This window comes from Martes martes (genome assembly GCF_963455335.1).
Source record: "Martes martes genome assembly, chromosome: Y".
In the NCBI taxonomy this organism is placed as follows: Eukaryota; Metazoa; Chordata; class Mammalia; order Carnivora; family Mustelidae; genus Martes; species Martes martes.
Genome location: NC_137907.1, coordinates 15,931,632 through 16,502,265, shown reverse-complemented (window position 1 = coordinate 16,502,265; position 570,634 = coordinate 15,931,632). Strand labels below are relative to the sequence as shown.

Sequence of the window (570,634 nt, the reverse complement as noted above, 5' to 3'; positions counted from 1 at the left end):
TTCTGCTCCATTTTGCTGTGAACTTAAAGCTGTTTTAAAAAATAAAGTCTAGGGGCACCTGGGTGGCTCAGTTGGTTGAGCGACTGCCTTCAGCTCAGGCCATGATCCTGGAGTCCCAGGATTGAGCTCTCCACCCCACCCCACCCCACCGCACCCCACCCACCCTGCATCCGGCTCCCAGCTCAGCAGGGGATCTGCTTCTCCCTCTGCCCTTCTCCCTCTCTCATGCTCTCTCTCAAATAAACAAATGAAATCTTTTTAAAAAAATAAAGTCTGGGGGGGAGACAAGATGGCGGGGAAGTAGGAGGAGGCGCCTTTTCAACCTGCACCCTAAAGTGAGCTGATTACCTACCAAAGAACTCCGATCACCCATGAAATCAGCCTGAGATCAGAATTATACACGTCTGGATCTCTATGGGGGCCAGAAGACGCCAGTGGGCAGGTAAAGTGGAGTGGGAACATCGGACTGATATCGGAAGATAAACAAAAGGGGGAGGGAGCCACCAGAGGCGACCGACTGGAAAATAATACCCCAATACGAGAGTGCCCGGCATCTGGGGACCAGCATTAACTTGGAGTCTTGTTGAAAGCACTCAAAAGAGCAAAGACTCGGGCGGGGAAATTGTGGGAATCGGGGCGGATAGGGATAGGGGCTTAAGTCCCCAGACCCAGGGCAGCATCCCCTGGCGCTGAGCCGGAGAGTGCAGCGGAGAAACCTGGTCTTTGTCCCAGAGCCGCCAGTGCGCCCGAGAATGGGTGGAGTCCGGCTCCCGTGAGGGGCTGGGAGCCACACCAGACGGCAGAACTCGCACCTTCCTGGAGATGCGCGCGTGCCTCAACCTCCCCTGAGAGAGGTGCACGCCCAGCCTGGTGTTCTGGGACCCACGCGGCGATAGACCCACGCGGCGATAGAGCCGATAGAGCTGGAGGCGCCGCACCCCAAACCATCCCCTGGGAGAGGTGCGCGCAAGACCTGAGCTCTTAGCCCCAGCCAGTGGGAAAATCTCAGTGTGCAATTGCTGCTTGGAACCTCTCTGGCGGTCTGGAGCTGCCCAGACAGCCACAGCTGCCTTGGTTTTGCGTACAAGCAGGAGATCCTGCGTCCCCAGGGACCGCGACTCAGAACCTGCTCTGCCAGCGGCCCAGCGGCTGCAGCACCTGCAGGGGAGCAGACTGAGGCTTCTCTCTGAGAGGGAGGTTGGGGTGCAGTTTTCTTTCCTCTAAACCTCCAAAAACCATCAAAAGCTGTCAAGGCGAGAGAAAAGAAGTGAACAAACATAAAAACCTCCAGAGAACAAAAACCTGAAAAAAAACGTTTTTCTCAGAGCCCACCCCCTTGAGGGGGTCGGGAGGACTTAACTCAGGGAACATCATTGACTGAAAACCCACGTGGCAGCCCCCTCCCCCAGAAAACAAATCAGGAAAAAAAAAAAAGACTACAAGAGAACAACCACCACTACTTCATAGATACAACTTTTATTTTTAATTCTTTCCCACTATTCTGGTTCATTTTTTTTCTTTTTTTATATAGATAATTTTAACCTATTTACCATCACAGTGAGATGTCCAGTACATCAAATTCCATGATAAACTACTAACCTGAATTTTTTGATACATACACATGTGTTTTTCTTTTGCTTTTCTATTTTCTTAATTTTTAAAAAAATTTTTAATTTAGTTTAGTCCAGTTTATTCCTTTTTTATTTTTATTTTCTAATATTCATATAGAGTTAAACTTCAAGGTAATCCCCTTTCTCCAAGCAATGCTACCCCTATAAGTGAACCAATTTTTAATCCCCCTTTTTCTTAGGAAAGTTGAGTCCTTTAACAAAGATATCAAGATACATCCAGGAAGAATCAAAATAACCTTCCTCGCCCACACCGAGAATCTATAACCATGCTCCCATCTTTTTCTTCTGCCAGTGTCTCTGTGTATTTATGTTTGTCCGGATAGTATATAAATCTTATACTTGGGGTTCTTCTTGACAAGGCTCCTCCTTTTTTTTGCTTATATATATATATATTTTCTCTCGTCATATACTTTTATCAGTCTTTTTGTTTGTCTGTTTTTGTTTGTATACGTCATAAACCTTACCCTGGGGCCCATTTGGGCTGAACCTTCATTTTATCTTCCCTTTTTTTCCTGTCTCTCTCTCTCCCTCTTTTTTCTTTCTCTTTTCTTTTTTCTCTCATTTGGGTGGGGAATCCTGAGTGCTCAGAAGCGTTCCAGGGTGCACCTTGACAGCACCACGGTCAATACATCCAGCTACATCTGTCCAGTCATCTCTCACCAAAATGACTAGGAGGAGGAATCCCCAACAGAAGAAAAATACAGAGGATGGGCCTTCTGCAACAGAGCTAACGGCTATCAACATAGACAATATGTCAGAAAGAGAATTCAGGCTAACAATTATCCAGGCAATAGCTAGGTTGGAGAAAGCCATGGATGACCAAACGGAATTGATTAGGGCAGAATTGAAAGCGACCAGAGAGGAGGTTCATAATGTTAGGGCAGAGCTGAAGGCCACCAGGGATGAGGTTCACAACGCTCTCAATGAGTTCCAATCTAATCTAAATTCTCTAAAAGCTAGGGTAACTGAGACAGGAGATAGAATTAGTGATCTGGAGGACAAACAAATAGAGAGAAAGGATCAGGAGGAAGCCTGGAACAAACAGCTTAGAAGCCACGAAAACAGAATCAGGGAAATAAATGATGCCATGAAACGTTCCAACTCAGAATTATTGGAATCCCTGAAGGGGAGGAGAAAGAAAGAAGTCTAGAAGATATAGTGGAACAAGTTTTTCATGAACATTTTCCCAATCTTGCGAATGGAACAAGTGTTCATGTACTAGAAGTAGAAAGGTCCCCCCCCAAGATTATAAATTCAAAAAAAACATCCAGGCACCTCATAGTAAAATTGAGGAATCATCATTGTAGATACAATCTCTTGAAAGCCGCTAGGACAAAGAAGCTCCTTACATACAGAGGAAAGCCCATCAGAATAACGTCAGACCTGTCCACAGAGACCTGGCAAGCCAGAAAGGGCTGGCAAGATATATTCAGGGCACTAAATGAGAAGAACATGCAGCCAAGAATACTTTATCCAGCAAGACTGACATTCAAAATGGATGGAGAGATAAAGAGTTTCCAAGACCGGCAAGGCTTGAAAGACTATGCAACCACCAAGCCGACACTGCAGGAAATATTAAGGGGGGTTCTATAAAAGAGGAAAAATCCTAAGAATAGCATTGAACAGAAATATAGAGACAATCGACAGAAAGAAAGACTTCAAAGATAACACAATGTCAATAAAAACGTATCTCTCAATAATCACTCTCAATGTGAATGGCCTAAATGCACCCATAAAAGGACACAGGGTTGCAGATTGGATAAAACGACAGGACCCATCCATATGTTGTCTACAAGAGACCCATTTTGAACCTAAAGATACACCCAGACTGAAAGTGAAGGGATGGAGAAGCATCTTTCACGCCAATGGGCCTCAAAAGAAGGCCGGGGTAGCGATTCTCATATCAGATAAATTAGATTTTAAACTAAAGACGGTAGTCAGGGATACAGAAGGACACTACATCATTCTTAAAGGGACTATCCACCAAGATGATCTAACAATTGTAAATATCTATGCCCCCAATATGGGAGCAGCCAATTACATAAGAAAACTATTAATCAAGATAAAGAGTCATATTGATATGAATACATTAATAGTAGGAGATCTTAACACGCCTCTCTCAGAAACAGACAGATCATCGAAGCAGAAAATCAATAAAGAAATAAGAGCATTGAATGACACATTGGACCAGATGGACCTCATAGATATATACAGAACATTCCACCCTAAAACAACAGAATACTCATTCTTCTCAAGTGCACATGGAACCTTCTCCAGAATAGACCACATACTGGGTCACAAATCAGGGCTCAACCGATACCAAAAGACTGAGATGATTCCCTGCATATTCTCAGATCACAATGCTTTGAAACTGGAGCTCAATCACAAGGAAAAGTTCAGAAGGAACTCAAATACCTGGAAGCTAAAGACCACCTTGCTTAAGAATGCTTGGATCAACCAGGAGATCAAAGAAGAACTTAAACAATTTATGGAAACCAATGAGAACGAAGACACTTCACTCCAAAACCTATGGGATACAGCAAAGGCGGTCCTAAGGGGGAAATTCATAGCCATCCAAGCCTCCCTCAAAAAAATTGAAAAATCCAGAATACACCAGCTGTCTCTACACCTTAAAGAACTGGAGAATCAACAACAAATCAAACCAACTCCACACGTAAGAAGGGAAATAATCAAGATTAGAGCAGAGATCAACGAGGTAGAAACCAGAGATACAGTAGAACGTATCAACGAAACTAGAAGCTGGTTTTTTGAAAGAATCAATAAGATCGATAAACCATTGGCCACACTAATCCAAAAGAAAAGAGAGAAAGCCCAAATAAATAAAATTAAGAATGAAAAGGGAGAGATCACAACTAACACCAAGGAAGTAGAAACAATCATCAGAAGCTATTATCAACAGTTATATGCCAATAAGCTAAGCAACCTAGATGAAATGGATGCATTCCTGGAAAACTATAAACTCCCAAAATTGAACCAGGAAGAAATTGACAACCTGAACAGACCGATATCTAGTAATGAGATTGAAGCAGTGATCAAAAACCTCCCAAAAAACAAGAGCCCAGGACCTGACGGATTCCCTGGGGAATTCTATCAAACTTTCAAAGAAGAAATAATACCTATTCTCCTGAAGCTGTTTCAAAAAATTGAAGCAGAAGGAAAACTTCCAGACTCTTTTTATGAAGCCAGCATCACCCTGATCCCCAAACCAGGCAAAGACCCTACCAAAAAGGAGAATTTCAGACCGATATCACTGATGAATATGGATGCTAAGATTCTCAACAAGATCCTAGCAAACAGGATCCAACAGCACATTAAAAAGATTATCCACCATGACCAGGTAGGATTCATCCCTGGGTTACAAGGATGGTTCAACATTCGCAAATCAATCAATGTGATAGAACAAATCAATAAGAGAAGAGAGAAGAACCACATGATCCTCTCCATTGATGCAGAAAAAGCTTTTGACAAAATCCAGCATCCGTTCCTGATTAAAACGCTTCAAAGTATAGGGATAGAGGGAACATTCCTGAACTTCATCAAATCTATCTATGAAAAACCCACAGCAAATATCATCCTCAATGGGAAAAAGCTTGCAGCCTTCCCATTGAGATCAGGAACACGACAAGGATGCCCACTCTCACCACTCTTGTTCAACATAGTATTAGAAGTCCTAGCAACAGCAATCAGACAACAAAGAGAAATAAAAGGTATCCAGATTGGCAAGGAAGAAGTCAAACTCTCTCTCTTCGCAGATGACATGATTCTCTATTTGGAAAACCCGAAAGACTCCACCTCCAAACTACTAGAACTCATACAGCAATTCAGTAATGTAGCAGGATACAAAGTCAATGTCCAGAAATCAGTGGCTTTCTTATACACTAACAATGAAAATACAGAAAGGCAAATTAGAGAATCGATTCCATTTACTATAGCACCAAAAACCATAAGATACCTCGGAATAAACCTAACCAAAGAGGTTAAAGATCTGTACTCGAGGAACTACAGAACACTCCTAAAAGAAATTGAAGAAGACACAAAAAGATGGAAGACCATTCCATGCTCTTGGATGGGAAGAATAAACATCGTTAAAATGTCTATACTGGCCAGAGCAATCTATACTTTTAATGCCATTCCAATCAAAATTCCACCAGTATTTTTCAAAGAGCTGGAGCAAATAATCCTAAAATTTGTATGGAATCAGAAGAGACCCCGAATTGCTAAGGAAATGTTGAAAAACAAAAATAAAACTGGTGGCATCACGTTACCTGATTTCAAGCTTTACTACAAAGCTGTGATCACCAAGACAGCATGGTACTGGCATAAAAACAGACACATGGACCAGTGGAACAGAGTAGAGAGCCCAGATATGGACCCTCAACTCTATGATCAAATAATCTTTGACAAAACAGGAAAAAATATCCAGTGGAAAAAAGACAGTCTCTTCAATAAATGGTGCTGGGAAAACTGGACAGCTATATGTAGAAGAATGAAACTTGACCATTCTCTTACACCGTACACAAAGATAAACTCGAAATGGATAAAAGACCTCAACGTGAGACAGGAATCCATCAGAATCCTCGAGGAGAACATAGGGAGTAACCTCTTTGATATCAGCCATAGCAACTTCTTTCAAGATATGTCTCCAAAGGCGAAGGAAATAAAGGCAAAGATGAACTTCTGGGACTTCATCAAGATAAAAAGCCTCTGCACAGCAAAAGAAACAGTCATCAAAACAAAGAGGCAACCCACGGAATGGGAGAAGATATTTGCAAATGACAGTACAGATAAAAGGTTGATATCCAGGATCTATAAAGAACTCCTCAAACTCAACACACACAAAACAGATAATCATATCAAAAAATGGGCAGAAGATATGAACAGACACTTCTCCAATGAAGACATACAAATGGCTACCAGACACATGAAAAAATGTTCATCATCACTAGCCATCAGGGAGATTCAAATCAAAACCACATTGAGATACCACCTTACACCAGTTAGAATGGCCAAAATTAGCAAGACAGGAAACAACGTGTGTTGGAGAGGATGTGGAGAAAGGGGAACCCTCTTACACTGTTGGTGGGAATGCAAACTGGTGCAGCCACTTTGGAGAACAGTGTGGAGATTCCTCAGGAAATTAAAAATAGATCTTCCCTATGACCCTGCAATTGCACTGCTGGGTATTTACCCCCAAGATACAGATGTAGTGAAAAGAAGGGCCATCTGTACCCCAATGTTTATAGCAGCAATAGCCACGGTCGCCAAACTGTGGAAAGAACCAAGATGCCCTTCAACGGATGAATGGATAAGGAAGATGTGGTCCATATACACTATGGAGTATTATGCCTCCATCAGAAAGGACGAATACCCAACTTTTGTAGCAACATGGACAGGACTGGAAGAGATTATGTTGAGTGAAATAAGTCAAGCAGAGAAAGTCAAGTATCATATGGTTTCACTTATTGGTGGAGCATGACAAATAATATAGAGGACAAGGGTAGATGGAGAGGAGAAGGGAGTTGAGGGAAATTGGAAGGGGAGGTGAACCATGAGAGACTATGGACTCTGAAAAACAACCTGAGGGTTTTGAAGGGGCGGGGTGGGAGGGTGGGGGAACCAGGTGGTGGGTATTAGGGAGGGCACAGATTGCATGGAGCACTGGGTGTGGTGAAAAAACAATGAATACTGTTACGCTGAAAATAAATAAAAAAATTAATAAAATAAAAAGAAAATGAGATCTTATATGGGCTTATTTTAAAAACTTGGAAAAACCTCAAAAAAAAAAAAAAAACAGAAGTGTGGTGTTATATGGTGGTCAGAACTAATGTAAAATAAAACACCATGCAGAAAAAACAGGAGCAATCATTCCTCTCCTCCAAATGGTATTGTTTTGTTTTGAATGATACATGAATTCAATTTTAGTAATTCACAAAAAATACATTTAACTGACTTATCCCAAATATATTCTGAAACAATGTCATGTTTATTAAATGACATGCCCAAGTGAAGATGGTGTTATGTTATTAAATGTAAAAAAATGCCCATTATGGAAGCAAATGTATAAGAATTAATTATTCAAGTTTTTAGTTTTCAAATATAAAATCAACTTTCCGCATACTCAATGAATATTAAACTTGAAAACAAAACCAAAGAACTGTAGGTGATTTATCTTTAAAGACAGATGTGAAATACTCAAACCATAAGCAATTAAGTGTATGTGCATATTAATGAAATTCTTTCAATCAATCTTAAAGGCAGGTGTCATTTAATAGTGAAGCAATACCAAGTAAATGACATTTTGACATCTTTGTGGAAATGACATATCTACAAACCCATGTCTCAGCACTGGTCTTTATATATGTAGTTCTGTTCTCCCAGTGATTTTAGGCAGTTCACTTTATTCAAAAACACAATCTCATGTTTACTTTCAATAATTTTTATAAGGCAGTAGAGTACATTTTCTTCTGAAATTGTATTTTTATTGGCATTGTCTCTGTAAACTAATGAGTAAATACAAGTGGGTACACAGATAAGATAGATTTTATATTCTTTATTTTTTTTTTTTCCTTTTGAAAAGCAATGTAGCCTTCTTTCTGTACTAGTGCATTGAAACTTTTGGGACTGACACAGATCCACTGGGGCCAAGCCTAAAATTAAATCATCCTTATTGTTAAAAGTTAATTGACAGTGTTAAGTACAAAAAGTCACCATTACTAACGAAGGACTGAAAGCTCAATGCATGTAATTGTGGAATTGCTGCTACCCACATAACTGTTCAGGGTTTGGGGTTTTAACTGGAAAAGATTCTTGCACTTAACAAGAAAGCTATGATAAACAAGATATACTGATTTCAATCTAATTTTTAAACTACTACAATGTGGTTTGGCGTAGCTAATGTTACACTTGTATTGTAAAACTTAGGTTCCTGTTCTTTCTTCAAAGTCATCAGAACAACAAGGAATGAAGAGACTTTTGAACAAATGCCAGCTCTTACCGTTGCTGTTTCAAGGAAGGAAATATTAAACATTTGCATGTTATTTAGGTAATTGTTATATACGTTTTGGCAAACAAAATACCCCAATGCTCACATCCCTCATTAACACTTAAAATAAGTGTTCTTAATATTAAATATACACTACTTACAGCTTCCATAATTTCGTTTTGCAACTTGGTTATTTCTTCCCTAACTTCACTTTGTTCGTCAGAAAGAAGATGTTCATGCTCCTTCTCTAAGTCCTGCATACTCTAAAACAAAAAGCCTTGTTCAGTTATAAATCACCACTTTTCATCTCATGCTCCAAACATGTAGAATTAAAAATTTCAAGGGGCGCCTGGGGGCTCAGTCAGGTAAGCACCTGCCTCTGGCTCACATCATGATCTCAGGGTCCTGGGATTGAATCCCACATCTGGCTCCTTGCTCAGTGGGGAGCCTGCTTCTCCCTCTACCTCTGCCCTTTCCCCTGCTCATTCACTTGCTCTAGCTCTCTCTCTCTCTCTCCCCTCCCACCCCCGCAAAAATAAATAAATAAAATCTTTAAAAATTTAAACTTCAAAAGTAACAATTCTTAATATTCAAAGGATGCTCATTATTTATTCCAAATAAAATACTACACCTAATACATGGAGATCAAAATACCCACTTAAGAAATTTTTTAGATGTTGTGCTTGAGTCAAATATAATTATTATAGAGACACGGCGATAGTACTCTTTGCTCGAAACAATGGGTTATAAACAGTTAAGGTCAAGGTGGAGGAAAAAAAAGAAGAGGACTGACAGTCTCATAGAATGAAATACCATAATTTCAAAACTCTTAAATAAGCTTTCTAAACACCATGTAACAGTGCACTTACAACTACTAAAAATCACTGTAACATGATCCCATTGGCGGGAATAAAATGACCTGTAACAAGACCGCTTTAGGTCATGAAAAAACAAACATGTTCGGAATCTTTACTCTTCATTTAGCAAATAGTGATCTAGTGCATACTACGTAAAAAGTACTGTTAAGGGCTGTGGAGGAATTTGAAAATGAATGCACGATCTCTCCCTTCCCTATTCCAGTGAGAATAAAAAGACATGCAAATGAAAACAACACGATTAAGGAAACACAACTTGCCATGACTGTGTACTGGAAAATAAAATCAATTCTGATTTAGTTGGCAAAAGGGTAAGATTTCAGTAGGTAAAGGGAAGAGGGAATTGAAAGTACTCTAGAAACAAGGAAGTAAGTTTAGCGAGTGGGTTAGTTGGTGAGTTAGTGTACTGGAGGGGTGGGAGGAAAAGGAGGGATATAAGTATAAAACAACAAAGGGAGTCTTGTTACAGGGCAGACGTTGAATTCCTGAGTGTTTAAAATGGGAAGCTATCGACAGGTTTTCAGGAGGGAAGGTATACGTTTTGGAACATCATATTGCAGAGCTGTGAAGGATGGGCTGGAGAAGAGAGAACTCAGATCAGAGTTTAAAAGTACAAGCAAGAAAGGATGAGATCCTGAACTATGGCAGCGGCAGCAGGAATTCAAAGAAAGATATTAAAGTACAGTTACAGAGGTAAAGAAACACCTCCCACACCCCTCCTCCCCCACCCCCACCCACACACATACCAAGGGAAAAAAAAAAAAAGGGAATGTGCAGGATCCCATCGCCTCCTAAATAAGTATATATCTGCATGAAGAAGAGGTCTGTGTCACTGAGAACAATTTGCTAATGTGCAAGTATCAAAGCAGATCATTCTCAATTTACAAACATTTAGTCCTCTTCTCCCTTTTTCATTCTGTTATACATTTAGACATTTCCTTATGATTTTAAGTATGCACATAACGTCATTATTAGTCAATATTCCAAAGGCAAATATGCCATGAAACACTCATGTAACACATTTGAATATAAGAGTGTTACTCATCAATTACAATTGCCTACTCATATTTAACAGAAACCGTGAATACAAGTCTAAGACACGTAGAAGTGATTTATAAACTTCCTGAGTTTCCACCGTATATTTACTGCTGATCTCCTCCAAACTGATTGTTGAGCAAAAAATTATGATTGAAGTGTTAATAAAGTACCAGTTTTCTTCAAAGTACCTATATTTCTAGGTAAGATACCCATTTTATAGTTCCCTGTTTTAAATGATTCCCACAAAACTATTAATTAATCCTAAAAATAAAAATGCATTTGCCAGTTATGTTAAATTCAAAACAATGAATTTCAAATGGAAAATGTTTAACAATATAGACGTATAACCTAAATGTTTTCTCCCATAGATTTGGAAAGAAACAAAATATCTTCCACTTCTATGTACATATTAAATATTTTTAAAAAATATTTACTTACTTATTTGAGAGAGAGAGAGAGAGCGAGCATGTGCACATGCAAGTGGGAGGAGGGGAAGAGGGAGAGAATCCTCAAGCGGAGTTCCCACTAAGCAGGGAGCATGAGGCGGGTCTCAGTCCCACAATCCATGAAATCAGAACCCACGACCTCAGCGAAAACCAGGAGTCGGTTGCTCAACCGACTGAGGCACCCAGGTGCCCCTCCACATGATGTTTCATAAGAATATATTGTGTTGCCAAATATAACAGACCTTTAAGAATTGCTCAGATAAATTTTTAAATTTTTGCAGTCTCTGGTTCTGAACAACTCTAGCTTGTTGAAGAATCTTTTGTTGCTCTTGGAACATACTCTAAAATAGAAAAGGGTGATAAAATGTGAGTAACATTTAATACGTATAAAACATAACTACACATCAAGTTTGTAAGGAATATTCTTTAAATCAACACTTGTTAATATTTCCTGTTTTAACAATTTTTTATGACCAAGTTTGGGTAATTGTGTTCACCACTAATATACAAAAACAATACAATGATCCTACCTAGTAGCCATTAAGTAGGAGATTGTCTTTCTCACCCATATTGAAAACACGTTTTAATTTTTTACTTCAAAATCCACAAATAACCTTTCCAACAATGTGTTTACCACAGGCAGGCAAAAATCTATACAATAATCCTTCCTAACAGTAGTTATGGAAGAAATATTCTTTCTTTCTTTAAGATTTTATTTATTATCAGAGAGAGGAGAGAGAGAGCGCGAGCAAGCACACACAAGCAGGGACAGTGGCAGGCAGAGGGTGAAGCAGGCTTCTTGCTGAGCAAGGAGCCTGATGTGGGACTCGATCCCAGGACTCTGGGATCATGACCTGAGCTAAAGGCAGACGCTTAACCGACTGAGTCACCCAGACGTCCCAGAGATATTCTTTCTTAACAACATTCAAAACATGTATTAATTCTTGGTCATTTCAGTATGCATACAGATGATCCTAGCCTCTCTGCTCCTTCACCTAATTTCCAGCAATAATTTTGTCCTCTTCTCTACTTTAGTCACTCACTTACATAGTCATACCCTGGATTCTGTCATTCCCAATAACTGCAACATCTACATAATATTAATTAAAGCAGAAACTTATATAGGAACTGTGTGTCATGTACTGTTCTGGACCATTTTATTTATTTATTTTTAAGATTTTATTTATTTATTTGACAGGCAGAGATCACAAGTAGGCAGAGAAGCAGGCAGAGAGAGAGGAAAGGAAGCAGGCTCCCTGCTGAGCAGAGAGTCCAATGCGGGGCTCGATCCCAGGACCCTGGGATCATGACCTGAGCCGAAGGCAGAGGCTTTAACCCACTGAGCCACCCAGGTGCCCCTGTTCTGGACCATTTTAAATAAAATTATATATGATCTCATTTAATCCTCAAAACAATTCTACAAGGCAAGTACTCTCTTTTTTTTTTTTTAATTTTTATTGCGGTATGTTAGTCACCATACACTACGTCATTAGTTTTTGATGTAGTGTTCCAAGATTCATTGTAGTACTCTTATTATGTCTCGTCTCCTTTCATAGGTGAGGAAACTGAGTGAGGTACAGAGATAAACAATTTGTCCCTGATTTCACAGCTAGTATGGGTTAACCAGGATTGGTTGCCCCCCAATGTTTCCAGAGTCCAGGCTCTTGGCCACTGTACTATACTGTTTCTCCACTTTCCCCTCAACATCCAACCTCTACCTCCCTGTTTGTAGTTCTCTCCCTTTTTTACTATAGTATATATATAGACAATATTATATATATATAGACTATATATATAGTCTATATATACTGTATATATAGACTATATATACTGTATATAGTATATACTATATACATATATACATACATATATACATATACATATACACATATATAGTATATACTATATATAGTCTATATAGTATATATACAGTATATATAGTATATACTATATATACATATATATACACATACATATATACATACATATATACATACATATATACATACATATATACATACATATATACATACATATATACATATACATATACACATATATAGTATATACTATATAGTCTATATACAGTATATATACAGTATATATCGTATATACTATATATACATATATACATACATATATGCATACATATATACATACATATATGCATACATATATACATACATATATACATACATATATACATATATACATATACATATATACATACATATATACATATATAGTATATATATACATATACTATATATACTATATAGTCTATATATACTATATATACTATATATAGACCACATATATAGTATATACTATATATAGTCTATATATACATATATAGTATATATATTTACACTATATATATACACACTATACAATATATACATATATATGTATATATATACAATATATACTATATATAATATATACTATATATACACACACATACACACACATATATATATACTATATATATATACACACACACACACACACACACACTATACAATACTCTTTCAGGATTAACATCCCATTGATCCTACGACTTTTCATTGTCCCCAGTCCCCACTCTCATATTCTCCCTTTTCCTTCTTCTCGGCTTAAAGTCCATGGCCAATCATTATACCTGTGCACTTGCACACGTACCTTGCCTCCCTTTCACTCTGTCAGTCTGCATGGCAAAATCGCAACCCTGGAAAATCCAACTCTCCAGCTGCCCTGCCACAACCATGCAGAGTGGTCTCACTTTAAATTCATGATCACTATGACACTAACCTAAATTAAACCCATAAAGCTTCTTGGCAGTGATATTTCCCTAGTCCATTTGCTGGCCTGCTCTCAGGAAACAATTCCAGGACTTCTTCTCTGCCCCCTAAAGGCAACACCTCCTCCACCACTCTAACTCTTAATGGGTGACCTTCCTATATCACTAAGTAGACAGAAGCAATCCAAATAGAACATTCAGTCTCCCACCGCCACACCTTCTACCCACATTTACCCATCTGGGCTCATGGACTCTACATTCTCTCCTGTGTTTTTGCATGACCTATTGCTACTTGAGACTTTGATACAATAAATAAATCAATTTTAAAGCCAAGGCTAATACCAACAGCTAGTTTTTCTTCTTGTTCCTGGGCTTTCCGCATGTCTGTATCCCACTCCCAAAACAAAGTCAGAAACTGCTCAGAATACTTGAGATGAAGATTCTGCCTGTAAACCATAACAAGCACTGTCATACTTCAAGAAGATATGAAAATCTAACCATATTCAAAACAAAATTGATTTGACACAATTTACACTATAAAAGGAGAAGGCAGCAATAGCATAATGGTGGCTGAAATAGTCTCATGGGAAATGGAAAGTGTACATGAACAATTTACTCTTATTCCAAAAGTATTGTTCCTAACTGGCCAACATATAAGCTCTCTCATATGCCTTACCCTCTTAAAAACTAGTGAGGATTTACTGTGCTGTCAATTTTCCAGAAGAATTCATTTTATCTAAAAGCAGTTTACTTTTCATTTCTTCTTACTGAAGAACATGTATGTTCTGATACGATAAGTAGATTCAATAAGGATATCATATGCATTTGTCATAGATTTCCAAACAGGAATACTTCACTTAAATATTTCCCCTCTTTGGCACAACAATGATTTTTAAGAAAGAACAGTGAACACAATTTAGCTAAAATATGCAAATTATTTACAATATAAGATTAACCTTTTCTACATAACTGAATACAGTTAACTATCACAGGAATAATGGTTTAAGACATTTACCTGAAGTTCAGGTAGTGTAGGTCTAGAATAAATATGAATTAATGTTATAGGAAGAAAACTCAATTGTTATTTGAAAGGGAAAAAAGGTCATCTTTATGGGCTTCTAGGAGATACATCTCAATTCTGTTAAGGAGTGAGGTTAACAGAATTAATCCGCTTAGAAAAAGATCAAGCAAAATCTATCTTTTACTGGAAAATTCAATATAATAGAATTTGTCTTAGGTTATTTGCACCAATGAATACTAAGAAATGATACAAATGTCATCGTGACTTGAAAAAGCAACAACAACAGCAACAACGTCACCTTTCTTCTTGCTGTATCTTCCAAACATGCTCAATTTTTTCATTAGTGGTTTTGACAGAAGCTTTTGCATTCATTTCAGACATTTTTCTCTTTGCAAGAAGAGCCTGTTTAATGTTAACTGTATAGAGAATATTCATTGACATTGAACGTTGAAAATTATTTTGTTTTCATATATACAAATCAATATGGGTAAATGTTGCCTCGGCAATATGCAAAGGCATTTAAAATTCACAATACAGATATCATAAATGTCCAATCACTGTGTTGTATACCTGGAACTAATATAATATTGTATGTCAGTTACACTTCAAAAAATAAAGTAAGTAAAATAACAGTTATAACGCAGGCATCATTTCAAAAAGCAAGATTTGCTCACAATTTTCTGTAAAATCTTCTCTAGTACTAGTATCCCAATTCTAACTTTTCTAAATGCAGGGCACCTTTTAGTTTAGAGATAGTGAAAAGGGGATAATAATAAAAATATTTTCCATTATCAAAATGTGTATTGAGAATCCCAAAGACAGACTTTAATTTCCTTGTGAGAAAACAGCTAAAAGGTAAATTTTTCTAAATTTATAAAATACCGGCCAATTCAAGGGACATGTCTAGATGGATTGCCATTAGAATGCATTATATAAAATGTGCAATTTTCTTAAAGATGATCGTCAAAAGGATGAAAATAATTATATCGCACATTTAAAAAAATTATTTTTCAAGCAGTCTAGTGAGTGATGCTTTTAACCGTATTCTACTAAAAGAGACAAGGGCTGTAGGTGTAAAAATTCTAATTTAAATAAATGAATCCAAAAACATTTTTAAAATATTTTCATGGAGCTTTTAACATAACACTTTTATGTATAAGTGCTGCATTTCACAGAATCTTAACACTTCAACTAAAGCTTTGCGAATCCTATGATTTGACTACAATCAGTAGTTATTTTTCAGTAGTCATGAAGGATCTGCTCTATAATAAAATATTTTATACACCCAAAATCCATCTGTAGTAAGAAGTGTATTTGACAGCTCACAAAGCCAGCTCTTTGTGACCACCAAACAGAGCAAAGCTTTCAAACCATACTTGCTTATAAGGTTGATCTCTATCGAAGAGCCGCAAATTGACTCAGACTCTGCTAAGTGTACTGTCCTGTAGTGCAGATGGTGTAACTGACATCTGACAGAACAACAGAAAACTTGGGAGTTTGGGTGTGATTATATATTTCTCACTAACTGGGAGAGTTCTTTAGTTTGCAGCTACACGGTTTGCTAATGAAAAATAACAATAAAGAATTTTTTGTTTGTTTTTTAGAGGGTTCAATTTGTGCTGCTACTCCAAAGACTAGGACACCGGAAAGTCATGAAAAGTAATTAAATTAAGAAAATTTAAAATTGACATGAAAAATTGATATATCACCTAATCTCTGTACACAAAAGGAGGTATACACTTTTCTTCATTTAATTTATATTAACTTACATGAAATGTAAACGTGTTTAAAATAATAGCATCATTCTTACCTCATCAATGTTAGTACCATTTTTACTTTTCCACATGAAGAATGGAAAAGGTCAGTAAAGAAACTTGCAAAGTTGAATCACACTAAATACTTGTATAATATCCTACATACGAGAACAGCATTGCAGATCCCTCATTAACATTTTCAATTATAAAAGCCGTATGGTTTAAAAATTTTTTTTCACTGCAAATACCATTTAAGCATACTTCCTAGTCCTTGCAGCATCTTCTGTACTTCATTCCTGTGAAGAATTTACATCAAACATTACTAAGGATAAACAGAGATCATATTTGTTTCAGAGGAAACGTCTCATTCTGGGATTTTACAGAGAATAATTGTTATGTAAGCCACGTTGACTTGATCTGGCAAGTGAAAATACTATGAGCACATTACCCGACATCTTCCTCAAGTGTTTCTGCAGAAGGCCTTTTTTGCCCATGTTCATGGGTTGCTGGATTGTTTCCTGCGTTGAAATAAAAGTGGAAAACATTTTAAAATGAAGTATGGTGGTGAGCATTAAGGAGGGCGCACGATGCGATGAGCGCCGGGTGTTCTAGGCAACAGATGAATCGCTGATGAACGTTTTATCACAAACCAACGGTGTACTACAGGTTGGCTAATTGAATTTAAATTTAAAAGAACAAAACAGAACAAAAAACAATGAAGTGTGGCATTTGGGGGTCAGTTTTCAGGGAGCAATATCCTCAACTGTGGAGTTCTTCAGGCCTCCCTCCTGCATAGGAAAGGAAGCGTGTCCGTGCAAGGTCCGATAAAACTAGATCAGGGACCCGGACCACGCGACGGAGACAGCGTTGCAAGTCTTTCAAGGTTAATGCCAGAGTACATCACCCATCAGGTGTGAGATATTTTGGAAAGGACTGTGGGGGGGGGGGCAGGGGCGAGGGGAAGCAGAAGAGCTGTTGGGGCGCCTGGGTGGCTCAGTGGGTTGGGCCTCTGCCTTCAGCTCAGGTCCTGATCTCAGGGTCCTGGGATCAAGCCTCAGGTCGGGCTTTCTGCTGAGCAGAGAACCTGCTTCCCTTCCTCTCTCTCTGCCTGCCTCTCGGCCTACTTGTGATCTCCGTCTGTCAAATAAATAAATAAAATATTTTTTAAAAAAAAGAAGAAGAAGAAGAGCTGCTATCTAAGCCTCTGTAATCCTGGTCTGGGACAGGAGGATCAAGGGGGCAGCCGCTGATACCTGCAACTGCTTTTTACATGCGTGTGCGCGCGCGCACGCACACACACACCCCGCACACGCGCACGCACACACACCCCGCCCCCCGCGCGCGCCCACACACACTACACACACGCGCGAGGAATTTACTGTTTGCAACGCTGAGGACTCCGAAGCAGTGACCTACCCCGTGTGCGCTATCTACACACGCTATCTCTGCAAAGGTGTCAGACAGACCGTACCTTCAACCTCTGGCCCGCTCAGCTGTCTTCTCTCTTGTCTCTCCAAGTCATAGGCCGCCATACCCTGAGCCTCCACGCAGGCCTTCGCAGCTCTCCCCAGGTGCTTCCTCCCAGCCGGCGGCATCCCGAGGTGTCTCCCGAGCTCTCCTGCACCTTGTGAGTGCAAACACGTGTTAAAGAAATGGGAGCACGGTCAGGGAGCGGTGCCAGGCAAGGGTTCCCTGCGCAGATCAGAGTGTGTGTGTCCTCATGTCTCTTGTTGGACCAGGAGGGGACAAAGACGATGCAGCTGGCGGACCCCTCTCCCCCGCCTCCCCTCCCCCACTCCCACCCCGTACCCTCCCCCACCCCCCACCCCCCCGACCCTCTGCGCTCCTGGCTCCCTGCTCCGCCCCGACCCAGGGCATGCGACCCGACCCAGGACATCTATCTAAGTGTCAGGACCTTCCGCCACATTCTCGCTCCTGCGTTGGGACAGAAGCCATCCCCACCCCCTTCGGGGCCCGCGGGACCATGTGCTGGTCTGGAGGCCCAACCCTGGCCGGGACACAAACAAGGGTCCCCTTGGGATGGTTGGGGAATAAACCGTTCTGCCCCTGTCCGGGGACGGTCAGGTCTAGCGGTGGTGGTGGTGGGGGGGGGGGCTGTGGGGGGGGCGGTCCTCGACGCTCCATCTGGGCCCCAGGACGACCTCAGGGGATCAAACTGTCCTGCCGGGTCGGCCCGGCAGGAGGGACAGAGGCAGACGGCCCCTCCTCACCAGCTGTGACCCTCCCAGGACGTGGGGACCCTCGGACCCGCTCCCCGCCCGGCCGGCCCTGCCCGCCGTGCCCTCAGGGGCCTCGTCGTGTCCTGTCGGAGTCCCAGAGGACCCCGTGGGGACATCACGTCAGAGGTGAGCCCGGCCGCCGCTGCCCCACACCCTGGTCCCCTCACGTCTGAGGAGACCCCCCACGGCCACACAGCGCCCCCGGGTCCGCCTCCCTACCCGCCGGGGCCTCCCCGAGGGTCCCTATGCCCCACCCCCGTCCTCTGTCTGTCTCCGTCCCTCCCTCCATCCCTCCAGCCGCACAGCGACCTCCACAGCACGTCCTCCGCGAAGCTCCTCCGAGGGCGTCTCCACAGAGAGGAGGCAGCCAGCCACGCCTAGGCGGGAGCGTCGCTGATTGGCTGGCACAGCGCGCGTGCGGGAGGCGGGGCCTCGGCCGAGACACGCCCCCTGGGCCAACCGCCGTCCAGGCACTCACTGGTGCTGAGCATCGAGGGTCGAGGGTCGAGGGTCGAGGTCCGAGGCCCCGGCTGCGGTTCAAGGACGTTACACGGGTCATCTTCCGCGGAAATCACAAAAGGATACGGGAGTGTGGAACAGGTCGGTGCTCAAGCCTCCACCTTCCTGACCTGGGACACTTGGACCATGCCCACTCCGTCTCCTCCCGGGGCCCTTCCCACCCACTGCTGCCACTCGCGGAGGAATAGCCATCCTCCTGCTTGCCCTGTGTAAACACCCCCGCCCCGCTTTCTAGGGTGTTTTTGTTCGTGGTGTTTGTTTGGATTGTGTTGTCATTGTCGTCGTCGTGGTCATTGTCGTCGTCGTCATCGTTGTTCGGGTTGGTTGGTTGTGTGTGTGTGTGTGTGTGTGTTGCTATAAAAGAAGTTTATTTTCTTTTATTATTATAGAAGTAATTTCTATTCATTATATAAGCATTAGAAAATTATACACATATAAAATTATATATAATTATTTATATATAAAATTAACTATATAAAACAATCATTTAAAAATTCTCTATTATTTTTGACAGAATAGTAGTGATAATAGCAAACATTATGTTCTACTTCAATAGCTGAGGTATAAGATAAGATAAGATCACATTTTAAGGTAACTTTTTATTGACATATTACATTCATCCAAAAAAGCACATAACTTATAAAAATCTAAGTCAATTAATTTTCACAAAGTGAACACACCTGCATGACTACCATCCTGATCAAGAAGTAGAATATCACCAGTGCTCCAAAAGCCCCTTCATGCCCCACCCCTTGAATTACACCCCCTTTGCAAAGATAGCTACTCTACTGAGGCCTATGGTCATTGATTTTGCTTGCCCTTTTTTTTTTTTTTTTTTGCTTTTTTTAAAAAAAATTTTTATTTATTTTCAGCGTAACAGTACTCATTGTTTTTTCACCACACCCAGTGCTCCATGCAATCTGTGCCCTCTCTAATACCCACCACCTGGTTCCCACAACCTCCCACCCCCCTCCCCTTCAAAACCCTCAGATTGTTTTTCAGAGTCCATAGTCTCTCATGGTTCACCTCCCCTTCCAATTTCCCTCAACTCCCTTCTCCTCTCCATCTACCCTTGTCCTCTATATTATTTGTTATGCTCCACAAATAAGTGAAACCATATGATACTTGACTCTCTCTGCTTGACTTATTTCACTCAGCATAATCTCTTCTAGTCCTGTCCATGTTGTTACAAAAGTTGGGTATTCATCCTTTCTGATGGAGGCATAATACTCCATAGTGTATATGGACCACATCTTCCTTATCCATTCATCCGTGGAAGGGCATCTTGGTTCTTTCCACAGTTTGGCGACCGTGGCCATGGATGCTATAAACATTGGGGTACAGATGGCCCTTCTTTTCACTACATCTGTATCTTTGGGGTAAATACCCAGCAGTGCAATTGCAGGGTCATAGGGAAGATCTATTTTTAATTTCCTGAGGAATCTCCACACTGTTCTCCAAAGTGGCTGCACCAGTTTGCATTCCCACCAACAGTGGAAGAGGGTTCCCCTTTCTCCACATCCTCTCCAACACACGTTGTTTCCTGTCTTGCTAATTTTGGCCATTCTAACTGGTGTAAGGTGGTATCTCAATGTGGTTTTGATTTGGTTGGTTGGTTGATTTTTGTTTTAGAGACCCGTGTAGGTATCCTTGACGGTCCTGGCCTCCTGCTGTGCTGCCTGGGTGATACAATAAACTGTATCACGTTGTGCCTTGTGTGTCCCGCCGCTTCCTTCTTCACCCGACATTGTGTCCTGACAGTACCTATACTATCCCGAGGAGCCCTACTGCTTTCATCTTCCCTGCTGTAGCGCAGGCGATTGTGGGACCGCTCCCCAGTCCGTTCATCCGTTCCCTTGTCCATGGACATGTGGATACTTTCCACTTTAGAGCCCCGAAAAGCAGGGGTGCTGGGAACACTCCGATGTCTGGCCTACGTGCAATGGTGCTTCGCGGTGTTTCCAGGACTCCACGAGTTTAGAGCCGGTGATGACCTGTTTACAATCCCACCAGCAGAGCACAGCAGTTCCTGTTTCTCTATTTCTACGTCAACACTTGTTATTCTGTTGGGTTGGGGGGGGGGCGCAAGAGGATTGTTTTGTTTTTTGCATTTTGCTGGTTTGATAACAGGCATCCCAATGAGTGTGAAGTGCCATCTCCTCATGTTTTTGATCTGCATCTCGCTGCTGATTCGTGTTCAGCACCCTTTCATGTGCTTATTGGCCATTTGTATACCTTCTTTGCAGAAATGTCCAGTCAAGTCCTTTGCCAACTTTTTAATGTGTCTTTTTTTCTTTTTTCCATTGTGGCTGAGTCATAGGACCTCTCTATGTGTTCAGGATTTTAACCTCTTATCAGATAGACTATTTGGAATAATTTTTATCCATTCCATGGGTTGCCTGGGTGCTGTGTTGATAATATCCTTTGAGGCACACATGTTTTAAATGCTGTTGTCCAATTTATCCATTTCTTCCCCTTGCCTCCTGGGCCTTTTAGAATGAAATTGTCTGAACCTTAAGGTCATAAAAGTTTTCTCCTATATTTTCTTGAAATTGTTTTAAGGTGTTACTTTGCATTTTTTAGTCTTTGGTCATGCTAAGTTGATTTTTGTGTTCCCTGTCAGATAGTGATCTAATTGCTTTTTTCCTCCCATGAATAAATAATTGTGTCATCTTCATTTATTGAATGGTGCCTGCTTTCCCCGCTGTCAGCTGTGCCATGTCTGTCATATGTCAACTTTCTCTATGTCCCTGATTCTGCTTCTCTATCCTGTTCCACCAGTCATTTCATTTAATCCTGTGCCAAAACCACAGCTTCCGGTAGAATGAAGATTCTAAGCCAGATCCGTCTAACTCCGAATCCTTGGATATTAGCTTACACTGTGACGCCTACGTTCCTTCGACCATTCCTCAGAGCCTCCACAACAGGGTCTACTCCACATGTGAGGACACTTAGCGTCTTGCCTCCTTTGACTCCCTTTTATCCTCTCCATCCTGAGCTTCTTACACTTTCCTCAAGCACACCATTGCTGTTTCCTGCCACTGGGCCTTTGGACAAGCTCCACCAGCTTCTCTGTCGGGTCTTGCTTGACACTCCTTCCTTTGCCTGCCGCTGTGACTTGTGCTGCCTCTATCCTCTCACTGCACTGTCATCCAATCATCTGTGTGCTAATGAGACTGTACTATTTTGTCTCACTTTGACCATGCAGAAAACCTGCACAACTCTACCAACCAGATTTGGAACTTACAATTAATATTGGTCACTATCTGCCCATAAAAAAAAAAAAAACAAACAAAACAAACAAACAAACAAAAAACTTCTGTGGGTTTTACTGCCCTTTGAAAGTATACATACCCATGACTCATTTAATTACCTCAATAACCCTCTGGAGGATGAATTAGTGTAAGGCCAGATTATAATTTAAGAGGATGAGGATCAAAGAGTACAAGTGTTTACCCAAGTTTGCAGAGCTGCGCAGTAGAGCTAGGGCCAGACCTCTGGTATTTTGACCCACTGCTCTCCCCTGGCCCTCGCCCATCACTGTTTTGTATCACTTTGCCTCTCTGGGAATAAACCACATCTTCAGCTGTAAATCATGATATCTAGCAGTTTTGTCTCTAGGGGCTATCCTCGGCAGGGCAAAGATCGGTAGTTCAACAACTATTTTCCGGTTCCAAATTTTCAGGGACGTTCTGATTCTTTATGGCTGCCACGAGGAGGGGAATCTGAATTTGTAGGAAGCGGCCACAAGGGGTTTGGGTAATTAATAAAGATAAGGTAAGGTAAGTGCTGTGGAGGGTCCTGTGCCTACCTAAGCATTCCATCCTTCACCCTTTCATCCTTGCTAACAGAACCTTGACCCCATCGCATAGAGAGGTGAGCACACGGCCCAGTCCAGCTCTTGGGCTGGCCATGATACTTGTCCCAGATGACACTGGTGGCATTCCCAGGAAAGCTGCTTGAACTGGAAAGAGATGCAGCTGGTTCCCCGATTTGATCTTTCCCCTTTCTCTTACCAGCAGTACGGATACAACGTCCATGTCCTTGGAGACAAAAGCCACAGCTAAGCATAGAGGGACAAGAAGAAAAAAAAGATCCTGGCACCTTGAGCTGTGTTACCAGCCCTGAATGATGTATTCCTACTGTGTGTCACCAGGAGTAAAGGTATTTGTCTGAGCCACTATTCAAAATGCAGTAAAATGCAATTCATAATGATAGAGCAGTGCATAACCAGAATTTATTTTTACCCAACTCGTACCAGGTGTGGTAGACTGTTACTGTAACAGTTAAGCCCAAACACGTTTAATAACTCAAAACTACTTCATTTATTTCTCCTGTAACATTTCCGGGAAAGTGAGTATGTCCTCCTGGTGGGCATTATCCATGCATGTCTACAGGGACCCAGGCTGTCAGAAAGTCTGCCATGTCCAACATGTGGCTTCCACGTTTGCCCTGGAGGTGGCCCACTTTGCAGTTTGCTCAAAGGGGAAAAGAGCAGAGAGATGCACCAGGTACAAGGTTTCTACGAGTTAGGTCTGGCAGTGGCACACATCATTTCCACTGACATCCCGTTGCCTGGCTCTCAGTCATACAGTCACATCTAACAGCAAGGAAAGCTGGGAAATGATGCCTAGTTGGGGGCCCAGGACAGTGAGATTTTACAGGAGTGCAAGGATTTTAGGTGGAGAGGAGTGCAAGGATTTAGGTGGTGAGCTGGAAGACCCTGCAACCTGTGCCTTTCTAAAATTAATGTAAAACTTGACTACACTGGGTTTTCTTAAAGGAAAACTCACAAAAATGCTCAAAGCCTGAACTGAAAGTCCAACATGAAATTAAACAAGGCCATCCCACTTTATGGACTGTGAGGCAGTGAGCTAATCTCTTGATTAAGAGATTAATTAATTAATTAATTAATTAAGCCTCGCTGACTTTCTCACTATCTTAAAGGCACAGCAATAGTATTTGTCTCATAATATTTTGGGTGAAATTAAGGGAAGTAATGCATAAAAACACTCATGGGCGCTCAATAATATAAGGCAAGCACTCCAATATTAGTAACAGTATAATGACATTAATGTTCATAATTAATTCTATTTAATTGCAAGTATGTTATAATAATTATTATGTGGCCATGATTATGGCCACTTCTTTTAGCCACTGGTACACAGTTTCCTGAATATCAAACACTGAATGCAAACTAGAGCCTGCCATATATTTGAAAGCATAAAAAACAAATATTTTCATCATCAGGATTACATATAACATTTCAATAACAAACGTGGATTCGGGATGGGAAACATATCGTTCAAGTATACGAATTATTTAGGGAATGTCAAATGTCTCAAGGGCATTCTTATCCTTTAAGGCAGTGTTTCTCCCACAGAAGTCAGAGAGGACAACAGATATTTGAATAAAAGCAAAAAAAACTGCGTACAGTTCTGATTGACCCCTCGCTTCTTTTTTTCCTTCCACTCTCCCTGTTCTCCTTTGGCCTCCATGACTGCATACTCTCCTGCTATCCCCTTTCATTCTGGCAACTTCCTATTACCATTGCTAGGTCCTTCTTTTCTTTTCTTTGTTTTGAAGATTGCATTTGTTTGTTTATTTTATTTTTATGTATTTTATTTAATTGATTAATTGATTGATGGATGGATTTATTTATTTATTTATTTGTCAGGGCGGGGGGGTGGTCACAAGCAGGCAGAGAGGCAGGCAGAGGGAGAGGGAGAAGCAGGCTCCCCGCTGAGCAAGGAGCCTGACAGGGGACTCCATCCCAGGACCGCAAGATCATGACCTGAGCCGAGTGAAGGCAGACGCTTCACCGACTGAGCCACACGGGCATCCCGCCAGCTCCTTCTTTTCAAATGAGCCCTCACGTGATGGCGTTCCTCAGGACTTGGTTTTACGTGGTTCTTTTCTCAATTTATACCCTTTCCCTAAATGCTTCCGTGTATGCCCATGGTTTCAATGGCCATTTACATCAGAGTTTCTCAAAGTGTGGTGCATGGGATCGCCTGTATCAGAATCACGGAAAAGAGAGGGTTAAAGTCCAGATTCCTTGGATCTGTCCAAGGCCTGCCCAATCAACTATGTGGGCGGGCACTGGGAATCTGCATTTTAAATAAATTCTCCACGTTGCTCTCATCCCCGCTAAAGTTGGAACCACTGTATTTGTCAGGGAGGACCTGACTGTCATTAACAACGGCAGCTCAACATCTCCATCTGGTGGCTTCCTCACACCACTGTCTTTGTTTTGCAAATGTAGTCCATGGATGTTAGAAAACTATTAAAAACCTGAAAAACCCATACATACATATAATAAAAATAGTATATCAAACTTAAAAACCTGAAAACAGGAAAGAACTAGGAACAGAGGACATTAATGGAGTATCTGCTCCATGAATAACCAAGATTGAGTTGTAACATCTTTTGACTTTTTCCAACACCAAACGAACTTGTCCGTAGTAAACTTTTTTTTTTTTTAAGATTTCGTTTATTTATTTGACAGACAGAGATCACAAGTAGGCAGAGAGGCAGGGAGGAAGCAGGCTTCCTGCCGAGCAGAGAGCCCGATGCGGGGCTCGATCCCAGGACCCTAAGATCATGACCTGAGCTGAAGGCAGAGGCTTAACCCACTGAGCCCCCCAGGTGCCCCTGTACTAAACTTTTAAGGGGAATGCAAACGGATGCATCTCAGTTGTCATCCGGCCACACAAAAACACAGGTATTGGATGACACCTATCTGTAGACCATTGCACCATGCATGTTTTGATTTCTTACAGGAGGATTTCATGAATTTTCAAGGTGTCTCTCCAGAAGTTAGCTAATAAAAAAACATTCCACTTTCCAAAAACAATTTAATACAATTCTACCGTTACGTCTTTCTTCTAACTAATAAAGGAATAAATACTCATGGTAGAAAAACTTGCACAAAATATAAAACTTACGGAGGAAGTGGAATTCATACTTCATTCTGCTACTGAGACATACTATACAGTTTGAAATTGGGGGACACCCTGTGCTTCCTTCCTTCTCCCTTTCTTTCTCTCCCACTCTTCCCCCTATATTATTTTCCTTTAACACTTCACTTTTTTGTACCTGCCTTAATTTGCTACTAGCCCTGGGTAATTGGTTTGGTTTTGTTTTTTTCCTTCCTTCCGGGTTTTAGTCACTTGTTTTACTTCTTTCATCTAAGATTTAGAAGCAAAGCTTCAATATTTTATCCCATCCAATCCCACTTTCATACTGACTACTTCAAGTTAGTGGGCTAATGCTTAGCCAGTGAAATGTTTTGTTTCTAATTCCCTTCCTTATACTTCAACATTTCACTGGCTCTTGTAAGCTCACCAGTGTGTTGGGACAATGGTATATCCACACACAAATGAATGAAGTTGGACACTATCGTCACACCATACACAGAACGCCTAAATATAAGAGCTAAAATTATAAAACTCTCAGAATAAAACGCCATAGTAAACCTTCATGACCTTGGATCTCTTAAATATTAGACCAAATGCAACAAAAGAAAAAAATAGGTAAGTTGGCCTTCATCAAAATGAAAATATTTTTGCATTAAAAGACACTATTGAGGGGCACCTGGGTGTCTCAGTCAGTTAGGCGTCTGCCTTCGGCTCAGGTCTTGATCCTGGGGTCCTGGGATGGAGCCCCACATCAGGCTCCCTGCTCAGCAGGGAGCCTGCATCTCCCTCTCCCACTCCCCCTGCTTCTGTTCCCTCTCTCACTGTCTTTCTCTCTGTCAAATAAATAATAAAACAGAGTTTTGTTTTTTTTTTTTAAAGACAATGTTGAGAGAGAGAGAGAGAGAGAAGGTATCCTACAAGATGGGAGAAAACACTGGCAAATCATATGTCTAGGGAGAGTCTAGTAACCAGGTTATATAAAGAACCCTTACAACTCCAACCAAATGACAAAGCAAATGATAAAAATGGGAAAGGGATCTGAAAACATATTTCTCCAAGAAAGGTATACAAATGGCTATCATGATAGTATGCTCAATATGATTAGTCATTAGGAATTGCAAATCAAAACCTAACAATAGGTATTAACACCCATTAGGATGTCTATCATTAGGGGGGAAATAACAAACTGCTCTTGAGAATGTGGGGAAGTTGGAAGACTTATACACTGCTGGTGGGAATTTAAAATGGTACAGCCACCGTTAAAAACAGTTTGGGGAGGAGCCCCTGGGTGGCTCAGATGGTTAAGCATCTGCCTTCGGCTCAGGTCTTGATCTTGGGGTCCTGGGATCGAGCCCCGTGGTGGGCTCCCTGCTCAGCGGGGAGACTGCTTCTCCCTCTCTCACTCTCTCATTCGCTCTCTCTCTCTCTCTCTCTCTGCATCTCCCCCTGCTTGTGCTTGTGCTCTCTCTCTTTCTGTCAGATAAACAAAAACTTTTTAAAAAATTATGTTAATCACCCTGCAGTACATCATTGGTTTACAATGTAGTGTTCCATGATTCACTGTTTGCATAAAACACCCCATGCTCCATGCAATCCGTGCCCACCTTAACACTCATCGCCAGGCTCACCCATCCCCCAAACCCCCTGCCCTCTAAAACCCTCAGTTTCCCAGAGTCCTCAGTCTCTCATGCTTCGTCCCCCACTCCGATTTCTTCCCCTACGTTTCCCCTTTCCTTCTCCTAATGTCCTCCATGCTATTCCTCATGCTCCACAAGTAAGTGAAACCATGTGATAATTGACTTTCCCTGCTTGACTTAGTTCACTCAGCATAATCTCCTCCAGTCCCACCCATGCTGATGCAAAAGTTGGGTAGTCATCCTTTCTGACGGCTGCGTAATATTCCATTGTGTATATGGACCCCATCTTCTTTATCCATTCGTCTGTTGAAGGGCAAATTGGCTCCTTCCACAGTCTGGTTATTGTGGACATTGCTGCTATGAACAAAATCTTTATTTTATTTTTATTTTTATTTTTTGTTGTAGTTTTTATTTATTTACTTTTTATTATGTTATGTTAGTCATCATACAGTACACCATTAGTTTTTGATGTAGTGTTCCAAGATTCAAAATCTTCAAAAGAAAATAAAAAGACATAAAAACAGTTTGGTGGTTCCCCAAAAGCTTAAACATACAATTAGCATATGGTACACCAGAGATATCCCCACCACACCCCCCAGTTTAAAACAGGCATTCAGAAAACACATGAACACGTATGTTCATAGTAGCACTATTCAAAACAGCCCAAAGTAGAAGCAACTCAATTTTCTATCCACAGGTGACTGGATAAACACAAGGTGGACTAGCCATACAACAGAGTATTATGCAGACACAAAAGGGAATGTTGCAATATAGATGAACTTTAAAGTGATTATTCTGTGTATAATAAGCTACACACAAAAGGTTACATATTGTGTGATTCCATTCATATGAAATATTCAGAATAAGCCAGCCCGTAAAGACAGAATGTAGATTTGTGGTTGCCAGGGGTTGGGGGCCGATGGGAGTGAGGAGTGACTGGGTATAAGATGGGTATAAGATTTCCTTTAGAACTTATGAAAATGTTTTGTTAAGAAGAAAGAGGTGACGGTTTCACAACACTGCAAATTTACTTCATGCCACTGAATGGTATGCTTTAAAATGTTATGTGAATCTCAATGCAGTAAAGAAATATCTTAATTAAACATAGTGTTTCTTTTCTTTTCTTTTCTTTTCTTTTCTTTTCTTTTCTTTTCTTTTCTTTTCTTTTCTTTTATATTATTTATTTTCAGTGTAACAGTATTCATTGTTTTTGCACCACATCCAGTGCTCCATGCAATCCGTGCCTTCCCTAATACCCACCACGTGGTTCCCCCCAACCTCCCACCCCCTGCCCCTTCAAAACCCTCAGGTGGTTTTTCAGAGTTCATAGTCTCTCATGGTTCACCTCCCCTTCCAATTTCCCTCAACTCCCTTCTCCTCTCCATCTCCCCTTGTCCTCTATATTATTTGTTATGCTCCACAAATAAGTGAAACCATATGATACTTGACTCTCTCTGCTTGACTTATTTCACTCAGCATAATCTCTTCCAGTCCCGTCCATGTTGCTACAAAAGTTGGGTATTCATCCTTCATAGTGTTTCTTTGACCACTGTAATACAATGTTGAAGTGTTTTGGAAAAAAACAAGACAAAACAAAATCTAAGCAGTCCCATTTTAACGTATTCATTTAAAAATAATACTAAGCCCATTATTACTTACACGTAAATACTCTTCAGGAAAGAAAATCACATTTTTGAAAGCAAACAGAAGTATTAAAAGTATGGCATTGTTTTACCTCTTTGCAAATCTATTTAATACCTCCCTGAATAGGAAGGACCTGGATTTACTTACCTGCCTCTTCACTTCACCTCTTGCAATCTGCTGTTTCAATGGAAAGGCAACCAAGCCGTCCAGAGTCACTGATACTGCGTAGGGAGAAGGAGGCCTCCCTGGTCCTCCAGAGGGTTCCCAGAGACCACCCCCAAGGCCTCCCAGAATGACCACTGGGCACTGCCGAAGTCTGCTGTTCCCTCATGAAGTTTAATAAGCCCTTTGAGAGCAGAGACACTATTAGCTGATTTGAGAAAAATGGAGCCTAGGGAACAGGGACGTTAGGGCGCAATGTGAAAGTCACACAGGCGAGGAGACACAGACCTGAGACTCAAACCTGCATCGGTCTTTCAGAAAGCATGTCTGATCTGAAAAGATCGACCATGGATGCACCCAACTCTGTTCCCTCCCCAAAACCTGCACAGGCTACACGGGGGATGGGGGGAGGGGGTCTCAGTATCTCTCTCCCTCTCCTCTACGCTAAGAACCTGGTGAAAGCCTTCATTCAGTTGGCACACAGTTATGTGAAAGTCCAGCTTGCACGTCTCTCTTGGATCGCATGTAGAATGGGAGGGCTTTGTCTATCCCCAGAATCTGAGGTCTAGGGCTGTACTGGGTCTGTCTGGAAACATCATCTCATGAGGGGCTGATTTGGGGCATCAGTTGCCAAATCAGCATTCAGTGACCTCATGTCAGCGGCTTGAAGTTGGCCATAATGGGAGTATTTACATCACGGAAATGGGAAAACCCTGGAAATTGGAATTGCACTCTCCCCTCCCAAGGGCCCGTCTCCAGCACATCACTGCCCAGGACTGGCCACAGAAGAACTGCCTGGAGCTCTGGAGCTCATTACCAGGAGGAAGAGCTGCATCACAGGGCAGCTCTGTCCCCTAACGTAAATGACTATGGGAGAGGAGGTGGGTGCTGTGCGCCCTGAGGATAGGAGCCCCGTCTCTGTGCATAGTACTCATTGTCAGTGTGGTTGCAGCAGTCCATGCTGAGCACAGATCCCAAATGTGAGAGGTTCATCTCCCTATTGTCTTATCGTCTCCCTATCGTCCTAGATCAAGGACATTTGGGGGAGCTGTCTCTCTTCTCAGGAATCACTGGTGTCCTGAAAACCCTGTCAATACATACTTGTCCAACTGTAGACTCGGGGTCATTTGGTCCTGAGTTTCTAGTTTGCCTTCCACTGACAGACATCCAGCCCCTTCATCCTCACATGATTCCTCCTCTTGGGTCATTTTAAATCAACTGAGAGTCCTTGGATCACACCTACACCAACACACCTGGCCTCATGTGTCCTGGCAGGTTGAAAGGAGGCCCTTAACAGGACCTGGATCCCAAGTGGGGTGTATATGTGTGTGTGTGTGTGTGTGTGTGTGTGTGTGTGTGTGTGTGTGAAGGGAAAACAGAAGCTGTTATCTTTCTACTTTATTTCCTCCATAATTCACTTTCTAAGAACTCCCCTGCCCTCAATACCTTTTCTGAGAACATAGGGTATTGTCTCTAATATTTCATTCATTCATTCACTCACTCACTCATTCATTCATTCATTGGGTTGGTCAGGGTGTAACTGACTGAGAGTGAGATCAGTGCTCTGCATCTGAGGATGTATTAGTACTTCCTCGTTTCCATAGAAAGCTAACATCAGGGAGAACGTTTTGATGACATTCTGGTTTCCATGACAACTGGGGTAGGCCATTCTTTCCTGGAGACAGAAACATTTAACAAGGACATTTACAGACTGGAGAGATGGAGTAACTGTAGAAACATCGAGACTAGTGGGTGTCTGCTATCAATGTGAGTCGTGTGTGTGTGTGTGTGTGCGTGCGTGTGTGTGTGTTGCCAACGTGTGGTCTTTAGTCGGACATTAAGAGCTCTAATCCCTCCCGTTTTAGAAGGGAGGATGTCAGCTCCTCTTGTGGGGGGGGGGGCGCTAAGGTGATTGAATAACCTGTCACATCCCAGTCCCATTTCGCTATCCTGAGGTGACACCATTGCACGAGGGCATTGTTACCTGAGTTCTGGAAAACACAGATCCCCAAATATTTCTCATTGTGTACCTCTGCTTAACAATTGTCCCATGAACCTTTAAGGACGTAAGTTTACTCATTTACACTTACTTACAGTAAAGTTACTATGTGTACGATATGAGAGAGAACATTAGGAGTCAGCAAACGAGGGAGATGGGTAGGATTGGAAAAATCTAATGTTACTTTGCGTAACCTCGGGGATAATACTGTGCTCACCCTGAGTAGCTGACACACACACACACACAAACTGAGAAACATCCCTAAAAGACAAAGTCTGAGCCCAAGCTCTGAGGTCTCCTCCTCAGAGGTCATGGCTTCTCAGAACCACCATACCGTCCCTTGGTTTCTCCAGAACTACAAGAGCCTACACTTCCTATCATGACGCTCTTGTCTCACTGTTCCTTTTTGTCTTTTTTTTTTTCTTTTTTGGTCTCCAAATAATTCTGTCAAGCTCTCTCTAATTAAAATAATAAGATAATATCGCCTATTAGTCATGTTTGTTTTTCCCTCTTTGCTCTTAGGGCCGTCCTTTTCCCTTTGGTTTCTAGAAGTTTTACTATGATGAGCCTAGACCTGTTTGTGTGTGTTTTCTCGTGTGTGTGTGTGTGTGTGTGTGTGTGTGCACATGCACACGTGACGGGGGGAGTGGGAAGGGAGAAAATGTGTTATGTTCGCAGGTTGGCACATCAGTATACCACCTGATAGTTTTTCTTTGTTTTGGAACACTGTTGGCTATTGTTCCTTCACACATTCAGCAACACTTCTCTTCTTGGACTGCAATACAATATCTCTTATATGGTTAAATATATACATTTTAATAATGAACATTTCCTTTGATCAATATAAAATATACCTCAAAGGCATTTCAAGTCTATTCTCATTGCTTTCTCTGCAGTGGTATGGTACCGTTTTTCTTGCCTTCTTTTTTGTTCACTTACATCCAGTATTTCATTTTGTATCTCCTTAGAATCTTTGTAAAGTAAGGTTTTGGTGCCTATGTATACATGAATTTGTCCTCCCTGTAACATCTTAAAACATTTGAAAAATGATGATGTATACCCTCACTCACCACACACTCCCATCCTTTTTCTTCTTCTCTTTTCGGTGAAACAATGCCATGACATTTCTGTTTACCATTCTAGACTTTTCTCTTGCATTTACATGTCTTTTGTACCCTAAGGTGAAGTATATATTGTTGCTCTCCATGTGAATGTGTGCTTTACATTAAGGGTATTATTGGTACTTAATTGGCCTCTAGTTAGATGTTTGTTTGTTTTTGGTTTGTGGTTTGTGGTTTGTGTTTTTTTTGGTTTTTTGTGTTTTTTTTGGTTTTTTGGTTTTTTTTTTTTTTTTGGTCTTTTTTTTCCTGAGTCAGTATGTGAAGGTCTGCATCAGTCTTTGTGTGGGAGACATAACACACCATTGTTTGCTTAGATTATAGGTTTGTTAGTCTTTCCCCATGGGTAGCAAGCACTTGACACACATCCAATGTTGTCATGACAAGCTACAGTGCAATGACTTCTCTTGTGAATGAGGGCAACTTTTTCTTCTTGCGCACGACACAGGGAAATCAGTACGTTCTGAAATACGCACCTTGTCCACTCACCTGGATATTAGTAGCTATGGAGGTCTCACCTGCAGGAAAGAGGAGGCTGTCCTTGATTTTTTTCAACCCTAATGTTGCGCGTGATTTCATTAGTGTTACAGATGGTGGTGGAGGTCTCCCTTGTGGCCGGTAATAGGGTCTGGAGGGGTAACAGAGCATCTTTGGAAGAAAGTTCGTCAACTTGGTGGGAGAAACCACCTGAGTTTGTGAAAGGCATGGGAGGGAAGTCACTCTAGTCTTAAAACAAGGCCCTGGGGGAAACCTTGACTTTTTGTATAGTTCTTCACTCAAGCACTCCTGCTTCTCCTTCTCTGAGTAGATGGCTCTTGGTGGTGTGTGCCTGCAGGCATAGCCGCTGGGGTTGCTTCTTCCTCAAGGAAAAATTGGGAGGCCGAGCTTGGCAATTTGAAGGTGTATGTGTATTTAGTGTTGTAGCTGATCATTTGTAGGTAAGAAGCAAGCCTAACTGTTTCACTTCTTTGAGAAAACTGAGGCCAGATCATGATTTTCCAGCCTGTAATATTTGCCATTTAAGTATTTGTACAAAAATAGCCCAGATTTCCAAGTAGGCATGACACTCTATGAATTTATGAAACTAGTGAACAACATAAGGGAAAGGTTTGAAGGTATCAAATCCCATTCCGTTATTCTACAAATGGAACTCAAACCTGATGAATGCTTAAAAACTTTCACATGTGGGGTGCCTGGGTGGCACAGTGGGTTAAGGCCTCTGTCTTCGGCCCAGGTCATGATCTCAGGGTCCTGGGATCGAGCCCCGCATTGGGCTCTCTGCTCGGCAGGGAGCCTGCTTCCCCCCGACTCTGTCTGCCTCTCTGCCTACCTGTGATCTCTCTCTCTGTCAAATAAGTAAATAAAAATCTTTCAAATGACATATCCAATAAAGGGTTAATATCCAAAATATACAAAGAACTCTTACAACTCAACGCCAAAAACACAACTACTCCAATTAAAAAAAGAGAGAGGGAGAGAAGAGCTGAATAGATATTTTTCCAAAGAAGACATGCATATAGCCAACAAACACAGGAAAAGATATTCCACATCACTCATCATCACAGAAATGCAAATCAAAACCACAACGAGATACCGCCTCACACTTTTCAGAATGGCTAAAACCAACAACACAGGAGACAACAAATTTTGGCAGAGATGTGGAGAAAAAGGATATCTTACGTACTGTTGGTGGAAATGAAAACTAGTGCAGCCACTATGGAAAATGGAATTGATGCGGAAGGCATTATGTTAAAGGGAATGAATCAGAAAGAGAAAGACAAATGTCATATGATTTCCCTTACATGTGAAATCTAAAAAGAGCTAACTAACAAAAACCAGAATAGAGTTGTTAGTACAGAGAACACACTAAGGGAGGGGATTTGGGCAGATTGGTAAAGCAGGTGAAGGGGATTAAGAGGTAGAAAAGTCCAATCGTAAAATAAATAAGCCACAGCAATGAAAATTATAGCATAGGGAATGTAATCAATATTATAATAATTTTGTATGATGATAGGGGGTAACTATGCTTGTCTGAGTGAGTACTGTGTAAGGTATAGAATTGCCAAATCACTATACCACACACCTGAAACTAATATATTGTATGTCAATAAAAATTCAATAAAACGAAGAAGTGTGTATCTGTTTAAGAGAGAAAAAAACAAGATAAATGAAAGACTAAGATTGGCAGAATGGGTGTTCCAACTACATGCTGTCTACAACAAATGGCAGAGTCAGACTAACAGGTTAAGCTAAAAAGATGTTATGAAAAGTTCCATGCAAGTAGTAACCAAAGGAATGTGGTGGTGGGTATATTGTTAGCAGACGAAACAGACTTTACGTAAAATATTTTACTACGCAGAAGGACATTGTATATTGGTAAGAAGGTCTGTCTGTCAAAATATACAAGAATTATAGACATGCCGATCTAACGACAGAGTTCCAAATATCTGAGTCAAAAACAGACAAAATTTGAGAGGGAAATGGTTAACTATATCCAATGAAGGATACAAGAATAAAAGATCACTGAGGAATTAGAAGACATAAACAATACTATAACCCATTGGACCTCACGGGTACATACAGAACCTACCACCAACAATAGAATACACATTCTTCTCAAATGTACATTCAGTATTTTCCCAGATGGACCATATGTTAGGTCATACACAACTTTCAATAATTTAAATGGATTGAAATCATAGCAAGTATGTTCTCTGACCACAATGGAATGAATCTAGAATTCAATAATGGAAGGAATTCTGGAAAGTTAAAATATGTGGAAATTAAACAACCCATCCTTAAATATTCAGTGGGTCAAAAAAGAATTCACGAGAGAAATTAGAAAATACCTTGAAAAAAATGAAATTTAAAACACAATATGAAAAACAGCATGGGGTGCAACAAAAGCGGTATTCAGGGATCTGAATTCAAGGGTATCCTGGGATCGGGTGGAAAGTGGTGGCTGGGAAGAAGGCCTGAGGTTCCAGGGTGAGGACTGATCTGCTCACTAGTCCATATCTTGCCTTCCAGCCCCTGCATCTGGATTATGTGATGGCTGCTGCCAATCTCTTTGCCCGGACCTATGGGCTGGTGGGGTCTCAGGACCGAGCTGCTCTGGCCACACTTCTACAGTCTGTGGAGATCCCTGAATTCACCCCCAAGTCTGGTGTCAAGATCCACGTCTCTGACAGGGAGCTTCAGAATGCCAGTGCCTCTGTTGGTGAGGGTGCTTAATCCAAATGGCTCAGAGCACCATTCCATTGATCTTACGTCCAGGTTTCTACACTAGTTGTCCTGGTTTCTCTGCTCTGAGTTCCCAAGCCTGAGTTTTACCCATGCTGTCCTGTAGTTTTTGTTTCCTCCAGCGTTAAGATGGGTGGTTGAGGTAAATTCTTTCATGTATTCCTCCTTTCTCTTCCCATTTTTCTTTTTCCCATTTTGGCTCTCAGGAGGGTTAACTGTACAACTTATTTCTGTGTGTGTGTTTGCCTTTTTTGTTCTCCTTTCCTCTGTTTTCTTCTTCCTCTGTTGTTCAGACTACTGGCAAATAGTTTGCTTTGATGTCTTCCCTGGGTCAACTCCTTCCTGATATCCATCCATATCCCCAGGTTCCATCTGTATGTATTTTCAGTGTATGTTTTGACCTCCACGTCTGTCTTCATTTCCTCTCAAGGTCTTCCTCCTCATCTAACCATTTATAAGCACCCTCCAACTTCCAGCTTCAATCTCCCGCTCTCTGTCCCCTATCTGTCTGATGCTCTCTAAGTCCCTCTCTATTTTGTATATTTTCTGTATATATCTTTCCATTTTTTCCTCTGTATATCTGTCCCCATCCTGCTCTTTTCCAAATAACTCGTCTCTCTTGTTCCTCTCTGTATATTTCTTGGTGTGTATCTCTAGAGTTGTCAACACTGCGTGTATTTCCTTCTAGCTCACCCTCCATACGTAATTTATATCTCTACCATTCCTCTTCTTCATCTTCACATTTTGATTTTATCCTGTTCACATTTCTCTTCTCTTCCCATTTGTTCCCTACTGCTGCTTCTCATATTTCCTTCCCCTCTATTTCTGTCGTGTTACCCTCTCTGTCTCCTCCACTCTTTAAAATCGCCCCTGTGGCACTCTTCAAAATCTCCTATCTCTGTATCGTAACCTACATTTTAAAAAAGTTACAGTAGAAACACCTAAGATTTACAGTGTTAAGCACTTTTTAAAAAAAAAGATTTAAATTTATTTATTCAACAGAGCGAGAGCATGCACAGGCACAAGCAGGGGGAGGAGCAGGCAAGGGGGAGGGAGAAGGAGGCTCCCTGTGGGGCTTAATCCCAGGACCCTGATCCAAAAGTGGACACTTCACCAGCGGAGCGTTAACCAGGCGTTAACCATTTTTAAGTGTTCTGTTTAGCAGCATTAAATAAATCAGTGCTGTTGTGAAACATCTCCAGGACTTTCTCACCTTTCAAATGTGAAATTCTGTCCACACTAAAGTAACTCCCCAGTCTCCTGCCCAAGCCCTGGCAACCACTGTTCAGTCTTCTGTGTCTGTGAAGTTGGATTCTTAGAGATAAATATCTCACGTAAGTGGCATCTCAAAATAGTCGTCTTTCTGTCTCTACCCGGCATACACTCTGGCTTTTTGATAGCTGAGTAATATCCCATTGTGCGGCCATGGGACTTCTTTAGCCATTCATTCACGAGTGGACGCTTGGACGGCTTCCACCCCTTACCTGTTCTGAATAGTGTTACTGTCTACATCCATTCTAATTGCTATTACCTTTGTTCAGCACCTCCATTTATAGCGCCTTTTTATGGCCCTACTCCTGTCTACATCTTTCTGTCTTGTGTGGGTGTTTTCTGCTCTACGTTTCCCTGTTCCCTCAGCTCGTTCCCACAGTGTGTCTCCTATTCAGATCCTTGATCTGTCTGAAATCTCTGCCCTATTCTAGTCTCCTTCCTCCTCATACCCTGGCCTGGGATTTCTCTTCCTACAGATGATCGCCGCCTACAGGAGCTAAAAGCCATGCTTCCCAGCCCAGAGAAACTCCCTGGGTTCAAGATGTACCCTATCATCTTTGAAAAGGTGCTAGGGAGGGTTGGGACCCTCAACAGGGTAGGAGCATGGGCTGAGGCATCATAGGCTTCTGTGGGATTAGGCCTGCCACATTCTTTGGCTGGTCTGCAAAGTACTGAGGTGCAAATATAGTTGAATCCTTAGTAGCCAAGAAACCTTGTTTTCCTCTAACTCCCTCTTCCATACCGGTCCTCTCTTTGCAACCACAACAGGATGATAATAGCAACTTTCATATGGATTTCATTGTGGCTGCATCCAACCTCCGAGCAGAAAACTACAATATTCCCCCTGCAGATCGGCATAAGGTAATGATAGCATAGAGCTTAAGCTTTCACCCTTTCCCAAGGGTGAGTCTCCCACGTTTGTCCTCCTCTGTAGACCCTGAACCTCTCTAATGATGGCCTCTGCTGGTCGTCATCTCTCTGGCAGAGCAAGGTGATTGCAGGGAAAATCATACCTGCAATTGCCACAACCACAGCAGCTATAGTTGGCCTCGTGTGTCTGGAGCTATATAAAGTGGTGCAGGGACACCGGCAGCTTGAATCTTATAAGAACAGCTTTATGAACTTGGCCCTGCCCTTCTTCAGCTTCTCTGAACCCCTTGCCCCACCCTGGCACCAGGTAGGGGCCTGCTTATATGAAAACCTTTGGTTTTGCCCATTAGTGGGTGAGGCTGTGTGTGGTGGGTACGTGTTAGTGTGTCTGTATCTCTGGACAACTGACCCATAGCAGGCGATGCTCTTTGTATGTTTGGGTACCATACTCTTTGTATACCATTTGTCCATTCATTATACAGTTTTTTGCATTGTGCCAAGTACAAATGTGACTGGCATCTTTGAGAAGTAATGAGAAGGTCAGGATAGTTAGACGATATTAAATGGGAAGGTAAAGGAAGTAGAAGATTAGTGAAGAAGATAACAGGATCGCCTTGTTGTGTAGACACATTGGTCAGTATAAGACTGTCCCTTGGTTGCACACAATGATATGGGGCCCCAGGAGGGTTAGGACAAAAGAAGGTTGTGATTGATCTATCTTAAAAAGTCAAGCGGAGTGGTTACGCTAGGACCATCTGGGTTAGCCCATGTTCCACTCCCCTGTGTTTTGTCCTACAGTACTATAACCAAGAGTGGACATTGTGGGATCGCTTTGAGGTGCAGGGGCTGCAGCCTAATGGTGAAGAGATGACTCTCAAACAGTTCCTTGACTACTTTAAGGTGAGGTTTTCTACACGCACTGCACCTAGGGGTGGGGTGATTGTGCAGGTGATTCATATTCTCCTTTCCTATGACACTGTTGTCTGGCCTCCTGTCCACCCTCTCCAGACAGAGCACAAATTGGAGATTACCATGCTGTCCCAAGGTGTATCCATGCTGTACTCCTTTTTCATGCCAGCTACCAAACTCAAGGAACGGTTGGATCAGCCGTGAGTTGGCCACTGGGCAGGATAAGGAAGGCCCTGTGTGAGGTGGAAAGCCTTACTGCTTGTGTTCATGGATTTCCCTACCTTCTTCACCCCGGTATGTCTCTCCTCTCTTGCTGCGTCCCTGACCCTCTCCTCTCTCTTCCCAGGATGACAGAAATTGTGAGCCATGTGTCGAAGCGAAAGCTGGGCCACCATGTGCGGGCACTGGTGCTTGAGCTGTGCTGCAACGATGATACTGGAGAGGATGTTGAGGTTCCCTATGTACGCTACACCATCCGCTGACTCCCCAGATCCTGAACAGTTTACTTTCAGATGCCTTCTAGTTGTGCCAAAACATGTGCCTGGCCAGGCGCATAAACTTTACATCCTTTTGAGAACTTTTTTTGTGCTTGCTTTCTACTCTTTAGAATGGGAATTGTTAATAAAGACTTACTAACGCAGATGTGGCATGTCCTGGTTTTGGCAATGGCCCATGGCCTGTTTCGTCTGGGAAATGATGGGCTACCTATACCTTTGTTCAGGTCGTAATTCAGAGAATTCAGCCCCATCCCAGAAACATGGAATGGGTCCCAAATCCAAGGTTATGAGACAGAGAAGATTAAATGCAGCTCATCTAATAAATATGAGGTTGGGTTCCTTTTCCTCCTGTCCTCCCTCCTCAAAAAAGAGAGAGGCAGTTTTAGGCTACAGAGCAGGTCTGCCTTTGCCCTGTGTTAAATTTCACTCACTTTCTAATCCCATCTTTGCTACCTCCGACCTGTCATGCTATTTTGAGATATAGTAGACATCCTGGACGCAGCCTGTGGGTCTGAATACTCAGCCTTGCCAATGTGTGTTGTGTTCTCACATTCCTTCATTGTTGTGTGTCTCAGTTCCACGTGTGAAAAAAAATAAAGGAATAAAGGGTTGTTATGAGGGATAACGGCATTTAATGTCTATAAGGTAGCGTGTGGTACGTGTTGTACCTGTATATACTGTTATCATTTGAGAATGTACTTTAGCTACTCTAAACTTCTTTTTTCCTGTAAGAACATGGTCCCATCCCACCTCACTTGACGCATGGAGACCGTCCACAAAATGGTTCCCGGACTGTGATGCCAGTGCCTTAAGATATATTGTACACTTACTAATGAAATTATTTTGCAGAGCACATCAACAGAACAAAGGCTTTTCTTGCTCCACCCCACCCCCTTTATCCTAGGACTCCTTGTTCTTTTCCTCGAAAGCCTTCAGGCCTCCTACCATTGAGGAGAGAGCTTACTTCTGAGACTGAGGGGGTTTCATTTGTTAAGTCTGACAGCAGGAGTCTTCCAGCCGTCCCTACAAGTAATGCAAGGCACACACTTTCTCCACATAGCAGAAGGTACAGTCTTCTTGTGGCACGTTCCACATCTGTGTCTTCTCCATTGGTACCACTTGGGCGGTGAAGGATACCACCCAAACCTCGCCCAGGACTGTTCAACATTCTGCCCTCTGCAGGATTTTCTTTCACCCCCTGCCCAGGGATGTGCCAGAGAGGGGCTGTGCTGTGCAGCTGTCTACTTTTAGGTGATGTCTACGTATACCGTAGAACTATCTGAAACCAGGCCTGAGTCTTTCTCAGTCAACTGATCATAGGAACCCCCTGAAGCGAACAGTTCAGGCTGACAGATAGAAGGCAGTGTAGCAGGAGTGGGGATCACAGGCATTTGGGCCACGAGGTCATCTAATTTCCTTGTGCTTTTACAGCTTCCTTGGGCCTGATCTCAGGTATACCACTTCCATTTGATGAGGCGATGTTGCTGTGCATGCCCAACTTTATGGCCTAATGGGTCAGATAACTCCCAGTTCATAATGGGCATGTGAGGTTGCATTGTTACTCCACAGTCCAGTCCCTATACGGCAGTCTCTGCTAATGCCCAGTAACAGACCAAAGGCTGGTTCTCAAAGGCGGAGTAAGGATGGCAGGGGTTTGCTAAAATAGTCTAAGGGACTGTGCTACAGGTCACGTGTACAACGCTATCAAAGGCTCCAAAGAGTATGCCTAGCTGCCACTGACCTAGCAGCATTGAATCTGCTAGACTGTATGTCTCACATACACAGAGCACTTTGCAGGGGTGTCTGGAACTGTTGCAGAATTTTCTGCTGCTCTGGGCTCCTAAAACCAGCAACTTCTTGGGCCACCCAACAAGTAGATCAGAGTAACACACCCAAAAGAGTAATTGGCCTTTCAAATGCAGACTCAATAAACATTATGTATCCTTTTTTTAGTTAAAAGAAGGACCACGTGCAACTATTTATTACTCATCTTGGGAGAGATTATCGACGTGCTTCACATAAGCTTGTGAAGGCTGAGAAATCCAAGCTCTGTAGTCCAGATCTGCAAAGTAAAGACTCGAGATGGCCAACAGTTTAGTGTAAGTCCAAAGGCTTGAGAAGCAAGAACGCTGTTCCAGTTGGAGTCTGAGTCCAAAGCAGGGCAAGACTCATGTCCCAGCTTGAACATAGGCTGAGGGAGTTCTTTCAGCCCAGCGCTTTTGTTCAATTCAGGTCATCGACAAGTTGGCTGAGGCCTACCCATGTTTAAAAAAAAAAAAAAAAAGGACAATCTGCCTCTTTAGTCTACAAATTCAAATGGTAAGCTCATCCAGAAACATCTTCTCCAACACCTCTGAAAATCATGTTTAATGAAATCTCTAGGCATCCTGTGGCCCACTTACGTTGACACATAAAATCCAACATCTTGGTAACTGCTCAGGGTTGCAGGAGAGGCTTGATCAGGTTGAGATTTAAAAGGTTGGGTGAGCCTGGTGGTGGGTGTTACGGAGGGCACATATTGCATGGAGCACTGTGTGTGTTGCATAAACGATGAATTCTAGGACACTGCACAGAAATTTTAAAAATGAATACAAATTAAAAAAAAAAAGAGAGAGAGCGAGAGAAGGAGATTGTGCTCTTGGATTTTGACACCTGAGTCAAGGTGAGTCCTTTGCTCAAAATTTTGGCATGGTCTCCCTTCTTAATGATGTAATTACCGGAATCCTTGCTGAAATCCCCCAAACCTCATAATCATATTCCACTTATCCTTCTGACCTAAATTCTGCTACCTCCTCCTCTACTCATTCTTTTTAACTTTTTACACATTCCTTGAAAGCTGAAAAAGCTGTACACGAACAGGCATTAGGAGATGCGGTGCCCGAAACTTGGTTTGAAAGTAGGTCCTCTTGTTCCTAACATAGACTTGACAGTAATGAGGTCATTCTCACTAATTTGCTTCCCAGGGCAATTAGGCTTCTATGGGCAAATAAACCCAAGTTGGGTCTGGGGTGGGGATAAAAGAGTATGATGGGGTAAGTTGAGCAATGACTTCCGTACTACACTCATTTCAGGTTGCAATTATATCTCTGTAGATTCCATGAAACATGTGTCCTCAGTTTAAAGGAATAAATTCACAACCTTCTTGACAATGACTGAAACTAGGGAATTAGAAGGCCAGTGGGAAACTGGGAGGATGTGTCTGTTGCAGACAATTTGTAGATGGTATCAGGCTCAGGATAAGCAGGTGCTTCTGGTTTCATATATTGATGTTGAGGTTGTAGGAAATTATGTTTAATATGCGGGGTTCTTTATTTGGATTTTTAACTATAAAATTCTATTATGAACGTTTTCATGCACTCCAAACAACCCATTATACATATTTTTTTCCTTTTTAATAAAATTGTGATAAAATATATGTAACCTAAATTTACCATCTTAACTATGTTTAAGTGTGTGGCTCAGTGGCATTAAGTATATTCACATTTGTGGCAAACATCACCACCATCCATATCTGGAGCTTTATTATCTCTTCAAATTGCCCTTGCTCCAGTCCCTGGCAACCACTATTCTAGTCTCTATGAATCTGACTACTTCAAACTCATATAAGTGGAATTGTACAATTGCATTTGTTAGAACTTCCTTTCCTTTTAAGGCTGGACAGTAGTCCTTTGTATACCAATTTTGTTTGTCCATTTATCTATTGGTGGACACTTATTCGTTACTTTTTAAGTAAACGTGAACCATGTTAAATTCCTCAAAACACAAAAATGCAAACAAACATAAAAGTACAGCTTGAAGAATTCTTATAAAGGTAACACACTCATGCATCAGGATTGGAATACACCATAGCTATCTTTGCAGAAGATCTTTTGATGCTCCTTTCTAGATACTAAATCCTTAGAGGTTACTCGATGTCAAGTTTTGCCTGTTTCTGACCATTACGTAAATTGCGACACAACATAATTTTTTAAGTTTATTTTTTTAAACCTTATTTAAATTCTAGTTAACACATCTGGTAATACTGGTTTCAGGTGTAGAATTTAGTGATTCACCATTTACATATAACTTCCAGTGCTCATCATAACAAGTGTCTTCCTTAATATTTATCACAAACTTCCCCCATCCCTGCCTACCTCCCATAGAAATTTTTACTCAACTTATTTAAAAAAAAATAATCGGGCACCAGGGTGTCTCAGTCATTAAGCATCTGCCTTCGGCTCAGGTCATGATCCCTGGGGCCTGGTATTGTGCCCCGTATTGGGCTCCCTGCTAGACAGGAAGGCTGCTTCTCCCTCTCCCACTTCCCTTGCTTGTGTTCCCTCTCTCACTGTGTATCTCTCTGTTAATAAATCTTTAAAAACAATGTGGGAGACATGGCTGACTCAGTTGATAGAACATGCGACTCTTGATCTGGGGGCTGTGAGTTTGAATCCCATGTTATGAATACAAATGACTTAAAATACTTTTTAAAAATTTAAACAATAAAAAATTATGGGCATTTATAAGAATTATTATAACAACCATAGTACAGTGAGCTCCATATATCCATCAGGGAGGTTCAATAATCTTAAAGTCATGGCCAGTTTATTTAATAGCACTGTATTACATTGAAATCAAGTTGGAACACCAGATTGTATTTTTAAGTTCTTCAATATGTTTCTCTAAAACAAAGGACTGTCCATCCACAGAACAATACCATCACTATCACAACTATTTTTAAAAAGTTTAAAGACCCTTCTTTCATTCATTTAGGCGCATTTAAATCACTAGACTTATGTTAATATTTTGTCATATTTGTCATATTTGTAATTTTTTTCTTTCCCTCTGGAATAGCTTTAAACTATGTGACATGTAACACAATGCTTATACTGCTTTAATTTGAATCTGTAAAAAATAACCCTGTTACAGAGCTGCAATTATATCATTACACTTAAATTTAATGTCTGGGTTTCATCAGGTAGACCATATTTTATTTTCCTAAATTGCAGCCGCCCTCTCTTTGAAATTGGTTTGCAGGTGAAATTCACGTCTCTCAAAGAAAGGATAAATTTTCTTCCCCAAAAGGGCTACATAGGAGGTAACACTGGATAGTCCCGTTGGTTCTTTCTCACTTCTCCAATATCCATAGACACTTTTGAATTTGTGCTAAACAAAATTTGGCTATGAAAGGGATTCATCGATGGTCTCCATTAATAGGTCACTCAGCTGTGTTTCCTCACCCGCATCACTGCCCTTTCTACCAAACTTCTTGCCTACCCAAAAACCACTTCCATGTTTGCTGGAAGTTAGGCTGGCTGTTTACATGAAAAAGAAACTGGTTATAGTCCTAGAATCAGCAGAAGATGCCATAGTCCTTGCAATGCAGCTGTAACTTTATTTCAGTAGAGACAGTAATTGTACGCTGAGTATGACAACTCAACTGCCCTTTAAGCATGATATAGTGTCCTTCTGTATTTCTAACCACAGCCTTTAGCTTAAAATCTAATTTGCCTGATATGAAAATTGCTACCCCAGCTTTCTTTTGAGGTCTGTTGGCATGAACAATTGTTCTCCCATTCCTTCACTTTCAGGATCTTTAAGTTCAAAATGAGTCTCTTGTAGACAGCATATGGATAGGTCCTTTCTTCCATCCAATCTGCAACCCTGTTCCACTTCATGGGAGCATTTGGGCCATTCATATTGCGAGTGATTACTGAAAAATATGATTTTTTTTTTTTTGGTCATCATGTTGCCTGTGAAGCCCTTGTTTCTACAGACTGTAATTTTCTGTTTTATATCTTGCTCCATTTTAGAGTCCTGCCCCTTAATATTCCTTGCAGGATGACTTGATGGTCACATATTCTTTCAGCTTCTGCCCGTCGTGGAAGCTCTGTCCATCTATTCTGAATAACAGCCTTGCTGGATAAAGTATTCTTGGCCACATGTTCTTCTCATTTAGTACCCTGAATATGTCTTGCCAGCCCTTTCTGGTTTGCCAGGTTTCTGTGGACAGGTCTGACTTATTCTGATGGTCCTCCCTCTGTATGTAAGAAATATTTTCCCTCTCACTGCTTTCAAGATTGTTTTCTTGGATCTAAGATTTGAGAATTGCACTATTATATGTCATGGTGTCGGTGCATGCTCATTGATCTTGGGAGGGGTCCTCTCTGTCTCGTGGCACAAGTGCTTATTTCCTTCCCAGATTAGGGAAGTTCTTAGCTAAGATTTGCTGAAATATGTACTTGAGATCTCTCTCTCTCCACCCCTTCACGGATCCCAATAATTCTGATATTGGAACGTTTCATTCTGTCACTAAACTCTCTGTTTGATTCCTTGGGTTTTAATTTGTTTTTCCCATGCTGACTCAATTTCCATCACTTCTGTCACCTTATCCTCTAGCTCTCTAATTCATTCTTCTGCCTACTTTATCCTGGCAGTCAGCATATCCAGCTGAGGCGGAGTTTCATTCATTGGATTTTACGTTTGGGCTGATTAGATCCCATTTCTGCTCTTAGAGATTCTATATTGTCAGTATTTTTCTCAAGCCTAGATATTGCCTTGATAATTGTTACTCTGAAATCAGTTTCTGACATCTTGGCTATATCCATATCCAGTAATTTTGTGGCAAAGGTCACATTGTCTGGTTCTTTCCTCCGTTGGGGGTTCCTCCTCTAAGTCATTTGTTGGGGGGTGATTGAGGGAATGCAGAGTCCAAAGTACTGACCACAACCCAAGCAAGATGCACTTGTTTTGATGAGACCTTAGGGTTGTCAGCCTCTGTTCATCCAGCCTGTCTCCTGGGAGAGGGGCCTACCATGCCATTACTCCCTCAACCCTGTTTGGGTAGATTTGCCCTGCCCCCTGTGGGGAGGAGGGATGGGCTGAGTGAAAACCGGTTTTAGGGGGCTTTTGTTCTCTGGGGGCTTTCCTTAGTTACTTTCTGCTTCTCTTCTGAGAATCAGAGCAAAAGTGATTGCTCAGACCTCTGCTCAGAACAGAGAGATAGCGTCCTGGGTTGTGCACCCCCACAGCAGCACTCTCACCTCTTGCTTCCAGGGGTGAGACACACCTCTGCCCTTTGTGCTTCTAAAACTGTAAGCCACTCCCCGTTCACACGTGTGCCCCCCCAAACTCCAGGTTTCAGTCTGGGGGTTGCACTAACATCCTTTCCCCACCACTACCAGACTGCAAGTCTGTGGCCCAGTCCCCAGCGCAGATGTTTTTATGATCCTGTGTTATTTCACCTTCCCGGCTGATGGCAGTTCCCTCCCCCTTCCATTCACCTTCCAAAACCTGCCTGATGAATCATAGCTCCTTGCTTCGTATCGTAAGACCAACCGCCAGAGAGATCCTGTTAGTAGAGATTCAGATATATCTTCTTACATTGCAGGCTGATTTTGTTGGTGGTCAGAATGATCTGAGAGATATCCACCTCAATTCAGGGGACCAGTTGAAATAGGGACCCCTACTCCTCTGCCATATCATCAGCATTCCTGCATTATATCATGAAGACTTCTCAACGTTTCATTTATTAGTACTATGCTTATAAATTATTACTTTTAGTGAGTATGGTATTTTTAATACTACATCACTGTATAAAGACTGGGAGGACCTAACTTTCTCTATGAATCTCCCTCAAAGTTTTACATACAGTGAGGTACCACTCCAGCTGCAAATACCTGTATAAATCCGGGACTATCCTCAGACTTAGTGAGTCAGGAGAAAGAAAGAGAAACTTGACTACCCATTTTTCACCCTTGACAACTGCCCCCAGCAGTCTCAATACGTTTAGTAGGAAACCTCAGCATCACTGTGGTTTCTCCCTAAGAACTGGGTAGAACAAGTGAACGTGTGCACTAGGTGTGCTAATGTCCACCCACCTATGGCAATCCTCCTTCGTAGGCCAATCTCAACCCGGCCCTCTTTTCCACTAAAAACCCAGCCATCTTTCCAGCAAAGGAGCTGGGGACAGACTGGATTCAGGAGCCAATGTACATGCATCTGTGAGCAGGAACGGACTACTCAACCATACGTTACACTGGGAATACTTTTAAGGCAGGGCTGTGGAGGTCACCATACAGCATACAGCTGGAACAGTTTTAAAGGTACTATAATCATAATGAAAAAAAAAGTCTTAAGTGAATAACTTCTTTCCCATATATTGAACCATCCTTGCATCCCTGCAACAAACCCCACGTGATTATAGTGAATGTAACTTTTAATGCATTGTTGAATTTGGTTAGCTACTATCATCCTGAGGATTTTTGCTTCTATATTCATCAGCAATATTGGTCTATGAATCCTTTCCTTCCTTTTTTCCTTCTCCCTTCCCTTCCCTTCCCTTCCCTTCCCTTCCCTTCCCTTCCCTTCCCTTCCTATTCTCTCCTTTCTCTCCATAATGTCTCTGTCTGGTTTGGGAATCAGTGTAATGCCGGCCTCATAGGATAAACCTGTTTGCATTTCTTCCACTTTAATTTTTTGGAATATTTTTAGAAGTATAAGTATGAGCTGATTCCTAAATATTTGGTGGAGTTCACATGTAAAGCCCTCTAGTCCTGGACTTTCTTTGTTGGAAGATTTTTTATTCCAAATTTAATTTTGCTTTGGTCTGTTCAGATTTTATATTTCTCCTGGATTCAGCTTTGGAAGGTTCTATGTTTCTAGGATATATCCAATTTGTTGTCCAATTTCCTGACACAAAGTGTTTGATGATATTCTCTCTGTTTCTTTCTTTCTTTTTTTCACACGTTTAACTACACGCCAAGGAGTAAGCTCTTAATTTAAAATCGATTTAGTTAACATATATTTTATTATTTGTTTCCGGGGTGGAATGTAGTGATTTATCGGCTGTATATAATACCCAGTGTTCATTACATCATGTGCCCTCCGTAGTGCCCATCAACCAGTTACCCCAGCACCCCACCTACCTCCCCTCCAGCAACCTGGGGTTTATTCTCTATAGTTAAGAGTCTCTTACAGTTTATCTCATCCTCTAACTTCATCTTATTTTATTTTTCCTTCACTTCCCCTATGCTCATCTGTTTTGCTTCTTAAATTCCACATATGAGTGAAACCATATAATTTTTGTCTTTCTCTGACTCACATTGCTTAGCGTAATACCCTCTAGTCCCATCCACATTGTTGCAAACAGCAAAATCTCATGATCTTGATGGCTGAATGATACTCCATTGTACATATACCCCACATGCTCCTTACCCATTCATCTTTTCATGGATATCTGGACTCTTTCCATAGTTTGGCTATTGTGGACATCGCTGCTATAAACGTTGGGGTGCTTGTGCCCCTTCAAATCGTTATGTTTGTATCCTTTGTTTAAATACCTAGCAGTGCAATTGAGGAACCTCCGTACTGTTTTTGAGAGTGACCGCACCAGCATGCATTCCCACCCACAGTATGAGGGGTCCCCTTTCTCCAAATCCTCACTAATAACTGTTTTTTTTTTTCCTGAGTTGTTCATTTGAGACATTCCAGCTGGTGTGAGGTGATATCTCATGGTGGTATTGATTTACATTTCCCTAATGGCAACTGATGTTGAGACTTTTGTCTTGTGTGTATTGGCTATCTGTGTGTCTTCTATGGAGAAATGTCTGTTCCTGTTTTTTATTACTTGCCTGGATTATTTGGTTTGGAGTGTTAAATTTGATAAATTCTGTATAGAATTTGGATACTGGCTCTTTATCTGATGCAACATTTGCAAATATCTTCTCCCATTGGGTAGGTTGTATTTTAGTTTTCTCAACTCTTTCGTTTTCTGGGCAAAAGATTTTGATCCTGGGGAAGTCCCAATAGTTCGTTTTTGCTTTTGTTACTCTTGCCCTTTGATACATACCTATCAAGAAGATGCTGTGGCTGAAGTCAAAGAGGGTGCTGCCTGTATTCTCCTCTCGGATGTTGATTGGTTCCTCTCTCACATTTAGGTCTTTGAGTTTATCTTTTATATGGTGTAAGAAAATGATCCATTTACATTCTTGTGCCTATGGCTGTCCAGTTTTCCCAACACCATTTGTTGACGAGATGGTCTCTTTTCGATTGGGCACTCTTTCCTGCTTTGTCAAAGATCAAGCGGACCATAGCTCTGTGTATACATTTCTGAGTTCTCTATTCCATCCCATTGATCTACGGTGTCTGTTTTTGTGCCAGTGGTGTACAGTCCTGACGATTACCGCTTTTGGTAATACACCTCAAAGTCCAGAATTTGAAGCCTCCAGGATTCGTTTTCTTTTTCAACGTTCTGTCGGCTATTCGGGGTCTTTTCTGGGTTCCGTACCAATTTTAGGATTATTTGTTCCAGCTCTTTGAAAAATGCTGGTGTTGTTTTGATAGCATTTGCACTGAATGTGTAGATTACTCTGGATGTCACAGAAGTCTTAACAATATTTGTTCTTCCAGTCCATTAGCAGGGAATATTTTTCCACATCTTTGTGTCTTCCTCAGCCTCTTACATAAGTGTCCCATAGTTTTCAAAATACAGATTCTTTTACCTCTCTGGTTAGGTGTCTTCCTAGGTATTTTATGGTTTTATGTGCAATTGTAAATGGGATCAATTCCTTAATTTCCCTTTCTTCTGCCTCATTACTTGTGTATAGAAATGCAACTGACTTCTATGCATTGATGTTATATCCTGGAATTTTACTGAATTCCTCTGTGATTCTAGAAATTGCCAGGTGGAGTCTCAGGTGTCCAACAGAGAATCATGTCATCAGCAAAGAGTCAAAGTTTTACTTCTTTGACAAATTGGATGCCTTTTATTTTTATTTTTTAATTTCATTTTCGTTTTTTCTTCTGATTGCTGAGGCTTGGGCTTTGTCCTGTGAACTATCCAGCACTTTGTTGAACAACAGGGTGAGAGTTGATATCACTGCCATGTTCCTGACCTTAGGGGAAACACTCTCAGCCTTTTCCCCTTAAGAAAGATATTTATTGTGGGCTTTTCATAGATGGCTTTTATGATATTGAAGTATGTTCTCTCCATATAACTCTCTACACTGCTGAGAGTTATAATCAGGAAGGATGTTGTATTTTGTCAAATGCTTTTTCTGCATCTATTGAGAGGACCATATGGTACTTGTACTTCCTTTTATTAATGTATTGTATCACACTGATTGATATGCAGATGTTGAATCACCCTTGCAGCCCAGGAATAAATCCCACCTGGTCGTGGTGAGTAATCCATTAAATGGACCATTGGATCCTATGACCTAGTACCTTGCTGAGAATATTTGCATTCATGTTAATCAGGGATATTGGTCTGTTATTTTCCTTTTTGGTGGTATCTTTGTCTGGTTTGGGGATCAAGGTAATGTTGGCTTCGTACACAGAGCTTGGAAGTTTTCTTTCCATTTTTTTTTTAATTTTTTTTTTCCAGCATAACGGTACTCATTGTTTTTTCGCCACACCCAATTTTTGGAAACACTTTCGGAAGAATAAGTATTAAATTCTTCTTAAATCTTTGGTAGAATTCTTCTGGGAAACCATCCAGGTCTGGACTCTTGAGAGTTTTGATTACTGATTCAACTTCTTTGTTAGGGTCTGCTCAGGCTTTCTATTTCTTCCTGTTTCAGTTTTGGTACTTTATATGTTTCTAGGAATGGATCCATTTCCTTGTTGGAATAGTATTGCTCCTAATACTCTCATAATTGTTTGTATTTCCGTCATATTGGTTGTGATCTCTTTGCTTTCATTCTTAGATATTTTATTTATTTATTTTCCAGAGATTTTATTTATTTATTTGCCAGACAGAGAGAGAGAGAGAGAGAGAGAGAGCACAGGCAGACAGAGTGGCAGAGGGAGAAGCAAGCTCCCTGTGAAGCAAGGTGCCTGATGTGGGACTCAATCCCAGGATGCTGGGATCATGACCTGAGCCGAAGGCAGCCACTTAACCAACTGAGCCACCCGGGCGTCCCTCTTTGCTTTCATTCTTGATTATATTTACTTGAGTCATTTTTCTTTTCTGCTTGAAAAGTCTAGCTAGGACTTTACTGACTTTATTAATCCTGTCAAAGAACCAGCTCCTAGTTTGGTTGAGCTGTTCTACTGTTCTTTGGATTTTTATTTCGTTGATTTTGCTCTAATCTTTGTTATGTCTCTTCTCCTTCTGCATTTAGGCTTCATTTGCTGTTCTTTTTCCAGATCCTTTACTTGTAAGGTTAGATGTATACTTGAGACTTTTCTTGTTTGTTGGGAAAGACCTATATTGTCATATACCTTCCCTTAGGACTGCTCTTGCTGAATCCCCCAAATCCTGAGCTGTCGTGTTTCCGTTTGCATACATTTCCATGGCTTTTTAAAAATTCTTCTTTAATTTACCGATTAACCCATTATTTCTTTAGTGCGATATTCTTTAACTTCCATATATTTGTGTTCCTTCCAAAATTTCTCTTATGATTGAGCTCAATTTTTAAAACATTGTAGTCTGAAAATACCCACGAAATGATTTCAGTCTTATGGTACTGGTGAGACCTGACTTGTGACCCTGTATGCTACCTATTCTGAAGAATGTTCCATGTGCACTCAAGAAGAGTGTCTATTCTTTTGCTTTTGGATGGAATGCTCTGAATATATGTGTTATATATAATGACATATTGTAATATCTATGAATATACGCCAGTCCATCTGGTCCAGTGTGTCATTCAAAGCTCTTGTTTCCTTGTCGATCTTCTGTGCTTTGCTTTGCATGGGGTGTTAAATTCTCCTACTATTATTATATTATCATCAATGAGCTACTTTAAATTTGTTATTAATTGGTTTATATAATTAGCGGGTCTCAAGTGGAGGCATAAACATTTACAATTGTTAATCTTGTTGGACAGACCCTTTTATGATGATATAATGTTCTTGTTCATCTCTTATTACAGTCTTCCTTTAAAATCTAGTTAGTTTGGTATAAGGATGGTTATTCCAGCCTTTGATGTCCACTAGCATGATAAATGGTTTTCCATCCCCTCACTTCCAATCTAGATGTGTCTTTTGGTCTCTTAGAGACAGCATATCAATCAGTCCTACTTTTTTTTTTTAATCCAACCTGATACCCTGTGTCTTTCGATTGAAGTAATAAGCTCACTTACATTCGGCATAATTATTAAAAGATAAGAACTTATATGATCAAATATAACTAGCCATTATAAACAAGGAAAGGGAGTATATACACTATCAGCTCAATTACAAAAGAAGTACACAGATAAAAAACTGGAAGGATAAACAAAACAATTTCAGAAGTCTTTAACTTAGAGTTAGATTGTAAATATATTTTAATACAGTTATTCTTTTTAAAAGGATTTTATTTACCTATTTGAAAGAGAGAGTAAGACAGCAGAGTGGGGGAGTTGCAGGGGGAGTTTGAGAAGCAGACTCTCTACTGAGCAGACTGGTAGTTATTAAGCTGAGCAATTATTACATGGGTGTTCATTGTATTATTTTGTTTACTTTTATGTATGTGTCATATATTTCATAATAAAAAGTTGCAAGGAAAAAAAGAAGAAGAAACTAGGAACTCAATGTCATTGTATTGTGAAACTCGCTGCTCCTCTAGATTTTTCTTTGCTCCTTTCTCATCTTTGTTGCTTTTTGGCTCTGTCTTTGCTCAAAGGATCCCATTTCTTGCAGAGATGGTTTAGTGTTCACAAATTCCGTTAGTTTCTGTTTGTCCTGGAGACTCTTTGGTTTCTATTCTTAATGACGGCTTTGCCGGATCAAGGATTCTTGGCCACATATGTTTCCCATTTATCAGTTGAGTTTCTAATGCCAGTTCTTTCTGGTCTTTCAGATCTCTGTGAACAGGTATGCTTTCAGCCTTATGAGTCTACCCTTATTGGTTATAGACCTTTTGCCCCAAGCTAATTTTCAGGATTTTCAATCTCTGAAATTTGCAAGCTTCACTATTGTATGTTGAGGTGTAGACCTATTTTTACTGATTTTGAGCGCACTTCTCTCTGCCACCTGGACTTCAACTCCTTTTTCCTTCCCCACATTAGGAAAGTTCTCAGTTCTAATTTCAAATAAGCCTTCTGCCCCTCTCCCCTCTCCTCCTGTACTGGGACCCCTATTATTCAAATATTATTTTACTTTTTGGTACCATTGATCTCTTGAATTCTCTCATGATGACCCAGGAGTTGTTTTTCCTCTCTTTTTCTCAGCTTCTTTTTCTCCATCATTTTCTCTTCTAAATCACTGACTCTTTAGCCTCATTTATCTGAGCAATTAGAGCTTCCATCTTTTTTTCTTTTTTAATAATAAATTATTATGGGTCACCTTGGTGGCTCACGGTTTTAAGCCTCTCTGCCTTTGGTTTAGGTCATGATCTCAGGGTCCTGGCATCAAACCCCACATAGGGCTCTCTGTTCAGGGAAAGCCACCTCACCCCCACCCCCGCCCCGCCGACTTGTGATCTCTGTCAAGTAAATATATAAAATCCTTAAAGAATCATAAATGATTATATTGGTAGTGGCCTTATTTCTGGATGACTCCACAACTCTCTCTCTCTCTCTATATATATATATATATATTTTTTTTTCAGCATAACAGTATTCATTGCTTTTTCACCACACCCAACGCTCCATGCAATCTGTGCCCTCCCTAATACCCACCACCTGGTACCCACAACCTCCCACCCTCCCACCAATTCAAAACCCTCAGGTTGTTTTTCAGAGTCTGTAGTCTCTCATGGTTCACCTCCCCTTCCAATTTCCCTCAACTCCCTTCTCCTCTCGTTCTCCCCTTGTACTCTATATTATTTCTTATGCTCCACAAATAAGTGAAACCATATGATACTTGACTCTCTCTGTTTGACTTATTTCACACAGCATAATCTCTTCCAGTCCCGTCCATGTTGCTACAAAAGTTGGGTATTCGTCCTTTCTGATGGAGGCATAATACTCCATAGTGTATGTGGACCACATCTTCCTTATCCATTCATCCGTTGAAGGGCATCTTTTTCTTTTTTAATTAAATGTTTTATTTATTTTCAGCGTAACAGTATTCATTGTTTTTTCACCACACCCAGTGCTGCATGCAATCAGTGCCCTCCCCAATACCCAAAACCTGGTTCCCCCACCCGCCCACCCCCCGCCCCTTCAAAGCCCTCAGGTTGTTTTTCAGAGTCTGTAGTCTCTCATGGTTCACCTCCCCTTCCAATTTCCCTCAACTCCCTTCTCCTCTCCATCTCCCCTTGTCCTCCGTATTGTTTGTTATGCTCCACAAATAAGTGAAACCATATGATACTTGACTCTCTCTGCTTGACTTATTTCACTCAGCATAATCTCTTCCAGTCCTGTCCATGTTGCTACAAAAGTTGGGTATTCGTCCTTTCTGATGGAGGCATAATACTCCATAGTGTACATGGGCCACATCTTCCTTATCCATTCATCCGTTGAAGGGCATCTTGGTTCTTTCCACAGTTTGGCGACCGTGGCCATGGATGCTATAAACATTGGGGTACAGATGGCCCTTCTTTTCACTACATCTGTATCTTTGGGGTAAATACCCAGCAGTGCAATTGCAGGGTCATAGGGAAGCTCTATGTTTAATTTCCTGAGGAATCTCCACACTGTTCTCCAAAGTGGCTGCACCAGTTTGCATTCCCACCAACAGTGGAAGAGGGTTCCCCTTTCTCCACATCCTCTCCAACACACATTGTTTCCTGTCTTGCTAATTTTGGCCATTCTAACTGGTGTAAGGTGGTATCTCAATGTGGTTTTGACTTGAAACTCCCTGATGGCTACTGATGATGAACATCTTTTCATGTGTCTGATAGCCATTTGTACGTCTTCATTGGAGAAGTGTCTGTTCATATCTTCTGCCCATTTTTAAAATATGATTGTCTGTTTTGTGTGTGTTGAGTTTGAGGAGTTCTTTATAGATCCTGGATATCAACCTTTTGTCTGTACTGTCATTTGCAAATGTCTTCTCCCATTCCGTGGGTTGCCTCTTTGTTTTGTTGACTGTTTCTTTTGCTGTGCAGAAGCTTTGGATCTTGATGAAGTCCCAAAAGTTCATTTTTGCTTTTGTTTCCTTGGACTTTGGAGACATATCTTGAAAGAAGTTGCTGTGGCTGTTATCAAAGAGGTTACTGCCTATGTTCTCCTCGAGGATTCTGATGGATTCCTGTCTCACGTTGAGGTCTTTTATCCATTTCGAGTTTATCTTTGTGTACGGTGTAAGAGAATGGTTGAGTTTCATTCTTCTACATGCAGCTGTCCAGTTTTCCCAGCACCATTTATTGAAGAGACTGTCTTTTTTCCACTGGATATTTTTTCCTGTTTTGTCAAAGATTATTTGACCATAGAGTTGAGGGTCCAGATATGGGCTCTCTACTCTGTTCCACTGGTCCATGTATCTGTTTTTATGCCAGTACCATGCTGTCTTGGTGATCACAGGTTTGTAGGAAAGCTTGAAATCAGGTAACGGGATGCCGCCAGTTTTATTTTTCTTTTTCAAAATTTCCTTAGCAATTCGGGGTCTCTTCTGATTCCATACAAATTTTAGTATTATTTGCTCCAGCTCTTTGAAAAATACTGGTGGAATTTTGATTGGAATGGCATTAAAAGTATAGATTGCTCTGAGCAGTATAGACATTTTAACGATGTTTATTCTTCCGATCCAAGAGCATTCAATGGTCTTCCATCTTTTTGTGTCTTCTTCAATTTCTTTTAGGAGTGTTCTGTAGTTCCTCGAGTACAGATCTTTAACCTCTTTGGTTAGGTTTATTCTGAGGTATCTTATGGTTCTTGGTGCTATACTTAATGGAATCAATTCTCTAATTTGCCTTTCTGTATTTTCATTATTAGTGTATAAGAAAGCCACTGATTTCTGGACATTGACTTTATATCCTGCCACATTACTGAATTGCTGTATGAGTTCTAGTAGTTTGGGGGTGGAGTCTTTCGGGTTTTCCATATAAAGCATCATGTCATCTGCGAAGAGAGAGAGTTTGACTTCTTCCTTGCCGATTTGGATACCTTTTATTTCTCTTTGTTGTCTGATTGCTGTTGATAGGACTTCTAATACTATGCTGAACAAGAGTGGTGAGAGTGGGCATCCTTGTCGTGTTCCTGATCTCAACAGGAAGGCTGCAAGCTTTTTCCCATTGAGGATGATATTTGCTGTGGGTCTTTCATAGATAGATTTGATGAAGTTCAGGAATGTTCCCTCTATCCCTATACTTTGAAGCATTTTAATCAGGAACGGATGCTGGATTTTGTCAGAAGCTTTTTCTGCATCAATTGAGAGGACCATGTGGTTCTTCTCTCTTCTCTTATTGATTTGTTCCATCATATTGATTGATTTGCAAAAGCTGAACCATCCTTGTAACCCAGGGAGGAATCCCACCTGGTCATGGTGGATAATCTTTTTAATGTGCTGTTGGATCCTGTTTGCTAGGATCTTGTTGAGAATCTTAGCATTCATATTCATCAGGGATATTGGTCTGAAATTCTCCTTTTTTGTAGAGTCTTTGCCTGGTTTGGGGATCAGGGTAATGCTGGCTTCATAAAAAGAGTCTGGAAGTTTTACTTCTGCTTCAATTTTTTGAAACAGCTTCAGGAGAATAGGTGTTATTTCTCCTTTGAACGTTTGATAGAATTCCCCAGGGAATCCGTCAGATCCTGGGCTCTTGTTTTTTGGGAGGTTTTTGATCACTGCTTCAATCTCGTTACTAGATATCGGTCTATTCAGGTTGTCAATTTCTTCCTGGTTCAATTTTGGGAGTTTATAGTTTTCCAGGAATGCATCCATTTCATCTAGGTTGCTTAGCTTATTGGCATATAACTGTTGATAATAGCTTCTGATGATTGTGTCTACTTCCTTGGTGTTAGTTGTGATCTCTCCCTTTTCATTCATAATTTTATTAATTTGGGCTTTCTCTCTTTTCTTTTGGATTAGTGTGGCCAACGGTGTATCGATCTTATTGATTCTTTCAAAAAACCAGCTTCTAGTTTCATTGATACGTTCTACTGTACCTCTGGTTTCTACCTCATGGAAAACCCAAAAGACTCCACCCCCAAACTACTAGAACTCATACAGCAATTCAGTAATATGGCAGGATACAAAGCCAATGTCCAGAAATCACTGGATTTCTTATACACTAACAATGAAAATACAGAAAGGCAAATTAGTGAATCGATTCCATTTACTATAGCATCAAGAACCATATGATACCTGGGAATAAACCTAACCAGAGAGGTTAAAGAACTGTACTCAAGGAACTACAGAATTCTCATAAAAGAAATTGAAGAAGACACAAAAAGATGGAAGACCATTCCATCCTCTTGGATTGGAAGAATAAACATTGTGAAAATGTCTATACTGCCTAGACCAATCTATACTTTTAATGCCATTCCGATCAAAATTCCACCAGTATTTTTCAAAGAGCAGGAAACAACACCTGACTTCTTTACCACACTCTCTTTGGCACAGCATCAGCGGTGGCTGTCCTGGGTCCTTGGGCATAAGCTGGTGTCCCTAACTACCTGATTCCACCAATTTCCCATTAAGATTGTTTGCTCTTTTTGAGTGCTTTCAATGAGACTCCAAGTTAATGCTGGTCCCCAGTCACAGGGCACTCTCGTATGGGGGTATTACTTTCCAATGGGTCACTTCTGGTGGCTCCCTCACCTTTTATCTTCCAATATTGGGCTGATGTTCCCACTCCACTTTGCCTGTCCACTGGTGTCTTCTGCCCCCAGTATAATTCCTATTTCAGGTTGATTTCATGGGTATTCAGAATGCTCCGGTAGATAATCAGCTCAGGGTAGGAGACCAGTTGAACAGCGCCTCTTATTTCTCTGCCATCTTGCCTCCCATCCCTTCAAATCTCCCCTTATATCTCAAAGGGGTTATTTATATTTTCTGCCTCCATCCCTGTGTACATTGCTGGGCTATCAGAAGTTGTCATATCCCTAATGTTCTTTTTACCAATAGGCATGGTTCATTCTCATCATTATACATCTTGCTATTAATGTTGATGTTCCTATTAATATTAAAAACTAAGGGCCACTTGATATTTCTAGAAATGCAGTCTTCACACCGAAGAATCCTCTCTTAAACCCTGATTCTCCCTTGACCACTTAGTAGTCTCTGTGGCTTTTCCTCAGCCTCTGGGAAAAAACTGCTGGATTCCATGATGCTTGGCTCTAAATCCACTTCCCAGAGATGATATAGAGGAATACATAGGGAATAGTCTCCCTTATCCCTCCATCTCATGTCCAGAAAAGCACATTCCCTCTCTAAGTTGGGAAATCATGTGGTTCCCACCAAAGACATAGGCCTTTTCATAAGTTATCTTCCTCACCTTCTTAAACTATGGGCTAGTCCTTGACCTCAAGAGACTTCTTTCTACATGGAAGGATAGTGCTTCCCTCTCTCTATTCAACCATTTTATTTAAGCTATGAGAATGCAAGATTTTTTAAGTAAAATTATACAAGTAGAAGTCTTTGTCAGACTATGTAAATAACATATTTTTTTTTTTTGCAAGACATCCATGATCCAGAACATTTCCAGTGCTCTAAAGAGAACATCGTCAGCTCCTCTTTTGAAGCATTGTTCTTTCACCTAACTGTAGTAATTCATGGGCATTTTAACCTCCTGCTCATGAACCTAGGTCTTGTTTTAGTTTCCTGGAGATGTCATGGCTATATTTCAATGGAGATTATTCTCCACAATAATTAAACACATAAACCGCAAAAGGACCTTTCATAATTGCCAAAGATTGGCTTTGATTTATGTTAAATGGAGGATATTGAGGAAAATGGTTTTGGAAAGAGAGCTTCATATTTTGGAAATTCTTATTCTCTTAAGAGTTGTGTTGTACAAATGGAGAGCTTTAACCATCACTCATAAGAGAAGAATCACGAATTTAACCTTGCAACAAAGGAAAAAGAGAACTTTCCTGAGATTAGGCTGTTAGTAAGAAATGCCAGTTGGATTCAAAATATATCTGCATCCTGCACTCTGTTACCTTTCCTGTTGTAATCTCAGTGGTTTACCAATTTTCTCTTGGAACAAATTTGAAAAATCAGAGATTTCTGTAGGAGAACCAAAATACATCCACGGCACAGAGAGTTTGATGGGATTCGATATTGGCCTTAGAGTTCCCCTAGGCTGAATTAATGAACCTGAGTAGAACAAAGATGAATAGAAATACCTAATCATCACACCTGTGCTCTGAGTACTTGGCCACCCCAAAACTATTTTGCGTTTACTAGCATTTAAACTAAGACAGCCAAGAAATTATGTTTACATCAATGTACATCAGTTATTGATAGGTGTCTTCTTCTTTGTAATTATTTTTCTTAATATTGAAGCATGATTAACATAACAAGGTTATATTGGTTCAGATGTATAATATAGTAATTTGTAAATTCTTTACTGTACTTAGTGCTAACCCTATGAAGTGTACTAACCATGTGTTACCATACAAGGCTATTACAGTATTATTGACTATATTCCCCAGGCCATACTTTTTATCCATGTGATGTATGTATCTTATAACTGGAAGTTTATAACTCTTAATCCCCTGTATCTATTTTGCCCATCCCCCAATTTTCCTCCCCTTCTCAACTTGGATGGATCCGAGGAGTTTTATGCTAAGTGAAATAGGCCAGAGAAAGATAGACACCCTATGATTTCACTTATGTGTGGAGTATAGAAAACAAAACCAAACCAGACTCTTCTCAACTGAGCCAATTCACCTTTGGGGCAACACCTTCATTGTTCACTCTAAAGAGCTCTCTGTCTGCCTTTGGGGACTCTGTGATGTTGTAACTTTCTTTTCTCTCTCTCTTCAGAGATAATACAACTTGTCCCTTGCCTAGAGCAGTGAGTGAAATGGCAGCCTTTGGAGCAAAAGGGAAAGGAAATCTTAAGGCCCAAATGTATCTCTTCCTACTCCAGGAATAGGCTACAGAATTGCTTGGACAGATTTGTCCTTGAACTAAAGAGCCAAGGGATTTCATGTTGAGTGTACCTTGTTCTGGTTCTTGTCTTTATATGCTACCAAAACTATATCATGTCCATAAGTGAAAGACTTTAGATTCTATTACAGTAAGCTCTTCCTTCTCTACTTGCAAGCATGTAAAGATTCCTACATCCCCTTACCACCAGGATGTTGGAGTTTGGCCAAACTGTTATCCAGAGGCTTACAATCGCTTTTTAAGGATTTCTTGGGGGTGCTAGTGAAGTTTCTGCATGTCTATTCAATGCTTTAGTGTGATTGAGAACAGGTCAAAGGATGATCATGAGAGTCTTTCTGAGACAATTATACTAAAAACATATAAAATGCACTCATGGGATATCACTGAGTGCTTAGGGGAAAATGGATATGACTCCAGGAGGGTCAGAGAATGGCTCCCTCATCAGAGGTGTTAAAAGACAATAGGTTAGGGGATAGGTTTCTCTGATTTAAAGGCTTAGTGACTGGTAGCCAATAGGTGGAAAACAATCTCATGATGACTCTGTGGAATAAGGTGGGAATAAGATCTGGTTTCAGATCTTGTTGCTCATCATGTCTAGGCCTTCCCCAATATGTGTAGGCGACAAGAGAAGAGGCTCAATGAGAACTATCTAGATGAAGTAGGGTCGCTATGACCCTTGCTGTTCTCTGTAACAAACAGAAATACCATAATAATTGCTTATTATCAGAGCTCCCCAACCCTATTCGGTCATTTGGCCGGTTCCTATCCCTACTTTCCCACATCCTTCCTTTATCCCCAGCCCTATCAGAATCTTATCTTCTCTAAAGCTATGCATTGTATCTGACTATAGATTTACTCCACTGCCTCTGGGTAAGGAAGGGAGGGTAACTGTAGACTAGGAAGGAAGTTAAATGTCAGGAAAGACATTAGCTCACTTAGTATAGATTAAAGGGCTCAGGGAGAGGATTTTAATAATTCAAAATAAGACTCCCGAGTTGATACTTTCTTCCTTTTATACAAATAGAGAGGTAACTATAAAGGAATGGAAAAAAAACCACCCTTTGGATATTATGTGGCTATATGATTTCATCACCACAATATGCTTGAGAGAATAGTCTGTATATAGCCAAGTCCATGTCTCCAAGACTACAAGCTATGCTAAGTATGAAATCAGGTCTGATAGAGCAAGTTACCTCCCAAACCAAAATCAGTATCATCTGAAATTCTGAGCAGTGATGTAGCAGTTGTTCTGTTATAGAACAATGAGGCATTAAGACTACAAGACGGGGCACCTGGCTGGCTCCTTCAGTTAAGTGGCTCCCTTCAACTTGGGTCATGATCCCAAGGTCATGGTATCGAGTCCCACATGTGGGTCCTTGCTGAGTGGAAGTCAGCTTCTCCCTCTCCAGCTACCCCTCTGATTGTGCTCTCTCTGTCACTTTCTGTCAGATACATGCATACACAACTTTTTTTTTTTAAAGATAACAAGGACCAACTTGGGCCAGAGAATGTTTATTTAATTTTGACATATGTCTTGCATCTTTTTGTGTCTTCTTCAATTTCTTTTAGGAGTGTTCTGTAGTTCCTCAAGTACAGATCCTTAACCTCTTTGGTTAGGTTTATTCCGAGGTATCTTATGGTTTTTGGTGCTATAGTAAATGGAATCGATTCTCTAATTTGCCTTTCTGTATTTTCATTGTTAGTGTATAAGAAAGCCACTGATTTCTGGACATTGACTTTGTATCCTGCTACATTACTGAATTGCTGTATGAGTTCTAGTAGTTTGGGGGTGGAGTCGTTCGGGTTTTCCATATAAAGAATCATGTCATCTGCGAAGAGAGAGAGTTTGACTTCTTCCTTGCCGATTTGGATACCTTTTATTTCTCTTTGTTGTCTGATTGCTGTTGCTAGGACTTCTAATACTATGTTGAACAAGAGTGGTGAGAGTGGGCATCCTTGTCGTGTTCCTGATCTCAACAGGAAGGCTGCAAGCTTTTTCCCATTGAGGATGATATTTGCTGTGGGTTTTTCATAGATAGATTTGATGAAGTTCAGGAATGTTGCCTCTATCCCTATACTTTGAAGCGTTTTAATCAGGAACGGATGCTGGATTTTGTCAAAAGCTTTTTCTGCATCAATGGAGAGGATCATGTGGTTCTTCTCTCTTCTCTTATTGATTTGTTCTATCACATTGATTGATTTGCGAATGTTGAACCATCCTTGTAACCCAGGGAGGAATCCCACCTGGTCATGGTGGATAATCTTTTTAATGTGCTGTTGGATCCTGTTTGCTAGGATCTTGTTGAGAATCTTAGCATCCATATTCATCAGTGATATTGGTCTGAAATTCTCCTTTTTGGTAGGGTCTTTGCCTGGTTTGGGGATCAGGGTGATGCTGGCTTCATAAAAAGAGTCTGGAAGTTTTCCTTCTGCTTCAATTTTTTGAAACAGCTTCAGGAGAATAGGTATTATTTCTTCTTTGAAAGTTTGATAGAATTCCGCAGGGAATCCGTCAGGTCCTGGGCTCTTGGATCGGAAGAATAAACATCGTTAAAATGTCTATACTGCCCAGAGCAATCTATACTTTCATGCCATTCCGATCAAAATTCCACCAGTATTTTTCAAAGAGCTGGAGCAAATAATACTAAAATTTGTATGGAATCAGAAGAGACCCTGAATTGCTAAGGAAATGTTGAAAAACAAAAATAAAACTGGTGGCATCACGTTACATGATTTCAAGCTTTACTACAAAGCTGTAATCACCAAGCATGGTACTGGCATAAAAACAGATACATGGACCAGTGGAACAGAGTAGAGAGCCCAGATATGGACCCTCAACTCTATGGTCAAATAATCTGACAAAACAGGAAATAATATCCAGTGGAAAAAAGACAGTCTCTTCAATAAAGGGTGCTGGGAAAACTGGACAGCTATATGTAGAAGAATGAAACTTGACCATTCTCTTACACCGTACACAAAGATAAACTCGAAATGGATAAAAGACCTCAACGTGAGACAGGAATCCATCAGAATCCTCGAGGAGAACATAGGCAGTAACCTCTTTGATATCAGCCATAGCAACTTCTTTCAAGATATGTCTCCAAAGGCAAAGGAAACAAAGGCAAAGATGAACTTTTGGGACTTCATCAAGATCCAAAGCTTCTGCACAGCAAAAGAAACAGTCATCAAAACAAAGAGGCAACCCACGGAATGGGAGAAGATATTTGCAAATGACAGTACAGATAAAAGGTTGATATCCAGAATCTATAAAGAACTCCTCAAACTCAACACACACAAAACAGATAATCATATTAAAAAATGGGCAGAAGATATGAACAGACACTTCTCCAATGAAGACATACAAATGGCTATCAGACACATGAAAAAATGTTCATCATCACTAGCCATCAGGGAGATTCAAATCAAAACCACATTGAGATACCACCTTATACCAGTTAGAATGGCCAAAATTAGCAAGACAGGAAACAACGTGTGTTGGAGAGGATGTGGAGAAAGGGGAACCCTCTTACACTGTTGGTGGGAATGCAAACTGGTGCAGCTGCTTTGGAGAACAGTGTGGAGATTCCTCAGGAAATTAAAAATAGATCTTCCCTATGACCCTGCAATTGCACTGCTGGGTATTTACCCCCAAGATACAGATGTAGTGAAAAGAAGGGCCATCTGTACCCCAATGTTTATAGCAGCAATGGCCACGATCCCCAAACTGTGGAAAGAACCAAGATGCCCTTCAACGGATGAATGGATAAGGAAGATGTGGTCCATATACACTATGGAGTATTATGCCTCCAACAGAAAGGACGAATACCCAACTTTTGTAGCAACATGGACTGGACTGGAAGAGATTATGCTGAGTGAAATAAGTCAAACAGAGAAAGTCAAGTATCATATGGTTTCACTTATTGGTGGAGCATAACATATAATATAGAGGACAAGGGTAGATGGAGAGGAGAAGGGAGTTGAGGGAAATTGGAAGGGGAGGTGAACCATGAGAGACTATGAACTCTGAAAAACAACCTGAGGGTTTTCAAGGGGCGGGGGTGGGAGGGTGGGGGAACCAGGTGGTGGGTATTAGGGAGGGCACAGATTGCGTGGAGCACTGGGTGTGTTGAAAAAACAATGGATACTGTTACGCTGAAAATAAATAAAAAATTTAATTAAAAAATAAAAAAACAAACAAAAAATTTTTTGACATATGTCCCCATGGAATGCAATCAGGTATAGAGATCCTCCCACCATCCTAAAATGCCAGATCTTGGCTCTGATATCTCCTGTTCTTTCACCTCTTCTTCCTCTTCCTGTATCTCATCACCAACTTGTAGCATCCTCTGTCCCTCTCACTGCAATGGCCCTTTGTTCTCACAGTTTTCATCCTCTTCTGGCTCCATTAGAAATTCCCTTAATCCATACCTTGCACTGCCAGGTTTTTTTTATGAAAATATTTCACAGATGGAAATTAGAGGGTTATGACAGGCTTGTGGTGCAACTTCTTGATTCAGTTCCACAGAGGAACCTGCCTTGTGGGAATGCTCAGTGTTCTTACAGATTTGAAACATCTTCAATGGGCCCTTCAGAGATACATGTTGTCTTCTTGAAACTGGCACAAAAGCCTTTCATATAGCTGCATTTTGGGTGTGGGTTGTGCTTTTGTGTTTATGCAAAGAGAAAAAAAAACACGAGGGTCAGTATACCATAATTTACATCAACTTTTCTCCTGAGGGGGAGGAGTTGAGATGGGGGAGAAGTAACAGGCTGAGACGACATTGGGTAGCAGAAGATCAGCTAGATAGCTTATCTAACCATTGTGAACACCTACAAATCCAACAGGAAATTGAAGAGAAGAAGAGCAACAATTCTAGAAACAGAAAATCGATCACTTTCTGAAAGGTAGGACCTGCGGAGAAGTGAATGCCGGCTCCCGGCAAGTGGTGGAGCAACTGAGCACAAAATTGGGACTTTTAAAATTCCGCTCCACTGGGAGACATCACTCCAGAGGCTAAACCAGGGGGAAACCCAGGCGGGGTCAGCATAACCCCGGGTCCCACGAGATCACAGAAAGTCCGGGGGTGTCTGAGTGCCACAGAGCTCACAGGTATTAGAGCAGGGAAGCCGGCTACAGCGACAAAGCCGAGGAGTGAGCTCTCAGACCAGGGTTATCTTGTGCCGGTCACAGGCTGGGTGGGCTCAGAGCGTGGCCAGAGGCCACGGAGACAGAAGCGACCAGGAGCTTTTCTCCAGGTTCCAGCAATTGACTGCTTTCCTCAAGGTGCGACCACAGGCCAGGGAGGCAGGGCAGTTGGGCACTTTTCTCTGAGGGCGCACTGAGGAGCGGAATCCCAAGCTCTTGTCTCCTCCGGGCCAAGAGATTGGGAGCCCGCCATCTTCATTCCTGTCCTCCGGAACTCTACGGGAAGTGCTCAGGGAACAAAAGCTCCCGAAAGCAAACCCAAGTGGATTACTTAGCCCAGCCCCTGGCAAGGGCAGTGCAATTCCGCCTGCGGCAAAGACACTTGAGAATTACGACAACAGGCCCTTCCCCCAGAAGATCAACAAGAAACCCATCCAAAACCAACTTCAGTCACCAAGAACAGCGGAATTCCACAGCAGGAGAAAGCAAATCTTATCTGGACAAAATGACAAGGTGAAAAACTCACCTCAAAAAAAGAACAAGAGGCTGTACCAGAGGCTGGAGACCTAATCAATATGGGCATAGGTAACATGACAGATCTAGAGTTCAGAATGACAATTCTCAAGGTTCTAGCCAGGCTCGAAAAAGACATAGAAGATATTAGAGAAACCCTCTCCAGAGAGATAAAAACCCTTTCTGGAGAAATAAAAGAATGAAAATCTAACCAAGTTGAAATAAAAAAAAGCTATTCATGAGGTGCAATCAAAAATGGAAGCTCTCACTGCTAGGATAAATGAGGCAGAAGAAAGAATTAGTGACATAGAAGACCAAATGACAGAGAATAAAGAAGCTGCGCAAAAGAGAGACAAACAAATACTGGACCACAAGGAGAGAATTCGAGAGATAAGCGACACCATAAGATGACACAACATTAGAATAATTGGGATTCCAGAAGAAGAAGAAAGAGAGAGGGGAGCAGAAGGTATATTGGAGACAATTATTGGAGAGAACTTCCCTAATATGGTAAAGGGAACAAACTTTTCTCCTGAAATAGGCAGGTGTTCCTATTTCAACTGCAACTTCTAAAGATCTAAATAAACAGTGAGCACTCTTGGGCATCCTTGGCCATCTGTGAGGATTATTATCTTGTATATGAAATCGTCCTTTATTAACTCTTTTCCCCTGTGATCTGTATAAGAAAAAGGGAAGGAAAGTCACTTTTAATTGGAAAGATGCTAGTGCATGGATGCATTGTGTTGTCTTTGTTCCAATTTCTTAGTCTTCTACAACACCAGTCATAATGGAATAGGGCTCAGTCTACCTTATTTTAACTTGAACACGTTTGTAAAGGCCAGGTTTCAAAGACAGTGATATTCTGCATTATAGCTTACTCTTAAGGAAGAGCACTGGATAGTGTTATTTGCCCCATTTAGTTTATTCTACATGCCCCTTGTAATTGGTATAGCCATGTTTACCAATTGGCTTTATTCAGAGGGAAAAAAAACTGTGGTTTATACTGTTCAATAAACTGCATATATTGAAGGGATTGCAATGTCCGCAATGGCCAAACTGTGGATGGAGCTGAGATGCCCTTCCAAAGACTAATGGATAAAGAAGTTGTGGTCCATATATGCAATGGAATATTCCACAGCCATCAAGAAGGGTGAATACCCCCCATTTGCATTAACATGGATGGAACTGCTGGGGATTATGCTAAATGAAATAAGTCAAGCTGAGAAAGACAGATATCATATGGGTTCACACATATGTGGGACATGAGGAATAGCATCAACATTACCAGAAGAAAGTGAAAACTGAACGGGAAGAAGTCAGAAAAGGAGACAAACCATGAGAGATTCAGGACTCTGGGAACCAAGCTGATGGTTACAGAAGGGAGAGGCATGGGGGGAATCAGGTAACTGGGTAATGGGTATTGAGGCGGTGCATCACATGTTATGATGAGCACTGGATATTACATGCAACTAGTGAATCATTGAACGCTATAGGAAAAACATGTAACTATGATACGTTGGCTAACTGAACATAATAAAATAAATTTAAATAGCGGTCCTTTAAGAATTAGAGAATTAAAGATAGAAACAAATTTAGATAGAATTATATGGTTTCTTTTAATCTTTATTTTATTAAAGTGGTATATAATTTGTTTCTTATCTGTATATAATCTGTTCTTATCTGAATTTTGTTTTAGGAAATTGTAAATTCATTAGAGTGTTCCCTCCTCCTGAATTTCTGGAATAGAGGGGAAGAACGAACATTGCCTTCATTAAATGTCTAGAAGAATTTGCCAGGGAAATCATTTGGTCCTGGCTTTTTGTGTGTTGGTAGGTGTTTGATTAGTGCTACAAACTTTTTTTTCATTACCAGATTGCTCAGATTTTGTACTTTTCATGACCTAGTCTTGATAGGCGGTATGTTTCCAGGAATTTTTCCTTTTCTCTCATTTATTGGCTCTGCTGTTGTAATCGTTTATAGGGGTATTTTAGGTTTCTTTTTTTCCCTTCTATCAGTTGAGATGTCTCCTCTCTCATAATTATAGCTGTATGCTTCTTGATTTATCCAGATCCAGGCTCCTCACGTTTGTTTATGTTTTCAAAACTTAAGTGTGAGGTATAGACAAGATGGAGGAGAAGTAGGAAAACCTAAAGTTAGCTGATTATCAACAAATTCCCCAAAGCTAGCTGTTTATCTACCAAAACACTCTGAACACCCATGAAATCAGCTTGAAATGTAGGTTTATACACTTCCAAATCTCTATGGGACAGAACACATCAGTGCGCTAGAGGTGAGTTAAAGCAGCAGAGTTTGAATGATCAGACTTATATCCGAGGATAAAACGAAGGGGGAGGGAGCCACAGAAGTGACCCATCAAAAAGTATTACCTAACGTGAGACTGTCCTGTGATTGGAGACAAACATTAACTCGGAGTCTGGTTAGAAGCACTCAAAAGGAGCAAATGAACTTAAGGGGCAACTGGTGGATTCAAGTGCTCACAGGCACAGGCTTAAGCCCAGGGACCCAGGGCAGCCACTCTCAACGACCACCCGTGCCAGAGAGTGCAGCAAATTCTCTGGGCCATGGTTCCTAAGCTGCTGGTGCACATGAGAGAGTCTGAGTGGATGCCAGCTGGTGCTCTCTAGAACCACAGCCTTTTGCACTCTGTATGCATGCTGGGTGATGGAGCCTGAGCCAAAAGCCACACAGTCTCCTGAGAGAGGCCTGTGCAGGCCAAGAGTTTGAACATTCCCAGCACATGTGGGTGTGACAATCTCAGTGCACTATATCTGGATGGGATCTCTCTGGCAGTCTGGACCTGCCCAGATAGCAGTCCGCAAAGACAGCCACTGGAAGTGGGCTCCCTGGACCATTATGGCTTGTGGTTTTAGTATCACTGGGCTACAGAGATAAGCAGGAGCTCCTGTGATCCCTGAGACTGTGGCTGGGGATGTGTTCTAAGTGGGAGATGGCAGAGGGGGAGTCTGTGTGCTCTGAACCACCCAGAGGGTAAAAGATTAAGGCTTCTCTCAGAGACAGAGGTCTGGGGGCAGTTTGCTTTCCTCTAAGCCTCCAAAGAACTACCAAAAGCCTCCAAGGGAAAACAAAACAAAACAAAACAAAACCTCTTCAGAGGAAAAAAAAAATCCTGAAAAAAACAGTTTTCTTAGAGCCCAGCCCCTTGATAGGTGGCAGGAGGACTGAACTCAAGCAAGACAGCCTGAAATATAACACAGAAGGCCCCTCTCCCAGAAAGCCAGCCAAAAAAATGAGAGGACAGCCACCAGAGTGTCCCCATAAAACTGTAAAACCACAATATCAGGGGAAAAGAAGATATTAAGCTTCTGGTATTGCCCCCAAACCTGCATTTTCCATAGATACAAGTTTTATTTTTAACTTGTTTCCACTTTTTTCATTCTTCCTAACTTTTTTTTAAATTAAATTTTTTATTTATTTTCAGCGTAACAGTATTCATTGTTTTTTCACCACACCCAGGGCTCCATGCAATCTGTGCACTCCCCAATACCCAAAACCTGGTTCCCCCACCCTCCCACCACCCGCCCCTTCAAAACCCTCAGGTTGTTTTTCAGAGTCCATAGTCTCTCATGGTTCACCTCCCCTTGCAATTTCCCTCAACTCCCTTCTCCTCTCCATCTACCCTTGTCCTCTATATTATTTGTTATGCTCCACAAATAAGTGAAACCATATGATACTTGACTCTCTCTGCTTGACTTATTTCACTCAGTATAATCTCTTCCAGTCCTGTCCATGTTGCTACAAAAGTTGGGTATTCGTCCTTTCTGATGGAGGCATAATACTCCATAGTGTACATGGACCACATCTTCCTTATCCATTCATCCGTTGAAGGGCATCTTGGTTCTTTCCACAGTTTGGGGATCGTGGCCATTGCTGCTATAAACATGGGGGTACAGATGGCCCTTCTTTTCACTACATCTGTATCTTTGGGGTAAATACCCAGCAGTGCAATTGCAGGGTCATAGGGAAGCTCTATGTTTAATTTCCTGAGGAATCTCCACACTGTTCCCCAAAGTGGCTGCACCAATTTGCATTCCCACCAACAGTGTAAGAGGGTTCCCCTTTCTCCACATCCTCTCCAACACACGTTGTTTCCTGTCTTGCTAATTTTGGCCATTCTAACCGGTGTAAGGTGGTATCTCAATGTGGTTTTGATTTGAATCTCCCTGATGGCTAGTGATGATGAACATTTTTTCATGTGTCTGGTAGCCATTTGTATGTCTTCCTTGGAGAAGTGTCTGTTCATATCTTCTGCCCATTTTTTAATATGATTATCTGTTTTGTGTGTGTTGAGTTTGAGGAGTTCTTTATAGATCCTGGATATCAACCTTTTGTCTGTATTGTTATTTGCAAATATCTTCTCCCATTCCGTGGGTTGCCTCTTTGTTTTGTTGACTGTTTCTTTTGCTGTGCAGAAGCTTTGGATCTTGATGAAGTCCCAAAAGTTCATCTTTGCCTTTGTTTCCTTTGCCTTTGGAGACATAACTTGAAAGAAGTTGCTGTGGCTGATATCAAAGAAGTTACTGCCTATGTTCTCCTCAAGGATTCTGATGGATTCCTGTCTCACGTTGAGGTCTTTTATCCATTTCGAGTTTATCGTTGTGTACGGTGTAAGAGAATGGTCAAGTTTCATTCTTCTACATATAGCTGTCCAGTTTTCCCAGCACCATTTATTGAAGAGACTGAAAGCCATGGATGACCAAACGGAATTGATTAGGGCAGAATTGAAAGCGACCAGAGAGGAGGTTCATAATGTTAGGGCAGAGCTGAAGGCCACCAGGGATGAGGTTCACAATGCTCTCAATGAGTTCCAATCTAATCTAAATCCTCTAAAAGCTAGGGTAACTGAGACAGAAGATAGAATTAGTGATCTGGAGGACAAACAAATAGAGAGAAAGGATCAAGAGGAAGCCTGGAACAAACAGCTTAGAAGCCACGAAAACAGAATCAGGGAAATAAATGATGCCATGAAACATTCCAACGTCAGAATTATTGGAATCCCTGAAGGGGAGGAGAAAGAAAGAAGTCTAGAAGATATAGTGGAACAAGTTCTTCATGAACATTTTCCCAATCTTGCGAATGGAACAAGTGTTCATGTACTAGAGGCAGAACGGTCTCCCCCCAAGATTATAAATTCTAAAAAAACATCCAGGCACCTCATAGTAAAATTGAGGAATCATCATTGTAGATACAATCTCTTGAAAGCCGCTAGGACAAAGAAGTTCCTTACGTACAGAGGAAAGCCAATCAGAATAACATCAGACCTGTCCACAGAGACCTGGCAAGCCAGAAAGGGCTGGCAAGATATATTCAGGGCACTACATGAGAAGAACATGCAGCCAAGAATACTTTATCCAGCAAGACTGACATTCAAAATGGATGGAGAGATAAAGAGTTTCCAAGACCGGCAAGGCTTAAAAGACTATGCAACCACCAAGCCAACACTGCAGGAAATATTAAGGGGGGTTCTATAAAAGAGGAAAAATCCTAAGAATAACATTGAACAGAAATATAGAGACAATCGACAGAAAGAAAGACGTCAAAGATAACACAATGTCAATAAAAACGTATCTCTCAATAATCACTCTCAATGTGAATGGCCTAAATGCGCCCATAAAAGGACACAGGGTTGCAGATTGGATAAAACGACAGGACCCATCCATATGTTGTCTACAAGAGACCCATTTTGAACCTAAAGATACACCCAGACTGAAAGTGAAGGGATGGAGAAGCATCTTTCATGCCAATGGGCCTCAAAAGAAGGCCGGTATGATATGAGCGATTCTCATATCAGATAAATTAGATTTTAAACTAAAGACAGTAGTCAGAGATACAGAAGGACACTACATCATTCTTAAAGGGGCTATCCACCAAGATGATCTAACAATTGTAAATATCTATGCCCCCAATATGGGAGCAGCCAATTACATAAGAAAACTATTAATCAAGATAAAGAGTCATATTGATATGAATACATTAATAGTAGGAGATCTTCCTAACTTTTTAAAATATTTTTTACATATCTACCATCACAAGAGGTTCAATACAACAAATTCCATAGTAACATTTTAACTTGACCTTTTTGAATACATATTCAAATACATATACGTGTTATTTTCTATTGCTTCTCTCTTTTTTAATATTCATATAAAGTTAAGCTTCAAGATAATCCTCTTTCCACAATCAGTGCTACCCCTATATATAAGCCAGTTTCAATCCCACTTTATCTCTGGAAAGTTGAGTCCTGTAACAAAGATATAAAGATACACCCAGGAAGAATCAAAATAACCTTCCTCCCCCACACTGAGAATTTATAACCACGCTCCATTCTTTTTCTTCTGTCAGTGTTTCTGTCTATTTGTTTTCATTCTGGTATTACATAAATCTAATACTCGGGGCTCATTTTCACTGGGTTCTTCTTTTTTTTTTTCTTGTCATTTAATTCTGTCAGTCTTTTTGTCTGTTTTTGTTCATATAACTTATAAATCTTAATGTTCGGGCTCATTATGTCTGGGTATTCACTTTTTTTTTCTGTCTCTCTCTTTCTCTCTCTCTTTTTCTTTTTTCTTTCGTTCTGGTGGGGACTCACAATTCCTCAGAAGCATTCCAGGGTGTACCCAGATCACAGTTCATACATTCAGCTATACATCACCTCAGTCATCTCCAACCAAAATGGGTAGGAGGAGAAATGCCCAATAGAGCAAACATTCAGAGACTCCACCTTCTCCATCAGACTATTGGATATGGACATAAACAGTATGTGAAAAAAGGAATTCAGGATAACAATTATCCAGGCAATGGCTGGGTTGGAGAAAACCATGAATGACAAGATGGAATTGATTAGGGCAGAAGTGAAAGGCACCACAGAAGAAGTGAAGAATGCTACAAATAGGTCACAATCTAATCTAAATTCTCTAACACCTGGGGGAATTAAGTGACATAGAGGACAAACTGATAGAGCAAAAGTATCAGGAGGAGGCCTGCAAAAAACAGCTTAGAAACCATGAAAATAGAATTAGGGAAATAAATGATGCCATGAAATTTTCCAACATCAGAATTATTGGAATCCCTGTGGGAGAGGAGAAAGAACACTAGAAGATACAGTTGAACAAATTCTCCATGTAAATTTTCCCAATCTGGGTAATGGAACCAGCGTACATGTCCTAAAGGCAGAAATGTCACCCCCCAAGATCATAGCATCTAGAACGACCTCTAGACTGTAAAACTGATGAATCATAATTTTAGACAGAAGCTCTAGAGAACAGCTAAGGGAAAGAGATTCCTTACACAATAAAGAACTGATGAATCAACACAAATTAAGCCAATCCCACACTCAACAAGGGAAATAATCAAGATTAGAGCAGAGATTAATGAGATAGAAACTAAAGATACAATAGAATGCATGAACAAAACGAAAGCTGGTTTATTGAAAGAAGCAATAAGATTAAAAAACCATTGGCCAAAGAGAAAGGACCCAAATTAATAAATTATGAATGAAAAGGGAGAGATCACAACTAACGCCAAATAAACAGAAAGTCATCAGAAATATGTCAATAAGTTAAGCAACCTAAATGAAATGGATGCATTACTGGAAAACTATAAACTTCCATAACTGAATCAGGAAGGAATAGACAACCTGATTAGACCAAAATCTAATAAGGAGATTGAAGCAGTGATTAAAAAAAAAAAATCCCCAAAAAAAACAAGAGCCCAGGAACTGACGGATTCCCTGGGGAATTCTTCCAAACTATCAAAGAAGAAATAATACCTATCCTCCTGACGCTGTTTCAAAAAATTGAAGCAGAAGGAAAACTTCCAGACTATTTTATGAAGCCAGCATTACCCTAATCCCCAAACCCAGAAAAGACCCCACCAAAAAGGAGAATTTCAGGACAATATCTCTGATTAATATGGATGCTAAGATTCTCAACAGGATCCTAGCTAATCGGATCCACAGTACATTACAAGGATTATCCCCCAGGTGGGTTTTATCCCTGGGTTGCAAGGATGGTTCAACATGCCCAAATCAATCAATGTGATAGAACAAATCAATAAGAGAAAAGAGAAGACCCACATGGTCCTCTCAATTGATGCAGAAAAAGCATTTTAAAAAATACAGCATCGGTTCCTGGTTAAAGTGCTTCAAAGTATAGGGATAGAGGGAATAATCCTCAACTTCATAAAAGCTATCTATGAAAACCCCACAGTGAATGTCACCCACAATGCGAAAAAGCTGACAGCCTTCCCTTTGAGTTCAGTAACACGACAAGGATGCCACTCTCTCCACACTGTTCAACATAGAACTAGAAGTCCTAGCAACAACAATTAGACAAAAAAGAAAAAAGAAAGAAAGAAAAGTTATTCAAATTGGCAATGAAGAGGTCAAACTCTCTCTTCACAGATGGTATGATACTCTATATGAAGAACCCAAAAAACTCCACCCCAAACTATTAGAACATGTACAGCAATTCTGAATGTGGCAGGATACAAAATCGATGTACAGATATCAGTTGCTTTCTTACTAACAATGAAAATACAGAAAGGGAAATTAGAGAACTGATTCCATTTACTGTAGCATCAAGAACCATAAGATACCTGGGAATAAACCTAACCAAAGAGGTAAATGATCTGTACTCCAGGAAATACAGAACAATCATGAAAGAAATCTAAGAAGACACAAAAAGATGGAAGATCACTCTATTCTCATGGATTGGAATAAAAATCATTGTTAAAATGTTTATACTGCCTAGAGCAATCTATACATTCAATGTCATCCCGATCAAAATTCCACTGGCATTTTTCAAAGAGCTGGAGCAAACAATCCTAAAATTTGTATGAAATCAGAAGAGACCCCAAATTGCTAAGGAAATGTTGAAAAAGAAAAACAAAACTGGGGGTATCATGTTGCCTGACTTCAAGCTTTACTACAAAGCTATGATGACCAGGATATCATGGTACTGGCATACAGATAGACACATACACTAGTGGAACAGAGTAGAGAGTCTAGATATGGACCCTGAACCTTATGGTCAGCCAATCTTCGACAAAGCAGGGAAAAATATACAGTTCAAAAAAGCGTCTTCAATAAATGTTGCTGGGAAAATTGGACAGCTGTGACTAGAAGAGTGAAATATGACCATTCTCTTACATCATATGCAAAAGATAAACTCAAAATGGTTAAAAGACCTCAATGTGAGGCAGGAACCAATCAGAATCCTAGAGGAGAACATAGGCAGAAACCTCTTCGACATCAGCCATGGCATCTTCTTTCAAGACACACCTCCAAAGGCAAGGGAAACAAAATAGGAAAGGAACCTTTGGAACTTCATCAAGATCAAAAGCTTCTGCACATCAAAGGAAATAGTCAACAATACAAAGAGGCAACCCGCAGAATGCAAGAAGATATTAACAATTAACAAATGATAGTACAGACAAAGGCTGATATCCAAGATCTATAAAGAACTCCTCAAACGCAACACACATTAAACAGATAATCACATCAAAAAATGGGCAGAAGACTCCAACCAAAACTTCTCCAGTGAAAACAAATAAATGGCTAACAGACATATGAAAAAAATTTCATCATCACTAGCCACCAAGGAGATTCAAATCAAACCCACATTGAGATACCACCTTACACCAGTTAAAATGCCCAAAATGAACAAGACACTAAACAACGTGTGTTGGAGTGGATGTGAAGAAAAGGGAACCCTCTTACACTGTTGGTGGGTATGAAAGTTGGTTCAGCCACTTTTGAAAGTAGTGTGGAAATTCATTAAGAAATTAAAAAAAAGAGCTTCCCTATGACCCTGCAATTGCACTACTGTGTATTTACCTCAAAAATACAGATGTAGTTAAAAGACGGGCCATCTGTACTCCAATGTACATAGAAGCAATGGCCACAGTTACCAAACTGTGGAAAGAATCAAGATGCCCTTCAATGGACATATGGATAGAGATATGGTCCATATATACTATGGACTCTTATGCCTCCATCAGAAAGGATGAACACCCAACATTTGTTTCAACATGGACAGGACTGGAAGAGATTTCACTGCAAAGTGAAATAAGTAAAATGGAGAGACTCAATTACCATATGCTATAGCTTACTTGTGGACCATAAAGGATAACGTGGAGGACATGGGGAGATGGAGAGGAGACGGGATTTGGGGGAAATTGAAGGGGGAGACAAACCATAAGAGACTGTGCACTCTGAGAAACTAACTGAGAGTTTGAAGAGGAGGTGGGTGAGGGGTTATGTGCCTGGTGGTGGGTATTATGGAGGGCACGTACTCATGTAGTATTGGATGTGGTCCATAAACAATAAATTCTGGAACACTAAAAAGGAATTAAAAATAAAATTAAATTTAAAAATATAAATGGTGGTTTTATGGGGTTTTTTTCTATTTTTTTGTTTGTATTTCGTTTAATTATGCAATAATGTTTAATATTTCATTTTATCTCCTAAGTTTGGATTTAGTTTGTTCTTTTTCTGGTTCCTTATTACATCAATTTAGGTTACTTGGGTCTTTTAATTTTTATTAATATACACATTTACTCCTATATTCTTCCCTCATAGAAATGGTTTTGTATCATCCCATAAGTTCCTTTATTTTCATTTGTTTGAGATACTTTCTGATTTTCCTTTTGATTTCTTCTTTGATCCATTGATTGTTCAGGATTAGATTTCCAACTATTAAGATATTGCTTAGTTTTCCTTTTCTATGTGATTTCTTTTTTCATATCACTGTGGTGATAAATATAGAAAATAGGATTTGAATCTTTTTAAATTAGGTAAGGTTGGATTTGTGGTCCAGCACAAGATCTATGATAGAGAATGTTAGGTCTGCACTTGAGAAGAACTTCTATTATGGTGCTGATAGATGCAGTCTTATGTATGTGTCTTCTAAGCCCATACTGCCCTTGAAGTCTGCTATTCCTTACCACATTTCCATCTGGATGATCTACCCTGTGCTGAAGGTGAGATGTCATAGTCTTACCATTATTTTATTGTGGTTTATATCTCCCTTCAATTCTGGTAGCATGCTTCAAGTATTTAGAATCTCCAATGTTGGTGACACATATGTTTGCAATTTTTGTATCTTCTTGATGAATTGATACTCTATTAAGACTAAGGACCTTCTTTGTGTCTTGTAACTACTTTAGACTTAGAATCTATCTATCTGGTAGCCATTTGTATGTCTTCATTGGAGAAGTGTCTGTTCATATCTTCTGCCCATTTTTTAATATGATTGTCTGTTTTGTGTGTGTTGAGTTTGAGGAGTTCTTTATAGATCCTGGATATCAACCTTTTGTCTGTACTGTCATTTGCAAATATCTTCTCCCATTCCATGGGTTGCCTCCAGACACATGAAAAAATGTTCATCATCACTAGCCATCAGGGAGATTCAAATCAAAACCACATTGAGATACCACCTTACACCGGTTAGAATGGCCAAAATTAGCAAGACAGGAAACAACGTGTGTTGGAGAGGATGTGGAGAAAGGGGAACCCTCTTACACTGTTGGTGGGAATGCAAACTGGTGCAGCCGCTTTGGAGAACAGTGTGGAGATTCCTCAGGAAATTAAAAATAGAGCTTCCCTATGACCCTGCAATTGCACTGCTGGGTATTTACCCCAAAGATACAGATGTAGTGAAAAGAAGGGCCATCTGTACCCCAATGTTTATAGCAGCAATGGCCACGGTCGCCAAACTGTGGAAAGAACCAAGATGCCCTTCAACGGATGAATGGATAAGGAAGATGTGGTCCATATACACTATGGAGTATTATGCCTCCATCAGAAATTACGAATACCCAACTTTTGTAGCAACATGGACGGGACTAGAAGAGATTATGCTGAGTGAAATAAGTCAAGCAGAGAGAGTCAAGTATCATATGGTTTCACTTATTTGTGGAGCATAACAAATAATATAGAGGACAAGGGGAGATGGAGAGGAGAAGGGAGTTGAGGGAAATTGGAGGGGGAGGTGAACCATGAGAGACTACAGGCTCTGAAAAACAACCTGGGGGTTTTGAAGGGGCGGGGGGTGGGAGGTTGGGGGAACCAGGTGGTGGGTATTAGGGAGGGCACAGATTGCATGGAGCACTGGGTGTTGTGAAAAAACAATGAATACTGTCATGCTGAAAATTAAAAAAATTAAAAAAATTTTAAAAAAAAGAATCTATCTATCTGACCTGTGCACAACCGCTTCTGCTCTCCTTTGCTTGCCCTTTGCATGAACTATCTTTTTCCCATTCCTTCACTTTCAAACTATGCGTTTCTTTAAAGTTGAATTGAATCTCTTATGGGCAACATATTGTTGGATCTTGTTTAGTTGTTGTTTTGTTTTTTGTCTGTTTTTATCTTTTCTTTTTAATCCATTCAGTCCCTCTGTTTTTTATTGATATGAGAATTTAGTGCTGAGTGCTTTAATTAATTATTGATATGTAAGGAATAATCTGCTTCATTTTGTTGGTTTCTGACTTTGATTCTTTTCTACTTTTTCCTTATTTGGTGTTTTCTTTTGGGGTTTACATCCTTTAGTCTATTCCTCACTTCCTTCCTATCTGTTATGTATCTACTATAAGTTTATCATTTGTGGTTAATATAAGGCTTATAATGACATTTCTAGAGATAAAAAGTCTTTTTTATAACAATGTAACATCAATGGCATAGGAAACTCATTTTAATTTACCTTCAGTCACATTTCCTGCAACTAAAGTCACATTTAATCCCCTTTATTCACAGCTATACTCACTAACCATCCTTCTAACAAGAAATGGCCAAAAAGAATGACATATGAGAGAGGAGCACAGTGGGAACCGACAAGGAGAATGTTTCCCCAAGCTGTTGATTGTGAAAATGAGAGGGACTGAATGACATGAGACCTTGCAACCAGAGGGACTTAAAGCCTGGAGTATTAAGGTCAGAAGGCTTTGCTGACATGAGTCCAGAGAATGCTGTGTTGCTCTTGGAGAGAACACAGGCAAACAACCAGGTGGAGACAGCCTGGAAAACATGATCAGAGACAATATCTGGAGACAATGTGGGGAGATTATTTGTTTTTGGAGCCTATCCCTGATAGACACTGTTCATGTAGATGCCTTTTATGGGAGCAAAGAAAACATTGGGCTCTACTACCTCCAGCACAAATACCAAGCAACCTGCCAAAAGCAAGGCAGTGAGAACATTGGCTGCCTAACTTGCAAACACGTAGTCCCAACCCCTGCACTTTGGTGGAACTGACTCTCAGTCAAACTGGCTAAGTCCCAGTAGAACAGGCCATCCAGTAGGGGACTAGAATAAATCCCTGCCCACATCCTGCCTCCTGACTTTAGCATTCTGAAGACCTTAGCTCTGTTGAGTTGGTCTCAAGCCTCATTTCACAGGCAGACCAGAGCCCATCAAGCTAAACCTCACCATATTCAGGCCAGACACCAAACACGCCCCACTGCAGGCAAGGAGAGCCTCCACAGATGACTGCCCTGAACGACAGAGGACAGCAACAACACAGCAGCAGAGTACATGTGACACCCACCTGAGAGTCCCTGAAGCGCCAGACCTTGGGCATTACGTGATCTTCTCTACCTAAAGCCATTACCCTCAGGAGCAGAAAACACAATGGGCTTTTCCCATACGGAGAAGAAGACAGAGACTTAGACCAAATGAAAGACAGAAGAATCAATTTATCCCAAGTGAAAGAACAAGAAAAGATCATGGATAGGCAATCTAAGTGAAACAGATACATGTAAAATGCATGATGGAGGATTTAAAGCAGCAGCCAGGATACTCACTGGGCTTGAGCAAAGAAGGGAAGACATCAGGGTGACCCTTACTACAGATATAAAAGAGTTAAAAGAAATAAAAAGATGAAAAGCAGATTGGATGTCATGAACAGTAGGCTAGAAGAACCAGAGGATCAAATTAGTGACCTGGAAGACAAAATAATGGAAAATAATGAAGCTGAACAAAAGATTTGGAGGAATTATGGAACATGAGATTGGACTTAGGGAAATAATTAACTCCATCAAATGTAGTTATATGCATATTATAGGAGTTCTAGAAGAGAGAGAGAAAAGAAGGCTGAAAGTTTCTTTGAGGAAATCATAGATGAACACTTCTCTAAATTGGGGTAGAAACAGAGATCCAGAGTCAGAAGCACAGAGGACTCTATCACATCAACAGAAGCAGGCCAACACAAGACAGAGAGTCATTAAATTTCCAAAATCAAGCCATAGAGGAATTACCTTTAAAGCGGCAAGTTGAAAGAATCCTTAGGTTGCAAAGGAAGACCCATATGCTAATTGCACGTCTCTCCACAGAAATTTGGCAAGCTAGAATACAATGACATGATATATTCAAAGTGCCGAATGGGGAAAGTCTAAAGCATGAATATGCTATATAACAAACCTGTCACTCAGAATAGAAAGAAAGGGGGCACCTGGGTGGCTCAGTGGGTTGAAGCCTCTGCCTTCAGCTCAGGTCATGGTCTCAGGGTCCTGGGATCGAGCCCCACATCGGGCTCTCTGCTCAGCAGGGAGCCTGCTTCCTCCTGTCTCTCTGCCTGCCTCTCTGCCTACTTGTGATCTCTGTCTATCAAATAAATAAATAAATAAATCTTTAAAAAAAAAGAATAGAAAGAAAGATGAAGAGTTTTCCAGATTTACAAGCCCTAGAGAAATTAATGGTTAGTATTTCAGGCCTAAATGAAATATCAAAGGACACTTTTTGTCTGAAAAGGTGGAACCAAAAATGACTAGGACAAGAAAGGAACAGAGAAAATGTACAGAAGTAATGGCAAGATAATGAATAAAATGATACTAAATACAGATCTATTAATAATTTCTCTGAATAAAAATAAGAGACTCATTTTAAACCTAAGGACACTTGAGGATTAGAATATTGGTGACAGAGAACAATTTATCGTGCAAATGAACATCAGAAGAAAGCCGGAGTAGAGTGCTTTTAACAAACAAACTAGAGTTTAAACCAGAGAGTTTAACGTGAGATAAAGAAGGGAATTATGTCATCAGTAAGGGGTCTCTCCATCAAGGAGACTGAAAACTTGTTCATGCTCCTATATGGAAGCAACTAAATATATAAACATTTAATAGTAACATAGTAAACATAAAGAAACATAAAGTAAATATTAGGGGACTTTAACACCCCACACAAAGCAATGGACAGATCCTCTAAGCAGAAATCAGTAATGAATCGAGGGCTTTGAATGACACACTGGACTTAACAAACTTAAGAAGGACTTAACAAACTTAAGAAGGACTTAACAAACATATTCAGAGCTGTTCACCCTACAGCAGCAGAACCCAAATTCTCCACAAGTGCACATGGAACATTTTCCCTAAGAAAACATATATTGGAGAAAAATCAGGTTTTGGCAAGTAAAAAAATTTGAGAACAAAATATGCATGTTTTTAGAACACATTGCTATAAAACATAAAGTCAACAGCAAGAAAAAAAAGTGGGGAGATCACACGTGGTACTTAAAGAATATCCTGTTAAAGAATGGTCAAATGGGCAAGGGTAACAGAGGAGGGGGGACCCTATTTCAACCAGTCCCCGGAATTGGGCTGGATAGCTACCTGTCCATTCAGAACCTACAAAATCAGTCTGGGGTAAGAAGATAGATTGGATCTCTAAAAACAGAATATCACTGTTGGATGTTCTTTAAGTTGATGTTTGGGGGTGGGAAGAGCCATGCTATTGTGGGTGAATATTGAAGATAAATGTTAGGCTGAGGGAACCATTGGACCTCAAATGCCTCCACCGCTGGGAACCTGGCACAGACTTGCAGACCAGTATAGCAGCGAAAGTACTTGGGGGAGCTACCCCACACTGAAACCTGCAGCTGTGGGGGCACAAACGCAAAATGAGGATGACATGCAGTTCTAGAAGCACAAAGGGCAGAGACGTCCTCAACCTGGAAGTGAGGGCTAGGTATGCTGCGGTGTGGCACACAACACAGGGAGCTGTAGTTTTTGGCATCACAGATGGAAAGAAGGACACTGTGGCAGGCAGAACTCACTGACTTGGCAGCATGTGATCTCTCTGTTCTGAGACAGAGGTATGGAGAAGGTCACTTCTGTTTTTACCCATGGCGGGGGGGGGGGGGGTTGTGGAAATGCACCAGAGAAAGCCGCCAGAGAACAAAATCCTCCAAAACCAGTTTTCCTTGGCCCCAAACCCCCCCTCCACAGGAAACAGGGCATCTCTACCCAAATGGGATTGCCTGAGCAACACCATGGCAGAGGACAGGCTGGAAGAACAAGAGGTCAACAAACCAAAGGTCCCTATAAAACAGGTGCATTTTGATTGGGCTGTGGTCAACAATCTGTACTCTGCACACTCCCTCAACCCCCCTAAATAGAATGACTCATAGAAGTAATCCTCAACATAGGAAAAACTCAGAAACTGTGACATTTACCACCGAACAAATACATATGAATATAAGCAAGATGTCAGAAATAGACTACAGAATAACAGTGATTCATAAAATAACTAGGATGCATAAAACCTTTAATGGCAACATAGATTCTCTAAGGGCAGAAATGAGAGTTGAACTGGCAGAACTTAAAAATGCTCTCAATGAGATCCAATCTGATATCCCAACAGCTAGGGTAAATTAGGCAGAAGAATAAATTAGTGGTCTATAAGTGGTCTATAAGAAAATCTAGGAGACAAGCTGATAGTAAAAAAGAAAAGGAGCAGGTTTGGAACAAACAGCTCAAAACCCATAAAAACAGATTTAGAGAAATAAATGATGCCATGAACATTCCAATATCAGAATTATTGATATCCCTGAAGAGGTTGGGAGAGAGAGGACTAGAAGATATAGCAGAGTAAACCACCATTGAGAACTTCCCTAACTCAGGGAATGAAACAAGAGTTCCTGTCCTAGAGGCAGAGGACCCATCCCAAATGAAGAGGAACAGAAAAACTCCCTGGCATCCCATAGTAAAACCCCCAGATCTTAGAACCAAGAAACCATCATAAGGGCAGCTAGAAGGAAGAAAATTCCTTAGGTACAAAGGGAGCAACATCAGAATAACATCGGGCCTGTCCATGGAGACCCAGCAAGTGAGAAAGGGCTAGTAAGACCTATGCAGCGTACTAAATGAGAGGAATATGCACCCACGTTTTCTTTATCTGATAAGGCTGCCTTCAGAACAGATAGAGAGATAAGGAGCTTACAGGACCAGCAGGAACTAAAAGAATATCTGACCACCAAGCACGAACTGCAAGAAATATTAAGGGGGGGTGGGAGTCATATTAAAGAGAAGGACCCCAAGAGTGATACAGAAAAGAAATATACAGAGACAAGCTATAGAAACTGGACTTCACAGGCAACATGGTGACAATGAAATCATATCTTTCAATAATCACTCTAAACGTGAATGGCCTAAATGCTCCCATAAAAATGGCATGGTTTTTCAGTTTGGATAAAAAGACAGGACCCTTCACATGCTGTGTATAAGAGACTCATTTTGCAGTCAAAAACTCTACCACTGAACTATACCACCAAGAGACTAATTTTGAATTGAACGATACATGCAGAGTAAAAGTGAAGGGATGGAGTAACAACTTTCATGTCAACAGACCTCCAAAAAAATGCTAGGGTAGAAACTCTCATATCAGACAAATTAGATTTTTAAGCTAAAATCTGTAGTTAGCTATTCAGAAGGGCACCATATCATCCTGAAAGGGTGTATCCATCAAGAAGATCTAACAATTGTAAATATCTATGCCTACAATATTGGAGCAGCCCACTGCAGAATCCAGCTGTTAACCAAATTAAAGAGAAATATAGATAATAACACAGTAATAGTGAGAGACCTCAACACTCCATTCTCAGCAATGGACAGATCATCTGAGCAGAAATTCAGCAAAGAAACAAGAGCTTTGAATGACACATTGGACCAGAAGGACCAGATGGACCTCATAGATATACAGAACATTCACCCTAAAGACAACAGGATACACATTCTTCTAGAGTGCACATGGAACTTTCTCCAGAATAGACCACCTATTAGGTCACAAATCAGGTCTCCACTGATACCAAAAGACTGAGATTATTGCCTGCATATTCTCCGACCACAGTGCTTTGAAAATGGAGCTCACAACAAGAAAAATTTTGGAAGAAATTCAAACACTTGGAAGCTAAAGACCATCCTGCTAAAGAATGATGGGTCAGCTGAGTTTTCAGAGACAAGATGGCGGGGAAGTAGGAGGAGGTGCCTTTTCAACCTGTACCCTAAAGTGAGCTGATTACCTACCAAAGAACTCCGATCACCCATGAAATCAGCCTGAGATCAGAATTATACATGTCTGGATCTCTATGGGGGGCAGAAGATGGCAGTGGGCAGGTAAAGTGGAGTGGGAACGTCGGACTGATATCGGAAGATAAACAAAAGGGAAAGGGAGCCACCAGAGGCGACCTATAGGAAAATAATACCCCAATACGAGAGTGTCCTGCATCTGGGGACCAGCATTAACTTGGAGTCTGGTTGAAAGCATTCAAAAGAGCAAAGGATCGCGGGGGGAAATTGTGGGAATCAGGGTGGCTAGGGACAGGGGCTTAAGTCCACAGACCCAGGATAGCCTCCCATGGCACTGAGCCAGAGAGAGTGTGGCGGAGAAACCAGGTCTTGGTCCCTGAGCCGCCAGCACGCCCAAGAAGGAGTGGAGTCCGGCTCCTGTGAGGGGCTGGGAGCCACACCAGACGGCAGAACCCACACCTTGCCTGAGATGCTTGCACGCATCACCCTCCCCTGAGAGAGCTGCACGAACACCCAGCCTGGTGTTCTGGGACCCACGCCGTGCTAGAGCCAGAGATGCCCGCACTCCACACCATCCCCTGGGAGAGGTGCACACAAGCCTGGCACTCTTAGACCTGGAAAGACCAGGCACTCCCAGCCCCAGCCAGAGGGAAAATCTCTGTGCGATCGCTGCTTGGAACCTCTCTGGCAGTCTGGAGCTGCCCAGACGGCCGCAGCTGCCGTGGTTTTGCATACGAGAAGGAGATCCTGCATCCCAAGGGACCGCGACTCAGAACCTGCTCTGCCAGCGGCCCAGTGGCTGCAGCACCTGCAGGGGAGCAGACTGAGGCTTCTCTCTGAGAGGGAGGTCAGGGTGCAGTTTGCTTTCCTCTAAAACTCCAAAAACAATCAAAAGCTGTCAAGGCAAGAGAAAAGAAGTGAACAAACATAAAAACCTCCAGAGAACAAAAGCCTGAAAAAACTGTTTTCCTCAGAGTCCACCCACTTGAGGGGGGCTGGAGGACTTAACTCAGGGAACATCATTGACTGAAAACCCACGTGGCAGCCCCCTCCCCCAGAAAACAAATCAGGAAAGAAAATAAAAGGACTACAAGAGAACAAACACCACTACTTCATAGATACAACTTCTATTTTTAACTCATTCCCACTGTTATGGTTCATTTTTTTTCTTTTTTTTATATAGATAATTTTAAACCTATTTACCATCACAGTGAGATGTCCAGTACATCGAATTCCATAATAAACTTCTAACCTGAATTTTTATGATACATACACATGTGTTTTTCTTATGCTTTTCTATTTTTTTAATTTTTTAAAAAAATTTTTAGTTTAGTTTAGTCCAGTTTATTCCTTTTTATTTTTATTTTCTAATATTCATATAGAGTTAAACGTCAAAGTAACCCCCTTTCTCCAATCAATGCTACCGCTATAGGTAAACCAATTTTTAATCCCCCTTAATCTTAGGAAAGTTGAGTCCTTAAACAAAGATATCAAGATACATCCAGGAAGAATCAAAATAACCTTCCTCGCCCACACTGAGAATCTATAACCACGCTCTCATCTTTTTCTTCTGCCAGTGTCTCTGTGTATTTATGTTTCTCCTGATAGTATATAAATCTTATACCTGGGGTTCTTTTTGACGAGGTTCTTACTTTTTTTTTAGTATAAATATATTTTTTTTTCTCTCGTCATATACTTTTATCAGTCTTTTTGTTTGTCTGTTTTTGTTTGTACACGTCATAAATCTTACCCTGGGGCCCATTTGGGCTGAACCTTTTCTTTTATTTTCCCTTTTTTTCCTGTCTGTCTCTCTCTCTCTCTTTTTTCTTTTTCTTTTCTTTTTTCTCTCGTTTGGGTGGGGAATCCTGAGTGCTCAGAAGCGTTCCAGGGTGCACCTTGACTGCACCATGGTCGATACATCCAGCTACATCTGTCCAGTCATCTCTCACCAAAATGACTAGGAGGAGGAATCCCCAACAGAAGAAAAATACAGAGGATGGAACTTCTGCAACAGAGCTAATGGCTATTAACATAGACAATATGTCAGAAAGAGAATTCAGGCTAACAATTATCCAGTCAATAGCTATGTTGGAGAAAGCCATGGATGACCAAACGGAATTGATTAAGGCAGAATTGAAAGCGACCAGGGATGATGCTCACAATGTTAGGGCAGAGCTGAAGGCCACCAGGGATGAGGTTCACAATGATCTCAATGAGTTCCAATCTAATCTAAATTCTCTAAAAGCTAGGGTAACTGAGACAGAAGATAGAATTAGTGATCTGGAGGACAAACAGATAGAGAGAAAGGATCAGGAGGAAGCCTGGAACAAACAGCTTAGAAGCCACAAAAACAGAATCAGGGAAATAAATGATGCCATGAAATGTTCCAACGTCAGAATTATTGGAATCCCTGAAGGGGAAGAGAAAGAAAGAAGTCTAGATGATATAGTGGAAAAAGTTCTTCATGAAAATTTTCCCAATCTCCTGAATGGAACAAGTGTTCATGTACTAGAGGCAGAACGGTCTCCCCCCAAGACTATAAATTCCAAAAAAACATCCAGGCACCTGATAGTAAAATTGAGAAATCATCATTGTAGATACAATCTCTTGAAAGCCACTAGGACAATGAAGCTCCTTATGTACAGAGGAAAGCCCATCAGAATAACGTCAGACCTGTCCACAATCTCTTGAAAGCTGCTAGGACAACGAAGCTTTTATGTACAGAGGAAAGCCCATCAGAATAATGTCAGACTCTGTCCACAGAGACCTGGCAAGCCAGAAAGGGCTGGCAAGATATATTCAGGGCACTACATGAGAAGAACATGCAGCCAAGAATACTTTATCCAGCAAGACTGACATTCAAAATGGATGGAGAAATAAAGAGTTTCCAAGACCGGCAAGGCTTAAAAGACTATGCAACCACCAAGCCGACACTGCAGGAAATATTAAGGGGGGTTCTATAAAAGAGGAAAAATCCTAAGAATAACATTGAACAGAAATATAGAGACAATCGACAGAAAGAAAGACGTCAAAGATATCACAATGTCAATAAAAATGTATCTCTCAATAATCACTCTCAATGTGAATGGCCTAAGTGCACCCATAAAATGACACAGGGTTGCAGATTGGATAAAACGACAGGACCCATCCATATGTTGTCTACAAGAGACCCATTTTGAACCTAAAGATACACCCAGACTGAAAGTGAAGGGATGGAGAAGCATCTTTCATGCCAATGGGCCTCAAAAGAAGGCCGGGGTAGCGATTCTCATATCAGATAAATTAGATTTTAAACTAAAGATGGTAGTCAGAGATACAGAAGGACACTACATGATTCTTAAAGGGACTATCCACCAAGATGATCTAACAATTGTAAATATCTACGCCCCCAATATGGGAGCAGCCAACTACATAAGAAAACTATTAATCAAGATAAAGAGTCATATTGATATGAATAAATTAATAGTAGGAGATCTTAACACGCCTCTCTCAGAAATAGATCATCGAAGCAGAAAATCCATAAAGAAACAAGAGCATTGAATGACACATTGGACCAGATGGACCTCATAGATATATACAGAACATTCCACCCTAAAACAACAGAATACTCATTCTTCTCAAGTGCACATGGAACCTTCTCCAGAATAGAAAACATACTGGGTCACAAATCAGGGCTCACCCAGTACCAAAAGACTGAGATGATTCCCTGCATATTCTCAGATCACAATGCTTTGAAACTGGAGCTCAATCACAAGGAAAAGTTCAGAAGGAACTCAAATACCTGGAAGCTAAAGACCACCTTGCTTAAGAATGCTTGGATCAACCAGGAGATCAAAGAAGAACTTAAACAATTTATGGAAACCAATGAGAATGAAGACACTTCACTCCAAAACCTATGGGATACAGCAAAGGCGGTCCTAAGGGGGAAATACATAGCCATCCAAGCCTCCCTCAAAAAAATTGAAAAATCCAGAATACACCAGCTGTCTCTACACCTTAAAGAACTGGAGAATCAACAACAAATCAAACCAACTCCACACGTAAGAAGGGAAATAATCAAGATTAGAGCAGAGATCAACGAGGTAGAAACCAGAGATACAGTAGAACGTATCAACGAAACTAGAAGCTGGTTTTTTGAAAGAATCAATAAGATCGATACACCGTTGGCCACACTAATCCAAAAGAAAAGAGAGAAAGCCCAAATTAATAAAATTATGAATGAAAAGGGAGAGATCACAACTAACACCAAGGAAGTAGACACAATCATCAGAAGCTATTATCAACAGTTATATGCCAATAAGCTAAGCAACCTAGATGAAATGGATGCATTCCTGGAAAACTATAAACTCCCAAAATTGAACCAGGAAGAAATTGACAACCTGAATAGACCGATATCTAGTAACGAGATTGAAGCAGTGATCAAAAACCTCCCAAAAAACAAGAGCCCAGGATCTGACGGATTCCCTGGGGAATTCTATCAAACGTTCAAAGGAGAAATAACACCTATTCTCCTGAAGCTGTTTCAAAAAATTGAAGCAGAAGTAAAACTTCCAGACTCTTTTTATGAAGCCAGCATTCCTCTGATCCCCAAACCAGGCAAAGACTCTACCAAAAAGGAGAATTTCAGACCAATATCCCTGATGAATATGAATGCTAAGATTCTCAACAAGACCCTAGCAAACAGGATCCAACAGCACATTAAAAAGATTATCCACCATGACCAGGTGGGATTCATCCCTGGGTTACAAGGATGGTTCAACATTCGCAAATCAATCAATGTGATAGAACAAATCAATAAGAGAAGAGAGAAGAACCACATGATCCTCTCCATTGATGCAGAAAAAGCTTTTGACAAAATCCAGCATCCGTTCCTGATTAAAACACTTCAAAGTATAGGGATAGAGGCAACATTCCTGAACTTCATCAAATCTATCTATGAAAGACCCACAGCAAATATCATTCTCAATGGTAAAAAGCTTGCAGCCTTCCCATTGAGATCAGGAACACGACAAGGATGCCCACTCTCACCACTCTTGTTCAACATAGTATTAGAAGTCCTAGCAACAGCAATCAGACAACAAAGAGAAATAAAAGGTATCCAAATTGGCAAGAAAGAATCAAACTCTCTCTCTTTGCAGATGACATGATTTTTTATATGGAAAACCCAAAAGACTCCACTCCCAAACTACTAGAACTCATACAGCAATTCAGTAACATGGCAGGAAACAGAGTCAATGTCCAGAAATCAGTGGCTTTCTTATACACTAACAATGAAAATAAGTAAGGCAAATTAGAGAATTGATTCCATTTACTATGGCACCAAGAACCATAAGATACCTCGGAATAAACCTAACCAAAGAGGTTAAAGATCTGTACTCGAGGAACTACAGAACACTCCTAAAAGAAATTGAAGAAGACACAAAAAGATGGAAGACCATTCCATGCTCTTGGATGGGAAGAATAAAAATCGTTAAAATGTCTATACTGCCTAGAGCAATCTATAGTTTTAATGCCATTCCGATCAAAATTCCACCAGTATTTTTCAAAGAGCTGGAGCAAATAATCCTAAAATTTGTATGGAATCAGAAGAGACCCCGAGTTGCTAAGGAAATGTTGAAAAACAAAAATAAAACTGGTGGCATCACATTACCTGATTTCAAGCTTTACTACAAAGCTGTTATCACCAAGACAGCATGGTACTGGCATAAAAACAGACACATGGACTAGTGGAACAGAGTAGAGAGCCCAGATCTGGACCCTCAACTCTATGGTCAAATAATCTTCGACAAAGCAAGAAAAAATATCCAGTGGAAAAAAGACAGTCTCTTCAATAAATGGTGCTCGGAAAACTGGACAGCTGCATGTAGAAGAATGAAACTCGACCATTCCCTTACACGATACACAACGATAAACTTGAAATGGATAAAAGACCTCAACGTGAGATAGGAATCTATCAGAATCCTCGAGGAAAACATAGGCAGTAACCTCTATGATAACAGCCACAGCAACTTCTTTCAAGATATGTCTCCAAAGGCGAAGGAAACAAAAGCGAAAATGAACTTTTGGGACTTCATCAAGATCCAAAGCTTCTGCACAGCAAAAGAAACAGTCATCAAAACAAAGAGGCAACCCACGGAATGGGAGAAGATATTTGCAAATGACAGTACAGGCAAAAGGTTGATATCCAGGATCTATAAAGAACTCCTCAAACTCAACACACACAAAACAATCATATTAAAAAATGGGCAAAAGATATGAACAGACACTTCTCCAATGAAGACATACAAATGGCTACCAGACACATGAAAAAATGTTCATCATCACTAGCCATCAGGGAGATTCAAATCAAAACCACATTGAGATACCACCTTACACCAGTTAGAATGGCCAAAATTAGCAAGACAGGAAACAACGTGTGTTGGAGAGGATGTGGAGAAAGGGGAACCCTCTTCCACTGTTGGTGGGAATGCAAACTGGTGCAGCCACTTTGGAGAACAGTGTGGAGATTCCTCAGGAAATTAAAAATAGTTCTTCCCTATGACCCTGCAATTGCACTGCTGGGTATTTACCCCAAAGATACAGATGTAGTGAAAAGAAGGGCCATCTGTACCCCCATGTTTATAACAGCAATGGCCACGGTCGCCAAACTGTGGAAAGAACCAAGATGCCCTTCAACAGATGAATGGATAAGGAAGATGTGGCCCATGTACACTATGGAGTATTATGACTCCATCAGAAAGGACGAATAACTAACTTTTGTAGCAAGATGGACAGGACTGAAGAGATTATGCTGAGTGAAATAAGTCAATCAGAGAGAGTCAAGTATCATATGGTTTCACTTATTTGTAGAATATAACAAATAATATAGAGGACAAGGGTAGATGGAGAGGAGAAGGGAGTTGAGGGAAATTGGAAGGGGAGGTGAACCATGAGAGACTATGGACTCTGAAAATCAACCTGAGGGTTTTGAAGGGGCGGGGGGTGGGAAGTTCGGGGAACCAGGTGATGGGTGTTAGGGAGGACACAGATTGCATGGACCACTGGGTGTGGTCAGAAAACTATGAATACTGTTATGCTGAAAATAAATTTAAAAATTAATAAAAAAAATAAATAAAATTTTTTTAAAAAAGAATGTTGGGTCAGGGATGCCTGGGTGGCTCAGTTGGTTAGGCAGCTGCCTTCGCCTCAGGTCATGATCCCAGCATCCTGGAATCGAGTCCTGCATGGGCTCCTTGCTCAGCGGGGAGCCTGCCTCTCCCTCTGCCTCTGCCTGCCACTCTGTCTGCCTGTGCTCACTCTCTCTGTCAAATAAATAAATTAAAAAAAAAAAGAATGTTGGGTCAACCAGGAAACCAAAACGAATTTATATAATTCATGGAAACCAATGAAAATGAAAACACATCAGTTCAAAACCTATGGGATATAACAACGTGGATCCTCAGGGGGAAAATATAGCCATCTAAGGCTCACTCAAAAAAAAAAAAAATCCTGAATTCACAAGCTATCTCTATGCCTTAAAGAACTGGAGAATTAACAAAAAAATGAGCCTACGCCATGGACAAGAAGAGTTTAATGAATTAGAAACCAGGAATAGAGTAGTACATATCAACAAAACTAGAAGAGGGTTCTCTGAAAGAATTAATGATATCGATAAACCACTGGCCAGACTTATCCAAAAGTAAAGAGAAAGGACCGATTATATCTGGGTAGGATGGGGAAGATCATGGAGAAGTAGTAGCCGCTGTTTCAACCGGTCCCCTATTGTGAGCTAAATATCTACCAGAACACTCTGAAACCCCAGGAAATTAGCCTGAGATGTATGATGATAGACTTCTGGATCTCTATGGTGCAGAAGATATCAGTGGAGAGGTAGAGCAGAGTGGGAGTGCTCACACTGATATTGGAGGATGAACTGAAGGCAGAGGGAGCCACCAGAACCAACCCTTTGGACAGTAATACCTCAATACAAAAGTGCTCTGTGATTCGGGACCAGCATTAACTTAGAGTCCGTTAAAAGTACCCACGGAATGGGAGAAGATAATTGCAAATGACAGTATGGACAAAGGTTGATATCCAGGATCTATAAAGAACTTCTCAAACTCAACACACACAAACCAGATAATCATATTTTAAAAAACGGGCAGAAAATATGAACAGACACTTCTCCAATGAAGACATACAAATGGCTATCAGACACATGAGAAATGTTCATCATCACTAGCCATCAGGGAGATTCAAGTCAAAACCACATTGAGATACCACCTTAACACCAGTTAGAATGGCCAAAATTAGCAAGACAGGAAACAATGTGTGTTGGAGAGGATGTGGAGAAAGAGCCTTCTTACACTGTTGGTGGGAATGCAAGTTGGTGCAGCCATCTTGGAGAAGAGTGTGGAGATTCCTCAGGAAATTAAACATAGAGCTTCCCTATGACCCTGCAATTGCACTACTGGGTATTTACCCCAAAGATACAGATGTAGAGAAAAGAAGGACCATCTGTACCCCCATGTTCATAGCAGCAATGGCCACGGTCGCCAAACTGTGGAAAGAACCAAGATGCCCTCCAACGGATGAATGGATAAGGAAGATGTGGTCCATATACACGATGGAGTATTAGGCCTCCATCAGAAAGGATGAATACCCAACTTTTGTAGCAACCTGGACTGGACTGGAAGAGATTATGCTGAGTGAAGTAAGTCAAGCAGAGAGAGTCAATTATCATATGGTTTCACTTATTTGTGGAGCCTAACAAATATCATGGAGGACATGGGGAGATGGAGAGAAGGGAGTTGGGGGAAACTGGAAAGGGAGGTGAACCATGAGAGACTATGGAGTCTGAAAAAAAAAAAAAAACCTGAGGGTTTTAAAGGGGCGGGGGATGGGAAGTTGGGGTAGCCAGGTGGTGGACATTAAGGAGGGCACATATTGCATGGAGCACTGGGTATGGCGCAAAAACAATGAATATTGTTACACTGAAAAGAAATTTTAAAAAATAAATAAATAAAATAAAAGTACTCAAAAGAGCAAAAGATCTTAAGAGGCAACTGGTGAAATTGGCCACACAATGCCAGACTCTTTCTGACAGAGGTGGACACCAGGGGTGTCTGACGGGTATGGCCATCCTGGGAATGTAGGCAGGGCCTCAGTCTGTGGTCCCTTTGCCCACGGTTTACTGCCTCTTGCACTACCGCTTGGCTGGGCGCTCTATTACCCCTACTTGAGAACCTGTTATGGGCGCCAAGGCGATCTCTAGGACCTCAGCATTTCATGACCAGCCACATTCTGGGAATGCTCCCAGCCTGTGCCTGAGAGAACATGGCATGATCTCTGGTCAGGATTCCCTGGAGGTAGCCTTCCACGAAGTATGCCACCACTGGGCCTGAGTGTACCTGGTCATCCTGGACTCCAGACAGCAGTCCTGCAAAGACAGTCACTGGAAGTGGGCTCCCTGGACCAATATCGCTCACAGTTTAGTGACATGGAAGTGCAGTCAAGCGGGGGCCTCATGTGAACGCCGGGACTGTGGCTGGGGTGGTGCACACCACCTGGGGTAGGTTGCGCTGTTCAAGGGAGTTTTCACAGGGGAGTCTGTGTGTTGTGAACCACCCAGGGGGAACAGTCTCTGTGTTCTCTCTGAAGCAGAGGTCTGGGTGCAGACAGATTCTTTCTTTGCTCTGACCTTCTGAAATGCAGCAAAACACTGCCAAAGAACAAAACCTCCAGAGAATAAAAGCCTGGAAAACTGGTTTCCACAGAGCCCAGCCCCTTAAGAACCTGCAGGCCCTTGCCCCAGAAGAAAAACTAAAAGGAGGAGAGGACCATCATGGGTCCCATGAAATTGTAAAACCCCAACATCAGGGGAAAACAATATATTAAGCTCTGGATATTGCCCTAAAACCTGTATATTTCATAGATACAATTTTTTAATTCATTCTCACGATTCTTGTTCTTTTATTTTTTTTAACGTACTTACCATTACAATTAGAGGTTTAATACAACATATTCCATAATAATTTTTAATTTGAATTTTTTATACATATACCTGTGTTTCTGTTTCTTTTCTTTTTCTTTTACATCTCTGTTCTTCTTTTTAATCTATATATATTTATATATGTACATATATGTACATATAGAGAGATGTATATGGTATAGATATAGATGACATAGATATAGCTATAACTATAGATAGATATAGATATAAGCTTCAAGCTAATCCTTTTTCCCTATTCAATACTACCCCCTATATATAAACCAGTTTTAATTTCCCATTATCTCTGGAAAGTTGAGTCCTTTAACAAAGATATCAACATACACCCAGAAAGAACCAAAATAACCTTCCTTGCACACATCGAGGATAAATAACCACCCTCTCATCTTATTCTTCTGCCAGTGTTTCTGTGTATTTGTTTTTGTTGTGGTATTATATATCTTAATCTTGGGGTTCATTTAGGCTGGGCTCTCCATCTTTTTATCATCATTTACTTTTGTTGGTCTTTATCTTGTTCATTTTTATGTACCTCATAAATCTACTTTTGGAGCTCATTTTAGCTGGATTTTCGCTTTCTTATTTTTCTCTTTCTCTCTTCTTTCTTCTTTTTTTCTTCCTTTTTGGTGGTGACTTCTGATTACTCTGAAATTTTCCAGAGTGCAACCTGCCGGGATCATAGTTGATACATCCCCTCAAACACCTCTCACCAAAATGACTAGGAGGAGGAACACCCAACAGAGGAAAAATTCAGAGACTGTGCCCTCTCCCAAAGAACTCTTAGATATGGATATAAACAGTATGCTAGAAAGGGAATTCAATGTAACAATTATCCAGGCAATGGCTAGGTTGGAGAAAACCATGACTGACAACATAGAATCTCTAAGGGTGGAAGTGAGAGCCTATCTGGCAGAAGTTAAAAAGGCTATCAATGAGATCCAATCTAATCTAAATACTCTTAACAGCTAGGGTGCCAAGGCAGAAGGTAGAATTAGTGATCTAGAAGACAAACTGATAGTGAAGACGTATCAGGAGAAGGCCTGGCACAAACAGCTTAGAAGCCACAAAAACAGAATTAGGGATATAAGTGATGCCATGAAACATTCTAATGTCAGAATTATTGGGAACCCTGAAGGGGTGAAGAAAGAGAGAAAACTAAAAGACATAGCTGAAAATTTCTGGATGAAAATTTCCCCAGTCTGGGGAATGGAACAAGGGTTTATGTCCTACAGGCAGAGAGGATATCCACCAAGATCAATGAATCTAGAAAGACCTCCAGACACTGTAATTGTAAAGACACTTAATTGTGAATCATAATTTTAGACAAGAGGTCCTGAGGGCAGCCAGTGGGAAGAGATTCTTAATGTACAGAGGATGGTCCATTGGAATAACGTCAGAATTGTCCACAGAAACCTGGAAAGACAAAAAGGGCTGCAAGACATATCACAGCACCAAATGAAAAGAGCATGCAGCCAAGAATATTTTATCTAGCAAAGTAGACATTCAAAATGAATGGAGAGATAAAGAGCTTCCAAGACTGGAAATATTTAAAAGACTATGTGATCACCACACCAGCACTAAAAGAAATATTAAGGGGGTGGTGGTCTATAACATAAGTAGAGCCCAAGAATGACATAGAACAGAAATTTATAGAAACAATTTATAGAAACAAAGACTTACAAGGCAACATGTTGTCAATAAAAATGAATCTTTTAATAATCACTCTCAATGTGAATAATATAAATGCTCCCGTGAAATGGCAATGGGTTGCAGATAGGATTAAATGACAGGATCCGTCCACATGCTGTCTAAATGAGACACATTTGAAACCTAAAGATACATCCAGACTGAAAGTTAAGGGATGGAGAAGCATCTTTAATACCAACGGGACTCAAAAGAAGCTGGGGTAGAGATTCTCACATCTGATAAATTAGATTGTAAGCTAAGGGCTAAAGTCAGAAATAAAGGACATTACATAATTCTGAAAGGGTCTACCCACCAAGAAGATCTAACAATTGTAAATATCTATGCCTCTAATATAGGAGCACTCATCTACAAAAGCCAGCTGTTAAACAAGATAAAAAGTCATATGGATACAAAAACGTCAATAAAAGGGGATCTTAACATGCCATTCTCAGCAATAGACAGATCACTCATGCAGAAAAGCAATAATGAAACAAGAAGTTTGAGTGACACATTGGACCAGATGACCTCATAGATATATACAGAACATTCCACCCTAAAAAAACCAGAATACCCATTCTTCTTGAGCACACATGGAACTCTCCAGAATAGACCACATACTGAGACACAAATCAGGTCTCACCTGGTACCAAAAGATTGAGATTATTCCCTGAATATTCTCAGATCACAATGCTTTGAAACTGGAGCTCAACCACAAGGCAAACTTTGGAAGGAATTCATACACCTGGAAGCTAACGATAATGCTGCTCAAGAATGTTTGGGCCAATCAAGAAATCAATGAATTACTTTAAAAAAATCATGGAAACCAATGAGAATGAAGACACTTCAGTCCAAAACCTAGGGGATGTGGCAAAGGCGGTGCTAAGGGTGAAACACATAGCCATCCAAGCCTTCCTCAAAAACATTGAAAAATCCAGAATACACCATCTCTCTTTACACCTTAAAGAACTGGAAAATCAACAGCAAATTAAGCCAACCACATGCCCAAGAAGGGAAATAATCAATATTAGAACAGAGATCAATGATTTAGAAACTAGAGATTCAGTAGAACACATCAACAAAACTAGATGTTGTTTCTTCAAAAGAATCAAGATATAAAACCACTGGGCAGGCTCATCCAAAAGAAAAGAGAGAGGACCGTAATTCATAAAATTATGCATGGGAGGCAATTATCATGACTAACACCAAGGAAGTAGAAATTATCATCAGAAATTGTTATCAACAGTTATATGCCAATAAGTTAAACAACCTAAAAGAAATGGATGCATTCCTGGAAATCTATAAACTTCCAAGATTGACACAGGAAGAAACAGACAACCCTGAATAGACCAAAACCTAGTAAAGAGATTGAAGCAGTGATCAAACCCTCCCCCCCAAAAAAAAAACCAAGAGCCTAGCTCCTGACGGATTCCCTGGGGAACTCTACCAAGCATTCAAAGAAGAAAAAATACTACTAAAGGTGTTTCCAATAATAGAAAGAGAAGGAAATGCTCAGACTCTTTCTATGGAGCCAGCATTATCCCGATCCCTAAACCAGGCAAAGACCCTAAAAAAGGAGAAGTTCAGACCAATAACCAAGATGGAAAAGAGACCAGGATTCTCAACAAGATCCTGGCTAACAGTACATTAAAAGAGATTATCCACTAGGACCAGTTGGGATTTATCCCTGGGATGCAAAGGATGTTCAACATTCACAAATCAATCAATGTGATAGGACAAATCAATACGAGGAGAAAGATGATATACGTGGTCCTCTAAATAGATACAGAAAAAGCATTTGACAAAATATAGCATCTGTTCCTAACTAAAACTCCTCAAAGCATAGGGAATGAGGGAACATTCCACAGCTTCATAAAATCTGACTATGAAAACCCCACAGTGAGTATCATTCTCAATGGGGAGAAGCTGACAACCTTCCCTTTGAGATCAGGAACACGACAAAGATGCACACTCAAACCACTATTATTCAGCATAGTATTGGAAGTACTAGCAATAACAAATCAGACAACAAAAAGAAATAAAATGTATGCGAATTGGCAAAGGAGAAGTCAAACTCTCTCTCTCCTCACAACGACATTATATTTTATACAGAAAACCCAAAACGCTCCAATCCCAAACTAATAGACCTCACATAGTATTTCAGTAATGTGTCAGGACACAAAATCAATGCACAGAAATCAGTTCCTTCCTTATACACTAACAATGAAGGCTTAGAAAGGGAAATTAGAATATCAATTCCATTTACTATAGCAGCAAGAACCATAGCATACTGGGAACAAACCTAACCAGAGATAAAGGATTATACTTGAGGAATTACAGAACACTCAAGAAAGAAATTGAAGAAGACACAAGAAGAGGGAAAACATTCCATGCTCATGGGTGGGAAGAATAAACATTCTTAAAATATGTATATTGCCTTGAGCAAACTATACTTTCAATGCCACTGCAACCAGAATTCCACCGGCAATTTTCAAACAGCTGAAACAAACAATTCTAAAATGTGTATGGAATCAGAAGAGAACCTGGATTGCTAAGGAAATGTTGAAAAAGAAAAACGAAACTGGGGCATCACGTTGTCTGATTTCAAGCTTTACTACAAAGCTGTGATCACCAAGACAACATGGTACTAGCATAAAAACAGACACATAGAACAGTGGAATAGAGTACAGAGTCCAGATGTGGACCCGCATTCTATGGTCAAATAATCCTCAACACAGCAGGAAAAAATATACAGTGGAAAAAGACAGTCTCTTCAATAAATGGTGCTGGAAAGTTGGACAGCTGTGTATAGAAGAATGAAACTCGACCATTCTCTTACACTATAGACAAAGATAAACTCATAATGGATAAAAGACCTCAACGTGATGCAGGAATCCATCAGAATCCTAGAGGAGAACATAGGCAGTAACCTCTTTGATGTTGGCCACAACAACTTCTTTCAAGGCATGTCTTCAAAGGCAAAGGAAACAAAAGCAAAAATGAGCTTTTGGGACATCAAGATCCAAAGCTTCTGCACACCAAAGGAAATAGTAAACAAAACAAAGAGGCAACCCACGGAATGGGAAAAGATATTCACAAATGATAGTACAGACGAAAGGCTGATGTCCAATATCTATAAATAATACCTCAAACTTGACACTCATAAAACAGATAATCACGTCAAAAAATGGGCAGAAATGAGCAAAAAATGAGCATACACTTCTCCAAAGAAGACATACTAAGGCTAACAGACACATGAAAAGATATTCATCATCGTTAGCCATCGGGGAAATTCAAATCAAAACCACATTGAGATACTACCTTAAAATGGCCAAAATTGACAAGATAGTAAACAAGTGTTGGAGAGGATGTGGAGAGAGGGCTACCCTCTTACACTGTTGGTGGGATGCATGTTGGTGCAGCCACTTTGGAAACAGTGTGGAGATTCCTCAAAAAAATTAAAAATAGAACTACCTTGTGACCCTGCAATTGTCTACTGGGTAGTTACCCCAATGATATTGATGCAGTGAAAAGAAGGGCCATCTGTAGCCCAACATTCATAGCAGCAATGGCCACAATCGCCAAACTGGAAACAGGCAAGATGTCCTTCAACAGATGAATGGATATGGAAGATATGGTCCATATATACAATGGAGTATTATGCCTCCATCAGAAAGAATGAATACCCAACTTTTGTATCCAAGTGGAAAGGATTGGAGGAGATTATGCTGAGTGAAGTAAGTCAAGCACAGAGAGTCAATTATCATATGGTTTCACTTATTTGTGGTGCATAAGAAATAACACGGAGGACACGGGGAGATGGAGAGGAGAAGAGAGTTGAAGGAAATCAGAGAGGGAGAGGAAGCATGAGAGACTGTGGACTCTGAGAAACAAGCTGAGGGTTTTGGAGGGGAGGGGAGTGGGTGTTAGGTGAGCCTGGTGGTGGGTATTGTGGAGGGCACGTATTGCATGGAGCACTGGATGTGTTGCATAAATAATGAATCTGGGGACACTGAAAAAGTAAAATAAAATTAAATTAATTACATTAAAATTACATTAAAGAATAAGAAGAATTAATACGTATTCTTCTAAAACTCTTCAAAAAAAAATAGAAATGGAAGTAAAACTTCCATACTCATTCTATGAGGCCGGCATCCCTGATCCCAAGTCCAGATCAAGCCAATATGGACTCAGAAACTCTCAACACGATACTAGCCCATATGATCCAAAAGTCCATTAAAAGGATTACTCCCCAGGACCAAGTGGGTTTATTCTTTGGCTGAACTATGGTTCAACATCTGCAAGTCAATCAGTGTGATACACCACATTAATAAAAAGAAAGGACAAGAACCATGGGATACTCTCAATAGACACAGAAATAACATTTGACAAACTGTAGCACCCTTTCTTAATAAAAATTCTCTTCCAGGGAAGGTAAAGAGAGCAGACCTCAGTATCATGAAACCCATACACAAAAACTGCACAGTGAGTATCATCCTCAACAGCGAAAACCTGAAAGCTTTTCAACTAAGGTCAGAAACATGATAAGGATGTCCACTATCACCACTGTTGTTCAGTTCAGGAGTGGAAGGCCTAGTCTCAGAAATAAGACAACAAAAAGAAGTAAAAGTCATCAAAATTGGAAGGGACGAAATGAAACTCTCACTCTTTGCCAATGACATGAAAGCCTATGTAGAAAACCGAAAAGACTACAACAAAAAAAATGACATAGGAAACAGGACACAGCATAACAGGAAACAGGAAACAGCAATGTCACAAGATACAAAATCAATGTGCAAAAGTCAGTTACATTTCTACACAATAAAAATTGGGCAGAGGAAAGAGAAATCAAATAATTCCTTTGCGATGGCACCAAAAATAATAATATACCAAGGAATAAATGCAACCAAAGAGGCAAAGAATCTTTACTCTGAAAACTATAGAACACTTATGAAAGAAACTGAAGAAGATACAAAGAAATGGAAAAACATTCCAAAGAAATGCAAAAACATTCCAAGAACAAATATTGTTATAAAATCTACACTACCCAAACCAATCTCACAGTCAATGCAATCCCTATCTAAATAAGATCAACATTTTTTTTTAACAGAGCTGGAACAAACAACCTTAAAATTTGTATTGGACCAGAAAAGTTTCTGAATCATCCAAGTGATGTTGAAAAGGAAACAAAACCTTGAGACATCATAATCCCAAACCTCGAGCTATATCCCAAAGCTGTCATCAGCATGACTGTATGGTACTGCCATAAACGGGCACATTGATCAATGGAACAGAATTGAGAGCCCCAAAATGGACCTTCAACTCTATGGTCAACCCGCCTTTGGCAAAGCAGGAAAGACAATCAGACAGAAAAAAAAAAGACAATCCCTTCAAGAAATGCTGATAGGAAAACTGGACAACAACATGAAGGATGACACTGGACCACTTTCCTACACCATACACAAAAATTAACCCCAAATTGGTGAGAGAACCTAAATGTCAATATGGAATCCATGAAAATCCTAGGGAATAATATAGGCAGCAACCCTTTGACCTAGACCATAACAAATTCTTGCTAACACATCTCCAGAAACAAGTGAAACAAAAGCAAAAATTAAGTATTGGAACAAAGGAAGCAGTCAACAAAACTAAAAGACTACCTACGGAATGGGAAAAGATAGTTGCAAATGTTCTACAGATAAAGGGGTAGCATCCAAAATCTATAAAGAACTTGTGAAACTCAACACCTAAGAAACCAAAAAATCCAGTCAAGAAACGGTCAGAAGACATGAACAAATATTTCTCAGAGAGGACATAGAAATGGCTAACAGATACATGAAAGAAATGCTCAATGTCACTGAGCATCAGGGGAATACAAATCAAAACCACAATGAGATTCCATCCTACAGGTGGAATGGCTAAAATTAGCAAGTAAGGAAACAATACATGTTGGCCAGGATGCAGAGAGAGGGGAGCCATCTTACACTGCTGGTGGGAATGCAAACTGTGCAGCCACTCTGGAAAACAGTATGGAGGTTCCTGAAAAAATGAAAAATACAGCTACCATATGACCCATCAGTTTCAATTCTGTATTTACCCAAGAGGTACAAACATAGTGATTTGAATGGGCATATGCACGCCAGTGTTCATAGCAGTAACGTCCCCAATAATAGCCAAGCTATAGGCAGAACCTCGATATCCTTTGAAAAAAGAATGGGTAAAGAGAATTTGAGGTATATGTATGTATTTATGTGTGTATATATATATACACACACAGAGAGAGAGAGAGAATTTGATATATATATATATAATTATATGTATTGAGAATTTGAGATAGATATATATGTGTGTGTATACAAATATGCATACATATACATACATAAGCATACATACATATACATACACACACATATATATATAATTTACATATATTTCGTTTAAGAAACAAAACAGATGAACATAGGGAAGGGAAGGAAAACTAAAAATAAGATGAAAACAGAGAGGGAGATGAATGATAAGAGAGTCAAGTATAAGAAAAAATGGAGGGTTGCTGGAAAGGTGGTGGGTAGGGGGATAAGTAGCTGATGGGCATTAAGGAGAACATTTGATGTAATGAGCCCTGGGTGTTATATGCAACTGATGAATCACTAAATACTCTGAAACTAATAATTTTGTTCGTAAAGTTGTGGTTTAGATAAGTAGTAAGTTAGTAGTAAGTATTTAAGTTAGTAAGTATGTAGTTAAGTAGTAAAGTTAGTAAAATTTAGTCAGTAAATTAGTAAAAAGAAGTGAAATTGAAAATAATAATAATCTGAAACTAATAATCGAGTAAAAATACTCTGAAACTATAAAACCTCTGAAACTAATAATACACTATAAATTAAACTGAATTTAAATTAAAAATAAGTAAGATAATACAATAAGACAAATAAAATAAAAATAGATTGAAACATTTTTATAGATGTGTCTCCTGAGGCAAGGGAAAGAAAAGAAGAAATGAACAATTGGGATGTCATCAAGGTAAAGATTTTCTACACAACAAAGGAAACAAGCAACAAAACTAATGGCCAACCTACAGAATGGGCGAAGGTATTTGCAAATGTCTTAACAGATTAAAGGTTAGTGTCCAAAACCTATGCATGCAGAAGTTATCAAACTCACACACACACACACACACACACACACACACACACACACATCCAGTTAAGAATGGGCAGAAGACCTGAGCAGTCATTTTCCCAAAGAGGACACCCAGATGGCTAAGAGACACATGAAGAGATGCTCAACAACACTCATCATCAAGGAAATACAAGTCAAAGCTACAATGAGATTCCACCTCACACCTGTCAGGATGACTAAAATTAACAGCACAGGAAACAACTGGGGTTAATGAGGATGAAGAGGAAAGGAACACTCTTACCCTGGAGCAGCCCATATAGAAAACAGTATGGAGATCCCTTACAAAGTTCAAAATAGAACTATTCTATAATCCAGCAATTGTACTTTGTATTCATCCAAAGAATACAAAAATACTTATTCAAAAAGATAAATACACCCCAATATTCATTGCAAATTCATGACACACACATATATATATATATGTGTGTGTGTGTGTATATATATACACATATATATAGTTCCATTATGTATATATATGTATACATACACACAAACATATATATGTATATACATACATACAGTTCCATTATATATCAGTTCCATATATAATGGAACTTAGCCATTAAAAATTAAAAAATTAAAAAATGAAGTCTTGATATTTGCAATGACATGGATGGAGCTAGAATATTATGCTAGGGAAAATAAGTCAGTCAGAGAAAGACAATTCTAAGATTTCACTCAAATGTGTAATTCAAGAAACAAAACAAATGAGCAATAGGGGGGGGAAGAGAGAAGGAGAGGCAGACCAAGAGACAAAACCTTAACTCCTGAGAAAACACCAAGGGTTACCAGAGAGGAGGTCGTGGAGGACTGGGTGAGATAGGTGATAGGGATTAAGGAGTGCACTTGTGATGATGAACACCAGATGAGGTATGGAAGTGGTGAATCACTATATTGTACACCCAAAATATTATTACACTGTATGTTAACTAACTGGGGTTTAAGTAAAAGCTTAAAAATATAAAGTTGTTAAAAATCCTAATGCATATAATTTTTAATGACAACAAAATCTGTAAACTTTTTAATGAAACTAGTTTTATTTTCTCTATTTCTGAGGAATTATCTTGGTCTCTATTTTGATCTGTAACTGGGATAAGCAGAAAACCTAAAACATAGTGTTGTCATGATGAATAACATATTATCCATGCAGAACACTTAAGATAGTACCTGGAATATTGACACCTTCCCAATATAGCTTATTTCTGGCATACTTTGGTCTACAACATTTAAATGGATGTTAAAAGAAAAACAAATGCATTCCTATGTTTACTACAGCATTATTTATAATAGTCAAGATGCAGAAGGAACCCAAGTGTCCATTGATTGGTGAATGGATAGGGAAGATGCAGTATATCCTCACACATATATAATATATTATGCCTATGTATAAATATTGAATATATGTAATTTAAAAATATATATATATATATGCAATAGAATGTTACTCAGCCACAAAGAAGAATGAATCTTGACATTTTTCAAAGCGTGGATTTACGTAAAGTGAAAGAAAGACAAACAGCATAAAATCTCACAGATATGAGGAATTTAAGAAATAAACAAAACGGGGGAGACAAGATGGCGGGGAAGTAGGAGGAGGCGCCTTTTCAACCTGTACCCTAAAGTGACCTGATTACCTACCAAAGAACTCCGATCACCCATGAAATCAGCCTGAGATCAGAATTATACACGTCTGGATCTCTACGGGGACGAGAAGAGGCCAGTGGGCAGGTAAAGTGGAGTGGGAACGTCGGACTGATATCGGAAGATAAACAAAAGGGGGAGGGAGCCACCAGAGGCGACCGATTGGAGAATAATACCCCAATACGAGAGTGCCCTGCATCTGGGGACCAGCATTAACTTGGAGTCTTGTTGAAAGCACTCAAAAGAGCAAAGGATCGTGAGGGGAAATTGTGGGAATCGGGGCGGCTAGGGACAGGGGCATAAGTCCCCAGACCCAGGGCAGCCTCCCCTGGTGCTGAGCCAGAGAGAGTGCGGCGGAGAAACCTGGGCTTTGTCCCTGAGCTGCCAGTGCGCCCAGGAACAGGTGGAGTCCGGCTCCCGTGAGGGGCTGGGAGCCACACCAGACGGCAGAACGCGCATCTTACTGGAGATCCGCACGTGCCTCAACCTCCCCTGAGAGAGGTGCACGAATGCCCAGCCTGGTGTTCTCGGACCCACGCGGCAATAGAGCCGACAGAGCTGGAGGCGCCGCGCCCCAAACCCTCCCCTGGGAGAGGTGCGCTCAAGCCCGGCGCTCTTAGCCCCAGCCAGCAGGAAAATCTCAGTCTGCGATCGCTGCTTGGAACCTCTCTGGCGGTCTGGAGCTGCCCAGACAGCCACAGCTGCCTTAGTTTTGCGTACAAGCAGGAGATCCTGCGTCCCCAGGGATCGCGACTCAGAACCTGCTCTGCCAGCGGCCCAGCAGCTGCAGCACCTGCAGGGGAGCCAACTGAGTCTTCTCTCTGAGAGGGAGGTTGGGGTGCAGTTTTCTTTCCTCTAAACCTCCAAAAACCATCAAAAGCTGTCAAGGCGAGAGAAAAGAAGTGAACAAACATAAAAACCTCCAGAGAACAAAAACCTGAAAAAACTGTTTTTCTCAGAGCCCACCCCCTTGAGGGGGTCGGGAGGACTTAACTCAGGGAACTTCATTGACTGAAAACCCACGTGGCAGCCCCCTCCCCCAGAAAACAAATCAGGAAAGAAAAAAAAAAAGACTACAAGAGAACAACCACCACTACTTCATAGATACAACTTTTATTTTTAATTCTTTCCCACTATTCTGGTTCATTTTTTTCTTTTTTTATATAGATAATTTTTTAACCTATTTACCATCACAGTGAGATGTCCAGTACATCAAATTCCATGATAAACTTCTAACCTGAATTTTTTGATGCATACACGTGTGTTTTTCTTTGCTTTTCTATTTTCTTAATTTTTTAAAAAAATTTTAATTTAGTTTAGTCCAGTTTATTCCTTTTTTATTTTTATTTTCTAATATTCATATAGAGTTAAATTTCAAGGTAACCCCCTTTCTCCAAGCAAAGCTACCCCTATAGGTGAACCAATTTTTAATCCCCCTTTTTCTTAGGAAAGTTGAGTCCTTTAACAAAGATATCAAGATACATCCAGGAAGAATCAAAATAACCTTCCTCGCCCACACCGAGAATCTATAACCATGCTCCCATCTTTTTCTTCTGCCAGTGTCTCTGTGTATTTATGTTTGTTCTGATAGTATATAAATCTTATACTTGGGGTTCTTCTTGACAAGGCTCCTCCTTTTTTTTGCATATATATATATATATATATATATATATATATATTTTCTCTCATCATATACTTTTATCAGTCTATTTGTTTGTCTGTTTTTGTTTGTATAAATCTTACAAATCTTTTGTTTGTATAAATCTTTGTTTGTTTGTCATAAATCTTACCCTGGGGCCCACTTGGACTGAACCTTCTCTTTTATCTTCCCTTTTTTTCCTGTCTCTCTCTCTCCCTCTTTTTCTTTTTCTTTTCTTTTTTCTCTCGTTTGGGTGGGGAATCCTGAGTGCTCAGAAGCATTCCAGGGTGCACCTTGACTGCACCACGGTCAATACATCCAGCTACATCTGTCCAGTCATCTCTCACCAAAATGACTAGGAGGAGGAATCCCCAACAGAAGAAAAATACAGAGGATGGGCCTTCTGCAACAGAACTAACGGCTATCAACATAGACAATATGTCAGAAAGAGAATTCAGGCTAACAATTATCCAGGCAATAGCTAGGTTGGAGAAAGCCATGGATGACCAAACGGAATTGATTAGGGCAGAATTGAAAGCGACCAGAGAGGAGGTTCATAATGTTAGGGCAGAGCTGTAGCCCACCAGGGATGAGGTTCACAATGCTCTCAATGAGTTCCAATCTAATCTAAATTCTCTAAAAGCTAGGGTAACTGAGACAGAAGATAGAATTAGTGATCTGGAGGACAAACAGATAGAAAGGATCAGGAGGAAGCCTGGAACAAACAGTTTAGAAGCCACAAAAACAGAATCAGGGAAATAAATGATGCTATGAAACGTTCCAATGTCAGAATTATTGGAATCCCTGAAGGGGAGGAGAAAGAAAGAAGTCTAGAAGATATAGTGGAACAAGTTCTTCATGAAAATTTTCCCAATCTTGCGAATGGAACAAGTGTTCATGTACTAGAAGTAGAAAGGTCCCCCCCCCACCAAGATTATAAATTCCAAAAAAACATCCAGGCACCTCATAGTAAAATTGAGGAATCATAATTGTAGATACAATCTCTTGAAAGCCGCTAGGAAAAAGAAGCTCCTTACATACAGAGGAAAGCCCATCAGAATAACGTCAGACCTGTCCACAGAGACCTGGCAAGCCAGAAACGGCTGGCAAGATATATTCAGGGCACTACATGAGAAGAACATGCAGCCAAGAATACTTTATCCAGCAAGACTGACATTCAAAATGGATGGAGAGATAAAGAGTTTCCAAGACCGGCAAGGCTTAAAAGACTATGCAACCACCAAGCTGACACTGCAGGAAATATTAAGGGGGGTTCTATAAAAGAGGAAAAATCCTAAGAATAGCATTGACAGAAAGAAAGACGTCAAAGATAACACAATGTCAATAAAAACGTATCTCTCAATAATCACTCTCAATGTGAATGGCCTAAATGCGCCCATAAAACGACACAGGGTTGCAGATTGGACAAAACGACAGGACCCATCCATATGTTGTCTACAAGAGACCCATTTTGAACCTAAAGATACACCCAGACTGAAAGTGAAGGGATGGAGAAGCATCTTTCACGCCAATAGGCCTCAGAAGAAGGCCGGGGTAGCGATTCTCATATCAGATAAATTAGATTTTAAACTAAAGATGGTAGTCAAAGATACAGAAGGACACTACATACTTCTTAAAGGGACTATCCACCAAGATGATCTAACAATTGTAAATATCTATGCCCCCAATATGGGAGCAGAAAACTATTAATCAAGATAAAGAGTCATATTGATATGACTCTTTATCTTGCCCCCAATATGGGAGCAGAAAACTATTAATCAAGATAAAGAGTCATATTGATATGAATACATTAATAGTAGGAGATCTTAACACACCTCTCTCAGAAATAGACAGATCATCGAAGCAGAAAATCAATAAAGAAATAAGAGCATTGAATGACACATTGGACCAGATGGACCTCATAGATATATACAGAACATTCCACCCTAAAACAACAGAATACTCATTCTTCTCAAGTGCACATGGAACCTTCTCCAGAATAGACCACATACTGGGTCACAAATCAGGGCTCACCCAGTACCAAAAGACTGAGATTATTCCCTGCATATTCTCAGATCACAATGCTTTGAAACTGGAGCTCAATCACAAGGAAAAGTTCAGAAGGAACTCAAATACCTGGAAGCTAAAGACCACCTTGCTTAAGAATGCTTGGATCAACCAGGAGATCAAAGAAGAACTTAAACAATTTATGGAAACCAATGAGAACGAAGACACTTCACTCCAAAACCTATGGGATACAGCAAAGGCGGTATTAAGGGGGAAATTCATAGCCATCCAAGCCTCCCTCAAAAAAATTGAAAAATCCAGAATACACCAGCTGTCTCTACACCTTAAAGAACTGGAGAATCAACAACAAATCAAACCAACTCCACACGTAAGAAGGAAAATAATCAAGATTAGAGCAGAGATCAACGAGGTAGAAACCAGAGATACAGTAGAACGTATCAACGAAACTAGAAGCTGGTTTTTTGAAAGAATCAATAAGATCGATACACCGTTGGCCACACTAATCCAAAAGAAAAGAGAGAAAGCCCAAATTAATAAAATTATGAATGAAAAGGGAGAGATCACAACTAACACCAAGGAAGTAGACACAATCATCAGAAGCTATTATCAACAGTTATATGCCAATAAGCTAAGCAACCTAGATGAAATGGATGCATTCCTGGAAAACTATAAACTCCCAAAATTGAACCAGGAAGAAATTGACAACCTGAATAGACCGATATCTAGTAACGAGATTGAAGCAGTGATCAAAAACCTCCCAAAAACAAGAGCCCAGGACCTGACGGATTCCCTGGGGAATTCTACCAAACTTTCAAAGAAGAAATACCTATTCTCCTGAAGCTGTTTCAAAAAATTGAAGCAGAAGGAAAACTTCCAGACTCTTTTTATGAAGCCAGCATTACCCTGATCCCCAAACCAGGCAAAGACCCTACCAAAAAGGAGAATTTCAGACCGATATCACTGATGAATATGGATGCTAAGATTCTCAACAAGATCCTAGCAAACAGGATCCAACAGCACATTAAAAAGATTATCCACCATGACCAGGTGGGATTCATCCCTGGGTTACAAGGATGGTTCAACATTCGCAAATCAATCAATGTGATAGAACAAATCAATAAGAGAAGAGAGAAGAACCACATGATCCTCTCCATTGATGCAGAAAAAGCTTTTGACAAAATCCAGCATCCGCTCCTGATTAAAACGCTTCAAAGTATAGGGATAGAGGGAACATTCCTGAACTTCATCAAATCTATCTATGAAAGACCCACAGCAAATATCATCCTCAATGGGAAAAAGCTTGCAGCCTTCCCATTGAGATCAGGAACACGACAAGGATGCCCACTCTCACCACTCTTGTTCAACATAGTATTAGAAGTCCTAGCAACAGCAATCAGACAACAAAGAGAAATAAAAGGTATCCAAATCGGCAAGGAAGAAGTCAAACTCTCTCTCTTCGCAGATGACATGATTTTTTATATGGAAAACCCGAAAGACTCCACCCCCGAACTACTAGAACTCATACAGCAATTCAGTAATGTAGCAGGATACAAAGTCAATGTCCAGAAATCAGTGGCTTTCTTATAGACTAACAATGAAAATACAGAAAGGCAAATTAGAGAATCGATTCCATTTACTATAGCACCAAAAACCATAAGATACCTCGGAATAAACCTAACCAAAGAGGTTAAAGGTCTGTACTCGAGGAACTACAGAACACTCCTAAAAGAAATTGAAGAAGACTCAAAAAGATGGAAGACCATTCCATGCTCTTGGATGGGAAGAATAAACATCGTTAAAATGTCTATACTGCCTAGAGCAATCTATAGTTTTAATGCCATTTCGATCAAAATTCCACCAGTATTTTTCAAAGAGCTGGAGCAAATAATCCTAAAATTTGTATGGAATCAGAAGAGACCCCGAATTGCTAAGGAAATGTTGAAAAACAAAAATAAAACTGGTGGCATCACATTACCTGATTTCAAGCTTTACTACAAAGCTGTGATCACCAAGACAGCATGGTACTGGCATAAAAACAGACACATAGACTAGTGGAACAGAGTAGAGAGCCCAGATCTGGACCCTCAACTCTATGGTCAAATAATCTTCGACAAAACAGGAAAAAATATCCAGTGGAAAAAAGACAGTCTCTTCAATAAATGGTGCTGGGAAAACTGGACAGCTATATGTAGAAGAATGAAACTTGACCATTCTCTTACACCATACACAAAGATAAACTCGAAATGGATAAAAGACCTCAACGTGAGACAGGAATCCATCAGAATCCTCGAGGAGAACATAGGCAGTAACCTCTTTGATATCAGCCACAGCAACTTCTTTCAAGATATGTCTCCAAAGGCAAAGGAAACAAAGGCAAAGATGAACTTTTGGGACTTCATCAAGATCAAAAGCTTCTGCATAGCAAAAGAAAGAGTCATCAAAACAAAGAGGCAACCCATGGAATGGGAGAAGATATTTGCAAATGACAGTACAGATAAAAGGTTGATATCCAGGATCTCTAAAGAACTCCTCAAACTCAACACACACAAAACAGATAATCATATTAAAAAAATGGGCAGAAGATATGAACAGACACTTCTCCAATGAAGACATACAAATGGCTATCAGACACATGAAAAAATGTTCATCATCACTAGCCATCAGGGAGATTCAAATCAAAACCACATTGAGATACCACCTTACACCAGTTAGAATGGCCAAAATTAGCAAGACAGGAAACAACGTGTGTTGGAGAGGATGTGGAGAAAGGGGAATCCTCTTCCACTGTCGGTGGGAATGCAAACTGGTGCAGCCACCTTGGAGAACAGTGTGGAGATTCCTCAGGAAATTAAAAATAGATCTTCCCTATGACCCTGCAATTGCACTGCTGGGTATTTACTCCAAAGATACAGATGTAGTGAAAAGAAGGGCCATCTGTACCTCAATGTTTATAGCAGCCACGGCTACGGTCGCCAAACTGTGGAAAGAACCAAGATGCCCTTCAACGGATGAATGGATATGGAAGATGTGGTCCATGTACACTATGGAGTATTATGCCTCCATCAGAAAGGACGAATACCCAACTTTTGTATCAACATGGACAGGACTGGAAGAGATTATGCTGAGTGAAATAAGTCAAGCAGAGAGAGTCAATTATCATATGGTTTCACTTATTTCTGGAGCCTAACAGATAACATGGAGGACGTGGGGAGGTGGAGAGGAGATGGAGTTGAGGGAAATTGGAAGGGGAGGTGAACCATGAGAGACTATGGACTCTGACAAACGACCTGAGGGTTTTGAAGGGGCGGGGTGGGAGGGTGGGGGAACCCGGTGGTGGGTATTAGGGAGGGCACAGATTGCATGGAGCACTGGGTGTGGTGAAAAAACAATGAATACTGTTACGCTGAAAATAAATAAAAAATTTAATTAAAAAAAAAGAAATAAACAAAACAACAGAGAAAATAATGGGACGAAAACAGCTCCCCTCCCCCCAAAAACAACAACTGAAAACCCAACCTTTAACTACACTACAGAGAACACACTGATGGTTACCGGACAAGAGGTGGGTGAGGGATGCGTGAAACAGGTGTTGGGGATGAAGAGTGCACTTATCATGATGAGCACTTAGTTATGTACAGAATTCTTGAATCACTACGTAGTATACCTGAAACTAATATAACGCCCTATATCAGCTACACTGGAATGTAATAAATAAATAAACCAATAATGTTTAAAAAAGAAAAACTGAAACACATTAAGATTTTCCATATTTCATGGGAGTAAAAGTGATTCATATCAGACAGTACTAAACAAATATCATTTGTAGTGCTCTCTGGATAGGATCATGGTAAATGTTTTTCTAAAGAAGACACAGAGCAAAGCAAAGATGCTATTTGATAGGCAATAACTTAAATGGTTAGTAAAGCCTAGTTAAGTGTTTGTGATTGGTCATTTTTAAGTTGCAATTTCTTGATTTTGAGGTCAGTGCAGAAATTGACTTTGGCTTAGGTTTGTTTCCTACTGTTGGCTGCCAAGGCATTAGAACCACTTAAACCCAGTTCTCTTTCTGTTTTAATACTTTAACAGGAAAAACCACATAACATGTTTATTATGATCCTTTTTTGGGTTACAATATCTGCTAGTTAATGTTTGCTTGGATATATGAAATTACATCAAGAAGGGAATATCACCAAAATACCAAAATTTATAGTGTTTTATGCTTAATTTCTTTTCAGTGTAACAGTATTAAATGTTTTTGCACCACACCCAGTGCTCCATGCACTACATGCCCTCCATAATACCCACCACCTGGCTCCCCCAACCTCCCACCCCCTGAGCCTGCAAAACCCTCAGGTCGTTTGTCAGAGTCCATAGTCTCTCATGGTTCACCTCTCCTTCCAATTTCCCTCAACTCCCTTCTCCTCTCCACCTCCCCACGTCCTCCATGTTATCTGTTAGGCTCCAGAAATAAGTGAAACCATATGATAATTGACTCTCTCTGCTTGACTTATTTCACTCAGCATAATCTCTTCCAGTCCTGTCCATGTTGATACAAAAGTTGGGTATTCGTCCTTTCTGATGGAGGCATAATACTCCATAATGTACATGGGCCACATCTTCCTTATCCATTCATCTGTTGAAGGGCATCTTGGTTCTTTCCACAGTTTGGCGACCGTGGCCATTGCTGCTATAAACATTGGGGTACAGATGGCCCTTCTTTTCACTGCATCTGTATCTTTGGGGTAAATACCCAGTAGTGCAATTGCAGGGTCATAGGGAAGCTCTATTTCCTGAGGAATCTCCACACTGTTCTCCAAGGTGGCTGCACCAGATTGCATTCCCACCAACAGTGGAAGAGGGTTCCCTTTTCTCCACATCCTCTCCAACACACGTTGTTTCCTGTCTTGCTAATTTTGGCCGTTCTAACTGGTGTAAGGTGGTATCTCAATGTGGTTTTGATTTGAATCTTCCTGATGGCTAGTGATGATGAACATTTTTTCATGTGTCTGATAGTCATTTGTATGTCTTCATTGGAGAAGTGTCTGTTCATGTCTTCTGCCCATTTTTGACATGAATATCTGTTTGTGTATGTTGAGTTTGAGAAGTACTTTATAGATCCTGTGTATCAACCCTTTGCCTGTACTGTCATTTGCAAATATCTTCTCCCATTCCGTGGGTTGCCTCTTTGTTTTGTTGACTGTTTCTTTTGCTGTGCAGAAGCTTTGGATCTTGATGACGTCCCAAAAGTTCATTTTTGCTTTTGTTTCCTTCGCCTTTGGAGACATTTCTTGAAAGAAGTTGCTGTGGCTGATATCAAAGAGGTTACTGCCTATGATCTCCTTGAGGATTCTGATGGATTCCTGTCTCACATTGAGTTCTTTTATACATTTTGAGTTTATCATTGTGTACGGTGTAAGGGAATGGTCGACTTTCATTCTTCTACATATAGCTGTCCAATTTTCCCAGCACCATTTATTGAAGAGACTGTCTTTTTTCCACTGGATATTTTTTCCTGCTTTGTCAAAGATTATTTGACCAAAGAGATAAATGTCCATATCTGGGCTCTCTACTCTGTCTACTGGTCTATGTATCTGTTTTTATGTCAGTACCATGCTGTCTTGGTGATCACAGCTTTGTAGTAAAGCTTGAAATCAGGTAACGGGATGTCCCCAGTTTTGTTTTTCTTTTTCAAAATTTCCTTAGCAATTCGGGGTCTCTTCTGATTCCATACAAATTTTAGGATTAATTGTTCAAGCTCTTTGAAAAATACCGGTGGAATTTTGATCAGAATGGCATTAAAGGTATAGATTGCTCTAGGCAGTATAGATATTTTAACAATATTTATTGTTCCAATCCAAGAGCATGGAATTGTCTTCCATCTTTATGTGTCTTCTTCAATTTCTTTCATGAGTGTTCTGTAGTTCCTCGAGTACAGATACTTTACCTCTTTGGTTAGGTATATTACCAGGTATCTTATGGTTTTTGGTGGTATAGTAATGGAATTGATTCTCTAATTTGTCTTTCTGTATTTTCATTGTTAGTGTATAAGAAAGCCACTGATTTCTGGACATTGACTTTGTCTCCTGCCACGTTACTGAATTGCTGTATGAGTTCTAGAATTTTGGTGGTGGAGTCTTTAGGTTTTCCATATAAAGAATCACGTCATATGCGAAAAGAGAGAGTTTGACTTCTTCCTTGCCAATTTGGATAACTTTTATTTCTCTTTGTTGTCTGATTGCTGTTGCTAGGACTTCTAATACTATGTTGAACAAGAGTGGCGACAGTGGGCATCCTTGTCGTGTTCCTGATCTCAATGGGAAGGCTGCAAGCTTTTTCCCATTGAGGATGATATTTGCTGTGGGTCTTTCATAGATAGATTTGATGAAGTTCAGGAATGTTGCCTCTATCCCTATACTTTGAAGCCTTTTAATCAGGAATGGAGGCTGGATTTTGTCAAAAGCTTTTTCTGCATCAATTGAGAGGATCATGTGATTCTTCTCTCTTCTCTTATTGATTTGTTCTATCACATTGATTGATTTGCGAATGTTGAACCATCCTTGTAACCCAGGGATGAATCCCACCTGGTCATGGTGGATAATCTTTTTAATGTGCTGTTGGATCCTGTTTGCTAGGATCTTGTTGAGAATCTTAGCATCCATATTCATCAGTGATATCGGTCTGAAATTCTCCTTTTTGGTAGGGTCTTTGCCTGGTTTGGGGATCAGGGTAATGCTGGCTTCATAAAAAGAGTCTGGAAGTTTTCCTTCTGCTTCAATTTTTTGAAACAGCTTCAGGAGAATAGGTGTTATTTCTTCTTTGAAAGGTTGGTGGAATTCCCCAGGGAATCCATCAGATCCTGGGCTCTTGTTTTTTGGGAGGTTTTTGATCACTGCTTCATCTCGTTACTACTTAACAGTCTATTCAGGTTGTCAATTTCTTCCTGGTTCAATTTTGGGAGTTTATAGTTTTCCAGGAATGCATCCATTTCATCTTGGTTGCTTAGCTTATTGGCATATAACTGTTGATAATAGCTTCTGATGATTGTGTCTACTTCCTTGGTGTTAGTTGTGATATCTCCCTTTTCATTCATAATTTTATTAATTTGGGCTTTCTCTCTTTTCTTTTGGATTAGTGTGGCCAACGGTGTATCGATCTTATTGATTCTTTCAAAAAACCAGCTTCTAGTTTCGTTGATACATTTTACTGTATCTCTGGTTTCTACCTCATTGATCTCTGCTCTAATCTTGATTATTTCCCTTCTTACGTGTGGAGTTGGTTTGATTTGTTGTTGATTCTCCAGTTCCTTAAGGTGTAGAGATAGCTGGTGTATTCTGGATTTTTCTATTTTTTTGAGGGAGGCTTGGATGGCTATGTATTTCCCCCTTAGGACCGCCTTTGCTGTATCCCATAGGTGTTGGAGTGAAGTGTCTTCGTTCTCATTGGTTTCCATAAATTGTTTAAGTTCTTCTTCGATCTCCTGGTTGATCCAAGCATTCTTAAGCAAGGTGGTCTTTAGCTTTCAGGTATTTGAGTTCCTTCTGAACTTTTCCTTGTGATTGAGCTCCAGTTTCAAAGCATTGTGATCTGAGAATATGCAGGGAATAATCTCAGTCTTTTGGTACCGGGTGAGCCCTGATTTGTGACCCAGTATGTGGTCTATTCTGGAGAAGGTTCCATGTGCACTTGAGAAGAATGAGTATTCTGTTGTTTTAGGGTGGAATGTTCTGTATATATCTATGAGGTCCATCTGGTCCAATGTGTCATTCAATGCTCTTGTTTCTTTATGGATTTTCTGCTTCGATGATCTGTCTATTTCTGAGAGAGACATGTTAAGATCTCCTACTATTAATGTATTCATGTCAATATGACTCTTTATTTTGATTAATAGTTTTCTTATATAGTTGGCTGCTCCCATATTGGGGGTGTAGATATTTACAATTGTTAGATCATCTTGGTGGATAGTCCCTTTAAGAATCATGTAGTGTCCTTCTGTATCTCTCACTGCAGTCTTTACTTTAAAATCTAATTTACCTGATATGAGAATTGCTACCCCGGCCATCTTTTGAGGCCCATTGGCATGAAAGATGCTTCTCTATCCCTTCACTTTCAGTCTGGGTGTATCTATAGGTTTGAAATGGGTCTTTTGTGGACACCATATGGATGGGTCCTGTCGTTTTATCCAATCTGCAACCCTGTGTCATTTTATGAGTGCATCTAGGCCATTCACATTGAGAGTGATTATTGAGAGATACGTTTTTATTGACATTGTGTTATCTTTGAAGTTGTTCTTTCTGTCAATTGTCTCTATATTTCTGTTCAATGTTATTCTTAGGATTTTTCCTCTTTTATAGAACCCCCCTTAATATTTCCTGCAGTGTCGGCTTGGTGGTTGTATACTCTTTTAAGCCTTGCTGGTCTTGTAAACTCTTTATTTCTCCATCCATTTTGAATGTCAGTCTTGCTAGATAAAGTATTCTTGGCTGCATGTTCTTCTCATTTAGTGCCCTGAATATATCTTGCCAGCCCTTTCTGGCTTGCCAGGTCTCTGTGGACAGGTCTGACGTTATTCTGATGGGCTTTCCTCTGTACATAAGGAGCTTTTTTTCCTAGTGGCTTTCAAGAGATTGTATCTACAATGATGATTTCTCAATTTTACTATCAGGTGCCTGGATGTTTTTTGGAATCTATAATCTTGGGAGGAGACCATTCTACTTCTAGTACATGAACGCTGGTTCCATTCGCGAGATTGGGAAAATTTTCATGAAGAACTTGTTCCACTATATCTTCTAGACTTCTTTCTTTCTCCTCCCTTTCAGGGGTTCCAATAATTCTGATGGTGGAACATTTCATGGCATCATTTATTTCCCTGATTCTGTTTTCGTGGCTTCTAAGCTGTTTGTTCCAGGCTTCCTCCTGGTCCTTTCTCTCTATCTGTTTGTCCTCCTGATCACTAATTCTATCTTCTGTCTAATTTACCCTACTTTTAGAGAATTTAGATTAGATTGGAACTCATTGAGATCATTGTGAACCTCATCCCTAACATTGTGAACATCATCCCTGGTCGCTTTCAATTCTGCCCTAATCAATTCTGTTTGGTCATCCATGGCTTTCTCCAACCTAGCTATTGCCTGGATAATTGTTAACCTGAATTCTCTTTCTGACATATTGTCTATGTTGATAGCCGTTAGCTCTGTTGCAGAAGGCCCATCCTCTGTACTTTTCTTCTGTTGGGGATTCCTCCTCCTAATCAATTTGGTGAGAGATGACTGAACAGATGTAGCTGGATGTATCGACCGTGGTGCAGTCAAGGTGCACCCTGGAATGCTTCTGAGCACTCAGGTTTCCGCACCCAAATGAGAGAAAAAAGAAAAGGAAAAGAAAAGAGAGAGAGAGAGAGACAGGGAAAAAAGGGAAGATAAAAGAGAAGGTTCAGCCCCAATGGGCGCCAAGGTAAGATTCATGACGTATACAAACAAAAACAGACAAACAAAAAGAGTGATAAAAGTATATGACAAGAAAAAATATATATATATAAGCAAAAATAGTAAGAACCTCGTCAAAAAGAACCCCAAGTAAGATTTATATACTATCAGGACAAACACAAATACACAGAAACACTGGTGGAAGAAAAAGATGGGAGCGTGGTTATAGATTCTCAGTGTGGGCGAGGAAGGTTGTTTTGATTCTTCTTGGATGTACCTTGATATCTTTGTTAAAGGACTCAACTTTCCTAAGATAAAGGGGGATTAAAAATTAGTTTACCTATAGCGGTAGCATTGATTGGAGAAATGAGGGTACCTCGAAGTTTAACTCTATATGAATATTAGAAAATAAAAATAAAAAAGGAATAAACTGCACTATACTAAACTAAAATTTAAAAAAATAAAAAAATAGAAAAACAAAAGAAAAACTCAAGTGTATGTATCAAAAAGTTCAGGTTAGAAGTTTATTATGGAATGTAATGTACTGGACATCTCACTGTGACGGTAAATAGGTTAAAAATTATCTATATAAAAAAAGAGAAAAAATGAACCATAACAGTGGGAATTAGTTAAAAACAAAAGTTGTATCTATGGGGGGAGGATTCAAGTTGGCGGAGAAGTAGCAGGCTGAGATGACATCGGGTAGCAGGAGATCAGCTAGACAGCTTATCTAACCATTCTGACACCTACAAATTCAACAGGAAATCAAAGAGAAGAAGAGCAACAATTCTAGAAACAGAAAATCGATCACTTTCTGAAAGGTAGGACCTGTGGAGAAGTGAATCCAAAGCAATGGAAAGACAGACCGCGGGGGGAGGGGCAAGCTCCTGGCAAGCGGCAGAGCAACGGAGCACAAAATTGGGACTTTTAAAAGTTTGCTCCATGGAGGGACATCGCTTCAGAGGCTAAACCGGGGGGAAGCCCATCCGGGGTCAGCATAACCCCAGGTCCCGTGGGATCACAGAAGGACTGGGGGTGTCTGAGTGCCACAGAGCTCACAGGTATTAGAGCAGGGAAGCCAGCTACAGAGACAAAGCTGAGGAGTGAGCTCTCAGCCCGGGGTTACCTTGTGTCAGTTGCAGGCTGGGTGGGCTCAGAGCGCAGCTGGAGACCACGGAGATGGAAGCGACCAGGCACTTTTCTCCAAGTCCCAGCAATTGACTGCTTTCCTCAAGGTGCAACCACAGGCCAGGGAGGCAGGGTGGTTGGGTGCTTTTCTCTGAGGGGCGCACTGAGGAGCAGGACCCCAAGCTCTCGGCTCCTCTGGGCCAGAGATTGGGAGGCCGCCATCTTCATTCCCATCCTCCAGAACTCTATGGAAACGCTCAAGGAACAAAAGCTCCTGAAAGCAAACCCGAGCGGATTACTTAGCCCAGCCCTTGGCAAGGGTGGTACAATTCCATCTGTGGCAAAGACACTTGAGAATCACCACAAGAGGCCCCTCCCCCAGAAGATCAACAAGAAACGCAGCCAAAAACAACTTCACTCACGAAGAACTGCAGAATTCTAGAGGAGGAGAAAGCAAATCTTATCTGGACAAAATGACAAGGTTTAAAAACTCACCACAAAAAAAAGAACAAGAGGCTGTACCAAAGGCTGGGGACCTAATCAATACGGACATTGGTAATATGACAGATCTAGAGTTCAGAATGACGATTCTCAAGGTTCTAGCTGGGCTCGAAAAAGGCATAGAAGATATTAGAGAAACCTTTTCCGGAGAGATAAAAGCCCTTTCTGGAGAAATAAAAGAACTAAAATCGAACCAAGTTGAAATCAAAAAAAGCTATTAATGAGGTGCAATAAAAAATGAAAACTCTCACTGCTAGGATAAATGAGGCAGAAGAAAGAATTAGTGACATAGAAGACCAAATGACAGAGAATAAAGAAGCTGAGCAAAAGAGAGACAAACAAATACTGGACCACGAGGAGAGAACTCGAGAGATAAGCGACACCATAAGACGACACAACATTAGAATAATTGGGATTCCAGAAGAAGAAGAAAGAGAGAGGGGAACAGACGGTATATTAGAGACAATTATTGGAGAGAATTTCCCTAATATGGCAAAGGGAACAAACATCAAAATCCAGGAGATGCTAAGAATGCCCCTCAAAATCAATAAAAATAGGTCCACACCTCGTCACCTGATAGTAAAATTTACAAGTCTTAGCGACAAGGAGAAAATCCTGAAAGCAGCCCGGGAAAAGAAGTCTGTAACATACAAGGGTAAAAACATTAGATTGGCAGCGGACCTATCCACAGAGACCTGGCAGGCCAGAAATAACTGGCATGATATATTCAGAGCACTAAACAAGAAAAACGTGCAGCCAAGAATACTATATCTGTATAAGCTGTCATTGAAAATAGGAGAGATAAAGAGCTTCCAGGACAAACAAAAGCTGAAAGAATTTGCAAACACCAAACCAGCTCTACAGGAAATATTGAAAGGGTGTCCTCTAAGCAAAGAGAGACCCTAAAAGTAGTAGATCAGAAAGAAACAGAGACAATATACAGTAACAGTCACCTTACAGGCAATACAATGGCAATAAATTCATATCTCTCAATAGTTACCCTGAATGTTAATGGGCTAAATGCCCCAATCAAAAGACACAGGGTATCAGAATGGATAAAAAAACAAAACCCATCCATATGCTTCCTAGAAGAAACTCATTTTAGACCCGAAGACACCTCCATATTTAAAGTGAGGGGGTGGAAAACAATGTACCATGCTAATGGACAGCAGAAGAAAGCTGGGGTGGTAATCCTTATATCAGATCAATTAGATTTTAAGCCAAAGACTATAATAAGAGGTGAGGAAGGACACTATATCATACTCAAAGGGTCTGTCCAACAAGAAGACCTAACAATCTTAAATATCTATGCCCCTAACATGGGAGCAGCCAACTATATAAACCAATTAATAACAAAATCAAAGAAATACATCGACAGTAATATAATAATAGCAGGGAACTTTAACACTCCCCTCACTGAAATGGACAGATCATCTAAGAAAACAATCAACAAGGAAATAAAGGCCTTAAAGGACACACTGGACCAGATGGACATCACAGATATATTCAGAACATTCCATCCCAAAGCAACAGAATATTCATTCTTCTCCAGTGCACATGGAACATTCTCCAGAATAGACCACATCCTGGGTCATAAATCAGGTCTCAGTTGGTACCAAAAGATCGAGATCATTCCCTGCATATTTACAGACCACAATGCTCTGAAGCTAGAACTCAATCACAAGAGGAAATTTGGAAAGAATGCAAATACATGGACACTAAACAGCATCCCTCTAAACAATGAATGGGTCAACCAGGAAATTAAAGAAGAATTGAAAAAAATCATGGAAACAAATGATAATGAAAACACAACGGTTCAAAATCTGTGGGACACAACAAAGGCAGTCCTGAGAGGAAAATATATAGCGGTACAAGCCTTTCTCAAGAAACAAGAAAGGTCTCAAATACACAACCTAACCCTACACCTAAAGGAGGAGAAAGAACAACAAAGAAAGCCTAAAACAAGCAGGAGAAGAGAAATCATAAAGATCAGAGCAGAAATCAATGAAAGAGAAACTAAAAAAACAATAGAACAAATCAACGAAACTAGGAGCTGGTTCATTGAAAGAATTAATAAGATTGACAAACCCCTGGCCAGACTTATCAAAAAGAAGAGAAAGGACGCAAATAAATAAAATCATGAATGAAAGAGGAGAGATCACAACCAACACCAAAGAAATACAAACAATTATAAGAACTTACTACGAGCAACTCTATGCCAACAAATTTGACAATCTGGAAGAAATGGATACATTTCTAGAGATGTATAAACTACCACAACTGAACCAGGAAGAAATAGAAAACCTGAACAGAGTTATAACCAGTAAGGAGATTGAAACAGTCATCAAAAATCTCCAAACAAACAAAAGTCCAGGACCAGATGGCTTCCCAGGGGAATTCTACCAAGCATTTAAAGAAGAATTAATTCCTTTTCTCCTGAAACTGTTCCAAAAAACAGAAATGGAAGGAAAACTTCCAAACTCATTCTATGAGGCCAGCATCACCTTGATCCCAAAACCAGACAAGGATCCCACCAAAAAAGAGAATTACAGACCAATATCCTTGATGAACACAGATGCGAAAATTCTCACCAAAATACTGGACAATAGAATCCCACAGTACATTAAAAGGATTATTCACCACGACCAAGTGGGATTTATTCCAGGGCTGCAAGGTTGGTTCAACATCCGCAAATCCATCAATGTGATACAATACATTAATAAAAGGAAGAATAAGAACCATATGTTACTCTCAATAGATGCTGAAAAAGCATTTGACAAAGTGCAGCATCCCTTCCTGAATAACTCTTCAAAGTGTAGGGATAAAAGGCACATACCTCAATATTATCAAAGCCATCTATGAAAACCCCACTGCAAATATCATTCTCAATGGAGAAAAACTGAAAACTTTCCCGCTAAGGTCAGGAACATGGCAAGGATGTCCGTTATAGACACTGCTGTTCAACATAGTACTAGAAGTCCTAGCCTCAGCAATCAGACAACAAAAAGAAATTAAAGGCATCCAAATTGGCAAAAAAGAAGTCAAACTATCACTCTTTGCAGATGATATGATACTATATGTCGAAAAGCCAAAATGCTCCACTCCAAAACTACTAGAACTTGTACAGGAATTCAGTAAAGTGTCAGGATATAAAGTCAATGCACAGAAACCAGTAGCATTTCTTTACACTAACAACAAGACAGAAGAAAGAGAAATTGAGGAGTCAGTCCCATTTACAATTGCACCCCAAACCATAAGATACATAGGAATAAATCTAACCAAAGAGGCAAAGAATCTATACTCAGAAAACTATAAAGTACTCATGAAAGAAATTGAGGAAGACACAAAGAAACGGAAAAATATTCCATGCTTATGGATTGGAAGAACAAATATTGTGAAAATGTCTATTCTACGTAAAGCAACCTGCACATTTAATGCAATCCCTATCAGAATCCCATCCACTTTTTTTAAAGAAATAGAACAAATAATCCTAAAATTTATATGGAACCAGAAAAGACCTTGAATAGCCAAAGGAATACTGAAAAAGAAAGTCAAAGTCGGTGGCATCACAATTCCAGACTTCAAGCTCTATTACAAAGCTGTCATCATCAAGACAGTATGGTACTGGCACAAAAACGGACATCTAGATCAATGGAACAGAATAGAGAGCCCAGAAATAGACCCTCAACTCTATGGTCAACTAATCTTTGACAAAGCAGGAAAGACTGTCCAATGGAAAAAAGACAGCTTCTTCAACAAATGGTGCTGGGAAAATTGGACAGCCACATGCAGAAAAATGAAATTGGTCTATTTCCTTACACCACACATGAAAATAGACTCAAAATGGATGAAGGACCTCAATGTGAGAAAGGAATCCATCAAAATCCTTGAGGAGAACGCAGGCAGCAACCTCTTTGACCTCAACTGCAGCAACTTCTTCCTAGGAACATCGCCAAAGGCAAGAGAAGCAAGGGCAAAAATGAACCATTGGGATTTCATCAAGATCAAAAGCTTTTGCATAGCAAAGGAAACAGTTAACGAAACCAAAAGACAACTGACAGAATGGGAGAAGATATTTGCAAACGACATATTAGATAAAGGCCAGTACCCAAAATCTATAAAGAGCTTATCAAGCTCAACACCCAAAGAACAAATAATCCAGTCAAGAAATGGGCAGAGGACATGAACAGACATTTCTGCAAAGAAGACATCTAGATGGCCAACAGACACATGAAAAAATGCTCCACATCACTCGGCATCAGGGAAATACAAATCAAAACCACAATGAGATCCCACCTCACACCCGTCAGAATGGCTAAAATTAACAAGTCAAGAAATGACAGATGCTGGCGAGGATGCGGAGAGAGGGGAACCCTCCTACACCGCTGGTGGGAATGCAAGCTGGTGCAACCACTCTGGAAAACAGTGTGGAGGTTCCTCAAAAAACTGAAAATAGAGCTACCCTATGACCCAGCAATTGCACTACTGGGTATATATCCTAAAGATAAAAATGTGGTGCTCCGAAGGGGCACGTGCACCCGATGTTTATAGAAAGAACCTAGATGTCCATCAACAGATGAATGGATAAAGACGAGGTGGTATATATACACAATGGAATACTATGCAGCCATCAAAAGAAATTAAATCTTGCCATTTGCGATGACATGGATGGAACTAGAGGGTATTATGCTTAGCGAAATAAGTCAATTGGAGAAAGACAACTATAATATGATCTCTTTGATATGAGGAAGTGGAGATGCAATGTGGGGGGCTTAGGGGGAGGTAGGAAAAGAAAAAATGAAAAGATGGGATTGGGAGGGAGACAAACCATAAAAGACTCAATCTCAAAAAACAGACTGAGGGTTGCTGGGGGGAAGGGGATGGGAGAGGGTGGTGGGGATATGGACATTGGGGAGGGTATGCGCTATGATGAGTGTTGTGAAATGTGTAAACCTGGCGATTCACAGACCTGTACCCTTGGGGATAAAAATACATTATATATTTATTAAATAAATTAAAAAATAAAGTTGTATCTATGAAGTAGTGGTGGTTGTTCTCTTGTAATCTCTTTTTTTTTTCTTTCCTGGTTTGTTTTCTGGAGGAGGGACCTGCCACGTGGGTTGTCAATCAGTGATGTTCCCTGAGTTAAGTCCTCCCGCCCCCCTCAAGGGTTGGGCTCTGAGGAAACTCTTTTTTCCAGGCTTTTGTTCTCTGGAGGTTTTTATGTTTGTTCACTTCTTTTCTCTCACCTTGACAGTTTTTGATGGCTTTTGGTGGTTTAGAGGAAAGCAAACTGCACCCCAATCTCCCTCTCAGAGAGAAGCCTCAGTCTGCTCCCCTGTGGGTGCTGCAGAGACCATATAAATTCCCCCTTGGCCGCCTGCAGAGCAGGTTCCTAGTTGTGGTCCCTGGGGATGCAGGATCTCCTGCTTGTATGCAAAACCATGGCAGCGTTGGCTGTCTGGGCAGCTTCAGACCGCCAGAGAGATTCCAAGCAGCGATCGCATACTGAGATTTTCCCGCTGGCCAGGGCTGGGAGTGCCTGGTCTTTCCAGATCTAAGACCACCAGGCTTGGGCGCACCTCTCCCAGGGGAGGGTGAGGGGCACGGGCGTCTCCGACTCTAGCACTGCGAGGGTCCCAGAACACCAGGCTGGGCGTTCGCGCACCTCTCTCAGGGGAGGGTGAGGTGCACGCGAATCTCAGGCTGATAGCAAGGTGCACATTCTGCCATCTGGCATGGCTCCCAGCCCCTCACGGGAGCTGGACTCCATGCTTTCTCGGACGCACGCTTTTCTGGTGGCTCAGGGACCAAGACCTGGTTTCTCCGCTGCACTTTCTCTGGTTCAGTGCCAGGAGAAGCTGTCCTGGGTCTGGGCACTTAAGCTCCTGTCCCTAGCTTGCCTGATTCCCACAATTTCCCCCCACAATCCTTTGCTCTTTTTGAGTGCGTTCAACCAGACTCCAAGTTAATGCTGGTCCCCAGATGCAGGGCACTCTCCTATTGGGGTATTCCTTTCCAATCAGTCACCTCTGATGGCTCCCTCCCCCTTTTGTTTATCTTCCAATATCAGTCCAATATTCCCACTCCACTTTACCTGCCCACTGGTGTCTTCTGACCCTCTAGAGATCCAGACGTGTATAAATCTGATCTCATGCTGATTTCATGGGTGATAGGAGTTCTTTAGTAGGTAATCAGCTCACTTTAAGGTACAGGTTGAAAAGGCGCTTCCTCTTACTTCCCCGCCATCTTGTCTCTCTGAGACTCTTTTTTCCACTGTATATTTTTTCCTGTTTTGTCGAAGATTATTTGACCATAGAGTTGAGGGTCCATATCTGTACTCTCTACTCTGTTCCACTGGTCTATGTGTCTGTTTTTATGCCAATACCATGCTATCTTGGTAATCACAGCATTGTAGTAAAGCTAGAAATCAGGCAACGTGATGCCCCCAGTTTTGTTTTTCTTTTTCAACATTTCCTTAGTGATTCGGGGTCTCTTCTGATTCCATACAAATTTTAGGATTGTTTGTTGCAGCTCTTTGAAAAATACTCATGGAATTTTTATCAGAATGACATTGAAAAATAAAGATTGCTCTAGGCAGTATAGAAATTTTAACAATGTTTATTCTTCCAGTCCATGAGCATGGAATGATCTTCCATCTTCTTGTGTCTTCTTCAATTTCTTTCATGAGTGTTCTGTAGTTCCTCGAGTACAGATCCTTTACGTCCTTGGTTAGGTTTATTCCCAGGTATCTTATGGTTCCTGGTACTAGAGTAAATGAAATCGATTCTCTAATTTCCCTTTCTCTATTTTCCTTGTTAGTGTATAAGAAAGCCACTGATTTCTGTACATTGATTTTATATCCTGCTACATTAATGAATTGTTGTAGACGTTCTAGTAGTTTGGGGTGGAATCTTTTGGGTTTTCCATATAAAGTACTATGTCATCTCTGAAGAGAGAGAGTTTGATTTATTCATTGCCAATTTGAATACATTTTATTTCTCTTTGTTGTCTGATTGCAGTTGCTAGGACTTCTAATACTATGGTGAACAAGAATGGTGAGCGTGGGCATCCTTGTCATATTCCTGATCTCAAAGGGAAAACTTTCAGCTTTTTCCCACTGAGAATGGTATTTGCTGTGCGTTTTTCATAGATAGATTTTATGAAGTTGAGGAATGTTCCCTCTATCCCTATATTTTGAAACAGTTTAATCAGAAGAAGATGCTATATATTCTCAAATGCTTTTTCTGCATCAATTGAGAGGACCATGTTGTTCTTCTCTCTTCCCTTATTGATTTCATCTATCACCTTGATCAATTTGCGGATCTTGAACCACTCTTGCAACCCAGGGATGAATCCCACTTGGTCATGGTGGATAATCATTTTAATGTACTCTTGGATCCTATTAGCTAGGATCTTGTTGAGAATCTTACCATCCATATTCCTCAGGGATATTGGTGTGAAATTCTCCTTTTTGGCGGGGTCTTTTCTGGTTTTGGGGATCAGGGTAATGCTGGCTTCATAAAAAGTGTCTGGATGTTTTCCTTCTGCTTCAATTTTCTGAAACAGCTTCAGGAGAATAAGTATTATTTCTTCTTTGAAAGTTTGGTAGAATTCCCCCAGAGAAGCTGTCAGGTCTTGGGCTCTTGTTTTTGTTTAGTTTAGTTTAGTTTAGTTTAGTTTAGTTTAGTTGTTTTTTGTTGTTGTTGTTGTTGTTGTTGTTGATGTTGTTTTGTTTTTTTTGGCGGGGAGGGAGGTTTTTGATCACTGCTTCAATCTTGTTACTAGATATTGATCTATTCAGGGAATGAAAATTGGGGCAGCCACTTTGGAAAAAAGTGTAGAGATTCCTGAAGAAATTAAAAATAGAGCTTCCCTATGACCCTGCAATTGCACTGTTGGGTATTTACCCCAAAGATACAGATGTAGTAAAAAAGAAAGGCATTTGTACCCCAATGTTCATAGCAGTAATGGCCACAGTCTGTGGCCACAGTTTTTCCAAACTGTGGAAAGAACCAAGATGCTATTCAAGAGATGGATGGATAAGAAATATGTGGTCCATATATACTATGGAGTATTATGCCTCCGGCAGAAAGGATGAATACCCAACTTTTGTATAAACATGGTTAGGACTGGAAGAGATTATGCTGCATGAAATAAGTCAAGCAGATAGAGTCAATTATCATATGGTTTTGCTTATTTGTGGAGCATAAGAAATAACACAGAGGACATGGGGAAATGGAGAGGAGAAGGGAGTTGAGGGAAATTGGAGGGGGAGATGAATCATGAGAGACTGTGGACTCTGAAAACCAATCTGAGGGTTTTGGAGGGACGGGGGGTGGTAGTTTGTGTGAGCCTAGTGGTGGGTATGATGGAGGACACGTATTGCATGGAACACTTTGTGTAGTGCAAAACAATTAATTCTGGAACACTTAAAAGAAATGTAAAAAAAAAAATTAAAAATTCATTGAAACAAATGAAAGTGACAACACAACTGTTCAAAATCATTGGGATGCCCCAAAGGCAGTCCTGGGAGGAAAGTACAGAGCAATACAAGCCTTTCTCAAGAAATTAGAACAGTCTTAAGCACACAACTTAATTGTACACCTATAAAGAGCTGGAGAAAGAACAGCAAGGAAAGCCTAAACCCATCAGGAGAAGAGAAATAATAAAGATCAGAGCAGAAATCTGTGAAATAGAAAGCAAAAGAACAGTGGAGCAGATTGATAAGATTAGGAGCTAGTTCTTTGAAAGAATTAATAAGATTAATAGATAATTAATAAAATAAGAGCCCAGGACCAGAGAGCTTCCCAGTTGAATTCTACCCCACATTTAAAGAAAAACTAATACTTATTCTCCTGACATCATTCCAAACAATAGAAATGGAAGAAAAACTTCCAAACCCATATTACGAGGCCAGCATTGCCTTGATCCCAAACCAATCAAAGACCCCATCAAAAAGGAGAATTATAGACCAAAATCCCTGATGAACATGGCTGCAAAAATTCTCACCAAAATAAAAGCCAATTGTATTCAACAATACATAAAAAGGATAATTCAGTATGACCAAGTGAGATTTATTCCTGGGCTGCAAGGATGGTTCAACATCTGCAAATCAATCAGTGTCATACAATACATTAACAAAAGAAAGAACAAGATCCATATGATACTCTCAATAGTGGTTTGAAAAGCATTTGACAGAGTACAGCATCCTTTCTTGATCAAAACTCTTCACAGTATAGGGATAGAGGGTACGTACCTCAGTATTATCAAAGCCATGTATGAAAAACACACAGCAAATATCATTCTCAATGGGGAAAAACTGAGAGCTTTCCCCCTATGTTCAGGAACAATTCCTTCTGAAAATTATCACTACTGCTATTCAAAATAGTACTAGAAGTCCTAGCCTCAGCAATTAGACAACAAAAAGAAATAAAAGGCATCTGGATTAGCAAAGAAGACGTCAAACTCTCATTCTTTGCAGATGATATTATACTTTCTGTGGAAAACCCAAAAGACTACACTCCAAAGCTGCTAGAACTCATGCAGGAATTCAGTAGTGTGTCAGCATACAAAATCAATGCACAGAAATCAATTGCATTTCTGTACACCAACAAGACAGATGAAGAAGAAATTAAAGAGTTGATTCCATTTACAACTGTACCCAAAGCCGTTAGATACCAAGGAATAAGTCTAATGAAAGAGGCAAAGAATCTGTATTCAGGAAACTATAAAGCACTCATAAAAGAAATTGAGGAAGACACAATGAAATGGAAAAATATCTCATTCTTATGGATTGGAAGAACAAATAATGTCTATGATACTTAAGGCAATCTACACATTGAATGCAACCCATATCAAAATACCATCAACTTTTTTCAAAGAAATGGAACAAACAATCCTAAAATTTATATGTTACCAGAAAAGACCCCAAATAGCCATATGAATGTTGAAAACATTCCAAACCTGGCAGCACCACAATTCCAGACTTCAAACTCTATTACAAAGCTGTAATTATCAAGACAGTATGGTATACTGACACAAAAACAGACACATAGATCAACGGAACAGAGTAGAGAGCCCAGAAACCGACCCTCAACTCTATGGCCAACTATTCTTTGACAAAGCAGGAATAAATGGCCAATGGAAAAAGACAGTCTCTTCAACAAGTGCTGTTGGGAAAATTGGACAGCCACATGCAGAAAAATTAAACTTGACCATTTCTTTACACCACACACAAAAATAGACTCAAAGGAATGAAAGACACCAATGTGAGACAGGAATTCATCAAAACAGCTGAGGAGAACACAGGCAGCAACCTCTTCGACCCCAGCCACAGCAACTTCTTCCTAGAAACATCACCAAAGGCAAGGGAAGCAAGGGCAAAAATGAAGTATTGATCTTCATCAAGATCAAAAGCTTTTGCCCAGCAAAGGAAACAGTCCACAAAACCAAAGGGCAACTGACAGAAAGGAAGAAAATATTTGCAATTGGCATATCAGACAATGGGCTTTTATCCAAAATCTATAAAGAACTTATCAAACTCAATACCCAAAGAACAAAGAATCCAATCAAGAAATGGGCAGAAAACATGAACAGAAATTTATGCAAAGAAGACACTCTGATGGCCAACAGACACATGAAAAAGTGGTCCACATCATTCGGCATTGTGAAAATACAAATCAAAACTATAATGTGATACCACCTCACACCAGTTGGAATGGCTAAAATTAACAAGTCAGGAAATGGCAGACATTGGTGAGGATGCAGAAGAAGGGGAAGCCTCCTACACTGTTGGTGAGAATGCAAGCTAGTGCAGCCGCTCTGGAAACGGTGTGGAGGTTCCTCAAAAAGTTGAAAATGGATCTACCATATGACCCAGGTAACTGGGTGTTTATCCTAAAGATACAAATGTAGTGATATGAAGGGGCACATTCACCCAAATGTTTATAGCAGCAATGTCCACAATAACCAAACTATGGAAAGAGCCTAGATGTCCAAGGACAGAGGAATGGATAAGGAAGATGTGATATATATATATATATATATATATATATATATATATATATATATATATATATAATGAAATATTACACACCCATCAAAAAATGAAATCTTGCCATTTGAAATGATTTGGCTGGAACTAAAGGGTATTATCCTAAGCAAAATCAGTCAATCAGAGAAACACAATTATCTTATGATCTCACCGATATGAAGAATTTGAGAAACAAGACAGAGGATTGTAGGGGAAGGGAAGGAAAAATGAAACAAGATGGGACCAGAGAGGGAGACAAACCATAAGAGATTCTTAATCTCAGGAAACAAACTGAGGATTGCTGGAAGAGAGAAGGATGGGAGGCATGGGGTGATGGACATTGGGGAGGTTATGTGCTATTGTGAGTGCTGTGAATTGTGTAAGACTGATGAATCACAGAACTGTACCCCCAAAACTTTGTTAATATAATATATTATTATTATTATATATATTATATGTTAATTTTTAAAAAGCAATACATCTATTTCAGTGCTCACAATTACTCCATAGTTAAGATAATCATGAAGTCAAATGTGAACTTGTTAGAAAACATTTTTCCCATTTTTGATTCACAAGTACATTTGGTCAAAGAACTGAATTTTGCAACAACATATGCATCCTGATGTTTGATACAAAATTGAAAGAAAAATTATTTAAATGTTTATATTATCTGTCACCTGGTATTGAGGTTCCTAACTCTGCAGTATTTTGATCAGAGAAAAGAAGTGGGATAACACATTGATCTCTTGGAAATGTGCTTAATTCTCAGTCTATTTAATCTGTGTATTGACCGTTAAGCACATGGTACAGTGTATCTAGATGGTGGGAATAGGAGAGAGTAGAAAGAAAGTTCTAGAGTAGTACTTCAAAAACATGATAGGTAAATGCTTTCTTTGAAGAATACTCAAACCAACTTACAAAAGGCATTTTTTAGGCATGAATAAAAGCAAACATGACACCTTTTTCATAAGTAGGACAATTACAAAACTGTAGTGAGAAGACACCAATATCATATGAAAAAATTTGTTTCATTGAATTGCCACACATTTCCCTTTACACATTACTTGAAATAAAATCAAATGCTGCTTTTAGAATAAATAAAGCAGATGCAAATAATATCTTACTGTAACTAAATGGAGAAAAATTCAACAGAGTACAAAATTTTGAAAGTGTGGGTAGCAAACTGAGGGTTTGGGAAGGGAGGATGTGGGGGGTTGGGTGAGCATGGTGGTGGGTCTTAAGGAGGGCATGTATTGCATGGAGCACTAGGTGTGGTGCATACCCAACAATTCTTGGAACACTGAAAAAATATATTTAAGATGTTGATTTTTTTAAAAGTGTAGGTAATGAATCAATATGGCAGAGAGGAAGAAACTGGTTATCTCTTTCCAGATACACCAAGGGTGAAACTGCATTTAGGGCAATTCCCTCTGAAAATGACTAGAAGACTAGCACATAAGCTCTCCCATAGATATGGCTATGAAGAAAATGTCACATCAAATGGATCCGAGGGGCAGAGATGTCATCTGGAAGAGATCTACAAGCAAGAGTGATATCACACACACCAAGGCACTTCTTGAATATTGAGGGATCCAAGCCCCACATCAGGCACACTTTTCCCTGGGGACGTGAAAAAGTAAGAAAGACTCCACTCTGTCTGGATTTGGAAATCAACAATACTCTGGGGGGGTTACAAACTCAGTGCTGCTTAAGTCCAGGACAGACGGAGGGTTGTAGGAAATGAAGACTCCAGTCTTAAAGAGTCAGAGCACTGTATCACTCAACATGAAACACAGCATGGAGGAAGCATTTTGAAAATCACTTGAATAGGTGTGCTGGAGATCACTGAGAGTGATCCCAAAAAGCCAGGCAAAATGAGGAAGTGGATCAGTATGTTCCAAATAAACAAGCAAAAAACAAAACTAAATGTCAGAAAAAGAACTACACAGGACAGAGATCAGCAATATGTCTGAGAAAGAATTCAAAGTAATGTGATCATAAGGATGCTCACAGACCTCAACACAAAGGAAGTCAAAGAACATAAAGAGATATAAAATATAAAGAACCAATCAAGGAAGAGTGCAGGGGTTGTAGTAGCCTGGTCTGGCAGCCTGGGTGGCCAGCAGGCAGCACGGTTTTGTCCTATGTGACTGGGTGATACCATTCAGCCTCTATCTGGAGATGATTCAAGATGACCAATGAAGAACAGCTTCCCAAATAGGTAAGTAAAACGGACTTAAAATTATGGCACCAGATGAGTTAATTCTAAGATGGAAACAACATGAATCATATGTCCAAGCTTCAGAGGGCAAGGACGCAGATATGAATTCTTATGATATAACAAGGTTAAGGGAGTCTGAAGAAAAACTAAAGCATCAACAATACTAGTCAGCAACTAATGAGCAAGAGATACAAGTGTGTACTACTCAAATCTAGTACCTCAGGCGAGTCCAATAGCCCAGCATTGCCCAAATGAGATTAACAATGGTAGGCCCAGCAATCAACTTACTTTTCCTAAAAATGAAAGGTGAACTGAAACAGGCTAAAGACAAACAGGAACAAGCCCAAAATGAACTGAGTGCCTGGGAGTTTACACCTGATAGAGGCTTGATTGTGTGGGACTATTCCAAAGTGGCCACCTCTGAAAAATTCCCCTTCTAGAACAAGTAGACACTTAAGAAATGTTTCTGTTTTAAGAAAATAGATAGAGAAAACAGAGGTCTTAAGTCTGAGGCACACTGTTTTTTGGAGGAACGAAAACCTAGAGATTTGAACTCCTGAACTGAATATGTAAAATTCCATTAAAATGGAAACTTGGAATATGCATCACTCCTAACCTTGCCCATAGTGACTTAAGGACATTGTATATCCATTTCACTATCAAGACTATGGACTTCATGATTCTTGTTGAACTTCTGGGTCAAAGCTCAAATGACATAAATTTTGTCATTAAAGAGTTTATTTGCTGAGAACAATTTAATAGTCATGAAAAAATCAAATGATAGATGTCAGCACAAATAGTTCATATATTTAACCAATTAGTTTGGGGCTCTGTATTACTAGATTGGGCCTTAAATCAATATAATTTCAATCAATGGTTTGATCTTTGAATGATTGCTAATGCTATGGGTAATCTTACAGAGGACTGTACAAACATAAAGGTGTGGTATCAAACCTCAGGTTGAAAATTTTGGAAGCACTATAAATATTCATGTCATTATAGATTGTGTAAGGATATTGGCTGTGATGAGACTCACTGTTATTTTTTTCCAGTAGTGAAATTAAACCCACATTTTGTTACAGGTATATGCTGAAAGAGCCTTGTCATTGGTGTTGATGTGTTTCCTTCATTGTATTTGGGCCTTTTTTCCCATTGCATTCTTGATATTAAATTAAATGTGCCTAGAAAAAAATAAATTAATTAAATGTGCCTAGAAATAAAAATTACTAGGGCACCTGGGTTGCTCAGTCAGTTAATCATCTGCCTTTGGCTCGGGTCATGATCCCAGGGCCCTGGGATTGAGAACTGCATTGGGCTCCCTGATCAGTGGGGAGTCTGCTTTATCTCTACTTCTGTCTCTTTCTCAACTTCTGTTCTCTCTTGCTTGTTCACTCTATGTCTCAAATAAATAAAATCTCTTTTAAAAAAAAAGAAAGAAAAATACCAATCAAAATTGAAGAATACAATAATTGAAATAAGCAATATGCTAGAAGGAATAAATTAACAGTACATTAGAAGACAGGGAAGAATGGATTAGTGATCTGGGAGACAGGGAATGGAGTGGGGAAACATTCCAGTTGAGGAGCAGGAAGGAAAAAGAATTTTAGAATGAGGACATTTGGGACAGCATCAAGCATAATAACATTCACGTTACAAGGAACCCAGAAGGAGAAGAGGAAGAAAGGACCAGAAAGCTTACTCGAAGAAATGAGTGCTGAAAATTTCCACAATGTGGGGAATGAAACAGAAAACGAGGTTTAGGAAACACAGAGAACCTTCAACAAGATGATCTGAAAGAGTCCACATGAGGACACATAATAATTAAGAAGGTAAAGATTAAATGTAAGTTAAAAAATCAAAAGGAAAAATGACTAATTATATACAAGGGAAATTGCTTAAGGCTATTGGCTGATTTTTCCGCACAGGAAAGGGCATCATGATATATTCAAAGTGCTAACACATAAAGCCTACAACCACTCTACCCACAAGGGTGATCAGAATTGACAAAGAAAGAGATGTTTGTCAGATGAATAAAAATTAAGGATTCATCATCAATATGCTGGTATTACAAGAAAAGTTAAAAGGACTTCTTTAAGTGGAAAAAGAAGATCACAACTATAAATAAGAAAATATTGAAAGAAAAAAATCTCACACTAAAAACAAATACATAGTAAAGGTAACGTATCAGCTACTTAGAACTGTGGTATAAAGGTTAAAACATTGATATAGTAAATACAGTCTACAAATATTAATTAATTGTTACACAAAGTAGAGACACCTGGGTGGTCCAGTAGTTAAGTGCTGCCATTGGCTCAAGCCATGATCCCAGGGTTCTGGGATCAAGTCCTGCATCAAGATCCTTGCTCAGCAGAGAGCCTGCTTCTCCCTCTGCCTGCTATTCCCTTGCTTATGTTCTCTCTCTCTCTCACACACACACACACACACACACACACACACATACACACACACACAAATAAAAAAAATAAAATCTTTTTTTAAAGGGGAAGTTAAACAAAATAAAAGACACAAAATATGACATTGAATATATAATATGTGGAAGAGGAAGTAAGAATATAATGCTTTTAAAATGTGTTTTAACTTAGGTGACCATCAACCTCAAGCAGATTTCTATATATGCAGATATACTACATGTTCCTCTTGCTAATCACACAAAAAAAAATTAAAGGAAAAATAACTCCAAACATAATTTTTAAAAGTCATCAAATCCTGATGGAAGAGAGCAAGAAAAAGAAAAGATTCAGCAGAAATTTAGAAAAAGGAAGAATACAATGAACAAAGTGGCAATAAAAATATATAATAAAATTATTTTAAATGTGAATTTATTAGGAAAAAGATATAGGGTGACTGAATGGATTAAAAGAAAATAAGGCCATCTATATGCTGTCTACAACAGACTGACTTCAGACCAAAGACACATATAGTCTGAAAATAAAAGGATGAAAAAAGCATTTCATGCAAATAGAGACAAAAAGGAAATTGGGGTAGCAATGTCTGATATGAGACAAAATAGACTCTTTATTCATTTATTTATTTATTTAAAATTAGGCTCCATGAGGGGTCCAAAGCAGGGCTTGAATTCATGACCCCGAGATCAAGTTTTAAGCTGAGATCAAGAGCCTTATGCTTAACCCACTGAGCCACCCAGGCACCGTCAGACAAAATAGCCTTAAAAGTCAGAAGCAAGTTAGTGATATTTTTGAAATAGCATTTTGAAATTATGTTTCTTATACAAAAGTTAACTTTAGTAGGAGACAAGGTGTGGTCTAATAATATCTGTTGGATAAAGCTTTATTGAAATCCAAGGATGATTATTCTATAAATGACTGTACAGATGAAGTCAACCATGTTATGTTTAAAAATGGAAAGGCATGGGGTGCCTGGGTGGCTCAGTCAGGTAGGTGGCCAACTCTTGATTTCAGCTCAGGTCAGGATCTCAGGGTTGCACCATGTCAGGATCCAGGCTCATCGGGGAGTCTGCTTGAGATTCTCTCTCTCTCTCAAATAAACAAACAAGCAAACAAATAAATCTTTAGAAAAGAGAACACTTATTATGATGACCCTTGTCTAATGTATAGAAGTGTTGAATAATTTTATTGTACACCTAAAACTAGCATAACACTGAATCTAAGTTACACTTGGGTAAACAACAGAAAAATAAAATAAAATATCACTTTATATCAGTCAGAATAGCTAGTATTAAAAAAATCAAAGCACAATGATGTTCTGGATGCTGTCAAAGATGTGAGGAAAGTGCGATTTTTGTGCATTGTTTTTGAGAACAAAAATTCATGCATCCACTGTGGAAAACACTGTGGAGTGTCCTTGGAAAATTGAAAATAGAAATAGAACTACAATATAACCTAATATTCCACTTTTGGTTATATATATATTTTTTTGGGGGGGTATATATATATATATATATTCCACTTTTGGGTACATACTTGTACATATATATATATACTCCATTAATATGTACATATACATGTACATATACATATATATGAAATAATACTCAATTAAATAATATTAAGCAATAAAAAAACTACATCTTATCATTTGTGACAGAGACAGACCAAGAGGATATTATGCTAAGTGAAATAAGTGAGAGATAGACAAATACCATGGATTTCACTTACATGTGGAACCTAAAAAACAAAGAAATAATCAAAACAAAACAGACTCAGAAACAGAGAATAACTTGTTTCCAAGAAGGGAGGCAGGTGAATGAATGGGTAACATAGGTGAAAGAGACTACAAGTTACAAACTTCTGGTTATAAAATAAATCACAAGAGTGTTAAGCATAACACAGGAAATATGGTCAATGATATTGCAATAACTATTATTATATGGTGATTGATAGTAACTATTCCAATGGTGATTGTTTTGTAATGTATGGAAATGTTGTACACCCAAAACTAAGATAACATGCCATGTACTTCAATACAAAAAGTAAATAAAAAGCAGAGAAAGACATAGAAAATGGTAAAGCCTAAGACGCTGGAACACATGTATTCCCTTATTGGTCAGCATGAAGCATCTCTAAGATACCTTCAAGTTAAAGCTTAAGTGAAATAATTGAAAAAAAAAATACTCGTGTACCATCAGTATGTGTGTATGCAAATAAATACCTTGGGATGAAATGATGACTAAACACCACATACTCACCAAGCACACATTTACAATTTATTATTAGAACAGTGTACTATAAGAACAATTATCAAGGGTCAAGTTTAATTGCATGGCTTTTCAAACTGAAATGCTGAAAATAATGTATATATTTTTTGGTAGATTGTGGGTGAAATGTAAAAATTGCCGAGTAGAAACATTGAAAATAAATCTTAACTGTCAGTAATACTTTTTTTAAAATATGCAAAATAATTTCATTTTTTGAATTAATCTACAGAAACCAAAATGGGTCATTTTCATAAAGAAAATTAAATGTCAGGAATACAAAGGCCTTTCAGGAATTTTTTTAAAGATTTTATTTATTTGACAGAGATCACAAGCAGGCAGAGAGGCAGGCAGAGAGATTGCTAGGGAAGCAGGCTCCCCGCTGAGCAGAAAGCCCTATGAGGGCCTTGATCCCAGGATTCTGAGATCATGACCTGAGCCTAAGGCAGAGACTTCAACCCACTGAGGCACCCAGACGCCCCATTTCAAGTTTTTTTAATGTAAGAATTATATTGACATTATATGTATTTTGATATAATTATAATGACAATAATTTTGTAGTTTACTTAAATAGAAATTCTTTTGGATTCAATAAACAACTCTGATCTTTATTGTGTAAACCACGTTTATTAAGCATTTATAAGTCATGAACTACAGCAGATATGCAAAGATGGTTCTTCACATACATTCCAGCTAGAGATAAGCACATATTTCCTTTCTGATGTTATGTGGCCTATCTAATATAATATGATCATACAATGAATCTTGATAATTACTGTGATAGTAATATGTGATCTGAAAATCAGTGAAAAATAACTATTTAAGAATACAATATGTTTTCCTGGGACAAATTAATGATTTTTCTGGTTTCAGGGCTAGTATTAACTGCTTTACTAAAATGTTAAATTATAATATATATTATATATGTAATATAATATATATAATTGACCCTTGAAAATGTGATGGTTAAGGAGGCTGACTGCCTCACATTTCAAATTCCACATATAACTTTTGACTTCCCCAAAATGTAACTGCCAATAACCTGCTGATGATCAAAAGACTTCCTAAGAACATGGCCAATTAACACATATTTAGTATATATGTGCCAGATACAAATTTGTTAATAGAATAGGCTGGAGGGAAGTGTTATTAAGAAAATCAAAAGGAAGAGAAAATACAGTTTACAGTACTGGATTGTGGAAAAATCTGCATATAACTGAACCTGTGCAATTCAAATCCATGTTGTGCAGGGGTCAATTGTAATTTGCTTAGGACAAAAGTCTGGAGTAAACTCTAAAAGGATTATCTAAAAGACGTTCCCTTAGTGTGAAAAAGCAACTGAGAGATCTAAAAAAGGATACCTCAATTAGAGAAGTTACTGCTTTGCATATATGAAAGAACTATGTATTTTTTATAAAAAAATAAAAAACCATCATGCTCATACACTTCTAGAAGTAATCTTCACACAGGCCTGTTGACTTCCTAAATTTCAAATGGTTGCATGTCATATCTATTTATTTGTTTGTTTTGGTTTTGGACAGAGAAAGAGAGAGGCAGGGGTGGGGGGAGGGACAGAGGAACAGGGAGAGAGAGGGAGAGAGAATCTTTTTTTTTTCTTTTTTTTTAGGTAGAGAGAATCTTAAGCAGACTGCATGCTCAAGGCAGGGCCTGATGCAGCACTCAATCTCAGGACCCTGAGATCATGACCTGAGCTGAAATCAGCAGCTGGAACCTTAACTGACTATGCCACCCTGGAACCCTTGCATGTCAGATCTAAAAGATCTTGAACACAGCAGGGTTTTTTGAAGGGGGGTGGAGGTTCTGTAGGATTTTCTGGCAAATACACATGTGCACCTACGTGTAACCATTCTTATTGTACTACTAAGTCTCGCATCACCTCACTGGAAATAGTTTAGGGAAAGATGGAGGGTGAGAACTCAGCATTTAATCAACTAGTACAGCAAAACGTGGGAGCAGGGAATGAGAACAGAGCACAGTTCTGGACTTTCTTGAATCTGGAACCTGGCAGTTAGGCCTCATGGGGCCCTAATACCACAACATAAAATGCCCAAGCCAAAGGGGTTCCAGGCTCTATAGAGAATGGTTACAAGGATTGCTGAAGAGTTGCTTCTGTGCTTTCGAGAAGACCTGGTTTACTTCTGAATGTTCAATTCTTAAGTCCTTTGTTTCACATGCTGCAGATATGAGACACTGAAAATTATCCTGAATGTCAAAACTAATTCTGCTTTGTGAGGGAATAAAGGCACATTATCAAAATGCAACTCTTTGGGGCAAAGCATGTCTCTCATTAAACCATAGGTATTATTTCCAAGATTTCCCCTTTCATGTCAGCACATTGTTTTATTTAATTTTTAATTTAATTGTAAGCAGGCTTAAGTTTTCAGGGTAGAAAACAATACACCAGTAACTTTTAAAATACTTTGCAAAAAAGTGAAAAGACAAAAAACATTAGCCAAGAAAATCCTCACTCTCCCAGGTGGCCTGAATCTCAGAGTTATAAGATGTTATAAGATGTCATTTTAAGGAGATGCATTACATTTAATACTAGTAAGGCATTGATGGCTATAAATATTGCAACATAGCAAAAATTGTGATTCAGAAATCCTTCCAGATGAGTGCAAACATTACTCTACTGTAACCAACCAGAGTCCCAGGGTCATGTTGGCAGCCAAAAGCACACTACAAACAAGTAAGATGAAAAATCCTATCAGACCTTTCATTATCTCCAATCACTGAGGAATGTGTTGTAGCATCTAGGAAAGAGTTTAAAATCCACTGACCATCCAAAGCAAATTAGGGCACTGCACTGACAATAGCCAGAGCTCCTGAAAGAGAAATCAGGTACCTGGTTAAAATAAATTAAGGAGAATATGTAAATTGAGTGGAAACCATAATTCAGTGAGTCAAGTAAGATATTTTAGGGTTACAGTTAATTTATTTTTTAAAAATCTCTGTGAAGCCACAGGTCATTTCTTCATATTTTTGAGATTAATAGATTTTGGGGCATCTGGGTCGCTCAGTAGGTTGAGCCTCTGCCTTCAGCTCGGGTCGTGACCTCAGGGTCCTGTGATTGAGCCCCACATCGGGCTCTCTGCTCAGCAGGGAGCACGCTTCCCCACCCCTGCCTGCCTCTCTGCCTGCTTGTGATCTCTGTCTGTTGAATACTTAAATTAAATTAAATTAATTTAATTTAATTACATTAATAGATTTTATCTATAGAGCAGTTTTAGGTTCATGGCCAAATAGAGTACAAGGAACAGAATTCCCACACACTGCCTATTGACACACACATATAACCTCCCCACTGTTTTCATCCTGTACCACTGTAGTACATTTGTTACAACAGAGGTATATACACTGACACATCATTATCATTCCAAGGCCATAATTTTAATTACGGTTCATTTTTTGGTGCTATGTATTCTGTAAGTCTTGACAAATGTACAACATGCGCCCACCATTTTAGTATCATACAGAATAGTTTCACTGTATCCTAAATCCTCTGGGCTCTTTCCATTCTTCCCTTCTTTGTCTTACACACTTACTCTCTGGCGATGACTCCTCTTTTTGGTCCATAGTTTTGCTTTTTCTAGAACTTTTCAGAACGGCTTTTTCCATTTGATAGCATACATTTTAAGTTCTTTCATGTCTTTTCATGTCTTCACAGATTATTTCTTCTTAACACTGAATTCTATTCCATTGTCCAAATGTACCCAAGTTTATGTATTTATTCAATTGCTAAAGGATACCTTAGTTGAATCCAAGTTTTGGCAATTATGAGTAAAACTATTTACACATAAATTTTCAACTTATTTGCATATAAACAAAGGAGCACTATTGCCAGATCATATTATAAGTGTATGTTTAGTTTAAAAATACAAGAAACTCCTAAACTATCTTGCAAAGTGTCTGGACCATTTTATGTTTCACATGCAATGAGTGAGAATTAGTATTCCACATCTTTGTGGGCTTTTGGTGTTGTCAGTGTTGTGCTTTTAAGCCATTCTAATAAGAGTGTAGTACTAGTACTTTGTTGTTTTAATATGCATGTTTCTGATGACCTATAATCTGAGCATCTTTTCATACAAAAATTTACCATCTTTGTGTCTTTTTAGGGTAGGTTTCTCTATAGATCTTTTGATCTATTTTTAAATTGGGTTGTTCATTTTTTATAGTTTCTTTGAATATTGGGTACTACTCCTTTCTCAAATATATCTTTTACAATTTTTTTCCAACCTGTAGCTTCTCATTTTTATATATTGTCTCTCAAATAGTGGAAGTTTTACTATAATGAAGTTTAGCTTATTAATTACTTCTTTTGTGGATTATGTTTTTGTTGGTGTTTCTAATCTATCCCTCCACCTAAGATTATTAATATTTTTCCATATGTTGTTTTATATGGATTTCATAGCTTCATATTTTATATCTACCTATAATACATTCTGAGTTAACTTTTGTGTTGACCTCTCTTTCCTTCCACCCTTTTTCCTCCCTTCATTCTTTCCCTTCCTCCTCCTTTTCTTCCTTCCTTCCTTCCTTTTCTCCATCTTTCCTTCCATTCCTCCCCTTCCCTTCCCTTTCCTTTTCAAATGTGGATGTCCTGTGGCTCCTACAACATTTGTTGAAAAGACTATTTTGGTCTCTTGTATTGCCTTTGCTCGTCTATCAAAGACAAGTTGGATATATTTAGATGGGTATATTTTAGACTTTCATGGGGTGCCTGGGTGTCTCAGTAGGTTAAAGGCTTTGCCTTCAGCTCAGGTCATGATCTCAGGGTCCTGGGATTGAGCTCCACATCAGGCTCTCTGCTCAGCGGGGAGCCTGCTTCTTTCTTTCTCTCCCTGCCTACCTCTCAGCCTACTTGTGATCTCTGTCTATGAGATAAATAAATAAAAATCTTTAAAAAAATAAATATTTTCAACCTTCTATTCTGTTCCATTAACCTGTCTATTCTTTCATCAATATCAAGTAATCTAAATTACTGAAATTTTATAATCTGTCTTAAACTTGAGTAATGTCAGCTCTCCAACTTTGCTCTTCTTCAATATTGGTTTTAGCTATTTGGTGTCATCTCCTTTTCCATGTTAAGTTTGGAATGAATTTTTTAGGATCCGCACAATAACTTGGTGGGGCTTTGATTTGGATTACGTTGAATCTATATACCCATTTGCAAACAACTGACGTTTTGACAATATTAACTCTCCCTATTCATGAACGTGGAATATTTATTTATTCCTCCTTTGATTTTGGTTATCAGAATTTTTTTAGTTTTGCTCCCAGACCTTGCACATATCTTATTAGATTCATTTTCTTTTTTTTATAATGATATTTATTTATTTATTTATTTATTAGGCAGAGAGAGATCACAAGTAGGCAGAGTCGCAGACACAAAGAGAGGAGGAAGCAGGCTCCCCACCAAGCAGAGAGCCAGATGCCAGGCTTGATCCTAGGACCCTGGTATCATGACCTGAGCTGAAGGCAGAGGCTTCAACACACTGAGCCACCCAGGTGCCCCTAGATTCATTTTCTAAGTGCTTTTTTTTTTTACTTTGATTGAAGTATAATGTAATATAAATGATATTTTATTTTTAACTCCAAATTCCACATGTTTGCTTCTTATAAACAAGACAGTGATTTTACTTTTTTAAAACACTAACCTTGTATCCTGCAACTCTGTTATAAATGTGTTATAAATAACTGTGTTATAAATTTTTTTACTAATTCTTTCATATCTCCTACATAGATGCCCATATCAGGTATGAACGAAGATAGTTGTTCTTCCTTATATGTATATGTATTATTACCTTTTCTTTTTTGCATTAGTCAGGATTTTCAATATATTGAGAACCAAGGGTGGGACATTAATGTGTCATTGTTCATTATTGTACTGGAAGGATTCAAGTTTTTCACCCTTAAGCATGAATTTACCAGTATGTTTTTTGGTAATATTTCTTATAAAATATAAGAAGTTACTTTCTATTCTTAGTTTACAGAGGGCTTTCATCATGAACAGGTATTGTATTCTGTCAAAAGCTTCTTAAAAATTTTTTATTATGATCATGTATTTTTTTTCTATTTCAGCTAGTTGATTTGATGGATTATACTAATTGACTTTTTAATCTTGAACAAGCCTGACATACCTGCTGTATATCTGACTTAGTTGTGGTGTATAATTCTTTGTATATATCATTACCAAAATTTTCTTGAAGATATTGCACTAACATTTATGTGATACTTTGGTCAATAATTTTCTTATAAGTACTTGGCTATAGTATTAATGTAGTGCTGTCCACACAGCATGAGTTGGAAAGTATATCCCCAGCTTCCATATTGTAAATAAGATTGTAGATAATTTGTATAATTTCTTCCTTTAATGCTTGGGAGAATTCATTGATGAGCTCATATAAGCTTGGTGTTATCTGTTTTAGAAAGTCATTAATTATTGATTCAATTACTTTAATAAATTCAAAATATCTATTTCTTCTTATGCGTTTTAGACAGGTAGTGACTTTCAGGGAATCAGTCCATTTCATCTACTTTATCAATTGTGGGTATAGGTTTGTTTATTATCATTTACTTTCCCATGGGATTTTTAATTCAAAACCTCTCCTTCATTTCTGATTTTAGTAATTTATGTCTTTTTTTTCTTAATAAGTCCAGGCTTATAAACTTGCGTTGATTTTTTGAGAGAATCAGCTTTTAGTCTTGTTGATACTCTCTGCTCATTCTTTACTCTAATTTTACCATTATTATTTTATTATTATTTTAATATTTTGAGATTGATTTAATGATTTTAATGTTAATGAATACAGGAAGCTGTTGTTGAGCAAAAACACATTTTTGTGATATTAAGCCATACAATCATAAATAAATACAACACACATAATTTTATATACATGCAGAAGTGCCCCAAATTTGAAAAGTCAAGAATTCTCTGAAATCTAGATTCAGTGATAGCATTTTTTCAAATTGTTTAATCATAATTTTTCAATTTCAACATCACTATATAAAATATAATTACAATATAAATGAAGCATTTTAATTCCTAGTGTTGAAGGTTTTGATGAGTCCAAGTACTTAGCATTCATGGAAGGGGTTGGAAGTTAGACAGTCAGTATACCAATTGACAACATCCAAAATATTCATGACAGTAACTTCCAGAACTTCTGCAGCAACTAGGCAAGGAACCCAAACTACAACCACAGCAATCAACCTAGGAACAGTTAGACTGGCCATTGCTTGTCATGTGCCTAAACTCTGCCCTGATTTTCAAGACAGTGCTAATCAGAGAAACTCAAATATGTTTCCTAAACCAATCACATGAATGTCCTGTTCCCCACCTCCAGCGTCTCCATGCCAAGAACCTGCAATCAAAACACAGCTAAAACCTTCCCTCATTAACTATAAAGTTGTCTTACTCTTCTGCCTAACTTCGAGCCTCTATCAAATACAAGTGGTGGATGACATTTTTTTGCAAGTTCTAAATAAGTGGCTTCTGTTTGTTTTCCTTTGGATGATCTTTATTTTCACAAAATTAATGAGTGGAGACTTTTAAATCAAGTAAATTAGATTCAAAACACAACAGTTTGGCTTAAAACATGATTCAACTATTTTTGTTTTTTTTAAATATTTTATTTATTTATTTGAGAGAGAGAACACAAGCACAAGCAGAGGAAGCTGTGGTGAGAGAGTGGAAGGGAGAAGCAGACTCTCCCTGAGCAGGGAGTTCAATGAAGGGCTCAATCCCAGGCCCCTGGGATCATGACCTAAGCTGAAGGCAGACACTTCACTGACTGAGCCACCTGGGCGCCCCAATTCAACTATTTTTGTTGCAAGTTATGTAACTGTGTTTACTGTATTTAAGAGAATCTAGTTATTAATTATTATTTTCATCATCACTTTACTTTCAGATTCCTCACCTTATAATTTCCAAAGGTGGAAGTAAGATTATTGATTTGGTTTTTTTTTTAATTTTTTATTTATTTTCAGCGTAACAGTATTCATTGTTTTTTCACCACACCCAGTGCTCCATGCAATCTGTGCCCTCCCTAATACCCACCACCTGGTTCCCACACCCTCCCACCCCGCCCCTTCAAAACCCTCAGGTTGTTTTTCAGAGTCCATAGTCTCTCATGGTTCACCTCCCCTTCCAATTTCCCTCAACTCCCTTCTCCTCTCCATCTAACCTTGTCCTCTATATTATTTGTTATGCTCCACCAATAAGTGAAACCATATGATACTTGACTTTCTCTGTTTGACTTATTTCACTCAGCATAATCTCTTCCAGTCCTGTCCATGTTGCTACAAAAGTTGGGTATTCGTCCTTTCTGATGGAGGCATCATACTCCATAGTGTATATGGACCACATCTTCCTTATCCATTCATCCGTTGAAGGGCATCTTGGTTCTTTCCACAGTTTGGCGACCGTGGCCATTGCTGCTATAAACATTGGGGTACAGATGGCCCTTCTTTTCACTACATCTGTATCTTTGGGGTAAATACCCAGCAGTGCAATTGCAGGGTCATAGGGAAGATCTATTTTTAATTTCCTGAGGAATCTCCACACTGTTCTCCAGAGTGGCTGCACCAGTTTGCATTCCCACCAACAGTGTAAGAGGGTTCCCCTTTCTCCACATCCTCTCCAACACACGTTGTTTCCTGTCTTGCTAATTTTGGCCATTCTCACTGGTGTAAGGTGGTATCTCAATGTGGTTTTGATTTGAATCTCCCTGATGGCTAGTGATGATGAACATTTTTTCATGTGTCTGATAGCCATTTGTATGTCTTCCTTGGAGAAGTGTCTGTTCATATCTTCTGCCCATTTTTTAATATGATTATCTGTTTTGTGTGTGTTGAGTTTGAGGAGTTCTTTATAGATCCTGGATATCAACCTTTTATCTGTACTGTCATTTGCAAATATCTTCTCCCATTCCGTGGGTTGCCTCTTTGTTTTGATGACTGTTTCTTTTGCTGTGCAGAAGCTTTTTATCTTGATGAAGTCCCAGAAGTTCATCTTTGCCTTTGTTTCCTTCGCCTTTGGAGACATATCTTGAAAGAAGTTGCTGTGGCTGATATCAAAGAGGTTACTCCCTATGTTCTCCTCGAGGATTCTGATGGATTCCTGTCTCACGTTGAGGTCTTTTATCCATTTCGAGTTTATCTTTGTGTACGGTGTAAGAGAATGGTCAAGTTTCATTCTTCTACATATAGCTGTCCAGTTTTCCCAGCACCATTTATTGAAGAGACTGTGTTTTTTCCACTGGATATTTTTTCCTGTTTTGTCGAAGATTATTTGACCATAGAGTTGAGGGTCCAGATCTGGGCTCTCTACTCTGTTCCACTGGTCCATGTGTCTGTTTTCATGCCAGTACCATGCTGTCTTGGTGATCACAGCTTTGTAGTAAAGCTTGAAATCAGGTAATGTGATGCCACCAGTTTTATTTTTGTTTTTCAACATTTCCTTAGCAATTCGGGGTCTCTTCTGATTCCATACAAATTTTAGTATTATTTGCTCCAGCTCTTTGAAAAATACTGGTGGAATTTTGATTGGAATGGCATTAAAAGTATAGATTGCTCTGGGCAGTATAGACATTTTAACGATGTTTATTCTTCCCATCCAAGAGCATGGAATGGTCTTCCATCTTTTTGTGTCTTCTTCAATTTCTTTTAGGAGCGTTCTGTAGTTCCTCGAGTACAGATCTTTAACCTCTTTGGTTAGGTTTATTCCGAGGTATCTTATGGTTTTTGGTGCTATAGTAAATGGAATCGATTCTCTAATTTGCCTTTCTGTATTTTCATTGTTGGTGCATAAGAAAGCCACTGATTTCTGGACATTGACTTTGTATCCTGCTACATTACTGAATTGCTGTATGAGTTCTAGTAGTTTGGGGGTGGAGTCTTTCAGGTTTTCCATATAAAGAATCATGTCATCTGCGAAGAGAGAGAGTTTGACTTCTTCCTTGCCAATCTGGATACCTTTTATTTCTCTTTGTTGTCTGATTGCTGTTGCTAGGACTTCTAATACTATGTTGAACAAGAGTGGTGAGAGTGGGCATCCTTGTCGTGTTCCTGATCTCAACGGGAAGGCTGCAAGCTTTTTCCCATTGAGGATGATATTTGCTGTGGGTTTTTCATAGATAGATTTGATGAAGTTCAGGAATGTTCCCTCTATCCCTATACTTTGAAGCGTTTTAATCAGGAACGGATGCTGGATTTTGTCAAAAGCTTTTTCTGCATCAATGGAGAGGATCATGTGGTTCTTCTCTCTTCTCTTATTGATTTGTTCTATCACATTGATTGATTTGCGAATGTTGAACCATCCTTGTAACCCAGGGATGAATCCTACCTGGTCATGGTGGATAATCTTTTTAATGTGCTGTTGGATCCTGTTTGCTAGGATCTTGTTGAGAATCTTAGCATCCATATTCATCAGTGATATCGGTCTGAAATTCTCCTTTTTGGTAGGGTCTTTGCCTGGTTTGGGGATCAGGGTAATGCTGGCTTCATAAAAAGAGTCTGGAAGTTTTCCTTCTGCTTCAATTTTTTGAAACAGCTTCAGGAGAATAGGTATTATTTCTTCTTTGAAAGTTTGATAGAATTCCCCAGGGAATCCGTCAGGTCCTGGGCTCTTGTTTTTTGGGAGGTTTTTGATCACTGCTTCAATCTCGTTACTAGATATCGGTCTGTTCAGGTTGTCAATTTCTTCCTGGTTCAATTTTGGGAGTTTATAGTTTTCCAGGAATGCATCCATTTCATCTAGGTTGCTTAGCTTATTGGCATATAACTGTTGATAATAGCTTCTGATGATTGTTTCTACTTCCTTGGTGTTAGTTGTGATCTCTCCCTTTTCATTCTTAATTTTATTAATTTAGGCTTTCTCTCTTTTCTTTTGGATTAGTGTGGCCAATGGTTTATCGATCTTATTGATTCTTTCAAAAAACCAGCTTCTAGTTTCGTTGATACGTTCTACTGTATCTCTGGTTTCTACCTCGTTGATCTCTGCTCTAATCTTGATTATTTCCCTTCTTACGTGTGGAGTTGGTTTGATTTGTTGTTGATTCTCCAGTTCTTTAAGGTGTAGAGACAGCTGGTGTATTCTGGATTTTTCAATTTTTTTGAGGGAGGCTTGGATGGCTATGAATTTCCCCCTTAGGACCGCCTTTGCTGTATCCCATAGGTTTTGGAGTGAAGTGTCTTCGTTCTCATTGGTTTCCATAAATTGTTTAAGTTCTTCTTTGATCTCCTGGTTGATCCAAGCATTCTTAAGCAAGGTGGTCTTTAGCTTCCAGGTATTTGAGTTCCTTCTGAACTTTTCCTTGTGATTGAGCTCCAGTTTCAAAGCATTGTGATCTGAGAATATGCAGGGAATAATCTCAGTCTTTTGGTATCGGTTGAGCCCTGATTTGTGACCCAGTATGTGGTCTATTCTGGAGAAGGTTCCATGTGCACTTGAGAAGAATGAGTATTCTGTTGTTTTAGGGTGGAATGTTCTGTATATATCTATGAGGTCCATCTGGTCCAATGTATCATTCAATGCTCTTATTTCTTTATTGATTTTCTGCTTCGATGATCTGTCTGTTTCTGAGAGAGGCGTGTTAAGATCTCCTACTATTAATGTATTCATATCAATATGACTCTTTATCTTGATTAATAGTTTTCTTATGTAATTGGCTGCTCCCATATTGGGGGCATAGATATTTACAATTGTTAGATCATCTTGGTGGATAGTCCCTTTAAGAATGATGTAGTGTCCTTCTGTATCCCTGACTACCGTCTTTAGTTTAAAATCTAATTTATCTGATATGAGAATCGCTACCCCGGCCTTCTTTTGAGGCCCATTGGCGTGAAAGATGCTTCTCCATCCCTTCACTTTCAGTCTGGGTGTATCTTTAGGTTCAAAATGGGTCTCTTGTAGACAACATATGGATGGGTCCTGTCGTTTTATCCAATCTGCAACCCTGTGTCATTTTATGGGTGCATTTAGGCCATTCACATTGAGAGTGATTATTGAGAGATACGTTTTTATTGACATTGTGTTATCTTTGAAGTCTTTCTTTCTGTCGATTGTCTCTATATTTCTGTTCAATGCTATTCTTAGGATTTTTCCTCTTTTATAGAACCCCCCTTAATATTTCCTGCAGTGTCGGCTTGGTGGTTGCATAGTCTTTCAAGCCTTGCCGGTCTTGGAAACTCTTTATCTCTCCATCCATTTTGAATGTCAGTCTTGCTGGATAAAGTATTCTTGGCTGCATGTTCTTCTCATGTAGTGCCCTGAATATATCTTGCCAGCCCTTTCTGGCTTGCCAGGTCTCTGTGGACAGGTCTGACGTTATTCTGATGGGCTTTCCTCTGTATGTAAGGAGCTTCTTTGTCCTAGCGGCTTTCAAGAGATTGTATCTACAATTATGATTCCTCAATTTTACTCTGAGGTGCTTGGATGTTTTTTTGGAATTTATAATCTTGCGGGGGGACCTTTCTACTTCTAGTACATGAACACTTGTTCCATTCGCAAGATTGGGAAAATTTTCATGAAAAACTTGTTCCACTCTATCTTCTAGACTTCTTTCTTTCTCCTCCCCTTCAGGGATTCCAATAATTCTGACATTGGAACATTTCATGGCATCATTTATTTCCCTGATTCTGTTTTCGTGGCTTCTAAGCTGTTTGTTCCAGGCTTCCTCCTGATCCTTTCTCTCTATTTGTTTGTCCTCCAGATTACTAATTCTATCTTCTGTCTCAGTTACCCTAGCTTTTAGAGAATTTAGATTAGATTGGAACTCATTGAGAGCGTTGTGAACCTCATCCCTGGTGGCCTTCAGCTCTGCCCTAACATTATGAACATCCTCCCTGGTCGCTTTCAATTCTGCCCTAATCAATTCCGTTTGGTCATCCATGGCTTTCTCCAACCTAGCTATTGCCTGGATAATTGTTAGCCTGAATTCTCTTTCTGACATATTGTCTATGTTGATAGCCGTTAGCTCTGTTGCAGAAGGCCCATCCTCTGTATTTTTCTTCTGTTGGGGATTCCTCCTCCTAGTCATTTTGGTGGGAGATGACTGGACAGATGTAGCTGGATGTATTGACCGTGGTGCAGTCAAGGTGCACCCTGGAACGCTTCTGAGCACTCAGGATTCCCCACCCAAACGAGAGAAAAAAGAAAAGAAAAAGAAAAAAGAGGGAGAGAAAGAGACAGAAAAAAAGGGAAGATAAAAGTGAAGGTTCAGCCCAAATGGGCCCCAGGGTAAGGTTTATGATGTATACAAACAAAAACAGACAAACTAAAAGACTGATAAAAGTATATGACGAGAGAAAATATATATATATATAAGCAAAAAAAAGGAGGAGCCTCGTCAAGAAGAACCCCAAGTATAAGATTTATATACTATCCGGACAAACATAAATACACAGAGACACTGGCAGAAGAAAAAGATGGGAGCATGGTTATAGATTCTCGGTGTGGGCGAGGAAGGTTATTTTGATTCTTCCTGGATGTATCTAGATATCTTTGTTAAAGGACTCAACTTTCCTAAGAAAAAGGGGGATTAAAAATTGGTTCACCTATAGGGGTAGTATTGCTTGGAGAAAGGGGATTACCTTGAAGTTTAACTCTATATGAATATTAGAAAATAAAAATAAAAAAGGAATAAACTGGACTAAACTAAATTAAAATTTTTTTTTAAAAATTAAAAAAATAGAAAAGCAAAAGAAAAACACATGTGTATGTATCAAAAAATTCAGGTTAGAAGTTTATCATGGAATTTGATGTACTGGACATCTCACTGTGATGGTAAATAGGTTAAAAAATTATCTATATAAAAAAAGAAAAAAAATGAACCAGAATAGTGGGAAAGAATTAAAAATAAAAGTTGTATCTATGAAGTAGTGGTGGTTGTTCTCTTGTAGTCTTTTTTTTTTTTTTTTCCTGATTTGTTTTCTGGGGGAGGGGGCTGCCACGTGGGTTTTCAGTCAATGATGTTCCCTGAGTTAAGTCCTCCCGACCCCCTCAAGGGGGTGGGCTCTGAGAAAAACGTTTTTTTTCAGGTTTTTGTTCTCTGGAGGTTTTTATGTTTGTTCACTTCTTTTCTCTCGCCTTGACAGCTTTTGATGGTTTTTGGAGGTTTAGAGGAAAGAAAACTGCACCCCAACCTCCCTCTCAGAGAGAAGCCTCAGTCTGCTCCCCTGCAGGTGCTGCAGCCGCTGGGCTGCTGGCAGAGCAGGTTCTGAGTCACGGTCCCTGGGGACGCAGGATCTCCTGCTTGTACGCAAAACCAAGGCAGCTGTGGCTGTCTGGGCAGCTCCAGACCGCCAGAGAGGTTCCAAGCAGCAATTGCACACTGAGATTTTCCCGCTGGCTGGGGCTAAGAGCTCAGGTCTTGCGCGCACCTCTCCCAGGGGATGGTTTGGGGCGCGGCGCCTCCAGCTCTATCGGCTCTATCGCCGCGTGGGTTTATCGCCGCGTGGGTCCCAGAACACCAGGCTGGGCGTGCACCTCTCTCAGGGGAGGTTGAGGCACGCGCGAATCTCCAGTAAGGTGCGCGTTCTGCCGTCTGGTGTGGCTCCCAGCCCCTCACGGGAGCCGGACTCCACCCGTTCTCGGGCGCACTGGCGGCTCCGGGACAAAGACCAGGTTTCTCCACCGCACTCTCCGGCTCAGCGCCAGGGGATGCTGCCCTGGGTCTGGGGACTTAAGCCCCTATCCCTATCCGCCCCGATTCCCACAATTTCCCCGCTCGAGTCTTTGCTCTTTTGAGTGCTTTCAACAAGACTCCAAGTTAATGCTGGTCCCCAGATGCCGGGCACTCTCGTATTGGGGTATTATTTTCCAGTCGGTCGCCTCTGGTGGCTCCCTCCCCCTTTTGTTTATCTTCCGATATCAGTCCGACGTTCCCACTCCACTTTACCTGCCCACTGGCGTCTTCTGGCCCCCGTAGAGATCCAGACGTGTATAATTCTGATCTCAGGCTGATTTCATGGGTGATCGGAGTTCTTTGGTAGGTAATCAGGTCACTTTAGGGTGCAGGTTGAAAAGGCGCCTCCTCCTACTTCCCCGCCATCTTGTCTCTCCACCTGGTTTTTGTTTTCTAATATATGCATTGAAAATATTTCTTTAAGCATTCCTTTTGCTGAATTTCACACATGTTGTATTACTCTCAAAGTATCCATTTCTCATGACATTTTCTCTTTGACAGAAATGTAATTTTGTGTTTGGTTTAACCTTTATGTTTTGGGGTTTTTTTCCAGCTTCCTTTCTGATACTGATTTCCAGATTAATTCCTTTGATTTAGGAGTAGATACAACATTATTTCTGTTCCTTTGGGGTCCCTTTTTTGTCTTATAGAACAGAATTTGGTCCATTTGTTGATGATTCCATGTGATCTTGTGAAATATGTGTATTTTGTTGTTGTTGAATGAAGTTGCCTATAGATGTCAACTATACCTAGTTTATTAATGGTGCTGTTGGGTTCAACTGTGGCCTTAGTGATTTTATATCTTTTGGATCCAGTCATCCATCTTTGACAGAGGCATGATGAAATCACCAACTATGATAGTGGCTCCAATTATTTCTACTTTATTTCTCTCAATCTTATCCTTTGTATTTTCAACTCTTGTTAGATGCACATGCGTTATCCCGTAGCATATATATATATCACATCTTTATCTATTTATCAACCCATGGACTCTTGGGTTGCTTCCATAGTTTGAAGACTGTAAGTAATGCTGCCATATGCATAGGGGTGCATGTATCCTTTTAATTTATAATTTCTGTATTACTGGAGTAAATATCATGTACTGCAATTATTGGATCTTAAGGAAGCTCTATTTTTAACTTTTCTGAGAAACCTCCATACTGAAACCACAATGGCTATACCAGTTTGCATTCCCACCAACACAAGTTTCCTTTTTCTCTACTTTCTCGCCAACACTTGTTTCTTGTGTTGTTGATTTTGCCATTCTGAAGTGTGAGATGATATCTCATTGTAGTTTTGATTTGCATTTCCCTGATGATTAATGACGATGAACATCTTTTCACATATCTGTTGCCAAGTACGTGTTCTTTGGGGAAATGTCCGTTCATGTCTTCTGCCCATTTTTTAATTGTATTGTTTGCAAGGGGTGTTGAGTTTTATCAGTTTTTATATGTTTTGGTTACTAACCGTGTTCAGATATGACATCTGCAAATATTTTCTCTCATTCAGTAGTTCCCTTTAAGTTGTATTGTTTCCTTAGCTGTGCAAAGGTGTTTTTTTTTTCTTATTTGAAATAGTCCCAATAGTTTATTTTTGCTATTTCCTCAGATTCAGGACTCAGTTCTAGAAAAATGTTGCTATAGTCAATGTCACAGGCATTACTGCCTGTGCTCTCTTCTCAAATTTTTATGGTTTCCTGTCTCACATTTAGGTCTTTAATCTTTTGGAACTTACTTTCGTGTATTGTGTAATAAAGTGGTCCAGCCTCATTCCTTTGCCTGTGCCTGTCAGTGGTCCCAACACCATTCAATGAAAAGACTGTCTTTTTCCAATTGTGTATTCTTTCCTGCTTTATTAAAGATTAATTGACCATATAATTGTGGGATCATTTCTGGGTTTTCTATTCTATTCCATTGAGCTATGTGTCTTTTTGTGCCAGTACCATATGTAATATAACCTGAAATCTGGAATTGCAATACCTCCAGATTTGCTTTTCTTTTTCAAGATTACTCTAGCTGTTTGGGGTCTTTTGTGGTTCCCCACAAGTTTTAGGATTGTTTGTTCCAGTACTGTGAAAAATGCAGTTTATTTGGCTTGGGATTGTATTAACTGTCTAGATTGCTTTCAGTAGTATGGGCATTTTAACAATATTTGTGCCTAGACTTCTTGAACATAGAATATCTTTTAATCCCTTTTCATGGTCTTCAATTTCTTTCATTAGTGATTTATGGTTTTCAGAGTGCTGGTCTTTCACCAATTTGGTTAGATTTATTTCTATGTATCTTATTGTTTTTGATGCAATTGCAAGTGGAATTATTTTCTTTACTTCTCTTTCTACTACTTCATTATTAGTGTACATAAATGCAACAGATTTATGCACATTGTTATTATATCCTGTGATACTGAATTCATATATCAGTCCTAGGAGTTTTGTGGTGGCATCTTCTAGGTTTTCTATACTGTGTATCATGTCACCTGCAAACAGTGAAAATTTTATTTCTTCCTCACAAATTCAAATGTCTTTTTTTTTGTCTGACTGTTATAGGTAGGACTTCCAATACTAAGTTGAATTTAAGACATGAGAGTGAATATCCCTGCCCTGTTCCTGATCTTTGAGGAAATATATATTCTCAGTTTTCATCATTAAGTATGTTAGCTGTGGTTTTGTCACATATAACCCTTATTATGTTGAGGTATATTCCCTCTAAATCTACATTGTTCAGGGTCTTTAACATGAGTGGATATTTTACTTTGTCAAATGTTTTTTCTGTACCTATTGATATGATCATATAGATTTTTTTCTTTCTCTTATTGATGTGATGTATCATATCAATTGATTTGCAGGTATTGAACTACCCTTGCATCCTGGGAATAAGTCCCACTTTACTGTGGTGAATGATTTTTTTGATGTATTGTTGGATTTAGTTTGCTAATACTTTTTTGAAGTTTCTTGTGTTAAGCGTCATCAGAGATATTAGCTTGTAGTTCTCTGTTTTTTGTTTTGTTTTATGGTGTCTTTATGTTGTTTAGGTATCAAGGTAAATGAATTTAAATTCAGAAAATGAATTTAAAGGTCCTTCTTCTTTCTCTGGGAGTAGTTTGGTATTAGGTATTAACTCTTCTTTGAATGTTTGGTAGAATTCACCTGTGGAGCCATCTGACCCTGGACTTTTTGTTTGTTGGGAGATTGTCATTTCAATCTCCTTGCGGAATATTGATCTTGTCAAATTTTTATTTCTTCCTGCTTTAGTTTTGGCAGGCTATATTTATAGGAATTTGTCAATTTATTTTAGGTTAATTTGTTGGCATAATTTTTACATAATATTCCCTTACAGTTGTATTTCTGTGATATTGGATATTTCTCCACTTTGTCACTTTGGAGTCCCTTCTTTCCTTCTTTCCTTCTATCCTTCCTTCCTTCCTTCCTTCCACACTCTCTTCCTCCCTTCCTTGGCCCTTCCTTCCTTTTTCTTTCTTTTATGAGTCTTGCTGGATTTTTATCAATTTTGTTTGTCCTTTCAAAGAAACAGTTCCTGATTTCAATGATCTGTTCTATTTTGTTTGGTATCTTTATCACTTATTTCTGCTCTAATTTTTATTATTTTTTTCCTTCTGCTGGTTTGGGTTTTGTTTGTTGTTCATTTTCTGAGCTTCTTTAGGTAGAAGGCTAGGTTGTTTATTTGAGATTTGTTTTGCTTCTTAAGGTAGGTCTGTATTACTATATACTTCACCCCTAGGACCACTTTTGTTGCATCCCACAGGATTTGGATGACTACATTTTAATTTTTGCATGTTTCCATATACTTTTTTTTAATTAAATTTTTTATTTATTTTCAGCGTAACAGTATTCATTGTTTTTTCACCACACCCAGTGCTCCATGCAATCTGTGCCCTCCCTAATACCCACCACCTGGTTCCCCACCCTCCCACCCCGCCCCTTCAAAACCCTCAGGTTGTTTTTCAGAGTCCATAGTCTCTCATGGTTCACCTCCCCTTCCAATTTCCCTCAACTCCCTTCTCCTCTCCATCTACCCTTGTCCTCTATATTATTTGTTATGCTCCACCAATAAGTGAAACCATATGATATTTGACTTTCTCTGTTTGACTTATTTCACTCAGCATAATCTCTTCCAGTCCTGTCCATGTTGCTACAAAAGTTGGGTACTCGTCCTTTCTGATGGAGTCATAATACTCCATAGTGTATATGGACCACATCTTCCTTATCCATTCATCCGTCGAAGGGCATCTTGGTTCTTTCCACAGTTTGGCGACCGTGGCCATTGCTGCTATAAACATTGGGGTACAGATGGCCCTTCTTTTCACTACATCTGTATCTTTGGGGTAAATACCCAGCAGTGCAATTGCAGGGTCATAGGGAAGATCTATTTTTAATTTCCTGAGGAATCTCCACACTGTTCTCCAAAGTGGCTGCACCAGTTTGCATTCCCACCAACAGTGTAAGAGGGTTCCCCTTTCTCCACATCCTCTCCAACACACGTTGTTTCCTGTCTTGCTAATTTTGGCCATTCTCACTGGTGGAAGGTGGTATCTCAATGTGGTTTTGATTTGAATCTCCCTGATGGCTAGTGATGATGAACATTTTTTCATGTGTCTGGTAGCCATTTGTATGTCTTCCTGGAGAAGTGTCTGTTCATATCTTCTGCCCATTTTTTAATATGATTATCTGTTTTGTGTGTGTTGAGTTTGAGGAGTTCTTTATAGATCCTGGATATCAACCTTTTGTCTGTACTGTCATTTGCAAATATCTTCTCCCATTCCGTGGGTTGCCTCTTTGTTTTGATGACTGTTTCTTTTGTTATGCAGAAGCTTTTGATCTTGATGAAGTCCCAAAAGTTCATCTTTGCCTTTGTTTCCTTTGCCTTTGGAGACATATCTTGAAAGAAGTTGCTGTGGCTGATATCAAAGAGGTTACTCTCTATGTTCTCCTCGAGGATTCTGATGGATTCCTGTCTCACGTTGAGGTCTTTTATCCATTTCGAGTTTATCTTTGTGTACGGTGTAAGAGAATGGTCAAGTTTCATTCTTCTACATATAGCTGTCCAGTTTTCCCAGCACCATTTATTGAAGAGACTGTGTTTTTTCCACTGGATATTTTTCCTGTTTTGTCGAAGATTATTTGACCATAGAGTTGAGGGTCCAGATCTGGGCTCTCTACTCTGTTCCACTGGTCCATGTGTCTGTTTTTATGCCAGTACCATGCTGTCTTGGTGATCACAGCTTTGTAGTAAAGCTTGAAATCAGGTAATGTGATGCCACCAGTTTTATTTTTGTTTTTCAACATTTCCTTAGCAATTCGGGGTCTCTTCTGATTCCATACAAATTTTAGGATTATTTGCTCCAGCTCTTTGAAAAATACTGGTGGAATTTTGATTGGAATGGCATTAAAAGTATAGATTGCTCTGGGCAGTATAGACATTTTAACGATGTTTATTCTTCCGATCCAAGAGCATTCAATGGTCTTCCATCTTTTTGTGTCTTCTTCAATTTATTTTAGGAGTGTTCTGTAGTTCCTCGAGTACAGACCTTTAACCTCTTTGGTTAGGTTTATTCCGAGGTATCTTATGGTTTTTGGTGCTATAGTAAATGGAATCGATTCTCTAATTTGCCTTTCTGTATTTTCATTGTTAGTCTATAAGAAAGCCACTGATTTCTGGACATTGACTTTGTATCCTGCTACATTACTGAATTGCTGTATGAGTTCTAGTAGTTTGGGGGTGGAGTCTTTCGGGTTTTCCATATAAAGAATCATGTCATCTGCGAAGAGAGAGAGTTTGACTTCTTCCATGCCAGTTTGGATACCATTTATTTCTCTTTGTTGTCTGATTGCTGTTGCTAGGACTTCTAATACTATGTTGAACAAGAGTGGTGAGAGTGGGCATCCTTGTCGTGTTCCTGATCTCAATGGGAAGGCTGCAAGCTTTTTCCCATTGAGGATGATATTTGCTGTGGGTTTTTCATAGATAGATTTGATGAAGTTCAGGAATGTTCCCTCTATCCCTATACTTTGAAGCGTTTTAATCAGGAACGGATGCTGGATTTTGTCAAAAGCTTTTTCTGCATCAATGGAGAGGATCATGTGGTTCTTCTCTCTTCTCTTATTGATTTGTTCTATCACATTGATTGATTTGCGAATGTTGAACCATCCTTGTAACCCAGGGATGAATCCCACCTGGTCATGGTGGATAATCTTTTTAATGTGCTGTTGGATCCTGTTTGCTAGGATCTTGTTGAGAATCTTAGCATCCATATTCATCAGTGATATCGGTCTGAAATTCTCCTTTTTGGTAGGGTCTTTGCCTGGTTTGGGGATCAGGGTAATGCTGGCTTCATAAAAAGAGTCTGGAAGTTTTCCTTCTGTTTCAATTTTTTGAAACAGCTTCAGGAGAATAGATATTATTTCTTCTTTGAAAGTTTGATAGAATTCCGCAGGGAATCCGTCAGGTCCTGGGCTCTTGTTTTTTGGGAGGTTTTTGATCACTGCTTCAATCTCGTTACTAGATATCGGTCTATTCAGGTTGTCAATTTCTTCCTGGTTCAATTTTGGGAGTTTATAGTTTTCCAGGAATGCATCCATTTCATCTAGGTTGCTTAGCTTATTGGCATATAACTGTTGATAATAACTTCTGATGATTGTGTCTACTTCCTTGGTGTTAGTTGTGATCTCTCCCTTTTCATTCATAATTTTATTAATTTGGGCTTTCTCTCTTTTCTTTTGGATTAGTGTGGCCAATGGTTTATTGATCTTATTGATTCTTTCAAAAAACCAGCTTCTAGTTTCGTTGATATGTTCTACTGTATCTCTGGTTTCTACCTCGTTGATCCCTGCTCTAATCTTGATTATTTCCCTTCTTACGTGTGGAATTGGTTTGATTTGTTGTTGATTCTCCAGTTCTTTAAGGTGTAGAGACAGCTGGTGTATTCTGGATTTTTCAATTTTTTTGAGGGAGGCTTGGATGGCTATGAATTTCCCCCTTAGGACCGCCTTTGCTGTATCCCATAGGTTTTGGAGTGAAGTGTCTTCGTTCTCATTGGTTTCCATAAATTGTTTAAGTTCTTCTTTGATCTCCTGGTTGATCCAAGCATTCTTAAGCAAGGTGGTCTTTAGCTTCCAGGTATTTGAGTTCCTTCTGAACTTTTCCTTGTGATTGAGCTCCAGTTTCAAAGCATTGTGATCTGAGAATATGCAGGGAATCATCTCAGTCGTTTGGTATCGGTTGAGCCCTGATTTGTGACCCAGTATGTGGTCTATTCTGGAGAAGGTTCCATGTGCACTTGAGAAGAATGAGTATTCTGTTGTTTTAGGGTGGAATGTTCTGTATATATCTATGAGGTCCATCTGGTCCAATGTGTCTTTCAATGCTCTTATTTCTTTATTGATTTTCTGCTTCGATGATCTGTCTATTTCTGAGAGAGGCGTGTTAAGATCTCCTACTATTAGTGTATTCATATCAATATGACTCTTTATCTTGATTAATAGTTTTCTTATGTAATTGGCTGCTCCCATATTGGGGGCATAGATATTTACAATAGTTAGATCATCTTGGTGGATAGTCCCTTTAAGAATGATGTAGTGTCCTTCTGTATCTTTGACTACCGTCTTTAGTTTAAAATCTAATTTATCTGATATGAGAATCGCTACCCCGGCCTTCTTTTGAGGACCATTGGCGTGAAAGATGCTTCTCCATCCCTTCACTTTCAGTCTGGGTGTATCTTTAGGTTCAAAATGGGTCTCTTGTAGACAACATATGGATGGGTCCTGTCGTTTTATCCAATCTGCAACCCTGTGTCATTTTATGGGTGCATTTAGGCCATTCACATTGAGAGTGATTATTGAGAGATATGTTTTTATTGACATTGTGTTATCTTTAAAGTCTTTCTTTCTGTCGATTGTCTCTATATTTCTGTTCAATACTATTCTTAGGATTTTTCCTCTTTTATAGAACCCCCCTTAATATTTCCTGCAGTGTCAGCTTGGTGGTTGCATAGTCTTTTAAGCCTTGCCGGTCTTGGAAACTCTTTATCTCTCCATCCATTTTGAATGTCAGTCTTGCTGGATAAAGTATTCTTGGCTGCATGTTCTTCTCATGTAGTGCCCTGAATATATCTTGCCAGCCCTTTCTGGCTTGCCAGGTCTCTGTGGACAGGTCTGACGTTGTTCTGATGGGCTTTCCTCTGTACGTAAGGAGCTTCTTTGTCCTAGCGGCTTTCAAGAGATTGTATCTACAATGATGATTCCTCAATTTTACTCTGAGGTGCCTGGATGTTTTTTTGGAATTTATAATCTTGGGGGGGGACCTTTCTACTTCTAGTACATGAACACTTGTTCCATTCGCAAGATTGGGAAAATGTTCATGAAGAACTTGTTCCACTCTATCTTCTAGACTTCTTTCTTTCTCCTCCCCTTCAGGGATTCCAATAATTCTGACGTTGGAACGTTTCATGGCATCATTTATTTCCCTGATTCTGTTTTCGTGGCTTCTAAGCTGTTTGTTCCAGGCTTCCTCCTGATCCTTTCTCTCTATCTCTTTGTCCTCCAGATCACTAATTCTATCTTCTGTCTCAGTTACCCTAGCTTTTAGAGGATTTAGATTAGATTGGAACTCATTGAGATCATTGTGAACCTCATCCCTGGTGGCCTTCAGCTCCGCCCTAACATTATGAACCTCCTCCCTGGTCGCTTTCAATTCTGCCCTAATCAATTCCGTTTGGTCATCCATGGCTTTCTCCAACCTAGCTATTGCCTGGATAATTGTTAGCCTGAATTCTCTTTCTGACATATTGTCTATGTTGATAGCTGTTACCTCTGTTGCAGAAGGCCCATCCTCTGTATTTTTCTTCTGTTGGGGATTCCTCCTCCTAGTCATTTTGGTGAGAGATGACTGGACAGATGTAGCTGGATGTATCGACCGTGGTGCAGTCAAGGTGCACCCTGGAACGCTTCTGAGCACTCAGGATTCCCCACCCAAACGAGAGAAAAAAGAAAAGAAAAAGAAAAAAGAGAGAGAGAGAGAGACAGAAAAAAAGGGAAGATAGAAGAGAAGGTTAAGCCCAAATGGGCCCCAGGGTAAGATTTATGACGTATACAAACAAAAACAGACAAACAAAAAGACTGATAAAAGTATATGACGAGAGAAAAAAATATATATATATATATATAAGCAAAAAAAAAGGAGGAGCCTTGTCAAGAAGAACCACAATTATAAGATTTATATACTATCAGGACAGACATAAATACACAGAGACACTGGCAGAAGAAAAAGATGGGAGCATGGTTATAGATTCTCGGTGTGGGCGAGGAAGGTTATTTTGATTCTTCTTGGATGTATCTTGATATCTTTGTTAAAGGACTCAATTTTCCTAAGAAAAAGGGGGATTAAAAATTGGTTCACCTATAGGGGTAACATTGCTTGGAGAAAGGGGGTTACCTTGAAGTTTAACTCTATATGAATATTAGAAAATAAAAATAAAAAAGGAATAAACTGGACTAAACTAAACTAATTTTTTTAAAAAAATTAAAAAAATAGAAAAGCAAAAGAAAAACACATGTGCATGTATCAAAAAATTCAGGTTAGAAGTTTATTATGGAATTTGATGTACTGGACATCTCACTGTGATGGTAAATAGGTTAAAAAATTATCTATATAAAAAAAGAAGAAAAAATGAACCAGGATAGTGGGAAAGAATTAAAAATAAAAGTTGTATCTATGAAGTAGTGGTGGTTATTCCCGTGTAGTCTTTTTTTTTTTTCTATCTTTTTCTTTTTCTTTCTTTTTTCTTTCCTGATTTATTTTCTGGGGGAGGGGGCTGCCACGTGGGTTTTCAGTCAATGATGTTCCCTGAGTTAAGTCCTCCCGACCCCCTCAAGGGGGTGGGCTCTGAGAAAAACAGTTTTTTCAGGTTTTTGTTCTCTGGAGGTTTTTATGTTTGTTCACTTCTTTTCTCTCGCCTTGACAGCTTTTGATGGTTTTTGGAGGTTTAGAGGAAAGAAAACTGCACCCCAACCTCCCTCTCAGAGAGAAGCCTCAGTCTGCTCCCGTGCAGGTGCTGCAGCCGCTGGGCCGCTGACAGAGCAGGTTCTGAGTAGCGGTCCCTGGGGACACAGATCTCCTGCTTGTACGCAAAACCAAGGCAGCTGTGGCTGTCTGGGCAGCTCCAGACCGCCAGAGAGGTTCCAAGCAGCGATCGCAGACTGAGATTATCCTGCTGGCTGGGGCTAAGAGCGCCGGGCTTGAGCGCACCTCTCCCAGGGGAGGGTTTGGGGCGCGGCGCCTCCAGCTCTGTCGGCTCTATTGCCGCGTGGGTCCGAGAACACCAGGCTGGGCATTCGTGCACCTCTCTCAGGGGAGGTTGAGGCACGTGCGGATCTCCAGTAAGGTGCGCGTTCTGCCATCTGGTGTGGCTCCCAGCCCCTCACGGGAGCCGGACTCCACTTGTTCTCGGGCGCACTGGCGGCTCAGGGACAAAGACCAGGTTTCTCCGCTGCACTCTCTCTGGCTCAGTGCCAGGGGAGGCTGTCCTGGGTCTGGGGACTTAAGCCCCTGTCCCTAGCCGCCCCGATTCCCACAATTTCCCCCCGCGATCCTTTGCTCTTTTGAGTGCTTTCAACAAGACTCCAAGTTAATGCTGGTCCCCAGATGCAGGGCACTCTCGTATTGGGGTATTATTTTCCAATCGGTCGCCTCTGGTGGCTCCCTCCCCCTTTTGTTTATCTTCCGATATCAGTCCGACGTTCCCACTCCACTTTACCTGCCCACTGGCCTCTTCTGGTCCCCGTAGAGATCCAGACATGTATAATTCTGATCTCAGGCTGATTTCATGGGTGATCGGAGTTCTTTGGTAGGTAATCAGGTCACTTTAGGGTACAGGTTGAAAAGGCGCCTCCTCCTACTTCCCCGCTATCTTGTCTCCCCCTAACTTTCTTTTTTTATAGCTTTTTTGTATTTCTATAGTTTTGTTTGTTATTTCTCCTCTCTCATTTGTGATTTTATTTATTTTATTTTATTTATTTGGGTCATGTCTCTATCCTTTTTTTTTTTAAGTCTGGTTAGAGGCTTATTAGCTTTATTGATTTCATCCAAAGAATCATCTCCTAGTATTATTGATCTGTCCTATCATTTTCTTTCATTTTTGTATCATTTATTCCTGCTCTCATCTTTATTTTTTCTGTCCTTCTGGATTTAGGTTTGCTCATTCTTTTTCTAGTTCCTTTAAGTGTAAGGTTAGGTTGCTTATTTCAGATCTTTCTTGCTTCTTCAGGGAGTCCTGTATTTCAATATACTTAACTCTTAGCACCTTTAGTATCCCAAAAGTTTTGGACTTTTTACTTTCATTTGTTTTCCTTTTATTTGTCAATTTCTTCTTTGATTTCCTGGTCAACCTATTCATTCTTCAGTAGTGTGCTCTTTAACCTCAATGTATTTGTGATATTCCCAAATTTTTTCTTGTGGTTGACTTCAAGTTTCACAGTGTTTGATCTGAAATTATGAATGGTATGATCTCAGTCTTCTTTTTAGCTGTTGAGGTCTGGTCTGTGACCCAGTATATGAAGTATTCTCAAGAATGTCCCTCATATACTCGAAAAGAATGTGTATTCTGCTGCTTTGGGATAGAATGTTCTGAAAATACCTGGAAAAATGATCCAGTCGAGTCATTCAAGCCATTGTTTCTTTGAAGATTTACTATCCATTGTTATAAGTGTAGTGCTAAACTCCTTGCTATTATTATATTATTATCAATTAGTTCCTTTATATTTGTTATTAACTGCTTTATTTATTTGCTTGACCATCGGTTGGGTGCATAACTATTTATAATTGTTGAATACCCTAGTTGGATTGTCCTTTTTTATTACTATGAAATGTTTTTCTTTGCCTATCATTATAGTCTTTGTTTTAAGGTTTATGTTGTCTGATATAAATGTTGCTAATCAGCTTTGTTTTGATGTGGGTTAGCATGTGAGGTGTTTCTCCATACTTGCACTTTCAATCTGCAGGTGTCCTATGTCTAAAATGAGGCTCTTATAGGTAGCAAATACATGGTCTTTGCCTGGTTTGTGGATCAGGGTAATGCTGGTTAATATAAAGAGTCTGGAAGTTTTCCTTCTATTCAATTTTTTGAAACAGCTTCCAGAGAATAGGTATTATTTCTTCTTTGAATATTTGCTAGAATTCCCCAGGGAATCCATCAGGTCCTGAGCTCTTGTTTTTTGGGAGGTTTTTGACCACTGCTTAAATTTCATTACTAGATACTGGTCTCTTCAGATTGTCAATTTCTTCCTGATTCAGTTTTGGACATTTATAGGTTTCCAGGAATGCATCCATTTCATCTAGGTTGCTTAACTTCTTTGCATATAACTGTTGATAATAATATCGGATTATTGTTTCTATTTCCTTGGTGTTAGTCTTGATCTCTCCCTTCTCATTCAAAGCAATCTATACTTTCAATGCCATCTCGATCAAAATTCTGCTGCATTTTTCAAAGATTAAGAGCAAACAATCCTAAAATTTGCATGAAGCCTTAAGGGACCCCAAATTGCTAAGGAAATGTTGATAAAGAAAAATAAAATTGGGGGCATCACGTTGCCTGATTTCAAGCTTTACTACAAAGCTGTGATCACCAAAACAGCATGGTACTGGTACAAAAACAGACATATAGACCAGTGGAACAGAGTAGAGAGCCCAGATATGGACCCTCAACTCTATGGTCAAATAAAGCGGGAAAAAATATACAGTGGAAAAATACAGTCTCTTCAATAAATGGTGCTGGGAAAATTGGACAGCTATATGTAGAAGAATGAAACTCTATCATTCTCTTAACCATACACAAAGATAAACTCAAAATGGATAAAAGACCTCAATGTGAGACAGGAATACATCAGAATCCTAGAGGCGAACATAGGCAGTAACCTCTTTGATATCGGCCACAGCAACTTCTTTCAAGATATGTCTCCAAAGTCAAAGGAAATAAAAGCAAAAATGAATTTTTGGGACATCATCAATATCAATAGCTTCTGCACAGCAAAGGAAACAGTCAACAAAACAAAGAGGCAACCCATGGAATCAGTGAAGATATTCGGAAGTGGCAGTGCAGACAAAGGGCTGATATCCAGAATCTATAAAGAATCCCTCAACCTCAACACACACAAAACAGATAATCATGCCAAAAAATGGGCAGAAGACATGAACAGACACTTCTCCAATGAAGCCATACAAATGTCTAAGAGATACGTGAAAAATTGTTCATCATCGTTAGCCATCAGGATGATACAAATCAAAACCACATGGAGATACCACCTAACACCAGATAGAATGACCAAAATTACCAAACAGTAAACAACATGTATTGGTGAGGATATGGAGAAAGGGGAACCCTCTTAGACTTTTGGTGGGATTTCTAAGTTGGACAGCTGCATTGGAAAACAGTATGAAGATTCCTTAAGAAACTAAATATAGAGCTACCTTATGACCCTTAAATTGCACTACTGGGTATTTACCCCAAAGATACAGATGTAGTGAAAAGAAGGGCCACCTCTACCCCAATGATTATGGCAGCAATGGACACAGTCACCAAACTATGGAAAGAACCAAGATGTCCTTCAATGGGCAAATGGATAAAGAAGATATGGTCCATATATACTATGGAGTATTATGCCTCCATCAGAAAGGAAGAATATCCAACTTTTGTATCAACATGGATGGGACTGGAAGAGATTATGCTGAGTGAAATAAATCAAGCAGAGAGAGTCAATTATCATAGGTTTTGCTTATTTGTGGAGGATAAGGAATAACGGAGGACATGGGGATATGGAGAGGAGAAATAAGTTGGGGGAAATCAGAGGGACTGTAGACTCTAAGAAAAAAACTGAGGGTTTTGGAGGGGAGGGGATGGGAGGTTGGTTTAGCCTGGTGATTGGAATTATGGAGGGCATGTATTGTATGGAGCACTGTGTATGGTGCATAAACAATGGATTCTGGAACACTGAAAAGAAATTTTAAAAAAATAAATAAAAAGTAAAAAGTTTAAAAATGGGTATAGAAAACAAGAAAATGTTTAGCCTTTCTAGTCATAAAGAATCAAATTAAAAGAAAGATATGTAAAAAAAAAAGAAAGAAAGAAAATACAGATTTCTCTGGGCAGTATAGACATTTTAACAATGTTTATTCTTCCAATCCATGAGCATGGAATGCTTTTCCATCTTTTTGTGTCTTCTTCAATTTCTTTCAGGTGTGTTCATAGTTAACTTGAGTACAGTTCCTTTACCTCTTTGGTTAGTTTTATTCCCAGGTATCTTGTGCTCCTTGATGCTATAGTAAATGGAATTGATTCTCTAATTTCCCTTTCTGTATTTTCATTGTTAGTGTATAAGAAAGTAACTGATTTCTGTACATTGCTTTTGTATCCTGCCACATTACTGAGTTGCTGTATGAGTTCTAGCAGTTTGGGGGTGGATTCCTTTGGGTTTTCCATATACATTGTCATGTCATCTGTAAAGAGAGAGAGTTTACTTCTTCTCTACCAATTTGAATACCTGTTGTTTCTTTTTGTTGTCTTATTGCTGTTGCTAGGATTTCTAGTACTATGTTGACAACAGTGGTGAGGGTGGGCATCCTGGTCATGTTCCTGATTTCAAAGGGAAGGCTGTCAGGTTTTCCCCATTGAGAATGATATTTAATGTGCATTTTTCATAGATAGATTTTGTAAAGTTGAGGAATGTTCCCTCTATCCCTATACACTGAAGAGTTTTAATCAGGAACAGTGCTGTATTTTTTCAAATGCTTTTTCTGCACCGTTGAGAGGGCCATGGTTCGCTGGTTCTTTTCTCTTCTCTCATTGATTTGTTCTATCACATTGATTGACTTGTGAATGTTGAACCACCTTTGCATCCCAGGGATAAATGTTGTCAAGTTTTCTATTCCTGTTTCAGTTTTCATAGTTTGTATGTTTCTTGGAGTTCATCCATTTCTTCCAAAATACCCGGTTTTTTATATACAATAATTCATGACATTCTCTTATAATTGTTTGTGTATCTGTGACATTGGTTGCAGTTACTCCTCTTTTATTCATTATTTTATTTATTTAGGTTCTCCCCCTTTTCTTTTTGATGAGTCTTGATAGGGATTTATCAATCTTATTAATTCTCTCAAAGAACCATCTCCTGGTTTCATTATTTTTTCTATATCATTGATTCCTGCTCTTATCTGGATTAGGTCTCTTATGCTAGATTTTTGCATTCTTTATTATTGGTTCTGCAGCTCCTTTGGGTCTAAGTTCAGGCTGTGTATTGGAGACTTTGCTTGCCTCTTGAGGAAGGACTGCATTTCTATCTACTTCCTTCCTAGGATGCCCATGACTACATCCCAAAGTCTGGGTCTTTCCCACTGTCCTGTTTGTTTACTTCTATGTCTTTGCATTTCCATTTAGCTTGGATTTCACCATCGACCCCTTCATTCCTTTGGAGAACATTTCTTCAGCTCCATATGGTGGTGGTCCTTCCCACAATGATGTTTTCTTGGGGTTGACATCAAGTTTCATAGCACTATGGCTGCAGAACAACAGAATGTTCATTCTTCTTGAGTGCACATGAACTTTCTCCAGAATAGACAACCTACTGGGTGTTCTATTCTGGAGAATAGACATACCACATCACAAATCAGGACTCAACCAATACCAAGAAATTGAGATTATTTCCTGCATATTCTCAGACAACATTGCTTTGAAACTGGAACTCAACCACAAGAAAAAGTTTGGAAGGAATTCAAACACATGGAAGCTAAAGATCAACCTGCTCAAGGATGTTTGGATCAACCAGGAAATCAAAGAAGAACTTCAACAATTCATGGAATGAAAACCAATGAGAATGAAGCCACCTTGGTCCAAATCCTATGGGATATGGCAAAGGCAGTCCTAAGGGGGAAATACATAGCCATCCAAGCCTCCCTCAGAAAAACTGAAAAATCCAAAATACACCAGCTCTCTTTACACCTTAAAGAACTGGAGAATCAATAACAAATTAAACCAACCCCACACACAAGAAGGGAAATAATCAAGATTAGAGCTGAGACCAATGAGTTAGAAACTAGAGATATGGTAGAACACATCAAGGAAACAAAAGCTGGTTCTTTTTTTTTTTTAAGATTTTATTTATTTACCAGAGAGAGAAAGAGAGAGAGCACACACAAGCAGGCAGAGAGGCAGGCAGAGGCAGTGAGAGAAGCAGGCTCCCTGCTGAGCAAGGATCCCGATGTGGGACTCGATCCCAGGACCCTGGGATCATGACCTGAGCCAAAGGCAGCAGCTTAACCAACTGAGCCACAACCCATTATCCCCAAAAGTTGGTTCTTTGAAAGAATTACTAAGATTGATAACGCACTGGCCAAACTAATCCAAAAGAAAAGAGAGAGGACCCTAATTAATAAATTATGAATGAAAGGAGAGAGATCATGACTAACACCAAGGAAATAGAAACAATCATCAACAGTTATATGCCAATAAGTTAAGCAACGTAGAAGAAATGGATGCATTCCTGGAAACCCATAAACTTCTGAGACTGAATCAGGAAGGAAATTGACAACCTGAATAGACCAATATCTAGTAATGAGATTAAAGCAGTGATCAAAAACCTCCCAAAAAACAAGAGCCTAGGACCTGACGGATTCCCTGGGGAATTATACCAAACATTCAAAGAAGAAATAAAACCTATTCTCCTGAAACCGTTCAAAAAAATAGAAATGGAAGGAAAACTTCCAATCTCATTTTATAAGGCAAGCATTACCCTGATCCCAAAACCAGATAAAGACCCCATCAAAAAGGAGAATTAGAGAATTAGAGGACCAATATCCTTGATGAACATGGATGCAAAAATTCTCTTCAAAATACTAGCAATAGGATCCAACAATACATTAAAAGGGTCACTCAGCACAACCAAGTGAGATTTATTCCTAGGCTGCAAGGTTGGTTCAATATCCACAAATCAATCAAAGTGATACAATACATTAAAAAAAAGAAAGGACAATAACCATATGATACTGAACAGATGCTGAAAATGAACCATATGATACTCCCAATAGATGTTGAAAAAGAATTTGTCAAAATAAGGCATCCTTTCTTGATCAAAACTCTTCACAGTGTAGGGATAGAGGGTACATACTCAATATCATCAAAGCCATCTATGCAAATTCCAGAGCAAATATCATTATCAATGGGGAAAAACTTAGAATTTTTCCTCTAATGTCAGAAACATGGTAGGGATGTCCACTATCACCACTGCTATTCAACATAGTGCTAGAAGTCCTAGCCTTGGTAATCAGACAACAAAAAGTAATAAAAGGCATCTGAATCAGCAAAGAATTCAAAGCCTCTCTCTTTGCAGATGATATGATACTTTTTGTGGACAACTCAAAAGACTCAACTCCAAAACTGCTCAAACTCATACATGAATTCAGTAAAGTGTCAGTATATAAAATTCAATGCACAGACATCAGTTGCATTTCTATACACCAACAGCAAGACAGAAGAAAGTGAAATTAAGGAGTCAATCCTATTTACAATTGCACCTAAAACCATAAGATACCTAGGAATAAACCAAACCAAAGAGGCAAAGAATTGGTTCTAAGAAAACTATAGAATACTCCTGAAAGAAATTGAGGAAGACACAAAGAAATGGAAGAACATTCCATGCTCATGAATTGGAAAAACAGATAGTGTGAAATATCTATGCTACCTAAAGTAATCTACATATTTAATGCAATCCCTGTCAAAATACCATCAATTTTTGCAAAGAAATGGAACAAATAATCCTAAAATTTATATGGAACCAGAAACGACTGTGAGTAGCCAGAGGAATGTTGAAAAAGAAAGCCAAACTTGGTGGTATCACAATTCCAGACCTCAAGCTTTATTACAAAGCTGTAATCATCAAGACAGTATGGTAATGGCACAAAAACAGACACATAGATCAATGGAACAGAATAGAGAGCCCAGAAATAGACCCTCAACTCTATGGCCAACTAATCTTTGAAAAAGCAGGAAATACAGTCCAATGGAAAAAAGACAACAAATGGTATTGGGGAAATTAAACAGACACGAACAGAAGAATGACACTGGACCATTTTCTTACACCACATACAAAAATAGACTGAAAATGGATGAAAGACCTCAATGTGAGATAAGAATCCATTAAAATCCCTGAGGAGAACACAGGCAGCAACCTCATCGACCTCAGCCACAACAACTTCTTCCTAGAACCATTGCCAAAGGCAAGGAAACCAAGGATAAAAATGAACTATTGTGACTTCATCAAGATCAAAACCTTTTGCACAGGAAAGGAAACAGTCAACAAAACCAAAAGACAACTTAGAGGATGGGAGAAGATATTTGCAAATGACATATCAAATAAAGGGCTAGATTCTAAGATCTATAAAGAACTCACCAAACTCAACACCCAAAGAACAAAGAATCCAACCAAGAAATGGGCAGAAAACATGAACAGACATTTCTGCAAAGAAGACATCCAGATGGCCAATAGACACATGAAAAAGTGCTCCACATCACTCAGCATCAGGGAAATACAAATCAAAACCACAATGAGATATCACCACACAAGGCAGAATAGCTAAAATTAACAAGTCAGGAAACAACAGATGTTGGTGAGATTGTGGAGAAAGGGAACCCTCCTACACTGTTGGTGGAAATGTAAGCTGGTGTGGCCACTCTGGAAGACGGCGTGGAGGTTCCTCAAAAAGTTGACAATAGAGCTACCCTATGACCCAGAAATTGCACTATTGGGTGTTTATGCTAAAGATACAATTGTAGTGATCCAAAGGGGCATGTGCACCTGAATGTTTATAGCAGCAAATTCCACAATAGCCAAACTATGGAAAGAACCTAGATGTCCATCAATAGATGAATGAATAAAGAAGGTGTGGTATGTATGCAAGTACACACACACACACACACACACACACACACACACTGGAATACTATGCAGCCTTCAAAATAAATGGAATCTTGCTATTTGCAATGACATGGATGGAACTAGAAGGTATTATCTAAGCAAAATATGTTAATCAGAGAAAGACAATTATCATATGATCTCTCTGTTATGAGGAATTTGAGAGGCAGGGCAGGGAGTTGTGGGGGGTAGGGAAGGGGAAAAAATGCAACAAGATGGGATCAGGAGTACAAACCATAAGAGACTTAATATCACAAAACAAACTGAGGGTTGCTGGGAGTGGGGGGAGGGATGGAGTGGCTGGGTGATGGACATTGGGGAGGGTATGTGCTATGGTGAGTGCTGTGAAATGTGTAAGCCTGATGATTCACAGACCTGTACCCTTGGGCAAATAATACATTATAGATTAATAAAAATAAAAAATAAATAATTAAAAATAAAGAAAAAATAGAGTGTATCTTCCCACAGTTCAAATCTGAAATGTCCTTACCACTGCCTCTGGCCAAGAGAATATGAAAAGTGATGTTGAGCCAATTGCGAGGTTTAGGTCTTAAGAGATCTTGCATGTTTTCTCTTATTCTCTCAAAACCCTACCAAGACAACAGGTAAACAAATCTAGATTAACAAATTCCAGGATGAGAGATTACTAGTAGCAGAGAAATGCCTCACCAGATAAAGCAATCCTAAACCAGCTAGTCTCTCACCAACCTAAAAACTGACTAAAAACCCCATCCAACAGGAAGCAAAAGAACTGCCCAGCATTGGCTGGCTGGCTCAGTCCATAGCATGTGCAACTCTTGATTTCAGGCTTGTAAGTTCAATTCCTATATTAGGTGTAAAGATTACTTAAGAAAAAATAAAAATCTTAAAAACAAAATGAAACAAACAAACAAAAAATTACCTGTCTAGCTCTGCCTAACCCAAAATGCCATACTACAAAATCACAAGCTACTATATGGTTCTTGGTTGTCTAAATACGTAAGGTAACATTGTAAAAACTAACTCATATACTTAACTAGGTCTCTTTTCTCTTTGCTTGTATAATCTTGTAGTTAAATTAGATATCTATTCAGGTCAAAGAAAGGAGTAAATGTGAGTAGTGACAATGGAGTTAGTAGACTCACACAAGACTTTCAAAGCAGACACTCTTGCCTTTCTTAAGCTTTGGCTGACTTTACTAATTTACCACTGCTTACTTACCAAATAAATAAAAAGATAAAATTATTAGATTTCACCATTCAAAAATTAGGTCATGGTAAGCAAAGTCCCCAGATATGGAATCAACACCAGAATGCCTTTTATATATGCAAAATAAATATGCAGAAATGAAATAAAGAACAGTATCATTTGTTATTGCTCCAAATAAAACTACATACAGTATTTATATTTAAAGAAATCTTACAAAACACATAACCATCTCAATGTTGAAAGTACCAAGTGCTGGTGAAAAAAGTAATTGAGAATGGAATAAATGAAAAGATATCAATTGGAATACCAATATGGTAAAGATACCAATTCACCCCAATTGGTTAATATTTTTATTTAATGCAATTCCTATCAAAATCTCAACAAGGTTTATATAGACAGAGACAAGCTCTAAAACTGACAAGGAAATGGAAAGCTCTACAAAAGTCAAAATAATTTTGAGAAGAAAGTAAAATGGGAAGAATCACTAATCCCTAATTAAGGTGTTATCAAGACAATATGATACTTACAAAAGGACAGAAACAAAAATCAATAGAAAAAAATGAAGAAGCAGAAATGGACTCACACAAATTTACCTGTTTTGCTTTGTGGTTTGTTTGTTTGTTTGTTTGTTTGTTTTTTTCTGATGAAAGTGCAAAACTAATAGAAGGGATGATTAATAGCAGTTCAACAAATAGGGCTGGAGCAAATGTGGACATATAGAAGCAAAAACTTAGTAAAAATAAATAAACCTCAGCATAAATTTGACACTTTAAATAAAACTAGCTGAAAATAGATTATGAAATTATAGGTAAAATGCAAAACTAAAAAATGTTTGTCAAAAATATGGGGAAACCCCTCAGAGTCTCCTGACTGCCAAAGTCAGTAGACATGCAACTCTTGATCTTGTGGTTGTGAGTTTAAACCCCACGTTGGAGGTACATTTATTTTTAAAAATAAATTTTTTAAAATATTTTTTTAAAGGAAAAGACAAATGGATTTTTAATGTATTATATAACTGACCCAATTTTTGGCTATTTTAACTAATGCTTAAGAACATTGGTGTTCGAATAAATATCTATTTGGATTCCTGTTTCTAATTCTTTTAGGTATATACATAGCAATGAAGTTGCTGAATCATATTGTCATACTTTTACTATTTTTAGCGGGACTTCCATACTGTTTTCCACAATGGTTGCACAATTTTACAATTCCACCACTGATGCTCAAATATTCTCTACATTCTTGCCAACACTTACAATCTTCTGCTTTTTAAATAAGAGCCAGTATCATATTGTCTTCATTACAGTCTTAATTTCAGAGCAGTTATTCCACCAATAACTAAAATAATAAGTGGTATCTTGTGGTAGTTTTGATTTGCATTTATTTCCCTTATGGTTGTAACAAGAATCTTCATTTGTTTATTAACCATTTGTACACACACATAAGAAATGTCTGTTCAATTTCTTCCCTTGCTTTGGAATCAAGTTGTAATATTGCCATTTTTGAGTAGCTTTTCCTACATTTTCATCTCAGAGTTTTGTGGGTTTTGTTCTTTTATCTTTAGTTTGGGTATTTTTTAGATATTATTTACATTTACTTATCTCTTTTTATTTGATTATTATTGAAGAATAATTGTATACAAACTTTATTAGTCTCAGATGTTAACTATGAAATATAGGTCACTGATATTTTTATCATTAATTTTGGTATATAGTGATAAGAAGGGGTTTGCTTTCATTTTCTTCCTTTTGGGTATTCAGTTTTCTCAGTATTGTTTGTTGAAAAGACAGTCCTTTTTCCATTGAATGGTTCTGGCATCCTTGCCAAAATTATTTGGCTATGAATGTGAAGGTTAATGTCTAGATTTCAATTATGTTCCATTGGTCTTTGTGTCAATATTTTGACCTGTGTTGATCAAAGGTTTATTTCTGAAAGCAGGAAAAAATATACAGTGGAAAAAGTACAGTCTTTTCAATAAATGGTGCTGGGAAAATTGGAGAGCTATGTGTAGAAGAATGAAACTCTACCATTCTATTACACCATACACAAAGATAAACTCAAAATGGATGAAAGACCTCAACGTCAGGCAGTAATCCATCAGATTCATGGAGGAGAACATAGGCAGTAACTGCTTCAATGTTGGCCACAGCAACTTCTTTCAAGACATGTCTCCAAAGGCAAGGAAACAAAAGTGAAAATAAATTTATGGTACTACATCAAGATCAAAAGTTTCTGCACAGACTGCTTATCAGAGTTCATTCAGATTGGCTTCCTTATAATTCCCCACATGCATTTGAAAATGCTTCTGTTAGGGTCTGTGATCAAAGGAACGAGACTGATACAAAGCGAAGGTCAAGCAAAGCTTTATTTCACGCCAAACATCAGGAATCAAACCGACTGGTAAGGGCCGTCTCTTACAAAGAGGTGATGATGATGACTTCGACAGTGCCACTCTCAAGAAGGCTGCTCTGGATGAGGCTGCTCTGGACATGGCCGTTCTCCGATGACTCTGACAGCTCTTACTAACAGCTCATATTCCCCGGAGGGAGGCTGCTCTGGCAAGGCCACTCCCCCGGAGGGGAGGCTGCTCTGGCAAGGCCACTCCCCCGGAGGGGAGGCTGCTCTGGCAAGGCCACTCCCCCGAGAGGGAGGCTGCTCTGGCAAATATAAGGGCTTACCTGAGCAGAGGGACCCATCTTGTTGTAGTGAACTTAGATTGACCCTGCCCCTCCCAGAGGAACTTCCTTGCAAGGCCTGGATACAAGGGCGGGCCAGGCCAGGTGAGGACATCCAATCAGAGGGGCATGCGTATATCCACTAGGGTAAATTGAAATTCAATTGGCTGCCCGTGTGTAACCTAGCAGTTTTTTTTTTTTTATGTGTGGCAGATCTAGCATGACTGGAGTTTTCTCTGTGTATTGCAATCTCATTGGCTACCTGTGTATAGCCCGGCTAAAAGTGCCTCTATAAAAGCTGGGTTGTGAGGCTAGTAGGGAGTCTCGCCGGAGCAGTAAGAGCTGTCAGCAGGAAGAGTCATCGGAGAGCGGCCACGTCCAGAGCAGCCTCCCCTTCGGGGGAGTGGCCTTGCCAGAGCAACCTCCCCTCTGGGGGAGTGGCCTTGCCAGAGCAGCCTCCCTTCGGGGGAGTGGCCTTGCCAGAGCAGCCTCCCTCTCAGGGGAGTGGCCTTGCCAGAGCAACCTCCCCTTTGGGGGAGTGGCCTTGCCAGAGCAGCCTCCCCTTCAGGGGAATGGCCTTGCCAGAGCAGCCTCCCCTCTGGGGAGTGGCCTTGCCAGAGCAGCATCCTCTCTGGGGGAGTGGCCTTGCCAGAGCAGCCTCCCCTTCGGGGGAGTGGCCTTTGCCAGAGCGGCCTCCCTCTCGGGGGAGTGGCCTTGCCAGAGCAGCCTCCCCTCTGGGGGGAGTGGCCTTGCCAGAGCAGCCTCGTCCAGAGTGGCCTCGTCTGGGGAGCGGCCTCATCGGGGAAGCAGCCTCGTCTGGAGCAGTCTCGTCCAGAGCGTCCTCGCTGGGAGCAGCGTCATGGGGAGAAGAGTCTGCGTCATCGGGGCTGTCATCCTCGTAGTCATCATTGCCTCTTCATCGTCGGGAGCAGCCTCATCCAGGGAGCGGCCTCGTCTGGAGTGGCCTCGTCTGGAGAGTGGCCTCGTCCAGAGTGGCCTCGTCTGGGGAGCGGCCTCATCGGGGAAGCGGCCTCGTCAGGGAGCAGCCTCGTCCAGAGCGGCTTTGTCCGGAGCGGCCCTGTCGAGGTCATCATCGTCATCTCTTCGTAAGAGACAGCCCTTACCAGTCGGTTCGATTTTCCATGCTTGGCGCGAAATAAAGCTTTGCTTGACTTTCGCTTTGCATCAGTCTTGTTCCTTTGATCATGGACCCTAACACTTCTATCATAAGAAAGGCCAAGAATACTTGAGCACTTTGTTCTCCACAGAAGAAGTCTCAGGAGGAAAAGGGTATTTCTGTGTTTTATCAGCAGACATACAGGAAGGCTTGTCCACTGAAGATCCTTGTTTCTTACTGAGGAAAGTATTCTCCATAAGCATGCTTTCAATTGTATGCTACATGGCACCTCATTTCTACGGCCCCACTTCCATTTGATGGGGCCTCAATGTTCCAGAAAGCAGAATTGGTTAAGAATCCATTCTTTCCACACTTGTTTCTCAGAACTCAATCTGAGGCAGTGAATCCAGGATTCCACATATCCTTATGGAAACTGTTCTCTCTTCAGGAAGCAAGACACAACTAGAACACTGTGTTCACCAAGACATCTCTCTTGGGCAGAAGGTTAGGGCATTTTCATGTTGTTGAATGTGCACACACTCCAAGGCTTCTCCCTTACAGACTCTTGCTGTGATCTGAACCTTGCACTCTCAACAGCCGTGTCAGGGCCCTAACTCTGGCGTGTACTACCACAACTGCATGTGATATCTCAGCTGTCTTCTGGGAAGAGGAACTCACAGTGAATTACATTTCCCACAGGCTTGTATCTCAGAGTGAAATCCTTGTCATGTTCCTCATGATCCCACACTTCTGTATAAAACACTTCTGTCTTCTGGGCATGAGACTGACTGGAACATTTGGTCCTCCACAGACTTCATTCTCAGAAGGAAGGCTAGGTCCTTTTGCTGGGGCTTCAACCATTACACTCTGCAAGACTTCTCCCTTGAAGGATATTGTTGTTGGCTGAATGTTGCCTTCTCCACAGACTTGTTGCTAGGTGTCCTGGATAGGGCACCTTTCTGGGCTACTGGGCACCTATTAGATGTCACTTCTATCTTCTGGAAACAAGTGTATGTTGCCAAATCCAAAAACTCACAGATCCAAAACTCACAGGTTTTCTTCTTAGAGGTTCCTCCAAGGCCGTTTCGTGGTGATTCCACACATCCCCTTGAAACGTGTCTCTCTTCACGATATCCAAGTTTACGTGCATGATGGGATCTCCAGAGACTGCTTCCTCAGAGAAAGGTGTTGTCCCTTTCCTGGTCTGTAAACGCATTCATGTTAGAAGGCTTCTACCTGGAAGGGACTTGCTCTTCGCTCAGAGTTGCATTGTCCACACACTTTTATCCTCCGAGTTCCGTCAGTAGTGTGTTCCTCCCAATTCCACACCTCCACTGGAAAACACTTTTCACATGAGGAAGCAAGAGTTTCCATTAACGTTGCATTCTGCACAGGCTTCTTTCTCAGATGGAAAAAGAAGGCACTTTCCAGGTGCTATAAGAGTTTTCCAGTGCTGTAACAGTCCCTGACAGTTACGTTCCTCACAGAAATTTTGGTCTATGTCAGGGACATGGTACCATCCCCCTATGACCACACCTGCCCTTGCTATCCTATATTCTGAAATCCAGACTATGCGGTGAATTGCATTCTCCACACCCTTGTTGCTCAGAGATACATGGGTGGTGCTTTTGGGATGAGTTCAAGACCTTGGCAGAAAGAACTTCAGGAAGCAGAGGTTTAAGAATGTTGTGTTCTTCACAGATGACTTCTGAGGGCGAAGAAAAGGGCACTCTCCTGTGGCTTACAAATCTCCATGCTCCAAGGCATCCCCCTGGATGGATCCTGTTGTTCCTATGAAGTTGCATCCTCCACAGAGTTTTTTCCTAACGTCTGGGACATTGCTCTTTCCCTCAACCACCACACATGTCTTTGATATTGCTGCAATCTCCGGGAAACCAAGATTTTTCGAGAGTCAAATACTGTAGGGGTTCTCTTTCCACAGACCTCATTCTAACCACCCTTGTCATGGCACTTTTCATATACAACCCCAGATTGATGGGCTATCATGCCAATTTCAGAAAACAAGACAGGGCGTTGACACTTCCTGCCTCCAAGGGCTTGTGTCCAGAGGCCAAGTAAAGGCTGGTTCCTCCTGATTCCACTTGTGCCTTTGAAGACACTATTCATCAAGGCACATGAGATTCCTTACACGTTTTGTTCTTGCTCAGATGGAGGAAGCAACCACATTCGTGTATTGAAACACATCCCTGCCATAGCATTTCCTTGCAAGCAACTTGTTGCTCACTGAAACTTGCACTCTCCGAGACTTCTCCATAATGGTTAGAGACATGGCAGCAGCACTAAGCAAGTTACGAGGCACTTTGTGTCGGTGTGTCAGTTTATATCGGGGGCACAGGAAATGGCAAGGAGGAAATCGGGCCGGTGGGATCCTCCAACCCCCATCCTGTGGGAGTCCACGTGTGGGGGTGATGTGTAGCATGGGGGCAGGGCGCGGCAGGGCTTGGCCTGCGGAGAGACCCCCGCACTTCCTAGGCAGGGTCTGGGGGGAGGATGGGAAAAGGCAGACCTCACTTGGCGAAGCCTTGCTCTTTAGAGCAGGGGGCACAGGCAGAGGAGGCTCCCGCCCAAGCAGGGCCCTATTGGCCCCGTGGCTCCTCGTACCCCGACATTCACTTCGCTTGGAGAGCTTTGCCCAGCTCCCTTGCTCCTGGATGTGTGCCCTGCATGGCTGTGATGTGATCCCGCGCATGCGCCTGGTCAGGTCCAGTGCAAAACCAAGGGTCCCGGGAGGACCAAGGTGGTGGCGCTCACTCGTGGTCCCTGTGGACTCACGACCCTCCCGCTGATAACACCACCCACCCGCAGGAGACAGTTCCAAGGATGTCTCAGGGAAGGCAGGTGTGCGCTGTGGGCTGTGTGACGTCGTGAGTGTGCTGCGTGTGGGGGAGCGGGTTTGGGCCTGTCTGCGTGCGTATCCGTCGTTTCTGCGAGCGCGCGTGCGCACGTGCACGTTTGTGAGTGTGTGTGTGTGTGCGCGCGCGTGCGTGCGCGCGTGCATGCGTGCACGCGCGCACATCAAGCACCCTTGTGCCACCTGAGTATTCCTCTGAGCTTGGGACCGTGTGTTTATCCTTCTGCACGTGTGTGTGGACATGTGTGGCCCAGTTTGCTCACATGTGTGCAGGAGGACATCATGTGTGATTAGGCGTTGTGCATGTGTGTTCCTGTGTCCGTGTGTGTGAGAGTGACAAGGGTGTATGCCTGCATCCTGGAGACAGTGTGTGTTTGTGTCTTGTGTCCGTGTGTTGGCACGCCCATGGGTGAGTGTAGCGAGGCCACGTGTGACTGCACGCGCATAGGGCCCAGATGTGTTCATATAAGCTTCGTGTGCATGTCGGCATGTGCACATATGTGCCTCTGAGTGCGGCCACCTATGCTTGCCTGTTGCATTGTATAGTTTCAAGTGCACCTATGTGTGAGTTTGTGGTGAGCATGAACGCCTCCGTGCTGGACCCCGTGTATGTAGGTGTTTGTTTCGTTTTTGTTTGATTGTGGGTTACACGCGCAGGATTGTGTGTTTGTGCGACCGAGGGTCATGCGCCGGAGCAGGGGACCGGGTGTGTTGTGCGTGTTTGTGTGCTTCTAAGCACACGTGTGTGTGTGTGTGTGTGTGTGTGTGTGTGTGTGTGTACCTGCGTGCAGAAATCTGCTTGGCTGTGTGTGAGGTGACGCGTGTGTGTATTGTGTGTGTGTGTGTGTGTGCTTTTTCAGGCACGGCTGGGTGTGTGATCCTGCAGGGCTACGTGTATATGGCTGTGTGCCAGAGACCTTGTACGCGAGTGCTCTGGGTGCATAATCCTTGCGTGCCCCCGAGTGTCCGTTGCGTGTCTGTGTGCTTGCAGGCCCATGGGTGATTGTGTGTTTGTGTGCATACCTGCGTGTATAGGTGTCACCAGCAGTGCGTGATCGCTGTTGGAGGTCGTGTAGGCACACGCGCGCGTGCGCTTGTGTGTGTGTCTCTGTATGCTGCTCTGGGGCTTGTTTGCATACAGTTGTGCTGGAGAGTTTTCATGTGTGTTGTGGTTGTGTGTTCACACGTGCCCTTTTGTGTACATTGGTGAGATAAGGGGCATGCCTCTGTGCCAGTACCAGGATGTGTGCAGGGAGCACGTGTGGGTTTGTATGAGCATGAGTGTGTGTGTGCGCATGTGTCGGAGCTGTGAGTGTGCATTCCTGTATCACCGAGATCATGTGTTTTTCTCACATGTGTCTGTATCCTCAGGGGTGTGTGTGTGGGGGGACAGTTGTGTATGCCTGTGTGTCACACACTGTGGATGAGTTTTGATGGAGTAGGCCTACAGGTGTATTTTTTTTCTTCAGGGCAGGTTCAACTGTGTCTGCCTGTGCCGGAGACCTTCTGCGTGTAGTTTCAGGGTGCGTGTGCTTGCGAGCCTAGCTGTGATGTTAGGTGGCGCAGGGTTGCATGCCTCAGTGTGTTGTGTGTGTTTGTGTGCGTGTGCGTGTGCGCGTGTGGCTAGTGTGTTTCGTGTGCTTGCATAAGAGCGCGCACTTGTGCACGCGCTCTTACGTGGCTACGTGTGTGCCTGTAAGCCTCAGAGTATGTGTTTTACTTACACGTTTCTGTATCCTCAGGGGTGCGTCTGTGTCTGTGTGTGTGTGTGTGTGTGTATGCGCGCGCGCATGCTCAGATGTGTGGGGGTCAATGGTGTATGCCTGTGTGCCAGAGGCCGTGGATGTGGTTGGGTGTGTGTGTGTGAGAGCGTGAGTGTGAGTTTTCCTGGGCACACGTGTGTATGGTTTCTTTGGGGGTGGGGCCGTATGTGTATGCCTGTGCTGGGGTCGCGTGCGTATGCGGAGGCGTGTGCTTTGACTGTGTGTGAATGTTTGAGTGTCTGGGGGGGCACCCAGCCTGGGTCCCTATTGCTGGTCACGTGACCGGCGGCAAGTCGCAGAGGGGCCGAGGGCTTTTACTTCCTGGGAGAAGAGCTGCTCGGAGAGGCTTCTGCATCTTTCTTGCTGAAGCCTGGATCTTCCAGAGACCCTGTGGGCAGGGAGAGGGCAGAGAAAGAGCCCCTGAATACAAAGAGCGAGAGAGGGGAAGACGGAGCGGAGAGCATGAGGAAAGGACAGGCGGACGGATGGATGGAGCACTCTCCGTCCTGCTTGTACTGAGCAGCCCAGGACAGGGACTAGGGGGAGCTGCGGCCGCCCTTCCCAACCCCCATCCTCCAAAGACGCAGACAGCTTCGGGGCCTCTGTCTCCTGGAATGGCACTATTCTGCGATGCCTGGGCTGACGATTTCCCGGCACGCCTGACCAGGGTTCCCGGGGGTGCATACGGTGTCTTCTGTCTTCGAGGACCGTGTTGGGGAAGGGCAAGGGACCGTTTCTCCTTGACAAGCTTCAAACACCGGGCGGAGAGCGTGGTGAAGGCCGGCACGGGATGGGGGTGTTGGTGGCCTGGGGGGGGCGCAAGGACCCCCGAGGCTACTCTGGAGACCGAGGCCACACCGTAGCAGGTGTACCGCTGGGCTCCCTGGCTGGCTCCTGTGGGGGTGAGGGGTGGGGCAGAGGAGGCCCTGCCCGGCCTGGTGTCAGTGGTTGGCCCCGGGGCACGACCATCATCCTGGGCGTGGCTTGGGCGGGCTCACGTGGCCCAAGCCGCATGCGTGCCTCTGCCGCCTCTGCGGCGTCGCCCGCTTGCCCGAAGGCCTTGTGCGCATGCGTCCCCCGGGCTCACACCCGCTGTCTGGAGGCGGCTGTCCGCCGCCATTCCTGGGCGCCAGAGCACTAGCTGCCGGGCTGTGTGGGGAGCCACGTGCTCTCGCGTGCGTCTCCTTCCCTCCAGCGCTGCCAGGGCTCAGGGCCACGGCCACATGGAGAGCGGGGCGGGGTCCGGGGAAGACGGGGCTGCCCCAGAATCCTGGTCCACCTTGGTCCGGGAAGGGTGCGGTGAGGGGGCGGGCGCCATCCGGGAGCCGGGTGCCACGGGGGAAGTGGGGCTGCTGCAGGCCGTAGGGGCTGGGGCGGTGGCGGCAGAGGCTGTGCGGGAAGCCGAGGCCCGGCAGGCCGGAGGCGAGGCCCGCCTGGGGGCGGAATTGGTGGTCTTGGTGGAGGGCGCAATGGCGGCGCCTGACCTTGGGGCAGCGGCAGACGAGGGGGACGAGGGTCGAGAGGAACGGGAGGAGGGGAAGGAGGACGCAGAGGATGAAGTGGTGGAATGTCCTGAAGAGGCTGAGGAGGGAGACGAGGAGGAGGCTGCGGAGGGGCGGGGGGCTGAGGAGGTTAAGGAGGAAGGGGAGAAAGATGACAAGGAAGAGTCTGTTGAGGAAGAGGCTGAGGAGGAGGATGAGCAACTTAATCCCCCAGAGGAGCCTGGGGGGGATTCTGTGGAGGAAGGGGCTAAGGCTGAGGAGGCCAAAGAGGAGGATTTTGAAGAGCACGTGGCTGAGGACGTGGAGGCCGAGGCGGAGGCGGAGGAGGAGGACAAGAGGGAAGAGGCCAGGGAGGAGAGCCAGAAGGAGGAAGCAGCCCAGGAGCTGCAGGAGAAGCAGGAAGGGGAAGAACAGCGAGGGGCACAGGCAGGTCCGCCCCGGTCCCCGCTCCAGGCCCTCCGGGCCCTCCGGGCCCTGCAGTCAGAGCTGGAGCCCGTGAACAAGGACGCCAGCAGGGCCTACTCTCGGCTCAAGCTCAGGTTCTGGCAGAGGCGACGGCATCACCTGGACCACCGAAGCGCCCTCATCCGGGGCATCCCTGGCTTCTGGGCCAAGGCTGTATCCTTGATACCTTCCTGGAGGGACCCCAGGGTGGCGGGGCTAGTGCAGGAGACTCCTGTGGCAGGGGGCCCGCATTGTGGTGGCCTGGCTCATGCCTTGACATGTGATCACGACAGCCTTGAATTCCTGGTTCCGGGCGGGGGTCCCTGGTGGGGCCTGCAGGTTGCCCTTGATGTCGCAGGAGGCCCTGAAGCTCCGCCGGCGGAGTAGGAGCAGAAGTCCGGGTCCGAATTAGGCATAGCCCCGGGGCCGCCTCACGCAAAACAGCTCCACTCAAAGCTCAGGCTCCCCTGGGAATAATGCAGCAGGCGAGGGGGGTGTGAACGCCCACTCTGGTCAGCCGGAGGCACCAAGGGAGGCTGTCTGGGAATGAGCCAGTTCTGCCTAGCCATCAGCCCAGGAGGATGGGCCAGAGAGGGGTGGCGTGGGCTGGGAGGGAGGTCTCCGAGGATGCACAGCTGTTTCTGTGTTAGTGCCCGGCCGTGCGCTACCTAAGTACCTACTGCAACAGGCCGTGCGCAGGCCCAGGGGGCCTTGACTAAGGCCGTGAGGAGGGAGTGGGTCCCAGTGGGAGGAGAGGGGATGCAGGGCCCACCTGCCGTCCAGGCTTGCTCTGTTGTTCTAGCACTCTCATCTCCAGCCCTCAGAGAGCCCTTGACCCAAAGCAGTTTGTGAACCACCCGCAGATGTCAGGCATGATCAGTGGCCGAGATAAAGGCATACTTGGCTCCATGACGGATTTGAAGGTCTGGCCCGGGAGAGGGAGGCCGGCCAGGGGGATGGGAGAGGAGCGGGTAACAGAAGTGACTCCTCCCCAAAGCCAGGACGGGAAGGGTCCGCTGGACAGAGAATTCAGCCCTCTCCCTCACTTTGCCGCCCGGCAGGTGGGGGAACTCGAGTCTCCCCGTGATGGCCGCAAGATCCTGCTCTTCTTTCGCGAGAACTCCTACTTCCGCAACGAAGTCGTTGAGAAGGAGTATGTCCTCAGGGCTGCTGGTAAGGGGCCTCTGCGTGGACGGGCGGCAGCGGGTGGAGGCGGCGGGGCTGAGCATGATGCATTATCCAGCGCCTTCGCACGGACCCTTCTTCCTGCAGGGTACGAGCCGTCTCATTCCACTCCCATCCAGTGGCACCGGAATTATGAACGGGAGGCCTATAGGCGCAGACACCACAACAGCGGCCTTAACTTCTTCAACTGGTTCTCTGACCACAGCTTTGCCGGGTCCAGCAGGATAGCTGAGGTGGGTCCCTGTGACAAACCGCGCTCATGAACCTGGCTGTGCTCCCCAGCGGACTGGGATGTGCATCTGAGCCCTGCCCCGTTTCCCCTGCCAGATCATCATGGACGACCTGTGGCCCAATCCCCTGCAGTACTACGTGAGGAAGAAGGCCCCAGCAGAGGGAACTGAGAGGAGGGCAGGTGAGACGCCCAGGGCGTGGGTGCTGAAAATGCTCCGTGCGGCTCCGTGGGAGCTGGGCTCCACAAATGCAGAGACGGAGGCTCTGGGGAACACTCAGAGGCGGTGGCCCCAAGTCAGAAGGGCCTCGCCGTGAGACAGGGAGACTGCAGGAGGGCGGTGTCGAACTGGTTCTGCCTGGGGAAGCTTGAGGTAGGCGGGGCCAGGCAGCATCAATGAGCAGAGCTGGAGAAGCAGCGTCGGCTCGGCAGCTGCCCTTGTGGGAAGTGCCATTCCCTGGCCCTGGACTCCTGCCCGCAGGTCGACTAGCCACCACCTCACCCTTGTGCCCACCTACGGGCCTCCCACCACCCGTGGCACAGGTGTCTGGGTACCGTGGTGTAAAGCCTCACGCGTCACCCCGTCACTTTTCTGTGTTCATCAGCACGGTTGTCCCCTTCCTCTCTGGGGGCAGTGTTCTGTGCCCACCACAATCACCCCGAGAGCACTGGCCAGCGTGCACAGATACGTGTACTACGTGGGTGGAGGAAATGGAGGGCGATCGCAGTCCGGGTCGGCGGGGGGCCGGGGGAGGATGACCACCCTTGCCCGGGAGGGCCTTGAAACCCTCAAGCAACCTTACGTATGGCCCACAGAGGTTACACACGGGCCTCCTCCTGTGTGCCCGTGTGCCCGTGTGCCCGTGTGTCTCAGTGTATGTGTCCCTCCCAGGGAGCTTCAAGACGTTGGGATGAAGACGCAGAAGCATCGCACTTGACCGGAACCAGTCAGAACCTTCAGATGGAGCCGTATGGTCAGCCCGGTTCCTCAGCACGGGGAATACCCGAAGTCTGGTGCCGGGGTGAAACGCAGGGCCGACGGAGGCCTCCTTGGAAAAATACTGAAAACTAGTAATACGATGTCTGCTGTGTTTATGTGCGGTGGTGTCCGTATGATCGCGCATGCTTCTCTCCACGGAAAGGGGCCAGTGGGGTGCCTGAGCTCACGGGGTTCCCATCGGTGCTTCGTACTCTGCCTGTGCATCCCGGGTCCGTGGAAGGGATGGGCCCGTATGCTTGCCCAGAGGTCTAGGTCACACACTCACTGGGACGGCATCCCAGGGGGCAGAGGTCCTTCCGCTGGGGTTGGGGGTGTGGGCAGGGAGAGGAGAAAAGAGCGAAAGGCCTGCTGACGGGGCTCATCTCTTCCCTGGGGAAATGACAGAGGTCAAGGAAAGGGAGGGACGCGCCCGGGCCGAGCACGTCCAGTGCCCAGGTTTGCCGGATGGCGATGACGGTCCTCCAGAGATGCTCCCTGGTGGATGTCCTCAGACACATCCACTACACACAGCACGGGGCGGGGACTAGTGTTTCATTACTCTGTTGAACCCCGGCGCCAGTGTCTCCGTTGGTCTAACAAGGGGCCCGGGCTCTTGCTGACACAGTCATCCTCTCAGCCTCAGAAAAAAAAAAAAAAAAACATTCGAGACGGGGGGCGAGTCCCTGTGGAGGGACTGTTGGAGTGGGGACAGAGGGAGGTGGGAAGTACAAAAGGCAGGGGAGCAACGCGCACGCACACACACACCCCCTTGGTTTCAAAGACCACCACCCCCCCACCGCCCACACGGGCTCCTTTAGCCACTCCCATATACTGACACACACACTCAGGGGCAAACCAGTCACCGCCCCCCCCACAGTCGTTCCCTCACTCTGATGTCCTGACACGCACACACTCCCCTCCCCTCCCACGCACACAACCTCCGCTCAGTGACGTGTCCGGCGACACGCTCACATACTGACAAACCCATGCTGCCCCAGGATCCCCCGTTCCCTGCTTCCCTAGGGCCTTGGGTTGGGGTCCCCCAGACGGTAAACAGAGGAGAGGGCGAGGGGTGGGAGGATTGCTGAACGCAAGGACCAGTACAGCCACCCGTCCCGTGCAGTATCTGTCCCGTGCTGACTCTGAGGCTGATATGCCTCTCTCTCCACGGGCTTAAGGCATCAGCCCAATGCCCTCCATCCGGTGAAGACCCCAAAAGGGAAATGCCACCAAGAGCGACACCTAGTCCTCACCATCACCTCAGGGAGCATGCGCCCCTGGCTGACGTCTTGTGTGCGCACAGGGGGCTTCCGAAAGCATAGGGCACTGTCCATCGTCTGAGGGCTTAGCCTTCTGTGTGAAGGTCCGTGGAAAGACCTGGCGTGTACAGAGTACCCGTCACGAGCCTCAGCCAGGAGGGTCTGGCAGTCAAACTCATGGGTGCTTCTGGTCCCTTTCAGTGTGCAGCGCAAATCGCCTGTTCCGTGTCAGGCTGTGCAGTTGATGATCTCTATGACTTAGCCTTGCCCCCTCCGGGGTGGGTGGAGGTGCCTGAGGCTCCAGGAGGGAAGGCTCGTCTCTCTGAGAGTGTAGGGGAGACCGGTCGTCTTGGACTCTTGACCTGGAAATGCTGGGGCATCCTCGACGGGCGCCCGCACGCTGGCACCTGGCTCTGCTTGTGCTGGTCCGCTGAAACTGTCATAGGTGCTGGACCTTCGCTGAGCAGCGGGAGCGGGACAACTCCCGTTGTAGAGTATGGCCTTAAGGGGTCCTCGGCCTGGGCCATTTCGGGGGCTGCCGCGTATTCCTCTACGCTTGTGGCGTTTGGTAGGCTGTTGCCGAGGATGTGAAGCCTAGGGGGGAGGAAGGAACAGGGTCCCCCACTCCTAGGCATCTCCCACCTGGCTCTGGGCACTGGGCTGGTGTTGAAGCATGGCCCGCCCCCTGCCCCCAGCCCGGCCTGGCCCGGCCCAGAGAGAAGGTGAGGCTGTGGAGGGCGGATCCTTTTGGAGTTCAGGGAGCCCCAGATGTTAGGAGTCCATGGAGGGCGAGGGAGTCAGGGCCAGGGTCCCCAACCCGAAGACAGGGAGCCAGGACTTCTAAGACAAATCCGCGCTAAGACAAATTCCGTTTTCCCACCTAGACGAGAGCACGAGGGTGTCCTGTCCAGCCGCCTCTGCAGGGCTGACTTTGGCAGCACAAGCTGAAACAAAGCCACTAACCATGAGACATCAGTCCCTGACCCAAGTTGAGGCAGTGAGTCTCGAGATGCCAGCCCATCCGCCCCGTGGACGTGGTGGACAGGGGCATGATCAAAGCCCTGACTGGCAGCACCTTCACGGCAAATCTGCAGGGGCCTCACTCTCAAGGTCCCTGAAAGAGCTAAAAAAAAAAAACAAAACAAAACAAAAAAAACCCTACATCTGAATGGGAACACGGCAGCCCTCCCGGGAGCTTCGTGCCCTTGCCCAGTGAAGTTTGCCCCGCTGCCCAGCACTCTGTGTCTGGTCCTCCGCTTCCCTCCGCTGAAGCAGCGTGCCCAGCAACCTGGGCACTAAGGGAACAAAACTTCTGTAACCCGGAGTGCTGTCTGATAGGAGAGGACCGCCTGAAGAACTGCCAGGCGTTCTGCCTCCACGGCCCTGGAGCACGTGCGTCTGTCCCTGGCCGCTCTGGAACTTCGTGTACTCGTCTGGGTAAAGGGGGGGTCCGCTCTTTGCCCGTGTTTCTGTGTCTTCTGGAGCGTGCCTTGGCGTGCCTTGGTGTGGCTCTACCTGTGCCGTCACGTCTCTGATCTCGCATCTGTGGGCGTCCCGGATATGCCGTTGTTGGGCCCCCGTAAGTGCCTTTGGCCCTGGTGAGTCTCTGCTTTGCGACAGCTGCCGGGTTGCTGGCCTGACTTGTGTTGGTTGTATGAGTTCCTATCTCTGAGGCGGTCTGCCTGTGAATTGGACCCCGTTTCTTCCATTTTGGAGTCAGAACCCTCTCCTCCTTCAACGGGGCTGGCGCAGCGTCTGTGATCTTTGGTGAGCCCCGACAAGTCCTTGGCTGCCCGGGCCGTAAGGTACGTGGTGACGCGTCCTTGGGAATTGAGGAACAGCCCCGCACCTACCGCCCGTCCGCGAGGGGTAGGGATCTCAGTGGCCTCGCTTAGGGCATGAGGTCACTCATCTTTCTCACTCCTCCCACTTTCAACTGCTCTGTGGCTTTGGGACTGAAAGCTCAGTGTCCTGCACGTAGCATAGACATGGGCAGCTTTTCAGAGGCTGCCCGTTCTGCTGTCGTCCACATCTTACTCCATTGCTCCGAAGCCTCTTTACTGACCAGGGCAGACTGATGTCCATGACTGCAGTACTAGGTTTCTGTGTACCCCCGTGTGCCCCCGGCCTGTTTCCACCCTCTATTCCTCCATTACTTCCTCCTGTGGTGTATGAGTCTTGTTTCCAGGAAACATGATTGCTGACCTCATTGACACCACCGGATTGAGCTCTGCTCAGAGGACCTCTTGCTTCTGCACATTCGGGTGGTCCCTTCCTCACAGGCAGTGTGTCCTTTTGGTCTGTATGCCTTGCAACGTATGAATGTGGCTGGGGCCAATCAAGGCCCTGCCTCCCTGTCTCTGCCCTTCCTCACTCCCTCCCTCTCTGCCCCTCCCACCCCTGCTACTACAGTACTCTCCCTCCTGCCCGTGTCCCTCTCTTCCCTCCGGTGCATCCCTCCCATTCCCCCTCACTCACCCGCCCCTTCCTAGCCTTCTCCGCGTCTCTCCCTCTCTTCCCGGTCTCCCTCTCTTCCCCCCTCTCCGTGTCACCACCCCAGCCTTCCCCATCTCCAAGGCTGGGCTGTTTGTAGTGCAGCATGGCCTCAGGAGCCTCCTCTAGTGTTGTGGGTACGGTTGCACGTGCTAGGTCAGTTTGGATTGCGCCAGTCACTCCGATGCCGGGACCGTTTCAGGGACAGTCTCAGAAAATTTGTCTCCTCCCCACAGGCGGCCATGCATTTCTCTTCCTGCAGGCGTCCCTGTTTGCCCCGACCAGTAGACTTTTAATAGAGACACTCGCACCCACCAAGCACCCTGCACGTAACCGCAAGGGAGTTCCCCCTGCTTCTTTACGGTCCAAATCCCCCAGGACACCCCCACCCATTCTTTTTAAATGAGGCCCTCCCATGATGCAACCCCAACGCTGCCAGCCTTGCCATCGCCCATGGGAACTTCCTCACACCTCCGGCAGCATGTGTCCTATTGGCCCCATGACCCCCCACCCCCCCGGCCTGGACCTGCACAGGGTGTGGTTCGGACTGGAAGGACCTGGTGAGTACCACAGAAAGGGCACTCGTGCGTGCTGTTAATGCTCGCCTGGCCATCCCCTCCCCGGCTGGTACTGGCACTCCACTCAGCGACGGACCCAGACTAAGGGAGAACTTGGAGCAGAGTTGGAAGGAAGACACAGAGAGACCTCGCATGAAAGTCAGGCGACAGAAGAGAAAGCAAAGAGGAGAAGAGACACTGACAGAACAGGGGAAAGGGTCGGGCAGAGGAAAGTACAGTGGGAGCGAGTCCTACTGGTGGCTTGGACGGAAGAATACCCAGAATTGCCCTTCGGGCTAGAGGTCTGGCCCAGTGGCATGCCACCGAGTCGCAACCACGGACCTCACTGGGGCTGGGGTAGTAGATCCGTACACCAGGGCGGCCACGGACCGTGGCTCTGTGCTAACTAACTCCAGGGACATTGCTTTGTGTGCGGTTCCTCTGTTTTAAGGAAAGGTGGGACCTGGGGGTTGGTAGGGGGGGGGAGGGAGATGGTCCCTGCATCCAGCATCTTGGCGGCGGCCACCTGGCTCCCTCCACCACTGGGCGGGTCAAGGGGGAAAGCCACGTGGACAGTGATGTGGCAGCGGTGGAGCACCAGCTGATGACTCCAGGGCTTTGCCCCAGGTCGGCTGAGAAGGGGCGGGTGAGGCCTCCGAGCAGCGGGCAGACAGTGGATTCAGCCGCTGGATTTCAGTTCTCTGGTGCCGGCCGAGTGGTCCCAGGAGAACGGATGAGGGAGGGTAGGGTGTGTCTGTGATGCCAGGGGACTTGCGGGAATGGCCTGGGCGGTGTCTCCGAAGAAAACGTTTGGGGGTGAGGGCCGCAGGCCCCCCCTGAAGGAGGAACCCTGGCCGGCTCCCTGGCTGGCTCCTGCGTGGGCAAGGGACAAGGCTGGTGGTGGCCACGCCCACCACCCTGTCACTGGTTAGATCCGGGGGCCACCCAGCATCCTGGGCATGGCTCGGAGGCAGCATCCAGCCCAGGCCGCATGCGCGCCTCCGCCGCCGCTGCCCCCGACACCTCCCGCACCGAGGCCCTGTGCGCGTGTGTGCCCCAGGCCCGCACACTCTGAGACGTGGCTGCTACCCGCCCACCTCCTGGGCCGCAGAGCTCAACCTGCCCGTCTCGCGGCCATCTCCTTCCCTCCGCAGCTGCCTGGGCTCAGGGCCACCGCCCATGGAGATCTAGGCGAGGTCCGGAGAAGGCGGGGCTGCCCCAGGATCCCGGACCGCCTTTGCCCTGGAAGGGGGCGGTGAGGAGGCGGGGGCCCCTCAGGGATCCCGGGCTCCGGTGGGCACGCGGGGGGCGCTTCTGGCCCTAGAGGCTGTGGGGATGGCGGCAGAGGCTGTGCGGGAAGCTGAGGCCCAGCCGGACACAGAGGAGGCCGCAGCGGGGGACGCGTGGGCCCTGGTGGTGGGGGTGGCGTCGGTGGAAGACGAGGAGGCGGCGCAAGCAGAGCAGGACGAGAGGCTCCAGGAGCTGCCGCAGGCAGAGCCAGTGCCGTGGCCAGACGCAGCCGGGGCCACACTTGCCGCGCTGGAGGTGGTTCAGGAAGCGCTCCGCTCTCTGGATGCCCAAGCCTCCAGGGCCTACTTGCGGCCCAAGCGCAGGATGAATCGGAAGCGGAGCTCTCACCTGGCTGGAAGGAGGGCCATCATCCAGGGACCCAGCACATCCAGACCTCCAAAGTGGTGACTGCCCCCTGGTACAGCAGGCCCCGGGCACAGGCCAGAGGGCCATAGGAAGGGAGTGCAGGCAGGCCCTTGGCCTTCCCATGTTGGGCCCTGTCAGCCTCAGCCCTGTTGGTCCTCGAAGCCCAGCGATGCCCCAGTGTAGAGCACGGGTGGGATGAAAGGGCAAGCGCTTTCCAAGGAGGTTGGAAGCGGTGGCGGTGCCTGCTGTTTCGGTCCCCTGCTCTCAGACGGGAAGGGCTGGGTCCATCCTGGTTCTCTTTCCGGAGCCCCTGACATCGAGGCTCCTCGACCCAAGGCAGATCCTGAATCACCACCCAGACACCAGCCGTGACGGGCGGCCAGGACACAGACATGCTCAGCTACCTGACCAATTTAGAGGTTGGCCCTGGAGACCTAGGCTGGCGGAGGTGCGTTGGCAGCGGGGTTTGAGCAGGAGGGCGCGTGGTAAAGTTGTTCCGAGTCATGGCCAGGCACTCAGTCAGGACACCGAGAGGACACGTTTCCCCTCCCCCTCCTCTTTCTTTGGCGGGGCAGGTGGGGGAACTGGGCCGTCCCACATACCGCTGCTGGTTGATGCTTTCCTCTGGGAGCAGCCCTTACTTCCAGATCAAAATGATCGTTAAGGAGTATCACCTTAGCGTTGCCGGCAGGAGTGGGCTTGAGCTTCAAGGGAGCTGGCGGAGGGCCGCCGGACAGGTGGGAACTGGGAGCGCGTAGGGGGGAACGCAGGGTACTCGGGGCAGGGGTGGGATTCGGCACAGGAGGGAGAAAGGATGGAGGTTGAGAGGGAGGGACGGCGTGGGTCCATGGCCATGGAGAGCCTCCCTTAAATTTTCTCGTCCTGCGACTCGTGGCACTGCAGCCCACTGGTTCTGGGATTATGAACGTGGAGCTGCCAGCTGCAGGCAGGACACCAGCAGCCTGAACTTTAACTGGTCGTCTGACCCCAGGTGCCCAGGGTCTACAGGATTGCCGAGGTGGGGTCCCTGCAGCCTTCGTCAGCAGCGGTGATGCTGGAGCCCCGGCTGCCGGGGACCGGGGCCTGGGCCCCGTGCTCACCTGCCCATTTTGGCGTGCCAGATCATCATCGAGGACCTGTGGCCCAATCCCTTGCAGTACTACCCGAGGCAGGAAGGCAGCCCATGGGAATGAGCTGACAGGAGGACCTGTCGGTGAGGAGCCATGGAGGGCTGGGTCTTGAATGTGGAAGGAAGGTGCCAGGGACTGTCAGCTTAGCGGCAGGGCAACCGAGGCTCAGAAGAGCCGGGGCCCCAGCTTGCTCTGGGCGCGGGTTGCAGTGAGGGAAGGGAGCCTGTGGGAAGTCAGGGCACAGCCCCCGGGGCAGCGGGTATGTCCACCTGGGGGAGATCAGGCCTGCCAGGCTGTTAGCCAGAATGTTCCTGGTCAATCAGGAGAAGCAAGGCTTCTCCACCCCATTCCTCTGAACTGTCACCCGTGACGGTCGGCCCCTCTCTCTGGGTCCTCCTGCCACTCATTCAGTTGGGGACGGCCTGCCTGTCTTTGGGAGTGGGGCTCCCTTGTCCCATCCCCTCCTGTGCCACGATTCCCTGACTTCCCTCCACGTTCCTGAGAACCACATGTCCTCCCACATGTCCTCCCATCAGGCCATCCTTGGGGATGGTACTAGGCCATCTGGGGGATGGGTCGTGAAGCCCTCGCTGAGGAGGAAGAGGGATCCCACAAGGACGAGGCATGCTCTCAACACCGCCTTGGCTATCCTTGGCATCATACAGTTTCACAAAGAGCTAACATTTCTGTGTGTATTTTCGTGTGCGTGCGTGTGTCTGTCTGTCTGTCTGTCTGCCTGTGTGTATGTGTCGGGGCATGGCAGCTCTGTGGAAACGGACATCGCAGAGCATCTGAGTTTGACCACGAAGAAGAAGTGGAGGAGGCCTCCACCGTTGTGAGACATGGATGGGCTCGTCCGCGTGTTGCTCTGCCTGCGGGGGACAGCGACGAGGAAAAGGATCACCAGGGGCAGGTCTGGAGTGTATCCTGCACATACCTGCAGGGACAGGGAGAGGGCCATAAGCAAGTTACGAGGCACTTTGTGTCGGTGTGTCAGTTTATATCGGGGGCACAGGAAATGGCAAGGAGGAAATCGGGCCGGTGGGATCCTCCAACCCCCATCCTGTGGGAGTCCACGTGTGGGGGTGATGTGTAGCATGGGGGCAGGGCGCGGCAGGGCTTGGCCTGCGGAGAGACCCCCGCACTTCCTAGGCAGGGTCTGGGGGGAGGATGGGAAAAGGCAGACCTCACTTGGCGAAGCCTTGCTCTTTAGAGCAGGGGGCACAGGCAGGGGAGGCTCCCGCCCAAGCAGGGCCCTATTGGCCCCGTGGCTCCTCGTACCCCGACATTCACTTCGCTTGGAGAGCTTTGCCCAGCTCCCTTGCTCCTGGATGTGTGCCCTGCATGGCTGTGATGTGATCCCGCGCATGCGCCTGGTCAGGTCCAGCGCAAAACCAAGGGTCCCGGGAGGACCAAGGTGGTGGCGCTCACTCGTGGTCCCTGTGGACTCACGACCCTCCCGCTGATAACACCACCCACCCGCAGGAGACAGTTCCAAGGATGTCTCAGGGAAGGCAGGTGTGCGCTGTGGGCTGTGTGACGTCGTGAGTGTGCTGCGTGTGGGGGAGCGGGTTTGGGCCTGTCTGCGTGCGTATCCGTCGTTTCTGCGAGCGCGCGTGCGCACGTGCACGTTTGTGAGTGTGTGTGTGTGTGCGCGCGCGTGCGTGCGCGCGTGCATGCGTGCACGCGCGCACATCAAGCACCCTTGTGCCACCTGAGTATTCCTCTGAGCTTGGGACCGTGTGTTTATCCTTCTGCACGTGTGTGTGGACATGTGTGGCCCAGTTTGCTCACATGTGTGCAGGAGGACATCATGTGTGATTAGGCGTTGTGCATGTGTGTTCCTGTGTCCGTGTGTGTGAGAGTGACAAGGGTGTATGCCTGCATCCTGGAGACAGTGTGTGTTTGTGTCTTGTGTCCGTGTGTTTGCACGCCCATGGGTGAGTGTAGCGAGGCCTCGTGTGACTGCACGCGCATAGGGCCCAGGTGTGTTCATATAAGCTTCGTGTGCATGTCGGCATGTGCACATATGTGCCTCTGAGTGCGGCCACCTATGCTTGCCTGTTGCATTGTATAGTTTCAAGTGCACCTATGTGTGAGTTTGTGGTGAGCATGAACGCCTCCGTGCTGGACCCCGTGTATGTAGGTGTTTGTTTCGTTTTTGTTCGATTGTGGGTTTACACGCGCAGGATTGTGTGTTTGTGCGACCGAGGGTCATGCGCCGGAGCAGGGGACCGGGTGTGTTGTGCGTGTTTGTGTGCTTCTAAGCACACGTGTGTGTGTGTGTGTGTGTGTGTGTGTGTGTACCTGCGTGCAGAAATCTGCTTGGCTGTGTGTGAGGTGACGCGTGTGTGTATTGTGTGTGTGTGTGTGCTTTTTCAGGCACGGCTGGGTGTGTGATCCTGCAGGGCTACGTGTATATGGCTGTGTGCCAGAGACCTTGTACGCGAGTGCTCTGGGTGCATAATCCTTGCGTGCCCCCGAGTGTCCGTTGCGTGTCTGTGTGCTTGCAGGCCCATGGGTGATTGTGTGTTTGTGTGCGTACCTGCGTGTGTAGGTGTCACCAGCAGTGCGTGATCGCTGTTGGAGGTCGTGCAGGCACACGCGTGCATGCGCTTGTGTGTGTGTCTCTGTATGCTGCTCTGGGGCTTGTTTGCATACAGTTGTGCTGGAGAGTTTTCATGTGTGTCGTGGTTGTGTGTTCACACGTGCCCTTTTGTGTACATTGGTGAGATAAGGGTGCATGCCTCTGTGCCAGTACCAGGATGTGTGCAGGGAGCACGTGTGGGTTTGTATGAGCATGAGTGTGTGTGTGCGCATGTGTCGGAGCTGTGAGTGTGCATTCCTGTATCACCGAGATCATGTGTTTTTCTCACATGTGTCTGTATCCTCAGGGGTGTGTGTGTGGGGGGACAGTTGTGTATGCCTGTGTGTCACACACTGTGGATGAGTTTTGATGGAGTAGGCCTACAGGTGTATTTTTTTTCTTCAGGGCAGGTTCAACTGTGTCTGCCTGTGCCGGAGACCTTCTGCGTGTCGTTTCAGGGTGCGTGTGCTTGCGAGCCTAGCTGTGATGTTAGGTGGCGCAGGGTTGCATGCCTCAGTGTGTTGTGTGTGTTTGTGTGCGTGTGCGTGTGCGCGTGTGGCTAGTGTGTTTCGTGTGCTTGCATAAGAGCGCGCACTTGTGCACGCGCTCGTACGTGGCTACGTGTGTGCCTGTAAGCCTCAGAGTATGTGTTTTACTTACACGTTTCTGTATCCTCAGGGGCGCGTCTGTGTGTGTGTGTGTGTGTGTGTGTGTGTGTGTATGCGCGCGCATGCTCAGATGTGTGGGGGTCAATGGTGTATGCCTGTGTGCCAGAGGCTGTGGATGTGGTTGGGTGTGTGTGTGTGTGTGAGAGCGTGAGTGTGAGTTTTCCTGGGCACACGTGTGTATGGTTTCTTTGGGGGTGGGGCCGTATGTGTATGCCTGTGCTGGGGTCGCGTGCGTATGCGGAGGCGTGTGCTTTGACTGTGTGTGAATGTTTGAGTGTCTGGGGGGGCACCCAGCCTGGGTCCCTATTGCTGGTCACGTGACCGGCGGCAAGTCGCAGAGGGGCCGAGGGCTTTTACTTCCTGGGAGAAGAGCTGCTCAGAGAGGCTTCTGCATCTTTCTTGCTGAAGCCTGGATCTTCCAGAGACCCTGTGGGCAGGGAGAGGGCAGAGAAAGAGCCCCTGAATACAAAGAGCGAGAGAGGGGAAGACGGAGCGGAGAGCATGAGGAAAGGACAGGCGGACGGATGGATGGAGCACTCTCCGTCCTGCTTGTACTGAGCAGCCCAGGACAGGGACTAGGGGGAGCTGCGGCCGCCCTTCCCAACCCCCATCCTCCAAAGACGCAGACAGCTTCGGGGCCTCTGTCTCCTGGAATGGCACTATTCTGCGATGCCTGGGCTGACGATTTCCCGGCACGCCTGACCAGGGTTCCCGGGGGTGCATACGGTGTCTTCTGTCTTCGAGGACCGTGTTGGGGAAGGGCAAGGGACCGTTTCTCCTTGAAAAGCTTCAAACACCGGGCGGAGAGCGTGGTGAAGGCGGGCACGGGATGGGGGTGTTGGTGGCCTGGGGGGGGGCGCAAGGACCCCCGAGGCTACTCTGGAGCCCGAGGCCACACCGTAGCAGGTGTACCGCTGGGCTCCCTGGCTGGCTCCTGTGGGGGTGAGGGGTGGGGCCAGAGGAGGCCCTGCCCGGCCTGGTGTCAGTGGTTGGCCCCGGGGCACGACCATCATCCTGGGCGTGGCTTGGGCGGGCTCACGTGGCCCAAGCCGCATGCGTGCCTCTGCCGCCTCTGCGGCGTCGCCCGCTTGCCCGAAGGCCTTGTGCGCATGCGTCCCCCGGGCTCACACCCGCTGTCTGGAGGCGGCTGTCCGCCGCCATTCCTGGGCGCCAGAGCACTAGCTGCCGGGCTGTGTGGGGAGCCACGTGCTCTCGCCTGCGTCTCCTTCCCTCCAGCGCTGCCAGGGCTCAGGGCCACGGCCACATGGAGAGCGGGGCGGGGTCCGGGGAAGACGGGGCTGCCCCAGAATCCTGGTCCACCTTGGTCCGGGAAGGGTGCGGTGAGGGGGCGGGCGCCATCCGGGAGCCGGGTGCCACGGGGGAAGTGGGGCTGCTGCAGGCCGTAGGGGCTGGGGCGGTGGCGGCAGACGCTGTGCGGGAAGCCGAGGCCCGGCAGGCCGGAGGCGAGGCCCGCCTGGGGGCGGAATTGGTGGTCTTGGTGGAGGGCGCAATGGCGGCGCCTGACCTTGGGGCAGCGGCAGACGAGGGGGACGAGGGTCGAGAGGAACGGGAGGAGGGGAAGGAGGACGCAGAGGATGAAGTGGTGGAATGTCCTGAAGAGGCTGAGGAGGGAGACGAGGAGGAGGCTGCGGAGGGGCGGGGGGCTGAGGAGGTTAAGGAGGAAGGGGAGAAAGATGACAAGGAAGAGTCTGTTGAGGAAGAGGCTGAGGAGGAGGATGAGCAACTTAAGGAGGAAGAGGAGCCTGGGGGGGATTCTGTGGAGGAAGGGGCTAAGGCTGAGGAGGCCAAAGAGGAGGATTTTGAAGAGCACGTGGCTGAGGACGTGGAGGCCGAGGCGGAGGCGGAGGAGGAGGACAAGAGGGAAGAGGCCAGGGAGGAGAGCCAGAAGGAGGAAGCAGCCCAGGAGCTGCAGGAGAAGCAGGAAGGGGAAGAACAGCGAGGGGCACAGGCAGGTCCGCCCCGGTCCCCGCTCCAGGCCCTCCGGGCCCTCCGGGCCCTGCAGTCAGAGCTGGAGCCCGTGAACAAGGACGCCAGCAGGGCCTACTCTCGGCTCAAGCTCAGGTTCTGGCAGAGGCGACGGCATCACCTGGACCACCGAAGCGCCCTCATCCGGGGCATCCCTGGCTTCTGGGCCAAGGCTGTATCCTTGATACCTTCCTGGAGGGACCCCAGGGTGGCGGGGCTAGTGCAGGAGACTCCTGTGGCAGGGGGCCCGCATTGTGGTGGCCTGGCTCATGCCTCGACATGTGATCACGACAGCCTTGAATTCCTGGTTCCGGGCGGGGGTCCCTGGTGGGGCCTGCAGGTTGCCCTTGATGTCGCAGGAGGCCCTGAAGCTCCGCCGGCGGAGTAGGAGCAGAAGTCCGGGTCCGAATTAGGCATAGCCCCGGGGCCGCCTCACGCAAAACAGCTCCACTCAAAGCTCAGGCTCCCCTGGGAATAATGCAGCAGGCGAGGGGGGTGTGAACGCCCACTCTGGTCAGCCGGAGGCACCAAGGGAGGCTGTCTGGGAATGAGCCAGTTCTGCCTAGCCATCAGCCCAGGAGGATGGGCCAGAGAGGGGTGGCGTGGGCTGGGAGGGAGGTCTCCGAGGATGCACAGCTGTTTCTGTGTTAGTGCCCGGCCGTGCGCTACCTAAGTACCTACTGCAACAGGCCGTGCGCAGGCCCAGGGGGCCTTGACTAAGGCCGTGAGGAGGGAGTGGGTCCCAGTGGGAGGAGAGGGGATGCAGGGCCCACCTGCCGTCCAGGCTTGCTCTGTTGTTCTAGCACTCTCATCTCCAGCCCTCAGAGAGCCCTTGACCCAAAGCAGTTTGTGAACCACCCGCAGATGTCAGGCATGATCAGTGGCCGAGATAAAGGCATACTTGGCTCCATGACGGATTTGAAGGTCTGGCCCGGGAGAGGGAGGCCGGCCAGGGGGATGGGAGAGGAGCGGGTAACAGAAGTGACTCCTCCCCAAAGCCAGGACGGGAAGGGTCCGCTGGACAGAGAATTCAGCCCTCTCCCTCACTTTGCCGCCCGGCAGGTGGGAGATCTCGAGTCTCCCTGTGATGGCCGCAAGATCCTGCTCTTCTTTCGCGAGAACTCCTACTTCCGCAACGAAGTCGTTGAGAAGGAGTATGTCCTCAGGGCTGCTGGTAAGGGGCCTCTGCGTGGATGGGCGGCCTTCTCACGGACCCTTCTTCCTGCAGGGTACGAGCCGTCTCATTCCACTCCCATCCAGTGGCACCGGAATTATGAACGGGAGGCCTATAGGCGCAGACACCACAACAGCGGCCTTAACTTCTTCAACTGGTTCTCTGACCACAGCTTTGCCGGGTCCAGCAGGATAGCTGAGGTGGGTCCCTGTGACAAACCGCGCTCATGAACCTGGCTGTGCTCCCCAGCGGACTGGGATGTGCATCTGAGCCCTGCCCCGTTTCCCCTGCCAGATCATCATGGACGACCTGTGGCCCAATCCCCTGCAGTACTACGTGAGGAAGAAGGCCCCAGCAGAGGGAACTGAGAGGAGGGCAGGTGAGACGCCCAGGGCGTGGGTGCTGAAAATGCTCCGTGCGGCTCCGTGGGAGCTGGGCTCCACAAATGCAGAGACGGAGGCTCTGGGGAACACTCAGAGGCGGTGGCCCCAGGTCAGAAGGGCCTCGCCGTGAGACAGGGAGACTGCAGGAGGGCGGTGTCGAACTGGTTCTGCCTGGGGAAGCTTGAGGTAGGCGGGGCCAGGCAGCATCAATGAGCAGAGCTGGAGAAGCAGCGTCGGCTCGGCAGCTGCCCTTGTGGGAAGTGCCATTCCCTGGCCCTGGACTCCTGCCCGCAGGTCGACTAGCCACCACCTCACCCTTGTGCCCACCTACGGGCCTCCCACCACCCGTGGCACAGGTGTCTGGGTACCGTGGTGTAAAGCCTCACGCGTCACCCCGTCACTTTTCTGTGTTCATCAGCACGGTTGTCCCCTTCCTCTCTGGGGGCAGTGTTCTGTGCCCACCACAATCACCCCGAGAGCACTGGCCAGCGTGCACAGATACGTGTACTACGTGGGTGGAGGAAATGGAGGGCGATCGCAGTCCGGGTCGGCGGGGGGCCGGGGGAGGATGACCACCCTTGCCCGGGAGGGCCTTGAAACCCTCAAGCAACCTTACGTATGGCCCACAGAGGTTACACACGGGCCTCCTCCTGTGTGCCCGTGTGCCCGTGTGCCCGTGTGTCTCAGTGTATGTGTCCCTCCCAGGGAGCTTCAAGACGTTGGGATGAAGACGCAGAAGCATCGCACTTGACCGGAACCAGTCAGAACCTTCAGATGGAGCCGTATGGTCAGCCCGGTTCCTCAGCACGGGGAATACCCGAAGTCTGGTGCCGGGGTGAAACGCAGGGCCGACGGAGGCCTCCTTGGAAAAATACTGAAAACTAGTAATACGATGTCTGCTGTGTTTATGTGCGGTGGTGTCCGTATGATCGCGCATGCTTCTCTCCACGGAAAGGGGCCAGTGGGGTGCCTGAGCTCACGGGGTTCCCATCAGTGCTTCGTACTCTGCTTGGGCATCCCGGGTCCGTGGAAGGGATGGGCCCGTATGCTTGCCCAGAGGTCTAGGTCACACACTCACTGGGACGGCATCCCAGGGGGCAGAGGTCCTTCCGCTGGGGTTGGGGGTGTGGGCAGGGAGAGGAGAAAAGAGCGAAAGGCCTGCTGACGGGGCTCATCTCTTCCCTGGGGAAATGACAGAGGTCAAGGAAAGGGAGGGACGCGCCCGGGCCGAGCACGTCCAGTGCCCAGGTTTGCCGGATGGCGATGACGGTCCTCCAGAGATGCTCCCTGGTGGATGTCCTCAGACACATCCACTACACACAGCACGGGGCGGGGACTAGTGTTTCATTACTCTGTTGAACCCCGGCGCCAGTGTCTCCGTTGGTCTAACAAGGGGCCCGGGCTCTTGCTGACACAGTCATCCTCTCAGCCCCAGAAAAAAAAAAAAACAAACATGAGAGACGGGGGGCGAGTCCCTGTGGAGGGACTGTTGGAGTGGGGACAGAGGGAGGTGGGAATGTAGGAAAGGTGACAGTCTCATTCTGGCCCAAGTGGCTGGGAGGAAGTACAAAAGGCAGGGGAGCAACGCGCACGCACACACACACCCCCTTGGTTTCAAAGACCACCACCCCCCCACCGCCCACACGGGCTCCTTTAGCCACTCCCATATACTGACACACACACTCAGGGGCAAACCAGTCACCGCCCCCCCCCACAGTCGTTCCCTCACTCTGATGTCCTGACACGCACACACTCCCCTCCCCTCCCACGCACACAACCTCCGCTCACTGACGTGTCCGGCGACACGCTCACATACTGACAAACCCATGCTGCCCCAGGATCCCCCGTTCCCTGCTTCCCTAGGGCCTTGGGTTGGGGTCCCCCAGACGGTAAACAGAGGAGAGGGCGAGGGGTGGGAGGATTGCTGAACGCAAGGACCAGTACAGCCGCTCGTCCCGTGCAGTGTCTGTCCCGTGCTGACTCTGAGGCTGATATGCCTCTCTCTCCACGGGCTTAAGGCATCAGCCCAATGCCCTCCATCCGGTGAAGACCCCAAAAGGGAAATGCCACCAAGAGCGACACCTAGTCCTCACCATCACCTCAGGGAGCATGCGCCCCTGGCTGACGTCTTGTGTGCGCACAGGGGGCTTCCGAAAGCATAGGGCACTGTCCATCGTCTGAGGGCTTAGCCTTCTGTGTGAAGGTCCGTGGAAAGACCTGGCGTGTACAGAGTACCCGTCACGAGCCTCAGCCAGGAGGGTCTGGCAGTCAAACTCATGGGTGCTTCTGGTCCCTTTCAGTGTGCAGCGCAAATCGCCTGTTCCGTGTCAGGCTGTGCAGTTGATGATCTCTATGACTTAGCCTTGCCCCCTCCGGGGTGGGTGGAGGTGCCTGAGGCTCCAGGAGGGAAGGCTCGTCTCTCTGAGAGTGTAGGGGAGACCGGTCGTCTTGGACTCTTGACCTGGAAATGCTGGGGTATCCTCGACGGGCACCCGCACGCTGGCACCTGGCTCTGCTTGTGCTGGTCCGCTGAAACTGTCATAGGTGCTGGACCTTCGCTGAGCAGCGGGAGCGGGACAACTCCCGTTGTAGAGCATGGCCTTAAGGGGTCCTCGGCCTGGGCCATTTCAGGGGCTGCCGCGTATTCCTCTACACTTGTGGCGTTTGGTAGGCTGTTGCCGAGGATGTGAAGCCTAGGGGGGAGGAAGGAACAGGGTCCCCCACTCCTAGGCATCTCCCACCTCGCTCTGGGCACTGGGCTGGTGTTGAAGCATGGCCCGCCCCCTGCCCCCAGCCCGGCCTGGCCCGGCCCAGAGAGAAGGTGAGGCTGTGGAGGGCGGATCCTTTTGGAGTTCAGGGAGCCCCAGATGTTAGGAGTCCATGGAGGGCGAGGGAGTCAGGGCCAGCGTCCCCAACCCGAAGACAGGGAGCCAGGACTTCTAAGACAAATCCGCGCTAAGACAAATTCCGTTTTCCCACCTAGACGAGAGCACGAGGGTGTCCTGTCCAGCCGCCTCTGCAGGGCTGACTTTGGCAGCACAAGCTGAAACAAAGCCACTAACCATGAGACATCAGTCCCTGACCCAAGTTGAGGCAGTGAGTCTCGAGATGCCAGCCCATCCGCCCCGTGGACGTGGTGGACAGGGGCATGATCAAAGCCCTGACTGGCAGCACCTTCACGGCAAATCTGCAGGGGCCTCACTCTCAAGGTCCCTGAAAGAGCTAAAAAAAAAAAAAAAAAAAAAAAAAAAAACCCTACATCTGAATGGGAACACGGCAGCCCTCCCGGGAGCTTCGTGCCCTTGCCCAGTGAAGTTTGCCCCGCTGCCCAGCACTCTGTGTCTGGTCCTCCGCTTCCCTCCGCTGAAGCAGCGTGCCCAGCAACCTGGGCACTAAGGGAACAAAACTTCTGTAACCCGGAGTGCTGTCTGATAGGAGAGGACCGCCTGAAGAACTGCCAGGCGTTCTGCCTCCACGGCCCTGGAGCACGTGCGTCTGTCCCTGGCCGCTCTGGAACTTCGTGTACTCGTCTGGGTAAAGGGGGGGTCCGCTCTTTGCCCGTGTTTCTGTGTCTTCTGGAGCGTGCCTTGGCGTGCCTTGGTGTGGCTCTACCTGTGCCGTCACGTCTCTGATCTCGCATCTGTGGGCGTCCCGGATATGCCGTTGTTGGGCCCCCGTAAGTGCCTTTGGCCCTGGTGAGTCTCTGCTTTGCGACAGCTGCCGGGTTGCTGGCCTGACTTGTGTTGGTTGTATGAGTTCCTATCTCTGAGGCGGTCTGCCTGTGAATTGGACCCCGTTTCTTCCATTTTGGAGTCAGAACCCTCTCCTCCTTCAACGGGGCTGGCGCAGCGTCTGTGATCTTTGGTGAGCCCCGACAAGTCCTTGGCTGCCCGGGCCGTAAGGTACGTGGTGACGCATCCTTGGGAATTGAGGAACAGCCCCGAACCTACCGCCCGTCCGCGAGGGGTAGGGATCTCAGTGGCCTCGCTTAGGGCATGAGGTCACTCATCTTTCTCACTCCTCCCACTTTCAACTGCTCTGTGGCTTTGGGACTGAAAGCTCAGTGTCCTGCACGTAGCATAGACATGGGCAGCTTTTCAGAGGCTGCCCGTTCTGCTGTCGTCCACATCTTACTCCATTGCTCCGAAGCCTCTTTACTGACCAGGGCAGACTGATGTCCATGACTGCAGTACTAGGTTTCTGTGTACCCCCGTGTGCCCCCGGCCTGTTTCCACCCTCTATTCCTCCATTACTTCCTCCTGTGGTGTATGATTCTTGTTTCCAGGAAACATGATTGCTGACCTCATTGACACCACCGGATTGAGCTCTGCTCAGAGGACCTCTTGCTTCTGCACATTCGGGTGGTCCCTTCCTCACAGGCAGTGTGTCCTTTTGGTCTGTATGCCTTGCAACGTATGAATGCGGCTGGGGCCAATCAAGGCCCTGCCTCCCTGTCTCTGCCCTTCCTCACTCCCTCCCTCTCTGCCCCTCCCACCCCTGCTACTACAGTACTCTCCCTCCTGCCCGTGTCCCTCTCTTCCCTCCGGTGCATCCCTCCCATTCCCCCTCACTCACCCGCCCCTTCCTAGCCTTCTCCGCGTCTCTCCCTCTCTTCCCGGTCTCCCTCTCTTCCCCCCTCTCCGTGTCACCACCCCAGCCTTCCCCATCTCCAAGGCTGGGCTGTTTGTAGTGCAGCATGGCCTCAGGAGCCTCCTCTAGTGTTGTGGGTACGGTTGCACGTGCTAGGTCAGTTTGGATTGCGCCAGTCACTCCGATGCCGGGACCGTTTCAGGGACAGTCTCAGAAAATTTGTCTCCTCCCCATAGGCGGCCATGCATTTCTCTCCCTGCAGGCGTCCCTGTTTGCCCCGACCAGTAGACTTTTAATAGAGACACTCGCACCCACCAAGCACCCTGCACGTAACCGCAAGGGAGTTCCCCCTGCTTCTTTACGGTCCAAATCCCCCAGGACACCCCCACCCATTCTTTTTAAATGAGGCCCTCCCATGATGCAACCCCAACGCTGCCAGCCTTGCCATCGCCCATGGGAACTTCCTCACACCTCCGGCAGCATGTGTCCTATCGGCCCCATGACCCCCCACCCCCCCGGCCTGGACCTGCACAGGGTGTGGTTCGGACTGGAAGGACCTGGTGAGTACCACAGAAAGGGCACTCGTGTGTGCTGTTAATGCTCGCCTGGCCATCCCCTCCCCGGCTGGTACTGGCACTCCACTCAGCGACGGACCCAGACTAAGGGAGAACTTGGAGCAGAGTTGGAAGGAAGACACAGAGAGACCTCGCATGAAAGTCAGGCGACGGAAGAGAAAGCAAAGAGGAGAAGAGACACTGACAGAACAGGGGAAAGGGTCGGGCAGAGGAAAGTACAGTGGGAGCGAGTCCTACTGGTGGCTTGGACGGAAGAATACCCAGAATTGCCCTTCGGGCTAGAGGTCTGGCCCAGTGGCATGCCACCGAGTCGCAACCACGGACCTCACTGGGGCTGGGGTAGTAGATCCGTACACCAGGGCGGCCACGGACCGTGGCTCTGTGCTAACTAACTCCGGGGACATTGCTTTGTGTGCGGTTCCTCTGTTTTAAGGAAAGGTGGGACCTGGGGGTTGGTAGGGTGGGGGAGGGAGATGGTCCCTGCATCCAGCGTCTTGGCGGCGGCCACCTGGCTCCCTCCACCACTGGGCGGGTCAAGGGGGAAAGCCACGTGGACAGTGATGTGGCAGCGGTGGAGCACCAGCTGATGACTCCAGGGCTTTGCCCCAGGTCGGCTGAGAAGGGGCGGGTGAGGCCTCCGAGCAGCGGGCAGACAGTGGATTCAGCCGCTGGATTTCAGTTCTCTGGTGCCGGCCGAGTGGTCCCAGGAGAACGGATGAGGGAGGGTAGGGTGTGTCTGTGATGCCAGGGGACTTGCGGGAATGGCCTGGGCGGTGTCTCCGAAGAAAACGTTTGGGGGTGAGGGCCGCAGGCCCCCCCTGAAGGAGGAACCCTGGCCGGCTCCCTGGCTGGCTCCTGCGTGGGCAAGGGACAAGGCTGGTGGTGGCCACGCCCACCACCCTGTCACTGGTTAGATCCGGGGGCCACCCAGCATCCTGGGCATGGCTCGGAGGCAGCATCCAGCCCAGGCCGCATGCACGCCTCCGCCGCCGCTGCCCCCGACACCTCCCGCACCGAGGCCCTGTGCGCGTGTGTGCCCCAGGCCCGCACACTCTGAGACGTGGCTGCTACCCGCCCACCTCCTGGGCCGCAGAGCTCAACCTGCCCGTCTCGCGGCCATCTCCTTCCCTCCGCAGCTGCCTGGGCTCAGGGCCACCGCCCATGGAGATCTAGGCGAGGTCCGGAGAAGGCGGGGCTGCCCCAGGATCCCGGACCGCCTTTGCCCTGGAAGGGGGCGGTGAGGAGGCGGGGGCCCCTCAGGGATCCCGGGCTCCGGTGGGCACGCGGGGGGCGCTTCTGGCCCTAGAGGCTGTGGGGATGGCGGCAGAGGCTGTGCGGGAAGCTGAGGCCCAGCCGGACACAGAGGAGGCCGCAGCGGGGGACGCGTGGGCCCTGGTGGTGGGGGTGGCGTCGGTGGAAGACGAGGAGGCGGCGCAAGCAGAGCAGGACGAGAGGCTCCAGGAGCTGCCGCAGGCAGAGCCAGTGCCGTGGCCAGACGCAGCCGGGGCCGCACTTGCCGCGCTGGAGGTGGTTCAGGAAGCGCTCCGCTCTCTGGATGCCCAAGCCTCCAGGGCCTACTTGCGGCCCAAGCGCAGGATGAATCGGAAGCGGAGCTCTCACCTGGCTGGAAGGAGGGCCATCATCCAGGGACCCAGCACATCCAGACCTCCAAAGTGGTGACTGCCCCCTGGTACAGCAGGCCCCGGGCACAGGCCAGAGGGCCATAGGAAGGGAGTGCAGGCAGGCCCTTGGCCTTCCCATGTTGGGCCCTGTCAGCCTCAGCCCTGTTGGTCCTCGAAGCCCAGCGATGCCCCAGTGTAGAGCACGGGTGGGATGAAAGGGCAAGCGCTTTCCAAGGAGGTTGGAAGCGGTGGCGGTGCCTGCTGTTTCGGTCCCCTGCTCTCAGACGGGAAGGGCTGGGTCCATCCTGGTTCTCTTTCCGGAGCCCCTGACATCGAGGCTCCTCGACCCAAGGCAGATCCTGAATCACCCCCCAGACACCAGCCGTGACGGGCGGCCAGGACACAGACATGCTCAGCTACCTGACCAATTTAGAGGTTGGCCCTGGAGACCTAGGCTGGCGGAGGTGCGTTGGCAGCGGGGTTTGAGCAGGAGGGCGCGTGGTAAAGTTGTTCCGAGTCATGGCCAGGCACTCAGTCAGGACACCGAGAGGACACGTTTCCCCTCCCCCTCCTCTTTCTTTGGCGGGGCAGGTGGGGGAACTGGGCCGTCCCACATACCGCTGCTGGTTGATGCTTTCCTCTGGGAGCAGCCCTTACTTCCAGATCAAAATGATCGTTAAGGAGTATCACCTTAGCGTTGCCGGCAGGAGTGGGCTTGAGCTTCAAGGGAGCTGGCGGAGGGCCGCCGGACAGGTGGGAACTGGGAGCGCGTAGGGGGGAACGCAGGGTACTCGGGGCAGGGGTGGGATTCGGCACAGGAGGGAGAAAGGATGGAGGTTGAGAGGGAGGGACGGCGTGGGTCCATGGCCATGGAGAGCCTCCCTTAAATTTTCTCGTCCTGCGACTCGTGGCACTGCAGCCCACTGGTTCTGGGATTATGAACGTGGAGCTGCCAGCTGCAGGCAGGACACCAGCAGCCTGAACTTTAACTGGTCGTCTGACCCCAGGTGCCCAGGGTCTACAGGATTGCCGAGGTGGGGTCCCTGCAGCCTTCGTCAGCAGCGGTGATGCTGGAGCCCCGGCTGCTGGGGACCGGGGCCTGGGCCCCGTGCTCACCTGCCCATTTTGGCGTGCCAGATCATCATCGAGGACCTGTGGCCCAATCCCTTGCAGTACTACCCGAGGCAGGAAGGCAGCCCATGGGAATGAGCTGACAGGAGGACCTGTCGGTGAGGAGCCATGGAGGGCTGGGTCTTGAATGTGGAAGGAAGGTGCCAGGGACTGTCAGCTTAGCGGCAGGGCAACCGAGGCTCAGAAGAGCCGGGGCCCCAGCTTGCTCTGGGCGCGGGTTGCAGTGAGGGAAGGGAGCCTGTGGGAAGTCAGGGCACAGCCCCCGGGGCAGCGGGTATGTCCACCTGGGGGAGATCAGGCCTGCCAGGCTGTTAGCCAGAATGTTCCTGGTCAATCAGGAGAAGCAAGGCTTCTCCACCCCATTCCTCCGAACTGTCACCCGTGACGGTCGGCCCCTCTCTCTGGGTCCTCCTGCCACTCATTCAGTTGGGGACGGCCTGCCTGTCTTTGGGAGTGGGGCTCCCTTGTCCCATCCCCTCCTGTGCCACGATTCCCTGACTTCCCTCCACGTTCCTGAGAACCACATGTCCTCCCACATGTCCTCCCATCAGGCCATCCTTGGGGATGGTACTAGGCCATCTGGGGGATGGGTCGTGAAGCCCTCGCTGAGGAGGAAGAGGGATCCCACAAGGACGAGGCATGCTCTCAACACCGCCTTGGCTATCCTTGGCATCATACAGTTTCACAAAGAGCTAACATTTCTGTGTGTATTTTCGTGTGCGTGCGTGTGTCTGTCTGTCTGTCTGTCTGCCTGTGTGTATGTGTCGGGGCATGGCAGCTCTGTGGAAACGGACATCGCAGAGCATCTGAGTTTGACCACGAAGAAGAAGTGGAGGAGGCCTCCACCGTTGTGAGACATGGATGGGCTCGTCCGCGTGTTGCTCTGCCTGCGGGGGACAGCGACGAGGAAAAGGATCACCAGGGGCAGGTCTGGAGTGTATCCTGCACATACCTGCAGGGACAGGGAGAGGGCCATAAGCAAGTTACGAGGCACTTTGTGTCGGTGTGTCAGTTTATATCGGGGGCACAGGAAATGGCAAGGAGGAAATCGGGCCGGTGGGATCCTCCAACCCCCATCCTGTGGGAGTCCACGTGTGGGGGTGATGTGTAGCATGGGGGCAGGGCGCGGCAGGGCTTGGCCTGCGGAGAGACCCCCGCACTTCCTAGGCAGGGTCTGGGGGGAGGATGGGAAAAGGCAGACCTCACTTGGCGAAGCCTTGCTCTTTAGAGCAGGGGGCACAGGCAGGGGAGGCTCCCGCCCAAGCAGGGCCCTATTGGCCCCGTGGCTCCTCGTACCCCGACATTCACTTCGCTTGGAGAGCTTTGCCCAGCTCCCTTGCTCCTGGATGTGTGCCCTGCATGGCTGTGATGTGATCCCGCGCATGCGCCTGGTCAGGTCCAGTGCAAAACCAAGGGTCCCGGGAGGACCAAGGTGGTGGCGCTCACTCGTGGTCCCTGTGGACTCACGACCCTCCCGCTGATAACACCACCCACCCGCAGGAGACAGTTCCAAGGATGTCTCAGGGAAGGCAGGTGTGCGCTGTGGGCTGTGTGACGTCGTGAGTGTGCTGCGTGTGGGGGAGCGGGTTTGGGCCTGTCTGCGTGCATATCCGTCGTTTCTGCGAGCGCGCGTGCGCACGTGCACGTTTGTGAGTGTGTGTGTGTGTGCGCGCGCGTGCGTGCGCGCGTGCATGCGTGCACGCGCGCACATCAAGCACCCTTGTGCCACCTGAGTATTCCTCTGAGCTTGGGACCGTGTGTTTATCCTTCTGCACGTGTGTGTGGACATGTGTGGCCCAGTTTGCTCACATGTGTGCAGGAGGACATCATGTGTGATTAGGCGTTGTGCATGTGTGTTCCTGTGTCCGTGTGTGTGAGAGTGACAAGGGTGTATGCCTGCATCCTGGAGACAGTGTGTGTTTGTGTCTTGTGTCCGTGTGTTTGCACACCCATGGGTGAGTGTAGCGAGGCCTCGTGTGACTGCACGCGCATAGGACCCAGGTGTGTTCATATAAGCTTCGTGTGCATGTCGGCATGTGCACATATGTGCCTCTGAGTGCGGCCACCTATGCTTGCCTGTTGCATTGTATAGTTTCAAGTGCACCTATGTGTGAGTTTGTGGTGAGCATGAACGCCTCCGTGCTGGACCCCGTGTATGTAGGTGTTTGTTTCGTTTTTGTTCGATTGTGGGTTTACACGCGCAGGATTGTGTGTTTGTGCGACCGAGGGTCATGCGCCGGAGCAGGGGACCGGGTGTGTTGTGCGTGTTTGTGTGCTTCTAAGCACACGTGTGTGTGTGTGTGTGTGTGTGTGTGTGTGTACCTGCGTGCAGAAATCTGCTTGGCTGTGTGTGAGGTGACGCGTGTGTGTATTGTGTGTGTGTGTGTGCTTTTTCAGGCACGGCTGGGTGTGTGATCCTGCAGGGCTACGTGTATATGGCTGTGTGCCAGAGACCTTGTACGCGAGTGCTCTGGGTGCATAATCCTTGCGTGCCCCCGAGTGTCCGTTGCGTGTCTGTGTGCTTGCAGGCCCATGGGTGATTGTGTGTTTGTGTGCGTACCTGCGTGTGTAGGTGTCACCAGCAGTGCGTGATCGCTGTTGGAGGTCGTGCAGGCACACGCGCGCGTGCGCTTGTGTGTGTGTCTGTGTATGCTGCTCTGGGGCTTGTTTGCATACAGTTGTGCTGGAGAGTTTTCATGTGTGTTGTGGTTGTGTGTTCACACGTGCCCTTTTGTGTACATTAGTGAGATAAGGGTGCATGCCTCTGTGCCAGTACCAGGATGTGTGCAGGGAGCACGTGTGGGTTTGTATGAGCATGAGTGTGTGTGTGCGCATGTGTCGGAGCTGTGAGTGTGCATTCCTGTATCACCGAGATCATGTGTTTTTCTCACATGTGTCTGTATCCTCAGGGGTGTGTGTGTGGGGGGACAGTTGTGTATGCCTGTGTGTCACAGACTGTGGATGAGTTTTGATGGAGTAGGCCTACAGGTGTATTTTTTTTCTTCAGGGCAGGTTCAACTGTGTCTGCCTGTGCCGGAGACCTTCTGCGTGTCGTTTCAGGGTGCGTGTGCTTGCGAGCCTAGCTGTGATGTTAGGTGGCGCAGGGTTGCATGCCTCAGTGTGTTGTGTGTGTTTGTGTGCGTGTGCGTGTGCGCGTGTGGCTAGTGTGTTTCGTGTGCTTGCATAAGAGCGCGCACTTGTGCACGCGCTCTTACGTGGCTACGTGTGTGCCTGTAAGCCTCAGAGTATGTGTTTTACTTACACGTTTCTGTATCCTCAGGGGTGCGTCTGTGTCTGTGTGTGTGTGTGTGTGTGTATGCGCGCGCGCATGCTCAGATGTGTGGGGGTCAATGGTGTATGCCTGTGTGCCAGAGGCCGTGGATGTGGTTGGGTGTGTGTGTGTGAGAGCGTGAGTGTGAGTTTTCCTGGGCACACGTGTGTATGGTTTCTTTGGGGGTGGGGCCGTATGTGTATGCCTGTGCTGGGGTCGCGTGCGTATGCGGAGGCGTGTGCTTTGACTGTGTGTGAATGTTTGAGTGTCTGGGGGGGCACCCAGCCTGGGTCCCTATTGCTGGTCACGTGACCGGCGGCAAGTCGCAGATGGGCCGAGGGCTTTTACTTCCTGGGAGAAGAGCTGCTCAGAGAGGCTTCTGCATCTTTCTTGCTGAAGCCTGGATCTTCCAGAGACCCTGTGGGCAGGGAGAGGGCAGAGAAAGAGCCCCTGAATACAAAGAGCGAGAGAGGGGAAGACGGAGCGGAGAGCATGAGGAAAGGACAGGCGGACGGATGGATGGAGCACTCTCCGTCCTGCTTGTACTGAGCAGCCCAGGACAGGGACTAGGGGGAGCTGCGGCCGCCCTTCCCAACCCCCATCCTCCAAAGACGCAGACAGCTTCGGGGCCTCTGTCTCCTGGAATGGCACTATTCTGCGATGCCTGGGCTGACGATTTCCCGGCACGCCTGACCAGGGTTCCCGGGGGTGCATACGGTGTCTTCTGTCTTCGAGGACCGTGTTGGGGAAGGGCAAGGGACCGTTTCTCCTTGACAAGCTTCAAACACCGGGCGGAGAGCGTGGTGAAGACGGGCACGGGATGGGGGTGTTGGTGGCCTGGGGGGGGGCGCAAGGACCCCCGAGGCTACTCTGGAGCCCGAGGCCACACCGTAGCAGGTGTACCGCTGGGCTCCCTGGCTGGCTCCTGTGGGGGTGAGGGGTGGGGCCAGAGGAGGCCCTGCCCGGCCTGGTGTCAGTGGTTGGCCCCGGGGCACGACCATCATCCTGGGCGTGGCTTGGGCGGGCTCACGTGGCCCAAGCCGCATGCGTGCCTCTGCCGCCTCTGCGGCGTCGCCCGCTTGCCCGAAGGCCTTGTGCGCATGCGTCCCCCGGGCTCACACCCGCTGTCTGGAGGCGGCTGTCCGCCGCCATTCCTGGGCGCCAGAGCACTAGCTGCCGGGCTGTGTGGGGAGCCACGTGCTCTCGCCTGCGTCTCCTTCCCTCCAGCGCTGCCAGGGCTCAGGGCCACGGCCACATGGAGAGCGGGGCGGGGTCCGGGGAAGACGGGGCTGCCCCAGAATCCTGGTCCACCTTGGTCCGGGAAGGGTGCGGTGAGGGGGCGGGCGCCATCCGGGAGCCGGGTGCCACGGGGGAAGTGGGGCTGCTGCAGGCCGTAGGGGCTGGGGCGGTGGCGGCAGACGCTGTGCGGGAAGCCGAGGCCCGGCAGGCCGGAGGCGAGGCCCGCCTGGGGGCGGAATTGGTGGTCTTGGTGGAGGGCGCAATGGCGGCGCCTGACCTTGGGGCAGCGGCAGACGAGGGGGACGAGGGTCGAGAGGAACGGGAGGAGGGGAAGGAGGACGCAGAGGATGAAGTGGTGGAATGTCCTGAAGAGGCTGAGGAGGGAGACAAGGAGGAGGCTGCGGAGGGGCGGGGGGCTGAGGAGGTTAAGGAGGAAGGGGAGAAAGATGACAAGGAAGAGTCTGTTGAGGAAGAGGCTGAGGAGGAGGATGAGCAACTTAAGGAGGAAGAGGAGCCTGGGGGGGATTCTGTGGAGGAAGGGGCTAAGGCTGAGGAGGCCAAAGAGGAGGATTTTGAAGAGCACGTGGCTGAGGACGTGGAGGCCGAGGCGGAGGCGGAGGAGGAGGACAAGAGGGAAGAGGCCAGGGAGGAGAGCCAGAAAGAGGAAGCAGCCCAGGAGCTGCAGGAGAAGCAGGAAGGGGAAGAACAGCGAGGGGCACAGGCAGGTCCGCCCCGGTCCCCGCTCCAGGCCCTCCGGGCCCTCCGGGCCCTGCAGTCAGAGCTGGAGCCCGTGAACAAGGACGCCAGCAGGGCCTACTCTCGGCTCAAGCTCAGGTTCTGGCAGAGGCGACGGCATCACCTGGACCACCGAAGCGCCCTCATCCGGGGCATCCCTGGCTTCTGGGCCAAGGCTGTATCCTTGATACCTTCCTGGAGGGACCCCAGGGTGGCGGGGCTAGTGCAGGAGACTCCTGTGGCAGGGGGCCCGCATTGTGGTGGCCTGGCTCATGCCTCGACATGTGATCACGACAGCCTTGAATTCCTGGTTCCGGGCGGGGGTCCCTGGTGGGGCCTGCAGGTTGCCCTTGATGTCGCAGGAGGCCCTGAAGCTCCGCCGGCGGAGTAGGAGCAGAAGTCCGGGTCCGAATTAGGCATAGCCCCGGGGCCGCCTCACTCAAAACAGCTCCACTCAAAGCTCAGGCTCCCCTGGGAATAATGCAGCAGGCGAGGGGGGTGTGAACGCCCACTCTGGTCAGCCGGAGGCACCAAGGGAGGCTGTCTGGGAATGAGCCAGTTCTGCCTAGCCATCAGCCCAGGAGGATGGGCCAGAGAGGGGTGGCGTGGGCTGGGAGGGAGGTCTCCGAGGATGCACAGCTGTTTCTGTGTTAGTGCCCGGCCGTGCGCTACCTAAGTACCTACTGCAACAGGCCGTGCGCAGGCCCAGGGGGCCTTGACTAAGGCCGTGAGGAGGGAGTGGGTCCCAGTGGGAGGAGAGGGGATGCAGGGCCCACCTGCCGTCCAGGCTTGCTCTGTTGTTCTAGCACTCTCATCTCCAGCCCTCAGAGAGCCCTTGACCCAAAGCAGTTTGTGAACCACCCGCAGATGTCAGGCATGATCAGTGGCCGAGATAAAGGCATACTTGGCTCCATGACGGATTTGAAGGTCTGGCCCGGGAGAGGGAGGCCGGCCAGGGGGATGGGAGAGGAGCGGGTAACAGAAGTGACTCCTCCCCAAAGCCAGGACGGGAAGGGTCCGCTGGACAGAGAATTCAGCCCTCTCCCTCACTTTGCCGCCCGGCAGGTGGGAGATCTCGAGTCTCCCCGTGATGGCCGCAAGATCCTGCTCTTCTTTCGCGAGAACTCCTACTTCCGCAACGAAGTCGTTGAGAAGGAGTATGTCCTCAGGGCTGCTGGTAAGGGGCCTCTGCGTGGATGGGCGGCAGCGGGTGGAGGCGGCGGGGCTGAGCATGATGCATTATCCAGCGCCTTCGCACGGACCCTTCTTCCTGCAGGGTACGAGCCGTCTCATTCCACTCCCATCCAGTGGCACCGGAATTATGAATGGGAGGCCTATAGGCGCAGACACCACAACAGCGGCCTTAACTTCTTCAACTGGTTCTCTGACCACAGCTTTGCCGGGTCCAGCAGGATAGCTGAGGTGGGTCCCTGTGACAAACCGCGCTCATGAACCTGGCTGTGCTCCCCAGCGGACTGGGATGTGCATCTGAGCCCTGCCCCGTTTCCCCTGCCAGATCATCATGGACGACCTGTGGCCCAATCCCCTGCAGTACTACGTGAGGAAGAAGGCCCCAGCAGAGGGAACTGAGAGGAGGGCAGGTGAGACGCCCAGGGCGTGGGTGCTGAAAATGCTCCGTGCGGCTCCGTGGGAGCTGGGCTCCACAAATGCAGAGACGGAGGCTCTGGGGAACACTCAGAGGCGGTGGCCCCAGGTCAGAAGGGCCTCGCCGTGAGACAGGGAGACTGCAGGAGGGCGGTGTCGAACTGGTTCTGCCTGGGGAAGCTTGAGGTAGGCGGGGCCAGGCAGCATCAATGAGCAGAGCTGGAGAAGCAGCGTCGGCTCGGCAGCTGCCCTTGTGGGAAGTGCCATTCCCTGGCCCTGGACTCCTGCCCGCAGGTCGACTAGCCACCACCTCACCCTTGTGCCCACCTACGGGCCTCCCACCACCCGTGGCACAGGTGTCTGGGTACCGTGGTGTAAAGCCTCACGCGTCACCCCGTCACTTTTCTGTGTTCATCAGCACGGTTGTCCCCTTCCTCTCTGGGGGCAGTGTTCTGTGCCCACCACAATCACCCCGAGAGCACTGGCCAGCGTGCACAGATACGTGTACTACGTGGGTGGAGGAAATGGAGGGCGATCGCAGTCCGGGTCGGCGGGGGGCCGGGGGAGGATGACCACCCTTGCCCGGGAGGGCCTTGAAACCCTCAAGCAACCTTACGTATGGCCCACAGAGGTTACACACGGGCCTCCTCCTGTGTGCCCGTGTGCCCGTGTGCCCGTGTGTCTCAGTGTATGTGTCCCTCCCAGGGAGCTTCAAGACGTTGGGATGAAGACGCAGAAGCATCGCACTTGACCGGAACCAGTCAGAACCTTCAGATGGAGCCGTATGGTCAGCCCGGTTCCTCAGCACGGGGAATACCCGAAGTCTGGTGCCGGGGTGAAACGCAGGGCCGACGGAGGCCTCCTTGGAAAAATACTGAAAACTAGTAATACGATGTCTGCTGTGTTTATGTGCGGTGGTGTCCGTATGATCGCGCACGCTTCTCTCCACGGAAAGGGGCCAGTGGGGTGCCTGAGCTCACGGGGTTCCCATCAGTGCTTCGTACTCTGCTTGGGCATCCCGGGTCCGTGGAAGGGATGGGCCCGTATGCTTGCCCAGAGGTCTAGGTCACACACTCACTGGGACGGCATCCCAGGGGGCAGAGGTCCTTCCGCTGGGGTTGGGGGTGTGGGCAGGGAGAGGAGAAAAGAGCGAAAGGCCTGCTGACGGGGCTCATCTCTTCCCTGGGGAAATGACAGAGGTCAAGGAAAGGGAGGGACGCGCCCGGGCCGAGCACGTCCAGTGCCCAGGTTTGCCGGATGGCGATGACGGTCCTCCAGAGATGCTCCCTGGTGGATGTCCTCAGACACATCCACTACACACAGCACGGGGCGGGGACTAGTGTTTCATTACTCTGTTGAACCCCGGCGCCAGTGTCTCCGTTGGTCTAACAAGGGGCCCGGGCTCTTGCTGACACAGTCATCCTCTCAGCCCCAGAAAAAAAAAAAAAAAAACATGAGAGACGGGGGGCGAGTCCCTGTGGAGGGACTGTTGGAGTGGGGACAGAGGGAGGTGGGAATGTAGGAAAGGTGACAGTCTCATTCTGGCCCAAGTGGCTGGGAGGAAGTACAAATGGCAGGGGAGCAACGCGCACGCACACACACACCCCCTTGTTTTCAAAGACCACCACCCCCCCACCGCCCACACGGGCTCCTTTAGCCACTCCCATATACTGACACACACACTCAGGGGCAAACCAGTCACCGCCCCCCCCCACAGTCGTTCCCTCACTCTGATGTCCTGACACGCACACACTCCCCTCCCCTCCCACGCACACAACCTCCGCTCAGTGACGTGTCCGGCGACACGCTCACATACTGACAAACCCATGCTGCCCCAGGATCCCCCGTTCCCTGCTTCCCTAGGGCCTTGGGTTGGGGTCCCCCAGACGGTAAACAGAGGAGAGGGCGAGGGGTGGGAGGGTTGCTGAACGCAAGGACCAGTACAGCCGCTCGTCCCGTGCAGTGTCTGTCCCGTGCTGACTCTGAGGCTGATATGCCTCTCTCTCCACGGGCTTAAGGCATCAGCCCAATGCCCTCCATCCGGTGAAGACCCCAAAAGGGAAATGCCACCAAGAGCGACACCTAGTCCTCACCATCACCTCAGGGAGCATGCGCCCCTGGCTGACGTCTTGTGTGCGCACAGGGGGCTTCCGAAAGCATAGGGCACTGTCCATCGTCTGAGGGCTTAGCCTTCTGTGTGAAGGTCCGTGGAAAGACCTGGCGTGTACAGAGTACCCGTCACGAGCCTCAGCCAGGAGGGTCTGGCAGTCAAACTCATGGGTGCTTCTGGTCCCTTTCAGTGTGCAGCGCAAATCGCCTGTTCCGTGTCAGGCTGTGCAGTTGATGATCTCTATGACTTAGCCTTGCCCCCTCCGGGGTGGGTGGAGGTGCCTGAGGCTCCAGGAGGGAAGGCTCGTCTCTCTGAGAGTGTAGGGGAGACCGGTCGTCTTGGACTCTTGACCTGGAAATGCTGGGGTATCCTCGACGGGCACCCGCACGCTGGCACCTGGCTCTGCTTGTGCTGGTCCGCTGAAACTGTCATAGGTGCTGGACCTTCGCTGAGCAGCGGGAGCGGGACAACTCCCGTTGTAGAGCATGGCCTTAAGGGGTCCTCGGCCTGGGCCATTTCAGGGGCTGCCGCGTATTCCTCTACACTTGTGGCGTTTGGTAGGCTGTTGCCGAGGATGTGAAGCCTAGGGGGGAGGAAGGAACAGGGTCCCCCACTCCTAGGCATCTCCCACCTGGCTCTGGGCACTGGGCTGGTGTTGAAGCATGGCCCGCCCCCTGCCCCCAGCCCGGCCTGGCCCGGCCCAGAGAGAAGGTGAGGCTGTGGAGGGCGGATCCTTTTGGAGTTCAGGGAGCCCCAGATGTTAGGAGTCCATGGAGGGCGAGGGAGTCAGGGCCAGCGTCCCCAACCCGAAGACAGGGAGCCAGGACTTCTAAGACAAATCCGCGCTAAGACAAATTCCGTTTTCCCACCTAGACGAGAGCACGAGGGTGTCCTGTCCAGCCGCCTCTGCAGGGCTGACTTTGGCAGCACAAGCTGAAACAAAGCCACTAACCATGAGACATCAGTCCCTGACCCAAGTTGAGGCAGTGAGTCTCGAGATGCCAGCCCATCCGCCCCGTGGACGTGGTGGACAGGGGCATGATCAAAGCCCTGACTGGCAGCACCTTCACGGCAAATCTGCAGGGGCCTCACTCTCAAGGTCCCTGAAAGAGCTAAAAAAAAAAAAAAAAAAAAAAAAAAAAAACCCTACATCTGAATGGGAACACGGCAGCCCTCCCGGGAGCTTCGTGCCCTTGCCCAGTGAAGTTTGCCCCGCTGCCCAGCACTCTGTGTCTGGTCCTCCGCTTCCCTCCGCTGAAGCAGCGTGCCCAGCAACCTGGGCACTAAGGGAACAAAACTTCTGTAACCCGGAGTGCTGTCTGATAGGAGAGGACCGCCTGAAGAACTGCCAGGCGTTCTGCCTCCACGGCCCTGGAGCACGTGCGTCTGTCCCTGGCCGCTCTGGAACTTCGTGTACTCGTCTGGGTAAAGGGGGGGTCCGCTCTTTGCCCGTGTTTCTGTGTCTTCTGGAGCGTGCCTTGGCGTGCCTTGGTGTGGCTCTACCTGTGCCGTCACGTCTCTGATCTCGCATCTGTGGGCGTCCCGGATATGCCGTTGTTGGGCCCCCGTAAGTGCCTTTGGCCCTGGTGAGTCTCTGCTTTGCGACAGCTGCCGGGTTGCTGGCCTGACTTGTGTTGGTTGTATGAGTTCCTATCTCTGAGGCGGTCTGCCTGTGAATTGGACCCCGTTTCTTCCATTTTGGAGTCAGAACCCTCTCCTCCTTCAACGGGGCTGGCGCAGCGTCTGTGATCTTTGGTGAGCCCCGACAAGTCCTTGGCTGCCCGGGCCGTAAGGTACGTGGTGACGCATCCTTGGGAATTGAGGAACAGCCCCGAACCTACCGCCCGTCCGCGAGGGGTAGGGATCTCAGTGGCCTCGCTTAGGGCATGAGGTCACTCATCTTTCTCACTCCTCCCACTTTCAACTGCTCTGTGGCTTTGGGACTGAAAGCTCAGTGTCCTGCACGTAGCATAGACATGGGCAGCTTTTCAGAGGCTGCCCGTTCTGCTGTCGTCCACATCTTACTCCATTGCTCCGAAGCCTCTTTACTGACCAGGGCAGACTGATGTCCATGACTGCAGTACTAGGTTTCTGTGTACCCCCGTGTGCCCCCGGCCTGTTTCCACCCTCTATTCCTCCATTACTTCCTCCTGTGGTGTATGATTCTTGTTTCCAGGAAACATGATTGCTGACCTCATTGACACCACCGGATTGAGCTCTGCTCAGAGGACGTCTTGCTTCTGCACATGTGGGTGGTCCCTTCCTCACAGGCAGTGTGTCCTTTTGGTCTGTATGCCTTGCAACGTATGAATGCGGCTGGGGCCAATCAAGGCCCTGCCTCCCTGTCTCTGCCCTTCCTCACTCCCTCCCTCTCTGCCCCTCCCACCCCTGCTACTACAGTACTCTCCCTCCTGCCCGTGTCCCTCTCTTCCCTCCGGTGCATCCCTCCCATTCCCCCTCACTCACCCGCCCCTTCCTAGCCTTCTCCGCGTCTCTCCCTCTCTTCCCGGTCTCCCTCTCTTCCCCCCTCTCCGTGTCACCACCCCAGCCTTCCCCATCTCCAAGGCTGGGCTGTTTGTAGTGCAGCATGGCCTCAGGAGCCTCCTCTAGTGTTGTGGGTACGGTTGCACGTGCTAGGTCAGTTTGGATTGCGCCAGTCACTCCGATGCCGGGACCGTTTCAGGGACAGTCTCAGAAAATTTGTCTCCTCCCCACAGGCGGCCATGCATTTCTCTCCCTGCAGGCGTCCCTGTTTGCCCCGACCAGTAGACTTTTAATAGAGACACTCGCACCCACCAAGCACCCTGCACGTAACCGCAAGGGAGTTCCCCCTGCTTCTTTACGGTCCAAATCCCCCAGGACACCCCCACCCATTCTTTTTAAATGAGGCCCTCCCATGATGCAACCCCAACGCTGCCAGCCTTGCCATCGCCCATGGGAACTTCCTCACACCTCCGGCAGCATGTGTCCTATCGGCCCCATGACCCCCCACCCCCCCGGCCTGGACCTGCACAGGGTGTGGTTCGGACTGGAAGGACCTGGTGAGTACCACAGAAAGGGCACTCGTGCGTGCTGTTAATGCTCGCCTGGCCATCCCCTCCCCGGCTGGTACTGGCACTCCACTCAGCGACGGACCCAGACTAAGGGAGAACTTGGAGCAGAGTTGGAAGGAAGACACAGAGAGACCTCGCATGAAAGTCAGGCGACGGAAGAGAAAGCAAAGAGGAGAAGAGACACTGACAGAACAGGGGAAAGGGTCGGGCAGAGGAAAGTACAGTGGGAGCGAGTCCTACTGGTGGCTTGGACGGAAGAATACCCAGAATTGCCCTTCGGGCTAGAGGTCTGGCCCAGTGGCATGCCACCGAGTCGCAACCACGGACCTCACTGGGGCTGGGGTAGTAGATCCGTACACCAGGGCGGCCACGGACCGTGGCTCAGTGCTAACTAACTCCGGGGACATTGCTTTGTGTGCGGTTCCTCTGTTTTAAGGAAAGGTGGGACCTGGGGGTTGGTAGGGTGGGGGAGGGAGATGGTCCCTGCATCCAGCGTCTTGGCGGCGGCCACCTGGCTCCCTCCACCACTGGGCGGGTCAAGGGGGAAAGCCACGTGGACAGTGATGTGGCAGCGGTGGAGCACCAGCTGATGACTCCAGGGCTTTGCCCCAGGTCGGCTGAGAAGGGGCGGGTGAGGCCTCCGAGCAGCGGGCAGACAGTGGATTCAGCCGCTGGATTTCAGTTCTCTGGTGCCGGCCGAGTGGTCCCAGGAGAACGGATGAGGGAGGGTAGGGTGTGTCTGTGATGCCAGGGGACTTGCGGGAATGGCCTGGGCGGTGTCTCCGAAGAAAACGTTTGGGGGTGAGGGCCGCAGGCCCCCCCTGAAGGAGGAACCCTGGCCGGCTCCCTGGCTGGCTCCTGCGTGGGCAAGGGACAAGGCTGGTGGTGGCCACGCCCACCGCCCTGTCACTGGTTAGATCCAGGGGCCACCCAGCATCCTGGGCATGGCTCGGAGGCGGCATCCAGCCCAGGCCGCATGCGCGCCTCCGCCGCCGCTGCCCCCGACACCTCCCGCACCGAGGCCCTGTGCGCGTGTGTGCCCCAGGCCCGCACACTCTGAGACGTGGCTGCTACCCGCCCACCTCCTGGGCCGCAGAGCTCAACCTGCCCGTCTCGCGGCCATCTCCTTCCCTCCGCAGCTGCCTGGGCTCAGGGCCACCGCCCATGGAGATCTAGGCGAGGTCCGGAGAAGGCGGGGCTGCCCCAGGATCCCGGACCGCCTTTGCCCTGGAAGGGGGCGGTGAGGAGGCGGGGGCCCCTCAGGGATCCCGGGCTCCGGTGGGCACGCGGGGGGCGCTTCTGGCCCTAGAGGCTGTGGGGATGGCGGCAGAGGCTGTGCGGGAAGCTGAGGCCCAGCCGGACACAGAGGAGGCCGCAGCGGGGAACGCGTGGGCCCTGGTGGTGGGGGTGGCGTCGGTGGAAGACGAGGAGGCGGCACAAGCAGAGCAGGACGAGAGGCTCCAGGAGCTGCCGCAGGCAGAGCCAGTGCCGTGGCCCGACCCAGCCGGGGCCGCACTTGCCGCGCTGGAGGTGGTTCAGGAAGCGCTCCGCTCTCTGGATGCCCAAGCCTCCAGGGCCTACTTGCGGCCCAAGCGCAGGATGAATCGGAAGCGGAGCTCTCACCTGGCTGGAAGGAGGGCCATCATCCAGGGACCCAGCACATCCAGACCTCCAAAGTGGTGACTGCCCCCTGGTACAGCAGGCCCCGGGCACAGGCCAGAGGGCCATAGGAAGGGAGTGCAGGCAGGCCCTTGGCCTTCCCATGTTGGGCCCTGTCAGCCTCAGCCCTGTTGGTCCTCGAAGCCCAGCGATGCCCCAGTGTAGAGCACGGGTGGGATGAAAGGGCAAGCGCTTTCCAAGGAGGTTGGAAGCGGTGGCGGTGCCTGCTGTTTCGGTCCCCTGCTCTCAGACGGGAAGGGCTGGGTCCATCCTGGTTCTCTTTCCGGAGCCCCTGACATCGAGGCTCCTCGACCCAAGGCAGATCCTGAATCACCCCCCAGACACCAGCCGTGACGGGCGGCCAGGACACAGACATGCTCAGCTACCTGACCAATTTAGAGGTTGGCCCTGGAGACCTAGGCTGGCGGAGGTGCGTTGGCAGCGGGGTTTGAGCAGGAGGGCGCGTGGTAAAGTTGTTCCGAGTCATGGCCAGGCACTCAGTCAGGACACCGAGAGGACACGTTTCCCCTCCCCCTCCTCTTTCTTTGGCGGGGCAGGTGGGGGAACTGGGCCGTCCCACATACCGCTGCTGGTTGATGCTTTCCTCTGGGAGCAGCCCTTACTTCCAGATCAAAATGATCGTTAAGGAGTATCACCTTAGCGTTGCCGGCAGGAGTGGGCTTGAGCTTCAAGGGAGCTGGCGGAGGGCCGCCGGACAGGTGGGAACTGGGAGCGCGTAGGGGGGAACGCAGGGTACTCGGGGCAGGGGTGGGATTCGGCACAGGAGGGAGAAAGGATGGAGGTTGAGAGGGAGGGACGGCGTGGGTCCATGGCCATGGAGAGCCTCCCTTAAATTTTCTCGTCCTGCGACTCGTGGCACTGCAGCCCACTGGTTCTGGGATTATGAACGTGGAGCTGCCAGCTGCAGGCAGGACACCAGCAGCCTGAACTTTAACTGGTCGTCTGACCCCAGGTGCCCAGGGTCTACAGGATTGCCGAGGTGGGGTCCCTGCAGCCTTCGTCAGCAGCGGTGATGCTGGAGCCCCGGCTGCCGGGGACCGGGGCCTGGGCCCCGTGCTCACCTGCCCATTTTGGCGTGCCAGATCATCATCGAGGACCTGTGGCCCAATCCCTTGCAGTACTACCCGAGGCAGGAAGGCAGCCCATGGGAATGAGCTGACAGGAGGACCTGTCGGTGAGGAGCCATGGAGGGCTGGGTCTCGAATGTGGAAGGAAGGTGCCAGGGACTGTCAGCTTAGCGGCAGGGCAACCGAGACTCAGAAGAGCCGGGGCCCCAGCTTGCTCTGGGCGCGGGTTGCAGTGAGGGAAGGGAGCCTGTGGGAAGTCAGGGCACAGCCCCCGGGGCAGCGGGTATGTCCACCTGGGGGAGATCAGGCCTGCCAGGCTGTTAGCCAGAATGTTCCTGGTCAATCAGGAGAAGCAAGGCTTCTCCACCCCATTCCTCCGAACTGTCACCCGTGACGGTCGGCCCCTCTCTCTGGGTCCTCCTGCCACTCATTCAGTTGGGGACGGCCTGCCTGTCTTTGGGAGTGGGGCTCCCTTGTCCCATCCCCTCCTGTGCCACGATTCCCTGACTTCCCTCCACGTTCCTGAGAACCACATGTCCTCCCACATGTCCTCCCATCAGGCCATCCTTGGGGATGGTACTAGGCCATCTGGGGGATGGGTCGTGAAGCCCTCGCTGAGGAGGAAGAGGGATCCCACAAGGACGAGGCATGCTCTCAACACCGCCTTGGCTATCCTTGGCATCATACAGTTTCACAAAGAGCTAACATTTCTGTGTGTATTTTCGTGTGCGTGCGTGTGTCTGTCTGTCTGTCTGTCTGCCTGTGTGTATGTGTCGGGGCATGGCAGCTCTGTGGAAACGGACATCGCAGAGCATCTGAGTTTGACCACGAAGAAGAAGTGGAGGAGGCCTCCACCGTTGTGAGACATGGATGGGCTCGTCCGCGTGTTGCTCTGCCTGCGGGGGACAGCGACGAGGAAAAGGATCACCAGGGGCAGGTCTGGAGTGTATCCTGCACATACCTGCAGGGACAGGGAGAGGGCCATAAGCAAGTTACGAGGCACTTTGTGTCGGTGTGTCAGTTTATATCGGGGGCACAGGAAATGGCAAGGAGGAAATCGGGCCGGTGGGATCCTCCAACCCCCATCCTGTGGGAGTCCACGTGTGGGGGTGATGTGTAGCATGGGGGCAGGGCGCGGCAGGGCTTGGCCTGCGGAGAGACCCCCGCACTTCCTAGGCAGGGTCTGGGGGGAGGATGGGAAAAGGCAGACCTCACTTGGCGAAGCCTTGCTCTTTAGAGCAGGGGGCACAGGCAGGGGAGGCTCCCGCCCAAGCAGGGCCCTATTGGCCCCGTGGCTCCTCGTACCCCGACATTCACTTCGCTTGGAGAGCTTTGCCCAGCTCCCTTGCTCCTGGATGTGTGCCCTGCATGGCTGTGATGTGATCCCGCGCATGCGCCTGGTCAGGTCCAGCGCAAAACCAAGGGTCCCGGGAGGACCAAGGTGGTGGCGCTCACTCGTGGTCCCTGTGGACTCACGACCCTCCCGCTGATAACACCACCCACCCGCAGGAGACAGTTCCAAGGATGTCTCAGGGAAGGCAGGTGTGCGCTGTGGGCTGTGTGACGTCGTGAGTGTGCTGCGTGTGGGGGAGCGGGTTTGGGCCTGTCTGCGTGCGTATCCGTCGTTTCTGCGAGCGCGCGTGCGCACGTGCACGTTTGTGAGTGTGTGTGCGTGCGCGCGTGCATGCGTGCACGCGCGCACATCAAGCACCCTTGTGCCACCTGAGTATTCCTCTGAGCTTGGGACCGTGTGTTTATCCTTCTGCACGTGTGTGTGGACATGTGTGGCCCAGTTTGCTCACATGTGTGCAGGAGGACATCATGTGTGATTAGGCGTTGTGCATGTGTGTTCCTGTGTCCGTGTGTGTGAGAGTGACAAGGGTGTATGCCTGCATCCTGGAGACAGTGTGTGTTTGTGTCTTGTGTCCGTGTGTTTGCACACCCATGGGTGAGTGTAGCGAGGCCTCGTGTGACTGCACGCGCATAGGACCCAGATGTGTTCATATAAGCTTCGTGTGCATGTCGGCATGTGCACATATGTGCCTCTGAGTGCGGCCACCTATGCTTGCCTGTTGCATTGTATAGTTTCTCGTGCACCTATGTGTGAGTTTGTGGTGAGCATGAACGCCTCCGTGCTGGACCCCGTGTATGTAGGTGTTTGTTTCGTTTTTGTTCGATTGTGGGTTTACACGCGCAGGATTGTGTGTTTGTGCGACCGAGGGTCATGCGCCGGAGCAGGGGACCGGGTGTGTTGTGCGTGTTTGTGTGCTTCTAAGCACACGTGTGTGTGTGTGTGTGTGTACCTGCGTGCAGAAATCTGCTTGGCTGTGTGTGAGGTGACGCGTGTGTGTATTGTGTGTGTGTGTGTGTGCTTTTTCAGGCACGGCTGGGTGTGTGATCCTGCAGGGCTACGTGTATATGGCTGTGTGCCAGAGACCATGTACGCGAGTGCTCTGGGTGCATAATCCTTGCGTGCCCCCGAGTGTCCGTTGCGTGTCTGTGTGCTTTCAGGCCCATGGGTGATTGTGTGTTTGTGTGCGTACCTGCGTGTGTAGGTGTCACCAGCAGTGCGTGATCGCTGTTGGAGGTCGTGCAGGCACACGCGCGCGTGCGCTTGTGTGTGTGTCTGTGTATGCTGCTCTGGGGCTTGTTTGCATACAATTGTGCTGGAGAGTTTTCATGTGTGTTGTGGTTGTGTGTTCACACGTGCCCTTTTGTGTACATTGGTGAGATAAGGGGCATGCCTCTGTGCCAGTACCAGGATGTGTGCAGGGAGCACGTGTGGGTTTGTATGAGCATGAGTGTGTGTGTGCGCATGTGTCGGAGCTGTGAGTGTGCATTCCTGTATCACCGAGATCATGTGTTTTTCTCACATGTGTCTGTATCCTCAGGGGTGTGTGTGTGGGGGGACAGTTGTGTATGCCTGTGTGTCACAGACTGTGGATGAGTTTTGATGGAGTAGGCCTACAGGTGTATTTTTTTTCTTCAGGGCAGGTTCAACTGTGTCTGCCTGTGCCGGAGACCTTCTGCGTGTCGTTTCAGGGTGCGTGTGCTTGCGAGCCTAGCTGTGATGTTAGGTGGCGCAGGGTTGCATGCCTCAGTGTGTTGTGTGTGTTTGTGTGCGTGTGCGTGTGCGCGTGTGGCTAGTGTGTTTCGTGTGCTTGCATAAGAGCGCGCACTTGTGCACGCGCTCTTACGTGGCTACGTGTGTGCCTGTAAGCCTCAGAGTATGTGTTTTACTTACACGTTTCTGTATCCTCAGGGGTGCGTCTGTGTCTGTGTGTGTGTGTGTGTGTGTGTGTATGCGCGCGCGCATGCTCAGATGTGTGGGGGTCAATGGTGTATGCCTGTGTGCCAGAGGCCGTGGATGTGGTTGGGTGTGTGTGTGTGTGTGAGAGCGTGAGTGTGAGTTTTCCTGGGCACACGTGTGTATGGTTTCTTTGGGGGTGGGGCCGTATGTGTATGCCTGTGCTGGGGTCGCGTGCGTATGCGGAGGCGTGTGCTTTGACTGTGTGTGAATGTTTGAGTGTCTGGGGGGGCACCCAGCCTGGGTCCCTATTGCTGGTCACGTGACCGGCGGCAAGTGGCAGAGGGGCCGAGGGCTTTTACTTCCTGGGAGAAGAGCTGCTCAGAGAGGCTTCTGCATCTTTCTTGCTGAAGCCTCGATCTTCCAGAGACCCTGTGGGCAGGGAGAGGGCAGAGAAAGAGCCCCTGAATACAAAGAGCGAGAGAGGGGAAGACGGAGCGGAGAGCATGAGGAAAGGACAGGCGGACGGATGGATGGAGCACTCTCCGTCCTGCTTGTACTGAGCAGCCCAGGACAGGGACTAGGGGGAGCTGCGGCCGCCCTTCCCAACCCCCATCCTCCAAAGACGCAGACAGCTTCGGGGCCTCTGTCTCCTGGAATGGCACTATTCTGCGATGCCTGGGCTGACGATTTCCCGGCACGCCTGACCAGGGTTCCCGGGGGTGCATACGGTGTCTTCTGTCTTCGAGGACCGTGTTGGGGAAGGGCGAGGGACCGTTTCTCCTTGACAAGCTTCAAACACCGGGCGGAGAGCGTGGTGAAGGCGGGCACGGGATGGGGGTGTTGGTGGCCTGGGGGGGGCGCAAGGACCCCCGAGGCTACTCTGGAGACCGAGGCCACACCGTAGCAGGTGTACCGCTGGGCTCCCTGGCTGGCTCCTGTGGGGGTGAGGGGTGGGGCCAGAGGAGGCCCTGCCCGGCCTGGTGTCAGTGGTTGGCCCCGGGGCACGACCATCATCCTGGGCGTGGCTTGGGCGGGCTCACGTGGCCCAAGCCGCATGCGTGCCTCTGCCGCCTCTGCGGCGTCGCCCGCTTGCCCGAAGGCCTTGTGCGCATGCGTCCCCCGGGCTCACACCCGCTGTCTGGAGGCGGCTGTCCGCCGCCATTCCTGGGCGCCAGAGCACTAGCTGCCGGGCTGTGTGGGGAGCCACGTGCTCTCGCGTGCGTCTCCTTCCCTCCAGCGCTGCCAGGGCTCAGGGCCACGGCCACATGGAGAGCGGGGCGGGGTCCGGGGAAGACGGGGCTGCCCCAGAATCCTGGTCCACCTTGGTCCGGGAAGGGTGCGGTGAGGGGGCGGGCGCCATCCGGGAGCCGGGTGCCACGGGGGAAGTGGGGCTGCTGCAGGCCGTAGGGGCTGGGGCGGTGGCGGCAGAGGCTGTGCGGGAAGCCGAGGCCCGGCAGGCCGGAGGCGAGGCCCGCCTGGGGGCGGAATTGGTGGTCTTGGTGGAGGGCGCAATGGCGGCGCCTGACCTTGGGGCAGCGGCAGACGAGGGGGACGAGGGTCGAGAGGAACGGGAGGAGGGGAAGGAGGACGCAGAGGATGAAGTGGTGGAATGTCCTGAAGAGGCTGAGGAGGGAGACGAGGAGGAGGCTGCGGAGGGGCGGGGGGCTGAGGAGGTTAAGGAGGAAGGGGAGAAAGATGACAAGGAAGAGTCTGTTGAGGAAGAGGCTGAGGAGGAGGATGAGCAACTTAATCCCCCAGAGGAGCCTGGGGGGGATTCTGTGGAGGAAGGGGCTAAGGCTGAGGAGGCCAAAGAGGAGGATTTTGAAGAGCACGTGGCTGAGGACGTGGAGGCCGAGGCGGAGGCGGAGGAGGAGGACAAGAGGGAAGAGGCCAGGGAGGAGAGCCAGAAGGAGGAAGCAGCCCAGGAGCTGCAGGAGAAGCAGGAAGGGGAAGAACAGCGAGGGGCACAGGCAGGTCCGCCCCGGTCCCCGCTCCAGGCCCTCCGGGCCCTCCGGGCCCTGCAGTCAGAGCTGGAGCCCGTGAACAAGGACGCCAGCAGGGCCTACTCTCGGCTCAAGCTCAGGTTCTGGCAGAGGCGACGGCATCACCTGGACCACCGAAGCGCCCTCATCCGGGGCATCCCTGGCTTCTGGGCCAAGGCTGTATCCTTGATACCTTCCTGGAGGGACCCCAGGGTGGCGGGGCTAGTGCAGGAGACTCCTGTGGCAGGGGGCCCGCATTGTGGTGGCCTGGCTCATGCCTCGACATGTGATCACGACAGCCTTGAATTCCTGGTTCCGGGCGGGGGTCCCTGGTGGGGCCTGCAGGTTGCCCTTGATGTCGCAGGAGGCCCTGAAGCTCCGCCGGCGGAGTAGGAGCAGAAGTCCGGGTCCGAATTAGGCATAGCCCCGGGGCCGCCTCACGCAAAACAGCTCCACTCAAAGCTCAGGCTCCCCTGGGAATAATGCAGCAGGCGAGGGGGGTGTGAACGCCCACTCTGGTCAGCCGGAGGCACCAAGGGAGGCTGTCTGGGAATGAGCCAGTTCTGCCTAGCCATCAGCCCAGGAGGATGGGCCAGAGAGGGGTGGCGTGGGCTGGGAGGGAGGTCTCCGAGGATGCACAGCTGTTTCTGTGTTAGTGCCCGGCCGTGCGCTACCTAAGTACCTACTGCAACAGGCCGTGCGCAGGCCCAGGGGGCCTTGACTAAGGCCGTGAGGAGGGAGTGGGTCCCAGTGGGAGGAGAGGGGATGCAGGGCCCACCTGCCGTCCAGGCTTGCTCTGTTGTTCTAGCACTCTCATCTCCAGCCCTCAGAGAGCCCTTGACCCAAAGCAGTTTGTGAACCACCCGCAGATGTCAGGCATGATCAGTGGCCGAGATAAAGGCATACTTGGCTCCATGACGGATTTGAAGGTCTGGCCCGGGAGAGGGAGGCCGGCCAGGGGGATGGGAGAGGAGCGGGTAACAGAAGTGACTCCTCCCCAAAGCCAGGACGGGAAGGGTCCGCTGGACAGAGAATTCAGCCCTCTCCCTCACTTTGCCGCCCGGCAGGTGGGGGAACTCGAGTCTCCCCGTGATGGCCGCAAGATCCTGCTCTTCTTTCGCGAGAACTCCTACTTCCGCAACGAAGTCGTTGAGAAGGAGTATGTCCTCAGGGCTGCTGGTAAGGGGCCTCTGCGTGGATGGGCGGCAGCGGGTGGAGGCGGCGGGGCTGAGCATGATGCATTATCCAGCGCCTTCGCACGGACCCTTCTTCCTGCAGGGTACGAGCCGTCTCATTCCACTCCCATCCAGTGGCACCGGAATTATGAACGGGAGGCCTATAGGCGCAGACACCACAACAGCGGCCTTAACTTCTTCAACTGGTTCTCTGACCACAGCTTTGCCGGGTCCAGCAGGATAGCTGAGGTGGGTCCCTGTGACAAACCGCGCTCATGAACCTGGCTGTGCTCCCCAGCGGACTGGGATGTGCATCTGAGCCCTGCCCCGTTTCCCCTGCCAGATCATCATGGACGACCTGTGGCCCAATCCCCTGCAGTACTACGTGAGGAAGAAGGCCCCAGCAGAGGGAACTGAGAGGAGGGCAGGTGAGACGCCCAGGGCGTGGGCGCTGAAAATGCTCCGTGCGGCTCCGTGGGAGCTGGGCTCCACAAATGCAGAGACGGAGGCTCTGGGGAACACTCAGAGGCGGTGGCCCCAGGTCAGAAGGGCCTCGCCGTGAGACAGGGAGACTGCAGGAGGGCGGTGTCGAACTGGTTCTGCCTGGGGAAGCTTGAGGTAGGCGGGGCCAGGCAGCATCAATGAGCAGAGCTGGAGAAGCAGCGTCGGCTCGGCAGCTGCCCTTGTGGGAAGTGCCATTCCCTGGCCCTGGACTCCTGCCCGCAGGTCGACTAGCCACCACCTCACCCTTGTGCCCACCTACGGGCCTCCCACCACCCGTGGCACAGGTGCCTGGGTACCGTGGTGTAAAGCCTCACGCGTCACCCCGTCACTTTTCTGTGTTCATCAGCACGGTTGTCCCCTTCCTCTCTGGGGGCAGTGTTCTGTGCCCACCACAATCACCCCGAGAGCACTGGCCAGCGTGCACAGATACGTGTACTACGTGGGTGGAGGAAATGGAGGGCGATCGCAGTCCGGGTCGGCGGGGGGCCGGGGGAGGATGACCACCCTTGCCCGGGAGGGCCTTGAAACCCTCAAGCAACCTTACGTATGGCCCACAGAGGTTACACACGGGCCTCCTCCTGTGTGCCCGTGTGCCCGTGTGTCTCAGTGTATGTGTCCCTCCCAGGGAGCTTCAAGACGTTGGGATGAAGACGCAGAAGCATCGCACTTGACCGGAACCAGTCAGAACCTTCAGATGGAGCCGTATGGTCAGCCCGGTTCCTCAGCACGGGGAATACCCGAAGTCTGGTGCCGGGGTGAAACGCAGGGCCGACGGAGGCCTCCTTGGAAAAATACTGAAAACTAGTAATACGATGTCTGCTGTGTTTATGTGCGGTGGTGTCTGTATGATCGCGCACGCTTCTCTCCACGGAAAGGGGCCAGTGGGGTGCCTGAGCTCACGGGGTTCCCATCGGTGCTTCGTACTCTGCCTGGGCATCCCGGGTCCGTGGAAGGGATGGGCCCGTATGCTTGCCCAGAGGTCTAGGTCACACACGCACTGGGACGGCATCCCAGGGGGCAGAGGTCCTTCCGCTGGGGTTGGGGGTGTGGGCAGGGAGAGGAGAAAAGAGCGAAAGGCCTGCTGACGGGGCTCATCTCTTCCCTGGGGAAATGACAGAGGTCAAGGAAAGGGAGGGACGCGCCCGGGCCGAGCACGTCCAGTGCCCAGGTTTGCCGGATGGCGATGACGGTCCTCCAGAGATGCTCCCTGGTGGATGTCCTCAGACACATCCACTACACACAGCACGGGGCGGGGACTAGTGTTTCATTACTCTGTTGAACCCCGGCGCCAGTGTCTCCGTTGGTCTAACAAGGGGCCCGGGCTCTTGCTGACACAGTCATCCTCTCAGCCCCAGAAAAAAAAAAAAAAAAAACAAAAAACAAAACATGAGAGACGGGGGGCGAGTCCCTGTGGGGGGACTGTTGGAGTGGGGACAGAGGGAGGTGGGAATGTAGGAAAGGTGACACTCTCATTCTGGCCCAAGTGACTGGGAGGAAGTACAAAAGGCAGGGGAGCAATGCGCACGCACACACACACTCCCTTGGTTTCAAAGACCACCACCCCCCCACCGCCCACATGGGCTCCTTTAGCCACTCCCATATACTGACACACACACTCAGGGGCAAACCAGTCACCGCCCCCCCCCACAGTCGTTCCCTCACTCTGATGTCCTGACACGCACACACTCCCCTCCCCTCCCACGCACACAACCTCCGCTCACTGACGTGTCCGGCGACACGCTCACATACTGACAAACCCATGCTGCCCCAGGATCCCCCGTTCCCTGCTTCCCTAGGGCCTTGGGTTGGGGTCCCCCAGACGGTAAACAGAGGAGAGGGCGAGGGGTGGGAGGATTGCTGAACGCAAGGACCAGTACAGCCGCCCGTCCCGTGCAGTGTCTGTCCCGTGCTGACTCTGAGGCTGATATGCCTCTCTCTCCACGGGCTTAAGGCATCAGCCCAATGCCCTCCATCCGGTGAAGACCCCAAAAGGGAAATGCCACCAAGAGCGACACCTAGTCCTCACCATCACCTCAGGGAGCATGCGCCCCTGGCTGACATCTTGTGTGCGCACAGGGGGCTTCCGAAAGCATAGGGCACTGTCCGTCGTCTGAGGGCTTAGACTTCTGTGTGAAGGTCCGTGGAAAGACCTGGCGTGTACAGAGTACCCGTCACGAGCCTCAGCCAGGAGGGTCTGGCAGTCAAACTCATGGGTGCTTCTGGTCCCTTTCAGTGTGCAGCGCAAATCGCCTGTTCCGTGTCAGGCTGTGCAGTTGATGATCTCTATGACTTAGCCTTGCCCCTTCCGGGGTGGGTGGAGGTGCCTGAGGCTCCAGGAGGGAAGGCTCGTCTCTCTGAGAGTGTAGGGGAGACCGGTCGTCTTGGACTCTTGACCTGGAAATGCTGGGGTATCCTCGACGGGCACCCGCACGCTGGCACCTGGCTCTGCTTGTGCTGGTCCGCTGAAACTGTCATAGGTGCTGGACCTTCGCTGAGCAGCGGGAGCGGGACAACTCCCGTTGTAGAGCATGGCCTTAAGGGGTCCTCGGCCTGGGCCATTTCGGGGGCTGCCGCGTATTCCTCTACGCTTGTGGTGTTTGGTAGGCTGTTGCCGAGGATGTGAAGCCTAGGGGGGAGGAAGGAACAGGGTCCCCCACTCCTAGGCATCTCCCACCTGGCTCTGGGCACTGGGCTGGTGTTGAAGCATGGCCCGCCCCCTGCCCCCAGCCCGGCCTGGCCCGGCCCAGAGAGAAGGTGAGGCTGTGGAGGGCGGATCCTTCTGGAGTTCAGGGAGCCCCAGATGTTCGGAGTCCATGGAGGGCGAGGGAGTCAGGGCCAGGGTCCCCAACCCGAAGACAGGGAGCCAGGACTTCTAAGACAAATCCGCGCTAAGACAAATTCCGTTTTCCCACCTAGACGAGAGCACGAGGGTGTCCTGTCCAGCCGCCTCTGCAGGGCTGACTTTGGCAGCATAAGCTGAAACAAAGCCACTAACCATGAGACATCAGTCCCTGACCCAAGTTGAGGCAGTGAGTCTCGAGATGCCAGCCCATCCGCCCCGTGGACGTGGTGGACAGGGGCATGATCAAAGCCCTGACTGGCAGCACCTTCACAGCAAATCCGCAGGGGCCTCACTCTCAAGGTCCATGAAAGAGCTAAAAAAAAAAAAAAAGAAAAACAAAAACAAAACCCTACATCTGAATGGGAACACGGCAGCCTTCCCGGGAGCTTGGTGCCCTTGCCCAGTGAAGTTTGCCCCGCGGTCCAGCACTCTGTGTCTGGTCTACCGCTTCCCTCCGCTGAAGAAGCATGCCCAGCAACCTGGGCACTAAGGGAACAAAACTTCTGTAACCCGGAGTGCTGTCTGATAGGAGAGGACCGCCTGAAGAACTGCCAGGCGTTCTGCCTCCAAGGCCCTGGAGCACGTGCGTCTGTCCCTGGCCGCTCTGGAACTTCGTGTACTCGTCTGGGTAAAGGGGGGGTCCGCTCTTTGCCTGTGTTTCTGTGTCTTCTGGAGCGTGCCTTGGCGTGCCTTGGTGTGGCTCTACCTGTGCCGTCACGTCTCTGATCTCGCATCTGTGGGCGTCCCGGATATGCCGTTGTTGGGCCCCCGTAAGTGCCTTTGGCCCTGGTGAGTCTCTGCTTTGCGACAGCTGCCGGGTTGCTGGCCTGACTTGTGTTGGTTGTATGAGTTCCTATCTCTGAGGCGGTCTGCCTGTGAATTGGACCCCGTTTCTTCCATTTTGGAGTCAGAACCCTCTCCTCCTTCAACGGGGCTGGCGCAGCATCTGTGATCTTTGGTGAGCCCCGACAAGTCCTTGGATGCCCGGGCCGTAAGGTACGTGGCGACGCATCCTTGGGAATTGAGGAACAGCCCCGCACCTACCGCCCGTCCGCGAGGGGTAGGGATCTCTGTGGCCTCGCTTAGGGCATGAGGTCACTCATCTTTCTCACTCCTCCCACTTTCAACTGCTCTGTGGCTTTGGGACTGAAAGCTCAGTGTCCTGCACGTAGCATAGACATGGGCAGCTTTTCAGAGGCTGCCCGTTCTGCTGTCGTCCACATCTTACTCCATTGCTCCGAAGCCTCTTTACTGACCAGGGCAGACTGATGTCCATGACTGCAGTACTAGGTTTCTGTGTACCCCCGTGTGCCCCCGGCCTGTTTCCACCCTCTATTCCTCCATTACTTCCTCCTGTGGTGTATGATTCTTGTTTCCAGGAAACATGATTGCTGACCTCATTGACACCACCGGATTGAGCTCTGCTCAGAGGACGTCTTGCTTCTGCACATGTGGGTGGTCCCTTCCTCACAGGCAGTGTGTCCTTTTGGTCTGTATGCCTTGCAACGTATGAATGCGGCTGGGGCCAATCAAGGCCCTGCCTCCCTGTCTCTGCCCTTCCTCACTCCCTCCCTCTCTGCCCCTCCCACCCCTGCTACTACAGTACTCTCCCTCCTGCCCGTGTCCCTCTCTTCCCTCCGGTGCATCCCTCCCATTCCCCCTCACTCACCCGCCTCTTCCTAGCCTTCTCCGCGTCTCTCCCTCTCTTCCCGGTCTCCCTCTCTTCCCCCCTCTCCGTGTCACCACCCCAGCCTTCCCCATCTCCAAGGCTGGGCTGTTTGTAGTGCAGCATGGCCTCAGGAGCCTCCTCTAGTGTTGTGGGTACGGTTGCACGTGCTAGGTCAGTTTGGATTGCGCCAGTCACTCCGATGCCGGGACCGTTTCAGGGACAGTCTCAGAAAATTTGTCTCCTCCCCACAGGCGGCCATGCATTTCTCTCCCTGCAGGCGTCCCTGTTTGCCCCGACCAGTAGACTTTTAATAGAGACACTCGCACCCACCAAGCACCCTGCACGTAACCGCAAGGGAGTTCCCCCTGCTTCTTTACGGTCCAAATCCCCCAGGACACCCCCACCCATTCTTTTTAAATGAGGCCCTCCCATGATGCAACCCCAACGCTGCCAGCCTTGCCATCGCCCATGGGAACTTCCTCACACCTCCGGCAGCATGTGTCCTATCGGCCCCATGACCCCCCACCCCCCCGGCCTGGACCTGCACAGGGTGTGGTTCGGACTGGAAGGACCTGGTGAGTACCACAGAAAGGGCACTCGTGCGTGCTGTTAATGCTCGCCTGGCCATCCCCTCCCCGGCTGGTACTGGCACTCCACTCAGCGACGGACCCAGACTAAGGGAGAACTTGGAGCAGAGTTGGAAGGAAGACACAGAGAGACCTCGCATGAAAGTCAGGCGACGGAAGAGAAAGCAAAGAGGAGAAGAGACACTGACAGAACAGGGGAAAGGGTCGGGCAGAGGAAAGTACAGTGGGAGCGAGTCCTACTGGTGGCTTGGACGGAAGAATACCCAGAATTGCCCTTCGGGCTAGAGGTCTGGCCCAGTGGCATGCCACCGAGTCGCAACCACGGACCTCACTGGGGCTGGGGTAGTAGATCCGTACACCAGGGCGGCCACGGACCGTGGCTCAGTGCTAACTAACTCCGGGGACATTGCTTTGTGTGCGGTTCCTCTGTTTTAAGGAAAGGTGGGACCTGGGGGTTGGTAGGGTGGGGGAGGGAGATGGTCCCTGCATCCAGCGTCTTAGCGGCGGCCACCTGGCTCCCTCCACCACTGGGCGGGTCAAGGGGGAAAGCCACGTGGACAGTGATGTGGCAGCGGTGGAGCACCAGCTGATGACTCCAGGGCTTTGCCCCAGGTCGGCTGAGAAGGGGCGGGTGAGGCCTCCGAGCAGCGGGCAGACAGTGGATTCAGCCGCTGGATTTCAGTTCTCTGGTGCCGGCCGAGTGGTCCCAGGAGAACGGATGAGGGAGGGTAGGGTGTGTCTGTGATGCCAGGGGACTTGCGGGAATGGCCTGGGCGGTGTCTCCGAAGAAAACGTTTGGGGGTGAGGGCCGCAGGCCCCCCCTGAAGGAGGAACCCTGGCCGGCTCCCTGGCTGGCTCCTGCGTGGGCAAGGGACAAGGCTGGTGGTGGCCACGCCCACCGCCCTGTCACTGGTTAGATCCGGGGGCCACCCAGCATCCTGGGCATGGCTCGGAGGCGGCATCCAGCCCAGGCCGCATGCGCGCCTCCGCCGCCGCTGCCCCCGACACCTCCCGCACCGAGGCCCTGTGCGTGTGTGTGCCCCAGGCCCGCACACTCTGAGACGTGGCTGCTACCCGCCCACCTCCTGGGCCGCAGAGCTCAACCTGCCCGTCTCGCGGCCATCTCCTTCCCTCCGCAGCTGCCTGGGCTCAGGGCCACCGCCCATGGAGATCTAGGCGAGGTCCGGAGAAGGCGGGGCTGCCCCAGGATCCCGGACCGCCTTTGCCCTGGAAGGGGGCGGTGAGGAGGCGGGGGCCCCTCAGGGATCCCGGGCTCCGGTGGGCACGCGGGGGGCGCTTCTGGCCCTAGAGGCTGTGGGGATGGCGGCAGAGGCTGTGCGGGAAGCTGAGGCCCAGCCGGACACAGAGGAGGCCGCAGCGGGGAACGCGTGGGCCCTGGTGGTGGGGGTGGCGTCGGTGGAAGATGAGGAGGCGGCACAAGCAGAGCAGGACGAGAGGCTCCAGGAGCTGCCGCAGGCAGAGCCAGTGCCGTGGCCCGACCCAGCCGGGGCCGCACTTGCCGCGCTGGAGGTGGTTCAGGAAGCGCTCCGCTCTCTGGATGCCCAAGCCTCCAGGGCCTACTTGCGGCCCAAGCGCAGGATGAATCGGAAGCGGAGCTCTCACCTGGCTGGAAGGAGGGCCATCATCCAGGGACCCAGCACATCCAGACCTCCAAAGTGGTGACTGCCCCCTGGTACAGCAGGCCCCGGGCACAGGCCAGAGGGCCATAGGAAGGGAGTGCAGGCAGGCCCTTGGCCTTCCCATGTTGGGCCCTGTCAGCCTCAGCCCTGTTGGTCCTCGAAGCCCAGCGATGCCCCAGTGTAGAGCACGGGTGGGATGAAAGGGCAAGCGCTTTCCAAGGAGGTTGGAAGCGGTGGCGGTGCCTGCTGTTTCGGTCCCCTGCTCTCAGACGGGAAGGGCTGGGTCCATCCTGGTTCTCTTTCCGGAGCCCCTGACATCGAGGCTCCTCGACCCAAGGCAGATCCTGAATCACCCCCCAGACACCAGCCGTGACGGGCGGCCAGGACACAGACATGCTCAGCTACCTGACCAATTTAGAGGTTGGCCCTGGAGACCTAGGCTGGCGGAGGTGCGTTGGCAGCGGGGTTTGAGCAGGAGGGCGCGTGGTAAAGTTGTTCCGAGTCATGGCCAGGCACTCAGTCAGGACACCGAGAGGACACGTTTCCCCTCCCCCTCCTCTTTCTTTGGCGGGGCAGGTGGGGGAACTGGGCCGTCCCACATACCGCTGCTGGTTGATGCTTTCCTCTGGGAGCAGCCCTTACTTCCAGATCAAAATGATCGTTAAGGAGTATCACCTTAGCGTTGCCGGCAGGAGTGGGCTTGAGCTTCAAGGGAGCTGGCGGAGGGCCGCCGGACAGGTGGGAACTGGGAGCGCGTAGGGGGGAACGCAGGGTACTCGGGGCAGGGGTGGGATTCGGCACAGGAGGGAGAAAGGATGGAGGTTGAGAGGGAGGGACGGCGTGGGTCCATGGCCATGGAGAGCCTCCCTTAAATTTTCTCGTCCTGCGACTCGTGGCACTGCAGCCCACTGGTTCTGGGATTATGAACGTGGAGCTGCCAGCTGCAGGCAGGACACCAGCAGCCTGAACTTTAACTGGTCGTCTGACCCCAGGTGCCCAGGGTCTACAAGATTGCCGAGGTGGGGTCCCTGCAGCCTTCGTCAGCAGCGGTGATGCTGGAGCCCCGGCTGCCGGGGACCGGGGCCTGGGCCCCGTGCTCACCTGCCCATTTTGGCGTGCCAGATCATCATCGAGGACCTGTGGCCCAATCCCTTGCAGTACTACCCGAGGCAGGAAGGCAGCCCATGGGAATGAGCTGACAGGAGGACCTGTCGGTGAGGAGCCATGGAGGGCTGGTTCTCGAATGTGGAAGGAAGGTGCCAGGGACTGTCAGCTTAGCGGCAGGGCAACCGAGACTCAGAAGAGCCGGGGCCCCAGCTTGCTCTGGGCGCGGGTTGCAGTGAGGGAAGGGAGCCTGTGGGATGTCAGGGCACAACCCCCGGGGCAGCGGGTATGTCCACCTGGGGGAGATCAGGCCTGCCAGGCTGTTAGCCAGAATGTTCCTGGTCAATCAGGAGAAGCAAGGCTTCTCCACCCCATTCCTCCGAACTGTCACCCGTGACGGTCGGCCCCTCTCTCTGGGTCCTCCTGCCACTCATTCAGTTGGGGACGGCCTGCCTGTCTTTGGGAGTGGGGCTCCCTTGTCCCATCCCCTCCTGTGCCACGATTCCCTGACTTCCCTCCACGTTCCTGAGAACCACATGTCCTCCCACATGTCCTCCCATCAGGCCATCCTTGGGGATGGTACTAGGCCATCTGGGGGATGGGTCGTGAAGCCCTCGCTGAGGAGGAAGAGGGATCCCACAAGGACGAGGCATGCTCTCAACACCGCCTTGGCTATCCTTGGCATCATACAGTTTCACAAAGAGCTAACATTTCTGTGTGTATTTTCGTGTGCGTGCGTGTGTCTGTCTGTCTGTCTGTCTGCCTGTGTGTATGTGTCGGGGCATGGCAGCTCTGTGGAAACGGACATCGCAGAGCATCTGAGTTTGACCACGAAGAAGAAGTGGAGGAGGCCTCCACCGTTGTGAGACATGGATGGGCTCGTCCGCGTGTTGCTCTGCCTACGGGGGACAGCGACGAGGAAAAGGATCACCAGGGGCAGGTCTGGAGTGTATCCTGCACATACCTGCAGGGACAGGGAGAGGGCCATAAGCAAGTTACGAGGCACTTTGTGTCGGTGTGTCAGTTTATATCGGGGGCACAGGAAATGGCAAGGAGGAAATCGGGCCGGTGGGATCCTCCAACCCCCATCCTGTGGGAGTCCACGTGTGGGGGTGATGTGTAGCATGGGGGCAGGGCGCGGCAGGGCTTGGCCTGCGGAGAGACCCCCGCACTTCCTAGGCAGGGTCTGGGGGGAGGATGGGAAAAGGCAGACCTCACTTGGCGAAGCCTTGCTCTTTAGAGCAGGGGGCACAGGCAGGGGAGGCTCCCGCCCAAGCAGGGCCCTATTGGCCCCGTGGCTCCTCGTACCCTGACATTCACTTCGCTTGGAGAGCTTTGCCCAGCTCCCTTGCTCCTGGATGTGTGCCCTGCATGGCTGTGATGTGATCCCGCGCATGCGCCTGGTCAGGTCCAGCGCAAAACCAAGGGTCCCGGGAGGACCAAGGTGGTGGCGCTCACTCGTGGTCCCTGTGGACTCACGACCCTCCCGCTGATAACACCACCCACCCGCAGGAGACAGTTCCAAGGATGTCTCAGGGAAGGCAGGTGTGCGCTGTGGGCTGTGTGACGTCGTGAGTGTGCTGCGTGTGGGGGAGCGGGTTTGGGCCTGTCTGCGTGCGTATCCGTCGTTTCTGCGAGCGCGCGTGCGCACGTGCACGTTTGTGAGTGTGTGTGCGTGCGCGCGTGCATGCGTGCACGCGCGCACATCAAGCACCCTTGTGCCACCTGAGTATTCCTCTGAGCTTGGGACCGTGTGTTTATCCTTCTGCACGTGTGTGTGGACATGTGTGGCCCAGTTTGCTCACATGTGTGCAGGAGGACATCATGTGTGATTAGGCGTTGTGCATGTGTGTTCCTGTGTCCGTGTGTGTGAGAGTGACAAGGGTGTATGCCTGCATCCTGGAGACAGTGTGTGTTTGTGTCTTGTGTCCGTGTGTTTGCACACCCATGGGTGAGTGTAGCGAGGCCTCGTGTGACTGCACGCGCATAGGACCCAGATGTGTTCATATAAGCTTCGTGTGCATGTCGGCATGTGCACATATGTGCCTCTGAGTGCGGCCACCTATGCTTGCCTGTTGCATTGTATAGTTTCTCGTGCACCTATGTGTGAGTTTGTGGTGAGCATGAACGCCTCCTTGCTCGACCCCGTGTATGTAGGTGTTTGTTTCGTTTTTGTTCGATTGTGGGTTTACACGCGCAGGATTGTGTGTTTGTGCGACCGAGGGTTATGCGCCGGAGCAGGGGACCGGGTGTGTTGTGCGTGTTTGTGTGCTTCTAAGCACACGTGTGTGTGTGTGTGTGTGTGTACCTGCGTGCAGAAATCTGCTTGGCTGTGTGTGAGGTAACGCGTGTGTGTATTGTGTGTGTGTGTGTGTGCTTTTTCAGGCACGACTGGGTGTGTGATCCTGCAGGGCTACGTGTATATGGCTGTGTGCCAGAGACCTTGTACGCGAGTGCCCTGGGTGCATAATCCTTGCGGGCCCCCGAGTGTCCGTTGCGTGTCTGTGTGCTTGCAGGCCCATGGGTGATTGTGTGTTTGTGTGCGTACCTGCGTGTGTAGGTGTCACCAGCAGTGCGTGATCGCTGTTGGAGGTCGTGCAGGCACACGCGCGCGTGCGCTTGTGTGTGTGTCTGTGTATGCTTCCCCGGGGCTTGTTTGCATACAGTTGTGCTGGAGAGTTTTCATGTGTGTTGTGGTTGTGTGTTCACACGTGCCCTTTTGTGTACATTAGTGAGATAAGGGTGCATGCCTCTGTGCCAGTACCAGGATGTGTGCAGGGAGCACGTGTGGGTTTGTATGAGCATGAGTGTGTGTGTGCGCATGTGTCGGAGCTGTGAGTGTGCATTCCTGTATCACCGAGATCATGTGTTTTTCTCACATGTGTCTGTATCCTCAGGGGTGTGTGTGTGGGGGGACAGTTGTGTATGCCTGTGTGTCACAGACTGTGGATGAGTTTTGATGGAGTAGGCCTACAGGTGTATTTTTTTTCTTCAGGGCAGGTTCAACTGTGTCTGCCTGTGCCGGAGACCTTCTGCGTGTCGTTTCAGGGTGCGTGTGCTTGCGAGCCTAGCTGTGATGTTAGGTGGCGCAGGGTTGCATGCCTCAGTGTGTTGTGTGTGTTTGTGTGCGTGTGCGTGTGCGCGTGTGGCTAGTGTGTTTCGTGTGCTTGCATAAGAGCGCGCACTTGTGCACGCGCTCTTACGTGGCTACGTGTGTGCCTGTAAGCCTCAGAGTATGTGTTTTACTTACACGTTTCTGTATCCTCAGGGGTGCGTCTGTGTCTGTGTGTGTGTGTGTGTGTGTATGCGCGCGCATGCTCAGATGTGTGGGGGTCAATGGTGTATGCCTGTGTGCCAGAGGCCGTGGATGTGGTTGGGTGTGTGTGTGTGTGTGAGAGCGTGAGTGTGAGTTTTCCTGGGCACACGTGTGTATGGTTTCTTTGGGGGTGGGGCCGTATGTGTATGCCTGTGCTGGGGTCGCGTGCGTATGCGGAGGCGTGTGCTTTGACTGTGTGTGAATGTTTGAGTGTCTGGGGGGGCACCCAGCCTGGGTCCCTATTGCTGGTCACGTGACCGGCGGCAAGTCGCAGAGGGGCCGAGGGCTTTTACTTCCTGGGAGAAGAGCTGCTCAGAGAGGCTTCTGCATCTTTCTTGCTGAAGCCTGGATCTTCCAGAGACCCTGTGGGCAGGGAGAGGGCAGAGAAAGAGCCCCTGAATACAAAGAGCGAGAGAGGGGAAGACGGAGCGGAGAGCATGAGGAAAGGACAGGCGGACGGATGGATGGAGCACTCTCCGTCCTGCTTGTACTGAGCAGCCCAGGACAGGGACTAGGGGGAGCTGCGGCCGCCCTTCCCAACCCCCATCCTCCAAAGACGCAGACAGCTTCGGGGCCTCTGTCTCCTGGAATGGCACTATTCTGCGATGCCTGGGCTGACGATTTCCCGGCATGCCTGACCAGGGTTCCCGGGGGTGCATACGGTGTCTTCTGTCTTCGAGGACCGTGTTGGGGAAGGGCAAGGGACCGTTTCTCCTTGACAAGCTTCAAACACCGGGCGGAGAGCGTGGTGAAGGCCGGCACGGGATGGGGGTGTTGGTGGCCTGGGGGGGGGCGCAAGGACCCCCGAGGCTACTCTGGAGCCCGAGGCCACACCGTAGCAGGTGTACCGCTGGGCTCCCTGGCTGGCTCCTGTGGGGGTGAGGGGTGGGGCCAGAGGAGGCCCTGCCCGGCCTGGTGTCAGTGGTTGGCCCCGGGGCACGACCATCATCCTGGGCGTGGCTTGGGCGGGCTCACGTGGCCCAAGCCGCATGCGTGCCTCTGCCGCCTCTGCGGCGTCGCCCGCTTGCCCGAAGGCCTTGTGCGCATGCGTCCCCCGGGCTCACACCCGCTGTCTGGAGGCGGCTGTCCGCCGCCATTCCTGGGCGCCAGAGCACTAGCTGCCGGGCTGTGTGGGGAGCCACGTGCTCTCGCGTGCGTCTCCTTCCCTCCAGCGCTGCCAGGGCTCAGGGCCACGGCCACATGGAGAGCGGGGCGGGGTCCGGGGAAGACGGGGCTGCCCCAGAATCCTGGTCCACCTTGGTCCGGGAAGGGTGCGGTGAGGGGGCGGGCGCCATCCGGGAGCCGGGTGCCACGGGGGAAGTGGGGCTGCTGCAGGCCGTAGGGGCTGGGGCGGTGGCGGCAGAGGCTGTGCGGGAAGCCGAGGCCCGGCAGGCCGGAGGCGAGGCCCGCCTGGGGGCGGAATTGGTGGTCTTGGTGGAGGGCGCAATGGCGGCGCCTGACCTTGGGGCAGCGGCAGACGAGGGGGACGAGGGTCGAGAGGAACGGGAGGAGGGGAAGGAGGACGCAGAGGATGAAGTGGTGGAATGTCCTGAAGAGGCTGAGGAGGGAGACGAGGAGGAGGCTGCGGAGGGGCGGGGGGCTGAGGAGGTTAAGGAGGAAGGGGAGAAAGATGACAAGGAAGAGTCTGTTGAGGAAGAGGCTGAGGAGGAGGATGAGCAACTTAATCCCCCAGAGGAGCCTGGGGGGGATTCTGTGGAGGAAGGGGCTAAGGCTGAGGAGGCCAAAGAGGAGGATTTTGAAGAGCACGTGGCTGAGGACGTGGAGGCCGAGGCGGAGGCGGAGGAGGAGGACAAGAGGGAAGAGGCCAGGGAGGAGAGCCAGAAGGAGGAAGCAGCCCAGGAGCTGCAGGAGAAGCAGGAAGGGGAAGAACAGCGAGGGGCACAGGCAGGTCCGCCCCGGTCCCCGCTCCAGGCCCTCCGGGCCCTCCGGGCCCTGCAGTCAGAGCTGGAGCCCGTGAACAAGGACGCCAGCAGGGCCTACTCTCGGCTCAAGCTCAGGTTCTGGCAGAGGCGACGGCATCACCTGGACCACCGAAGCGCCCTCATCAGGGGCATCCCTGGCTTCTGGGCCAAGGCTGTATCCTTGATACCTTCCTGGAGGGACCCCAGGGTGGCGGGGCTAGTGCAGGAGACTCCTGTGGCAGGGGGCCCGCATTGTGGTGGCCTGGCTCATGCCTCGACATGTGATCACGACAGCCTTGAATTCCTGGTTCCGGGCGGGGGTCCCTGGTGGGGCCTGCAGGTTGCCCTTGATGTCGCAGGAGGCCCTGAAGCTCCGCCGGCGGAGTAGGAGCAGAAGTCCGGGTCCGAATTAGGCATAGCCCCGGGGCCGCCTCACGCAAAACAGCTCCACTCAAAGCTCAGGCTCCCCTGGGAATAATGCAGCAGGCGAGGGGGGTGTGAACGCCCACTCTGGTCAGCCGGAGGCACCAAGGGAGGCTGTCTGGGAATGAGCCAGTTCTGCCTAGCCATCAGCCCAGGAGGATGGGCCAGAGAGGGGTGGCGTGGGCTGGGAGGGAGGTCTCCGAGGATGCACAGCTGTTTCTGTGTTAGTGCCCGGCCGTGCGCTACCTAAGTACCTACTGCAACAGGCCGTGCGCAGGCCCAGGGGGCCTTGACTAAGGCCGTGAGGAGGGAGTGGGTCCCAGTGGGAGGAGAGGGGATGCAGGGCCCACCTGCCGTCCAGGCTTGCTCTGTTGTTCTAGCACTCTCATCTCCAGCCCTCAGAGAGCCCTTGACCCAAAGCAGTTTGTGAACCACCCGCAGATGTCAGGCATGATCAGTGGCCGAGATAAAGGCATACTTGGCTCCATGACGGATTTGAAGGTCTGGCCCGGGAGAGGGAGGCCGGCCAGGGGGATGGGAGAGGAGCGGGTAACAGAAGTGACTCCTCCCCACAGCCAGGACGGGAAGGGTCCGCTGGACAGAGAATTCAGCCCTCTCCCTCACTTTGCCGCCCGGCAGGTGGGGGAACTCGAGTCTCCCCGTGATGGCCGCAAGATCCTGCTCTTCTTTCGCGAGAACTCCTACTTCCGCAACGAAGTCGTTGAGAAGGAGTATGTCCTCAGGGCTGCTGGTAAGGGGCCTCTGCGTGGATGGGCGGCAGCGGGTGGAGGCGGCGGGGCTGAGCATGATGCATTATCCAGCGCCTTCGCACGGACCCTTCTTCCTGCAGGGTACGAGCCGTCTCATTCCACTCCCATCCAGTGGCACCGGAATTATGAACGGGAGGCCTATAGGCGCAGACACCACAACAGCGGCCTTAACTTCTTCAACTGGTTCTCTGACCACAGCTTTGCCGGGTCCAGCAGGATAGCTGAGGTGGGTCCCTGTGACAAACCGCGCTCATGAACCTGGCTGTGCTCCCCAGCGGACTGGGATGTGCATCTGAGCCCTGCCCCGTTTCCCCTGCCAGATCATCATGGACGACCTGTGGCCCAATCCCCTGCAGTACTACGTGAGGAAGAAGGCCCCAGCAGAGGGAACTGAGAGGAGGGCAGGTGAGACGCCCAGGGCGTGGGCGCTGAAAATGCTCCGTGCGGCTCCGTGGGAGCTGGGCTCCACAAATGCAGAGACGGAGGCTCTGGGGAACACTCAGAGGCGGTGGCCCCAGGTCAGAAGGGCCTCGCCGTGAGACAGGGAGACTGCAGGAGGGCGGTGTCGAACTGGTTCTGCCTGGGGAAGCTTGAGGTAGGCGGGGCCAGGCAGCATCAATGAGCAGAGCTGGAGAAGCAGCGTCGGCTCGGCAGCTGCCCTTGTGGGAAGTGCCATTCCCTGGCCCTGGACTCCTGCCCGCAGGTCGACTAGCCACCACCTCACCCTTGTGCCCACCTACGGGCCTCCCACCACCCGTGGCACAGGTGCCTGGGTACCGTGGTGTAAAGCCTCACGCGTCACCCCGTCACTTTTCTGTGTTCATCAGCACGGTTGTCCCCTTCCTCTCTGGGGGCAGTGTTCTGTGCCCACCACAATCACCCCGAGAACACTGGCCAGCGTGCACAGATACGTTTACTACGTGGGTGGAGGAAATGGAGGGCGATCGCAGTCCGGGTCGGCGGGGGGCCGGGGGAGGATGACCACCCTTGCCCGGGAGGGCCTTGAAACCCTCAAGCAACCTTACGTATGGCCCACAGAGGTTACACACGGGCCTCCTCCTGTGTGCCCGTGTGCCCGTGTGTCTCAGTGTATGTGTCCCTCCCAGGGAGCTTCAAGACGTTGGGATGAAGACGCAGAAGCATCGCACTTGACCGGAACCAGTCAGAACCTTCAGATGGAGCCGTATGGTCAGCCCGGTTCCTCAGCACGGGGAATACCCGAAGTCTGGTGCCGGGGTGAAACGCAGGGCCGACGGAGGCCTCCTTGGAAAAATACTGAAAACTAGTAATACGATGTCTGCTGTGTTTATGTGCGGTGGTGTCCGTATGATCGCGCACGCTTCTCTCCACGGAAAGGGGCCAGTGGGGTGCCTGAGCTCACGGGGTTCCCATCGGTGCTTCGTACTCTGCCTGGGCATCCCGGGTCCGTGGAAGGGATGGGCCCGTATGCTTGCCCAGAGGTCTAGGTCACACACGCACTGGGACGGCATCCCAGGGGGCAGAGGTCCTTCCGCTGGGGTTGGGGGTGTGGGCAGGGAGAGGAGAAAAGAGCGAAAGGCCTGCTGACGGGGCTCATCTCTTCCCTGGGGAAATGACAGAGGTCAAGGAAAGGGAGGGACGCGCCCGGGCCGAGCACGTCCAGTGCCCAGGTTTGCCGGATGGCGATGACGGTCCTCCAGAGATGCTCCCTGGTGGATGTCCTCAGACACATCCACTACACACAGCACGGGGCGGGGACTAGTGTTTCATTACTCTGTTGAACCCCGGCGCCAGTGTCTCCGTTGGTCTAACAAGGGGCCCGGGCTCTTGCTGACACAGTCATCCTCTCAGCCCCAGAAAAAAACAAAAAAAACAAAAAAACAAAACATGAGAGACGGGGGGCGAGTCCCTGTGGGGGGACTGTTGGAGTGGGGACAGAGGGAGGTGGGAATGTAGGAAAGGTGACACTCTCATTCTGGCCCAAGTGACTGGGAGGAAGTACAAAAGGCAGGGGAGCAATGCGCACGCACACACACACTCCCTTGGTTTCAAAGACCACCACCCCCCCACCGCCCACATGGGCTCCTTTAGCCACTCCCATATACTGACACACACACTCAGGGGCAAACCAGTCACCGCCCCCCCCCACAGTCGTTCCCTCACTCTGATGTCCTGACACGCACACACTCCCCTCCCCTCCCACGCACACAACCTCCGCTCACTGACGTGTCCGGCGACACGCTCACATACTGACAAACCCATGCTGCCCCAGGATCCCCCGTTCCCTGCTTCCCTAGGGCCTTGGGTTGGGGTCCCCCAGACGGTAAACAGAGGAGAGGGCGAGGGGTGGGAGGATTGCTGAACGCAAGGACCAGTACAGCCGCCCGTCCCGTGCAGTGTCTGTCCCGTGCTGACTCTGAGGCTGATATGCCTCTCTCTCCACGGGCTTAAGGCATCAGCCCAATGCCCTCCATCCGGTGAAGACCCCAAAAGGGAAATGCCACCAAGAGCGACACCTAGTCCTCACCATCACCTCAGGGAGCATGCGCCCCTGGCTGACATCTTGTGTGCGCACAGGGGGCTTCCGAAAGCATAGGGCACTGTCCGTCGTCTGAGGGCTTAGCCTTCTGTGTGAAGGTCCGTGGAAAGACCTGGCGTGTACAGAGTACCCGTCACGAGCCTCAGCCAGGAGGGTCTGGCAGTCAAACTCATGGGTGCTTCTGGTCCCTTTCAGTGTGCAGCGCAAATCGCCTGTTCCGTGTCAGGCTGTGCAGTTGATGATCTCTATGACTTAGCCTTGCCCCTTCTGGCTTGGGTGGAGGTGCCTGAGGCTCCAGGAGGGAAGGCTCGTCTCTCTGAGAGTGTAGGGGAGACCGGTCGTCTTGGACTCTTGACCTGGAAATGCTGGGGCATCCTCGACGGGCACCCGCACGCTGGCACCTGGATCTGCTTGTGCTGGTCCGCTGAAACTGTCATAGGTGCTGGACCTTCGCTGAGCAGCGGGAGCGGGACAACTCCTGTTGTAGAGCATGGCCTTAAGGGGTCCTCGGCCTGGGCCATTTCGGGGGCTGCCGCGTATTCCTCTACGCTTGTGGCGTTTGGTAGGCTGTTGCCGAGGATGTGAAGCCTAGGGGGGAGGAAGGAACAGGGTCCCCCACTCCTAGGCATCTCCCACCTGGCTCTGGGCACTGGGCTGGTGTTGAAGCATGGCCCGCCCCCTGCCCCCAGCCCGGCCTGGCCCGGCCCAGAGAGAAGGTGAGGCTGTGGAGGGCGGATCCTTCTGGAGTTCAGGGAGCCCCAGATGTTAGGAGTTCATGGAGGGCGAGGGAGTCAGGGCCAGGGTCCCCAACCCGAAGACAGGGAGCCAGGACTTCTAAGACAAATCCGCGCTAAGACAAATTCCGTTTTCCCACCTAGACGAGAGCACGAGGGTGTCCTGTCCAGCCGCCTCTGCAGGGCTGACTTTGGCAGCACAAGCTGAAACAAAGCCACTAACCATGAGACATCAGTCCCTGACCCAAGTTGAGGCAGTGAGTCTCGAGATGCCAGCCCATCCGCCCCGTGGACGTGGTGGACAGGGGCATGATCAAAGCCCTGACTGGCAGCACCTTCACAGCAAATCCGCAGGGGCCTCACTCTCAAGGTCCCTGAAAGAGCTAAAAAAAAAAAAAAAAAGAAAAACAAAAACAAAACCCTACATCTGAATGGGAACACGGCAGCCTTCCCGGGAGCTTGGTGCCCTTGCCCAGTGAAGTTTGCCCCGCGGTCCAGCACTCTGTGTCTGGTCTACCGCTTCCCTTCCGCTGAAGAAGCATGCCCAGCAACCTGGGCACTAAGGGAACAAAACTTCTGTAACCCGGAGTGCTGTCTGATAGGAGAGGACCGCCTGAAGAACTGCCAGGCGTTCTGCCTCCAAGGCCCTGGAGCACGTGCGTCTGTCCCTGGCCGCTCTGGAACTTCGTGTACTCGTCTGGGTAAAGGGGGGGTCCGCTCTTTGCCTGTGTTTCTGTGTCTTCTGGAGCGTGCCTTGGCGTGCCTTGGTGTGGCTCTACCTGTGCCGTCACGTCTCTGATCTCGCATCTGTGGGCGTCCCGGATATGCCGTTGTTGGGCCCCCGTAAGTGCCTTTGGCCCTGGTGAGTCTCTGCTTTGCGACAGCTGCCGGGTTGCTGGCCTGACTTGTGTTGGTTGTATGAGTTCCTATCTCTGAGGCGGTCTGCCTGTGAATTGGACCCCGTTTCTTCCATTTTGGAGTCAGAACCCTCTCCTCCTTCAACGGGGCTGGCGCAGCATCTGTGATCTTTGGTGAGCCCCGACAAGTCCTTGGCTGCCCGGGCCGTAAGGTACGTGGCGACGCATCCTTGGGAATTGAGGAACAGCCCCGCACCTACTGCCCGTCCGCGAGGGGTAGGGATCTCTGTGGCCTCGCTTAGGGCATGAGGTCACTCATCTTTCTCACTCCTCCCACTTTCAACTGCTCTGTGGCTTTGGGACTGAAAGCTCAGTGTCCTGCACGTAGCATAGACATGGGCAGCTTTTCAGAGGCTGCCCGTTCTGCTGCCGTCCACATCTTACTCCATTGCTCCGAAGCCTCTTTACTGACCAGGGCAGACTGATGTCCATGACTGCAGTACTAGGTTTCTGTGTACCCCCGTGTGCCCCCGGCCTGTTTCCACCCTCTATTCCTCCATTACTTCCTCCTGTGGTGTATGATTCTTGTTTCCAGGAAACATGATTGCTGACCTCATTGACACCACCGGATTGAGCTCTGCTCAGAGGACGTCTTGCTTCTGCACATGTGGGTGGTCCCTTCCTCACAGGCAGTGTGTCCTTTTGGTCTGTATGCCTTGCAACGTATGAATGCGGCTGGGGCCAATCAAGGCCCTGCCTCCCTGTCTCTGCCCTTCCTCACTCCCTCCCTCTCTGCCCCTCCCACCCCTGCTACTACAGTACTCTCCCTCCTGCCCGTGTCCCTCTCTTCCCTCCGGTGCATCCCTCCCATTCCCCCTCACTCACCCGCCTCTTCCTAGCCTTCTCCGCGTCTCTCCCTCTCTTCCCGGTCTCCCTCTCTTCCCCCCTCTCCGTGTCACCACCCCAGCCTTCCCCATCTCCAAGGCTGGGCTGTTTGTAGTGCAGCATGGCCTCAGGAGCCTCCTCTAGTGTTGTGGGTACGGTTGCACGTGCTAGGTCAGTTTGGATTGCGCCAGTCACTCCGATGCCGGGACCGTTTCAGGGACAGTCTCAGAAAATTTGTCTCCTCCCCACAGGCGGCCATGCATTTCTCTCCCTGCAGGCGTCCCTGTTTGCCCCGACCAGTAGACTTTTAATAGAGACGCTCGCACCCACCAAGCACCCTGCACGTAACCGCAAGGGAGTTCCCCCTGCTTCTTTACGGTCCAAATCCCCCAGGACACCCCCACCCATTCTTTTTAAATGAGGCCCTCCCATGATGCAACCCCAACGCTGCCAGCCTTGCCATCGCCCATGGGAACTTCCTCACACCTCCGGCAGCATGTGTCCTATCGGCCCCATGACCCCCCACCCCCCCGGCCTGGACCTGCACAGGGTGTGGTTCGGACTGGAAGGACCTGGTGAGTACCACAGAAAGGGCACTCGTGCGTGCTGTTAATGCTCGCCTGGCCATCCCCTCCCCGGCTGGTACTGGCACTCCACTCAGCGACGGACCCAGACTAAGGGAGAACTTGGAGCAGAGTTGGAAGGAAGACACAGAGAGACCTCGCATGAAAGTCAGGCGACGGAAGAGAAAGCAAAGAGGAGAAGAGACACTGACAGAACAGGGGAAAGGGTCGGGCAGAGGAAAGTACAGTGGGAGCGAGTCCTACTGGTGGCTTGGACGGAAGAATACCCAGAATTGCCCTTCGGGCTAGAGGTCTGGCCCAGTGGCATGCCACCGAGTCGCAACCACGGACCTCACTGGGGCTGGGGTAGTAGATCCGTACACCAGGGCGGCCTCGGACCGTGGCTCTGTGCTAACTAACTCCGGGGACATTGCTTTGTGTGCGGTTCCTCTGTTTTAAGGAAAGGTGGGACCTGGGGGTTGGTAGGGTGGGGGAGGGAGATGGTCCCTGCATCCAGCGTCTTAGCGGCGGCCACCTGGCTCCCTCCACCACTGGGCGGGTCAAGGGGGAAAGCCACGTGGACAGTGATGTGGCAGCGGTGGAGCACCAGCTGATGACTCCAGGGCTTTGCCCCAGGTCGGCTGAGAAGGGGCGGGTGAGGCCTCCGAGCAGCGGGCAGACAGTGGATTCAGCCGCTGGATTTCAGTTCTCTGGTGCCGGCCGAGTGGTCCCAGGAGAACGGATGAGGGAGGGTAGGGTGTGTCTGTGATGCCAGGGGACTTGCGGGAATGGCCTGGGCGGTGTCTCCGAAGAAAACGTTTGGGGGTGAGGGCCGCAGGCCCCCCCTGAAGGAGGAACCCTGGCCGGCTCCCTGGCTGGCTCCTGCGTGGGCAAGGGACAAGGCTGGTGGTGGCCACGCCCACCGCCCTGTCACTGGTTAGATCCGGGGGCCACCCAGCATCCTGGGCATGGCTCGGAGGCGGCATCCAGCCCAGGCCGCATGCGCGCCTCCGCCGCCGCGGCCCCCGACACCTCCCGCACCGAGGCCCTGTGCGCGTGTGTGCCCCAGGCCCGCACACTCTGAGACGTGGCTGCTACCCGCCCACCTCCTGGGCCGCAGAGCTCAACCTGCCCGTCTCGCGGCCATCTCCTTCCCTCCGCAGCTGCCTGGGCTCAGGGCCACCGCCCATGGAGATCTAGGCGAGGTCCGGAGAAGGCGGGGCTGCCCCAGGATCCCGGACCGCCTTTGCCCTGGAAGGGGGCGGTGAGGAGGCGGGGGCCCCTCAGGGATCCCGGGCTCCGGTGGGCACGCGGGGGGCGCTTCTGGCCCTAGAGGCTGTGGGGATGGCGGCAGAGGCTGTGCGGGAAGCTGAGGCCCAGCCGGACACAGAGGAGGCCGCAGCGGGGAACGCGTGGGCCCTGGTGGTGGGGGTGGCGTCGGTGGAAGACGAGGAGGCGGCGCAAGCAGAGCAGGACGAGAGGCTCCAGGAGCTGCCGCAGGCAGAGCCAGTGCCGTGGCCCGACCCAGCCGGGGCCGCACTTGCCGCGCTGGAGGTGGTTCAGGAAGCGCTCCGCTCTCTGGATGCCCAAGCCTCCAGGGCCTACTTGCGGCCCAAGCGCAGGATGAATCGGAAGCGGAGCTCTCACCTGGCTGGAAGGAGGGCCATCATCCAGGGACCCAGCACATCCAGACCTCCAAAGTGGTGACTGCCCCCTGGTACAGCAGGCCCCGGGCACAGGCCAGAGGGCCATAGGAAGGGAGTGCAGGCAGGCCCTTGGCCTTCCCATGTTGGGCCCTGTCAGCCTCAGCCCTGTTGGTCCTCGAAGCCCAGCGATGCCCCAGTGTAGAGCACGGGTGGGATGAAAGGGCAAGCGCTTTCCAAGGAGGTTGGAAGCGGTGGCGGTGCCTGCTGTTTCGGTCCCCTGCTCTCAGACGGGAAGGGCTGGGTCCATCCTGGTTCTCTTTCCGGAGCCCCTGACATCGAGGCTCCTCGACCCAAGGCAGATCCTGAATCACCCCCCAGACACCAGCCGTGACGGGCGGCCAGGACACAGACATGCTCAGCTACCTGACCAATTTAGAGGTTGGCCCTGGAGACCTAGGCTGGCGGAGGTGCGTTGGCAGCGGGGTTTGAGCAGGAGGGCGCGTGGTAAAGTTGTTCCGAGTCATGGCCAGGCACTCAGTCAGGACACCGAGAGGACACGTTTCCCCTCCCCCTCCTCTTTCTTTGGCGGGGCAGGTGGGGGAACTGGGCCGTCCCACATACCGCTGCTGGTTGATGCTTTCCTCTGGGAGCAGCCCTTACTTCCAGATCAAAATGATCGTTAAGGAGTATCACCTTAGCGTTGCCGGCAGGAGTGGGCTTGAGCTTCAAGGGAGCTGGCGGAGGGCCGCCGGACAGGTGGGAACTGGGAGCGCGTAGGGGGGAACGCAGGGTACTCGGGGCAGGGGTGGGATTCGGCACAGGAGGGAGAAAGGATGGAGGTTGAGAGGGAGGGACGGCGTGGGTCCATGGCCATGGAGAGCCTCCCTTAAATTTTCTCGTCCTGCGACTCGTGGCACTGCAGCCCACTGGTTCTGGGATTATGAACGTGGAGCTGCCAGCTGCAGGCAGGACACCAGCAGCCTGAACTTTAACTGGTCGTCTGACCCCAGGTGCCCAGGGTCTACAAGATTGCCGAGGTGGGGTCCCTGCAGCCTTCGTCAGCAGCGGTGATGCTGGAGCCCCGGCTGCCGGGGACCGGGGCCTGGGCCCCGTGCTCACCTGCCCATTTTGGCGTGCCAGATCATCATCGAGGACCTGTGGCCCAATCCCTTGCAGTACTACCCGAGGCAGGAAGGCAGCCCATGGGAATGAGCTGACAGGAGGACCTGTCGGTGAGGAGCCATGGAGGGCTGGTTCTCGAATGTGGAAGGAAGGTGCCAGGGACTGTCAGCTTAGCGGCAGGGCAACCGAGACTCAGAAGAGCCGGGGCCCCAGCTTGCTCTGGGCGCGGGTTGCAGTGAGGGAAGGGAGCCTGTGGGATGTCAGGGCACAACCCCCGGGGCAGCGGGTATGTCCACCTGGGGGAGATCAGGCCTGCCAGGCTGTTAGCCAGAATGTTCCTGGTCAATCAGGAGAAGCAAGGCTTCTCCACCCCATTCCTCCGAACTGTCACCCGTGACGGTCGGCCCCTCTCTCTGGGTCCTCCTGCCACTCATTCAGTTGGGGACGGCCTGCCTGTCTTTGGGAGTGGGGCTCCCTTGTCCCATCCCCTCCTGTGCCACGATTCCCTGACTTCCCTCCACGTTCCTGAGAACCACATGTCCTCCCACATGTCCTCCCATCAGGCCATCCTTGGGGATGGTACTAGGCCATCTGGGGGATGGGTCGTGAAGCCCTCGCTGAGGAGGAAGAGGGATCCCACAAGGACGAGGCATGCTCTCAACACCGCCTTGGCTATCCTTGGCATCATACAGTTTCACAAAGAGCTAACATTTCTGTGTGTATTTTCGTGTGCGTGCGTGTGTCTGTCTGTCTGTCTGTCTGCCTGTGTGTATGTGTCGGGGCATGGCAGCTCTGTGGAAACGGACATCGCAGAGCATCTGAGTTTGACCACGAAGAAGAAGTGGAGGAGGCCTCCACCGTTGTGAGACATGGATGGGCTCGTCCGCGTGTTGCTCTGCCTGCGGGGGACAGCGACGAGGAAAAGGATCACCAGGGGCAGGTCTGGAGTGTATCCTGCACATACCTGCAGGGACAGGGAGAGGGCCATAAGCAAGTTACGAGGCACTTTGTGTCGGTGTGTCAGTTTATATCGGGGGCACAGGAAATGGCAAGGAGGAAATCGGGCCGGTGGGATCCTCCAACCCCCATCCTGTGGGAGTCCACGTGTGGGGGTGATGTGTAGCATGGGGGCAGGGCGCGGCAGGGCTTGGCCTGCGGAGAGACCCCCGCACTTCCTAGGCAGGGTCTGGGGGGAGGATGGGAAAAGGCAGACCTCACTTGGCGAAGCCTTGCTCTTTAGAGCAGGGGGCACAGGCAGGGGAGGCTCCCGCCCAAGCAGGGCCCTATTGGCCCCGTGGCTCCTCGTACCCCGACATTCACTTCGCTTGGAGAGCTTTGCCCAGCTCCCTTGCTCCTGGATGTGTGCCCTGCATGGCTGTGATGTGATCCCGCGCATGCGCCTGGTCAGGTCCAGCGCAAAACCAAGGGTCCCGGGAGGACCAAGGTGGTGGCGCTCACTCGTGGTCCCTGTGGACTCACGACCCTCCCGCTGATAACACCACCCACCCGCAGGAGACAGTTCCAAGGATGTCTCAGGGAAGGCAGGTGTGCGCTGTGGGCTGTGTGACGTCGTGAGTGTGCTGCGTGTGGGGGAGCGGGTTTGGGCCTGTCTGCGTGCGTATCCGTCGTTTCTGCGAGCGCGCGTGCGCACGTGCACGTTTGTGAGTGTGTGTGCGTGCGCGCGTGCATGCGTGCACGCGCGCACATCAAGCACCCTTGTGCCACCTGAGTATTCCTCTGAGCTTGGGACCGTGTGTTTATCCTTCTGCACGTGTGTGTGGACATGTGTGGCCCAGTTTGCTCACATGTGTGCAGGAGGACATCATGTGTGATTAGGCGTTGTGCATGTGTGTTCCTGTGTCCGTGTGTGTGAGAGTGACAAGGGTGTATGCCTGCATCCTGGAGACAGTGTGTGTTTGTGTCTTGTGTCCGTGTGTTTGCACACCCATGGGTGAGTGTAGCGAGGCCTCGTGTGACTGCACGCGCATAGGACCCAGATGTGTTCATATAAGCTTCGTGTGCATGTCGGCATGTGCACATATGTGCCTCTGAGTGCGGCCACCTATGCTTGCCTGTTGCATTGTATAGTTTCTCGTGCACCTATGTGTGAGTTTGTGGTGAGCATGAACGCCTCCGTGCTGGACCCCGTGTATGTAGGTGTTTGTTTCGTTTTTGTTCGATTGTGGGTTTACACGCGCAGGATTGTGTGTTTGTGCGACCGAGGGTCATGCGCCGGAGCAGGGGACCGGGTGTGTTGTGCGTGTTTGTGTGCTTCTAAGCACACGTGTGTGTGTGTGTGTGTGTGTGTGTACCTGCGTGCAGAAATCTGCTTGGCTGTGTGTGAGGTGACGCGTGTGTGTATTGTGTGTGTGTGTGTGTGCTTTTTCAGGCACGGCTGGGTGTGTGATCCTGCAGGGCTACGTGTATATGGCTGTGTGCCAGAGACCATGTACGCGAGTGCTCTGGGTGCATAATCCTTGCGTGCCCCCGAGTGTCCGTTGCGTGTCTGTGTGCTTGCAGGCCCATGGGTGATTGTGTGTTTGTGTGCGTACCTGCGTGTGTAGGTGTCACCAGCAGTGCGTGATCGCTGTTGGAGGTCGTGCAGGCACACGCGCGCGTGCGCTTGTGTGTGTGTCTGTGTATGCTGCTCTGGGGCTTGTTTGCATACAATTGTGCTGGAGAGTTTTCATGTGTGTTGTGGTTGTGTGTTCACACGTGCCCTTTTGTGTACATTGGTGAGATAAGGGGCATGCCTCTGTGCCAGTACCAGGATGTGTGCAGGGAGCACGTGTGGGTTTGTATGAGCATGAGTGTGTGTGTGCGCATGTGTCGGAGCTGTGAGTGTGCATTCCTGTATCACCGAGATCATGTGTTTTTCTCACATGTGTCTGTATCCTCAGGGGTGTGTGTGTGGGGGGACAGTTGTGTATGCCTGTGTGTCACAGACTGTGGATGAGTTTTGATGGAGTAGGCCTACAGGTGTATTTTTTTTCTTCAGGGCAGGTTCAACTGTGTCTGCCTGTGCCGGAGACCTTCTGCGTGTCGTTTCAGGGTGCGTGTGCTTGCGAGCCTAGCTGTGATGTTAGGTGGCGCAGGGTTGCATGCCTCAGTGTGTTGTGTGTGTTTGTGTGCGTGTGCGTGTGCGCGTGTGGCTAGTGTGTTTCGTGTGCTTGCATAAGAGCGCGCACTTGTGCACGCGCTCTTACGTGGCTACGTGTGTGCCTGTAAGCCTCAGAGTATGTGTTTTACTTACACGTTTCTGTATCCTCAGGGGTGCGTCTGTGTCTGTGTGTGTGTGTGTGTGTGTGTATGCGCGCGCATGCTCAGATGTGTGGGGGTCAATGGTGTATGCCTGTGTGCCAGAGGCCGTGGATGTGGTTGGGTGTGTGTGTGTGTGTGAGAGCGTGAGTGTGAGTTTTCCTGGGCACACGTGTGTATGGTTTCTTTGGGGGTGGGGCCGTATGTGTATGCCTGTGCTGGGGTCGCGTGCGTATGCGGAGGCGTGTGCTTTGACTGTGTGTGAATGTTTGAGTGTCTGGGGGGGCACCCAGCCTGGGTCCCTATTGCTGGTCACGTGACCGGCGGCAAGTCGCAGAGGGGCCGAGGGCTTTTACTTCCTGGGAGAAGAGCTGCTCAGAGAGGCTTCTGCATCTTTCTTGCTGAAGCCTGGATCTTCCAGAGACCCTGTGGGCAGGGAGAGGGCAGAGAAAGAGCCCCTGAATACAAAGAGAGAGAGAGGGGAAGACGGAGCGGAGAGCATGAGGAAAGGACAGGCGGACGGATGGATGGAGCACTCTCCGTCCTGCTTGTACTGAGCAGCCCAGGACAGGGACTAGGGGGAGCTGCGGCCGCCCTTCCCAACCCCCATCCTCCAAAGACGCAGACAGCTTCGGGGCCTCTGTCTCCTGGAATGGCACTATTCTGCGATGCCTGGGCTGACGATTTCCCGGCACGCCTGACCAGGGTTCCCGGGGGTGCATACGGTGTCTTCTGTCTTCGAGGACCGTGTTGGGGAAGGGCGAGGGACCGTTTCTCCTTGACAAGCTTCAAACACCGGGCGGAGAGCGTGGTGAAGGCGGGCACGGGATGGGGGTGTTGGTGGCCTGGGGGGGGCGCAAGGACCCCCGAGGCTACTCTGGAGACCGAGGCCACACCGTAGCAGGTGTACCGCTGGGCTCCCTGGCTGGCTCCTGTGGGGGTGAGGGGTGGGGCCAGAGGAGGCCCTGCCCGGCCTGGTGTCAGTGGTTGGCCCCGGGGCACGACCATCATCCTGGGCGTGGCTTGGGCGGGCTCACGTGGCCCAAGCCGCATGCGTGCCTCTGCCGCCTCTGCGGCGTCGCCCGCTTGCCCGAAGGCCTTGTGCGCATGCGTCCCCCGGGCTCACACCCGCTGTCTGGAGGCGGCTGTCCGCCGCCATTCCTGGGCGCCAGAGCACTAGCTGCCGGGCTGTGTGGGGAGCCACGTGCTCTCGCGTGCGTCTCCTTCCCTCCAGCGCTGCCAGGGCTCAGGGCCACGGCCACATGGAGAGCGGGGCGGGGTCCGGGGAAGACGGGGCTGCCCCAGAATCCTGGTCCACCTTGGTCCGGGAAGGGTGCGGTGAGGGGGCGGGCGCCATCCGGGAGCCGGGTGCCACGGGGGAAGTGGGGCTGCTGCAGGCCGTAGGGGCTGGGGCGGTGGCGGCAGAGGCTGTGCGGGAAGCCGAGGCCCGGCAGGCCGGAGGCGAGGCCCGCCTGGGGGCGGAATTGGTGGTCTTGGTGGAGGGCGCAATGGCGGCGCCTGACCTTGGGGCAGCGGCAGACGAGGGGGACGAGGGTCGAGAGGAACGGGAGGAGGGGAAGGAGGACGCAGAGGATGAAGTGGTGGAATGTCCTGAAGAGGCTGAGGAGGGAGACGAGGAGGAGGCTGCGGAGGGGCGGGGGGCTGAGGAGGTTAAGGAGGAAGGGGAGAAAGATGACAAGGAAGAGTCTGTTGAGGAAGAGGCTGAGGAGGAGGATGAGCAACTTAATCCCCCAGAGGAGCCTGGGGGGGATTCTGTGGAGGAAGGGGCTAAGGCTGAGGAGGCCAAAGAGGAGGATTTTGAAGAGCACGTGGCTGAGGACGTGGAGGCCGAGGCGGAGGCGGAGGAGGAGGACAAGAGGGAAGAGGCCAGGGAGGAGAGCCAGAAGGAGGAAGCAGCCCAGGAGCTGCAGGAGAAGCAGGAAGGGGAAGAACAGCGAGGGGCACAGGCAGGTCCGCCCCGGTCCCCGCTCCAGGCCCTCCGGGCCCTCCGGGCCCTGCAGTCAGAGCTGGAGCCCGTGAACAAGGACGCCAGCAGGGCCTACTCTCGGCTCAAGCTCAGGTTCTGGCAGAGGCGACGGCATCACCTGGACCACCGAAGCGCCCTCATCCGGGGCATCCCTGGCTTCTGGGCCAAGGCTGTATCCTTGATACCTTCCTGGAGGGACCCCAGGGTGGCGGGGCTAGTGCAGGAGACTCCTGTGGCAGGGGGCCCGCATTGTGGTGGCCTGGCTCATGCCTCGACATGTGATCACGACAGCCTTGAATTCCTGGTTCCGGGCGGGGGTCCCTGGTGGGGCCTGCAGGTTGCCCTTGATGTCGCAGGAGGCCCTGAAGCTCCGCCGGCGGAGTAGGAGCAGAAGTCCGGGTCCGAATTAGGCATAGCCCCGGGGCCGCCTCACGCAAAACAGCTCCACTCAAAGCTCAGGCTCCCCTGGGAATAATGCAGCAGGGGACGGGGGTGTGAACGCCCACTCTGGTCAGCCGGAGGCACCAAGGGAGGCTGTCTGGGAATGAGCCAGTTCTGCCTAGCCATCAGCCCAGGAGGATGGGCCAGAGAGGGGTGGCGTGGGCTGGGAGGGAGGTCTCCGAGGATGCACAGCTGTTTCTGTGTTAGTGCCCGGCCGTGGGCTACCTAAGTACCTACTGCAACAGGCCGTGCGCAGGCCCAGGGGGCCTTGACTAAGGCCGTGAGGAGGGAGTGGGTCCCAGTGGGAGGAGAGGGGATGCAGGGCCCACCTGCCGTCCAGGCTTGCTCTGTTGTTCTAGCACTCTCATCTCCAGCCCTCAGAGAGCCCTTGACCCAAAGCAGTTTGTGAACCACCCGCAGATGTCAGGCATGATCAGTGGCCGAGATAAAGGCATACTTGGCTCCATGACGGATTTGAAGGTCTGGCCCGGGAGAGGGAGGCCGGCCAGGGGGATGGGAGAGGAGCGGGTAACAGAAGTGACTCCTCCCCAAAGCCAGGACGGGAAGGGTCCGCTGGACAGAGAATTCAGCCCTCTCCCTCACTTTGCTGCCCGGCAGGTGGGGGAACTCGAGTCTCCCCGTGATGGCCGCAAGATCCTGCTCTTCTTTCGCGAGAACTCCTACTTCCGCAACGAAGTCGTTGAGAAGGAGTATGTCCTCAGGGCTGCTGGTAAGGGGCCTCTGCGTGGATGGGCGGCAGCGGGTGGAGGCGGCGGGGCTGAGCATGATGCATTATCCAGCGCCTTCGCACGGACCCTTCTTCCTGCAGGGTACGAGCCGTCTCATTCCACTCCCATCCAGTGGCACCGGAATTATGAACGGGAGGCCTATAGGCGCAGACACCACAACAGCGGCCTTAACTTCTTCAACTGGTTCTCTGACCACAGCTTTGCCGGGTCCAGCAGGATAGCTGAGGTGGGTCCCTGTGACAAACCGCGCTCATGAACCTGGCTGTGCTCCCCAGCGGACTGGGATGTGCATCTGAGCCCTGCCCCGTTTCCCCTGCCAGATCATCATGGACGACCTGTGGCCCAATCCCCTGCAGTACTACGTGAGGAAGAAGGCCCCAGCAGAGGGAACTGAGAGGAGGGCAGGTGAGACGCCCAGGGCGTGGGCGCTGAAAATGCTCCGTGCGGCTCCGTGGGAGCTGGGCTCCACAAATGCAGAGACGGAGGCTCTGGGGAACACTCAGAGGCGGTGGCCCCAGGTCAGAAGGGCCTCGCCGTGAGACAGGGAGACTGCAGGAGGGCGGTGTCGAACTGGTTCTGCCTGGGGAAGCTTGAGGTAGGCGGGGCCAGGCAGCATCAATGAGCAGAGCTGGAGAAGCAGCGTCGGCTCGGCAGCTGCCCTTGTGGGAAGTGCCATTCCCTGGCCCTGGACTCCTGCCCGCAGGTCGACTAGCCACCACCTCACCCTTGTGCCCACCTACGGGCCTCCCACCACCCGTGGCACAGGTGCCTGGGTACCGTGGTGTAAAGCCTCACGCGTCACCCCGTCACTTTTCTGTGTTCATCAGCACGGTTGTCCCCTTCCTCTCTGGGGGCAGTGTTCTGTGCCCACCACAATCACCCCGAGAACACTGGCCAGCGTGCACAGATACGTTTACTACGTGGGTGGAGGAAATGGAGGGCGATCGCAGTCCGGGTCGGCGGGGGGCTGGGGGAGGATGACCACCCTTGCCCGGGAGGGCCTTGAAACCCTCAAGCAACCTTACGTATGGCCCACAGAGGTTACACACGGGCCTCCTCCTGTGTGCCCGTGTGCCCGTGTGCCCGTGTGTCTCAGTGTATGTGTCCCTCCCAGGGAGCTTCAAGACGTTGGGATGAAGACGCAGAAGCATCGCACTTGACCGGAACCAGTCAGAACCTTCAGATGGAGCCGTATGGTCAGCCCGGTTCCTCAGCACGGGGAATACCCGAAGTCTGGTGCCGGGGTGAAACGCAGGGCCGACGGAGGCCTCCTTGGAAAAATACTGAAAACTAGTAATACGATGTCTGCTGTGTTTATGTGCGGTGGTGTCCGTATGATCGAGCACGCTTCTCTCCACGGAAAGGGGCCAGTGGGGTGCCTGAGCTCACGGGGTTCCCATCGGTGCTTCGTACTCTGCCTGGGCATCCCGGGTCCGTGGAAGGGATGGGCCCGTATGCTTGCCCAGAGGTCTAGGTCACACACGCACTGGGACGGCATCCCAGGGGGCAGAGGTCCTTCCGCTGGGGTTGGGGGTGTGGGCAGGGAGAGGAGAAAAGAGCGAAAGGCCTGCTGACGGGGCTCATCTCTTCCCTGGGGAAATGACAGAGGTCAAGGAAAGGGAGGGACGCGCCCGGGCCGAGCACGTCCAGTGCCCAGGTTTGCCGGATGGCGATGACGGTCCTCCAGAGATGCTCCCTGGTGGATGTCCTCAGACACATCCACTACACACAGCACGGGGCGGGGACTAGTGTTTCATTACTCTGTTGAACCCCGGCGCCAGTGTCTCCGTTGGTCTAACAAGGGGCCCGGGCTCTTGCTGACACAGTCATCCTCTCAGCCCCAGAAAAAAAAAAAAAAAAAAAAACAAAACAAAACATGAGAGACGGGGGGCGAGTCCCTGTGGGGGGACTGTTGGAGTGGGGACAGAGGGAGGTGGGAATGTAGGAAAGGTGACACTCTCATTCTGGCCCAAGTGACTGGGAGGAAGTACAAAAGGCAGGGGAGCAATGCGCACGCACACACACACTCCCTTGGTTTCAAAGACCACCACCCCCCCACCGCCCACATGGGCTCCTTTAGCCACTCCCATATACTGACACACACACTCAGGGGCAAACCAGTCACCGCCCCCCCCCACAGTCGTTCCCTCACTCTGATGTCCTGACACGCACACACTCCCCTCCCCTCCCACGCACACAACCTCCGCTCACTGACGTGTCCGGCGACACGCTCACATACTGACAAACCCATGCTGCCCCAGGATCCCCCGTTCCCTGCTTCCCTAGGGCCTTGGGTTGGGGTCCCCCAGACGGTAAACAGAGGAGAGGGCGAGGGGTGGGAGGATTGCTGAACGCAAGGACCAGTACAGCCACCCGTCCCGTGCAGTGTCTGTCCCGTGCTGACTCTGAGGCTGATATGCCTCTCTCTCCACGGGCTTAAGGCATCAGCCCAATGCCCTCCATCCGGTGAAGACCCCAAAAGGGAAATGCCACCAAGAGCGACACCTAGTCCTCACCATCACCTCAGGGAGCATGCGCCCCTGGCTGACATCTTGTGTGCGCACAGGGGGCTTCCGAAAGCATAGGGCACTGTCCGTCGTCTGAGGGCTTAGCCTTCTGTGTGAAGGTCCGTGGAAAGACCTGGCGTGTACAGAGTACCCGTCACGAGCCTCAGCCAGGAGGGTCTGGCAGTCAAACTCATGGGTGCTTCTGGTCCCTTTCAGTGTGCAGCGCAAATTGCCTGTTCGGTGTCAGGCTGTGCAGTTGATGATCTCTATGACTTAGCCTTGCCCCTTCCGGGGTGGGTGGAGGTGCCTGAGGCTCCAGGAGGGAAGGCTCGTCTCTCTGAGAGTGTAGGGGAGACCGGTCGTCTTGGACTCTTGACCTGGAAATGCTGGGGCATCCTCGACGGGCACCCGCACGCTGGCACCTGGCTCTGCTTGTGCTGGTCCGCTGAAACTGTCATAGGTGCTGGACCTTCGCTGAGCAGCGGGAGCGGGACAACTCCCGTTGTAGAGCATGGCCTTAAGGGGTCCTCTGCCTGGGCCATTTCGGGGGCTGCCGCGTATTCCTCTACGCTTGTGGCGTTTGGTAGGCTGTTGCCGAGGATGTGAAGCCTAGGGGGGAGGAAGGAACAGGGTCCCCCACTCCTAGGCATCTCCCACCTCGCTCTGGGCACTGGGCTGGTGTTGAAGCATGGCCCGCCCCCTGCCCCCAGCCCGGCCTGGCCCGGCCCAGAGAGAAGGTGAGGCTGTGGAGGGCGGATCCTTCTGGAGTTCAGGGAGCCCCAGATGTTAGGAGTTCATGGGGGGCGAGGGAGTCAGGGCCAGGGTCCCCAACCCGAAGACAGGGAGCCAGGACTTCTAAGACAAATCCGCGCTAAGACAAATTCCGTTTTCCCACCTAGACGAGAGCACGAGGGTGTCCTGTCCAGCCGCCTCTGCAGGGCTGACTTTGGCAGCACAAGCTGAAACAAAGCCACTAACCATGAGACATCAGTCCCTGACCCAAGTTGAGGCAGTGAGTCTCGAGATGCCAGCCCATCCGCCCCGTGGACGTGGTGGACAGGGGCATGATCAAAGCCCTGACTGGCAGCACCTTCACAGCAAATCCGCAGGGGCATCACTCTCAAGGTCCCTGAAAGAGCTAAAAAAAAACAAAAAAAAACAAAAACAAAACCCTACATCTGAATGGGAACACGGCAGCCTTCCCGGGAGCTTGGTGCCCTTGCCCAGTGAAGTTTGCCCCGCGGTCCAGCACTCTGTGTCTGGTCTACCGCTTCCCTCCGCTGAAGAAGCATGCCCAGCAACCTGGGCACTAAGGGAACAAAACTTCTGTAACCCGGAGTGCTGTCTGATAGGAGAGGACCGCCTGAAGAACTGCCAGGCGTTCTGCCTCCAAGGCCCTGGAGCACGTGCGTCTGTCCCTGGCCGCTCTGGAACTTCGTGTACTCGTCTGGGTAAAGGGGGGGTCCGCTCTTTGCCTGTGTTTCTGTGTCTTCTGGAGCGTGCCTTGGCGTGCCTTGGTGTGGCTCTACCTGTGCCGTCACGTCTCTGATCTCGCATCTGTGGGCGTCCCGGATATGCCGTTGTTGGGCCCCCGTAAGTGCCTTTGGCCCTGGTGAGTCTCTGCTTTGCGACAGCTGCCGGGTTGCTGGCCTGACTTGTGTTGGTTGTATGAGTTCCTATCTCTGAGGCGGTCTGCCTGTGAATTGGACCCCGTTTCTTCCATTTTGGAGTCAGAACCCTCTCCTCCTTCAACGGGGCTGGCGCAGCATCTGTGATCTTTGGTGAGCCCCGACAAGTCCTTGGATGCCCGGGCCGTAAGGTACGTGGCGACGCATCCTTGGGAATTGAGGAACAGCCCCGCACCTACCGCCCGTCCGCGAGGGGTAGGGATCTCTGTGGCCTCGCTTAGGGCATGAGGTCACTCATCTTTCTCACTCCTCCCACTTTCAACTGCTCTGTGGCTTTGGGACTGAAAGCTCAGTGTCCTGCACGTAGCATAGACATGGGCAGCTTTTCAGAGGCTGCCCGTTCTGCTGTCGTCCACATCTTACTCCATTGCTCCGAAGCCTCTTTACTGACCAGGGCAGACTGATGTCCATGACTGCAGTACTAGGTTTCTGTGTACCCCCGTGTGCCCCCGGCCTGTTTCCACCCTCTATTCCTCCATTACTTCCTCCTGTGGTGTATGATTCTTGTTTCCAGGAAACATGATTGCTGACCTCATTGACACCACCGGATTGAGCTCTGCTCAGAGGACGTCTTGCTTCTGCACATGTGGGTGGTCCCTTCCTCACAGGCAGTGTGTCCTTTTGGTCTGTATGCCTTGCAACGTATGAATGCGGCTGGGGCCAATCAAGGCCCTGCCTCCCTGTCTCTGCCCTTCCTCACTCCCTCCCTCTCTGCCCCTCCCACCCCTGCTACTACAGTACTCTCCCTCCTGCCCGTGTCCCTCTCTTCCCTCCGGTGCATCCCTCCCATTCCCCCTCACTCACCCGCCTCTTCCTAGCCTTCTCCGCGTCTCTCCCTCTCTTCCCGGTCTCCCTCTCTTCCCCCCTCTCCGTGTCACCACCCCAGCCTTCCCCATCTCCAAGGCTGGGCTGTTTGTAGTGCAGCATGGCCTCAGGAGCCTCCTCTAGTGTTGTGGGTACGGTTGCACGTGCTAGGTCAGTTTGGATTGCGCCAGTCACTCCGATGCCGGGACCGTTTCAGGGACAGTCTCAGAAAATTTGTCTCCTCCCCACAGGCGGCCATGCATTTCTCTCCCTGCAGGCGTCCCTGTTTGCCCCGACCAGTAGACTTTTAATAGAGACGCTCGCACCCACCAAGCACCCTGCACGTAACCGCAAGGGAGTTCCCCCTGCTTCTTTACGGTCCAAATCCCCCAGGACACCCCCACCCATTCTTTTTAAATGAGGCCCTCCCATGATGCAACCCCAACGCTGCCAGCCTTGCCATCGCCCATGGGAACTTCCTCACACCTCCGGCAGCATGTGTCCTATCGGCCCCATGACCCCCCACCCCCCCGGCCTGGACCTGCACAGGGTGTGGTTCGGACTGGAAGGACCTGGTGAGTACCACAGAAAGGGCACTCGTGCGTGCTGTTAATGCTCGCCTGGCCATCCCCTCCCCGGCTGGTACTGGCACTCCACTCAGCGACGGACCCAGACTAAGGGAGAACTTGGAGCAGAGTTGGAAGGAAGACACAGAGAGACCTCGCATGAAAGTCAGGCGACGGAAGAGAAAGCAAAGAGGAGAAGAGACACTGACAGAACAGGGGAAAGGGTCGGGCAGAGGAAAGTACAGTGGGAGCGAGTCCTACTGGTGGCTTGGACGGAAGAATACCCAGAATTGCCCTTCGGGCTAGAGGTCTGGCCCAGTGGCATGCCACCGAGTCGCAACCACGGACCTCACTGGGGCTGGGGTAGTAGATCCGTACACCAGGGTGGCCACGGACCGTGGCTCAGTGCTAACTAACTCCGGGGACATTGCTTTGTGTGCGGTTCCTCTGTTTTAAGGAAAGGTGGGACCTGGGGGTTGGTAGGGTGGGGGAGGGAGATGGTCCCTGCATCCAGCGTCTTAGCGGCGGCCACCTGGCTCCCTCCACCACTGGGCGGGTCAAGGGGGAAAGCCACGTGGACAGTGATGTGGCAGCGGTGGAGCACCAGCTGATGACTCCAGGGCTTTGCCCCAGGTCGGCTGAGAAGGGGCGGGTGAGGCCTCCGAGCAGCGGGCAGACAGTGGATTCAGCCGCTGGATTTCAGTTCTCTGGTGCCGGCCGAGTGGTCCCAGGAGAACGGATGAGGGAGGGTAGGGTGTGTCTGTGATGCCAGGGGACTTGCGGGAATGGCCTGGGCGGTGTCTCCGAAGAAAACGTTTGGGGGTGAGGGCCGCAGGCCCCCCCTGAAGGAGGAACCCTGGCCGGCTCCCTGGCTGGCTCCTGCGTGGGCAAGGGACAAGGCTGGTGGTGGCCACGCCCACCGCCCTGTCACTGGTTAGATCCAGGGGCCACCCAGCATCCTGGGCATGGCTCGGAGGCGGCATCCAGCCCAGGCCGCATGCGCGCCTCCGCCGCCGCTGCCCCCGACACCTCCCGCACCGAGGCCCTGTGCGCGTGTGTGCCCCAGGCCCGCACACTCTGAGACGTGGCTGCTACCCGCCCACCTCCTGGGCCGCAGAGCTCAACCTGCCCGTCTCGCGGCCATCTCCTTCCCTCCGCAGCTGCCTGGGCTCAGGGCCACCGCCCATGGAGATCTAGGCGAGGTCCGGAGAAGGCGGGGCTGCCCCAGGATCCCGGACCGCCTTTGCCCTGGAAGGGGGCGGTGAGGAGGCGGGGGCCCCTCAGGGATCCCGGGCTCCGGTGGGCACGCGGGGGGCGCTTCTGGCCCTAGAGGCTGTGGGGATGGCGGCAGAGGCTGTGCGGGAAGCTGAGGCCCAGCCGGATACAGAGGAGGCCGCAGCGGGGGACGCGTGGGCCCTGGTGGTGGGGGTGGCATCGGTGGAAGACGAGGAGGCGGCGCAAGCAGAGCAGGACGAGAGGCTCCAGGAGCTGCCGCAGGCAGAGCCAGTGCCGTGGCCGGACCCAGCCGGGGCCGCACTTGCCGCGCTGGTGGTGGTTCAGGAAGCGCTCCGCTCTCTGGATGCCCAAGCCTCCAGGGCCTACTTGCGGCCCAAGCGCAGGATGAATCGGAAGCGGAGCTCTCACCTGGCTGGAAGGAGGGCCATCATCCAGGGACCCAGCACATCCAGACCTCCAAAGTGGTGACTGCCCCCTGGTACAGCAGGCCCCGGGCACAGGCCAGAGGGCCATAGGAAGGGAGTGCAGGCAGGCCCTTGGCCTTCCCATGTTGGGCCCTGTCAGCCTCAGCCCTGTTGGTCCTCGAAGCCCAGCGATGCCCCAGTGTAGAGCACGGGTGGGATGAAAGGGCAAGCGCTTTCCAAGGAGGTTGGAAGCGGTGGCGGTGCCTGCTGTTTCGGTCCCCTGCTCTCAGACGGGAAGGGCTGGGTCCATCCTGGTTCTCTTTCCGGAGCCCCTGACATCGAGGCTCCTCGACCCAAGGCAGATCCTGAATCACCCCCCAGACACCAGCCGTGACGGGCGGCCAGGACACAGACATGCTCAGCTACCTGACCAATTTAGAGGTTGGCCCTGGAGACCTAGGCTGGCGGAGGTGCGTTGGCAGCGGGGTTTGAGCAGGAGGGCGCGTGGTAAAGTTGTTCCGAGTCATGGCCAGGCACTCAGTCAGGACACCGAGAGGACATGTTTCCCCTCCCCCTCCTCTTTCTTTGGCGGGGCAGGTGGGGGAACTGGGCCGTCCCACATACCGCTGCTGGTTGATGCTTTCCTCTGGGAGCAGCCCTTACTTCCAGATCAAAATGATCGTTAAGGAGTATCACCTTAGCGTTGCCGGCAGGAGTGGGCTTGAGCTTCAAGGGAGCTGGCGGAGGGCCGCCGGACAGGTGGGAACTGGGAGCGCGTAGGGGGGAACGCAGGGTACTCGGGGCAGGGGTGGGATTCGGCACAGGAGGGAGAAAGGATGGAGGTTGAGAGGGAGGGACGGCGTGGGTCCATGGCCATGGAGAGCCTCCCTTAAATTTTCTCGTCCTGCGACTCGTGGCACTGCAGCCCACTGGTTCTGGGATTATGAACGTGGAGCTGCCAGCTGCAGGCAGGACACCAGCAGCCTGAACTTTAACTGGTCGTCTGACCCCAGGTGCCCAGGGTCTACAGGATCGCCGAGGTGGGGTCCCTGCAGCCTTCGTCAGCAGCGGTGATGCTGGAGCCCCGGCTGCCGGGGACCGGGGCCTGGGCCCCGTGCTCACCTGCCCATTTTGGCGTGCCAGATCATCATCGAGGACCTGTGGCCCAATCCCTTGCAGTACTACCCGAGGCAGGAAGGCAGCCCATGGGAATGAGCTGACAGGAGGACCTGTCGGTGAGGAGCCATGGAGGGCTGGTTCTCGAATGTGGAAGGAAGGTGCCAGGGACTGTCAGCTTAGCGGCAGGGCAACCGAGACTCAGAAGAGCCGGGGCCCCAGCTTGCTCTGGGCGCGGGTTGCAGTGAGGGAAGGGAGCCTGTGGGAAGTCAGGGCACAGCCCCCGGGGCAGCGGGTATGTCCACCTGGGGGAGATCAGGCCTGCCAGGCTGTTAGCCAGAATGTTCCTGGTCAATCAGGAGAAGCAAGGCTTCTCCACCCCATTCCTCCGAACTGTCACCCGTGACGGTCGGCCCCTCTCTCTGGGTCCTCCTGCCACTCATTCAGTTGGGGACGGCCTGCCTGTCTTTGGGAGTGGGGCTCCCTTGTCCCATCCCCTCCTGTGCCACGATTCCCTGACTTCCCTCCACGTTCCTGAGAACCACATGTCCTCCCACATGTCCTCCCATCAGGCCATCCTTGGGGATGGTACTAGGCCATCTGGGGGATGGGTCGTGAAGCCCTCGCTGAGGAGGAAGAGGGATCCCACAAGGACGAGGCATGCTCTCAACACCGCCTTGGCTATCCTTGGCATCATACAGTTTCACAAAGAGCTAACATTTCTGTGTGTATTTTCGTGTGCGTGCGTGTGTCTGTCTGTCTGTCTGTCTGCCTGTGTGTATGTGTCGGGGCATGGCAGCTCTGTGGAAACGGACATCGCAGAGCATCTGAGTTTGACCACGAAGAAGAAGTGGAGGAGGCCTCCACCGTTGTGAGACATGGATGGGCTCGTCCGCGTGTTGCTCTGCCTGCGGGGGACAGCGACGAGGAAAAGGATCACCAGGGGCAGGTCTGGAGTGTATCCTGCACATACCTGCAGGGACAGGGAGAGGGCCATAAGCAAGTTACGAGGCACTTTGTGTCGGTGTGTCAGTTTATATCGGGGGCACAGGAAATGGCAAGGAGGAAATCGGGCCGGTGGGATCCTCCAACCCCCATCCTGTGGGAGTCCACGTGTGGGGGTGATGTGTAGCATGGGGGCAGGGCGCGGCAGGGCTTGGCCTGCGGAGAGACCCCCGCACTTCCTAGGCAGGGTCTGGGGGGAGGATGGGAAAAGGCAGACCTCACTTGGCGAAGCCTTGCTCTTTAGAGCAGGGGGCACAGGCAGGGGAGGCTCCCGCCCAAGCAGGGCCCTATTGGCCCCGTGGCTCCTCGTACCCCGACATTCACTTCGCTTGGAGAGCTTTGCCCAGCTCCCTTGCTCCTGGATGTGTGCCCTGCATGGCTGTGATGTGATCCCGCGCATGCGCCTGGTCAGGTCCAGCGCAAAACCAAGGGTCCCGGGAGGACCAAGGTGGTGGCGCTCACTCGTGGTCCCTGTGGACTCACGACCCTCCCGCTGATAACACCACCCACCCGCAGGAGACAGTTCCAAGGATGTCTCAGGGAAGGCAGGTGTGCGCTGTGGGCTGTGTGACGTCGTGAGTGTGCTGCGTGTGGGGGAGCGGGTTTGGGCCTGTCTGCGTGCGTATCCGTCGTTTCTGCGAGCGCGCGTGCGCACGTGCACGTTTGTGAGTGTGTGTGCGTGCGCGCGTGCATGCGTGCACGCGCGCACATCAAGCACCCTTGTGCCACCTGAGTATTCCTCTGAGCTTGGGACCGTGTGTTTATCCTTCTGCACGTGTGTGTGGACATGTGTGGCCCAGTTTGCTCACATGTGTGCAGGAGGACATCATGTGTGATTAGGCGTTGTGCATGTGTGTTCCTGTGTCCGTGTGTGTGAGAGTGACAAGGGTGTATGCCTGCATCCTGGAGACAGTGTGTGTTTGTGTCTTGTGTCCGTGTGTTTGCACACCCATGGGTGAGTGTAGCGAGGCCTCGTGTGACTGCACGCGCATAGGACCCAGATGTGTTCATATAAGCTTCGTGTGCATGTCGGCATGTGCACATATGTGCCTCTGAGTGCGGCCACCTATGCTTGCCTGTTGCATTGTATAGTTTCTCGTGCACCTATGTGTGAGTTTGTGGTGAGCATGAACGCCTCCGTGCTGGACCCCGTGTATGTAGGTGTTTGTTTCGTTTTTGTTCGATTGTGGGTTTACACGCGCAGGATTGTGTGTTTGTGCGACCGAGGGTCATGCGCCGGAGCAGGGGACCGGGTGTGTTGTGCGTGTTTGTGTGCTTCTAAGCACACGTGTGTGTGTGTGTGTGTGTGTGTGTACCTGCGTGCAGAAATCTGCTTGGCTGTGTGTGAGGTGACGCGTGTGTGTATTGTGTGTGTGTGTGTGTGCTTTTTCAGGCACGGCTGGGTGTGTGATCCTGCAGGGCTACGTGTATATGGCTGTGTGCCAGAGACCTTGTACGCGAGTGCCCTGGGTGCATAATCCTTGCGGGCCCCCGAGTGTCCATTGCGTGTCTGTGTGCTTGCAGGCCCATGGGTGATTGTGTGTTTGTGTGCGTACCTGCGTGTGTAGGTGTCACCAGCAGTGCGTGATCGCTGTTGGAGGTCGTGCAGGCACACGCGCGCGTGCGCTTGTGTGTGTGTCTGTGTATGCTGCTCTGGGGCTTGTTTGCATACAGTTGTGCTGGAGAGTTTTCATGTGTGTTGTGGTTGTGTGTTCACACGTGCCCTTTTGTGTACATTAGTGAGATAAGGGTGCATGCCTCTGTGCCAGTACCAGGATGTGTGCAGGGAGCACGTGTGGGTTTGTATGAGCATGAGTGTGTGTGTGCGCATGTGTCGGAGCTGTGAGTGTGCATTCCTGTATCACCGAGATCATGTGTTTTTCTCACATGTGTCTGTATCCTCAGGGGTGTGTGTGTGGGGGGACAGTTGTGTATGCCTGTGTGTCACAGACTGTGGATGAGTTTTGATGGAGTAGGCCTACAGGTGTATTTTTTTTCTTCAGGGCAGGTTCAACTGTGTCTGCCTGTGCCGGAGACCTTCTGCGTGTCGTTTCAGGGTGCGTGTGCTTGCGAGCCTAGCTGTGATGTTAGGTGGCGCAGGGTTGCATGCCTCAGTGTGTTGTGTGTGTTTGTGTGCGTGTGCGTGTGCGCGTGTGGCTAGTGTGTTTCGTGTGCTTGCATAAGAGCGCGCACTTGTGCACGCGCTCTTACGTGGCTACGTGTGTGCCTGTAAGCCTCAGAGTATGTGTTTTACTTACACGTTTCTGTATCCTCAGGGGTGCGTCTGTGTCTGTGTGTGTGTGTGTGTGTGTATGCGCGCGCATGCTCAGATGTGTGGGGGTCAATGGTGTATGCCTGTGTGCCAGAGGCCGTGGATGTGGTTGGGTGTGTGTGTGTGTGTGAGAGCGTGAGTGTGAGTTTTCCTGGGCACACGTGTGTATGGTTTCTTTGGGGGTGGGGCCGTATGTGTATGCCTGTGCTGGGGTCGCGTGCGTATGCGGAGGCGTGTGCTTTGACTGTGTGTGAATGTTTGAGTGTCTGGGGGGGCACCCAGCCTGGGTCCCTATTGCTGGTCACGTGACCGGCGGCAAGTCGCAGAGGGGCCGAGGGCTTTTACTTCCTGGGAGAAGAGCTGCTCAGAGAGGCTTCTGCATCTTTCTTGCTGAAGCCTCGATCTTCCAGAGACCCTGTGGGCAGGGAGAGGGCAGAGAAAGAGCCCCTGAATACAAAGAGCGAGAGAGGGGAAGACGGAGCGGAGAGCATGAGGAAAGGACAGGCGGACGGATGGATGGAGCACTCTCCGTCCTGCTTGTACTGAGCAGCCCAGGACAGGGACTAGGGGGAGCTGCGGCCGCCCTTCCCAACCCCCATCCTCCAAAGACGCAGACAGCTTCGGGGCCTCTGTCTCCTGGAATGGCACTATTCTGCGATGCCTGGGCTGACGATTTCCCGGCACGCCTGACCAGGGTTCCCGGGGGTGCATACGGTGTCTTCTGTCTTCGAGGACCGTGTTGGGGAAGGGCAAGGGACCGTTTCTCCTTGACAAGCTTCAAACACCGGGCGGAGAGCGTGGTGAAGGCGGGCACGGGATGGGGGTGTTGGTGGCCTGGGGGGGGCGCAAGGACCCCCGAGGCTACTCTGGAGCCCGAGGCCACACCGTAGCAGGTGTACCGCTGGGCTCCCTGGCTGGCTCCTGTGGGGGTGAGGGGTGGGGCCAGAGGAGGCCCTGCCCGGCCTGGTGTCAGTGGTTGGCCCCGGGGCACGACCATCATCCTGGGCGTGGCTTGGGCGGGCTCACGTGGCCCAAGCCGCATGCGTGCCTCTGCCGCCTCTGCGGCGTCGCCCGCTTGCCCGAAGGCCTTGTGCGCATGCGTCCCCCGGGCTCACACCCGCTGTCTGGAGGCGGCTGTCCGCCGCCATTCCTGGGCGCCAGAGCACTAGCTGCCGGGCTGTGTGGGGAGCCACGTGCTCTCGCGTGCGTCTCCTTCCCTCCAGCGCTGCCAGGGCTCAGGGCCACGGCCACATGGAGAGCGGGGCGGGGTCCGGGGAAGACGGGGCTGCCCCAGAATCCTGGTCCACCTTGGTCCGGGAAGGGTGCGGTGAGGGGGCGGGCGCCATCCGGGAGCCGGGTGCCACGGGGGAAGTGGGGCTGCTGCAGGCCGTAGGGGCTGGGGCGGTGGCGGCAGAGGCTGTGCGGGAAGCCGAGGCCCGGCAGGCCGGAGGCGAGGCCCGCCTGGGGGCGGAATTGGTGGTCTTGGTGGAGGGCGCAATGGCGGCGCCTGACCTTGGGGCAGCGGCAGACGAGGGGGACGAGGGTCGAGAGGAACGGGAGGAGGGGAAGGAGGACGCAGAGGATGAAGTGGTGGAATGTCCTGAAGAGGCTGAGGAGGGAGACGAGGAGGAGGCTGCGGAGGGGCGGGGGGCTGAGGAGGTTAAGGAGGAAGGGGAGAAAGATGACAAGGAAGAGTCTGTTGAGGAAGAGGCTGAGGAGGAGGATGAGCAACTTAATCCCCCAGAGGAGCCTGGGGGGGATTCTGTGGAGGAAGGGGCTAAGGCTGAGGAGGCCAAAGAGGAGGATTTTGAAGAGCACGTGGCTGAGGACGTGGAGGCCGAGGCGGAGGCGGAGGAGGAGGACAAGAGGGAAGAGGCCAGGGAGGAGAGCCAGAAGGAGGAAGCAGCCCAGGAGCTGCAGGAGAAGCAGGAAGGGGAAGAACAGCGAGGGGCACAGGCAGGTCCGCCCCGGTCCCCGCTCCAGGCCCTCCGGGCCCTCCGGGCCCTGCAGTCAGAGCTGGAGCCCGTGAACAAGGACGCCAGCAGGGCCTACTCTCGGCTCAAGCTCAGGTTCTGGCAGAGGCGACGGCATCACCTGGACCACCGAAGCGCCCTCATCCGGGGCATCCCTGGCTTCTGGGCCAAGGCTGTATCCTTGATACCTTCCTGGAGGGACCCCAGGGTGGCGGGGCTAGTGCAGGAGACTCCTGTGGCAGGGGGCCCGCATTGTGGTGGCCTGGCTCATGCCTCGACATGTGATCACGACAGCCTTGAATTCCTGGTTCCGGGCGGGGGTCCCTGGTGGGGCCTGCAGGTTGCCCTTGATGTCGCAGGAGGCCCTGAAGCTCCGCCGGCGGAGTGGGAGCAGAAGTCCGGGTCCGAATTAGGCATAGCCCCGGGGCCGCCTCACGCAAAACAGCTCCACTCAAAGCTCAGGCTCCCCTGGGAATAATGCAGCAGGGGACGGGGGTGTGAACGCCCACTCTGGTCAGCCGGAGGCACCAAGGGAGGCTGTCTGGGAATGAGCCAGTTCTGCCTAGCCATCAGCCCAGGAGGATGGGCCAGAGAGGGGTGGCGTGGGCTGGGAGGGAGGTCTCCGAGGATGCACAGCTGTTTCTGTGTTAGTGCCCGGCCGTGCGCTACCTAAGTACCTACTGCAACAGGCCGTGCGCAGGCCCAGGGGGCCTTGACTAAGGCCGTGAGGAGGGAGTGGGTCCCAGTGGGAGGAGAGGGGATGCAGGGCCCACCTGCCGTCCAGGCTTGCTCTGTTGTTCTAGCACTCTCATCTCCAGCCCTCAGAGAGCCCTTGACCCAAAGCAGTTTGTGAACCACCCGCAGATGTCAGGCATGATCAGTGGCCGAGATAAAGGCATACTTGGCTCCATGACGGATTTGAAGGTCTGGCCCGGGAGAGGGAGGCCGGCCAGGGGGATGGGAGAGGAGCGGGTAACAGAAATGACTCCTCCCCACAGCCAGGACGGGAAGGGTCCGCTGGACAGAGAATTCAGCCCTCTCCCTCACTTTGCCGCCCGGCAGGTGGGGGAACTCGAGTCTCCCCGTGATGGCCGCAAGATCCTGCTCTTCTTTCGCGAGAACTCCTACTTCCGCAACGAAGTCGTTGAGAAGGAGTATGTCCTCAGGGCTGCTGGTAAGGGGCCTCTGCGTGGATGGGCGGCAGCGGGTGGAGGCGGCGGGGCTGAGCATGATGCATTATCCAGCGCCTTCGCACGGACCCTTCTTCCTGCAGGGTACGAGCCGTCTCATTCCACTCCCATCCAGTGGCACCGGAATTATGAACGGGAGGCCTATAGGCGCAGACACCACAACAGCGGCCTTAACTTCTTCAACTGGTTCTCTGACCACAGCTTTGCCGGGTCCAGCAGGATAGCTGAGGTGGGTCCCTGTGACAAACCGCGCTCATGAACCTGGCTGTGCTCCCCAGCGGACTGGGATGTGCATCTGAGCCCTGCCCCGTTTCCCCTGCCAGATCATCATGGACGACCTGTGGCCCAATCCCCTGCAGTACTACGTGAGGAAGAAGGCCCCAGCAGAGGGAACTGAGAGGAGGGCAGGTGAGACGCCCAGGGCGTGGGCGCTGAAAATGCTCCGTGCGGCTCCGTGGGAGCTGGGCTCCACAAATGCAGAGACGGAGGCTCTGGGGAACACTCAGAGGCGGTGGCCCCAGGTCAGAAGGGCCTCGCCGTGAGACAGGGAGACTGCAGGAGGGCGGTGTCGAACTGGTTCTGCCTGGGGAAGCTTGAGGTAGGCGGGGCCAGGCAGCATCAATGAGCAGAGCTGGAGAAGCAGCGTCGGCTCGGCAGCTGCCCTTGTGGGAAGTGCCATTCCCTGGCCCTGGACTCCTGCCCGCAGGTCGACTAGCCACCACCTCACCCTTGTGCCCACCTACGGGCCTCCCACCACCCGTGGCACAGGTGCCTGGGTACCGTGGTGTAAAGCCTCACGCGTCACCCCGTCACTTTTCTGTGTTCATCAGCACGGTTGTCCCCTTCCTCTCTGGGGGCAGTGTTCTGTGCCCACCACAATCACCCCGAGAACACTGGCCAGCGTGCACAGATACGTTTACTACGTGGGTGGAGGAAATGGAGGGCGATCGCAGTCCGGGTCGGCGGGGGGCCGGGGGAGGATGACCACCCTTGCCCGGGAGGGCCTTGAAACCCTCAAGCAACCTTACGTATGGCCCACAGAGGTTACACATGGGCCTCCTCCTGTGTGCCCGTGTGCCCGTGTGTCTCAGTGTATGTGTCCCTCCCAGGGAGCTTCAAGACGTTGGGATGAAGACGCAGAAGCATCGCACTTGACCGGAACCAGTCAGAACCTTCAGATGGAGCCGTATGGTCAGCCCGGTTCCTCAGCACGGGGAATACCCGAAGTCTGGTGCCGGGGTGAAACGCAGGGCCGACGGAGGCCTCCTTGGAAAAATACTGAAAAGTAGTAATACGATGTCTGCTGTGTTTATGTGCGGTGGTGTCCGTATGATCGCGCACGCTTCTCTCCACGGAAAGGGGCCAGTGGGGTGCCTGAGCTCACGGGGTTCCCATCGGTGCTTCGTACTCTGCCTGGGCATCCCGGGTCCATGGAAGGGATGGGCCCGTATGCTTGCCCAGATGTCTAGGTCACACACGCACTGGGACGGCATCCCAGGGGGCAGAGGTCCTTCCGCTGGGGTTGGGGGTGTGGGCAGGGAGAGGAGAAAAGAGCGAAAGGCCTGCTGACGGGGCTCATCTCTTCCCTGGGGAAATGACAGAGGTCAAGGAAAGGGAGGGACGCGCCTGGGCCGAGCACGTCCAGTGCCCAGGTTTGCCGGATGGCGATGACGGTCCTCCAGAGATGCTCCCTGGTGGATGTCCTCAGACACATCCACTACACACAGCACGGGGCGGGGACTAGTGTTTCATTACTCTGTTGAACCCCGGCACCAGTGTCTCCGTTGGTCTAACAAGGGGCCCGGGCTCTTGCTGACACAGTCATCCTCTCAGCCCCAGAAAAAAAAAAAAAAAAAAAAACATGAGAGACGGGGGGCGAGTCCCTGTGGAGGGACTGTTGGAGTGGGGACAGAGGGAGGTGGGAATGTAGGAAAGGTGACACTCTCATTCTGGCCCAAGTGGCTGGGAGGAAGTACAAAAGGCAGGGGAGCAACGTGCGCGCGCACACACACCCCCTTGGTTTCAAAGACCACCACCCCCCACCGTCCACACGGGCTCCTTAGCCACTCCCATATACTGACACACACACTCAGGGGCAAACCAGTCACCGCCCCCCCCCACAGTCGTTCCCTCACTCTGATGTCCTGACACGCACACACTCCCCTCCCCTCCCACGCACACAACCTCCGCTCACTGACGTGTCCGGCGACACGCTCACATACTGACAAACCCACGCTGCCCCAGGATCCCCAGTTTCCTGCTTCCCTAGGGCCTTGGGTTGGGGTCCCCCAGACGGTAAACAGAGGGGAGGGCGAGGGGTGGGAGGATTGCTGAACGCAAGGACCAGTACAGCCGCCCGTCCCGTGCAGTGTCTGTCCCGTGCTGACTCTGAGGCTGATATGCCTCTCTCTCCACGGGCTTAAGGCATCAGCCCAATGCCCTCCATCCGGTGAAGACCCCAAAAGGGAAATGCCACCAAGAGCGACACCTAGTCCTCACCATCACCTCAGGGAGCATGCGCCCCTGGCTGACGTCTTGTGTGCGCACAGGGGGCTTCCGAAAGCATAGGGCACTGTCCATCGTCTGAGGGCTTAGCCTTCTGTGTGAAGGTCCGTGGAAAGACCTGGCGTGTACAGAGTACCCGTCACGAGCCTCAGCCAGGAGGGTCTGGCAGTCAAACTCATGGGTGCTTCTGGTCCCTTTCAGTGTGCAGCGCAAATCGCCTGTTCCGTGTCAGGCTGTGCAGTTGATGATCTCTATGACTTAGCCTTGCCCCTTCTGGCTTGGATGGAGGTGCCTGAGGCTCCAGGAGGGAAGGCTCGTCTCTCTGAGAGTGTAGGGGAGACCGGTCGTCTTGGACTCTTGACCTGGAAATGCTGGGGCATCCTCGACGGGCACCCGCACGCTGGCACCTGGATCTGCTTGTGCTGGTCCGCTGAAACTGTCATAGGTGCTGGACCTTCGCTGAGCAGCGGGAGCGGGACAACTCCTGTTGTAGAGCATGGCCTTAAGGGGTCCTCGGCCTGGGCCATTTCGGGGGCTGCCGCGTATTCCTCTACGCTTGTGGCGTTTGGTAGGCTGTTGCCGAGGATGTGAAGCCTAGGGGGGAGGAAGGAACAGGGTCCCCCACTCCTAGGCATCTCCCACCTGGCTCTGGGCACTGGGCTGGTGTTGAAGCATGGCCCGCCCCCTGCCCCCAGCCCGGCCTGGCCCGGCCCAGAGAGAAGGTGAGGCTGTGGAGGGCGGATCCTTCTGGAGTTCAGGGAGCCCCAGATGTTAGGAGTTCATGGAGGGCGAGGGAGTCAGGGCCAGGGTCCCCAACCCGAAGACAGGGAGCCAGGACTTCTAAGACAAATCCGCGCTAAGACAAATTCCGTTTTCCCACCTAGACGAGAGCACGAGGGTGTCCTGTCCAGCCGCCTCTGCAGGGCTGACTTTGGCAGCACAAGCTGAAACAAAGCCACTAACCATGAGACATCAGTCCCTGACCCAAGTTGAGGCAGTGAGTCTCGAGATGCCAGCCCATCCGCCCCGTGGACGTGGTGGACAGGGGCATGATCAAAGCCCTGACTGGCAGCACCTTCACAGCAAATCCGCAGGGGCCTCACTCTCAAGGTCCCTGAAAGAGCTAAAAAAAAAAAAAAAAAGAAAAACAAAAACAAAACCCTACATCTGAATGGGAACACGGCAGCCTTCCCGGGAGCTTGGTGCCCTTGCCCAGTGAAGTTTGCCCCGCGGTCCAGCACTCTGTGTCTGGTCTACCGCTTCCCTCCGCTGAAGAAGCATGCCCAGCAACCTGGGCACTAAGGGAACAAAACTTCTGTAACCCGGAGTGCTGTCTGATAGGAGAGGCCCGCCTGAAGAACTGCCAGGCGTTCTGCCTCCAAGGCCCTGGAGCACGTGCGTCTGTCCCTGGCCGCTCTGGAACTTCGTGTACTCGTCTGGGTAAAGGGGGGGTCCGCTCTTTGCCTGTGTTTCTGTGTCTTCTGGAGCGTGCCTTGGCGTGCCTTGGTGTGGCTCTACCTGTGCCGTCACGTCTCTGATCTCGCATCTGTGGGCGTCCCGGATATGCCGTTGTTGGGCCCCCGTAAGTGCCTTTGGCCCTGGTGAGTCTCTGCTTTGCGACAGCTGCCGGGTTGCTGGCCTGACTTGTGTTGGTTGTATGAGTTCCTATCTCTGAGGCGGTCTGCCTGTGAATTGGACCCCGTTTCTTCCATTTTGGAGTCAGAACCCTCTCCTCCTTCAACGGGGCTGGCGCAGCATCTGTGATCTTTGGTGAGCCCCGACAAGTCCTTGGATGCCCGGGCCGTAAGGTACGTGGCGACGCATCCTTGGGAATTGAGGAACAGCCCCGCACCTACCGCCCGTCCGCGAGGGGTAGGGATCTCTGTGGCCTCGCTTAGGGCATGAGGTCACTCATCTTTCTCACTCCTCCCACTTTCAACTGCTCTGTGGCTTTGGGACTGAAAGCTCAGTGTCCTGCACGTAGCATAGACATGGGCAGCTTTTCAGAGGCTGCCCGTTCTGCTGTCGTCCACATCTTACTCCATTGCTCCGAAGCCTCTTTACTGACCAGGGCAGACTGATGTCCATGACTGCAGTACTAGGTTTCTGTGTACCCCCGTGTGCCCCCGGCCTGTTTCCACCCTCTATTCCTCCATTACTTCCTCCTGTGGTGTATGATTCTTGTTTCCAGGAAACATGATTGCTGACCTCATTGACACCACCGGATTGAGCTCTGCTCAGAGGACGTCTTGCTTCTGCACATGTGGGTGGTCCCTTCCTCACAGGCAGTGTGTCCTTTTGGTCTGTATGCCTTGCAACGTATGAATGCGGCTGGGGCCAATCAAGGCCCTGCCTCCCTGTCTCTGCCCTTCCTCACTCCCTCCCTCTCTGCCCCTCCCACCCCTGCTACTACAGTACTCTCCCTCCTGCCCGTGTCCCTCTCTTCCCTCCGGTGCATCCCTCCCATTCCCCCTCACTCACCCGCCTCTTCCTAGCCTTCTCCGCGTCTCTCCCTCTCTTCCCGGTCTCCCTCTCTTCCCCCCTCTCCGTGTCACCACCCCAGCCTTCCCCATCTCCAAGGCTGGGCTGTTTGTAGTGCAGCATGGCCTCAGGAGCCTCCTCTAGTGTTGTGGGTACGGTTGCACGTGCTAGGTCAGTTTGGATTGCGCCAGTCACTCCGATGCCGGGACCGTTTCAGGGACAGTCTCAGAAAATTTGTCTCCTCCCCACAGGCGGCCATGCATTTCTCTCCCTGCAGGCGTCCCTGTTTGCCCCGACCAGTAGACTTTTAATAGAGACGCTCGCACCCACCAAGCACCCTGCACGTAACCGCAAGGGAGTTCCCCCTGCTTCTTTACGGTCCAAATCCCCCAGGACACCCCCACCCATTCTTTTTAAATGAGGCCCTCCCATGATGCAACCCCAACGCTGCCAGCCTTGCCATCGCCCATGGGAACTTCCTCACACCTCCGGCAGCATGTGTCCTATCGGCCCCATGACCCCCCACCCCCCCGGCCTGGACCTGCACAGGGTGTGGTTCGGACTGGAAGGACCTGGTGAGTACCACAGAAAGGGCACTCGTGCGTGCTGTTAATGCTCGCCTGGCCATCCCCTCCCCGGCTGGTACTGGCACTCCACTCAGCGACGGACCCAGACTAAGGGAGAACTTGGAGCAGAGTTGGAAGGAAGACACAGAGAGACCTCGCATGAAAGTCAGGCGACGGAAGAGAAAGCAAAGAGGAGAAGAGACACTGACAGAACAGGGGAAAGGGTCGGGCAGAGGAAAGTACAGTGGGAGCGAGTCCTACTGGTGGCTTGGACGGAAGAATACCCAGAATTGCCCTTCGGGCTAGAGGTCTGGCCCAGTGGCATGCCACCGAGTCGCAACCACGGACCTCACTGGGGCTGGGGTAGTAGATCCGTACACCAGGGTGGCCACGGACCGTGGCTCAGTGCTAACTAACTCCGGGGACATTGCTTTGTGTGCGGTTCCTCTGTTTTAAGGAAAGGTGGGACCTGGGGGTTGGTAGGGTGGGGGAGGGAGATGGTCCCTGCATCCAGCGTCTTAGCGGCGGCCACCTGGCTCCCTCCACCACTGGGCGGGTCAAGGGGGAAAGCCACGTGGACAGTGATGTGGCAGCGGTGGAGCACCAGCTGATGACTCCAGGGCTTTGCCCCAGGTCGGCTGAGAAGGGGCGGGTGAGGCCTCCGAGCAGCGGGCAGACAGTGGATTCAGCCGCTGGATTTCAGTTCTCTGGTGCCGGCCGAGTGGTCCCAGGAGAACGGATGAGGGAGGGTAGGGTGTGTCTGTGATGCCAGGGGACTTGCGGGAATGGCCTGGGCGGTGTCTCCGAAGAAAACGTTTGGGGGTGAGGGCCGCAGGCCCCCCCTGAAGGAGGAACCCTGGCCGGCTCCCTGGCTGGCTCCTGCGTGGGCAAGGGACAAGGCTGGTGGTGGCCACGCCCACCGCCCTGTCACTGGTTAGATCCAGGGGCCACCCAGCATCCTGGGCATGGCTCGGAGGCGGCATCCAGCCCAGGCCGCATGCGCGCCTCCGCCGCCGCGGCCCCCGACACCTCCCGCACCGAGGCCCTGTGCGCGTGTGTGCCCCAGGCCCGCACACTCTGAGACGTGGCTGCTACCCGCCCACCTCCTGGGCCGCAGAGCTCAACCTGCCCGTCTCGCGGCCATCTCCTTCCCTCCGCAGCTGCCTGGGCTCAGGGCCACCGCCCATGGAGATCTAGGCGAGGTCCGGAGAAGGCGGGGCTGCCCCAGGATCCCGGACCGCCTTTGCCCTGGAAGGGGGCGGTGAGGAGGCGGGGGCCCCTCAGGGATCCCGGGCTCCGGTGGGCACGCGGGGGGCGCTTCTGGCCCTAGAGGCTGTGGGGATGGCGGCAGAGGCTGTGCGGGAAGCTGAGGCCCAGCCGGACACAGAGGAGGCCGCAGCGGGGAACGCGTGGGCCCTGGTGGTGGGGGTGGCGTCGGTGGAAGACGAGGAGGCGGCGCAAGCAGAGCAGGACGAGAGGCTCCAGGAGCTGCCGCAGGCAGAGCCAGTGCCGTGGCCCGACCCAGCCGGGGCCGCACTTGCCGCGCTGGAGGTGGTTCAGGAAGCGCTCCGCTCTCTGGATGCCCAAGCCTCCAGGGCCTACTTGCGGCCCAAGCGCAGGATGAATCGGAAGCGGAGCTCTCACCTGGCTGGAAGGAGGGCCATCATCCAGGGACCCAGCACATCCAGACCTCCAAAGTGGTGACTGCCCCCTGGTACAGCAGGCCCCGGGCACAGGCCAGAGGGCCATAGGAAGGGAGTGCAGGCAGGCCCTTGGCCTTCCCATGTTGGGCCCTGTCAGCCTCAGCCCTGTTGGTCCTCGAAGCCCAGCGATGCCCCAGTGTAGAGCACGGGTGGGATGAAAGGGCAAGCGCTTTCCAAGGAGGTTGGAAGCGGTGGCGGTGCCTGCTGTTTCGGTCCCCTGCTCTCAGACGGGAAGGGCTGGGTCCATCCTGGTTCTCTTTCCGGAGCCCCTGACATCGAGGCTCCTCGACCCAAGGCAGATCCTGAATCACCCCCCAGACACCAGCCGTGACGGGCGGCCAGGACACAGACATGCTCAGCTACCTGACCAATTTAGAGGTTGGCCCTGGAGACCTAGGCTGGCGGAGGTGCGTTGGCAGCGGGGTTTGAGCAGGAGGGCGCGTGGTAAAGTTGTTCCGAGTCATGGCCAGGCACTCAGTCAGGACACCGAGAGGACACGTTTCCCCTCCCCCTCCTCTTTCTTTGGCGGGGCAGGTGGGGGAACTGGGCCGTCCCACATACCGCTGCTGGTTGATGCTTTCCTCTGGGAGCAGCCCTTACTTCCAGATCAAAATGATCGTTAAGGAGTATCACCTTAGCGTTGCCGGCAGGAGTGGGCTTGAGCTTCAAGGGAGCTGGCGGAGGGCCGCCGGACAGGTGGGAACTGGGAGCGCGTAGGGGGGAACGCAGGGTACTCGGGGCAGGGGTGGGATTCGGCACAGGAGGGAGAAAGGATGGAGGTTGAGAGGGAGGGACGGCGTGGGTCCATGGCCATGGAGAGCCTCCCTTAAATTTTCTCGTCCTGCGACTCGTGGCACTGCAGCCCACTGGTTCTGGGATTATGAACGTGGAGCTGCCAGCTGCAGGCAGGACACCAGCAGCCTGAACTTTAACTGGTCGTCTGACCCCAGGTGCCCAGGGTCTACAGGATCGCCGAGGTGGGGTCCCTGCAGCCTTCGTCAGCAGCGGTGATGCTGGAGCCCCGGCTGCCGGGGACCGGGGCCTGGGCCCCGTGCTCACCTGCCCATTTTGGCGTGCCAGATCATCATCGAGGACCTGTGGCCCAATCCCTTGCAGTACTACCCGAGGCAGGAAGGCAGCCCATGGGAATGAGCTGACAGGAGGACCTGTCGGTGAGGAGCCATGGAGGGCTGGGTCTTGAATGTGGAAGGAAGGTGCCAGGGACTGTCAGCTTAGCGGCAGGGCAACCGAGGCTCAGAAGAGCCGGGGCCGCAGCTTGCTCTGGGCGCGGGTTGCAGTGAGGGAAGGGAGCCTGTGGGAAGTCAGGGCACAGCCCCCGGGGCAGCGGGTATGTCCACCTGGGGGAGATCAGGCCTGCCAGGCTGTTAGCCAGAATGTTCCTGGTCAATCAGGAGAAGCAAGGCTTCTCCACCCCATTCCTCCGAACTGTCACCCGTGACGGTCGGCCCCTCTCTCTGGGTCCTCCTGCCACTCATTCAGTTGGGGACGGCCTGCCTGTCTTTGGGAGTGGGGCTCCCTTGTCCCATCCCCTCCTGTGCCACGATTCCCTGACTTCCCTCCACGTTCCTGAGAACCACATGTCCTCCCACATGTCCTCCCATCAGGCCATCCTTGGGGATGGTACTAGGCCATCTGGGGGATGGGTCGTGAAGCCCTCGCTGAGGAGGAAGAGGGATCCCACAAGGACGAGGCATGCTCTCAACACCGCCTTGGCTATCCTTGGCATCATACAGTTTCACAAAGAGCTAACATTTCTGTGTGTATTTTCGTGTGCGTGCGTGTGTCTGTCTGTCTGTCTGTCTGCCTGTGTGTATGTGTCGGGGCATGGCAGCTCTGTGGAAACGGACATCGCAGAGCATCTGAGTTTGACCACGAAGAAGAAGTGGAGGAGGCCTCCACCGTTGTGAGACATGGATGGGCTCGTCCGCGTGTTGCTCTGCCTGCGGGGGACAGCGACGAGGAAAAGGATCACCAGGGGCAGGTCTGGAGTGTATCCTGCACATACCTGCAGGGACAGGGAGAGGGCCATAAGCAAGTTACGAGGCACTTTGTGTCGGTGTGTCAGTTTATATCGGGGGCACAGGAAATGGCAAGGAGGAAATCGGGCCGGTGGGATCCTCCAACCCCCATCCTGTGGGAGTCCACGTGTGGGGGTGATGTGTAGCATGGGGACAGGGCGCGGCAGGGCTTGGCCTGCGGAGAGACCCCCGCACTTCCTAGGCAGGGTCTGGGGGGAGGATGGGAAAAGGCAGACCTCACTTGGCGAAGCCTTGCTCTTTAGAGCAGGGGGCACAGGCAGGGGAGGCTCCCGCCCAAGCAGGGCCCTATTGGCCCCGTGGCTCCTCGTACCCCGACATTCACTTCGCTTGGAGAGCTTTGCCCAGCTCCCTTGCTCCTGGATGTGTGCCCTGCATGGCTGTGATGTGATCCCGCGCATGCGCCTGGTCAGGTCCAGCGCAAAACCAAGGGTCCCGGGAGGACCAAGGTGGTGGCGCTCACTCGTGGTCCCTGTGGACTCACGACCCTCCCGCTGATAACACCACCCACCCGCAGGAGACAGTTCCAAGGATGTCTCAGGGAAGGCAGGTGTGCGCTGTGGGCTGTGTGACGTCGTGAGTGTGCTGCGTGTGGGGGAGCGGGTTTGGGCCTGTCTGCGTGCGTATCCGTCGTTTCTGCGAGCGCGCGTGCGCACGTGCACGTTTGTGAGTGTGTGTGCGTGCGCGCGTGCATGCGTGCACGCGCGCACATCAAGCACCCTTGTGCCACCTGAGTATTCCTCTGAGCTTGGGACCGTGTGTTTATCCTTCTGCACGTGTGTGTGGACATGTGTGGCCCAGTTTGCTCACATGTGTGCAGGAGGACATCATGTGTGATTAGGCGTTGTGCATGTGTGTTCCTGTGTCCGTGTGTGTGAGAGTGACAAGGGTGTATGCCTGCATCCTGGAGACAGTGTGTGTTTGTGTCTTGTGTCCGTGTGTTTGCACACCCATGGGTGAGTGTAGCGAGGCCTCGTGTGACTGCACGCGCATAGGACCCAGATGTGTTCATATAAGCTTCGTGTGCATGTCGGCATGTGCACATATGTGCCTCTGAGTGCGGCCACCTATGCTTGCCTGTTGCATTGTATAGTTTCTCGTGCACCTATGTGTGAGTTTGTGGTGAGCATGAACGCCTCCGTGCTGGACCCCGTGTATGTAGGTGTTTGTTTCGTTTTTGTTCGATTGTGGGTTTACACGCGCAGGATTGTGTGTTTGTGCGACCGAGGGTCATGCGCCGGAGCAGGGGACCGGGTGTGTTGTGCGTGTTTGTGTGCTTCTAAGCACACGTGTGTGTGTGTGTGTGTGTACCTGCGTGCAGAAATCTGCTTGGCTGTGTGTGAGGTGACGCGTGTGTGTATTGTGTGTGTGTGTGTGTGCTTTTTCAGGCACGACTGGGTGTGTGATCCTGCAGGGCTACGTGTATATGGCTGTGTGCCAGAGACCTTGTACGCGAGTGCCCTGGGTGCATAATCCTTGCGGGCCCCCGAGTGTCCGTTGCGTGTCTGTGTGCTTGCAGGCCCATGGGTGATTGTGTGTTTGTGTGCGTACCTGCGTGTGTAGGTGTCACCAGCAGTGCGTGATCGCTGTTGGAGGTCGTGCAGGCACACGCGCGCGTGCGCTTGTGTGTGTGTCTGTGTATGCTTCCCCGGGGCTTGTTTGCATACAGTTGTGCTGGAGAGTTTTCATGTGTGTTGTGGTTGTGTGTTCACACGTGCCCTTTTGTGTACATTAGTGAGATAAGGGTGCATGCCTCTGTGCCAGTACCAGGATGTGTGCAGGGAGCACGTGTGGGTTTGTATGAGCATGAGTGTGTGTGTGCGCATGTGTCGGAGCTGTGAGTGTGCATTCCTGTATCACCGAGATCATGTGTTTTTCTCACATGTGTCTGTATCCTCAGGGGTGTGTGTGTGGGGGGACAGTTGTGTATGCCTGTGTGTCACAGACTGTGGATGAGTTTTGATGGAGTAGGCCTACAGGTGTATTTTTTTTCTTCAGGGCAGGTTCAACTGTGTCTGCCTGTGCCGGAGACCTTCTGCGTGTCGTTTCAGGGTGCGTGTGCTTGCGAGCCTAGCTGTGATGTTAGGTGGCGCAGGGTTGCATGCCTCAGTGTGTTGTGTGTGTTTGTGTGCGTGTGCGTGTGCGCGTGTGGCTAGTGTGTTTCGTGTGCTTGCATAAGAGCGCGCACTTGTGCACGCGCTCTTACGTGGCTACGTGTGTGCCTGTAAGCCTCAGAGTATGTGTTTTACTTACACGTTTCTGTATCCTCAGGGGTGCGTCTGTGTCTGTGTGTGTGTGTGTGTGTGTATGCGCGCGCGCATGCTCAGATGTGTGGGGGTCAATGGTGTATGCCTGTGTGCCAGAGGCCGTGGATGTGGTTGGGTGTGTGTGTGTGAGAGCGTGAGTGTGAGTTTTCCTGGGCACACGTGTGTATGGTTTCTTTGGGGGTGGGGCCGTATGTGTATGCCTGTGCTGGGGTCGCGTGCGTATGCGGAGGCGTGTGCTTTGACTGTGTGTGAATGTTTGAGTGTCTGGGGGGGCACCCAGCCTGGGTCCCTATTGCTGGTCACGTGACCGGCGGCAAGTCGCAGAGGGGCCGAGGGCTTTTACTTCCTGGGAGAAGAGCTGCTCAGAGAGGCTTCTGCATCTTTCTTGCTGAAGCCTGGATCTTCCAGAGACCCTGTGGGCAGGGAGAGGGCAGAGAAAGAGCCCCTGAATACAAAGAGCGAGAGAGGGGAAGACGGAGCGGAGAGCATGAGGAAAGGACAGGCGGACGGATGGATGGAGCACTCTCCGTCCTGCTTGTACTGAGCAGCCCAGGACAGGGACTAGGGGGAGCTGCGGCCGCCCTTCCCAACCCCCATCCTCCAAAGACGCAGACAGCTTCGGGGCCTCTGTCTCCTGGAATGGCACTATTCTGCGATGCCTGGGCTGACGATTTCCCGGCACGCCTGACCAGGGTTCCCGGGGGTGCATACGGTGTCTTCTGTCTTCGAGGACCGTGTTGGGGAAGGGCAAGGGACCGTTTCTCCTTGACAAGCTTCAAACACCGGGCGGAGAGCGTGGTGAAGACGGGCACGGGATGGGGGTGTTGGTGGCCTGGGGGGGGGGGCGCAAGGACCCCCGAGGCCACTCTGGAGACCGAGGCCACACCGTAGCAGGTGTACCGCTGGGCTCCCTGGCTGGCTCCTGTGGGGGTGAGGGGTGGGGCCAGAGGAGGCCCTGCCCGGCCTGGTGTCAGTGGTTGGCCCCGGGGCACGACCATCATCCTGGGCGTGGCTTGGGCGGGCTCACGTGGCCCAAGCCGCATGCGTGCCTCTGCCGCCTCTGCGGCGTCGCCCGCTTGCCCGAAGGCCTTGTGCGCATGCGTCCCCCGGGCTCACACCCGCTGTCTGGAGGCGGCTGTCCGCCGCCATTCCTGGGCGCCAGAGCACTAGCTGCCGGGCTGTGTGGGGAGCCACGTGCTCTCGCGTGCGTCTCCTTCCCTCCAGCGCTGCCAGGGCTCAGGGCCACGGCCACATGGAGAGCGGGGCGGGGTCCGGGGAAGACGGGGCTGCCCCAGAATCCTGGTCCACCTTGGTCCGGGAAGGGTGCGGTGAGGGGGCGGGCGCCATCCGGGAGCCGGGTGCCACGGGGGAAGTGGGGCTGCTGCAGGCCGTAGGGGCTGGGGCGGTGGCGGCAGAGGCTGTGCGGGAAGCCGAGGCCCGGCAGGCCGGAGGCGAGGCCCGCCTGGGGGCGGAATTGGTGGTCTTGGTGGAGGGCGCAATGGCGGCGCCTGACCTTGGGGCAGCGGCAGACGAGGGGGACGAGGGTCGAGAGGAACGGGAGGAGGGGAAGGAGGACGCAGAGGATGAAGTGGTGGAATGTCCTGAAGAGGCTGAGGAGGGAGACGAGGAGGAGGCTGCGGAGGGGCGGGGGGCTGAGGAGGTTAAGGAGGAAGGGGAGAAAGATGACAAGGAAGAGTCTGTTGAGGAAGAGGCTGAGGAGGAGGATGAGCAACTTAAGGAGGAAGAGGAGCCTGGGGGGGATTCTGTGGAGGAAGGGGCTAAGGCTGAGGAGGCCAAAGAGGAGGATTTTGAAGAGCACGTGGCTGAGGACGTGGAGGCCGAGGCGGAGGCGGAGGAGGAGGACAAGAGGGAAGAGGCCAGGGAGGAGAGCCAGAAGGAGGAAGCAGCCCAGGAGCTGCAGGAGAAGCAGGAAGGGGAAGAACAGCGAGGGGCACAGGCAGGTCCGCCCCGGTCCCCGCTCCAGGCCCTCCGGGCCCTCCGGGCCCTGCAGTCAGAGCTGGAGCCCGTGAACAAGGACGCCAGCAGGGCCTACTCTCGGCTCAAGCTCAGGTTCTGGCAGAGGCGACGGCATCACCTGGACCACCGAAGCGCCCTCATCCGGGGCATCCCTGGCTTCTGGGCCAAGGCTGTATCCTTGATACCTTCCTGGAGGGACCCCAGGGTGGCGGGGCTAGTGCAGGAGACTCCTGTGGCAGGGGGCCCGCATTGTGGTGGCCTGGCTCATGCCTCGACATGTGATCACGACAGCCTTGAATTCCTGGTTCCGGGCGGGGGTCCCTGGTGGGGCCTGCAGGTTGCCCTTGATGTCGCAGGAGGCCCTGAAGCTCCGCCGGCGGAGTAGGAGCAGAAGTCCGGGTCCGAATTAGGCATAGCCCCGGGGCCGCCTCACGCAAAACAGCTCCACTCAAAGCTCAGGCTCCCCTGGGAATAATGCAGCAGGCGAGGGGGGTGTGAACGCCCACTCTGGTCAGCCGGAGGCACCAAGGGAGGCTGTCTGGGAATGAGCCAGTTCTGCCTAGCCATCAGCCCAGGAGGATGGGCCAGAGAGGGGTGGCGTGGGCTGGGAGGGAGGTCTCCGAGGATGCACAGCTGTTTCTGTGTTAGTGCCCGGCCGTGCGCTACCTAAGTACCTACTGCAACAGGCCGTGCGCAGGCCCAGGGGGCCTTGACTAAGGCCGTGAGGAGGGAGTGGGTCCCAGTGGGAGGAGAGGGGATGCAGGGCCCACCTGCCGTCCAGGCTTGCTCTGTTGTTCTAGCACTCTCATCTCCAGCCCTCAGAGAGCCCTTGACCCAAAGCAGTTTGTGAACCACCCGCAGATGTCAGGCATGATCAGTGGCCGAGATAAAGGCATACTTGGCTCCATGACGGATTTGAAGGTCTGGCCCGGGAGAGGGAGGCCGGCCAGGGGGATGGGAGAGGAGCGGGTAACAGAAGTGACTCCTCCCCACAGCCAGGACGGGAAGGGTCCGCTGGACAGAGAATTCAGCCCTCTCCCTCACTTTGCCGCCCGGCAGGTGGGGGAACTCGAGTCTCCCCGTGATGGCCGCAAGATCCTGCTCTTCTTTCGCGAGAACTCCTACTTCCGCAACGAAGTCGTTGAGAAGGAGTATGTCCTCAGGGCTGCTGGTAAGGGGCCTCTGCGTGGATGGGCGGCAGCGGGTGGAGGCGGCGGGGCTGAGCATGATGCATTATCCAGCGCCTTCGCACGGACCCTTCTTCCTGCAGGGTATGAGCCGTCTCATTCCACTCCCATCCAGTGGCACCGGAATTATGAACGGGAGGCCTATAGGCGCAGACACCACAACAGCGGCCTTAACTTCTTCAACTGGTTCTCTGACCACAGCTTTGCCGGGTCCAGCAGGATAGCTGAGGTGGGTCCCTGTGACAAACCGCGCTCATGAACCTGGCTGTGCTCCCCAGCGGACTGGGATGTGCATCTGAGCCCTGCCCCGTTTCCCCTGCCAGATCATCATGGACGACCTGTGGCCCAATCCCCTGCAGTACTACGTGAGGAAGAAGGCCCCAGCAGAGGGAACTGAGAGGAGGGCAGGTGAGACGCCCAGGGCGTGGGCGCTGAAAATGCTCCGTGCGGCTCCGTGGGAGCTGGGCTCCACAAATGCAGAGACGGAGGCTCTGGGGAACACTCAGAGGCGGTGGCCCCAGGTCAGAAGGGCCTCGCCGTGAGACAGGGAGACTGCAGGAGGGCGGTGTCGAACTGGTTCTGCCTGGGGAAGCTTGAGGTAGGCGGGGCCAGGCAGCATCAATGAGCAGAGCTGGAGAAGCAGCGTCGGCTCGGCAGCTGCCCTTGTGGGAAGTGCCATTCCCTGGCCCTGGACTCCTGCCCGCAGGTCGACTAGCCACCACCTCACCCTTGTGCCCACCTACGGGCCTCCCACCACCCGTGGCACAGGTGCCTGGGTACCGTGGTGTAAAGCCTCACGCGTCACCCCGTCACTTTTCTGTGTTCATCAGCACGGTTGTCCCCTTCCTCTCTGGGGGCAGTGTTCTGTGCCCACCACAATCACCCCGAGAACACTGGCCAGCGTGCACAGATACGTTTACTACGTGGGTGGAGGAAATGGAGGGCGATCGCAGTCCGGGTCGGCGGGGGGCCGGGGGAGGATGACCACCCTTGCCCGGGAGGGCCTTGAAACCCTCAAGCAACCTTACGTATGGCCCACAGAGGTTACACACGGGCCTCCTCCTGTGTGCCCGTGTGCCCGTGTGCCCGTGTGTCTCAGTGTATGTGTCCCTCCCAGGGAGCTTCAAGACGTTGGGATGAAGACGCAGAAGCATCGCACTTGACCGGAACCAGTCAGAACCTTCAGATGGAGCCGTATGGTCAGCCCGGTTCCTCAGCACGGGGAATACCCGAAGTCTGGTGCCGGGGTGAAACGCAGGGCCGACGGAGGCCTCCTTGGAAAAATACTGAAAACTAGTAATACGATGTCTGCTGTGTTTATGTGCGGTGGTGTCCGTATGATCGCGCACGCTTCTCTCCACGGAAAGGGGCCAGTGGGGTGCCTGAGCTCACGGGGTTCCCATCGGTGCTTCGTACTCTGCCTGGGCATCCCGGGTCCGTGGAAGGGATGGGCCCGTATGCTTGCCCAGAGGTCTAGGTCACACACGCACTGGGACGGCATCCCAGGGGGCAGAGGTCCTTCCGCTGGGGTTGGGGGTGTGGGCAGGGAGAGGAGAAAAGAGCGAAAGGCCTGCTGACGGGGCTCATCTCTTCCCTGGGGAAATGACAGAGGTCAAGGAAAGGGAGGGACGCGCCCGGGCCGAGCACGTCCAGTGCCCAGGTTTGCCGGATGGCGATGACGGTCCTCCAGAGATGCTCCCTGGTGGATGTCCTCAGACACATCCACTACACACAGCACGGGGCGGGGACTAGTGTTTCATTACTCTGTTGAACCCCGGCGCCAGTGTCTCCGTTGGTCTAACAAGGGGCCCGGGCTCTTGCTGACACAGTCATCCTCTCAGCCCCAGGAAAAAAAAAAAAAAAAAAAAAAAAAAACATGAGAGACGGGGGGCGAGTCCCTGTGGGGGGACTGTTGGAGTGGGGACAGAGGGAGGTGGGAATGTAGGAAAGGTGACACTCTCATTCTGGCCCAAGTGACTGGGAGGAAGTACAAAAGGCAGGGGAGCAATGCGCACGCACACACACACTCCCTTGGTTTCAAAGACCACCACACCCCCACCGCCCACATGGGCTCCTTTAGCCACTCCCATATACTGACACACACACTCAGGGGCAAACCAGTCACCGCCCCCCCCCACAGTCGTTCCCTCACTCTGATGTCCTGACACGCACACACTCCCCTCCCCTCCCACGCACACAACCTCCGCTCACTGACGTGTCCGGCGACACGCTCACATACTGACAAACCCATGCTGCCCCAGTTTCCCCCCGTTCCCTGCTTCCCTAGGGCCTTGGGTTGGGGTCCCCCAGACGGTAAACAGAGGAGAGGGCGAGGGGTGGGAGGATTGCTGAACGCAAGGACCAGTACAGCCGCCCGTCCCGTGCAGTGTCTGTCCCGTGCTGACTCTGAGGCTGATATGCCTCTCTCTCCACGGGCTTAAGGCATCAGCCCAATGCCCTCCATCCGGTGAAGACCCCAAAAGGGAAATGCCACCAAGAGCGACACCTAGTCCTCACCATCACCTCAGGGAGCATGCGCCCCTGGCTGACATCTTGTGTGCGCACAGGGGGCTTCCGAAAGCATAGGGCACTGTCCGTCGTCTGAGGGCTTAGACTTCTGTGTGAAGGTCCGTGGAAAGACCTGGCGTGTACAGAGTACCCGTCACGAGCCTCAGCCAGGAGGGTCTGGCAGTCAAACTCATGGGTGCTTCTGGTCCCTTTCAGTGTGCAGCGCAAATCGCCTGTTCGGTGTCAGGCTGTGCAGTTGATGATCTCTATGACTTAGCCTTGCCCCTTCCGGGGTGGGTGGAGGTGCCTGAGGCTCCAGGAGGGAAGGCTCGTCTCTCTGAGAGTGTAGGGGAGACCGGTCGTCTTGGACTCTTGACCTGGAAATGCTGGGGTATCCTCGACGGGCACCCGCACGCTGGCACCTGGCTCTGCTTGTGCTGGTCCGCTGAAACTGTCATAGGTGCTGGACCTTCGCTGAGCAGCGGGAGCGGGACAACTCCCGTTGTAGAGCATGGCCTTAAGGGGTCCTCGGCCTGGGCCATTTCGGGGGCTGCCGCGTATTCCTCTACGCTTGTGGCGTTTGGTAGGCTGTTGCCGAGGATGTGAAGCCTAGGGGGGAGGAAGGAACAGGGTCCCCCACTCCTAGGCACCTCCCACCTCGCTCTGGGCACTGGGCTGGTGTTGAAGCATGGCCCGCCCCCTGCCCCCAGCCCGGCCTGGCCCGGCCCAGAGAGAAGGTGAGGCTGTGGAGGGCGGATCCTTCTGGAGTTCAGGGAGCCCCAGATGTTCGGAGTCCATGGAGGGCGAGGGAGTCAGGGCCAGGGTCCCCAACCCGAAGACAGGGAGCCAGGACTTCTAAGACAAATCCGCGCTAAGACAAATTCCGTTTTCCCACCTAGACGAGAGCACGAGGGTGTCCTGTCCAGCCGCCTCTGCAGGGCTGACTTTGGCAGCACAAGCTGAAACAAAGCCACTAACCATGAGACATCAGTCCCTGACCCAAGTTGAGGCAGTGAGTCTCGAGATGCCAGCCCATCCGCCCCGTGGACGTGGTGGACAGGGGCATGATCAAAGCCCTGACTGGCAGCACCTTCACAGCAAATCCGCAGGGGCATCACTCTCAAGGTCCCTGAAAGAGCTAAAAAAAAAACAAAAAAAACAAAAACAAAACCCTACATCTGAATGGGAACACGGCAGCCTTCCCGGGAGCTTGGTGCCCTTGCCCAGTGAAGTTTGCCCCGCGGTCCAGCACTCTGTGTCTGGTCTACCGCTTCCCTCCGCTGAAGAAGCATGCCCAGCAACCTGGGCACTAAGGGAACAAAACTTCTGTAACCCGGAGTGCTGTCTGATAGGAGAGGACCGCCTGAAGAACTGCCAGGCGTTCTGCCTCCAAGGCCCTGGAGCACGTGCGTCTGTCCCTGGCCGCTCTGGAACTTCGTGTACTCGTCTGGGTAAAGGGGGGGTCCGCTCTTTGCCTGTGTTTCTGTGTCTTCTGGAGCGTGCCTTGGCGTGCCTTGGTGTGGCTCTACCTGTGCCGTCACGTCTCTGATCTCGCATCTGTGGGCGTCCCGGATATGCCGTTGTTGGGCCCCCGTAAGTGCCTTTGGCCCTGGTGAGTCTCTGCTTTGCGACAGCTGCCGGGTTGCTGGCCTGACTTGTGTTGGTTGTATGAGTTCCTATCTCTGAGGCGGTCTGCCTGTGAATTGGACCCCGTTTCTTCCATTTTGGAGTCAGAACCCTCTCCTCCTTCAACGGGGCTGGCGCAGCATCTGTGATCTTTGGTGAGCCCCGACAAGTCCTTGGCTGCCCGGGCCGTAAGGTACGTGGCGACGCATCCTTGGGAATTGAGGAACAGCCCCGCACCTACTGCCCGTCCGCGAGGGGTAGGGATCTCTGTGGCCTCGCTTAGGGCATGAGGTCACTCATCTTTCTCACTCCTCCCACTTTCAACTGCTCTGTGGCTTTGGGACTGAAAGCTCAGTGTCCTGCACGTAGCATAGACATGGGCAGCTTTTCAGAGGCTGCCCGTTCTGCTGCCGTCCACATCTTACTCCATTGCTCCGAAGCCTCTTTACTGACCAGGGCAGACTGATGTCCATGACTGCAGTACTAGGTTTCTGTGTACCCCCGTGTGCCCCCGGCCTGTTTCCACCCTCTATTCCTCCATTACTTCCTCCTGTGGTGTATGATTCTTGTTTCCAGGAAACATGATTGCTGACCTCATTGACACCACCGGATTGAGCTCTGCTCAGAGGACGTCTTGCTTCTGCACATGTGGGTGGTCCCTTCCTCACAGGCAGTGTGTCCTTTTGGTCTGTATGCCTTGCAACGTATGAATGCGGCTGGGGCCAATCAAGGCCCTGCCTCCCTGTCTCTGCCCTTCCTCACTCCCTCCCTCTCTGCCCCTCCCACCCCTGCTACTACAGTACTCTCCCTCCTGCCCGTGTCCCTCTCTTCCCTCCGGTGCATCCCTCCCATTCCCCCTCACTCACCCGCCTCTTCCTAGCCTTCTCCGCGTCTCTCCCTCTCTTCCCGGTCTCCCTCTCTTCCCCCCTCTCCGTGTCACCACCCCAGCCTTCCCCATCTCCAAGGCTGGGCTGTTTGTAGTGCAGCATGGCCTCAGGAGCCTCCTCTAGTGTTGTGGGTACGGTTGCACGTGCTAGGTCAGTTTGGATTGCGCCAGTCACTCCGATGCCGGGACCGTTTCAGGGACAGTCTCAGAAAATTTGTCTCCTCCCCACAGGCGGCCATGCATTTCTCTCCCTGCAGGCGTCCCTGTTTGCCCCGACCAGTAGACTTTTAATAGAGACGCTCGCACCCACCAAGCACCCTGCACGTAACCGCAAGGGAGTTCCCCCTGCTTCTTTACGGTCCAAATCCCCCAGGACACCCCCACCCATTCTTTTTAAATGAGGCCCTCCCATGATGCAACCCCAACGCTGCCAGCCTTGCCATCGCCCATGGGAACTTCCTCACACCTCCGGCAGCATGTGTCCTATCGGCCCCATGACCCCCCACCCCCCCGGCCTGGACCTGCACAGGGTGTGGTTCGGACTGGAAGGACCTGGTGAGTACCACAGAAAGGGCACTCGTGCGTGCTGTTAATGCTCGCCTGGCCATCCCCTCCCCGGCTGGTACTGGCACTCCACTCAGCGACGGACCCAGACTAAGGGAGAACTTGGAGCAGAGTTGGAAGGAAGACACAGAGAGACCTCGCATGAAAGTCAGGCGACGGAAGAGAAAGCAAAGAGGAGAAGAGACACTGACAGAACAGGGGAAAGGGTCGGGCAGAGGAAAGTACAGTGGGAGCGAGTCCTACTGGTGGCTTGGACGGAAGAATACCCAGAATTGCCCTTCGGGCTAGAGGTCTGGCCCAGTGGCATGCCACCGAGTCGCAACCACGGACCTCACTGGGGCTGGGGTAGTAGATCCGTACACCAGGGCGGCCACGGACCGTGGCTCAGTGCTAACTAACTCCGGGGACATTGCTTTGTGTGCGGTTCCTCTGTTTTAAGGAAAGGTGGGACCTGGGGGTTGGTAGGGTGGGGGAGGGAGATGGTCCCTGCATCCAGCGTCTTGGCGGCGGCCACCTGGCTCCCTCCACCACTGGGCGGGTCAAGGGGGAAAGCCACGTGGACAGTGATGTGGCAGCGGTGGAGCACCAGCTGATGACTCCAGGGCTTTGCCCCAGGTCGGCTGAGAAGGGGCGGGTGAGGCCTCCGAGCAGCGGGCAGACAGTGGATTCAGCCGCTGGATTTCAGTTCTCTGGTGCCGGCCGAGTGGTCCCAGGAGAACGGATGAGGGAGGGTAGGGTGTGTCTGTGATGCCAGGGGACTTGCGGGAATGGCCTGGGCGGTGTCTCCGAAGAAAACGTTTGGGGGTGAGGGCCGCAGGCCCCCCCTGAAGGAGGAACCCTGGCCGGCTCCCTGGCTGGCTCCTGCGTGGGCAAGGGACAAGGCTGGTGGTGGCCACGCCCACCGCCCTGTCACTGGTTAGATCCAGGGGCCACCCAGCATCCTGGGCATGGCTCGGAGGCGGCATCCAGCCCAGGCCGCATGCGCGCCTCCGCCGCCGCTGCCCCCGACACCTCCCGCACCGAGGCCCTGTGCGCGTGTGTGCCCCAGGCCCGCACACTCTGAGACGTGGCTGCTACCCGCCCACCTCCTGGGCCGCAGAGCTCAACCTGCCCGTCTCGCGGCCATCTCCTTCCCTCCGCAGCTGCCTGGGCTCAGGGCCACCGCCCATGGAGATCTAGGCGAGGTCCGGAGAAGGCGGGGCTGCCCCAGGATCCCGGACCGCCTTTGCCCTGGAAGGGGGCGGTGAGGAGGCGGGGGCCCCTCAGGGATCCCGGGCTCCGGTGGGCACGCGGGGGGCGCTTCTGGCCCTAGAGGCTGTGGGGATGGCGGCAGAGGCTGTGCGGGAAGCTGAGGCCCAGCCGGACACAGAGGAGGCCGCAGCGGGGAACGCGTGGGCCCTGGTGGTGGGGGTGGCGTCGGTGGAAGACGAGGAGGCGGCGCAAGCAGAGCAGGACGAGAGGCTCCAGGAGCTGCCGCAGGCAGAGCCAGTGCCGTGGCCCGACCCAGCCGGGGCCGCACTTGCCGCGCTGGAGGTGGTTCAGGAAGCGCTCCGCTCTCTGGATGCCCAAGCCTCCAGGGCCTACTTGCGGCCCAAGCACAGGATGAATCGGAAGCGGAGCTCTCACCTGGCTGGAAGGAGGGCCATCATCCAGGGACCCAGCACATCCAGACCTCCAAAGTGGTGACTGCCCCCTGGTACAGCAGGCCCCGGGCACAGGCCAGAGGGCCATAGGAAGGGAGTGCAGGCAGGCCCTTGGCCTTCCCATGTTGGGCCCTGTCAGCCTCAGCCCTGTTGGTCCTCGAAGCCCAGCGATGCCCCAGTGTAGAGCACGGGTGGGATGAAAGGGCAAGCGCTTTCCAAGGAGGTTGGAAGCGGTGGCGGTGCCTGCTGTTTCGGTCCCCTGCTCTCAGACGGGAAGGGCTGGGTCCATCCTGGTTCTCTTTCCGGAGCCCCTGACATCGAGGCTCCTCGACCCAAGGCAGATCCTGAATCACCCCCCAGACACCAGCCGTGACGGGCGGCCAGGACACAGACATGCTCAGCTACCTGACCAATTTAGAGGTTGGCCCTGGAGACCTAGGCTGGCGGAGGTGCGTTGGCAGCGGGGTTTGAGCAGGAGGGCGCGTGGTAAAGTTGTTCCGAGTCATGGCCAGGCACTCAGTCAGGACACCGAGAGGACACGTTTCCCCTCCCCCTCCTCTTTCTTTGGCGGGGCAGGTGGGGGAACTGGGCCGTCCCACATACCGCTGCTGGTTGATGCTTTCCTCTGGGAGCAGCCCTTACTTCCAGATCAAAATGATCGTTAAGGAGTATCACCTTAGCGTTGCCGGCAGGAGTGGGCTTGAGCTTCAAGGGAGCTGGCGGAGGGCCGCCGGACAGGTGGGAACTGGGAGCGCGTAGGGGGGAACGCAGGGTACTCGGGGCAGGGGTGGGATTCGGCACAGGAGGGAGAAAGGATGGAGGTTGAGAGGGAGGGACGGCGTGGGTCCATGGCCATGGAGAGCCTCCCTTAAATTTTCTCGTCCTGCGACTCGTGGCACTGCAGCCCACTGGTTCTGGGATTATGAACGTGGAGCTGCCAGCTGCAGGCAGGACACCAGCAGCCTGAACTTTAACTGGTCGTCTGACCCCAGGTGCCCAGGGTCTACAGGATCGCCGAGGTGGGGTCCCTGCAGCCTTCGTCAGCAGCGGTGATGCTGGAGCCCCGGCTGCCGGGGACCGGGGCCTGGGCCCCGTGCTCACCTGCCCATTTTGGCGTGCCAGATCATCATCGAGGACCTGTGGCCCAATCCCTTGCAGTACTACCCGAGGCAGGAAGGCAGCCCATGGGAATGAGCTGACAGGAGGACCTGTCGGTGAGGAGCCATGGAGGGCTGGTTCTTGAATGTGGAAGGAAGGTGCCAGGGACTGTCAGCTTAGCGGCAGGGCAACCGAGACTCAGAAGAGCCGGGGCCCCAGCTTGCTCTGAGCGCGGGTTGCAGTGAGGGAAGGGAGCCTGTGGGAAGTCAGGGCACAGCCCCCGGGGCAGCGGGTATGTCCACCTGGGGGAGATCAGGCCTGCCAGGCTGTTAGCCAGAATGTTCCTGGTCAATCAGGAGAAGCAAGGCTTCTCCACCCCATTCCTCCGAACTGTCACCCGTGACGGTCGGCCCCTCTCTCTGGGTCCTCCTGCCACTCATTCAGTTGGGGACGGCCTGCCTGTCTTTGGGAGTGGGGCTCCCTTGTCCCATCCCCTCCTGTGCCACGATTCCCTGACTTCCCTCCACGTTCCTGAGAACCACATGTCCTCCCACATGTCCTCCCATCAGGCCATCCTTGGGGATGGTACTAGGCCATCTGGGGGATGGGTCGTGAAGCCCTCGCTGAGGAGGAAGAGGGATCCCACAAGGACGAGGCATGCTCTCAACACCGCCTTGGCTATCCTTGGCATCATACAGTTTCACAAAGAGCTAACATTTCTGTGTGTATTTTCGTGTGCGTGCGTGTGTCTGTCTGTCTGTCTGTCTGCCTGTGTGTATGTGTCGGGGCATGGCAGCTCTGTGGAAACGGACATCGCAGAGCATCTGAGTTTGACCACGAAGAAGAAGTGGAGGAGGCCTCCACCGTTGTGAGACATGGATGGGCTCGTCCGCGTGTTGCTCTGCCTGCGGGGGACAGCGACGAGGAAAAGGATCACCAGGGGCAGGTCTGGAGTGTATCCTGCACATACCTGCAGGGACAGGGAGAGGGCCATAAGCAAGTTACGAGGCACTTTGTGTCGGTGTGTCAGTTTATATCGGGGGCACAGGAAATGGCAAGGAGGAAATCGGGCCGGTGGGATCCTCCAACCCCCATCCTGTGGGAGTCCACGTGTGGGGGTGATGTGTAGCATGGGGACAGGGCGCGGCAGGGCTTGGCCTGCGGAGAGACCCCCGCACTTCCTAGGCAGGGTCTGGGGGGAGGATGGGAAAAGGCAGACCTCACTTGGCGAAGCCTTGCTCTTTAGAGCAGGGGGCACAGGCAGGGGAGGCTCCCGCCCAAGCAGGGCCCTATTGGCCCCGTGGCTCCTCGTACCCCGACATTCACTTCGCTTGGAGAGCTTTGCCCAGCTCCCTTGCTCCTGGATGTGTGCCCTGCATGGCTGTGATGTGATCCCGCGCATGCGCCTGGTCAGGTCCAGCGCAAAACCAAGGGTCCCGGGAGGACCAAGGTGGTGGCGCTCACTCGTGGTCCCTGTGGACTCACGACCCTCCCGCTGATAACACCACCCACCCGCAGGAGACAGTTCCAAGGATGTCTCAGGGAAGGCAGGTGTGCGCTGTGGGCTGTGTGACGTCGTGAGTGTGCTGCGTGTGGGGGAGCGGGTTTGGGCCTGTCTGCGTGCGTATCCGTCGTTTCTGCGAGCGCGCGTGCGCACGTGCACGTTTGTGAGTGTGTGTGCGTGCGCGCGTGCATGCGTGCACGCGCGCACATCAAGCACCCTTGTGCCACCTGAGTATTCCTCTGAGCTTGGGACCGTGTGTTTATCCTTCTGCACGTGTGTGTGGACATGTGTGGCCCAGTTTGCTCACATGTGTGCAGGAGGACATCATGTGTGATTAGGCGTTGTGCATGTGTGTTCCTGTGTCCGTGTGTGTGAGAGTGACAAGGGTGTATGCCTGCATCCTGGAGACAGTGTGTGTTTGTGTCTTGTGTCCGTGTGTTTGCACACCCATGGGTGAGTGTAGCGAGGCCTCGTGTGACTGCACGCGCATAGGACCCAGATGTGTTCATATAAGCTTCGTGTGCATGTCGGCATGTGCACATATGTGCCTCTGAGTGCGGCCACCTATGCTTGCCTGTTGCATTGTATAGTTTCTCGTGCACCTATGTGTGAGTTTGTGGTGAGCATGAACGCCTCCGTGCTGGACCCCGTGTATGTAGGTGTTTGTTTCGTTTTTGTTCGATTGTGGGTTTACACGCGCAGGATTGTGTGTTTGTGCGACCGAGGGTCATGCGCCGGAGCAGGGGACCGGGTGTGTTGTGCGTGTTTGTGTGCTTCTAAGCACACGTGTGTGTGTGTGTGTGTGTACCTGCGTGCAGAAATCTGCTTGGCTGTGTGTGAGGTGACGCGTGTGTGTATTGTGTGTGTGTGTGTGTGCTTTTTCAGGCACGGCTGGGTGTGTGATCCTGCAGGGCTACGTGTATATGGCTGTGTGCCAGAGACCATGTACGCGAGTGCTCTGGGTGCATAATCCTTGCGTGCCCCCGAGTGTCCGTTGCGTGTCTGTGTGCTTTCAGGCCCATGGGTGATTGTGTGTTTGTGTGCGTACCTGCGTGTGTAGGTGTCACCAGCAGTGCGTGATCGCTGTTGGAGGTCGTGCAGGCACACGCGCGCGTGCGCTTGTGTGTGTGTCTGTGTATGCTGCTCTGGGGCTTGTTTGCATACAATTGTGCTGGAGAGTTTTCATGTGTGTTGTGGTTGTGTGTTCACACGTGCCCTTTTGTGTACATTGGTGAGATAAGGGGCATGCCTCTGTGCCAGTACCAGGATGTGTGCAGGGAGCACGTGTGGGTTTGTATGAGCATGAGTGTGTGTGTGCGCATGTGTCGGAGCTGTGAGTGTGCATTCCTGTATCACCGAGATCATGTGTTTTTCTCACATGTGTCTGTATCCTCAGGGGTGTGTGTGTGGGGGGACAGTTGTGTATGCCTGTGTGTCACAGACTGTGGATGAGTTTTGATGGAGTAGGCCTACAGGTGTATTTTTTTTCTTCAGGGCAGGTTCAACTGTGTCTGCCTGTGCCGGAGACCTTCTGCGTGTCGTTTCAGGGTGCGTGTGCTTGCGAGCCTAGCTGTGATGTTAGGTGGCGCAGGGTTGCATGCCTCAGTGTGTTGTGTGTGTTTGTGTGCGTGTGCGTGTGCGCGTGTGGCTAGTGTGTTTCGTGTGCTTGCATAAGAGCGCGCACTTGTGCACGCGCTCTTACGTGGCTACGTGTGTGCCTGTAAGCCTCAGAGTATGTGTTTTACTTACACGTTTCTGTATCCTCAGGGGCGCGTCTGTGTGTCTGTGTGTGTGTGTGTGTGTGTATGCGCGCGCATGCTCAGATGTGTGGGGGTCAATGGTGTATGCCTGTGTGCCAGAGGCCGTGGATGTGGTTGGGTGTGTGTGTGTGTGAGAGAGCGTGAGTGTGAGTTTTCCTGGGCACACGTGTGTATGGTTTCTTTGGGGGTGGGGCCGTATGTGTATGCCTGTGCTGGGGTCGCGTGCGTATGCGGAGGCGTGTGCTTTGACTGTGTGTGAATGTTTGAGTGTCTGGGGGGGCACCCAGCCTGGGTCCCTATTGCTGGTCACGTGACCGGCGGCAAGTCGCAGAGGGGCCGAGGGCTTTTACTTCCTGGGAGAAGAGCTGCTCAGAGAGGCTTCTGCATCTTTCTTGCTGAAGCCTGGATCTTCCAGAGACCCTGTGGGCAGGGAGAGGGCAGAGAAAGAGCCCCTGAATACAAAGAGCGAGAGAGGGGAAGACGGAGCGGAGAGCATGAGGAAAGGACAGGCGGACGGATGGATGGAGCACTCTCCGTCCTGCTTGTACTGAGCAGCCCAGGACAGGGACTAGGGGGAGCTGCGGCCGCCCTTCCCAACCCCCATCCTCCAAAGACGCAGACAGCTTCGGGGCCTCTGTCTCCTGGAATGGCACTATTCTGCGATGCCTGGGCTGACGATTTCCCGGCACGCCTGACCAGGGTTCCCGGGGGTGCATACGGTGTCTTCTGTCTTCGAGGACCGTGTTGGGGAAGGGCAAGGGACCGTTTCTCCTTGACAAGCTTCAAACACCGGGCGGAGAGCGTGGTGAAGGCGGGCACGGGATGGGGGTGTTGGTGGCCTGGGGGGGGCGCAAGGACCCCCGAGGCTACTCTGGAGACCGAGGCCACACCGTAGCAGGTGTACCGCTGGGCTCCCTGGCTGGCTCCTGTGGGGGTGAGGGGTGGGGCCAGAGGAGGCCCTGCCCGGCCTGGTGTCAGTGGTTGGCCCCGGGGCACGACCATCATCCTGGGCGTGGCTTGGGCGGGCTCACGTGGCCCAAGCCGCATGCGTGCCTCTGCCGCCTCTGCGGCGTCGCCCGCTTGCCCGAAGGCCTTGTGCGCATGCGTCCCCCGGGCTCACACCCGCTGTCTGGAGGCGGCTGTCCGCCGCCATTCCTGGGCGCCAGAGCACTAGCTGCCGGGCTGTGTGGGGAGCCACGTGCTCTCGCGTGCGTCTCCTTCCCTCCAGCGCTGCCAGGGCTCAGGGCCACGGCCACATGGAGAGCGGGGCGGGGTCCGGGGAAGACGGGGCTGCCCCAGAATCCTGGTCCACCTTGGTCCGGGAAGGGTGCGGTGAGGGGGCGGGCGCCATCCGGGAGCCGGGTGCCACGGGGGAAGTGGGGCTGCTGCAGGCCGTAGGGGCTGGGGCGGTGGCGGCAGAGGCTGTGCGGGAAGCCGAGGCCCGGCAGGCCGGAGGCGAGGCCCGCCTGGGGGCGGAATTGGTGGTCTTGGTGGAGGGCGCAATGGCGGCGCCTGACCTTGGGGCAGCGGCAGACGAGGGGGACGAGGGTCGAGAGGAACGGGAGGAGGGGAAGGAGGACGCAGAGGATGAAGTGGTGGAATGTCCTGAAGAGGCTGAGGAGGGAGACGAGGAGGAGGCTGCGGAGGGGCGGGGGGCTGAGGAGGTTAAGGAGGAAGGGGAGAAAGATGACAAGGAAGAGTCTGTTGAGGAAGAGGCTGAGGAGGAGGATGAGCAACTTAATCCCCCAGAGGAGCCTGGGGGGGATTCTGTGGAGGAAGGGGCTAAGGCTGAGGAGGCCAAAGAGGAGGATTTTGAAGAGCACGTGGCTGAGGACGTGGAGGCCGAGGCGGAGGCGGAGGAGGAGGACAAGAGGGAAGAGGCCAGGGAGGAGAGCCAGAAGGAGGAAGCAGCCCAGGAGCTGCAGGAGAAGCAGGAAGGGGAAGAACAGCGAGGGGCACAGGCAGGTCCGCCCCGGTCCCCGCTCCAGGCCCTCCGGGCCCTCCGGGCCCTGCAGTCAGAGCTGGAGCCCGTGAACAAGGACGCCAGCAGGGCCTACTCTCGGCTCAAGCTCAGGTTCTGGCAGAGGCGACGGCATCACCTGGACCACCGAAGCGCCCTCATCCGGGGCATCCCTGGCTTCTGGGCCAAGGCTGTATCCTTGATACCTTCCTGGAGGGACCCCAGGGTGGCGGGGCTAGTGCAGGAGACTCCTGTGGCAGGGGGCCCGCATTGTGGTGGCCTGGCTCATGCCTCGACATGTGATCACGACAGCCTTGAATTCCTGGTTCCGGGCGGGGGTCCCTGGTGGGGCCTGCAGGTTGCCCTTGATGTCGCAGGAGGCCCTGAAGCTCCGCCGGCGGAGTAGGAGCAGAAGTCCGGGTCCGAATTAGGCATAGCCCCGGGGCCGCCTCACGCAAAACAGCTCCACTCAAAGCTCAGGCTCCCCTGGGAATAATGCAGCAGGGGACGGGGGTGTGAACGCCCACTCTGGTCAGCCGGAGGCACCAAGGGAGGCTGTCTGGGAATGAGCCAGTTCTGCCTAGCCATCAGCCCAGGAGGATGGGCCAGAGAGGGGTGGCGTGGGCTGGGAGGGAGGTCTCCGAGGATGCACAGCTGTTTCTGTGTTAGTGCCCGGCCGTGGGCTACCTAAGTACCTACTGCAACAGGCCGTGCGCAGGCCCAGGGGGCCTTGACTAAGGCCGTGAGGAGGGAGTGGGTCCCAGTGGGAGGAGAGGGGATGCAGGGCCCACCTGCCGTCCAGGCTTGCTCTGTTGTTCTAGCACTCTCATCTCCAGCCCTCAGAGAGCCCTTGACCCAAAGCAGTTTGTGAACCACCCGCAGATGTCAGGCATGATCAGTGGCCGAGATAAAGGCATACTTGGCTCCATGACGGATTTGAAGGTCTGGCCCGGGAGAGGGAGGCCGGCCAGGGGGATGGGAGAGGAGCGGGTAACAGAAGTGACTCCTCCCCAAAGCCAGGACGGGAAGGGTCCGCTGGACAGAGAATTCAGCCCTCTCCCTCACTTTGCCGCCCGGCAGGTGGGGGAACTCGAGTCTCCCCGTGATGGCCGCAAGATCCTGCTCTTCTTTCGCGAGAACTCCTACTTCCGCAACGAAGTCGTTGAGAAGGAGTATGTCCTCAGGGCTGCTGGTAAGGGGCCTCTGCGTGGATGGGCGGCAGCGGGTGGAGGCGGCGGGGCTGAGCATGATGCATTATCCAGCGCCTTCGCACGGACCCTTCTTCCTGCAGGGTACGAGCCGTCTCATTCCACTCCCATCCAGTGGCACCGGGATTATGAACGGGAGGCCTATAGGCGCAGACACCACAACAGCGGCCTTAACTTCTTCAACTGGTTCTCTGACCACAGCTTTGCCGGGTCCAGCAGGATAGCTGAGGTGGGTCCCTGTGACAAACCGCGCTCATGAACCTGGCTGTGCTCCCCAGCGGACTGGGATGTGCATCTGAGCCCTGCCCCGTTTCCCCTGCCAGATCATCATGGACGACCTGTGGCCCGATCCCCTGCAGTACTACGTGAGGAAGAAGGCCCCAGCAGAGGGAACTGAGAGGAGGGCAGGTGAGACGCCCAGGGCGTGGGCGCTGAAAATGCTCCGTGCGGCTCCGTGGGAGCTGGGCTCCACAAATGCAGAGACGGAGGCTCTGGGGAACACTCAGAGGCGGTGGCCCCAGGTCAGAAGGGCCTCGCCGTGAGACAGGGAGACTGCAGGAGGGCGGTGTCGAACTGGTTCTGCCTGGGGAAGCTTGAGGTAGGCGGGGCCAGGCAGCATCAATGAGCAGAGCTGGAGAAGCAGCGTCGGCTCGGCAGCTGCCCTTGTGGGAAGTGCCATTCCCTGGCCCTGGACTCCTGCCCGCAGGTCGACTAGCCACCACCTCACCCTTGTGCCCACCTACGGGCCTCCCACCACCCGTGGCACAGGTGCCTGGGTACCGTGGTGTAAAGCCTCACGCGTCACCCCGTCACTTTTCTGTGTTCATCAGCACGGTTGTCCCCTTCCTCTCTGGGGGCAGTGTTCTGTGCCCACCACAATCACCCCGAGAACACTGGCCAGCGTGCACAGATACGTTTACTACGTGGGTGGAGGAAATGGAGGGCGATCGCAGTCCGGGTCGGCGGGGGGCCGGGGGAGGATGACCACCCTTGCCCGGGAGGGCCTTGAAACCCTCAAGCAACCTTACGTATGGCCCACAGAGGTTACACACGGGCCTCCTCCTGTGTGCCCGTGTGCCCGTGTGCCCGTGTGTCTCAGTGTATGTGTCCCTCCCAGGGAGCTTCAAGACGTTGGGATGAAGACGCAGAAGCATCGCACTTGACCGGAACCAGTCAGAACCTTCAGATGGAGCCGTATGGTCAGCCCGGTTCCTCAGCACGGGGAATACCCGAAGTCTGGTGCCGGGGTGAAACGCAGGGCCGACGGAGGCCTCCTTGGAAAAATACTGAAAACTAGTAATACGATGTCTGCTGTGTTTATGTGCGGTGGTGTCCGTATGATCGCGCACGCTTCTCTCCACGGAAAGGGGCCAGTGGGGTGCCTGAGCTCACGGGGTTCCCATCGGTGCTTCGTACTCTGCCTGGGCATCCCGGGTCCGTGGAAGGGATGGGCCCGTATGCTTGCCCAGAGGTCTAGGTCACACACGCACTGGGACGGCATCCCAGGGGGCAGAGGTCCTTCCGCTGGGGTTGGGGGTGTGGGCAGGGAGAGGAGAAAAGAGCGAAAGGCCTGCTGACGGGGCTCATCTCTTCCCTGGGGAAATGACAGAGGTCAAGGAAAGGGAGGGACGCGCCCGGGCCGAGCACGTCCAGTGCCCAGGTTTGCCGGATGGCGATGACGGTCCTCCAGAGATGCTCCCTGGTGGATGTCCTCAGACACATCCACTACACACAGCACGGGGCGGGGACTAGTGTTTCATTACTCTGTTGAACCCCGGCGCCAGTGTCTCCGTTGGTCTAACAAGGGGCCCGGGCTCTTGCTGACACAGTCATCCTCTCAGCCCCAGAAAAAAAACAAAACAAAACAAAACAAAACAAAACATGAGAGACGGGGGGCGAGTCCCTGTGGGGGGACTGTTGGAGTGGGGACAGAGGGAGGTGGGAATGTAGGAAAGGTGACACTCTCATTCTGGCCCAAGTGACTGGGAGGAAGTACAAAAGGCAGGGGAGCAATGCGCACGCACACACACACTCCCTTGGTTTCAAAGACCACCACCCCCCCACCGCCCACATGGGCTCCTTTAGCCACTCCCATATACTGACACACACACTCAGGGGCAAACCAGTCACCGCCCCCCCCCACAGTCGTTCCCTCACTCTGATGTCCTGACACGCACACACTCCCCTCCCCTCCCACGCACACAACCTCCGCTCACTGACGTGTCCGGCGACACGCTCACATACTGACAAACCCATGCTGCCCCAGGATCCCCCGTTCCCTGCTTCCCTAGGGCCTTGGGTTGGGGTCCCCCAGACGGTAAACAGAGGAGAGGGCGAGGGGTGGGAGGATTGCTGAACGCAAGGACCAGTACAGCCACCCGTCCCGTGCAGTGTCTGTCCCGTGCTGACTCTGAGGCTGATATGCCTCTCTCTCCACGGGCTTAAGGCATCAGCCCAATGCCCTCCATCCGGTGAAGACCCCAAAAGGGAAATGCCACCAAGAGCGACACCTAGTCCTCACCATCACCTCAGGGAGCATGCGCCCCTGGCTGACATCTTGTGTGCGCACAGGGGGCTTCCGAAAGCATAGGGCACTGTCCGTCGTCTGAGGGCTTAGCCTTCTGTGTGAAGGTCCGTGGAAAGACCTGGCGTGTACAGAGTACCCGTCACGAGCCTCAGCCAGGAGGGTCTGGCAGTCAAACTCATGGGTGCTTCTGGTCCCTTTCAGTGTGCAGCGCAAATTGCCTGTTCGGTGTCAGGCTGTGCAGTTGATGATCTCTATGACTTAGCCTTGCCCCTTCCGGGGTGGGTGGAGGTGCCTGAGGCTCCAGGAGGGAAGGCTCGTCTCTCTGAGAGTGTAGGGGAGACCGGTCGTCTTGGACTCTTGACCTGGAAATGCTGGGGCATCCTCGACGGGCACCCGCACGCTGGCACCTGGCTCTGCTTGTGCTGGTCCGCTGAAACTGTCATAGGTGCTGGACCTTCGCTGAGCAGCGGGAGCGGGACAACTCCCGTTGTAGAGCATGGCCTTAAGGGGTCCTCTGCCTGGGCCATTTCGGGGGCTGCCGCGTATTCCTCTACGCTTGTGGCGTTTGGTAGGCTGTTGCCGAGGATGTGAAGCCTAGGGGGGAGGAAGGAACAGGGTCCCCCACTCCTAGGCATCTCCCACCTGGCTCTGGGCACTGGGCTGGTGTTGAAGCATGGCCCGCCCCCTGCCCCCAGCCCGGCCTGGCCCGGCCCAGAGAGAAGGTGAGGCTGTGGAGGGCGGATCCTTCTGGAGTTCAGGGAGCCCCAGATGTTAGGAGTTCATGGGGGGCGAGGGAGTCAGGGCCAGGGTCCCCAACCCGAAGACAGGGAGCCAGGACTTCTAAGACAAATCCGCGCTAAGACAAATTCCGTTTTCCCACCTAGACGAGAGCACGAGGGTGTCCTGTCCAGCCGCCTCTGCAGGGCTGACTTTGGCAGCACAAGCTGAAACAAAGCCACTAACCATGAGACATCAGTCCCTGACCCAAGTTGAGGCAGTGAGTCTCGAGATGCCAGCCCATCCGCCCCGTGGACGTGGTGGACAGGGGCATGATCAAAGCCCTGACTGGCAGCACCTTCACAGCAAATCCGCAGGGGCATCACTCTCAAGGTCCCTGAAAGAGCTAAAAAAAAACAAAAAAAAACAAAAACAAAACCCTACATCTGAATGGGAACACGGCAGCCTTCCCGGGAGCTTGGTGCCCTTGCCCAGTGAAGTTTGCCCCGCGGTCCAGCACTCTGTGTCTGGTCTACCGCTTCCCTCCGCTGAAGAAGCATGCCCAGCAACCTGGGCACTAAGGGAACAAAACTTCTGTAACCCGGAGTGCTGTCTGATAGGAGAGGACCGCCTGAAGAACTGCCAGGCGTTCTGCCTCCAAGGCCCTGGAGCACGTGCGTCTGTCCCTGGCCGCTCTGGAACTTCGTGTACTCGTCTGGGTAAAGGGGGGGTCCGCTCTTTGCCTGTGTTTCTGTGTCTTCTGGAGCGTGCCTTGGCGTGCCTTGGTGTGGCTCTACCTGTGCCGTCACGTCTCTGATCTCGCATCTGTGGGCGTCCCGGATATGCCGTTGTTGGGCCCCCGTAAGTGCCTTTGGCCCTGGTGAGTCTCTGCTTTGCGACAGCTGCCGGGTTGCTGGCCTGACTTGTGTTGGTTGTATGAGTTCCTATCTCTGAGGCGGTCTGCCTGTGAATTGGACCCCGTTTCTTCCATTTTGGAGTCAGAACCCTCTCCTCCTTCAACGGGGCTGGCGCAGCATCTGTGATCTTTGGTGAGCCCCGACAAGTCCTTGGCTGCCCGGGCCGTAAGGTACGTGGCGACGCATCCTTGGGAATTGAGGAACAGCCCCGCACCTACTGCCCGTCCGCGAGGGGTAGGGATCTCTGTGGCCTCGCTTAGGGCATGAGGTCACTCATCTTTCTCACTCCTCCCACTTTCAACTGCTCTGTGGCTTTGGGACTGAAAGCTCAGTGTCCTGCACGTAGCATAGACATGGGCAGCTTTTCAGAGGCTGCCCGTTCTGCTGTCGTCCACATCTTACTCCATTGCTCCGAAGCCTCTTTACTGACCAGGGCAGACTGATGTCCATGACTGCAGTACTAGGTTTCTGTGTACCCCCGTGTGCCCCCGGCCTGTTTCCACCCTCTATTCCTCCATTACTTCCTCCTGTGGTGTATGATTCTTGTTTCCAGGAAACATGATTGCTGACCTCATTGACACCACCGGATTGAGCTCTGCTCAGAGGACGTCTTGCTTCTGCACATGTGGGTGGTCCCTTCCTCACAGGCAGTGTGTCCTTTTGGTCTGTATGCCTTGCAACGTATGAATGCGGCTGGGGCCAATCAAGGCCCTGCCTCCCTGTCTCTGCCCTTCCTCACTCCCTCCCTCTCTGCCCCTCCCACCCCTGCTACTACAGTACTCTCCCTCCTGCCCGTGTCCCTCTCTTCCCTCCGGTGCATCCCTCCCATTCCCCCTCACTCACCCGCCTCTTCCTAGCCTTCTCCGCGTCTCTCCCTCTCTTCCCGGTCTCCCTCTCTTCCCCCCTCTCCGTGTCACCACCCCAGCCTTCCCCATCTCCAAGGCTGGGCTGTTTGTAGTGCAGCATGGCCTCAGGAGCCTCCTCTAGTGTTGTGGGTACGGTTGCACGTGCTAGGTCAGTTTGGATTGCGCCAGTCACTCCGATGCCGGGACCGTTTCAGGGACAGTCTCAGAAAATTTGTCTCCTCCCCACAGGCGGCCATGCATTTCTCTCCCTGCAGGCGTCCCTGTTTGCCCCGACCAGTAGACTTTTAATAGAGACGCTCGCACCCACCAAGCACCCTGCACGTAACCGCAAGGGAGTTCCCCCTGCTTCTTTACGGTCCAAATCCCCCAGGACACCCCCACCCATTCTTTTTAAATGAGGCCCTCCCATGATGCAACCCCAACGCTGCCAGCCTTGCCATCGCCCATGGGAACTTCCTCACACCTCCGGCAGCATGTGTCCTATCGGCCCCATGACCCCCCACCCCCCCGGCCTGGACCTGCACAGGGTGTGGTTCGGACTGGAAGGACCTGGTGAGTACCACAGAAAGGGCACTCGTGCGTGCTGTTAATGCTCGCCTGGCCATCCCCTCCCCGGCTGGTACTGGCACTCCACTCAGCGACGGACCCAGACTAAGGGAGAACTTGGAGCAGAGTTGGAAGGAAGACACAGAGAGACCTCGCATGAAAGTCAGGCGACGGAAGAGAAAGCAAAGAGGAGAAGAGACACTGACAGAACAGGGGAAAGGGTCGGGCAGAGGAAAGTACAGTGGGAGCGAGTCCTACTGGTGGCTTGGACGGAAGAATACCCAGAATTGCCCTTCGGGCTAGAGGTCTGGCCCAGTGGCATGCCACCGAGTCGCAACCACGGACCTCACTGGGGCTGGGGTAGTAGATCCGTACACCAGGGCGGCCACGGACCGTGGCTCAGTGCTAACTAACTCCGGGGACATTGCTTTGTGTGCGGTTCCTCTGTTTTAAGGAAAGGTGGGACCTGGGGGTTGGTAGGGTGGGGGAGGGAGATGGTCCCTGCATCCAGCGTCTTAGCGGCGGCCACCTGGCTCCCTCCACCACTGGGCGGGTCAAGGGGGAAAGCCACGTGGACAGTGATGTGGCAGCGGTGGAGCACCAGCTGATGACTCCAGGGCTTTGCCCCAGGTCGGCTGAGAAGGGGCGGGTGAGGCCTCCGAGCAGCGGGCAGACAGTGGATTCAGCCGCTGGATTTCAGTTCTCTGGTGCCGGCCGAGTGGTCCCAGGAGAACGGATGAGGGAGGGTAGGGTGTGTCTGTGATGCCAGGGGACTTGCGGGAATGGCCTGGGCGGTGTCTCCGAAGAAAACGTTTGGGGGTGAGGGCCGCAGGCCCCCCCTGAAGGAGGAACCCTGGCCGGCTCCCTGGCTGGCTCCTGCGTGGGCAAGGGACAAGGCTGGTGGTGGCCACGCCCACCGCCCTGTCACTGGTTAGATCCAGGGGCCACCCAGCATCCTGGGCATGGCTCGGAGGCGGCATCCAGCCCAGGCCGCATGCGCGCCTCCGCCGCCGCTGCCCCCGACACCTCCCTCACCGAGGCCCTGTGCACGTGTGTGCCCCAGGCCCGCACACTCTGAGACGTGGCTGCTACCTGCCCACCTCCTGGGCCGCAGAGCTCAACCTGCCCGTCTCGCGGCCATCTCCTTCCCTCCGCAGCTGCCTGGGCTCAGGGCCACCGCCCATGGAGATCTAGGCGAGGTCCGGAGAAGGCGGGGCTGCCCCAGGATCCCGGACCGCCTTTGCCCTGGAAGGGGGCGGTGAGGAGGCGGGGGCTCCTCAGGGATCCCGGGCTCCGGTGGGCACGCGGGGGGCGCTTCTGGCCCTAGAGGCTGTGGGGATGGCGGCAGAGGCTGTGCGGGAAGCTGAGGCCCAGCCGGACACAGAGGAGGCTGCAGCGGGGAACGCGTGGGCCCTGGTGGTGGGGGTGGCGTCGGTGGAAGACGAGGAGGCGGCGCAAGCAGAGCAGGACGAGAGGCTCCAGGAGCTGCCGCAGGCAGAGCCAGTGCCGTGGCCCGACCCAGCCGGGGCCGCACTTGCCGCGCTGGAGGTGGTTCAGGAAGCGCTCCGCTCTCTGGATGCCCAAGCCTCCAGGGCCTACTTGCGGCCCAAGCGCAGGATGAATCGGAAGCGGAGCTCTCACCTGGCTGGAAGGAGGGCCATCATCCAGGGACCCAGCACATCCAGACCTCCAAAGTGGTGACTGCCCCCTGGTACAGCAGGCCCCGGGCACAGGCCAGAGGGCCATAGGAAGGGAGTGCAGGCAGGCCCTTGGCCTTCCCATGTTGGGCCCTGTCAGCCTCAGCCCTGTTGGTCCTCGAAGCCCAGCGATGCCCCAGTGTAGAGCACGGGTGGGATGAAAGGGCAAGCGCTTTCCAAGGAGGTTGGAAGCGGTGGCGGTGCCTGCTGTTTCGGTCCCCTGCTCTCAGACGGGAAGGGCTGGGTCCATCCTGGTTCTCTTTCCGGAGCCCCTGACATCGAGGCTCCTCGACCCAAGGCAGATCCTGAATCACCACCCAGACACCAGCCGTGACGGGCGGCCAGGACACAGACATGCTCAGCTACCTGACCAATTTAGAGGTTGGCCCTGGAGACCTAGGCTGGCGGAGGTGCGTTGGCAGCGGGGTTTGAGCAGGAGGGCGCGTGGTAAAGTTGTTCCGAGTCATGGCCAGGCACTCAGTCAGGACACCGAGAGGACACGTTTCCCCTCCCCCTCCTCTTTCTTTGGCGGGGCAGGTGGGGGAACTGGGCCGTCCCACATACCGCTGCTGGTTGATGCTTTCCTCTGGGAGCAGCCCTTACTTCCAGATCAAAATGATCGTTAAGGAGTATCACCTTAGCGTTGCCGGCAGGAGTGGGCTTGAGCTTCAAGGGAGCTGGCGGAGGGCCGCCGGACAGGTGGGAACTGGGAGCGCGTAGGGGGGAACGCAGGGTACTCGGGGCAGGGGTGGGATTCGGCACAGGAGGGAGAAAGGATGGAGGTTGAGAGGGAGGGACGGCGTGGGTCCATGGCCATGGAGAGCCTCCCTTAAATTTTCTCGTCCTGCGACTCGTGGCACTGCAGCCCACTGGTTCTGGGATTATGAACGTGGAGCTGCCAGCTGCAGGCAGGACACCAGCAGCCTGAACTTTAACTGGTCGTCTGACCCCAGGTGCCCAGGGTCTACAGGATCGCCGAGGTGGGGTCCCTGCAGCCTTCGTCAGCAGCGGTGATGCTGGAGCCCCGGCTGCCGGGGACCGGGGCCTGGGCCCCGTGCTCACCTGCCCATTTTGGCGTGCCAGATCATCATCGAGGACCTGTGGCCCAATCCCTTGCAGTACTACCCGAGGCAGGAAGGCAGCCCATGGGAATGAGCTGACAGGAGGACCTGTCGGTGAGGAGCCATGGAGGGCTGGGTCTCGAATGTGGAAGGAAGGTGCCAGGGACTGTCAGCTTAGCGGCAGGGCAACCGAGACTCAGAAGAGCCGGGGCCCCAGCTTGCTCTGGGCGCGGGTTGCAGTGAGGGAAGGGAGCCTGTGGGAAGTCAGGGCACAGCCCCCGGGGCAGCGGGTATGTCCACCTGGGGGAGATCAGGCCTGCCAGGCTGTTAGCCAGAATGTTCCTGGTCAATCAGGAGAAGCAAGGCTTCTCCACCCCATTCCTCCGAACTGTCACCCGTGACGGTCGGCCCCTCTCTCTGGGTCCTCCTGCCACTCATTCAGTTGGGGACGGCCTGCCTGTCTTTGGGAGTGGGGCTCCCTTGTCCCATCCCCTCCTGTGCCACGATTCCCTGACTTCCCTCCACGTTCCTGAGAACCACATGTCCTCCCACATGTCCTCCCATCAGGCCATCCTTGGGGATGGTACTAGGCCATCTGGGGGATGGGTCGTGAAGCCCTCGCTGAGGAGGAAGAGGGATCCCACAAGGACGAGGCATGCTCTCAACACCGCCTTGGCTATCCTTGGCATCATACAGTTTCACAAAGAGCTAACATTTCTGTGTGTATTTTCGTGTGCGTGCGTGTGTCTGTCTGTCTGTCTGTCTGCCTGTGTGTATGTGTCGGGGCATGGCAGCTCTGTGGAAACGGACATCGCAGAGCATCTGAGTTTGACCACGAAGAAGAAGTGGAGGAGGCCTCCACCGTTGTGAGACATGGATGGGCTCGTCCGCGTGTTGCTCTGCCTGCGGGGGACAGCGACGAGGAAAAGGATCACCAGGGGCAGGTCTGGAGTGTATCCTGCACATACCTGCAGGGACAGGGAGAGGGCCATAAGCAAGTTACGAGGCACTTTGTGTCGGTGTGTCAGTTTATATCGGGGGCACAGGAAATGGCAAGGAGGAAATCGGGCCGGTGGGATCCTCCAACCCCCATCCTGTGGGAGTCCACGTGTGGGGGTGATGTGTAGCATGGGGGCAGGGCGCGGCAGGGCTTGGCCTGCGGAGAGACCCCCGCACTTCCTAGGCAGGGTCTGGGGGGAGGATGGGAAAAGGCAGACCTCACTTGGCGAAGCCTTGCTCTTTAGAGCAGGGGGCACAGGCAGGGGAGGCTCCCGCCCAAGCAGGGCCCTATTGGCCCCGTGGCTCCTCGTACCCCGACATTCACTTCGCTTGGAGAGCTTTGCCCAGCTCCCTTGCTCCTGGATGTGTGCCCTGCATGGCTGTGATGTGATCCCGCGCATGCGCCTGGTCAGGTCCAGCGCAAAACCAAGGGTCCCGGGAGGACCAAGGTGGTGGCGCTCACTCGTGGTCCCTGTGGACTCACGACCCTCCCGCTGATAACACCACCCACCCGCAGGAGACAGTTCCAAGGATGTCTCAGGGAAGGCAGGTGTGCGCTGTGGGCTGTGTGACGTCGTGAGTGTGCTGCGTGTGGGGGAGCGGGTTTGGGCCTGTCTGCGTGCGTATCCGTCGTTTCTGCGAGCGCGCGTGCGCACGTGCACGTTTGTGAGTGTGTGTGCGTGCGCGCGTGCATGCGTGCACGCGCGCACATCAAGCACCCTTGTGCCACCTGAGTATTCCTCTGAGCTTGGGACCGTGTGTTTATCCTTCTGCACGTGTGTGTGGACATGTGTGGCCCAGTTTGCTCACATGTGTGCAGGAGGACATCATGTGTGATTAGGCATTGTGCATGTGTGTTCCTGTGTCCGTGTGTGTGAGAGTGACAAGGGTGTATGCCTGCATCCTGGAGACAGTGTGTGTTTGTGTCTTGTGTCCGTGTGTTTGCACACCCATGGGTGAGTGTAGCGAGGCCTCGTGTGACTGCACGCGCATAGGACCCAGATGTGTTCATATAAGCTTCGTGTGCATGTCGGCATGTGCACATATGTGCCTCTGAGTGCGGCCACCTATGCTTGCCTGTTGCATTGTATAGTTTCTCGTGCACCTATGTGTGAGTTTGTGGTGAGCATGAACGCCTCCGTGCTGGACCCCGTGTATGTAGGTGTTTGTTTCGTTTTTGTTCGATTGTGGGTTTACACGCGCAGGATTGTGTGTTTGTGCGACCGAGGGTCATGCGCCGGAGCAGGGGACCGGGTGTGTTGTGCGTGTTTGTGTGCTTCTAAGCACACGTGTGTGTGTGTGTGTGTGTACCTGCGTGCAGAAATCTGCTTGGCTGTGTGTGAGGTGACGCGTGTGTGTATTGTGTGTGTGTGTGTGTGTGCTTTTTCAGGCACGACTGGGTGTGTGATCCTGCAGGGCTACGTGTATATGGCTGTGTGCCAGAGACCTTGTACGCGAGTGCCCTGGGTGCATAATCCTTGCGGGCCCCCGAGTGTCCGTTGCGTGTCTGTGTGCTTGCAGGCCCATGGGTGATTGTGTGTTTGTGTGCGTACCTGCGTGTGTAGGTGTCACCAGCAGTGCGTGATCGCTGTTGGAGGTCGTGCAGGCACACGCGCGCGTGCGCTTGTGTGTGTGTCTGTGTATGCTTCCCCGGGGCTTGTTTGCATACAGTTGTGCTGGAGAGTTTTCATGTGTGTTGTGGTTGTGTGTTCACACGTGCCCTTTTGTGTACATTAGTGAGATAAGGGTGCATGCCTCTGTGCCAGTACCAGGATGTGTGCAGGGAGCACGTGTGGGTTTGTATGAGCATGAGTGTGTGTGTGCGCATGTGTCGGAGCTGTGAGTGTGCATTCCTGTATCACCGAGATCAGGTGTTTTTCTCACATGTGTCTGTATCCTCAGGGGTGTGTGTGTGGGGGGACAGTTGTGTATGCCTGTGTGTCACAGACTGTGGATGAGTTTTGATGGAGTAGGCCTACAGGTGTATTTTTTTTCTTCAGGGCAGGTTCAACTGTGTCTGCCTGTGCCGGAGACCTTCTGCATGTCGTTTCAGGGTGCGTGTGCTTGCGAGCCTAGCTGTGATGTTAGGTGGCGCAGGGTTGCATGCCTCAGTGTGTTGTGTGTGTTTGTGTGCGTGTGCGCGTGTGGCTAGTGTGTTTCGTGTGCTTGCATAAGAGCGCGCACTTGTGCACGCGCTCTTACGTGGCTACGTGTGTGCCTGTAAGCCTCAGAGTATGTGTTTTACTTACACGTTTCTGTATCCTCAGGGGCGCGTCTGTGTGTCTGTGTGTGTGTGTGTGTGTGTATGCGCGCGCATGCTCAGATGTGTGGGGGTCAATGGTGTATGCCTGTGTGCCAGAGGCCGTGGATGTGGTTGGGTGTGTGTGTGTGTGAGAGAGCGTGAGTGTGAGTTTTCCTGGGCACACGTGTGTATGGTTTCTTTGGGGGTGGGGCCGTATGTGTATGCCTGTGCTGGGGTCGCGTGCGTATGCGGAGGCGTGTGCTTTGACTGTGTGTGAATGTTTGAGTGTCTGGGGGGGCACCCAGCCTGGGTCCCTATTGCTGGTCACGTGACCGGCGGCAAGTCGCAGAGGGGCCGAGGGCTTTTACTTCCTGGGAGAAGAGCTGCTCAGAGAGGCTTCTGCATCTTTCTTGCTGAAGCCTGGATCTTCCAGAGACCCTGTGGGCAGGGAGAGGGCAGAGAAAGAGCCCCTGAATACAAAGAGCGAGAGAGGGGAAGACGGAGCGGAGAGCATGAGGAAAGGACAGGCGGCCGGATGGATGGAGCACTCTCCGTCCTGCTTGTACTGAGCAGCCCAGGACAGGGACTAGGGGGAGCTGCGGCCGCCCTTCCCAACCCCCATCCTCCAAAGACGCAGACAGCTTCGGGGCCTCTGTCTCCTGGAATGGCACTATTCTGCGATGCCTGGGCTGACGATTTCCCGGCACGCCTGACCAGGGTTCCCGGGGGTGCATACGGTGTCTTCTGTCTTCGAGGACCGTGTTGGGGAAGGGCAAGGGACCGTTTCTCCTTGACAAGCTTCAAACACCGGGCGGAGAGCGTGGTGAAGGCGGGCACGGGATGGGGGTGTTGGTGGCCTGGGGGGGGCGCAAGGACCCCCGAGGCTACTCTGGAGACCGAGGCCACACCGTAGCAGGTGTACCGCTGGGCTCCCTGGCTGGCTCCTGTGGGGGTGAGGGGTGGGGCCAGAGGAGGCCCTGCCCGGCCTGGTGTCAGTGGTTGGCCCCGGGGCACGACCATCATCCTGGGCGTGGCTTGGGCGGGCTCACGTGGCCCAAGCCGCATGCGTGCCTCTGCCGCCTCTGCGGCGTCGCCCGCTTGCCCGAAGGCCTTGTGCGCATGCGTCCCCCGGGCTCACACCCGCTGTCTGGAGGCGGCTGTCCGCCGCCATTCCTGGGCGCCAGAGCACTAGCTGCCGGGCTGTGTGGGGAGCCACGTGCTCTCGCGTGCGTCTCCTTCCCTCCAGCGCTGCCAGGGCTCAGGGCCACGGCCACATGGAGAGCGGGGCGGGGTCCGGGGAAGACGGGGCTGCCCCAGAATCCTGGTCCACCTTGGTCCGGGAAGGGTGCGGTGAGGGGGCGGGCGCCATCCGGGAGCCGGGTGCCACGGGGGAAGTGGGGCTGCTGCAGGCCGTAGGGGCTGGGGCGGTGGCGGCAGAGGCTGTGCGGGAAGCCGAGGCCCGGCAGGCCGGAGGCGAGGCCCGCCTGGGGGCGGAATTGGTGGTCTTGGTGGAGGGCGCAATGGCGGCGCCTGACCTTGGGGCAGCGGCAGACGAGGGGGACGAGGGTCGAGAGGAACGGGAGGAGGGGAAGGAGGACGCAGAGGATGAAGTGGTGGAATGTCCTGAAGAGGCTGAGGAGGGAGACGAGGAGGAGGCTGCGGAGGGGCGGGGGGCTGAGGAGGTTAAGGAGGAAGGGGAGAAAGATGACAAGGAAGAGTCTGTTGAGGAAGAGGCTGAGGAGGAGGATGAGCAACTTAATCCCCCAGAGGAGCCTGGGGGGGATTCTGTGGAGGAAGGGGCTAAGGCTGAGGAGGCCAAAGAGGAGGATTTTGAAGAGCACGTGGCTGAGGACGTGGAGGCCGAGGCGGAGGCGGAGGAGGAGGACAAGAGGGAAGAGGCCAGGGAGGAGAGCCAGAAGGAGGAAGCAGCCCAGGAGCTGCAGGAGAAGCAGGAAGGGGAAGAACAGCGAGGGGCACAGGCAGGTCCGCCCCGGTCCCCGCTCCAGGCCCTCCGGGCCCTCCGGGCCCTGCAGTCAGAGCTGGAGCCCGTGAACAAGGACGCCAGCAGGGCCTACTCTCGGCTCAAGCTCAGGTTCTGGCAGAGGCGACGGCATCACCTGGACCACCGAAGCGCCCTCATCCGGGGCATCCCTGGCTTCTGGGCCAAGGCTGTATCCTTGATACCTTCCTGGAGGGACCCCAGGGTGGCGGGGCTAGTGCAGGAGACTCCTGTGGCAGGGGGCCCGCATTGTGGTGGCCTGGCTCATGCCTCGACATGTGATCACGACAGCCTTGAATTCCTGGTTCCGGGCGGGGGTCCCTGGTGGGGCCTGCAGGTTGCCCTTGATGTCGCAGGAGGCCCTGAAGCTCCGCCGGCGGAGTAGGAGCAGAAGTCCGGGTCCGAATTAGGCATAGCCCCGGGGCCGCCTCACGCAAAACAGCTCCACTCAAAGCTCAGGCTCCCCTGGGAATAATGCAGCAGGGGACGGGGGTGTGAACGCCCACTCTGGTCAGCCGGAGGCACCAAGGGAGGCTGTCTGGGAATGAGCCAGTTCTGCCTAGCCATCAGCCCAGGAGGATGGGCCAGAGAGGGGTGGCGTGGGCTGGGAGGGAGGTCTCCGAGGATGCACAGCTGTTTCTGTGTTAGTGCCCGGCCGTGGGCTACCTAAGTACCTACTGCAACAGGCCGTGCGCAGGCCCAGGGGGCCTTGACTAAGGCCGTGAGGAGGGAGTGGGTCCCAGTGGGAGGAGAGGGGATGCAGGGCCCACCTGCCGTCCAGGCTTGCTCTGTTGTTCTAGCACTCTCATCTCCAGCCCTCAGAGAGCCCTTGACCCAAAGCAGTTTGTGAACCACCCGCAGATGTCAGGCATGATCAGTGGCCGAGATAAAGGCATACTTGGCTCCATGACGGATTTGAAGGTCTGGCCCGGGAGAGGGAGGCCGGCCAGGGGGATGGGAGAGGAGCGGGTAACAGAAGTGACTCCTCCCCAAAGCCAGGACGGGAAGGGTCCGCTGGACAGAGAATTCAGCCCTCTCCCTCACTTTGCCGCCCGGCAGGTGGGGGAACTCGAGTCTCCCCGTGATGGCCGCAAGATCCTGCTCTTCTTTCGCGAGAACTCCTACTTCCGCAACGAAGTCGTTGAGAAGGAGTATGTCCTCAGGGCTGCTGGTAAGGGGCCTCTGCGTGGATGGGCGGCAGCGGGTGGAGGCGGCGGGGCTGAGCATGATGCATTATCCAGCGCCTTCGCACGGACCCTTCTTCCTGCAGGGTACGAGCCGTCTCATTCCACTCCCATCCAGTGGCACCGGGATTATGAACGGGAGGCCTATAGGCGCAGACACCACAACAGCGGCCTTAACTTCTTCAACTGGTTCTCTGACCACAGCTTTGCCGGGTCCAGCAGGATAGCTGAGGTGGGTCCCTGTGACAAACCGCGCTCATGAACCTGGCTGTGCTCCCCAGCGGACTGGGATGTGCATCTGAGCCCTGCCCCGTTTCCCCTGCCAGATCATCATGGACGACCTGTGGCCCGATCCCCTGCAGTACTACGTGAGGAAGAAGGCCCCAGCAGAGGGAACTGAGAGGAGGGCAGGTGAGACGCCCAGGGCGTGGGCGCTGAAAATGCTCCGTGCGGCTCCGTGGGAGCTGGGCTCCACAAATGCAGAGACGGAGGCTCTGGGGAACACTCAGAGGCGGTGGCCCCAGGTCAGAAGGGCCTCGCCGTGAGACAGGGAGACTGCAGGAGGGCGGTGTCGAACTGGTTCTGCCTGGGGAAGCTTGAGGTAGGCGGGGCCAGGCAGCATCAATGAGCAGAGCTGGAGAAGCAGCGTCGGCTCGGCAGCTGCCCTTGTGGGAAGTGCCATTCCCTGGCCCTGGACTCCTGCCCGCAGGTCGACTAGCCACCACCTCACCCTTGTGCCCACCTACGGGCCTCCCACCACCCGTGGCACAGGTGCCTGGGTACCGTGGTGTAAAGCCTCACGCGTCACCCCGTCACTTTTCTGTGTTCATCAGCACGGTTGTCCCCTTCCTCTCTGGGGGCAGTGTTCTGTGCCCACCACAATCACCCCGAGAACACTGGCCAGCGTGCACAGATACGTTTACTACGTGGGTGGAGGAAATGGAGGGCGATCGCAGTCCGGGTCGGCGGGGGGCCGGGGGAGGATGACCACCCTTGCCCGGGAGGGCCTTGAAACCCTCAAGCAACCTTACGTATGGCCCACAGAGGTTACACACGGGCCTCCTCCTGTGTGCCCGTGTGCCCGTGTGCCCGTGTGTCTCAGTGTATGTGTCCCTCCCAGGGAGCTTCAAGACGTTGGGATGAAGACGCAGAAGCATCGCACTTGACCGGAACCAGTCAGAACCTTCAGATGGAGCCGTATGGTCAGCCCGGTTCCTCAGCACGGGGAATACCCGAAGTCTGGTGCCGGGGTGAAACGCAGGGCCGACGGAGGCCTCCTTGGAAAAATACTGAAAACTAGTAATACGATGTCTGCTGTGTTTATGTGCGGTGGTGTCCGTATGATCGCGCACGCTTCTCTCCACGGAAAGGGGCCAGTGGGGTGCCTGAGCTCACGGGGTTCCCATCGGTGCTTCGTACTCTGCCTGGGCATCCCGGGTCCGTGGAAGGGATGGGCCCGTATGCTTGCCCAGAGGTCTAGGTCACACACGCACTGGGACGGCATCCCAGGGGGCAGAGGTCCTTCCGCTGGGGTTGGGGGTGTGGGCAGGGAGAGGAGAAAAGAGCGAAAGGCCTGCTGACGGGGCTCATCTCTTCCCTGGGGAAATGACAGAGGTCAAGGAAAGGGAGGGACGCGCCCGGGCCGAGCACGTCCAGTGCCCAGGTTTGCCGGATGGCGATGACGGTCCTCCAGAGATGCTCCCTGGTGGATGTCCTCAGACACATCCACTACACACAGCACGGGGCGGGGACTAGTGTTTCATTACTCTGTTGAACCCCGGCGCCAGTGTCTCCGTTGGTCTAACAAGGGGCCCGGGCTCTTGCTGACACAGTCATCCTCTCAGCCCCAGAAAAAAAAAAAAACAAAACAAAACAAAACAAAACATGAGAGACGGGGGGCGAGTCCCTGTGGGGGGACTGTTGGAGTGGGGACAGAGGGAGGTGGGAATGTAGGAAAGGTGACACTCTCATTCTGGCCCAAGTGACTGGGAGGAAGTACAAAAGGCAGGGGAGCAATGCGCACGCACACACACACTCCCTTGGTTTCAAAGACCACCACCCCCCCACCGCCCACATGGGCTCCTTTAGCCACTCCCATATACTGACACACACACTCAGGGGCAAACCAGTCACCGCCCCCCCCCACAGTCGTTCCCTCACTCTGATGTCCTGACACGCACACACTCCCCTCCCCTCCCACGCACACAACCTCCGCTCACTGACGTGTCCGGCGACACGCTCACATACTGACAAACCCATGCTGCCCCAGGATCCCCCGTTCCCTGCTTCCCTAGGGCCTTGGGTTGGGGTCCCCCAGACGGTAAACAGAGGAGAGGGCGAGCGGTGGGAGGATTGCTGAACGCAAGGACCAGTACAGCCACCCGTCCCGTGCAGTGTCTGTCCCGTGCTGACTCTGAGGCTGATATGCCTCTCTCTCCACGGGCTTAAGGCATCAGCCCAATGCCCTCCATCCGGTGAAGACCCCAAAAGGGAAATGCCACCAAGAGCGACACCTAGTCCTCACCATCACCTCAGGGAGCATGCGCCCCTGGCTGACATCTTGTGTGCGCACAGGGGGCTTCCGAAAGCATAGGGCACTGTCCGTCGTCTGAGGGCTTAGCCTTCTGTGTGAAGGTCCGTGGAAAGACCTGGCGTGTACAGAGTACCCGTCACGAGCCTCAGCCAGGAGGGTCTGGCAGTCAAACTCATGGGTGCTTCTGGTCCCTTTCAGTGTGCAGCGCAAATTGCCTGTTCGGTGTCAGGCTGTGCAGTTGATGATCTCTATGACTTAGCCTTGCCCCTTCCGGGGTGGGTGGAGGTGCCTGAGGCTCCAGGAGGGAAGGCTCGTCTCTCTGAGAGTGTAGGGGAGACCGGTCGTCTTGGACTCTTGACCTGGAAATGCTGGGGCATCCTCGACGGGCACCCGCACGCTGGCACCTGGCTCTGCTTGTGCTGGTCCGCTGAAACTGTCATAGGTGCTGGACCTTCGCTGAGCAGCGGGAGCGGGACAACTCCCGTTGTAGAGCATGGCCTTAAGGGGTCCTCTGCCTGGGCCATTTCGGGGGCTGCCGCGTATTCCTCTACGCTTGTGGCGTTTGGTAGGCTGTTGCCGAGGATGTGAAGCCTAGGGGGGAGGAAGGAACAGGGTCCCCCACTCCTAGGCATCTCCCACCTGGCTCTGGGCACTGGGCTGGTGTTGAAGCATGGCCCGCCCCCTGCCCCCAGCCCGGCCTGGCCCGGCCCAGAGAGAAGGTGAGGCTGTGGAGGGCGGATCCTTCTGGAGTTCAGGGAGCCCCATATGTTAGGAGTTCATGGGGGGCGAGGGAGTCAGGGCCAGGGTCCCCAACCCGAAGACAGGGAGCCAGGACTTCTAAGACAAATCCGCGCTAAGACAAATTCCGTTTTCCCACCTAGACGAGAGCACGAGGGTGTCCTGTCCAGCCGCCTCTGCAGGGCTGACTTTGGCAGCACAAGCTGAAACAAAGCCACTAACCATGAGACATCAGTCCCTGACCCAAGTTGAGGCAGTGAGTCTCGAGATGCCAGCCCATCCGCCCCGTGGACGTGGTGGACAGGGGCATGATCAAAGCCCTGACTGGCAGCACCTTCACAGCAAATCCGCAGGGGCATCACTCTCAAGGTCCCTGAAAGAGCTAAAAAAAAACAAAAAAAAACAAAAACAAAACCCTACATCTGAATGGGAACACGGCAGCCTTCCCGGGAGCTTGGTGCCCTTGCCCAGTGAAGTTTGCCCCGCGGTCCAGCACTCTGTGTCTGGTCTACCGCTTCCCTCCGCTGAAGAAGCATGCCCAGCAACCTGGGCACTAAGGGAACAAAACTTCTGTAACCCGGAGTGCTGTCTGATAGGAGAGGACCGCCTGAAGAACTGCCAGGCGTTCTGCCTCCAAGGCCCTGGAGCACGTGCGTCTGTCCCTGGCCGCTCTGGAACTTCGTGTACTCGTCTGGGTAAAGGGGGGGTCCGCTCTTTGCCTGTGTTTCTGTGTCTTCTGGAGCGTGCCTTGGCGTGCCTTGGTGTGGCTCTACCTGTGCCGTCACGTCTCTGATCTCGCATCTGTGGGCGTCCCGGATATGCCGTTGTTGGGCCCCCGTAAGTGCCTTTGGCCCTGGTGAGTCTCTGCTTTGCGACAGCTGCCGGGTTGCTGGCCTGACTTGTGTTGGTTGTATGAGTTCCTATCTCTGAGGCGGTCTGCCTGTGAATTGGACCCCGTTTCTTCCATTTTGGAGTCAGAACCCTCTCCTCCTTCAACGGGGCTGGCGCAGCATCTGTGATCTTTGGTGAGCCCCGACAAGTCCTTGGCTGCCCGGGCCGTAAGGTACGTGGCGACGCATCCTTGGGAATTGAGGAACAGCCCCGCACCTACTGCCCGTCCGCGAGGGGTAGGGATCTCTGTGGCCTCGCTTAGGGCATGAGGTCACTCATCTTTCTCACTCCTCCCACTTTCAACTGCTCTGTGGCTTTGGGACTGAAAGCTCAGTGTCCTGCACGTAGCATAGACATGGGCAGCTTTTCAGAGGCTGCCCGTTCTGCTGTCGTCCACATCTTACTCCATTGCTCCGAAGCCTCTTTACTGACCAGGGCAGACTGATGTCCATGACTGCAGTACTAGGTTTCTGTGTACCCCCGTGTGCCCCCGGCCTGTTTCCACCCTCTATTCCTCCATTACTTCCTCCTGTGGTGTATGATTCTTGTTTCCAGGAAACATGATTGCTGACCTCATTGACACCACCGGATTGAGCTCTGCTCAGAGGACGTCTTGCTTCTGCACATGTGGGTGGTCCCTTCCTCACAGGCAGTGTGTCCTTTTGGTCTGTATGCCTTGCAACGTATGAATGCGGCTGGGGCCAATCAAGGCCCTGCCTCCCTGTCTCTGCCCTTCCTCACTCCCTCCCTCTCTGCCCCTCCCACCCCTGCTACTACAGTACTCTCCCTCCTGCCCGTGTCCCTCTCTTCCCTCCGGTGCATCCCTCCCATTCCCCCTCACTCACCCGCCTCTTCCTAGCCTTCTCCGCGTCTCTCCCTCTCTTCCCGGTCTCCCTCTCTTCCCCCCTCTCCGTGTCACCACCCCAGCCTTCCCCATCTCCAAGGCTGGGCTGTTTGTAGTGCAGCATGGCCTCAGGAGCCTCCTCTAGTGTTGTGGGTACGGTTGCACGTGCTAGGTCAGTTTGGATTGCGCCAGTCACTCCGATGCCGGGACCGTTTCAGGGACAGTCTCAGAAAATTTGTCTCCTCCCCACAGGCGGCCATGCATTTCTCTCCCTGCAGGCGTCCCTGTTTGCCCCGACCAGTAGACTTTTAATAGAGACGCTCGCACCCACCAAGCACCCTGCACGTAACCGCAAGGGAGTTCCCCCTGCTTCTTTACGGTCCAAATCCCCCAGGACACCCCCACCCATTCTTTTTAAATGAGGCCCTCCCATGATGCAACCCCAACGCTGCCAGCCTTGCCATCGCCCATGGGAACTTCCTCACACCTCCGGCAGCATGTGTCCTATCGGCCCCATGACCCCCCACCCCCCCGGCCTGGACCTGCACAGGGTGTGGTTCGGACTGGAAGGACCTGGTGAGTACCACAGAAAGGGCACTCGTGCGTGCTGTTAATGCTCGCCTGGCCATCCCCTCCCCGGCTGGTACTGGCACTCCACTCAGCGACGGACCCAGACTAAGGGAGAACTTGGAGCAGAGTTGGAAGGAAGACACAGAGAGACCTCGCATGAAAGTCAGGCGACGGAAGAGAAAGCAAAGAGGAGAAGAGACACTGACAGAACAGGGGAAAGGGTCGGGCAGAGGAAAGTACAGTGGGAGCGAGTCCTACTGGTGGCTTGGACGGAAGAATACCCAGAATTGCCCTTCGGGCTAGAGGTCTGGCCCAGTGGCATGCCACCGAGTCGCAACCACGGACCTCACTGGGGCTGGGGTAGTAGATCCGTACACCAGGGCGGCCACGGACCGTGGCTCAGTGCTAACTAACTCCGGGGACATTGCTTTGTGTGCGGTTCCTCTGTTTTAAGGAAAGGTGGGACCTGGGGGTTGGTAGGGTGGGGGAGGGAGATGGTCCCTGCATCCAGCGTCTTAGCGGCGGCCACCTGGCTCCCTCCACCACTGGGCGGGTCAAGGGGGAAAGCCACGTGGACAGTGATGTGGCAGCGGTGGAGCACCAGCTGATGACTCCAGGGCTTTGCCCCAGGTCGGCTGAGAAGGGGCGGGTGAGGCCTCCGAGCAGCGGGCAGACAGTGGATTCAGCCGCTGGATTTCAGTTCTCTGGTGCCGGCCGAGTGGTCCCAGGAGAACGGATGAGGGAGGGTAGGGTGTGTCTGTGATGCCAGGGGACTTGCGGGAATGGCCTGGGCGGTGTCTCCGAAGAAAACGTTTGGGGGTGAGGGCCGCAGGCCCCCCCTGAAGGAGGAACCCTGGCCGGCTCCCTGGCTGGCTCCTGCGTGGGCAAGGGACAAGGCTGGTGGTGGCCACGCCCACCGCCCTGTCACTGGTTAGATCCAGGGGCCACCCAGCATCCTGGGCATGGCTCGGAGGCGGCATCCAGCCCAGGCCGCATGCGCGCCTCCGCCGCCGCTGCCCCCGACACCTCCCGCACCGAGGCCCTGTGCGCGTGTGTGCCCCAGGCCCGCACACTCTGAGACGTGGCTGCTACCCGCCCACCTCCTGGGCCGCAGAGCTCAACCTGCCCGTCTCGCGGCCATCTCCTTCCCTCCGCAGCTGCCTGGGCTCAGGGCCACCGCCCATGGAGATCTAGGCGAGGTCCGGAGAAGGCGGGGCTGCCCCAGGATCCCGGACCGCCTTTGCCCTGGAAGGGGGCGGTGAGGAGGCGGGGGCTCCTCAGGGATCCCGGGCTCCGGTGGGCACGCGGGGGGCGCTTCTGGCCCTAGAGGCTGTGGGGATGGCGGCAGAGGCTGTGCGGGAAGCTGAGGCCCAGCCGGACACAGAGGAGGCCGCAGCGGGGAACGCGTGGGCCCTGGTGGTGGGGGTGGCGTCGGTGGAAGACGAGGAGGCGGCACAAGCAGAGCAGGACGAGAGGCTCCAGGAGCTGCCGCAGGCAGAGCCAGTGCCGTGGCCCGACCCAGCCGGGGCCGCACTTGCCGCGCTGGAGGTGGTTCAGGAAGCGCTCCGCTCTCTGGATGCCCAAGCCTCCAGGGCCTACTTGCGGCCCAAGCGCAGGATGAATCGGAAGCGGAGCTCTCACCTGGCTGGAAGGAGGGCCATCATCCAGGGACCCAGCACATCCAGACCTCCAAAGTGGTGACTGCCCCCTGGTACAGCAGGCCCCGGGCACAGGCCAGAGGGCCATAGGAAGGGAGTGCAGGCAGGCCCTTGGCCTTCCCATGTTGGGCCCTGTCAGCCTCAGCCCTGTTGGTCCTCGAAGCCCAGCGATGCCCCAGTGTAGAGCACGGGTGGGATGAAAGGGCAAGCGCTTTCCAAGGAGGTTGGAAGCGGTGGCGGTGCCTGCTGTTTCGGTCCCCTGCTCTCAGACGGGAAGGGCTGGGTCCATCCTGGTTCTCTTTCCGGAGCCCCTGACATCGAGGCTCCTCGACCCAAGGCAGATCCTGAATCACCCCCCAGACACCAGCCGTGACGGGCGGCCAGGACACAGACATGCTCAGCTACCTGACCAATTTAGAGGTTGGCCCTGGAGACCTAGGCTGGCGGAGGTGCGTTGGCAGCGGGGTTTGAGCAGGAGGGCGCGTGGTAAAGTTGTTCCGAGTCATGGCCAGGCACTCAGTCAGGACACCGAGAGGACACGTTTCCCCTCCCCCTCCTCTTTCTTTGGCGGGGCAGGTGGGGGAACTGGGCCGTCCCACATACCGCTGCTGGTTGATGCTTTCCTCTGGGAGCAGCCCTTACTTCCAGATCAAAATGATCGTTAAGGAGTATCACCTTAGCGTTGCCGGCAGGAGTGGGCTTGAGCTTCAAGGGAGCTGGCGGAGGGCCGCCGGACAGGTGGGAACTGGGAGCGCGTAGGGGGGAACGCAGGGTACTCGGGGCAGGGGTGGGATTCGGCACAGGAGGGAGAAAGGATGGAGGTTGAGAGGGAGGGACGGCGTGGGTCCATGGCCATGGAGAGCCTCCCTTAAATTTTCTCGTCCTGCGACTCGTGGCACTGCAGCCCACTGGTTCTGGGATTATGAACGTGGAGCTGCCAGCTGCAGGCAGGACACCAGCAGCCTGAACTTTAACTGGTCGTCTGACCCCAGGTGCCCAGGGTCTACAGGATCGCCGAGGTGGGGTCCCTGCAGCCTTCGTCAGCAGCGGTGATGCTGGAGCCCCGGCTGCCGGGGACCGGGGCCTGGGCCCCGTGCTCACCTGCCCATTTTGGCGTGCCAGATCATCATCGAGGACCTGTGGCCCAATCCCTTGCAGTACTACCCGAGGCAGGAAGGCAGCCCATGGGAATGAGCTGACAGGAGGACCTGTCGGTGAGGAGCCATGGAGGGCTGGGTCTCGAATGTGGAAGGAAGGTGCCAGGGACTGTCAGCTTAGCGGCAGGGCAACCGAGACTCAGAAGAGCCGGGGCCCCAGCTTGCTCTGGGCGCGGGTTGCAGTGAGGGAAGGGAGCCTGTGGGAAGTCAGGGCACAGCCCCCGGGGCAGCGGGTATGTCCACCTGGGGGAGATCAGGCCTGCCAGGCTGTTAGCCAGAATGTTCCTGGTCAATCAGGAGAAGCAAGGCTTCTCCACCCCATTCCTCCGAACTGTCACCCGTGACGGTCGGCCCCTCTCTCTGGGTCCTCCTGCCACTCATTCAGTTGGGGACGGCCTGCCTGTCTTTGGGAGTGGGGCTCCCTTGTCCCATCCCCTCCTGTGCCACGATTCCCTGACTTCCCTCCACGTTCCTGAGAACCACATGTCCTCCCACATGTCCTCCCATCAGGCCATCCTTGGGGATGGTACTAGGCCATCTGGGGGATGGGTCGTGAAGCCCTCGCTGAGGAGGAAGAGGGATCCCACAAGGACGAGGCATGCTCTCAACACCGCCTTGGCTATCCTTGGCATCATACAGTTTCACAAAGAGCTAACATTTCTGTGTGTATTTTCGTGTGCGTGCGTGTGTCTGTCTGTCTGTCTGTCTGCCTGTGTGTATGTGTCGGGGCATGGCAGCTCTGTGGAAACGGACATCGCAGAGCATCTGAGTTTGACCACGAAGAAGAAGTGGAGGAGGCCTCCACCGTTGTGAGACATGGATGGGCTCGTCCGCGTGTTGCTCTGCCTGCGGGGGACAGCGACGAGGAAAAGGATCACCAGGGGCAGGTCTGGAGTGTATCCTGCACATACCTGCAGGGACAGGGAGAGGGCCATAAGCAAGTTACGAGGCACTTTGTGTCGGTGTGTCAGTTTATATCGGGGGCACAGGAAATGGCAAGGAGGAAATCGGGCCGGTGGGATCCTCCAACCCCCATCCTGTGGGAGTCCACGTGTGGGGGTGATGTGTAGCATGGGGACAGGGCGCGGCAGGGCTTGGCCTGCGGAGAGACCCCCGCACTTCCTAGGCAGGGTCTGGGGGGAGGATGGGAAAAGGCAGACCTCACTTGGCGAAGCCTTGCTCTTTAGAGCAGGGGGCACAGGCAGGGGAGGCTCCCGCCCAAGCAGGGCCCTATTGGCCCCGTGGCTCCTCGTACCCCGACATTCACTTCGCTTGGAGAGCTTTGCCCAGCTCCCTTGCTCCTGGATGTGTGCCCTGCATGGCTGTGATGTGATCCCGCGCATGCGCCTGGTCAGGTCCAGCGCAAAACCAAGGGTCCCGGGAGGACCAAGGTGGTGGCGCTCACTCGTGGTCCCTGTGGACTCACGACCCTCCCGCTGATAACACCACCCACCCGCAGGAGACAGTTCCAAGGATGTCTCAGGGAAGGCAGGTGTGCGCTGTGGGCTGTGTGACGTCGTGAGTGTGCTGCGTGTGGGGGAGCGGGTTTGGGCCTGTCTGCGTGCGTATCCGTCGTTTCTGCGAGCGCGCGTGCGCACGTGCACGTTTGTGAGTGTGTGTGCGTGCGCGCGTGCATGCGTGCACGCGCGCACATCAAGCACCCTTGTGCCACCTGAGTATTCCTCTGAGCTTGGGACCGTGTGTTTATCCTTCTGCACGTGTGTGTGGACATGTGTGGCCCAGTTTGCTCACATGTGTGCAGGAGGACATCATGTGTGATTAGGCGTTGTGCATGTGTGTTCCTGTGTCCGTGTGTGTGAGAGTGACAAGGGTGTATGCCTGCATCCTGGAGACAGTGTGTGTTTGTGTCTTGTGTCCGTGTGTTTGCACACCCATGGGTGAGTGTAGCGAGGCCTCGTGTGACTGCACGCGCATAGGACCCAGATGTGTTCATATAAGCTTCGTGTGCATGTCGGCATGTGCACATATGTGCCTCTGAGTGCGGCCACCTATGCTTGCCTGTTGCATTGTATAGTTTCTCGTGCACCTATGTGTGAGTTTGTGGTGAGCATGAACGCCTCCGTGCTGGACCCCGTGTATGTAGGTGTTTGTTTCGTTTTTGTTCGATTGTGGGTTTACACGCGCAGGATTGTGTGTTTGTGCGACCGAGGGTCATGCGCCGGAGCAGGGGACCGGGTGTGTTGTGCGTGTTTGTGTGCTTCTAAGCACACGTGTGTGTGTGTGTGTGTGTACCTGCGTGCAGAAATCTGCTTGGCTGTGTGTGAGGTGACGCGTGTGTGTATTGTGTGTGTGTGTGTGTGCTTTTTCAGGCACGGCTGGGTGTGTGATCCTGCAGGGCTACGTGTATATGGCTGTGTGCCAGAGACCTTGTACGCGAGTGCCCTGGGTGCATAATCCTTGCGTGCCCCCGAGTGTCCGTTGCGTGTCTGTGTGCTTGCAGGCCCATGGGTGATTGTGTGTTTGTGTGCGTACCTGCGTGTATAGGTGTCACCAGAAGTGCGTGATCGCTGTTGGAGGTCGTGCAGGCACATGCGCGCGTGCGCTTGTGTGTGTGTCTGTGTATGCTGCTCTGGGGCTTGTTTGCATACAGTTGTGCTGGAGAGTTTTCATGTGTGTTGTGGTTGTGTGTTCACACGTGCCCTTTTGTGTACATTAGTGAGATAAGGGTGCATGCCTCTGTGCCAGTACCAGGATGTGTGCAGGGAGCACGTGTGGGTTTGTATGAGCATGAGTGTGTGTGTGCGCATGTGTCGGAGCTGTGAGTGTGCATTCCTGTATCACCGAGATCATGTGTTTTTCTCACATGTGTCTGTATCCTCAGGGGTGTGTGTGTGGGGGGACAGTTGTGTATGCCTGTGTGTCACAGACTGTGGATGAGTTTTGATGGAGTAGGCCTACAGGTGTATTTTTTTTCTTCAGGGCAGGTTCAACTGTGTCTGCCTGTGCCGGAGACCTTCTGCGTGTCGTTTCAGGGTGCGTGTGCTTGCGAGCCTAGCTGTGATGTTAGGTGGCGCAGGGTTGCATGCCTCAGTGTGTTGTGTGTGTTTGTGTGCGTGTGCGTGTGCGCGTGTGGCTAGTGTGTTTCGTGTGCTTGCATAAGAGCGCGCACTTGTGCACGCGCTCTTACGTGGCTACGTGTGTGCCTGTAAGCCTCAGAGTATGTGTTTTACTTACACGTTTCTGTATCCTCAGGGGCGCGTCTGTGTGTGTGTGTGTGTGTGTGTGTGTGTATGCGCGCGCGCATGCTCAGATGTGTGGGGGTCAATGGTGTATGCCTGTGTGCCAGAGGCCGTGGATGTGGTTGGGTGTGTGTGTGTGTGAGAGAGCGTGAGTGTGAGTTTTCCTGGGCACACGTGTGTATGGTTTCTTTGGGGGTGGGGCCGTATGTGTATGCCTGTGCTGGGGTCGCGTGCGTATGCGGAGGCGTGTGCTTTGACTGTGTGTGAATGTTTGAGTGTCTGGGGGGGCACCCAGCCTGGGTCCCTATTGCTGGTCACGTGACCGGCGGCAAGTCGCAGAGGGGCCGAGGGCTTTTACTTCCTGGGAGAAGAGCTGCTCAGAGAGGCTTCTGCATCTTTCTTGCTGAAGCCTGGATCTTCCAGAGACCCTGTGGGCAGGGAGAGGGCAGAGAAAGAGCCCCTGAATACAAAGAGCGAGAGAGGGGAAGACGGAGCGGAGAGCATGAGGAAAGGACAGGCGGACGGATGGATGGAGCACTCTCCGTCCTGCTTGTACTGAGCAGCCCAGGACAGGGACTAGGGGGAGCTGCGGCCGCCCTTCCCAACCCCCATCCTCCAAAGACGCAGACAGCTTCGGGGCCTCTGTCTCCTGGAATGGCACTATTCTGCAATGCCTGGGCTGACGATTTCCCGGCACGCCTGACCACGGTTCCCGGGGGTGCATACGGTGTCTTCTGTCTTCGAGGACCGTGTTGGGGAAGGGCAAGGGACCGTTTCTCCTTGACAAGCTTCAAACACCGGGCGGAGAGCGTGGTGAAGGCCGGCACGGGATGGGGGTGTTGGTGGCCTGGGGGGGGGCGCAAGGACCCCCGAGGCTACTCTGGAGCCCGAGGCCACACCGTAGCAGGTGTACCGCTGGGCTCCCTGGCTGGCTCCTGTGGGGGTGAGGGGTGGGGCCAGAGGAGGCCCTGCCCGGCCTGGTGTCAGTGGTTGGCCCCGGGGCACGACCATCATCCTGGGCGTGGCTTGGGCGGGCTCACGTGGCCCAAGCCGCATGCGTGCCTCTGCCGCCTCTGCGGCGTCGCCCGCTTGCCCGAAGGCCTTGTGCGCATGCGTCCCCCGGGCTCACACCCGCTGTCTGGAGGCGGCTGTCCGCCGCCATTCCTGGGCGCCAGAGCACTAGCTGCCGGGCTGTGTGGGGAGCCACGTGCTCTCGCCTGCGTCTCCTTCCCTCCAGCGCTGCCAGGGCTCAGGGCCACGGCCACATGGAGAGCGGGGCGGGGTCCGGGGAAGACGGGGCTGCCCCAGAATCCTGGTCCACCTTGGTCCGGGAAGGGTGCGGTGAGGGGGCGGGCGCCATCCGGGAGCCGGGTGCCACGGGGGAAGTGGGGCTGCTGCAGGCCGTAGGGGCTGGGGCGGTGGCGGCAGAGGCTGTGCGGGAAGCCGAGGCCCGGCAGGCCGGAGGCGAGGCCCGCCTGGGGGCGGAATTGGTGGTCTTGGTGGAGGGCGCAATGGCGGCGCCTGACCTTGGGGCAGCGGCAGACGAGGGGGACGAGGGTCGAGAGGAACGGGAGGAGGGGAAGGAGGACGCAGAGGATGAAGTGGTGGAATGTCCTGAAGAGGCTGAGGAGGGAGACGAGGAGGAGGCTGCGGAGGGGCGGGGGGCTGAGGAGGTTAAGGAGGAAGGGGAGAAAGATGACAAGGAAGAGTCTGTTGAGGAAGAGGCTGAGGAGGAGGATGAGCAACTTAATCCCCCAGAGGAGCCTGGGGGGGATTCTGTGGAGGAAGGGGCTAAGGCTGAGGAGGCCAAAGAGGAGGATTTTGAAGAGCACGTGGCTGAGGACGTGGAGGCCGAGGCGGAGGCGGAGGAGGAGGACAAGAGGGAAGAGGCCAGGGAGGAGAGCCAGAAGGAGGAAGCAGCCCAGGAGCTGCAGGAGAAGCAGGAAGGGGAAGAACAGCGAGGGGCACAGGCAGGTCCGCCCCGGTCCCCGCTCCAGGCCCTCCGGGCCCTCCGGGCCCTGCAGTCAGAGCTGGAGCCCGTGAACAAGGACGCCAGCAGGGCCTACTCTCGGCTCAAGCTCAGGTTCTGGCAGAGGCGACGGCATCACCTGGACCACCGAAGCGCCCTCATCCGGGGCATCCCTGGCTTCTGGGCCAAGGCTGTATCCTTGATACCTTCCTGGAGGGACCCCAGGGTGGCGGGGCTAGTGCAGGAGACTCCTGTGGCAGGGGGCCCGCATTGTGGTGGCCTGGCTCATGCCTCGACATGTGATCACGACAGCCTTGAATTCCTGGTTCCGGGCAGGGGTCCCTGGTGGGGCCTGCAGGTTGCCCTTGATGTCGCAGGAGGCCCTGAAGCTCCGCCGGCGGAGTAGGAGCAGAAGTCCGGGTCCGAATTAGGCATAGCCCCGGGGCCGCCTCACGCAAAACAGCTCCACTCAAAGCTCAGGCTCCCCTGGGAATAATGCAGCAGGCGAGGGGGGTGTGAACGCCCACTCTGGTCAGCCGGAGGCACCAAGGGAGGCTGTCTGGGAATGAGCCAGTTCTGCCTAGCCATCAGCCCAGGAGGATGGGCCAGAGAGGGGTGGCGTGGGCTGGGAGGGAGGTCTCCGAGGATGCACAGCTGTTTCTGTGTTAGTGCCCGGCCGTGGGCTACCTAAGTACCTACTGCAACAGGCCGTGCGCAGGCCCAGGGGGCCTTGACTAAGGCCGTGAGGAGGGAGTGGGTCCCAGTGGGAGGAGAGGGGATGCAGGGCCCACCTGCCGTCCAGGCTTGCTCTGTTGTTCTAGCACTCTCATCTCCAGCCCTCAGAGAGCCCTTGACCCAAAGCAGTTTGTGAACCACCCGCAGATGTCAGGCATGATCAGTGGCCGAGATAAAGGCATACTTGGCTCCATGACGGATTTGAAGGTCTGGCCCGGGAGAGGGAGGCCGGCCAGGGGGATGGGAGAGGAGCGGGTAACAGAAGTGACTCCTCCCCAAAGCCAGGACGGGAAGGGTCCGCTGGACAGAGAATTCAGCCCTCTCCCTCACTTTGCTGCCCGGCAGGTGGGGGAACTCGAGTCTCCCCGTGATGGCCGCAAGATCCTGCTCTTCTTTCGCGAGAACTCCTACTTCCGCAACGAAGTCGTTGAGAAGGAGTATGTCCTCAGGGCTGCTGGTAAGGGGCCTCTGCGTGGATGGGCGGCAGCGGGTGGAGGCGGCGGGGCTGAGCATGATGCATTATCCAGCGCCTTCGCACGGACCCTTCTTCCTGCAGGGTACGAGCCGTCTCATTCCACTCCCATCCAGTGGCACCGGGATTATGAACGGGAGGCCTATAGGCGCAGACACCACAACAGCGGCCTTAACTTCTTCAACTGGTTCTCTGACCACAGCTTTGCCGGGTCCAGCAGGATAGCTGAGGTGGGTCCCTGTGACAAACCGCGCTCATGAACCTGGCTGTGCTCCCCAGCGGACTGGGATGTGCATCTGAGCCCTGCCCCGTTTCCCCTGCCAGATCATCATGGACGACCTGTGGCCCGATCCCCTGCAGTACTACGTGAGGAAGAAGGCCCCAGCAGAGGGAACTGAGAGGAGGGCAGGTGAGACGCCCAGGGCGTGGGCGCTGAAAATGCTCCGTGCGGCTCCGTGGGAGCTGGGCTCCACAAATGCAGAGACGGAGGCTCTGGGGAACACTCAGAGGCGGTGGCCCCAGGTCAGAAGGGCCTCGCCGTGAGACAGGGAGACTGCAGGAGGGCGGTGTCGAACTGGTTCTGCCTGGGGAAGCTTGAGGTAGGCGGGGCCAGGCAGCATCAATGAGCAGAGCTGGAGAAGCAGCGTCGGCTCGGCAGCTGCCCTTGTGGGAAGTGCCATTCCCTGGCCCTGGACTCCTGCCCGCAGGTCGACTAGCCACCACCTCACCCTTGTGCCCACCTACGGGCCTCCCACCACCCGTGGCACAGGTGCCTGGGTACCGTGGTGTAAAGCCTCACGCGTCACCCCGTCACTTTTCTGTGTTCATCAGCACGGTTGTCCCCTTCCTCTCTGGGGGCAGTGTTCTGTGCCCACCACAATCACCCCGAGAACACTGGCCAGCGTGCACAGATACGTTTACTACGTGGGTGGAGGAAATGGAGGGCGATCGCAGTCCGGGTCGGCGGGGGGCCGGGGGAGGATGACCACCCTTGCCCGGGAGGGCCTTGAAACCCTCAAGCAACCTTACGTATGGCCCACAGAGGTTACACACGGGCCTCCTCCTGTGTGCCCGTGTGCCCGTGTGCCCGTGTGTCTCAGTGTATGTGTCCCTCCCAGGGAGCTTCAAGACGTTGGGATGAAGACGCAGAAGCATCGCACTTGACCGGAACCAGTCAGAACCTTCAGATGGAGCCGTATGGTCAGCCCGGTTCCTCAGCACGGGGAATACCCGAAGTCTGGTGCCGGGGTGAAACGCAGGGCCGACGGAGGCCTCCTTGGAAAAATACTGAAAACTAGTAATACGATGTCTGCTGTGTTTATGTGCGGTGGTGTCCGTATGATCGCGCACGCTTCTCTCCACGGAAAGGGGCCAGTGGGGTGCCTGAGCTCACGGGGTTCCCATCGGTGCTTCGTACTCTGCCTGGGCATCCCGGGTCCGTGGAAGGGATGGGCCCGTATGCTTGCCCAGAGGTCTAGGTCACACACGCACTGGGACGGCATCCCAGGGGGCAGAGGTCCTTCCGCTGGGGTTGGGGGTGTGGGCAGGGAGAGGAGAAAAGAGCGAAAGGCCTGCTGACGGGGCTCATCTCTTCCCTGGGGAAATGACAGAGGTCAAGGAAAGGGAGGGACGCGCCCGGGCCGAGCACGTCCAGTGCCCAGGTTTGCCGGATGGCGATGACGGTCCTCCAGAGATGCTCCCTGGTGGATGTCCTCAGACACATCCACTACACACAGCACGGGGCGGGGACTAGTGTTTCATTACTCTGTTGAACCCCGGCACCAGTGTCTCCGTTGGTCTAACAAGGGGCCCGGGCTCTTGCTGACACAGTCATCCTCTCAGCCCCAGAAAAAAAAAAAAAAAAAAAAACAAAACAAAACATGAGAGACGGGGGCGAGTCCCTGTGGGGGGACTGTTGGAGTGGGGACAGAGGGAGGTGGGAATGTAGGAAAGGTGACACTCTCATTCTGGCCCAAGTGACTGGGAGGAAGTACAAAAGGCAGGGGAGCAATGCGCACGCACACACACACTCCCTTGGTTTCAAAGACCACCACCCCCCCACCGCCCACATGGGCTCCTTTAGCCACTCCCATATACTGACACACACACTCAGGGGCAAACCAGTCACCGCCCCCCCCCACAGTCGTTCCCTCACTCTGATGTCCTGACACGCACACACTCCCCTCCCCTCCCACGCACACAACCTCCGCTCACTGACGTGTCCGGCGACACGCTCACATACTGACAAACCCATGCTGCCCCAGGATCCCCCGTTCCCTGCTTCCCTAGGGCCTTGGGTTGGGGTCCCCCAGACGGTAAACAGAGGAGAGGGCGAGGGGTGGGAGGATTGCTGAACGCAAGGACCAGTACAGCCACCCGTCCCGTGCAGTGTCTGTCCCGTGCTGACTCTGAGGCTGATATGCCTCTCTCTCCACGGGCTTAAGGCATCAGCCCAATGCCCTCCATCCGGTGAAGACCCCAAAAGGGAAATGCCACCAAGAGCGACACCTAGTCCTCACCATCACCTCAGGGAGCATGCGCCCCTGGCTGACATCTTGTGTGCGCACAGGGGGCTTCCGAAAGCATAGGGCACTGTCCGTCGTCTGAGGGCTTAGCCTTCTGTGTGAAGGTCCGTGGAAAGACCTGGCGTGTACAGAGTACCCGTCACGAGCCTCAGCCAGGAGGGTCTGGCAGTCAAACTCATGGGTGCTTCTGGTCCCTTTCAGTGTGCAGCGCAAATTGCCTGTTCGGTGTCAGGCTGTGCAGTTGATGATCTCTATGACTTAGCCTTGCCCCTTCCGGGGTGGGTGGAGGTGCCTGAGGCTCCAGGAGGGAAGGCTCGTCTCTCTGAGAGTGTAGGGGAGACCGGTCGTCTTGGACTCTTGACCTGGAAATGCTGGGGCATCCTCGACGGGCACCCGCACGCTGGCACCTGGCTCTGCTTGTGCTGGTCCGCTGAAACTGTCATAGGTGCTGGACCTTCGCTGAGCAGCGGGAGCGGGACAACTCCCGTTGTAGAGCATGGCCTTAAGGGGTCCTCTGCCTGGGCCATTTCGGGGGCTGCCGCGTATTCCTCTACGCTTGTGGCGTTTGGTAGGCTGTTGCCGAGGATGTGAAGCCTAGGGGGGAGGAAGGAACAGGGTCCCCCACTCCTAGGCATCTCCCACCTGGCTCTGGGCACTGGGCTGGTGTTGAAGCATGGCCCGCCCCCTGCCCCCAGCCCGGCCTGGCCCGGCCCAGAGAGAAGGTGAGGCTGTGGAGGGCGGATCCTTCTGGAGTTCAGGGAGCCCCAGATGTTAGGAGTTCATGGGGGGCGAGGGAGTCAGGGCCAGGGTCCCCAACCCGAAGACAGGGAGCCAGGACTTCTAAGACAAATCCGCGCTAAGACAAATTCCGTTTTCCCACCTAGACGAGAGCACGAGGGTGTCCTGTCCAGCCGCCTCTGCAGGGCTGACTTTGGCAGCACAAGCTGAAACAAAGCCACTAACCATGAGACATCAGTCCCTGACCCAAGTTGAGGCAGTGAGTCTCGAGATGCCAGCCCATCCGCCCCGTGGACGTGGTGGACAGGGGCATGATCAAAGCCCTGACTGGCAGCACCTTCACAGCAAATCCGCAGGGGCATCACTCTCAAGGTCCCTGAAAGAGCTAAAAAAAAACAAAAAAAAACAAAAACAAAACCCTACATCTGAATGGGAACACGGCAGCCTTCCCGGGAGCTTGGTGCCCTTGCCCAGTGAAGTTTGCCCCGCGGTCCAGCACTCTGTGTCTGGTCTACCGCTTCCCTCCGCTGAAGAAGCATGCCCAGCAACCTGGGCACTAAGGGAACAAAACTTCTGTAACCCGGAGTGCTGTCTGATAGGAGAGGACCGCCTGAAGAACTGCCAGGCGTTCTGCCTCCAAGGCCCTGGAGCACGTGCGTCTGTCCCTGGCCGCTCTGGAACTTCGTGTACTCGTCTGGGTAAAGGGGGGGTCCGCTCTTTGCCTGTGTTTCTGTGTCTTCTGGAGCGTGCCTTGGCGTGCCTTGGTGTGGCTCTACCTGTGCCGTCACGTCTCTGATCTCGCATCTGTGGGCGTCCCGGATATGCCGTTGTTGGGCCCCCGTAAGTGCCTTTGGCCCTGGTGAGTCTCTGCTTTGCGACAGCTGCCGGGTTGCTGGCCTGACTTGTGTTGGTTGTATGAGTTCCTATCTCTGAGGCGGTCTGCCTGTGAATTGGACCCCGTTTCTTCCATTTTGGAGTCAGAACCCTCTCCTCCTTCAACGGGGCTGGCGCAGCATCTGTGATCTTTGGTGAGCCCCGACAAGTCCTTGGCTGCCCGGGCCGTAAGGTACGTGGCGACGCATCCTTGGGAATTGAGGAACAGCCCCGCACCTACTGCCCGTCCGCGAGGGGTAGGGATCTCTGTGGCCTCGCTTAGGGCATGAGGTCACTCATCTTTCTCACTCCTCCCACTTTCAACTGCTCTGTGGCTTTGGGACTGAAAGCTCAGTGTCCTGCACGTAGCATAGACATGGGCAGCTTTTCAGAGGCTGCCCGTTCTGCTGTCGTCCACATCTTACTCCATTGCTCCGAAGCCTCTTTACTGACCAGGGCAGACTGATGTCCATGACTGCAGTACTAGGTTTCTGTGTACCCCCGTGTGCCCCCGGCCTGTTTCCACCCTCTATTCCTCCATTACTTCCTCCTGTGGTGTATGATTCTTGTTTCCAGGAAACATGATTGCTGACCTCATTGACACCACCGGATTGAGCTCTGCTCAGAGGACGTCTTGCTTCTGCACATGTGGGTGGTCCCTTCCTCACAGGCAGTGTGTCCTTTTGGTCTGTATGCCTTGCAACGTATGAATGCGGCTGGGGCCAATCAAGGCCCTGCCTCCCTGTCTCTGCCCTTCCTCACTCCCTCCCTCTCTGCCCCTCCCACCCCTGCTACTACAGTACTCTCCCTCCTGCCCGTGTCCCTCTCTTCCCTCCGGTGCATCCCTCCCATTCCCCCTCACTCACCCGCCTCTTCCTAGCCTTCTCCGCGTCTCTCCCTCTCTTCCCGGTCTCCCTCTCTTCCCCCCTCTCCGTGTCACCACCCCAGCCTTCCCCATCTCCAAGGCTGGGCTGTTTGTAGTGCAGCATGGCCTCAGGAGCCTCCTCTAGTGTTGTGGGTACGGTTGCACGTGCTAGGTCAGTTTGGATTGCGCCAGTCACTCCGATGCCGGGACCGTTTCAGGGACAGTCTCAGAAAATTTGTCTCCTCCCCACAGGCGGCCATGCATTTCTCTCCCTGCAGGCGTCCCTGTTTGCCCCGACCAGTAGACTTTTAATAGAGACGCTCGCACCCACCAAGCACCCTGCACGTAACCGCAAGGGAGTTCCCCCTGCTTCTTTACGGTCCAAATCCCCCAGGACACCCCCACCCATTCTTTTTAAATGAGGCCCTCCCATGATGCAACCCCAACGCTGCCAGCCTTGCCATCGCCCATGGGAACTTCCTCACACCTCCGGCAGCATGTGTCCTATCGGCCCCATGACCCCCCACCCCCCCGGCCTGGACCTGCACAGGGTGTGGTTCGGACTGGAAGGACCTGGTGAGTACCACAGAAAGGGCACTCGTGCGTGCTGTTAATGCTCGCCTGGCCATCCCCTCCCCGGCTGGTACTGGCACTCCACTCAGCGACGGACCCAGACTAAGGGAGAACTTGGAGCAGAGTTGGAAGGAAGACACAGAGAGACCTCGCATGAAAGTCAGGCGACGGAAGAGAAAGCAAAGAGGAGAAGAGACACTGACAGAACAGGGGAAAGGGTCGGGCAGAGGAAAGTACAGTGGGAGCGAGTCCTACTGGTGGCTTGGACGGAAGAATACCCAGAATTGCCCTTCGGGCTAGAGGTCTGGCCCAGTGGCATGCCACCGAGTCGCAACCACGGACCTCACTGGGGCTGGGGTAGTAGATCCGTACACCAGGGCGGCCACGGACCGTGGCTCAGTGCTAACTAACTCCGGGGACATTGCTTTGTGTGCGGTTCCTCTGTTTTAAGGAAAGGTGGGACCTGGGGGTTGGTAGGGTGGGGGAGGGAGATGGTCCCTGCATCCAGCGTCTTAGCGGCGGCCACCTGGCTCCCTCCACCACTGGGCGGGTCAAGGGGGAAAGCCACGTGGACAGTGATGTGGCAGCGGTGGAGCACCAGCTGATGACTCCAGGGCTTTGCCCCAGGTCGGCTGAGAAGGGGCGGGTGAGGCCTCCGAGCAGCGGGCAGACAGTGGATTCAGCCGCTGGATTTCAGTTCTCTGGTGCCGGCCGAGTGGTCCCAGGAGAACGGATGAGGGAGGGTAGGGTGTGTCTGTGATGCCAGGGGACTTGCGGGAATGGCCTGGGCGGTGTCTCCGAAGAAAACGTTTGGGGGTGAGGGCCGCAGGCCCCCCCTGAAGGAGGAACCCTGGCCGGCTCCCTGGCTGGCTCCTGCGTGGGCAAGGGACAAGGCTGGTGGTGGCCACGCCCACCGCCCTGTCACTGGTTAGATCCAGGGGCCACCCAGCATCCTGGGCATGGCTCGGAGGCGGCATCCAGCCCAGGCCGCATGCGCGCCTCCGCCGCCGCTGCCCCCGACACCTCCCGCACCGAGGCCCTGTGCGCGTGTGTGCCCCAGGCCCGCACACTCTGAGACGTGGCTGCTACCCGCCCACCTCCTGGGCCGCAGAGCTCAACCTGCCCGTCTCGCGGCCATCTCCTTCCCTCCGCAGCTGCCTGGGCTCAGGGCCACCGCCCATGGAGATCTAGGCGAGGTCCGGAGAAGGCGGGGCTGCCCCAGGATCCCGGACCGCCTTTGCCCTGGAAGGGGGCGGTGAGGAGGCGGGGGCCCCTCAGGGATCCCGGGCTCCGGTGGGCACGCGGGGGGCGCTTCTGGCCCTAGAGGCTGTGGGGATGGCGGCAGAGGCTGTGCGGGAAGCTGAGGCCCAGCCGGATACAGAGGAGGCCGCAGCGGGGGACGCGTGGGCCCTGGTGGTGGGGGTGGCATCGGTGGAAGACGAGGAGGCGGCGCAAGCAGAGCAGGACGAGAGGCTCCAGGAGCTGCCGCAGGCAGAGCCAGTGCCGTGGCCGGACCCAGCCGGGGCCGCACTTGCCGCGCTGGTGGTGGTTCAGGAAGCGCTCCGCTCTCTGGATGCCCAAGCCTCCAGGGCCTACTTGCGGCCCAAGCGCAGGATGAATCGGAAGCGGAGCTCTCACCTGGCTGGAAGGAGGGCCATCATCCAGGGACCCAGCACATCCAGACCTCCAAAGTGGTGACTGCCCCCTGGTACAGCAGGCCCCGGGCACAGGCCAGAGGGCCATAGGAAGGGAGTGCAGGCAGGCCCTTGGCCTTCCCATGTTGGGCCCTGTCAGCCTCAGCCCTGTTGGTCCTCGAAGCCCAGCGATGCCCCAGTGTAGAGCACGGGTGGGATGAAAGGGCAAGCGCTTTCCAAGGAGGTTGGAAGCGGTGGCGGTGCCTGCTGTTTCGGTCCCCTGCTCTCAGACGGGAAGGGCTGGGTCCATCCTGGTTCTCTTTCCGGAGCCCCTGACATCGAGGCTCCTCGACCCAAGGCAGATCCTGAATCACCCCCCAGACACCAGCCGTGACGGGCGGCCAGGACACAGACATGCTCAGCTACCTGACCAATTTAGAGGTTGGCCCTGGAGACCTAGGCTGGCGGAGGTGCGTTGGCAGCGGGGTTTGAGCAGGAGGGCGCGTGGTAAAGTTGTTCCGAGTCATGGCCAGGCACTCAGTCAGGACACCGAGAGGACACGTTTCCCCTCCCCCTCCTCTTTCTTTGGCGGGGCAGGTGGGGGAACTGGGCCGTCCCACATACCGCTGCTGGTTGATGCTTTCCTCTGGGAGCAGCCCTTACTTCCAGATCAAAATGATCGTTAAGGAGTATCACCTTAGCGTTGCCGGCAGGAGTGGGCTTGAGCTTCAAGGGAGCTGGCGGAGGGCCGCCGGACAGGTGGGAACTGGGAGCGCGTAGGGGGGAACGCAGGGTACTCGGGGCAGGGGTGGGATTCGGCACAGGAGGGAGAAAGGATGGAGGTTGAGAGGGAGGGACGGCGTGGGTCCATGGCCATGGAGAGCCTCCCTTAAATTTTCTCGTCCTGCGACTCGTGGCACTGCAGCCCACTGGTTCTGGGATTATGAACGTGGAGCTGCCAGCTGCAGGCAGGACACCAGCAGCCTGAACTTTAACTGGTCGTCTGACCCCAGGTGCCCAGGGTCTACAGGATCGCCGAGGTGGGGTCCCTGCAGCCTTCGTCAGCAGCGGTGATGCTGGAGCCCCGGCTGCCGGGGACCGGGGCCTGGGCCCCGTGCTCACCTGCCCATTTTGGCGTGCCAGATCATCATCGAGGACCTGTGGCCCAATCCCTTGCAGTACTACCCGAGGCAGGAAGGCAGCCCATGGGAATGAGCTGACAGGAGGACCTGTCGGTGAGGAGCCATGGAGGGCTGGGTCTCGAATGTGGAAGGAAGGTGCCAGGGACTGTCAGCTTAGCGGCAGGGCAACCGAGACTCAGAAGAGCCGGGGCCCCAGCTTGCTCTGGGCGCGGGTTGCAGTGAGGGAAGGGAGCCTGTGGGAAGTCAGGGCACAGCCCCCGGGGCAGCGGGTATGTCCACCTGGGGGAGATCAGGCCTGCCAGGCTGTTAGCCAGAATGTTCCTGGTCAATCAGGAGAAGCAAGGCTTCTCCACCCCATTCCTCCGAACTGTCACCCGTGACGGTCGGCCCCTCTCTCTGGGTCCTCCTGCCACTCATTCAGTTGGGGACGGCCTGCCTGTCTTTGGGAGTGGGGCTCCCTTGTCCCATCCCCTCCTGTGCCACGATTCCCTGACTTCCCTCCACGTTCCTGAGAACCACATGTCCTCCCACATGTCCTCCCATCAGGCCATCCTTGGGGATGGTACTAGGCCATCTGGGGGATGGGTCGTGAAGCCCTCGCTGAGGAGGAAGAGGGATCCCACAAGGACGAGGCATGCTCTCAACACCGCCTTGGCTATCCTTGGCATCATACAGTTTCACAAAGAGCTAACATTTCTGTGTGTATTTTCGTGTGCGTGCGTGTGTCTGTCTGTCTGTCTGTCTGCCTGTGTGTATGTGTCGGGGCATGGCAGCTCTGTGGAAACGGACATCGCAGAGCATCTGAGTTTGACCACGAAGAAGAAGTGGAGGAGGCCTCCACCGTTGTGAGACATGGATGGGCTCGTCCGCGTGTTGCTCTGCCTGCGGGGGACAGCGACGAGGAAAAGGATCACCAGGGGCAGGTCTGGAGTGTATCCTGCACATACCTGCAGGGACAGGGAGAGGGCCATAAGCAAGTTACGAGGCACTTTGTGTCGGTGTGTCAGTTTATATCGGGGGCACAGGAAATGGCAAGGAGGAAATCGGGCCGGTGGGATCCTCCAACCCCCATCCTGTGGGAGTCCACGTGTGGGGGTGATGTGTAGCATGGGGGCAGGGCGCGGCAGGGCTTGGCCTGCGGAGAGACCCCCGCACTTCCTAGGCAGGGTCTGGGGGGAGGATGGGAAAAGGCAGACCTCACTTGGCGAAGCCTTGCTCTTTAGAGCAGGGGGCACAGGCAGGGGAGGCTCCCGCCCAAGCAGGGCCCTATTGGCCCCGTGGCTCCTCGTACCCCGACATTCACTTCGCTTGGAGAGCTTTGCCCAGCTCCCTTGCTCCTGGATGTGTGCCCTGCATGGCTGTGATGTGATCCCGCGCATGCGCCTGGTCAGGTCCAGCGCAAAACCAAGGGTCCCGGGAGGACCAAGGTGGTGGCGCTCACTCGTGGTCCCTGTGGACTCACGACCCTCCCGCTGATAACACCACCCACCCGCAGGAGACAGTTCCAAGGATGTCTCAGGGAAGGCAGGTGTGCGCTGTGGGCTGTGTGACGTCGTGAGTGTGCTGCGTGTGGGGGAGCGGGTTTGGGCCTGTCTGCGTGCGTATCCGTCGTTTCTGCGAGCGCGCGTGCGCACGTGCACGTTTGTGAGTGTGTGTGCGTGCGCGCGTGCATGCGTGCACGCGCGCACATCAAGCACCCTTGTGCCACCTGAGTATTCCTCTGAGCTTGGGACCGTGTGTTTATCCTTCTGCACGTGTGTGTGGACATGTGTGGCCCAGTTTGCTCACATGTGTGCAGGAGGACATCATGTGTGATTAGGCGTTGTGCATGTGTGTTCCTGTGTCCGTGTGTGTGAGAGTGACAAGGGTGTATGCCTGCATCCTGGAGACAGTGTGTGTTTGTGTCTTGTGTCCGTGTGTTTGCACACCCATGGGTGAGTGTAGTGAGGCCTCGTGTGACTGCACGCGCATAGGACCCAGATGTGTTCATATAAGCTTCGTGTGCATGTCGGCATGTGCACATATGTGCCTCTGAGTGCGGCCACCTATGCTTGCCTGTTGCATTGTATAGTTTCTCGTGCACCTATGTGTGAGTTTGTGGTGAGCATGAACGCCTCCGTGCTGGACCCCGTGTATGTAGGTGTTTGTTTCGTTTTTGTTCGATTGTGGGTTTACACGCGCAGGATTGTGTGTTTGTGCGACCGAGGGTCATGCGCCGGAGCAGGGGACCGGGTGTGTTGTGCGTGTTTGTGTGCTTCTAAGCACACGTGTGTGTGTGTGTGTGTGTACCTGCGTGCAGAAATCTGCTTGGCTGTGTGTGAGGTGACGCGTGTGTGTATTGTGTGTGTGTGTGTGTGCTTTTTCAGGCACGGCTGGGTGTGTGATCCTGCAGGGCTACGTGTATATGGCTGTGTGCCAGAGACCATGTACGCGAGTGCTCTGGGTGCATAATCCTTGCGTGCCCCCGAGTGTCCGTTGCGTGTCTGTGTGCTTTCAGGCCCATGGGTGATTGTGTGTTTGTGTGCGTACCTGCGTGTGTAGGTGTCACCAGCAGTGCGTGATCGCTGTTGGAGGTCGTGCAGGCACACGCGCGCGTGCGCTTGTGTGTGTGTCTGTGTATGCTGCTCTGGGGCTTGTTTGCATACAATTGTGCTGGAGAGTTTTCATGTGTGTTGTGGTTGTGTGTTCACACGTGCCCTTTTGTGTACATTGGTGAGATAAGGGGCATGCCTCTGTGCCAGTACCAGGATGTGTGCAGGGAGCACGTGTGGGTTTGTATGAGCATGAGTGTGTGTGTGCGCATGTGTCGGAGCTGTGAGTGTGCATTCCTGTATCACCGAGATCATGTGTTTTTCTCACATGTGTCTGTATCCTCAGGGGTGTGTGTGTGGGGGGACAGTTGTGTATGCCTGTGTGTCACAGACTGTGGATGAGTTTTGATGGAGTAGGCCTACAGGTGTATTTTTTTTCTTCAGGGCAGGTTCAACTGTGTCTGCCTGTGCCGGAGACCTTCTGCGTGTCGTTTCAGGGTGCGTGTGCTTGCGAGCCTAGCTGTGATGTTAGGTGGCGCAGGGTTGCATGCCTCAGTGTGTTGTGTGTGTTTGTGTGCGTGTGCGTGTGCGCGTGTGGCTAGTGTGTTTCGTGTGCTTGCATAAGAGCGCGCACTTGTGCACGCGCTCTTACGTGGCTACGTGTGTGCCTGTAAGCCTCAGAGTATGTGTTTTACTTACACGTTTCTGTATCCTCAGGGGTGCGTCTGTGTCTGTGTGTGTGTGTGTGTGTGTGTATGCGCGCGCGCATGCTCAGATGTGTGGGGGTCAATGGTGTATGCCTGTGTGCCAGAGGCCGTGGATGTGGTTGGGTGTGTGTGTGTGTGTGAGAGCGTGAGTGTGAGTTTTCCTGGGCACACGTGTGTATGGTTTCTTTGGGGGTGGGGCCGTATGTGTATGCCTGTGCTGGGGTCGCGTGCGTATGCGGAGGCGTGTGCTTTGACTGTGTGTGAATGTTTGAGTGTCTGGGGGGGCACCCAGCCTGGGTCCCTATTGCTGGTCACGTGACCGGCGGCAAGTCGCAGAGGGGCCGAGGGCTTTTACTTCCTGGGAGAAGAGCTGCTCAGAGAGGCTTCTGCATCTTTCTTGCTGAAGCCTGGATCTTCCAGAGACCCTGTGGGCAGGGAGAGGGCAGAGAAAGAGCCCCTGAATACAAAGAGAGAGAGAGGGGAAGACGGAGCGGAGAGCATGAGGAAAGGACAGGCGGACGGATGGATGGAGCACTCTCCGTCCTGCTTGTACTGAGCAGCCCAGGACAGGGACTAGGGGGAGCTGCGGCCGCCCTTCCCAACCCCCATCCTCCAAAGACGCAGACAGCTTCGGGGCCTCTGTCTCCTGGAATGGCACTATTCTGCGATGCCTGGGCTGACGATTTCCCGGCACACCTGACCAGGGTTCCCGGGGGTGCATACGGTGTCTTCTGTCTTCGAGGACCGTGTTGGGGAAGGGCGAGGGACCGTTTCTCCTTGACAAGCTTCAAACACCGGGCGGAGAGCGTGGTGAAGGCGGGCACGGGATGGGGGTGTTGGTGGCCTGGGGGGGGCGCAAGGACCCCCGAGGCTACTCTGGAGACCGAGGCCACACCGTAGCAGGTGTACCGCTGGGCTCCCTGGCTGGCTCCTGTGGGGGTGAGGGGTGGGGCCAGAGGAGGCCCTGCCCGGCCTGGTGTCAGTGGTTGGCCCCGGGGCACGACCATCATCCTGGGCGTGGCTTGGGCGGGCTCACGTGGCCCAAGCCGCATGCGTGCCTCTGCCGCCTCTGCGGCGTCGCCCGCTTGCCCGAAGGCCTTGTGCGCATGCGTCCCCCGGGCTCACACCCGCTGTCTGGAGGCGGCTGTCCGCCGCCATTCCTGGGCGCCAGAGCACTAGCTGCCGGGCTGTGTGGGGAGCCACGTGCTCTCGCGTGCGTCTCCTTCCCTCCAGCGCTGCCAGGGCTCAGGGCCACGGCCACATGGAGAGCGGGGCGGGGTCCGGGGAAGACGGGGCTGCCCCAGAATCCTGGTCCACCTTGGTCCGGGAAGGGTGCGGTGAGGGGGCGGGCGCCATCCGGGAGCCGGGTGCCACGGGGGAAGTGGGGCTGCTGCAGGCCGTAGGGGCTGGGGCGGTGGCGGCAGAGGCTGTGCGGGAAGCCGAGGCCCGGCAGGCCGGAGGCGAGGCCCGCCTGGGGGCGGAATTGGTGGTCTTGGTGGAGGGCGCAATGGCGGCGCCTGACCTTGGGGCAGCGGCAGACGAGGGGGACGAGGGTCGAGAGGAACGGGAGGAGGGGAAGGAGGACGCAGAGGATGAAGTGGTGGAATGTCCTGAAGAGGCTGAGGAGGGAGACGAGGAGGAGGCTGCGGAGGGGCGGGGGGCTGAGGAGGTTAAGGAGGAAGGGGAGAAAGATGACAAGGAAGAGTCTGTTGAGGAAGAGGCTGAGGAGGAGGATGAGCAACTTAATCCCCCAGAGGAGCCTGGGGGGGATTCTGTGGAGGAAGGGGCTAAGGCTGAGGAGGCCAAAGAGGAGGATTTTGAAGAGCACGTGGCTGAGGACGTGGAGGCCGAGGCGGAGGCGGAGGAGGAGGACAAGAGGGAAGAGGCCAGGGAGGAGAGCCAGAAGGAGGAAGCAGCCCAGGAGCTGCAGGAGAAGCAGGAAGGGGAAGAACAGCGAGGGGCACAGGCAGGTCCGCCCCGGTCCCCGCTCCAGGCCCTCCGGGCCCTCCGGGCCCTGCAGTCAGAGCTGGAGCCCGTGAACAAGGACGCCAGCAGGGCCTACTCTCGGCTCAAGCTCAGGTTCTGGCAGAGGCGACGGCATCACCTGGACCACCGAAGCGCCCTCATCCGGGGCATCCCTGGCTTCTGGGCCAAGGCTGTATCCTTGATACCTTCCTGGAGGGACCCCAGGGTGGCGGGGCTAGTGCAGGAGACTCCTGTGGCAGGGGGCCCGCATTGTGGTGGCCTGGCTCATGCCTCGACATGTGATCACGACAGCCTTGAATTCCTGGTTCCGGGCGGGGGTCCCTGGTGGGGCCTGCAGGTTGCCCTTGATGTCGCAGGAGGCCCTGAAGCTCCGCCGGCGGAGTAGGAGCAGAAGTCCGGGTCCGAATTAGGCATAGCCCCGGGGCCGCCTCACGCAAAACAGCTCCACTCAAAGCTCAGGCTCCCCTGGGAATAATGCAGCAGGCGAGGGGGGTGTGAACGCCCACTCTGGTCAGCCGGAGGCACCAAGGGAGGCTGTCTGGGAATGAGCCAGTTCTGCCTAGCCATCAGCCCAGGAGGATGGGCCAGAGAGGGGTGGCGTGGGCTGGGAGGGAGGTCTCCGAGGATGCACAGCTGTTTCTGTGTTAGTGCCCGGCCGTGGGCTACCTAAGTACCTACTGCAACAGGCCGTGCGCAGGCCCAGGGGGCCTTGACTAAGGCCGTGAGGAGGGAGTGGGTCCCAGTGGGAGGAGAGGGGATGCAGGGCCCACCTGCCGTCCAGGCTTGCTCTGTTGTTCTAGCACTCTCATCTCCAGCCCTCAGAGAGCCCTTGACCCAAAGCAGTTTGTGAACCACCCGCAGATGTCAGGCATGATCAGTGGCCGAGATAAAGGCATACTTGGCTCCATGACGGATTTGAAGGTCTGGCCCGGGAGAGGGAGGCCGGCCAGGGGGATGGGAGAGGAGCGGGTAACAGAAGTGACTCCTCCCCAAAGCCAGGACGGGAAGGGTCCGCTGGACAGAGAATTCAGCCCTCTCCCTCACTTTGCTGCCCGGCAGGTGGGGGAACTCGAGTCTCCCCGTGATGGCCGCAAGATCCTGCTCTTCTTTCGCGAGAACTCCTACTTCCGCAACGAAGTCGTTGAGAAGGAGTATGTCCTCAGGGCTGCTGGTAAGGGGCCTCTGCGTGGATGGGCGGCAGCGGGTGGAGGCGGCGGGGCTGAGCATGATGCATTATCCAGCGCCTTCGCACGGACCCTTCTTCCTGCAGGGTACGAGCCGTCTCATTCCACTCCCATCCAGTGGCACCGGGATTATGAACGGGAGGCCTATAGGCGCAGACACCACAACAGCGGCCTTAACTTCTTCAACTGGTTCTCTGACCACAGCTTTGCCGGGTCCAGCAGGATAGCTGAGGTGGGTCCCTGTGACAAACCGCGCTCATGAACCTGGCTGTGCTCCCCAGCGGACTGGGATGTGCATCTGAGCCCTGCCCCGTTTCCCCTGCCAGATCATCATGGACGACCTGTGGCCCAATCCCCTGCAGTACTACGTGAGGAAGAAGGCCCCAGCAGAGGGAACTGAGAGGAGGGCAGGTGAGACGCCCAGGGCGTGGGCGCTGAAAATGCTCCGTGCGGCTCCGTGGGAGCTGGGCTCCACAAATGCAGAGACGGAGGCTCTGGGGAACACTCAGAGGCGGTGGCCCCAGGTCAGAAGGGCCTCGCCGTGAGACAGGGAGACTGCAGGAGGGCGGTGTCGAACTGGTTCTGCCTGGGGAAGCTTGAGGTAGGCGGGGCCAGGCAGCATCAATGAGCAGAGCTGGAGAAGCAGCGTCGGCTCGGCAGCTGCCCTTGTGGGAAGTGCCATTCCCTGGCCCTGGACTCCTGCCCGCAGGTCGACTAGCCACCACCTCACCCTTGTGCCCACCTACGGGCCTCCCACCACCCGTGGCACAGGTGCCTGGGTACCGTGGTGTAAAGCCTCACGCGTCACCCCGTCACTTTTCTGTGTTCATCAGCACGGTTGTCCCCTTCCTCTCTGGGGGCAGTGTTCTGTGCCCACCACAATCACCCCGAGAACACTGGCCAGCGTGCACAGATACGTTTACTACGTGGGTGGAGGAAATGGAGGGCGATCGCAGTCCGGGTCGGCGGGGGGCCGGGGGAGGATGACCACCCTTGCCCGGGAGGGCCTTGAAACCCTCAAGCAACCTTACGTATGGCCCACAGAGGTTACACACGGGCCTCCTCCTGTGTGCCCGTGTGCCCGTGTGCCCGTGTGTCTCAGTGTATGTGTCCCTCCCAGGGAGCTTCAAGACGTTGGGATGAAGACGCAGAAGCATCGCACTTGACCGGAACCAGTCAGAACCTTCAGATGGAGCCGTATGGTCAGCCCGGTTCCTCAGCACGGGGAATACCCGAAGTCTGGTGCCGGGGTGAAACGCAGGGCCGACGGAGGCCTCCTTGGAAAAATACTGAAAACTAGTAATACGATGTCTGCTGTGTTTATGTGCGGTGGTGTCCGTATGATCGCGCACGCTTCTCTCCACGGAAAGGGGCCAGTGGGGTGCCTGAGCTCACGGGGTTCCCATCGGTGCTTCGTACTCTGCCTGGGCATCCCGGGTCCGTGGAAGGGATGGGCCCGTATGCTTGCCCAGAGGTCTAGGTCACACACGCACTGGGACGGCATCCCAGGGGGCAGAGGTCCTTCCGCTGGGGTTGGGGGTGTGGGCAGGGAGAGGAGAAAAGAGCGAAAGGCCTGCTGACGGGGCTCATCTCTTCCCTGGGGAAATGACAGAGGTCAAGGAAAGGGAGGGACGCGCCCGGGCCGAGCACGTCCAGTGCCCAGGTTTGCCGGATGGCGATGACGGTCCTCCAGAGATGCTCCCTGGTGGATGTCCTCAGACACATCCACTACACACAGCACGGGGCGGGGACTAGTGTTTCATTACTCTGTTGAACCCCGGCACCAGTGTCTCCGTTGGTCTAACAAGGGGCCCGGGCTCTTGCTGACACAGTCATCCTCTCAGCCCCAGAAAAAAAAAACAAAACAAAACAAAACAAAACATGAGAGACGGGGGGCGAGTCCCTGTGGGGGGACTGTTGGAGTGGGGACAGAGGGAGGTGGGAATGTAGGAAAGGTGACACTCTCATTCTGGCCCAAGTGACTGGGAGGAAGTACAAAAGGCAGGGGAGCAATGCGCACGCACACACACACTCCCTTGGTTTCAAAGACCACCACCCCCCCACCGCCCACATGGGCTCCTTTAGCCACTCCCATATACTGACACACACACTCAGGGGCAAACCAGTCACCGCCCCCCCCCACAGTCGTTCCCTCACTCTGATGTCCTGACACGCACACACTCCCCTCCCCTCCCACGCACACAACCTCCGCTCACTGACGTGTCCGGCGACACGCTCACATACTGACAAACCCATGCTGCCCCAGGATCCCCCGTTCCCTGCTTCCCTAGGGCCTTGGGTTGGGGTCCCCCAGACGGTAAACAGAGGAGAGGGCGAGGGGTGGGAGGATTGCTGAACGCAAGGACCAGTACAGCCACCCGTCCCGTGCAGTGTCTGTCCCGTGCTGACTCTGAGGCTGATATGCCTCTCTCTCCACGGGCTTAAGGCATCAGCCCAATGCCCTCCATCCGGTGAAGACCCCAAAAGGGAAATGCCACCAAGAGCGACACCTAGTCCTCACCATCACCTCAGGGAGCATGCGCCCCTGGCTGACATCTTGTGTGCGCACAGGGGGCTTCCGAAAGCATAGGGCACTGTCCGTCGTCTGAGGGCTTAGCCTTCTGTGTGAAGGTCCGTGGAAAGACCTGGCGTGTACAGAGTACCCGTCACGAGCCTCAGCCAGGAGGGTCTGGCAGTCAAACTCATGGGTGCTTCTGGTCCCTTTCAGTGTGCAGCGCAAATTGCCTGTTCGGTGTCAGGCTGTGCAGTTGATGATCTCTATGACTTAGCCTTGCCCCTTCCGGGGTGGGTGGAGGTGCCTGAGGCTCCAGGAGGGAAGGCTCGTCTCTCTGAGAGTGTAGGGGAGACCGGTCGTCTTGGACTCTTGACCTGGAAATGCTGGGGCATCCTCGACGGGCACCCGCACGCTGGCACCTGGCTCTGCTTGTGCTGGTCCGCTGAAACTGTCATAGGTGCTGGACCTTCGCTGAGCAGCGGGAGCGGGACAACTCCCGTTGTAGAGCATGGCCTTAAGGGGTCCTCTGCCTGGGCCATTTCGGGGGCTGCCGCGTATTCCTCTACGCTTGTGGCGTTTGGTAGGCTGTTGCCGAGGATGTGAAGCCTAGGGGGGAGGAAGGAACAGGGTCCCCCACTCCTAGGCATCTCCCACCTCGCTCTGGGCACTGGGCTGGTGTTGAAGCATGGCCCGCCCCCTGCCCCCAGCCCGGCCTGGCCCGGCCCAGAGAGAAGGTGAGGCTGTGGAGGGCGGATCCTTCTGGAGTTCAGGGAGCCCCAGATGTTAGGAGTTCATGGGGGGCGAGGGAGTCAGGGCCAGGGTCCCCAACCCGAAGACAGGGAGCCAGGACTTCTAAGACAAATCCGCGCTAAGACAAATTCCGTTTTCCCACCTAGACGAGAGCACGAGGGTGTCCTGTCCAGCCGCCTCTGCAGGGCTGACTTTGGCAGCACAAGCTGAAACAAAGCCACTAACCATGAGACATCAGTCCCTGACCCAAGTTGAGGCAGTGAGTCTCGAGATGCCAGCCCATCCGCCCCGTGGACGTGGTGGACAGGGGCATGATCAAAGCCCTGACTGGCAGCACCTTCACAGCAAATCCGCAGGGGCATCACTCTCAAGGTCCCTGAAAGAGCTAAAAAAAAACAAAAAAAAACAAAAACAAAACCCTACATCTGAATGGGAACACGGCAGCCTTCCCGGGAGCTTGGTGCCCTTGCCCAGTGAAGTTTGCCCCGCGGTCCAGCACTCTGTGTCTGGTCTACCGCTTCCCTCCGCTGAAGAAGCATGCCCAGCAACCTGGGCACTAAGGGAACAAAACTTCTGTAACCCGGAGTGCTGTCTGATAGGAGAGGACCGCCTGAAGAACTGCCAGGCGTTCTGCCTCCAAGGCCCTGGAGCACGTGCGTCTGTCCCTGGCCGCTCTGGAACTTCGTGTACTCGTCTGGGTAAAGGGGGGGTCCGCTCTTTGCCTGTGTTTCTGTGTCTTCTGGAGCGTGCCTTGGCGTGCCTTGGTGTGGCTCTACCTGTGCCGTCACGTCTCTGATCTCGCATCTGTGGGCGTCCCGGATATGCCGTTGTTGGGCCCCCGTAAGTGCCTTTGGCCCTGGTGAGTCTCTGCTTTGCGACAGCTGCCGGGTTGCTGGCCTGACTTGTGTTGGTTGTATGAGTTCCTATCTCTGAGGCGGTCTGCCTGTGAATTGGACCCCGTTTCTTCCATTTTGGAGTCAGAACCCTCTCCTCCTTCAACGGGGCTGGCGCAGCATCTGTGATCTTTGGTGAGCCCCGACAAGTCCTTGGCTGCCCGGGCCGTAAGGTACGTGGCGACGCATCCTTGGGAATTGAGGAACAGCCCCGCACCTACTGCCCGTCCGCGAGGGGTAGGGATCTCTGTGGCCTCGCTTAGGGCATGAGGTCACTCATCTTTCTCACTCCTCCCACTTTCAACTGCTCTGTGGCTTTGGGACTGAAAGCTCAGTGTCCTGCACGTAGCATAGACATGGGCAGCTTTTCAGAGGCTGCCCGTTCTGCTGTCGTCCACATCTTACTCCATTGCTCCGAAGCCTCTTTACTGACCAGGGCAGACTGATGTCCATGACTGCAGTACTAGGTTTCTGTGTACCCCCGTGTGCCCCCGGCCTGTTTCCACCCTCTATTCCTCCATTACTTCCTCCTGTGGTGTATGATTCTTGTTTCCAGGAAACATGATTGCTGACCTCATTGACACCACCGGATTGAGCTCTGCTCAGAGGACGTCTTGCTTCTGCACATGTGGGTGGTCCCTTCCTCACAGGCAGTGTGTCCTTTTGGTCTGTATGCCTTGCAACGTATGAATGCGGCTGGGGCCAATCAAGGCCCTGCCTCCCTGTCTCTGCCCTTCCTCACTCCCTCCCTCTCTGCCCCTCCCACCCCTGCTACTACAGTACTCTCCCTCCTGCCCGTGTCCCTCTCTTCCCTCCGGTGCATCCCTCCCATTCCCCCTCACTCACCCGCCTCTTCCTAGCCTTCTCCGCGTCTCTCCCTCTCTTCCCGGTCTCCCTCTCTTCCCCCCTCTCCGTGTCACCACCCCAGCCTTCCCCATCTCCAAGGCTGGGCTGTTTGTAGTGCAGCATGGCCTCAGGAGCCTCCTCTAGTGTTGTGGGTACGGTTGCACGTGCTAGGTCAGTTTGGATTGCGCCAGTCACTCCGATGCCGGGACCGTTTCAGGGACAGTCTCAGAAAATTTGTCTCCTCCCCACAGGCGGCCATGCATTTCTCTCCCTGCAGGCGTCCCTGTTTGCCCCGACCAGTAGACTTTTAATAGAGACGCTCGCACCCACCAAGCACCCTGCACGTAACCGCAAGGGAGTTCCCCCTGCTTCTTTACGGTCCAAATCCCCCAGGACACCCCCACCCATTCTTTTTAAATGAGGCCCTCCCATGATGCAACCCCAACGCTGCCAGCCTTGCCATCGCCCATGGGAACTTCCTCACACCTCCGGCAGCATGTGTCCTATCGGCCCCATGACCCCCCACCCCCCCGGCCTGGACCTGCACAGGGTGTGGTTCGGACTGGAAGGACCTGGTGAGTACCACAGAAAGGGCACTCGTGCGTGCTGTTAATGCTCGCCTGGCCATCCCCTCCCCGGCTGGTACTGGCACTCCACTCAGCGACGGACCCAGACTAAGGGAGAACTTGGAGCAGAGTTGGAAGGAAGACACAGAGAGACCTCGCATGAAAGTCAGGCGACGGAAGAGAAAGCAAAGAGGAGAAGAGACACTGACAGAACAGGGGAAAGGGTCGGGCAGAGGAAAGTACAGTGGGAGCGAGTCCTACTGGTGGCTTGGACGGAAGAATACCCAGAATTGCCCTTCGGGCTAGAGGTCTGGCCCAGTGGCATGCCACCGAGTCGCAACCACGGACCTCACTGGGGCTGGGGTAGTAGATCCGTACACCAGGGCGGCCACGGACCGTGGCTCAGTGCTAACTAACTCCGGGGACATTGCTTTGTGTGCGGTTCCTCTGTTTTAAGGAAAGGTGGGACCTGGGGGTTGGTAGGGTGGGGGAGGGAGATGGTCCCTGCATCCAGCGTCTTAGCGGCGGCCACCTGGCTCCCTCCACCACTGGGCGGGTCAAGGGGGAAAGCCACGTGGACAGTGATGTGGCAGCGGTGGAGCACCAGCTGATGACTCCAGGGCTTTGCCCCAGGTCGGCTGAGAAGGGGCGGGTGAGGCCTCCGAGCAGCGGGCAGACAGTGGATTCAGCCGCTGGATTTCAGTTCTCTGGTGCCGGCCGAGTGGTCCCAGGAGAACGGATGAGGGAGGGTAGGGTGTGTCTGTGATGCCAGGGGACTTGCGGGAATGGCCTGGGCGGTGTCTCCGAAGAAAACGTTTGGGGGTGAGGGCCGCAGGCCCCCCCTGAAGGAGGAACCCTGGCCGGCTCCCTGGCTGGCTCCTGCGTGGGCAAGGGACAAGGCTGGTGGTGGCCACGCCCACCGCCCTGTCACTGGTTAGATCCAGGGGCCACCCAGCATCCTGGGCATGGCTCGGAGGCGGCATCCAGCCCAGGCCGCATGCGCGCCTCCGCCGCCGCTGCCCCCGACACCTCCCGCACCGAGGCCCTGTGCGCGTGTGTGCCCCAGGCCCGCACACTCTGAGACGTGGCTGCTACCCGCCCACCTCCTGGGCCGCAGAGCTCAACCTGCCCGTCTCGCGGCCATCTCCTTCCCTCCGCAGCTGCCTGGGCTCAGGGCCACCGCCCATGGAGATCTAGGCGAGGTCCGGAGAAGGCGGGGCTGCCCCAGGATCCCGGACCGCCTTTGCCCTGGAAGGGGGCGGTGAGGAGGCGGGGGCCCCTCAGGGATCCCGGGCTCCGGTGGGCACGCGGGGGGCGCTTCTGGCCCTAGAGGCTGTGGGGATGGCGGCAGAGGCTGTGCGGGAAGCTGAGGCCCAGCCGGACACAGAGGAGGCCGCAGCGGGGAACGCGTGGGCCCTGGTGGTGGGGGTGGCGTCGGTGGAAGACGAGGAGGCGGCGCAAGCAGAGCAGGACGAGAGGCTCCAGGAGCTGCCGCAGGCAGAGCCAGTGCCGTGGCCCGACCCAGCCGGGGCCGCACTTGCCGCGCTGGAGGTGGTTCAGGAAGCGCTCCGCTCTCTGGATGCCCAAGCCTCCAGGGCCTACTTGCGGCCCAAGCGCAGGATGAATCGGAAGCGGAGCTCTCACCTGGCTGGAAGGAGGGCCATCATCCAGGGACCCAGCACATCCAGACCTCCAAAGTGGTGACTGCCCCCTGGTACAGCAGGCCCCGGGCACAGGCCAGAGGGCCATAGGAAGGGAGTGCAGGCAGGCCCTTGGCCTTCCCATGTTGGGCCCTGTCAGCCTCAGCCCTGTTGGTCCTCGAAGCCCAGCGATGCCCCAGTGTAGAGCACGGGTGGGATGAAAGGGCAAGCGCTTTCCAAGGAGGTTGGAAGCGGTGGCGGTGCCTGCTGTTTCGGTCCCCTGCTCTCAGACGGGAAGGGCTGGGTCCATCCTGGTTCTCTTTCCGGAGCCCCTGACATCGAGGCTCCTCGACCCAAGGCAGATCCTGAATCACCCCCCAGACACCAGCCGTGACGGGCGGCCAGGACACAGACATGCTCAGCTACCTGACCAATTTAGAGGTTGGCCCTGGAGACCTAGGCTGGCGGAGGTGCGTTGGCAGCGGGGTTTGAGCAGGAGGGCGCGTGGTAAAGTTGTTCCGAGTCATGGCCAGGCACTCAGTCAGGACACCGAGAGGACACGTTTCCCCTCCCCCTCCTCTTTCTTTGGCGGGGCAGGTGGGGGAACTGGGCCGTCCCACATACCGCTGCTGGTTGATGCTTTCCTCTGGGAGCAGCCCTTACTTCCAGATCAAAATGATCGTTAAGGAGTATCACCTTAGCGTTGCCGGCAGGAGTGGGCTTGAGCTTCAAGGGAGCTGGCGGAGGGCCGCCGGACAGGTGGGAACTGGGAGCGCGTAGGGGGGAACGCAGGGTACTCGGGGCAGGGGTGGGATTCGGCACAGGAGGGAGAAAGGATGGAGGTTGAGAGGGAGGGACGGCGTGGGTCCATGGCCATGGAGAGCCTCCCTTAAATTTTCTCGTCCTGCGACTCGTGGCACTGCAGCCCACTGGTTCTGGGATTATGAACGTGGAGCTGCCAGCTGCAGGCAGGACACCAGCAGCCTGAACTTTAACTGGTCGTCTGACCCCAGGTGCCCAGGGTCTACAGGATCGCCGAGGTGGGGTCCCTGCAGCCTTCGTCAGCAGCGGTGATGCTGGAGCCCCGGCTGCCGGGGACCGGGGCCTGGGCCCCGTGCTCACCTGCCCATTTTGGCGTGCCAGATCATCATCGAGGACCTGTGGCCCAATCCCTTGCAGTACTACCCGAGGCAGGAAGGCAGCCCATGGGAATGAGCTGACAGGAGGACCTGTCGGTGAGGAGCCATGGAGGGCTGGGTCTTGAATGTGGAAGGAAGGTGTCAGGGACTGTCAGCTTAGCGGCAGGGCAACCGAGGCTCAGAAGAGCCGGGGCCCCAGCTTGCTCTGGGCGCGGGTTGCAGTGAGGGAAGGGAGCCTGTGGGAAGTCAGGGCACAGCCCCCGGGGCAGCGGGTATGTCCACCTGGGGGAGATCAGGCCTGCCAGGCTGTTAGCCAGAATGTTCCTGGTCAATCAGGAGAAGCAAGGCTTCTCCACCCCATTCCTCCGAACTGTCACCCGTGACGGTCGGCCCCTCTCTCTGGGTCCTCCTGCCACTCATTCAGTTGGGGACGGCCTGCCTGTCTTTGGGAGTGGGGCTCCCTTGTCCCATCCCCTCCTGTGCCACGATTCCCTGACTTCCCTCCACGTTCCTGAGAACCACATGTCCTCCCACATGTCCTCCCATCAGGCCATCCTTGGGGATGGTACTAGGCCATCTGGGGGATGGGTCGTGAAGCCCTCGCTGAGGAGGAAGAGGGATCCCACAAGGACGAGGCATGCTCTCAACACCGCCTTGGCTATCCTTGGCATCATACAGTTTCACAAAGAGCTAACATTTCTGTGTGTATTTTCGTGTGCGTGCGTGTGTCTGTCTGTCTGTCTGTCTGCCTGTGTGTATGTGTCGGGGCATGGCAGCTCTGTGGAAACGGACATCGCAGAGCATCTGAGTTTGACCACGAAGAAGAAGTGGAGGAGGCCTCCACCGTTGTGAGACATGGATGGGCTCGTCCGCGTGTTGCTCTGCCTGCGGGGGACAGCGACGAGGAAAAGGATCACCAGGGGCAGGTCTGGAGTGTATCCTGCACATACCTGCAGGGACAGGGAGAGGGCCATAAGCAAGTTACGAGGCACTTTGTGTCGGTGTGTCAGTTTATATCGGGGGCACAGGAAATGGCAAGGAGGAAATCGGGCCGGTGGGATCCTCCAACCCCCATCCTGTGGGAGTCCACGTGTGGGGGTGATGTGTAGCATGGGGACAGGGCGCGGCAGGGCTTGGCCTGCGGAGAGACCCCCGCACTTCCTAGGCAGGGTCTGGGGGGAGGATGGGAAAAGGCAGACCTCACTTGGCGAAGCCTTGCTCTTTAGAGCAGGGGGCACAGGCAGGGGAGGCTCCCGCCCAAGCAGGGCCCTATTGGCCCCGTGGCTCCTCGTACCCCGACATTCACTTCGCTTGGAGAGCTTTGCCCAGCTCCCTTGCTCCTGGATGTGTGCCCTGCATGGCTGTGATGTGATCCCGCGCATGCGCCTGGTCAGGTCCAGCGCAAAACCAAGGGTCCCGGGAGGACCAAGGTGGTGGCGCTCACTCGTGGTCCCTGTGGACTCACGACCCTCCCGCTGATAACACCACCCACCCGCAGGAGACAGTTCCAAGGATGTCTCAGGGAAGGCAGGTGTGCGCTGTGGGCTGTGTGACGTCGTGAGTGTGCTGCGTGTGGGGGAGCGGGTTTGGGCCTGTCTGCGTGCGTATCCGTCGTTTCTGCGAGCGCGCGTGCGCACGTGCACGTTTGTGAGTGTGTGTGCGTGCGCGCGTGCATGCGTGCACGCGCGCACATCAAGCACCCTTGTGCCACCTGAGTATTCCTCTGAGCTTGGGACCGTGTGTTTATCCTTCTGCACGTGTGTGTGGACATGTGTGGCCCAGTTTGCTCACATGTGTGCAGGAGGACATCATGTGTGATTAGGCGTTGTGCATGTGTGTTCCTGTGTCCGTGTGTGTGAGAGTGACAAGGGTGTATGCCTGCATCCTGGAGACAGTGTGTGTTTGTGTCTTGTGTCCGTGTGTTTGCACACCCATGGGTGAGTGTAGCGAGGCCTCGTGTGACTGCACGCGCATAGGACCCAGATGTGTTCATATAAGCTTCGTGTGCATGTCGGCATGTGCACATATGTGCCTCTGAGTGCGGCCACCTATGCTTGCCTGTTGCATTGTATAGTTTCTCGTGCACCTATGTGTGAGTTTGTGGTGAGCATGAACGCCTCCGTGCTGGACCCCGTGTATGTAGGTGTTTGTTTCGTTTTTGTTCGATTGTGGGTTTACACGCGCAGGATTGTGTGTTTGTGCGACCGAGGGTCATGCGCCGGAGCAGGGGACCGGGTGTGTTGTGCGTGTTTGTGTGCTTCTAAGCACACGTGTGTGTGTGTGTGTGTGTACCTGCGTGCAGAAATCTGCTTGGCTGTGTGTGAGGTGACGCGTGTGTGTATTGTGTGTGTGTGTGTGTGCTTTTTCAGGCACGGCTGGGTGTGTGATCCTGCAGGGCTACGTGTATATGGCTGTGTGCCAGAGACCATGTACGCGAGTGCTCTGGGTGCATAATCCTTGCGTGCCCCCGAGTGTCCGTTGCGTGTCTGTGTGCTTTCAGGCCCATGGGTGATTGTGTGTTTGTGTGCGTACCTGCGTGTGTAGGTGTCACCAGCAGTGCGTGATCGCTGTTGGAGGTCGTGCAGGCACACGCGCGCGTGCGCTTGTGTGTGTGTCTGTGTATGCTGCTCTGGGGCTTGTTTGCATACAATTGTGCTGGAGAGTTTTCATGTGTGTTGTGGTTGTGTGTTCACACGTGCCCTTTTGTGTACATTGGTGAGATAAGGGGCATGCCTCTGTGCCAGTACCAGGATGTGTGCAGGGAGCACGTGTGGGTTTGTATGAGCATGAGTGTGTGTGTGCGCATGTGTCGGAGCTGTGAGTGTGCATTCCTGTATCACCGAGATCATGTGTTTTTCTCACATGTGTCTGTATCCTCAGGGGTGTGTGTGTGGGGGGACAGTTGTGTATGCCTGTGTGTCACACACTGTGGATGAGTTTTGATGGAGTAGGCCTACAGGTGTATTTTTTTTCTTCAGGGCAGGTTCAACTGTGTCTGCCTGTGCCGGAGACCTTCTGCGTGTCGTTTCAGGGTGCGTGTGCTTGCGAGCCTAGCTGTGATGTTAGGTGGCGCAGGGTTGCATGCCTCAGTGTGTTGTGTGTGTTTGTGTGCGTGTGCGTGTGCGCGTGTGGCTAGTGTGTTTCGTGTGCTTGCATAAGAGCGCGCACTTGTGCACGCGCTCTTACGTGGCTACGTGTGTGCCTGTAAGCCTCAGAGTATGTGTTTTACTTACACGTTTCTGTATCCTCAGGGGTGCGTCTGTGTCTGTGTGTGTGTGTGTGTGTGTGTATGCGCGCGCGCATGCTCAGATGTGTGGGGGTCAATGGTGTATGCCTGTGTGCCAGAGGCCGTGGATGTGGTTGGGTGTGTGTGTGTGTGTGAGAGCGTGAGTGTGAGTTTTCCTGGGCACACGTGTGTATGGTTTCTTTGGGGGTGGGGCCGTATGTGTATGCCTGTGCTGGGGTCGCGTGCGTATGCGGAGGCGTGTGCTTTGACTGTGTGTGAATGTTTGAGTGTCTGGGGGGGCACCCAGCCTGGGTCCCTATTGCTGGTCACGTGACCGGCGGCAAGTCGCAGAGGGGCCGAGGGCTTTTACTTCCTGGGAGAAGAGCTGCTCAGAGAGGCTTCTGCATCTTTCTTGCTGAAGCCTGGATCTTCCAGAGACCCTGTGGGCAGGGAGAGGGCAGAGAAAGAGCCCCTGAATACAAAGAGAGAGAGAGGGGAAGACGGAGCGGAGAGCATGAGGAAAGGACAGGCGGACGGATGGATGGAGCACTCTCCGTCCTGCTTGTACTGAGCAGCCCAGGACAGGGACTAGGGGGAGCTGCGGCCGCCCTTCCCAACCCCCATCCTCCAAAGACGCAGACAGCTTCGGGGCCTCTGTCTCCTGGAATGGCACTATTCTGCGATGCCTGGGCTGACGATTTCCCGGCACGCCTGACCAGGGTTCCCGGGGGTGCATACGGTGTCTTCTGTCTTCGAGGACCGTGTTGGGGAAGGGCAAGGGACCGTTTCTCCTTGACAAGCTTCAAACACCGGGCGGAGAGCGTGGTGAAGACGGGCACGGGATGGGGGTGTTGGTGGCCTGGGGGGGGGCGCAAGGACCCCCGAGGCTACTCTGGAGCCCGAGGCCACACCGTAGCAGGTGTACCGCTGGGCTCCCTGGCTGGCTCCTGTGGGGGTGAGGGGTGGGGCCAGAGGAGGCCCTGCCCGGCCTGGTGTCAGTGGTTGGCCCCGGGGCACGACCATCATCCTGGGCGTGGCTTGGGCGGGCTCACGTGGCCCAAGCCGCATGCGTGCCTCTGCCGCCTCTGCGGCGTCGCCCGCTTGCCCGAAGGCCTTGTGCGCATGCGTCCCCCGGGCTCACACCCGCTGTCTGGAGGCGGCTGTCCGCCGCCATTCCTGGGCGCCAGAGCACTAGCTGCCGGGCTGTGTGGGGAGCCACGTGCTCTCGCGTGCGTCTCCTTCCCTCCAGCGCTGCCAGGGCTCAGGGCCACGGCCACATGGAGAGCGGGGCGGGGTCCGGGGAAGACGGGGCTGCCCCAGAATCCTGGTCCACCTTGGTCCGGGAAGGGTGCGGTGAGGGGGCGGGCGCCATCCGGGAGCCGGGTGCCACGGGGGAAGTGGGGCTGCTGCAGGCCGTAGGGGCTGGGGCGGTGGCGGCAGAGGCTGTGCGGGAAGCCGAGGCCCGGCAGGCCGGAGGCGAGGCCCGCCTGGGGGCGGAATTGGTGGTCTTGGTGGAGGGCGCAATGGCGGCGCCTGACCTTGGGGCAGCGGCAGACGAGGGGGACGAGGGTCGAGAGGAACGGGAGGAGGGGAAGGAGGACGCAGAGGATGAAGTGGTGGAATGTCCTGAAGAGGCTGAGGAGGGAGACGAGGAGGAGGCTGCGGAGGGGCGGGGGGCTGAGGAGGTTAAGGAGGAAGGGGAGAAAGATGACAAGGAAGAGTCTGTTGAGGAAGAGGCTGAGGAGGAGGATGAGCAACTTAAGGAGGAAGAGGAGCCTGGGGGGGATTCTGTGGAGGAAGGGGCTAAGGCTGAGGAGGCCAAAGAGGAGGATTTTGAAGAGCACGTGGCTGAGGACGTGGAGGCCGAGGCGGAGGCGGAGGAGGAGGACAAGAGGGAAGAGGCCAGGGAGGAGAGCCAGAAGGAGGAAGCAGCCCAGGAGCTGCAGGAGAAGCAGGAAGGGGAAGAACAGCGAGGGGCACAGGCAGGTCCGCCCCGGTCCCCGCTCCAGGCCCTCCGGGCCCTCCGGGCCCTGCAGTCAGAGCTGGAGCCCGTGAACAAGGACGCCAGCAGGGCCTACTCTCGGCTCAAGCTCAGGTTCTGGCAGAGGCGACGGCATCACCTGGACCACCGAAGCGCCCTCATCCGGGGCATCCCTGGCTTCTGGGCCAAGGCTGTATCCTTGATACCTTCCTGGAGGGACCCCAGGGTGGCGGGGCTAGTGCAGGAGACTCCTGTGGCAGGGGGCCCGCATTGTGGTGGCCTGGCTCATGCCTCGACATGTGATCACGACAGCCTTGAATTCCTGGTTCCGGGCGGGGGTCCCTGGTGGGGCCTGCAGGTTGCCCTTGATGTCGCAGGAGGCCCTGAAGCTCCGCCGGCGGAGTAGGAGCAGAAGTCCGGGTCCGAATTAGGCATAGCCCCGGGGCCGCCTCACGCAAAACAGCTCCACTCAAAGCTCAGGCTCCCCTGGGAATAATGCAGCAGGGGACGGGGGTGTGAACGCCCACTCTGGTCAGCCGGAGGCACCAAGGGAGGCTGTCTGGGAATGAGCCAGTTCTGCCTAGCCATCAGCCCAGGAGGATGGGCCAGAGAGGGGTGGCGTGGGCTGGGAGGGAGGTCTCCGAGGATGCACAGCTGTTTCTGTGTTAGTGCCCGGCCGTGGGCTACCTAAGTACCTACTGCAACAGGCCGTGCGCAGGCCCAGGGGGCCTTGACTAAGGCCGTGAGGAGGGAGTGGGTCCCAGTGGGAGGAGAGGGGATGCAGGGCCCACCTGCCGTCCAGGCTTGCTCTGTTGTTCTAGCACTCTCATCTCCAGCCCTCAGAGAGCCCTTGACCCAAAGCAGTTTGTGAACCACCCGCAGATGTCAGGCATGATCAGTGGCCGAGATAAAGGCATACTTGGCTCCATGACGGATTTGAAGGTCTGGCCCGGGAGAGGGAGGCCGGCCAGGGGGATGGGAGAGGAGCGGGTAACAGAAGTGACTCCTCCCCAAAGCCAGGACGGGAAGGGTCCGCTGGACAGAGAATTCAGCCCTCTCCCTCACTTTGCCGCCCGGCAGGTGGGGGAACTCGAGTCTCCCCGTGATGGCCGCAAGATCCTGCTCTTCTTTCGCGAGAACTCCTACTTCCGCAACGAAGTCGTTGAGAAGGAGTATGTCCTCAGGGCTGCTGGTAAGGGGCCTCTGCGTGGATGGGCGGCAGCGGGTGGAGGCGGCGGGGCTGAGCATGATGCATTATCCAGCGCCTTCGCACGGACCCTTCTTCCTGCAGGGTACGAGCCGTCTCATTCCACTCCCATCCAGTGGCACCGGGATTATGAACGGGAGGCCTATAGGCGCAGACACCACAACAGCGGCCTTAACTTCTTCAACTGGTTCTCTGACCACAGCTTTGCCGGGTCCAGCAGGATAGCTGAGGTGGGTCCCTGTGACAAACCGCGCTCATGAACCTGGCTGTGCTCCCCAGCGGACTGGGATGTGCATCTGAGCCCTGCCCCGTTTCCCCTGCCAGATCATCATGGACGACCTGTGGCCCAATCCCCTGCAGTACTACGTGAGGAAGAAGGCCCCAGCAGAGGGAACTGAGAGGAGGGCAGGTGAGACGCCCAGGGCGTGGGCGCTGAAAATGCTCCGTGCGGCTCCGTGGGAGCTGGGCTCCACAAATGCAGAGACGGAGGCTCTGGGGAACACTCAGAGGCGGTGGCCCCAGGTCAGAAGGGCCTCGCCGTGAGACAGGGAGACTGCAGGAGGGCGGTGTCGAACTGGTTCTGCCTGGGGAAGCTTGAGGTAGGCGGGGCCAGGCAGCATCAATGAGCAGAGCTGGAGAAGCAGCGTCGGCTCGGCAGCTGCCCTTGTGGGAAGTGCCATTCCCTGGCCCTGGACTCCTGCCCGCAGGTCGACTAGCCACCACCTCACCCTTGTGCCCACCTACGGGCCTCCCACCACCCGTGGCACAGGTGCCTGGGTACCGTGGTGTAAAGCCTCACGCGTCACCCCGTCACTTTTCTGTGTTCATCAGCACGGTTGTCCCCTTCCTCTCTGGGGGCAGTGTTCTGTGCCCACCACAATCACCCCGAGAACACTGGCCAGCGTGCACAGATACGTTTACTACGTGGGTGGAGGAAATGGAGGGCGATCGCAGTCCGGGTCGGCGGGGGGCCGGGGGAGGATGACCACCCTTGCCCGGGAGGGCCTTGAAACCCTCAAGCAACCTTACGTATGGCCCACAGAGGTTACACACGGGCCTCCTCCTGTGTGCCCGTGTGCCCGTGTGCCCGTGTGTCTCAGTGTATGTGTCCCTCCCAGGGAGCTTCAAGACGTTGGGATGAAGACGCAGAAGCATCGCACTTGACCGGAACCAGTCAGAACCTTCAGATGGAGCCGTATGGTCAGCCCGGTTCCTCAGCACGGGGAATACCCGAAGTCTGGTGCCGGGGTGAAACGCAGGGCCGACGGAGGCCTCCTTGGAAAAATACTGAAAACTAGTAATACGATGTCTGCTGTGTTTATGTGCGGTGGTGTCCGTATGATCGCGCACGCTTCTCTCCACGGAAAGGGGCCAGTGGGGTGCCTGAGCTCACGGGGTTCCCATCGGTGCTTCGTACTCTGCCTGGGCATCCCGGGTCCGTGGAAGGGATGGGCCCGTATGCTTGCCCAGAGGTCTAGGTCACACACGCACTGGGACGGCATCCCAGGGGGCAGAGGTCCTTCCGCTGGGGTTGGGGGTGTGGGCAGGGAGAGGAGAAAAGAGCGAAAGGCCTGCTGACGGGGCTCATCTCTTCCCTGGGGAAATGACAGAGGTCAAGGAAAGGGAGGGACGCGCCCGGGCCGAGCACGTCCAGTGCCCAGGTTTGCCGGATGGCGATGACGGTCCTCCAGAGATGCTCCCTGGTGGATGTCCTCAGACACATCCACTACACACAGCACGGGGCGGGGACTAGTGTTTCATTACTCTGTTGAACCCCGGCGCCAGTGTCTCCGTTGGTCTAACAAGGGGCCCGGGCTCTTGCTGACACAGTCATCCTCTCAGCCCCAGAAAAAAAAAAAAAAAAAAAACAAAACAAAACATGAGAGACGGGGGGCGAGTCCCTGTGGGGGGACTGTTGGAGTGGGGACAGAGGGAGGTGGGAATGTAGGAAAGGTGACACTCTCATTCTGGCCCAAGTGACTGGGAGGAAGTACAAAAGGCAGGGGAGCAATGCGCACGCACACACACACTCCCTTGGTTTCAAAGACCACCACCCCCCCACCGCCCACATGGGCTCCTTTAGCCACTCCCATATACTGACACACACACTCAGGGGCAAACCAGTCACCGCCCCCCCCCACAGTCGTTCCCTCACTCTGATGTCCTGACACGCACACACTCCCCTCCCCTCCCACGCACACAACCTCCGCTCACTGACGTGTCCGGCGACACGCTCACATACTGACAAACCCATGCTGCCCCAGGATCCCCCGTTCCCTGCTTCCCTAGGGCCTTGGGTTGGGGTCCCCCAGACGGTAAACAGAGGAGAGGGCGAGGGGTGGGAGGATTGCTGAACGCAAGGACCAGTACAGCCACCCGTCCCGTGCAGTGTCTGTCCCGTGCTGACTCTGAGGCTGATATGCCTCTCTCTCCACGGGCTTAAGGCATCAGCCCAATGCCCTCCATCCGGTGAAGACCCCAAAAGGGAAATGCCACCAAGAGCGACACCTAGTCCTCACCATCACCTCAGGGAGCATGCGCCCCTGGCTGACATCTTGTGTGCGCACAGGGGGCTTCCGAAAGCATAGGGCACTGTCCGTCGTCTGAGGGCTTAGCCTTCTGTGTGAAGGTCCGTGGAAAGACCTGGCGTGTACAGAGTACCCGTCACGAGCCTCAGCCAGGAGGGTCTGGCAGTCAAACTCATGGGTGCTTCTGGTCCCTTTCAGTGTGCAGCGCAAATTGCCTGTTCGGTGTCAGGCTGTGCAGTTGATGATCTCTATGACTTAGCCTTGCCCCTTCCGGGGTGGGTGGAGGTGCCTGAGGCTCCAGGAGGGAAGGCTCGTCTCTCTGAGAGTGTAGGGGAGACCGGTCGTCTTGGACTCTTGACCTGGAAATGCTGGGGCATCCTCGACGGGCACCCGCACGCTGGCACCTGGCTCTGCTTGTGCTGGTCCGCTGAAACTGTCATAGGTGCTGGACCTTCGCTGAGCAGCGGGAGCGGGACAACTCCCGTTGTAGAGCATGGCCTTAAGGGGTCCTCTGCCTGGGCCATTTCGGGGGCTGCCGCGTATTCCTCTACGCTTGTGGCGTTTGGTAGGCTGTTGCCGAGGATGTGAAGCCTAGGGGGGAGGAAGGAACAGGGTCCCCCACTCCTAGGCATCTCCCACCTGGCTCTGGGCACTGGGCTGGTGTTGAAGCATGGCCCGCCCCCTGCCCCCAGCCCGGCCTGGCCCGGCCCAGAGAGAAGGTGAGGCTGTGGAGGGCGGATCCTTCTGGAGTTCAGGGAGCCCCAGATGTTAGGAGTTCATGGGGGGCGAGGGAGTCAGGGCCAGGGTCCCCAACCCGAAGACAGGGAGCCAGGACTTCTAAGACAAATCCGCGCTAAGACAAATTCCGTTTTCCCACCTAGACGAGAGCACGAGGGTGTCCTGTCCAGCCGCCTCTGCAGGGCTGACTTTGGCAGCACAAGCTGAAACAAAGCCACTAACCATGAGACATCAGTCCCTGACCCAAGTTGAGGCAGTGAGTCTCGAGATGCCAGCCCATCCGCCCCGTGGACGTGGTGGACAGGGGCATGATCAAAGCCCTGACTGGCAGCACCTTCACAGCAAATCCGCAGGGGCATCACTCTCAAGGTCCCTGAAAGAGCTAAAAAAAAACAAAAAAAAACAAAAACAAAACCCTACATCTGAATGGGAACACGGCAGCCTTCCCGGGAGCTTGGTGCCCTTGCCCAGTGAAGTTTGCCCCGCGGTCCAGCACTCTGTGTCTGGTCTACCGCTTCCCTCCGCTGAAGAAGCATGCCCAGCAACCTGGGCACTAAGGGAACAAAACTTCTGTAACCCGGAGTGCTGTCTGATAGGAGAGGACCGCCTGAAGAACTGCCAGGCGTTCTGCCTCCAAGGCCCTGGAGCACGTGCGTCTGTCCCTGGCCGCTCTGGAACTTCGTGTACTCGTCTGGGTAAAGGGGGGGTCCGCTCTTTGCCTGTGTTTCTGTGTCTTCTGGAGCGTGCCTTGGCGTGCCTTGGTGTGGCTCTACCTGTGCCGTCACGTCTCTGATCTCGCATCTGTGGGCGTCCCGGATATGCCGTTGTTGGGCCCCCGTAAGTGCCTTTGGCCCTGGTGAGTCTCTGCTTTGCGACAGCTGCCGGGTTGCTGGCCTGACTTGTGTTGGTTGTATGAGTTCCTATCTCTGAGGCGGTCTGCCTGTGAATTGGACCCCGTTTCTTCCATTTTGGAGTCAGAACCCTCTCCTCCTTCAACGGGGCTGGCGCAGCATCTGTGATCTTTGGTGAGCCCCGACAAGTCCTTGGCTGCCCGGGCCGTAAGGTACGTGGCGACGCATCCTTGGGAATTGAGGAACAGCCCCGCACCTACTGCCCGTCCGCGAGGGGTAGGGATCTCTGTGGCCTCGCTTAGGGCATGAGGTCACTCATCTTTCTCACTCCTCCCACTTTCAACTGCTCTGTGGCTTTGGGACTGAAAGCTCAGTGTCCTGCACGTAGCATAGACATGGGCAGCTTTTCAGAGGCTGCCCATTCTGCTGTCGTCCACATCTTACTCCATTGCTCCGAAGCCTCTTTACTGACCAGGGCAGACTGATGTCCATGACTGCAGTACTAGGTTTCTGTGTACCCCCGTGTGCCCCCGGCCTGTTTCCACCCTCTATTCCTCCATTACTTCCTCCTGTGGTGTATGATTCTTGTTTCCAGGAAACATGATTGCTGACCTCATTGACACCACCGGATTGAGCTCTGCTCAGAGGACGTCTTGCTTCTGCACATGTGGGTGGTCCCTTCCTCACAGGCAGTGTGTCCTTTTGGTCTGTATGCCTTGCAACGTATGAATGCGGCTGGGGCCAATCAAGGCCCTGCCTCCCTGTCTCTGCCCTTCCTCACTCCCTCCCTCTCTGCCCCTCCCACCCCTGCTACTACAGTACTCTCCCTCCTGCCCGTGTCCCTCTCTTCCCTCCGGTGCATCCCTCCCATTCCCCCTCACTCACCCGCCTCTTCCTAGCCTTCTCCGCGTCTCTCCCTCTCTTCCCGGTCTCCCTCTCTTCCCCCCTCTCCGTGTCACCACCCCAGCCTTCCCCATCTCCAAGGCTGGGCTGTTTGTAGTGCAGCATGGCCTCAGGAGCCTCCTCTAGTGTTGTGGGTACGGTTGCACGTGCTAGGTCAGTTTGGATTGCGCCAGTCACTCCGATGCCGGGACCGTTTCAGGGACAGTCTCAGAAAATTTGTCTCCTCCCCACAGGCGGCCATGCATTTCTCTCCCTGCAGGCGTCCCTGTTTGCCCCGACCAGTAGACTTTTAATAGAGACGCTCGCACCCACCAAGCACCCTGCACGTAACCGCAAGGGAGTTCCCCCTGCTTCTTTACGGTCCAAATCCCCCAGGACACCCCCACCCATTCTTTTTAAATGAGGCCCTCCCATGATGCAACCCCAACGCTGCCAGCCTTGCCATCGCCCATGGGAACTTCCTCACACCTCCGGCAGCATGTGTCCTATCGGCCCCATGACCCCCCACCCCCCCGGCCTGGACCTGCACAGGGTGTGGTTCGGACTGGAAGGACCTGGTGAGTACCACAGAAAGGGCACTCGTGCGTGCTGTTAATGCTCGCCTGGCCATCCCCTCCCCGGCTGGTACTGGCACTCCACTCAGCGACGGACCCAGACTAAGGGAGAACTTGGAGCAGAGTTGGAAGGAAGACACAGAGAGACCTCGCATGAAAGTCAGGCGACGGAAGAGAAAGCAAAGAGGAGAAGAGACACTGACAGAACAGGGGAAAGGGTCGGGCAGAGGAAAGTACAGTGGGAGCGAGTCCTACTGGTGGCTTGGACGGAAGAATACCCAGAATTGCCCTTCGGGCTAGAGGTCTGGCCCAGTGGCATGCCACCGAGTCGCAACCACGGACCTCACTGGGGCTGGGGTAGTAGATCCGTACACCAGGGCGGCCACGGACCGTGGCTCAGTGCTAACTAACTCCGGGGACATTGCTTTGTGTGCGGTTCCTCTGTTTTAAGGAAAGGTGGGACCTGGGGGTTGGTAGGGTGGGGGAGGGAGATGGTCCCTGCATCCAGCGTCTTAGCGGCGGCCACCTGGCTCCCTCCACCACTGGGCGGGTCAAGGGGGAAAGCCACGTGGACAGTGATGTGGCAGCGGTGGAGCACCAGCTGATGACTCCAGGGCTTTGCCCCAGGTCGGCTGAGAAGGGGCGGGTGAGGCCTCCGAGCAGCGGGCAGACAGTGGATTCAGCCGCTGGATTTCAGTTCTCTGGTGCCGGCCGAGTGGTCCCAGGAGAACGGATGAGGGAGGGTAGGGTGTGTCTGTGATGCCAGGGGACTTGCGGGAATGGCCTGGGCGGTGTCTCCGAAGAAAACGTTTGGGGGTGAGGGCCGCAGGCCCCCCCTGAAGGAGGAACCCTGGCCGGCTCCCTGGCTGGCTCCTGCGTGGGCAAGGGACAAGGCTGGTGGTGGCCACGCCCACCGCCCTGTCACTGGTTAGATCCAGGGGCCACCCAGCATCCTGGGCATGGCTCGGAGGCGGCATCCAGCCCAGGCCGCATGCGCGCCTCCGCCGCCGCTGCCCCCGACACCTCCCGCACCGAGGCCCTGTGCGCGTGTGTGCCCCAGGCCCGCACACTCTGAGACGTGGCTGCTACCCGCCCACCTCCTGGGCCGCAGAGCTCAACCTGCCCGTCTCGCGGCCATCTCCTTCCCTCCGCAGCTGCCTGGGCTCAGGGCCACCGCCCATGGAGATCTAGGCGAGGTCCGGAGAAGGCGGGGCTGCCCCAGGATCCCGGACCGCCTTTGCCCTGGAAGGGGGCGGTGAGGAGGCGGGGGCCCCTCAGGGATCCCGGGCTCCGGTGGGCACGCGGGGGGCGCTTCTGGCCCTAGAGGCTGTGGGGATGGCGGCAGAGGCTGTGCGGGAAGCTGAGGCCCAGCCGGATACAGAGGAGGCCGCAGCGGGGGACGCGTGGGCCCTGGTGGTGGGGGTGGCATCGGTGGAAGACGAGGAGGCGGCGCAAGCAGAGCAGGACGAGAGGCTCCAGGAGCTGCCGCAGGCAGAGCCAGTGCCGTGGCCCGACCCAGCCGGGGCCGCACTTGCCGCGCTGGTGGTGGTTCAGGAAGCGCTCCGCTCTCTGGATGCCCAAGCCTCCAGGGCCTACTTGCGGCCCAAGCGCAGGATGAATCGGAAGCGGAGCTCTCACCTGGCTGGAAGGAGGGCCATCATCCAGGGACCCAGCACATCCAGACCTCCAAAGTGGTGACTGCCCCCTGGTACAGCAGGCCCCGGGCACAGGCCAGAGGGCCATAGGAAGGGAGTGCAGGCAGGCCCTTGGCCTTCCCATGTTGGGCCCTGTCAGCCTCAGCCCTGTTGGTCCTCGAAGCCCAGCGATGCCCCAGTGTAGAGCACGGGTGGGATGAAAGGGCAAGCGCTTTCCAAGGAGGTTGGAAGCGGTGGCGGTGCCTGCTGTTTCGGTCCCCTGCTCTCAGACGGGAAGGGCTGGGTCCATCCTGGTTCTCTTTCCGGAGCCCCTGACATCGAGGCTCCTCGACCCAAGGCAGATCCTGAATCACCCCCCAGACACCAGCCGTGACGGGCGGCCAGGACACAGACATGCTCAGCTACCTGACCAATTTAGAGGTTGGCCCTGGAGACCTAGGCTGGCGGAGGTGCGTTGGCAGCGGGGTTTGAGCAGGAGGGCGCGTGGTAAAGTTGTTCCGAGTCATGGCCAGGCACTCAGTCAGGACACCGAGAGGACACGTTTCCCCTCCCCCTCCTCTTTCTTTGGCGGGGCAGGTGGGGGAACTGGGCCGTCCCACATACCGCTGCTGGTTGATGCTTTCCTCTGGGAGCAGCCCTTACTTCCAGATCAAAATGATCGTTAAGGAGTATCACCTTAGCGTTGCCGGCAGGAGTGGGCTTGAGCTTCAAGGGAGCTGGCGGAGGGCCGCCGGACAGGTGGGAACTGGGAGCGCGTAGGGGGGAACGCAGGGTACTCGGGGCAGGGGTGGGATTCGGCACAGGAGGGAGAAAGGATGGAGGTTGAGAGGGAGGGACGGCGTGGGTCCATGGCCATGGAGAGCCTCCCTTAAATTTTCTCGTCCTGCGACTCGTGGCACTGCAGCCCACTGGTTCTGGGATTATGAACGTGGAGCTGCCAGCTGCAGGCAGGACACCAGCAGCCTGAACTTTAACTGGTCGTCTGACCCCAGGTGCCCAGGGTCTACAGGATCGCCGAGGTGGGGTCCCTGCAGCCTTCGTCAGCAGCGGTGATGCTGGAGCCCCGGCTGCCGGGGACCGGGGCCTGGGCCCCGTGCTCACCTGCCCATTTTGGCGTGCCAGATCATCATCGAGGACCTGTGGCCCAATCCCTTGCAGTACTACCCGAGGCAGGAAGGCAGCCCATGGGAATGAGCTGACAGGAGGACCTGTCGGTGAGGAGCCATGGAGGGCTGGGTCTCGAATGTGGAAGGAAGGTGCCAGGGACTGTCAGCTTAGCGGCAGGGCAACCGAGACTCAGAAGAGCCGGGGCCCCAGCTTGCTCTGGGCGCGGGTTGCAGTGAGGGAAGGGAGCCTGTGGGAAGTCAGGGCACAGCCCCCGGGGCAGCGGGTATGTCCACCTGGGGGAGATCAGGCCTGCCAGGCTGTTAGCCAGAATGTTCCTGGTCAATCAGGAGAAGCAAGGCTTCTCCACCCCATTCCTCCGAACTGTCACCCGTGACGGTCGGCCCCTCTCTCTGGGTCCTCCTGCCACTCATTCAGTTGGGGACGGCCTGCCTGTCTTTGGGAGTGGGGCTCCCTTGTCCCATCCCCTCCTGTGCCACGATTCCCTGACTTCCCTCCACGTTCCTGAGAACCACATGTCCTCCCACATGTCCTCCCATCAGGCCATCCTTGGGGATGGTACTAGGCCATCTGGGGGATGGGTCGTGAAGCCCTCGCTGAGGAGGAAGAGGGATCCCACAAGGACGAGGCATGCTCTCAACACCGCCTTGGCTATCCTTGGCATCATACAGTTTCACAAAGAGCTAACATTTCTGTGTGTATTTTCGTGTGCGTGCGTGTGTCTGTCTGTCTGTCTGTCTGCCTGTGTGTATGTGTCGGGGCATGGCAGCTCTGTGGAAACGGACATCGCAGAGCATCTGAGTTTGACCACGAAGAAGAAGTGGAGGAGGCCTCCACCGTTGTGAGACATGGATGGGCTCGTCCGCGTGTTGCTCTGCCTGCGGGGGACAGCGACGAGGAAAAGGATCACCAGGGGCAGGTCTGGAGTGTATCCTGCACATACCTGCAGGGACAGGGAGAGGGCCATAAGCAAGTTACGAGGCACTTTGTGTCGGTGTGTCAGTTTATATCGGGGGCACAGGAAATGGCAAGGAGGAAATCGGGCCGGTGGGATCCTCCAACCCCCATCCTGTGGGAGTCCACGTGTGGGGGTGATGTGTAGCATGGGGGCAGGGCGCGGCAGGGCTTGGCCTGCGGAGAGACCCCCGCACTTCCTAGGCAGGGTCTGGGGGGAGGATGGGAAAAGGCAGACCTCACTTGGCGAAGCCTTGCTCTTTAGAGCAGGGGGCACAGGCAGGGGAGGCTCCCGCCCAAGCAGGGCCCTATTGGCCCCGTGGCTCCTCGTACCCCGACATTCACTTCGCTTGGAGAGCTTTGCCCAGCTCCCTTGCTCCTGGATGTGTGCCCTGCATGGCTGTGATGTGATCCCGCGCATGCGCCTGGTCAGGTCCAGCGCAAAACCAAGGGTCCCGGGAGGACCAAGGTGGTGGCGCTCACTCGTGGTCCCTGTGGACTCACGACCCTCCCGCTGATAACACCACCCACCCGCAGGAGACAGTTCCAAGGATGTCTCAGGGAAGGCAGGTGTGCGCTGTGGGCTGTGTGACGTCGTGAGTGTGCTGCGTGTGGGGGAGCGGGTTTGGGCCTGTCTGCGTGCGTATCCGTCGTTTCTGCGAGCGCGCGTGCGCACGTGCACGTTTGTGAGTGTGTGTGCGTGCGCGCGTGCATGCGTGCACGCGCGCACATCAAGCACCCTTGTGCCACCTGAGTATTCCTCTGAGCTTGGGACCGTGTGTTTATCCTTCTGCACGTGTGTGTGGACATGTGTGGCCCAGTTTGCTCACATGTGTGCAGGAGGACATCATGTGTGATTAGGCGTTGTGCATGTGTGTTCCTGTGTCCGTGTGTGTGAGAGTGACAAGGGTGTATGCCTGCATCCTGGAGACAGTGTGTGTTTGTGTCTTGTGTCCGTGTGTTTGCACACCCATGGGTGAGTGTAGCGAGGCCTCGTGTGACTGCACGCGCATAGGACCCAGATGTGTTCATATAAGCTTCGTGTGCATGTCGGCATGTGCACATATGTGCCTCTGAGTGCGGCCACCTATGCTTGCCTGTTGCATTGTATAGTTTCTCGTGCACCTATGTGTGAGTTTGTGGTGAGCATGAACGCCTCCGTGCTGGACCCCGTGTATGTAGGTGTTTGTTTCGTTTTTGTTCGATTGTGGGTTTACACGCGCAGGATTGTGTGTTTGTGCGACCGAGGGTCATGCGCCGGAGCAGGGGACCGGGTGTGTTGTGCGTGTTTGTGTGCTTCTAAGCACACGTGTGTGTGTGTGTGTGTGTACCTGCGTGCAGAAATCTGCTTGGCTGTGTGTGAGGTGACGCGTGTGTGTATTGTGTGTGTGTGTGTGTGCTTTTTCAGGCACGGCTGGGTGTGTGATCCTGCAGGGCTACGTGTATATGGCTGTGTGCCAGAGACCATGTACGCGAGTGCTCTGGGTGCATAATCCTTGCGTGCCCCCGAGTGTCCGTTGCGTGTCTGTGTGCTTTCAGGCCCATGGGTGATTGTGTGTTTGTGTGCGTACCTGCGTGTGTAGGTGTCACCAGCAGTGCGTGATCGCTGTTGGAGGTCGTGCAGGCACACGCGCGCGTGCGCTTGTGTGTGTGTCTGTGTATGCTGCTCTGGGGCTTGTTTGCATACAATTGTGCTGGAGAGTTTTCATGTGTGTTGTGGTTGTGTGTTCACACGTGCCCTTTTGTGTACATTGGTGAGATAAGGGGCATGCCTCTGTGCCAGTACCAGGATGTGTGCAGGGAGCACGTGTGGGTTTGTATGAGCATGAGTGTGTGTGTGCGCATGTGTCGGAGCTGTGAGTGTGCATTCCTGTATCACCGAGATCATGTGTTTTTCTCACATGTGTCTGTATCCTCAGGGGTGTGTGTGTGGGGGGACAGTTGTGTATGCCTGTGTGTCACACACTGTGGATGAGTTTTGATGGAGTAGGCCTACAGGTGTATTTTTTTTCTTCAGGGCAGGTTCAACTGTGTCTGCCTGTGCCGGAGACCTTCTGCGTGTCGTTTCAGGGTGCGTGTGCTTGCGAGCCTAGCTGTGATGTTAGGTGGCGCAGGGTTGCATGCCTCAGTGTGTTGTGTGTGTTTGTGTGCGTGTGCGTGTGCGCGTGTGGCTAGTGTGTTTCGTGTGCTTGCATAAGAGCGCGCACTTGTGCACGCGCTCTTACGTGGCTACGTGTGTGCCTGTAAGCCTCAGAGTATGTGTTTTACTTACACGTTTCTGTATCCTCAGGGGTGCGTCTGTGTCTGTGTGTGTGTGTGTGTGTGTATGCGCGCGCGCATGCTCAGATGTGTGGGGGTCAATGGTGTATGCCTGTGTGCCAGAGGCCGTGGATGTGGTTGGGTGTGTGTGTGTGTGTGAGAGCGTGAGTGTGAGTTTTCCTGGGCACACGTGTGTATGGTTTCTTTGGGGGTGGGGCCGTATGTGTATGCCTGTGCTGGGGTCGCGTGCGTATGCGGAGGCGTGTGCTTTGACTGTGTGTGAATGTTTGAGTGTCTGGGGGGGCACCCAGCCTGGGTCCCTATTGCTGGTCACGTGACCGGCGGCAAGTCGCAGAGGGGCCGAGGGCTTTTACTTCCTGGGAGAAGAGCTGCTCAGAGAGGCTTCTGCATCTTTCTTGCTGAAGCCTGGATCTTCCAGAGACCCTGTGGGCAGGGAGAGGGCAGAGAAAGAGCCCCTGAATACAAAGAGAGAGAGAGGGGAAGACGGAGCGGAGAGCATGAGGAAAGGACAGGCGGACGGATGGATGGAGCACTCTCCGTCCTGCTTGTACTGAGCAGCCCAGGACAGGGACTAGGGGGAGCTGCGGCCGCCCTTCCCAACCCCCATCCTCCAAAGACGCAGACAGCTTCGGGGCCTCTGTCTCCTGGAATGGCACTATTCTGCGATGCCTGGGCTGACGATTTCCCGGCACACCTGACCAGGGTTCCCGGGGGTGCATACGGTGTCTTCTGTCTTCGAGGACCGTGTTGGGGAAGGGCGAGGGACCGTTTCTCCTTGACAAGCTTCAAACACCGGGCGGAGAGCGTGGTGAAGGCGGGCACGGGATGGGGGTGTTGGTGGCCTGGGGGGGGCGCAAGGACCCCCGAGGCTACTCTGGAGACCGAGGCCACACCGTAGCAGGTGTACCGCTGGGCTCCCTGGCTGGCTCCTGTGGGGGTGAGGGGTGGGGCCAGAGGAGGCCCTGCCCGGCCTGGTGTCAGTGGTTGGCCCCGGGGCACGACCATCATCCTGGGCGTGGCTTGGGCGGGCTCACGTGGCCCAAGCCGCATGCGTGCCTCTGCCGCCTCTGCGGCGTCGCCCGCTTGCCCGAAGGCCTTGTGCGCATGCGTCCCCCGGGCTCACACCCGCTGTCTGGAGGCGGCTGTCCGCCGCCATTCCTGGGCGCCAGAGCACTAGCTGCCGGGCTGTGTGGGGAGCCACGTGCTCTCGCGTGCGTCTCCTTCCCTCCAGCGCTGCCAGGGCTCAGGGCCACGGCCACATGGAGAGCGGGGCGGGGTCCGGGGAAGACGGGGCTGCCCCAGAATCCTGGTCCACCTTGGTCCGGGAAGGGTGCGGTGAGGGGGCGGGCGCCATCCGGGAGCCGGGTGCCACGGGGGAAGTGGGGCTGCTGCAGGCCGTAGGGGCTGGGGCGGTGGCGGCAGAGGCTGTGCGGGAAGCCGAGGCCCGGCAGGCCGGAGGCGAGGCCCGCCTGGGGGCGGAATTGGTGGTCTTGGTGGAGGGCGCAATGGCGGCGCCTGACCTTGGGGCAGCGGCAGACGAGGGGGACGAGGGTCGAGAGGAACGGGAGGAGGGGAAGGAGGACGCAGAGGATGAAGTGGTGGAATGTCCTGAAGAGGCTGAGGAGGGAGACGAGGAGGAGGCTGCGGAGGGGCGGGGGGCTGAGGAGGTTAAGGAGGAAGGGGAGAAAGATGACAAGGAAGAGTCTGTTGAGGAAGAGGCTGAGGAGGAGGATGAGCAACTTAAGGAGGAAGAGGAGCCTGGGGGGGATTCTGTGGAGGAAGGGGCTAAGGCTGAGGAGGCCAAAGAGGAGGATTTTGAAGAGCACGTGGCTGAGGACGTGGAGGCCGAGGCGGAGGCGGAGGAGGAGGACAAGAGGGAAGAGGCCAGGGAGGAGAGCCAGAAGGAGGAAGCAGCCCAGGAGCTGCAGGAGAAGCAGGAAGGGGAAGAACAGCGAGGGGCACAGGCAGGTCCGCCCCGGTCCCCGCTCCAGGCCCTCCGGGCCCTCCGGGCCCTGCAGTCAGAGCTGGAGCCCGTGAACAAGGACGCCAGCAGGGCCTACTCTCGGCTCAAGCTCAGGTTCTGGCAGAGGCGACGGCATCACCTGGACCACCGAAGCGCCCTCATCCGGGGCATCCCTGGCTTCTGGGCCAAGGCTGTATCCTTGATACCTTCCTGGAGGGACCCCAGGGTGGCGGGGCTAGTGCAGGAGACTCCTGTGGCAGGGGGCCCGCATTGTGGTGGCCTGGCTCATGCCTCGACATGTGATCACGACAGCCTTGAATTCCTGGTTCCGGGCGGGGGTCCCTGGTGGGGCCTGCAGGTTGCCCTTGATGTCGCAGGAGGCCCTGAAGCTCCGCCGGCGGAGTAGGAGCAGAAGTCCGGGTCCGAATTAGGCATAGCCCCGGGGCCGCCTCACGCAAAACAGCTCCACTCAAAGCTCAGGCTCCCCTGGGAATAATGCAGCAGGGGACGGGGGTGTGAACGCCCACTCTGGTCAGCCGGAGGCACCAAGGGAGGCTGTCTGGGAATGAGCCAGTTCTGCCTAGCCATCAGCCCAGGAGGATGGGCCAGAGAGGGGTGGCGTGGGCTGGGAGGGAGGTCTCCGAGGATGCACAGCTGTTTCTGTGTTAGTGCCCGGCCGTGGGCTACCTAAGTACCTACTGCAACAGGCCGTGCGCAGGCCCAGGGGGCCTTGACTAAGGCCGTGAGGAGGGAGTGGGTCCCAGTGGGAGGAGAGGGGATGCAGGGCCCACCTGCCGTCCAGGCTTGCTCTGTTGTTCTAGCACTCTCATCTCCAGCCCTCAGAGAGCCCTTGACCCAAAGCAGTTTGTGAACCACCCGCAGATGTCAGGCATGATCAGTGGCCGAGATAAAGGCATACTTGGCTCCATGACGGATTTGAAGGTCTGGCCCGGGAGAGGGAGGCCGGCCAGGGGGATGGGAGAGGAGCGGGTAACAGAAGTGACTCCTCCCCAAAGCCAGGACGGGAAGGGTCCGCTGGACAGAGAATTCAGCCCTCTCCCTCACTTTGCTGCCCGGCAGGTGGGGGAACTCGAGTCTCCCCGTGATGGCCGCAAGATCCTGCTCTTCTTTCGCGAGAACTCCTACTTCCGCAACGAAGTCGTTGAGAAGGAGTATGTCCTCAGGGCTGCTGGTAAGGGGCCTCTGCGTGGATGGGCGGCAGCGGGTGGAGGCGGCGGGGCTGAGCATGATGCATTATCCAGCGCCTTCGCACGGACCCTTCTTCCTGCAGGGTACGAGCCGTCTCATTCCACTCCCATCCAGTGGCACCGGAATTATGAACGGGAGGCCTATAGGCGCAGACACCACAACAGCGGCCTTAACTTCTTCAACTGGTTCTCTGACCACAGCTTTGCCGGGTCCAGCAGGATAGCTGAGGTGGGTCCCTGTGACAAACCGCGCTCATGAACCTGGCTGTGCTCCCCAGCGGACTGGGATGTGCATCTGAGCCCTGCCCCGTTTCCCCTGCCAGATCATCATGGACGACCTGTGGCCCAATCCCCTGCAGTACTACGTGAGGAAGAAGGCCCCAGCAGAGGGAACTGAGAGGAGGGCAGGTGAGACGCCCAGGGCGTGGGCGCTGAAAATGCTCCGTGCGGCTCCGTGGGAGCTGGGCTCCACAAATGCAGAGACGGAGGCTCTGGGGAACACTCAGAGGCGGTGGCCCCAGGTCAGAAGGGCCTCGCCGTGAGACAGGGAGACTGCAGGAGGGCGGTGTCGAACTGGTTCTGCCTGGGGAAGCTTGAGGTAGGCGGGGCCAGGCAGCATCAATGAGCAGAGCTGGAGAAGCAGCGTCGGCTCGGCAGCTGCCCTTGTGGGAAGTGCCATTCCCTGGCCCTGGACTCCTGCCCGCAGGTCGACTAGCCACCACCTCACCCTTGTGCCCACCTACGGGCCTCCCACCACCCGTGGCACAGGTGCCTGGGTACCGTGGTGTAAAGCCTCACGCGTCACCCCGTCACTTTTCTGTGTTCATCAGCACGGTTGTCCCCTTCCTCTCTGGGGGCAGTGTTCTGTGCCCACCACAATCACCCCGAGAACACTGGCCAGCGTGCACAGATACGTTTACTACGTGGGTGGAGGAAATGGAGGGCGATCGCAGTCCGGGTCGGCGGGGGGCTGGGGGAGGATGACCACCCTTGCCCGGGAGGGCCTTGAAACCCTCAAGCAACCTTACGTATGGCCCACAGAGGTTACACACGGGCCTCCTCCTGTGTGCCCGTGTGCCCGTGTGCCCGTGTGTCTCAGTGTATGTGTCCCTCCCAGGGAGCTTCAAGACGTTGGGATGAAGACGCAGAAGCATCGCACTTGACCGGAACCAGTCAGAACCTTCAGATGGAGCCGTATGGTCAGCCCGGTTCCTCAGCACGGGGAATACCCGAAGTCTGGTGCCGGGGTGAAACGCAGGGCCGACGGAGGCCTCCTTGGAAAAATACTGAAAACTAGTAATACGATGTCTGCTGTGTTTATGTGCGGTGGTGTCCGTATGATCGAGCACGCTTCTCTCCACGGAAAGGGGCCAGTGGGGTGCCTGAGCTCACGGGGTTCCCATCGGTGCTTCGTACTCTGCCTGGGCATCCCGGGTCCGTGGAAGGGATGGGCCCGTATGCTTGCCCAGAGGTCTAGGTCACACACGCACTGGGACGGCATCCCAGGGGGCAGAGGTCCTTCCGCTGGGGTTGGGGGTGTGGGCAGGGAGAGGAGAAAAGAGCGAAAGGCCTGCTGACGGGGCTCATCTCTTCCCTGGGGAAATGACAGAGGTCAAGGAAAGGGAGGGACGCGCCCGGGCCGAGCACGTCCAGTGCCCAGGTTTGCCGGATGGCGATGACGGTCCTCCAGAGATGCTCCCTGGTGGATGTCCTCAGACACATCCACTACACACAGCACGGGGCGGGGACTAGTGTTTCATTACTCTGTTGAACCCCGGCGCCAGTGTCTCCGTTGGTCTAACAAGGGGCCCGGGCTCTTGCTGACACAGTCATCCTCTCAGCCCCAGAAAAAAAAAAAAAAAAAAAAACAAAACAAAACATGAGAGACGGGGGGCGAGTCCCTGTGGGGGGACTGTTGGAGTGGGGACAGAGGGAGGTGGGAATGTAGGAAAGGTGACACTCTCATTCTGGCCCAAGTGACTGGGAGGAAGTACAAAAGGCAGGGGAGCAATGCGCACGCACACACACACTCCCTTGGTTTCAAAGACCACCACCCCCCCACCGCCCACATGGGCTCCTTTAGCCACTCCCATATACTGACACACACACTCAGGGGCAAACCAGTCACCGCCCCCCCCCACAGTCGTTCCCTCACTCTGATGTCCTGACACGCACACACTCCCCTCCCCTCCCACGCACACAACCTCCGCTCACTGACGTGTCCGGCGACACGCTCACATACTGACAAACCCATGCTGCCCCAGGATCCCCCGTTCCCTGCTTCCCTAGGGCCTTGGGTTGGGGTCCCCCAGACGGTAAACAGAGGAGAGGGCGAGGGGTGGGAGGATTGCTGAACGCAAGGACCAGTACAGCCACCCGTCCCGTGCAGTGTCTGTCCCGTGCTGACTCTGAGGCTGATATGCCTCTCTCTCCACGGGCTTAAGGCATCAGCCCAATGCCCTCCATCCGGTGAAGACCCCAAAAGGGAAATGCCACCAAGAGCGACACCTAGTCCTCACCATCACCTCAGGGAGCATGCGCCCCTGGCTGACATCTTGTGTGCGCACAGGGGGCTTCCGAAAGCATAGGGCACTGTCCGTCGTCTGAGGGCTTAGCCTTCTGTGTGAAGGTCCGTGGAAAGACCTGGCGTGTACAGAGTACCCGTCACGAGCCTCAGCCAGGAGGGTCTGGCAGTCAAACTCATGGGTGCTTCTGGTCCCTTTCAGTGTGCAGCGCAAATTGCCTGTTCGGTGTCAGGCTGTGCAGTTGATGATCTCTATGACTTAGCCTTGCCCCTTCCGGGGTGGGTGGAGGTGCCTGAGGCTCCAGGAGGGAAGGCTCGTCTCTCTGAGAGTGTAGGGGAGACCGGTCGTCTTGGACTCTTGACCTGGAAATGCTGGGGCATCCTCGACGGGCACCCGCACGCTGGCACCTGGCTCTGCTTGTGCTGGTCCGCTGAAACTGTCATAGGTGCTGGACCTTCGCTGAGCAGCGGGAGCGGGACAACTCCCGTTGTAGAGCATGGCCTTAAGGGGTCCTCTGCCTGGGCCATTTCGGGGGCTGCCGCGTATTCCTCTACGCTTGTGGCGTTTGGTAGGCTGTTGCCGAGGATGTGAAGCCTAGGGGGGAGGAAGGAACAGGGTCCCCCACTCCTAGGCATCTCCCACCTGGCTCTGGGCACTGGGCTGGTGTTGAAGCATGGCCCGCCCCCTGCCCCCAGCCCGGCCTGGCCCGGCCCAGAGAGAAGGTGAGGCTGTGGAGGGCGGATCCTTCTGGAGTTCAGGGAGCCCCAGATGTTAGGAGTTCATGGGGGGCGAGGGAGTCAGGGCCAGGGTCCCCAACCCGAAGACAGGGAGCCAGGACTTCTAAGACAAATCCGCGCTAAGACAAATTCCGTTTTCCCACCTAGACGAGAGCACGAGGGTGTCCTGTCCAGCCGCCTCTGCAGGGCTGACTTTGGCAGCACAAGCTGAAACAAAGCCACTAACCATGAGACATCAGTCCCTGACCCAAGTTGAGGCAGTGAGTCTCGAGATGCCAGCCCATCCGCCCCGTGGACGTGGTGGACAGGGGCATGATCAAAGCCCTGACTGGCAGCACCTTCACAGCAAATCCGCAGGGGCATCACTCTCAAGGTCCCTGAAAGAGCTAAAAAAAAACAAAAAAAAACAAAAACAAAACCCTACATCTGAATGGGAACACGGCAGCCTTCCCGGGAGCTTGGTGCCCTTGCCCAGTGAAGTTTGCCCCGCGGTCCAGCACTCTGTGTCTGGTCTACCGCTTCCCTCCGCTGAAGAAGCATGCCCAGCAACCTGGGCACTAAGGGAACAAAACTTCTGTAACCCGGAGTGCTGTCTGATAGGAGAGGACCGCCTGAAGAACTGCCAGGCGTTCTGCCTCCAAGGCCCTGGAGCACGTGCGTCTGTCCCTGGCCGCTCTGGAACTTCGTGTACTCGTCTGGGTAAAGGGGGGGTCCGCTCTTTGCCTGTGTTTCTGTGTCTTCTGGAGCGTGCCTTGGCGTGCCTTGGTGTGGCTCTACCTGTGCCGTCACGTCTCTGATCTCGCATCTGTGGGCGTCCCGGATATGCCGTTGTTGGGCCCCCGTAAGTGCCTTTGGCCCTGGTGAGTCTCTGCTTTGCGACAGCTGCCGGGTTGCTGGCCTGACTTGTGTTGGTTGTATGAGTTCCTATCTCTGAGGCGGTCTGCCTGTGAATTGGACCCCGTTTCTTCCATTTTGGAGTCAGAACCCTCTCCTCCTTCAACGGGGCTGGCGCAGCATCTGTGATCTTTGGTGAGCCCCGACAAGTCCTTGGCTGCCCGGGCCGTAAGGTACGTGGCGACGCATCCTTGGGAATTGAGGAACAGCCCCGCACCTACTGCCCGTCCGCGAGGGGTAGGGATCTCTGTGGCCTCGCTTAGGGCATGAGGTCACTCATCTTTCTCACTCCTCCCACTTTCAACTGCTCTGTGGCTTTGGGACTGAAAGCTCAGTGTCCTGCACGTAGCATAGACATGGGCAGCTTTTCAGAGGCTGCCCGTTCTGCTGTCGTCCACATCTTACTCCATTGCTCCGAAGCCTCTTTACTGACCAGGGCAGACTGATGTCCATGACTGCAGTACTAGGTTTCTGTGTACCCCCGTGTGCCCCCGGCCTGTTTCCACCCTCTATTCCTCCATTACTTCCTCCTGTGGTGTATGATTCTTGTTTCCAGGAAACATGATTGCTGACCTCATTGACACCACCGGATTGAGCTCTGCTCAGAGGACGTCTTGCTTCTGCACATGTGGGTGGTCCCTTCCTCACAGGCAGTGTGTCCTTTTGGTCTGTATGCCTTGCAACGTATGAATGCGGCTGGGGCCAATCAAGGCCCTGCCTCCCTGTCTCTGCCCTTCCTCACTCCCTCCCTCTCTGCCCCTCCCACCCCTGCTACTACAGTACTCTCCCTCCTGCCCGTGTCCCTCTCTTCCCTCCGGTGCATCCCTCCCATTCCCCCTCACTCACCCGCCTCTTCCTAGCCTTCTCCGCGTCTCTCCCTCTCTTCCCGGTCTCCCTCTCTTCCCCCCTCTCCGTGTCACCACCCCAGCCTTCCCCATCTCCAAGGCTGGGCTGTTTGTAGTGCAGCATGGCCTCAGGAGCCTCCTCTAGTGTTGTGGGTACGGTTGCACGTGCTAGGTCAGTTTGGATTGCGCCAGTCACTCCGATGCCGGGACCGTTTCAGGGACAGTCTCAGAAAATTTGTCTCCTCCCCACAGGCGGCCATGCATTTCTCTCCCTGCAGGCGTCCCTGTTTGCCCCGACCAGTAGACTTTTAATAGAGACGCTCGCACCCACCAAGCACCCTGCACGTAACCGCAAGGGAGTTCCCCCTGCTTCTTTACGGTCCAAATCCCCCAGGACACCCCCACCCATTCTTTTTAAATGAGGCCCTCCCATGATGCAACCCCAACGCTGCCAGCCTTGCCATCGCCCATGGGAACTTCCTCACACCTCCGGCAGCATGTGTCCTATCGGCCCCATGACCCCCCACCCCCCCGGCCTGGACCTGCACAGGGTGTGGTTCGGACTGGAAGGACCTGGTGAGTACCACAGAAAGGGCACTCGTGCGTGCTGTTAATGCTCGCCTGGCCATCCCCTCCCCGGCTGGTACTGGCACTCCACTCAGCGACGGACCCAGACTAAGGGAGAACTTGGAGCAGAGTTGGAAGGAAGACACAGAGAGACCTCGCATGAAAGTCAGGCGACGGAAGAGAAAGCAAAGAGGAGAAGAGACACTGACAGAACAGGGGAAAGGGTCGGGCAGAGGAAAGTACAGTGGGAGCGAGTCCTACTGGTGGCTTGGACGGAAGAATACCCAGAATTGCCCTTCGGGCTAGAGGTCTGGCCCAGTGGCATGCCACCGAGTCGCAACCACGGACCTCACTGGGGCTGGGGTAGTAGATCCGTACACCAGGGCGGCCACGGACCGTGGCTCAGTGCTAACTAACTCCGGGGACATTGCTTTGTGTGCGGTTCCTCTGTTTTAAGGAAAGGTGGGACCTGGGGGTTGGTAGGGTGGGGGAGGGAGATGGTCCCTGCATCCAGCGTCTTAGCGGCGGCCACCTGGCTCCCTCCACCACTGGGCGGGTCAAGGGGGAAAGCCACGTGGACAGTGATGTGGCAGCGGTGGAGCACCAGCTGATGACTCCAGGGCTTTGCCCCAGGTCGGCTGAGAAGGGGCGGGTGAGGCCTCCGAGCAGCGGGCAGACAGTGGATTCAGCCGCTGGATTTCAGTTCTCTGGTGCCGGCCGAGTGGTCCCAGGAGAACGGATGAGGGAGGGTAGGGTGTGTCTGTGATGCCAGGGGACTTGCGGGAATGGCCTGGGCGGTGTCTCCGAAGAAAACGTTTGGGGGTGAGGGCCGCAGGCCCCCCCTGAAGGAGGAACCCTGGCCGGCTCCCTGGCTGGCTCCTGCGTGGGCAAGGGACAAGGCTGGTGGTGGCCACGCCCACCGCCCTGTCACTGGTTAGATCCAGGGGCCACCCAGCATCCTGGGCATGGCTCGGAGGCGGCATCCAGCCCAGGCCGCATGCGCGCCTCCGCCGCCGCTGCCCCCGACACCTCCCGCACCGAGGCCCTGTGCGCGTGTGTGCCCCAGGCCCGCACACTCTGAGACGTGGCTGCTACCCGCCCACCTCCTGGGCCGCAGAGCTCAACCTGCCCGTCTCGCGGCCATCTCCTTCCCTCCGCAGCTGCCTGGGCTCAGGGCCACCGCCCATGGAGATCTAGGCGAGGTCCGGAGAAGGCGGGGCTGCCCCAGGATCCCGGACCGCCTTTGCCCTGGAAGGGGGCGGTGAGGAGGCGGGGGCCCCTCAGGGATCCCGGGCTCCGGTGGGCACGCGGGGGGCGCTTCTGGCCCTAGAGGCTGTGGGGATGGCGGCAGAGGCTGTGCGGGAAGCTGAGGCCCAGCCGGACACAGAGGAGGCCGCAGCGGGGAACGCGTGGGCCCTGGTGGTGGGGGTGGCGTCGGTGGAAGACGAGGAGGCGGCGCAAGCAGAGCAGGACGAGAGGCTCCAGGAGCTGCCGCAGGCAGAGCCAGTGCCGTGGCCCGACCCAGCCGGGGCCGCACTTGCCGCGCTGGAGGTGGTTCAGGAAGCGCTCCGCTCTCTGGATGCCCAAGCCTCCAGGGCCTACTTGCGGCCCAAGCGCAGGATGAATCGGAAGCGGAGCTCTCACCTGGCTGGAAGGAGGGCCATCATCCAGGGACCCAGCACATCCAGACCTCCAAAGTGGTGACTGCCCCCTGGTACAGCAGGCCCCGGGCACAGGCCAGAGGGCCATAGGAAGGGAGTGCAGGCAGGCCCTTGGCCTTCCCATGTTGGGCCCTGTCAGCCTCAGCCCTGTTGGTCCTCGAAGCCCAGCGATGCCCCAGTGTAGAGCATGGGTGGGATGAAAGGGCAAGCGCTTTCCAAGGAGGTTGGAAGCGGTGGCGGTGCCTGCTGTTTCGGTCCCCTGCTCTCAGACGGGAAGGGCTGGGTCCATCCTGGTTCTCTTTCCGGAGCCCCTGACATCGAGGCTCCTCGACCCAAGGCAGATCCTGAATCACCCCCCAGACACCAGCCGTGACGGGCGGCCAGGACACAGACATGCTCAGCTACCTGACCAATTTAGAGGTTGGCCCTGGAGACCTAGGCTGGCGGAGGTGCGTTGGCAGCGGGGTTTGAGCAGGAGGGCGCGTGGTAAAGTTGTTCCGAGTCATGGCCAGGCACTCAGTCAGGACACCGAGAGGACACGTTTCCCCTCCCCCTCCTCTTTCTTTGGCGGGGCAGGTGGGGGAACTGGGCCGTCCCAAATACCGCTGCTGGTTGATGCTTTCCTCTGGGAGCAGCCCTTACTTCCAGATCAAAATGATCGTTAAGGAGTATCACCTTAGCGTTGCCGGCAGGAGTGGGCTTGAGCTTCAAGGGAGCTGGCGGAGGGCCGCCGGACAGGTGGGAATTGGGAGCGCGTAGGGGGGAACGCAGGGTACTCGGGGCAGGGGTGGGATTCGGCACAGGAGGGAGAAAGGATGGAGGTTGAGAGGGAGGGACGGCGTGGGTCCATGGCCATGGAGAGCCTCCCTTAAATTTTCTCGTCCTGCGACTCGTGGCACTGCAGCCCACTGGTTCTGGGATTATGAACGTGGAGCTGCCAGCTGCAGGCAGGACACCAGCAGCCTGAACTTTAACTGGTCGTCTGACCCCAGGTGCCCAGGGTCTACAGGATCGCCGAGGTGGGGTCCCTGCAGCCTTCGTCAGCAGCGGTGATGCTGGAGCCCCGGCTGCCGGGGACCGGGGCCTGGGCCCCGTGCTCACCTGCCCATTTTGGCGTGCCAGATCATCATCGAGGACCTGTGGCCCAATCCCTTGCAGTACTACCCGAGGCAGGAAGGCAGCCCATGGGAATGAGCTGACAGGAGGACCTGTCGGTGAGGAGCCATGGAGGGCTGGGTCTTGAATGTGGAAGGAAGGTGCCAGGGACTGTCAGCTTAGCGGCAGGGCAACCGAGGCTCAGAAGAGCCGGGGCCCCAGCTTGCTCTGGGCGCGGGTTGCAGTGAGGGAAGGGAGCCTGTGGGAAGTCAGGGCACAGCCCCCGGGGCAGCGGGTATGTCCACCTGGGGGAGATCAGGCCTGCCAGGCTGTTAGCCAGAATGTTCCTGGTCAATCAGGAGAAGCAAGGCTTCTCCACCCCATTCCTCCGAACTGTCACCCGTGATGGTCGGCCCCTCTCTCTGGGTCCTCCTGCCACTCATTCAGTTGGGGACGGCCTGCCTGTCTTTGGGAGTGGGGCTCCCTTGTCCCATCCCCTCCTGTGCCACGATTCCCTGACTTCCCTCCACGTTCCTGAGAACCACATGTCCTCCCACATGTCCTCCCATCAGGCCATCCTTGGGGATGGTACTAGGCCATCTGGGGGATGGGTCGTGAAGCCCTCGCTGAGGAGGAAGAGGGATCCCACAAGGACGAGGCATGCTCTCAACACCGCCTTGGCTATCCTTGGCATCATACAGTTTCACAAAGAGCTAACATTTCTGTGTGTATTTTCGTGTGCGTGCGTGTGTCTGTCTGTCTGTCTGTCTGCCTGTGTGTATGTGTCGGGGCATGGCAGCTCTGTGGAAACGGACATCGCAGAGCATCTGAGTTTGACCACGAAGAAGAAGTGGAGGAGGCCTCCACCGTTGTGAGACATGGATGGGCTCGTCCGCGTGTTGCTCTGCCTGCGGGGGACAGCGACGAGGAAAAGGATCACCAGGGGCAGGTCTGGAGTGTATCCTGCACATACCTGCAGGGACAGGGAGAGGGCCATAAGCAAGTTACGAGGCACTTTGTGTCGGTGTGTCAGTTTATATCGGGGGCACAGGAAATGGCAAGGAGGAAATCGGGCCGGTGGGATCCTCCAACCCCCATCCTGTGGGAGTCCACGTGTGGGGGTGATGTGTAGCATGGGGACAGGGCGCGGCAGGGCTTGGCCTGCGGAGAGACCCCCGCACTTCCTAGGCAGGGTCTGGGGGGAGGATGGGAAAAGGCAGACCTCACTTGGCGAAGCCTTGCTCTTTAGAGCAGGGGGCACAGGCAGGGGAGGCTCCCGCCCAAGCAGGGCCCTATTGGCCCCGTGGCTCCTCGTACCCCGACATTCACTTCGCTTGGAGAGCTTTGCCCAGCTCCCTTGCTCCTGGATGTGTGCCCTGCATGGCTGTGATGTGATCCCGCGCATGCGCCTGGTCAGGTCCAGCGCAAAACCAAGGGTCCCGGGAGGACCAAGGTGGTGGCGCTCACTCGTGGTCCCTGTGGACTCACGACCCTCCCGCTGATAACACCACCCACCCGCAGGAGACAGTTCCAAGGATGTCTCAGGGAAGGCAGGTGTGCGCTGTGGGCTGTGTGACGTCGTGAGTGTGCTGCGTGTGGGGGAGCGGGTTTGGGCCTGTCTGCGTGCGTATCCGTCGTTTCTGCGAGCGCGCGTGCGCACGTGCACGTTTGTGAGTGTGTGTGCGTGCGCGCGTGCATGCGTGCACGCGCGCACATCAAGCACCCTTGTGCCACCTGAGTATTCCTCTGAGCTTGGGACCGTGTGTTTATCCTTCTGCACGTGTGTGTGGACATGTGTGGCCCAGTTTGCTCACATGTGTGCAGGAGGACATCATGTGTGATTAGGCGTTGTGCATGTGTGTTCCTGTGTCCGTGTGTGTGAGAGTGACAAGGGTGTATGCCTGCATCCTGGAGACAGTGTGTGTTTGTGTCTTGTGTCCGTGTGTTTGCACACCCATGGGTGAGTGTAGCGAGGCCTCGTGTGACTGCACGCGCATAGGACCCAGATGTGTTCATATAAGCTTCGTGTGCATGTCGGCATGTGCACATATGTGCCTCTGAGTGCGGCCACCTATGCTTGCCTGTTGCATTGTATAGTTTCTCGTGCACCTATGTGTGAGTTTGTGGTGAGCATGAACGCCTCCGTGCTGGACCCCGTGTATGTAGGTGTTTGTTTCGTTTTTGTTCGATTGTGGGTTTACACGCGCAGGATTGTGTGTTTGTGCGACCGAGGGTCATGCGCCGGAGCAGGGGACCGGGTGTGTTGTGCGTGTTTGTGTGCTTCTAAGCACACGTGTGTGTGTGTGTGTGTGTACCTGCGTGCAGAAATCTGCTTGGCTGTGTGTGAGGTGACGCGTGTGTGTATTGTGTGTGTGTGTGTGTGCTTTTTCAGGCACGGCTGGGTGTGTGATCCTGCAGGGCTACGTGTATATGGCTGTGTGCCAGAGACCATGTACGCGAGTGCTCTGGGTGCATAATCCTTGCGTGCCCCCGAGTGTCCGTTGCGTGTCTGTGTGCTTTCAGGCCCATGGGTGATTGTGTGTTTGTGTGCGTACCTGCGTGTGTAGGTGTCACCAGCAGTGCGTGATCGCTGTTGGAGGTCGTGCAGGCACACGCGCGCGTGCGCTTGTGTGTGTGTCTGTGTATGCTGCTCTGGGGCTTGTTTGCATACAATTGTGCTGGAGAGTTTTCATGTGTGTTGTGGTTGTGTGTTCACACGTGCCCTTTTGTGTACATTGGTGAGATAAGGGGCATGCCTCTGTGCCAGTACCAGGATGTGTGCAGGGAGCACGTGTGGGTTTGTATGAGCATGAGTGTGTGTGTGCGCATGTGTCGGAGCTGTGAGTGTGCATTCCTGTATCACCGAGATCATGTGTTTTTCTCACATGTGTCTGTATCCTCAGGGGTGTGTGTGTGGGGGGACAGTTGTGTATGCCTGTGTGTCACAGACTGTGGATGAGTTTTGATGGAGTAGGCCTACAGGTGTATTTTTTTTCTTCAGGGCAGGTTCAACTGTGTCTGCCTGTGCCGGAGACCTTCTGCGTGTCGTTTCAGGGTGCGTGTGCTTGCGAGCCTAGCTGTGATGTTAGGTGGCGCAGGGTTGCATGCCTCAGTGTGTTGTGTGTGTTTGTGTGCGTGTGCGTGTGCGCGTGTGGCTAGTGTGTTTCGTGTGCTTGCATAAGAGCGCGCACTTGTGCACGCGCTCTTACGTGGCTACGTGTGTGCCTGTAAGCCTCAGAGTATGTGTTTTACTTACACGTTTCTGTATCCTCAGGGGTGCGTCTGTGTCTGTGTGTGTGTGTGTGTGTGTATGCGCGCGCGCATGCTCAGATGTGTGGGGGTCAATGGTGTATGCCTGTGTGCCAGAGGCCGTGGATGTGGTTGGGTGTGTGTGTGTGTGTGAGAGCGTGAGTGTGAGTTTTCCTGGGCACACGTGTGTATGGTTTCTTTGGGGGTGGGGCCGTATGTGTATGCCTGTGCTGGGGTCGCGTGCGTATGCGGAGGCGTGTGCTTTGACTGTGTGTGAATGTTTGAGTGTCTGGGGGGGCACCCAGCCTGGGTCCCTATTGCTGGTCACGTGACCGGCGGCAAGTCGCAGAGGGGCCGAGGGCTTTTACTTCCTGGGAGAAGAGCTGCTCAGAGAGGCTTCTGCATCTTTCTTGCTGAAGCCTGGATCTTCCAGAGACCCTGTGGGCAGGGAGAGGGCAGAGAAAGAGCCCCTGAATACAAAGAGAGAGAGAGGGGAAGACGGAGCGGAGAGCATGAGGAAAGGACAGGCGGACGGATGGATGGAGCACTCTCCGTCCTGCTTGTACTGAGCAGCCCAGGACAGGGACTAGGGGGAGCTGCGGCCGCCCTTCCCAACCCCCATCCTCCAAAGACGCAGACAGCTTCGGGGCCTCTGTCTCCTGGAATGGCACTATTCTGCGATGCCTGGGCTGACGATTTCCCGGCACACCTGACCAGGGTTCCCGGGGGTGCATACGGTGTCTTCTGTCTTCGAGGACCGTGTTGGGGAAGGGCGAGGGACCGTTTCTCCTTGACAAGCTTCAAACACCGGGCGGAGAGCGTGGTGAAGGCGGGCACGGGATGGGGGTGTTGGTGGCCTGGGGGGGGCGCAAGGACCCCCGAGGCTACTCTGGAGACCGAGGCCACACCGTAGCAGGTGTACCGCTGGGCTCCCTGGCTGGCTCCTGTGGGGGTGAGGGGTGGGGCCAGAGGAGGCCCTGCCCGGCCTGGTGTCAGTGGTTGGCCCCGGGGCACGACCATCATCCTGGGCGTGGCTTGGGCGGGCTCACGTGGCCCAAGCCGCATGCGTGCCTCTGCCGCCTCTGCGGCGTCGCCCGCTTGCCCGAAGGCCTTGTGCGCATGCGTCCCCCGGGCTCACACCCGCTGTCTGGAGGCGGCTGTCCGCCGCCATTCCTGGGCGCCAGAGCACTAGCTGCCGGGCTGTGTGGGGAGCCACGTGCTCTCGCGTGCGTCTCCTTCCCTCCAGCGCTGCCAGGGCTCAGGGCCACGGCCACATGGAGAGCGGGGCGGGGTCCGGGGAAGACGGGGCTGCCCCAGAATCCTGGTCCACCTTGGTCCGGGAAGGGTGCGGTGAGGGGGCGGGCGCCATCCGGGAGCCGGGTGCCACGGGGGAAGTGGGGCTGCTGCAGGCCGTAGGGGCTGGGGCGGTGGCGGCAGAGGCTGTGCGGGAAGCCGAGGCCCGGCAGGCCGGAGGCGAGGCCCGCCTGGGGGCGGAATTGGTGGTCTTGGTGGAGGGCGCAATGGCGGCGCCTGACCTTGGGGCAGCGGCAGACGAGGGGGACGAGGGTCGAGAGGAACGGGAGGAGGGGAAGGAGGACGCAGAGGATGAAGTGGTGGAATGTCCTGAAGAGGCTGAGGAGGGAGACGAGGAGGAGGCTGCGGAGGGGCGGGGGGCTGAGGAGGTTAAGGAGGAAGGGGAGAAAGATGACAAGGAAGAGTCTGTTGAGGAAGAGGCTGAGGAGGAGGATGAGCAACTTAAGGAGGAAGAGGAGCCTGGGGGGGATTCTGTGGAGGAAGGGGCTAAGGCTGAGGAGGCCAAAGAGGAGGATTTTGAAGAGCACGTGGCTGAGGACGTGGAGGCCGAGGCGGAGGCGGAGGAGGAGGACAAGAGGGAAGAGGCCAGGGAGGAGAGCCAGAAGGAGGAAGCAGCCCAGGAGCTGCAGGAGAAGCAGGAAGGGGAAGAACAGCGAGGGGCACAGGCAGGTCCGCCCCGGTCCCCGCTCCAGGCCCTCCGGGCCCTCCGGGCCCTGCAGTCAGAGCTGGAGCCCGTGAACAAGGACGCCAGCAGGGCCTACTCTCGGCTCAAGCTCAGGTTCTGGCAGAGGCGACGGCATCACCTGGACCACCGAAGCGCCCTCATCCGGGGCATCCCTGGCTTCTGGGCCAAGGCTGTATCCTTGATACCTTCCTGGAGGGACCCCAGGGTGGCGGGGCTAGTGCAGGAGACTCCTGTGGCAGGGGGCCCGCATTGTGGTGGCCTGGCTCATGCCTCGACATGTGATCACGACAGCCTTGAATTCCTGGTTCCGGGCGGGGGTCCCTGGTGGGGCCTGCAGGTTGCCCTTGATGTCGCAGGAGGCCCTGAAGCTCCGCCGGCGGAGTAGGAGCAGAAGTCCGGGTCCGAATTAGGCATAGCCCCGGGGCCGCCTCACGCAAAACAGCTCCACTCAAAGCTCAGGCTCCCCTGGGAATAATGCAGCAGGCGAGGGGGGTGTGAACGCCCACTCTGGTCAGCCGGAGGCACCAAGGGAGGCTGTCTGGGAATGAGCCAGTTCTGCCTAGCCATCAGCCCAGGAGGATGGGCCAGAGAGGGGTGGCGTGGGCTGGGAGGGAGGTCTCCGAGGATGCACAGCTGTTTCTGTGTTAGTGCCCGGCCGTGGGCTACCTAAGTACCTACTGCAACAGGCCGTGCGCAGGCCCAGGGGGCCTTGACTAAGGCCGTGAGGAGGGAGTGGGTCCCAGTGGGAGGAGAGGGGATGCAGGGCCCACCTGCCGTCCAGGCTTGCTCTGTTGTTCTAGCACTCTCATCTCCAGCCCTCAGAGAGCCCTTGACCCAAAGCAGTTTGTGAACCACCCGCAGATGTCAGGCATGATCAGTGGCCGAGATAAAGGCATACTTGGCTCCATGACGGATTTGAAGGTCTGGCCCGGGAGAGGGAGGCCGGCCAGGGGGATGGGAGAGGAGCGGGTAACAGAAGTGACTCCTCCCCAAAGCCAGGACGGGAAGGGTCCGCTGGACAGAGAATTCAGCCCTCTCCCTCACTTTGCTGCCCGGCAGGTGGGGGAACTCGAGTCTCCCCGTGATGGCCGCAAGATCCTGCTCTTCTTTCGCGAGAACTCCTACTTCCGCAACGAAGTCGTTGAGAAGGAGTATGTCCTCAGGGCTGCTGGTAAGGGGCCTCTGCGTGGATGGGCGGCAGCGGGTGGAGGCGGCGGGGCTGAGCATGATGCATTATCCAGCGCCTTCGCACGGACCCTTCTTCCTGCAGGGTACGAGCCGTCTCATTCCACTCCCATCCAGTGGCACCGGGATTATGAACGGGAGGCCTATAGGCGCAGACACCACAACAGCGGCCTTAACTTCTTCAACTGGTTCTCTGACCACAGCTTTGCCGGGTCCAGCAGGATAGCTGAGGTGGGTCCCTGTGACAAACCGCGCTCATGAACCTGGCTGTGCTCCCCAGCGGACTGGGATGTGCATCTGAGCCCTGCCCCGTTTCCCCTGCCAGATCATCATGGACGACCTGTGGCCCAATCCCCTGCAGTACTACGTGAGGAAGAAGGCCCCAGCAGAGGGAACTGAGAGGAGGGCAGGTGAGACGCCCAGGGCGTGGGCGCTGAAAATGCTCCGTGCGGCTCCGTGGGAGCTGGGCTCCACAAATGCAGAGACGGAGGCTCTGGGGAACACTCAGAGGCGGTGGCCCCAGGTCAGAAGGGCCTCGCCGTGAGACAGGGAGACTGCAGGAGGGCGGTGTCGAACTGGTTCTGCCTGGGGAAGCTTGAGGTAGGCGGGGCCAGGCAGCATCAATGAGCAGAGCTGGAGAAGCAGCGTCGGCTCGGCAGCTGCCCTTGTGGGAAGTGCCATTCCCTGGCCCTGGACTCCTGCCCGCAGGTCGACTAGCCACCACCTCACCCTTGTGCCCACCTACGGGCCTCCCACCACCCGTGGCACAGGTGCCTGGGTACCGTGGTGTAAAGCCTCACGCGTCACCCCGTCACTTTTCTGTGTTCATCAGCACGGTTGTCCCCTTCCTCTCTGGGGGCAGTGTTCTGTGCCCACCACAATCACCCCGAGAACACTGGCCAGCGTGCACAGATACGTTTACTACGTGGGTGGAGGAAATGGAGGGCGATCGCAGTCCGGGTCGGCGGGGGGCTGGGGGAGGATGACCACCCTTGCCCGGGAGGGCCTTGAAACCCTCAAGCAACCTTACGTATGGCCCACAGAGGTTACACACGGGCCTCCTCCTGTGTGCCCGTGTGCCCGTGTGCCCGTGTGTCTCAGTGTATGTGTCCCTCCCAGGGAGCTTCAAGACGTTGGGATGAAGACGCAGAAGCATCGCACTTGACCGGAACCAGTCAGAACCTTCAGATGGAGCCGTATGGTCAGCCCGGTTCCTCAGCACGGGGAATACCCGAAGTCTGGTGCCGGGGTGAAACGCAGGGCCGACGGAGGCCTCCTTGGAAAAATACTGAAAACTAGTAATACGATGTCTGCTGTGTTTATGTGCGGTGGTGTCCGTATGATCGCGCACGCTTCTCTCCACGGAAAGGGGCCAGTGGGGTGCCTGAGCTCACGGGGTTCCCATCGGTGCTTCGTACTCTGCCTGGGCATCCCGGGTCCGTGGAAGGGATGGGCCCGTATGCTTGCCCAGAGGTCTAGGTCACACACGCACTGGGACGGCATCCCAGGGGGCAGAGGTCCTTCCGCTGGGGTTGGGGGTGTGGGCAGGGAGAGGAGAAAAGAGCGAAAGGCCTGCTGACGGGGCTCATCTCTTCCCTGGGGAAATGACAGAGGTCAAGGAAAGGGAGGGACGCGCCCGGGCCGAGCACGTCCAGTGCCCAGGTTTGCCGGATGGCGATGACGGTCCTCCAGAGATGCTCCCTGGTGGATGTCCTCAGACACATCCACTACACACAGCATGGGGCGGGGACTAGTGTTTCATTACTCTGTTGAACCCCGGCGCCAGTGTCTCCGTTGGTCTAACAAGGGGCCCGGGCTCTTGCTGACACAGTCATCCTCTCAGCCCCAGAAAAAAAAAAAAAAAAAAAAAAACAAAACATGAGAGACGGGGGGCGAGTCCCTGTGGGGGGACTGTTGGAGTGGGGACAGAGGGAGGTGGGAATGTAGGAAAGGTGACACTCTCATTCTGGCCCAAGTGACTGGGAGGAAGTACAAAAGGCAGGGGAGCAATGCGCACGCACACACACACTCCCTTGGTTTCAAAGACCACCACACCCCCACCGCCCACATGGGCTCCTTTAGCCACTCCCATATACTGACACACACACTCAGGGGCAAACCAGTCACCGCCCCCCCCCACAGTCGTTCCCTCACTCTGATGTCCTGACACGCACACACTCCCCTCCCCTCCCACGCACACAACCTCCGCTCAGTGACGTGTCCGGCGACACGCTCACATACTGACAAACCCATGCTGCCCCAGGATCCCCCGTTCCCTGCTTCCCTAGGGCCTTGGGTTGGGGTCCCCCAGACGGTAAACAGAGGAGAGGGCGAGGGGTGGGAGGATTGCTGAACGCACGGACCAGTACAGCCACCCGTCCCGTGCAGTGTCTGTCCCGTGCTGACTCTGAGGCTGATATGCCTCTCTCTCCACGGGCTTAAGGCATCAGCCCAATGCCCTCCATCCGGTGAAGACCCCAAAAGGGAAATGCCACCAAGAGCGACACCTAGTCCTCACCATCACCTCAGGGAGCATGCGCCCCTGGCTGACATCTTGTGTGCGCACAGGGGGCTTCCGAAAGCATAGGGCACTGTCCGTCGTCTGAGGGCTTAGCCTTCTGTGTGAAGGTCCGTGGAAAGACCTGGCGTGTACAGAGTACCCGTCACGAGCCTCAGCCAGGAGGGTCTGGCAGTCAAACTCATGGGTGCTTCTGGTCCCTTTCAGTGTGCAGCGCAAATTGCCTGTTCGGTGTCAGGCTGTGCAGTTGATGATCTCTATGACTTAGCCTTGCCCCTTCCGGGGTGGGTGGAGGTGCCTGAGGCTCCAGGAGGGAAGGCTCGTCTCTCTGAGAGTGTAGGGGAGACCGGTCGTCTTGGACTCTTGACCTGGAAATGCTGGGGCATCCTCGACGGGCACCCGCACGCTGGCACCTGGCTCTGCTTGTGCTGGTCCGCTGAAACTGTCATAGGTGCTGGACCTTCGCTGAGCAGCGGGAGCGGGACAACTCCCGTTGTAGAGCATGGCCTTAAGGGGTCCTCTGCCTGGGCCATTTCGGGGGCTGCCGCGTATTCCTCTACGCTTGTGGCGTTTGGTAGGCTGTTGCCGAGGATGTGAAGCCTAGGGGGGAGGAAGGAACAGGGTCCCCCACTCCTAGGCATCTCCCACCTGGCTCTGGGCACTGGGCTGGTGTTGAAGCATGGCCCGCCCCCTGCCCCCAGCCCGGCCTGGCCCGGCCCAGAGAGAAGGTGAGGCTGTGGAGGGCGGATCCTTCTGGAGTTCAGGGAGCCCCAGATGTTAGGAGTTCATGGGGGGCGAGGGAGTCAGGGCCAGGGTCCCCAACCCGAAGACAGGGAGCCAGGACTTCTAAGACAAATCCGCGCTAAGACAAATTCCGTTTTCCCACCTAGACGAGAGCATGAGGGTGTCCTGTCCAGCCGCCTCTGCAGGGCTGACTTTGGCAGCACAAGCTGAAACAAAGCCACTAACCATGAGACATCAGTCCCTGACCCAAGTTGAGGCAGTGAGTCTCGAGATGCCAGCCCATCCGCCCCGTGGACGTGGTGGACAGGGGCATGATCAAAGCCCTGACTGGCAGCACCTTCACAGCAAATCCGCAGGGGCATCACTCTCAAGGTCCCTGAAAGAGCTAAAAAAAAACAAAAAAAAACAAAAACAAAACCCTACATCTGAATGGGAACACGGCAGCCTTCCCGGGAGCTTGGTGCCCTTGCCCAGTGAAGTTTGCCCCGCGGTCCAGCACTCTGTGTCTGGTCTACCGCTTCCCTCCGCTGAAGAAGCATGCCCAGCAACCTGGGCACTAAGGGAACAAAACTTCTGTAACCCGGAGTGCTGTCTGATAGGAGAGGACCGCCTGAAGAACTGCCAGGCGTTCTGCCTCCAAGGCCCTGGAGCACGTGCGTCTGTCCCTGGCCGCTCTGGAACTTCGTGTACTCGTCTGGGTAAAGGGGGGGTCCGCTCTTTGCCTGTGTTTCTGTGTCTTCTGGAGCGTGCCTTGGCGTGCCTTGGTGTGGCTCTACCTGTGCCGTCACGTCTCTGATCTCGCATCTGTGGGCGTCCCGGATATGCCGTTGTTGGGCCCCCGTAAGTGCCTTTGGCCCTGGTGAGTCTCTGCTTTGCGACAGCTGCCGGGTTGCTGGCCTGACTTGTGTTGGTTGTATGAGTTCCTATCTCTGAGGCGGTCTGCCTGTGAATTGGACCCCGTTTCTTCCATTTTGGCGTCAGAACCCTCTCCTCCTTCAACGGGGCTGGCGCAGCATCTGTGATCTTTGGTGAGCCCCGACAAGTCCTTGGCTGCCCGGGCCGTAAGGTACGTGGCGACGCATCCTTGGGAATTGAGGAACAGCCCCGCACCTACTGCCCGTCCGCGAGGGGTAGGGATCTCTGTGGCCTCGCTTAGGGCATGAGGTCACTCATCTTTCTCACTCCTCCCACTTTCAACTGCTCTGTGGCTTTGGGACTGAAAGCTCAGTGTCCTGCACGTAGCATAGACATGGGCAGCTTTTCAGAGGCTGCCCGTTCTGCTGTCGTCCACATCTTACTCCATTGCTCCGAAGCCTCTTTACTGACCAGGGCAGACTGATGTCCATGACTGCAGTACTAGGTTTCTGTGTACCCCCGTGTGCCCCCGGCCTGTTTCCACCCTCTATTCCTCCATTACTTCCTCCTGTGGTGTATGATTCTTGTTTCCAGGAAACATGATTGCTGACCTCATTGACACCACCGGATTGAGCTCTGCTCAGAGGACGTCTTGCTTCTGCACATGTGGGTGGTCCCTTCCTCACAGGCAGTGTGTCCTTTTGGTCTGTATGCCTTGCAACGTATGAATGCGGCTGGGGCCAATCAAGGCCCTGCCTCCCTGTCTCTGCCCTTCCTCACTCCCTCCCTCTCTGCCCCTCCCACCCCTGCTACTACAGTACTCTCCCTCCTGCCCGTGTCCCTCTCTTCCCTCCGGTGCATCCCTCCCATTCCCCCTCACTCACCCGCCTCTTCCTAGCCTTCTCCGCGTCTCTCCCTCTCTTCCCGGTCTCCCTCTCTTCCCCCCTCTCCGTGTCACCACCCCAGCCTTCCCCATCTCCAAGGCTGGGCTGTTTGTAGTGCAGCATGGCCTCAGGAGCCTCCTCTAGTGTTGTGGGTACGGTTGCACGTGCTAGGTCAGTTTGGATTGCGCCAGTCACTCCGATGCCGGGACCGTTTCAGGGACAGTCTCAGAAAATTTGTCTCCTCCCCACAGGCGGCCATGCATTTCTCTCCCTGCAGGCGTCCCTGTTTGCCCCGACCAGTAGACTTTTAATAGAGACGCTCGCACCCACCAAGCACCCTGCACGTAACCGCAAGGGAGTTCCCCCTGCTTCTTTACGGTCCAAATCCCCCAGGACACCCCCACCCATTCTTTTTAAATGAGGCCCTCCCATGATGCAACCCCAACGCTGCCAGCCTTGCCATCGCCCATGGGAACTTCCTCACACCTCCGGCAGCATGTGTCCTATCGGCCCCATGACCCCCCACCCCCCCGGCCTGGACCTGCACAGGGTGTGGTTCGGACTGGAAGGACCTGGTGAGTACCACAGAAAGGGCACTCGTGCGTGCTGTTAATGCTCGCCTGGCCATCCCCTCCCCGGCTGGTACTGGCACTCCACTCAGCGACGGACCCAGACTAAGGGAGAACTTGGAGCAGAGTTGGAAGGAAGACACAGAGAGACCTCGCATGAAAGTCAGGCGACGGAAGAGAAAGCAAAGAGGAGAAGAGACACTGACAGAACAGGGGAAAGGGTCGGGCAGAGGAAAGTACAGTGGGAGCGAGTCCTACTGGTGGCTTGGACGGAAGAATACCCAGAATTGCCCTTCGGGCTAGAGGTCTGGCCCAGTGGCATGCCACCGAGTCGCAACCACGGACCTCACTGGGGCTGGGGTAGTAGATCCGTACACCAGGGCGGCCACGGACCGTGGCTCAGTGCTAACTAACTCCGGGGACATTGCTTTGTGTGCGGTTCCTCTGTTTTAAGGAAAGGTGGGACCTGGGGGTTGGTAGGGTGGGGGAGGGAGATGGTCCCTGCATCCAGCGTCTTAGCGGCGGCCACCTGGCTCCCTCCACCACTGGGCGGGTCAAGGGGGAAAGCCACGTGGACAGTGATGTGGCAGCGGTGGAGCACCAGCTGATGACTCCAGGGCTTTGCCCCAGGTCGGCTGAGAAGGGGCGGGTGAGGCCTCCGAGCAGCGGGCAGACAGTGGATTCAGCCGCTGGATTTCAGTTCTCTGGTGCCGGCCGAGTGGTCCCAGGAGAACGGATGAGGGAGGGTAGGGTGTGTCTGTGATGCCAGGGGACTTGCGGGAATGGCCTGGGCGGTGTCTCCGAAGAAAACGTTTGGGGGTGAGGGCCGCAGGCCCCCCCTGAAGGAGGAACCCTGGCCGGCTCCCTGGCTGGCTCCTGCGTGGGCAAGGGACAAGGCTGGTGGTGGCCACGCCCACCGCCCTGTCACTGGTTAGATCCAGGGGCCACCCAGCATCCTGGGCATGGCTCGGAGGCGGCATCCAGCCCAGGCCGCATGCGCGCCTCCGCCGCCGCTGCCCCCGACACCTCCCGCACCGAGGCCCTGTGCGCGTGTGTGCCCCAGGCCCGCACACTCTGAGACGTGGCTGCTACCCGCCCACCTCCTGGGCCGCAGAGCTCAACCTGCCCGTCTCGCGGCCATCTCCTTCCCTCCGCAGCTGCCTGGGCTCAGGGCCACCGCCCATGGAGATCTAGGCGAGGTCCGGAGAAGGCGGGGCTGCCCCAGGATCCCGGACCGCCTTTGCCCTGGAAGGGGGCGGTGAGGAGGCGGGGGCTCCTCAGGGATCCCGGGCTCCGGTGGGCACGCGGGGGGCGCTTCTGGCCCTAGAGGCTGTGGGGATGGCGGCAGAGGCTGTGCGGGAAGCTGAGGCCCAGCCGGACACAGAGGAGGCTGCAGCGGGGAACGCGTGGGCCCTGGTGGTGGGGGTGGCGTCGGTGGAAGACGAGGAGGCGGCGCAAGCAGAGCAGGACGAGAGGCTCCAGGAGCTGCCGCAGGCAGAGCCAGTGCCGTGGCCCGACCCAGCCGGGGCCGCACTTGCCGCGCTGGAGGTGGTTCAGGAAGCGCTCCGCTCTCTGGATGCCCAAGCCTCCAGGGCCTACTTGCGGCCCAAGCGCAGGATGAATCGGAAGCGGAGCTCTCACCTGGCTGGAAGGAGGGCCATCATCCAGGGACCCAGCACATCCAGACCTCCAAAGTGGTGACTGCCCCCTGGTACAGCAGGCCCCGGGCACAGGCCAGAGGGCCATAGGAAGGGAGTGCAGGCAGGCCCTTGGCCTTCCCATGTTGGGCCCTGTCAGCCTCAGCCCTGTTGGTCCTCGAAGCCCAGCGATGCCCCAGTGTAGAGCACGGGTGGGATGAAAGGGCAAGCGCTTTCCAAGGAGGTTGGAAGCGGTGGCGGTGCCTGCTGTTTCGGTCCCCTGCTCTCAGACGGGAAGGGCTGGGTCCATCCTGGTTCTCTTTCCGGAGCCCCTGACATCGAGGCTCCTCGACCCAAGGCAGATCCTGAATCACCACCCAGACACCAGCCGTGACGGGCGGCCAGGACACAGACATGCTCAGCTACCTGACCAATTTAGAGGTTGGCCCTGGAGACCTAGGCTGGCGGAGGTGCGTTGGCAGCGGGGTTTGAGCAGGAGGGCGCGTGGTAAAGTTGTTCCGAGTCATGGCCAGGCACTCAGTCAGGACACCGAGAGGACACGTTTCCCCTCCCCCTCCTCTTTCTTTGGCGGGGCAGGTGGGGGAACTGGGCCGTCCCACATACCGCTGCTGGTTGATGCTTTCCTCTGGGAGCAGCCCTTACTTCCAGATCAAAATGATCGTTAAGGAGTATCACCTTAGCGTTGCCGGCAGGAGTGGGCTTGAGCTTCAAGGGAGCTGGCGGAGGGCCGCCGGACAGGTGGGAACTGGGAGCGCGTAGGGGGGAACGCAGGGTACTCGGGGCAGGGGTGGGATTCGGCACAGGAGGGAGAAAGGATGGAGGTTGAGAGGGAGGGACGGCGTGGGTCCATGGCCATGGAGAGCCTCCCTTAAATTTTCTCGTCCTGCGACTCGTGGCACTGCAGCCCACTGGTTCTGGGATTATGAACGTGGAGCTGCCAGCTGCAGGCAGGACACCAGCAGCCTGAACTTTAACTGGTCGTCTGACCCCAGGTGCCCAGGGTCTACAGGATCGCCGAGGTGGGGTCCCTGCAGCCTTCGTCAGCAGCGGTGATGCTGGAGCCCCAGCTGCCGGGGACCGGGGCCTGGGCCCCGTGCTCACCTGCCCATTTTGGCGTGCCAGATCATCATCGAGGACCTGTGGCCCAATCCCTTGCAGTACTACCCGAGGCAGGAAGGCAGCCCATGGGAATGAGCTGACAGGAGGACCTGTCGGTGAGGAGCCATGGAGGGCTGGGTCTCGAATGTGGAAGGAAGGTGCCAGGGACTGTCAGCTTAGCGGCAGGGCAACCGAGACTCAGAAGAGCCGGGGCCCCAGCTTGCTCTGGGCGCGGGTTGCAGTGAGGGAAGGGAGCCTGTGGGAAGTCAGGGCACAGCCCCCGGGGCAGCGGGTATGTCCACCTGGGGGAGATCAGGCCTGCCAGGCTGTTAGCCAGAATGTTCCTGGTCAATCAGGAGAAGCAAGGCTTCTCCACCCCATTCCTCCGAACTGTCACCCGTGACGGTCGGCCCCTCTCTCTGGGTCCTCCTGCCACTCATTCAGTTGGGGACGGCCTGCCTGTCTTTGGGAGTGGGGCTCCCTTGTCCCATCCCCTCCTGTGCCACGATTCCCTGACTTCCCTCCACGTTCCTGAGAACCACATGTCCTCCCACATGTCCTCCCATCAGGCCATCCTTGGGGATGGTACTAGGCCATCTGGGGGATGGGTCGTGAAGCCCTCGCTGAGGAGGAAGAGGGATCCCACAAGGACGAGGCATGCTCTCAACACCGCCTTGGCTATCCTTGGCATCATACAGTTTCACAAAGAGCTAACATTTCTGTGTGTATTTTCGTGTGCGTGCGTGTGTCTGTCTGTCTGTCTGTCTGCCTGTGTGTATGTGTCGGGGCATGGCAGCTCTGTGGAAACGGACATCGCAGAGCATCTGAGTTTGACCACGAAGAAGAAGTGGAGGAGGCCTCCACCGTTGTGAGACATGGATGGGCTCGTCCGCGTGTTGCTCTGCCTGCGGGGGACAGCGACGAGGAAAAGGATCACCAGGGGCAGGTCTGGAGTGTATCCTGCACATACCTGCAGGGACAGGGAGAGGGCCATAAGCAAGTTACGAGGCACTTTGTGTCGGTGTGTCAGTTTATATCGGGGGCACAGGAAATGGCAAGGAGGAAATCGGGCCGGTGGGATCCTCCAACCCCCATCCTGTGGGAGTCCACGTGTGGGGGTGATGTGTAGCATGGGGGCAGGGCGCGGCAGGGCTTGGCCTGCGGAGAGACCCCCGCACTTCCTAGGCAGGGTCTGGGGGGAGGATGGGAAAAGGCAGACCTCACTTGGCGAAGCCTTGCTCTTTAGAGCAGGGGGCACAGGCAGGGGAGGCTCCCGCCCAAGCAGGGCCCTATTGGCCCCGTGGCTCCTCGTACCCCGACATTCACTTCGCTTGGAGAGCTTTGCCCAGCTCCCTTGCTCCTGGATGTGTGCCCTGCATGGCTGTGATGTGATCCCGCGCATGCGCCTGGTCAGGTCCAGCGCAAAACCAAGGGTCCCGGGAGGACCAAGGTGGTGGCGCTCACTCGTGGTCCCTGTGGACTCACGACCCTCCCGCTGATAACACCACCCACCCGCAGGAGACAGTTCCAAGGATGTCTCAGGGAAGGCAGGTGTGCGCTGTGGGCTGTGTGACGTCGTGAGTGTGCTGCGTGTGGGGGAGCGGGTTTGGGCCTGTCTGCGTGCGTATCCGTCGTTTCTGCGAGCGCGCGTGCGCACGTGCACGTTTGTGAGTGTGTGTGCGTGCGCGCGTGCATGCGTGCACGCGCGCACATCAAGCACCCTTGTGCCACCTGAGTATTCCTCTGAGCTTGGGACCGTGTGTTTATCCTTCTGCACGTGTGTGTGGACATGTGTGGCCCAGTTTGCTCACATGTGTGCAGGAGGACATCATGTGTGATTAGGCATTGTGCATGTGTGTTCCTGTGTCCGTGTGTGTGAGAGTGACAAGGGTGTATGCCTGCATCCTGGAGACAGTGTGTGTTTGTGTCTTGTGTCCGTGTGTTTGCACACCCATGGGTGAGTGTAGCGAGGCCTCGTGTGACTGCACGCGCATAGGACCCAGATGTGTTCATATAAGCTTCGTGTGCATGTCGGCATGTGCACATATGTGCCTCTGAGTGCGGCCACCTATGCTTGCCTGTTGCATTGTATAGTTTCTCGTGCACCTATGTGTGAGTTTGTGGTGAGCATGAACGCCTCCGTGCTGGACCCCGTGTATGTAGGTGTTTGTTTCGTTTTTGTTCGATTGTGGGTTTACACGCGCAGGATTGTGTGTTTGTGCGACCGAGGGTCATGCGCCGGAGCAGGGGACCGGGTGTGTTGTGCGTGTTTGTGTGCTTCTAAGAACACGTGTGTGTGTGTGTGTGTGTACCTGCGTGCAGAAATCTGCTTGGCTGTGTGTGAGGTGACGCGTGTGTGTATTGTGTGTGTGTGTGTGTGTGCTTTTTCAGGCACGACTGGGTGTGTGATCCTGCAGGGCTACGTGTATATGGCTGTGTGCCAGAGACCTTGTACGCGAGTGCCCTGGGTGCATAATCCTTGCGGGCCCCCGAGTGTCCGTTGCGTGTCTGTGTGCTTGCAGGCCCATGGGTGATTGTGTGTTTGTGTGCGTACCTGCGTGTGTAGGTGTCACCAGCAGTGCGTGATCGCTGTTGGAGGTCGTGCAGGCACACGCGCGCGTGCGCTTGTGTGTGTGTCTGTGTATGCTTCCCCGGGGCTTGTTTGCATACAGTTGTGCTGGAGAGTTTTCATGTGTGTTGTGGTTGTGTGTTCACACGTGCCCTTTTGTGTACATTAGTGAGATAAGGGTGCATGCCTCTGTGCCAGTACCAGGATGTGTGCAGGGAGCACGTGTGGGTTTGTATGAGCATGAGTGTGTGTGTGCGCATGTGTCGGAGCTGTGAGTGTGCATTCCTGTATCACCGAGATCAGGTGTTTTTCTCACATGTGTCTGTATCCTCAGGGGTGTGTGTGTGGGGGGACAGTTGTGTATGCCTGTGTGTCACAGACTGTGGATGAGTTTTGATGGAGTAGGCCTACAGGTGTATTTTTTTTCTTCAGGGCAGGTTCAACTGTGTCTGCCTGTGCCGGAGACCTTCTGCGTGTCGTTTCAGGGTGCGTGTGCTTGCGAGCCTAGCTGTGATGTTAGGTGGCGCAGGGTTGCATGCCTCAGTGTGTTGTGTGTGTTTGTGTGCGTGTGCGCGTGTGGCTAGTGTGTTTCGTGTGCTTGCATAAGAGCGCGCACTTGTGCACGCGCTCTTACGTGGCTACGTGTGTGCCTGTAAGCCTCAGAGTATGTGTTTTACTTACACGTTTCTGTATCCTCAGGGGTGCGTCTGTGTCTGTGTGTGTGTGTGTGTGTGTATGCGCGCGCGCATGCTCAGATGTGTGGGGGTCAATGGTGTATGCCTGTGTGCCAGAGGCCGTGGATGTGGTTGGGTGTGTGTGTGTGTGTGAGAGCGTGAGTGTGAGTTTTCCTGGGCACACGTGTGTATGGTTTCTTTGGGGGTGGGGCCGTATGTGTATGCCTGTGCTGGGGTCGCGTGCGTATGCGGAGGCGTGTGCTTTGACTGTGTGTGAATGTTTGAGTGTCTGGGGGGGCACCCAGCCTGGGTCCCTATTGCTGGTCACGTGACCGGCGGCAAGTCGCAGAGGGGCCGAGGGCTTTTACTTCCTGGGAGAAGAGCTGCTCAGAGAGGCTTCTGCATCTTTCTTGCTGAAGCCTGGATCTTCCAGAGACCCTGTGGGCAGGGATAGGGCAGAGAAAGAGCCCCTGAATACAAAGAGCGAGAGAGGGGAAGACGGAGCGGAGAGCATGAGGAAAGGACAGGCGGACGGATGGATGGAGCACTCTCCGTCCTGCTTGTACTGAGCAGCCCAGGACAGGGACTAGGGGGAGCTGCGGCCGCCCTTCCCAACCCCCATCCTCCAAAGACGCAGACAGCTTCGGGGCCTCTGTCTCCTGGAATGGCACTATTCTGCGATGCCTGGGCTGACGATTTCCCGGCACGCCTGACCAGGGTTCCCGGGGGTGCATACGGTGTCTTCTGTCTTCGAGGACCGTGTTGGGGAAGGGCAAGGGACCGTTTCTCCTTGACAAGCTTCAAACACCGGGCGGAGAGCGTGGTGAAGACGGGCACGGGATGGGGGTGTTGGTGGCCTGGGGGGGGGGGCGCAAGGACCCCCGAGGCCACTCTGGAGACCGAGGCCACACCGTAGCAGGTGTACCGCTGGGCTCCCTGGCTGGCTCCTGTGGGGGTGAGGGGTGGGGCCAGAGGAGGCCCTGCCCGGCCTGGTGTCAGTGGTTGGCCCCGGGGCACGACCATCATCCTGGGCGTGGCTTGGGCGGGCTCACGTGGCCCAAGCCGCATGCGTGCCTCTGCCGCCTCTGCGGCGTCGCCCGCTTGCCCGAAGGCCTTGTGCGCATGCGTCCCCCGGGCTCACACCCGCTGTCTGGAGGCGGCTGTCCGCCGCCATTCCTGGGCGCCAGAGCACTAGCTGCCGGGCTGTGTGGGGAGCCACGTGCTCTCGCGTGCGTCTCCTTCCCTCCAGCGCTGCCAGGGCTCAGGGCCACGGCCACATGGAGAGCGGGGCGGGGTCCGGGGAAGACGGGGCTGCCCCAGAATCCTGGTCCACCTTGGTCCGGGAAGGGTGCGGTGAGGGGGCGGGCGCCATCCGGGAGCCGGGTGCCACGGGGGAAGTGGGGCTGCTGCAGGCCGTAGGGGCTGGGGCGGTGGCGGCAGAGGCTGTGCGGGAAGCCGAGGCCCGGCAGGCCGGAGGCGAGGCCCGCCTGGGGGCGGAATTGGTGGTCTTGGTGGAGGGCGCAATGGCGGCGCCTGACCTTGGGGCAGCGGCAGACGAGGGGGACGAGGGTCGAGAGGAACGGGAGGAGGGGAAGGAGGACGCAGAGGATGAAGTGGTGGAATGTCCTGAAGAGGCTGAGGAGGGAGACGAGGAGGAGGCTGCGGAGGGGCGGGGGGCTGAGGAGGTTAAGGAGGAAGGGGAGAAAGATGACAAGGAAGAGTCTGTTGAGGAAGAGGCTGAGGAGGAGGATGAGCAACTTAAGGAGGAAGAGGAGCCTGGGGGGGATTCTGTGGAGGAAGGGGCTAAGGCTGAGGAGGCCAAAGAGGAGGATTTTGAAGAGCACGTGGCTGAGGACGTGGAGGCCGAGGCGGAGGCGGAGGAGGAGGACAAGAGGGAAGAGGCCAGGGAGGAGAGCCAGAAGGAGGAAGCAGCCCAGGAGCTGCAGGAGAAGCAGGAAGGGGAAGAACAGCGAGGGGCACAGGCAGGTCCGCCCCGGTCCCCGCTCCAGGCCCTCCGGGCCCTCCGGGCCCTGCAGTCAGAGCTGGAGCCCGTGAACAAGGACGCCAGCAGGGCCTACTCTCGGCTCAAGCTCAGGTTCTGGCAGAGGCGACGGCATCACCTGGACCACCGAAGCGCCCTCATCCGGGGCATCCCTGGCTTCTGGGCCAAGGCTGTATCCTTGATACCTTCCTGGAGGGACCCCAGGGTGGCGGGGCTAGTGCAGGAGACTCCTGTGGCAGGGGGCCCGCATTGTGGTGGCCTGGCTCATGCCTCGACATGTGATCACGACAGCCTTGAATTCCTGGTTCCGGGCGGGGGTCCCTGGTGGGGCCTGCAGGTTGCCCTTGATGTCGCAGGAGGCCCTGAAGCTCCGCCGGCGGAGTAGGAGCAGAAGTCCGGGTCCGAATTAGGCATAGCCCCGGGGCCGCCTCACGCAAAACAGCTCCACTCAAAGCTCAGGCTCCCCTGGGAATAATGCAGCAGGCGAGGGGGGTGTGAACGCCCACTCTGGTCAGCCGGAGGCACCAAGGGAGGCTGTCTGGGAATGAGCCAGTTCTGCCTAGCCATCAGCCCAGGAGGATGGGCCAGAGAGGGGTGGCGTGGGCTGGGAGGGAGGTCTCCGAGGATGCACAGCTGTTTCTGTGTTAGTGCCCGGCCGTGCGCTACCTAAGTACCTACTGCAACAGGCCGTGCGCAGGCCCAGGGGGCCTTGACTAAGGCCGTGAGGAGGGAGTGGGTCCCAGTGGGAGGAGAGGGGATGCAGGGCCCACCTGCCGTCCAGGCTTGCTCTGTTGTTCTAGCACTCTCATCTCCAGCCCTCAGAGAGCCCTTGACCCAAAGCAGTTTGTGAACCACCCGCAGATGTCAGGCATGATCAGTGGCCGAGATAAAGGCATACTTGGCTCCATGACGGATTTGAAGGTCTGGCCCGGGAGAGGGAGGCCGGCCAGGGGGATGGGAGAGGAGCGGGTAACAGAAGTGACTCCTCCCCACAGCCAGGACGGGAAGGGTCCGCTGGACAGAGAATTCAGCCCTCTCCCTCACTTTGCCGCCCGGCAGGTGGGGGAACTCGAGTCTCCCCGTGATGGCCGCAAGATCCTGCTCTTCTTTCGCGAGAACTCCTACTTCCGCAACGAAGTCGTTGAGAAGGAGTATGTCCTCAGGGCTGCTGGTAAGGGGCCTCTGCGTGGATGGGCGGCAGCGGGTGGAGGCGGCGGGGCTGAGCATGATGCATTATCCAGCGCCTTCGCACGGACCCTTCTTCCTGCAGGGTACGAGCCGTCTCATTCCACTCCCATCCAGTGGCACCGGAATTATGAACGGGAGGCCTATAGGCGCAGACACCACAACAGCGGCCTTAACTTCTTCAACTGGTTCTCTGACCACAGCTTTGCCGGGTCCAGCAGGATAGCTGAGGTGGGTCCCTGTGACAAACCGCGCTCATGAACCTGGCTGTGCTCCCCAGCGGACTGGGATGTGCATCTGAGCCCTGCCCCGTTTCCCCTGCCAGATCATCATGGACGACCTGTGGCCCAATCCCCTGCAGTACTACGTGAGGAAGAAGGCCCCAGCAGAGGGAACTGAGAGGAGGGCAGGTGAGACGCCCAGGGCGTGGGCGCTGAAAATGCTCCGTGCGGCTCCGTGGGAGCTGGGCTCCACAAATGCAGAGACGGAGGCTCTGGGGAACACTCAGAGGCGGTGGCCCCAGGTCAGAAGGGCCTCGCCGTGAGACAGGGAGACTGCAGGAGGGCGGTGTCGAACTGGTTCTGCCTGGGGAAGCTTGAGGTAGGCGGGGCCAGGCAGCATCAATGAGCAGAGCTGGAGAAGCAGCGTCGGCTCGGCAGCTGCCCTTGTGGGAAGTGCCATTCCCTGGCCCTGGACTCCTGCCCGCAGGTCGACTAGCCACCACCTCACCCTTGTGCCCACCTACGGGCCTCCCACCACCCGTGGCACAGGTGCCTGGGTACCGTGGTGTAAAGCCTCACGCGTCACCCCGTCACTTTTCTGTGTTCATCAGCACGGTTGTCCCCTTCCTCTCTGGGGGCAGTGTTCTGTGCCCACCACAATCACCCCGAGAACACTGGCCAGCGTGCACAGATACGTTTACTACGTGGGTGGAGGAAATGGAGGGCGATCGCAGTCCGGGTCGGCGGGGGGCCGGGGGAGGATGACCACCCTTGCCCGGGAGGGCCTTGAAACCCTCAAGCAACCTTACGTATGGCCCACAGAGGTTACACACGGGCCTCCTCCTGTGTGCCCGTGTGCCCGTGTGCCCGTGTGTCTCAGTGTATGTGTCCCTCCCAGGGAGCTTCAAGACGTTGGGATGAAGACGCAGAAGCATCGCACTTGACCGGAACCAGTCAGAACCTTCAGATGGAGCCGTATGGTCAGCCCGGTTCCTCAGCACGGGGAATACCCGAAGTCTGGTGCCGGGGTGAAACGCAGGGCCGACGGAGGCCTCCTTGGAAAAATACTGAAAACTAGTAATACGATGTCTGCTGTGTTTATGTGCGGTGGTGTCCGTATGATCGCGCACGCTTCTCTCCACGGAAAGGGGCCAGTGGGGTGCCTGAGCTCACGGGGTTCCCATCGGTGCTTCGTACTCTGCCTGGGCATCCCGGGTCCGTGGAAGGGATGGGCCCGTATGCTTGCCCAGAGGTCTAGGTCACACACGCACTGGGACGGCATCCCAGGGGGCAGAGGTCCTTCCGCTGGGGTTGGGGGTGTGGGCAGGGAGAGGAGAAAAGAGCGAAAGGCCTGCTGACGGGGCTCATCTCTTCCCTGGGGAAATGACAGAGGTCAAGGAAAGGGAGGGACGCGCCCGGGCCGAGCACGTCCAGTGCCCAGGTTTGCCGGATGGCGATGACGGTCCTCCAGAGATGCTCCCTGGTGGATGTCCTCAGACACATCCACTACACACAGCACGGGGCGGGGACTAGTGTTTCATTACTCTGTTGAACCCCGGCGCCAGTGTCTCCGTTGGTCTAACAAGGGGCCCGGGCTCTTGCTGACACAGTCATCCTCTCAGCCCCAGAAAAAAAAAAAAAAAAAAAAAAAAAAACATGAGAGACGGGGGGCGAGTCCCTGTGGGGGGACTGTTGGAGTGGGGACAGAGGGAGGTGGGAATGTAGGAAAGGTGACACTCTCATTCTGGCCCAAGTGACTGGGAGGAAGTACAAAAGGCAGGGGAGCAATGCGCACGCACACACACACTCCCTTGGTTTCAAAGACCACCACACCCCCACCGCCCACATGGGCTCCTTTAGCCACTCCCATATACTGACACACACACTCAGGGGCAAACCAGTCACCGCCCCCCCCCACAGTCGTTCCCTCACTCTGATGTCCTGACACGCACACACTCCCCTCCCCTCCCACGCACACAACCTCCGCTCACTGACGTGTCCGGCGACACGCTCACATACTGACAAACCCATGCTGCCCCAGTTTCCCCCCGTTCCCTGCTTCCCTAGGGCCTTGGGTTGGGGTCCCCCAGACGGTAAACAGAGGAGAGGGCGAGGGGTGGGAGGATTGCTGAACGCAAGGACCAGTACAGCCGCCCGTCCCGTGCAGTGTCTGTCCCGTGCTGACTCTGAGGCTGATATGCCTCTCTCTCCACGGGCTTAAGGCATCAGCCCAATGCCCTCCATCCGGTGAAGACCCCAAAAGGGAAATGCCACCAAGAGCGACACCTAGTCCTCACCATCACCTCAGGGAGCATGCGCCCCTGGCTGACATCTTGTGTGCGCACAGGGGGCTTCCGAAAGCATAGGGCACTGTCCGTCGTCTGAGGGCTTAGACTTCTGTGTGAAGGTCCGTGGAAAGACCTGGCGTGTACAGAGTACCCGTCACGAGCCTCAGCCAGGAGGGTCTGGCAGTCAAACTCATGGGTGCTTCTGGTCCCTTTCAGTGTGCAGCACAAATCGCCTGTTCGGTGTCAGGCTGTGCAGTTGATGATCTCTATGACTTAGCCTTGCCCCTTCCGGGGTGGGTGGAGGTGCCTGAGGCTCCAGGAGGGAAGGCTCGTCTCTCTGAGAGTGTAGGGGAGACCGGTCGTCTTGGACTCTTGACCTGGAAATGCTGGGGTATCCTCGACGGGCACCCGCACGCTGGCACCTGGCTCTGCTTGTGCTGGTCCGCTGAAACTGTCATAGGTGCTGGACCTTCGCTGAGCAGCGGGAGCGGGACAACTCCCGTTGTAGAGCATGGCCTTAAGGGGTCCTCGGCCTGGGCCATTTCGGGGGCTGCCGCGTATTCCTCTACGCTTGTGGCGTTTGGTAGGCTGTTGCCGAGGATGTGAAGCCTAGGGGGGAGGAAGGAACAGGGTCCCCCACTCCTAGGCACCTCCCACCTCGCTCTGGGCACTGGGCTGGTGTTGAAGCATGGCCCGCCCCCTGCCCCCAGCCCGGCCTGGCCCGGCCCAGAGAGAAGGTGAGGCTGTGGAGGGCGGATCCTTCTGGAGTTCAGGGAGCCCCAGATGTTCGGAGTCCATGGAGGGCGAGGGAGTCAGGGCCAGGGTCCCCAACCCGAAGACAGGGAGCCAGGACTTCTAAGACAAATCCGCGCTAAGACAAATTCCGTTTTCCCACCTAGACGAGAGCACGAGGGTGTCCTGTCCAGCCGCCTCTGCAGGGCTGACTTTGGCAGCACAAGCTGAAACAAAGCCACTAACCATGAGACATCAGTCCCTGACCCAAGTTGAGGCAGTGAGTCTCGAGATGCCAGCCCATCCGCCCCGTGGACGTGGTGGACAGGGGCATGATCAAAGCCCTGACTGGCAGCACCTTCACAGCAAATCCGCAGGGGCATCACTCTCAAGGTCCCTGAAAGAGCTAAAAAAAAAACAAAAAAAACAAAAACAAAACGCTACATCTGAATGGGAACACGGCAGCCTTCCCGGGAGCTTGGTGCCCTTGCCCAGTGAAGTTTGCCCCGCGGTCCAGCACTCTGTGTCTGGTCTACCGCTTCCCTCCGCTGAAGAAGCATGCCCAGCAACCTGGGCACTAAGGGAACAAAACTTCTGTAACCCGGAGTGCTGTCTGATAGGAGAGGACCGCCTGAAGAACTGCCAGGCGTTCTGCCTCCAAGGCCCTGGAGCACGTGCGTCTGTCCCTGGCCGCTCTGGAACTTCGTGTACTCGTCTGGGTAAAGGGGGGGTCCGCTCTTTGCCTGTGTTTCTGTGTCTTCTGGAGCGTGCCTTGGCGTGCCTTGGTGTGGCTCTACCTGTGCCGTCACGTCTCTGATCTCGCATCTGTGGGCGTCCCGGATATGCCGTTGTTGGGCCCCCGTAAGTGCCTTTGGCCCTGGTGAGTCTCTGCTTTGCGACAGCTGCCGGGTTGCTGGCCTGACTTGTGTTGGTTGTATGAGTTCCTATCTCTGAGGCGGTCTGCCTGTGAATTGGACCCCGTTTCTTCCATTTTGGAGTCAGAACCCTCTCCTCCTTCAACGGGGCTGGCGCAGCATCTGTGATCTTTGGTGAGCCCCGACAAGTCCTTGGCTGCCCGGGCCGTAAGGTACGTGGCGACGCATCCTTGGGAATTGAGGAACAGCCCCGCACCTACTGCCCGTCCGCGAGGGGTAGGGATCTCTGTGGCCTCGCTTAGGGCATGAGGTCACTCATCTTTCTCACTCCTCCCACTTTCAACTGCTCTGTGGCTTTGGGACTGAAAGCTCAGTGTCCTGCACGTAGCATAGACATGGGCAGCTTTTCAGAGGCTGCCCGTTCTGCTGCCGTCCACATCTTACTCCATTGCTCCGAAGCCTCTTTACTGACCAGGGCAGACTGATGTCCATGACTGCAGTACTAGGTTTCTGTGTACCCCCGTGTGCCCCCGGCCTGTTTCCACCCTCTATTCCTCCATTACTTCCTCCTGTGGTGTATGATTCTTGTTTCCAGGAAACATGATTGCTGACCTCATTGACACCACCGGATTGAGCTCTGCTCAGAGGACGTCTTGCTTCTGCACATGTGGGTGGTCCCTTCCTCACAGGCAGTGTGTCCTTTTGGTCTGTATGCCTTGCAACGTATGAATGCGGCTGGGGCCAATCAAGGCCCTGCCTCCCTGTCTCTGCCCTTCCTCACTCCCTCCCTCTCTGCCCCTCCCACCCCTGCTACTACAGTACTCTCCCTCCTGCCCGTGTCCCTCTCTTCCCTCCGGTGCATCCCTCCCATTCCCCCTCACTCACCCGCCTCTTCCTAGCCTTCTCCGCGTCTCTCCCTCTCTTCCCGGTCTCCCTCTCTTCCCCCCTCTCCGTGTCACCACCCCAGCCTTCCCCATCTCCAAGGCTGGGCTGTTTGTAGTGCAGCATGGCCTCAGGAGCCTCCTCTAGTGTTGTGGGTACGGTTGCACGTGCTAGGTCAGTTTGGATTGCGCCAGTCACTCCGATGCCGGGACCGTTTCAGGGACAGTCTCAGAAAATTTGTCTCCTCCCCACAGGCGGCCATGCATTTCTCTCCCTGCAGGCGTCCCTGTTTGCCCCGACCAGTAGACTTTTAATAGAGACGCTCGCACCCACCAAGCACCCTGCACGTAACCGCAAGGGAGTTCCCCCTGCTTCTTTACGGTCCAAATCCCCCAGGACACCCCCACCCATTCTTTTTAAATGAGGCCCTCCCATGATGCAACCCCAACGCTGCCAGCCTTGCCATCGCCCATGGGAACTTCCTCACACCTCCGGCAGCATGTGTCCTATCGGCCCCATGACCCCCCACCCCCCCGGCCTGGACCTGCACAGGGTGTGGTTCGGACTGGAAGGACCTGGTGAGTACCACAGAAAGGGCACTCGTGCGTGCTGTTAATGCTCGCCTGGCCATCCCCTCCCCGGCTGGTACTGGCACTCCACTCAGCGACGGACCCAGACTAAGGGAGAACTTGGAGCAGAGTTGGAAGGAAGACACAGAGAGACCTCGCATGAAAGTCAGGCGACGGAAGAGAAAGCAAAGAGGAGAAGAGACACTGACAGAACAGGGGAAAGGGTCGGGCAGAGGAAAGTACAGTGGGAGCGAGTCCTACTGGTGGCTTGGACGGAAGAATACCCAGAATTGCCCTTCGGGCTAGAGGTCTGGCCCAGTGGCATGCCACCGAGTCGCAACCACGGACCTCACTGGGGCTGGGGTAGTAGATCCGTACACCAGGGCGGCCACGGACCGTGGCTCAGTGCTAACTAACTCCGGGGACATTGCTTTGTGTGCGGTTCCTCTGTTTTAAGGAAAGGTGGGACCTGGGGGTTGGTAGGGTGGGGGAGGGAGATGGTCCCTGCATCCAGCGTCTTGGCGGCGGCCACCTGGCTCCCTCCACCACTGGGCGGGTCAAGGGGGAAAGCCACGTGGACAGTGATGTGGCAGCGGTGGAGCACCAGCTGATGACTCCAGGGCTTTGCCCCAGGTCGGCTGAGAAGGGGCGGGTGAGGCCTCCGAGCAGCGGGCAGACAGTGGATTCAGCCGCTGGATTTCAGTTCTCTGGTGCCGGCCGAGTGGTCCCAGGAGAACGGATGAGGGAGGGTAGGGTGTGTCTGTGATGCCAGGGGACTTGCGGGAATGGCCTGGGCGGTGTCTCCGAAGAAAACGTTTGGGGGTGAGGGCCGCAGGCCCCCCCTGAAGGAGGAACCCTGGCCGGCTCCCTGGCTGGCTCCTGCGTGGGCAAGGGACAAGGCTGGTGGTGGCCACGCCCACCGCCCTGTCACTGGTTAGATCCAGGGGCCACCCAGCATCCTGGGCATGGCTCGGAGGCGGCATCCAGCCCAGGCCGCATGCGCGCCTCCGCCGCCGCTGCCCCCGACACCTCCCGCACCGAGGCCCTGTGCGCGTGTGTGCCCCAGACCCGCACACTCTGAGACGTGGCTGCTACCCGCCCACCTCCTGGGCCGCAGAGCTCAACCTGCCCGTCTCGCGGCCATCTCCTTCCCTCCGCAGCTGCCTGGGCTCAGGGCCACCGCCCATGGAGATCTAGGCGAGGTCCGGAGAAGGCGGGGCTGCCCCAGGATCCCGGACCGCCTTTGCCCTGGAAGGGGGCGGTGAGGAGGCGGGGGCCCCTCAGGGATCCCGGGCTCCGGTGGGCACGCGGGGGGCGCTTCTGGCCCTAGAGGCTGTGGGGATGGCGGCAGAGGCTGTGCGGGAAGCTGAGGCCCAGCCGGACACAGAGGAGGCCGCAGCGGGGAACGCGTGGGCCCTGGTGGTGGGGGTGGCGTCGGTGGAAGACGAGGAGGCAGCACAAGCAGAGCAGGACGAGAGGCTCCAGGAGCTGCCGCAGGCAGAGCCAGTGCCGTGGCCCGACCCAGCCGGGGCCGCACTTGCCGCGCTGGAGGTGGTTCAGGAAGCGCTCCGCTCTCTGGATGCCCAAGCCTCCAGGGCCTACTTGCGGCCCAAGCGCAGGATGAATCGGAAGCGGAGCTCTCACCTGGCTGGAAGGAGGGCCATCATCCAGGGACCCAGCACATCCAGACCTCCAAAGTGGTGACTGCCCCCTGGTACAGCAGGCCCCGGGCACAGGCCAGAGGGCCATAGGAAGGGAGTGCAGGCAGGCCCTTGGCCTTCCCATGTTGGGCCCTGTCAGCCTCAGCCCTGTTGGTCCTCGAAGCCCAGCGATGCCCCAGTGTAGAGCACGGGTGGGATGAAAGGGCAAGCGCTTTCCAAGGAGGTTGGAAGCGGTGGCGATGCCTGCTGTTTCGGTCCCCTGCTCTCAGACGGGAAGGGCTGGGTCCATCCTGGTTCTCTTTCCGGAGCCCCTGACATCGAGGCTCCTCGACCCAAGGCAGATCCTGAATCACCCCCCAGACACCAGCCGTGACGGGCGGCCAGGACACAGACATGCTCAGCTACCTGACCAATTTAGAGGTTGGCCCTGGAGACCTAGGCTGGCGGAGGTGCGTTGGCAGCGGGGTTTGAGCAGGAGGGCGCGTGGTAAAGTTGTTCCGAGTCATGGCCAGGCACTCAGTCAGGACACCGAGAGGACACGTTTCCCCTCCCCCTCCTCTTTCTTTGGCGGGGCAGGTGGGGGAACTGGGCCGTCCCACATACCGCTGCTGGTTGATGCTTTCCTCTGGGAGCAGCCCTTACTTCCAGATCAAAATGATCGTTAAGGAGTATCACCTTAGCGTTGCCGGCAGGAGTGGGCTTGAGCTTCAAGGGAGCTGGCGGAGGGCTGCCGGACAGGTGGGAACTGGGAGCGCGTAGGGGGGAACGCAGGGTACTCGGGGCAGGGGTGGGATTCGGCACAGGAGGGAGAAAGGATGGAGGTTGAGAGGGAGGGACGGCGTGGGTCCATGGCCATGGAGAGCCTCCCTTAAATTTTCTCGTCCTGCGACTCGTGGCACTGCAGCCCACTGGTTCTGGGATTATGAACGTGGAGCTGCCAGCTGCAGGCAGGACACCAGCAGCCTGAACTTTAACTGGTCGTCTGACCCCAGGTGCCCAGGGTCTACAGGATTGCCGAGGTGGGGTCCCTGCAGCCTTCGTCAGCAGCGGTGATGCTGGAGCCCCGGCTGCCGGGGACCGGGGCCTGGGCCCCGTGCTCACCTGCCCATTTTGGCGTGCCAGATCATCATCGAGGACCTGTGGCCCAATCCCTTGCAGTACTACCCGAGGCAGGAAGGCAGCCCATGGGAATGAGCTGACAGGAGGACCTGTCGGTGAGGAGCCATGGAGGGCTGGTTCTTGAATGTGGAAGGAAGGTGCCAGGGACTGTCAGCTTAGCGGCAGGGCAACCGAGACTCAGAAGAGCCGGGGCCCCAGCTTGCTCTGAGCGCGGGTTGCAGTGAGGGAAGGGAGCCTGTGGGAAGTCAGGGCACAGCCCCCGGGGCAGCGGGTATGTCCACCTGGGGGAGATCAGGCCTGCCAGGCTGTTAGCCAGAATGTTCCTGGTCAATCAGGAGAAGCAAGGCTTCTCCACCCCATTCCTCCGAACTGTCACCCGTGACGGTCGGCCCCTCTCTCTGGGTCCTCCTGCCACTCATTCAGTTGGGGACGGCCTGCCTGTCTTTGGGAGTGGGGCTCCCTTGTCCCATCCCCTCCTGTGCCACGATTCCCTGACTTCCCTCCACGTTCCTGAGAACCACATGTCCTCCCACATGTCCTCCCATCAGGCCATCCTTGGGGATGGTACTAGGCCATCTGGGGGATGGGTCGTGAAGCCCTCGCTGAGGAGGAAGAGGGATCCCACAAGGACGAGGCATGCTCTCAACACCGCCTTGGCTATCCTTGGCATCATACAGTTTCACAAAGAGCTAACATTTCTGTGTGTATTTTCGTGTGCGTGCGTGTGTCTGTCTGTCTGTCTGTCTGCCTGTGTGTATGTGTCGGGGCATGGCAGCTCTGTGGAAACGGACATCGCAGAGCATCTGAGTTTGACCACGAAGAAGAAGTGGAGGAGGCCTCCACCGTTGTGAGACATGGATGGGCTCGTCCGCGTGTTGCTCTGCCTGCGGGGGACAGCGACGAGGAAAAGGATCACCAGGGGCAGGTCTGGAGTGTATCCTGCACATACCTGCAGGGACAGGGAGAGGGCCATAAGCAAGTTACGAGGCACTTTGTGTCGGTGTGTCAGTTTATATCGGGGGCACAGGAAATGGCAAGGAGGAAATCGGGCCGGTGGGATCCTCCAACCCCCATCCTGTGGGAGTCCACGTGTGGGGGTGATGTGTAGCATGGGGGCAGGGCGCGGCAGGGCTTGGCCTGCGGAGAGACCCCCGCACTTCCTAGGCAGGGTCTGGGGGGAGGATGGGAAAAGGCAGACCTCACTTGGCGAAGCCTTGCTCTTTAGAGCAGGGGGCACAGGCAGGGGAGGCTCCCGCCCAAGCAGGGCCCTATTGGCCCCGTGGCTCCTCGTACCCCGACATTCACTTCGCTTGGAGAGCTTTGCCCAGCTCCCTTGCTCCTGGATGTGTGCCCTGCATGGCTGTGATGTGATCCCGCGCATGCGCCTGGTCAGGTCCAGCGCAAAACCAAGGGTCCCGGGAGGACCAAGGTGGTGGCGCTCACTCGTGGTCCCTGTGGACTCACGACCCTCCCGCTGATAACACCACCCACCCGCAGGAGACAGTTCCAAGGATGTCTCAGGGAAGGCAGGTGTGCGCTGTGGGCTGTGTGACGTCGTGAGTGTGCTGCGTGTGGGGGAGCGGGTTTGGGCCTGTCTGCGTGCGTATCCGTCGTTTCTGCGAGCGCGCGTGCGCACGTGCACGTTTGTGAGTGTGTGTGCGTGCGCGCGTGCATGCGTGCACGCGCGCACATCAAGCACCCTTGTGCCACCTGAGTATTCCTCTGAGCTTGGGACCGTGTGTTTATCCTTCTGCACGTGTGTGTGGACATGTGTGGCCCAGTTTGCTCACATGTGTGCAGGAGGACATCATGTGTGATTAGGCATTGTGCATGTGTGTTCCTGTGTCCGTGTGTGTGAGAGTGACAAGGGTGTATGCCTGCATCCTGGAGACAGTGTGTGTTTGTGTCTTGTGTCCGTGTGTTTGCACACCCATGGGTGAGTGTAGCGAGGCCTCGTGTGACTGCACGCGCATAGGACCCAGATGTGTTCATATAAGCTTCGTGTGCATGTCGGCATGTGCACATATGTGCCTCTGAGTGCGGCCACCTATGCTTGCCTGTTGCATTGTATAGTTTCTCGTGCACCTATGTGTGAGTTTGTGGTGAGCATGAACGCCTCCGTGCTGGACCCCGTGTATGTAGGTGTTTGTTTCGTTTTTGTTCGATTGTGGGTTTACACGCGCAGGATTGTGTGTTTTATGCGACCGAGGGTCATGCGCCGGAGCAGGGGACCGGGTGTGTTGTGCGTGTTTGTGTGCTTCTAAGCACACGTGTGTGTGTGTGTGTGTGTACCTGCGTGCAGAAATCTGCTTGGCTGTGTGTGAGGTGACGCGTGTGTGTATTGTGTGTGTGTGTGTGTGTGCTTTTTCAGGCACGACTGGGTGTGTGATCCTGCAGGGCTACGTGTATATGGCTGTGTGCCAGAGACCTTGTACGCGAGTGCCCTGGGTGCATAATCCTTGCGGGCCCCCGAGTGTCCGTTGCGTGTCTGTGTGCTTGCAGGCCCATGGGTGATTGTGTGTTTGTGTGCGTACCTGCGTGTGTAGGTGTCACCAGCAGTGCGTGATCGCTGTTGGAGGTCGTGCAGGCACACGCGCGCGTGCGCTTGTGTGTGTGTCTGTGTATGCTTCCCCGGGGCTTGTTTGCATACAGTTGTGCTGGAGAGTTTTCATGTGTGTTGTGGTTGTGTGTTCACACGTGCCCTTTTGTGTACATTAGTGAGATAAGGGTGCATGCCTCTGTGCCAGTACCAGGATGTGTGCAGGGAGCACGTGTGGGTTTGTATGAGCATGAGTGTGTGTGTGCGCATGTGTCGGAGCTGTGAGTGTGCATTCCTGTATCACCGAGATCAGGTGTTTTTCTCACATGTGTCTGTATCCTCAGGGGTGTGTGTGTGGGGGGACAGTTGTGTATGCCTGTGTGTCACAGACTGTGGATGAGTTTTGATGGAGTAGGCCTACAGGTGTATTTTTTTTCTTCAGGGCAGGTTCAACTGTGTCTGCCTGTGCCGGAGACCTTCTGCGTGTCGTTTCAGGGTGCGTGTGCTTGCGAGCCTAGCTGTGATGTTAGGTGGCGCAGGGTTGCATGCCTCAGTGTGTTGTGTGTGTTTGTGTGCGTGTGCGCGTGTGGCTAGTGTGTTTCGTGTGCTTGCATAAGAGCGCGCACTTGTGCACGCGCTCTTACGTGGCTACGTGTGTGCCTGTAAGCCTCAGAGTATGTGTTTTACTTACACGTTTCTGTATCCTCAGGGGTGCGTCTGTGTCTGTGTGTGTGTGTGTGTGTGTATGCGCGCGCGCATGCTCAGATGTGTGGGGGTCAATGGTGTATGCCTGTGTGCCAGAGGCCGTGGATGTGGTTGGGTGTGTGTGTGTGTGTGAGAGCGTGAGTGTGAGTTTTCCTGGGCACACGTGTGTATGGTTTCTTTGGGGGTGGGGCCGTATGTGTATGCCTGTGCTGGGGTCGCGTGCGTATGCGGAGGCGTGTGCTTTGACTGTGTGTGAATGTTTGAGTGTCTGGGGGGGCACCCAGCCTGGGTCCCTATTGCTGGTCACGTGACCGGCGGCAAGTCGCAGAGGGGCCGAGGGCTTTTACTTCCTGGGAGAAGAGCTGCTCAGAGAGGCTTCTGCATCTTTCTTGCTGAAGCCTGGATCTTCCAGAGACCCTGTGGGCAGGGATAGGGCAGAGAAAGAGCCCCTGAATACAAAGAGCGAGAGAGGGGAAGACGGAGCGGAGAGCATGAGGAAAGGACAGGCGGACGGATGGATGGAGCACTCTCCGTCCTGCTTGTACTGAGCAGCCCAGGACAGGGACTAGGGGGAGCTGCGGCCGCCCTTCCCAACCCCCATCCTCCAAAGACGCAGACAGCTTCGGGGCCTCTGTCTCCTGGAATGGCACTATTCTGCGATGCCTGGGCTGACGATTTCCCGGCACGCCTGACCAGGGTTCCCGGGGGTGCATACGGTGTCTTCTGTCTTCGAGGACCGTGTTGGGGAAGGGCAAGGGACCGTTTCTCCTTGACAAGCTTCAAACACCGGGCGGAGAGCGTGGTGAAGACGGGCACGGGATGGGGGTGTTGGTGGCCTGGGGGGGGGGGCGCAAGGACCCCCGAGGCCACTCTGGAGACCGAGGCCACACCGTAGCAGGTGTACCGCTGGGCTCCCTGGCTGGCTCCTGTGGGGGTGAGGGGTGGGGCCAGAGGAGGCCCTGCCCGGCCTGGTGTCAGTGGTTGGCCCCGGGGCACGACCATCATCCTGGGCGTGGCTTGGGCGGGCTCACGTGGCCCAAGCCGCATGCGTGCCTCTGCCGCCTCTGCGGCGTCGCCCGCTTGCCCGAAGGCCTTGTGCGCATGCGTCCCCCGGGCTCACACCCGCTGTCTGGAGGCGGCTGTCCGCCGCCATTCCTGGGCGCCAGAGCACTAGCTGCCGGGCTGTGTGGGGAGCCACGTGCTCTCGCCTGCGTCTCCTTCCCTCCAGCGCTGCCAGGGCTCAGGGCCACGGCCACATGGAGAGCGGGGCGGGGTCCGGGGAAGACGGGGCTGCCCCAGAATCCTGGTCCACCTTGGTCCGGGAAGGGTGCGGTGAGGGGGCGGGCGCCATCCGGGAGCCGGGTGCCACGGGGGAAGTGGGGCTGCTGCAGGCCGTAGGGGCTGGGGCGGTGGCGGCAGAGGCTGTGCGGGAAGCCGAGGCCCGGCAGGCCGGAGGCGAGGCCCGCCTGGGGGCGGAATTGGTGGTCTTGGTGGAGGGCGCAATGGCGGCGCCTGACCTTGGGGCAGCGGCAGACGAGGGGGACGAGGGTCGAGAGGAACGGGAGGAGGGGAAGGAGGACGCAGAGGATGAAGTGGTGGAATGTCCTGAAGAGGCTGAGGAGGGAGACGAGGAGGAGGCTGCGGAGGGGCGGGGGGCTGAGGAGGTTAAGGAGGAAGGGGAGAAAGATGACAAGGAAGAGTCTGTTGAGGAAGAGGCTGAGGAGGAGGATGAGCAACTTAATCCCCCAGAGGAGCCTGGGGGGGATTCTGTGGAGGAAGGGGCTAAGGCTGAGGAGGCCAAAGAGGAGGATTTTGAAGAGCACGTGGCTGAGGACGTGGAGGCCGAGGCGGAGGCGGAGGAGGAGGACAAGAGGGAAGAGGCCAGGGAGGAGAGCCAGAAGGAGGAAGCAGCCCAGGAGCTGCAGGAGAAGCAGGAAGGGGAAGAACAGCGAGGGGCACAGGCAGGTCCGCCCCGGTCCCCGCTCCAGGCCCTCCGGGCCCTCCGGGCCCTGCAGTCAGAGCTGGAGCCCGTGAACAAGGACGCCAGCAGGGCCTACTCTCGGCTCAAGCTCAGGTTCTGGCAGAGGCGACGGCATCACCTGGACCACCGAAGCGCCCTCATCCGGGGCATCCCTGGCTTCTGGGCCAAGGCTGTATCCTTGATACCTTCCTGGAGGGACCCCAGGGTGGCGGGGCTAGTGCAGGAGACTCCTGTGGCAGGGGGCCCGCATTGTGGTGGCCTGGCTCATGCCTCGACATGTGATCACGACAGCCTTGAATTCCTGGTTCCGGGCGGGGGTCCCTGGTGGGGCCTGCAGGTTGCCCTTGATGTCGCAGGAGGCCCTGAAGCTCCGCCGGCGGAGTAGGAGCAGAAGTCCGGGTCCGAATTAGGCATAGCCCCGGGGCCGCCTCACGCAAAACAGCTCCACTCAAAGCTCAGGCTCCCCTGGGAATAATGCAGCAGGCGAGGGGGGTGTGAACGCCCACTCTGGTCAGCCGGAGGCACCAAGGGAGGCTGTCTGGGAATGAGCCAGTTCTGCCTAGCCATCAGCCCAGGAGGATGGGCCAGAGAGGGGTGGCGTGGGCTGGGAGGGAGGTCTCCGAGGATGCACAGCTGTTTCTGTGTTAGTGCCCGGCCGTGGGCTACCTAAGTACCTACTGCAACAGGCCGTGCGCAGGCCCAGGGGGCCTTGACTAAGGCCGTGAGGAGGGAGTGGGTCCCAGTGGGAGGAGAGGGGATGCAGGGCCCACCTGCCGTCCAGGCTTGCTCTGTTGTTCTAGCACTCTCATCTCCAGCCCTCAGAGAGCCCTTGACCCAAAGCAGTTTGTGAACCACCCGCAGATGTCAGGCATGATCAGTGGCCGAGATAAAGGCATACTTGGCTCCATGACGGATTTGAAGGTCTGGCCCGGGAGAGGGAGGCCGGCCAGGGGGATGGGAGAGGAGCGGGTAACAGAAGTGACTCCTCCCCAAAGCCAGGATGGGAAGGGTCCGCTGGACAGAGAATTCAGCCCTCTCCCTCACTTTGCTGCCCGGCAGGTGGGGGAACTCGAGTCTCCCCGTGATGGCCGCAAGATCCTGCTCTTCTTTCGCGAGAACTCCTACTTCCGCAACGAAGTCGTTGAGAAGGAGTATGTCCTCAGGGCTGCTGGTAAGGGGCCTCTGCGTGGATGGGCGGCAGCGGGTGGAGGCGGCGGGGCTGAGCATGATGCATTATCCAGCGCCTTCGCACGGACCCTTCTTCCTGCAGGGTACGAGCCGTCTCATTCCACTCCCATCCAGTGGCACCGGGATTATGAACGGGAGGCCTATAGGCGCAGACACCACAACAGCGGCCTTAACTTCTTCAACTGGTTCTCTGACCACAGCTTTGCCGGGTCCAGCAGGATAGCTGAGGTGGGTCCCTGTGACAAACCGCGCTCATGAACCTGGCTGTGCTCCCCAGCGGACTGGGATGTGCATCTGAGCCCTGCCCCGTTTCCCCTGCCAGATCATCATGGACGACCTGTGGCCCAATCCCCTGCAGTACTACGTGAGGAAGAAGGCCCCAGCAGAGGGAACTGAGAGGAGGGCAGGTGAGACGCCCAGGGCGTGGGCGCTGAAAATGCTCCGTGCGGCTCCGTGGGAGCTGGGCTCCACAAATGCAGAGACGGAGGCTCTGGGGAACACTCAGAGGCGGTGGCCCCAGGTCAGAAGGGCCTCGCCGTGAGACAGGGAGACTGCAGGAGGGCGGTGTCGAACTGGTTCTGCCTGGGGAAGCTTGAGGTAGGCGGGGCCAGGCAGCATCAATGAGCAGAGCTGGAGAAGCAGCGTCGGCTCGGCAGCTGCCCTTGTGGGAAGTGCCATTCCCTGGCCCTGGACTCCTGCCCGCAGGTCGACTAGCCACCACCTCACCCTTGTGCCCACCTACGGGCCTCCCACCACCCGTGGCACAGGTGCCTGGGTACCGTGGTGTAAAGCCTCACGCGTCACCCCGTCACTTTTCTGTGTTCATCAGCACGGTTGTCCCCTTCCTCTCTGGGGGCAGTGTTCTGTGCCCACCACAATCACCCCGAGAACACTGGCCAGCGTGCACAGATACGTTTACTACGTGGGTGGAGGAAATGGAGGGCGATCGCAGTCCGGGTCGGCGGGGGGCCGGGGGAGGATGACCACCCTTGCCCGGGAGGGCCTTGAAACCCTCAAGCAACCTTACGTATGGCCCACAGAGGTTACACACGGGCCTCCTCCTGTGTGCCCGTGTGCCCGTGTGCCCGTGTGTCTCAGTGTATGTGTCCCTCCCAGGGAGCTTCAAGACGTTGGGATGAAGACGCAGAAGCATCGCACTTGACCGGAACCAGTCAGAACCTTCAGATGGAGCCGTATGGTCAGCCCGGTTCCTCAGCACGGGGAATACCCGAAGTCTGGTGCCGGGGTGAAACGCAGGGCCGACGGAGGCCTCCTTGGAAAAATACTGAAAACTAGTAATACGATGTCTGCTGTGTTTATGTGCGGTGGTGTCCGTATGATCGCGCACGCTTCTCTCCACGGAAAGGGGCCAGTGGGGTGCCTGAGCTCACGGGGTTCCCATCGGTGCTTCGTACTCTGCCTGGGCATCCCGGGTCCGTGGAAGGGATGGGCCCGTATGCTTGCCCAGAGGTCTAGGTCACACACGCACTGGGACGGCATCCCAGGGGGCAGAGGTCCTTCCGCTGGGGTTGGGGGTGTGGGCAGGGAGAGGAGAAAAGAGCGAAAGGCCTGCTGACGGGGCTCATCTCTTCCCTGGGGAAATGACAGAGGTCAAGGAAAGGGAGGGACGCGCCCGGGCCGAGCACGTCCAGTGCCCAGGTTTGCCGGATGGCGATGACGGTCCTCCAGAGATGCTCCCTGGTGGATGTCCTCAGACACATCCACTACACACAGCACGGGGCGGGGACTAGTGTTTCATTACTCTGTTGAACCCCGGCGCCAGTGTCTCCGTTGGTCTAACAAGGGGCCCGGGCTCTTGCTGACACAGTCATCCTCTCAGCCCCAGAAAAAAACAAAAAAAACAAAAAAACAAAACATGAGAGACGGGGGGCGAGTCCCTGTGGGGGGACTGTTGGAGTGGGGACAGAGGGAGGTGGGAATGTAGGAAAGGTGACACTCTCATTCTGGCCCAAGTGACTGGGAGGAAGTACAAAAGGCAGGGGAGCAATGCGCACGCACACACACACTCCCTTGGTTTCAAAGACCACCACCCCCCCACCGCCCACATGGGCTCCTTTAGCCACTCCCATATACTGACACACACACTCAGGGGCAAACCAGTCACCGCCCCCCCCCACAGTCGTTCCCTCACTCTGATGTCCTGACACGCACACACTCCCCTCCCCTCCCACGCACACAACCTCCGCTCACTGACGTGTCCGGCGACACGCTCACATACTGACAAACCCATGCTGCCCCAGGATCCCCCGTTCCCTGCTTCCCTAGGGCCTTGGGTTGGGGTCCCCCAGACGGTAAACAGAGGAGAGGGCGAGGGGTGGGAGGATTGCTGAACGCAAGGACCAGTACAGCCGCCCGTCCCGTGCAGTGTCTGTCCCGTGCTGACTCTGAGGCTGATATGCCTCTCTCTCCACGGGCTTAAGGCATCAGCCCAATGCCCTCCATCCGGTGAAGACCCCAAAAGGGAAATGCCACCAAGAGCGACACCTAGTCCTCACCATCACCTCAGGGAGCATGCGCCCCTGGCTGACATCTTGTGTGCGCACAGGGGGCTTCCGAAAGCATAGGGCACTGTCCGTCGTCTGAGGGCTTAGACTTCTGTGTGAAGGTCCGTGGAAAGACCTGGCGTGTACAGAGTACCCGTCACGAGCCTCAGCCAGGAGGGTCTGGCAGTCAAACTCATGGGTGCTTCTGGTCCCTTTCAGTGTGCAGCGCAAATCGCCTGTTCGGTGTCAGGCTGTGCAGTTGATGATCTCTATGACTTAGCCTTGCCCCTTCCGGGGTGGGTGGAGGTGCCTGAGGCTCCAGGAGGGAAGGCTCGTCTCTCTGAGAGTGTAGGGGAGACCGGTCGTCTTGGACTCTTGACCTGGAAATGCTGGGGTATCCTCGACGGGCACCCGCACGCTGGCACCTGGCTCTGCTTGTGCTGGTCCGCTGAAACTGTCATAGGTGCTGGACCTTCGCTGAGCAGCGGGAGCGGGACAACTCCCGTTGTAGAGCATGGCCTTAAGGGGTCCTCGGCCTGGGCCATTTCGGGGGCTGCCGCGTATTCCTCTACGCTTGTGGCGTTTGGTAGGCTGTTGCCGAGGATGTGAAGCCTAGGGGGGAGGAAGGAACAGGGTCCCCCACTCCTAGGCACCTCCCACCTCGCTCTGGGCACTGGGCTGGTGTTGAAGCATGGCCCGCCCCCTGCCCCCAGCCCGGCCTGGCCCGGCCCAGAGAGAAGGTGAGGCTGTGGAGGGCGGATCCTTCTGGAGTTCAGGGAGCCCCAGATGTTCGGAGTCCATGGAGGGCGAGGGAGTCAGGGCCAGGGTCCCCAACCCGAAGACAGGGAGCCAGGACTTCTAAGACAAATCCGCGCTAAGACAAATTCCGTTTTCCCACCTAGACGAGAGCACGAGGGTGTCCTGTCCAGCCGCCTCTGCAGGGCTGACTTTGGCAGCACAAGCTGAAACAAAGCCACTAACCATGAGACATCAGTCCCTGACCCAAGTTGAGGCAGTGAGTCTCGAGATGCCAGCCCATCCGCCCCGTGGACGTGGTGGACAGGGGCATGATCAAAGCCCTGACTGGCAGCACCTTCACAGCAAATCCGCAGGGGCATCACTCTCAAGGTCCCTGAAAGAGCTAAAAAAAAAACAAAAAAAACAAAAACAAAACGCTACATCTGAATGGGAACACGGCAGCCTTCCCGGGAGCTTGGTGCCCTTGCCCAGTGAAGTTTGCCCCGCGGTCCAGCACTCTGTGTCTGGTCTACCGCTTCCCTCCGCTGAAGAAGCATGCCCAGCAACCTGGGCACTAAGGGAACAAAACTTCTGTAACCCGGAGTGCTGTCTGATAGGAGAGGACCGCCTGAAGAACTGCCAGGCGTTCTGCCTCCAAGGCCCTGGAGCACGTGCGTCTGTCCCTGGCCGCTCTGGAACTTCGTGTACTCGTCTGGGTAAAGGGGGGGTCCGCTCTTTGCCTGTGTTTCTGTGTCTTCTGGAGCGTGCCTTGGCGTGCCTTGGTGTGGCTCTACCTGTGCCGTCACGTCTCTGATCTCGCATCTGTGGGCGTCCCGGATATGCCGTTGTTGGGCCCCCGTAAGTGCCTTTGGCCCTGGTGAGTCTCTGCTTTGCGACAGCTGCCGGGTTGCTGGCCTGACTTGTGTTGGTTGTATGAGTTCCTATCTCTGAGGCGGTCTGCCTGTGAATTGGACCCCGTTTCTTCCATTTTGGAGTCAGAACCCTCTCCTCCTTCAACGGGGCTGGCGCAGCGTCTGTGATCTTTGGTGAGCCCCGACAAGTCCTTGGCTGCCCGGGCCGTAAGGTACGTGGCGACGCATCCTTGGGAATTGAGGAACAGCCCCGCACCTACTGCCCGTCCGCGAGGGGTAGGGATCTCTGTGGCCTCGCTTAGGGCATGAGGTCACTCATCTTTCTCACTCCTCCCACTTTCAACTGCTCTGTGGCTTTGGGACTGAAAGCTCAGTGTCCTGCACGTAGCATAGACATGGGCAGCTTTTCAGAGGCTGCCCGTTCTGCTGTCGTCCACATCTTACTCCATTGCTCCGAAGCCTCTTTACTGACCAGGGCAGACTGATGTCCATGACTGCAGTACTAGGTTTCTGTGTACCCCCGTGTGCCCCCGGCCTGTTTCCACCCTCTATTCCTCCATTACTTCCTCCTGTGGTGTATGATTCTTGTTTCCAGGAAACATGATTGCTGACCTCATTGACACCACCGGATTGAGCTCTGCTCAGAGGACGTCTTGCTTCTGCACATGTGGGTGGTCCCTTCCTCACAGGCAGTGTGTCCTTTTGGTCTGTATGCCTTGCAACGTATGAATGCGGCTGGGGCCAATCAAGGCCCTGCCTCCCTGTCTCTGCCCTTCCTCACTCCCTCCCTCTCTGCCCCTCCCACCCCTGCTACTACAGTACTCTCCCTCCTGCCCGTGTCCCTCTCTTCCTCCGGTGCATCCCTCCCATTCCCCCTCACTCACCCGCCTCTTCCTAGCCTTCTCCGCGTCTCTCCCTCTCTTCCCGGTCTCCCTCTCTTCCCCCCTCTCCGTGTCACCACCCCAGCCTTCCCCATCTCCAAGGCTGGGCTGTTTGTAGTGCAGCATGGCCTCAGGAGCCTCCTCTAGTGTTGTGGGTACGGTTGCACGTGCTAGGTCAGTTTGGATTGCGCCAGTCACTCCGATGCCGGGACCGTTTCAGGGACAGTCTCAGAAAATTTGTCTCCTCCCCACAGGTGGCCATGCATTTCTCTCCCTGCAGGCGTCCCTGTTTGCCCCGACCAGTAGACTTTTAATAGAGACGCTCACACCCACCAAGCACCCTGCACATAACCGCAAGGGAGTTCCCCCTGCTTCTTTACGGTCCAAATCCCCCAGGACACCCCCACCCATTCTTTTTAAATGAGGCCCTCCCATGATGCAACCCCAACGCTGCCAGCCTTGCCATCGTCCATGGGAACTTCCTCACACCTCCGGCAGCATGTGTCCTATCGGCCCCATGACCCCCCACCCCCCCGGCCTGGACCTGCACAGGGTGTGGTTCGGACTGGAAGGACCTGGTGAGTACCACAGAAAGGGCACTCGTGCGTGCTGTTAATGCTCGCCTGGCCATCCCCTCCCCGGCTGGTACTGGCACTCCACTCAGCGACGGACCCAGACTAAGGGAGAACTTGGAGCAGAGTTGGAAGGAAGACACAGAGAGACCTCGCATGAAAGTCAGGCGACGGAAGAGAAAGCAAAGAGGAGAAGAGACACTGACAGAACAGGGGAAAGGGTCGGGCAGAGGAAAGTACAGTGGGAGCGAGTCCTACTGGTGGCTTGGACGGAAGAATACCCAGAATTGCCCTTCGGGCTAGAGGTCTGGCCCAGTGGCATGCCACCGAGTCGCAACCACGGACCTCACTGGGGCTGGGGTAGTAGATCCGTACACCAGGGCGGCCACGGACCGTGGCTCAGTGCTAACTAACTCCGGGGACATTGCTTTGTGTGCGGTTCCTCTGTTTTAAGGAAAGGTGGGACCTGGGGGTTGGTAGGGTGGGGGAGGGAGATGGTCCCTGCATCCAGCGTCTTGGCGGCGGCCACCTGGCTCCCTCCACCACTGGGCGGGTCAAGGGGGAAAGCCACGTGGACAGTGATGTGGCAGCGGTGGAGCACCAGCTGATGACTCCAGGGCTTTGCCCCAGGTCGGCTGAGAAGGGGCGGGTGAGGCCTCCGAGCAGCGGGCAGACAGTGGATTCAGCCGCTGGATTTCAGTTCTCTGGTGCCGGCCGAGTGGTCCCAGGAGAACGGATGAGGGAGGGTAGGGTGTGTCTGTGATGCCAGGGGACTTGCGGGAATGGCCTGGGCGGTGTCTCCGAAGAAAACGTTTGGGGGTGAGGGCCGCAGGCCCCCCCTGAAGGAGGAACCCTGGCCGGCTCCCTGGCTGGCTCCTGCGTGGGCAAGGGACAAGGCTGGTGGTGGCCACGCCCACCGCCCTGTCACTGGTTAGATCCAGGGGCCACCCAGCATCCTGGGCATGGCTCGGAGGCGGCATCCAGCCCAGGCCGCATGCGCGCCTCCGCCGCCGCTGCCCCCGACACCTCCCGCACCGAGGCCCTGTGCGCGTGTGTGCCCCAGGCCCGCATACTCTGAGACGTGGCTGCTACCCGCCCACCTCCTGGGCCGCAGAGCTCAACCTGCCCGTCTCGCGGCCATCTCCTTCCCTCCGCAGCTGCCTGGGCTCAGGGCCACCGCCCATGGAGATCTAGGCGAGGTCCGGAGAAGGCGGGGCTGCCCCAGGATCCCGGACCGCCTTTGCCCTGGAAGGGGGCGGTGAGGAGGCGGGGGCCCCTCAGGGATCCCGGGCTCCGGTGGGCACGCGGGGGGCGCTTCTGGCCCTAGAGGCTGTGGGGATGGCGGCAGAGGCTGTGCGGGAAGCTGAGGCCCAGCCGGACACAGAGGAGGCCGCAGCGGGGAACGCGTGGGCCCTGGTGGTGGGGGTGGCGTCGGTGGAAGACGAGGAGGCGGCACAAGCAGAGCAGGACGAGAGGCTCCAGGAGCTGCCGCAGGCAGAGCCAGTGCCGTGGCCCGACCCAGCCGGGGCCGCACTTGCCGCGCTGGAGGTGGTTCAGGAAGCGCTCCGCTCTCTGGATGCCCAAGCCTCCAGGGCCTACTTGCGGCCCAAGCGCAGGATGAATCGGAAGCGGAGCTCTCACCTGGCTGGAAGGAGGGCCATCATCCAGGGACCCAGCACATCCAGACCTCCAAAGTGGTGACTGCCCCCTGGTACAGCAGGCCCCGGGCACAGGCCAGAGGGCCATAGGAAGGGAGTGCAGGCAGGCCCTTGGCCTTCCCATGTTGGGCCCTGTCAGCCTCAGCCCTGTTGGTCCTCGAAGCCCAGCGATGCCCCAGTGTAGAGCACGGGTGGGATGAAAGGGCAAGCGCTTTCCAAGGAGGTTGGAAGCGGTGGCGGTGCCTGCTGTTTCGGTCCCCTGCTCTCAGACGGGAAGGGCTGGGTCCATCCTGGTTCTCTTTCCGGAGCCCCTGACATCGAGGCTCCTCGACCCAAGGCAGATCCTGAATCACCCCCCAGACACCAGCCGTGACGGGCGGCCAGGACACAGACATGCTCAGCTACCTGACCAATTTAGAGGTTGGCCCTGGAGACCTAGGCTGGCGGAGGTGCGTTGGCAGCGGGGTTTGAGCAGGAGGGCGCGTGGTAAAGTTGTTCCGAGTCATGGCCAGGCACTCAGTCAGGACACCGAGAGGACACGTTTCCCCTCCCCCTCCTCTTTCTTTGGCGGGGCAGGTGGGGGAACTGGGCCGTCCCACATACCGCTGCTGGTTGATGCTTTCCTCTGGGAGCAGCCCTTACTTCCAGATCAAAATGATCGTTAAGGAGTATCACCTTAGCGTTGCCGGCAGGAGTGGGCTTGAGCTTCAAGGGAGCTGGCGGAGGGCTGCCGGACAGGTGGGAACTGGGAGCGCGTAGGGGGGAACGCAGGGTACTCGGGGCAGGGGTGGGATTCGGCACAGGAGGGAGAAAGGATGGAGGTTGAGAGGGAGGGACGGCGTGGGTCCATGGCCATGGAGAGCCTCCCTTAAATTTTCTCGTCCTGCGACTCGTGGCACTGCAGCCCACTGGTTCTGGGATTATGAACGTGGAGCTGCCAGCTGCAGGCAGGACACCAGCAGCCTGAACTTTAACTGGTCGTCTGACCCCAGGTGCCCAGGGTCTACAGGATTGCCGAGGTGGGGTCCCTGCAGCCTTCGTCAGCAGCGGTGATGCTGGAGCCCCGGCTGCCGGGGACCGGGGCCTGGGCCCCGTGCTCACCTGCCCATTTTGGCGTGCCAGATCATCATCGAGGACCTGTGGCCCAATCCCTTGCAGTACTACCCGAGGCAGGAAGGCAGCCCATGGGAATGAGCTGACAGGAGGACCTGTCGGTGAGGAGCCATGGAGGGCTGGTTCTTGAATGTGGAAGGAAGGTGCCAGGGACTGTCAGCTTAGCGGCAGGGCAACCGAGACTCAGAAGAGCCGGGGCCCCAGCTTGCTCTGAGCGCGGGTTGCAGTGAGGGAAGGGAGCCTGTGGGAAGTCAGGGCACAGCCCCCGGGGCAGCGGGTATGTCCACCTGGGGGAGATCAGGCCTGCCAGGCTGTTAGCCAGAATGTTCCTGGTCAATCAGGAGAAGCAAGGCTTCTCCACCCCATTCCTCCGAACTGTCACCCGTGACGGTCGGCCCCTCTCTCTGGGTCCTCCTGCCACTCATTCAGTTGGGGACGGCCTGCCTGTCTTTGGGAGTGGGGCTCCCTTGTCCCATCCCCTCCTGTGCCACGATTCCCTGACTTCCCTCCACGTTCCTGAGAACCACATGTCCTCCCACATGTCCTCCCATCAGGCCATCCTTGGGGATGGTACTAGGCCATCTGGGGGATGGGTCGTGAAGCCCTCGCTGAGGAGGAAGAGGGATCCCACAAGGACGAGGCATGCTCTCAACACCGCCTTGGCTATCCTTGGCATCATACAGTTTCACAAAGAGCTAACATTTCTGTGTGTATTTTCGTGTGCGTGCGTGTGTCTGTCTGTCTGTCTGTCTGCCTGTGTGTATGTGTCGGGGCATGGCAGCTCTGTGGAAACGGACATCGCAGAGCATCTGAGTTTGACCACGAAGAAGAAGTGGAGGAGGCCTCCACCGTTGTGAGACATGGATGGGCTCGTCCGCGTGTTGCTCTGCCTGCGGGGGACAGCGACGAGGAAAAGGATCACCAGGGGCAGGTCTGGAGTGTATCCTGCACATACCTGCAGGGACAGGGAGAGGGCCATAAGCAAGTTACGAGGCACTTTGTGTCGGTGTGTCAGTTTATATCGGGGGCACAGGAAATGGCAAGGAGGAAATCGGGCCGGTGGGATCCTCCAACCCCCATCCTGTGGGAGTCCACGTGTGGGGGTGATGTGTAGCATGGGGGCAGGGCGCGGCAGGGCTTGGCCTGCGGAGAGACCCCCGCACTTCCTAGGCAGGGTCTGGGGGGAGGATGGGAAAAGGCAGACCTCACTTGGCGAAGCCTTGCTCTTTAGAGCAGGGGGCACAGGCAGGGGAGGCTCCCGCCCAAGCAGGGCCCTATTGGCCCCGTGGCTCCTCGTACCCCGACATTCACTTCGCTTGGAGAGCTTTGCCCAGCTCCCTTGCTCCTGGATGTGTGCCCTGCATGGCTGTGATGTGATCCCGCGCATGCGCCTGGTCAGGTCCAGCGCAAAACCAAGGGTCCCGGGAGGACCAAGGTGGTGGCGCTCACTCGTGGTCCCTGTGGACTCACGACCCTCCCGCTGATAACACCACCCACCCGCAGGAGACAGTTCCAAGGATGTCTCAGGGAAGGCAGGTGTGCGCTGTGGGCTGTGTGACGTCGTGAGTGTGCTGCGTGTGGGGGAGCGGGTTTGGGCCTGTCTGCGTGCGTATCCGTCGTTTCTGCGAGCGCGCGTGCGCACGTGCACGTTTGTGAGTGTGTGTGCGTGCGCGCGTGCATGCGTGCACGCGCGCACATCAAGCACCCTTGTGCCACCTGAGTATTCCTCTGAGCTTGGGACCGTGTGTTTATCCTTCTGCACGTGTGTGTGGACATGTGTGGCCCAGTTTGCTCACATGTGTGCAGGAGGACATCATGTGTGATTAGGCATTGTGCATGTGTGTTCCTGTGTCCGTGTGTGTGAGAGTGACAAGGGTGTATGCCTGCATCCTGGAGACAGTGTGTGTTTGTGTCTTGTGTCCGTGTGTTTGCACACCCATGGGTGAGTGTAGCGAGGCCTCGTGTGACTGCACGCGCATAGGACCCAGATGTGTTCATATAAGCTTCGTGTGCATGTCGGCATGTGCACATATGTGCCTCTGAGTGCGGCCACCTATGCTTGCCTGTTGCATTGTATAGTTTCTCGTGCACCTATGTGTGAGTTTGTGGTGAGCATGAACGCCTCCGTGCTGGACCCCGTGTATGTAGGTGTTTGTTTCGTTTTTGTTCGATTGTGGGTTTACACGCGCAGGATTGTGTGTTTTATGCGACCGAGGGTCATGCGCCGGAGCAGGGGACCGGGTGTGTTGTGCGTGTTTGTGTGCTTCTAAGCACACGTGTGTGTGTGTGTGTGTGTACCTGCGTGCAGAAATCTGCTTGGCTGTGTGTGAGGTGACGCGTGTGTGTATTGTGTGTGTGTGTGTGTGTGCTTTTTCAGGCACGACTGGGTGTGTGATCCTGCAGGGCTACGTGTATATGGCTGTGTGCCAGAGACCTTGTACGCGAGTGCCCTGGGTGCATAATCCTTGCGGGCCCCCGAGTGTCCGTTGCGTGTCTGTGTGCTTGCAGGCCCATGGGTGATTGTGTGTTTGTGTGCGTACCTGCGTGTGTAGGTGTCACCAGCAGTGCGTGATCGCTGTTGGAGGTCGTGCAGGCACACGCGCGCGTGCGCTTGTGTGTGTGTCTGTGTATGCTTCCCCGGGGCTTGTTTGCATACAGTTGTGCTGGAGAGTTTTCATGTGTGTTGTGGTTGTGTGTTCACACGTGCCCTTTTGTGTACATTAGTGAGATAAGGGTGCATGCCTCTGTGCCAGTACCAGGATGTGTGCAGGGAGCACGTGTGGGTTTGTATGAGCATGAGTGTGTGTGTGCGCATGTGTCGGAGCTGTGAGTGTGCATTCCTGTATCACCGAGATCATGTGTTTTTCTCACATGTGTCTGTATCCTCAGGGGTGTGTGTGTGGGGGGACAGTTGTGTATGCCTGTGTGTCACACACTGTGGATGAGTTTTGATGGAGTAGGCCTACAGGTGTATTTTTTTTCTTCAGGGCAGGTTCAACTGTGTCTGCCTGTGCCGGAGACCTTCTGCGTGTCGTTTCAGGGTGCGTGTGCTTGCGAGCCTAGCTGTGATGTTAGGTGGCGCAGGGTTGCATGCCTCAGTGTGTTGTGTGTGTTTGTGTGCGTGTGCGCGTGTGGCTAGTGTGTTTCGTGTGCTTGCATAAGAGCGCGCACTTGTGCACGCGCTCTTACGTGGCTACGTGTGTGCCTGTAAGCCTCAGAGTATGTGTTTTACTTACACGTTTCTGTATCCTCAGGGGTGCGTCTGTGTCTGTGTGTGTGTGTGTGTGTGTATGCGCGCGCGCATGCTCAGATGTGTGGGGGTCAATGGTGTATGCCTGTGTGCCAGAGGCCGTGGATGTGGTTGGGTGTGTGTGTGTGTGTGAGAGCGTGAGTGTGAGTTTTCCTGGGCACACGTGTGTATGGTTTCTTTGGGGGTGGGGCCGTATGTGTATGCCTGTGCTGGGGTCGCGTGCGTATGCGGAGGCGTGTGCTTTGACTGTGTGTGAATGTTTGAGTGTCTGGGGGGGCACCCAGCCTGGGTCCCTATTGCTGGTCACGTGACCGGCGGCAAGTGGCAGAGGGGCCGAGGGCTTTTACTTCCTGGGAGAAGAGCTGCTCAGAGAGGCTTCTGCATCTTTCTTGCTGAAGCCTGGATCTTCCAGAGACCCTGTGGGCAGGGAGAGGGCAGAGAAAGAGCCCCTGAATACAAAGAGCGAGAGAGGGGAAGACGGAGCGGAGAGCATGAGGAAAGGACAGGCGGACGGATGGATGGAGCACTCTCCGTCCTGCTTGTACTGAGCAGCCCAGGACAGGGACTAGGGGGAGCTGCGGCCGCCCTTCCCAACCCCCATCCTCCAAAGACGCAGACAGCTTCGGGGCCTCTGTCTCCTGGAATGGCACTATTCTGCGATGCCTGGGCTGACGATTTCCCGGCACGCCTGACCAGGGTTCCCGGGGGTGCATACGGTGTCTTCTGTCTTCGAGGACCGTGTTGGGGAAGGGCAAGGGACCGTTTCTCCTTGACAAGCTTCAAACACCGGGCGGAGAGCGTGGTGAAGGCCGGCACGGGATGGGGGTGTTGGTGGCCTGGGGGGGGCGCAAGGACCCCCGAGGCTACTCTGGAGCCCGAGGCCACACCGTAGCAGGTGTACCGCTGGGCTCCCTGGCTGGCTCCTGTGGGGGTGAGGGGTGGGGCCAGAGGAGGCCCTGCCCGGCCTGGTGTCAGTGGTTGGCCCCGGGGCACGACCATCATCCTGGGCGTGGCTTGGGCGGGCTCACGTGGCCCAAGCCGCATGCGTGCCTCTGCCGCCTCTGCGGCGTCGCCCGCTTGCCCGAAGGCCTTGTGCGCATGCGTCCCCCGGGCTCACACCCGCTGTCTGGAGGCGGCTGTCCGCCGCCATTCCTGGGCGCCAGAGCACTAGCTGCCGGGCTGTGTGGGGAGCCACGTGCTCTCGCGTGCGTCTCCTTCCCTCCAGCGCTGCCAGGGCTCAGGGCCACGGCCACATGGAGAGCGGGGCGGGGTCCGGGGAAGACGGGGCTGCCCCAGAATCCTGGTCCACCTTGGTCCGGGAAGGGTGCGGTGAGGGGGCGGGCGCCATCCGGGAGCCGGGTGCCACGGGGGAAGTGGGGCTGCTGCAGGCCGTAGGGGCTGGGGCGGTGGCGGCAGAGGCTGTGCGGGAAGCCGAGGCCCGGCAGGCCGGAGGCGAGGCCCGCCTGGGGGCGGAATTGGTGGTCTTGGTGGAGGGCGCAATGGCGGCGCCTGACCTTGGGGCAGCGGCAGACGAGGGGGACGAGGGTCGAGAGGAACGGGAGGAGGGGAAGGAGGACGCAGAGGATGAAGTGGTGGAATGTCCTGAAGAGGCTGAGGAGGGAGACGAGGAGGAGGCTGCGGAGGGGCGGGGGGCTGAGGAGGTTAAGGAGGAAGGGGAGAAAGATGACAAGGAAGAGTCTGTTGAGGAAGAGGCTGAGGAGGAGGATGAGCAACTTAAGGAGGAAGAGGAGCCTGGGGGGGATTCTGTGGAGGAAGGGGCTAAGGCTGAGGAGGCCAAAGAGGAGGATTTTGAAGAGCACGTGGCTGAGGACGTGGAGGCCGAGGCGGAGGCGGAGGAGGAGGACAAGAGGGAAGAGGCCAGGGAGGAGAGCCAGAAGGAGGAAGCAGCCCAGGAGCTGCAGGAGAAGCAGGAAGGGGAAGAACAGCGAGGGGCACAGGCAGGTCCGCCCCGGTCCCCGCTCCAGGCCCTCCGGGCCCTCCGGGCCCTGCAGTCAGAGCTGGAGCCCGTGAACAAGGACGCCAGCAGGGCCTACTCTCGGCTCAAGCTCAGGTTCTGGCAGAGGCGACGGCATCACCTGGACCACCGAAGCGCCCTCATCCGGGGCATCCCTGGCTTCTGGGCCAAGGCTGTATCCTTGATACCTTCCTGGAGGGACCCCAGGGTGGCGGGGCTAGTGCAGGAGACTCCTGTGGCAGGGGGCCCGCATTGTGGTGGCCTGGCTCATGCCTCGACATGTGATCACGACAGCCTTGAATTCCTGGTTCCGGGCGGGGGTCCCTGGTGGGGCCTGCAGGTTGCCCTTGATGTCGCAGGAGGCCCTGAAGCTCCGCCGGCGGAGTAGGAGCAGAAGTCCGGGTCCGAATTAGGCATAGCCCCGGGGCCGCCTCACGCAAAACAGCTCCACTCAAAGCTCAGGCTCCCCTGGGAATAATGCAGCAGGCGAGGGGGGTGTGAACGCCCACTCTGGTCAGCCGGAGGCACCAAGGGAGGCTGTCTGGGAATGAGCCAGTTCTGCCTAGCCATCAGCCCAGGAGGATGGGCCAGAGAGGGGTGGCGTGGGCTGGGAGGGAGGTCTCCGAGGATGCACAGCTGTTTCTGTGTTAGTGCCCGGCCGTGCGCTACCTAAGTACCTACTGCAACAGGCCGTGCGCAGGCCCAGGGGGCCTTGACTAAGGCCGTGAGGAGGGAGTGGGTCCCAGTGGGAGGAGAGGGGATGCAGGGCCCACCTGCCGTCCAGGCTTGCTCTGTTGTTCTAGCACTCTCATCTCCAGCCCTCAGAGAGCCCTTGACCCAAAGCAGTTTGTGAACCACCCGCAGATGTCAGGCATGATCAGTGGCCGAGATAAAGGCATACTTGGCTCCATGACGGATTTGAAGGTCTGGCCCGGGAGAGGGAGGCCGGCCAGGGGGATGGGAGAGGAGCGGGTAACAGAAGTGACTCCTCCCCAAAGCCAGGACGGGAAGGGTCCGCTGGACAGAGAATTCAGCCCTCTCCCTCACTTTGCCGCCCGGCAGGTGGGGGAACTCGAGTCTCCCCGTGATGGCCGCAAGATCCTGCTCTTCTTTCGCGAGAACTCCTACTTCCGCAACGAAGTCGTTGAGAAGGAGTATGTCCTCAGGGCTGCTGGTAAGGGGCCTCTGCGTGGATGGGCGGCAGCGGGTGGAGGCGGCGGGGCTGAGCATGATGCATTATCCAGCGCCTTCGCACGGACCCTTCTTCCTGCAGGGTACGAGCCGTCTCATTCCACTCCCATCCAGTGGCACCGGAATTATGAACGGGAGGCCTATAGGCGCAGACACCACAACAGCGGCCTTAACTTCTTCAACTGGTTCTCTGACCACAGCTTTGCCGGGTCCAGCAGGATAGCTGAGGTGGGTCCCTGTGACAAACCGCGCTCATGAACCTGGCTGTGCTCCCCAGCGGACTGGGATGTGCATCTGAGCCCTGCCCCGTTTCCCCTGCCAGATCATCATGGACGACCTGTGGCCCAATCCCCTGCAGTACTACGTGAGGAAGAAGGCCCCAGCAGAGGGAACTGAGAGGAGGGCAGGTGAGACGCCCAGGGCGTGGGCGCTGAAAATGCTCCGTGCGGCTCCGTGGGAGCTGGGCTCCACAAATGCAGAGACGGAGGCTCTGGGGAACACTCAGAGGCGGTGGCCCCAGGTCAGAAGGGCCTCGCCGTGAGACAGGGAGACTGCAGGAGGGCGGTGTCGAACTGGTTCTGCCTGGGGAAGCTTGAGGTAGGCGGGGCCAGGCAGCATCAATGAGCAGAGCTGGAGAAGCAGCGTCGGCTCGGCAGCTGCCCTTGTGGGAAGTGCCATTCCCTGGCCCTGGACTCCTGCCCGCAGGTCGACTAGCCACCACCTCACCCTTGTGCCCACCTACGGGCCTCCCACCACCCGTGGCACAGGTGCCTGGGTACCGTGGTGTAAAGCCTCACGCGTCACCCCGTCACTTTTCTGTGTTCATCAGCACGGTTGTCCCCTTCCTCTCTGGGGGCAGTGTTCTGTGCCCACCACAATCACCCCGAGAACACTGGCCAGCGTGCACAGATACGTTTACTACGTGGGTGGAGGAAATGGAGGGCGATCGCAGTCCGGGTCGGCGGGGGGCCGGGGGAGGATGACCACCCTTGCCCGGGAGGGCCTTGAAACCCTCAAGCAACCTTACGTATGGCCCACAGAGGTTACACACGGGCCTCCTCCTGTGTGCCCGTGTGCCCGTGTGCCCGTGTGTCTCAGTGTATGTGTCCCTCCCAGGGAGCTTCAAGACGTTGGGATGAAGACGCAGAAGCATCGCACTTGACCGGAACCAGTCAGAACCTTCAGATGGAGCCGTATGGTCAGCCCGGTTCCTCAGCACGGGGAATACCCGAAGTCTGGTGCCGGGGTGAAACGCAGGGCCGACGGAGGCCTCCTTGGAAAAATACTGAAAACTAGTAATACGATGTCTGCTGTGTTTATGTGCGGTGGTGTCCGTATGATCGCGCACGCTTCTCTCCACGGAAAGGGGCCAGTGGGGTGCCTGAGCTCACGGGGTTCCCATCGGTGCTTCGTACTCTGCCTGGGCATCCCGGGTCCGTGGAAGGGATGGGCCCGTATGCTTGCCCAGAGGTCTAGGTCACACACGCACTGGGACGGCATCCCAGGGGGCAGAGGTCCTTCCGCTGGGGTTGGGGGTGTGGGCAGGGAGAGGAGAAAAGAGCGAAAGGCCTGCTGACGGGGCTCATCTCTTCCCTGGGGAAATGACAGAGGTCAAGGAAAGGGAGGGACGCGCCCGGGCCGAGCACGTCCAGTGCCCAGGTTTGCCGGATGGCGATGACGGTCCTCCAGAGATGCTCCCTGGTGGATGTCCTCAGACACATCCACTACACACAGCACGGGGCGGGGACTAGTGTTTCATTACTCTGTTGAACCCCGGCGCCAGTGTCTCCGTTGGTCTAACAAGGGGCCCGGGCTCTTGCTGACACAGTCATCCTCTCAGCCCCAGAAAAAAAAAAAAAAACAAAAAAACAAAACATGAGAGACGGGGGGCGAGTCCCTGTGGGGGGACTGTTGGAGTGGGGACAGAGGGAGGTGGGAATGTAGGAAAGGTGACACTCTCATTCTGGCCCAAGTGACTGGGAGGAAGTACAAAAGGCAGGGGAGCAATGCGCACGCACACACACACTCCCTTGGTTTCAAAGACCACCACCCCCCCACCGCCCACATGGGCTCCTTTAGCCACTCCCATATACTGACACACACACTCAGGGGCAAACCAGTCACCGCCCCCCCCCACAGTCGTTCCCTCACTCTGATGTCCTGACACGCACACACTCCCCTCCCCTCCCACGCACACAACCTCCGCTCAGTGACGTGTCCGGCGACACGCTCACATACTGACAAACCCATGCTGCCCCAGGATCCCCCGTTCCCTGCTTCCCTAGGGCCTTGGGTTGGGGTCCCCCAGACGGTAAACAGAGGAGAGGGCGAGGGGTGGGAGGATTGCTGAACGCAAGGACCAGTACAGCCGCCCGTCCCGTGCAGTGTCTGTCCCGTGCTGACTCTGAGGCTGATATGCCTCTCTCTCCACGGGCTTAAGGCATCAGCCCAATGCCCTCCATCCGGTGAAGACCCCAAAAGGGAAATGCCACCAAGAGCGACACCTAGTCCTCACCATCACCTCAGGGAGCATGCGCCCCTGGCTGACATCTTGTGTGCGCACAGGGGGCTTCCGAAAGCATAGGGCACTGTCCGTCGTCTGAGGGCTTAGACTTCTGTGTGAAGGTCCGTGGAAAGACCTGGCGTGTACAGAGTACCCGTCACGAGCCTCAGCCAGGAGGGTCTGGCAGTCAAACTCATGGGTGCTTCTGGTCCCTTTCAGTGTGCAGCCCAAATCGCCTGTTCGGTGTCAGGCTGTGCAGTTGATGATCTCTATGACTTAGCCTTGCCCCTTCCGGGGTGGGTGGAGGTGCCTGAGGCTCCAGGAGGGAAGGCTCGTCTCTCTGAGAGTGTAGGGGAGACCGGTCGTCTTGGACTCTTGACCTGGAAATGCTGGGGTATCCTCGACGGGCACCCGCACGCTGGCACCTGGCTCTGCTTGTGCTGGTCCGCTGAAACTGTCATAGGTGCTGGACCTTCGCTGAGCAGCGGGAGCGGGACAACTCCCGTTGTAGAGCATGGCCTTAAGGGGTCCTCGGCCTTCGCCATTTCAGGGGCTGCCGCGTATTCCTCTACGCTTGTGGCGTTTGGTAGGCTGTTGCCGAGGATGTGAAGCCTAGGGGGGAGGAAGGAACAGGGTCCCCCACTCCTAGGCACCTCCCACCTCGCTCTGGGCACTGGGCTGGTGTTGAAGCATGGCCCGCCCCCTGCTCCCAGCCCGGCCTGGCCCGGCCCAGAGAGAAGGTGAGGCTGTGGAGGGCGGATCCTTCTGGAGTTCAGGGAGCCCCAGATGTTAGGAGTCCATGGAGGGCGAGGGAGTCAGGGCCAGGGTCCCCAACCCGAAGACAGGGAGCCAGGACTTCTAAGACAAATCCGCGCTAAGACAAATTCCGTTTTCCCACCTAGACGAGAGCACGAGGGTGTCCTGTCCAGCCGCCTCTGCAGGGCTGACTTTGGCAGCACAAGCTGAAACAAAGCCACTAACCATGAGACATCAGTCCCTGACCCAAGTTGAGGCAGTGAGTCTCGAGATGCCAGCCCATCCGCCCCGTGGACGTGGTGGACAGGGGCATGATCAAAGCCCTGACTGGCAGCACCTTCACAGCAAATCCGCAGGGGCATCACTCTCAAGGTCCCTGAAAGAGCTAAAAAAAAAACAAAAAAAAACAAAAACAAAACCCTACATCTGAATGGGAACACGGCAGCCTTCCCGGGAGCTTGGTGCCCTTGCCCAGTGAAGTTTGCCCCGCGGTCCAGCACTCTGTGTCTGGTCTACCGCTTCCCTCCGCTGAAGAAGCATGCCCAGCAACCTGGGCACTAAGGGAACAAAACTTCTGTAACCCGGAGTGCTGTCTGATAGGAGAGGACCGCCTGAAGAACTGCCAGGCGTTCTGCCTCCAAGGCCCTGGAGCACGTGCGTCTGTCCCTGGCCGCTCTGGAACTTCGTGTACTCGTCTGGGTAAAGGGGGGGTCCGCTCTTTGCCTGTGTTTCTGTGTCTTCTGGAGCGTGCCTTGGCGTGCCTTGGTGTGGCTCTACCTGTGCCGTCACGTCTCTGATCTCGCATCTGTGGGCGTCCCGGATATGCCGTTGTTGGGCCCCCGTAAGTGCCTTTGGCCCTGGTGAGTCTCTGCTTTGCGACAGCTGCCGGGTTGCTGGCCTGACTTGTGTTGGTTGTATGAGTTCCTATCTCTGAGGCGGTCTGCCTGTGAATTGGACCCCGTTTCTTCCATTTTGGCGTCAGAACCCTCTCCTCCTTCAACGGGGCTGGCGCAGCATCTGTGATCTTTGGTGAGCCCCGACAAGTCCTTGGCTGCCCGGGCCGTAAGGTACGTGGCGACGCATCCTTGGGAATTGAGGAACAGCCCCGCACCTACTGCCCGTCCGCGAGGGGTAGGGATCTCTGTGGCCTCGCTTAGGGCATGAGGTCACTCATCTTTCTCACTCCTCCCACTTTCAACTGCTCTGTGGCTTTGGGACTGAAAGCTCAGTGTCCTGCACGTAGCATAGACATGGGCAGCTTTTCAGAGGCTGCCCGTTCTGCTGTCGTCCACATCTTACTCCATTGCTCCGAAGCCTCTTTACTGACCAGGGCAGACTGATGTCCATGACTGCAGTACTAGGTTTCTGTGTACCCCCGTGTGCCCCCGGCCTGTTTCCACCCTCTATTCCTCCATTACTTCCTCCTGTGGTGTATGATTCTTGTTTCCAGGAAACATGATTGCTGACCTCATTGACACCACCGGATTGAGCTCTGCTCAGAGGACGTCTTGCTTCTGCACATGTGGGTGGTCCCTTCCTCACAGGCAGTGTGTCCTTTTGGTCTGTATGCCTTGCAACGTATGAATGCGGCTGGGGCCAATCAAGGCCCTGCCTCCCTGTCTCTGCCCTTCCTCACTCCCTCCCTCTCTGCCCCTCCCACCCCTGCTACTACAGTACTCTCCCTCCTGCCCGTGTCCCTCTCTTCCTCCGGTGCATCCCTCCCATTCCCCCTCACTCACCCGCCTCTTCCTAGCCTTCTCCGCGTCTCTCCCTCTCTTCCCGGTCTCCCTCTCTTCCCCCCTCTCCGTGTCACCACCCCAGCCTTCCCCATCTCCAAGGCTGGGCTGTTTGTAGTGCAGCATGGCCTCAGGAGCCTCCTCTAGTGTTGTGGGTACGGTTGCACGTGCTAGGTCAGTTTGGATTGCGCCAGTCACTCCGATGCCGGGACCGTTTCAGGGACAGTCTCAGAAAATTTGTCTCCTCCCCACAGGTGGCCATGCATTTCTCTCCCTGCAGGCGTCCCTGTTTGCCCCGACCAGTAGACTTTTAATAGAGACGCTCACACCCACCAAGCACCCTGCACATAACCGCAAGGGAGTTCCCCCTGCTTCTTTACGGTCCAAATCCCCCAGGACACCCCCACCCATTCTTTTTAAATGAGGCCCTCCCATGATGCAACCCCAACGCTGCCAGCCTTGCCATCGTCCATGGGAACTTCCTCACACCTCCGGCAGCATGTGTCCTATCGGCCCCATGACCCCCCACCCCCCCGGCCTGGACCTGCACAGGGTGTGGTTCGGACTGGAAGGACCTGGTGAGTACCACAGAAAGGGCACTCGTGCGTGCTGTTAATGCTCGCCTGGCCATCCCCTCCCCGGCTGGTACTGGCACTCCACTCAGCGACGGACCCAGACTAAGGGAGAACTTGGAGCAGAGTTGGAAGGAAGACACAGAGAGACCTCGCATGAAAGTCAGGCGACGGAAGAGAAAGCAAAGAGGAGAAGAGACACTGACAGAACAGGGGAAAGGGTCGGGCAGAGGAAAGTACAGTGGGAGCGAGTCCTACTGGTGGCTTGGACGGAAGAATACCCAGAATTGCCCTTCGGGCTAGAGGTCTGGCCCAGTGGCATGCCACCGAGTCGCAACCACGGACCTCACTGGGGCTGGGGTAGTAGATCCGTACACCAGGGCGGCCACGGACCGTGGCTCAGTGCTAACTAACTCCGGGGACATTGCTTTGTGTGCGGTTCCTCTGTTTTAAGGAAAGGTGGGACCTGGGGGTTGGTAGGGTGGGGGAGGGAGATGGTCCCTGCATCCAGCGTCTTGGCGGCGGCCACCTGGCTCCCTCCACCACTGGGCGGGTCAAGGGGGAAAGCCACGTGGACAGTGATGTGGCAGCGGTGGAGCACCAGCTGATGACTCCAGGGCTTTGCCCCAGGTCGGCTGAGAAGGGGCGGGTGAGGCCTCCGAGCAGCGGGCAGACAGTGGATTCAGCCGCTGGATTTCAGTTCTCTGGTGCCGGCCGAGTGGTCCCAGGAGAACGGATGAGGGAGGGTAGGGTGTGTCTGTGATGCCAGGGGACTTGCGGGAATGGCCTGGGCGGTGTCTCCGAAGAAAACGTTTGGGGGTGAGGGCCGCAGGCCCCCCCTGAAGGAGGAACCCTGGCCGGCTCCCTGGCTGGCTCCTGCGTGGGCAAGGGACAAGGCTGGTGGTGGCCACGCCCACCGCCCTGTCACTGGTTAGATCCAGGGGCCACCCAGCATCCTGGGCATGGCTCGGAGGCGGCATCCAGCCCAGGCCGCATGCGCGCCTCCGCCGCCGCTGCCCCCGACACCTCCCGCACCGAGGCCCTGTGCGCGTGTGTGCCCCAGGCCCGCACACTCTGAGACGTGGCTGCTACCCGCCCACCTCCTGGGCCGCAGAGCTCAACCTGCCCGTCTCGCGGCCATCTCCTTCCCTCCGCAGCTGCCTGGGCTCAGGGCCACCGCCCATGGAGATCTAGGCGAGGTCCGGAGAAGGCGGGGCTGCCCCAGGATCCCGGACCGCCTTTGCCCTGGAAGGGGGCGGTGAGGAGGCGGGGGCCCCTCAGGGATCCCGGGCTCCGGTGGGCACGCGGGGGGCGCTTCTGGCCCTAGAGGCTGTGGGGATGGCGGCAGAGGCTGTGCGGGAAGCTGAGGCCCAGCCGGACACAGAGGAGGCCGCAGCGGGGAACGCGTGGGCCCTGGTGGTGGGGGTGGCGTCGGTGGAAGACGAGGAGGCGGCACAAGCAGAGCAGGACGAGAGGCTCCAGGAGCTGCCGCAGGCAGAGCCAGTGCCGTGGCCCGACCCAGCCGGGGCCGCACTTGCCGCGCTGGAGGTGGTTCAGGAAGCGCTCCGCTCTCTGGATGCCCAAGCCTCCAGGGCCTACTTGCGGCCCAAGCGCAGGATGAATCGGAAGCGGAGCTCTCACCTGGCTGGAAGGAGGGCCATCATCCAGGGACCCAGCACATCCAGACCTCCAAAGTGGTGACTGCCCCCTGGTACAGCAGGCCCCGGGCACAGGCCAGAGGGCCATAGGAAGGGAGTGCAGGCAGGCCCTTGGCCTTCCCATGTTGGGCCCTGTCAGCCTCAGCCCTGTTGGTCCTCGAAGCCCAGCGATGCCCCAGTGTAGAGCACGGGTGGGATGAAAGGGCAAGCGCTTTCCAAGGAGGTTGGAAGCGGTGGCGGTGCCTGCTGTTTCGGTCCCCTGCTCTCAGACGGGAAGGGCTGGGTCCATCCTGGTTCTCTTTCCGGAGCCCCTGACATCGAGGCTCCTCGACCCAAGGCAGATCCTGAATCACCCCCCAGACACCAGCCGTGACGGGCGGCCAGGACACAGACATGCTCAGCTACCTGACCAATTTAGAGGTTGGCCCTGGAGACCTAGGCTGGCGGAGGTGCGTTGGCAGCGGGGTTTGAGCAGGAGGGCGCGTGGTAAAGTTGTTCCGAGTCATGGCCAGGCACTCAGTCAGGACACCGAGAGGACACGTTTCCCCTCCCCCTCCTCTTTCTTTGGCGGGGCAGGTGGGGGAACTGGGCCGTCCCACATACCGCTGCTGGTTGATGCTTTCCTCTGGGAGCAGCCCTTACTTCCAGATCAAAATGATCGTTAAGGAGTATCACCTTAGCGTTGCCGGCAGGAGTGGGCTTGAGCTTCAAGGGAGCTGGCGGAGGGCCGCCGGACAGGTGGGAACTGGGAGCGCGTAGGGGGGAACGCAGGGTACTCGGGGCAGGGGTGGGATTCGGCACAGGAGGGAGAAAGGATGGAGGTTGAGAGGGAGGGACGGCGTGGGTCCATGGCCATGGAGAGCCTCCCTTAAATTTTCTCGTCCTGCGACTCGTGGCACTGCAGCCCACTGGTTCTGGGATTATGAACGTGGAGCTGCCAGCTGCAGGCAGGACACCAGCAGCCTGAACTTTAACTGGTCGTCTGACCCCAGGTGCCCAGGGTCTACAGGATTGCCGAGGTGGGGTCCCTGCAGCCTTCGTCAGCAGCGGTGATGCTGGAGCCCCGGCTGCCGGGGACCGGGGCCTGGGCCCCGTGCTCACCTGCCCATTTTGGCGTGCCAGATCATCATCGAGGACCTGTGGCCCAATCCCTTGCAGTACTACCCGAGGCAGGAAGGCAGCCCATGGGAATGAGCTGACAGGAGGACCTGTCGGTGAGGAGCCATGGAGGGCTGGGTCTTGAATGTGGAAGGAAGGTGCCAGGGACTGTCAGCTTAGCGGCAGGGCAACCGAGACTCAGAAGAGCCGGGGCCCCAGCTTGCTCTGAGCGCGGGTTGCAGTGAGGGAAGGGAGCCTGTGGGAAGTCAGGGCACAGCCCCCGGGGCAGCGGGTATGTCCACCTGGGGGAGATCAGGCCTGCCAGGCTGTTAGCCAGAATGTTCCTGGTCAATCAGGAGAAGCAAGGCTTCTCCACCCCATTCCTCCGAACTGTCACCCGTGACGGTCGGCCCCTCTCTCTGGGTCCTCCTGCCACTCATTCAGTTGGGGACGGCCTGCCTGTCTTTGGGAGTGGGGCTCCCTTGTCCCATCCCCTCCTGTGCCACGATTCCCTGACTTCCCTCCACGTTCCTGAGAACCACATGTCCTCCCACATGTCCTCCCATCAGGCCATCCTTGGGGATGGTACTAGGCCATCTGGGGGATGGGTCGTGAAGCCCTCGCTGAGGAGGAAGAGGGATCCCACAAGGACGAGGCATGCTCTCAACACCGCCTTGGCTATCCTTGGCATCATACAGTTTCACAAAGAGCTAACATTTCTGTGTGTATTTTCGTGTGCGTGCGTGTGTCTGTCTGTCTGTCTGTCTGCCTGTGTGTATGTGTCGGGGCATGGCAGCTCTGTGGAAACGGACATCGCAGAGCATCTGAGTTTGACCACGAAGAAGAAGTGGAGGAGGCCTCCATCGTTGTGAGACATGGATGGGCTCGTCCGCGTGTTGCTCTGCCTACGGGGGACAGCGACGAGGAAAAGGATCACCAGGGGCAGGTCTGGAGTGTATCCTGCACATACCTGCAGGGACAGGGAGAGGGCCATAAGCAAGTTACGAGGCACTTTGTGTCGGTGTGTCAGTTTATATCGGGGGCACAGGAAATGGCAAGGAGGAAATCGGGCCGGTGGGATCCTCCAACCCCCATCCTGTGGGAGTCCACGTGTGGGGGTGATGTGTAGCATGGGGGCAGGGCGCGGCAGGGCTTGGCCTGCGGAGAGACCCCCGCACTTCCTAGGCAGGGTCTGGGGGGAGGATGGGAAAAGGCAGACCTCACTTGGCGAAGCCTTGCTCTTTAGAGCAGGGGGCACAGGCAGGGGAGGCTCCCGCCCAAGCAGGGCCCTATTGGCCCCGTGGCTCCTCGTACCCCGACATTCACTTCGCTTGGAGAGCTTTGCCCAGCTCCCTTGCTCCTGGATGTGTGCCCTGCATGGCTGTGATGTGATCCCGCGCATGCGCCTGGTCAGGTCCAGCGCAAAACCAAGGGTCCCGGGAGGACCAAGGTGGTGGCGCTCACTCGTGGTCCCTGTGGACTCACGACCCTCCCGCTGATAACACCACCCACCCGCAGGAGACAGTTCCAAGGATGTCTCAGGGAAGGCAGGTGTGCGCTGTGGGCTGTGTGACGTCGTGAGTGTGCTGCGTGTGGGGGAGCGGGTTTGGGCCTGTCTGCGTGCGTATCCGTCGTTTCTGCGAGCGCGCGTGCGCACGTGCACGTTTGTGAGTGTGTGTGCGTGCGCGCGTGCATGCGTGCACGCGCGCACATCAAGCACCCTTGTGCCACCTGAGTATTCCTCTGAGCTTGGGACCGTGTGTTTATCCTTCTGCACGTGTGTGTGGACATGTGTGGCCCAGTTTGCTCACATGTGTGCAGGAGGACATCATGTGTGATTAGGCGTTGTGCATGTGTGTTCCTGTGTCCGTGTGTGTGAGAGTGACAAGGGTGTATGCCTGCATCCTGGAGACAGTGTGTGTTTGTGTCTTGTGTCCGTGTGTTTGCACACCCATGGGTGAGTGTAGCGAGGCCTCGTGTGACTGCACGCGCATAGGACCCAGATGTGTTCATATAAGCTTCGTGTGCATGTCGGCATGTGCACATATGTGCCTCTGAGTGCGGCCACCTATGCTTGCCTGTTGCATTGTATAGTTTCTCGTGCACCTATGTGTGAGTTTGTGGTGAGCATGAACGCCTCCGTGCTGGACCCCGTGTATGTAGGTGTTTGTTTCGTTTTTGTTCGATTGTGGGTTTACACGCGCAGGATTGTGTGTTTGTGCGACCGAGGGTCATGCGCCGGAGCAGGGGACCGGGTGTGTTGTGCGTGTTTGTGTGCTTCTAAGCACACGTGTGTGTGTGTGTGTGTGTACCTGCGTGCAGAAATCTGCTTGGCTGTGTGTGAGGTGACGCGTGTGTGTATTGTGTGTGTGTGTGTGTGCTTTTTCAGGCACGACTGGGTGTGTGATCCTGCAGGGCTACGTGTATATGGCTGTGTGCCAGAGACCTTGTACGCGAGTGCCCTGGGTGCATAATCCTTGCGGGCCCCCGAGTGTCCGTTGCGTGTCTGTGTGCTTGCAGGCCCATGGGTGATTGTGTGTTTGTGTGCGTACCTGCGTGTGTAGGTGTCACCAGCAGTGCGTGATCGCTGTTGGAGGTCGTGCAGGCACACGCGCGCGTGCGCTTGTGTGTGTGTCTGTGTATGCTTCCCCGGGGCTTGTTTGCATACAGTTGTGCTGGAGAGTTTTCATGTGTGTTGTGGTTGTGTGTTCACACGTGCCCTTTTGTGTACATTAGTGAGATAAGGGTGCATGCCTCTGTGCCAGTACCAGGATGTGTGCAGGGAGCACGTGTGGGTTTGTATGAGCATGAGTGTGTGTGTGCGCATGTGTCGGAGCTGTGAGTGTGCATTCCTGTATCACCGAGATCATGTGTTTTTCTCACATGTGTCTGTATCCTCAGGGGTGTGTGTGTGGGGGGACAGTTGTGTATGCCTGTGTGTCACACACTGTGGATGAGTTTTGATGGAGTAGGCCTACAGGTGTATTTTTTTTCTTCAGGGCAGGTTCAACTGTGTCTGCCTGTGCCGGAGACCTTCTGCGTGTAGTTTCAGGGTGCGTGTGCTTGCGAGCCTAGCTGTGATGTTAGGTGGCGCAGGGTTGCATGCCTCAGTGTGTTGTGTGTGTTTGTGTGCGTGTGCGTGTGCGCGTGTGGCTAGTGTGTTTCGTGTGCTTGCATAAGAGCGCGCACTTGTGCACGCGCTCTTACGTGGCTACGTGTGTGCCTGTAAGCCTCAGAGTATGTGTTTTACTTACACGTTTCTGTATCCTCAGGGGTGCGTCTGTGTCTGTGTGTGTGTGTGTGTGTGTATGCGCGCGCGCATGCTCAGATGTGTGGGGGTCAATGGTGTATGCCTGTGTGCCAGAGGCCGTGGATGTGGTTGGGTGTGTGTGTGTGTGTGAGAGCGTGAGTGTGAGTTTTCCTGGGCACACGTGTGTATGGTTTCTTTGGGGGTGGGGCCGTATGTGTATGCCTGTGCTGGGGTCGCGTGCGTATGCGGAGGCGTGTGCTTTGACTGTGTGTGAATGTTTGAGTGTCTGGGGGGGCACCCAGCCTGGGTCCCTATTGCTGGTCACGTGACCGGCGGCAAGTGGCAGAGGGGCCGAGGGCTTTTACTTCCTGGGAGAAGAGCTGCTCAGAGAGGCTTCTGCATCTTTCTTGCTGAAGCCTGGATCTTCCAGAGACCCTGTGGGCAGGGAGAGGGCAGAGAAAGAGCCCCTGAATACAAAGAGCGAGAGAGGGGAAGACGGAGCGGAGAGCATGAGGAAAGGACAGGCGGACGGATGGATGGAGCACTCTCCGTCCTGCTTGTACTGAGCAGCCCAGGACAGGGACTAGGGGGAGCTGCGGCCGCCCTTCCCAACCCCCATCCTCCAAAGACGCAGACAGCTTCGGGGCCTCTGTCTCCTGGAATGGCACTATTCTGCGATGCCTGGGCTGACGATTTCCCGGCACGCCTGACCACGGTTCCCGGGGGTGCATACGGTGTCTTCTGTCTTCGAGGACCGTGTTGGGGAAGGGCAAGGGACCGTTTCTCCTTGACAAGCTTCAAACACCGGGCGGAGAGCGTGGTGAAGACGGGCACGGGATGGGGGTGTTGGTGGCCTGGGGGGGGGGGCGCAAGGACCCCCGAGGCCACTCTGGAGACCGAGGCCACACCGTAGCAGGTGTACCGCTGGGCTCCCTGGCTGGCTCCTGTGGGGGTGAGGGGTGGGGCCAGAGGAGGCCCTGCCCGGCCTGGTGTCAGTGGTTGGCCCCGGGGCACGACCATCATCCTGGGCGTGGCTTGGGCGGGCTCACGTGGCCCAAGCCGCATGCGTGCCTCTGCCGCCTCTGCGGCGTCGCCCGCTTGCCCGAAGGCCTTGTGCGCATGCGTCCCCCGGGCTCACACCCGCTGTCTGGAGGCGGCTGTCCGCCGCCATTCCTGGGCGCCAGAGCACTAGCTGCCGGGCTGTGTGGGGAGCCACGTGCTCTCGCGTGCGTCTCCTTCCCTCCAGCGCTGCCAGGGCTCAGGGCCACGGCCACATGGAGAGCGGGGCGGGGTCCGGGGAAGACGGGGCTGCCCCAGAATCCTGGTCCACCTTGGTCCGGGAAGGGTGCGGTGAGGGGGCGGGCGCCATCCGGGAGCCGGGTGCCACGGGGGAAGTGGGGCTGCTGCAGGCCGTAGGGGCTGGGGCGGTGGCGGCAGAGGCTGTGCGGGAAGCCGAGGCCCGGCAGGCCGGAGGCGAGGCCCGCCTGGGGGCGGAATTGGTGGTCTTGGTGGAGGGCGCAATGGCGGCGCCTGACCTTGGGGCAGCGGCAGACGAGGGGGACGAGGGTCGAGAGGAACGGGAGGAGGGGAAGGAGGACGCAGAGGATGAAGTGGTGGAATGTCCTGAAGAGGCTGAGGAGGGAGACGAGGAGGAGGCTGCGGAGGGGCGGGGGGCTGAGGAGGTTAAGGAGGAAGGGGAGAAAGATGACAAGGAAGAGTCTGTTGAGGAAGAGGCTGAGGAGGAGGATGAGCAACTTAATCCCCCAGAGGAGCCTGGGGGGGATTCTGTGGAGGAAGGGGCTAAGGCTGAGGAGGCCAAAGAGGAGGATTTTGAAGAGCACGTGGCTGAGGACGTGGAGGCCGAGGCGGAGGCGGAGGAGGAGGACAAGAGGGAAGAGGCCAGGGAGGAGAGCCAGAAGGAGGAAGCAGCCCAGGAGCTGCAGGAGAAGCAGGAAGGGGAAGAACAGCGAGGGGCACAGGCAGGTCCGCCCCGGTCCCCGCTCCAGGCCCTCCGGGCCCTCCGGGCCCTGCAGTCAGAGCTGGAGCCCGTGAACAAGGACGCCAGCAGGGCCTACTCTCGGCTCAAGCTCAGGTTCTGGCAGAGGCGACGGCATCACCTGGACCACCGAAGCGCCCTCATCCGGGGCATCCCTGGCTTCTGGGCCAAGGCTGTATCCTTGATACCTTCCTGGAGGGACCCCAGGGTGGCGGGGCTAGTGCAGGAGACTCCTGTGGCAGGGGGCCCGCATTGTGGTGGCCTGGCTCATGCCTCGACATGTGATCACGACAGCCTTGAATTCCTGGTTCCGGGCGGGGGTCCCTGGTGGGGCCTGCAGGTTGCCCTTGATGTCGCAGGAGGCCCTGAAGCTCCGCCGGCGGAGTAGGAGCAGAAGTCCGGGTCCGAATTAGGCATAGCCCCGGGGCCGCCTCACGCAAAACAGCTCCACTCAAAGCTCAGGCTCCCCTGGGAATAATGCAGCAGGCGAGGGGGGTGTGAACGCCCACTCTGGTCAGCCGGAGGCACCAAGGGAGGCTGTCTGGGAATGAGCCAGTTCTGCCTAGCCATCAGCCCAGGAGGATGGGCCAGAGAGGGGTGGCGTGGGCTGGGAGGGAGGTCTCCGAGGATGCACAGCTGTTTCTGTGTTAGTGCCCGGCCGTGCGCTACCTAAGTACCTACTGCAACAGGCCGTGCGCAGGCCCAGGGGGCCTTGACTAAGGCCGTGAGGAGGGAGTGGGTCCCAGTGGGAGGAGAGGGGATGCAGGGCCCACCTGCCGTCCAGGCTTGCTCTGTTGTTCTAGCACTCTCATCTCCAGCCCTCAGAGAGCCCTTGACCCAAAGCAGTTTGTGAACCACCCGCAGATGTCAGGCATGATCAGTGGCCGAGATAAAGGCATACTTGGCTCCATGACGGATTTGAAGGTCTGGCCCGGGAGAGGGAGGCCGGCCAGGGGGATGGGAGAGGAGCGGGTAACAGAAGTGACTCCTCCCCACAGCCAGGACGGGAAGGGTCCGCTGGACAGAGAATTCAGCCCTCTCCCTCACTTTGCCGCCCGGCAGGTGGGGGAACTCGAGTCTCCCCGTGATGGCCGCAAGATCCTGCTCTTCTTTCGCGAGAACTCCTACTTCCGCAACGAAGTCGTTGAGAAGGAGTATGTCCTCAGGGCTGCTGGTAAGGGGCCTCTGCGTGGATGGGCGGCAGCGGGTGGAGGCGGCGGGGCTGAGCATGATGCATTATCCAGCGCCTTCGCACGGACCCTTCTTCCTGCAGGGTACGAGCCGTCTCATTCCACTCCCATCCAGTGGCACCGGGATTATGAACGGGAGGCCTATAGGCGCAGACACCACAACAGCGGCCTTAACTTCTTCAACTGGTTCTCTGACCACAGCTTTGCCGGGTCCAGCAGGATAGCTGAGGTGGGTCCCTGTGACAAACCGCGCTCATGAACCTGGCTGTGCTCCCCAGCGGACTGGGATGTGCATCTGAGCCCTGCCCCGTTTCCCCTGCCAGATCATCATGGACGACCTGTGGCCCAATCCCCTGCAGTACTACGTGAGGAAGAAGGCCCCAGCAGAGGGAACTGAGAGGAGGGCAGGTGAGACGCCCAGGGCGTGGGCGCTGAAAATGCTCCGTGCGGCTCCGTGGGAGCTGGGCTCCACAAATGCAGAGACGGAGGCTCTGGGGAACACTCAGAGGCGGTGGCCCCAGGTCAGAAGGGCCTCGCCGTGAGACAGGGAGACTGCAGGAGGGCGGTGTCGAACTGGTTCTGCCTGGGGAAGCTTGAGGTAGGCGGGGCCAGGCAGCATCAATGAGCAGAGCTGGAGAAGCAGCGTCGGCTCGGCAGCTGCCCTTGTGGGAAGTGCCATTCCCTGGCCCTGGACTCCTGCCCGCAGGTCGACTAGCCACCACCTCACCCTTGTGCCCACCTACGGGCCTCCCACCACCCGTGGCACAGGTGCCTGGGTACCGTGGTGTAAAGCCTCACGCGTCACCCCGTCACTTTTCTGTGTTCATCAGCACGGTTGTCCCCTTCCTCTCTGGGGGCAGTGTTCTGTGCCCACCACAATCACCCCGAGAACACTGGCCAGCGTGCACAGATACGTTTACTACGTGGGTGGAGGAAATGGAGGGCGATCGCAGTCCGGGTCGGCGGGGGGCCGGGGGAGGATGACCACCCTTGCCCGGGAGGGCCTTGAAACCCTCAAGCAACCTTACGTATGGCCCACAGAGGTTACACACGGGCCTCCTCCTGTGTGCCCGTGTGCCCGTGTGCCCGTGTGTCTCAGTGTATGTGTCCCTCCCAGGGAGCTTCAAGACGTTGGGATGAAGACGCAGAAGCATCGCACTTGACCGGAACCAGTCAGAACCTTCAGATGGAGCCGTATGGTCAGCCCGGTTCCTCAGCACGGGGAATACCCGAAGTCTGGTGCCGGGGTGAAACGCAGGGCCGACGGAGGCCTCCTTGGAAAAATACTGAAAACTAGTAATACGATGTCTGCTGTGTTTATGTGCGGTGGTGTCCGTATGATCGCGCACGCTTCTCTCCACGGAAAGGGGCCAGTGGGGTGCCTGAGCTCACGGGGTTCCCATCGGTGCTTCGTACTCTGCCTGGGCATCCCGGGTCCGTGGAAGGGATGGGCCCGTATGCTTGCCCAGAGGTCTAGGTCACACACGCACTGGGACGGCATCCCAGGGGGCAGAGGTCCTTCCGCTGGGGTTGGGGGTGTGGGCAGGGAGAGGAGAAAAGAGCGAAAGGCCTGCTGACGGGGCTCATCTCTTCCCTGGGGAAATGACAGAGGTCAAGGAAAGGGAGGGACGCGCCCGGGCCGAGCACGTCCAGTGCCCAGGTTTGCCGGATGGCGATGACGGTCCTCCAGAGATGCTCCCTGGTGGATGTCCTCAGACACATCCACTACACACAGCACGGGGCGGGGACTAGTGTTTCATTACTCTGTTGAACCCCGGCGCCAGTGTCTCCGTTGGTCTAACAAGGGGCCCGGGCTCTTGCTGACACAGTCATCCTCTCAGCCCCAAAAAAAAAAAAAAAAAAAAAAAAAAAAAAACAAAACATGAGAGACGGGGGGCGAGTCCCTGTGGGGGGACTGTTGGAGTGGGGACAGAGGGAGGTGGGAATGTAGGAAAGGTGACACTCTCATTCTGGCCCAAGTGACTGGGAGGAAGTACAAAAGGCAGGGGAGCAATGCGCACGCACACACACACTCCCTTGGTTTCAAAGACCACCACCCCCCCACCGCCCACATGGGCTCCTTTAGCCACTCCCATATACTGACACACACACTCAGGGGCAAACCAGTCACCGCCCCCCCCCACAGTCGTTCCCTCACTCTGATGTCCTGACACGCACACACTCCCCTCCCCTCCCACGCACACAACCTCCGCTCACTGACGTGTCCGGCGACACGCTCACATACTGACAAACCCATGCTGCCCCAGGATCCCCCGTTCCCTGCTTCCCTAGGGCCTTGGGTTGGGGTCCCCCAGACGGTAAACAGAGGAGAGGGCGAGGGGTGGGAGGATTGCTGAACGCAAGGACCAGTACAGCCGCCCGTCCCGTGCAGTGTCTGTCCCGTGCTGACTCTGAGGCTGATATGCCTCTCTCTCCACGGGCTTAAGGCATCAGCCCAATGCCCTCCATCCGGTGAAGACCCCAAAAGGGAAATGCCACCAAGAGCGACACCTAGTCCTCACCATCACCTCAGGGAGCATGCGCCCCTGGCTGACATCTTGTGTGCGCACAGGGGGCTTCCGAAAGCATAGGGCACTGTCCGTCGTCTGAGGGCTTAGACTTCTGTGTGAAGGTCCGTGGAAAGACCTGGCGTGTACAGAGTACCCGTCACGAGCCTCAGCCAGGAGGGTCTGGCAGTCAAACTCATGGGTGCTTCTGGTCCCTTTCAGTGTGCAGCGCAAATCGCCTGTTCCGTGTCAGGCTGTGCAGTTGATGATCTCTATGACTTAGCCTTGCCCCTTCCGGGGTGGGTGGAGGTGCCTGAGGCTCCAGGAGGGAAGGCTCGTCTCTCTGAGAGTGTAGGGGAGACCGGTCGTCTTGGACTCTTGACCTGGAAATGCTGGGGTATCCTCGACGGGCACCCGCACGCTGGCACCTGGCTCTGCTTGTGCTGGTCCGCTGAAACTGTCATAGGTGCTGGACCTTCGCTGAGCAGCGGGAGCGGGACAACTCCCGTTGTAGAGCATGGCCTTAAGGGGTCCTCGGCCTGGGCCATTTCGGGGGCTGCCGCGTATTCCTCTACGCTTGTGGCGTTTGGTAGGCTGTTGCCGAGGATGTGAAGCCTAGGGGGGAGGAAGGAACAGGGTCCCCCACTCCTAGGCACCTCCCACCTCGCTCTGGGCACTGGGCTGGTGTTGAAGCATGGCCCGCCCCCTGCCCCCAGCCCGGCCTGGCCCGGCCCAGAGAGAAGGTGAGGCTGTGGAGGGCGGATCCTTCTGGAGTTCAGGGAGCCCCAGATGTTAGGAGTCCATGGAGGGCGAGGGAGTCAGGGCCAGGGTCCCCAACCCGAAGACAGGGAGCCAGGACTTCTAAGACAAATCCGCGCTAAGACAAATTCCATTTTCCCACCTAGACGAGAGCACGAGGGTGTCCTGTCCAGCCGCCTCTGCAGGGCTGACTTTGGCAGCACAAGCTGAAACAAAGCCACTAACCATGAGACATCAGTCCCTGACCCAAGTTGAGGCAGTGAGTCTCGAGATGCCAGCCCATCCGCCCCGTGGACGTGGTGGACAGGGGCATGATCAAAGCCCTGACTGGCAGCACCTTCACAGCAAATCCGCAGGGGCATCACTCTCAAGGTCCCTGAAAGAGCTAAAAAAAAAACAAAAAAAACAAAAACAAAACGCTACATCTGAATGGGAACACGGCAGCCTTCCCGGGAGCTTGGTGCCCTTGCCCAGTGAAGTTTGCCCCGCGGTCCAGCACTCTGTGTCTGGTCTACCGCTTCCCTCCGCTGAAGAAGCATGCCCAGCAACCTGGGCACTAAGGGAACAAAACTTCTGTAACCCGGAGTGCTGTCTGATAGGAGAGGACCGCCTGAAGAACTGCCAGGCGTTCTGCCTCCAAGGCCCTGGAGCACGTGCGTCTGTCCCTGGCCGCTCTGGAACTTCGTGTACTCGTCTGGGTAAAGGGGGGGTCCGCTCTTTGCCTGTGTTTCTGTGTCTTCTGGAGCGTGCCTTGGCGTGCCTTGGTGTGGCTCTACCTGTGCCGTCACGTCTCTGATCTCGCATCTGTGGGCGTCCCGGATATGCCGTTGTTGGGCCCCCGTAAGTGCCTTTGGCCCTGGTGAGTCTCTGCTTTGCGACAGCTGCCGGGTTGCTGGCCTGACTTGTGTTGGTTGTATGAGTTCCTATCTCTGAGGCGGTCTGCCTGTGAATTGGACCCCGTTTCTTCCATTTTGGCGTCAGAACCCTCTCCTCCTTCAACGGGGCTGGCGCAGCATCTGTGATCTTTGGTGAGCCCCGACAAGTCCTTGGCTGCCCGGGCCGTAAGGTACGTGGCGACGCATCCTTGGGAATTGAGGAACAGCCCCGCACCTACTGCCCGTCCGCGAGGGGTAGGGATCTCTGTGGCCTCGCTTAGGGCATGAGGTCACTCATCTTTCTCACTCCTCCCACTTTCAACTGCTCTGTGGCTTTGGGACTGAAAGCTCAGTGTCCTGCACGTAGCATAGACATGGGCAGCTTTTCAGAGGCTGCCCGTTCTGCTGTCGTCCACATCTTACTCCATTGCTCCGAAGCCTCTTTACTGACCAGGGCAGACTGATGTCCATGACTGCAGTACTAGGTTTCTGTGTACCCCCGTGTGCCCCCGGCCTGTTTCCACCCTCTATTCCTCCATTACTTCCTCCTGTGGTGTATGATTCTTGTTTCCAGGAAACATGATTGCTGACCTCATTGACACCACCGGATTGAGCTCTGCTCAGAGGACGTCTTGCTTCTGCACATGTGGGTGGTCCCTTCCTCACAGGCAGTGTGTCCTTTTGGTCTGTATGCCTTGCAACGTATGAATGCGGCTGGGGCCAATCAAGGCCCTGCCTCCCTGTCTCTGCCCTTCCTCACTCCCTCCCTCTCTGCCCCTCCCACCCCTGCTACTACAGTACTCTCCCTCCTGCCCGTGTCCCTCTCTTCCTCCGGTGCATCCCTCCCATTCCCCCTCACTCACCCGCCTCTTCCTAGCCTTCTCCGCGTCTCTCCCTCTCTTCCCGGTCTCCCTCTCTTCCCCCCTCTCCGTGTCACCACCCCAGCCTTCCCCATCTCCAAGGCTGGGCTGTTTGTAGTGCAGCATGGCCTCAGGAGCCTCCTCTAGTGTTGTGGGTACGGTTGCACGTGCTAGGTCAGTTTGGATTGCGCCAGTCACTCCGATGCCGGGACCGTTTCAGGGACAGTCTCAGAAAATTTGTCTCCTCCCCACAGGTGGCCATGCATTTCTCTCCCTGCAGGCGTCCCTGTTTGCCCCGACCAGTAGACTTTTAATAGAGACGCTCACACCCACCAAGCACCCTGCACATAACCGCAAGGGAGTTCCCCCTGCTTCTTTACGGTCCAAATCCCCCAGGACACCCCCACCCATTCTTTTTAAATGAGGCCCTCCCATGATGCAACCCCAACGCTGCCAGCCTTGCCATCGTCCATGGGAACTTCCTCACACCTCCGGCAGCATGTGTCCTATCGGCCCCATGACCCCCCACCCCCCCGGCCTGGACCTGCACAGGGTGTGGTTCGGACTGGAAGGACCTGGTGAGTACCACAGAAAGGGCACTCGTGCGTGCTGTTAATGCTCGCCTGGCCATCCCCTCCCCGGCTGGTACTGGCACTCCACTCAGCGACGGACCCAGACTAAGGGAGAACTTGGAGCAGAGTTGGAAGGAAGACACAGAGAGACCTCGCATGAAAGTCAGGCGACGGAAGAGAAAGCAAAGAGGAGAAGAGACACTGACAGAACAGGGGAAAGGGTCGGGCAGAGGAAAGTACAGTGGGAGCGAGTCCTACTGGTGGCTTGGACGGAAGAATACCCAGAATTGCCCTTCGGGCTAGAGGTCTGGCCCAGTGGCATGCCACCGAGTCGCAACCACGGACCTCACTGGGGCTGGGGTAGTAGATCCGTACACCAGGGCGGCCACGGACCGTGGCTCAGTGCTAACTAACTCCGGGGACATTGCTTTGTGTGCGGTTCCTCTGTTTTAAGGAAAGGTGGGACCTGGGGGTTGGTAGGGTGGGGGAGGGAGATGGTCCCTGCATCCAGCGTCTTGGCGGCGGCCACCTGGCTCCCTCCACCACTGGGCGGGTCAAGGGGGAAAGCCACGTGGACAGTGATGTGGCAGCGGTGGAGCACCAGCTGATGACTCCAGGGCTTTGCCCCAGGTCGGCTGAGAAGGGGCGGGTGAGGCCTCCGAGCAGCGGGCAGACAGTGGATTCAGCCGCTGGATTTCAGTTCTCTGGTGCCGGCCGAGTGGTCCCAGGAGAACGGATGAGGGAGGGTAGGGTGTGTCTGTGATGCCAGGGGACTTGCGGGAATGGCCTGGGCGGTGTCTCCGAAGAAAACGTTTGGGGGTGAGGGCCGCAGGCCCCCCCTGAAGGAGGAACCCTGGCCGGCTCCCTGGCTGGCTCCTGCGTGGGCAAGGGACAAGGCTGGTGGTGGCCACGCCCACCGCCCTGTCACTGGTTAGATCCAGGGGCCACCCAGCATCCTGGGCATGGCTCGGAGGCGGCATCCAGCCCAGGCCGCATGCGCGCCTCCGCCGCCGCTGCCCCCGACACCTCCCGCACCGAGGCCCTGTGCGCGTGTGTGCCCCAGGCCCGCACACTCTGAGACGTGGCTGCTACCCGCCCACCTCCTGGGCCGCAGAGCTCAACCTGCCCGTCTCGCGGCCATCTCCTTCCCTCCGCAGCTGCCTGGGCTCAGGGCCACCGCCCATGGAGATCTAGGCGAGGTCCGGAGAAGGCGGGGCTGCCCCAGGATCCCGGACCGCCTTTGCCCTGGAAGGGGGCGGTGAGGAGGCGGGGGCCCCTCAGGGATCCCGGGCTCCGGTGGGCACGCGGGGGGCGCTTCTGGCCCTAGAGGCTGTGGGGATGGCGGCAGAGGCTGTGCGGGAAGCTGAGGCCCAGCCGGACACAGAGGAGGCCGCAGCGGGGAACGCGTGGGCCCTGGTGGTGGGGGTGGCGTCGGTGGAAGACGAGGAGGCGGCACAAGCAGAGCAGGACGAGAGGCTCCAGGAGCTGCCGCAGGCAGAGCCAGTGCCGTGGCCCGACCCAGCCGGGGCCGCACTTGCCGCGCTGGAGGTGGTTCAGGAAGCGCTCCGCTCTCTGGATGCCCAAGCCTCCAGGGCCTACTTGCGGCCCAAGCGCAGGATGAATCGGAAGCGGAGCTCTCACCTGGCTGGAAGGAGGGCCATCATCCAGGGACCCAGCACATCCAGACCTCCAAAGTGGTGACTGCCCCCTGGTACAGCAGGCCCCGGGCACAGGCCAGAGGGCCATAGGAAGGGAGTGCAGGCAGGCCCTTGGCCTTCCCATGTTGGGCCCTGTCAGCCTCAGCCCTGTTGGTCCTCGAAGCCCAGCGATGCCCCAGTGTAGAGCACGGGTGGGATGAAAGGGCAAGCGCTTTCCAAGGAGGTTGGAAGCGGTGGCGGTGCCTGCTGTTTCGGTCCCCTGCTCTCAGACGGGAAGGGCTGGGTCCATCCTGGTTCTCTTTCCGGAGCCCCTGACATCGAGGCTCCTCGACCCAAGGCAGATCCTGAATCACCCCCCAGACACCAGCCGTGACGGGCGGCCAGGACACAGACATGCTCAGCTACCTGACCAATTTAGAGGTTGGCCCTGGAGACCTAGGCTGGCGGAGGTGCGTTGGCAGCGGGGTTTGAGCAGGAGGGCGCGTGGTAAAGTTGTTCCGAGTCATGGCCAGGCACTCAGTCAGGACACCGAGAGGACACGTTTCCCCTCCCCCTCCTCTTTCTTTGGCGGGGCAGGTGGGGGAACTGGGCCGTCCCACATACCGCTGCTGGTTGATGCTTTCCTCTGGGAGCAGCCCTTACTTCCAGATCAAAATGATCGTTAAGGAGTATCACCTTAGCGTTGCCGGCAGGAGTGGGCTTGAGCTTCAAGGGAGCTGGCGGAGGGCCGCCGGACAGGTGGGAACTGGGAGCGCGTAGGGGGGAACGCAGGGTACTCGGGGCAGGGGTGGGATTCGGCACAGGAGGGAGAAAGGATGGAGGTTGAGAGGGAGGGACGGCGTGGGTCCATGGCCATGGAGAGCCTCCCTTAAATTTTCTCGTCCTGCGACTCGTGGCACTGCAGCCCACTGGTTCTGGGATTATGAACGTGGAGCTGCCAGCTGCAGGCAGGACACCAGCAGCCTGAACTTTAACTGGTCGTCTGACCCCAGGTGCCCAGGGTCTACAGGATTGCCGAGGTGGGGTCCCTGCAGCCTTCGTCAGCAGCGGTGATGCTGGAGCCCCGGCTGCCGGGGACCGGGGCCTGGGCCCCGTGCTCACCTGCCCATTTTGGCGTGCCAGATCATCATCGAGGACCTGTGGCCCAATCCCTTGCAGTACTACCCGAGGCAGGAAGGCAGCCCATGGGAATGAGCTGACAGGAGGACCTGTCGGTGAGGAGCCATGGAGGGCTGGGTCTTGAATGTGGAAGGAAGGTGCCAGGGACTGTCAGCTTAGCGGCAGGGCAACCGAGACTCAGAAGAGCCGGGGCCCCAGCTTGCTCTGAGCGCGGGTTGCAGTGAGGGAAGGGAGCCTGTGGGAAGTCAGGGCACAGCCCCCGGGGCAGCGGGTATGTCCACCTGGGGGAGATCAGGCCTGCCAGGCTGTTAGCCAGAATGTTCCTGGTCAATCAGGAGAAGCAAGGCTTCTCCACCCCATTCCTCCGAACTGTCACCCGTGACGGTCGGCCCCTCTCTCTGGGTCCTCCTGCCACTCATTCAGTTGGGGACGGCCTGCCTGTCTTTGGGAGTGGGGCTCCCTTGTCCCATCCCCTCCTGTGCCACGATTCCCTGACTTCCCTCCACGTTCCTGAGAACCACATGTCCTCCCACATGTCCTCCCATCAGGCCATCCTTGGGGATGGTACTAGGCCATCTGGGGGATGGGTCGTGAAGCCCTCGCTGAGGAGGAAGAGGGATCCCACAAGGACGAGGCATGCTCTCAACACCGCCTTGGCTATCCTTGGCATCATACAGTTTCACAAAGAGCTAACATTTCTGTGTGTATTTTCGTGTGCGTGCGTGTGTCTGTCTGTCTGTCTGTCTGCCTGTGTGTATGTGTCGGGGCATGGCAGCTCTGTGGAAACGGACATCGCAGAGCATCTGAGTTTGACCACGAAGAAGAAGTGGAGGAGGCCTCCACCGTTGTGAGACATGGATGGGCTCGTCCGCGTGTTGCTCTGCCTACGGGGGACAGCGACGAGGAAAAGGATCACCAGGGGCAGGTCTGGAGTGTATCCTGCACATACCTGCAGGGACAGGGAGAGGGCCATAAGCAAGTTACGAGGCACTTTGTGTCGGTGTGTCAGTTTATATCGGGGGCACAGGAAATGGCAAGGAGGAAATCGGGCCGGTGGGATCCTCCAACCCCCATCCTGTGGGAGTCCACGTGTGGGGGTGATGTGTAGCATGGGGGCAGGGCGCGGCAGGGCTTGGCCTGCGGAGAGACCCCCGCACTTCCTAGGCAGGGTCTGGGGGGAGGATGGGAAAAGGCAGACCTCACTTGGCGAAGCCTTGCTCTTTAGAGCAGGGGGCACAGGCAGGGGAGGCTCCCGCCCAAGCAGGGCCCTATTGGCCCCGTGGCTCCTCGTACCCCGACATTCACTTCGCTTGGAGAGCTTTGCCCAGCTCCCTTGCTCCTGGATGTGTGCCCTGCATGGCTGTGATGTGATCCCGCGCATGCGCCTGGTCAGGTCCAGCGCAAAACCAAGGGTCCCGGGAGGACCAAGGTGGTGGCGCTCACTCGTGGTCCCTGTGGACTCACGACCCTCCCGCTGATAACACCACCCACCCGCAGGAGACAGTTCCAAGGATGTCTCAGGGAAGGCAGGTGTGCGCTGTGGGCTGTGTGACGTCGTGAGTGTGCTGCGTGTGGGGGAGCGGGTTTGGGCCTGTCTGCGTGCGTATCCGTCGTTTCTGCGAGCGCGCGTGCGCACGTGCACGTTTGTGAGTGTGTGTGCGTGCGCGCGTGCATGCGTGCACGCGCGCACATCAAGCACCCTTGTGCCACCTGAATATTCCTCTGAGCTTGGGACCGTGTGTTTATCCTTCTGCACGTGTGTGTGGACATGTGTGGCCCAGTTTGCTCACATGTGTGCAGGAGGACATCATGTGTGATTAGGCGTTGTGCATGTGTGTTCCTGTGTCCGTGTGTGTGAGAGTGACAAGGGTGTATGCCTGCATCCTGGAGACAGTGTGTGTTTGTGTCTTGTGTCCGTGTGTTTGCACACCCATGGGTGAGTGTAGCGAGGCCTCGTGTGACTGCACGCGCATAGGACCCAGATGTGTTCATATAAGCTTCGTGTGCATGTCGGCATGTGCACATATGTGCCTCTGAGTGCGGCCACCTATGCTTGCCTGTTGCATTGTATAGTTTCTCGTGCACCTATGTGTGAGTTTGTGGTGAGCATGAACGCCTCCGTGCTGGACCCCGTGTATGTAGGTGTTTGTTTCGTTTTTGTTCGATTGTGGGTTTACACGCGCAGGATTGTGTGTTTGTGCGACCGAGGGTCATGCGCCGGAGCAGGGGACCGGGTGTGTTGTGCGTGTTTGTGTGCTTCTAAGCACACGTGTGTGTGTGTGTGTGTGTACCTGCGTGCAGAAATCTGCTTGGCTGTGTGTGAGGTGACGCGTGTGTGTATTGTGTGTGTGTGTGTGTGCTTTTTCAGGCACGACTGGGTGTGTGATCCTGCAGGGCTACGTGTATATGGCTGTGTGCCAGAGACCTTGTACGCGAGTGCCCTGGGTGCATAATCCTTGCGGGCCCCCGAGTGTCCGTTGCGTGTCTGTGTGCTTGCAGGCCCATGGGTGATTGTGTGTTTGTGTGCGTACCTGCGTGTGTAGGTGTCACCAGCAGTGCGTGATCGCTGTTGGAGGTCGTGCAGGCACACGCGCGCGTGCGCTTGTGTGTGTGTCTGTGTATGCTTCCCCGGGGCTTGTTTGCATACAGTTGTGCTGGAGAGTTTTCATGTGTGTTGTGGTTGTGTGTTCACACGTGCCCTTTTGTGTACATTAGTGAGATAAGGGTGCATGCCTCTGTGCCAGTACCAGGATGTGTGCAGGGAGCACGTGTGGGTTTGTATGAGCATGAGTGTGTGTGTGCGCATGTGTCGGAGCTGTGAGTGTGCATTCCTGTATCACCGAGATCATGTGTTTTTCTCACATGTGTCTGTATCCTCAGGGGTGTGTGTGTGGGGGGACAGTTGTGTATGCCTGTGTGTCACACACTGTGGATGAGTTTTGATGGAGTAGGCCTACAGGTGTATTTTTTTTCTTCAGGGCAGGTTCAACTGTGTCTGCCTGTGCCGGAGACCTTCTGCGTGTAGTTTCAGGGTGCGTGTGCTTGCGAGCCTAGCTGTGATGTTAGGTGGCGCAGGGTTGCATGCCTCAGTGTGTTGTGTGTGTTTGTGTGCGTGTGCGTGTGCGCGTGTGGCTAGTGTGTTTCGTGTGCTTGCATAAGAGCGCGCACTTGTGCACGCGCTCTTACGTGGCTACGTGTGTGCCTGTAAGCCTCAGAGTATGTGTTTTACTTACACGTTTCTGTATCCTCAGGGGTGCGTCTGTGTCTGTGTGTGTGTGTGTGTGTGTATGCGCGCGCGCATGCTCAGATGTGTGGGGGTCAATGGTGTATGCCTGTGTGCCAGAGGCCGTGGATGTGGTTGGGTGTGTGTGTGTGTGTGAGAGCGTGAGTGTGAGTTTTCCTGGGCACACGTGTGTATGGTTTCTTTGGGGGTGGGGCCGTATGTGTATGCCTGTGCTGGGGTCGCGTGCGTATGCGGAGGCGTGTGCTTTGACTGTGTGTGAATGTTTGAGTGTCTGGGGGGGCACCCAGCCTGGGTCCCTATTGCTGGTCACGTGACCGGCGGCAAGTGGCAGAGGGGCCGAGGGCTTTTACTTCCTGGGAGAAGAGCTGCTCAGAGAGGCTTCTGCATCTTTCTTGCTGAAGCCTCGATCTTCCAGAGACCCTGTGGGCAGGGAGAGGGCAGAGAAAGAGCCCCTGAATACAAAGAGCGAGAGAGGGGAAGACGGAGCGGAGAGCATGAGGAAAGGACAGGCGGACGGATGGATGGAGCACTCTCCGTCCTGCTTGTACTGAGCAGCCCAGGACAGGGACTAGGGGGAGCTGCGGCCGCCCTTCCCAACCCCCATCCTCCAAAGACGCAGACAGCTTCGGGGCCTCTGTCTCCTGGAATGGCACTATTCTGCGATGCCTGGGCTGACGATTTCCCGGCACGCCTGACCAGGGTTCCCGGGGGTGCATACGGTGTCTTCTGTCTTCGAGGACCGTGTTGGGGAAGGGCAAGGGACCGTTTCTCCTTGACAAGCTTCAAACACCGGGCGGAGAGCGTGGTGAAGGCCGGCACGGGATGGGGGTGTTGGTGGCCTGGGGGGGGCGCAAGGACCCCCGAGGCTACTCTGGAGCCCGAGGCCACACCGTAGCAGGTGTACCGCTGGGCTCCCTGGCTGGCTCCTGTGGGGGTGAGGGGTGGGGCCAGAGGAGGCCCTGCCCGGCCTGGTGTCAGTGGTTGGCCCCGGGGCACGACCATCATCCTGGGCGTGGCTTGGGCGGGCTCACGTGGCCCAAGCCGCATGCGTGCCTCTGCCGCCTCTGCGGCGTCGCCCGCTTGCCCGAAGGCCTTGTGCGCATGCGTCCCCCGGGCTCACACCCGCTGTCTGGAGGCGGCTGTCCGCCGCCATTCCTGGGCGCCAGAGCACTAGCTGCCGGGCTGTGTGGGGAGCCACGTGCTCTCGCGTGCGTCTCCTTCCCTCCAGCGCTGCCAGGGCTCAGGGCCACGGCCACATGGAGAGCGGGGCGGGGTCCGGGGAAGACGGGGCTGCCCCAGAATCCTGGTCCACCTTGGTCCGGGAAGGGTGCGGTGAGGGGGCGGGCGCCATCCGGGAGCCGGGTGCCACGGGGGAAGTGGGGCTGCTGCAGGCCGTAGGGGCTGGGGCGGTGGCGGCAGAGGCTGTGCGGGAAGCCGAGGCCCGGCAGGCCGGAGGCGAGGCCCGCCTGGGGGCGGAATTGGTGGTCTTGGTGGAGGGCGCAATGGCGGCGCCTGACCTTGGGGCAGCGGCAGACGAGGGGGACGAGGGTCGAGAGGAACGGGAGGAGGGGAAGGAGGACGCAGAGGATGAAGTGGTGGAATGTCCTGAAGAGGCTGAGGAGGGAGACGAGGAGGAGGCTGCGGAGGGGCGGGGGGCTGAGGAGGTTAAGGAGGAAGGGGAGAAAGATGACAAGGAAGAGTCTGTTGAGGAAGAGGCTGAGGAGGAGGATGAGCAACTTAATCCCCCAGAGGAGCCTGGGGGGGATTCTGTGGAGGAAGGGGCTAAGGCTGAGGAGGCCAAAGAGGAGGATTTTGAAGAGCACGTGGCTGAGGACGTGGAGGCCGAGGCGGAGGCGGAGGAGGAGGACAAGAGGGAAGAGGCCAGGGAGGAGAGCCAGAAGGAGGAAGCAGCCCAGGAGCTGCAGGAGAAGCAGGAAGGGGAAGAACAGCGAGGGGCACAGGCAGGTCCGCCCCGGTCCCCGCTCCAGGCCCTCCGGGCCCTCCGGGCCCTGCAGTCAGAGCTGGAGCCCGTGAACAAGGACGCCAGCAGGGCCTACTCTCGGCTCAAGCTCAGGTTCTGGCAGAGGCGACGGCATCACCTGGACCACCGAAGCGCCCTCATCCGGGGCATCCCTGGCTTCTGGGCCAAGGCTGTATCCTTGATACCTTCCTGGAGGGACCCCAGGGTGGCGGGGCTAGTGCAGGAGACTCCTGTGGCAGGGGGCCCGCATTGTGGTGGCCTGGCTCATGCCTCGACATGTGATCACGACAGCCTTGAATTCCTGGTTCCGGGCGGGGGTCCCTGGTGGGGCCTGCAGGTTGCCCTTGATGTCGCAGGAGGCCCTGAAGCTCCGCCGGCGGAGTAGGAGCAGAAGTCCGGGTCCGAATTAGGCATAGCCCCGGGGCCGCCTCACGCAAAACAGCTCCACTCAAAGCTCAGGCTCCCCTGGGAATAATGCAGCAGGCGAGGGGGGTGTGAACGCCCACTCTGGTCAGCCGGAGGCACCAAGGGAGGCTGTCTGGGAATGAGCCAGTTCTGCCTAGCCATCAGCCCAGGAGGATGGGCCAGAGAGGGGTGGCGTGGGCTGGGAGGGAGGTCTCCGAGGATGCACAGCTGTTTCTGTGTTAGTGCCCGGCCGTGCGCTACCTAAGTACCTACTGCAACAGGCCGTGCGCAGGCCCAGGGGGCCTTGACTAAGGCCGTGAGGAGGGAGTGGGTCCCAGTGGGAGGAGAGGGGATGCAGGGCCCACCTGCCGTCCAGGCTTGCTCTGTTGTTCTAGCACTCTCATCTCCAGCCCTCAGAGAGCCCTTGACCCAAAGCAGTTTGTGAACCACCCGCAGATGTCAGGCATGATCAGTGGCCGAGATAAAGGCATACTTGGCTCCATGACGGATTTGAAGGTCTGGCCCGGGAGAGGGAGGCCGGCCAGGGGGATGGGAGAGGAGCGGGTAACAGAAGTGACTCCTCCCCACAGCCAGGACGGGAAGGGTCCGCTGGACAGAGAATTCAGCCCTCTCCCTCACTTTGCCGCCCGGCAGGTGGGGGAACTCGAGTCTCCCCGTGATGGCCGCAAGATCCTGCTCTTCTTTCGCGAGAACTCCTACTTCCGCAACGAAGTCGTTGAGAAGGAGTATGTCCTCAGGGCTGCTGGTAAGGGGCCTCTGCGTGGATGGGCGGCAGCGGGTGGAGGCGGCGGGGCTGAGCATGATGCATTATCCAGCGCCTTCGCACGGACCCTTCTTCCTGCAGGGTACGAGCCGTCTCATTCCACTCCCATCCAGTGGCACCGGGATTATGAACGGGAGGCCTATAGGCGCAGACACCACAACAGCGGCCTTAACTTCTTCAACTGGTTCTCTGACCACAGCTTTGCCGGGTCCAGCAGGATAGCTGAGGTGGGTCCCTGTGACAAACCGCGCTCATGAACCTGGCTGTGCTCCCCAGCGGACTGGGATGTGCATCTGAGCCCTGCCCCGTTTCCCCTGCCAGATCATCATGGACGACCTGTGGCCCAATCCCCTGCAGTACTACGTGAGGAAGAAGGCCCCAGCAGAGGGAACTGAGAGGAGGGCAGGTGAGACGCCCAGGGCGTGGGCGCTGAAAATGCTCCGTGCGGCTCCGTGGGAGCTGGGCTCCACAAATGCAGAGACGGAGGCTCTGGGGAACACTCAGAGGCGGTGGCCCCAGGTCAGAAGGGCCTCGCCGTGAGACAGGGAGACTGCAGGAGGGCGGTGTCGAACTGGTTCTGCCTGGGGAAGCTTGAGGTAGGCGGGGCCAGGCAGCATCAATGAGCAGAGCTGGAGAAGCAGCGTCGGCTCGGCAGCTGCCCTTGTGGGAAGTGCCATTCCCTGGCCCTGGACTCCTGCCCGCAGGTCGACTAGCCACCACCTCACCCTTGTGCCCACCTACGGGCCTCCCACCACCCGTGGCACAGGTGCCTGGGTACCGTGGTGTAAAGCCTCACGCGTCACCCCGTCACTTTTCTGTGTTCATCAGCACGGTTGTCCCCTTCCTCTCTGGGGGCAGTGTTCTGTGCCCACCACAATCACCCCGAGAACACTGGCCAGCGTGCACAGATACGTTTACTACGTGGGTGGAGGAAATGGAGGGCGATCGCAGTCCGGGTCGGCGGGGGGCCGGGGGAGGATGACCACCCTTGCCCGGGAGGGCCTTGAAACCCTCAAGCAACCTTACGTATGGCCCACAGAGGTTACACACGGGCCTCCTCCTGTGTGCCCGTGTGCCCGTGTGCCCGTGTGTCTCAGTGTATGTGTCCCTCCCAGGGAGCTTCAAGACGTTGGGATGAAGACGCAGAAGCATCGCACTTGACCGGAACCAGTCAGAACCTTCAGATGGAGCCGTATGGTCAGCCCGGTTCCTCAGCACGGGGAATACCCGAAGTCTGGTGCCGGGGTGAAACGCAGGGCCGACGGAGGCCTCCTTGGAAAAATACTGAAAACTAGTAATACGATGTCTGCTGTGTTTATGTGCGGTGGTGTCCGTATGATCGCGCACGCTTCTCTCCACGGAAAGGGGCCAGTGGGGTGCCTGAGCTCACGGGGTTCCCATCGGTGCTTCGTACTCTGCCTGGGCATCCCGGGTCCGTGGAAGGGATGGGCCCGTATGCTTGCCCAGAGGTCTAGGTCACACACGCACTGGGACGGCATCCCAGGGGGCAGAGGTCCTTCCGCTGGGGTTGGGGGTGTGGGCAGGGAGAGGAGAAAAGAGCGAAAGGCCTGCTGACGGGGCTCATCTCTTCCCTGGGGAAATGACAGAGGTCAAGGAAAGGGAGGGACGCGCCCGGGCCGAGCACGTCCAGTGCCCAGGTTTGCCGGATGGCGATGACGGTCCTCCAGAGATGCTCCCTGGTGGATGTCCTCAGACACATCCACTACACACAGCACGGGGCGGGGACTAGTGTTTCATTACTCTGTTGAACCCCGGCGCCAGTGTCTCCGTTGGTCTAACAAGGGGCCCGGGCTCTTGCTGACACAGTCATCCTCTCAGCCCCAGAAAAAAAAAAAAAAAAACAAAACAAAACAAAACATGAGAGACGGGGGGCGAGTCCCTGTGGGGGGACTGTTGGAGTGGGGACAGAGGGAGGTGGGAATGTAGGAAAGGTGACACTCTCATTCTGGCCCAAGTGACTGGGAGGAAGTACAAAAGGCAGGGGAGCAATGCGCACGCACACACACACTCCCTTGGTTTCAAAGACCACCACCCCCCCACCGCCCACATGGGCTCCTTTAGCCACTCCCATATACTGACACACACACTCAGGGGCAAACCAGTCACCGCCCCCCCCCACAGTCGTTCCCTCACTCTGATGTCCTGACACGCACACACTCCCCTCCCCTCCCACGCACACAACCTCCGCTCACTGACGTGTCCGGCGACACGCTCACATACTGACAAACCCATGCTGCCCCAGGATCCCCCGTTCCCTGCTTCCCTAGGGCCTTGGGTTGGGGTCCCCCAGACGGTAAACAGAGGAGAGGGCGAGGGGTGGGAGGATTGCTGAACGCAAGGACCAGTACAGCCGCCCGTCCCGTGCAGTGTCTGTCCCGTGCTGACTCTGAGGCTGATATGCCTCTCTCTCCACGGGCTTAAGGCATCAGCCCAATGCCCTCCATCCGGTGAAGACCCCAAAAGGGAAATGCCACCAAGAGCGACACCTAGTCCTCACCATCACCTCAGGGAGCATGCGCCCCTGGCTGACATCTTGTGTGCGCACAGGGGGCTTCCGAAAGCATAGGGCACTGTCCGTCGTCTGAGGGCTTAGACTTCTGTGTGAAGGTCCGTGGAAAGACCTGGCGTGTACAGAGTACCCGTCACGAGCCTCAGCCAGGAGGGTCTGGCAGTCAAACTCATGGGTGCTTCTGGTCCCTTTCAGTGTGCAGCGCAAATCGCCTGTTCCGTGTCAGGCTGTGCAGTTGATGATCTCTATGACTTAGCCTTGCCCCTTCCGGGGTGGGTGGAGGTGCCTGAGGCTCCAGGAGGGAAGGCTCGTCTCTCTGAGAGTGTAGGGGAGACCGGTCGTCTTGGACTCTTGACCTGGAAATGCTGGGGTATCCTCGACGGGCACCCGCACGCTGGCACCTGGCTCTGCTTGTGCTGGTCCGCTGAAACTGTCATAGGTGCTGGACCTTCGCTGAGCAGCGGGAGCGGGACAACTCCCGTTGTAGAGCATGGCCTTAAGGGGTCCTCGGCCTGGGCCATTTCGGGGGCTGCCGCGTATTCCTCTACGCTTGTGGCGTTTGGTAGGCTGTTGCCGAGGATGTGAAGCCTAGGGGGGAGGAAGGAACAGGGTCCCCCACTCCTAGGCACCTCCCACCTCGCTCTGGGCACTGGGCTGGTGTTGAAGCATGGCCCGCCCCCTGCCCCCAGCCCGGCCTGGCCCGGCCCAGAGAGAAGGTGAGGCTGTGGAGGGCGGATCCTTCTGGAGTTCAGGGAGCCCCAGATGTTAGGAGTCCATGGAGGGCGAGGGAGTCAGGGCCAGGGTCCCCAACCCGAAGACAGGGAGCCAGGACTTCTAAGACAAATCCGCGCTAAGACAAATTCCATTTTCCCACCTAGACGAGAGCACGAGGGTGTCCTGTCCAGCCGCCTCTGCAGGGCTGACTTTGGCAGCACAAGCTGAAACAAAGCCACTAACCATGAGACATCAGTCCCTGACCCAAGTTGAGGCAGTGAGTCTCGAGATGCCAGCCCATCCGCCCCGTGGACGTGGTGGACAGGGGCATGATCAAAGCCCTGACTGGCAGCACCTTCACAGCAAATCCGCAGGGGCATCACTCTCAAGGTCCCTGAAAGAGCTAAAAAAAAACAAAAAAAACAAAAACAAAACCCTACATCTGAATGGGAACACGGCAGCCTTCCCGGGAGCTTGGTGCCCTTGCCCAGTGAAGTTTGCCCCGCGGTCCAGCACTCTGTGTCTGGTCTACCGCTTCCCTCCGCTGAAGAAGCATGCCCAGCAACCTGGGCACTAAGGGAACAAAACTTCTGTAACCCGGAGTGCTGTCTGATAGGAGAGGACCGCCTGAAGAACTGCCAGGCGTTCTGCCTCCAAGGCCCTGGAGCACGTGCGTCTGTCCCTGGCCGCTCTGGAACTTCGTGTACTCGTCTGGGTAAAGGGGGGGTCCGCTCTTTGCCTGTGTTTCTGTGTCTTCTGGAGCGTGCCTTGGCGTGCCTTGGTGTGGCTCTACCTGTGCCGTCACGTCTCTGATCTCGCATCTGTGGGCGTCCCGGATATGCCGTTGTTGGGCCCCCGTAAGTGCCTTTGGCCCTGGTGAGTCTCTGCTTTGCGACAGCTGCCGGGTTGCTGGCCTGACTTGTGTTGGTTGTATGAGTTCCTATCTCTGAGGCGGTCTGCCTGTGAATTGGACCCCGTTTCTTCCATTTTGGAGTCAGAACCCCCTCCTCCTTCAACGGGGCTGGCGCAGCATCTGTGATCTTTGGTGAGCCCCGACAAGTCCTTGGCTGCCCGGGCCGTAAGGTACGTGGCGACGCATCCTTGGGAATTGAGGAACAGCCCCGCACCTACTGCCCGTCCGCGAGGGGTAGGGATCTCTGTGGCCTCGCTTAGGGCATGAGGTCACTCATCTTTCTCACTCCTCCCACTTTCAACTGCTCTGTGGCTTTGGGACTGAAAGCTCAGTGTCCTGCACGTAGCATAGACATGGGCAGCTTTTCAGAGGCTGCCCGTTCTGCTGTCGTCCACATCTTACTCCATTGCTCCGAAGCCTCTTTACTGACCAGGGCAGACTGATGTCCATGACTGCAGTACTAGGTTTCTGTGTACCCCCGTGTGCCCCCGGCCTGTTTCCACCCTCTATTCCTCCATTACTTCCTCCTGTGGTGTATGATTCTTGTTTCCAGGAAACATGATTGCTGACCTCATTGACACCACCGGATTGAGCTCTGCTCAGAGGACGTCTTGCTTCTGCACATGTGGGTGTCCCTTCCTCACAGGCAGTGTGTCCTTTTGGTCTGTATGCCTTGCAACGTATGAATGCGGCTGGGGCCAATCAAGGCCCTGCCTCCCTGTCTCTGCCCTTCCTCACTCCCTCCCTCTCTGCCCCTCCCACCCCTGCTACTACAGTACTCTCCCTCCTGCCCGTGTCCCTCTCTTCCTCCGGTGCATCCCTCCCATTCCCCCTCACTCACCCGCCTCTTCCTAGCCTTCTCCGCGTCTCTCCCTCTCTTCCCGGTCTCCCTCTCTTCCCCCCTCTCCGTGTCACCACCCCAGCCTTCCCCATCTCCAAGGCTGGGCTGTTTGTAGTGCAGCATGGCCTCAGGAGCCTCCTCTAGTGTTGTGGGTACGGTTGCACGTGCTAGGTCAGTTTGGATTGCGCCAGTCACTCCGATGCCGGGACCGTTTCAGGGACAGTCTCAGAAAATTTGTCTCCTCCCCACAGGTGGCCATGCATTTCTCTCCCTGCAGGCGTCCCTGTTTGCCCCGACCAGTAGACTTTTAATAGAGACGCTCACACCCACCAAGCACCCTGCACATAACCGCAAGGGAGTTCCCCCTGCTTCTTTACGGTCCAAATCCCCCAGGACACCCCCACCCATTCTTTTTAAATGAGGCCCTCCCATGATGCAACCCCAACGCTGCCAGCCTTGCCATCGTCCATGGGAACTTCCTCACACCTCCGGCAGCATGTGTCCTATCGGCCCCATGACCCCCCACCCCCCCGGCCTGGACCTGCACAGGGTGTGGTTCGGACTGGAAGGACCTGGTGAGTACCACAGAAAGGGCACTCGTGCGTGCTGTTAATGCTCGCCTGGCCATCCCCTCCCCGGCTGGTACTGGCACTCCACTCAGCGACGGACCCAGACTAAGGGAGAACTTGGAGCAGAGTTGGAAGGAAGACACAGAGAGACCTCGCATGAAAGTCAGGCGACGGAAGAGAAAGCAAAGAGGAGAAGAGACACTGACAGAACAGGGGAAAGGGTCGGGCAGAGGAAAGTACAGTGGGAGCGAGTCCTACTGGTGGCTTGGACGGAAGAATACCCAGAATTGCCCTTCGGGCTAGAGGTCTGGCCCAGTGGCATGCCACCGAGTCGCAACCACGGACCTCACTGGGGCTGGGGTAGTAGATCCGTACACCAGGGCGGCCACGGACCGTGGCTCAGTGCTAACTAACTCCGGGGACATTGCTTTGTGTGCGGTTCCTCTGTTTTAAGGAAAGGTGGGACCTGGGGGTTGGTAGGGTGGGGGAGGGAGATGGTCCCTGCATCCAGCGTCTTGGCGGCGGCCACCTGGCTCCCTCCACCACTGGGCGGGTCAAGGGGGAAAGCCACGTGGACAGTGATGTGGCAGCGGTGGAGCACCAGCTGATGACTCCAGGGCTTTGCCCCAGGTCGGCTGAGAAGGGGCGGGTGAGGCCTCCGAGCAGCGGGCAGACAGTGGATTCAGCCGCTGGATTTCAGTTCTCTGGTGCCGGCCGAGTGGTCCCAGGAGAACGGATGAGGGAGGGTAGGGTGTGTCTGTGATGCCAGGGGACTTGCGGGAATGGCCTGGGCGGTGTCTCCGAAGAAAACGTTTGGGGGTGAGGGCCGCAGGCCCCCCCTGAAGGAGGAACCCTGGCCGGCTCCCTGGCTGGCTCCTGCGTGGGCAAGGGACAAGGCTGGTGGTGGCCACGCCCACCGCCCTGTCACTGGTTAGATCCAGGGGCCACCCAGCATCCTGGGCATGGCTCGGAGGCGGCATCCAGCCCAGGCCGCATGCGCGCCTCCGCCGCCGCTGCCCCCGACACCTCCCGCACCGAGGCCCTGTGCGCGTGTGTGCCCCAGGCCCGCACACTCTGAGACGTGGCTGCTACCCGCCCACCTCCTGGGCCGCAGAGCTCAACCTGCCCGTCTCGCGGCCATCTCCTTCCCTCCGCAGCTGCCTGGGCTCAGGGCCACCGCCCATGGAGATCTAGGCGAGGTCCGGAGAAGGCGGGGCTGCCCCAGGATCCCGGACCGCCTTTGCCCTGGAAGGGGGCGGTGAGGAGGCGGGGGCCCCTCAGGGATCCCGGGCTCCGGTGGGCACGCGGGGGGCGCTTCTGGCCCTAGAGGCTGTGGGGATGGCGGCAGAGGCTGTGCGGGAAGCTGAGGCCCAGCCGGACACAGAGGAGGCCGCAGCGGGGAACGCGTGGGCCCTGGTGGTGGGGGTGGCGTCGGTGGAAGACGAGGAGGCGGCACAAGCAGAGCAGGACGAGAGGCTCCAGGAGCTGCCGCAGGCAGAGCCAGTGCCGTGGCCCGACCCAGCCGGGGCCGCACTTGCCGCGCTGGAGGTGGTTCAGGAAGCGCTCCGCTCTCTGGATGCCCAAGCCTCCAGGGCCTACTTGCGGCCCAAGCGCAGGATGAATCGGAAGCGGAGCTCTCACCTGGCTGGAAGGAGGGCCATCATCCAGGGACCCAGCACATCCAGACCTCCAAAGTGGTGACTGCCCCCTGGTACAGCAGGCCCCGGGCACAGGCCAGAGGGCCATAGGAAGGGAGTGCAGGCAGGCCCTTGGCCTTCCCATGTTGGGCCCTGTCAGCCTCAGCCCTGTTGGTCCTCGAAGCCCAGCGATGCCCCAGTGTAGAGCACGGGTGGGATGAAAGGGCAAGCGCTTTCCAAGGAGGTTGGAAGCGGTGGCGGTGCCTGCTGTTTCGGTCCCCTGCTCTCAGACGGGAAGGGCTGGGTCCATCCTGGTTCTCTTTCCGGAGCCCCTGACATCGAGGCTCCTCGACCCAAGGCAGATCCTGAATCACCCCCCAGACACCAGCCGTGACGGGCGGCCAGGACACAGACATGCTCAGCTACCTGACCAATTTAGAGGTTGGCCCTGGAGACCTAGGCTGGCGGAGGTGCGTTGGCAGCGGGGTTTGAGCAGGAGGGCGCGTGGTAAAGTTGTTCCGAGTCATGGCCAGGCACTCAGTCAGGACACCGAGAGGACACGTTTCCCCTCCCCCTCCTCTTTCTTTGGCGGGGCAGGTGGGGGAACTGGGCCGTCCCACATACCGCTGCTGGTTGATGCTTTCCTCTGGGAGCAGCCCTTACTTCCAGATCAAAATGATCGTTAAGGAGTATCACCTTAGCGTTGCCGGCAGGAGTGGGCTTGAGCTTCAAGGGAGCTGGCGGAGGGCCGCCGGACAGGTGGGAACTGGGAGCGCGTAGGGGGGAACGCAGGGTACTCGGGGCAGGGGTGGGATTCGGCACAGGAGGGAGAAAGGATGGAGGTTGAGAGGGAGGGACGGCGTGGGTCCATGGCCATGGAGAGCCTCCCTTAAATTTTCTCGTCCTGCGACTCGTGGCACTGCAGCCCACTGGTTCTGGGATTATGAACGTGGAGCTGCCAGCTGCAGGCAGGACACCAGCAGCCTGAACTTTAACTGGTCGTCTGACCCCAGGTGCCCAGGGTCTACAAGATTGCCGAGGTGGGGTCCCTGCAGCCTTCGTCAGCAGCGGTGATGCTGGAGCCCCGGCTGCCGGGGACCGGGGCCTGGGCCCCGTGCTCACCTGCCCATTTTGGCGTGCCAGATCATCATCGAGGACCTGTGGCCCAATCCCTTGCAGTACTACCCGAGGCAGGAAGGCAGCCCATGGGAATGAGCTGACAGGAGGACCTGTCGGTGAGGAGCCATGGAGGGCTGGGTCTCGAATGTGGAAGGAAGGTGCCAGGGACTGTCAGCTTAGCGGCAGGGCAACCGAGACTCAGAAGAGCCGGGGCCCCAGCTTGCTCTGGGCGCGGGTTGCAGTGAGGGAAGGGAGCCTGTGGGAAGTCAGGGCACAGCCCCCGGGGCAGCGGGTATGTCCACCTGGGGGAGATCAGGCCTGCCAGGCTGTTAGCCAGAATGTTCCTGGTCAATCAGGAGAAGCAAGGCTTCTCCACCCCATTCCTCCGAACTGTCACCCGTGACGGTCGGCCCCTCTCTCTGGGTCCTCCTGCCACTCATTCAGTTGGGGACGGCCTGCCTGTCTTTGGGAGTGGGGCTCCCTTGTCCCATCCCCTCCTGTGCCACGATTCCCTGACTTCCCTCCACGTTCCTGAGAACCACATGTCCTCCCACATGTCCTCCCATCAGGCCATCCTTGGGGATGGTACTAGGCCATCTGGGGGATGGGTCGTGAAGCCCTCGCTGAGGAGGAAGAGGGATCCCACAAGGACGAGGCATGCTCTCAACACCGCCTTGGCTATCCTTGGCATCATACAGTTTCACAAAGAGCTAACATTTCTGTGTGTATTTTCGTGTGCGTGCGTGTGTCTGTCTGTCTGTCTGTCTGCCTGTGTGTATGTGTCGGGGCATGGCAGCTCTGTGGAAACGGACATCGCAGAGCATCTGAGTTTGACCACGAAGAAGAAGTGGAGGAGGCCTCCACCGTTGTGAGACATGGATGGGCTCGTCCGCGTGTTGCTCTGCCTACGGGGGACAGCGACGAGGAAAAGGATCACCAGGGGCAGGTCTGGAGTGTATCCTGCACATACCTGCAGGGACAGGGAGAGGGCCATAAGCAAGTTACGAGGCACTTTGTGTCGGTGTGTCAGTTTATATCGGGGGCACAGGAAATGGCAAGGAGGAAATCGGGCCGGTGGGATCCTCCAACCCCCATCCTGTGGGAGTCCACGTGTGGGGGTGATGTGTAGCATGGGGGCAGGGCGCGGCAGGGCTTGGCCTGCGGAGAGACCCCCGCACTTCCTAGGCAGGGTCTGGGGGGAGGATGGGAAAAGGCAGACCTCACTTGGCGAAGCCTTGCTCTTTAGAGCAGGGGGCACAGGCAGGGGAGGCTCCCGCCCAAGCAGGGCCCTATTGGCCCCGTGGCTCCTCGTACCCCGACATTCACTTCGCTTGGAGAGCTTTGCCCAGCTCCCTTGCTCCTGGATGTGTGCCCTGCATGGCTGTGATGTGATCCCGCGCATGCGCCTGGTCAGGTCCAGCGCAAAACCAAGGGTCCCGGGAGGACCAAGGTGGTGGCGCTCACTCGTGGTCCCTGTGGACTCACGACCCTCCCGCTGATAACACCACCCACCCGCAGGAGACAGTTCCAAGGATGTCTCAGGGAAGGCAGGTGTGCGCTGTGGGCTGTGTGACGTCGTGAGTGTGCTGCGTGTGGGGGAGCGGGTTTGGGCCTGTCTGCGTGCGTATCCGTCGTTTCTGCGAGCGCGCGTGCGCACGTGCACGTTTGTGAGTGTGTGTGCGTGCGCGCGTGCATGCGTGCACGCGCGCACATCAAGCACCCTTGTGCCACCTGAGTATTCCTCTGAGCTTGGGACCGTGTGTTTATCCTTCTGCACGTGTGTGTGGACATGTGTGGCCCAGTTTGCTCACATGTGTGCAGGAGGACATCATGTGTGATTAGGCGTTGTGCATGTGTGTTCCTGTGTCCGTGTGTGTGAGAGTGACAAGGGTGTATGCCTGCATCCTGGAGACAGTGTGTGTTTGTGTCTTGTGTCCGTGTGTTTGCACACCCATGGGTGAGTGTAGCGAGGCCTCGTGTGACTGCACGCGCATAGGACCCAGATGTGTTCATATAAGCTTCGTGTGCATGTCGGCATGTGCACATATGTGCCTCTGAGTGCGGCCACCTATGCTTGCCTGTTGCATTGTATAGTTTCTCGTGCACCTATGTGTGAGTTTGTGGTGAGCATGAACGCCTCCGTGCTGGACCCCGTGTATGTAGGTGTTTGTTTCGTTTTTGTTCGATTGTGGGTTTACACGCGCAGGATTGTGTGTTTGTGCGACCGAGGGTCATGCGCCGGAGCAGGGGACCGGGTGTGTTGTGCGTGTTTGTGTGCTTCTAAGCACACGTGTGTGTGTGTGTGTGTGTGTACCTGCGTGCAGAAATCTGCTTGGCTGTGTGTGAGGTGACGCGTGTGTGTATTGTGTGTGTGTGTGTGTGCTTTTTCAGGCACGACTGGGTGTGTGATCCTGCAGGGCTACGTGTATATGGCTGTGTGCCAGAGACCTTGTACGCGAGTGCCCTGGGTGCATAATCCTTGCGGGCCCCCGAGTGTCCGTTGCGTGTCTGTGTGCTTGCAGGCCCATGGGTGATTGTGTGTTTGTGTGCGTACCTGCGTGTGTAGGTGTCACCAGCAGTGCGTGATCGCTGTTGGAGGTCGTGCAGGCACACGCGCGCGTGCGCTTGTGTGTGTGTCTGTGTATGCTTCCCCGGGGCTTGTTTGCATACAGTTGTGCTGGAGAGTTTTCATGTGTGTTGTGGTTGTGTGTTCACACGTGCCCTTTTGTGTACATTAGTGAGATAAGGGTGCATGCCTCTGTGCCAGTACCAGGATGTGTGCAGGGAGCACGTGTGGGTTTGTATGAGCATGAGTGTGTGTGTGCGCATGTGTCGGAGCTGTGAGTGTGCATTCCTGTATCACCGAGATCATGTGTTTTTCTCACATGTGTCTGTATCCTCAGGGGTGTGTGTGTGGGGGGACAGTTGTGTATGCCTGTGTGTCACACACTGTGGATGAGTTTTGATGGAGTAGGCCTACAGGTGTATTTTTTTTCTTCAGGGCAGGTTCAACTGTGTCTGCCTGTGCCGGAGACCTTCTGCGTGTAGTTTCAGGGTGCGTGTGCTTGCGAGCCTAGCTGTGATGTTAGGTGGCGCAGGGTTGCATGCCTCAGTGTGTTGTGTGTGTTTGTGTGCGTGTGCGTGTGCGCGTGTGGCTAGTGTGTTTCGTGTGCTTGCATAAGAGCGCGCACTTGTGCACGCGCTCTTACGTGGCTACGTGTGTGCCTGTAAGCCTCAGAGTATGTGTTTTACTTACACGTTTCTGTATCCTCAGGGGTGCGTCTGTGTCTGTGTGTGTGTGTGTGTGTGTATGCGCGCGCGCATGCTCAGATGTGTGGGGGTCAATGGTGTATGCCTGTGTGCCAGAGGCCGTGGATGTGGTTGGGTGTGTGTGTGTGTGTGAGAGCGTGAGTGTGAGTTTTCCTGGGCACACGTGTGTATGGTTTCTTTGGGGGTGGGGCCGTATGTGTATGCCTGTGCTGGGGTCGCGTGCGTATGCGGAGGCGTGTGCTTTGACTGTGTGTGAATGTTTGAGTGTCTGGGGGGGCACCCAGCCTGGGTCCCTATTGCTGGTCACGTGACCGGCGGCAAGTGGCAGAGGGGCCGAGGGCTTTTACTTCCTGGGAGAAGAGCTGCTCGGAGAGGCTTCTGCATCTTTCTTGCTGAAGCCTGGATCTTCCAGAGACCCTGTGGGCAGGGAGAGGGCAGAGAAAGAGCCCCTGAATACAAAGAGCGAGAGAGGGGAAGACGGAGCGGAGAGCATGAGGAAAGGACAGGCGGACGGATGGATGGAGCACTCTCCGTCCTGCTTGTACTGAGCAGCCCAGGACAGGGACTAGGGGGAGCTGCGGCCGCCCTTCCCAACCCCCATCCTCCAAAGACGCAGACAGCTTCGGGGCCTCTGTCTCCTGGAATGGCACTATTCTGCGATGCCTGGGCTGACGATTTCCCGGCACGCCTGACCAGGGTTCCCGGGGGTGCATACGGTGTCTTCTGTCTTCGAGGACCGTGTTGGGGAAGGGCAAGGGACCGTTTCTCCTTGACAAGCTTCAAACACCGGGCGGAGAGCGTGGTGAAGGCCGGCACGGGATGGGGGTGTTGGTGGCCTGGGGGGGGCGCAAGGACCCCCGAGGCTACTCTGGAGCCCGAGGCCACACCGTAGCAGGTGTACCGCTGGGCTCCCTGGCTGGCTCCTGTGGGGGTGAGGGGTGGGGCCAGAGGAGGCCCTGCCCGGCCTGGTGTCAGTGGTTGGCCCCGGGGCACGACCATCATCCTGGGCGTGGCTTGGGCGGGCTCACGTGGCCCAAGCCGCATGCGTGCCTCTGCCGCCTCTGCGGCGTCGCCCGCTTGCCCGAAGGCCTTGTGCGCATGCGTCCCCCGGGCTCACACCCGCTGTCTGGAGGCGGCTGTCCGCCGCCATTCCTGGGCGCCAGAGCACTAGCTGCCGGGCTGTGTGGGGAGCCACGTGCTCTCGCGTGCGTCTCCTTCCCTCCAGCGCTGCCAGGGCTCAGGGCCACGGCCACATGGAGAGCGGGGCGGGGTCCGGGGAAGACGGGGCTGCCCCAGAATCCTGGTCCACCTTGGTCCGGGAAGGGTGCGGTGAGGGGGCGGGCGCCATCCGGGAGCCGGGTGCCACGGGGGAAGTGGGGCTGCTGCAGGCCGTAGGGGCTGGGGCGGTGGCGGCAGAGGCTGTGCGGGAAGCCGAGGCCCGGCAGGCCGGAGGCGAGGCCCGCCTGGGGGCGGAATTGGTGGTCTTGGTGGAGGGCGCAATGGCGGCGCCTGACCTTGGGGCAGCGGCAGACGAGGGGGACGAGGGTCGAGAGGAACGGGAGGAGGGGAAGGAGGACGCAGAGGATGAAGTGGTGGAATGTCCTGAAGAGGCTGAGGAGGGAGACGAGGAGGAGGCTGCGGAGGGGCGGGGGGCTGAGGAGGTTAAGGAGGAAGGGGAGAAAGATGACAAGGAAGAGTCTGTTGAGGAAGAGGCTGAGGAGGAGGATGAGCAACTTAATCCCCCAGAGGAGCCTGGGGGGGATTCTGTGGAGGAAGGGGCTAAGGCTGAGGAGGCCAAAGAGGAGGATTTTGAAGAGCACGTGGCTGAGGACGTGGAGGCCGAGGCGGAGGCGGAGGAGGAGGACAAGAGGGAAGAGGCCAGGGAGGAGAGCCAGAAGGAGGAAGCAGCCCAGGAGCTGCAGGAGAAGCAGGAAGGGGAAGAACAGCGAGGGGCACAGGCAGGTCCGCCCCGGTCCCCGCTCCAGGCCCTCCGGGCCCTCCGGGCCCTGCAGTCAGAGCTGGAGCCCGTGAACAAGGACGCCAGCAGGGCCTACTCTCGGCTCAAGCTCAGGTTCTGGCAGAGGCGACGGCATCACCTGGACCACCGAAGCGCCCTCATCCGGGGCATCCCTGGCTTCTGGGCCAAGGCTGTATCCTTGATACCTTCCTGGAGGGACCCCAGGGTGGCGGGGCTAGTGCAGGAGACTCCTGTGGCAGGGGGCCCGCATTGTGGTGGCCTGGCTCATGCCTCGACATGTGATCACGACAGCCTTGAATTCCTGGTTCCGGGCGGGGGTCCCTGGTGGGGCCTGCAGGTTGCCCTTGATGTCGCAGGAGGCCCTGAAGCTCCGCCGGCGGAGTAGGAGCAGAAGTCCGGGTCCGAATTAGGCATAGCCCCGGGGCCGCCTCACGCAAAACAGCTCCACTCAAAGCTCAGGCTCCCCTGGGAATAATGCAGCAGGCGAGGGGGGTGTGAACGCCCACTCTGGTCAGCCGGAGGCACCAAGGGAGGCTGTCTGGGAATGAGCCAGTTCTGCCTAGCCATCAGCCCAGGAGGATGGGCCAGAGAGGGGTGGCGTGGGCTGGGAGGGAGGTCTCCGAGGATGCACAGCTGTTTCTGTGTTAGTGCCCGGCCGTGCGCTACCTAAGTACCTACTGCAACAGGCCGTGCGCAGGCCCAGGGGGCCTTGACTAAGGCCGTGAGGAGGGAGTGGGTCCCAGTGGGAGGAGAGGGGATGCAGGGCCCACCTGCCGTCCAGGCTTGCTCTGTTGTTCTAGCACTCTCATCTCCAGCCCTCAGAGAGCCCTTGACCCAAAGCAGTTTGTGAACCACCCGCAGATGTCAGGCATGATCAGTGGCCGAGATAAAGGCATACTTGGCTCCATGACGGATTTGAAGGTCTGGCCCGGGAGAGGGAGGCCGGCCAGGGGGATGGGAGAGGAGCGGGTAACAGAAGTGACTCCTCCCCACAGCCAGGACGGGAAGGGTCCGCTGGACAGAGAATTCAGCCCTCTCCCTCACTTTGCCGCCCGGCAGGTGGGGGAACTCGAGTCTCCCCGTGATGGCCGCAAGATCCTGCTCTTCTTTCGCGAGAACTCCTACTTCCGCAACGAAGTCGTTGAGAAGGAGTATGTCCTCAGGGCTGCTGGTAAGGGGCCTCTGCGTGGATGGGCGGCAGCGGGTGGAGGCGGCGGGGCTGAGCATGATGCATTATCCAGCGCCTTCGCACGGACCCTTCTTCCTGCAGGGTACGAGCCGTCTCATTCCACTCCCATCCAGTGGCACCGGAATTATGAACGGGAGGCCTATAGGCGCAGACACCACAACAGCGGCCTTAACTTCTTCAACTGGTTCTCTGACCACAGCTTTGCCGGGTCCAGCAGGATAGCTGAGGTGGGTCCCTGTGACAAACCGCGCTCATGAACCTGGCTGTGCTCCCCAGCGGACTGGGATGTGCATCTGAGCCCTGCCCCGTTTCCCCTGCCAGATCATCATGGACGACCTGTGGCCCAATCCCCTGCAGTACTACGTGAGGAAGAAGGCCCCAGCAGAGGGAACTGAGAGGAGGGCAGGTGAGACGCCCAGGGCGTGGGCGCTGAAAATGCTCCGTGCGGCTCCGTGGGAGCTGGGCTCCACAAATGCAGAGACGGAGGCTCTGGGGAACACTCAGAGGCGGTGGCCCCAGGTCAGAAGGGCCTCGCCGTGAGACAGGGAGACTGCAGGAGGGCGGTGTCGAACTGGTTCTGCCTGGGGAAGCTTGAGGTAGGCGGGGCCAGGCAGCATCAATGAGCAGAGCTGGAGAAGCAGCGTCGGCTCGGCAGCTGCCCTTGTGGGAAGTGCCATTCCCTGGCCCTGGACTCCTGCCCGCAGGTCGACTAGCCACCACCTCACCCTTGTGCCCACCTACGGGCCTCCCACCACCCGTGGCACAGGTGCCTGGGTACCGTGGTGTAAAGCCTCACGCGTCACCCCGTCACTTTTCTGTGTTCATCAGCACGGTTGTCCCCTTCCTCTCTGGGGGCAGTGTTCTGTGCCCACCACAATCACCCCGAGAACACTGGCCAGCGTGCACAGATACGTTTACTACGTGGGTGGAGGAAATGGAGGGCGATCGCAGTCCGGGTCGGCGGGGGGCCGGGGGAGGATGACCACCCTTGCCCGGGAGGGCCTTGAAACCCTCAAGCAACCTTACGTATGGCCCACAGAGGTTACACACGGGCCTCCTCCTGTGTGCCCGTGTGCCCGTGTGCCCGTGTGTCTCAGTGTATGTGTCCCTCCCAGGGAGCTTCAAGACGTTGGGATGAAGACGCAGAAGCATCGCACTTGACCGGAACCAGTCAGAACCTTCAGATGGAGCCGTATGGTCAGCCCGGTTCCTCAGCACGGGGAATACCCGAAGTCTGGTGCCGGGGTGAAACGCAGGGCCGACGGAGGCCTCCTTGGAAAAATACTGAAAACTAGTAATACGATGTCTGCTGTGTTTATGTGCGGTGGTGTCCGTATGATCGCGCACGCTTCTCTCCACGGAAAGGGGCCAGTGGGGTGCCTGAGCTCACGGGGTTCCCATCGGTGCTTCGTACTCTGCCTGGGCATCCCGGGTCCGTGGAAGGGATGGGCCCGTATGCTTGCCCAGAGGTCTAGGTCACACACGCACTGGGACGGCATCCCAGGGGGCAGAGGTCCTTCCGCTGGGGTTGGGGGTGTGGGCAGGGAGAGGAGAAAAGAGCGAAAGGCCTGCTGACGGGGCTCATCTCTTCCCTGGGGAAATGACAGAGGTCAAGGAAAGGGAGGGACGCGCCCGGGCCGAGCACGTCCAGTGCCCAGGTTTGCCGGATGGCGATGACGGTCCTCCAGAGATGCTCCCTGGTGGATGTCCTCAGACACATCCACTACACACAGCACGGGGCGGGGACTAGTGTTTCATTACTCTGTTGAACCCCGGCGCCAGTGTCTCCGTTGGTCTAACAAGGGGCCCGGGCTCTTGCTGACACAGTCATCCTCTCAGCCCCAGAAAAAAAAAAAAAAAAAAAAAAAAAAAAAAAAAAACATGAGAGACGGGGGGCGAGTCCCTGTGGGGGGACTGTTGGAGTGGGGACAGAGGGAGGTGGGAATGTAGGAAAGGTGACACTCTCATTCTGGCCCAAGTGACTGGGAGGAAGTACAAAAGGCAGGGGAGCAATGCGCACGCACACACACACTCCCTTGGTTTCAAAGACCACCACCCCCCCACCGCCCACATGGGCTCCTTTAGCCACTCCCATATACTGACACACACACTCAGGGGCAAACCAGTCACCGCCCCCCCCACAGTCGTTCCCTCACTCTGATGTCCTGACACGCACACACTCCCCTCCCCTCCCACGCACACAACCTCCGCTCACTGACGTGTCCGGCGACACGCTCACATACTGACAAACCCATGCTGCCCCAGGATCCCCCGTTCCCTGCTTCCCTAGGGCCTTGGGTTGGGGTCCCCCAGACGGTAAACAGAGGAGAGGGCGAGGGGTGGGAGGATTGCTGAACGCAAGGACCAGTACAGCCGCCCGTCCCGTGCAGTGTCTGTCCCGTGCTGACTCTGAGGCTGATATGCCTCTCTCTCCACGGGCTTAAGGCATCAGCCCAATGCCCTCCATCCGGTGAAGACCCCAAAAGGGAAATGCCACCAAGAGCGACACCTAGTCCTCACCATCACCTCAGGGAGCATGCGCCCCTGGCTGACATCTTGTGTGCGCACAGGGGGCTTCCGAAAGCATAGGGCACTGTCCGTCGTCTGAGGGCTTAGACTTCTGTGTGAAGGTCCGTGGAAAGACCTGGCGTGTACAGAGTACCCGTCACGAGCCTCAGCCAGGAGGGTCTGGCAGTCAAACTCATGGGTGCTTCTGGTCCCTTTCAGTGTGCAGCGCAAATCGCCTGTTCCGTGTCAGGCTGTGCAGTTGATGATCTCTATGACTTAGCCTTGCCCCTTCCGGGGTGGGTGGAGGTGCCTGAGGCTCCAGGAGGGAAGGCTCGTCTCTCTGAGAGTGTAGGGGAGACCGGTCGTCTTGGACTCTTGACCTGGAAATGCTGGGGTATCCTCGACGGGCACCCGCACGCTGGCACCTGGCTCTGCTTGTGCTGGTCCGCTGAAACTGTCATAGGTGCTGGACCTTCGCTGAGCAGCGGGAGCGGGACAACTCCCGTTGTAGAGCATGGCCTTAAGGGGTCCTCGGCCTGGGCCATTTCGGGGGCTGCCGCGTATTCCTCTACGCTTGTGGCGTTTGGTAGGCTGTTGCCGAGGATGTGAAGCCTAGGGGGGAGGAAGGAACAGGGTCCCCCACTCCTAGGCACCTCCCACCTCGCTCTGGGCACTGGGCTGGTGTTGAAGCATGGCCCGCCCCCTGCCCCCAGCCCGGCCTGGCCCGGCCCAGAGAGAAGGTGAGGCTGTGGAGGGCGGATCCTTCTGGAGTTCAGGGAGCCCCAGATGTTAGGAGTCCATGGAGGGCGAGGGAGTCAGGGCCAGGGTCCCCAACCCGAAGACAGGGAGCCAGGACTTCTAAGACAAATCCGCGCTAAGACAAATTCCATTTTCCCACCTAGACGAGAGCACGAGGGTGTCCTGTCCAGCCGCCTCTGCAGGGCTGACTTTGGCAGCACAAGCTGAAACAAAGCCACTAACCATGAGACATCAGTCCCTGACCCAAGTTGAGGCAGTGAGTCTCGAGATGCCAGCCCATCCGCCCCGTGGACGTGGTGGACAGGGGCATGATCAAAGCCCTGACTGGCAGCACCTTCACAGCAAATCCGCAGGGGCATCACTCTCAAGGTCCCTGAAAGAGCTAAAAAAAAAACAAAAAAAACAAAAACAAAACCCTACATCTGAATGGGAACACGGCAGCCTTCCCGGGAGCTTGGTGCCCTTGCCCAGTGAAGTTTGCCCCGCGGTCCAGCACTCTGTGTCTGGTCTACCGCTTCCCTCCGCTGAAGAAGCATGCCCAGCAACCTGGGCACTAAGGGAACAAAACTTCTGTAACCCGGAGTGCTGTCTGATAGGAGAGGACCGCCTGAAGAACTGCCAGGCGTTCTGCCTCCAAGGCCCTGGAGCACGTGCGTCTGTCCCTGGCCGCTCTGGAACTTCGTGTACTCGTCTGGGTAAAGGGGGGGTCCGCTCTTTGCCTGTGTTTCTGTGTCTTCTGGAGCGTGCCTTGGCGTGCCTTGGTGTGGCTCTACCTGTGCCGTCACGTCTCTGATCTCGCATCTGTGGGCGTCCCGGATATGCCGTTGTTGGGCCCCCGTAAGTGCCTTTGGCCCTGGTGAGTCTCTGCTTTGCGACAGCTGCCGGGTTGCTGGCCTGACTTGTGTTGGTTGTATGAGTTCCTATCTCTGAGGCGGTCTGCCTGTGAATTGGACCCCGTTTCTTCCATTTTGGAGTCAGAACCCCCTCCTCCTTCAACGGGGCTGGCGCAGCATCTGTGATCTTTGGTGAGCCCCGACAAGTCCTTGGCTGCCCGGGCCGTAAGGTACGTGGCGACGCATCCTTGGGAATTGAGGAACAGCCCCGCACCTACTGCCCGTCCGCGAGGGGTAGGGATCTCTGTGGCCTCGCTTAGGGCATGAGGTCACTCATCTTTCTCACTCCTCCCACTTTCAACTGCTCTGTGGCTTTGGGACTGAAAGCTCAGTGTCCTGCACGTAGCATAGACATGGGCAGCTTTTCAGAGGCTGCCCGTTCTGCTGTCGTCCACATCTTACTCCATTGCTCCGAAGCCTCTTTACTGACCAGGGCAGACTGATGTCCATGACTGCAGTACTAGGTTTCTGTGTACCCCCGTGTGCCCCCGGCCTGTTTCCACCCTCTATTCCTCCATTACTTCCTCCTGTGGTGTATGATTCTTGTTTCCAGGAAACATGATTGCTGACCTCATTGACACCACCGGATTGAGCTCTGCTCAGAGGACGTCTTGCTTCTGCACATGTGGGTGGTCCCTTCCTCACAGGCAGTGTGTCCTTTTGGTCTGTATGCCTTGCAACGTATGAATGCGGCTGGGGCCAATCAAGGCCCTGCCTCCCTGTCTCTGCCCTTCCTCACTCCCTCCCTCTCTGCCCCTCCCACCCCTGCTACTACAGTACTCTCCCTCCTGCCCGTGTCCCTCTCTTCCTCCGGTGCATCCCTCCCATTCCCCCTCACTCACCCGCCTCTTCCTAGCCTTCTCCGCGTCTCTCCCTCTCTTCCCGGTCTCCCTCTCTTCCCCCCTCTCCGTGTCACCACCCCAGCCTTCCCCATCTCCAAGGCTGGGCTGTTTGTAGTGCAGCATGGCCTCAGGAGCCTCCTCTAGTGTTGTGGGTACGGTTGCACGTGCTAGGTCAGTTTGGATTGCGCCAGTCACTCCGATGCCGGGACCGTTTCAGGGACAGTCTCAGAAAATTTGTCTCCTCCCCACAGGTGGCCATGCATTTCTCTCCCTGCAGGCGTCCCTGTTTGCCCCGACCAGTAGACTTTTAATAGAGACGCTCACACCCACCAAGCACCCTGCACATAACCGCAAGGGAGTTCCCCCTGCTTCTTTACGGTCCAAATCCCCCAGGACACCCCCACCCATTCTTTTTAAATGAGGCCCTCCCATGATGCAACCCCAACGCTGCCAGCCTTGCCATCGTCCATGGGAACTTCCTCACACCTCCGGCAGCATGTGTCCTATCGGCCCCATGACCCCCCACCCCCCCGGCCTGGACCTGCACAGGGTGTGGTTCGGACTGGAAGGACCTGGTGAGTACCACAGAAAGGGCACTCGTGCGTGCTGTTAATGCTCGCCTGGCCATCCCCTCCCCGGCTGGTACTGGCACTCCACTCAGCGACGGACCCAGACTAAGGGAGAACTTGGAGCAGAGTTGGAAGGAAGACACAGAGAGACCTCGCATGAAAGTCAGGCGACGGAAGAGAAAGCAAAGAGGAGAAGAGACACTGACAGAACAGGGGAAAGGGTCGGGCAGAGGAAAGTACAGTGGGAGCGAGTCCTACTGGTGGCTTGGACGGAAGAATACCCAGAATTGCCCTTCGGGCTAGAGGTCTGGCCCAGTGGCATGCCACCGAGTCGCAACCACGGACCTCACTGGGGCTGGGGTAGTAGATCCGTACACCAGGGCGGCCACGGACCGTGGCTCAGTGCTAACTAACTCCGGGGACATTGCTTTGTGTGCGGTTCCTCTGTTTTAAGGAAAGGTGGGACCTGGGGGTTGGTAGGGTGGGGGAGGGAGATGGTCCCTGCATCCAGCGTCTTAGCGGCGGCCACCTGGCTCCCTCCACCACTGGGCGGGTCAAGGGGGAAAGCCACGTGGACAGTGATGTGGCAGCGGTGGAGCACCAGCTGATGACTCCAGGGCTTTGCCCCAGGTCGGCTGAGAAGGGGCGGGTGAGGCCTCCGAGCAGCGGGCAGACAGTGGATTCAGCCGCTGGATTTCAGTTCTCTGGTGCCGGCCGAGTGGTCCCAGGAGAACGGATGAGGGAGGGTAGGGTGTGTCTGTGATGCCAGGGGACTTGCGGGAATGGCCTGGGCGGTGTCTCCGAAGAAAACGTTTGGGGGTGAGGGCCGCAGGCCCCCCCTGAAGGAGGAACCCTGGCCGGCTCCCTGGCTGGCTCCTGCGTGGGCAAGGGACAAGGCTGGTGGTGGCCACGCCCACCGCCCTGTCACTGGTTAGATCCAGGGGCCACCCAGCATCCTGGGCATGGCTCGGAGGCGGCATCCAGCCCAGGCCGCATGCGCGCCTCCGCCGCCGCTGCCCCCGACACCTCCCGCACCGAGGCCCTGTGCGCGTGTGTGCCCCAGGCCCGCACACTCTGAGACGTGGCTGCTACCCGCCCACCTCCTGGGCCGCAGAGCTCAACCTGCCCGTCTCGCGGCCATCTCCTTCCCTCCGCAGCTGCCTGGGCTCAGGGCCACCGCCCATGGAGATCTAGGCGAGGTCCGGAGAAGGCGGGGCTGCCCCAGGATCCCGGACCGCCTTTGCCCTGGAAGGGGGCGGTGAGGAGGCGGGGGCCCCTCAGGGATCCCGGGCTCCGGTGGGCACGCGGGGGGCGCTTCTGGCCCTAGAGGCTGTGGGGATGGCGGCAGAGGCTGTGCGGGAAGCTGAGGCCCAGCCGGACACAGAGGAGGCCGCAGCGGGGAACGCGTGGGCCCTGGTGGTGGGGGTGGCGTCGGTGGAAGACGAGGAGGCGGCACAAGCAGAGCAGGACGAGAGGCTCCAGGAGCTGCCGCAGGCAGAGCCAGTGCCGTGGCCCGACCCAGCCGGGGCCGCACTTGCCGCGCTGGAGGTGGTTCAGGAAGCGCTCCGCTCTCTGGATGCCCAAGCCTCCAGGGCCTACTTGCGGCCCAAGCGCAGGATGAATCGGAAGCGGAGCTCTCACCTGGCTGGAAGGAGGGCCATCATCCAGGGACCCAGCACATCCAGACCTCCAAAGTGGTGACTGCCCCCTGGTACAGCAGGCCCCGGGCACAGGCCAGAGGGCCATAGGAAGGGAGTGCAGGCAGGCCCTTGGCCTTCCCATGTTGGGCCCTGTCAGCCTCAGCCCTGTTGGTCCTCGAAGCCCAGCGATGCCCCAGTGTAGAGCACGGGTGGGATGAAAGGGCAAGCGCTTTCCAAGGAGGTTGGAAGCGGTGGCGGTGCCTGCTGTTTCGGTCCCCTGCTCTCAGACGGGAAGGGCTGGGTCCATCCTGGTTCTCTTTCCGGAGCCCCTGACATCGAGGCTCCTCGACCCAAGGCAGATCCTGAATCACCCCCCAGACACCAGCCGTGACGGGCGGCCAGGACACAGACATGCTCAGCTACCTGACCAATTTAGAGGTTGGCCCTGGAGACCTAGGCTGGCGGAGGTGCGTTGGCAGCGGGGTTTGAGCAGGAGGGCGCGTGGTAAAGTTGTTCCGAGTCATGGCCAGGCACTCAGTCAGGACACCGAGAGGACACGTTTCCCCTCCCCCTCCTCTTTCTTTGGCGGGGCAGGTGGGGGAACTGGGCCGTCCCACATACCGCTGCTGGTTGATGCTTTCCTCTGGGAGCAGCCCTTACTTCCAGATCAAAATGATCGTTAAGGAGTATCACCTTAGCGTTGCCGGCAGGAGTGGGCTTGAGCTTCAAGGGAGCTGGCGGAGGGCCGCCGGACAGGTGGGAACTGGGAGCGCGTAGGGGGGAACGCAGGGTACTCGGGGCAGGGGTGGGATTCGGCACAGGAGGGAGAAAGGATGGAGGTTGAGAGGGAGGGACGGCGTGGGTCCATGGCCATGGAGAGCCTCCCTTAAATTTTCTCGTCCTGCGACTCGTGGCACTGCAGCCCACTGGTTCTGGGATTATGAACGTGGAGCTGCCAGCTGCAGGCAGGACACCAGCAGCCTGAACTTTAACTGGTCGTCTGACCCCAGGTGCCCAGGGTCTACAAGATTGCCGAGGTGGGGTCCCTGCAGCCTTCGTCAGCAGCGGTGATGCTGGAGCCCCGGCTGCCGGGGACCGGGGCCTGGGCCCCGTGCTCACCTGCCCATTTTGGCGTGCCAGATCATCATCGAGGACCTGTGGCCCAATCCCTTGCAGTACTACCCGAGGCAGGAAGGCAGCCCATGGGAATGAGCTGACAGGAGGACCTGTCGGTGAGGAGCCATGGAGGGCTGGGTCTCGAATGTGGAAGGAAGGTGCCAGGGACTGTCAGCTTAGCGGCAGGGCAACCGAGACTCAGAAGAGCCGGGGCCCCAGCTTGCTCTGGGCGCGGGTTGCAGTGAGGGAAGGGAGCCTGTGGGAAGTCAGGGCACAGCCCCCGGGGCAGCGGGTATGTCCACCTGGGGGAGATCAGGCCTGCCAGGCTGTTAGCCAGAATGTTCCTGGTCAATCAGGAGAAGCAAGGCTTCTCCACCCCATTCCTCCGAACTGTCACCCGTGACGGTCGGCCCCTCTCTCTGGGTCCTCCTGCCACTCATTCAGTTGGGGACGGCCTGCCTGTCTTTGGGAGTGGGGCTCCCTTGTCCCATCCCCTCCTGTGCCACGATTCCCTGACTTCCCTCCACGTTCCTGAGAACCACATGTCCTCCCACATGTCCTCCCATCAGGCCATCCTTGGGGATGGTACTAGGCCATCTGGGGGATGGGTCGTGAAGCCCTCGCTGAGGAGGAAGAGGGATCCCACAAGGACGAGGCATGCTCTCAACACCGCCTTGGCTATCCTTGGCATCATACAGTTTCACAAAGAGCTAACATTTCTGTGTGTATTTTCGTGTGCGTGCGTGTGTCTGTCTGTCTGTCTGTCTGCCTGTGTGTATGTGTCGGGGCATGGCAGCTCTGTGGAAACGGACATCGCAGAGCATCTGAGTTTGACCACGAAGAAGAAGTGGAGGAGGCCTCCACCGTTGTGAGACATGGATGGGCTCGTCCGCGTGTTGCTCTGCCTACGGGGGACAGCGACGAGGAAAAGGATCACCAGGGGCAGGTCTGGAGTGTATCCTGCACATACCTGCAGGGACAGGGAGAGGGCCATAAGCAAGTTACGAGGCACTTTGTGTCGGTGTGTCAGTTTATATCGGGGGCACAGGAAATGGCAAGGAGGAAATCGGGCCGGTGGGATCCTCCAACCCCCATCCTGTGGGAGTCCACGTGTGAGGGTGATGTGTAGCATGGGGGCAGGGCGCGGCAGGGCTTGGCCTGCGGAGAGACCCCCGCACTTCCTAGGCAGGGTCTGGGGGGAGGATGGGAAAAGGCAGACCTCACTTGGCGAAGCCTTGCTCTTTAGAGCAGGGGGCACAGGCAGGGGAGGCTCCCGCCCAAGCAGGGCCCTATTGGCCCCGTGGCTCCTCGTACCCCGACATTCACTTCGCTTGGAGAGCTTTGCCCAGCTCCCTTGCTCCTGGATGTGTGCCCTGCATGGCTGTGATGTGATCCCGCGCATGCGCCTGGTCAGGTCCAGCGCAAAACCAAGGGTCCCGGGAGGACCAAGGTGGTGGCGCTCACTCGTGGTCCCTGTGGACTCACGACCCTCCCGCTGATAACACCACCCACCCGCAGGAGACAGTTCCAAGGATGTCTCAGGGAAGGCAGGTGTGCGCTGTGGGCTGTGTGACGTCGTGAGTGTGCTGCGTGTGGGGGAGCGGGTTTGGGCCTGTCTGCGTGCGTATCCGTCGTTTCTGCGAGCGCGCGTGCGCACGTGCACGTTTGTGAGTGTGTGTGCGTGCGCGCGTGCATGCGTGCACGCGCGCACATCAAGCACCCTTGTGCCACCTGAGTATTCCTCTGAGCTTGGGACCGTGTGTTTATCCTTCTGCACGTGTGTGTGGACATGTGTGGCCCAGTTTGCTCACATGTGTGCAGGAGGACATCATGTGTGATTAGGCGTTGTGCATGTGTGTTCCTGTGTCCGTGTGTGTGAGAGTGACAAGGGTGTATGCCTGCATCCTGGAGACAGTGTGTGTTTGTGTCTTGTGTCCGTGTGTTTGCACACCCATGGGTGAGTGTAGCGAGGCCTCGTGTGACTGCACGCGCATAGGACCCAGATGTGTTCATATAAGCTTCGTGTGCATGTCGGCATGTGCACATATGTGCCTCTGAGTGCGGCCACCTATGCTTGCCTGTTGCATTGTATAGTTTCTCGTGCACCTATGTGTGAGTTTGTGGTGAGCATGAACGCCTCCGTGCTGGACCCCGTGTATGTAGGTGTTTGTTTCGTTTTTGTTCGATTGTGGGTTTACACGCGCAGGATTGTGTGTTTGTGCGACCGAGGGTCATGCGCCGGAGCAGGGGACCGGGTGTGTTGTGCGTGTTTGTGTGCTTCTAAGCACACGTGTGTGTGTGTGTGTGTGTACCTGCGTGCAGAAATCTGCTTGGCTGTGTGTGAGGTGACGCGTGTGTGTATTGTGTGTGTGTGTGTGTGCTTTTTCAGGCACGACTGGGTGTGTGATCCTGCAGGGCTACGTGTATATGGCTGTGTGCCAGAGACCTTGTACGCGAGTGCCCTGGGTGCATAATCCTTGCGGGCCCCCGAGTGTCCGTTGCGTGTCTGTGTGCTTGCAGGCCCATGGGTGATTGTGTGTTTGTGTGCGTACCTGCGTGTGTAGGTGTCACCAGCAGTGCGTGATCGCTGTTGGAGGTCGTGCAGGCACACGCGCGCGTGCGCTTGTGTGTGTGTCTGTGTATGCTTCCCCGGGGCTTGTTTGCATACAGTTGTGCTGGAGAGTTTTCATGTGTGTTGTGGTTGTGTGTTCACACGTGCCCTTTTGTGTACATTAGTGAGATAAGGGTGCATGCCTCTGTGCCAGTACCAGGATGTGTGCAGGGAGCACGTGTGGGTTTGTATGAGCATGAGTGTGTGTGTGCGCATGTGTCGGAGCTGTGAGTGTGCATTCCTGTATCACCGAGATCATGTGTTTTTCTCACATGTGTCTGTATCCTCAGGGGTGTGTGTGTGGGGGGACAGTTGTGTATGCCTGTGTGTCACACACTGTGGATGAGTTTTGATGGAGTAGGCCTACAGGTGTATTTTTTTTCTTCAGGGCAGGTTCAACTGTGTCTGCCTGTGCCGGAGACCTTCTGCGTGTAGTTTCAGGGTGCGTGTGCTTGCGAGCCTAGCTGTGATGTTAGGTGGCGCAGGGTTGCATGCCTCAGTGTGTTGTGTGTGTTCGTGTGCGTGTGCGTGTGCGCGTGTGGCTAGTGTGTTTCGTGTGCTTGCATAAGAGCGCGCACTTGTGCACGCGCTCTTACGTGGCTACGTGTGTGCCTGTAAGCCTCAGAGTATGTGTTTTACTTACACGTTTCTGTATCCTCAGGGGTGCGTCTGTGTCTGTGTGTGTGTGTGTGTGTGTATGCGCGCGCGCATGCTCAGATGTGTGGGGGTCAATGGTGTATGCCTGTGTGCCAGAGGCCGTGGATGTGGTTGGGTGTGTGTGTGTGAGAGCGTGAGTGTGAGTTTTCCTGGGCACACGTGTGTATGGTTTCTTTGGGGGTGGGGCCGTATGTGTATGCCTGTGCTGGGGTCGCGTGCGTATGCGGAGGCGTGTGCTTTGACTGTGTGTGAATGTTTGAGTGTCTGGGGGGGCACCCAGCCTGGGTCCCTATTGCTGGTCACGTGACCGGCGGCAAGTCGCAGAGGGGCCGAGGGCTTTTACTTCCTGGGAGAAGAGCTGCTCAGAGAGGCTTCTGCATCTTTCTTGCTGAAGCCTGGATCTTCCAGAGACCCTGTGGGCAGGGAGAGGGCAGAGAAAGAGCCCCTGAATACAAAGAGCGAGAGAGGGGAAGACGGAGCGGAGAGCATGAGGAAAGGACAGGCGGACGGATGGATGGAGCACTCTCCGTCCTGCTTGTACTGAGCAGCCCAGGACAGGGACTAGGGGGAGCTGCGGCCGCCCTTCCCAACCCCCATCCTCCAAAGACGCAGACAGCTTCGGGGCCTCTGTCTCCTGGAATGGCACTATTCTGCGATGCCTGGGCTGACGATTTCCCGGCACACCTGACCAGGGTTCCCGGGGGTGCATACGGTGTCTTCTGTCTTCGAGGACCGTGTTGGGGAAGGGCGAGGGACCGTTTCTCCTTGACAAGCTTCAAACACCGGGCGGAGAGCGTGGTGAAGGCGGGCACGGGATGGGGGTGTTGGTGGCCTGGGGGGGGCGCAAGGACCCCCGAGGCTACTCTGGAGACCGAGGCCACACCGTAGCAGGTGTACCGCTGGGCTCCCTGGCTGGCTCCTGTGGGGGTGAGGGGTGGGGCCAGAGGAGGCCCTGCCCGGCCTGGTGTCAGTGGTTGGCCCCGGGGCACGACCATCATCCTGGGCGTGGCTTGGGCGGGCTCACGTGGCCCAAGCCGCATGCGTGCCTCTGCCGCCTCTGCGGCGTCGCCCGCTTGCCCGAAGGCCTTGTGCGCATGCGTCCCCCGGGCTCACACCCGCTGTCTGGAGGCGGCTGTCCGCCGCCATTCCTGGGCGCCAGAGCACTAGCTGCCGGGCTGTGTGGGGAGCCACGTGCTCTCGCGTGCGTCTCCTTCCCTCCAGCGCTGCCAGGGCTCAGGGCCACGGCCACATGGAGAGCGGGGCGGGGTCCGGGGAAGACGGGGCTGCCCCAGAATCCTGGTCCACCTTGGTCCGGGAAGGGTGCGGTGAGGGGGCGGGCGCCATCCGGGAGCCGGGTGCCACGGGGGAAGTGGGGCTGCTGCAGGCCGTAGGGGCTGGGGCGGTGGCGGCAGAGGCTGTGCGGGAAGCCGAGGCCCGGCAGGCCGGAGGCGAGGCCCGCCTGGGGGCGGAATTGGTGGTCTTGGTGGAGGGCGCAATGGCGGCGCCTGACCTTGGGGCAGCGGCAGACGAGGGGGACGAGGGTCGAGAGGAACGGGAGGAGGGGAAGGAGGACGCAGAGGATGAAGTGGTGGAATGTCCTGAAGAGGCTGAGGAGGGAGACGAGGAGGAGGCTGCGGAGGGGCGGGGGGCTGAGGAGGTTAAGGAGGAAGGGGAGAAAGATGACAAGGAAGAGTCTGTTGAGGAAGAGGCTGAGGAGGAGGATGAGCAACTTAATCCCCCAGAGGAGCCTGGGGGGGATTCTGTGGAGGAAGGGGCTAAGGCTGAGGAGGCCAAAGAGGAGGATTTTGAAGAGCACGTGGCTGAGGACGTGGAGGCCGAGGCGGAGGCGGAGGAGGAGGACAAGAGGGAAGAGGCCAGGGAGGAGAGCCAGAAGGAGGAAGCAGCCCAGGAGCTGCAGGAGAAGCAGGAAGGGGAAGAACAGCGAGGGGCACAGGCAGGTCCGCCCCGGTCCCCGCTCCAGGCCCTCCGGGCCCTCCGGGCCCTGCAGTCAGAGCTGGAGCCCGTGAACAAGGACGCCAGCAGGGCCTACTCTCGGCTCAAGCTCAGGTTCTGGCAGAGGCGACGGCATCACCTGGACCACCGAAGCGCCCTCATCCGGGGCATCCCTGGCTTCTGGGCCAAGGCTGTATCCTTGATACCTTCCTGGAGGGACCCCAGGGTGGCGGGGCTAGTGCAGGAGACTCCTGTGGCAGGGGGCCCGCATTGTGGTGGCCTGGCTCATGCCTCGACATGTGATCACGACAGCCTTGAATTCCTGGTTCCGGGCGGGGGTCCCTGGTGGGGCCTGCAGGTTGCCCTTGATGTCGCAGGAGGCCCTGAAGCTCCGCCGGCGGAGTAGGAGCAGAAGTCCGGGTCCGAATTAGGCATAGCCCCGGGGCCGCCTCACGCAAAACAGCTCCACTCAAAGCTCAGGCTCCCCTGGGAATAATGCAGCAGGCGAGGGGGGTGTGAACGCCCACTCTGGTCAGCCGGAGGCACCAAGGGAGGCTGTCTGGGAATGAGCCAGTTCTGCCTAGCCATCAGCCCAGGAGGATGGGCCAGAGAGGGGTGGCGTGGGCTGGGAGGGAGGTCTCCGAGGATGCACAGCTGTTTCTGTGTTAGTGCCCGGCCGTGCGCTACCTAAGTACCTACTGCAACAGGCCGTGCGCAGGCCCAGGGGGCCTTGACTAAGGCCGTGAGGAGGGAGTGGGTCCCAGTGGGAGGAGAGGGGATGCAGGGCCCACCTGCCGTCCAGGCTTGCTCTGTTGTTCTAGCACTCTCATCTCCAGCCCTCAGAGAGCCCTTGACCCAAAGCAGTTTGTGAACCACCCGCAGATGTCAGGCATGATCAGTGGCCGAGATAAAGGCATACTTGGCTCCATGACGGATTTGAAGGTCTGGCCCGGGAGAGGGAGGCCGGCCAGGGGGATGGGAGAGGAGCGGGTAACAGAAGTGACTCCTCCCCACAGCCAGGACGGGAAGGGTCCGCTGGACAGAGAATTCAGCCCTCTCCCTCACTTTGCCGCCCGGCAGGTGGGGGAACTCGAGTCTCCCCGTGATGGCCGCAAGATCCTGCTCTTCTTTCGCGAGAACTCCTACTTCCGCAACGAAGTCGTTGAGAAGGAGTATGTCCTCAGGGCTGCTGGTAAGGGGCCTCTGCGTGGATGGGCGGCAGCGGGTGGAGGCGGCGGGGCTGAGCATGATGCATTATCCAGCGCCTTCGCACGGACCCTTCTTCCTGCAGGGTACGAGCCGTCTCATTCCACTCCCATCCAGTGGCACCGGAATTATGAACGGGAGGCCTATAGGCGCAGACACCACAACAGCGGCCTTAACTTCTTCAACTGGTTCTCTGACCACAGCTTTGCCGGGTCCAGCAGGATAGCTGAGGTGGGTCCCTGTGACAAACCGCGCTCATGAACCTGGCTGTGCTCCCCAGCGGACTGGGATGTGCATCTGAGCCCTGCCCCGTTTCCCCTGCCAGATCATCATGGACGACCTGTGGCCCAATCCCCTGCAGTACTACGTGAGGAAGAAGGCCCCAGCAGAGGGAACTGAGAGGAGGGCAGGTGAGACGCCCAGGGCGTGGGCGCTGAAAATGCTCCGTGCGGCTCCGTGGGAGCTGGGCTCCACAAATGCAGAGACGGAGGCTCTGGGGAACACTCAGAGGCGGTGGCCCCAGGTCAGAAGGGCCTCGCCGTGAGACAGGGAGACTGCAGGAGGGCGGTGTCGAACTGGTTCTGCCTGGGGAAGCTTGAGGTAGGCGGGGCCAGGCAGCATCAATGAGCAGAGCTGGAGAAGCAGCGTCGGCTCGGCAGCTGCCCTTGTGGGAAGTGCCATTCCCTGGCCCTGGACTCCTGCCCGCAGGTCGACTAGCCACCACCTCACCCTTGTGCCCACCTACGGGCCTCCCACCACCCGTGGCACAGGTGCCTGGGTACCGTGGTGTAAAGCCTCACGCGTCACCCCGTCACTTTTCTGTGTTCATCAGCACGGTTGTCCCCTTCCTCTCTGGGGGCAGTGTTCTGTGCCCACCACAATCACCCCGAGAACACTGGCCAGCGTGCACAGATACGTTTACTACGTGGGTGGAGGAAATGGAGGGCGATCGCAGTCCGGGTCGGCGGGGGGCCGGGGGAGGATGACCACCCTTGCCCGGGAGGGCCTTGAAACCCTCAAGCAACCTTACGTATGGCCCACAGAGGTTACACACGGGCCTCCTCCTGTGTGCCCGTGTGCCCGTGTGCCCGTGTGTCTCAGTGTATGTGTCCCTCCCAGGGAGCTTCAAGACGTTGGGATGAAGACGCAGAAGCATCGCACTTGACCGGAACCAGTCAGAACCTTCAGATGGAGCCGTATGGTCAGCCCGGTTCCTCAGCACGGGGAATACCCGAAGTCTGGTGCCGGGGTGAAACGCAGGGCCGACGGAGGCCTCCTTGGAAAAATACTGAAAACTAGTAATACGATGTCTGCTGTGTTTATGTGCGGTGGTGTCCGTATGATCGCGCACGCTTCTCTCCACGGAAAGGGGCCAGTGGGGTGCCTGAGCTCACGGGGTTCCCATCGGTGCTTCGTACTCTGCCTGGGCATCCCGGGTCCGTGGAAGGGATGGGCCCGTATGCTTGCCCAGAGGTCTAGGTCACACACGCACTGGGACGGCATCCCAGGGGGCAGAGGTCCTTCTGCTGGGGTTGGGGGTGTGGGCAGGGAGAGGAGAAAAGAGCGAAAGGCCTGCTGACGGGGCTCATCTCTTCCCTGGGGAAATGACAGAGGTCAAGGAAAGGGAGGGACGCGCCCGGGCCGAGCACGTCCAGTGCCCAGGTTTGCCGGATGGCGATGACGGTCCTCCAGAGATGCTCCCTGGTGGATGTCCTCAGACACATCCACTACACACAGCACGGGGCGGGGACTAGTGTTTCATTACTCTGTTGAACCCCGGCGCCAGTGTCTCCGTTGGTCTAACAAGGGGCCCGGGCTCTTGCTGACACAGTATCCTCTCAGCCCCAGAAAAAAAAAAAAAAAAAACAAAAAAACAAAACATGAGAGACGGGGGGCGAGTCCCTGTGGGGGGACTGTTGGAGTGGGGACAGAGGGAGGTGGGAATGTAGGAAAGGTGACACTCTCATTCTGGCCCAAGTGACTGGGAGGAAGTACAAAAGGCAGGGGAGCAATGCGCACGCACACACACACTCCCTTGGTTTCAAAGACCACCACCCCCCCACCGCCCACATGGGCTCCTTTAGCCACTCCCATATACTGACACACACACTCAGGGGCAAACCAGTCACCGCCCCCCCCCACAGTCGTTCCCTCACTCTGATGTCCTGACACGCACACACTCCCCTCCCCTCCCACGCACACAACCTCCGCTCACTGACGTGTCCGGCGACACGCTCACATACTGACAAACCCATGCTGCCCCAGGATCCCCCGTTCCCTGCTTCCCTAGGGCCTTGGGTTGGGGTCCCCCAGACGGTAAACAGAGGAGAGGGCGAGGGGTGGGAGGATTGCTGAACGCAAGGACCAGTACAGCCGCCCGTCCCGTGCAGTGTCTGTCCCGTGCTGACTCTGAGGCTGATATGCCTCTCTCTCCACGGGCTTAAGGCATCAGCCCAATGCCCTCCATCCGGTGAAGACCCCAAAAGGGAAATGCCACCAAGAGCGACACCTAGTCCTCACCATCACCTCAGGGAGCATGCGCCCCTGGCTGACATCTTGTGTGCGCACAGGGGGCTTCCGAAAGCATAGGGCACTGTCCGTCGTCTGAGGGCTTAGACTTCTGTGTGAAGGTCCGTGGAAAGACCTGGCGTGTACAGAGTACCCGTCACGAGCCTCAGCCAGGAGGGTCTGGCAGTCAAACTCATGGGTGCTTCTGGTCCCTTTCAGTGTGCAGCGCAAATCGCCTGTTCCGTGTCAGGCTGTGCAGTTGATGATCTCTATGACTTAGCCTTGCCCCTTCCGGGGTGGGTGGAGGTGCCTGAGGCTCCAGGAGGGAAGGCTCGTCTCTCTGAGAGTGTAGGGGAGACCGGTCGTCTTGGACTCTTGACCTGGAAATGCTGGGGTATCCTCGACGGGCACCCGCACGCTGGCACCTGGCTCTGCTTGTGCTGGTCCGCTGAAACTGTCATAGGTGCTGGACCTTCGCTGAGCAGCGGGAGCGGGACAACTCCCGTTGTAGAGCATGGCCTTAAGGGGTCCTCGGCCTGGGCCATTTCAGGGGCTGCCGCGTATTCCTCTACGCTTGTGGCGTTTGGTAGGCTGTTGCCGAGGATGTGAAGCCTAGGGGGGAGGAAGGAACAGGGTCCCCCACTCCTAGGCACCTCCCACCTCGCTCTGGGCACTGGGCTGGTGTTGAAGCATGGCCCGCCCCCTGCTCCCAGCCCGGCCTGGCCCGGCCCAGAGAGAAGGTGAGGCTGTGGAGGGCGGATCCTTCTGGAGTTCAGGGAGCCCCAGATGTTAGGAGTCCATGGAGGGCGAGGGAGTCAGGGCCAGGGTCCCCAACCCGAAGACAGGGAGCCAGGACTTCTAAGACAAATCCGCGCTAAGACAAATTCCGTTTTCCCACCTAGACGAGAGCACGAGGGTGTCCTGTCCAGCCGCCTCTGCAGGGCTGACTTTGGCAGCACAAGCTGAAACAAAGCCACTAACCATGAGACATCAGTCCCTGACCCAAGTTGAGGCAGTGAGTCTCGAGATGCCAGCCCATCCGCCCCGTGGACGTGGTGGACAGGGGCATGATCAAAGCCCTGACTGGCAGCACCTTCACAGCAAATCCGCAGGGGCATCACTCTCAAGGTCCCTGAAAGAGCTAAAAAAAAAACAAAAAAAAACAAAAACAAAACCCTACATCTGAATGGGAACACGGCAGCCTTCCCGGGAGCTTGGTGCCCTTGCCCAGTGAAGTTTGCCCCGCGGTCCAGCACTCTGTGTCTGGTCTACCGCTTCCCTCCGCTGAAGAAGCATGCCCAGCAACCTGGGCACTAAGGGAACAAAACTTCTGTAACCCGGAGTGCTGTCTGATAGGAGAGGACCGCCTGAAGAACTGCCAGGCGTTCTGCCTCCAAGGCCCTGGAGCACGTGCGTCTGTCCCTGGCCGCTCTGGAACTTCGTGTACTCGTCTGGGTAAAGGGGGGGTCCGCTCTTTGCCTGTGTTTCTGTGTCTTCTGGAGCGTGCCTTGGCGTGCCTTGGTGTGGCTCTACCTGTGCCGTCACGTCTCTGATCTCGCATCTGTGGGCGTCCCGGATATGCCGTTGTTGGGCCCCCGTAAGTGCCTTTGGCCCTGGTGAGTCTCTGCTTTGCGACAGCTGCCGGGTTGCTGGCCTGACTTGTGTTGGTTGTATGAGTTCCTATCTCTGAGGCGGTCTGCCTGTGAATTGGACCCCGTTTCTTCCATTTTGGAGTCAGAACCCCCTCCTCCTTCAACGGGGCTGGCGCAGCATCTGTGATCTTTGGTGAGCCCCGACAAGTCCTTGGCTGCCCGGGCCGTAAGGTACGTGGCGACGCATCCTTGGGAATTGAGGAACAGCCCCGCACCTACTGCCCGTCCGCGAGGGGTAGGGATCTCTGTGGCCTCGCTTAGGGCATGAGGTCACTCATCTTTCTCACTCCTCCCACTTTCAACTGCTCTGTGGCTTTGGGACTGAAAGCTCAGTGTCCTGCACGTAGCATAGACATGGGCAGCTTTTCAGAGGCTGCCCGTTCTGCTGTCGTCCACATCTTACTCCATTGCTCCGAAGCCTCTTTACTGACCAGGGCAGACTGATGTCCATGACTGCAGTACTAGGTTTCTGTGTACCCCCGTGTGCCCCCGGCCTGTTTCCACCCTCTATTCCTCCATTACTTCCTCCTGTGGTGTATGATTCTTGTTTCCAGGAAACATGATTGCTGACCTCATTGACACCACCGGATTGAGCTCTGCTCAGAGGACGTCTTGCTTCTGCACATGTGGGTGGTCCCTTCCTCACAGGCAGTGTGTCCTTTTGGTCTGTATGCCTTGCAACGTATGAATGCGGCTGGGGCCAATCAAGGCCCTGCCTCCCTGTCTCTGCCCTTCCTCACTCCCTCCCTCTCTGCCCCTCCCACCCCTGCTACTACAGTACTCTCCCTCCTGCCCGTGTCCCTCTCTTCCTCCGGTGCATCCCTCCCATTCCCCCTCACTCACCCGCCTCTTCCTAGCCTTCTCCGCGTCTCTCCCTCTCTTCCCGGTCTCCCTCTCTTCCCCCCTCTCCGTGTCACCACCCCAGCCTTCCCCATCTCCAAGGCTGGGCTGTTTGTAGTGCAGCATGGCCTCAGGAGCCTCCTCTAGTGTTGTGGGTACGGTTGCACGTGCTAGGTCAGTTTGGATTGCGCCAGTCACTCCGATGCCGGGACCGTTTCAGGGACAGTCTCAGAAAATTTGTCTCCTCCCCACAGGTGGCCATGCATTTCTCTCCCTGCAGGCGTCCCTGTTTGCCCCGACCAGTAGACTTTTAATAGAGACGCTCACACCCACCAAGCACCCTGCACATAACCGCAAGGGAGTTCCCCCTGCTTCTTTACGGTCCAAATCCCCCAGGACACCCCCACCCATTCTTTTTAAATGAGGCCCTCCCATGATGCAACCCCAACGCTGCCAGCCTTGCCATCGTCCATGGGAACTTCCTCACACCTCCGGCAGCATGTGTCCTATCGGCCCCATGACCCCCCACCCCCCCGGCCTGGACCTGCACAGGGTGTGGTTCGGACTGGAAGGACCTGGTGAGTACCACAGAAAGGGCACTCGTGCGTGCTGTTAATGCTCGCCTGGCCATCCCCTCCCCGGCTGGTACTGGCACTCCACTCAGCGACGGACCCAGACTAAGGGAGAACTTGGAGCAGAGTTGGAAGGAAGACACAGAGAGACCTCGCATGAAAGTCAGGCGACGGAAGAGAAAGCAAAGAGGAGAAGAGACACTGACAGAACAGGGGAAAGGGTCGGGCAGAGGAAAGTACAGTGGGAGCGAGTCCTACTGGTGGCTTGGACGGAAGAATACCCAGAATTGCCCTTCGGGCTAGAGGTCTGGCCCAGTGGCATGCCACCGAGTCGCAACCACGGACCTCACTGGGGCTGGGGTAGTAGATCCGTACACCAGGGCGGCCACGGACCGTGGCTCAGTGCTAACTAACTCCGGGGACATTGCTTTGTGTGCGGTTCCTCTGTTTTAAGGAAAGGTGGGACCTGGGGGTTGGTAGGGTGGGGGAGGGAGATGGTCCCTGCATCCAGCGTCTTAGCGGCGGCCACCTGGCTCCCTCCACCACTGGGCGGGTCAAGGGGGAAAGCCACGTGGACAGTGATGTGGCAGCGGTGGAGCACCAGCTGATGACTCCAGGGCTTTGCCCCAGGTCGGCTGAGAAGGGGCGGGTGAGGCCTCCGAGCAGCGGGCAGACAGTGGATTCAGCCGCTGGATTTCAGTTCTCTGGTGCCGGCCGAGTGGTCCCAGGAGAACGGATGAGGGAGGGTAGGGTGTGTCTGTGATGCCAGGGGACTTGCGGGAATGGCCTGGGCGGTGTCTCCGAAGAAAACGTTTGGGGGTGAGGGCCGCAGGCCCCCCCTGAAGGAGGAACCCTGGCCGGCTCCCTGGCTGGCTCCTGCGTGGGCAAGGGACAAGGCTGGTGGTGGCCACGCCCACCGCCCTGTCACTGGTTAGATCCAGGGGCCACCCAGCATCCTGGGCATGGCTCGGAGGCGGCATCCAGCCCAGGCCGCATGCACGCCTCCGCCGCCGCTGCCCCCGACACCTCCCGCACCGAGGCCCTGTGCGCGTGTGTGCCCCAGGCCCGCACACTCTGAGACGTGGCTGCTACCCGCCCACCTCCTGGGCCGCAGAGCTCAACCTGCCCGTCTCGCGGCCATCTCCTTCCCTCCGCAGCTGCCTGGGCTCAGGGCCACCGCCCATGGAGATCTAGGCGAGGTCCGGAGAAGGCGGGGCTGCCCCAGGATCCCGGACCGCCTTTGCCCTGGAAGGGGGCGGTGAGGAGGCGGGGGCCCCTCAGGGATCCCGGGCTCCGGTGGGCACGCGGGGGGCGCTTCTGGCCCTAGAGGCTGTGGGGATGGCGGCAGAGGCTGTGCGGGAAGCTGAGGCCCAGCCGGACACAGAGGAGGCCGCAGCGGGGAACGCGTGGGCCCTGGTGGTGGGGGTGGCGTCGGTGGAAGACGAGGAGGCGGCACAAGCAGAGCAGGACGAGAGGCTCCAGGAGCTGCCGCAGGCAGAGCCAGTGCCGTGGCCCGACCCAGCCGGGGCCGCACTTGCCGCGCTGGAGGTGGTTCAGGAAGCGCTCCGCTCTCTGGATGCCCAAGCCTCCAGGGCCTACTTGCGGCCCAAGCGCAGGATGAATCGGAAGCGGAGCTCTCACCTGGCTGGAAGGAGGGCCATCATCCAGGGACCCAGCACATCCAGACCTCCAAAGTGGTGACTGCCCCCTGGTACAGCAGGCCCCGGGCACAGGCCAGAGGGCCATAGGAAGGGAGTGCAGGCAGGCCCTTGGCCTTCCCATGTTGGGCCCTGTCAGCCTCAGCCCTGTTGGTCCTCGAAGCCCAGCGATGCCCCAGTGTAGAGCACGGGTGGGATGAAAGGGCAAGCGCTTTCCAAGGAGGTTGGAAGCGGTGGCGGTGCCTGCTGTTTCGGTCCCCTGCTCTCAGACGGGAAGGGCTGGGTCCATCCTGGTTCTCTTTCCGGAGCCCCTGACATCGAGGCTCCTCGACCCAAGGCAGATCCTGAATCACCCCCCAGACACCAGCCGTGACGGGCGGCCAGGACACAGACATGCTCAGCTACCTGACCAATTTAGAGGTTGGCCCTGGAGACCTAGGCTGGCGGAGGTGCGTTGGCAGCGGGGTTTGAGCAGGAGGGCGCGTGGTAAAGTTGTTCCGAGTCATGGCCAGGCACTCAGTCAGGACACCGAGAGGACACGTTTCCCCTCCCCCTCCTCTTTCTTTGGCGGGGCAGGTGGGGGAACTGGGCCGTCCCACATACCGCTGCTGGTTGATGCTTTCCTCTGGGAGCAGCCCTTACTTCCAGATCAAAATGATCGTTAAGGAGTATCACCTTAGCGTTGCCGGCAGGAGTGGGCTTGAGCTTCAAGGGAGCTGGCGGAGGGCCGCCGGACAGGTGGGAACTGGGAGCGCGTAGGGGGGAACGCAGGGTACTCGGGGCAGGGGTGGGATTCGGCACAGGAGGGAGAAAGGATGGAGGTTGAGAGGGAGGGACGGCGTGGGTCCATGGCCATGGAGAGCCTCCCTTAAATTTTCTCGTCCTGCGACTCGTGGCACTGCAGCCCACTGGTTCTGGGATTATGAACGTGGAGCTGCCAGCTGCAGGCAGGACACCAGCAGCCTGAACTTTAACTGGTCGTCTGACCCCAGGTGCCCAGGGTCTACAGGATCGCCGAGGTGGGGTCCCTGCAGCCTTCGTCAGCAGCGGTGATGCTGGAGCCCCGGCTGCCGGGGACCGGGGCCTGGGCCCCGTGCTCACCTGCCCATTTTGGCGTGCCAGATCATCATCGAGGACCTGTGGCCCAATCCCTTGCAGTACTACCCGAGGCAGGAAGGCAGCCCATGGGAATGAGCTGACAGGAGGACCTGTCGGTGAGGAGCCATGGAGGGCTGGGTCTCGAATGTGGAAGGAAGGTGCCAGGGACTGTCAGCTTAGCGGCAGGGCAACCGAGACTCAGAAGAGCCGGGGCCCCAGCTTGCTCTGGGCGCGGGTTGCAGTGAGGGAAGGGAGCCTGTGGGAAGTCAGGGCACAGCCCCCGGGGCAGCGGGTATGTCCACCTGGGGGAGATCAGGCCTGCCAGGCTGTTAGCCAGAATGTTCCTGGTCAATCAGGAGAAGCAAGGCTTCTCCACCCCATTCCTCCGAACTGTCACCCGTGACGGTCGGCCCCTCTCTCTGGGTCCTCCTGCCACTCATTCAGTTGGGGACGGCCTGCCTGTCTTTGGGAGTGGGGCTCCCTTGTCCCATCCCCTCCTGTGCCACGATTCCCTGACTTCCCTCCACGTTCCTGAGAACCACATGTCCTCCCACATGTCCTCCCATCAGGCCATCCTTGGGGATGGTACTAGGCCATCTGGGGGATGGGTCGTGAAGCCCTCGCTGAGGAGGAAGAGGGATCCCACAAGGACGAGGCATGCTCTCAACACCGCCTTGGCTATCCTTGGCATCATACAGTTTCACAAAGAGCTAACATTTCTGTGTGTATTTTCGTGTGCGTGCGTGTGTCTGTCTGTCTGTCTGTCTGCCTGTGTGTATGTGTCGGGGCATGGCAGCTCTGTGGAAACGGACATCGCAGAGCATCTGAGTTTGACCACGAAGAAGAAGTGGAGGAGGCCTCCACCGTTGTGAGACATGGATGGGCTCGTCCGCGTGTTGCTCTGCCTACGGGGGACAGCGACGAGGAAAAGGATCACCAGGGGCAGGTCTGGAGTGTATCCTGCACATACCTGCAGGGACAGGGAGAGGGCCATAAGCAAGTTACGAGGCACTTTGTGTCGGTGTGTCAGTTTATATCGGGGGCACAGGAAATGGCAAGGAGGAAATCGGGCCGGTGGGATCCTCCAACCCCCATCCTGTGGGAGTCCACGTGTGAGGGTGATGTGTAGCATGGGGGCAGGGCGCGGCAGGGCTTGGCCTGCGGAGAGACCCCCGCACTTCCTAGGCAGGGTCTGGGGGGAGGATGGGAAAAGGCAGACCTCACTTGGCGAAGCCTTGCTCTTTAGAGCAGGGGGCACAGGCAGGGGAGGCTCCCGCCCAAGCAGGGCCCTATTGGCCCCGTGGCTCCTCGTACCCCGACATTCACTTCACTTGGAGAGCTTTGCCCAGCTCCCTTGCTCCTGGATGTGTGCCCTGCATGGCTGTGATGTGATCCCGCGCATGCGCCTGGTCAGGTCCAGCGCAAAACCAAGGGTCCCGGGAGGACCAAGGTGGTGGCGCTCACTCGTGGTCCCTGTGGACTCACGACCCTCCCGCTGATAACACCACCCACCCGCAGGAGACAGTTCCAAGGATGTCTCAGGGAAGGCAGGTGTGCGCTGTGGGCTGTGTGACGTCGTGAGTGTGCTGCGTGTGGGGGAGCGGGTTTGGGCCTGTCTGCGTGCGTATCCGTCGTTTCTGCGAGCGCGCGTGCGCACGTGCACGTTTGTGAGTGTGTGTGCGTGCGCGCGTGCATGCGTGCACGCGCGCACATCAAGCACCCTTGTGCCACCTGAGTATTCCTCTGAGCTTGGGACCGTGTGTTTATCCTTCTGCACGTGTGTGTGGACATGTGTGGCCCAGTTTGCTCACATGTGTGCAGGAGGACATCATGTGTGATTAGGCGTTGTGCATGTGTGTTCCTGTGTCCGTGTGTGTGAGAGTGACAAGGGTGTATGCCTGCATCCTGGAGACAGTGTGTGTTTGTGTCTTGTGTCCGTGTGTTTGCACACCCATGGGTGAGTGTAGCGAGGCCTCGTGTGACTGCACGCGCATAGGACCCAGATGTGTTCATATAAGCTTCGTGTGCATGTCGGCATGTGCACATATGTGCCTCTGAGTGCGGCCACCTATGCTTGCCTGTTGCATTGTATAGTTTCTCGTGCACCTATGTGTGAGTTTGTGGTGAGCATGAACGCCTCCGTGCTGGACCCCGTGTATGTAGGTGTTTGTTTCGTTTTTGTTCGATTGTGGGTTTACACGCGCAGGATTGTGTGTTTGTGCGACCGAGGGTCATGCGCCGGAGCAGGGGACCGGGTGTGTTGTGCGTGTTTGTGTGCTTCTAAGCACACGTGTGTGTGTGTGTGTGTGTACCTGCGTGCAGAAATCTGCTTGGCTGTGTGTGAGGTGACGCGTGTGTGTATTGTGTGTGTGTGTGTGTGCTTTTTCAGGCACGACTGGGTGTGTGATCCTGCAGGGCTACGTGTATATGGCTGTGTGCCAGAGACCTTGTACGCGAGTGCCCTGGGTGCATAATCCTTGCGGGCCCCCGAGTGTCCGTTGCGTGTCTGTGTGCTTGCAGGCCCATGGGTGATTGTGTGTTTGTGTGCGTACCTGCGTGTGTAGGTGTCACCAGCAGTGCGTGATCGCTGTTGGAGGTCGTGCAGGCACACGCGCGCGTGCGCTTGTGTGTGTGTCTGTGTATGCTTCCCCGGGGCTTGTTTGCATACAGTTGTGCTGGAGAGTTTTCATGTGTGTTGTGGTTGTGTGTTCACACGTGCCCTTTTGTGTACATTGGTGAGATAAGGGGCATGCCTCTGTGCCAGTACCAGGATGTGTGCAGGGAGCACGTGTGGGTTTGTATGAGCATGAGTGTGTGTGTGCGCATGTGTCGGAGCTGTGAGTGTGCATTCCTGTATCACCGAGATCATGTGTTTTTCTCACATGTGTCTGTATCCTCAGGGGTGTGTGTGTGGGGGGACAGTTGTGTATGCCTGTGTGTCACACACTGTGGATGAGTTTTGATGGAGTAGGCCTACAGGTGTATTTTTTTTCTTCAGGGCAGGTTCAACTGTGTCTGCCTGTGCCGGAGACCTTCTGCGTGTAGTTTCAGGGTGCGTGTGCTTGCGAGCCTAGCTGTGATGTTAGGTGGCGCAGGGTTGCATGCCTCAGTGTGTTGTGTGTGTTTGTGTGCGTGTGCGTGTGCGCGTGTGGCTAGTGTGTTTCGTGTGCTTGCATAAGAGCGCGCACTTGTGCACGCGCTCTTACGTGGCTACGTGTGTGCCTGTAAGCCTCAGAGTATGTGTTTTACTTACACGTTTCTGTATCCTCAGGGGTGCGTCTGTGTCTGTGTGTGTGTGTGTGTGTGTATGCGCGCGCGCATGCTCAGATGTGTGGGGGTCAATGGTGTATGCCTGTGTGCCAGAGGCCGTGGATGTGGTTGGGTGTGTGTGTGTGAGAGCGTGAGTGTGAGTTTTCCTGGGCACACGTGTGTATGGTTTCTTTGGGGGTGGGGCCGTATGTGTATGCCTGTGCTGGGGTCGCGTGCGTATGCGGAGGCGTGTGCTTTGACTGTGTGTGAATGTTTGAGTGTCTGGGGGGGCACCCAGCCTGGGTCCCTATTGCTGGTCACGTGACCGGCGGCAAGTCGCAGAGGGGCCGAGGGCTTTTACTTCCTGGGAGAAGAGCTGCTCGGAGAGGCTTCTGCATCTTTCTTGCTGAAGCCTGGATCTTCCAGAGACCCTGTGGGCAGGGAGAGGGCAGAGAAAGAGCCCCTGAATACAAAGAGCGAGAGAGGGGAAGACGGAGCGGAGAGCATGAGGAAAGGACAGGCGGACGGATGGATGGAGCACTCTCCGTCCTGCTTGTACTGAGCAGCCCAGGACAGGGACTAGGGGGAGCTGCGGCCGCCCTTCCCAACCCCCATCCTCCAAAGACGCAGACAGCTTCGGGGCCTCTGTCTCCTGGAATGGCACTATTCTGCGATGCCTGGGCTGACGATTTCCCGGCACGCCTGACCAGGGTTCCCGGGGGTGCATACGGTGTCTTCTGTCTTCGAGGACCGTGTTGGGGAAGGGCAAGGGACCGTTTCTCCTTGACAAGCTTCAAACACCGGGCGGAGAGCGTGGTGAAGGCCGGCACGGGATGGGGGTGTTGGTGGCCTGGGGGGGGCGCAAGGACCCCCGAGGCTACTCTGGAGACCGAGGCCACACCGTAGCAGGTGTACCGCTGGGCTCCCTGGCTGGCTCCTGTGGGGGTGAGGGGTGGGGCAGAGGAGGCCCTGCCCGGCCTGGTGTCAGTGGTTGGCCCCGGGGCACGACCATCATCCTGGGCGTGGCTTGGGCGGGCTCACGTGGCCCAAGCCGCATGCGTGCCTCTGCCGCCTCTGCGGCGTCGCCCGCTTGCCCGAAGGCCTTGTGCGCATGCGTCCCCCGGGCTCACACCCGCTGTCTGGAGGCGGCTGTCCGCCGCCATTCCTGGGCGCCAGAGCACTAGCTGCCGGGCTGTGTGGGGAGCCACGTGCTCTCGCGTGCGTCTCCTTCCCTCCAGCGCTGCCAGGGCTCAGGGCCACGGCCACATGGAGAGCGGGGCGGGGTCCGGGGAAGACGGGGCTGCCCCAGAATCCTGGTCCACCTTGGTCCGGGAAGGGTGCGGTGAGGGGGCGGGCGCCATCCGGGAGCCGGGTGCCACGGGGGAAGTGGGGCTGCTGCAGGCCGTAGGGGCTGGGGCGGTGGCGGCAGAGGCTGTGCGGGAAGCCGAGGCCCGGCAGGCCGGAGGCGAGGCCCGCCTGGGGGCGGAATTGGTGGTCTTGGTGGAGGGCGCAATGGCGGCGCCTGACCTTGGGGCAGCGGCAGACGAGGGGGACGAGGGTCGAGAGGAACGGGAGGAGGGGAAGGAGGACGCAGAGGATGAAGTGGTGGAATGTCCTGAAGAGGCTGAGGAGGGAGACGAGGAGGAGGCTGCGGAGGGGCGGGGGGCTGAGGAGGTTAAGGAGGAAGGGGAGAAAGATGACAAGGAAGAGTCTGTTGAGGAAGAGGCTGAGGAGGAGGATGAGCAACTTAATCCCCCAGAGGAGCCTGGGGGGGATTCTGTGGAGGAAGGGGCTAAGGCTGAGGAGGCCAAAGAGGAGGATTTTGAAGAGCACGTGGCTGAGGACGTGGAGGCCGAGGCGGAGGCGGAGGAGGAGGACAAGAGGGAAGAGGCCAGGGAGGAGAGCCAGAAGGAGGAAGCAGCCCAGGAGCTGCAGGAGAAGCAGGAAGGGGAAGAACAGCGAGGGGCACAGGCAGGTCCGCCCCGGTCCCCGCTCCAGGCCCTCCGGGCCCTCCGGGCCCTGCAGTCAGAGCTGGAGCCCGTGAACAAGGACGCCAGCAGGGCCTACTCTCGGCTCAAGCTCAGGTTCTGGCAGAGGCGACGGCATCACCTGGACCACCGAAGCGCCCTCATCCGGGGCATCCCTGGCTTCTGGGCCAAGGCTGTATCCTTGATACCTTCCTGGAGGGACCCCAGGGTGGCGGGGCTAGTGCAGGAGACTCCTGTGGCAGGGGGCCCGCATTGTGGTGGCCTGGCTCATGCCTCGACATGTGATCACGACAGCCTTGAATTCCTGGTTCCGGGCGGGGGTCCCTGGTGGGGCCTGCAGGTTGCCCTTGATGTCGCAGGAGGCCCTGAAGCTCCGCCGGCGGAGTAGGAGCAGAAGTCCGGGTCCGAATTAGGCATAGCCCCGGGGCCGCCTCACGCAAAACAGCTCCACTCAAAGCTCAGGCTCCCCTGGGAATAATGCAGCAGGCGAGGGGGGTGTGAACGCCCACTCTGGTCAGCCGGAGGCACCAAGGGAGGCTGTCTGGGAATGAGCCAGTTCTGCCTAGCCATCAGCCCAGGAGGATGGGCCAGAGAGGGGTGGCGTGGGCTGGGAGGGAGGTCTCCGAGGATGCACAGCTGTTTCTGTGTTAGTGCCCGGCCGTGCGCTACCTAAGTACCTACTGCAACAGGCCGTGCGCAGGCCCAGGGGGCCTTGACTAAGGCCGTGAGGAGGGAGTGGGTCCCAGTGGGAGGAGAGGGGATGCAGGGCCCACCTGCCGTCCAGGCTTGCTCTGTTGTTCTAGCACTCTCATCTCCAGCCCTCAGAGAGCCCTTGACCCAAAGCAGTTTGTGAACCACCCGCAGATGTCAGGCATGATCAGTGGCCGAGATAAAGGCATACTTGGCTCCATGACGGATTTGAAGGTCTGGCCCGGGAGAGGGAGGCCGGCCAGGGGGATGGGAGAGGAGCGGGTAACAGAAGTGACTCCTCCCCACAGCCAGGACGGGAAGGGTCCGCTGGACAGAGAATTCAGCCCTCTCCCTCACTTTGCCGCCCGGCAGGTGGGGGAACTCGAGTCTCCCCGTGATGGCCGCAAGATCCTGCTCTTCTTTCGCGAGAACTCCTACTTCCGCAACGAAGTCGTTGAGAAGGAGTATGTCCTCAGGGCTGCTGGTAAGGGGCCTCTGCGTGGATGGGCGGCAGCGGGTGGAGGCGGCGGGGCTGAGCATGATGCATTATCCAGCGCCTTCGCACGGACCCTTCTTCCTGCAGGGTACGAGCCGTCTCATTCCACTCCCATCCAGTGGCACCGGAATTATGAACGGGAGGCCTATAGGCGCAGACACCACAACAGCGGCCTTAACTTCTTCAACTGGTTCTCTGACCACAGCTTTGCCGGGTCCAGCAGGATAGCTGAGGTGGGTCCCTGTGACAAACCGCGCTCATGAACCTGGCTGTGCTCCCCAGCGGACTGGGATGTGCATCTGAGCCCTGCCCCGTTTCCCCTGCCAGATCATCATGGACGACCTGTGGCCCAATCCCCTGCAGTACTACGTGAGGAAGAAGGCCCCAGCAGAGGGAACTGAGAGGAGGGCAGGTGAGACGCCCAGGGCGTGGGCGCTGAAAATGCTCCGTGCGGCTCCGTGGGAGCTGGGCTCCACAAATGCAGAGACGGAGGCTCTGGGGAACACTCAGAGGCGGTGGCCCCAGGTCAGAAGGGCCTCGCCGTGAGACAGGGAGACTGCAGGAGGGCGGTGTCGAACTGGTTCTGCCTGGGGAAGCTTGAGGTAGGCGGGGCCAGGCAGCATCAATGAGCAGAGCTGGAGAAGCAGCGTCGGCTCGGCAGCTGCCCTTGTGGGAAGTGCCATTCCCTGGCCCTGGACTCCTGCCCGCAGGTCGACTAGCCACCACCTCACCCTTGTGCCCACCTACGGGCCTCCCACCACCCGTGGCACAGGTGCCTGGGTACCGTGGTGTAAAGCCTCACGCGTCACCCCGTCACTTTTCTGTGTTCATCAGCACGGTTGTCCCCTTCCTCTCTGGGGGCAGTGTTCTGTGCCCACCACAATCACCCCGAGAACACTGGCCAGCGTGCACAGATACGTTTACTACGTGGGTGGAGGAAATGGAGGGCGATCGCAGTCCGGGTCGGCGGGGGGCCGGGGGAGGATGACCACCCTTGCCCGGGAGGGCCTTGAAACCCTCAAGCAACCTTACGTATGGCCCACAGAGGTTACACACGGGCCTCCTCCTGTGTGCCCGTGTGCCCGTGTGCCCGTGTGTCTCAGTGTATGTGTCCCTCCCAGGGAGCTTCAAGACGTTGGGATGAAGACGCAGAAGCATCGCACTTGACCGGAACCAGTCAGAACCTTCAGATGGAGCCGTATGGTCAGCCCGGTTCCTCAGCACGGGGAATACCCGAAGTCTGGTGCCGGGGTGAAACGCAGGGCCGACGGAGGCCTCCTTGGAAAAATACTGAAAACTAGTAATACGATGTCTGCTGTGTTTATGTGCGGTGGTGTCCGTATGATCGCGCACGCTTCTCTCCACGGAAAGGGGCCAGTGGGGTGCCTGAGCTCACGGGGTTCCCATCGGTGCTTCGTACTCTGCCTGGGCATCCCGGGTCCGTGGAAGGGATGGGCCCGTATGCTTGCCCAGAGGTCTAGGTCACACACGCACTGGGACGGCATCCCAGGGGGCAGAGGTCCTTCTGCTGGGGTTGGGGGTGTGGGCAGGGAGAGGAGAAAAGAGCGAAAGGCCTGCTGACGGGGCTCATCTCTTCCCTGGGGAAATGACAGAGGTCAAGGAAAGGGAGGGACGCGCCCGGGCCGAGCACGTCCAGTGCCCAGGTTTGCCGGATGGCGATGACGGTCCTCCAGAGATGCTCCCTGGTGGATGTCCTCAGACACATCCACTACACACAGCACGGGGCGGGGACTAGTGTTTCATTACTCTGTTGAACCCCGGCGCCAGTGTCTCCGTTGGTCTAACAAGGGGCCCGGGCTCTTGCTGACACAGTCATCCTCTCAGCCCCAGAAAAAAAAAAAAAAAAACAAAAAAACAAAACATGAGAGACGGGGGGCGAGTCCCTGTGGGGGGACTGTTGGAGTGGGGACAGAGGGAGGTGGGAATGTAGGAAAGGTGACACTCTCATTCTGGCCCAAGTGACTGGGAGGAAGTACAAAAGGCAGGGGAGCAATGCGCACGCACACACACACTCCCTTGGTTTCAAAGACCACCACCCCCCCACCGCCCACATGGGCTCCTTTAGCCACTCCCATATACTGACACACACACTCAGGGGCAAACCAGTCACCGCCCCCCCCCACAGTCGTTCCCTCACTCTGATGTCCTGACACGCACACACTCCCCTCCCCTCCCACGCACACAACCTCCGCTCACTGACGTGTCCGGCGACACGCTCACATACTGACAAACCCATGCTGCCCCAGGATCCCCCGTTCCCTGCTTCCCTAGGGCCTTGGGTTGGGGTCCCCCAGACGGTAAACAGAGGAGAGGGCGAGGGGTGGGAGGATTGCTGAACGCAAGGACCAGTACAGCCGCCCGTCCCGTGCAGTGTCTGTCCCGTGCTGACTCTGAGGCTGATATGCCTCTCTCTCCACGGGCTTAAGGCATCAGCCCAATGCCCTCCATCCGGTGAAGACCCCAAAAGGGAAATGCCACCAAGAGCGACACCTAGTCCTCACCATCACCTCAGGGAGCATGCGCCCCTGGCTGACATCTTGTGTGCGCACAGGGGGCTTCCGAAAGCATAGGGCACTGTCCGTCGTCTGAGGGCTTAGACTTCTGTGTGAAGGTCCGTGGAAAGACCTGGCGTGTACAGAGTACCCGTCACGAGCCTCAGCCAGGAGGGTCTGGCAGTCAAACTCATGGGTGCTTCTGGTCCCTTTCAGTGTGCAGCGCAAATCGCCTGTTCGGTGTCAGGCTGTGCAGTTGATGATCTCTATGACTTAGCCTTGCCCCTTCCGGGGTGGGTGGAGGTGCCTGAGGCTCCAGGAGGGAAGGCTCGTCTCTCTGAGAGTGTAGGGGAGACCGGTCGTCTTGGACTCTTGACCTGGAAATGCTGGGGTATCCTCGACGGGCACCCGCACGCTGGCACCTGGCTCTGCTTGTGCTGGTCCGCTGAAACTGTCATAGGTGCTGGACCTTCGCTGAGCAGCGGGAGCGGGACAACTCCCGTTGTAGAGCATGGCCTTAAGGGGTCCTCGGCCTGGGCCATTTCAGGGGCTGCCGCGTATTCCTCTACGCTTGTGGCGTTTGGTAGGCTGTTGCCGAGGATGTGAAGCCTAGGGGGGAGGAAGGAACAGGGTCCCCCACTCCTAGGCACCTCCCACCTCGCTCTGGGCACTGGGCTGGTGTTGAAGCATGGCCCGCCCCCTGCTCCCAGCCCGGCCTGGCCCGGCCCAGAGAGAAGGTGAGGCTGTGGAGGGCGGATCCTTCTGGAGTTCAGGGAGCCCCAGATGTTAGGAGTCCATGGAGGGCGAGGGAGTCAGGGCCAGGGTCCCCAACCCGAAGACAGGGAGCCAGGACTTCTAAGACAAATCCGCGCTAAGACAAATTCCGTTTTCCCACCTAGACGAGAGCACGAGGGTGTCCTGTCCAGCCGCCTCTGCAGGGCTGACTTTGGCAGCACAAGCTGAAACAAAGCCACTAACCATGAGACATCAGTCCCTGACCCAAGTTGAGGCAGTGAGTCTCGAGATGCCAGCCCATCCGCCCCGTGGACGTGGTGGACAGGGGCATGATCAAAGCCCTGACTGGCAGCACCTTCACAGCAAATCCGCAGGGGCATCACTCTCAAGGTCCCTGAAAGAGCTAAAAAAAAAACAAAAAAAAACAAAAACAAAACCCTACATCTGAATGGGAACACGGCAGCCTTCCCGGGAGCTTGGTGCCCTTGCCCAGTGAAGTTTGCCCCGCGGTCCAGCACTCTGTGTCTGGTCTACCGCTTCCCTCCGCTGAAGAAGCATGCCCAGCAACCTGGGCACTAAGGGAACAAAACTTCTGTAACCCGGAGTGCTGTCTGATAGGAGAGGACCGCCTGAAGAACTGCCAGGCGTTCTGCCTCCAAGGCCCTGGAGCACGTGCGTCTGTCCCTGGCCGCTCTGGAACTTCGTGTACTCGTCTGGGTAAAGGGGGGGTCCGCTCTTTGCCTGTGTTTCTGTGTCTTCTGGAGCGTGCCTTGGCGTGCCTTGGTGTGGCTCTACCTGTGCCGTCACGTCTCTGATCTCGCATCTGTGGGCGTCCCGGATATGCCGTTGTTGGGCCCCCGTAAGTGCCTTTGGCCCTGGTGAGTCTCTGCTTTGCGACAGCTGCCGGGTTGCTGGCCTGACTTGTGTTGGTTGTATGAGTTCCTATCTCTGAGGCGGTCTGCCTGTGAATTGGACCCCGTTTCTTCCATTTTGGAGTCAGAACCCTCTCCTCCTTCAACGGGGCTGGCGCAGCATCTGTGATCTTTGGTGAGCCCCGACAAGTCCTTGGCTGCCCGGGCCGTAAGGTACGTGGCGACGCATCCTTGGGAATTGAGGAACAGCCCCGCACCTACTGCCCGTCCGCGAGGGGTAGGGATCTCTGTGGCCTCGCTTAGGGCATGAGGTCACTCATCTTTCTCACTCCTCCCACTTTCAACTGCTCTGTGGCTTTGGGACTGAAAGCTCAGTGTCCTGCACGTAGCATAGACATGGGCAGCTTTTCAGAGGCTGCCCGTTCTGCTGCCGTCCACATCTTACTCCATTGCTCCGAAGCCTCTTTACTGACCAGGGCAGACTGATGTCCATGACTGCAGTACTAGGTTTCTGTGTACCCCCGTGTGCCCCCGGCCTGTTTCCACCCTCTATTCCTCCATTACTTCCTCCTGTGGTGTATGATTCTTGTTTCCAGGAAACATGATTGCTGACCTCATTGACACCACCGGATTGAGCTCTGCTCAGAGGACGTCTTGCTTCTGCACATGTGGGTGGTCCCTTCCTCACAGGCAGTGTGTCCTTTTGGTCTGTATGCCTTGCAACGTATGAATGCGGCTGGGGCCAATCAAGGCCCTGCCTCCCTGTCTCTGCCCTTCCTCACTCCCTCCCTCTCTGCCCCTCCCACCCCTGCTACTACAGTACTCTCCCTCCTGCCCGTGTCCCTCTCTTCCTCCGGTGCATCCCTCCCATTCCCCCTCACTCACCCGCCTCTTCCTAGCCTTCTCCGCGTCTCTCCCTCTCTTCCCGGTCTCCCTCTCTTCCCCCCTCTCCGTGTCACCACCCCAGCCTTCCCCATCTCCAAGGCTGGGCTGTTTGTAGTGCAGCATGGCCTCAGGAGCCTCCTCTAGTGTTGTGGGTACGGTTGCACGTGCTAGGTCAGTTTGGATTGCGCCAGTCACTCCGATGCCGGGACCGTTTCAGGGACAGTCTCAGAAAATTTGTCTCCTCCCCACAGGTGGCCATGCATTTCTCTCCCTGCAGGCGTCCCTGTTTGCCCCGACCAGTAGACTTTTAATAGAGACGCTCACACCCACCAAGCACCCTGCACATAACCGCAAGGGAGTTCCCCCTGCTTCTTTACGGTCCAAATCCCCCAGGACACCCCCACCCATTCTTTTTAAATGAGGCCCTCCCATGATGCAACCCCAACGCTGCCAGCCTTGCCATCGTCCATGGGAACTTCCTCACACCTCCGGCAGCATGTGTCCTATCGGCCCCATGACCCCCCACCCCCCCGGCCTGGACCTGCACAGGGTGTGGTTCGGACTGGAAGGACCTGGTGAGTACCACAGAAAGGGCACTCGTGCGTGCTGTTAATGCTCGCCTGGCCATCCCCTCCCCGGCTGGTACTGGCACTCCACTCAGCGACGGACCCAGACTAAGGGAGAACTTGGAGCAGAGTTGGAAGGAAGACACAGAGAGACCTCGCATGAAAGTCAGGCGACGGAAGAGAAAGCAAAGAGGAGAAGAGACACTGACAGAACAGGGGAAAGGGTCGGGCAGAGGAAAGTACAGTGGGAGCGAGTCCTACTGGTGGCTTGGACGGAAGAATACCCAGAATTGCCCTTCGGGCTAGAGGTCTGGCCCAGTGGCATGCCACCGAGTCGCAACCACGGACCTCACTGGGGCTGGGGTAGTAGATCCGTACACCAGGGCGGCCACGGACCGTGGCTCAGTGCTAACTAACTCCGGGGACATTGCTTTGTGTGCGGTTCCTCTGTTTTAAGGAAAGGTGGGACCTGGGGGTTGGTAGGGTGGGGGAGGGAGATGGTCCCTGCATCCAGCGTCTTGGCGGCGGCCACCTGGCTCCCTCCACCACTGGGCGGGTCAAGGGGGAAAGCCACGTGGACAGTGATGTGGCAGCGGTGGAGCACCAGCTGATGACTCCAGGGCTTTGCCCCAGGTCGGCTGAGAAGGGGCGGGTGAGGCCTCCGAGCAGCGGGCAGACAGTGGATTCAGCCGCTGGATTTCAGTTCTCTGGTGCCGGCCGAGTGGTCCCAGGAGAACGGATGAGGGAGGGTAGGGTGTGTCTGTGATGCCAGGGGACTTGCGGGAATGGCCTGGGCGGTGTCTCCGAAGAAAACGTTTGGGGGTGAGGGCCGCAGGCCCCCCCTGAAGGAGGAACCCTGGCCGGCTCCCTGGCTGGCTCCTGCGTGGGCAAGGGACAAGGCTGGTGGTGGCCACGCCCACCGCCCTGTCACTGGTTAGATCCAGGGGCCACCCAGCATCCTGGGCATGGCTCGGAGGCGGCATCCAGCCCAGGCCGCATGCGCGCCTCCGCCGCCGCTGCCCCCGACACCTCCCGCACCGAGGCCCTGTGCGCGTGTGTGCCCCAGGCCCGCACACTCTGAGACGTGGCTGCTACCCGCCCACCTCCTGGGCCGCAGAGCTCAACCTGCCCGTCTCGCGGCCATCTCCTTCCCTCCGCAGCTGCCTGGGCTCAGGGCCACCGCCCATGGAGATCTAGGCGAGGTCCGGAGAAGGCGGGGCTGCCCCAGGATCCCGGACCGCCTTTGCCCTGGAAGGGGGCGGTGAGGAGGCGGGGGCCCCTCAGGGATCCCGGGCTCCGGTGGGCACGCGGGGGGCGCTTCTGGCCCTAGAGGCTGTGGGGATGGCGGCAGAGGCTGTGCGGGAAGCTGAGGCCCAGCCGGACACAGAGGAGGCCGCAGCGGGGAACGCGTGGGCCCTGGTGGTGGGGGTGGCGTCGGTGGAAGACGAGGAGGCGGCACAAGCAGAGCAGGACGAGAGGCTCCAGGAGCTGCCGCAGGCAGAGCCAGTGCCGTGGCCCGACCCAGCCGGGGCCGCACTTGCCGCGCTGGAGGTGGTTCAGGAAGCGCTCCGCTCTCTGGATGCCCAAGCCTCCAGGGCCTACTTGCGGCCCAAGCGCAGGATGAATCGGAAGCGGAGCTCTCACCTGGCTGGAAGGAGGGCCATCATCCAGGGACCCAGCACATCCAGACCTCCAAAGTGGTGACTGCCCCCTGGTACAGCAGGCCCCGGGCACAGGCCAGAGGGCCATAGGAAGGGAGTGCAGGCAGGCCCTTGGCCTTCCCATGTTGGGCCCTGTCAGCCTCAGCCCTGTTGGTCCTCGAAGCCCAGCGATGCCCCAGTGTAGAGCACGGGTGGGATGAAAGGGCAAGCGCTTTCCAAGGAGGTTGGAAGCGGTGGCGGTGCCTGCTGTTTCGGTCCCCTGCTCTCAGACGGGAAGGGCTGGGTCCATCCTGGTTCTCTTTCCGGAGCCCCTGACATCGAGGCTCCTCGACCCAAGGCAGATCCTGAATCACCCCCCAGACACCAGCCGTGACGGGCGGCCAGGACACAGACATGCTCAGCTACCTGACCAATTTAGAGGTTGGCCCTGGAGACCTAGGCTGGCGGAGGTGCGTTGGCAGCGGGGTTTGAGCAGGAGGGCGCGTGGTAAAGTTGTTCCGAGTCATGGCCAGGCACTCAGTCAGGACACCGAGAGGACACGTTTCCCCTCCCCCTCCTCTTTCTTTGGCGGGGCAGGTGGGGGAACTGGGCCGTCCCACATACCGCTGCTGGTTGATGCTTTCCTCTGGGAGCAGCCCTTACTTCCAGATCAAAATGATCGTTAAGGAGTATCACCTTAGCGTTGCCGGCAGGAGTGGGCTTGAGCTTCAAGGGAGCTGGCGGAGGGCCGCCGGACAGGTGGGAACTGGGAGCGCGTAGGGGGGAACGCAGGGTACTCGGGGCAGGGGTGGGATTCGGCACAGGAGAGAGAAAGGATGGAGGTTGAGAGGGAGGGACGGCGTGGGTCCATGGCCATGGAGAGCCTCCCTTAAATTTTCTCGTCCTGCGACTCGTGGCACTGCAGCCCACTGGTTCTGGGATTATGAACGTGGAGCTGCCAGCTGCAGGCAGGACACCAGCAGCCTGAACTTTAACTGGTCGTCTGACCCCAGGTGCCCAGGGTCTACAGGATTGCCGAGGTGGGGTCCCTGCAGCCTTCGTCAGCAGCGGTGATGCTGGAGCCCCGGCTGCCGGGGACCGGGGCCTGGGCCCCGTGCTCACCTGCCCATTTTGGCGTGCCAGATCATCATCGAGGACCTGTGGCCCAATCCCTTGCAGTACTACCCGAGGCAGGAAGGCAGCCCATGGGAATGAGCTGACAGGAGGACCTGTCGGTGAGGAGCCATGGAGGGCTGGGTCTCGAATGTGGAAGGAAGGTGCCAGGGACTGTCAGCTTAGCGGCAGGGCAACCGAGACTCAGAAGAGCCGGGGCCCCAGCTTGCTCTGGGCGCGGGTTGCAGTGAGGGAAGGGAGCCTGTGGGAAGTCAGGGCACAGCCCCCGGGGCAGCGGGTATGTCCACCTGGGGGAGATCAGGCCTGCCAGGCTGTTAGCCAGAATGTTCCTGGTCAATCAGGAGAAGCAAGGCTTCTCCACCCCATTCCTCCGAACTGTCACCCGTGACGGTCGGCCCCTCTCTCTGGGTCCTCCTGCCACTCATTCAGTTGGGGACGGCCTGCCTGTCTTTGGGAGTGGGGCTCCCTTGTCCCATCCCCTCCTGTGCCACGATTCCCTGACTTCCCTCCACGTTCCTGAGAACCACATGTCCTCCCACATGTCCTCCCATCAGGCCATCCTTGGGGATGGTACTAGGCCATCTGGGGGATGGGTCGTGAAGCCCTCGCTGAGGAGGAAGAGGGATCCCACAAGGACGAGGCATGCTCTCAACACCGCCTTGGCTATCCTTGGCATCATACAGTTTCACAAAGAGCTAACATTTCTGTGTGTATTTTCGTGTGCGTGCGTGTGTCTGTCTGTCTGTCTGTCTGCCTGTGTGTATGTGTCGGGGCATGGCAGCTCTGTGGAAACGGACATCGCAGAGCATCTGAGTTTGACCACGAAGAAGAAGTGGAGGAGGCCTCCACCGTTGTGAGACATGGATGGGCTCGTCCGCGTGTTGCTCTGCCTACGGGGGACAGCGACGAGGAAAAGGATCACCAGGGGCAGGTCTGGAGTGTATCCTGCACATACCTGCAGGGACAGGGAGAGGGCCATAAGCAAGTTACGAGGCACTTTGTGTCGGTGTGTCAGTTTATATCGGGGGCACAGGAAATGGCAAGGAGGAAATCGGGCCGGTGGGATCCTCCAACCCCCATCCTGTGGGAGTCCACGTGTGGGGGTGATGTGTAGCATGGGGGCAGGGCGCGGCAGGGCTTGGCCTGCGGAGAGACCCCCGCACTTCCTAGGCAGGGTCTGGGGGGAGGATGGGAAAAGGCAGACCTCACTTGGCGAAGCCTTGCTCTTTAGAGCAGGGGGCACAGGCAGGGGAGGCTCCCGCCCAAGCAGGGCCCTATTGGCCCCGTGGCTCCTCGTACCCCGACATTCACTTCGCTTGGAGAGCTTTGCCCAGCTCCCTTGCTCCTGGATGTGTGCCCTGCATGGCTGTGATGTGATCCCGCGCATGCGCCTGGTCAGGTCCAGCGCAAAACCAAGGGTCCCGGGAGGACCAAGGTGGTGGCGCTCACTCGTGGTCCCTGTGGACTCACGACCCTCCCGCTGATAACACCACCCACCCGCAGGAGACAGTTCCAAGGATGTCTCAGGGAAGGCAGGTGTGCGCTGTGGGCTGTGTGACGTCGTGAGTGTGCTGCGTGTGGGGGAGCGGGTTTGGGCCTGTCTGCGTGCGTATCCGTCGTTTCTGCGAGCGCGCGTGCGCACGTGCACGTTTGTGAGTGTGTGTGCGTGCGCGCGTGCATGCGTGCACGCGCGCACATCAAGCACCCTTGTGCCACCTGAGTATTCCTCTGAGCTTGGGACCGTGTGTTTATCCTTCTGCACGTGTGTGTGGACATGTGTGGCCCAGTTTGCTCACATGTGTGCAGGAGGACATCATGTGTGATTAGGCGTTGTGCATGTGTGTTCCTGTGTCCGTGTGTGTGAGAGTGACAAGGGTGTATGCCTGCATCCTGGAGACAGTGTGTGTTTGTGTCTTGTGTCCGTGTGTTTGCACACCCATGGGTGAGTGTAGCGAGGCCTCGTGTGACTGCACGCGCATAGGACCCAGATGTGTTCATATAAGCTTCGTGTGCATGTCGGCATGTGCACATATGTGCCTCTGAGTGCGGCCACCTATGCTTGCCTGTTGCATTGTATAGTTTCTCGTGCACCTATGTGTGAGTTTGTGGTGAGCATGAACGCCTCCGTGCTGGACCCCGTGTATGTAGGTGTTTGTTTCGTTTTTGTTCGATTGTGGGTTTACACGCGCAGGATTGTGTGTTTGTGCGACCGAGGGTTATGCGCCGGAGCAGGGGACCGGGTGTGTTGTGCGTGTTTGTGTGCTTCTAAGCACACGTGTGTGTGTGTGTGTGTGTACCTGCGTGCAGAAATCTGCTTGGCTGTGTGTGAGGTGACGCGTGTGTGTATTGTGTGTGTGTGTGTGTGTGCTTTTTCAGGCACGACTGGGTGTGTGATCCTGCAGGGCTACGTGTATATGGCTGTGTGCCAGAGACCTTGTACGCGAGTGCCCTGGGTGCATAATCCTTGCGGGCCCCCGAGTGTCCGTTGCGTGTCTGTGTGCTTGCAGGCCCATGGGTGATTGTGTGTTTGTGTGCGTACCTGCGTGTGTAGGTGTCACCAGCAGTGCGTGATCGCTGTTGGAGGTCGTGCAGGCACACGCGCGCGTGCGCTTGTGTGTGTGTCTGTGTATGCTTCCCCGGGGCTTGTTTGCATACAGTTGTGCTGGAGAGTTTTCATGTGTGTTGTGGTTGTGTGTTCACACGTGCCCTTTTGTGTACATTAGTGAGATAAGGGTGCATGCCTCTGTGCCAGTACCAGGATGTGTGCAGGGAGCACGTGTGGGTTTGTATGAGCATGAGTGTGTGTGTGCGCATGTGTCGGAGCTGTGAGTGTGCATTCCTGTATCACCGAGATCATGTGTTTTTCTCACATGTGTCTGTATCCTCAGGGGTGTGTGTGGGGGGGGACAGTTGTGTATGCCTGTGTGTCACACACTGTGGATGAGTTTTGATGGAGTAGGCCTACAGGTGTATTTTTTTTCTTCAGGGCAGGTTCAACTGTGTCTGCCTGTGCCGGAGACCTTCTGCGTGTAGTTTCAGGGTGCGTGTGCTTGCGAGCCTAGCTGTGATGTTAGGTGGCGCAGGGTTGCATGCCTCAGTGTGTTGTGTGTGTTTGTGTGCGTGTGCGTGTGCGCGTGTGGCTAGTGTGTTTCGTGTGCTTGCATAAGAGCGCGCACTTGTGCACGCGCTCTTACGTGGCTACGTGTGTGCCTGTAAGCCTCAGAGTATGTGTTTTACTTACACGTTTCTGTATCCTCAGGGGTGCGTCTGTGTCTGTGTGTGTGTGTGTGTGTGTATGCGCGCGCGCATGCTCAGATGTGTGGGGGTCAATGGTGTATGCCTGTGTGCCAGAGGCCGTGGATGTGGTTGGGTGTGTGTGTGTGTGTGAGAGCGTGAGTGTGAGTTTTCCTGGGCACACGTGTGTATGGTTTCTTTGGGGGTGGGGCCGTATGTGTATGCCTGTGCTGGGGTCGCGTGCGTATGCGGAGGCGTGTGCTTTGACTGTGTGTGAATGTTTGAGTGTCTGGGGGGGCACCCAGCCTGGGTCCCTATTGCTGGTCACGTGACCGGCGGCAAGTCGCAGAGGGGCCGAGGGCTTTTACTTCCTGGGAGAAGAGCTGCTCAGAGAGGCTTCTGCATCTTTCTTGCTGAAGCCTGGATCTTCCAGAGACCCTGTGGGCAGGGAGAGGGCAGAGAAAGAGCCCCTGAATACAAAGAGCGAGAGAGGGGAAGACGGAGCGGAGAGCATGAGGAAAGGACAGGCGGACGGATGGATGGAGCACTCTCCGTCCTGCTTGTACTGAGCAGCCCAGGACAGGGACTAGGGGGAGCTGCGGCCGCCCTTCCCAACCCCCATCCTCCAAAGACGCAGACAGCTTCGGGGCCTCTGTCTCCTGGAATGGCACTATTCTGCGATGCCTGGGCTGACGATTTCCCGGCATGCCTGACCAGGGTTCCCGGGGGTGCATACGGTGTCTTCTGTCTTCGAGGACCGTGTTGGGGAAGGTCAAGGGACCGTTTCTCCTTGACAAGCTTCAAACACCGGGCGGAGAGCGTGGTGAAGGCCGGCACGGGATGGGGGTGTTGGTGGCCTGGGGGGGGGCGCAAGGACCCCCGAGGCTACTCTGGAGCCCGAGGCCACACCGTAGCAGGTGTACCGCTGGGCTCCCTGGCTGGCTCCTGTGGGGGTGAGGGGTGGGGCCAGAGGAGGCCCTGCCCGGCCTGGTGTCAGTGGTTGGCCCCGGGGCACGACCATCATCCTGGGCGTGGCTTGGGCGGGCTCACGTGGCCCAAGCCGCATGCGTGCCTCTGCCGCCTCTGCGGCGTCGCCCGCTTGCCCGAAGGCCTTGTGCGCATGCGTCCCCCGGGCTCACACCCGCTGTCTGGAGGCGGCTGTCCGCCGCCATTCCTGGGCGCCAGAGCACTAGCTGCCGGGCTGTGTGGGGAGCCACGTGCTCTCGCGTGCGTCTCCTTCCCTCCAGCGCTGCCAGGGCTCAGGGCCACGGCCACATGGAGAGCGGGGCGGGGTCCGGGGAAGACGGGGCTGCCCCAGAATCCTGGTCCACCTTGGTCCGGGAAGGGTGCGGTGAGGGGGCGGGCGCCATCCGGGAGCCGGGTGCCACGGGGGAAGTGGGGCTGCTGCAGGCCGTAGGGGCTGGGGCGGTGGCGGCAGAGGCTGTGCGGGAAGCCGAGGCCCGGCAGGCCGGAGGCGAGGCCCGCCTGGGGGCGGAATTGGTGGTCTTGGTGGAGGGCGCAATGGCGGCGCCTGACCTTGGGGCAGCGGCAGACGAGGGGGACGAGGGTCGAGAGGAACGGGAGGAGGGGAAGGAGGACGCAGAGGATGAAGTGGTGGAATGTCCTGAAGAGGCTGAGGAGGGAGACGAGGAGGAGGCTGCGGAGGGGCGGGGGGCTGAGGAGGTTAAGGAGGAAGGGGAGAAAGATGACAAGGAAGAGTCTGTTGAGGAAGAGGCTGAGGAGGAGGATGAGCAACTTAATCCCCCAGAGGAGCCTGGGGGGGATTCTGTGGAGGAAGGGGCTAAGGCTGAGGAGGCCAAAGAGGAGGATTTTGAAGAGCACGTGGCTGAGGACGTGGAGGCCGAGGCGGAGGCGGAGGAGGAGGACAAGAGGGAAGAGGCCAGGGAGGAGAGCCAGAAGGAGGAAGCAGCCCAGGAGCTGCAGGAGAAGCAGGAAGGGGAAGAACAGCGAGGGGCACAGGCAGGTCCGCCCCGGTCCCCGCTCCAGGCCCTCCGGGCCCTCCGGGCCCTGCAGTCAGAGCTGGAGCCCGTGAACAAGGACGCCAGCAGGGCCTACTCTCGGCTCAAGCTCAGGTTCTGGCAGAGGCGACGGCATCACCTGGACCACCGAAGCGCCCTCATCCGGGGCATCCCTGGCTTCTGGGCCAAGGCTGTATCCTTGATACCTTCCTGGAGGGACCCCAGGGTGGCGGGGCTAGTGCAGGAGACTCCTGTGGCAGGGGGCCCGCATTGTGGTGGCCTGGCTCATGCCTCGACATGTGATCACGACAGCCTTGAATTCCTGGTTCCGGGCGGGGGTCCCTGGTGGGGCCTGCAGGTTGCCCTTGATGTCGCAGGAGGCCCTGAAGCTCCGCCGGCGGAGTAGGAGCAGAAGTCCGGGTCCGAATTAGGCATAGCCCCGGGGCCGCCTCACGCAAAACAGCTCCACTCAAAGCTCAGGCTCCCCTGGGAATAATGCAGCAGGCGAGGGGGGTGTGAACGCCCACTCTGGTCAGCCGGAGGCACCAAGGGAGGCTGTCTGGGAATGAGCCAGTTCTGCCTAGCCATCAGCCCAGGAGGATGGGCCAGAGAGGGGTGGCGTGGGCTGGGAGGGAGGTCTCCGAGGATGCACAGCTGTTTCTGTGTTAGTGCCCGGCCGTGCGCTACCTAAGTACCTACTGCAACAGGCCGTGCGCAGGCCCAGGGGGCCTTGACTAAGGCCGTGAGGAGGGAGTGGGTCCCAGTGGGAGGAGAGGGGATGCAGGGCCCACCTGCCGTCCAGGCTTGCTCTGTTGTTCTAGCACTCTCATCTCCAGCCCTCAGAGAGCCCTTGACCCAAAGCAGTTTGTGAACCACCCGCAGATGTCAGGCATGATCAGTGGCCGAGATAAAGGCATACTTGGCTCCATGACGGATTTGAAGGTCTGGCCCGGGAGAGGGAGGCCGGCCAGGGGGATGGGAGAGGAGCGGGTAACAGAAGTGACTCCTCCCCACAGCCAGGACGGGAAGGGTCCGCTGGACAGAGAATTCAGCCCTCTCCCTCACTTTGCCGCCCGGCAGGTGGGGGAACTCGAGTCTCCCCGTGATGGCCGCAAGATCCTGCTCTTCTTTCGCGAGAACTCCTACTTCCGCAACGAAGTCGTTGAGAAGGAGTATGTCCTCAGGGCTGCTGGTAAGGGGCCTCTGCGTGGATGGGCGGCAGCGGGTGGAGGCGGCGGGGCTGAGCATGATGCATTATCCAGCGCCTTCGCACGGACCCTTCTTCCTGCAGGGTACGAGCCGTCTCATTCCACTCCCATCCAGTGGCACCGGAATTATGAACGGGAGGCCTATAGGCGCAGACACCACAACAGCGGCCTTAACTTCTTCAACTGGTTCTCTGACCACAGCTTTGCCGGGTCCAGCAGGATAGCTGAGGTGGGTCCCTGTGACAAACCGCGCTCATGAACCTGGCTGTGCTCCCCAGCGGACTGGGATGTGCATCTGAGCCCTGCCCCGTTTCCCCTGCCAGATCATCATGGACGACCTGTGGCCCAATCCCCTGCAGTACTACGTGAGGAAGAAGGCCCCAGCAGAGGGAACTGAGAGGAGGGCAGGTGAGACGCCCAGGGCGTGGGTGCTGAAAATGCTCCGTGCGGCTCCGTGGGAGCTGGGCTCCACAAATGCAGAGACGGAGGCTCTGGGGAACACTCAGAGGCGGTGGCCCCAGGTCAGAAGGGCCTCGCCGTGAGACAGGGAGACTGCAGGAGGGCGGTGTCGAACTGGTTCTGCCTGGGGAAGCTTGAGGTAGGCGGGGCCAGGCAGCATCAATGAGCAGAGCTGGAGAAGCAGCGTCGGCTCGGCAGCTGCCCTTGTGGGAAGTGCCATTCCCTGGCCCTGGACTCCTGCCCGCAGGTCGACTAGCCACCACCTCACCCTTGTGCCCACCTACGGGCCTCCCACCACCCGTGGCACAGGTGCCTGGGTACCGTGGTGTAAAGCCTCACGCGTCACCCCGTCACTTTTCTGTGTTCATCAGCACGGTTGTCCCCTTCCTCTCTGGGGGCAGTGTTCTGTGCCCACCACAATCACCCCGAGAACACTGGCCAGCGTGCACAGATACGTTTACTACGTGGGTGGAGGAAATGGAGGGCGATCGCAGTCCGGGTCGGCGGGGGGCCGGGGGAGGATGACCACCCTTGCCCGGGAGGGCCTTGAAACCCTCAAGCAACCTTACGTATGGCCCACAGAGGTTACACACGGGCCTCCTCCTGTGTGCCCGTGTGCCCGTGTGCCCGTGTGTCTCAGTGTATGTGTCCCTCCCAGGGAGCTTCAAGACGTTGGGATGAAGACGCAGAAGCATCGCACTTGACCGGAACCAGTCAGAACCTTCAGATGGAGCCGTATGGTCAGCCCGGTTCCTCAGCACGGGGAATACCCGAAGTCTGGTGCCGGGGTGAAACGCAGGGCCGACGGAGGCCTCCTTGGAAAAATACTGAAAACTAGTAATACGATGTCTGCTGTGTTTATGTGCGGTGGTGTCCGTATGATCGCGCACGCTTCTCTCCACGGAAAGGGGCCAGTGGGGTGCCTGAGCTCACGGGGTTCCCATCGGTGCTTCGTACTCTGCCTGGGCATCCCGGGTCCGTGGAAGGGATGGGCCCGTATGCTTGCCCAGAGGTCTAGGTCACACACGCACTGGGACGGCATCCCAGGGGGCAGAGGTCCTTCCGCTGGGGTTGGGGGTGTGGGCAGGGAGAGGAGAAAAGAGCGAAAGGCCTGCTGACGGGGCTCATCTCTTCCCTGGGGAAATGACAGAGGTCAAGGAAAGGGAGGGACGCGCCCGGGCCGAGCACGTCCAGTGCCCAGGTTTGCCGGATGGCGATGACGGTCCTCCAGAGATGCTCCCTGGTGGATGTCCTCAGACACATCCACTACACACAGCACGGGGCGGGGACTAGTGTTTCATTACTCTGTTGAACCCCGGCGCCAGTGTCTCCGTTGGTCTAACAAGGGGCCCGGGCTCTTGCTGACACAGTCATCCTCTCAGCCCCAGAAAAAAAAAAAAAACAAAAAAACAAAACATGAGAGACGGGGGGCGAGTCCCTGTGGGGGGACTGTTGGAGTGGGGACAGAGGGAGGTGGGAATGTAGGAAAGGTGACACTCTCATTCTGGCCCAAGTGACTGGGAGGAAGTACAAAAGGCAGGGGAGCAATGCGCACGCACACACACACTCCCTTGGTTTCAAAGACCACCACCCCCCCACCGCCCACATGGGCTCCTTTAGCCACTCCCATATACTGACACACACACTCAGGGGCAAACCAGTCACCGCCCCCCCCCACAGTCGTTCCCTCACTCTGATGTCCTGACACGCACACACTCCCCTCCCCTCCCACGCACACAACCTCCGCTCACTGACGTGTCCGGCGACACGCTCACATACTGACAAACCCATGCTGCCCCAGGATCCCCCGTTCCCTGCTTCCCTAGGGCCTTGGGTTGGGGTCCCCCAGACGGTAAACAGAGGAGAGGGCGAGGGGTGGGAGGATTGCTGAACGCAAGGACCAGTACAGCCGCCCGTCCCGTGCAGTGTCTGTCCCGTGCTGACTCTGAGGCTGATATGCCTCTCTCTCCACGGGCTTAAGGCATCAGCCCAATGCCCTCCATCCGGTGAAGACCCCAAAAGGGAAATGCCACCAAGAGCGACACCTAGTCCTCACCATCACCTCAGGGAGCATGCGCCCCTGGCTGACATCTTGTGTGCGCACAGGGGGCTTCCGAAAGCATAGGGCACTGTCCGTCGTCTGAGGGCTTAGACTTCTGTGTGAAGGTCCGTGGAAAGACCTGGCGTGTACAGAGTACCCGTCACGAGCCTCAGCCAGGAGGGTCTGGCAGTCAAACTCATGGGTGCTTCTGGTCCCTTTCAGTGTGCAGCGCAAATCGCCTGTTCCGTGTCAGGCTGTGCAGTTGATGATCTCTATGACTTAGCCTTGCCCCTTCCGGGGTGGGTGGAGGTGCCTGAGGCTCCAGGAGGGAAGGCTCGTCTCTCTGAGAGTGTAGGGGAGACCGGTCGTCTTGGACTCTTGACCTGGAAATGCTGGGGTATCCTCGACGGGCACCCGCACGCTGGCACCTGGCTCTGCTTGTGCTGGTCCGCTGAAACTGTCATAGGTGCTGGACCTTCGCTGAGCAGCGGGAGCGGGACAACTCCCGTTGTAGAGCATGGCCTTAAGGGGTCCTCGGCCTGGGCCATTTCGGGGGCTGCCGCGTATTCCTCTACGCTTGTGGCGTTTGGTAGGCTGTTGCCGAGGATGTGAAGCCTAGGGGGGAGGAAGGAACAGGGTCCCCCACTCCTAGGCACCTCCCACCTCGCTCTGGGCACTGGGCTGGTGTTGAAGCATGGCCCGCCCCCTGCCCCCAGCCCGGCCTGGCCCGGCCCAGAGAGAAGGTGAGGCTGTGGAGGGCGGATCCTTCTGGAGTTCAGGGAGCCCCAGATGTTAGGAGTCCATGGAGGGCGAGGGAGTCAGGGCCAGGGTCCCCAACCCGAAGACAGGGAGCCAGGACTTCTAAGACAAATCCGCGCTAAGACAAATTCCGTTTTCCCACCTAGACGAGAGCACGAGGGTGTCCTGTCCAGCCGCCTCTGCAGGGCTGACTTTGGCAGCACAAGCTGAAACAAAGCCACTAACCATGAGACATCAGTCCCTGACCCAAGTTGAGGCAGTGAGTCTCGAGATGCCAGCCCATCCGCCCCGTGGACGTGGTGGACAGGGGCATGATCAAAGCCCTGACTGGCAGCACCTTCACAGCAAATCCGCAGGGGCATCACTCTCAAGGTCCCTGAAAGAGCTAAAAAAAAAACAAAAAAAACAAAAACAAAACCCTACATCTGAATGGGAACACGGCAGCCTTCCCGGGAGCTTGGTGCCCTTGCCCAGTGAAGTTTGCCCCGCGGTCCAGCACTCTGTGTCTGGTCTACCGCTTCCCTCCGCTGAAGAAGCATGCCCAGCAACCTGGGCACTAAGGGAACAAAACTTCTGTAACCCGGAGTGCTGTCTGATAGGAGAGGACCGCCTGAAGAACTGCCAGGCGTTCTGCCTCCAAGGCCCTGGAGCACGTGCGTCTGTCCCTGGCCGCTCTGGAACTTCGTGTACTCGTCTGGGTAAAGGGGGGGTCCGCTCTTTGCCTGTGTTTCTGTGTCTTCTGGAGCGTGCCTTGGCGTGCCTTGGTGTGGCTCTACCTGTGCCGTCACGTCTCTGATCTCGCATCTGTGGGCGTCCCGGATATGCCGTTGTTGGGCCCCCGTAAGTGCCTTTGGCCCTGGTGAGTCTCTGCTTTGCGACAGCTGCCGGGTTGCTGGCCTGACTTGTGTTGGTTGTATGAGTTCCTATCTCTGAGGCGGTCTGCCTGTGAATTGGACCCCGTTTCTTCCATTTTGGAGTCAGAACCCCCTCCTCCTTCAACGGGGCTGGCGCAGCATCTGTGATCTTTGGTGAGCCCCGACAAGTCCTTGGCTGCCCGGGCCGTAAGGTACGTGGCGACGCATCCTTGGGAATTGAGGAACAGCCCCGCACCTACTGCCCGTCCGCGAGGGGTAGGGATCTCTGTGGCCTCGCTTAGGGCATGAGGTCACTCATCTTTCTCACTCCTCCCACTTTCAACTGCTCTGTGGCTTTGGGACTGAAAGCTCAGTGTCCTGCACGTAGCATAGACATGGGCAGCTTTTCAGAGGCTGCCCGTTCTGCTGTCGTCCACATCTTACTCCATTGCTCCGAAGCCTCTTTACTGACCAGGGCAGACTGATGTCCATGACTGCAGTACTAGGTTTCTGTGTACCCCCGTGTGCCCCCGGCCTGTTTCCACCCTCTATTCCTCCATTACTTCCTCCTGTGGTGTATGATTCTTGTTTCCAGGAAACATGATTGCTGACCTCATTGACACCACCGGATTGAGCTCTGCTCAGAGGACGTCTTGCTTCTGCACATGTGGGTGGTCCCTTCCTCACAGGCAGTGTGTCCTTTTGGTCTGTATGCCTTGCAACGTATGAATGCGGCTGGGGCCAATCAAGGCCCTGCCTCCCTGTCTCTGCCCTTCCTCACTCCCTCCCTCTCTGCCCCTCCCACCCCTGCTACTACAGTACTCTCCCTCCTGCCCGTGTCCCTCTCTTCCTCCGGTGCATCCCTCCCATTCCCCCTCACTCACCCGCCTCTTCCTAGCCTTCTCCGCGTCTCTCCCTCTCTTCCCGGTCTCCCTCTCTTCCCCCCTCTCCGTGTCACCACCCCAGCCTTCCCCATCTCCAAGGCTGGGCTGTTTGTAGTGCAGCATGGCCTCAGGAGCCTCCTCTAGTGTTGTGGGTACGGTTGCACGTGCTAGGTCAGTTTGGATTGCGCCAGTCACTCCGATGCCGGGACCGTTTCAGGGACAGTCTCAGAAAATTTGTCTCCTCCCCACAGGTGGCCATGCATTTCTCTCCCTGCAGGCGTCCCTGTTTGCCCCGACCAGTAGACTTTTAATAGAGACGCTCACACCCACCAAGCACCCTGCACATAACCGCAAGGGAGTTCCCCCTGCTTCTTTACGGTCCAAATCCCCCAGGACACCCCCACCCATTCTTTTTAAATGAGGCCCTCCCATGATGCAACCCCAACGCTGCCAGCCTTGCCATCGTCCATGGGAACTTCCTCACACCTCCGGCAGCATGTGTCCTATCGGCCCCATGACCCCCCACCCCCCCGGCCTGGACCTGCACAGGGTGTGGTTCGGACTGGAAGGACCTGGTGAGTACCACAGAAAGGGCACTCGTGCGTGCTGTTAATGCTCGCCTGGCCATCCCCTCCCCGGCTGGTACTGGCACTCCACTCAGCGACGGACCCAGACTAAGGGAGAACTTGGAGCAGAGTTGGAAGGAAGACACAGAGAGACCTCGCATGAAAGTCAGGCGACGGAAGAGAAAGCAAAGAGGAGAAGAGACACTGACAGAACAGGGGAAAGGGTCGGGCAGAGGAAAGTACAGTGGGAGCGAGTCCTACTGGTGGCTTGGATGGAAGAATACCCAGAATTGCCCTTCGGGCTAGAGGTCTGGCCCAGTGGCATGCCACCGAGTCGCAACCACGGACCTCACTGGGGCTGGGGTAGTAGATCCGTACACCAGGGCGGCCACGGACCGTGGCTCAGTGCTAACTAACTCCGGGGACATTGCTTTGTGTGCGGTTCCTCTGTTTTAAGGAAAGGTGGGACCTGGGGGTTGGTAGGGTGGGGGAGGGAGATGGTCCCTGCATCCAGCGTCTTAGCGGCGGCCACCTGGCTCCCTCCACCACTGGGCGGGTCAAGGGGGAAAGCCACGTGGACAGTGATGTGGCAGCGGTGGAGCACCAGCTGATGACTCCAGGGCTTTGCCCCAGGTCGGCTGAGAAGGGGCGGGTGAGGCCTCCGAGCAGCGGGCAGACAGTGGATTCAGCCGCTGGATTTCAGTTCTCTGGTGCCGGCCGAGTGGTCCCAGGAGAACGGATGAGGGAGGGTAGGGTGTGTCTGTGATGCCAGGGGACTTGCGGGAATGGCCTGGGCGGTGTCTCCGAAGAAAACGTTTGGGGGTGAGGGCCGCAGGCCCCCCCTGAAGGAGGAACCCTGGCCGGCTCCCTGGCTGGCTCCTGCGTGGGCAAGGGACAAGGCTGGTGGTGGCCACGCCCACCGCCCTGTCACTGGTTAGATCCAGGGGCCACCCAGCATCCTGGGCATGGCTCGGAGGCGGCATCCAGCCCAGGCCGCATGCGCGCCTCCGCCGCCGCTGCCCCCGACACCTCCCGCACCGAGGCCCTGTGCGCGTGTGTGCCCCAGGCCCGCACACTCTGAGACGTGGCTGCTACCCGCCCACCTCCTGGGCCGCAGAGCTCAACCTGCCCGTCTCGCGGCCATCTCCTTCCCTCCGCAGCTGCCTGGGCTCAGGGCCACCGCCCATGGAGATCTAGGCGAGGTCCGGAGAAGGCGGGGCTGCCCCAGGATCCCGGACCGCCTTTGCCCTGGAAGGGGGCGGTGAGGAGGCGGGGGCCCCTCAGGGATCCCGGGCTCCGGTGGGCACGCGGGGGGCGCTTCTGGCCCTAGAGGCTGTGGGGATGGCGGCAGAGGCTGTGCGGGAAGCTGAGGCCCAGCCGGACACAGAGGAGGCCGCAGCGGGGAACGCGTGGGCCCTGGTGGTGGGGGTGGCGTCGGTGGAAGACGAGGAGGCGGCACAAGCAGAGCAGGACGAGAGGCTCCAGGAGCTGCCGCAGGCAGAGCCAGTGCCGTGGCCCGACCCAGCCGGGGCCGCACTTGCCGCGCTGGAGGTGGTTCAGGAAGCGCTCCGCTCTCTGGATGCCCAAGCCTCCAGGGCCTACTTGCGGCCCAAGCGCAGGATGAATCGGAAGCGGAGCTCTCACCTGGCTGGAAGGAGGGCCATCATCCAGGGACCCAGCACATCCAGACCTCCAAAGTGGTGACTGCCCCCTGGTACAGCAGGCCCCGGGCACAGGCCAGAGGGCCATAGGAAGGGAGTGCAGGCAGGCCCTTGGCCTTCCCATGTTGGGCCCTGTCAGCCTCAGCCCTGTTGGTCCTCGAAGCCCAGCGATGCCCCAGTGTAGAGCACGGGTGGGATGAAAGGGCAAGCGCTTTCCAAGGAGGTTGGAAGCGGTGGCGGTGCCTGCTGTTTCGGTCCCCTGCTCTCAGACGGGAAGGGCTGGGTCCATCCTGGTTCTCTTTCCGGAGCCCCTGACATCGAGGCTCCTCGACCCAAGGCAGATCCTGAATCACCCCCCAGACACCAGCCGTGACGGGCGGCCAGGACACAGACATGCTCAACTACCTGACCAATTTAGAGGTTGGCCCTGGAGACCTAGGCTGGCGGAGGTGCGTTGGCAGCGGGGTTTGAGCAGGAGGGCGCGTGGTAAAGTTGTTCCGAGTCATGGCCAGGCACTCAGTCAGGACACCGAGAGGACACGTTTCCCCTCCCCCTCCTCTTTCTTTGGCGGGGCAGGTGGGGGAACTGGGCCGTCCCACATACCGCTGCTGGTTGATGCTTTCCTCTGGGAGCAGCCCTTACTTCCAGATCAAAATGATCGTTAAGGAGTATCACCTTAGCGTTGCCGGCAGGAGTGGGCTTGAGCTTCAAGGGAGCTGGCGGAGGGCCGCCGGACAGGTGGGAACTGGGAGCGCGTAGGGGGGAACGCAGGGTACTCGGGGCAGGGGTGGGATTCGGCACAGGAGGGAGAAAGGATGGAGGTTGAGAGGGAGGGACGGCGTGGGTCCATGGCCATGGAGAGCCTCCCTTAAATTTTCTCGTCCTGCGACTCGTGGCACTGCAGCCCACTGGTTCTGGGATTATGAACGTGGAGCTGCCAGCTGCAGGCAGGACACCAGCAGCCTGAACTTTAACTGGTCGTCTGACCCCAGGTGCCCAGGGTCTACAGGATCGCCGAGGTGGGGTCCCTGCAGCCTTCGTCAGCAGCGGTGATGCTGGAGCCCCGGCTGCCGGGGACCGGGGCCTGGGCCCCGTGCTCACCTGCCCATTTTGGCGTGCCAGATCATCATCGAGGACCTGTGGCCCAATCCCTTGCAGTACTACCCGAGGCAGGAAGGCAGCCCATGGGAATGAGCTGACAGGAGGACCTGTCGGTGAGGAGCCATGGAGGGCTGGTTCTCGAATGTGGAAGGAAGGTGCCAGGGACTGTCAGCTTAGCGGCAGGGCAACCGAGACTCAGAAGAGCCGGGGCCCCAGCTTGCTCTGGGCGCGGGTTGCAGTGAGGGAAGGGAGCCTGTGGGAAGTCAGGGCACAGCCCCCGGGGCAGCGGGTATGTCCACCTGGGGGAGATCAGGCCTGCCAGGCTGTTAGCCAGAATGTTCCTGGTCAATCAGGAGAAGCAAGGCTTCTCCACCCCATTCCTCCGAACTGTCACCCGTGACGGTCGGCCCCTCTCTCTGGGTCCTCCTGCCACTCATTCAGTTGGGGACGGCCTGCCTGTCTTTGGGAGTGGGGCTCCCTTGTCCCATCCCCTCCTGTGCCACGATTCCCTGACTTCCCTCCACGTTCCTGAGAACCACATGTCCTCCCACATGTCCTCCCATCAGGCCATCCTTGGGGATGGTACTAGGCCATCTGGGGGATGGGTCGTGAAGCCCTCGCTGAGGAGGAAGAGGGATCCCACAAGGACGAGGCATGCTCTCAACACCGCCTTGGCTATCCTTGGCATCATACAGTTTCACAAAGAGCTAACATTTCTGTGTGTATTTTCGTGTGCGTGCGTGTGTCTGTCTGTCTGTCTGTCTGCCTGTGTGTATGTGTCGGGGCATGGCAGCTCTGTGGAAACGGACATCGCAGAGCATCTGAGTTTGACCACGAAGAAGAAGTGGAGGAGGCCTCCACCGTTGTGAGACATGGATGGGCTCGTCCGCGTGTTGCTCTGCCTACGGGGGACAGCGACGAGGAAAAGGATCACCAGGGGCAGGTCTGGAGTGTATCCTGCACATACCTGCAGGGACAGGGAGAGGGCCATAAGCAAGTTACGAGGCACTTTGTGTCGGTGTGTCAGTTTATATCGGGGGCACAGGAAATGGCAAGGAGGAAATCGGGCCGGTGGGATCCTCCAACCCCCATCCTGTGGGAGTCCACGTGTGGGGGTGATGTGTAGCATGGGGGCAGGGCGCGGCAGGGCTTGGCCTGCGGAGAGACCCCCGCACTTCCTAGGCAGGGTCTGGGGGGAGGATGGGAAAAGGCAGACCTCACTTGGCGAAGCCTTGCTCTTTAGAGCAGGGGGCACAGGCAGGGGAGGCTCCCGCCCAAGCAGGGCCCTATTGGCCCCGTGGCTCCTCGTACCCCGACATTCACTTCGCTTGGAGAGCTTTGCCCAGCTCCCTTGCTCCTGGATGTGTGCCCTGCATGGCTGTGATGTGATCCCGCGCATGCGCCTGGTCAGGTCCAGCGCAAAACCAAGGGTCCCGGGAGGACCAAGGTGGTGGCGCTCACTCGTGGTCCCTGTGGACTCACGACCCTCCCGCTGATAACACCACCCACCCGCAGGAGACAGTTCCAAGGATGTCTCAGGGAAGGCAGGTGTGCGCTGTGGGCTGTGTGACGTCGTGAGTGTGCTGCGTGTGGGGGAGCGGGTTTGGGCCTGTCTGCGTGCGTATCCGTCGTTTCTGCGAGCGCGCGTGCGCACGTGCACGTTTGTGAGTGTGTGTGCGTGCGCGCGTGCATGCGTGCACGCGCGCACATCAAGCACCCTTGTGCCACCTGAGTATTCCTCTGAGCTTGGGACCGTGTGTTTATCCTTCTGCACGTGTGTGTGGACATGTGTGGCCCAGTTTGCTCACATGTGTGCAGGAGGACATCATGTGTGATTAGGCGTTGTGCATGTGTGTTCCTGTGTCCGTGTGTGTGAGAGTGACAAGGGTGTATGCCTGCATCCTGGAGACAGTGTGTGTTTGTGTCTTGTGTCCGTGTGTTTGCACACCCATGGGTGAGTGTAGCGAGGCCTCGTGTGACTGCACGCGCATAGGACCCAGGTGTGTTCATATAAGCTTCGTGTGCATGTCGGCATGTGCACATATGTGCCTCTGAGTGCGGCCACCTATGCTTGCCTGTTGCATTGTATAGTTTCAAGTGCACCTATGTGTGAGTTTGTGGTGAGCATGAACGCCTCCGTGCTGGACCCCGTGTATGTAGGTGTTTGTTTCGTTTTTGTTCGATTGTGGGTTTACACGCGCAGGATTGTGTGTTTGTGCGACCGAGGGTCATGCGCCGGAGCAGGGGACCGGGTGTGTTGTGCGTGTTTGTGTGCTTCTAAGCACACGTGTGTGTGTGTGTGTGTGTACCTGCGTGCAGAAATCTGCTTGGCTGTGTGTGAGGTGACGCGTGTGTGTATTGTGTGTGTGTGTGTGTGTGCTTTTTCAGGCACGACTGGGTGTGTGATCCTGCAGGGCTACGTGTATATGGCTGTGTGCCAGAGACCTTGTACGCGAGTGCCCTGGGTGCATAATCCTTGCGGGCCCCCGAGTGTCCGTTGCGTGTCTGTGTGCTTGCAGGCCCATGGGTGATTGTGTGTTTGTGTGCGTACCTGCGTGTGTAGGTGTCACCAGCAGTGCGTGATCGCTGTTGGAGGTCGTGCAGGCACACGCGCGCGTGCGCTTGTGTGTGTGTCTGTGTATGCTTCCCCGGGGCTTGTTTGCATACAGTTGTGCTGGAGAGTTTTCATGTGTGTTGTGGTTGTGTGTTCACACGTGCCCTTTTGTGTACATTAGTGAGATAAGGGTGCATGCCTCTGTGCCAGTACCAGGATGTGTGCAGGGAGCACGTGTGGGTTTGTATGAGCATGAGTGTGTGTGTGCGCATGTGTCGGAGCTGTGAGTGTGCATTCCTGTATCACCGAGATCATGTGTTTTTCTCACATGTGTCTGTATCCTCAGGGGTGTGTGTGTGGGGGGACAGTTGTGTATGCCTGTGTGTCACACACTGTGGATGAGTTTTGATGGAGTAGGCCTACAGGTGTATTTTTTTTCTTCAGGGCAGGTTCAACTGTGTCTGCCTGTGCCGGAGACCTTCTGCGTGTCGTTTCAGGGTGCGTGTGCTTGCGAGCCTAGCTGTGATGTTAGGTGGCGCAGGGTTGCATGCCTCAGTGTGTTGTGTGTGTTTGTGTGCGTGTGCGTGTGCGCGTGTGGCTAGTGTGTTTCGTGTGCTTGCATAAGAGCGCGCACTTGTGCACGCGCTCTTACGTGGCTACGTGTGTGCCTGTAAGCCTCAGAGTATGTGTTTTACTTACACGTTTCTGTATCCTCAGGGGTGCGTCTGTGTCTGTGTGTGTGTGTGTGTGTGTATGCGCGCGCGCATGCTCAGATGTGTGGGGGTCAATGGTGTATGCCTGTGTGCCAGAGGCCGTGGATGTGGTTGGGTGTGTGTGTGTGAGAGCGTGAGTGTGAGTTTTCCTGGGCACACGTGTGTATGGTTTCTTTGGGGGTGGGGCCGTATGTGTATGCCTGTGCTGGGGTCGCGTGCGTATGCGGAGGCGTGTGCTTTGACTGTGTGTGAATGTTTGAGTGTCTGGGGGGGCACCCAGCCTGGGTCCCTATTGCTGGTCACGTGACCGGCGGCAAGTCGCAGAGGGGCCGAGGGCTTTTACTTCCTGGGAGAAGAGCTGCTCAGAGAGGCTTCTGCATCTTTCTTGCTGAAGCCTGGATCTTCCAGAGACCCTGTGGGCAGGGAGAGGGCAGAGAAAGAGCCCCTGAATACAAAGAGCGAGAGAGGGGAAGACGGAGCGGAGAGCATGAGGAAAGGACAGGCGGACGGATGGATGGAGCACTCTCCGTCCTGCTTGTACTGAGCAGCCCAGGACAGGGACTAGGGGGAGCTGCGGCCGCCCTTCCCAACCCCCATCCTCCAAAGACGCAGACAGCTTCGGGGCCTCTGTCTCCTGGAATGGCACTATTCTGCGATGCCTGGGCTGACGATTTCCCGGCACGCCTGGCCAGGGTTCCCGGGGGTGCATACGGTGTCTTCTGTCTTCGAGGACCGTGTTGGGGAAGGGCAAGGGACCGTTTCTCCTTGACAAGCTTCAAACACCGGGCGGAGAGCGTGGTGAAGGCCGGCACGGGATGGGGGTGTTGGTGGCCTGGGGGGGGGCGCAAGGACCCCCGAGGCTACTCTGGAGCCCGAGGCCACACCGTAGCAGGTGTACCGCTGGGCTCCCTGGCTGGCTCCTGTGGGGGTGAGGGGTGGGGCCAGAGGAGGCCCTGCCCGGCCTGGTGTCAGTGGTTGGCCCCGGGGCACGACCATCATCCTGGGCGTGGCTTGGGCGGGCTCACGTGGCCCAAGCCGCATGCGTGCCTCTGCCGCCTCTGCGGCGTCGCCCGCTTGCCCGAAGGCCTTGTGCGCATGCGTCCCCCGGGCTCACACCCGCTGTCTGGAGGCGGCTGTCCGCCGCCATTCCTGGGCGCCAGAGCACTAGCTGCCGGGCTGTGTGGGGAGCCACGTGCTCTCGCCTGCGTCTCCTTCCCTCCAGCGCTGCCAGGGCTCAGGGCCACGGCCACATGGAGAGCGGGGCGGGGTCCGGGGAAGACGGGGCTGCCCCAGAATCCTGGTCCACCTTGGTCCGGGAAGGGTGCGGTGAGGGGGCGGGCGCCATCCGGGAGCCGGGTGCCACGGGGGAAGTGGGGCTGCTGCAGGCCGTAGGGGCTGGGGCGGTGGCGGCAGAGGCTGTGCGGGAAGCCGAGGCCCGGCAGGCCGGAGGCGAGGCCCGCCTGGGGGCGGAATTGGTGGTCTTGGTGGAGGGCGCAATGGCGGCGCCTGACCTTGGGGCAGCGGCAGACGAGGGGGACGAGGGTCGAGAGGAACGGGAGGAGGGGAAGGAGGACGCAGAGGATGAAGTGGTGGAATGTCCTGAAGAGGCTGAGGAGGGAGACGAGGAGGAGGCTGCGGAGGGGCGGGGGGCTGAGGAGGTTAAGGAGGAAGGGGAGAAAGATGACAAGGAAGAGTCTGTTGAGGAAGAGGCTGAGGAGGAGGATGAGCAACTTAATCCCCCAGAGGAGCCTGGGGGGGATTCTGTGGAGGAAGGGGCTAAGGCTGAGGAGGCCAAAGAGGAGGATTTTGAAGAGCACGTGGCTGAGGACGTGGAGGCCGAGGCGGAGGCGGAGGAGGAGGACAAGAGGGAAGAGGCCAGGGAGGAGAGCCAGAAGGAGGAAGCAGCCCAGGAGCTGCAGGAGAAGCAGGAAGGGGAAGAACAGCGAGGGGCACAGGCAGGTCCGCCCCGGTCCCCGCTCCAGGCCCTCCGGGCCCTCCGGGCCCTGCAGTCAGAGCTGGAGCCCGTGAACAAGGACGCCAGCAGGGCCTACTCTCGGCTCAAGCTCAGGTTCTGGCAGAGGCGACGGCATCACCTGGACCACCGAAGCGCCCTCATCCGGGGCATCCCTGGCTTCTGGGCCAAGGCTGTATCCTTGATACCTTCCTGGAGGGACCCCAGGGTGGCGGGGCTAGTGCAGGAGACTCCTGTGGCAGGGGGCCCGCATTGTGGTGGCCTGGCTCATGCCTCGACATGTGATCACGACAGCCTTGAATTCCTGGTTCCGGGCGGGGGTCCCTGGTGGGGCCCGCAGGTTGCCCTTGATGTCGCAGGAGGCCCTGAAGCTCCGCCGGCGGAGTAGGAGCAGAAGTCCGGGTCCGAATTAGGCATAGCCCCGGGGCCGCCTCACGCAAAACAGCTCCACTCAAAGCTCAGGCTCCCCTGGGAATAATGCAGCAGGCGAGGGGGGTGTGAACGCCCACTCTGGTCAGCCGGAGGCACCAAGGGAGGCTGTCTGGGAATAAGCCAGTTCTGCCTAGCCATCAGCCCAGGAGGATGGGCCAGAGAGGGGTGGCGTGGGCTGGGAGGGAGGTCTCCGAGGATGCACAGCTGTTTCTGTGTTAGTGCCCGGCCGTGCGCTACCTAAGTACCTACTGCAACAGGCCGTGCGCAGGCCCAGGGGGCCTTGACTAAGGCCGTGAGGAGGGAGTGGGTCCCAGTGGGAGGAGAGGGGATGCAGGGCCCACCTGCCGTCCAGGCTTGCTCTGTTGTTCTAGCACTCTCATCTCCAGCCCTCAGAGAGCCCTTGACCCAAAGCAGTTTGTGAACCACCCGCAGATGTCAGGCATGATCAGTGGCCGAGATAAAGGCATACTTGGCTCCATGACGGATTTGAAGGTCTGGCCCGGGAGAGGGAGGCCGGCCAGGGGGATGGGAGAGGAGCGGGTAACAGAAGTGACTCCTCCCCAAAGCCAGGACGGGAAGGGTCCGCTGGACAGAGAATTCAGCCCTCTCCCTCACTTTGCCGCCCGGCAGGTGGGGGAACTCGAGTCTCCCCGTGATGGCCGCAAGATCCTGCTCTTCTTTCGCGAGAACTCCTACTTCCGCAACGAAGTCGTTGAGAAGGAGTATGTCCTCAGGGCTGCTGGTAAGGGGCCTCTGCGTGGATGGGCGGCAGCGGGTGGAGGCGGCGGGGCTGAGCATGATGCATTATCCAGCGCCTTCGCACGGACCCTTCTTCCTGCAGGGTACGAGCCGTCTCATTCCACTCCCATCCAGTGGCACCGGAATTATGAACGGGAGGCCTATAGGCGCAGACACCACAACAGCGGCCTTAACTTCTTCAACTGGTTCTCTGACCACAGCTTTGCCGGGTCCAGCAGGATAGCTGAGGTGGGTCCCTGTGACAAACCGCGCTCATGAACCTGGCTGTGCTCCCCAGCGGACTGGGATGTGCATCTGAGCCCTGCCCCGTTTCCCCTGCCAGATCATCATGGACGACCTGTGGCCCAATCCCCTGCAGTACTACGTGAGGAAGAAGGCCCCAGCAGAGGGAACTGAGAGGAGGGCAGGTGAGACGCCCAGGGCGTGGGCGCTGAAAATGCTCCGTGCGGCTCCGTGGGAGCTGGGCTCCACAAATGCAGAGACGGAGGCTCTGGGGAACACTCAGAGGCGGTGGCCCCAGGTCAGAAGGGCCTCGCCGTGAGACAGGGAGACTGCAGGAGGGCGGTGTCGAACTGGTTCTGCCTGGGGAAGCTTGAGGTAGGCGGGGCCAGGCAGCATCAATGAGCAGAGCTGGAGAAGCAGCGTCGGCTCGGCAGCTGCCCTTGTGGGAAGTGCCATTCCCTGGCCCTGGACTCCTGCCCGCAGGTCGACTAGCCACCACCTCACCCTTGTGCCCACCTACGGGCCTCCCACCACCCGTGGCACAGGTGCCTGGGTACCGTGGTGTAAAGCCTCACGCGTCACCCCGTCACTTTTCTGTGTTCATCAGCACGGTTGTCCCCTTCCTCTCTGGGGGCAGTGTTCTGTGCCCACCACAATCACCCCGAGAGCACTGGCCAGCGTGCACAGATACGTTTACTACGTGGGTGGAGGAAATGGAGGGCGATCGCAGTCCGGGTCGGCGGGGGGCCGGGGGAGGATGACCACCCTTGCCCGGGAGGGCCTTGAAACCCTCAAGCAACCTTACGTATGGCCCACAGAGGTTACACACGGGCCTCCTCCTGTGTGCCCGTGTGCCCGTGTGCCCGTGTGTCTCAGTGTATGTGTCCCTCCCAGGGAGCTTCAAGACGTTGGGATGAAGACGCAGAAGCATCGCACTTGACCGGAACCAGTCAGAACCTTCAGATGGAGCCGTATGGTCAGCCCGGTTCCTCAGCACGGGGAATACCCGAAGTCTGGTGCCGGGGTGAAACGCAGGGCCGACGGAGGCCTCCTTGGAAAAATACTGAAAACTAGTAATACGATGTCTGCTGTGTTTATGTGCGGTGGTGTCCGTATGATCGCGCACGCTTCTCTCCACGGAAAGGGGCCAGTGGGGTGCCTGAGCTCACGGGGTTCCCATCGGTGCTTCGTACTCTGCCTGGGCATCCCGGGTCCGTGGAAGGGATGGGCCCGTATGCTTGCCCAGAGGTCTAGGTCACACACGCACTGGGACGGCATCCCAGGGGGCAGAGGTCCTTCCGCTGGGGTTGGGGGTGTGGGCAGGGAGAGGAGAAAAGAGCGAAAGGCCTGCTGACGGGGCTCATCTCTTCCCTGGGGAAATGACAGAGGTCAAGGAAAGGGAGGGACGCGCCCGGGCCGAGCACGTCCAGTGCCCAGGTTTGCCGGATGGCGATGACGGTCCTCCAGAGATGCTCCCTGGTGGATGTCCTCAGACACATCCACTACACACAGCACGGGGCGGGGACTAGTGTTTCATTACTCTGTTGAACCCCGGCGCCAGTGTCTCCGTTGGTCTAACAAGGGGCCCGGGCTCTTGCTGACACAGTCATCCTCTCAGCCCCAGAAAAAAAAAAAAACAAAACAAAACAAAACAAAACATGAGAGACGGGGGGCGAGTCCCTGTGGGGGGACTGTTGGAGTGGGGACAGAGGGAGGTGGGAATGTAGGAAAGGTGACACTCTCATTCTGGCCCAAGTGACTGGGAGGAAGTACAAAAGGCAGGGGAGCAATGCGCACGCACACACACACTCCCTTGGTTTCAAAGACCACCACCCCCCCACCGCCCACATGGGCTCCTTTAGCCACTCCCATATACTGACACACACACTCAGGGGCAAACCAGTCACCGCCCCCCCCACAGTCGTTCCCTCACTCTGATGTCCTGACACGCACACACTCCCCTCCCCTCCCACGCACACAACCTCCGCTCACTGACGTGTCCGGCGACACGCTCACATACTGACAAACCCATGCTGCCCCAGGATCCCCCGTTCCCTGCTTCCCTAGGGCCTTGGGTTGGGGTCCCCCAGACGGTAAACAGAGGAGAGGGCGAGGGGTGGGAGGATTGCTGAACGCAAGGACCAGTACAGCCGCCCGTCCCGTGCAGTGTCTGTCCCGTGCTGACTCTGAGGCTGATATGCCTCTCTCTCCACGGGCTTAAGGCATCAGCCCAATGCCCTCCATCCGGTGAAGACCCCAAAAGGGAAATGCCACCAAGAGCGACACCTAGTCCTCACCATCACCTCAGGGAGCATGCGCCCCTGGCTGACGTCTTGTGTGCGCACAGGGGGCTTCCGAAAGCATAGGGCACTGTCCGTCGTCTGAGGGCTTAGACTTCTGTGTGAAGGTCCGTGGAAAGACCTGGCGTGTACAGAGTACCCGTCACGAGCCTCAGCCAGGAGGGTCTGGCAGTCAAACTCATGGGTGCTTCTGGTCCCTTTCAGTGTGCAGCGCAAATCGCCTGTTCGGTGTCAGGCTGTGCAGTTGATGATCTCTATGACTTAGCCTTGCCCCTTCCGGGGTGGGTGGAGGTGCCTGAGGCTCCAGGAGGGAAGGCTCGTCTCTCTGAGAGTGTAGGGGAGACCGGTCGTCTTGGACTCTTGACCTGGAAATGCTGGGGTATCCTCGACGGGCACCCGCACGCTGGCACCTGGCTCTGCTTGTGCTGGTCCGCTGAAACTGTCATAGGTGCTGGACCTTCGCTGAGCAGCGGGAGCGGGACAACTCCCGTTGTAGAGCATGGCCTTAAGGGGTCCTCGGCCTGGGCCATTTCGGGGGCTGCCGCGTATTCCTCTACGCTTGTGGCGTTTGGTAGGCTGTTGCCGAGGATGTGAAGCCTAGGGGGGAGGAAGGAACAGGGTCCCCCACTCCTAGGCACCTCCCACCTCGCTCTGGGCACTGGGCTGGTGTTGAAGCATGGCCCGCCCCCTGCCCCCAGCCCGGCCTGGCCCGGCCCAGAGAGAAGGTGAGGCTGTGGAGGGCGGATCCTTCTGGAGTTCAGGGAGCCCCAGATGTTAGGAGTCCATGGAGGGCGAGGGAGTCAGGGCCAGGGTCCCCAACCCGAAGACAGGGAGCCAGGACTTCTAAGACAAATCCGCGCTAAGACAAATTCCGTTTTCCCACCTAGACGAGAGCACGAGGGTGTCCTGTCCAGCCGCCTCTGCAGGGCTGACTTTGGCAGCACAAGCTGAAACAAAGCCACTAACCATGAGACATCAGTCCCTGACCCAAGTTGAGGCAGTGAGTCTCGAGATGCCAGCCCATCCGCCCCGTGGACGTGGTGGACAGGGGCATGATCAAAGCCCTGACTGGCAGCACCTTCACAGCAAATCCGCAGGGGCATCACTCTCAAGGTCCCTGAAAGAGCTAAAAAAAAAACAAAAAAAACAAAAACAAAACCCTACATCTGAATGGGAACACGGCAGCCTTCCCGGGAGCTTGGTGCCCTTGCCCAGTGAAGTTTGCCCCGCGGTCCAGCACTCTGTGTCTGGTCTACCGCTTCCCTCCGCTGAAGAAGCATGCCCAGCAACCTGGGCACTAAGGGAACAAAACTTCTGTAACCCGGAGTGCTGTCTGATAGGAGAGGACCGCCTGAAGAACTGCCAGGCGTTCTGCCTCCAAGGCCCTGGAGCACGTGCGTCTGTCCCTGGCCGCTCTGGAACTTCGTGTACTCGTCTGGGTAAAGGGGGGGTCCGCTCTTTGCCTGTGTTTCTGTGTCTTCTGGAGCGTGCCTTGGCGTGCCTTGGTGTGGCTCTACCTGTGCCGTCACGTCTCTGATCTCGCATCTGTGGGCGTCCCGGATATGCCGTTGTTGGGCCCCCGTAAGTGCCTTTGGCCCTGGTGAGTCTCTGCTTTGCGACAGCTGCCGGGTTGCTGGCCTGACTTGTGTTGGTTGTATGAGTTCCTATCTCTGAGGCGGTCTGCCTGTGAATTGGACCCCGTTTCTTCCATTTTGGAGTCAGAACCCTCTCCTCCTTCAACGGGGCTGGCGCAGCGTCTGTGATCTTTGGTGAGCCCCGACAAGTCCTTGGCTGCCCGGGCCGTAAGGTACGTGGCGACGCATCCTTGGGAATTGAGGAACAGCCCCGCACCTACTGCCCGTCCGCGAGGGGTAGGGATCTCTGTGGCCTCGCTTAGGGCATGAGGTCACTCATCTTTCTCACTCCTCCCACTTTCAACTGCTCTGTGGCTTTGGGACTGAAAGCTCAGTGTCCTGCACGTAGCATAGACATGGGCAGCTTTTCAGAGGCTGCCCGTTCTGCTGTCGTCCACATCTTACTCCATTGCTCCGAAGCCTCTTTACTGACCAGGGCAGACTGATGTCCATGACTGCAGTACTAGGTTTCTGTGTACCCCCGTGTGCCCCCGGCCTGTTTCCACCCTCTATTCCTCCATTACTTCCTCCTGTGGTGTATGATTCTTGTTTCCAGGAAACATGATTGCTGACCTCATTGACACCACCGGATTGAGCTCTGCTCAGAGGACGTCTTGCTTCTGCACATGTGGGTGGTCCCTTCCTCACAGGCAGTGTGTCCTTTTGGTCTGTATGCCTTGCAACGTATGAATGCGGCTGGGGCCAATCAAGGCCCTGCCTCCCTGTCTCTGCCCTTCCTCACTCCCTCCCTCTCTGCCCCTCCCACCCCTGCTACTACAGTACTCTCCCTCCTGCCCGTGTCCCTCTCTTCCTCCTGTGCATCCCTCCCATTCCCCCTCACTCACCCGCCTCTTCCTAGCCTTCTCCGCGTCTCTCCCTCTCTTCCCGGTCTCCCTCTCTTCCCCCCGCTCCGTGTCACCACCCCAGCCTTCCCCATCTCCAAGGCTGGGCTGTTTGTAGTGCAGCATGGCCTCAGGAGCCTCCTCTAGTGTTGTGGGTACGGTTGCACGTGCTAGGTCAGTTTGGATTGCGCCAGTCACTCCGATGCCGGGACCGTTTCAGGGACAGTCTCAGAAAATTTGTCTCCTCCCCACAGGTGGCCATGCATTTCTCTCCCTGCAGGCGTCCCTGTTTGCCCCGACCAGTAGACTTTTAATAGAGACGCTCACACCCACCAAGCACCCTGCACATAACCGCAAGGGAGTTCCCCCTGCTTCTTTACGGTCCAAATCCCCCAGGACACCCCCACCCATTCTTTTTAAATGAGGCCCTCCCATGATGCAACCCCAACGCTGCCAGCCTTGCCATCATCCATGGGAACTTCCTCACACCTCCGGCAGCATGTGTCCTATCGGCCCCATGACCCCCCACCCCCCCGGCCTGGACCTGCACAGGGTGTGGTTCGGACTGGAAGGACCTGGTGAGTACCACAGAAAGGGCACTCGTGCGTGCTGTTAATGCTCGCCTGGCCATCCCCTCCCCGGCTGGTACTGGCACTCCACTCAGCGACGGACCCAGACTAAGGGAGAACTTGGAGCAGAGTTGGAAGGAAGACACAGAGAGACCTCGCATGAAAGTCAGGCGACGGAAGAGAAAGCAAAGAGGAGAAGAGACACTGACAGAACAGGGGAAAGGGTCGGGCAGAGGAAAGTACAGTGGGAGCGAGTCCTACTGGTGGCTTGGACGGAAGAATACCCAGAATTGCCCTTCGGGCTAGAGGTCTGGCCCAGTGGCATGCCACCGAGTCGCAACCACGGACCTCACTGGGGCTGGGGTAGTAGATCCGTACACCAGGGCGGCCACGGACCGTGGCTCAGTGCTAACTAACTCCGGGGACATTGCTTTGTGTGCGGTTCCTCTGTTTTAAGGAAAGGTGGGACCTGGGGGTTGGTAGGGTGGGGGAGGGAGATGGTCCCTGCATCCAGCGTCTTAGCGGCGGCCACCTGGCTCCCTCCACCACTGGGCGGGTCAAGGGGGAAAGCCACGTGGACAGTGATGTGGCAGCGGTGGAGCACCAGCTGATGACTCCAGGGCTTTGCCCCAGGTCGGCTGAGAAGGGGCGGGTGAGGCCTCCGAGCAGCGGGCAGACAGTGGATTCAGCCGCTGGATTTCAGTTCTCTGGTGCCGGCCGAGTGGTCCCAGGAGAACGGATGAGGGAGGGTAGGGTGTGTCTGTGATGCCAGGGGACTTGCGGGAATGGCCTGGGCGGTGTCTCCGAAGAAAACGTTTGGGGGTGAGGGCCGCAGGCCCCCCCTGAAGGAGGAACCCTGGCCGGCTCCCTGGCTGGCTCCTGTGTGGGCAAGGGACAAGGCTGGTGGTGGCCACGCCCACCGCCCTGTCACTGGTTAGATCCAGGGGCCACCCAGCATCCTGGGCATGGCTCGGAGGCGGCATCCAGCCCAGGCCGCATGCGCGCCTCCGCCGCCGCTGCCCCCGACACCTCCCGCACCGAGGCCCTGTGCGCGTGTGTGCCCCAGGCCCGCACACTCTGAGACGTGGCTGCTACCCGCCCACCTCCTGGGCCGCAGAGCTCAACCTGCCCGTCTCGCGGCCATCTCCTTCCCTCCGCAGCTGCCTGGGCTCAGGGCCACCGCCCATGGAGATCTAGGCGAGGTCCGGAGAAGGCGGGGCTGCCCCAGGATCCCGGACCGCCTTTGCCCTGGAAGGGGGCGGTGAGGAGGCGGGGGCCCCTCAGGGATCCCGGGCTCCGGTGGGCACGCGGGGGGCGCTTCTGGCCCTAGAGGCTGTGGGGATGGCGGCAGAGGCTGTGCGGGAAGCTGAGGCCCAGCCGGACACAGAGGAGGCCGCAGCGGGGAACGCGTGGGCCCTGGTGGTGGGGGTGGCGTCGGTGGAAGACGAGGAGGCGGCACAAGCAGAGCAGGACGAGAGGCTCCAGGAGCTGCCGCAGGCAGAGCCAGTGCCGTGGCCCGACCCAGCCGGGGCCGCACTTGCCGCGCTGGAGGTGGTTCAGGAAGCGCTCCGCTCTCTGGATGCCCAAGCCTCCAGGGCCTACTTGCGGCCCAAGCGCAGGATGAATCGGAAGCGGAGCTCTCACCTGGCTGGAAGGAGGGCCATCATCCAGGGACCCAGCACATCCAGACCTCCAAAGTGGTGACTGCCCCCTGGTACAGCAGGCCCCGGGCACAGGCCAGAGGGCCATAGGAAGGGAGTGCAGGCAGGCCCTTGGCCTTCCCATGTTGGGCCCTGTCAGCCTCAGCCCTGTTGGTCCTCGAAGCCCAGCGATGCCCCAGTGTAGAGCACGGGTGGGATGAAAGGGCAAGCGCTTTCCAAGGAGGTTGGAAGCGGTGGCGGTGCCTGCTGTTTCGGTCCCCTGCTCTCAGACGGGAAGGGCTGGGTCCATCCTGGTTCTCTTTCCGGAGCCCCTGACATCGAGGCTCCTCGACCCAAGGCAGATCCTGAATCACCCCCCAGACACCAGCCGTGACGGGCGGCCAGGACACAGACATGCTCAGCTACCTGACCAATTTAGAGGTTGGCCCTGGAGACCTAGGCTGGCGGAGGTGCGTTGGCAGCGGGGTATGAGCAGGAGGGCGCGTGGTAAAGTTGTTCCGAGTCATGGCCAGGCACTCAGTCAGGACACCGAGAGGACACGTTTCCCCTCCCCCTCCTCTTTCTTTGGCGGGGCAGGTGGGGGAACTGGGCCGTCCCACATACCGCTGCTGGTTGATGCTTTCCTCTGGGAGCAGCCCTTACTTCCAGATCAAAATGATCGTTAAGGAGTATCACCTTAGCGTTGCCGGCAGGAGTGGGCTTGAGCTTCAAGGGAGCTGGCGGAGGGCCGCCGGACAGGTGGGAACTGGGAGCGCGTAGGGGGGAACGCAGGGTACTCGGGGCAGGGGTGGGATTCGGCACAGGAGGGAGAAAGGATGGAGGTTGAGAGGGAGGGACGGCGTGGGTCCATGGCCATGGAGAGCCTCCCTTAAATTTTCTCGTCCTGCGACTCGTGGCACTGCAGCCCACTGGTTCTGGGATTATGAACGTGGAGCTGCCAGCTGCAGGCAGGACACCAGCAGCCTGAACTTTAACTGGTCGTCTGACCCCAGGTGCCCAGGGTCTACAGGATTGCCGAGGTGGGGTCCCTGCAGCCTTCGTCAGCAGCGGTGATGCTGGAGCCCCGGCTGCCGGGGACCGGGGCCTGGGCCCCGTGCTCACCTGCCCATTTTGGCGTGCCAGATCATCATCGAGGACCTGTGGCCCAATCCCTTGCAGTACTACCCGAGGCAGGAAGGCAGCCCATGGGAATGAGCTGACAGGAGGACCTGTCGGTGAGGAGCCATGGAGGGCTGGGTCTTGAATGTGGAAGGAAGGTGCCAGGGACTGTCAGCTTAGCGGCAGGGCAACCGAGACTCAGAAGAGCCGGGGCCCCAGCTTGCTCTGGGCGCGGGTTGCAGTGAGGGAAGGGAGCCTGTGGGAAGTCAGGGCACAGCCCCCGGGGCAGCGGGTATGTCCACCTGGGGGAGATCAGGCCTGCCAGGCTGTTAGCCAGAATGTTCCTGGTCAATCAGGAGAAGCAAGGCTTCTCCACCCCATTCCTCCGAACTGTCACCCGTGACGGTCGGCCCCTCTCTCTGGGTCCTCCTGCCACTCATTCAGTTGGGGACGGCCTGCCTGTCTTTGGGAGTGGGGCTCCCTTGTCCCATCCCCTCCTGTGCCACGATTCCCTGACTTCCCTCCACGTTCCTGAGAACCACATGTCCTCCCACATGTCCTCCCATCAGGCCATCCTTGGGGATGGTACTAGGCCATCTGGGGGATGGGTCGTGAAGCCCTCGCTGAGGAGGAAGAGGGATCCCACAAGGACGAGGCATGCTCTCAACACCGCCTTGGCTATCCTTGGCATCATACAGTTTCACAAAGAGCTAACATTTCTGTGTGTATTTTCGTGTGCATGCGTGTGTCTGTCTGTCTGTCTGTCTGCCTGTGTGTATGTGTCGGGGCATGGCAGCACTGTGGAAACGGACATCGCAGAGCATCTGAGTTTGACCACGAAGAAGAAGTGGAGGAGGCCTCCACCGTTGTGAGACATGGATGGGCTCGTCCGCGTGTTGCTCTGCCTACGGGGGACAGCGACGAGGAAAAGGATCACCAGGGGCAGGTCTGGAGTGTATCCTGCACATACCTGCAGGGACAGGGAGAGGGCCATAAGCAAGTTACGAGGCACTTTGTGTCGGTGTGTCAGTTTATATCGGGGGCACAGGAAATGGCAAGGAGGAAATCGGGCCGGTGGGATCCTCCAACCCCCATCCTGTGGGAGTCCACGTGTGGGGGTGATGTGTAGCATGGGGGCAGGGCGCGGCAGGGCTTGGCCTGCGGAGAGACCCCCGCACTTCCTAGGCAGGGTCTGGGGGGAGGATGGGAAAAGGCAGACCTCACTTGGCGAAGCCTTGCTCTTTAGAGCAGGGGGCACAGGCAGGGGAGGCTCCCGCCCAAGCAGGGCCCTATTGGCCCCGTGGCTCCTCGTACCCCGACATTCACTTCGCTTGGAGAGCTTTGCCCAGCTCCCTTGCTCCTGGATGTGTGCCCTGCATGGCTGTGATGTGATCCCGCGCATGCGCCTGGTCAGGTCCAGCGCAAAACTAAGGGTCCCGGGAGGACCAAGGTGGTGGCGCTCACTCGTGGTCCCTGTGGACTCACGACCCTCCCGCTGATAACACCACCCACCCGCAGGAGACAGTTCCAAGGATGTCTCAGGGAAGGCAGGTGTGCGCTGTGGGCTGTGTGACGTCGTGAGTGTGCTGCGTGTGGGGGAGCGGGTTTGGGCCTGTCTGCGTGCGTATCCGTCGTTTCTGCGAGCGCGCGTGCGCACGTGCACGTTTGTGAGTGTGTGTGTGTGTGCGCGTGCGCGTGCATGCGTGCACGCGCGCACATCAAGCACCCTTGTGCCACCTGAGTATTCCTCTGAGCTTGGGACCGTGTGTTTATCCTTCTGCACGTGTGTGTGGACATGTGTGGCCCAGTTTGCTCACATGTGTGCAGGAGGACATCATGTGTGATTAGGCGTTGTGCATGTGTGTTCCTGTGTCCGTGTGTGTGAGAGTGACAAGGGTGTATGCCTGCATCCTGGAGACAGTGTGTGTTTGTGTCTTGTGTCCGTGTGTTTGCAAACCCATGGGTGAGTGTAGCGAGGCCTCGTGTGACTGCACGCGCATAGGACCCAGGTGTGTTCATATAAGCTTCGTGTGCATGTCGGCATGTGCACATATGTGCCTCTGAGTGCGGCCACCTATGCTTGCCTGTTGCATTGTATAGTTTCAAGTGCACCTATGTGTGAGTTTGTGGTGAGCATGAACGCCTCCGTGCTGGACCCCGTGTATGTAGGTGTTTGTTTCGTTTTTGTTCGATTGTGGGTTTACACGCGCAGGATTGTGTGTTTGTGCGACCGAGGGTCATGCGCCGGAGCAGGGGACCGGGTGTGTTGTGCGTGTTTGTGTGCTTCTAAGCACACGTGTGTGTGTGTGTGTGTGTGTGTGTGTACCTGCGTGCAGAAATCTGCTTGGCTGTGTGTGAGGTGACGCGTGTGTGTATTGTGTGTGTGTGTGTGTGCTTTTTCAGGCACGGCTGGGTGTGTGATCCTGCAGGGCTACGTGTATATGGCTGTGTGCCAGAGACCTTGTACGCGAGTGCCCTGGGTGCATAATCCTTGCGTGCCCCCGAGTGTCCGTTGCGTGTCTGTGTGCTTGCAGGCCCATGGGTGATTGTGTGTTTGTGTGCGTACCTGCGTGTATAGGTGTCACCAGAAGTGCGTGATCGCTGTTGGAGGTCGTGCAGGCACATGCGCGCGTGCGCTTGTGTGTGTGTCTGTGTATGCTGCTCTGGGGCTTGTTTGCATACAGTTGTGCTGGAGAGTTTTCATGTGTGTTGTGGTTGTGTGTTCACACGTGCCCTTTTGTGTACATTAGTGAGATAAGGGTGCATGCCTCTGTGCCAGTACCAGGATGTGTGCAGGGAGCACGTGTGGGTTTGTATGAGCATGAGTGTGTGTGTGCGCATGTGTCGGAGCTGTGAGTGTGCATTCCTGTATCACCGAGATCATGTGTTTTTCTCACATGTGTCTGTATCCTCAGGGGTGTGTGTGTGGGGGGACAGTTGTGTATGCCTGTGTGTCACAGACTGTGGATGAGTTTTGATGGAGTAGGCCTACAGGTGTATTTTTTTTCTTCAGGGCAGGTTCAACTGTGTCTGCCTGTGCCGGAGACCTTCTGCGTGTCGTTTCAGGGTGCGTGTGCTTGCGAGCCTAGCTGTGATGTTAGGTGGCGCAGGGTTGCATGCCTCAGTGTGTTGTGTGTGTTTGTGTGCGTGTGCGTGTGCGCGTGTGGCTAGTGTGTTTCGTGTGCTTGCATAAGAGCGCGCACTTGTGCACGCGCTCTTACGTGGCTACGTGTGTGCCTGTAAGCCTCAGAGTATGTGTTTTACTTACACGTTTCTGTATCCTCAGGGGCGCGTCTGTGTGTGTGTGTGTGTGTGTGTGTGTGTATGCGCGCGCGCATGCTCAGATGTGTGGGGGTCAATGGTGTATGCCTGTGTGCCAGAGGCCGTGGATGTGGTTGGGTGTGTGTGTGTGTGAGAGAGCGTGAGTGTGAGTTTTCCTGGGCACACGTGTGTATGGTTTCTTTGGGGGTGGGGCCGTATGTGTATGCCTGTGCTGGGGTCGCGTGCGTATGCGGAGGCGTGTGCTTTGACTGTGTGTGAATGTTTGAGTGTCTGGGGGGGCACCCAGCCTGGGTCCCTATTGCTGGTCACGTGACCGGCGGCAAGTCGCAGAGGGGCCGAGGGCTTTTACTTCCTGGGAGAAGAGCTGCTCAGAGAGGCTTCTGCATCTTTCTTGCTGAAGCCTGGATCTTCCAGAGACCCTGTGGGCAGGGAGAGGGCAGAGAAAGAGCCCCTGAATACAAAGAGCGAGAGAGGGGAAGACGGAGCGGAGAGCATGAGGAAAGGACAGGCGGACGGATGGATGGAGCACTCTCCGTCCTGCTTGTACTGAGCAGCCCAGGACAGGGACTAGGGGGAGCTGCGGCCGCCCTTCCCAACCCCCATCCTCCAAAGACGCAGACAGCTTCGGGGCCTCTGTCTCCTGGAATGGCACTATTCTGCAATGCCTGGGCTGACGATTTCCCGGCACGCCTGACCACGGTTCCCGGGGGTGCATACGGTGTCTTCTGTCTTCGAGGACCGTGTTGGGGAAGGGCAAGGGACCGTTTCTCCTTGACAAGCTTCAAACACCGGGCGGAGAGCGTGGTGAAGGCCGGCACGGGATGGGGGTGTTGGTGGCCTGGGGGGGGGCGCAAGGACCCCCGAGGCTACTCTGGAGCCCGAGGCCACACCGTAGCAGGTGTACCGCTGGGCTCCCTGGCTGGCTCCTGTGGGGGTGAGGGGTGGGGCCAGAGGAGGCCCTGCCCGGCCTGGTGTCAGTGGTTGGCCCCGGGGCACGACCATCATCCTGGGCGTGGCTTGGGCGGGCTCACGTGGCCCAAGCCGCATGCGTGCCTCTGCCGCCTCTGCGGCGTCGCCCGCTTGCCCGAAGGCCTTGTGCGCATGCGTCCCCCGGGCTCACACCCGCTGTCTGGAGGCGGCTGTCCGCCGCCATTCCTGGGCGCCAGAGCACTAGCTGCCGGGCTGTGTGGGGAGCCACGTGCTCTCGCCTGCGTCTCCTTCCCTCCAGCGCTGCCAGGGCTCAGGGCCACGGCCACATGGAGAGCGGGGCGGGGTCCGGGGAAGACGGGGCTGCCCCAGAATCCTGGTCCACCTTGGTCCGGGAAGGGTGCGGTGAGGGGGCGGGCGCCATCCGGGAGCCGGGTGCCACGGGGGAAGTGGGGCTGCTGCAGGCCGTAGGGGCTGGGGCGGTGGCGGCAGAGGCTGTGCGGGAAGCCGAGGCCCGGCAGGCCGGAGGCGAGGCCCGCCTGGGGGCGGAATTGGTGGTCTTGGTGGAGGGCGCAATGGCGGCGCCTGACCTTGGGGCAGCGGCAGACGAGGGGGACGAGGGTCGAGAGGAACGGGAGGAGGGGAAGGAGGACGCAGAGGATGAAGTGGTGGAATGTCCTGAAGAGGCTGAGGAGGGAGACGAGGAGGAGGCTGCGGAGGGGCGGGGGGCTGAGGAGGTTAAGGAGGAAGGGGAGAAAGATGACAAGGAAGAGTCTGTTGAGGAAGAGGCTGAGGAGGAGGATGAGCAACTTAATCCCCCAGAGGAGCCTGGGGGGGATTCTGTGGAGGAAGGGGCTAAGGCTGAGGAGGCCAAAGAGGAGGATTTTGAAGAGCACGTGGCTGAGGACGTGGAGGCCGAGGCGGAGGCGGAGGAGGAGGACAAGAGGGAAGAGGCCAGGGAGGAGAGCCAGAAGGAGGAAGCAGCCCAGGAGCTGCAGGAGAAGCAGGAAGGGGAAGAACAGCGAGGGGCACAGGCAGGTCCGCCCCGGTCCCCGCTCCAGGCCCTCCGGGCCCTCCGGGCCCTGCAGTCAGAGCTGGAGCCCGTGAACAAGGACGCCAGCAGGGCCTACTCTCGGCTCAAGCTCAGGTTCTGGCAGAGGCGACGGCATCACCTGGACCACCGAAGCGCCCTCATCCGGGGCATCCCTGGCTTCTGGGCCAAGGCTGTATCCTTGATACCTTCCTGGAGGGACCCCAGGGTGGCGGGGCTAGTGCAGGAGACTCCTGTGGCAGGGGGCCCGCATTGTGGTGGCCTGGCTCATGCCTCGACATGTGATCACGACAGCCTTGAATTCCTGGTTCCGGGCGGGGGTCCCTGGTGGGGCCTGCAGGTTGCCCTTGATGTCGCAGGAGGCCCTGAAGCTCCGCCGGCGGAGTAGGAGCAGAAGTCCGGGTCCGAATTAGGCATAGCCCCGGGGCCGCCTCACGCAAAACAGCTCCACTCAAAGCTCAGGCTCCCCTGGGAATAATGCAGCAGGGGACGGGGGTGTGAACGCCCACTCTGGTCAGCCGGAGGCACCAAGGGAGGCTGTCTGGGAATGAGCCAGTTCTGCCTAGCCATCAGCCCAGGAGGATGGGCCAGAGAGGGGTGGCGTGGGCTGGGAGGGAGGTCTCCGAGGATGCACAGCTGTTTCTGTGTTAGTGCCCGGCCGTGCGCTACCTAAGTACCTACTGCAACAGGCCGTGCGCAGGCCCAGGGGGCCTTGACTAAGGCCGTGAGGAGGGAGTGGGTCCCAGTGGGAGGAGAGGGGATGCAGGGCCCACCTGCCGTCCAGGCTTGCTCTGTTGTTCTAGCACTCTCATCTCCAGCCCTCAGAGAGCCCTTGACCCAAAGCAGTTTGTGAACCACCCGCAGATGTCAGGCATGATCAGTGGCCGAGATAAAGGCATACTTGGCTCCATGACGGATTTGAAGGTCTGGCCCGGGAGAGGGAGGCCGGCCAGGGGGATGGGAGAGGAGCGGGTAACAGAAGTGACTCCTCCCCAAAGCCAGGACGGGAAGGGTCCGCTGGACAGAGAATTCAGCCCTCTCCCTCACTTTGCCGCCCGGCAGGTGGGGGAACTCGAGTCTCCCCGTGATGGCCGCAAGATCCTGCTCTTCTTTCGCGAGAACTCCTACTTCCGCAACGAAGTCGTTGAGAAGGAGTATGTCCTCAGGGCTGCTGGTAAGGGGCCTCTGCGTGGATGGGCGGCAGCGGGTGGAGGCGGCGGGGCTGAGCATGATGCATTATCCAGCGCCTTCGCACGGACCCTTCTTCCTGCAGGGTACGAGCCGTCTCATTCCACTCCCATCCAGTGGCACCGGAATTATGAACGGGAGGCCTATAGGCGCAGACACCACAACAGCGGCCTTAACTTCTTCAACTGGTTCTCTGACCACAGCTTTGCCGGGTCCAGCAGGATAGCTGAGGTGGGTCCCTGTGACAAACCGCGCTCATGAACCTGGCTGTGCTCCCCAGCGGACTGGGATGTGCATCTGAGCCCTGCCCCGTTTCCCCTGCCAGATCATCATGGACGACCTGTGGCCCAATCCCCTGCAGTACTACGTGAGGAAGAAGGCCCCAGCAGAGGGAACTGAGAGGAGGGCAGGTGAGACGCCCAGGGCGTGGGCGCTGAAAATGCTCCGTGCGGCTCCGTGGGAGCTGGGCTCCACAAATGCAGAGACGGAGGCTCTGGGGAACACTCAGAGGCGGTGGCCCCAGGTCAGAAGGGCCTCGCCGTGAGACAGGGAGACTGCAGGAGGGCGGTGTCGAACTGGTTCTGCCTGGGGAAGCTTGAGGTAGGCGGGGCCAGGCAGCATCAATGAGCAGAGCTGGAGAAGCAGCGTCGGCTCGGCAGCTGCCCTTGTGGGAAGTGCCATTCCCTGGCCCTGGACTCCTGCCCGCAGGTCGACTAGCCACCACCTCACCCTTGTGCCCACCTACGGGCCTCCCACCACCCGTGGCACAGGTGCCTGGGTACCGTGGTGTAAAGCCTCACGCGTCACCCCGTCACTTTTCTGTGTTCATCAGCACGGTTGTCCCCTTCCTCTCTGGGGGCAGTGTTCTGTGCCCACCACAATCACCCCGAGAACACTGGCCAGCGTGCACAGATACGTTTACTACGTGGGTGGAGGAAATGGAGGGCGATCGCAGTCCGGGTCGGCGGGGGGCCGGGGGAGGATGACCACCCTTGCCCGGGAGGGCCTTGAAACCCTCAAGCAACCTTACGTATGGCCCACAGAGGTTACACACGGGCCTCCTCCTGTGTGCCCGTGTGCCCGTGTGCCCGTGTGTCTCAGTGTATGTGTCCCTCCCAGGGAGCTTCAAGACGTTGGGATGAAGACGCAGAAGCATCGCACTTGACCGGAACCAGTCAGAACCTTCAGATGGAGCCGTATGGTCAGCCCGGTTCCTCAGCACGGGGAATACCCGAAGTCTGGTGCCGGGGTGAAACGCAGGGCCGACGGAGGCCTCCTTGGAAAAATACTGAAAACTAGTAATACGATGTCTGCTGTGTTTATGTGCGGTGGTGTCCGTATGATCGCGCACGCTTCTCTCCACGGAAAGGGGCCAGTGGGGTGCCTGAGCTCACGGGGTTCCCATCGGTGCTTCGTACTCTGCCTGTGCATCACGGGTCCGTGGAAGGGATGGGCCCGTATGCTTGCCCAGAGGTCTAGGTCACACACTCACTGGGACGGCATCCCAGGGGGCAGAGGTCCTTCCGCTGGGGTTGGGGGTGTGGGCAGGGAGAGGAGAAAAGAGCGAAAGGCCTGCTGACGGGGCTCATCTCTTCCCTGGGGAAATGACAGAGGTCAAGGAAAGGGAGGGACGCGCCCGGGCCGAGCACGTCCAGTGCCCAGGTTTGCCGGATGGCGATGACGGTCCTCCAGAGATGCTCCCTGGTGGATGTCCTCAGACACATCCACTACACACAGCACGGGGCGGGGACTAGTGTTTCATTACTCTGTTGAACCCCGGCGCCAGTGTCTCCGTTGGTCTAACAAGGGGCCCGGGCTCTTGCTGACACAGTCATCCTCTCAGCCCCAGAAAAAAAAAAAAAAAACAAAACAATAGAGACGGGGGGCGAGTCCCTGTGGAGGGACTGTTGGAGTGGGGACAGAGGGAGGTGGGAATGTAGGAAAGGTGACACTCTCATTATGGCCCAAGTGGCTGGGAGGAAGTACAAAAGGCAGGGGAGCAACGCGCGCGCTCACACACACCGCCTTGGTTTCAAAGACCACCACCCCCCACCGCCCACACGGGCTCCTTAGCCACTCCCATATACTGACACACACACTCAGGGGCAAACCAGTCACCGCCCCCCCCCACAGTCGTTCCCTCACTCTGATGTCCTGACACGTACACGCTCCCCTCCCCTCCCACGCACACAACCTCCGCTCACTGACGTGTCCGGCGACACGCTCACATACTGACAAACCCACGCTGCCCCAAGATCCCCAGTTCCCTGCTTCCCTAGGGCCTTGGGTTGGGGTCCCCCAGACGGTAAACAGAGGAGAGGGCGAGGGGTGGGAGGATTGCTGAACGCAAGGACCAGTACAGCCGCTCGTCCCATGCAGTGTCTGTCCCGTGCTGACTCTGAGGCTGATATGCCTCTCTCTCCACGGGCTTAAGGCATCAGCCCAATGCCCTCCATCCGGTGAAGACCCCAAAAGGGAAATGCCACCAAGAGCGACACCTAGTCCTCACCATCACCTCAGGGAGCATGCGCCCCTGGCTGACGTCTTGTGTGCGCACAGGGGGCTTCCGAAAGCATAGGGCACTGTCCGTCGTCTGAGGGCTTAGACTTCTGTGTGAAGGTCCGTGGAAAGACCTGGCGTGTACAGAGTACCCGTCACGAGCCTCAGCCAGGAGGGTCTGGCAGTCAAACTCATGGGTGCTTCTGGTCCCTTTCAGTGTGCAGCGCAAATCGCCTGTGGCGTCGGTGGAAGACGAGGAGGCGGCGCAAGCAGAGCAGGACGAGAGGCTCCAGGAACTGCCGCAGGCAGAGCCAGTGCCGTGGCCCGACCCAGCCGGGGCCGCACTTGCCGCGCTGGAGGTGGTTCAGGAAGCGCTCCGCTCTCTGGATGCCCAAGCCTCCAGGGCCTACTTGCGGCCCAAGCGCAGGATGAATCGGAAGCGGAGCTCTCACCTGGCTGGAAGGAGGGCCATCATCCAGGGACCCAGCACATCCAGACCTCCAAAGTGGTGACTGCCCCCTGGTACAGCAGGCCCCGGGCACAGGCCAGAGGGCCATAGGAAGGGAGTGCAGGCAGGCCCTTGGCCTTCCCATGTTGGGCCCTGTCAGCCTCAGCCCTGTTGGTCCTCGAAGCCCAGCGATGCCCCAGTGTAGAGCACGGGTGGGATGAAAGGGCAAGCGCTTTCCAAGGAGGTTGGAAGCGGTGGCGGTGCCTGCTGTTTCGGTCCCCTGCTCTCAGACGGGAAGGGCTGGGTCCATCCTGGTTCTCTTTCCGGAGCCCCTGACATCGAGGCTCCTCGACCCAAGGCAGATCCTGAATCACCCCCCAGACACCAGCCGTGACGGGCGGCCAGGACACAGACATGCTCAGCTACCTGACCAATTTAGAGGTTGGCCCTGGAGACCTAGGCTGGCGGAGGTGTGTTGGCAGCGGGGTATGAGCAGGAGGGCGCGTGGTAAAGTTGTTCCGAGTCATGGCCAGGCACTCAGTCAGGACACCGAGAGGACACGTTTCCCCTCCCCCTCCTCTTTCTTTGGCGGGGCAGGTGGGGGAACTGGGCCGTCCCACATACCGCTGCTGGTTGATGCTTTCCTCTGGGAGCAGCCCTTACTTCCAGATCAAAATGATCGTTAAGGAGTATCACCTTAGCGTTGCCGGCAGGAGTGGGCTTGAGCTTCAAGGGAGCTGGCGGAGGGCCGCCAGACAGGTGGGAACTGGGAGCGCGTAGGGGGGAACGCAGGGTACTCGGGGCAGGGGTGGGATTCGGCACAGGAGGGAGAAAGGATGGAGGTTGAGAGGGAGGGACGGCGTGGGTCCATGGCCATGGAGAGCCTCCCTTAAATTTTCTCGTCCTGCGACTCGTGGCACTGCAGCCCACTGGTTCTGGGATTATGAACGTGGAGCTGCCAGCTGCAGGCAGGACACCAGCAGCCTGAACTTTAACTGGTCGTCTGACCCCAGGTGCCCAGGGTCTACAGGATTGCCGAGGTGGGGTCCCTGCAGCCTTCGTCAGCAGCGGTGATGCTGGAGCCCCGGCTGCCGGGGACCGGGGCCTGGGCCCCGTGCTCACCTGCCCATTTTGGCGTGCCAGATCATCATCGAGGACCTGTGGCCCAATCCCTTGCAGTACTACCCGAGGCAGGAAGGCAGCCCATGGGAATGAGCTGACAGGAGGACCTGTCGGTGAGGAGCCATGGAGGGCTGGGTCTCGAATGTGGAAGGAAGGTGCCAGGGACTGTCAGCTTAGCGGCAGGGCAACCGAGACTCAGAAGAGCCGGGGCCCCAGCTTGCTCTGGGCGCGGGTTGCAGTGAGGGAAGGGAGCCTGTGGGAAGTCAGGGCACAGCCCCCGGGGCAGCGGGTATGTCCACCTGGGGGAGATCAGGCCTGCCAGGCTGTTAGCCAGAATGTTCCTGGTCAATCAGGAGAAGCAAGGCTTCTCCACCCCATTCCTCCGAACTGTCACCCGTGACGGTCGGCCCCTCTCTCTGGGTCCTCCTGCCACTCATTCAGTTGGGGACGGCCTGCCTGTCTTTGGGAGTGGGGCTCCCTTGTCCCATCCCCTCCTGTGCCACGATTCCCTGACTTCCCTCCACGTTCCTGAGAACCACATGTCCTCCCACATGTCCTCCCATCAGGCCATCCTTGGGGATGGTACTAGGCCATCTGGGGGATGGGTCGTGAAGCCCTCGCTGAGGAGGAAGAGGGATCCCACAAGGACGAGGCATGCTCTCAACACCGCCTTGGCTATCCTTGGCATCATACAGTTTCACAAAGAGCTAACATTTCTGTGTGTATTTTCGTGTGCGTGCGTGTGTCTGTCTGTCTGTCTGTCTGCCTGTGTGTATGTGTCGGGGCATGGCAGCTCTGTGGAAACGGACATCGCAGAGCATCTGAGTTTGACCACGAAGAAGAAGTGGAGGAGGCCTCCACCGTTGTGAGACATGGATGGGCTCGTCCGCGTGTTGCTCTGCCTACGGGGGACAGCGACGAGGAAAAGGATCACCAGGGGCAGGTCTGGAGTGTATCCTGCACATACCTGCAGGGACAGGGAGAGGGCCATAAGCAAGTTACGAGGCACTTTGTGTCGGTGTGTCAGTTTATATCGGGGGCACAGGAAATGGCAAGGAGGAAATCGGGCCGGTGGGATCCTCCAACCCCCATCCTGTGGGAGTCCACGTGTGGGGGTGATGTGTAGCATGGGGGCAGGGCGCGGCAGGGCTTGGCCTGCGGAGAGACCCCCGCACTTCCTAGGCAGGGTCTGGGGGGAGGATGGGAAAAGGCAGACCTCACTTGGCGAAGCCTTGCTCTTTAGAGCAGGGGGCACAGGCAGGGGAGGCTCCCGCCCAAGCAGGGCCCTATTGGCCCCGTGGCTCCTCGTACCCCGACATTCACTTCGCTTGGAGAGCTTTGCCCAGCTCCCTTGCTCCTGGATGTGTGCCCTGCATGGCTGTGATGTGATCCCGCGCATGCGCCTGGTCAGGTCCAGCGCAAAACCAAGGGTCCCGGGAGGACCAAGGTGGTGGCGCTCACTCGTGGTCCCTGTGGACTCACGACCCTCCCGCTGATAACACCACCCACCCGCAGGAGACAGTTCCAAGGATGTCTCAGGGAAGGCAGGTGTGCGCTGTGGGCTGTGTGACGTCGTGAGTGTGCTGCGTGTGGGGGAGCGGGTTTGGGCCTGTCTGCGTGCGTATCCGTCGTTTCTGCGAGCGCGCGTGCGCACGTGCACGTTTGTGAGTGTGTGTGTGTGTGCGCGTGCGCGTGCGCGTGCATGCGTGCACGCGCGCACATCAAGCACCCTTGTGCCACCTGAGTATTCCTCTGAGCTTGGGACCGTGTGTTTATCCTTCTGCACGTGTGTGTGGACATGTGTGGCCCAGTTTGCTCACATGTGTGCAGGAGGACATCATGTGTGATTAGGCGTTGTGCATGTGTGTTCCTGTGTCCGTGTGTGTGAGAGTGACAAGGGTGTATGCCTGCATCCTGGAGACAGTGTGTGTTTGTGTCTTGTGTCCGTGTGTTTGCACACCCATGGGTGAGTGTAGCGAGGCCTCGTGTGACTGCACGCGCATAGGACCCAGGTGTGTTCATATAAGCTTCGTGTGCATGTCGGCATGTGCACATATGTGCCTCTGAGTGCGGCCACCTATGCTTGCCTGTTGCATTGTATAGTTTCAAGTGCACCTATGTGTGAGTTTGTGGTGAGCATGAACGCCTCCGTGCTGGACCCCGTGTATGTAGGTGTTTGTTTCGTTTTTGTTCGATTGTGGGTTTACACGCGCAGGATTGTGTGTTTGTGCGACCGAGGGTCATGCGCCGGAGCAGGGGACCGGGTGTGTTGTGCGTGTTTGTGTGCTTCTAAGCACACGTGTGTGTGTGTGTGTGTGTGTGTGTGTGTACCTGCGTGCAGAAATCTGCTTGGCTGTGTGTGAGGTGACGCGTGTGTGTATTGTGTGTGTGTGTGTGTGCTTTTTCAGGCACGGCTGGGTGTGTGATCCTGCAGGGCTACGTGTATATGGCTGTGTGCCAGAGACCTTGTACGCGAGTGCCCTGGGTGCATAATCCTTGCGTGCCCCCGAGTGTCCGTTGCGTGTCTGTGTGCTTGCAGGCCCATGGGTGATTGTGTGTTTGTGTGCGTACCTGCGTGTATAGGTGTCACCAGAAGTGCGTGATCGCTGTTGGAGGTCGTGCAGGCACATGCGCGCGTGCGCTTGTGTGTGTGTCTGTGTATGCTGCTCTGGGGCTTGTTTGCATACAGTTGTGCTGGAGAGTTTTCATGTGTGTTGTGGTTGTGTGTTCACACGTGCCCTTTTGTGTACATTAGTGAGATAAGGGTGCATGCCTCTGTGCCAGTACCAGGATGTGTGCAGGGAGCACGTGTGGGTTTGTATGAGCATGAGTGTGTGTGTGCGCATGTGTCGGAGCTGTGAGTGTGCATTCCTGTATCACCGAGATCATGTGTTTTTCTCACATGTGTCTGTATCCTCAGGGGTGTGTGTGTGGGGGGACAGTTGTGTATGCCTGTGTGTCACAGACTGTGGATGAGTTTTGATGGAGTAGGCCTACAGGTGTATTTTTTTTCTTCAGGGCAGGTTCAACTGTGTCTGCCTGTGCCGGAGACCTTCTGCGTGTCGTTTCAGGGTGCGTGTGCTTGCGAGCCTAGCTGTGATGTTAGGTGGCGCAGGGTTGCATGCCTCAGTGTGTTGTGTGTGTTTGTGTGCGTGTGCGTGTGCGCGTGTGGCTAGTGTGTTTCGTGTGCTTGCATAAGAGCGCGCACTTGTGCACGCGCTCTTACGTGGCTACGTGTGTGCCTGTAAGCCTCAGAGTATGTGTTTTACTTACACGTTTCTGTATCCTCAGGGGCGCGTCTGTGTGTGTGTGTGTGTGTGTGTGTGTGTATGCGCGCGCGCATGCTCAGATGTGTGGGGGTCAATGGTGTATGCCTGTGTGCCAGAGGCCGTGGATGTGGTTGGGTGTGTGTGTGTGTGAGAGAGCGTGAGTGTGAGTTTTCCTGGGCACACGTGTGTATGGTTTCTTTGGGGGTGGGGCCGTATGTGTATGCCTGTGCTGGGGTCGCGTGCGTATGCGGAGGCGTGTGCTTTGACTGTGTGTGAATGTTTGAGTGTCTGGGGGGGCACCCAGCCTGGGTCCCTATTGCTGGTCACGTGACCGGCGGCAAGTCGCAGAGGGGCCGAGGGCTTTTACTTCCTGGGAGAAGAGCTGCTCAGAGAGGCTTCTGCATCTTTCTTGCTGAAGCCTGGATCTTCCAGAGACCCTGTGGGCAGGGAGAGGGCAGAGAAAGAGCCCCTGAATACAAAGAGCGAGAGAGGGGAAGACGGAGCGGAGAGCATGAGGAAAGGACAGGCGGACGGATGGATGGAGCACTCTCCGTCCTGCTTGTACTGAGCAGCCCAGGACAGGGACTAGGGGGAGCTGCGGCCGCCCTTCCCAACCCCCATCCTCCAAAGACGCAGACAGCTTCGGGGCCTCTGTCTCCTGGAATGGCACTATTCTGCAATGCCTGGGCTGACGATTTCCCGGCACGCCTGACCACGGTTCCCGGGGGTGCATACGGTGTCTTCTGTCTTCGAGGACCGTGTTGGGGAAGGGCAAGGGACCGTTTCTCCTTGACAAGCTTCAAACACCGGGCGGAGAGCGTGGTGAAGGCCGGCACGGGATGGGGGTGTTGGTGGCCTGGGGGGGGGCGCAAGGACCCCCGAGGCTACTCTGGAGCCCGAGGCCACACCGTAGCAGGTGTACCGCTGGGCTCCCTGGCTGGCTCCTGTGGGGGTGAGGGGTGGGGCCAGAGGAGGCCCTGCCCGGCCTGGTGTCAGTGGTTGGCCCCGGGGCACGACCATCATCCTGGGCGTGGCTTGGGCGGGCTCACGTGGCCCAAGCCGCATGCGTGCCTCTGCCGCCTCTGCGGCGTCGCCCGCTTGCCCGAAGGCCTTGTGCGCATGCGTCCCCCGGGCTCACACCCGCTGTCTGGAGGCGGCTGTCCGCCGCCATTCCTGGGCGCCAGAGCACTAGCTGCCGGGCTGTGTGGGGAGCCACGTGCTCTCGCGTGCGTCTCCTTCCCTCCAGCGCTGCCAGGGCTCAGGGCCACGGCCACATGGAGAGCGGGGCGGGGTCCGGGGAAGACGGGGCTGCCCCAGAATCCTGGTCCACCTTGGTCCGGGAAGGGTGCGGTGAGGGGGCGGGCGCCATCCGGGAGCCGGGTGCCACGGGGGAAGTGGGGCTGCTGCAGGCCGTAGGGGCTGGGGCGGTGGCGGCAGAGGCTGTGCGGGAAGCCGAGGCCCGGCAGGCCGGAGGCGAGGCCCGCCTGGGGGCGGAATTGGTGGTCTTGGTGGAGGGCGCAATGGCGGCGCCTGACCTTGGGGCAGCGGCAGACGAGGGGGACGAGGGTCGAGAGGAACGGGAGGAGGGGAAGGAGGACGCAGAGGATGAAGTGGTGGAATGTCCTGAAGAGGCTGAGGAGGGAGACGAGGAGGAGGCTGCGGAGGGGCGGGGGGCTGAGGAGGTTAAGGAGGAAGGGGAGAAAGATGACAAGGAAGAGTCTGTTGAGGAAGAGGCTGAGGAGGAGGATGAGCAACTTAATCCCCCAGAGGAGCCTGGGGGGGATTCTGTGGAGGAAGGGGCTAAGGCTGAGGAGGCCAAAGAGGAGGATTTTGAAGAGCACGTGGCTGAGGACGTGGAGGCCGAGGCGGAGGCGGAGGAGGAGGACAAGAGGGAAGAGGCCAGGGAGGAGAGCCAGAAGGAGGAAGCAGCCCAGGAGCTGCAGGAGAAGCAGGAAGGGGAAGAACAGCGAGGGGCACAGGCAGGTCCGCCCCGGTCCCCGCTCCAGGCCCTCCGGGCCCTCCGGGCCCTGCAGTCAGAGCTGGAGCCCGTGAACAAGGACGCCAGCAGGGCCTACTCTCGGCTCAAGCTCAGGTTCTGGCAGAGGCGACGGCATCACCTGGACCACCGAAGCGCCCTCATCCGGGGCATCCCTGGCTTCTGGGCCAAGGCTGTATCCTTGATACCTTCCTGGAGGGACCCCAGGGTGGCGGGGCTAGTGCAGGAGACTCCTGTGGCAGGGGGCCCGCATTGTGGTGGCCTGGCTCATGCCTCGACATGTGATCACGACAGCCTTGAATTCCTGGTTCCGGGCGGGGGTCCCTGGTGGGGCCTGCAGGTTGCCCTTGATGTCGCAGGAGGCCCTGAAGCTCCGCCGGCGGAGTAGGAGCAGAAGTCCGGGTCCGAATTAGGCATAGCCCCGGGGCCGCCTCACGCAAAACAGCTCCACTCAAAGCTCAGGCTCCCCTGGGAATAATGCAGCAGGGGACGGGGGTGTGAACGCCCACTCTGGTCAGCCGGAGGCACCAAGGGAGGCTGTCTGGGAATGAGCCAGTTCTGCCTAGCCATCAGCCCAGGAGGATGGGCCAGAGAGGGGTGGCGTGGGCTGGGAGGGAGGTCTCCGAGGATGCACAGCTGTTTCTGTGTTAGTGCCCGGCCGTGCGCTACCTAAGTACCTACTGCAACAGGCCGTGCGCAGGCCCAGGGGGCCTTGACTAAGGCCGTGAGGAGGGAGTGGGTCCCAGTGGGAGGAGAGGGGATGCAGGGCCCACCTGCCGTCCAGGCTTGCTCTGTTGTTCTAGCACTCTCATCTCCAGCCCTCAGAGAGCCCTTGACCCAAAGCAGTTTGTGAACCACCCGCAGATGTCAGGCATGATCAGTGGCCGAGATAAAGGCATACTTGGCTCCATGACGGATTTGAAGGTCTGGCCCGGGAGAGGGAGGCCGGCCAGGGGGATGGGAGAGGAGCGGGTAACAGAAGTGACTCCTCCCCAAAGCCAGGACGGGAAGGGTCCGCTGGACAGAGAATTCAGCCCTCTCCCTCACTTTGCCGCCCGGCAGGTGGGGGAACTCGAGTCTCCCCGTGATGGCCGCAAGATCCTGCTCTTCTTTCGCGAGAACTCCTACTTCCGCAACGAAGTCGTTGAGAAGGAGTATGTCCTCAGGGCTGCTGGTAAGGGGCCTCTGCGTGGATGGGCGGCAGCGGGTGGAGGCGGCGGGGCTGAGCATGATGCATTATCCAGCGCCTTCGCACGGACCCTTCTTCCTGCAGGGTACGAGCCGTCTCATTCCACTCCCATCCAGTGGCACCGGAATTATGAACGGGAGGCCTATAGGCGCAGACACCACAACAGCGGCCTTAACTTCTTCAACTGGTTCTCTGACCACAGCTTTGCCGGGTCCAGCAGGATAGCTGAGGTGGGTCCCTGTGACAAACCGCGCTCATGAACCTGGCTGTGCTCCCCAGCGGACTGGGATGTGCATCTGAGCCCTGCCCCGTTTCCCCTGCCAGATCATCATGGACGACCTGTGGCCCAATCCCCTGCAGTACTACGTGAGGAAGAAGGCCCCAGCAGAGGGAACTGAGAGGAGGGCAGGTGAGACGCCCAGGGCGTGGGCGCTGAAAATGCTCCGTGCGGCTCCGTGGGAGCTGGGCTCCACAAATGCAGAGACGGAGGCTCTGGGGAACACTCAGAGGCGGTGGCCCCAGGTCAGAAGGGCCTCGCCGTGAGACAGGGAGACTGCAGGAGGGCGGTGTCGAACTGGTTCTGCCTGGGGAAGCTTGAGGTAGGCGGGGCCAGGCAGCATCAATGAGCAGAGCTGGAGAAGCAGCGTCGGCTCGGCAGCTGCCCTTGTGGGAAGTGCCATTCCCTGGCCCTGGACTCCTGCCCGCAGGTCGACTAGCCACCACCTCACCCTTGTGCCCACCTACGGGCCTCCCACCACCCGTGGCACAGGTGCCTGGGTACCGTGGTGTAAAGCCTCACGCGTCACCCCGTCACTTTTCTGTGTTCATCAGCACGGTTGTCCCCTTCCTCTCTGGGGGCAGTGTTCTGTGCCCACCACAATCACCCCGAGAACACTGGCCAGCGTGCACAGATACGTTTACTACGTGGGTGGAGGAAATGGAGGGCGATCGCAGTCCGGGTCGGCGGGGGGCCGGGGGAGGATGACCACCCTTGCCCGGGAGGGCCTTGAAACCCTCAAGCAACCTTACGTATGGCCCACAGAGGTTACACACGGGCCTCCTCCTGTGTGCCCGTGTGCCCGTGTGCCCGTGTGTCTCAGTGTATGTGTCCCTCCCAGGGAGCTTCAAGACGTTGGGATGAAGACGCAGAAGCATCGCACTTGACCGGAACCAGTCAGAACCTTCAGATGGAGCCGTATGGTCAGCCCGGTTCCTCAGCACGGGGAATACCCGAAGTCTGGTGCCGGGGTGAAACGCAGGGCCGACGGAGGCCTCCTTGGAAAAATACTGAAAACTAGTAATACGATGTCTGCTGTGTTTATGTGCGGTGGTGTCCGTATGATCGCGCACGCTTCTCTCCACGGAAAGGGGCCAGTGGGGTGCCTGAGCTCACGGGGTTCCCATCGGTGCTTCGTACTCTGCCTGTGCATCACGGGTCCGTGGAAGGGATGGGCCCGTATGCTTGCCCAGAGGTCTAGGTCACACACTCACTGGGACGGCATCCCAGGGGGCAGAGGTCCTTCCGCTGGGGTTGGGGGTGTGGGCAGGGAGAGGAGAAAAGAGCGAAAGGCCTGCTGACGGGGCTCATCTCTTCCCTGGGGAAATGACAGAGGTCAAGGAAAGGGAGGGACGCGCCCGGGCCGAGCACGTCCAGTGCCCAGGTTTGCCGGATGGCGATGACGGTCCTCCAGAGATGCTCCCTGGTGGATGTCCTCAGACACATCCACTACACACAGCACGGGGCGGGGACTAGTGTTTCATTACTCTGTTGAACCCCGGCGCCAGTGTCTCCGTTGGTCTAACAAGGGGCCCGGGCTCTTGCTGACACAGTCATCCTCTCAGCCCCAGAAAAAAAAAAAAAAAAAAAAAAAACAAAACAATAGAGACGGGGGGCGAGTCCCTGTGGAGGGACTGTTGGAGTGGGGACAGAGGGAGGTGGGAATGTAGGAAAGGTGACACTCTCATTATGGCCCAAGTGGCTGGGAGGAAGTACAAAAGGCAGGGGAGCAACGCGCGCGCTCACACACACCGCCTTGGTTTCAAAGACCACCACCCCCCACCGCCCACACGGGCTCCTTAGCCACTCCCATATACTGACACACACACTCAGGGGCAAACCAGTCACCGCCCCCCCCCACAGTCGTTCCCTCACTCTGATGTCCTGACACGTACACGCTCCCCTCCCCTCCCACGCACACAACCTCCGCTCACTGACGTGTCCGGCGACACGCTCACATACTGACAAACCCACGCTGCCCCAAGATCCCCAGTTCCCTGCTTCCCTAGGGCCTTGGGTTGGGGTCCCCCAGACGGTAAACAGAGGAGAGGGCGAGGGGTGGGAGGATTGCTGAACGCAAGGACCAGTACAGCCGCTCGTCCCATGCAGTGTCTGTCCCGTGCTGACTCTGAGGCTGATATGCCTCTCTCTCCACGGGCTTAAGGCATCAGCCCAATGCCCTCCATCCGGTGAAGACCCCAAAAGGGAAATGCCACCAAGAGCGACACCTAGTCCTCACCATCACCTCAGGGAGCATGCGCCCCTGGCTGACGTCTTGTGTGCGCACAGGGGGCTTCCGAAAGCATAGGGCACTGTCCGTCGTCTGAGGGCTTAGACTTCTGTGTGAAGGTCCGTGGAAAGACCTGGCGTGTACAGAGTACCCGTCACGAGCCTCAGCCAGGAGGGTCTGGCAGTCAAACTCATGGGTGCTTCTGGTCCCTTTCAGTGTGCAGCGCAAATCGCCTGTGGCGTCGGTGGAAGACGAGGAGGCGGCGCAAGCAGAGCAGGACGAGAGGCTCCAGGAACTGCCGCAGGCAGAGCCAGTGCCGTGGCCCGACCCAGCCGGGGCCGCACTTGCCGCGCTGGAGGTGGTTCAGGAAGCGCTCCGCTCTCTGGATGCCCAAGCCTCCAGGGCCTACTTGCGGCCCAAGCGCAGGATGAATCGGAAGCGGAGCTCTCACCTGGCTGGAAGGAGGGCCATCATCCAGGGACCCAGCACATCCAGACCTCCAAAGTGGTGACTGCCCCCTGGTACAGCAGGCCCCGGGCACAGGCCAGAGGGCCATAGGAAGGGAGTGCAGGCAGGCCCTTGGCCTTCCCATGTTGGGCCCTGTCAGCCTCAGCCCTGTTGGTCCTCGAAGCCCAGCGATGCCCCAGTGTAGAGCACGGGTGGGATGAAAGGGCAAGCGCTTTCCAAGGAGGTTGGAAGCGGTGGCGGTGCCTGCTGTTTCGGTCCCCTGCTCTCAGACGGGAAGGGCTGGGTCCATCCTGGTTCTCTTTCCGGAGCCCCTGACATCGAGGCTCCTCGACCCAAGGCAGATCCTGAATCACCCCCCAGACACCAGCCGTGACGGGCGGCCAGGACACAGACATGCTCAGCTACCTGACCAATTTAGAGGTTGGCCCTGGAGACCTAGGCTGGCGGAGGTGCGTTGGCAGCGGGGTATGAGCAGGAGGGCGCGTGGTAAAGTTGTTCCAAGTCATGGCCAGGCACTCAGTCAGGACACCGAGAGGACACGTTTCCCCTCCCCCTCCTCTTTCTTTGGCGGGGCAGGTGGGGGAACTGGGCCGTCCCACATACCGCTGCTGGTTGATGCTTTCCTCTGGGAGCAGCCCTTACTTCCAGATCAAAATGATCGTTAAGGAGTATCACCTTAGCGTTGCCGGCAGGAGTGGGCTTGAGCTTCAAGGGAGCTGGCGGAGGGCCGCCGGACAGGTGGGAACTGGGAGCGCGTAGGGGGGAACGCAGGGTACTCGGGGCAGGGGTGGGATTCGGCACAGGAGGGAGAAAGGATGGAGGTTGAGAGGGAGGGACGGCGTGGGTCCATGGCCATGGAGAGCCTCCCTTAAATTTTCTCGTCCTGCGACTCGTGGCACTGCAGCCCACTGGTTCTGGGATTATGAACGTGGAGCTGCCAGCTGCAGGCAGGACACCAGCAGCCTGAACTTTAACTGGTCGTCTGACCCCAGGTGCCCAGGGTCTACAGGATTGCCGAGGTGGGGTCCCTGCAGCCTTCGTCAGCAGCGGTGATGCTGGAGCCCCGGCTGCCGGGGACCGGGGCCTGGGCCCCGTGCTCACCTGCCCATTTTGGCGTGCCAGATCATCATCGAGGACCTGTGGCCCAATCCCTTGCAGTACTACCCGAGGCAGGAAGGCAGCCCATGGGAATGAGCTGACAGGAGGACCTGTCGGTGAGGAGCCATGGAGGGCTGGGTCTCGAATGTGGAAGGAAGGTGCCAGGGACTGTCAGCTTAGCGGCAGGGCAACCGAGACTCAGAAGAGCCGGGGCCCCAGCTTGCTCTGGGCGCGGGTTGCAGTGAGGGAAGGGAGCCTGTGGGAAGTCAGGGCACAGCCCCCGGGGCAGCGGGTATGTCCACCTGGGGGAGATCAGGCCTGCCAGGCTGTTAGCCAGAATGTTCCTGGTCAATCAGGAGAAGCAAGGCTTCTCCACCCCATTCCTCCGAACTGTCACCCGTGACGGTCGGCCCCTCTCTCTGGGTCCTCCTGCCACTCATTCAGTTGGGGACGGCCTGCCTGTCTTTGGGAGTGGGGCTCCCTTGTCCCATCCCCTCCTGTGCCACGATTCCCTGACTTCCCTCCACGTTCCTGAGAACCACATGTCCTCCCACATGTCCTCCCATCAGGCCATCCTTGGGGATGGTACTAGGCCATCTGGGGGATGGGTCGTGAAGCCCTCGCTGAGGAGGAAGAGGGATCCCACAAGGACGAGGCATGCTCTCAACACCGCCTTGGCTATCCTTGGCATCATACAGTTTCACAAAGAGCTAACATTTCTGTGTGTATTTTCGTGTGCGTGCGTGTGTCTGTCTGTCTGTCTGTCTGCCTGTGTGTATGTGTCGGGGCATGGCAGCTCTGTGGAAACGGACATCGCAGAGCATCTGAGTTTGACCACGAAGAAGAAGTGGAGGAGGCCTCCACCGTTGTGAGACATGGATGGGCTCGTCCGCGTGTTGCTCTGCCTACGGGGGACAGCGACGAGGAAAAGGATCACCAGGGGCAGGTCTGGAGTGTATCCTGCACATACCTGCAGGGACAGGGAGAGGGCCATAAGCAAGTTACGAGGCACTTTGTGTCGGTGTGTCAGTTTATATCGGGGGCACAGGAAATGGCAAGGAGGAAATCGGGCCGGTGGGATCCTCCAACCCCCATCCTGTGGGAGTCCACGTGTGGGGGTGATGTGTAGCATGGGGGCAGGGCGCGGCAGGGCTTGGCCTGCGGAGAGACCCCCGCACTTCCTAGGCAGGGTCTGGGGGGAGGATGGGAAAAGGCAGACCTCACTTGGCGAAGCCTTGCTCTTTAGAGCAGGGGGCACAGGCAGGGGAGGCTCCCGCCCAAGCAGGGCCCTATTGGCCCCGTGGCTCCTCGTACCCCGACATTCACTTCGCTTGGAGAGCTTTGCCCAGCTCCCTTGCTCCTGGATGTGTGCCCTGCATGGCTGTGATGTGATCCCGCGCATGCGCCTGGTCAGGTCCAGCGCAAAACCAAGGGTCCCGGGAGGACCAAGGTGGTGGCGCTCACTCGTGGTCCCTGTGGACTCACGACCCTCCCGCTGATAACACCACCCACCCGCAGGAGACAGTTCCAAGGATGTCTCAGGGAAGGCAGGTGTGCGCTGTGGGCTGTGTGACGTCGTGAGTGTGCTGCGTGTGGGGGAGCGGGTTTGGGCCTGTCTGCGTGCGTATCCGTCGTTTCTGCGAGCGCGCGTGCGCACGTGCACGTTTTTGAGTGTGTGTGTGTGTGCGCGTGCGCGTGCGCGTGCATGCGTGCACGCGCGCACATCAAGCACCCTTGTGCCACCTGAGTATTCCTCTGAGCTTGGGACCGTGTGTTTATCCTTCTGCACGTGTGTGTGGACATGTGTGGCCCAGTTTGCTCACATGTGTGCAGGAGGACATCATGTGTGATTAGGCGTTGTGCATGTGTGTTCCTGTGTCCGTGTGTGTGAGAGTGACAAGGGTGTATGCCTGCATCCTGGAGACAGTGTGTGTTTGTGTCTTGTGTCCGTGTGTTTGCACACCCATGGGTGAGTGTAGCGAGGCCTCGTGTGACTGCACGCGCATAGGACCCAGGTGTGTTCATATAAGCTTCGTGTGCATGTCGGCATGTGCACATATGTGCCTCTGAGTGCGGCCACCTATGCTTGCCTGTTGCATTGTATAGTTTCAAGTGCACCTATGTGTGAGTTTGTGGTGAGCATGAACGCCTCCGTGCTGGACCCCGTGTATGTAGGTGTTTGTTTCGTTTTTGTTCGATTGTGGGTTTACACGCGCAGGATTGTGTGTTTGTGCGACCGAGGGTCATGCGCCGGAGCAGGGGACCGGGTGTGTTGTGCGTGTTTGTGTGCTTCTAAGCACACGTGTGTGTGTGTGTGTGTGTGTGTACCTGCGTGCAGAAATCTGCTTGGCTGTGTGTGAGGTGACGCGTGTGTGTATTGTGTGTGTGTGTGTGTGCTTTTTCAGGCACGGCTGGGTGTGTGATCCTGCAGGGCTACGTGTATATGGCTGTGTGCCAGAGACCTTGTACGCGAGTGCCCTGGGTGCATAATCCTTGCGTGCCCCCGAGTGTCCGTTGCGTGTCTGTGTGCTTGCAGGCCCATGGGTGATTGTGTGTTTGTGTGCGTACCTGCGTGTATAGGTGTCACCAGAAGTGCGTGATCGCTGTTGGAGGTCGTGCAGGCACATGCGCGCGTGCGCTTGTGTGTGTGTCTGTGTATGCTGCTCTGGGGCTTGTTTGCATACAGTTGTGCTGGAGAGTTTTCATGTGTGTTGTGGTTGTGTGTTCACACGTGCCCTTTTGTGTACATTAGTGAGATAAGGGTGCATGCCTCTGTGCCAGTACCAGGATGTGTGCAGGGAGCACGTGTGGGTTTGTATGAGCATGAGTGTGTGTGTGCGCATGTGTCGGAGCTGTGAGTGTGCATTCCTGTATCACCGAGATCATGTGTTTTTCTCACATGTGTCTGTATCCTCAGGGGTGTGTGTGTGGGGGGACAGTTGTGTATGCCTGTGTGTCACAGACTGTGGATGAGTTTTGATGGAGTAGGCCTACAGGTGTATTTTTTTTCTTCAGGGCAGGTTCAACTGTGTCTGCCTGTGCCGGAGACCTTCTGCGTGTCGTTTCAGGGTGCGTGTGCTTGCGAGCCTAGCT

General features: G+C 54.6%; 1 pseudogene across 1 annotated transcript; it reads left to right on the top strand.

Moving 5' to 3' along the window:
* Positions 1–132,905: 132,905 nt before the first annotated feature.
* LOC308337773 (pre-mRNA-splicing regulator WTAP-like) lies at positions 132,906–133,375 on the top strand (annotated as a pseudogene). Its single transcript has one exon. The product of its transcript is annotated as a pre-mRNA-splicing regulator WTAP-like (transcript).
* Positions 133,376–570,634: the final 437,259 nt, after the last annotated feature.